Source organism: Sebastes umbrosus, chromosome 20, assembly GCF_015220745.1.
Source record: "Sebastes umbrosus isolate fSebUmb1 chromosome 20, fSebUmb1.pri, whole genome shotgun sequence".
NCBI lineage: Eukaryota > Metazoa > Chordata > Actinopteri > Perciformes > Sebastidae > Sebastes > Sebastes umbrosus.
In genome coordinates this window covers 20388380-20965095 of record NC_051288.1, presented here as the reverse complement: position 1 = coordinate 20965095, position 576716 = coordinate 20388380, and the positions used below count along the sequence as shown (strand labels likewise).

The window sequence follows — 576716 nt, the reverse complement described above, 5'->3', positions numbered from 1 at the left end:
TGAATTTAGCCAAAGTCCTCGTGGTGCCTACCTCTCTCCCCCCTCCCTGTTTCTGTCTCCGTCCCACGCCCACACACAAGAGTTCATCAAGTGCCATCAAAGCCTTGTGCGGTCAGAGGGAACATGTTTTCTTTCCTGCTTTCACCATTTTATGAGCGACCGCAACGTATTTCCCATGTCTGCATGTCTCTCCTCCCTGCCTCCTTTTTCCTGTTTCCCTTCTTCAATCTATCCTCCTCTGTCACTGATGGCATAACGCTCCAAGTATCTGGCTAATGTTTTTAAATGTTCAGTTAAATACCCTGGTTAAAGCCATTGTCCTCCGGGAGGACGCATTCATAATTTACGCAGAGGAGAGGCTCGGGAGGAGACGGAGAGAGGAGAGCGGGAGCAGCAGACAACAACACATTAGTCTGATCACGGAGGGATATTCCATCTTGTTGAGAAGCAGTGTTTCATAATGCGTCATGATGGGATGTTTTAATGCAGCTCGGAGGAAAATGCATCAGGAATAGTTTGTGTGTCGGGCGGTCTGGGATGATGGACAAAGGTGAAAGGGAAATAAACGCTGCAGACCTTCAAAGAACGCCATAATAATTTTGAGGGAATGGATACAGATTGTATGAAGGAGACCTACCTGAAATAAAGCAGCTCCTGTCTGCTCCGAGGTTTCCTGTTAGATGATGGACAGGTTCAGGTTCTGTAAATAATCAAATTTTGAACGGGCCTCTTTAAATGCAACAGGACTGAATTATGCCACAGTTGCATCACAGGTTGTAACAGGTCAAATTATACTGAACTGTCACAGCAATACTCTGTTACCTGATGGTATGTTAAGGCGTGCAGTGATTTCTTTGGGGTAATTCCCGAAATGTTTGATGGAGCTTGAAAAGATGTCAAAGCGGACGTGTATCACAAAGCAAGTTCAATTTAGACAGTTTGGCTTTGGCTTCACTGAGCCCAACATTGGCAATCCTTCAGTCAGTTTCTTAATTAAAAAGCTGCAATCATAATAATAATAATTTGAGCTGACTTTTAATGTGTGCAGATATAATCTCCATTTATTAGATGGTTAGTGTGGTAAACTAGCTGTCTGTTTGTCAGAAGTCCTGTTTCAAACCCAGAGTACAGACATGGTTGTGCAAAAATATTTCTTTCATCTCTATTTTTTTTTCCTACATATTGTATTTTTTAACGATTGTACATCGCCCTGCTCAGCGGGTCAGGGACGGCCCAATGGGAACTCTCCCCAGAGCTGCATGGCTGGCCTTCGATGGGCTTATTTCCTCTGTGGTGCTGCGCCGCGACTGGGGCGGACTGTCCTCAGTGTGTCGATGACCCCTGACCCATCTTGAAACACGGACCCCGGCTTGTTTACCGTGCTTTTTGGGTGTGAGCACAAAGCTCTTCATAGATTTAGCCTCTTCATTTTGCTCTCAAAGTTGACCACATTGATGCATTTAACTTAAAAATGTAGGCTGCAAAAGTTTCTTTTAAATGCATGATGTTTCCAAAGTCAACAAGTAAATTTTTAAATAATCGTGATCTCAATATTGACCAAAATAATCTGGATTATGATTTTTGCCATAATTGAGCAGCCCTACTATAGAGAACAAAACAGTTTTTTGTACCAGGCTGTAAACATGTTTATTTCTAATGTAAATTTGTGCATTTTAACATGGGGCCCTGGGGGGATTGACTCGCTTTTGGAGCCAGCCTGAAGTGGCCATTTGGAGAACTGCAGTTTATGTCATTGGTTTAATTTCTGGCCTTGCTAATCCACTCATCTTGCTTCTTGAGACAAGGCCCTGGTGTCTTGTGGCCAGAAAAAGATGGCAATTTAAAATGTGTGAGGAAAGTGATGGCTCCCTAATGCTCAAACTGTTGTAACGACAGGTGTGGTATTTGAATTGGACACAGCAAGGTCGCGACAAAGACAACAAAGCCACATAGTGAGGGAGCGTCTTGTAACATTTCGCTTGTTAAACTGTTTTTCTGCTCCTCGCAGTCGAAGGTTAACGGCCATGCGCTGCTTGTCCTGCACTTGTTTTCCAGACGACTCTTGGAATTCCAATAAAAGTCATCACATTTTTGTCTGTGTTCGGTATCCTGTGTTTGGACACGGCAAGGGGAGAGGACCCGCTGAGATCTCTTTCACTAACAGATGGGAACTTGTGGGTCCATTAGGCTGAGAAGCACGCTTCAGCAGGTTTAGTCAGGAACGCTGCAGAATCTATTGATTCTCCGGTGAAAAGAAAATTACAATCCAGACATCTAGTTTACAATTCTTAGGGAGCTTGCTGGAAAAGCCATCCTATTTATGTGATAGCGCCTTGCAGAGAACCTTTTTTTCATTTGCAGATTTGTGTGGCTTGAGAGCGGAAAGATGATGGATGCGTTGCACATTCGCCACCTGTGCTTCCACAAATGAGACAGTGTTGATCTGTTTCATATTAAAATCCCATCCATTAAAACAGACACAGTTAAGTTCTGTGGCATTTTACTTCTACAGTTTGTTGATCCAGTTTGATCCTCACACCCTGTAGAGGACCCCAGCAGGCCTGAATCAACCTCATGCCCCCCCTTACTCCTCCATTTCGGCTGGCTGTTGGCCGTTAATGGGGGGTAATGGGGCAGAAACTGAGTGTCTGTCAGGTAGAAGTAACAACAAGGCTGCTGCAGAATAAATGCAATGACAACACAGCAATGTAGCTTCATCCGATCACATCTGAAGGCAAAAGTGTTAATACTAGGGCTGTCAAATCTAACGCGATAATAACAAGTTAACGTGAATTCGTTTTAACGTAATGCATTAACGCAACTTGTGATTTTTAGGTTGTCATTTTTAAAGCTAAAGTGAAGATACTGACATCATCTGAAACTAGAAAACTAAGGAATCCATTGGTACCAACCATGTTATACTATCTGTCGCGAAGGAGGCTAAATAACGTTCCAAACTTACGCAAAATTTTGGCGAGGAAAAACTGTCATTGCCATTTTCAAAGGGGTCCTTGGACCTCTGACCTCAAAATATGTGAATAAAAATTGGTTCTCTGGGTACCCATGAGTCTCCCCTTTACAGACTCCCATTTTCTAGATTCTTACCAAATAGGCTGTGCCAAAACATCAAAAAAGCATCCAGTTAGCAGCAGTCTTCAGTGCTAAAGGACCTTGTTGATGAGTGACATCAGATTAAAATTGCAATACTTATTAAAATTCAGAGGCTGGCTAAATATATGCAAATAACAATTCAGTCCAAAACTGATGTGCAGGTGTGCAACACACAACTCATCAAACCTTGAAGTAGACAGGCGACTGCAGCAGGAAACCATGCCATCTGTCAGCGAACAATAAGAGGATGAAGCTACAGTGAGCATGTGTCACACAAAACTGGATGACTGGAGAGTAGGAAAAGATTGAGTCTTCTTCGAGCACATCACAGTTTGTGTTGCAGTTTGCTGATGGCAGGGTCACAATTTGGCACAAACAGAATGAAGCCATTCTGCCTGGTGCTGCCAACAGTACAGTACAAGCTGCTGCTGGTATGTTATCACATATTAGCACTACGAAAATATCAATACACGAGTATTGCGAGTTTTGTGTTATCGATTTAAATTCAATAACACTATCAATTTTTTATAGTTTATATGCAAAGGTTTGTGATGATTTACCTCTATGATTTGATTTAAACCCTTTGTTGATGATGATCTCACACACCCCACTTTCCCGTCCTCACGGGCGTAATTGTTTCTCTGCTGATTGTTAGTTCTGTCCTTAAAAAAGAGATCTCACTGATATGATCTGATGAAGGCATCATGCAGAAGTACATCAGCTGATTTATTAGAAATTAAATGACCAAAACATATCTATTTAGCAGAAGTATACACGTGTGACTACGTCCGATTTTCAAAATAAGGTGTGAACAAAGGAAACTGTATATACAAAGTATTCAGAAATAAGATTGATTATAAATTATGCCTCATGACAATGACTGATATATTTGACTTCGGGACATCTGTGACTAAATAAATGGTGAAAATCAAACATTTTTACTGTATTATTTAGATATTTTCCAAAGTAAAAGTCACTAGAAGTGTATTATTAGTATATGACAACTTTTTCCCATGGTCTTGTGTTAAAACAAGTTAACAAAATTGCATAAATCATAGTATCGAATTGCAATTCTTAAAAATTGCAATACATATCAAATCGGCACCCAAGTATCGCGATAGTGTTGAATCGGATGACAGGTGTATCGTTCCAGCCTTATTCTGAAGGGCTGCCTTCTTGAGAAAACAAACACTTTGTTTTACCTAAAACAGGATATATTTTGTCAGACATGCTCACACAGTAGCCTTGAAAAAATCAGTTTGGATATGTTAGTGCCCTGGAGGGAAATGTCTGGAAAGTACCACCACAGTGGGGACGTGTTAGAGAGTGGCGAAGTAAGGACGGGCTGGGCAGCAATCTGAGAGAGGACAGCAGCTTGTTTGAGAATCCTATCTGCTGTTGGAGCTCCTGCATGAGCTGCTGCTGCGAGAGAGATAATAGTTTTGTCCCTCCTCCAGGCTCCTTGTCTGCTTCTGGTAAAGCAGACTGGCCCATTTATGAGACAGGAGGAAAGTAGGGGGGGGGGCTGACGAGGTGGAGGGATGGATGAAAAGATTGGAGAGGGGGTGCTGAGAATCTGGCCTCGGGCACTGAACAATGTCATACTGCTATGATTCATGTGCTGGCAGTTGGGAGGTAGCATTTCATGCCTTGTTTTGTGGTGGTGGTAGTCGAAGTGCTGGTTGTATCAACCTGTGTGTTGCTCATGTGCATGCACGTGTGCGCCTGTGGTTGCCAACTTAGCGGTCTAGGTTACTATAGGATGTAGCAATTATGAACCAACATGTCTGTTTCATCACGGCTCGCCTCTCGGCCTGTCAGTCTCACGTCCTTGTGGTTGCGCCTCAGTAGTTAAAATAATAAATAAGGCCAGGAGAAATTGATTTACTGTGATTCAGTGTGGGAAAAATGCACCAAAATGACTTGATGGAACAATGCTGGAATAATTAGACAGAGGTTTGATGATAAACAGAAACTTTGTGGGCAAAATTAGCAACAGTGCCAACGGAGTTGATTCGCTATTATTCACGTATAAAAAAAAAAAAAAAGTGTTGCAAGAAACGTTCTGAACAGATTTATGACCTTGTTTTTCACTTTGTAGTCTCTGTCTGGGGTTCACAAGTCAGACACAGGTTGACTGGTGTATCACCACCCAGCCCAGTCGCACAGCAGATGATGAAATGGTCACGAAATATAATGTATTGATTTGTGAACATAGACACGAATTTCAAATTTTTTTCCGAGATGGTCAACATGAAATCAATTCGTATGTAATCCTTGGTGGATGGGTGGGTCAAAAAACACACGACTTTCACCCAGGAGACCGAGTTGATTTATTTGTCACGTAACTTACGTACTTAAGTTATTGCAATACCCAAGTTATTTTAACCCAAACTACGATCTTTTCTTAAACCTAACAAAGTAGTTTGTTGCCTAAGCCTGACCAAGTTGATTTATTCCTAAACTTAACCAAGTAGTTTTATTTTGAAAAGACTGGAGCGGAAATTGACTCATGCGTCACGTATTGCTGGACATTCGTAGGATAACGCACGAAAAATACGTTGTTGAAAGTCGTGCTGAGCGTCACCAAAAAAAGGAAATTTGTGTCCACGAATTAAATAGATTAAATGTTGTGACTATTTCACGAACTGTCGTGAGACTGTGTTGCACCACTGAAGGCACCAGTCACCCCTGTGCATCATCTCTATATTGCGATTTAATAGCATGCAATCAATTTGCCATTAAAGACTTAAATACAACTATTACTTATTCAAGGTGACTTGTGTAAATTTCCCTACAGCAGTAAGTTTTAGTCATGTTCTTCAGCAGTGACGCAAGTTTGTATTGGGTGTGTGTAGTACTGCAGAGTGGCCAGCGTACAGCATACCTGTGGTGTTTATTCTCACAGAAAAGTACAGGGTGGTGCAGCTGCTCCAAAACAGAGAGGTTAGAGCAGGCTGGAGTCCAAAACCGAGGCTAACTCTCACTCTGGCACTGAGCTGTGGATTTTCTAGTACAGCATGTGGAAGTGCTTTTTGGCTTGGAGGAGATCGAGCAGTGAAAAGAAACGAAGCAAACGGTGGCAAAAGCAGCCTCTGCACAGGAATAAAGGAGCCGGGACAAAAGCACATTACTCTTCATTTTTGTCACATCCAAGTTGCCAGCAACCATACGGTGGAAAAACAACAAGCCCCAGAATTATGATGAATGCAGTCAAAAGGGGAAAGCGGCTGCTAACTCGTAACAAGCTGCATGCATACGATCCTTAAAATTAGTTTCATTCGTGGGAGCAGAGCGTTTCGTATTAGATTAAATTACCGATGTTGCCAAATTAATCAAATTTCCTCTGAGATTTCCTCGCCCTGCTCTTATCATTTTTGTCTGTGAGAAAATATTGAGTTGATTTCACCCTTTTACACAAATATTCCACCGTTGCCGACCTTATTGAGGCTGCTACCTCCCCCGACTTGACCTCCTCCCTGCGACAGAGCCAACACCCTGGTCTATGACAGGCTTTAAGCAGTGCTCAGGGTTATCATCAAGTCCATCCACCAGTCTCAAGGCTAATATCAATGTCTCAAGGGTGTGCAGATAACCATCATTTTCCTCCCTCTAAACCCTCCTGTTGGTCCCCGGAGTGGAGGCTCAGCTGTCTCCTAAAGCCTGTTTTTACTTCACCCCTTTGCTGTTGTCACAACATTTTCATTACATTGCAGCTTAAGCCCTTAATGACCCCCTTCTAAGACTAAACATGAGGTCAAACAGGGTGTTGGCTGGACAAAAAGCAGGAGAGGCGACAAGGGATCTGGTTCAAATTCCCCCTCTTCACGCCTCAGCGCCTCAAATGAAGTTGGCTTCATAGCAAATTCTTCCGAGCTGCAGAGAAATTATACGATGTGTCTCTTTTTATAGTAATATGATATATCTGAACTTTGGATGTTATGTTTGGATTTTTTTTGTAAATGAAAGGCTCAACAATAAACAACGTCTCCCTGTATGGGCTCCAAAGCTTGTTTCACGTTACAGCTCTGTAAAAGAATGGATAAAATGAGCACTAAAGAGAGTAAAAGCTCATATTTGGTAGCACTTACACTCACTCATACCCGCCACCACTCCAGGTCACCGCTATTGGAGGAGTTTCTCTCCCAAATAAAAGCAGCACATGCGAGAAATGTGGATGAAAATGGGTTCAATATGGGTACCTACGAGTGTTCCCTTTACAGACATGCCCACTTTATGATAATCACATGCAGTTTTGGGGAAAAAAACATATCGCAATATATTGAATTTCCTCATGATACGTATCATATCTCCAGATTCTTGCCACTACACAGCCCTAGCCATGTATCTAAATCCAGTAAGAAATCCATGGCTAAGGGGAAAATGCCAACGCTTCAACATGTATTAATCCACAGTGATTATGGGACTTTTTGAACTAAGATGTTTTGTTGCCTTTCATATCATGATAAGTGTGATAGACAGGGTGACCGGGGCATTTACCCCTGGATCAGCCTTCCTACAATTAGGAGCTCGATAATTATCCATGTAAACTGTAGACACGACTGCTCATGTTGCTCCTGCTGTCTTGTTGTCTGCGGTGGGGAAGGCATTTATTCAGTTGCCGCTGTCTAACTCGGTCTCCAATAGTGTCAATTTATTTCTTTTGCTGGTCTCTATGGCTGCCGGTTGTGCCGCTGCCAGCTCTTGTGGTGCTGAGTTCAGCAGAGAGACGAGCTAGCTGGGCTCAAAGCTGGGTGTGATTCTTCTGTGATGTGTTTGCTTGGTTTTCCACTGAAGTCCAAATGAAATGATGGATGGCTGTGAAGGCTCGGCGTACGCACTTCAGGCCTCTGACTCTGATTAACTTGTTTACGCAGACAGAGGACGGGAATGGGTGTAGGCGGATGTAGAGACATGGAGGTTGGCTGGAGGAGATGAACAGAAAGTGTCTTTATTAGTGCGGATTCAAATCATTACTCCTTCTGGAGAAAGTATCAGAACACATTTTGGAAAGGAAAGCAGGAAAATCACGTATTTCTTTTGACAAAGGGAGCATCTAGGATTTTCAAACTATCATAACTACCACTGCCATGACAAATAAAGAGAGTTACACTATGTTGAGGTCAAGCTCTAACAGTGACATTCAGCTTTAATTGTTAGGTGTTTGTGTGCCAAAGACCGAAGCTCTCTGTATATACATTGTCTTGTGGTCCGGGGTTTGCAGATGAGATGAACCGAAGTCTGCATCACAGCCCACAGAATAAGCTCCGCAGCTGCCAATCACACTTTTCCAGTCAGCTCTTCTTCTCAAGGATTAATAGTCCCACTGAGTAACCAAACATAAAATGTTCTCACCATTTGCAAACCAAAGTAAACTTATTAAAATCAGCCTGGTAGACATTTCTCTCGCAACACTGAGGGGAATATGGTCTCCCTTTACAGAAGACAAGTATGTCTCCCTGTCTTTTGTATGACCGAATCCCTCAAAATTATAGCACACTCTGGTGACATTAGCGCAGTCACTTTAACAACTTCCAAACCGCTTCAGAACTACTTGCAATGTTATTTATAGAGATCTTTATGGTGAACTTGCATCTCGATGAGGTTTTAAAACAGCAGAGTTCCAGTATTTCCTTTATTGCACTCCAAATATAACTCCTTGGAGATTTATAGTCATGCCCTTGAGCATTTCTTAATGCAGATAAGAATTCTGCGCTGGCATAAGGAAGATAAGAAATACCTTAGGGCACCTGCTCCCAGGGAGAAAAAACTCCCCTGTGTGTAGGTTTCTGAATAGCCTTTGGTACCTGTTAACATTACACTCCCTTCTCCCGTCCTCAGCCACAATTAGCTCACCTTTCAGTAGAAAAGTCCCTCTTGGCCTGCTGGCCGAGGCAGCAGATGTTACGTTGGCCTGCTCACGCAGACATGCTTGATCCAAGATGATTGGCCGTAATTATAGGCTGTAAGCTGATAGTGGGGGAATAGGCAGCCCATTGAGATGTCAGTCCTCCCAGTGTTTATGAATGCATTCAGGCACTGTCACGAGTACAGCCTCGACAGCACCAGGGTTGGTAGAGAGTGAGGGGAGGTAACTGTGATTTCAATAGGAACACCTGGAGAAGTGGACTGGGTTAAACAGTGGAAGGTTTGTAAGTGTGAGTTGTACAGGGACAATGTTACAGCTGAGGTCTGTTAGGAAACATATTTTGTAAATTTATGAATTTAAAGCAAGCCAACGATTAAAGAGAGAGTTATTTCTTTTCACGCAGGAGCAGAACGTATGCGGTAGTTGGCTGTCAGCTGTAGTCTTTGCGATGTGTTCAAGTGCAACTTTTTGGCCAAGACAAAGGCGACGTGAGGCAACGCAACCGGTGGCGACGTGAGGCGACGCAACAGGTGGCCTTCGTCGCCGCTAGTTCATTTATGTTGGTTTGGTGTGTCTGGGCCTTTAGTCCGTAATGTACAACATAATAACATTCGTAATTCCATAATCCGTAATTCGCCGTTGGCACAGGTTGCTGATGTCGGCTACATTTTAGTTCTCCAGAACGTGGCATAATGACAAATGCCAGTTCAACCGGTTGGCTTAAAATTAAACCAGTGTAAGCTTGTACACCAAACAAAACCACAAAGCGACCCAACCTTACCATCCACCTCTAAAGCTCACTAATTAACATCTTATATCTTGATCATAACCTTGGTTCATGGATTAAACAAGTGAGATATACAGTAGCGTGTTGAGTAGTGAGCTGTAGAAGTGCTGGTAGTAACTGTTTCCTCCTGCTTCTAGTTTTTATACTAAGCCAACCTAACTGTGTCCTAGCTCTGGCTTCATATTTAACAGACAGACACAGTGTGGTATTGAACTTCTCATCTAACTCTCAGCCAGAATGCAAATAAATAAGCTTATTATTTCCCAGAATGTCAAACTATTCCTTTAACTGCTTGTCTAATGATCCCTGTATTGTAAAAGTTTTGCTTGAAAGTGCTCCTGAAACTATGAGCTGAGCTTACGTCTGTGTGTGTCCCCACATGACCAGAAATGTAATTTATTTTAATGAGCTTTGGTCCCAGCAGAAAAGAAAGTTTGAAACCTGCTGCAGGGGGGCCATCAGCTATTTGTCATCAGCTCACTGAATGAATCACAGGCTTGTTGCATCGTCCCTTTAGACTCAAACAAAACAAATTTAAGCAAATGACTTCAGCAACTTTGTCAGTGTGGAAGAAGAAAAAGAGAGAAACTAACTAGGGAGTAAGAGGAGAAAATCAGAGAGGGCTGCTGTACGTTGGGAGGCACCTAATTGTCTACTGCAGCATGTAATGACAAGCTTACTTCACATCAATCTTTCATTATTAAGAGCTATTTCTGTCTTGATGCAGTAGGCAAACAGATTCATCCTCAGGATGGCGCTGAATTAGGAGGGAGATACTGGTCTGTCCGCTAACTAAACAGGGAAAAACAAGACAAAAGTGGATTAAAGTGTTGTGGCTAAATTAAAGTGAGAATTAGCTGAGGACGTTTGCAAGTAGATCAGTGAGATTACATTTGGCAGTGGTGGAAACTTAATCAATTTAATGCTGGAGGTTTTATGTGTTGCTTGAGTCAGTATCATCTCATAAAATGCTCTATATACCAGCTAGGGCTGTCAAAGTTAATGAGAAAATAACGCGTTAACGCAAATTCGCTTTAATGCCCTCAGTTTTAAAGCTAGCGTGATGATACTATCACTATGGTATCACATGAAACTAGAAAACCTAAGGAACCCGCTGGTACCAACCATGTCATACTAGCTTGTCGCGAAGGAGGCTAAATAAAGCTCCAAATGTACGCTCAATTTTGGCGAGGAAAAACTGGCATGGTGACGTCTGACCTCCAGATATGTGAATGTAAATGGGTTCTATGGGTACCCACGAGTCTCCCCTTTACAGACATGCCCACTTTATGATAATCACATGCAGTTTGGGGCAAGTCATAGTCAAGTCAGCACACTGACACACTGACAGCTGTTGTTGCCTGTTGGGCTGCAGTTTGCCGTGTTATGCTTTGAGCATATTTTTTATGCTAAATGCAGTACCTGTGAGGGTTTCTGGACAATATTTGTAATTTTTTTTGTTGTTAATTGATTTCCAGTAATAAATATATACATACATTTTCATTAAGCAAGCATATTTGCCCACTCCCATGTTGATAAGAGTATTAAATACTTGACAAATCTCCCTTTAAGGTACATTTTAAACAGATAAAAAATGTGTGATTAGTTGTGATTAATCATGGACAATCATGCGATTAATCACGATTAAATATTTTAATCTATTGACAGCCCTAATACCGGCATGATCAGACATCAGTGTGATTTCAAAATGTCTCCGAAATAATGCAAATCATAACGTAGAGTGACATCTTGTTAAAGATTAAAAATAATTAAAATGTTGTCACTTACAGTATTTGTAATGTTATTTTTATTTATTGCATGCAAAAATGTCAGTCTTATAGCCTTCATTTTAATTTAGTTCACAGTCTCAAGTCAACTTCTACTGTAGTATTTCAGCTGTTTCTGATGGCATTTTACCTTTGAGAACACTGCCCCCTATCTTTGGAAACTATATAGCAACTCCTGTGTGTGAGCCTCAAAGAAGTCTGCTGCTGCAGAACAAATATGATAGATGAAAGAAGAGAGAGGAAGCTTAAGTGAAACTTTTAATTAAAAAACATTGCTTCATTTTGTATGTATTGCATACGGCACTGGCCCATTCATCAGCTATTAGCGCGAATCAGTGAAACATTTGAAATTGCCGTGAATGGTTGAGAATGAGCGCGCCGGGCTCTGTGCCAAGGCAGGTCGGACGTGGAGACGAGGAGGAGAGAGGATCAAGAGTGGGTAAATACAGAGAGAGAGAGGGAGAGAGAGAGACGTCTGTGCGGATTTGACTCATCTCCATCCTCCTAATAACCCCACTGGATAAAATATGCTTTGAGTGGAGATGATTACCTCTTTATCACTGTTCTCTATATTTATCCCCCCCACTCTCTTCCTCTCTGCAGCTCCTCTCTCCCTCTCTCATCCTCTCTGTACTCAGGAAAATAAGCCTCAGTCTCAGTGATGCTGTTCACTTCTCAAAAGTCCTGAAGAGATTACTAGTACTTTGAACTTGTGTGGCTTCATTTAAACTTTCTTAACTTTTAAAGGTAAAGTACATCAGATGACACAGAAGTTTGCTTCAAATTGTGTGTACAGCAGGGAAAACTATAAATGATTTAAACCAGTATGAATATTACTTGTATCAAAATTAGGCTATGGAATAACATTACAAATCAATCTAGCTCTGAGACGGTTAACGGCGCTCTTTTTACGGCACCCGGCATACCTACACAACACCTCTCTTTATGCTCTTACTGTAAAACCCACCTGCCCGTCAGTGCATTTGGCAAACCGAAAAGGAAAAGAGGTGAAAACTAAACAGAGAAAGGTGGGGGCACTTTTATTTTGTAGCCAGCAAGGTCACGAAAATAAGCATAACCAACAACACAGTGCAGGAAGAAAAATATTGTTTATGTCAGTTAAAGTGCGGCCTTCGACAGTGAGCAACGGACTTCACATGACAATATTTATAACTTGGATTAATTTGTATGAAAAACTATTTTGATTCTTGTGATCGGTGGACCCTTACGGACTAAAGGATTATAAATAATTGAGGAATAGACACATATTCAGACTTTATAACAGTTTCAAAGGTATGGAGTCAACACTTTTTTTCGCCTCTCTTGTTTACCATAGCGCTAAATCTGAATGAATTATACTTTGGTGCTCATGGTTTCCGTAAAATGAACTGAATGATTGAATTGTGGAGAATCTAACCGATGTGTAGCATGTCCATATTGATAATAAGTTACCTGACGTATAATTGAGACTTGCGTTTATTTGTCAAAACGCGTAGCCACACAAATAAAAAGAACTCGCCGTTGGTTTTTAATTGAAGTTGTGCGGTATTTTCATCCAAGTGCAGCGACCTCCTTAAATCTTGTCGTCACCATAATGTTGTTATATGTACATAACTTATAGATACACCTTTTCTGGTCTAAAAAGCAATGTTTGCCCGTGAAGCGTGCATCCCCTTGCTTTTCTAGAAAAGCCCGTGTTGTTCTGCTCTACAGCGCACTACTGTAAAGTGCTCTGCGGCTGAGCAGCGCTGTGGTGGCCTGAGATCCCCATTGTATGTGCAGACCGTCGAGCAGAGACTGTTTTCCCAGCTGTCTCAGGCACGCCAGGCATGAGAGAACGACGGAGAAGTGACGGATCCGTATCCCTGAGGATTAGCATGCAGAAGACATCCTGGTGTTGAGCAGGAGCGGATTTAAAAGCACTTTGCTGATAATAATGCAACTCTGAAGTTGGCAGACTGGGGAGGAGGACTCGAGACCCTTTGGGAAGAAAGAGCAGAGGGGGGGAAAAAAAAAAAAAAGTGCTCTGCTGGAGAAAAGAAAACAGAACCTCATCCCTGCACTCTTTGAACTGGGAACCACCTGCTCTCTCTTAAAACAACTTGTCTGGCTTTTTATTATTTTTCTGCTCACCACTATAACACATGCTCACATGGAGAAATGTTTCATGTGTTGCTCAGAGGAATTTTGTGGATGTTTTCTTCGTGCGGTCATGTTCCCCCACGTTGAAGCTCTACATTAAAGGATTTCATTTTGTTGATGTTATGACACGTGAAATGTGCCATCGTATATTTTGTGCATATGAGACATTCTCGGGGCAGGTGTTGCATTTTATTTTATCTGCACTTTGGGAAGCAAGAGATGGGAAATCTGGCAAGCAATGCTATTACTAAGTAGGACTGGAACGATTCACCTATCTCCCAATTCGATGCTATCACGATACTTTGGTGCCGATTCGATATGTATTGCGATTCGATATTACGATTTATTTTGATTTTTTGTAAACTTTTTTAACACTAGACCATGGGAAAAAGTTGATTCATAAACTTCTAGGGACTTTTACTTTGGAAAATATCTAAATTAATACAGTAAAAATGTTTGATTTTCAGCATGTATGTAGTCAGAGATGTCCTGAGGTCAAATATATCACTCACTGTCAGGGATTAGTTGTTTTCCAGCAACCAAAAAATCAAAGAATAAAGACATTTCCTTCAGAAATTAGAGGTATTTTCTTTTTAATTTATAAGGGACATGTAATGTTTATACTTCTAGTGAATATAATCCAATCAATCTTATTTCCATATATATATTTTGTATATACAGTTCCCTTTGTTAACACCTTATTTTGAAAACCAGACGTAGTCACACGTGTATACTCCCACTAACTTCGCCAAGTGTGTCGCTAGCTCTTACCGTTAGCTCTGTTCTCTTTATACATCCATGATCATGAATGTATTTAACATAAATGTCAGTATATGGGTGCTCTACTGTTGTAGCGTCGGCCGATTTGACCACGGAGACGCGAGTGGCGTCTGGCTTGACCGCATGTTACGATACGATAACGTTTCCTGTCCACGACAGAGTTAGCATGCAGCTTTAGCCATGATGTCTAGCTCTGCTTTTCCTGGGAATGTGTGAAACCCAAAGTGTTTCCATATTTTACTGTATGTGTAGTGTTTACCATGTTGGGTTTATTTGAAAAAAGAACTGTCCTATAAAAGAACCAGGACTCAAATATATCCATATAGTTATCAATCTTCATTAAAAAGTCTTCAACTTCTTTTCCAACTTTAATTTTTAATGCCAAACCCACATTCATGTTATTATTCCAAGGAACTCTTTCCACAACTTTTTCTGTATTTCACCCAAAGTTGAGCAATACCGTCTCAAAGTTTGTTTTCAAAGCTCTCTGTTGTGGGTGTCTAGACATCTCAATCAGCAATGATATGGAGGCTGTCAGTAAGAGATATGTTCATCCACTGCATTCATCTCAGCGGGCATCAAAAGCCCCCGACAGCCGCCTCCGTCACACCACAGGTGGAGGATACGCTGTGAAATGGCGCCATTGTCATCTCTTGGAACCATCTGCCTCACTTTCTCCAGCCCCCCTTCCGCTGCCACTTGTTGTCATCGTAGAGCAGCCACAATGGGCTGTCACCTTGTAATGAACCCTGAGGGTGCAAGGCACTGATTTAAAGTCCCATTACCGTCACAATGCAGAGGGACTGTAGGAATGATGACTGAGGTGCGGCGGTTTGCTGGCTCCGAGCACAGATGGTGCTTTTTCACACAGTAAAAGTTACCGGGTAAACTGTGCCGAGACTGTCGGACAATAAAGGTTAAAGTGTGCACCACAACAGATTGGTGTTGTTGCTTTTCTAATTTGGCTCCTTCTGGTCAGTAAACTTCTCCAGGAATCTGTTTTGATGAGTTATTTCTGTAAACAGAAATAATATTCTGCACCACTGAAGTGGAAAATGAAAAACAGGCATTGGAATTAATACATTACAGAGCATCTATAAATGATGCAGGTATGTCACCAGCATGCAAAAAGAAACCCCTTTGTAGTGATGAGAAAAGAGCACGACTTCTGTTCTGGCCGATTGTGTTGACTCTTGTCGGCCAAGCTGCCCCGTGTCTTCGCTCTCTCCATGTGAGCCGTGTTTGAAAAGGCAGCGAGCAGCATGAGGCCGGAGCGACTGTGTCCGCTCACGTCACATGGCTCTTTTCATCTCTCCATGCTGCCATTATGGCAGGGCAGGGGGTGAAGGGCACCACAGTGGCAAAGCATGCTGGGATACACGGACTGTGAGTCACACTCCCGCCGGCGGAGCTTTGGCGGTACTTGTTGCTAGGGCACGCTGGCAGCTGCTTCAGCGCTGCGTGGTAACCGACCTATGGGGCATTAGTTCTGGTCAGACCCCTGTAGGATGTTATTCAGCACCTGCATTTTAATTCTTCATCTGTATTCAAATGGAGGACTATTGTCGGCTAAAATGTGTGGTTACTGTTTGTCTTTTAGGTTTCAAACCTTAAAGTCAAACTGAAATTCAAATCCATATATGGTTAATAGCTAACACTATCTTGTTGTAAAGAGGGAAAACTATCTTGTACCTTAGTCTGTAGTCCGTTCTCCAGCCTGTAGCACACCATGTTAAGTAAACAGTGTTTCCTAGCAATGCTAGTTCTCAGTGGTCGATTGATGTAATGGGAAACGCACCATCCAGAGGCTCCAGGTTTCGATGCTGTTTCCAAAAACATGTCCAAAAATGTACTCCTTTGGCAAACTTAACACTTTACAAAATAGCTGCAGTATCATTATAGTTTATATTCCATCACACAAAAAGTGAGGAGAATTCAAATAGCAGTTTGACTAAAACTCTAAGGGATTTCAGCCGTTCGCTGTGATGGACGTGCTACGTGTGGATTTTCAAACAAAAACAGCCAAGGATTACAGATGCTGAGCTTGTCCCATCACTCACCCTCCACGATGAAGAAACGTTTGGATCAAACACAATCTCATGTCTCAGCTTTCCCAGGAATCGGCGAAATGACTTGTGGGAATGATGAGAAAGGTGTTGCGTTACACACAGAGAGACGTCTGTTTGAAGCACAGTGTCAACACAGATTTGTTCATAAGGTTGATGGTTTACATTAAGCAGGTTGATTAGTATATCTAATCGTCACGGCTGCCAGTTTTTTAGTTTCCGCCACCTTTCTAGTTTTACGTTTTCTTGCCTCCTTTGGTGAAATTAGCCACGTCTTCTGCTTATAAATCCTGCTAACCAGCCAACACTTCACTATTTGCTCCAACAATGTTCCCTCTCAGTTCAGAGCCCCGTCTTAATCCTCTATGTCTTGACGTTGCAGTTCACCACACGGTGCTATTAAATCAATCAGACAGGCACTTTGCCCTGCCGGAGAGAAATGCAGATTCAGATGGAAAGAAATCAACTAAACAAGAGTTGTTTTCCTCCAAAACAAAGTGCATCTGTCCCATCGCGCTCAAGATCTGAGCCAGGATATCAAACCAAATTGTCAGTTTAAGGTTGCTTTTGGCCCCTGGTTTGACCTTTATGGAGACAAAGTGATAAGCTCTGGACTCGCTGAGTTCACACTGTGAATGAGGCTATGAAAACGAATGGCGCATCCTCCACAACACTAGCCAGCTCATCAGGCATGCGGTCCCAGCTGGCATGGAGGCAATATGAAACACATAAACCCTTCTGATATTAATGACTCTGTCGAGCTGAAAGCCTCTGATGCTATTCGGAGATAGGCGCTAAATGTCCCTGAGTACTGAGAACACAACATTATACGCATTCATATAAATATCCTCCTCGTCTCTGCACAAGACTGCCTGTCCTTGAGTTCCCATGAAAATAATAAAGAGGTGGGCCTCTTGTAACTCAATACCCAGATATTGCCTGCAGTGGTGGCGCCGAGAGATGAAATGAAATCAGAACAAGGTGATGACAATGATGCCACTTGTGGTCGAGTTGGAGACTTAAGGATCCATTCCCATCATATTTCAACCCCCCTTTCCTCCAATCTTCACCGTCCGTCTTTAGCCTCCCCTTGGCACTCCTTGACATTACTGGGAATAATAATAATCAAAAACCAAGTGCTTCAAATAAGGTCATCATGACACTCATAACAGTAAACTCGCAGGCAAATAAAAGACATTAAAAAGGATCAGATTAAAATGAAGCAAGATGAAAACAAAATCCAGTAAAAAAACATTTCATCAAATATGAAAAATCCAATAAATACAGGTAGTCACTGTTGATTTTAGTTATTGCATTAATCTTTTGCTGTTTAAACTGTTTGTTCAGTTCATAGACCGTATATTAGAAGTAGGGCTACACAATTAATGAATATTAATCACGATTTTGGCTGCCCATAATGAAATGAACATGATCGACGTTCAAAATACGCGTCCGCTCATAGAAAACTCAGCTGCATATCAAATCAGGCGCTTTCTAAACAACGTGATCTCTCAGAAATACGTGAAATTACTACGACCTCTTGACAGTGCATTACATGGTGGTGGCGCGGAGCGTGTTAAAATTACATGCCGCCACTACGGCTGGTGTGAGAGAGAGGAGAAGAGGAGGTGGACTATTGCACACAATGTTTCTGTAAGTTATTAATAACTTACTCCGAACACTGCTTTGCACGTTAAGGTTTAAAGGTAAAATTAAAAGTTTAACATAAAATTGCTTTTGCAATGTACTTGTTATTTTCATTCTTTTAAAGTTGACAGAATGCAGGAAACAACGTCTCTGAAACTCAAATTTTTACCCCCCGCTATGGTTTTGAAATCCTCCCTATTTTTGAGGTCTCAAATATGGCCCCGTCTTAGTTTTCATTTCCCAAAGGATGGGATATCCGATGAACTAAACTGTTTCTGTGGGTTGACAAAAGCACCAGGGTGTACTGGACAAACTTCAGTGGAAGACAGGCTTAGAAGTGGTCAAGCATCCCCAACAGCCAGGCCCCTAATCAGTTCTTGAGACGGGCCAAGAGGCTGTCATCTCTGGGGGGTCCCAAACGTCCTTTAACGCCCAGATCTGTCACACACCTGCCACTGTCTTTTATAGGGGCTGAGAGGCAGCTCGTACACTGGATCTGTGCCGATGAGACCAGTTATCAGCCCCTCCTGCAGCACTTCAATAACAACGTCAGTGTCAGGTTCCCCTTCAGCAGCACACTGCACATGGACGGGGGGCAATCAAAGGCCACTCTTCAACATTAGGGGAGATTGGCCTGAATTTAACCCTCGCCTGTTCTTCTCTCAAGAGCCCGGAACAGACTGGAAACTCGCAGCGAGCCAGTGTCAGATTTCTCTGCTAGTTTACCCTCTGAACTGTGAGGACGGATGGAAGGGCAGCTTAGCCTCTCATGGAGACCTCCAGGGACGGGTAGCACTGGAGCTGGATGGGCCCAGGAGATCCTTGATTTCATTACATGCCTGTTAGGAGTTGGCCTTTGTTGTCTCGCCGTCCCTGTTGTTTCCTGTGTGGGAATTCCCCTCAAACAGCGGAGACACCGTGTACCGTATTATTACTCGTTTGAGACAGATTTATTTGTTGAATGTTGAGCAGATTCATGTCTGAAAGCTGGTCCGACAAACATATGTTATTTTTTATTTTCATCAGATTAGATGGGGAAAGAAATGATTGTGAAGGGGCCAATTCACCCAAATTACAAAAAAAACAAACATTTTTCACTTGCCACAAGTCATGTAACCATGCACACAGTTTATTTATTTATATTCATGCCAATAAAGCATATTGAATTGAATTATTTGCCCAGAACTTGAGAAATCTGTCTGAGATTTTCTGCTGCCAATCCCAATACAATTGAGGTGAGTGGACTTTAATCTGCAATGGAAAAATTACAGTGCCATGCAAATTGTTTTTTATTAAATTGGCTGAGGTTTGGATGTGTTTTCACAAGTGGTTTCACTTATATATGAATATGTATTTTCCCCCACACTATTATTTTTACATTATTTGCAAATTAATTTTACTTGCTTTTTCCTCTTCAGAATTTACACTTATAGTGATAAATTGTGCGTCTTGTGGTCAAGGAATATTCCAAAGAGTATATTTTTTAAATCTGTTTTAATCAGACCTGTCAATTTAAAATGTCGAATCACGATTAATCACACATTTTTTTATCTGTTCAAAATGTAGGCTACCTTAAAGGTAGGTCTTGAGGGGGTGTTTTTCCTCGCCAAAATTTAGCGTAAGTTTGGAGCGTTATTGCGCCTCCTTCGTGACAAGCTAGTGGACAAATGAATTCGCATTAACGCATTATTATCGAGTTAACTTTGACAGCCCTATGAATAATCCATAGAAACATGATGTCAGCTGTTTTTATAAAGAATATTTCTTTTGACAAAAAGTAGTTCCAATGAAAACTGCTGACATCTTTGTCTGATTATCAGTGATTTTGGGAAGAGACACTGCATTTTTCACTGCTGTGGGCACCAGTTACAAAATTCCATTCACCTCCATTGTATCAGGGTAGTAGCACAAATCTCACTGGCAAATACCTCAAAACATGGCCAAATAGAGTCAAAACTATATCTGCATGGCTAGAAATCACTAAGTGAAAAAATATTATCTTTTGTCATTTGGCTAATGCAACCTTTTAAGGTACTGTGTTTGCTCTCGAAGGAGCCGTTGCTGCTCAGAGTACATTGGCCTTGATTAGACTGAGTAGTGCAGGATTTGCTCAAATGAGCTCAGATTGGGGAGAATGTCAAGGAAATCATTATCGCCTCCTGAAGCCCGGAGTGCGGTGCCATGGTCGATCATCAGCACTCTGCTCTGCCAATACGTCTCGTTGCCCACCAAGCACAACATTCTCCATTAGCTTCAAGCCCACAGCTCCACATCGCTGCGAGGCGTGCAGCTTTTCTTTCCGAATATCACTCATGTACCTGTTTTCTCAGCAAAATGGGAGATGAGAGGAGGAATTACCGTGGAATTATTTTGGGATGTTGTACTCGCGCTGAAATCTTCATGCCTGACATTTAAAAGCACAAGCCAACCTTAAATTATGGGTGACAGACATAACGAATGGTAAACCCAGGCTGGTTGCACTATTTGAATTGGACTGTTCTGCCCCTGGTGAGACCAAGACCTTTTAAGCAACGCTGACAAATCTCACCTCTGGCCGGCCACAGATGGCATAGCAATCCGCCCAGGCAGTGAATGAAAGAGTAGGTGTTGAGCCCTAATATCCCATGTCTAGGACTATTGCCATTCTGAGGAGACAGTGACAGCCAAGTCAAACAGCAAAACTACACTCGGCATTAGCCACACTGTAATTGCCACTACTGAAAATGTCAAACAACGCCTTCTCTCCTGTGCACTTACAAATTACTCCCAAGGTTTTGGTTTTAAAAATCCGATGGCTTCTCGATTACTGTAACAACTCTTCATTTATACTCACTTCAGATAAACAAACACCCCTCGACTCCAGTCACATTATATAGACCAGCACAAGCAGCTAATTGAAAAGAAATGGATGCCCTCCTTGGGTTGTGTTCAATGACTTCTATACAATCAGATAATTCATTCATTCTCCCTGAGCCCTTAATCCACTTGGCTTTGCTCTGCTGACCAAGCCACAGTCAGACTCAATTCATGTTATCCTGGCATTTCTTCATGCTGAAACCAGCTCGCCTTCACAATTACAAAAATATTTATTTTCTTCAATTCCTCTCATTTGGCTTCACGCCCCGGCTTGGCAGAATAAATCCACCACATAGCGTAAGTAGAGGATGTGCGTGTATGTGTGCAGGTGTGTGTTTTACTATAACCCAGTGTTATTTGTGCACATGATAGTGTTACTGGGAGCAGAAACAAGGAAAACTTGCAGTACTTTTAAAGGGGCTGGATGTAAGAATCAAAATAGCTTGTTAACAGTGACACCTGTGGCCGTTAAGTCAACGACAGTCATTGTATGTTGGTGGCGCTTGTGCTCGCACTACGCAGACGCGAGCATCAATCAAAACAGTGAGGCAACACACACAAGACTGAACGTGATTGACAGCTAAAACCACAATATCTCTATATATTTCACATGCTTGGCAGTAATGTTAGCTTACCTGTCCAATAGGAATTTTGCCAGCTCGGGGTCCATTTAGATACCCAAAACCAAACGAAGGTCCTTCCTTGAATCGAAGGCCCGACCGCTGATCCTAGTTTTCGGTCACATTCCTGTTTTGCTAGACGGGCTTTACTAGATGTAACTTTGTTTTTTGTACTTCCGTGGAGTTTGTTTTGGAGTCTGAGTTGTGGTGGGGGCTCGACTTTGTATGCGTTAGCCGACCCCATTTCTAACAGAACGTTAGCTATGGTTGCACACTAAAACGTCCTGCATTTTTAACATTAAAAGCAGTGTACAGGCTGATAGAGGACATCCAGAAAGTCGTGGAAGGTCTAATTTTTTTAGGTTAGATTACAACCTGTGCACACATTGGCAATAAAGGGCGAAAAAAGAAATGTTTATATGTGTAAAACCTTAAAAACTTACATACAGTCCCTTTAATTTGCGGACAAATTCAAACATACACAGTCTTGTGAACTCTGCAGCCTTCTTTTCCAAGTGTGCTCTCACCATCATACAGTAAGTGCGCTGGAAGCAGAGATATATTTCATAACTCATTTACAGCCTGTCTCATAAGATCAGGATGACTCAGAATTTATGACGAGCCATTATTCTTATTAGGCTTGTAAAAGAAGGCATTAGCCCACGCCAGGCATTAGTAAAATTCACTTTACCTAACAAGGGGCAGGCTGAGGTGAGAGAACTGTTCTACTCAATCACAGCTCTACAAGGTGATGGCAGGATGCCCACCTTCATAACTAGTATGAAGTGCTCTAAATTGATAAATGTGACTAATTGTATAAGCTATAGAGGGGAAATGGGAGGTAAAGGAGCACAGCAGAGGTTGAAGTTTCGTAGGGAGGAGCATCCAGGCGTTTAAATCTGATCTATGTGTTGTAAAGAACGGACAGCTGATTGCGTGCGAGAGCAGACAAGCCGCAACTCATCACTGCACGTCAAATTAAACTCAAGCCTGCTCCATCCATGAGATAATGACGCAAGACTAAATAAAATAAACAAATTGAAGGAGCTCCGATCCCCCACTCGAATGCCCCACGCGGATCCTGATTCTGCACGCCAGCTTTAGGAAATCCGGCTGTCCCAGGGTGTGTCAAATCCCACACGGAGGACCCCGGAGGAGTGAAGAGCACAGGGCCGTTTCACTTTGAATTTCGCTTCATATGACACGGTTCTCACATGGCCTGATAACTTTGCAGCCTCTGTCAGACAGCTGGGCCGAGGCCGGGCCATTTAGAGGAGGGAACAGGTGGGAGGAGGCCACCTCATTGGAAGAGGTTTGGAACCAGTAGCTATCTGTGGGGAGGTCTGGAGAGGAACGCTTCACGTGTTGGCAGCACAGTGAGAACATGAGAGCTGAGGAGCCAATTGTTTGATTCACACTTGGGATAAAGAGAGAATCTGTATCCATGGAGCCAATTAAAAATTATGGGATTCGTCAACCTTGGTCTTACTCTCATATTTTTGTCCATAATGACTAGTGGTTATGATAACATTTTACTCCCCACCTCTGTCGTAGAGATTTGAGAAACGTGTACTTTACGACTACTCAGTGGGCTACCTCCAGGTCTGAAAAGTGAAGCAAATAAAGAAGTCCCTTAAACCTACATTCTTTCTAATAACCAGCAGGGGGCGACTCCTCTGGTTGCAAAAAGAAGTCTGATTGTATAGAAGTCTATGAGAAAATTACCCGACTTCTCTCTTGATTTATTACCTCAGTAAACATTGTAAACATGAGTTTATGGTCTCAATCGCTAGTTTCAGGTCTTCTTCAATACAGCATGATGTTCATTTAGTAAATTATGGTCCCATTTAGAGTCAAATAGACCATAAAGCAGGGGATGCTTTAGGCTACCTTGTGATTGACAGGTCGCTACCACGGTGTTGTGCCGGTCTGGGAGTTGTCCGTGTTTTCGTTGTAGAGCTTTAACCCTTTCACAGTGTCTTTTCAGTTCATGAAAGTTAATTATAACCATTTTGGTCTTATTCAGCGTTTGTTTGTTCTTGGCTCCACCCTCTCGTGTCGCTTCGGGTTGCAAAAAAACAAGATGGCGACGGACAAAATGCAGAACTCGAGGCTTCAAAAAATCAGTCCACAAACCAATGGGTGACGTAACGATGACTATGTCCACTATGCTACTACTACTAAAATTTAACGGAGTAATTTCTGTTTTCTTTAAGCTGCACTAATCAATATTTTCTATATTATACTAACAATGGATCAAATTACCATATGTAATGTGAAAGGGGCGGCTCATAGTGATGAGCCCACAGAAAATTACCAACCAACTGTGCAATTCCCCTTGAGGACAAAAAAACATCAGGTTGACAACACCACAATTTCTGTTTAAAGCTATGTGTTAAGCTAGGTGAAACATTCAGACCAGAGCCCCGAAGGGAAATGTTAACAACTGGATATAACAGTTGAACAAAAGCAATTAATTAGTATGTTTTGTGTCATACAGCTGTCTAACCTCCAGGCCGGGGTATTAAATTCCGGATGACTGCAGCTATCGAGTGCATCAGTGAGTAAATGTTGTCCGCTTATAGGGACTGTTTTGTGAGGAAATATTCTTTATTAAGTCCCCAAGGGTGCAAACACCATTAAGGAATATGGATTCCATCCCACTCATGCCATCATCAAATCCACCAAGAATCAAATTAACATCTGTTGTTGTTTTACTTCATTTTGCCATATACATAAAAGCATCGTAAAATTCCGATGGGCCCGCTTTAGGCACGAAGGATGTAAATATTTTGCTCAAGAAAATGTCAATTTAAGGCAGAGCCGACGCTGCGATGTGATGCGTTCTCCCACTGACAGTTTCTAATGGTTTTGTGGTGAGACATTAGTCCATCATCTCCAGCAGGCACCAACTCTGGATCTCCTCATTGATCCCACACAAAACAAATGGCAATCTCCGACAGCGGGACACAATGCTTCATCCTGCCCGATCCATTAACCCCTATCACAGAGCTCCCACACTGAAGATGGAAAGCGTTGATGTCCCACTGATAGACAGGAAGACGGAGAGAGGGAAGGGCTGGTGGGAAAGGTGCTGCGTTAGGAGAGAGGGGAAACAGGGAAGCTAGGATAGTATGAATAAAAAAAGAGATAAGGAGGCATGCAGAGAGAGAGAGAGAATAAAAGAGGAGAGAGACAAGGGTAAAGAATGAAGCTGCCATAATGGGAAAAAAAAGTTCTGCTGCACCGTTCGTCTAATCCTCAAACTACATCACCCCCAGCAATAACCAACCGTTTGAACCCAGGCTTGAGTATCAAATTCCCCTTCTAACATTAGCAAAAACTTATAAGCACCAATTTATAACCGACTGTATTTCACAATATTCATCTACACTGAGGTCAGGTGTAATCACGTGACCTCAGTGTAGATGAATATTGTGAAATACAGTCGTAAGAGGACATTTGAGCTTAGATTATTCTTTTAAATACCGTTCTCAAAGGTCAAGATTGAACTTCCGTGTTCAAAAAATGCAGATGGATTAATCCTATTGACTGATTGTAGCATCATCACGGCATCGGTGGATGTGCCGTGGTATAAAGTATAAATCCAGTTTAAGCCTATAGGCAAATAACACACATTCCTAGTTGTAGGAATTCCTAACGACCACCCCTGACATTTAAACGGAGGTTTTAAACTTAGACTATTCGACTAGTCTAAAAGTAGGAAAACACTCCACAATTTAATCTGTAAGGTTAAACATTGTCCCAAAAAATATTGTGTATATAAGAGCCATTTGAAATCATGAATCACATTTTTCAATAACCAAATCAAATTTTAAATGCTGCTAAAATCAACAGCCTATGTCCCAGTGTCCTCTCCGGTCGCCTGGTTAGGAATGCGCCTCACAAACCTGGTGTGTGCTGTGATATGTGATGAAACGCCAGCAGTGATGGTGGTCTAAGAAGAGTCATGGTGCCGACTAGCGAGGCTAGCAATGTTCAATTGAGTAGTAAACTAATCACGCACATTGCCACCAAGTAGGAATAGTTCTTGCCACTCAAGTCAAGATGGAAATATACTTTTATAATCCAAACCAGGTGTTAAAAGTGCTCACATTTAAAGATTTAGGCAACTTTTACAAATTGCAGTGGTAGAGAGACAAACTAAGATTTATAACATGATCCAGCTCAAAGTACAGGTTCACATTCACAGTTGTCCAGATTCCAGTTATAAACTAATTAAACATATTTGTAATGGTGACAGCTCTGAGTAATGTAACGGTAAACCTTTGCTCACTACTCAATATACAAATCCTGATTGTCCACCATGACCTGCATGTGTTTAGCACACGACAGTTCAGACCACAGTCTCGAAAAACAGCTGCCTTGGCTAAACTGAGGTTATAATCAGGCTTTAAATTGGGCAGCGTGTTCCTGGCTTACTGGAAACCGGTAGCACCAGCAGCCACCACGCTCGCCTGCAGGTTGGGGAGAAGTCAGTGGGTCTTCATTAAAGCCAAACCGCAGAGTGAGGAGGAGGGAGGGAGGCCTCGTTCTCCCTCTTCTCTCTGGGCTGCGTTGGCTTTGTCAGCCCTTCTTTGTAATTAGAACAGACCTCCTCCTCCCACTGTAATTAACAGCAATAGGATGTGTGCTGTAATTCAGCCTCCTGCTTTGTCATGCTGATATGTTTCTGGGCCGGGGCCGATGCTGGGTGGGCCACATGCCGCTGCACTGTGAAAATATCCATGTTTTATAACACAATAACTCATTTGCTTACTCCTTTGTGTAATTGAAATTTCACATAATTATATATAATCACATCTGAGAGATTTGTCAGGTATCATAGGTGTAGCATTGAGCTTGAATATCAACATACGCTGTTTGGTAATATAGATTAAAGCCTGCATATTATGTGTAATTATTTAGTAGAGGCATGGTATCAATGAATATTTAAATATTCAGGTACAGGGGAAGAAGACAAAGTTAGGGGATACAGTGGTAACAACTTTGTTCATAGGAGGTACTTATGATTTAAATAAATTAAGTGAAGTAAATTTCACTTTGTCTTGTTTTTTAATTGAGTATCTATTTCATAATCATGAAGTACAGTAATATAATTACAGGAAAAGTGGGGGAAATGGGGTGACAGTATTGCAATGATGCTAGTTGTGGTATCATTTATTTTTTAATTATACTATAAAAAATAACTTTGGGAAATTACAATGTAAAAGGTTTTTAAATGGACTTCTTATTTTTAATATAGTGTACATTATTGTTGTTGCTGGGGAACAAAACATGAGCTTTTAATTTAGCTGTTGTGAAAAGACACTTAAGCCTGTTGGTGCCCTGTCTGTACCGTGTAATTATGTACCAGGTAATTAAAAAAGTACTTACTGTACATTTCCATGACGCCCCTAAACCCCCAGACGCAAATTTGTTTCTCCCTTATTCGCTGTATTCCCTTATTCCCTTGAACCTACCAGTAGACTAGGGCTGCACAATTATATGAATCAAAATAATACTCATACTTATTTTTTTATCAATATTGAGATCACGATTACTCGTCACATTTATTATTGATGTTAGGGACTAAATGTTTTTATTGCACTTTAACAATTAAATCAACAGAGCACTGCTTTCACTTCCATGTTGTGCTACATTCCTGCTAATGTACAAATCTCTGTATCAAAATAAGATTAGTCCTTCTTCACACTGCATCTCCTAGAAGCAAGAGGAAATTGTTCCAAATCTTTTTACCCAATATTAAATCAACAGATCACTGCTTTCACTTTCACATTGTGCAACATTCCTGCTAATTAACAAATCTTTGAATCAAAATTAGATTTAAAGTAAGGTTCGTCTTCACCTGAATTCAATGCATTTTTGTTTCGCCCGTTTGCTCTACAGTATATTACTCGAGCGGAGCGCAGCATTTTAAGGGTGTTTTCATTCTAGTCCTTTTTAAACAAACTCAGTTGTGGACCAACAGAATAGGGACTCATTTCTTTTTGCGTTCACATTATCAGTTCATTTGAAAGAGGCTAAAATACAACGGCAAAAGGCCAAGCGAACCTGGAGCACTTTGTGTTCGTAATGCACAGATTAAGCGAACTGCAATGTGGACTTGAATCGAACCATACTCAGACCACCTCCCATGGACGTCTGAGTACGGTCCCTGGGCTGTCATCTAAAGCGTTACTAACTGATACTGAAGTGACTTCACAACCCTGACATTGATTGAAAGCCTCTGCCCTCTCTGTGTCTGAGTTGCTTATTGTTAAAAAGTCGTGGTCAGGTCTTAGCCGGTCAGAGCAATCAGAGGTCAACCGATGTCACGATCCTGTGGTACCCTTGTTACTCTATCACAAGTCTGATGTCGGCTAAATGGCTTCCAGCTGCACAGAGGTGGATGCAGCCCCGGGTCATGTAGTAGTAAAGCGTTTGCAGAAGGGAGGTTTGATTGGAGTGAAGAAGGGTTGTGATACACTTGAGTAGCCAAGACAGTGCATGCTTATCATACCACTCTCACAGATCCCCTCCAAGTGATCAGAAGGGGCGTATCTATTTATTTTCAACTGATGAGTGTGAACAAATGTTCCTCTGCCTCCTCTCTGTGCTGACAAGTCAAGACATACATGGCTGCTGTCAGACGTCCTCTATATGCGTCTTCTGTTTTTGATGTGGCAAGGAAGAGCTGCCTGTTGAGACAACGACGGGGAGGCACGTTTGATGCCGCGGGGCCAGATATGACCGCTGGGACATCTTTGTTAATACGAGGTGGGCGTTGTTTTATGTACCCCGGTAGATCTTTACTCTCTGGCTGTCCTTCAGTGAGCTCAAAATTACAAAACCTACCGCTGAAGAATTCATCGCCGTCTCCTGCCTCACTCGCTCAATCTTGTCTCTCTCCAAACAAGACTATGATTGGATGATATTTTTAACCTGTTTGTCCAAAGGTCCTTGGCATATTGAGGAAAGAAAAAAAAAAGAGAGAGACATGAGTGGGAAGAAAGATGAGCCGTCATCGAAACACATTTGTGTCAGGCGGTGTCCGATGTGTTGCAGTAATCTATGGGAGCACTTACGTCTGTGACATGAAGGGGCATTCATCACGTTCCTCCTCAGTCGGTGTCAGGAGAACGCCGGCAGAAGAATTTCAATGTGACACTTGGGCAATACATCACGGTGGACGTCCCTCCATGGCGTGGCGTGGGGAGGCACGATCAACACACCCGCCTCACATTTTGAGGACCGTCAGTGTTGGCATCAGGATGCACCAACACTGCCGTCTCTAATGTTCCAACTAGGGCTGTCAGAGTTAACGTGATAATTAGGTGTTAAAGTAAATTTGTTTTAACGCCACTAATTTCTTTAACGCTTTAATGCAATCGATCTTCTGGAGGTTGTACCGGGCACAGTTTTAAAACTGGAGTGAAGATACTGGCATCATATGAAACTAGAAAACCGAAAGAATACATTGGTACCAACCACACTAGCTCGTCGCTCCAAACTTGCGCTAAATTTTGGCGAGGAAAATCTGTCATAGCCATTTTCAAAGGAGTCCCTTGACCTCTGATCTCAAGATATGTGAATGAAAATGGGTTCTATGGGTACCCACGAGTCTCCCCTTTACAGACATGCCCACTTTATGATAATCACATGCAGTTTGGGGCAAGTCATACTCAAGTCAGCACACTGACACAATGACAGCTGTTGTTGCCTGATGAGCTGCAGTTTGCCATGTTATGATTTGAGCATATTTTTTATGCTAAATGCAGTACCTGTGAGGGTTTCTGGACAATATTTGTCATTGTTTTGTGTTGTTAATTGATTTCCAATAATAATACATACATACATTTTGCATAAACAAGCATATTTATCAACTCCCATGTTGATAAGAGTATTAAATACTTGACAAATCTCCCTTTAAGGTACATTTTGAACAGATAAAAACTGTACGATTAATCACAATTAAATATTAGACAGCCCTCGTTCCAACATGTCGTCAACAAAGATTGGGCTCAAAAAAGAGGTCAAACCATGAAAACCACCTCTAAAACTTTAAAATGAAGCTGTCCATTATGCTCTAGTGGTTAACCCGAGAAGGAGCAGGCACAGGTCAAAGGCTGTAAACATGTGTGTTGAAACGCCTTCGTCTAGACAACGCAGAATAGTAAAGCAGTGGCTGTGAGCCAGGTAAACATTAACTGGAGCTCCAACACACAACCTATTTTTGTCCATAAAGCCCAAGACTGGAAAAGCACTCATCTCTGTAAATGGCACAATATCATTTTCCACCTTTCTGGAAGTTTTTATTACAGCTCAGGGACTCTGGGTGCTAATTAAAACAGAGTCCCTTCAACTACCTTCTTTTTTTCTTCTATAAACCAGAATCTCTGCTCTCTTTGTCTTCTGTGTTTTCTCCATTAGTCAACGTAACGCCGTCAACTTGTGATACGTTGTGTTACCATGCTAGAAGAGTGCAAATAGGGTGTAAAAGGTCATTTCTTTTAAGGGAACAATTAGTTGGAGAATCATCAAGAGACATGTCTTAACTGCATCTGCTAAACTTGGACTGACAGAGACAGTGATTTTTTTTAGCAGATCAGGTTCATGCTGCCAGTTTGTGTGAAGTTATTTCAGGTGTTCAACTTTCCTGAAGTAAAAGTCCAGTCATGTGACTGAAGGTTAATGTACTGCTTTTGTTTTTATTATAGTTTCATTCATAGACTGTATAAGAAGTGGACGTAAAACATTTCTCCCGACACTAGACGAACTTAGAAAGAGACACTTCCAGTAAACTTTGAATGCATTTTGAGATTATCAAGAGCTAACTCCGTGACTCTGGCAGGGAAAAGCCCAAAACCAAGCCGAAAAGCATGGTGCTAGAGAACCTGTTTATGTGAAAAGATGGTTTTCACAACATCCCTGATTTAAAAGCTGCGGTGGTTATGCAGTTAAGAGCCTCCGGGCTGAATCTTTACTGCCGTTTGAGATAAAAGGATGTGCTATTAATCTGTTCTATCTCTAACTTGTAGGTCATGAAAGACACCGAGCGGTAGAGAAGCAGTAAATGAGCAATTACCCAACAGCCTTGTTTAGACAAGACCTGCATGTTGCTGACAGTAAATTTATAAAGCCGTTCAAGAATTAAACTGTCAACAGTTTAAAAAATCAAATTACCCCGAATGACAGAAAAGAAATCACCCTGTAAAGATTTAGAGAGATAATCATGTGTACCGCAAACTGAGACGAGACAGGGAGACATTTTTATTATTATTATTATATATCTTTCAAGTGATCCAGATCTTGTGGTTGGATGGGAATCTGAATTGATATCACCTGTGTTTGTTTGCACTAATGGAGTTTCACAAAATGCAATCTCTCCCCGGAGGAGGACCAGAGCACAGTCAGCCTGCCGCAAACGCAACACACGCACAGGCCGTCTGGGATGCAGCTGTTGTCTTCATTGGATTTGTTTGTTTGTTGTTGTAACACTGATGAGATCAGTGCATGGATTACGCTCGTTGGTGTGACAATTCTGTTGTTGCGGCGCTCTCTGCGAGAACGGGGATCAGGTCAAGGTGTAATCTGCGGAATACAAACCGGATTTATGATTCATTGCACGTCCGTGTTTCTGTCGGTGACACGGGTGAGACATAATGAAACCCTGACCTCTTTTATTGGTTCATTATGGTCTTGTCCACCTCCTGCTGATGAACATTACATTATTCAGTTCTTTTTCACATCACACACTAGTTTCTCTCACAACTAAGGACTTTGTCAGAGCTCTAAATCGGGGATTCTCAAACATTTTGAGGCCAGGGAACCCTTAAAGGGGAGAAGATTTTCACTTTCTCTTAGATGTCATTAGAACTATTTGTATTTTAAAACTTTTCAGCCTAAATCAGACCTGATAGTGATAAACAGAAACACATTTCAATTTAAATCATGTTAATACTACTTTGTTTTGCCCTGATATTCCGGACGCTTTGTAATCAGATGTTGCGTTGGCTCTGCCGGCTTCATGGCTTCGTTCGTTAGCACCTGAAGACACATGACGGATTTTGGTCTCTTGTTGCTGTCGTCATATTTTCGTCATATTTTCTCAATTTAGCTAGTTTGAGTTTAGTGTCACTTGACGATGTGGACTGACTCAAATATTTCTGTAGCTGGCTAATAAGCTAAGCAGCAGCAGGAATGTGTTGCGCCATGAGTGAAGTGACTGATTCATGACAGATGGACGTAACGTGTCATAATCATATCAGAGTTTCTATTGGCCCAAAGTTAACGTTGGTGGTAGTAATGGATACAGTATGCTTGTTTTATTGGTGCAAATGCTCCCTATCTGTAGATATGTACTTTTTAATGATACAGCACAATTTTTAAATTTATAGCAAATTTGAGTGCCATGAACCTCTGGGGGTCCCCGGACCCCACTTTGAGAATCACTGCTCTAAATGATCCATTTCTACTGTGGTTTTAAAACAGAAAGGACTGATTCACGTGGCTGTATTTTGTACGAATATAAAGACCGGGACAAAGAGTGATGAGGGGGGATGACAGGAAAGGCTGCTTCCTGTCCAGACAGTGTGGATGGGGTGCAATGTGCTGATGTGGAACATGGCCCGGGGAACGTCCCTGCCTCTCTGCACGCCGCCCATTATCTCCCATCGGGTACAAAGCAGCCCCTGCTATGGCAAACATTTCCTGCTTCCTCTCCCGCGGCAGAGGCAGGTCCACGTACGAGGCAGCGACATGACTTCCCACTGTAACCCAGCTGGAGGACAGAGGATGGAGGAGAGCATCTCGCTGGGTCGTTGGCCTCCAGAATTACTGGGCAGGAAGCATTGTTAAAGAACAAAGCTAGTCTGTGTTGTGGAGATACAGTGCTGCAAGGAGCATTGCTCAGTGAGGGTGTGAAGTGCCTGGAAAAATAGTCTGACCCTATAGACGATTAGTCATTTTTATTATTTCCAAGAAACGTATGAGCACATCTCTGGTAAACACCAGTGGTGCTTTTGTGTGATTCTTTGTGGAGAAACTCAGTTTCACAGATCTGTCGATTAAATCAGTGTTAGTCAAATAAGAATTACTTTGGTCATATATATTGGCAATGCCGAACGATGTTGTCCTGATGATAGGGCCACCAGATCAGAAAACAATCACATGGATACATTTATATGGGGTTTGACAACCTGTTTTGTCATTTAGTTTGGAGGACTTGTTGAGTAAAAACATGCACATTGAAGTGTACTTTCAGGTTTGTGTATTTCAATTCTGCAAAAAATATAATAAATCTGAAAAGTTTGTTCTGCGTTCCCAAGGGCTTTCAGGTGACTCAGCTCCACGGTGAAGGCAAAACAAAGAGGATGGGTTTGTTTTGCCAAAAAATGCAAAACAGCCACTCTGTTTAAACACTTTGCTGAAAGCGCGTCTCTCCCAAATGCACAGCTTGGGCCCGAACAAAACATTTTTCTTTTCATGCATCTGACACTGCCGTCCGTCTGCTGCTTGGCTCGGCTTAGCTTGATGCATCTGTTTGTGGAAAAAAAATAAAAAAATAAAACACCTGCATATCTCTCTCCCTGCTGAATTGCTCAGAAGTGCTGCCAAGTAGAACCGGACAGATGTGGGGACTGGATCTGCAGTAGACAACTCCATCACTCTCCCCGCTCATCCCGCTATATAAATCTCTGTCTATCACGGCTGCTGCAGTTGTCCTCTGAATCCCATTAGTTTTTGTCTGCTGTAAAGGGCATTGGGGAAGGGCATTTGGAGATGAGGAGGGAAGTAAAAAACGCGAAGACAAAAGGGGGTTGCTGCTGCTCTACACGCTGTGCACCGCGGGTCAGGAGCAACATGTGTGGTCCATCATGCCTCGACGTATTCTCGTCCTCCTGTGCGGTGGCGCGTAGCCATCCCCACGTTAGGCTAATGATGTGTCTACTCCTAAAAATGTGCTCTCATTCAGCAGGGGACTGAGTCACAAAAGAAGTCAATGAGGACCAGCTATCGTAGGCCATTTCCTCTAAACCGCTCCCCGGCCCCTGACCATATTCTGCATCGCCATCAAAATGTGGTATTTTCTCTCATGAAGGAAGGAAAGTGATGTCCACAGATGTGTTTACGGATGTGAGCGAGTTACCGATGATTACGTTTCCTGGAAAAAATTCTAATCTCTCCGTCTCCTCTGTCTGGTTCTCATGCGTTACACCCACACAAACCTGAACACAGTATTCCTTTTAATTAAGCTTGAATATTTGCTGGCGAGTGGTATGCACAACGAAGATCTCCAAACGATATACGGCTCTTCATCCTTCACTCTTTCACCCTTCCTGCCTCTGTCTGTCTGTCCGGGCTCTCAAGTTGAGTCATAACGTGCAGTTCAATGTCATAAACTCCTCAGGTTTATGAGAACTTGGGTCTTACTTTTATAGTTTGGGCCATAACATTGATAACATTGTGCTCACCAAGTTAATTGCAGAGATGTGGGAATACATTGCCAGAAAGAAGTCAGACAGGGCAACAAACACGAGCAGTCAGACAATCAGACAGCTTGTTAACAAGACAACAAACTGTTTTGGCAGAAAAAAACAGACGTCAATGTTAATTATCACCCAAACTGTCCGTTGAACACATTCAGCTTCCTGGTACTTACTTATCGTAGTTTTGTACGCTCACAGTTTGTCTGTGCGGTGAAGGATTATTTGGGTGCTCTCCCTTTCTGTTTACCTCCATTTTTCAGTGTAGCTCCAAATAAAGTGTTTTTTAGATATCTGGCTACACTGTCGGCTTGTTTACAACCTCTCTGATTTGTTGTGTGTTTCCACCAGACGGATGCCACCATGTTTCTAGATCTAAGCAATTACTTTGTTGAGTACAGTGTTGACTGATAGAAATGTTAGCCAAAGCTACGAAAAATAAGACCCACGTTTTATTCAACCAAGGTCATCTTTCAAAGCCCAAAACAGTATACATTTTTTTGAAATATGAGTTGAACTGTGCTAGTGATTAAAAAAAAAAAGTAAAGCACCATTCATTCATTATTCCTTTATTATTGGAAACTTTATTTTCCATATATGATGAAATGTAGGGATGTCATGATACCAGAAATGTATTAGTCGATACTAGGGCTGTCAATCGATTAAAATAATTTGCGATTAATCACACATTTTTTATCCGTTCAAAATGTACCTTAAAGGGAGATTTGTCAAGTATTTAATACTCTTATCAACATGGGAGTGGGGAAATATTCTTGCTTTATGCAAATGTATGTATATATTTATTATTGGAAGTCAATTAACAACACAAAACAATGACAAATATTATTCAGAAACCCTCACAGGTACTGCATTTACCATAGAAAATATGGTCGAATCATGACATGGCAAACTGCAGCCCAACAGGCAACAACAGCTGTCAGTGTGTCAGTGTGCTGACTTGACTATGACTTGCCCCAAACTGCATGTGATTATCATAAAGTGGGCATGTCTGTAAAGGGGAGACTCGTGGGTACCCATATAACCCATTTACATTCACATATCTTGTGGTCAGCAGCATATTTGCCTGCTCCCATGTTGATAAGAGTATTAAATACTTGAGAAATCTCCCTTTAAGGTTCATTTTGAACAAGTGAAAAATGTGATTAATTTGCGATTAATCGTGATTAACAATGGAAAATCATGCAATTAATAGTGCTTAAATATCTTAATCGATTGACAGCCCTAGTTTTTGCATGTTCAGCTGAGCTGCTGTGTAAATAATTGGAGGTGTACCAATTTAACAGTATTTTTTTTTACTTTACTTTTACTACTAAAATGACTATGACTATAATGACTATATTTCCAAGAAACACTTTGGAAATCATTACAGACTTATGTGAGTTTATCAAATAATCAAAATCTATAATATAGGTCTGTTTTAATCCTGTATTAACACATTTTAATGGTGTAAATAAACACTGATAACTTGTTAGTCTTTGTATTTACAGACCTGTCAATCAATCTGAGAATGATGGCAGTTTATAATGTTGTCTTTTGCACTTTGTTGACAGGGAGAAACGTTTGTTGACATTTAGATCACAGATTGAACCTTTAACCTCCTAAATGTTCTGAGTTAAGTTATCAGGCCCGTCTTTGTTCCCTCTTCTGGAAACAGTAGAATTAATGGCCTGTTGTGAAACAGACGTGTGAGATGAGAACATGCCACCATTAACGCCGCTCACCCGTAAGCCTGCACAGAGGCTTCAGCAATGAGGTGATGTGTTTCACATTTCTGTTTCACACTCTATTTGTGAGTCAGGAGGTTCGCCTTTCTCACTTTATGCTGGTAAAAATGCACTCTGGCACTAACAGGGTCCCTGTGGGGTAATAGTTGAAACACAGTTTCTTGTTACGGTCTTGTGAATTTGACAATGGCATTCTTCACATTATTGCGCTGTGTTAAGGACACGATTACTTCTCGTATGTTGGGCCGCAGCTCGGAAAAGCGTCCGATCCTTTGACCTGTATATTGCTTCTCGGGGCCAATAACTAGTGTGTTACATTCTTGGTTACTTCCTTGGCTTGTCACTTGGTACATATTAAATATTGGACATGAAGGGTGTGTGTGGTGGGAAGGGAGTGACTACAAAGAGCATTATTCACTGTGAGAGACAGAGAGGGGGGAATGAAATCCAGATTTCATTGGACAGGACCAGCGAGCGTTGTTAGGCAGAGCAGGAGATGAAAGCCCGCTCAATTGGTTCAAGTGTCCAGAGAGAAGGGCTTTTTGGACAGTTTTTGAAATGATATGCGAGGCAATGAAAGTCACAGCTACGGCGTATGGTTCTGGTCATGGTCGTTTTGACTGCCTCTCCCCTCGCTTCCCTGTCTTCTGCCGGAGCATGAAAATAAAAACAACACGTCTACTTTGACAAGAATGTGGGACTAATCAGTGCCAAAAAAGCTGGCGCTCGACTGCTCGCTGCCTTGACTTAGATGTATGGATGGTATGTGAGAGTCTTTTTTTGTTTCATGTTTTTTTTTTTTCACGACCGTGAGTGTTTGACTGTGAATGTCCAGTAGACGTTCAACTGAACGGAATTAAAATTTAAGTAGGCAATTTAAAAGAGTAGAGAAATTAAATCAGCCCTTTTCCTCCAGTGTTGCACAGAGTTGCATCACATTCATGTCATATCAGAGTTACTGTAATTACCACTTTATGTTTTTTAAATAGCGTTCATGTCAACATCCAAAGTCATAATTGCGATGGGGAACTGGGGATCAGATTTTTTTTTCCCCCTCAATTTTCCATCTCAGTGCTTAATAATACAGAAGAAAAGCAAACAAATATGGACGCCTCATGTCTGCTGAAGTCCGTCGTTCAAGGTCATTAAACCCTAATTTAATTGAGAAAGTGTTAAATTGCCAATGCACAGTATTTTTAACAAACTGTGAGCAATATCACTGCCTTGAGTTCTCCAATGAAGTGAATGCTCACAACAAGTCATAAACTTGTGAATCTAAAGTTTCGTGACTGCATCTTGCACGTTTATGACACTATATCGGTGACAAAATCTGTCCACAGACAGACAGACATATAAACATCTGGCAAAGTAGTCAAAATCACCTCTGTGGTATCAGTGGTTGCGTTACACTTTCTTGTTGTCCGTCATTTTGATGAACAGGCTTTTAAAAAATTCCGTCAGAATTTATTATTACCCGTCATTTTAATTGTAATTTCTTAATGACAATAATACATAGGCCTATTTAAAGGCAGAGTCTGTGATTCTAATACAATACACTTTTTTGTCAAATTCACAGAATATTTCCAGGGTTTTCGACCAGAAAGGTTGTTCACTGGCGGCGGGGGTTGGAATGGAAAAGAGTTCGCCACTTTTATGACACATTTTAGTTTAAAAAAACATCTAAAAAATACATAATTCCCTGATGCTTAGGTCGAGCGGGAAGTAATCTCAGGCCCGGCGTGCCGCCTAAGATGACCAGCGGCCCAACTGCATCTGTGAACCGAATGGTCACAGATGTGCTCCAAGGCCTCCAGTCCGTCAAAATGAAAGACGGCATTCAGATTTTTCCATCATTGTTAAAAAAAATCAGCCAATGACATGAAAATATTCAGTTAACATGAACTCTGTGGTCGTTCCCGCCACAGTAGGTGTCTCTAGGACCACATTTTGCCATGATGACACACACAGACAGACTCACAAGGTGAAAACAACACCTCAATAGCCACACGCTGTCGCGGCTGGTAAATATTATGTTTACATTATTACATGATATAATTATATTACCAAAAATACTTTTACATTTGTATCACTTCAACATTTAGCTGTTGAAATAGGTCCCCGCCAGTCATGAAAATAATTATAAGGGGAAAAAAACACATTTTTGAATGAGGGCGCACTCACTTATGCACAACGCAAAGAGTATTTACAGCTGAGCGAGACCTGGGTCCAAAGAGCATGTGTAAATCTCATTAGCTGTATATCCAACTGTCCTAGCTTTGCAATTACTAAATTATAAATGTGAAATTAATCAGAAAAAGGGCTTGGTGTTTGTGCGAGGGGATTAATCTTGTCCTTGTTACGCCAAAGGCAAGAGGCATTATTCATGAACCCTTCATTTCTCACTTTCCCCCCCCCCACTCCTGGAATGAGAAATATAACTCCGAGCCAAGAGCAAGCATTTACTCTCCAACTCCGCGGACCCTGACAAAACAGAGTTGTAATTATGTGAAATTATTGATATAAACAAACTGATGAACGGCCTTTGCACTCAGTGTGTATATATGTGTTTTTTATGATGTATATGTGCATTAACGTACAGCATTTGCATGTGAGAAGGTGCATTTCTGTGAGAGTGAAGTGGGTGTTTGGCCTCGAGTGAGTGAGCAAATGAGTGAATAAAACAGGTCTTTGTTTGAGTGAGAGAAATTTTGAGTAATGTGGTGTGGATTGGGGAGCATTTCTGTTTCCAAATCAATGCAGAGTAAATATTATTCCATACTGAGACTATTATTAGTCAAAGTAGAGGAAGGGGGGGATTTCTATTACTCATCATATGAAAAAAATAAAGCCTCAAATGAAGAATACTAAAAACGTCGGGGTTAGGAGGCACTCGAAACCGGTCGTAGCACTTAATTGAAACCGTACTGCTCTCAAGAGAAAATATCTGTGCCAAACGCAAATCTGCTTGGCAGTAAAGAGGAACAGTTAGGGAATCTTTAACGGGCCACAATCCATTACGGAGAGTCATAAATGTCCTCGGGAATATACACATCATTACAGAGTGGGATGTGACCGTACTCTCGCTGAGACTCATCCTCATTTATGCGCCCGTGAGCTGAGCTTTTTATGAGGATTTTGTACAAGTTTGTGAAAGTAAAGCCGAAGCTGCGTTATGAGATTCTTAATCTCCGTGCATGTTTCTCCGGCACGGAAAATCCTGGGTATATACAAAGTACCGCTACCTGTTCTTAACTGTTTTTCTTATTCTTGGTTGACTTGTTGAATTCTTCAATTTCCTTTTAATAATAAAAAAATATGGTTCCCATTCCTTCCCACGGCGTGTTGAACATACACAATGAGCTCACCGGAGTCCTTATAGACCTCAATCTCTGTGCTTTGACTCCACTTACATTCACGTCAATCCTGGTGATATATTCAAACCTGTAACAAATTACTCACTCCCCCACCGCCCCGTGGACGACAGGGGCGTCTTGTCTCTGATTGGTGGGCTGTGCCCTCATTTGTCTTTGACACCCGGCGCTGGCCGGCCAGTGGTGCCATTCATCTCCCGTGTCACTGGCAGACCAGGAGAGTCCTACTGTGAAGGGAGAGGTCTGGTCTTCCTTGCAAACCACCATCAGTGCCAGGTATATCCTTCGTCTCAGAGGCTTGTCAGAACCCACCAAGTCAGAATCTGCTGTAAAATATCATCATGGCAGATTTATCCAGCTGTTGTACTGTTAAAGGCTGGGCCCAATATTGTGGATGCAGTATCGTGTTAAACTGTTTTAATATCTACTTGATATTGATGAATATGAATATGATGAGCCATTGTCAGACGTCGACAATGCATGACATTTTTGAGCCATAAGGTATTTGCACAACCCACAGTGTTGAGTAATGACCAGTCAGTCATCCGTGTGACAAGTATAGATTTAAAGAGGCGTCTTCTCCCCATACATCACAATTTAAAAGTCACACAGGCTTGTCTTTAAATCTGTATTAATGTCCAATCTTCAGCAAGGTAAACTGATGAAAATATTTTAAATATAGCGTACACTTAAACTGATATTGATTTTTTTTAGGTGGCTAAAATACGTTTTTCTGCCGGCCCTATCCACAGCAGTACATCGCTTTGCTCCCATGCAGTAAATCCTGTCTGCTTCTCCGAGCTGGGAGCGTGCCGATTGTCATCTACTGTAGGTAATACACCGACTTTGGATAAGAACCTCATACAACCCCACTTCAAAACATCCAAACTATCCTTTTGAGGTGGAGCTAATTTATGCACAGTTGGGTAGTTCATTCTGTTGCAATGTATTGTAATATCTAAGATAAAGTGTAAGTAATATAAATTTGGAAATTCCATAGTAAACTTACCTTAAAATTGTGCTCAAGTACAGTACATGAGTAAATGTACTTGGCGTCATCCCACCACTGGGATAGGGTCAGGGTGAGGAAATGCAATATGTCAAAAGTACAAATACCTGTGTGCCAGTGTATACAGAGCATTAGTAAGAAGTGACATTAGGTCCTGTATGGTGTCGGGGCTTTGACCCCATCGCCCCTCTCTCTCTCTGTCACCCAGTGCAGACAGTTTGCCCTTCAGCGGTTTCCACTGTAAATAAGTCAAACCAAACAAACTCATGTTTGACGGTGATGCTGAACCGCTCTCTGAGGCGAAAAGAAGGCTGGGAGGAAAAAAACGGCAAGTCGCCAAACAATTCCTCTGGTGCTCATTAAGTTTTCATAATAAATAATGTTTTTTTTTTAATGATGACCTTTGAAACGTGGAAAAGAAATGACTAAAGAGAAACCCCAGCACGTACCCTTTTGTTCTTGTGCATTTCTTTAATTTATGTGGGATGGCGACACAACAGCTCGCCACTTTCGGAAATTGCTTGATCCCACAATGTTGGAGATGGCGCGGTGCCCCGAGAAGCTGCATCAAAAGATCCATCTTAATGTGGCACTGGCTGGTGCCACTTCATGAAGAGATGGCATGACTTCACATGTACGAGCTGAACATGAAATTAATATGAAACAAACTCTCCCCTCGCTAATCTTATTGCCGTTGACGTGTGTCTGTTCGGCATTATTCATAAAGCGTTCTTTGATGCTTTTCCTGCCAGCTTTAACACGAGCATATTCCGGGTTTTACAGTCACTTTTATAGGCACACCTGGAAATTACCCCATATGGGTCACAAATTGAAATATTACGAGCACCAATCCGCCTCGCCATACAACAGTGCTGTCGAATACTAAACACTTTCAACTCAATTTGTGCCTGTGGTTAACATCCTCGCTCTTCTATATAAAACGTTCTGCCTCTCCTCATTCTCACTTTGTCTCTGCATGAGGTGACTGTGACAAACTTCAAGTTAAACTCCCCTCTCTGTCTCTCTATGCATCTACTTGAGCTCTAATTCTTCAGTGGACTTTCTGCACGCTATAAAAAGACAGGGTTATCTATCCTTTTAGTTGAGCCAGAGTAGTTTATGGTCGCAGCAGTCCCTCTGGATCTCTGCCACAGTGTGAGGAGTCTGAAAGGCTCCACGCTCGCTCAGACTTTTACAGAGAGAGAGACGGTGACAGAGAAGAGAAGTGTATGTTGACAAGGGGGTGGGAGGGGTTCACAACTTCCAAAAATCGATTTTAACTATTTTGTTTTACTACCGTGGCTCACGCACACTGAATGCACCACATGAAGGGAGTCACGCAACGCCACTTTCATTAACTGAAAATGGAATGAAACGTTTGGTCAAGCTGAACGAGGGATGATTCAACAGATGATGGAGAGAACTCAGCCACAGAGAGAGACACTGTGTCCTAACAGCAAGCGTTACGTCATATAGACAAACCACGTACCTATCAGCTGTGAACTCTAGATCAGACTGAAGACGTAACCAATTAAAAGATGTGTGAGTGGTACTTGCTAGGGGCTCGAAAAAAAATCAAATATGCCAGAATTGATATATTTCCTTCATTTGAGCCTCGGCGGAGGTTTTATATTGTGATATTTACTGTAAGTGACGTGAAATAAAGCCAACAGCAATTAGGAAACTTACAGGTGATCCTCAGGTGATCTCCCTCCAGCCAGATGTCACCTTATTAGGTTTTTGTAGTGAAATGAGGAGGTATCTTACAGATACCTCCTCATTTCAACGTCATGAATCAGCAGTTCCTCGTCCGTGGCGGCACTTTCAAAGTGAGCGACCGGGAATAAATATAAAAAGTTTAGCTCCGAAACGGCGTCGTGCTGCATCACTCACGACCAGTTAGGACATGGTGTCATGGACATAATGCGTGTGATAAAAATCACACAAAATACCAGTTTTACAGGGTTATTTTATCTACAATTTATCTTTGAAATTGGCAAGTTTCTCAGAAATAAAGAAGGAGAAACCAATTTCAATTATGTAACAGGCAGCATTTTTTTATTTTTTGTATAACTTAAACTTGTTATTCTTGACTGAGAATTGAGAAATACTAAAAACTTTTTAGTAAAACGTGTTTATTCGTGCAATTTTGGCATAAATAAATGTTACCTTTTGCCTTTGAGTGTTCACATTATTGATAGGTGGTGCAAATATGCATTGTAGCGGTATAAAAACTCCATAATCTTTTCTCTGCTTTCACGCCATAATTTGCCACATGGTCTTTATTAGCTGGAGTGGAGTAGATCCTGAAATTAGCACCCCTACAGTGTGTACTGAATCAATTTTAAATCAGGAACAGTTTTGAATTGAGAATCGAAATTGAATCGAATCGTGAGATACCGAAAGATGTTGACAGCTTGTTTTTCGGCGGTGGCCAAAATGTCTTCAATACTTTAAAAGCCTTTTGCATAGTCAGCTCTGTAACCCTTTACTGTATCCACACCGACCAGAAGGTCATATTCCCACTGTATGAAAATACATAATCCTTGTGAAAGAATCAGACTGTGTTATTTGTACGACAACTCGGAAAACAAACATATCCAACATGAATTACAGTCTTAATGGGTCGTCCATTAATCTCCGCGGCCCGCAGCCATATTCATCAGCGCTTGTTGTCATCACCATGTGTGTGCTGTATTAGGCAAAGGGCTCTGGTGTCGCTCCACTGTGGAGCTGCTGATGGCTAAGGAATGATAAGTGGAGGGATAAACCTTTGTGGGGGTACACGGCGGCAAACAGACCCTCGACCACTGCTAAGCATCCAGTTTCAAGGCTTCAGAGAAACACAGAGTCCCATTCAAAAGCTCTTTCTGCCAAAGAATCCCGACGTAGAGCAAATATAATCACATTATGTTCTTCACGTGCACAGGTGGCTCCGGCCTGGGATGTCCCTCGCAAGCTTACGCTAACATATGAGAAGTCACTGACATTCTGTCTACCAGCACTTCTAAAACTGAGTAAATAATGTGTTATGTGTCTGTTTCTGTTTGTTTGCTGTTGTTTCGTGAGGTCTGATTTTGTGAGAGAATGGCATTGGAATAAATAAGTGAAGCTAAAACGATTGTTTAATGGATCGAATCCTGCATCCGGATCATCACTTACTCTAATTAGCTGATGCGTTGAGGCAAGGGCTTCCTGCCCATCGGATTTTATCCGGTTCTGTTCGCTGTTTTTAAAGATAACTTGTAAACAAAGACACAGAGGGGCCGGGGGAAACATAACCTCCTTCATTAGAAACCAGATTGATTGTTCTGCAAGAGAGAGTGGTAGTATTCAATAGACACAAGTGAACTGGTTTTAACTAACATTGTTGACCAAAAAGAGATTATTTAAACTTTATTTATCAGCTGGTGGTTGCCGATAAGCGAGCGGTATCTCACAGTGAGACACATTAAAGTGTATTAACTCTGGCTCCTTCATGGTTTTTCTCCAGAGCTCTGTTTGTACTTCAAAGGCTCATATTTACTCCCAAAATCTGCTTAACTCCAAGGCACTGAGTGTGAGGCCCAAAATCTGAATATGCCCAACCCCGACACATACAAAAATTTGAATTTTTCCCACCCCGGCACACATGCACACTGTGTACATTTTAGTTTATCTTCAGTTTGTTTATTGAATTAAATCCAAAGTGGCAGAAACAAGAAACTGGACACTGAGTGTGAGGCCCAAATTTGAATTTCTGAATTCCCACCCCGGCACAATAAAATGATAATTATGTAAGCGTAGAGATTATAGTATCTTGTGACCAAGAGGGAGAAAAAGAAAATCAACGTGGCTAACCGAAGACCTGGGTTGGTGTTTTGCATTACTGTACCTGATCATCTTCATCTGAACGTGCCAGGTCTGACTCCTCATCACTCACACAGCTAACAGGTCCTGATCCCGGCTCTCCCACGTGAGTCTGAAACACAGCTGGAAACAGCGTCTCACACCTCTCTCTGGCTCTGACTCTTCCTCCTCCTCTTCCTCATCACTTTTTCCGTTCCCAAATGGCGAGGCGTGCACATTATCAATTCACTGCACTCACAGCGGTGCCAACAAAGGCCGTTTAAGGAGCATGTCCGTCTGTTTGTCATTGCAAGGAAGTGCATTAGAAAATCATTTAATTGGCATTCACTCGCCACCTCTCCGTTTCCGCTCCCGCTGTTTGTTTGTGCTCCTCAAAGGGCCACGTTGCCATGGCACCTATCTGCATTTCTCATTTGCTGCTTTATCATGCGGCCAGTCGCCACTTTGCGGGGCTGCAGATATAATTTCCTTTTATACAGTTGATTTTATGGTTGGCTTTGCTCTTTGCTTCACCCTGAGGGGTTGTTCCCTCAGAAAGTTCTGTTTGTTAGCTGGCTAACTCTGAAGGAACTGAGCAGGCTGGAAAGTGGGCACTTAATCTTCATATGTGTCATATTGGACCTGAATATCTAATTGACCATCACAAGGAATGTATGTTAAAGGTACAATGTGTAGGATATGGCCAGAATTTTAGTTTAAAATGTTCAAAAAATGAACTAACATTATCAACAGAAGAGGTTAGACGTCTATGTATTGTGTTGCAGAGATATCTTCTGAAATGAGCATGCTAACCGACTAGCCCCGGCCCGTCCTGTCTTGTAATATCACTTGTACCTCAAGAGGCGATATTGTGTCACTGTAGCGTCCAGTCTGCCCTCCGTCCAGCGGGCAAACTCCGGGTCTGAGAAGTGAAGCCAATGCGGAAGTGCCTTAAACTTGCATTCTTTCTAATTCATGATGTTCATTTAGTAAATTATGGTCCGATTTAGAGTCAATTAGACCATAAAGCAGGGGGTGCTTAAAGGTGTGGCTACCTTGTGATTGACAGATCTTTTTGGTCGCCTAAAAATGTCTTATTCAGGTTGTATTTAGCTCCACCCTCTTGTGTCTCTTCTAGTTGCAAAAAACCAAGATGGCGACAGCCAAAATGCCGAACTCGAGGCTTCAAAACGACAGTCCACAAACCAGCGGGTGATGTCACGGTCATGTTACCGGCACTTGGGTTTGTGCTGGCTGAATGTGAGATGCTACAGCTAACCGCTAAATGAAGGCCCATCTCCTTTAAAGACACTTCCTCGTCACTAGCAGGAGAAATCACGTTTTACCTTCTCCAGATCTAGTCTTGCACCATCTCTAGTTAAAAATGAGCATTTATGGCCTGTAGTTTGGCTCACGTGGTCCAGATCAAGTACAGTAATTATACATTATTGCCTTTAGTTCTGGTCCTCTTCACTGACTTGTTTACAAATAAACATGAAGTCAAATGGACTGACGGCTCCTTGACTCAACCGTTTTGTAAATTACTGATTGCATGTTATGCAGCAGCAACACTTTTTTTGATTTTGATTGGACCAACATCACTCGTTTGAGTGTATTTATGTGCTCTTTAAAGCTTTACACGCCATCTTATTCTTTATCTTACAGTATACATACGAGTCCACGACCTGCCCTCTGCAAAGATGAAAAAAAACGAATCTGTCATTGACTTTATGTGTTCTCTTTTCATGCCCTGGGCCCTGTTAGCACCTTTTTCATCATCCCAAGCATGTTTATAAGTGCTGTTACAGCACAAGTGCTGCAGCCACTGACCTACAGCGGATTGTTTACGTATCAGAATGGGCACGATAAGTGATTCTTATCCTTCACTCTGGTCTTGTATATTGCACAGTGTGGTTTGATATGTGTTATTCTTCGCCTGCGTGTTTGAACCACACGGAAGATTAAATGCCAGTGGGCAGCGGTAAAATAAATTTAAAATGATAAGAGCATAAAAAAATAATTAAAAAAACCCTGCAGTTTTATTTCGGTTGGCTCCCAGCAAGGTCACCTATTATTCGCGGAGCCATATGGACGTGAATGCCGTGCGTGTGGCATGCCAAACTGATAAACAGTCTTCTTCAAAAACTAACATCCCATCCTGCCGCCGAGCTCTCAGGAACGAGCGCCGTGTTGACAATGGAGCATGAAGTGGATGTGGCACTCTTCCTTCTCATAACAAATGAAAAACCGCAAACATCACATCAACGGACATTAAAGGAATCCGAGGCCTCGCCTTGTTCCCCCGCAACATTGGCAGCGCCTGAACGCCCGAGAGCAGGAACTTCCTGGCACGGTTGTGTTATTGTTGCAGAGGAAGAGGAGGGTGTGCGCCAGGTATACAGAGCTAGTTCAATAAAGCTGAGACCAAAAACAGCAAGTTGAGCAGGGAGGGTTGAGAACAAGCCAACACCGTGTCTGGGAGTGCCCTTGAATATTTCCCTCTTTTCAGTGTATATTCTGTGCTTATATGAATATGTGCAGGTATGCATACAGAATAGCAACAAGTGAATAAACTGTTGAAAGACAAAGGGTCAGTGTGCATTTCCATAAAAGCCAAACTATTAAGTTCACAGCACGCTCAGCTGTGGAATGAGGAGGAGATAGGAGGAGTCAATCCTCTGCCAGTATACAGTATCACCACCCAAATCTCAGGTTTGATGGTTCAACCCGTGCCGGCGGTTCCCGGAACGTCTTTTCTCTCCATGTGGGAAAACTTAACCTCACATGAGATTTGAGGGGTATTTGTTTTCACCTACTGTCACGTTGACGGCTAGCCCATTTGGGACGGATCAAGCGCGATGCCAGAATCCGCTGTCACGTCTTCATGCCACTTGAGAAGAGACGTTTCCAGAGGTAAACACTCAACTGAGTGGAAGCCAGTCGAATATGGAATATTCACATGGATGTTTGGAGTAATATCCCGGGCGCCTGCGTTTTTTTTTTTGATATCTCGGCATCTCTTTTTCACGACACAGTGATCCCAGATGTGGCCTTTGTGCTGTCGTCCAGCCCGGCACTCTCGCTCTAACCAGCCTGGGACACGCGCCACTGTTTTGGTCCTAAGAATCATGGGTTCTCTTTTTAAGGCAGCGGGCTGTTTATACGGGCGATGCCAACTGGATCCGTGATTGCAGGCCACTGGTTTATTTTAATTAGCCATGGAGAGCAGTTCCGATGGATTCGAGTGTGACTCACCCCGTTTTCAAAACATTAGTCTCCACCGAGTCCCACTGTTGCCCTTTGAGGTTGGGTTTCATTTCAGATCAGTAAAAAGGAGGGGTCATGTATACTGTATGTGTAGCTGCTGTGTGTGTGAGACTAAAGAAAAGTGTTGCTCTTGCTAGACTATAATTAATGAGACGTATCTTAAAATGTTCTCTACAGTATAATCTGGTATGTTGGGAGTTAAAGCACTCAAATAGTTATTTGTGGACAAGAAAAACTTGTAAATCTCAGATGGCGTGGTGTAGTCAAGTTGAAAGAAAACTCTCAAGTCTGCAAAAACATCTGGTTTTCTGCTGCTGACGCTGGAATAGTACACCTTTAATTGTAAATTTGGTTCAAATAGATTTGATTTTACATTCAATTTACTGCACTCAAGGTGGCCGTCCAACTCATCCACCATTTAAAAGTCACAACCCAGAAATATTACAGTGAGCTGCTAACAACATACCCAGGGTATCTTCCATCTTCTATCGTTATCTGGCTTCACGAACCCTAACAACCATGATCCCACTACAGGATTTCTCAATCTGGCTGTAAGCGTGTTCACATAAAAGTTACTAAAAGTAAAAGAGAAACTTGCAGATGAGTGAATGCGTAAATTAACAAACTTAATAATATTATCACTGCCCAGTCGAGAGCATGAGTAGATCTTACTATCGTGCTAATACTTTGTGTAATCTGTTAAATTAATATGTTGCTTATAGAATAGAATAGAAGACTAGAAGATACTTTATTATTCCCTTTAAGGAAATTGTGACGTGTATGAAACTTTTAACCTTCTTTCAGTTGCGTCCCCCGACCCCGGCAGTATGAAAGAGACTTGGAGCAAATAACAAATATATATAAAAACTAGGGCTGTCAATGTTAATGTGATAATACCGCGTTTTAACGCCACTAATTTCTTCTGACCTCAAGATATGTGAATGAAAATGGGTTCTATGAGTACCCACGAGTCTCCCCTTTGCAGACATGCCTACTCAGCACACTCACACACTGACAGCTGTTGTTGCCTGTTGGGCTTCAGTTTGCCATGTTATGATTTGAGCATATTTTTTATGCTAAATGCAGTACCTGTGAGGGTTTCTGGACAATATTTGTCATTGTTTTGTGTTGTTAATTGATTTATGATAATAAATATATACATACATTTGCATAAAGCAAGCAGATTTGCCCTCTCCCATGATGATAAGAGTATTAAAGACTTGACAAATCTCCCTTCAAAGTATATTTTGAACAAATACAAAATGTGTGATTCACCTGCGATTAATCATGATCAACTATGGACAATCATGCGATTAATCGCGATAAAATATTTGAATCGATTGACAGCCTTAATAATAAATAAGTAAATATATTTTATGTCGTCCGTAGACACTCAGTTGGCCGGTGTTGTGTTCATTAATGCTGGGGGATAGCGTTTTTCCCCCGTGACAGCGTCGAGTCATTTCCACTGGCTCTCTGGCACAGAGCGCTCTAAGTGAATCTAGTTGACTCGAAACACATGAGCTGCATTCAAGAGGCTCTGATTCAGACTTGCAGTAAAGATGGCTCTCGATGCAGCCACATCAATACACTCAGTACACAAACGTAGACACTTGTAGAAAGAAAAGTGTGGTCTGACATTTCCAACTTATCACATGGTATCAGGTTTCCTCTGTGTACATATGCGGTGGCTTGGTGTTTGGAGGGAGCTCAGTGAACTTTGTGACTTTTATTTCATCAGCCAAAAGATTGCAACCGATACTTCATTCTTCCTGTAACTTTAATTTGTGCTCTCTCTATCTCTACCTCTCTGCAACATGTTGTTTAGACCATATAATAAACCAGCTTTCCATTGCAACCACTAAACAGGAAATTTAGCTTTTTCACAGCCCCTGAGAGGAGCTGTAACCGTCCTCTCCAACACACACTCATTACGCCCTGCAAACTGTGAGATATCATGTGCACATTGTGTGGGAAAGACAACTCCAGCGATGTCGTTCTTACTTCATGCTTTTATTGTTGAAGAAAAACAGCGCCCTAACCCGAACGCCTCGGCAGAGCACCTTTTAAACACTCGTAGCTGTTAAAAGCTGCAGCTGCATGAGGATCAGTTACATTCTTTATCTCACCTTGTAGAGCTTTTCCGAATGAGAGCAATAAATCCTCAGACTTGTGCTGCTCGAGAGCGGCCGTCTGTGTATCTGCAGTGCATTTTTTTATCTCCTCTTTTTCACATCGGCTGCAAATTAATTTCCTCGCAGCTGTTAACAGAGGTTGAAAGAAATAATAGGCTGTAATTATTAAAAAGTCTACAGGGGGAAGGTTACATAAAACACCAACGGGGGTGAGAAAGCAGCCAAAACCATAGAGTCATGGTTCTCTAGAGTCTACAGAAAGGAAAGAGAAAAATTACTGGCAGACACGTTTATTAGAAAATGGCCAAGAGTTTTCTTGTTAAATCGCTAATTCTCATTTAATCATTATGTCACATTAACACCTTTTTAAAGATGTAGGAAAAGATCTGATTAGTCACTAGGGGTGGGGGAAAAAATCGATTCACCGTATCGCGATGTTTCTTTTTCTTTTTTTCAATCGATTTTTTTAACGCCAGAATCAATATATTTGCTTCATTTGAGTTTATGCGGAGGTGATGGAAGTTACTGCTTTTATTATTGTAGTCAGAGTAACAGTAAGTGACAGTAGCTGGCCGGCGGTATTTTCAATCCAAAGTGGTAAACACTACACATCCAGTAAAGTATAGAAACACTTTGGGTGGATGCCACTAATTTATGAGGGATATGTCTTTATTATTTGATTTTTGGGTTGCTGGAAAAAATAAATAATGACTGACAATGACTGATATATTTGACTTCAGGACATCTCTGACTACATACATGCTGAAAATCAAACATTTTTACTGTATTATTTTAGATATTTTCCAAAGTAAAAGTCCCTAGAAGTGTATGATTCAACTTTTTCCCCATGGTCTAGTGTTAAAAAAGTTAACAAAAATCTCAATAAATCGTAATATCGAATCGCAATACTTGTAGAATCGCTATACATAAAAATCGCAATACATATCGGCACCCAAGTGACGTGATAGTATCAAATCGGGAGAAAGGTGTATCATCCCAGCCCTATTAGTCACCCAGTAAAAGAAAAAAATATCTTTAGACAATACTGATTTCTTGCTATAAAAATGGGAATATTTTGGAAAAACTTGAAACCAGAAAGTGCGAGTTACAACACAACCTCTTACTGAAACCAAAAGAAAATACTTTAGAAACACGTGTGTATCTTGGAAAACCTGTTAATTCATATCAGCCTATAACGCCGCCTGTGTTCATGTAAACTCCGTATCCATTTCACAGTTAATGAAATGCATATCAGACATGTCAGCCGGGGCCAAACAGATGTGTCTTATTGCAATTGGACGGACGTGAAGAAGAAATATTACAGAAATGTTAAACATAGCGAACCCAAATGTGACGAGGAGGCGTATCATCCAGTAAGCCTAAACAGAATGTCTGCGGGTCAATTATAAAAACAGGTTTTATTTGTGTTATACGACCAAATTAAATGTTAATCACCTGATAATGAGGTCTACTACTCAGGAAAGGTAATATAAAATAATGTCAGAATGCAGTGAAGAATGTCGGTAGTCAGAAAATACTCGCCTTTTGTTCCGCAACAGTTTTCGATTCCTGACTCATCCAGCTTGGCACATTAAAATAACAGCCGACACACTGAAACAATTATGAGAATAATATGGGGTGTTTTAACAGCTGTAGACGAGGGGAGGGCGGGGGGGAAGGAGGCTGCGGGTTCGATGAGTCGAGGAATGCCAAGAGAGGAAAGACCTATCACACAATACCAGAAGAAAGGTGCATTTCAATATCGAACATGTTGAAAGACTTGAGAAAGCCGGTGGAGGGTTCAATAAGATGTAAAGCTGAGTTTGGCACAGACGTAATGAAGAAAGTTGTACTTATGAATATTTTCATGTGAATCTAAAGCATTATAAACCTTTTGAAGGTCAGAGTTATCCGTCACAGTGAGAGATTTATAGACAGATGTGTGTATGTCCATGTGTTGAATGTCCTGTAAGGCCCATGCAGTTTTTAAAGTGACAGACAACCGATTAAGAAAAGACATTTTGGATATAGAGCTGTAACGATTAATCAATTAATTGATTAAATTATCAATTATTAAATTAATCAGCAACAATTTTGATAATCGATTAATCGGTATTAGTAAATTTTTTTTTTTTAAAAAGGTCAAAACAAGACATTTGAGGACGTCATTTTGGACTGATTTTTCATTTTTCACCATTTTCTGACATTTGAGAGACCGAACAAGAAATCAATGAATCGAGAAAATAATCGACAGATTAATCAACAATGAAAATAATCGCTAGTTGCAGCCCTAATACGCTTATTCGCTTAGTTTAGTATAACTGGAAACAAGGAAACAGCTACCATGGCTCTGTCCAAAGGTTAAAAGAGGGAAAAAAATGTGTTCAGTGTCTCTTGCTCAAGGGTACGTTGACCCTACAATACGTGCAGACATAGAATACGTGGCTGAAACACACCGGAAAAAAAACATTTCAAATTAAAGTCAATGACGGTTGATGTGTTTGGCTTGAGGTCTGCGATGTGTTGCAGTCGTAAATGTCTGCACGTATACAGAGACAGCTGCTGATAAAGGAACCATTTTCTTTCACCTCTCCCCATCCAGATTATCGACTGGTCCAGGAGTTTAAACTGGCTTCTTTCCAGGAACAAACCTTCAGGTTGCAAAAACGCTCGTCTTCCTCCTACAGCTTCCCCCTCTGGTGTCCATGACTGATAGTCCTCTCGCCACACGAGCCCCTGGGAAAAGCACATAAGACGCTCCACTCCATGACCCAAAACATCTGCTGCTAATACGGGTCAGTTTTATCCCCAGGTCGCCTAAAAAAAAAAAAAATCCCGCACATGACAACTAAATGAAAAACACAAATGGCATGAATCAACCAGGCTGTGTGTTATTTCCCAGCACTTGTATCAACACGCGAGGAAACCCGCTGAGCTGTGAAATATCTAAGCTAGGACACCCGTCGGTTCTCCTCGGCTCCAAAAAAGGGCTCTTCCTGGGCCGGGGTCAAGCGAGGAGAGAGTACGGATCCCACAGAGTATTTACTGTACAAACAGCAGTCGAGTTATCGTGTCTGGAAAGTGGCATTTGTTGTGACTGTTATAGGGTGGGTTAAAGAAAGATAGCGGATCCAGCTGCATGGTAGAAGTTGCCTGAGTTGCTCGAATATTCTGGGGATTAAGTTTTAAATTATAATCAGTGGGCAACCTCTGAGAAGTGAAGCCAATGTGGAAGTGTCTCCATATTTTACTGTATGTGTCGTGTTTACCACTTTGGATTTAAAATGTGAGGGTGCAGGTCGTATCCACGCAGACCCTCTGCTGTTTTCTACTTTCTGTGGTTTGTTTTGGTTGACGGATACGGAATGGATATGACGTCACGTTACTCAGACTACAACAATAAAAGCAGTAATTTCCTTGTAACTCCACATGGACTCAAATGAAGCAAATATATCGAATCTGGCATTAAAAATTTTTTTATTTCAAAATCGTAAAAAATGATATTATTAGTAGAAAAATGGTTTCAAATGCCGCCTCAGTGAAATACCAAGAAAAGTACAATCCAACTCTAATCCTCCGCTGCAGCTCTGGGCCCACTTAAGTGTTTTGTTCTTCTTCTGTGGTGCATGAAGACCTTTGTAGTCCAGCGTTACAATTAATTTTCTGTTCGTTTTGTGGCAGGAAGTCGAGTCAGTAACTTTTCGCCTGTGAATTGGCTTCTTGTTCCAAGGTGCCACCCCTCCACCCCTCCACCCCACTCAGACGATACGCGTCTACTGACCTCTAAATAGGGAAGTTTTATGCAGTTGACCTTTGACTTTTTTACGTCTCCGTATTTATGTCTGAGAAAATAGTGAAATTATGACACTTAACACTGTCGCCTGCATGTGTCTGGAGCTGCTCTGTGAAGACTGGGGGCCATTGAGACCACGGGTCAATCCGTGACACCCTTCTCTCTTGTTTAATAGTGACGCACTGACATGCCATGAAAACCTAATAAATACCATATTCAGATGGATTGTAAAGCCTGTTATTAAAGTAGTTTCAGACTGCAGTCAAATTCTGCTCTTATTTCTTTTATGAGCGTTTAATTATAGTAATATCCACAGAGAAAGACGGTGCTGTGGGATTTTACATGCAAGATTATTTCTAAATAATTGTGAGGTCATAGACATTATCTTTATAAAGTCAGTAAGCGATGAGACTTGAACTGCCAAAGATTGATGATTGGCGAAAACATTCAGGATTAGACATTGAGCCGGCCTATGAGCAGGTCTAGTGGGCCCCCCAGAGGACAAGTACTGTGAATGATGGCACAGAAACATCCAACTTTAAATGTAATATATGCCATAGCCTCTGGTGCTAAAGCGCCGGTGTGTCTGATTTTGTTTTTGTATAGGTCTTTTGTATAGAATAGGTCTTGCAGATAGAAAATAATCTCTTTGCAATTATCAAAACACACTCCAGATGTCACGCTGTAAAGACAGACGGTCTCAATCAGTCAATTCATAAATGAAGAAAAAAAAAAACTTAATGAAATAAACACAAACAAAATCAAGAGCGTTGGAGGAAAAAAAAAACCTTTACAGTCAAATTACACAATGGCTCTTTATATGGAACGGAGCATTTTCATCAACCTCCGCTAATTCAGGTGTCACCTCCGTAGCCCGTATCAACGCTCTCTGACATGTGTTAGCGCTGAGCCATCTGCGAGTAACAGCTTCATCTGTTGGGGGTTAGTCTTGTACACGAGGAGCCAGAAGCCAGCAGTAGCGTCTTTGATCATCTTCCTGATGTGTGGTCACAGCGGTTTCACTCCGCTCTTTTTCTGGCTCAATCAAGGGCCCTCGAACGCAGCGAGGTCCAACTCCACAAAACAAGAACCTGCCCGCTGCGGAGGCACCGCCGAGATCCAATCAATGAGCAATCAGATTCCCTCTTATCTATTTGGCGTGGCTGGATGTGGATGTTAATCAGTCCCATATCTCGGTAATGGTGTTCCCGTTAATTGCCTCCCTTCGTTCTGGCTGTATCCCCTTTCGCTTATGATCTCTATCTGCAAATGAGGTCAGAAAGGCATATGGATCTTGTTACTGGGGGATGTTTGGAGACAGCGCTGGCCTGGCGTTTAAAGCTGTCCTAAGATCAAGGCACTTGTCGTCGCTCCCATGTGTTGATGTCACTGCTCCGTCGGGCCTCGGAGCTGTCCATTATGATCCGTGTTTGAGCCGAGCTTCAGCTCTCCAGCTCAGTATGTGGCAGCCTTTCAGAATAATGTCCAGAGTGGGTTTTCCACAATAGAGAGGCGAAGTCCGCCCCTTCCCGGTGGACCACCATGGCACCTTATTTCTGAAAAAGTATGTACGGTAGTCAACGGCAAGAGACAAGTATTTTTTTTTTATCCTGTTTGAATTGCGCCATGACTCACACATATGATGTTTGTCAATTTAAAAGATCGTTTTGCAAGTCAAGAAAGCCACAGTTTGTTGTAAAACTGTTGAAGTATCAGACTGTGAAAATACGTAATTAGAAAGACGACACACCCAAAAGTCGCATAAGTGTTGTCTCTCTCGCTGAAGCTACGATGCCTGTGTGTTTCGTACTAGGGATGCGTACTGTTGCGTTGACTACCGTTCATATTTTTTCCGAAATAAGGTCCCATGGGGTCAGTCGGAAGGGGCGAGACTTCCCCTCTCTATGGGGAGATTCAGTCACTGTGAGTCAGTTCCCCGTGAGAATGGCATGATTTGCATATTCATTGAGCTTTTGCGTCTGACGCCGCTCTCGTTGAACCTGGCTACGGTGTGATATATGGACCGCTCCAGGGCAAAGTCAGCCTCCCGTCTGAGTGACATGCAAATGCCAAAAAATAATGCAGACCATGGTTTGGTTAATCACGTTACTATACCATGACTGGCCTGGACTGACCTGGTCTGGAAAGAAATGGAGTTGCTGCTGACACAGCATGACAAAAATTTTAAAATGAATTTGACAAATGAACTATGATGCAAATATGCTGCTTTGGAGATGGAGATGGATGTAGAGCAAAGGGTCAGCTGGGTCGAACCGAATCGTCTTTTGTCGCCTCCAACCCTTAAAACCTTCTTTCACGGCGAGAGGGTTAACTGTCATTTCTTTCAAGCTTCTCCTCATGCATAAATAAACCTGTACCCTCGTCTCCCCGGCCAACCCTTGGGCCTGCTCTAGGGAGCAGGAGGTCTAAGAGCATTCCTCCATGAAGACTTTCCCTTTTCTAACTTTACTTTGATTTTACGCTCATTATCCCCCCCGCAGCTCCGCCGCTCCTGGACAAGAGACCCCATACCTGATGAAACAATGGGGGGAGCTGTGCTGCATGATGGAGCTAAGCCGAGCTCGGGGTGGCAGGAGGGGTTTGCATTGTCTGCCTACGTCACACTGCCACAGGAGGAAAAAAGGGGGAGACACCATTATCCCCAGACCAAATTAATTAGCAGCAGAACGCTCCTGAAAGAAGAGATTCTCCAAAGTGGGACGTCTTAGCCGGTCACTTCTCCTCATAACCCTTTGTTATTCGCGGGTGCCCAGCTGTTGTGCTGCTGCTGTCAAAGCAGAGGACCTTCTCCCTGATCTTCAACCTCCTCGCCCCTAATGATGCCCTCGAGGCAGCGGGGCTAGAGGGCAGGTGGCAGGGTGAAAGGTCTCTCTGGATGGGACAAACTCCTCTCACTCTGGCGACTTCACTCTTCTTGTTTGAAGTACCGCGAAAGCAAAAAATCCACAAAGATTTGTTGTAGGGCTGTCCTCGACCAAAGAAACTCTGAGAAAACTGAGTTTGTCCACAAATAATCACACAAAAGCACCACTTTAAACCAGAGATGTGCTCATAAGTTTCTTGGAAAATTAGTCAAAGATGACTAAGACGCGGCAGCCCTAACTTGTTTCTGCTTGATTGGTGAAGGAGTGTCTTTCAGGGTGATTCATTAACTAAAGGAAAATTAATAGATTCTCCCTACCGAAAAATGTAAACACTGTGAAGTGGCCAGCACTGATTATTATAACTGAGAATACCTGCTTGAAAAGACATTTTTATAGAGTTAATCACAAAAAAGAATGATCACTGTTGGAAAAAAGTCAAATTCAAAAGTGTTAAAAAATGTCAAAATACTGCTTTTTATTTGGCAGGTTTCGATGCAATCAAACTGTAGATACAAACTACCTAAAATATGTAAAAGATAGGGCTGTCAACGCGATAATAACGCGTTAACTCAAAATCGTTTTAACGCCACTAGAGTGAAGATACTGGTATCACATGAAACTACAAAACCTAAGGAATCCATTGGTACCAACCATGTCATATTAGCTTGTCGTGAAGGAGGCTAAATAACACTAAATTTTGGCGAGGAAAACCTGTCATGGCCATTTTCAAAGGGGTCCCTTGACCTCTGACTTCAAGATATGTGAATGTAAATGGGTTCTATGGGTACCCACGAGTCTCCCCTTTACAGACATGCCCACTTTATGATAATCACATGCAGTTTGAGGCAAGTCATAGTCAAGTCAGCACACTGATACACTGACAGGTGTTGTTGCCTGTTGGGCTGCAGTTTGTTGTGTTATGATTTGAGCATATTTTTTATGCTAAATGCAGTACCTGTGAGGGTTTCTGGACAATATTTGATAATGTAATAATAAATATATACATACATTTGAATAAAGCAAACATATTTGCCCACTCCCATGTTGATAAGAGTATTAAATACTTGACAAATCTCCCTTTAAGGTACATTTTGAGCAGATAAAAAAATGTGCGATTAATTTGCGATTAATTGCGATTAAATATTTTAATCGATTGACAGCACTACTAAAAGTTGCTGCATAAAAACTGTGAATTAACTGTGTGCTTCTCCCTCTCTTAATTAACATTAGCTGAATATATAAATGACAAAAAAGCTAAAAAATATAAAAATTCTAAAAAATACAAACTTAACACTGATAAATAATCAAACTACAAATGAAAAGGAAATAAAAGTCAAATAAAATCTAAAGCATACTGTAAAACTACTGTTTAATAATCCTGGATTCTGGTCCAGCCACAATCAGATGATACAATACTGACCCCTAGTGGAGTTTTAATGAAACATCATGTTTATTAATATGGTGCCTTGGACTAACAAAAATGTCCAGAACACCCACCGTGCAGTGGAGATAGAGTTCTGCTGACACATTATATCTTAAAAATAGCATAAATGTGACTTTCTTCACAATGTTTTCTCCTGCTTCTTATTCCTCTTGGACGGTTTTTGCTCCATGAGATCCTTCTTGGCCTGACAATCCAGCTGTCCTCCCTGCTCTCTGAGTGGACCCACAGGGCTGATCCTGGGCAAGCTAGTGCTAGTTTTCATGGAGCGTTCCAGATTAGGTAGCGACCTCGTGTACTCAGGAGCCGGTGGCCCCTCTGTGGCACTTGTAGTGAATCCACTCACTCTCTTGGTCGCCCTGTGTGTGTCAGCACTGCGAGGCTGTGTCATATTTTGACTGAGGGCTCTCTTTAAAATGGGAACACAGGTCATGGGCCTCCTGGGATGACCACCAGGTGTGTGACACGTCTGAGTCTGCGGGCTCTGTTTCGGGTCATCCTGAAACGTTTGAGGGCCCCAGGAATCTCTCAGCCTGGCGTTGCTCTCCATGTTGATGGTGACCTCATCATCTATGCACTGCGCCTTCTGGATGGCATTGATCTTGAGGAGGATGGAATCGCGTGTCAGAGGATGATGAAGCCCCCTCCTCTTCATCCGTTCACTCGCTGCCTTCTCACTCAGCATCACCGACTGTTTGGCCGTCTCACCGCGTTCTCCGGCTATAAAGGAAAAGATTCACTCAAGACAACTGATCTGAAAACTACTGTTTTGACACACTCTTGAGCATGCTTACCTTGTGCTCGACATTTAGCCTGGGTAGGCGGGGAGCAGGCGTGGCAGAGCTGCTTCTTGTTACAGTTGTGTATCGTTTGGCTGTGATCGGCCCCGACGGAGGTGAAGGAAAGCTTTCTGAGCGAAGCTGCAGATTTCTCAGAAACCAAACCGTCCTGAGCCACCACTTCTCCCTGGTCTGCCTCTGTCGACTCAGTGTAATCCCAGAACACTTTGGCAAACTGGTAGAGCTTCACACTGTATGTCGTGTTCACCAATATACTGAAGGAGGGTGTAGAAAGAAAATATGAGAACACCACACAAATAAAAGTATTACAATAATAAAACATAAACTTTCACGAGTGCATCCGACTCACCGGTTGTCATGGAAGTGCAGGGACAGTATTCGGCCTGCTTCAGTCTCCGCCGTGATTTCTCTTAGACAATCTCCGGTGAGGAAATTAAATATGCGAATCTTTCCGTCCACACAGCCAGTAACGAGACGGAGGTAGACGAGAGTCAGAGATTTTACCTCCCTGCAGAACAGACAGCATTCAATTCAACATTTTGGGTCATTAGAACCGGTATTAGATACAGTAAGGACATTCATATTTATCTCTAATGAATACGCAGCAAGGTAAGAAAAGATGACAAAAACATATTTATACATATATTTATATTTACATAAATATACTGAAGACACTGTATTCCTATATAATTGAAATAAAAATGTTCAAGTAACTTTCTGGGTATATATACGACAGCGTATTTGGGCCATTGTAGAGAAAACAAACCTACGGAGCAGAACGAACGCAGAATTTCCAAGATTGAAGTCGGAAATTGACGAGAAAATTGATATTCTCAGAGATTAAAGTGATAAATTCACAAGAAAAAAATTACAAATTTACAAGAAAATACCTCTGATATTGTCAGAGATTATAAAGTCATAAATTTCTGAGAAAAAACTTTTGGAAACGAACCACATTGCTTCACTTTGCAAGGTTGGATCAACCTCATCACACCACAGACACCGCCACTTGCTGCATTATGCCTCCTAATCACATTATACTTTGCAATCGGATTTAGCAAAAAGAAAATACTCTTAGCCCAGAAACACCATATTATCATAAACATCCAGACTTTGAAGAGACATTGCCGTGAATTGGGCCTATTCAGAAGAAAACAACATACAGATTTGAGTTTTTTTTCTCGTAAATTTGTATTTTTTTCCCTCGTAAATCTCAGAGAAATATCAGAGTTTTTTCATCGGAATATTACCCCCCTTCCCGTCTCTGTAATTTATGGCCCTAACATGTCGTCGTACATATCAGCTCCAAAGGTTTCTTGCTCACTTTTGGTGGTTGAAGGTCATGAGACACTCTTTAACGTCACAGTTGATGCTCCAGGCCTTGACCTGACCGCTGGAGTCCCCGGATAAAAAGTGCCATTCGTCGACAAACAGGCACCTCACTGAGTTCTTATGGGCATCAATCACCTTCAGGAAAGTAGTACATAATACAACACATTATCCAATTGTAGATGCAGTTTGGCAAATTTGTGAAAAGTTTGTTTTCCACAAAAGACTAATATTCTCACTCTGAGCAGCGATGCGGTCTCCATGTCCCATACTTTGACGAGGCCCTGATCGCAGCTGCTGTACAGCGTTGTCGTGTTGAGCCTAACACATTGGACGGGAGTCGAGTGCTTGAAATGAAAGTCCTCAAGCTGCTTCCCTGTGGTTAGACTCCACACTGGCAGCAGTGTGGTAGTTAAGTTTAGCTCACTCGCAAACACTTCGTCATAAATTGCATACTGATCACTACATACCCAACATGTGTACTATCGTTCAACATATTTTTGTGTGAATAAACAGTAGTATGTATCTTTTCGGACGCACTGAGCAGTAGTTGCCTTCCTGAGAGCCTCCTTGCCGGCTAGAGACGTGTAACCATTGTGGTTGTGAATACCCCAAGAGGGAAGCATTCATATGGACTCTTCTTGTGAACACGGTAAAAACGACCCCATTTGAAGGCAGCAGAACGCCAAGCATATCATGTACACAACTTCCCATGTTGTAAATACGAGCTCACGAGTTTCATTTGAAGGCACCATCAGTATGGAATTCGGACGCGCCTCAAAGTTTTAAAACATTAAAACATACAGATTGGCTGCTTACCTTTTATGAGACAGTCTTTAGCTCCAGAGACAAGTGTATCATCATGGACATCCAGGCTGTTGACGGTGCCACTGTGACCGTACAGCATCATCACGCACGCGTCTGTCTTCAAACACCAACACCTACAAACAACAAGCAAACACCACCCTGTCAAATCTACGTCGGTCACAAGGAGGAATGTACCTTCATCAGTATCTCCTCCTCACCGTATACTCGCATCGCAGCTGCCGGTTATCAGCAGGCTCCTGTCCTCACAGAGCAGCACAACCCGGATGCTGCCCACGTGGCCCTTCATCACAGACACCACTTTAGTTTCTGACGCCACATGAAGCAGCTGCACCGTGCGGTCTTTGGAGCCCGTCGCCATAAACAATCCTCCTCTGTAGTCCACCACCCGATGTGTGTCCTCTCTGTCGAACCCAAACTAATCACATCAGTCGTGTTTTTAATCCAATGTGCAGGCTTTAGTAAAAAAAAAAAAAACTGAACACACTAACTTGTCCAGCAGCACCGTGGTAAAATATGCACCACAGTAAACATTTCGCTCTTCCATTTGCACCGTCTTGGTTTCGATTTTGGCGTAAGCAGCTTCAAATGTCTTGAACTGTGAATTATAATCAAAGAAAAGATCATTCTCGTATTGAAAATCGATTTCTGGAACAAAAAAATGAAATGAGTGGGTGTTGATAAATTGACCTTTTGGACACTGGGATGAATATCCACTTTTTCATCATCCTTGTCAGGTATGGGCACTTCAACGATGTTGGCGTAAGTAGGGCTGACAATTTTAATACTTTTCCACTTCTAGAACAGAAAAAAAACATAATTATCATTCTTATTTTAAATTGAAAAAAATTGTGCCACACCTATTGTTTTGATTTCATCCTCATCACTGAAAACTACAACAGCTTTGCACACGTTTAAATATACAAATCCTTCATGCACGATTAAATATTCATATTATTAATCATGTAAACAAACAAATGCTCCACCTTCATCATCGTCGTAATTTGATCCTGAAAACTTCTTCTGAACTTGATTTCCGCCACGGTTTCCTGTGCGAGTTGCTCCCAGCGTCGACAAACCTTGTTGCAGCGTCTCAAAGTGTTCTCACGTAACAGACCTGAGAGAAGACACAGTATAATGTCTGCTGCGCTACTTTTCTCATCTCGCCGAGCTCAACGGCTTTGTAACCGTCGTTTTTCTCATTGAAACGTACAAAAGAAATGGAGTAAAAGGTGGAGTTAGAGGTGTTCGTAACATCTGGAGAGAAATCAAAATATGTTCTTTTTGGGAAATTTACAACACTAATTCTAAGATAGCAGACACGGTCTCCACTGTATCCGGCATTATCCGGCATTATCCGGCATTTGATGCTATCAAAAAGAAAATCAGTACACTGACAAGTGATACAAAGAGGAAGGCAGCTCCTACGTCTAATGAGCAGAAGAGAAGTGGTGGAAAAGTGAAAGTTAGGACAGCTTAACAGTTATCCTAAAGTTAGGAGAGTTTATTTCAGATTTTGGGAAGTTAGGATGCTTGTATAATACACCTTTCCTATCTTAATTCAGGAACGTTGACTTAGGAACTGTTCATCTGTAATGGCTGTTTTCCCCTTGATCAAATCAATTTGCAACACGTTTCATGTTGCATACAAATAACATACCAGAAAACATTTAAAACGAATTGAAATTCATCAAGAATATAAATCTGACAGCCTGCGAACACTGCGTGTGTTTCTGTTGACGGTAACATAGGTACTGCATTTCATTTCCTACGTGTTGACTTACCTAATATCCTCTTTGACAGATCAACCGGTAGGCAGCTTATGAAGTCTTTGTACCGGCTGACTCCAGACATGGACTTTGAGGAACCGAGCACCACCATGAGAGCAGGATCCTCTGAGTCTCCATACCTGACCTGATCTCGCTGACTGGCACTACTCACTGAAAAGGAGCATACGGTTATCATATGGTAAGAAGTATTAATAATCAAAATAAACAATGCAAAGACAGTGTCATTGACAAAACACCTTTTTCATTAAATCACTTATATAAATACTAGGGCTGTCAAAGTTGACGTGATACAAACGTGTTAGCGTAAATTCATTTAAAAGCCACTTATTTGCCACTTATACTGGTCAGCTAACATTAATGCCAAGCAGGTGAAATATAGTGTTGAGCGATGCTCGTTCATGTCTATTTAGAGCGAGTAAGCGCGAGCCCGACGCATCGACTTTCGTTGACTTAACGGCCACAGGTGTCGCTGTTAACAAGCATTTCTGAAAGTTACAAATAGTCCCTTTAAAGCTGCAGTGCGTAGAAATCCGGAAAACGCAAAATCCTGCATCCCCTCGAGCTGCTCTCTCCTCTCTCTCCTCTCTCCGCTCTCCCCTCTCTGTCCGAAGCCCCTCCCCCCACACGAGAACGGGCATATGCACGCGCTTCATATGTGCTCGCTACATCTGAGGAGGCTACCGCAGCGAGCTACACATTACCTTCTAACGACATCAACAGTTTGGACTGTCTTTTTGAAAGTCTGTCTTTCTTTTTTTGGGTTGTTTTGAGGTGTAGGCAGTTGCTGCCAATGCTGGAATAGCAAGCTTTCCAGTAGGTTGTTCCGCCATTGACCGAGTCTTTCACTATCTGCAGAGACCAGACGTGAACGCGCATCTCCTTTTGTGGAACAGCCAATAGGAACGCTATCTCTGAAATGCCCTGTGATTGGTCAAAGTCTGCCGTCACGGGCAAGATTTTCTAAAGCCTGTAAACAGAGCCATGAGGAGGTGCAGAGGTGTAGTTTTCTCTCAGATCACTTGAATTACAATATGCTGAAAGGTTATTATGGAATTTTTGCCAAATTATGCCAAAATATTGTTGCCTACTGCCACTTTAAGCCTGCTTTATAATAAAAAAAAAACATGAAAATCTCACTTTTTTATAAAATGGGACCTTTAAGGTACATTTTAAACAGATAAAAAAAATGAAAAAAAAAATATTTTAATCGGTTGACAGCCATAATAAATACATAATTGAATTGTATGAATTCAACTATGTAATCATAATGAAAAGCAATCTCTGAAACAGCCAAATGAGCAGCTGTATCTGTGTCTTTTACCGACATCTAGCGGTGATTACTGGGGATTGCAGAGCAGGGAAATAAAAAACGTGTTGTCTTTTTACCATTAGAAAGAAACCCTCGTTTTTGCCTGACCAGAAGCACGCTGGTTAAATTAGCCAACATGCGTAACAGCTCCGAGTCACAGAGAGAGAACAGACTGCAGAGATAGTGCGACTGCATCCAGTCTGGTCTGCTGTTGAACCAGTTACAGATCTCATTCAGGTCCAGGCCCAGAGGTTTCCCATCCAACAGGGTCCGGTGTGAGAGTCTCGGGTAATCCTGCGGTGAGACTGGTCTCCTCGACCGGGCGTAAGTGAATAAACTCCACGACGTGACACCCAGAACACTCTGGATACTTTCGAGCACTTTGATGCTTTTGCACCGCAGCAGCAGCTCCACCACGAACGTCCTCTTGAACTCATCCGACGCCTTCCAGAGACACCGGGTGGAGGCTGGAGGATGGGGCGCAAAGATGCACGATGGACACATCCCGCACATGTAGACACATCCTCCCTCCGTCAGTTCACCGTGCAGCCCGCCGGCAGACACACTTCTATCAACTTGAACCGACTTCATTTTGACGCTATTAAGTAGTTTGTTTGTGGTGCTCTCTGTTGCCTATACGTCGTTGCCAGGCAACAGCTGTTGATTCTTTTACTCTGAACAACAACAACGACACAGCATCATTTAGCAGGTTGCCAGGCAACAGGTTCCACGCAGCCAGCAGGGAGGGGCGTTTGTGTGATGTGCATTGTAATACAATAATACAATAATTAACATGTGGTACAGATAAATAGAGAAAGTGCATTAAAATAAATAATAAAAGGTGTATATAATGCTAGACTAAGAATATAAGTTAAAATATAAACTATACTAGAGCAATTCAAAATCAAGTTACAGGGTGAAGTGACACAAGACTAATATATAATGTGATTAAGTAATGATTCTTTCTGTTTGTCTGTATTAATATATATATATTACAGTTTTTCTCGATTGTTTACACACATTTTCTGAAAGCATGCCTCATACTCTTAGAACTCTACACACAAATCAAAAAACACACACACAATGGGCAAAACCCCTCAATTCTCCTGCAAAATGAAACTTTACATTCAAAACAATGTTATTTCTTCTCAAAATGGTATTTTGTTTTCAAATAACACACACAAACCATCATATGAATAGACATTTATAAGAACCAGTTGAACACTGATGTGCTCAATGTAAAACACTATGATGAATGGAAAACACTTCTTCTCCATTCATCATGATGACTTAGGCCTTTTTTTTGTTCAGTGTTACACTTACTACAGACAGTACATACATAAGTGTGTTGTAAAATATTTTAGAATATTGTTTTTATACTCAGAACACACAAATACACGGTAACAAATATATTTTATTTTCCCCACAAAAACAATGTACACAGTGTACATCCCAACCAACACAAAGTTGCACATACAGTGGTCTACATACAAAACAACAGAAGAATTTACTGTATACAGTTACAGTAAAAAAAAAGAAAAAAAAACTGCTGCATCCTCTCTTCTGTTTCGGTCTGGCCACAGCACCTCATCCACATCACAAGCAATGTTTTCCCTGGCCAAGCAGCGGAGGAAATATCGCTTAGCATGTCGAATCCAGCCATGAAAAACATCAACTGATTGCTAATTGTAACACTGTGTGACAGGTGTTTGCCCATGTGATGAGTCAGTGTGCATAGTAGGGCAATTGTCTTTAGAATTTTGAATGACAGTATGTTCCTTGTGAAAACGAGATTTTCTTCATGAAAATTGTGCCAAATGCAGAGAATTGTGTGTAGTGTTTTGAAAAAAGTGTGTTTTCGAACTGCAATTTGAGTGTAAAGCAGGAATTGTGCTTGTAGTTTAGCAGAATTGGTTCAGGGGGTTGGTGCATGAGTTACATGTTGTGGTCATTGTGTGTCAAGTACCAGTATTTGTGTGTAAACAATTGAGAAAAACTGTAATATATATTGATATATATATATATATATTGATATTGATATATATATTGATATATATTGATATAAGATATAGTATATGGTGCAATGTAATAATATAGTATAGTACAGCAATTTAATGTAGAATATCAGATGTAATATGGTATATAGTACAGTATAATTGTATGTTATACAGTAGTGTATGGTATAATATAAGTTTGGAGCAGTAGATAATACCACAATACATATTTTGAGAATATATCCAACAATATGGTATAGATTAGAAAATACGGCCTGCTTTGATTTTAACATCACATTTATATGTACCTGTAAATTATGTCAATTAATTATAAGAAATAGTGATGGAAACCGGGAAGAAAATACGTGCGCCGCCCGGGAATCGAACCCGGGTCGCAAGAATGGGAATCTTGCATGATACCACTACACCAGCGGCGCGATTGAGGAAGTGAACGACCATAGTGTTTATATCGTCAGCTAAGGAATGTGAGTTATTGATTTAACCGCAGTAAGTATGTTGTCTAATGTTTCAATGTTGCTGGGAAAATATTGTAAACACGTACGTTAATAGATAAACCGCTAATAGGTTATTTGACATAACTAGTGCTACTTTTATTTTTGAAAAGTACAGAACTGCGTAAATGTGTACCTTTATTCTGAAATGTGCATAATTTGCTTCCGGGGAAGCCAAAGAGTATAGAAGCAAAGAGCGGAAGTCAGGTGTTCTTTGTTTTTGTTTTAACAACAGCAGCTATTTTTTGACTGAAAACACTTATTACATTTATAATATTTAATTGTTCAACACAGACCATTTCAGTAGAATATGACAATAGAGTAGAAATAATACTTTTGCACGGCACTTTTTAGGCGGACGTCCGGTAGTCGCTTTCGTTTCCAAAATGTCGGAAGCATAGCGTTGTTGTTGCTGGGTATCCTCTTGGCTATATACGATCTTTGATTTAGCTTCTCATATGTTAGCTAGCAGCTAGTTAGCATAACAGTCGGAGGAGTGTAGCCGCTGTGATACGAGTAGGTACAAATGTTATATAGATACATATAATGTTATCAGGTCTATATCCACCGTTTGTATGAAATACATAATGTTAACTAGCTGAATTAGTTGCTTGCAGATGTTTATAGCAAGCTTTAGCTAGCGTGCTAACGTCAGGTTGCCTAGCTACCCAGCTATCTGTTGCTATAGTGATAAAGATTCACAGTTTCTCATCATCTGTCCACAGAGGCTTCACTGATGTCGGTCAGGAGCACCGCTGTGGAGTGGGTTGAGACAACCGAGGAGGTTGTTATCATAACAGAGGAGTGTCTAACACCTGAAGATGACAACCCTGCTGCTGCAGGTAGGATGAGTTTAAAACATTTAAGGTGGTGACTTGCTTTCAAACATGAGTTTCTTACATAATACCTTTGTTATTCTAGTGATACCAGTATTAGAGCCAGCAGAAACACCAATCCAGAAGTTACTGGACACTGTGGGACAAGGAGATAACCCAGAGGCAGATGGAGGCTTTTGTAAGTATGAGACACCTCTTTCCTCTTCTACTTTCCTCCTCACAGCATCATTGGGCTCAGTACAAAGTTACCACATTATCTAAAGACACAAAATGAACTAAATCCCATGGAATATACAGCATTAATGTTTTATTCCCCCTGCTCATTCCTCTTTTTCCTCTTCTTATGAGAAACTTACAGAAGTTCATAGGTGTACTTTATTACAAGCAGGTGCCATAGTTAAAGGTTTTATTGTAGATGGAATATGACCTTTAAATGTGCCATATTAATGTGCATGTTAATATCTGCATGTGTTAAAAAAAAGGGCTGTCAATCGATTCAAATATTTAATTGTGATTGATTGCACATTTTTTATTTGTTCAAAATGTACCTTAAAGGGAGATTTGTCAAGTATTTAATACTCTTATCAACATGGGAGTAGGTACATATGTTGCTTTAAGCAAATGTATGTATATATTTATTATTGGAAATCAATTAACAACACAAAAGAATGACATATATTGTCCAGAAACCCTCACAGGTACTGCATTTAGCAAAAAAATATGCTCAAGTCCAGCAGGCAACAACAGCTGTCAGTGTGTCAGTGTGCTGACTTGACTATGACTTGCCCCAAACTGCATGTGATTATCATAAAGTGGGCATGTCTGTAAAGGGGAGACTCGTGGGTACCCATAGAACCCGTTTTCACTCACATATCTTGAGGTCAGAGGTCAAGGGACTCCTTTGAAAACGGCCAAGCCAGTTTTTCCTCGCCAAAATTTTGCATAAGTTTGGAGCGTTATTTAGCCTCCTTTCGCGACGAGCTAGTATGACACGGTTGGTACCAAGCCCGCTACAATCTCCGAAAGATTGATTGCATTAATGCATTAACGAAATTAGTGGCGGTAAAACGATTTTGTGTTGGCGCATTATTATCACATTAACATTGACAGCCCTAGTATTAAATAATAAGATGTTTTATACTGATATGATAAGCATAACGTTAAAATGACTGTGTTCTTCTGTTTTCCAGGTTGTGAGGAGTGTCTGACTCTCTTCCAGGACCAGAGTGATCCCGCTAACATTGGCGGCCCATCTTTTATTCTTGACTTTCCAACGAGCACGGGTCTCCCCCAGAGGGCCCTCCTCACTCTTCCCTATGGCTTGATGATAGGCAGATCCAGTATTCCCAGTGCAGGCATTGGGGTCCTAAATCACGGACCGATAGTGTCTCCAGGAATGCATTTTGGACCATATGAGGGGGAAGTGACAACAAGGGAAAATGCCATGGCAAGTGACTTCTCCTGGGAGGTGAGCTTGGATATGATTTGTCCCACTCTCTAAATACTTCTTATTGTGGTTATTCATTGTTATATATGTGCATATTTTATCTTGTAAATACTAAAATTTTCTGCAGGTTTACAAAGAAAAAGATGAATATGAGTATATTGATGCTGCCAGAGAATCACACTCAAACTGGATGAGGTAATGTATTGAATTCTGCTATTAAGCCCTGTAATGTGAACGTTGCCTTAGTTAACATCATGGTATCTCACTTCACATTGCAGATGATGGTGCATCTAAAACGCTGTCCATGTTTATATTCAATCTCTCTCTTCTTAACGCAGGTACGTCAATTGTGCTCGCAATAAAGACGAGACGAATTTGCTGGCGGTCCAGTACAAAGGTAGCATCCTTTTTCATTGCTGTCGCACCATACACCCTGGAGACGAGCTCATGGTGTGGCCCAGCAGCACGTTTCTCGCCCATTTTAGTGAAGCTTGGACCCAGGTGTGGGTTATGAAGTTGAATGCAACAGGTACCTTTAATACTGAGTTTCACTATTCACCAAAAAATTATATTTGTAGTTATTATAGTTATTTTTAGTGGAATTCTTTTACAACTCTCTCCCTTCTCTCCTAAATTGTAGAGAGCAGCACAACGGCGACATCTCAGCTCTTCCTGTGCTCCCAATGCCAGCTGTCCTTCACTACAGAGTCCTTCCTCCAGCGACATACAGAATACTTCCACATGCAGCCTGAAGAGGACGACACAACACCGGCTGCTGAGGCAGCTGAACCTGAAAATCCTGTTTCTCATGCTGACTCAGGTCACTCTGCCGCCTCTCTGGTGGTGTTATCCGTCGACCCTGTCGAGTCCAAGACATGCGGTGATTGCGGAAAGACTTTCAAGCAAATCCCTCACCTCAGGAGGCACAAGCTTTGCGTCCACTCCAACAAACGTCCCTACTGCTGCCCGCAGTGCAGGCGGAGTTTCAGCCAGGCGTCTGGCTTAATCAGACACCAACTGGTTCACAGAAAGCAGGCTGTGATAACAGACACAAACATTGTTTCTAATCAGGACATGAAAGAGACACTGAGCTCAGAACTTCTTGACACGGCAGATCCAGCTGCAACCGAGGAAACAGAGGACATGAATGTAAGTGAGAATGTACAAGAAGCCATGGATGTAACTGAAACTGAGAGTACTCCTGCAGGAGAGGAATCCCAATCCAGTTGTTCAGACTGCAGTAAGAGCTTCACAAATGAAGCATCCCTTAAAAAGCACAAGGTGATGGTCCATGAAATGTTGCGTCCATACGTCTGCACCGTGTGTCAGAAGTGCTTTGGCCAGTTCAACGACCTGACCAGGCACCTGCAGCGTCACCAAAAGCAAAGCAAGAAGGGCAAAAAACAAAACGAGGCCCCGGAGGAATCTACCACCATGCCCTTTAGCTGTGCCGAGTGCTCACTGACTTTTTCCTCCGTAGACGCTCTTCAGCAGCACATAACTGAGCATAACACGGCGGAGACAACAGTGGCAGATGAAGTAGATGATCCGGTGCCTGCTGGTGACGATCAGAGCCACGATCCAGACTTCAGCCCAAAACCATCAGCGGCTGAAACGGTCGAATGTGTCCAAAAACGTCAGAGGCCTCGGCGACTTGGTGCTGGATCTAAAATTTCTGCCATAACCAAGCTCATAGCTCCAAAACGAAGGGCAGCCGTCTGCAAGAAGCCGTTAACCAGCCCCGCAGAGAGCTCCGCTGAACCTGTCAGAAATCGTAAGTTAGCAAAATACAAATGGTTCAGCTGCAATCGCTGTAAACGAACATACGGAAACTCTGATGATCTCAAGGCGCATAAGTGCGCTTTGAAGCAGCTCAGGTGTGGTCAGTGTGGGGCGACCTTCAGTAAGTCTGGCTTCCTGAAAAGACACGAGCAGATGGTGCATGCGAACGCAAAATCTTACAGCTGTGACCGCTGCGGTAAAGTCTTCACGACATCTGGCAACCTGAAGCAGCACCAGAAGAGCAACACTTGTATGAAGTATCACTGCTCGTCTGAGCTCTTCCCGTGCTCCTTCTGTCAGTTCTCCTTCACTATGAAGAGCTACCTTATTAAACACGTCAAGAGGCACCACCCGGTGGAGTATCTGTCCCACTGTGATTCAGACAGCCTGGTGGAACAGCTGGAGGAAGAGGAGGAGGAGGAGGAGGAGGAAGAAGAAGAGGAGGGGGAGAAAAAATATGTATGCCCCCATTGCGGGAAGAGCTGTGCAAGCGCCAAAGCTTTCAAATCCCACTCGTGCTTCCAGCAGGTGAAGGTGCTGTTCTTGTGCACCGACTGCGGGAAGGGCTTCACGAACCACTACGGTCTCAAGCAGCACCAACGCATTCACACGGGCGAGAAGCCGTACAGCTGCCCCCACTGCAGCAAAAGCTTCTCGTACACCGGACAGCTCAACGTGCATCTCAGGACGCACACCGGCGAGAAGCCGTACCTGTGCACCCACTGCGGCGAGAGCTTCCGGCAGTCGGGAGATCTGAAGCGGCACGAAAGGAAGCACACGGGCGTGAGGCCCTACAGCTGCCCCGAGTGTTGTAAAAGCTTCAGCCGCCCGCAGAGTCTCAAAGCTCACCAGATGCTTCACCTGGGACAGAGGATGTTCAAATGCACCCAGTGTGGGAAGAGCTTTTCCAGAAACTATCATCTCAGGAGACACCATCAGAAGATGCACTTGTAGCCACATTTTGACAGCTTTGGAAACGCTGTAGAGGGGCTTAAAGTGGGAGTAGGCAGAATATTTTTGGCATCATTGGTCAAAAATTCCATAATAACCTTTCAGCATATTGTACTTCAAGTGTTCTGAGCGATAACTAGACTTCTGCACCTCATCATGGCTCTGTTTTCAGGCTTTAGAAAATCTAGCCTGTGACGGGAGACTTTGGCCAATCACAGCAGGTCATTTCAGAGTGAGAGCGTTCCTATTGGCTGTTCTACAAATGCAGATACGTGTGCACATCTCTTCAGATAGTGAAAGCCTGATTCAATGGCGGAATATCCTGCAGGAAAAGTTGCTATTCCAGCATATATTATTTCATATTTTAGCCTTCTGCTTACGGCTGCGGCTAGCTCACAGCGTTACTTTACTTTCAGAAAACTACCTACCCTGGGCTACAACTTGAATTACAAATATGCTGAAAAGTAATTATGGAGGTTTTGCTCAATAACACCAAAAATAAACTAGACTGTGCCTCCCGCTGCTTTAAATTGTTCTCAGTTTAAACTGAATTGCACTAAATGGTCAAGTACTTCACAATCGTGTTCAAGAATTGCAGAGAATTGTTGAATGTCCTGTACATAACGTTATTTTAACTTAAGTTTGTTTAAAGCTAAAGCATTTCTTAACCAAAAAAAGTTGAATTTTATGTTAAGATTTGAAAGCAGAAAATATAATATAATCATTCACTGTAAAGGAGCTCGGCACAGTCGCATAAACAAGATGCTTGCTTTGAAATAAAAACCACCAGCTTGACCATCATCACTGTTGACCATTTATTCCACAAAACATACAATGCAAAGCATGTGCACTGTACAAGCCTTAATATTATGAAAATACTCATAACATGCCTGTTTTTTTTTTTCAATTCATTAATCTTAATTTTGTTTTTGTAGTCACCCAGATCTACTTTTTTTAATGACACAGTATAACTGTCTATTGAACATTGCTTTTGTCAGTTTTTGTCCTTTGTTAGCTCATATTTCCACTTTGACTATATTATAAATATTAAGTAAAATTAAAATACTTCAGTCTTACCTGAACTATACAAACATACTGGTATGACAGTTGACACAAGTAGACTCAATTTTTAAACTGTGCGTAAATTGAAACAGGTATAAACCTGGCAGTGTTTTCCATGTGCTACACACAGCGGTGTCAAGTGCAGCTGCTGGTTCGAGACATTTAAATCTATAACTTTGCTGCTGGTAACGGCTTCTTTAACATCCCAGTCCAGTAATGGTTCTTATATCAGTAGTCCTAACTAATAACCAGTTACACAAGTCCTTGACAACATCCATTTTGAGGGGAAAAAGAGATCCATTTTCATTTGTGGCACAGCAGTTGTGGAGGCTTGTTTCTGTGGTCCTGTTTTTTGAAAGAAGCGAGGGGGTTGAAACCGGAGGATTGGACGCTCAATAATGAGTCTTAATGTGTAAAAAATACACAAACACTTCTGAAAGGTAGGCAGCAGGTGGTTCTCAAGGTTAAGTGACAAGACCCCTACGAAGGTTGGGTTACTGTTTGTACAACTTCGAAGACACCTCAAAACATTGTTCCCGTTTATTCCTCTGTTCTAGTGAAGCACCTTGTCGGTGTCTTCTTCTTCTTCTTCTTCTTCTTCAGTGCAATCTCCCATCACATAAAATATACAACAACCCTCAATCTCATTAGTTTATATTATGTTAAATGTTATACACATATTAAAATTTTTTACAAACCAAACTGATTGTTAAACCACACAGTATCACATCTGTACAAAAAAAAGGGTCACAAAACTAGGCGAAAGAAAGAAAGAAAGAAAGGGGGTTCGTTTTTTGGCAATTAAAAAGCAACAGCCTGGTCTGTCACAAAAACCACAAATTAAGGGATTAAATACTCTGGAAATGGAAAAAGGAACAGTACATCTAGAGCTCAACGGAGTCTGTGGTTGTGATGATAAAACCGTTCTTCACGTTCCCGTAACAGAAAAACATGGTTAAAAGGGTTAAGTGGCTGAAATACTAAGCCTGAGGACACACATACAGTATGCGACCAGAAAACCGAGCTCGAGGTGGTGACGAGAAATACCCTGCAGGTCATCTGCTCCTTCAGCTAGTGAGGTTCTGCTGTCTGAGATACGCGACGGACAAAAGGCTTTTATAAAGGTTCAGATTTCAGCTCCTCCACCCTGCACTCCAGGTCGGCCACCTAGAGGAGAGAGAGGGAAACACACGTATTAGAATTTCAAAATGTATTAGAGGATAAACCCCTTGAGATCTCGTTTTCAAGGGGGTCGTCTGGTACAAAACATAGAAGTTAACAAACATTTAAGCACATAAATAATTATAATGATAATAAATTAAACAATCAACATAGTAACATCAACAAGGACATACACAGAAAGGCTCTCCCTCAATCCCATCTCAAACCACACCAACATAACATGAAAATAATAATAAAATAATATTAATTATGCTGCTTTTGTGTGTTAAAGCATGTAAAAAATAAATACAGTAGGGTCCAAAAGTCTGAATTAATTACAGAAAATCTTTCATTCTTATAGATTAATAATAATTTAAAGTAAGAAATACTTTTTCTGATATTAAATGTATTCATGAAGTTTTCTCAAATTGTTGTCAAACCATATATTTATATTTAAGTGGCAGTAGGAAGAATGTTATTGACTTTGGCCAATCACAGGTCATTTGAGAAAGAGAGCGTTCCTAGTGGCTGCTCATTCAGCGGAGGCAGCTGTCAATCACTCGCGAACTCTAATCAAAAGGTCAAACTAGGCAGCGCTGATCAAATATTAATTAATATTCTGTTACTGTAATGCCTATTTCTCTCCTCAAATGTTTTCAGAAACCTCTTGTTACTGTTTAGCTGTAAAATGAGAAAGTTTGCCCCGGCTGGTGGGCGGTGCTTGGTAATTCCTCAACTGACCTCAACATGGCTACCGGGTGACAAACTTTCTTATTTTACAGCTAAACCGTGCACTACGAGATGATTCTGAAAACATTTGAGGCGAGAAATATTAATTACAGTAACAGAATATTGATTCATATTTGATCAACGTTGCCTAGTTTGACCGTTTGATCAGAGTTCGCGAGTGATTGACAGCTGCTCAGAGACGGCAAGGCTCCAGCTCGGCTCTGATTGGTTGTTTTCCTCCGGTCTTTCTTGACATGGAAAGTTATCTTTTAAATTGACTAACATCATATGTGTGATTCATGGCGCAATTCAAACGGGATCAAAAAAATATTTGTCTCTCGCCGATGACTCCCGTTCATATTTACTTATTTTAGGACAAAACATGCAGGAGCTGAACAACACCAAGATTTCATTATTGAAAAGGTTCGTCTCTCGGTCACCCACCTGCTCTTGAAGTTGCCCAGACTCCTCCTTCAGAAGAGAGGCCTCAGCTCCAACTTGTGCACAACGCTGGGTCTCCTTCTTCAGGTACTCAATCTCCCTGTTGAAGGAAGCAGGTCACAGTGTCAGACTGTTTAACTCAGACGTGATAATAAATCACACAACTCTTTTAGCCCTCGTAGTCACGCCGTCTTACTTCTGCTGATACTCCTTAATCAGGCGTTTGGCTTTGCTGTACTTGCGCTCCAGGGCCTGATACTGGGACTGTGTCTCCTTCAGGTGCTCGTCCACCGCCTGGCACAGGCTCTGAGCCTCCATCCAGTAGCCCTCCAGCTTCTCCATGCGCTCCTTGTTCTCCTGCAGGGTCTGCTCCAGCTGGGCTTTATCCATACGCCAGCGTTGCTTGTCCTGCTCCGCGTGGTGCAGCTGCAAACAGCAGCAGTGAAGCATCCGTTTCAATAAAGACACCCATAATTAAATGCTTCTTTTCTTCTTCTTCTTCCTAAACAATGATTAAATGTGATGTTAATTTAACAAACCTACCTTTCTTTTAAGCTGTTGGATCTCAGCCTGGGTCACAGCATGCTTTATTTGGAGCTTTACAAAAAAAGAGAGATTTTAAATACATGAGGCACATTAGAGAAAATAAGCAGTGATTACACAGGAAATGCTCCAATTAAGGAGTTCACGTCTCACCTCTTTGTATTTATGTGCTAGTTTCTCCGGGTCCGTCTCCAGAGGCGACATGTCCTCGTTCTCTGCCAAGTCAAACACCTCGATGGCACTGGGATACGGCGGACTGACCTCCTCGTCCTCGTCCTCCTCTTCGTCTGTGCCGTATTCACCGCCCTGCAGGGACGAGGACCAGGTTAAGAACCCATTCACAGTCAGAGTAATTAGATTACATTTAAAGGACCGGCCCACCCAAATTACGGGGGGTGAGCCGACTCTTTAAAGTCACATCTTGCATCCTTATTTGATGTATTTCCAGTTGAGTCCAGATGTTGCAGCAGCAGGACACCATGTGTGATCATTCAAATTGCAAACCAGAAACATTTTGACAGAGAAAGCAACATTTTGGGAAGAAGAATCTGTTATGTTTGTAATAGTAAGATTTTGTTTTTACTAGGGCTGTCAATCGATTAAAATATTTAATCGCACATTAAATCAAATCCTTCGCATTTGATTGGACCGCTAAAAAGTGGGCGGGCTTAGATTGTTGTCAGTTGCAGATTGATTGACAGGTGGATGTCGTGATATTACTGGTTGAAATTGGTCGGCACTAGCTTATGTAAGCATCATATTTTGTCTTACAAGAAGAAAAGATGACTGGATTTTGATATAAAATACAAAGAAATAGATTTGTTTGCATATATTGTCAAGTAGGTGCACAATACGACCGGTTGATGTGATCTAAAAGGGTTAAAAAGGCATTTTTCATTTCATCTCTACTTTAATGGTGCCTTTAAAAGCACGTTTCCGTGCTGTGACACCAAACAGCCACTAGATGGTGTAAAACTCCAAATAGCTTACTGTACTTTCCATTACACAACCCAATGCTTTTCAAGAACCACCCACCATCATCGTTGCATGAATGGGGCAACTTCCTCTCTGGTGTAATTATGAAACTACAGCCGTTTCTTTGACCACATGCTCCGTTTATGTAAAACTAAAAACATCTGAGACACATGAGATTAACAAATCAAATGACATCCAAATGTGAGTCATCCTGATCTGTCTGCAGCCGAGCTTATCGTTTGATCAGCCTGATTCTACGTGCCACACAGCCACACCACAGAGGGTCACTTCTCTTCATCATGGGATCAATTTCATAATCCTAAAGGGGAACCAAAGACATACAGATTGCAAAAAAAAAAGCTGTTTTCAATTTTAAGGAAGTATTTTGTGCCTGTGCAAGTTGACAAGTTTACATCAACTTTAAAGCTATTTAGTGATGCTTTTGCTGACTTTAAATGTTGATTAATACATTCAGATATATTTCTTTCTAAATTTGGAATTGCAGGGGAGTCTGCAGGTGTCAGAGAATAACATTTAATGCTTTCTAATGCCTTTAGAAGAAAGATTTGAATGAACTTTGAGAGTATTTTTTACACAAAGCCTCTTCTTTTTCATATTCAACTATTCATAGCAGGTAAACATCAAGGTAACGCCGGATTCACACCAAGCAGCGGCGAAGTGCGGCTCACCGCAGTAATACATTTTTTCTGCGGACCTGGGAGGTACTGTATGTTCATGTGTTTCAGGCGGAAAGAAATTCTTTGTAACACAGGTCAACACGTCACAGGAGTCACAGGATCTGTTTACTGATTGGCTGCAGATCTGGCCGCACTTCGCCGCTTAAGGTTAAGCTTTTCCCAACTTTTAGTTTGGCTGCAGATTTTTGATTTTTGATCACTTTTATGTTTTTTGAAGTGTGAATGCAATCAGCAGAAGTAAAGAGCTAACGTTATGCTATAAACAAACTACACCACGGTCGCATGACTTCACGTCACCACCACTAAGCTTAAGGCGGACTAGAGTTGGGCGTGATGACGTTTTGCAGTGTCATTTAGCCACTTGTTAGTAACCACCTTTTTTAAGACTTATAAAAGCTTCAAAATTCATGAGTGGGATTTTTACTGACATATTTTATATCATAGATCAAAACGTTAAATCTCTTCAGCTTGTGTTAACCACAGACTCTAAATCAGGCATCTAACTAAAAACCAAATGACTTTCTGACGAGGGAACCAGAAGTGCTAAAATGCGAACTCATTTCCGGGTTTTAAGGACTCATTCTTGCACCACTTCACTTCTGCACTGTGCATGTGCAGACGCTGTACTACCACTGATTCAAGAATGACAAAACAAGCAGTTTTGTCAGCCCACATTAGATCCTCCACCAGTACTCCTGGTCTCAGAGGGTCTTTAAAAGCTCACCTCTTGTTCGTCCATGTACTGGTTGTAGCGCTGCTCCATCATCTCCCTCTGCCAGCGCTCCTGCTCCAGGGTCTGCTGGATGAGCTGGGCCACTTCGCTCTGTTCGCCCGGCTTCTCTCGCCCGATCACAAACCTGTGTTTTGACAATCGGCAGCTCAGTTAGGACTCGGAACAACTCTGACATGTTCAAAGTGGCTAGCTGAACTGAAATAGTGCTCATGATATTGTATGAGCATGCTAAATAATGCACGATGGTCCTTTTTTTTTTTTTACTACTGATCACTGAGGAGCACCACAAGAACTAAAAAAGTGTTTTTCATATATAGTAGACTGCTTACAGCCCTCTTCAGTTGGTATAGTATATTGTAATTAATGTAGTAAGGAATGTTCTGGCTCCCTGATGACAGAAAATGTCTTCCTGTTTAGAGCTGAACAAAGGCAGTCTCTATGGAGTTGGCCTCTTCTATGATTAAAATCAAACCCCTCAGCTCATTGTACACTTCATTATAGGAGCTATATGTGTCCTGATTGAGACTCGTAGATCTCTGTCCAATTAAAGCCGGCGTGTAAACAGCGAGCAGGAAAAAAAACACAGTAAATCATGATGGTTATTACGACAGCCGCTGCAGCCTCAATTTCTGCGGCACTAACGGCTAATTAAATGTTCACAAACGCACTTCCTGCCCCCAATCTATTTGTCTGCCTGACGTTTTTTTATGAATAGGTCTGAGCTTCCAGTGGCCTTCGCCGTCACTGCGGCAGAGATCCATAATGTATGAGCTATCTATGGAGGTCTCTGATCTTCACGAGTCACACAACACTAACAATCACCCTAACGGCGCTGACCACCAAACCCTGAATTATGAATGAGCTTAGATGACAAAAGGAGCACAAAGTGAACAGTCGGCTCCACCAAAACGCAAAAAGAGCTCGGCTACAAATATCCCTCTGGCATTTCAAAATTATACTGTGATGCCAAGTGTTCTTGATAACTGTGTGGGTCTAGTGGACCGTATTCAGGATGTCTCAGAAAGGAGCTTTTCAACACTGAAGGGTATAATCATGACCCTGTGAGACTTGAGATACAAATCTGCTGCCTGGTGAGCTGAATGGGCAGGATGTGGTAGAAGTCAGTCCTGCGTGTAAGACTGGCTGTGGGTATATATCAAGAGGAAACTGTCTCTTCGAGCAAGAATGCTGCTGCCGTAGCGAGCCGGGGCAGCGAAGTGCAACAAGACGTACGTCCTGGCTCACAGATGAGACACGGAGCAAGATGGCTACTGTTGAGATCACTGAAGCCGTTGTATCTATGCTCTCTTCAAAGCCACCAGACTCCATTGACAAACAGTACTTTTACCTTGCAGAACTGGTCTACCACTGCCTTAATCGGTTAGTTTGTTTGTGTTATTGTGTGACTTTGGTGTTTTAAATGGTCAGTTCGGATTCACCAAAGTCACACAATAGTGAGACAGTGAGATGTTATGTATCGTCTTACTTGTCTTTATTATATTTAGTGTAAGAGCTCCTCCTGCTTAGCGTGTTGCCGTACAGTGTACATAATATCCACACATTCCCAGTCCTAACATTGTTGTCATGCTGTTTGTTGTTTGTACTGTCATGCTGTCTATTGATTGTTGTCATGCTATTGTTGATTCTGTGTATTATAAGAACTCTTTTGTCTCTCTGTTTGTATCTGCAAATTTTGTATCATGTGCTTTTATTCCTAACGTCTGTGTTTTGACTATTGCCTGCACAGGGATTACAGATGAAAATTAGCCTTACTTACTAACTCTGGTATATTTCCAGAAATGTTTTAATACTATGTACTGTCCCTGTCAAAATAAAATAATAAACTTAACTAAACTAACACAATCAAACTAACCAATCGAGGCAGCGGTAGACCAGCAACTCCGGTGTTCTGCAAGGTAAAATTACTGTTTTTTTCAATGGAGTCTGGTGGCTTTGAAGAGAGCATAGATGAATATAACGGCTTCAATTCTCCGCTGTAAAGGGCTGTCTGACGGCAAGGTAAAGCAGTGAAAATATTCCATAAATAGAATATTTCGCTATTATTCCTGTCTGTTTTTCCAAACTGGGGGCTTGCCGACCGTCATCTACTGTAGGTGATACACTGACTATGGAAAAGTAACTCATACAACCCCACTTCAATAAAACAATCCCTAGTTTTGCGGGTATTTTTAGTCATAAATCAAAGTACTGGACAAATTAAAATTCGGATTTAACGATGAACCTAGATGGCGTATGAAGCACATGGTCATGTGGTGATGGCAATCCATCCAGTGGTTGTAGAGATATTTCAGTCGTGACTATAGTGGTGTACCAACTAGCAGACCAACATCCTTTTGTTGTGGCTAATAAACTCTACACTGGGGTTGGATGATTTTTTTTCAATATTAAAGCGATTGCAATAAAATCAAGACCATTCAGAGTGACTCTTACTTGACAGTTCCTGAGGTGTTCCTGAGTACGGAGGCAGCAAAGTTCTGGGTGACTCCCACCAAACTGGTCCCGTCCACCTCCACAATCAGATCGTTCACCTGAATCCTGGAGGAGACAGTTAAGAGAGACGTTTAGGATTCACAGTAATGGCTCGACATCATCTTTATACTTAAGCCCACACGAGCCACGCTCCGTTTATGAGTCCTCGTTCTTGGCAGCAAGACCTCTGTGCAGTTGCCAGGAATCAGAGAGACAAGTGGGACAATGAAGCATCCACTCCTGGAAACGAAAACTACAACTACTAAGCTAACCTCACAGGGTTTACAAAGCAAAGGCCCTTTTTTTTTAGTTTTGCCTCTCATGTGTCTTCATCAGATGAAGAATCAGGACAATCCAGAGGGAATTTAACATGAATGAACATACCTGGTGTCCCTGTGTGCTGCTCCTCCGTCCGTGACCGTCTTCACAAAGATGCCCAGCTTCTCCAGGCCCATGTCAGCCCCTGCACCCATCCCAATGATGCTGATGCCCAGGCCCTCGCCATCTGGAAGAGAAAGGGGAATAATCACAGACAGTATATAAGAAGTGGACGTTGTTTTAACGAGTGAGAAGTAGGCTCATTTTCTCATAGACTTCTATACAATCAGACTTCTTTTTGCAACCAGAGGAGTCGCCCCCTGCTGGCTATTAGAAAGAATGCAAGTGTAAGGCACTTTCACATTGTATTCACTTTTCAGACCCTGGAGGTTTCCTACTGGGAATTACAAACCAGTTGTTAGCATACTGTTGCTGTAATTTAACAGCTCTTGGTCAGTTTGATGCTGTCATGCATTTATGAGTCAAGCATGGAAGTTTGTGGGCTGAGGCGGTGTTGCCACTCTCTGTGGGTGGAAAACATGCCCTTTGATTCCATGTTCATGTCATCACTCTTATGATTTATTCATTTTTTTGGTCATAATTTGCAGCTGTAGTGTGGACTAATTTAAGAGAAGTGAGCTTGTGACTGAAGGATTGCCGGTTTGATTGCGGCACCGTAAATTTAGGAGGGGAAGTTAGAGAGCAGAGCTCGCCCCTTTTCCCTTAACCACGGGTGTGATTCAAATTAAAAGGTGCCCAGTGGAGTAATCTTGTAAGCAAAGTTATGTTTACAATCTCACCAAAACACATTGTGTGTGTGTCCTTGAGGCCTGACAATGCATTTCCTTTCTCATGAAACATTTACAAAGCCAATTATAAACCTTGCATTGTTTACATTCATGATTGCTTGCTAGCAGTCGTCTTCTTCCCTGCCCTTTGTTGGTGCATTTCTTTGCACACTACTGCCAACAACTGTCAGTCAGCAGAATAGCAGTGAGTGTTTTTAAGAAATCTTGTAAGCCATTGTATTACTGCTTAATTTCTCATTGAACATAACAACGGTATCGCTGCTCTTTCTCTGAGACAGTGTAATACTCCCACGGCAGCTGGTTACTGTTGACCGAGAATAACCAACACAACATTTAGCCACCACAAAATTGATGCAACAGAACAGATAAACATCGGCCACTGCCATCAGCGAATGTCGTCAGTCAACAAGGCGAATACAAATGTCCGGCAGATACATTGTGCATCCCTACAAAATACCTAATAAACTGATCTTGTAGAGTTACAGTCTATAGACTGCATAATAATGCCCAGCAGTATATCAAGACATAATGATCACACGTCACTTTAAATCCCACAATTTATCATTTACAAGCAGCAGATAAACATTTAATACATGGATTATAACACACTATAATGTATTTGTACACAACTATAAGCACATTTTAAACTTTTCAATATGATAATAACTTCCCTTATGAAGACATATTTTATGTTAAGACTGTGTTTTACTATATTTTCATTGAGTATCTGTTTATCCCACAGGATTATAAATGCGTATTACACGGCTTTGTTGAATACTCGATTCTGATTGGTCAATTACGGCGTTCTACGGTCTGTTATTTCTTTATAGCAGACCGTTGCTATGTATAACAGACCGTTGCTATGGACGCAGTTCTGATGTCGGACTCTAGAGGACCGTTTTTGTGTCAGATGATTGATTTCTTAAGTAAATAGCCGTGTAATAAGTGGGATAATGTACAGCTAGAGGGCCATTGTTGTTAAATAAACCCCTTCAGGGCGATGCAAGACTGCAGGGGTTTATTTCACAACAATGACCGGCTCGCTGTACATTATCCCTTACATAAATTAGAAAGAAAGAAAGCAGACAGTTAACCTTGTTAAATGCAGAAAGACAGAAGGAGGTTGAAATTGTAATTCTAAAGTCTAATGAAGCAGAAGTGTATATAGCAGTAAACTAAGTATCGCTGTCCTCAGCTCCAGCGGGAGAATCTGCTCCAGAGTCTGGATTTAAAACTGCAGACGGCTGCTTCACCGCAGGTCTTTGTCTGATTTTTTTGAAACAGTGAGCAGCAGCAGCAGAAATCTGTGGATGTGAGGGGGGTCTACTAAGGACACGATGCAGCAGCACATCAGACACAGAGTCTGGAGCAAGTCCGTGAAAAGATTTCTAATGTGTAAAGTGAAATCAGTTCAACTAACTGGAGGCTATGCGAGGATAAGGAGCGATGTGAGATCTTACAAACTGCCTTCTATATGTTGCTGTAATCGATTTAAAGTGGTATTAAAAGCATGCACAAGCTTTGCATCTCGAGTTAACCTCTTCATATGTGAAAGTTAGATCACGATTAGTGATAACACCTAGATTTCCTGCCGGGGGTGTAATGTGCCGAGGCAGTGTATTCATTCGTAGGCAGCCCACACAGCAGCGCATCATTTATGGTCACATATGGCATCCTGTGTAACCTGCCCCTGTACACAACTCTAAATATAGTCTTCTATGAATATATTAATGCACTGTAATGTTGAAGGGATGTTAAGGGAAGTGTGGCTCACTGGGGGGAAACAGGGTGGTTGGCAGATGGCAGTCAGGGAACACTGAAGCCCTTTTTACATAAGTACTAAAGAAATGTGTTTTACTTTTTCATTTGGCTTCAAAGAGAGACAGAAAGGACAAATCGAGCCGTCCAGTTGGAGGTTAATCACATATACCATTTTCAAATACCTTTCTGTGAAATTTCTTGTACTCATTTTGTTTCCCAATTTCATGCAAAACTGCCCACCTGGTGCCCCGAGCGAGTTAAAATAAGTGCTTAGAATTCCACATGCGAGCATTGGGGAAAAAGACATCAGGCTTTTTATGGTAACTTTATAATGTTCCGTACCTTTCTCCAGCTCCACGGGGAACAGGTCCAGCCTCTCCACCCTCTTCTCCAGCTCGTACTCTGCGGACGCCGCCATGGGATCCACGTCTTCGTTGCGCCTGTCGTAGTCCTCGTTGGGGTAAGTGGCAAACACCTGCAGGAGGAAACGCAGACACTCCATCAAACTGAGATCACAAACCTCTTTGTTCCAGACTGTGGAAGGCAGAGTAAAGATTGGTACTGTATTTGTAATTGTCCATAGTTTTTCTGATGTCATTGAAATGCGAGGGGAATATGTGAGATGCAAGTTTTTGGGATTATTTGCTTTTTTGCATAGAGTTAGATGAGAAGATCAATACCACTCTCCAGACATGCCCACTTTATGATAATCACATGCAGTTTTATGCATGCAGTATGAATGTGTTATTTTCGTCTATTCTAAAATGGTGTATTTGAACATTTCTGCATACTGGGGTCCCTAAACAGTCTTGGAATTACATTAATTGGGTATCACTGTAAAGCTGAGACTCTTGTGGATCCAATGAGCCCAACTGTATTCATGTGTGATGATGTTAGTCCCCATAGTAGCCATTTCATTGTAGTGAGATCTTATTAAGCTTGACCTCTCTGTATAAAACAGTGATGTCTAGGATAATCACAGCCTCATGAAACATTACAACCACAAACAAGAGACGTAGAGCATTCAGAGGATGGATGGCTTTCCTAGGTAGATTGACAAGAAGGGGGTTTCTGAGTAGTTTCTGCTACTTGAAGTCTTTAGATGACTCTTTCTTGTTTTTACAGCCGTGGTGGCTTCTCACTGTTTCGTGCTGCTACTTGGTTCTTCTTGCATGTACTCCAAATATAGTAACTGCTACTGAAAACAGAAACCCATCACTTCCTGTGCACCCTGGGGAGCGTGGTAAAAGTTGACTCACTTTGTGTGTGTGCGTGTGGTGAAACAGGTGATTGAGAGAGTAGATTGTGACTTCACTTAATGTGATTAAAACCAAATCCACATCAAACTAAACTAAAGTGTTATTAGAATATCTGTTCATATATTAAATCCAGTATTTCAGCTTAATTACTGTAATATGTATCTGCTTCTACAAATGGGAAAAAACGTTATGATGAACACAATTCACCTTTAAATATATATAATTATTAGGGCTGTCAAAGTTAACCAGATAATAACGTGTTAACACAAATTCCTTTTAACGCCACTAATTTATTTAATGCATTAACACAATTTTGCAATTTTTTAATTAAGCTCTTAAAAATCCGACAGGCCGTCATCGCTATTCGATCTTTTGGAGGATGTAAGAGTGAAGATACTGGTATCATATGAAACTAGAAAAACCTAAAGAACCCATTGGTACCAACCATGTCATACTAGCTTGTCGCGAAGGAGGTTAAATAACTCCAAACTTGCACTACATTTTGGCGATGAAAAACTGTCATGGGCATTTTTAAAAGGGGTCCCTTGACCTCTGACCTCAAGATATGTGAATGAAATGGGTTCTATGGGTACCCACGAGTCTCCCCTTTACAGACATGCCCACTTTATGATAATCACATGCAGTTTGGGGCAAGTCATAGTCAAGTCAGCACACTGACACACTGACAGCTGTTGTTGCCTGTTGGACTGCAGTTTGCCATGTTATGATTTGAGCATATTTCTTATGCTAAATACAGTACCTGTGAGGGTTTCTGGACAATAATATCATTGTTTTGTGTTGTTAATTGATTTCCAATAATAAATATATACATACATTTGCATAAAGCAGCATATTTGCCCACTCCCATGTTGAGAAGAGTATTATCGATTGACAGCCGTAATAATTATGCTTGGGCAGCATTTCAAGGACTCATCGCAGGAGAATGGCGTTGTGTTGTGTACTTAGAAATGCTCAAAATATTTGAGATATCAAACCCTCAGAGGTTGATGAAATGTATACAGCTGAGACAGACAAACTGGATATATGGTTTTGATAACAACTGACCGCCACTGTTAACGCAGACATAATGCAATTCAAACGCATCGACCACTTCAACTGAGACAGCCGCAGCATTTCCTCGAGGCCCCCGGAGCTGTATCATTTCACAGCGGTAATGTGTATCAAACACACTGGGGGGGGAAAATCAATCACAACCACTGTGAACTTGCTCTCATGAAGACAGAGGCCTCTGTTTCCCACATTCACTCTGGTCCACCAGCATGACAGTTTACATAACCACCTCCAGCATGCTAATGGAGGCCTTCTGCAGCTGCTGCTCACACACACACAGAGAGTAAGCTGAATCTTTAAAAGCCTCACTTTAAGTCTTCCAGGGTGATTATGCATGCACCACCTTGCATGCTCCGCTAGCCACACTAATTCAGAGCCGGACCTTCTCTTTTCACACGTTCTTTCATTTATTTTGACCAATTTCTCAACTTTCCTCTCCACAATCATTTGTTCCCTCTGCCGCCACATTTTAACACTTCACACAGTCTTTGTTTACTTTCTCTCACTTCTCTCTCTCTCTCTATGCCGTTTAGCCCGTCCATCTGTGTTACCACGTAGCATCTCGTAGTTTCGGTGCTAACCCTCCAGTCACATGGGCCCCGTCTCCCTGGCAACCCCCACAGTAAAGAGCCTGTCAGTTTTGACAGCGCCTTTGAAATGTAAGCAGCCCCTCCTCTCTCGGATTTATTCAGTATCATTGTATTTTCATGCATCGTTGAACACTGTACAAGCTTCTCCTTCTACTTCCTCGCCCGTAAGAATGGGGTTTAAAATGTTATCGCCTTGAGCCAACTCGCCGCCGTCACTGTACGTTCACACGAGTGATGACGAGGCCGAAATGACATGCTGCTTTCGAGGTTATCTGGGCTCAAACTATTCTTTTAATGCAGCAGTTTCATTACATTAAATAAATAAGACTTCACAGACAAGAAATTAAAAGGGACCAGTTTGCCATTTTGGGAAATACGCTTATTCCCCTTCATTGAACTATTCCTTTAAAAGTGCGTTAATATAGCAGCAAACAACTATCTGCTATGTAAAGATATAGAGGAGTAATGGCCACCTGAGCAGAGAATGAAGTCACTCTCCCTCTGTGTGTGTTGTAATCGGAGCTTCTCTGTTATTTGTTTTGGTAGCCGGGCCGGCCATATGTGCATGTAAGTCCATGTGTGCGCATCCCGTTGTTTTACTTTTGTACGGCACTTTGTAGGCGGATGTTTTACTGGCGTCCGGTAGTCACTTTCAGTCCAAAATGGCAGAAGCGTAGCTCTCCTGCTGGGCGCTGATGTTGCAATGGAACAAACAATTGACTTTCACTTCTTGGCAATATACATTCATTGCTACTGGGTTAGCCTTTGACTTGTGCTACTGGATTAACCTGTGTGCTACTGTTACTGGGTTAGCCTGTGTGTTACTGTGTTAGTTCGCTGAGCAGCAGCTCTCTCTCATTCTTTGGCTCAGTGGTTGTGTGCTCATGAACAAGTTATTTTCTGGACTTCAATGTTGGTAGATTTGTCTGTGTTTTCTTTCATTTATTTTGTTACAAGCTGTTGTTTTTTTTGTGTTGTTTACACGGCCAGCAGATTTTTAAAAAAGGTGGTTGCTGGTGCTGTTTTTAGAAATATGAAGAAGTTCCTCTGGTCCAAAAACGTCTATTGATATGCTCTGAATGTCGTATTTAGCCCCTTTAACTGACAGCAATTTTGATATGAGTGGATTCCTCATTTATTTATTTATCAAGCAACTGTTGATCAGACGAAACAAGCAATTTGAAGATGTTGCATCTGGGAAATTTTACCCTATTTTTTTTTACATTTTACAGCCTGAACAATTAATCAAAAAAGGAACAGACAGATTAATCTATAATGCAAATAATAATTACTGATTTTAGTTCACACTATGAATGAAATGAATCAAATTTAACCATAACCGTACTGCAGATGACAGACACAGTAGCACGGGAGCAGCACTGAAGTCTAATGGCTTTTGATTTAGGTTACCTTCGTATTTAGAGGGATTAGCAGAATGTGGATTACAGACACACAAAATGCACTGTTTGCATCCTCAGTAAGGGAGCATAAAACAACAACAGTGCACTGCAAGCCTGCGTGCACGTTGTGACGCACTCACGCGACACTGCTTCACTCCTTGAGTTTAAAGATCAAGAGGCCACAGCTGGTGGCTTGTGGTGCCCTCATTCTACGCCCACGATGCTGCGGGGGAGATCAAAAAGAGGAGCGTTTAACGTGGCACTGTAAAAAAAAAAAAAAAAAAATCAGTTCATGATCGGATGTGTGTCGTGACCTGCAGCCGTGGGCAAGTTTAGGATGGGTGTCATGATGCAGGCCAGGCTACAATCTAGCCCTCGCTGTCACTGAATTAACACTTTCACTTCCCTCCCGCTCCCTCCTTCTGTGTCATTATATCACACACGGCAGACAGCCTAATGGGATCCTGCACGATCCGACCTTTCGACCTCACCTAAGTAGTAGTAGATGAACTCCTTGAACGGTGAGGTGGCTATCTTTGGAAGACAAACATTGGGATTAAAGGCAGGCAGGCAGGCAGGGTGATGGGGGTGGGCAGGGCTGGAGACGGGACGTTGTTCCAGTTGTGGCAGATAGTAGGTCAGAGAAGCTAACAGATGGCCAGGAAACTCCCTTCCTCCCTCCCTCTGCTACCAGCCGCCCGGGATGTCCTACAAAAGCTCTGTGGGCAGCTAGCTAGAGCAACTCACCAGCTTGTGTTTGTGTCTGTACAGAGCACCCACTTGGGATTTTGAAGGGTGTTAAAAATAACCAGTCACAACTACCATTTGCAATGTCGTGACAGAGACTAGGCTAAATGATAGAGCTGCTCTGGAGGCTCTCCTGCAGTGTGGTTCCATCCCGACGGCCCTCTGGCTACGATGCCGCTGGGTAACACTGTGTAGAGAGTCAGTACCCCCACCTCCCCCCACTGCCCACAGCAGCATGTCAACTGCTGCGTTTCTTTCCCTCTTCCCTCTCCAAAAACAGATCTAATTTTGGATTCGGCCAATAGGATGTGTGGAGGTGGTGCCATTGGGTTTTTCACAACAGAAATAGCGTGTTTCCACTCGCGTCTCTCCACATTCTGTAGCACCCAACTTTCCATCATTTGTTATTACTCATAGTACTCTCAGTGCTATTATTTCAACTGGTTTCGGGAATGTGAGCTTCACTGCCACTCTACGTACATTAAAAGTGATTACCACGCATAATGTGAGATCTGGTGCCTCATTGCTGCTTCTTGAGGTCTTGTGGGACGCTTTACCAAGCTGTGAAAAAGAAGCACTTAACAGTTTAATTACACCGCTATGCAACGCCTTCCCAACCACCACAGGTTCCACATGTCCAGAAGTAGCAGGTAGTTGCATCTAAATCCTCCTAAAATTGGGGGGTTAATCCAGATGCCAGATGTGCAGACACAAAATAAGGATATAGTCCTGGCTGCTATCGCCCTGGACTCCTCTCCTCCAGCCAATAAAATGGATATCGTCAGTTTGTCATAGCAACGGTCGCATGGCATCAGAGCACTGTCTGTTTTGGCAGGCCAGTAGTCATGTTTAGGCTTAGCGCTGACCCCGGGGAGAGACACGGCAGCATGAGAATAAGGTCAGCGATGGAGGGCTAAATAGCACCACAGCATGTGGAAGGATACAGCAACTGAATAGCTATATTATGTTTTATTTAGGGCTGTCAGTCAATTAAAATAGTTAATCGCCAATTAATCACACATTTTTTATCTGTTCAAAATGGACCTTAAAGGGAGATTTGTCAAGTATTTAATAATCTTATCAACATGGGAGTGGACAAATATGATTGCTTTATGCAAATGTATGCATATATTTATTATTAGAAATCAATTAATGACACAAAACAATGACAAATATTGTCCATTTCTGTAGTGTGAGGTATGTTTAGAGTGTTTTTTTACATCCCCCGATCGCCTCGTAAATTGTAAATATTAAACATGTTCAATATTTACGATCGGATATCCTGTTGCGTGTGGGGAACCACGAGGACAGACGATGACGCAATCATGTAGGAAAGAACAATAGCCAATTGAGAACCAAGCTGACTGAAGCAGAAGGACAACCATCGTCGTCATGGCGGCTGCGGCTAATGCGTGGGTTAATGCAAAACATGAAGCATAAAGTAGTAGTAAGATGAACCTCAGAAATGGAGGACCAACTTGTTGACTTGTGGCAACAACACAAGTGTTTATTTAACATGTCTCCATGATATCATCCATTATTCTTCGTGAATTTTCAGTGCAAAATAGCAAAAACTAACATCACTAATTCTTCTTGCCAGTCCCCCGTGTTTGTTTACACTAAAGTCACGTTTGATCGCGAGAGATTTTGTGTATTTACGTTTTTTTCAGTCAGGACTCTTGTTATTCATGAATGGAATCTGTTAGTGTGTGGTGTGCTGTTTTGGCCAAATCGTTGCTCACCACACACTATAGGAACAAAACTGTTAAATTTAACATTACATTTTGAACATCTGTTAAGATTTTAAAACATGTTTAGTGTGGGTCAGCCTTAAGGAAGATGTATACACACAGGACCAGCCTCACAGGTCACTGTAAAACCAGCCTCTGTTGTTTTTTTTTTTAGCTTGACAAGATGACAGCAGTTTGGACAAGACAAATCAGCACTCAGACATGCTGAGCGAGGCATTGCATAACATGGCTTGTCGCAGTAACCTGGGCGAATGGGCACATCACGCAAAGGCTTGCACCCCACCACCACCACTGCAGGACAGAAGTGGGGCAGACGGCAAAGTGACCTTGCTGATGATCCGTCTGGTCTCCCACCCCTCCTGGCTGTGAGTAATACACTGCATGAAATACTGCAGGCCCGCTGTGTCTAAGTAAAAGACAGTTTGAGGATACCTTGACATATGGTGATGTATTACCTCTCCCTGGGCAATTCCTCTTCAGCTGACCTGAGCGTTGAACACAAAACCACCAAAGGTTGCGTTTTTGGGTGTTCTCCATTTTGCTATTTTGTGGTAGCAAACTTAAAAATGCAATTCCTCCTCCTGTATTTGTCAAATCCAACACCCGCGGTTCATTACAATATAAGAACAGTGTGTTTGTGTTAATGATACAGTGCGAAACAAAATCATAGGTGTTCTTTTGAGCAGGCTGGCAGGACCGTTCAGAGTTGCGTAGGCAGCAGAAATACAAGAGAAAGTGTGTGTGTGTGTGTGTGTGTGCGTGTGCGTGTGTGTGTGTGTGTGTGTGGTGACGGGGGGGATAAAAGAGTGTAAGCTAGGTGATGAGTGAGCAAGGTGATTCTGCTGCATGAAAAATAAATCAGATTATTTCTGGTTTGGAGGGAACACGGCGCAAATCCAGCGGAGATTATCTTATTTCACGCTTAAAAAAAAAGCTTTCCTCCAACAATAGGATAAATAATTAAAAATCACAGGCAGCTACATCGTGAACTACAGTTTCGAAACCGCGTGATGGAGAACGAATCCAAAACAAACAAGCGAAACAAATATAAATAAGACATGAGGGGCAGCTTCCTGTGTTCGACAAGGAGGCGGCCCTGCGAAGCGAGGCAAGTCTGTGACGATAACAATGCTGCTATTTTTACTAACAGTAGGAGACTGGTGACAAAGAGCGAAAGGGAGAAAAGAAGGAGCGAGAGAAAGAGTGTCAGGAGGAGCAAACAAAGGGGTGTAGTGTGAACTCTACCCGAAGCAGAGCTGCTATTTTTGCTAGTGAGGGAAGACAGAGACAGACAGACAGACAGACAGGAGTGTGTAGTGTGAAACGGGGACAAAGAAGAGACATGCTCCCAGACGTCCAACCGCCATCACCACAACAACAAGACTTAATTGTGGCCGTAAGCGGAGTTGTCGCACAGAGGGGAAATATGTACTAAAAATGGTCACTTCCTGTTTGGTGGAGAAGCCCACTGACACTGTGACTTTAGAGCTGGCAGTTATACAGTCGCATGACATTTGAGCAGCATAATAACGCCCCTCCCGTTTGACCTCGACACCCCCAACCCCCCCCCTCAACTCTCATCCACCCCTGCATCAATCTCCATAACAAAGGCCACACTGATACAGTGTGAAAGGACTCCGCAGGAGGTTATTCTCCGATGACGGCTGCAGGGTCACAACCAAATTCAGCCTTTTTATCGGAGCTTATGAGTTATGACTTCTTTATGACACCGTACATAATGCTTCCTCCTGCTATCAATCTTCGATCTCATGAGGATAAAATAATACGAGAGAAGTCTTTTTCTTCCTGTATTACAACTGCATGATGGACGTATTAAGCTCAGGCAATTTATATGGGATTCACGGGATTTTCTGCTTGGCAGAAACACGGTAACGGATATGTCAGTATTTAAATACAATAAGCACACACACTAATTGAACATAAATGCTTCATAGGCTATGTTTCTTAGTTTTCTTGATTCAATTTTAAAATACAGTATTTGTGTTTTTATTTGTTGATATTATTTAGAGGTACAGGTATTATTTAAAGGAACAGTGTGTAACATTTCAGGGGATATATCACTATGTTTTCATTAGTGTATAATCACTTGAAGCTAGGAATCGTGTTTTCGTTAGCTTAAAATGAGCCCATCATATCTACATAGGGGCCGGGTCCTCTTCACGGAGTCCGCTATGTTTCTACAGTAGCACAGAACGGACAAACCAAACACTGGCTCTAGAGAGGGCATCTCGCCGTCTGACTTTCGTTGCTCCTAAAGTAGTGTTATTATGGTAAGGATGGCCTCTAAGAGAAGTGAACGGCGGCTCACGTTACCATAGTTTTGGAAAGTCAGGAGTGAGCGGAGGGTACTCAGTTGGTTGCAATTTGCAACCACACCACTGGATGTTGCCAATTCCTACACACGGTACCTTTAAAAGGTGCTAAATACGAGATTGGGAGCATTTCTATTGCCGCCGCACAACTCTCAACATGGCGACAGCTGAGCCGGCGTCTTGCAGCGTACGGTGCTACCAGCGCTAACGGTGAAAACAACATCAACAGTGCTGACAGAGCTAACAGTGTTAACCTGAGGGGGAAACGGACGCTCGCATGCAATAACATGCACTAAAAGGCACGCACAGCCGGCCCAGTTAGCACAGAGAAGCTCAGATTACAACACACACACAGAGAGAGACTTCATTCTCTGCTCAGGTAGACATTACTCCTCTATATCTTTACATAGCAAAGAGTTGTTTGCTGCTATATTAATCCTCTTAATATCATATAGAGCACCTTTAAAGGGTACCCTGTGAAGTTTACAGTAAACAATGTGTGTGTCCTTGAGGCCTGACAAACGTGTTGAATACATTTCCTTCTTCATAAAAACATTTGAAAAGCTGATTTTTTAAAAACTATCAGTAACCTGCATTGTTTACATCCCTGTTTCCATCATAGTAGCCTTCTTCTCTGCCTTTATCTGCTACATGTCTTGCATTACCACCACCACTTTACCATTACTGTTATCTTAGTTGGTTAGATATTAAAAGGAATAGCTCAACATTTTAGGAAAGAGAGGCACTGGACGACAGATCTTCTTATCGTTGGATAAAGCCAGGCTAACCGTTTCCCCCTTGTTTCCAGTCTTTGTGCTAAGCTAAGCTAACCTAACAGGCTGCTGGCTGTAACTTCAATAACAAAACAATAAAAGACATGAAAGACGTTTCAATCTTCTCATCTAACTCTTGGCATGAAAGCATATTTACCAAAGTGTTGACCTACTCCTTTACAGTTCTCTAAATTATCTTGACTCACTTCAAATCTTTGTCACATCGCCAAATATGAGGGATTGTTGCCAAAAGTGTTTATGCTAAAGGTTTGTGACTAGGCACCACTGGCCGATGTGCAGCCATGAGAAGAGAGAAGCGGCGACTTTTCGACTTGACTGGTCATGATACGGGACAGGAGCCCTTAGTCACTGAAATGGCTTTCTGCGTGAGGGAATGTGTGTGTGATGTACAGTGTCAGAGCAAGAGTCTCTGTACGCCTCTGACCTCGAGGCAGAGCAGCGAGAACTGAGCTGGAGAGGATCTGATGCTCTTCTCCAGATCATTACACCACCCCCAGACACAGAGAGACACTTTAAATCAACTCCACCTCCTCCTCTTCTTCCTCCTCCTCTCTCATCTCACTGATCCAAGAGGAGATCACAGTGTCTTTTCTCACTTCCTCTCGCCTCTTTTCTCACACACACCGAAACACCACCCAGCTCCCCGTAGACTGTCCGCTGACCTTGCATCGGCCACAGCAGCACTTCTCTAAAAAAAAACAGGACTAATTATCCGGAGCCTCTTTGTTCCTCCTCCCACTGCAATTATTTACAGAAGCAGCAGCTCCCACTGCATTTCAGATCTGCATTTCAGATCTACATCGCAGATCGTTCAGGGCCCATGTCAGCTGCACAGTAGGAATGCAGGACCGGCCATTAGTAACTGGCTTACTGTAGAGGAGGGGGGGGGGGTGTTAGTAGTGTGTTGAAACAGGGTAAAATCAAAATGTCAGCATCATTCTGACGCCGGCAGAAGCTGAGTGAGTTCATTAAAACAGCTGACCGGTGCTGACTATGACTGTAGCACAGTGGATAAGCTTTAAGGTCAAATTGAACAAGCACTCTCAACACACAAGGATGAAAAACACAAGCCAGCCTAATGAGAGAAAGGCTCTGGGATCTGAAAGATAACACCTTCATGTTTCATTCTTTTCCCCCTCTTCCTCACCTTGATGGGCTCAGTGCTGAAGCGGATCTTCCTGGAGGGGGGCGGCTCCTCCTCCGCAGGCAGCCCAGCAATCTCAGCACAGCTGGACTCCGGCTCGTAGCTGTCATCGACCTCATCTTCCTCCTCATCCACCTCCTCATCCCCCACCGCGCTGTAGGTACTGATATCCACAGAGTCGCGCCCCGACTGTTCGTCTCTGAGCGTCCTGTCCTCTTCTTCCTCCCCAGCATCCTTCGCCCCATCGCCACCCTTCGGAGAGCTCTGCTTCTCGGCACTGGCGTCTCCGTTCTCCACCGAGATGTGGATGTCACCCTGCAGCATCGTGGCCCCATAGTGTTCCTCAGATTTCACCTCAACACCTGCATCTGAAACTGTCTTTTCTCTCTGCTCACTTGAGTCCCCTAAAGTACTGTAAAGGTCAGCATTTGGGGCGCCCCCGTTGACGCTCTCAGACAGAGGAGTCCCCCTCTGCCTGGGGGCCCGGCTCGGAGGCCCCTCTTGGCCCATCTGATGGCGTAGATCATCCTCCTGGTTGCCTGCTGCTGCTGCTGCTGCTGCAAAGGCACAAACCCTCTTTGTGATTATTTTGGAGTTCAACACACCCACCTTGGCGCTGACCCCTCTGGAAGGGAGAGGTGGCGTGGAGGAGAGGCGGTGCAGGTTGTTCCTGAGCTCTGCAGCCCTCTCGAACACAGCACTGAGCTGTGAGACAGTAGGGGACACTGCCTCGCTGGTGTCCAGGCTGTCCAGGGACTCTGTGCTACCATTGAAGCGTGCCATCACGTCCAACCTGCCATCCTGGAAGCCTGAGGCCTTGTCTGTCTTGAGCAGGACTCTGGTGGTGGCCAGCTTCTCCTGCAGCTTCTCCTGCAGATTCTCCTGCTGCTGCAGCTTCTCCTGCAGCTTCTCTTGCTGCTGCAGCTTCTCCTGCTGCTGCTGCTCGAAGATGCGTCGTGTCTCCTGCAGCTTGGAGTAGCTGGGCGACGAGGCCCTCGACGAGTGCCCATTCTCCGGCTTCGTGGTGGTGATGTCGAACTTGCTGACTCTCTCCGACACGGTGGATCCGAGCTTCAGCAGCGCGCTGTGGTCCACGTTCTCGTTCAGGCTGCCGGCTCTAGGCAGAGAGAGGCGCACCGAGGATGATGAGGAGGATTTGTCTGCAATCCTGGGGGTGCATTCCTCTCCCTCTTCAGCCGGGGATGTGGTCTGCATCTGCTGGAACATGTTCTTGATCCGGTGCACGTTGGATCCGTACCTGCGTCCTCTGGGGCCCCCGTCCTGCTGCAGGTCCAGCAGGTCCCCGTTTGCAGCAGCAGCAGCAGCAGCAGCAGCGTTGTTGTCTCTGACGGGCTTCAGGGCCTGCATCCCGGCTTCGTACGCGTTCCTGTGCGGGGATGGGCTCCGGAGCGTGGAGCCGGAGGAGCTCTTGGATGTGGATTCAGTCTTCATCATGGTCGAGTCAACGGATGCTCAGCGACTGCATGCTTTCCCTTTTTTTCTCCAAAACCCCCAAATCTGTGTTATCCTGCAGCAGCAAGCCGATCCAAGCAGACTAGACTAGGCAGATGGAGAGAAACAAAAACAACAGATCGCATTAAAGGCCTGCTGCTGCTTCTTGCATCCACCGTCCAATGCAACAGAGAGAGAAAGTGATGCATCTGTCATTAGCTGCTTTTGCAGTTTTTTACTACAAAAACCTATAATAAACCCCTCACATAATTGCATTAGTCATTTATAAATAAATAAAAAAAATATATATATATATTTGCACAGAGAAGTAGAAGAGTAATGAGCCTTGGATTTACCCGCAGCTGACGACAGATTGCTTACGTTTAATCCCTTTTTAGAGGCAGCATCATTTCTGATCTCTTCACTCTGTTTGAGCTGCAGATTCTCTGGTTGTGGTCCTCTTCCTCCTCCTCCTCTTCTTCCTCTCAGGCTCAGAGCTGCTGCTGCTGCTGCTGCTGCTGCATGGAGGAGGCAGCCGCTGGGTCCTAGCGCCCGTCCTTTAGCAGCCTAATTTTATGTTTAGCAGAAGTGTATTAAACATAATGTGTTTGAGTGAGTGATGGATATTATTTCACTTCTCATATATTAAAGTAGTAAATCAATAGTAGAATTTTTATTTTATTTATTTTATTTATTTTATTTATTTTATTTATTTTTTTATTGATTTATTGATTTATTTTTAATTTAATTTAATTTATTTCCCATTAGATCAACTGAAAAGGAACATGGAATAAAACCAAAAAAGTTTTCCTGCGTGATCAATAAAGTTAATCTTATTTTATTTTATTTATCCTTGATACACAATGAATTTTATTTATTTATTTATTTATTTATTTATAATTTAATTTAATTTATTTCCCAATAGATCAACTGAAAAGGAACATGGAATAAAACCAAAAAAGTTACTCCTTTTTTTGTCACAAAAAAAGTTTAAAACAACCAGAATCTTCTAATAATCTTATTATTAATTAGAAATGTATAGATATAGGCCAGCTCAGAACATTTACACAAGTAAAGGACTGTTTTATGAAAATAACTTTTTTTAAATCATATTTATATAATCCAATCTCGCTTACTCCAGCTTTAATCCCAAATTAATCACACATTTTTATCCGTTCAAAATGTACCTTAAAGGGAGATTTGTCAAGTATTTAACCCCTCTTATCAACATGGGAGTGGGCAATGACAAAACAATGACAAATATTGTCCAGAAACCCTCCCAGGTACTGCATTTAGCATAAAACCATATGCTCAAATCACAACATGGCAAACTGCGGCCCAACAGGCAACAACAGCTGTCAGTGTGTCAGTGTGCTGACTTGACTATGACTTGCCCCAAACTGCATGTGATTATCATAAAGTGGGCATGTCTGTAAAGGGGAGACTTGTGGGTACCCATACACCGAGAACAGGACTAGCATTAGGACTCAGTAAGAGCTCAATCACGTCAGACCTCCATGGCCAATAACACATCCGTTATGTGCAGGGCTTATTGTTGCTTCCTGCATTCTGCATCTGTGCTGATAGAAACATTAAACATTATCTCTGAAGGTAGACAAAGCATTTCCCTTTTTGGTTTGAACCTGGTGGCTGATTTATCTGCAAGGCTGCAACACATTGATGCAGCTGTTTCACACATTATGAAGACTTATTTTCAAAACAGTCCTCCACTTTCCCTTTTATCATATTATCTACTTTATCTCACAGCAGCTGAAGCTCTATAGTCTGAAGGACATATTGCCTGAAAAGACTGTAGTGCTTTCAAACAGGATGTACATCACTTTCCAGTGAGGCAGCAGTGACATCTAGCTATAGCTTTCACATGACAGTGTGTTATTGTGGGCTTAGCATAGAGAAGTAATGCTCTGTCCTTGACTCAGTGAAAAAACATATTGTTTTAAAACAGTTTCCCCCTTTACATTAACTTATCTTTCCAGTAAATAAAGAGTAAACACATCCCTTCAAAATATAAAGTGAAAATAACTTAATTCTGCACTCTGTTAAATCATATATTGCAACTTGTTAATTATTAGTAATAAAAATAAACTTTATGTATTTATCACTTTTTAAAAAACAAGTTTAATTAATAAATAAAGCACTTAAGAATAAATATTTTAAATAAATATATAATATATATATATATACATAAATATATTTTAAATTTTATTAAATTTTGTCACTTATTTGTGATATTTTGTATCTGAATATGTAAGTACATGTAGTTAGTATTTTCTATGGCGTATATGTATTTTGTCAAGACAAGATCTAAAATAAAATACAGAGCAATATGAAAAGACACATATAGATAGGATTTAAAAAGAGTAAAATTACATTAATGAAAATAAGCTAAAATCAAATACATAAATAAGGTTACTTATCTATACTATGCATTGGTTGTAATACTTCTTTTTGCTGCTCATACTTCATACTTTATCCTGCGTGGGATCAATAAAGTTGATCTTATTTTATTTTATTTATCCTTGATACACAATTAATTTTAATTATTATTTATTTTATTTATTTTATTTATTTTATTTATTTTATTTATTTTATTTATTTTATTTATTTTATTTATTTTTAATTTAATTTAATTTATTTCCCAATAGTTCAACTGAAAAGGAACATGGAATAAAACCAAAAAAGTTACTCCTTTTTTTGTCACAAAAAAGTTTAAAACAACCAGAAACGTCTAATAATCTCATTATTAATTAGAAATGTATAGATATTGGCCAGCTCAGAACATTTACACAAGTAAAGGTACAGAAGTATTATCAGAAATATACAAGTATTATACCAATTAAAAGTAAAATTACACACTAGGCAGAATGGCCCCTTACACAGTGATATTATTGGCCTATCTACAGTATATTATAGTAGTAAAAGTGTAATGTTGTGGCTGATCGGCAGAGTTCATTTTTGATTGCTTTCTATATTATTGGGTCTATTTTATTTGTTCATCACATGTTCAGTATGTAAAAATGTAATCTACAAACTTTCGCCATCAGATGAATTTAGTGGAGTAACAAGTACAATATTTCCCTCTGAAATGTAGCAGAGTAGAAGTATAAAATAGCAGAAAATGGAAATACTCAAGTAAAGTACCTCAGAATTATACTTAAGTACTTAAGCATGTAGAAATCATGCCTAAAGTAACTTAAGTATATGATTTTATATCACCATATCTGTATTTAACCCACGCTCACACATTCACAGACGCCCCTCCGGATGTTATGAGGTGAGCGAGGCAGAAATAGCTCTGACATGTGTTGAGCTGTGACCAAACCCCTCTCCGCTTGGCTCTGTCAATCACAGGCCCAAGCAAGATGGCAGGCTGCGGGAGCTGGCTCTTCTTTATAACAGGCAAGTTTATTGCTGAAATAATTTAACTTAATGAACTATGACAACTCTGGAAAGCCTGTTTTCCAGTCATCAGGTCTGTTATTGACATTTAGTCCTGATTTCAGCTGTCGAGGATTATAGGACTTTAACTTTTCAACATCAGGGGTTGTGTGTTGTCATATTTACTCCTTTGGTGTTGTTGTTTTTTATACTTCTACACAGTTTGTGCTGTCACTTTGTTTGAGGCCGATGCAGAGATCAAAGTTACCATTCCTGTGGGGAAGTTATTTACATATGAGGTGCTGAGAGAGACTTTCCAGAATGACTTTGAGCCTTTGTCAAAACTCTACGGTAAGATCATAATCCCCTCTTTTGTCATCAATAAACAAGATATGTAGATTTTCTTATTGCCCTCTTTTGTGTGTGTTATAAAGCTGGCCGCTTGTACGATGACCCCATGATTTTCAAGTGCAACAGGCAGAATTTCCCAGACCTCCCAGAGTGGCTTCGCTTCACCCAAAGGCACCCCTACGATAATGGCTTCCTCTACGGCACGCCAATGTCTCCAGGAAAAAGTATAATTGAGGTATGAAGTCATCGTAAAACACTGTCAGTATGCTGCATGTGACATTTCTGGCCTCATTTAGTTGTATATATTCTAACATTTTGCTGTTCCTGTAGATAATGGGCCAAACATACTGTAGATAAGATCAGACAAATCTGAGAAGTATGCAGCTGTCTGACACGTCGGTGGTAAATGTCAGGTTCTCCTGTCAGACCCTCGGAGACAAAAATCTTTGGGTTTTTCTCTAGAGGTGTCATTTTTGAACCAACATTAAAAAATCAGGAAGAAACATGTCTTTGAAGAAGAAGAGATTACACATTTCTGAAGTGGCACTTTTATCTCAATCAAACAGAATGAATTATAGCTGGAAAACATTTCAGATGTAACCACAGAGTACAGCTCTACATCTGATTCAAAACACTCCTTATATTAACAAACTCTTTTCTGGGGTTTACCCTGTGGAGTCCAGGTTGATTTGGTTCAGTTTTGTCTTTGTTTAGCACCTTTTAAAGGACGGTGTGCTGTATTTAGGGGGATCTATTGGCAGAAATGGAATATGATATTAATAAGTATGTTTTATTTAGTGCATAATCACATGAAAATAAGAATCGTTGCATTAGATTGAGCCGTTTATATCTACATAGAGAACGGGTCCTCTTCACGGAGCCGGCCAACATGTTTCTACAGTAGCCCAGAACGGACAAACCAAACACTGGCTCTAGATAGAGCCACGTATTCACGTTTTCGCATCGGCCACCGTAGCTCTCCTACACGCTCGGCACAAGTTTCAGTTGGTTGCAATCTGCAACTTCACCACTAGATAAAAAAAACTTTTACTGTAATCGCTTATCCTATTCAGGGTCGCGGGGGGGGCTGGAGCCGAACTCAGCTGACATTGGGAGAAGGCGGGGTACACCCTGGACAGGTCGCCAGAGTATCACAGGGCTGAAACATAGACACAGACGACCATTCACGCTCAAATGCACACTTACGGGCAATTTAGAATGGGAGGAAACCAGAGAATCCGGAGAAAACCCACACTAACACGGAGAGGACATGCAAAACAGAACACAGAAGGTCCCAAGTCGGGTCTTGAACTTGTGACCCTCTTGCTGTGCTAACCACTGCACCACCGTGCCGCCAAATCCTTTACACTGCACCTTTAAACTGTCCTCACCCAATATGCATGCTCTATTTTTTTAGCACAAACTCAGCGTCTGACTTCTCCTTTTGCCAATTTATAAACAGGGTTCCCATAGTCCTGGAAAAAAACATTTTACCAATTCTCCAGTCATTGAAAACACATGGAAAATGATAGAGAAAGTCAAATGTCTAGCTGAGATAAACTACGAGTCTATCTGTCTATCAGAGCTCCCCAAACATTGCTCTCCTATCAACTTGTTTCAAACGGTTGAATAATGTTAAATTGGTCAGAATGTTTAGTTCAGTTGCTAAAGTTGACGCGTCTACAACTACAGGTGTGTTTGCATTACTCTATGATCAATTTGTCATAATTTTTAAGCACCTAAGAGATGATTTCATTGATAAATTATTGACTGCACGTCTTTTAAATCAGACTTCTACAGAGAGCAACATACTAGTGTCTGTCACACCAGCTACATCATCACTGAAAATGTGATTGTTTTCAGTAAAAGTCTATTTATGCCTGTATATCACTGAAAATATTCATATTTTTTCCTTCAATAAAGTGTTTTATGGTCAACAGACATCAAGCCTCACATCATCAGGTGTTCTCAGCGTGTCTCTACATGATATATAAATAAAGCTATGTTGCTATTTAGGCATTATGGGAAATGTACGACATCTATAACTAATGCAGAAGTAAACAAGGCAGGTTGATGGAAAGAAAAAGTAATCTGAAAACTATTCATAATAGTAATAAATTCTCATTCTTTCTCTGACAGATCTACGCCATCAACAAGCGGAGCTATGAAGCAGCCAGACACATACTTGTAATCAAAGCCACTGCAGGTACGATTGATTTAAATGATGATCACAAACATTAAATCAGGGAGTGAAATACTGACATCACTGCTGGCTGTCTCTCACAGAGAAGATGCTGCCCTATCAAGCAGAGTTCTTCCTCAAGCTGAGGGAGATTGAGAAGGTGCTGCCCTCTGCTGTTCAGGATGAGATAAAGCAGGACTTACAGAAAATGTGGGACACTGAGGCCTTGGAAATAGTCAATATTACTAATGCCCTCGACCGTGGCGGCAGGGTCCCCCTCCCTCTTGCAGGACACTTTGAAGGGTAAACAGACAAATTTAAGATGCTGTAAGTTTTAGCTTTGTAATAACTGTGTGTTTATAATAGTCTGTGTCAGTGTGTATGTGAAGGTGGGGTCGGAGCAGTATTTCTCAGATTGTCTCCTGAGGGTGATGACTCCAGAGCATGAAAAGCAGTGCACAGAGGGCGGCAAGGTCAAAGTCCCCGGAGGATGTAACTTCTGCAGCATTCCCAGCAACTGTATCACCTGGTGCAAGACGGAGCTGGTGAGGCCTCAAAAGACACACATGGGAATGCTTTCTGATTGAAAATTAGGGCTGTTGATCGATTAAAATATTTAATCGTAATTAATTGCACATTTTGTATCCATTCAAAATGTACCTTAAAGGGAGATTTGTCAAGTATTTAATACTCTTTTCAACATGGGAGTGGACAAATATGCTTGCTTTATGCAAATGTATGTTTATACTTGTTATTGGAAATCAATTAACAACACAAAACAATGACAGATATTGTCCAGAAACCCTCACAGGTACTGCAATGTAGCATAAATAATATGCTCAAATCATAACATGGCAAACTGAAGCCCAACAGACAACAACAGCTGTCAGTGTGTCAGTGTGCTGACTTGACTTGCCCCAAACTGCATGTGATTATCATAAAGTGTGCATGTCTGTAAATGGGGGACTCGTGGGTACCCATAGAACCCATTTTCATTCACATATCTTGAGGTCAGAGGTCAAGGGACCCCTTTGAAAATCGATAATCCAGCCCACTTTTTCCCTTCCTTATCCCTGCAGTTTGATCTGACGAAGCAGGAGCCGGCTCCACCTGCTCCCACGATGGGTTCAGGGATCCTGGAGGACGGCGGTGAGTTCGACCCTCCAGAGTCTCCCCCGAGCAGAGACTTCTTCCCGGACTACATCGTGACTGTGATCGTGCCCCTGATCCTCGCCATCATCCTGTGTATCCTGCTGGCCTACATCATGTTTGGCAGACGAGAGGGAGTGTATGCATCTATCTTCAATCTACTGAATATAAAAGTGATCTGGAATGTTGTTGTGATAAAGAGTCAGTTCACCCCAAATTATAAAACATTGTTCCCCAATTGTGGTCATTCATTCAGCCACGCCAATGCAAAGGATTCCACTAGAAGGATGTTGTGTGGGTGAATTGACCCTTTAATACTTTAGATTGATCCTGATAAACTGTGACACTTTTTTCTTTTTGTTTCATAGTACGAAAAGGAATGCAAGAACAAACCAGTAAGTACATTGAGTTGTTCGCTGTTCTCTGATTGATGCTGTTACCAGAGTTAACACTAAGCTAACGAAAACACAACAATACTTAGATTCCGGTGATTATACACTAATGAAATGAATATTATATTCCATTTCTACTAATAGATCCACCAAAATCTTACACACTGGACCTTTAATGCAGCAGTAATATTTATCCAGAAACATCATTTAATAGTAAAACACAGAAAGATAACATTTTACTGCACAGTGAGTACTTTTACTTTTGATACTTTAAGTAATTACTTACATACTATTTCTTAAAGGTACTAAATACTAGGATTGGGAGTATTTCTATTGCTTCTCAACGGCTCTCAAAATGGCAACGGCGAGTCAGCGACTCACGGTTAAGGTCGCTAACAACGCTAAACAGTCTAATCAACAGCGAAAGTGCTAACAGTCTTAATCTTAGGGTGGGGGAACTAGAGGGTGGGTGCTACGCTTCTGCTACGCCGCTGTGTGCAGAGCGGCGGCCGTGAGCTAGCCAGTGGGGCACGCTCACATGCACTAACATGCACTAAATCACATGAGTGGCCCAGCGATATCAACAAAGCACGGAGAAGCGACTTTATTCTCTGCTCAGGTAGACATTACTCCTCTTTATCTTAAAATAGCAAATAGTTGTTTGATGCTTTATTAATGCTCTGCATATGGAATTTAGCACATTTAAGTATGCAGACTTTTACTTGTCGTGGAGTATTTTCACAGTGTGGTATTAGTACTTTTACATAAGTAAAAGCTCTGAATATTTCTTCCCCAACTGCAGAAGTTCCTCCCAAATGTAGTTTTCTCTCATCTTTTGTCTCTCAGTGAACTAACATAGAACAACAAACCGTATAAACGCCTGTAAGAAACACACTGTAGCCTATAGTACAGTATGTGACGCTCTGTTTGCTGCAGGATTCAGCTGTACCACCACCACACCATTCTCGGCAACACGGATGAGCTGAGGAACATGGCCGGAGACCGGGGTGCTCCTCCACCTCTGTCCACACTGCCCATGTTCAACAGCCGGACGGGAGACAGGGCTCCACCGATGCAATCTGACAGCCCCAGCATCCCCCTCATCATGGCCCAGCAGTAAGAACACCACCCACCGACTCTTAACATCTATTCACAGGAAGCTGCTGTCATCACCATTTGTGTATGTAGTTTAAACTGATGACTCACTTTTCTCCTGAGGAGTCAAATTAAATAGATTTATTCTCCTGTTTTCACAGTGATCCTTACAGTGACACGCTGCCCAGGTAAACCCTACAACGCTGCTTTTATTCTGCTCTATATTTTATGCTTTTTCTTACTCATCATGTTGTTTGTTTTTGCAGGAAATGAGAACAACGTTGGATAAAGTGTCTTTGACACACTGAGTGTCGTTCATACAGTCTGCGGTTCTATATTTGCAGTGAGAAATTATGTTTTTTCTTCTTTAGTTGCCATTATAATAACTAAAGAGTGCATAGTTTATCAAATTGTTATTTGCTGTTTATGATTTTCTGTATTCTGCTGACTACTAATAAAAAATATAAAAAGCAGTGGTGGAAAGTACATTTACTCAAGTACTGTACTTAAGAACAATTTTGAGGTACTTTACTTGAGTATTTTTTTTTTATGCTACATTATACTTCTACTCCACTACATATCAGATTGTACTTATTACTCCACTTCATTTATCTGACAACATTAGCTGGTAAATTTAACTAGTAATAAATGATGATGTATTATTGTAGATTAAACTACCTAGCAGTATATAAAGTAATCAAATCAGCTCCATTTTTACCAGCTGCAACATTAATGTGTTCATCAACAAATTAATGCATCAATAATTATAATAAAATAATATATATTATTCCGAAACGGGGTATTCTACATTATGTTGCTCTTCCTGAGGTTTCCTCATCCGCTGCGAGGGTCGTAAAGAACAGAGGGTGTCGTATGCTGTACAGATTGTAAAGCCCCCTGAGGCAGATTTGTGAATTGTTATATTGGGCTATGATAAATAAAAATGACTTGATTTGATCCTTTTGATTCAGAGTTAAACTGCCCTTTAAAGCGGCTGTTGTTGCACCAGACATCCAGAAGGTGTCGCTGGTGGATCGTCATAAGATTTGGGAGTTTTTGGGTCCAACACACATCTCCTCTCCTGTTAACAGTTTGGTCTGAGGATACAATTTCATCCTCATGCATTTTTTAAGTGATTGTGGAGATAAAAAACAAGACAAGTGATATAAAAACTGTTTTTTTTTTGCTGTCGGCTGCATTTTATACTATTTTAGCTCCGATTTCTACAGGAATTTATAGGCAAATTTAATATAAAGTGTGTATTGATGAAGAAAAGCCAGGTTGGATTTTTATTGGCCTTGTTTTCACTGCTCCTTAATAGAGATGTACTCAGTGCAACTGCTGTGGAACAGTTGATTCCTGAACTATTTTAACTCTATTTCAGTGTAACATGCACGCTCTCCTCTCTCTCTCTCTGAAAACGATGCAGCTTCAGTGTATGAGGACTTATTTTTCCAAATCCTAACATCTGATTTCAGTTTCACAACAGTTGCAAAACAGGACAGTGAAAACTCAGCCACTGAATAGACCACTTCACATGCTTTATTTCAGCACCCAAAAAATAATTAAAAACATCTCAATTTATTATACATGTACAAAATAAGTACAGAATCTCTCTTTTAAACCATGAAAGTGGGTCTGCTTCAAATTCTTTTTTAAGAAACCCTTCGCGAAAGACATCAACAAACAACATAAACAACAGGATGGGAGATGTGTGCTGTTTTTTTTTTTTTTAGTGAAGAGGAGTTTTCCACAGGGGGTCAAACAGACAGAGGGATCAACACTGAAACAAATGTGCAGGGAAATGGTATTTAACCAGAGTCACTTGCTTTTTTTATCTACAAAGACATGATTGCATGCATTACATCTGCAGTGATCACCGTTTCAGAACACTTGAAGAAGAAAACAATTGCACTGCATCAAGACAATGAGTCAATTTAGTAGCACCAAAGGTTCTGCAGGCATTAGTGGCAATAATTACAGTATGACGGCGAGAGCTTCACCATCAAACACCAATAACTGGACCTCATTGAAATGGTAATAGCACCTTTGATTGATTGACAATAAACTTGTGTAAAATATACCCTTTTTCATTTAAGAAAAAAAAATGGGGGTGACTTCTTGTTATGAGGTAGCCATCTACATATGAAGCTTCTTTGTTTTGGCTCTTTTGCTGGTCTTAATCGGAGCAGGTGTCAAGAATTTAAAACAAGAAGACACTTCACACTTTTTACAATTTATTTAACACCAGAAAAATGGTACACATCACTTGTTGTTTTTCAATGTCCTTCCGCAGTGGTAGAAAAAATGGCAAAAGTGACCTGTGTTTCATTGCGTGTGGATCTTTTGTTTTTTTCCTAAATCTCCAGGGGGAAATTTTACACAAGTATATATATTATTTTCTTGTTGCCAGTGGAAACAAAAGATTCTTTTTAAAGTGTCCGTGTAGTTGGTTTTTTGGTTGAAGTAGCAGTCCCAAAAGCTTCTCATGATTGGAAAAACACAAACATGGTCTTCCGTAGAGTGGTTTTTAAAGCATGTGGACCAATGGCAGCCGAATGAGTTTTGAATGCATAGAAAAAGGATTTAGAGATGACTGCTAGAAAAAAAACAACAATGTCATGTCCATATTTCTTTCTTTTTTACAAGAAGCAAACGGGGCCAACTTCGACGCCAAATTCCTGATCAGGTGCACCAACATCCATAGGAGCAATGTCAATGATGGGCAGGCGGGATGTTTTTGATGTCTTGTAGTCGATGACTGTCTTGCCCCATGTGCCAGTGTGTGACTGTGGAGAGGAACGAAACGGAGAAAAGAAAGTAAGTCATTTGCGTCTCTAATTTTTACACATTTCCCTTTATTTCCGGTACAAGAGGGAGGACTCACCGTGCAGCCATCCTCGCTGACGCTGTATGTGAAGCGGCTGTTGCCCTCGGCTCTGATCTCGACGTCGTTGGATCCCTGGAGAAGGATGGCCTTCTTCAGGTTGCCGGTGGCGGAGTCCATGTAGGCGATGCTGTTCTTGCAGTGGTATGTCACGTTCTGAGAGGCCTGGTTGGACATCAGGCGCATGAAGGTCATCTGGATGCTGACATCCTCGGAATCAGCTCCCTCGCTGCCATACTGGAACTGCGTGGTGGAAGGAGGAGAAAAGTGCGTTGGCTTTACGGTCACTGACTTGATAGCACGTATAGCGGTTCAGGATGAGGATTCTTATTGCAACTTCTTACCTGGAATCCACCGGTCATGGACTCGCTGAACCAGATGTGCTTCTTCTCTCTGATGTTCTTGCTGAGGTACCAGTTCTGCATGGGCACGCTGGACTCGGTGGGGTAGATGCAAGTCTCGCCAGTCTCCATGTTGCAGTGGACCTTGATGGCATCCAGAGGTGAGCCCTGGTTGGGGTCAACCCAGTACAAGTCTGCAACAGAGGAACATAAACCAGTTTAAATCAGAGCTCGTCCTTTATCTTCATCTACAAGCTGCTCTGATCTGCACTCACCGCTCTTCAGCTCGGGGTGGGCCATCTTCAGGTCACGGCACATGCGGACTGGGCTCTTCTGAGAGCCGTCGGGGCTGCGGATCTTCTCCACCCGCTGGGTCAGGGTCTTGAGGGTGCCATCGACCTCCATGTCGCGATCTTGCATCACGTTGGGGTCGTCAGCGCGGTAGTGGCCGCCGCTACGGAAGGGATCGGGTGCCTTCTCCTGAATGGGCTGGCTGATGAAGTCGAATCCGCTGCCGGGAGGTCCGGGGGGTCCAGCAGGTCCGGGAGATCCAGGAGGACCCTGTTTGGTGACACCAGGGGGTTTACAAACTGACAGACACATATGAAAGTAGTTACCTAAAATAAATAGTGCAACTTACGGAAGGTCCCATCTCTCCATTGCGACCGCGAGGTCCAGGGGGTCCGATGGGTCCAGGCAGACCGTTCATGCCATCCTTACCAGGGGCACCATTAGATCCAGAAGGTCCCTATGGAGCAACGAGAGAAAACATCAATTCAAAATTCAAAAATTCATGTGGTAAAACTGGTAAATGTGTCAATAATTCTTCAAGTTTTTGTTCTCCAAGTACCAGATTGGAAGTGTGTAAATATCTACTTGTAAAACGGATGTACTTACTCTAGGTCCAGCAGGTCCAGAGACACCAGCGGGTCCTCTCTCTCCAGAACCTCCCTAGAGGCAGAAGAAGATATGAATATCAAATGTTTAAATATAAAGTGAGATGAGAGTTGAGATTGTTTGACGCAGTAATCGGTACACTTTTGTTTGCTACTTGCTACTTACAGAAGTACCGGGCAGACCCTGCATTCCGGTGAATCCTCTGTGTCCCTTGTGTCCTCTATCTCCAGCCTCACCAGCCTCTCCTCTGTCTCCCTTTCCACCAGCAGGGCCCTGAATGAAAGCAACAGGATGTCAACACGCCATCTCCGGTTCAACACTGGAGAAATATCTCAAAAAATATAGGTTGTTGATAAACGTTATGTAATGATGATGAACGTACAGCGGGACCACGGACACCAGCAGGGCCACCAGGACCGGCGTTACCAGCGGCACCCTAAAAAAGCAAAGAGAGTCATCAAAATCAAAAGTTTGCAGATTTTGTGGCATTTTTCAAGATGAGTAGGAAGGGGGCTTACAGTCTCTCCACGGTCACCACCCTTGCCAGATTGGCCGGCAGGTCCGGGGGCTCCAGGAGCGCCAGGGGGTCCAGGGGCTCCAGAGTTGCCACTCTCACCACGGTCTCCCTATAGGGGGCAAATCTCCAGTGAGACAATGCTAGTTTCTATTGGGAAGCTATGCTGGACTAAAGATTAAATTCTCAAGCGAAATGAACTAAACCAGAGGAGGACGGTTACCTTGGGTCCAGCAGATCCATCGCGACCAGGGGCGCCATCGTGTCCAGTAGATCCCTGTGGAAGAGCAGCGAGGACGGTCAATCAGGCACCATTAAACGCTGAATATGTGTGAATCTGTAGGTGCATGACACCCTACTGTCCAAGTACTCTACAGGTCTCATACCTCACGACCAGCCTCTCCGGTAGCACCGGACAGTCCAGGGGGTCCAGCAGGTCCGGGGGGTCCACGCTCTCCATGAAGTCCAGAAGGTCCCTGCTTTCCAGGCTCACCCTGAAGAGAAACAAGAGAGGTCAATCCTCATGTGTGTGCTAAAGGTTGCTAAAATAATATCTTATTTAGATACTTGTGGATTTGGAATACTCACAGATGGTCCAGCAAGACCGGAGAAACCACGCTCTCCACGCTGTCCGGGGAGACCGACAATACCACGAGATCCAGCAATACCTTGGGGTCCGGGGATACCACTGGAGCCCTGCACACAACGACACAGAGCTCACTTAGCGGACACATTAATGGAGAAGACATCTGCAAAAAAAACCTTGACAGAACATGGGGACTCACAGGGGATCCATCAGAGCCGGGAGATCCCTTCTCTCCACCGGGTCCTGGGGCTCCAGCAGTACCAGCCTCACCAGGGCGACCGGCGGTTCCAGTCTCACCACGGCCTCCTCTTGCTCCGTCTTTGCCAACGGGTCCGACGGGTCCAGGGGGTCCAGCAGCTCCCTGGAGAAGATTCAGGTCAGTGAATGAACAACAAGGCTGTGTTGGAGTATTGATGCTGGTTATGTGGACTAGGTGAAACTTACAGAGGGGCCAGGGGGTCCAACTCTGCCAGCGGGTCCGGGGAAACCAGTAGCACCCTACACACAGAACAGAGATGGAGCTTAGAACAGCATTATTATCAGAGAGTGTAATTCTACAAAATCTCACATGTTGATGGAAGACTTACAGGGGGTCCAGCACCACCGCGAGCACCTTTAGGTCCAGAGGGACCACCTGGTCCCTGTTGTCAAAAAACAACAAGGAAGCACAATTAATATCATAAACAAAATGCCATCAATAATGAAATAAGAGCACTGAACATTTTTGTTGAGGTCAAAGTAGAGAAGTTGGGCCTATACCTGAGGTCCACCACCTCCAACGGGTCCAGAGGGTCCAGGAGCACCACCGTCTCCCTTGGGTCCAGAGTCACCAGACTCTCCCTTGGCACCAGGCTGACCATCAGCACCCTGAGGTCGGAAGAGCAAGAAGAGAGGTTCAACACTTTTGTGGGCAGCTTTAATTGTGCTGTATTGCAACAGAATATTGAAAGCGTCTAAATGTGTAGAAGAATGTGGTATTTGCTCACAGGAGATCCAGCGAATCCAGCAGGTCCAGAGGGTCCAGTCTCTCCACGCTCGCCCTGTTAAAGTAATGAGGAGATATGAAGGGTTTACTTCGAGATCTACCCAAACCTGCCTCCTCCAGAAATCCCTCGAAATTACAGATGTGGCGCCTGTGCACAACAGTACTTTTAAATGTACCTTTCAGGTAAGTAAATCCTCTCAAGGGTCGTCATTTCTTACACCACAAAAGGTGTTATATATATTATCTGATGCCCGTGTGGCAAACACCATGTGGGCAAAACCAAATGTGCCCTTAAGGTGTGTACAAATATATCCTACATGACATAGAGAAAGTTACATTTTCTAGAAGAGGGGGCGATTTTGATTGTTAAAAAGAGAGTTTTTTTTTATTTATCACTTGACTACCCTTGTCACTAATGGCCTAAATGTTGATTTTGATCTAAAACTCTTTATCTGACTTTCTATAGAGTTCATCGTCTATTAGTAGGAGTCTTCCCTCCATCCTGGCCCTTAACCTTTTTCTACTTTTTTATTCTTTCTATAATAGAATTGTTTCTTTATGTAAAATTTGTTTTAGTTTTTTTTTCAAAATAAAATGTTTTTTTCTGTATAAAAATGTTTTTTTCTAAAATAGTCTTTCTAATTTTACTCAAAAACATTTTTCAAATAAATTTCTAATTTCTAATTTTTTACTTGTTTTTCTAATGTATTTCTGAAATGCCCTAAAGAATCAGGTAGCTATATATATGCGCTCCTCCCATAACTTGTAGAAGTGATTGAGGAAGCTCCTCCCCAGGATTGAACACACCTGTGTCTGTTTAAAGGAGCTGTTTGTTGGCCCTGAAGAAGACTGTCATGTCAAGTGTGTGACTCTTTTCCTAACATGACATTCTGCATAATATCTTGTACTGAGGGTACAAATCCAGTAAAACGTATATGTTGTGTTTGTTTTCAGGTGTACTTACAGGGGCACCACGAGGACCGGTGGGTCCAGAAACTCCAACGGCACCGCCCTCACCCTAAAACCAGAGGAGAAAGAAGAAGGTTAAAGGTCAGCAGTCGTCCTAAACACTTATATCACGAGTCTAACCACAGAAATGCTGTATAAAGATGTTGTCAGGAGATGATAAGAGAAAAACAATCCTGCAGAGATCATGAACCTGGATCGCTGATATGAAAACCTGGTCTCACCTTCTCACCCTGAGCACCAGGGGGTCCAGGGACTCCAATAGCACCGCTCATACCGCGACCGCCATCTTTGCCAGCACCGCCATCAACTCCCTTAACTCCACCATCACCCTGAAGACAGAAAAGTTTATTAAACTCACTCATTAGGGTAATCCTAACCTGAAAAATCAACTTAATATCTGGAAAAAATTAACTGAAATCAAAGAAATTAAATCTTTTCTCTCATTTAAGCTCCGTAAATTCATAAATTTTATAATAATCACTATCATAATAAACACTAATATTAGTTTTCATACCAATAAAGCAGGTTTAAATAGATGGTACGGTTCTATAAGAGACAAAACAGCACAGGTGTGATACTTACTCTCTCTCCCTTGGCACCGGGGAGACCAGAAGCTCCTCGCTCACCGGGCATTCCCTGCATACCGGGGGATCCATTGCCACCGGGGGCACCGCCAGCACCAGGCTCTCCCTGCACACACAAACAATATTCACATTATTATCATATTCAGTCAGCTGCAAGTGAACTATCCGCTGACATGTACGATACGGATTCATGTTCATAGTGAAGCTAAGATAATAAGATCATAATTTGGCAGTTTTTTAAAACACAGACGTTATTAAACCTTGAGATTTCGCTGTATCTTAAAGTGTGCTACATAAATTAAATTCATTTTTATTATTATTATTATTATTAGAAAGTTACTGTTCTGCAGCATCTTCTTGTTTGCCTCGATATCTGAATGTTGAATTGGCAAAACACGCTCATGAAACCCCTCACTGAGCGATTTGACGTTGAAAATATGTTTAATAGATGTATATTATACGTCTATTTGTCTGTTTAGTTTAGATTAAGGTTATTCAAGGTTTAATAGACATCTCGTCTGAGCCTAGGCAATCTGTGAATATGTGTATATGACGAAAAATATACAGTTATAGTGTTAACGCAGGGGTGCTTGTATTAAATACAGTTTTTTTTTAGGGATGCACCAATACCGATACCAGATCTGATATCGGTTACAATTCATTAGATGAATATCTATGTATTTATTTGTTACATTTAGTTTTAGAAAGTTAGGAAAGTGATGTGTAAGTCAAGCCTGATGTTGCTCGACACACAAAAGATTGGAGGCATACAGCTTATTGATTAAACACTGGTATCGGATCGGTACAAAGCTCAGGTATCGTTATTGGGACTGAAAAAGTTGGATCGGTGCATCACTTGTTTTTATGCATTTTTTAAATATGTAATTATGTTTTTAAAATACGGTCTATGTAGCCAATAAATCCTGTGGTCTATATCCGAGCTAAAGCATAGAGGCGATGTTGAATAGACATCTATTGCTCAGTTGGCATGCTTTCAGTCATTTTGTTTTCTCTCTTAGCTCCATCCATGGTGGGAAATAAAGGATGGAGCGCATTGATCATCACCTTTAATCTTTAAAGATGAGTTTTGTGATTTTTTTTTTTTAAAAGCCCCACCAGACTGCTACAGCAGATGTGGAGATGAGGAGGGTTTAATATCCTAAAACCAGCCAGACCACATGGAGCACATGTGATGACATCATTGATCAGGTGACACTTTCCAGCCAATGTGAATGACTCATACCATAAATGATATATCGGTACAACGGACCTCATCAGAGAGTTCCTTTAGATGGACTAAAAGTGAGTATTCAGATTTGTGGAATTAAGTATAATCACGCTTGATAACTGTCTTAACCAGTGGGTAATCCATCTTTTGTGTATTAGACATTTTAAGAAACGTGTGTCTCTTTTTTGTACTTAAAGGATGTTGGACTGTCCTTTGTGGTTCTAGATGAATATTTATATATTGGTACTTTTGCACTTATTGATAACTGACTGATTGTTATTGACATTCTGTGTGTTTATTTTTGTCATTTCAAGAATTGTTCGAGAACTTCTCCACTTATAAGTTGTGTTTTTACACCTACCTTGGCTCCATCGCTACCAGCAGGTCCAGGAGCACCACGGCTTCCGGTTGGGCCAGCGACGCCGGGGGCTCCGCGCTCACCAGGGAAACCTCTGTCGCCCTGAAGGATAGAAGACACACACACAGAGGTCACGACCACTTTATCTAAAGACCAGAGGAACAGTGTTCAAAATGGATGATGCAGGATGAACTCACTCTTGATCCAGATGGGCCGTGGGGTCCAACCTCACCGGGACCGCCCTGAACAAAAGAGGGAGAGGAGGAGGAAAGAAGATTTAGAAACCAGAAAAATACAGGTGTAGGATGACGATGTGCTGTGAGCTCAAGTAGTGACTCAATCTTCCACTAAGATACGAAGGATTTGGGCGCTCTTACCTGCTCACCGGGCTTGCCAGTCTCACCAGTAGCACCTTGGGGTCCAGGAAGACCCTGCACAAGGAGGGAAGGTGGAAGATTTCCAGGGTTAACAAGTGGAATCGTGGCGCAGCTCAGAGAGATATCAACCAAACTAAACACTCTCAAAACCCACCTGGAATCCGGGAGAACCAACAGGTCCCTGCTCTCCTTTCTCTCCAGCAGGTCCCTGAGCAGAAAGAAGAAAACTGGGTGATGAGAAACCTCGCAAACGATGACACTTTTCATGTTTTTTTAGTTTTGGTTTAAGGCGAGATACGTACACCAATACCAGAAGGTCCAGGAGCACCAACATCACCGTCTTTGCCAGGAGCACCCTGTGAACAAAAACACCCAAACCAATTATCACCTGCTCTTTTTGCACTTTCATTTTGCTAGAAAACATATTTTAAACCATTAGAGTTTGATTTTTTATAGGTTTAGAAGTACTTACGACAGAGCCAAGGGCACCAGCGGGTCCTCTCTCTCCGGGCTTACCACCATCACCCTGTTGGAAAGAACAAAGTCCACACTTAGATCTGCAGTATAAAGGGTTTTTGCATCAGTATTTCCTTCTTAGATTTTACTTTTGTGGGATGAAAATCTGAACACTAGGGTTAGGGTTAGGGTTAAGGTTAGGGTTAAGGTTAGGGGAGAATCCTCTCAAATGCATCCTATTTTTTGCGTTTCGAAACAAAACCTGTTAACTCACATTAACTCCCTTGGGTCCGGGGAATCCCATAACTCCAGGCTGTCCTCTGGATCCAGTAGATCCAGCAGGTCCGGGGCGTCCATCTTGTCCAGCGGGACCCTAAAGATCATGAGAAGACAGGAGGGGAATACTGAAAACTCTCCTCTATCATGATTACATGGATTGTTTACAAGCTGCAGTTCTTCTTCGTTGTATTAAATACATGTTTGTGAGTCAGTACTTACAGCAGGTCCACCTTTGCCGTCAGCGCCAGAGCTTCCGGGGCTACCAGTCATACCCTGTGGAGGGACAGTCATTCAGTGAGTATGATGAAGACGAACAGCAGAGTCATATACTGAGCGTATTCCACCATGACACAGGTTCAGCTATAATGTTGCACCTGTTGCAGAACTCACCTTGGATCCAGGTGCGCCAGGAGCACCAGAGCTTCCAGACTCACCAGTGGCTCCCTGAGCTCCCAAAGCTCCGTTGGCTCCACGCTCACCAGGGGCTCCCTGTCACACAAGTAGAGGAAGAGAGTCAGGAGAAGTCTGCACAAGTGGGTGAAGTTTTATGAGCTAAATAATCTCCCAGTTAATTAACATGTATATAAATATTGCTTATGTCTGTTATGGTTACCGAGTAAGGTGTGAGGTTGTTAAGGAGAGACACTGCAAGTGAAAAGATGTCACCATGAAACTTCCCCCAGTTGATTACTTACATTAAGACAATTCTTTTTTTGTATTACAGGTTTTCTTTTGTGTAAATATGCAAATGAGGCATTATCTTATTAAATATGTGCTACATTTTCAGAACAGAAATGTGAACATTGGATAAAGCCAGGTTCAAAATTGTGTCGACATATTAGAGTCAAAGGTTTAAAAGGTTTAAAATACTGTCAATAGCCATAAAAAAATTAATTTTCCCCAATGTTTTTAGGAATAAAATGTGATATAAATCAGGCTATGAATGATATATGAACAAACCCCTTAGTAAAAACCTTCAGACTATAGATAGGAATGAAACTGGGAAGTTTGGTGCATGTAAGTGCTACTGAAGTGGAGATTTCTGGCTCAGAGTGAGAACAAACTAATTTGAGAAAACAGCCTTTAAAGATATGGATTGTAAAATTCCATATATTTTGCAAGACACTGCAGGGGAATAGGGTAAAACATTTGAACTAATAGATATCACTATGAAACTTCCCCAGTTGATTACTGACATTAAGACAATTATTTTATATATTGCAAGTTTTCTGAAATGTTATGTTTATATATGCAAATGAGGCATTATTTAGTGCTAATTTGTGGTGAATTTAGGAGAAATCTACAGACAAAGTAGTAAAACAAACACCTAAATGTGTATTTTAGATGTTTTCTTTCCACTAGTTTGAAAGCAAAATCTCAAAGTTGAGTGTAACGAACAACATTTTTAACATTTATATCCGCAGTTCACCTTTGAGCCACATGAGGGAGCCTGAATGTTTGCATTGTTCTGCCTAATTATAACATTGAATCTAATATGAAAGGTTTGCGTACATTCAGTTTGTTTTACTGATGAGAGGAACTCCACCTAAATGCATTTATTTTGTCTCATTTATAAAGAATTTAACATGTTTCTCTTCAAAATGGCTGGTTTACTTATTCACGGTAATATAAAGTGATGTGGAAATGGCAGTAAAAATGGTCAGGAACGTTTGTTTACGCACATTCTTCTCATGATTTATAGATATTGTGAATTGGATCACGATTGTTTGTTTGTTGTTGTTTTTTTTTGTTTTTTTTTAAAGGGTCCCCAGAAAAAAAGTTTGGGAAACACTGAACTAACTCACCTTGCCACCAGCAGAACCATCAGCACCAGGGAAACCACGAGCACCAGGACCGCCCTAAAGGAACAAACCAACGTCAGTAAACTGCACTGTAAAATGCTGAAACATCCGGGTTGAATCCCCCTGGGAATATAACATACAGTCTAAGAACGACAGGGTTGTACTGCTGCTTCATTAACATGCATGAATGGAGATGTAACATCAATGTTATCTGAACTGTGATTACAACTTGATGCATCTACAGTATCTGACATGCAGAAGAAGAGGTGACATACGCGCTCTCCATTGGGTCCACGAGCTCCAGCACCACCAGGCTCTCCACGTCCTCCTCTCTTGCCTTCCTCACCAGATGGGCCGGGAAGTCCCTGAACTCCAGCGGGGCCCTGGAAAACAAAGTAAGGTTGTTAGAAACACTTTCACTTCCTGAAATCACACAGTAAATGAATGCATTGTGTGTGAAACTTACAGGCTCTCCCTTGGTACCAGGCTCTCCCTTAGGACCTGAGGCACCGTGATCACCCTGTTGGCAACAAACACATGAAATTTAGATCTCTGTGACGTTGAATTAGAATGGGGAACACTTTATTATAAACATTATTTAGAAGAATGATATGAAAATCCACACAGTGAAGTGTCTACTCACGTTGTTACCCTTGGGACCAGGACCTCCAACAGCTCCCTGAGCTCCAGCAGGACCGCGAGAGCCGGGGAAACCAGGAGCACCAGCAATACCAGAAGAACCCTATGGGATCAGAGAGTCAGGGATGTCAGAGCGCGCTTCAGGATTCAAGTGGCAATAAAACGTTGGATCAGTTGAGTATGATACTTACAGGACCACCCTTAGCACCAGCAGAGCCATCAGATCCAACAGCACCCTGTTGAGAGAAAGACGGAAATCATTTTTATTTGTCATTGTGATGTGGAGGAAAAATAAGATTTGACATTTAAGTCCAGTATCTACGCACAGCAGCTCCAGCGGGTCCAGAAGGTCCTGGGTTACCAGGCTCTCCACGGGCTCCCTGGGGTCCCTCGTTTCCACGGCCTCCAGCAACACCGGTCTCTCCCTGTGAGGGGAAGCAACGAAATCTCAGAAATATGCAACTCGAATATTGTTAGTTTCAATCAACAAAATGGTCAACACCAACATCTTTTTAGATTAAATATTGTAAAAATAAGTCTGTAAAGCTGTTGTTTTATTGACACTAGTGGGAAATCATTTTAGTGTTATTTCTTCAAAATAACACAGCTTGCAGTAAGATGTTGAAGTACAAATAAAGAAGTGTGAATAGTCCAATCTTAAATTGGTTCATTGCACATATCCAGAGAGTAATTTGATTCTGCTTTCTGAAAGTAACCCATATGTGTGGTGAGAGTTACAGGATATAATAATAATAATAATAGAGGGGAGGGGGGTGCTATTAGACATCTACTGATGCCACCTGGTGGCTGCAGTGTTCACCTGGGATGTGCAATATTTAGTTTTACACCACAGTGGCTTCATGGTTGACGGTGCAAAGTATAATTGATCTGTTACACGTGGAATAAGCTTTGGGAACAGTTTTCCTACTAATGAACAAGAGCAGGGAGATATTGAGAAAGCTAGTCAGGTGGATAACAGAGGGAGTTGACATAGTGTCCCTGGCTGTAGGTGCAACCCTTACCTGAACATTTTAAAGGTTTTAACACACTATGAAACGGTGCAATACTGTTGTTGGTTTTGTTAGATGTTAGACGTACTCTAAAGGTGCTAAACTCACTACTGGACAGCCTGGTCAAACTTAAAGGATATGAAACATGTATTGGGAGACTTACTTTAGCACCAGCACCGCCGGGGAAGCCAGGGGCACCAGCAGATCCAGTAGGTCCCTGAAACATAAAGACACGTGATGTTAGCAGACATCAAACCCCTTCAATATAGCATTATAGGGTTATGGTGATATGACCTCATAATAAATGTCCAAGTAGAAGTAAGTGTACTACTTACAGGGGGTCCAGCACCACCAGTGTTGCCATCGTTACCACGGGCACCCTGCAGAGGAGGAGATTAAAAGTGATTTTCAGGAATCATATTTGTGACAAAATCAAATATTATTATAGGAGGACATGAGTAGCGGTGCTTACAGAGGGGCCAGGAGCTCCAGGGCGACCTCTCTCACCGGGAAGACCACGAGCACCCTAGAAAAGAATAACAAAAAATGATATTAGCTTCACAATGCTAGGACATTTTACACCTTTTTTTGTAGATATGAATGACCTTAGAGGGAGATAAAAAAAAAAAACGTACCATGGCGCCGGGGATTCCGTTCTCACCAGATGCACCAGACTCTCCCTGTAGACAAATACAGAAGGAAGAATGAGATCTAGTGGTTCAGTTTTTATGATGAAATTCCCGCTTTGATTGAGCAACAGCACATCCTGGGATCCTACCTTGGGGCCAGCGGGTCCACCGTCTCCCTTGGCTCCATCCAGACCGCTGAATCCCTGCGTGCACAAAATATAATCAATCAGTCACCACTCGTTACAACATCGCAGCAGCTGAAAAATGTGTTAAATGCTCCTCCAAACTCACTCTGTGTCCCTTGATGCCGGGGAGTCCGGGGGTTCCGGGGAATCCACGACCACCCTGCGTGAAACAAGAGATGTGTCACAAAACATGCATGATAATAATCAAACCGTAATCAACCTTAATATTAGAGTCTTTCTGCAACTAGACAGTTCTGGAAAATGGTTTGAAATGACTGTAATCATCAGATCATTTTGCTGACCAAACAGGTTTCACATGAAAACCAATGCAGGATTCATTCTTGGCTGACCGTCTCGTGACCTTTGCCCTCAACCGGCATCACTCACCTGGGGGCCAGCGGCTCCACGCTCACCGGGGCGACCAGCTTTGCCAGGCTCACCCTGTTGGAGACACACAGTTTAGTGTTAGAAACGACCAGTTAAACGTGTTTTCCTTTGGTTATACATGACGATCGATCAATCACTTACATCATCTCCGTTCTTTCCAACGGGGCCTGAGGGACCACGGGAACCCATGGGACCCTGAAAACCACAATAAAGGACTGGATTAGCACCCAAATGAATGCTGACTATTTGAAGTAAGTGTATGAATATGTCACTAAGGGGGAAAAGAAGAGGGGGGGGTGTTTATCACTGAGTGCAGATGTGTGTCAGTGGGTCAGTGATTACAACAGGAAGTGGAACACAGGAAGTCGATAAGAAATACATAATAAGTTCAATTTATAAAGATGGAATTGTGCAGATTTCTGGGAGAAACATTTATTCGGTATACTTACAGAAGCTCCGGGCTCACCGGGCTCTCCGGGGGGGCCGTTGAAACCCTGAGGACCCTGATGGACAACAAGAACAACAGACATTAACATAATGTTCATGCATTTATCTTAGATGCAGTGTCACACATTTGATCCAAGAATAACTGATGTTAAGCTCGATTAACGGCCAAATACTTTGGCTGAGAAATGTTGAGAAATGTCACATGTGTTTGGTCAAAATGAGAACCTGAACTGATCAGGGAATACTTACGGAGGAGCCAGGGGGTCCAGGAGAACCACGTTGACCCATAGGACCCTGTTGATGAAGATGACACAAGAAACCATTAGATTCTCTTTATTATTTAGTCCAATCAATGAAGATACGTTGAGAAAGCAAAGCCTTCGTACCATTGGGCCAGGGACAGGTGGGCCGCTGGATTTGGAGTGGTCAGTGTAACTCATCTGAGGAGAGAAGTTCTGCAAGAGGAGAAGAGAAAGAGAGAAATTAGAAACAACATATAGCACAAAAACAAACACCTGAAAAGTCACTTTGAATCACATGTATATTTCTATTTCAGCAGAGGAGTAATATATTTAAACTTTAAGATATTAAAATGTGTCACTCTCATGTGTCACTGGCTGAATAAACTGGTCAGATTGACACTAGACACCTCAAACCTAAAGCTAAAGACCAGGGAGCTGTCTGCCCTCCCAGTGCTGAAGTAAACTCTGAGGAGCTTCTTCTCTCTAGCACAAAGCCTCTCAAGCTGATCTCTCTCCTCAAATGTGTGCAAAATGAGGAATCACCAGTGGAACTGATACAGAAATTGATCAAAGTATGATTAAGAGAGCCTTCAAGTAAGCTGTATCTTATTCGTAAACAGAATGGAGTCGTCTATAAAACGTGATCGGAGACTTCCTGGATGTTGTGACATGGAGAGACTTACTCCGCCAAGGCCAGGGGGGCCAGGGGGTCCAGCAGGTCCAGGAAGACCAGGCTGTCCATCCAGTCCATCGTTGCCAGGAGGACCAGCGGGACCCTGTAGAAAAGTAAGGCAGACACAGTCGGTAAGCAATGTGTTTTACTAATTATTTAGTGTTCATGTAATTCTTGTAGGAAGAATCATAGCTCAACCAAAGTAGAGTAGTCTATTCTATGAAATAATTATCCATATTGGCAAATGAAACTGTTATCTGTGTTGTCTATCACATGATTTGTACAAATATCTTTTTATTTTTTAATTCTTCCGCTTGTCTTAAGTGGAGCAACGTCGCTTTTCAATCACACGTTTGCAAAAAATGTTGAAAATTTGTTCAATTCTAAGTGTCCTGCTATTGTTACTTTACACTTATTTAATATTATTCCGTCACTTTATGAACCAATTTGTGACCGATTATGTGACCTTTCAACTTTTGTTGACCTGTTGACCTTGTGACCTAATTATCAAAGGTCATCGGCAACAACGATGTCACAGCAGCTTTACCAGCCTCATAAGCAAACGTATAAAACGACTGTGTTGATTTTCACATTTTTAGACAGTAATTGATGAAATATATAATATATCAGAACAAACTGTGCCTTTAAAACTATTGAAAAATCTCCTCAAAATAAACTGAATCAACCGCATGCAGCATGATTTCGATGGTATGCTTCTAACTTCTCTCTGACAGGAAATATTCACATTCAAAGAATATCAAAGACAAAGTTGCTTAAACATTTTTCTCGTCTACAGTCAGTATGTCCATGTAGGAGATATATACAGTTATTATTCTAAATAACAGAAGTGTCGTTTGCTTTAAAGGACAGAAACAGTCTCTTGAATAATGAGCTGGAGCCTACCTTGTCTCCCTTGTCGCCATTATCTCCCTTTGTTGGTGGCTATGGATAGACAGAGAAAGGGAGTTAGGCTGGACTGTAACAAAAACAAGTGCATCAACTAGAATATAAGAAGGACAAACTGAACTGGGCCGTGCCAGCACTGATATGAAGTTTGTGTCTATTATACATTTTTAAATATAAAACAAAGGGCCAAATACCTCATCGACTACTGTAGGATCCTGAGGTCCTACAGAAACCAGCGGAGAAAAAGAAAATGTCAACACCTCTTGAACATTCATGAGAGACACAATCATAACTTTCATCTGCAAAATAATGTAAATGTTAAAGTGGCAGGTCCAGACTGGGAGTCAGGGCTGATTACAGCATGAAATATACAGCATTTCATCGTATTACTGAAGCAAAAGCATGTGATTCTAAGTGTTTTCTGTGGTGGAAAAAGGAGGAAATTAAATGTTGTTTTGGGGGGGATGTGAGGTGTGTTGCACCCTGCAGTGTCACTGCACAGGTAGGCATGATGGGAAATTACATATTCATTGCCAGACTTCGCCAAAGAGCAGGTAAAATCCCCAAAAAGAATGCATATTGAAATGAACAAAAGGTAAATCCAAAAGCGATTATTTTTTCTGAATGAAAAATCCTCAGGGAGAGCAGGCAGGCTTAGGGCCTCCAGTCAGTCCATGTGTGGCCAGAGAGCCATGGATGGTCAGAGGTGAGGTGGGAGGCAACCTGGTGGCGCCACAGAGCTAATGAAACCACAGAACTGGTGGTGAGGAGGAGGATGAAGGTGAAGTACCATCGGTGTCGGGGCAGATAGGGCAGCACTCTCCGTCTGGGATGATGGGGTCGGCGCAGTCGGAGGTGTCCTCACAGATCACCTCGTCGCACATGACGGTTCCGCTGTCGCAGACGCAGATCTGGCAGGGCTCTGGTTTCCATACGTCCTTGTCGTTGTACAACTGTCCGTCTAATGTGCAGCTGCCATACGTGACTGAGAGGAGAGACAACCACAGTGAGTTTGGGTTTAAACATTAAATAAGATCCCAAAAAAGAGATTCTATTTAATAAATTAGGTTTGGCATCAGTAAACTGAAATCTGTATCTGGAGAGATTTAGATGAGCCTTCGCTACACCTGCACAGGTGTGCATCATATGGGAACCAGATGTGCACAATAGGATTAGATCCTATGACACTCTGCCTGCAAAGCAACATAATATTCAGTAACTTTTTAGTAATTTCCACATGCAGACCTGTATTGGTCCTTCAAATTTGAGAGTGTAAACTTGTGGCCTTTTTTGGTACTTTTCCTTACAGGGACTTTGTAAAAGTTATTTTTTAGTTGTGTCATTCTAGCAAGATTATGTCTTCATAAGGATGCTGTAAAATCACAGAAACAGGCTTTTAATGAGTTAAACTCTTTTAAAAGTAGGTGTTTAGGGACTGATTTGTGAGCTTCTAATGAAGTATAACATCAGTGTGCATCTACAGGAGGTCTAAGAAGTTATTTGGGCATGATAAATGTTAGAATAAAGGCCTTAGTTTAGCAAAAGTCACTATCCAGCATTTCGGATCAAATGTAGTTCAAGATTTTCTCCTCAAAAGCAATGAGTGGAAAGTTCCACTGGGCCTCATCACACGTCAGGCTGCTGGTGGGTGTGTGGTTGGGCCTTGGAGGTTTTGGAGGTTTTTGAGGATATATGCAGTTCCAGTGTTCACCACTGAGTGTCGCTGTTCACCTACTAAACCAGATCATCCGCACCCTTCTCTCTGCATGCTGATTAATTGATGTCTAGACCTTTTTCTACTGTCGACGTCAATTTTTCCATTGTCCTTTTTGTCCTTTTTTTTCCTTCCAGCTAACAACTTTTACGCAAACTGGATAAAAATGTTTCATTTAGTGTGACATACTTATGAAGCTTTAGTGCAAAATCTTAAAACAGCTCAAATATCTCCTCTTTATCAGGTTTCCAACAAACTTTGTCTGCTCACTTTTGATGTTAAAACTACTGAGAAAAAAGAAAATCCTTGGCATTGGCACAACTTTGTGAGCTGGGATGCATTTTTTTTCCTAAAACTGGTGAAAACTACTTTACAAACTAAATGCAATTAAGATTTCCTTAAATGGATTTGCCAATTTTCTCATTTTTTTAATGCTTGTGCTCTGCTTCAACTCTCTCTGAACTCAATGTCCTTGTCATTACGCATCAGAGATAGTGCAGCTGCAACATTGCTCTCCAGCATGTATGTGCACGTCAGTGAGAGCAGCAAACAATAAAGAAAAGTTATATAAACTCCTATGCATCCAGATCTCCCCAACAAAAAAAAAACGCCTCACAACTTTCACAATCTGTGCGCTCTAGAGTCAGGCATCATTCAGTTCCAGCAAACTGCCCAGCATCCTTTGCGAGCTCTCCACATCCTTTAGGTCCCAAAAACAAGTCAAATGAATGTTTGAAAGTGATACTTACTGTCATCCTCTCCTTGACCTCTCGCCAAAAGCACTGCTGCGCTGAGCAGCAGCGCTAACCGAATATCCACAAAGCTGAACATATCTAAATATTAGACATGTAGATTCTTTGTAGACAGAGGGGGAATCCTTTTTTGCTCCTCAGACACCACTCATACAGGGTAGGGTCCGGTGTGTGTGTAGTTCCAAAATCCAGACCCTAGCAGAAACTCCCTACTGCCTAAACAAATGAGTTTCTTGGCTTTTATATGCCCAGAACTTTTGGGGAGGTCCTGTGAGCACCAGACAACTTGTACATGTTCAAGTCACAGAGTCCCTCCTTCACCAGAGAGAGGGGTTGTCTTAAAACATGTCAAACAAGTTCACGTTTCAGCTCAGACGTGGATGGTGAGGACACTCAGCATTTACGCGTCGGCTCATCCACCGTTCAGACGTGTTTTGTCATCTTCTGCTTCTCTGTGGACTTTTCTTAATTGAGGCTTTTGTTTTGGGGTGTTTTGTCTTTTTGATGACTCTTTGGACACTGGATGATTTTATTCATAGAGCAGATCATTTGCAGTTTAGTTTGCAGTTTTAGGCCCCAGTTTATTAAGGATATGCTGAGCAGCTGAGGACTGGATTTCAGTTGCACAAGAGGATGTTTTATTTAAATGCCTTTATTTTATGTTCAGTGGTTTCTTTAAAGAAGAAGGAATGGCTTCAGATTTATGCACGGAGAGCAAACCAGATGGAGATTAAAATATTACCAAGATAATTTGAGGATGCATGTAGACTAAACTTCTTTGTATGTACGAGTAATTAAGAGCTTATGTCCTTTACAGGCATGTATTGAGGGGAAATCATCTTATTATAGGTATTAAAACTCTGAAATTAATTTGTTTTTTTTATTTCTGGGCCTATACACCTTCTGAGCATCAAGCACCTGCAACCAACTGCAGTTAAATGCATAAATTATTAAATATAACTTTACACACACAATGGATTTCAGTTGTACAGGAGGTTATTTTATTTAAATGCCTTTTATTTTATGATCAGTGGTTTCTTTAAAGAAGAAGAAATGGCTTCAGAATGAATGAATTTACGCACGGAGAGCAAACCAGATGGAGATTAAAATATTACCAAGATAATTTGAGGATGTATGTAGACTAAACTTTTTTCTATGTACAAGTAATTAAGAGTTTCTGTCCCTTACAGGCATGTATTGAGGGGAAATCATGTTATTATAGGAATTAAAACTCTGAAATTAGTTTGTTTTCTTATTTCTGGGCCTATACACCTTCTAGGCATCAAGCACCTGCAAGCAACTGCAGTTTAATGTATACAGTACATTATTAAATATAACTTTACACACACATTGTATCCAGGTTTTATGTCTTTAAAGGGAAAGCAAATGCTAACCTGAAGTGTATATGAATTGTGAAACATTTCCCCTCATTTTAGACATCTGAACCCTTCCTCTACTATTGTTACCCCTTTAAACCAATCAAATAAGCCACGAATAATAATGCTTTCATCTTTGTTTCCAATAAAAGTAAACAATAATCCAGAAGAAGACATGAACAGTGTTTTAAAGCATGTATTTACAACAACCTGTGTTAAAAATCCATCTTTTCCAAAAGAGGCATGGCCATCCCATGATGTTAGAGACAAGGAGGGAGAGAGAGAGAGAGAGAGAGAAGAAAATTTGGCAGCGCCACAAACAGTCTGGTTACACTGTGGACACGTTGCAGCTTCTACAATTGCTGCATGGCCCAAGTTGACCTTTCATTTACTCTCTTCTGCTGTTGTGTTCTTCTTTTTCTGACATTAAACCCAAAGAACCTGTCCTGTTTTAGTGGCCGACATTTATCACAAGCACAAAAGCATGTTAGACTGATGACTCATTAGTCGAAATAATCCAACCATGGAATTAGCCTTTCTTGTATGTAAGGTTCAGGGGAATGTTTTTAATTCTGAAATAGATCTCATATCCATTTTGATAAAGGGAAATGAAGAGTTTATAAAACACAGTAGGCCTTTGACTTCTCCTTATGATCATTAACTTACATTATCTTGAAATGAAAGTGTTAATATGGCTCCATGATTGTCCTGTGATTTACCAAAAAAAAAGAATAAAAAAGACCATAAATGACAAAACTGAAACTATTTTGGAGGAAAAGATAGAGATACAATAAAAACAACAACAACAAAAGTAATATGGACGATAGTTGCTAGTTACATACTAGCTTCATATAAGCTAACGTTACTACATAACTGTCTTGCTAGTATGAAATACAATACATGTCATGATTAGAAATAGGCTACGTTTTCCCAAATTGTCATGACTAAATGATTGAACAGCAGCACAAATTATCCAAAAACATCTTCACAAAGCTCCCTCTGATGTTTATGGAAGTGTTTCACAGCTATCATGCTGGCCAGGCTAGTTCATGTTGCTGGATAAACAAAGAATACAAAAAAAAACATGACTGAAAATGTATGAAATGGTCATAACTAACAAACAAGACAAAACTGAAATTATTTCGAACAATACGATGAAATAGATAAATATATAACATAAAAAAACTACAATACTAGTAGATACAAGATAGGCTAGGCTACTAGTTACATACTAGCTTCATATAGCTAGGCCTTTGTAGTTTTCCCAAATTACCGGTATCATGACTAAATGATAGAAAAGCTGCACCAAATATCAGAAAACATTTTCATAAAGCTAATTCTGATTAATTATTTTTCATACATTTGCACGTCCACATGCACACAGATGGTGCAAACGTTGGCTTGATATCAGAATCAGTTTTATTATTATTATGGCTTCAGCAGCTGCAGGGAAAATGAATCGTACCTGAGGATTTCTATGTGGTTGGTGGTTTTGTTTGCACTAAGCAGGTATTTTTTTTTTTCAAGCATCTGTTCCTCGTCAATAATGAAAGCCGGCTGTCTGTTCAAACACCTGCCAAACAGACAGACAGCTGTCAATCTCTATTTCAGTGACTCTTTACATGTTTTGTCTCTCCCTATTTTCGGCAAGGTATTACGGTACACCTGATGTCATGCACTTGTGTAACATCCGTTGCAGCCTGCAGGAGGTTTACATCACCTTATTGAGATGGAGATTCTGATATTGTAAATGCAAGAGCAACAAAACCATCCTTTATGAATTAGAAATAGAGATTTTATACGTTTATTCAGTATCTCCTATCCTTCCTTTCAAATCATTTCAGACTTGTCATCTTTTTGTGACTTTGAATTAAATAATAATTACTGACTGATTTTTCTTAATTTGGGGCAATTGTTAGATAATGAGAGTGTGGCAATGATGGCTGTTGCAGTGATGCAGTGAAGGAGACAGCACGTGCATAATGCAGCAATACAGGGATTTAAAGTGCCACAAGTGCACCTTCAAAATAAGACACACCCCTTTAAGTGACTTTTTGTTGGATAATGAAAAGGAGAATGAGGGGGAATTGTTAAAGTTAAACAGTTATCACGGGTTTCAGGGTGTTTTGAATGAAATGAAAATAGGGAAGTCCTGTTTCGCGTCATGTTGTCTGAGAGGAAACCCATTTGATAAGACGTGTGCCTGTGTGCTGTCTCTGTGATTTTAACTTTAAAAGACTTTCCTCAGCACAGTAATAGGACTTTTGGTTTTATTCTCTTTCTTTCATCCGAGTTCTGAAAGTGCAAAATGCAGTTAAAAGTATGTTTGATCACTAGATGGACTCAGTCTTTTAAGCAGTGCTTTCTCAGTGACTTTCCATGAGTGAAATGAAGCCGAAGCTCTCAGGACAGTGTTTAAATAGAACTGGTAATTTTCTGGTGTTTGGAGTTGCTGCAATCTATAATATATTTTTTTTTGTGGCGAGTCTCTCAGAGTTCAGACTGGTGGTTTGGGTGGAAGCGCTCAGAATGAGTTTATGGCATTTCAGCTGCATTCAAACATCCTACCACTGTAGCTTCACTGAGCTACATGTTTTCTAACTGCTGGACAAGATATTTAGCATAGTTTAGCAGAGAAATTGCTGTCAGGTTCTTCAGCCAGGAGAAACAATCCACAACTTTCAGCATCGCCAGTGAAGATAATCGAAATTCACTCTTGTCTGTGTGAAGAAGGAGAACAAAAAAGATTGAATTGGAGCCACCGAGCTTTACCGACTCTGGGGAGGAAATTCAGAGTTTGTCATTGGCAGCTCGTGGAAGTACACGAGCCTGAGATGTAACAGGTTGTTGGAAAAGGTGTCTTCACAGTCTCTGCTCCAGAGTTTTCATGACTTTTGTCCCGTTAAAGGGATAGTTCGGGTGTTTTGAAGTGGTTTTGTAAGAGGTCCTTATCCATAGTCAGTGTATTACCTACAGTAGATGACGGCCAGCACGTCCCCAGTTTGGAGAAACAGACAGGAGTACCGACACGGGAGCAAAGCAATGTACTACTGTAGACGAGGCTGGCAGCAAAACGTATTTTAGCCGCCTAAAAGAAAGGCTCACCTAAAAAAATCAATATCCGTGTACGCTATATTTTACGGCAGCGTTTTGCTGACACAAGGTGAAAAAAAATGGATCACTTTCACATTATAACGTGAAATGTTTATTGTCATAACAAGATGTTTTTAGAGTTATGACAAGAAACTTTTCTTGTTATAACAATATACTATTTATCTTGTTATAACGTGAAATGTTTCATGTGATAACTTATATTGTCATAACGTGAAACATTTCACGTTATAGGCGTATAAATCTTTGAAAAAGACAAGAAAAGTTTGTTGTTATAGTGTGAGCGTGAATGGTTGTCTGTCTACGTGTCTGCCCTGTGATAGTCTGGCGACCTGTCCAGGATGTACCTCGCCTTCACCCAATGTCAGCTGGGATCGGCTCCAGCCCCGACCACCCCGCGACCCTGAATAGGATAAGCGGTTACAGATAATGAATGAATGAATGAATGAATGAATATACCCGCAGTTGTTGTCTTGACTGGTCTTGAAATAAAATCCAAGGTCCTCTTTGTTTGAGATCGAGACAAGACAGAGTAAAAATACGGTCGATTCCGAAACAAGGCTGAGACCTTCAAGAAGTGGTCTTGAGACCGGTCTTGAGAACTGCAACACTGTTTAGGCATCTAAAACACATTTTGCTGTCGCCCCCGTCCACAGCAGTACATTACTTTGCTTCTGTTCGGTAACTCCTGTCTGTTTCTCTAAACTGGGGGCCGTCATCTACTGTAGGTAATACACTGACTATGGATAAGTACCTCATACAACTCCACTTCAAAACACCCAAACTATCCCTTTAATGAGAATAGAGCGACTGTTTTCCTCAATGAAACCTGACAGGCCTTCATGGGAGAAGCATTTATGAACGGAAGCTGTTCGTGTGTTAAAAGTGGAGCAGACCCTCCGGAGGGGTCAACTCATACACCTCCTATTTGTCCTGTACTGAAGCTGATGGAGTTACAGTAGTAGGAACTCTAATTGGATCACTTTACTTGAGGCGATCATATTGGAGCGGACATCTCTGCATACGTAGGTTTACATGCAGCATGAAGACGAGGCAGAGCTTGCACAGTAACTAAAAAGACCAAAACTGTGCATTCCCCAGCAAGCCTCTGAGCTGTAGCCAGCAACACGTAGCATCTGCCTGGCCTTGTCCACGTGTTTCTACTTGTAAGTCTCTGCTGCTCCAAACTCTAACAAAGCCGAACCCTCTCTCTCTCTCTCTCTCTCTCTCTCTCTCACTCACTTCTCTCTATCACTTACTGCCCAAAGGCTCATTTTCTTCCACCTTATTTAAGGTGCCGAGGGGCATTTATTTGCTTTTTGCTTTTTTTAAAAACTATAAAGTCTCATTTAGCTCACTGTCTCATTCATTCAGTGATAAGGCCACTATAACTTGCTGTTAAACCTTTGTTCCAGACCATTATGATGTGTTTTAATGATTTGCAATTATGGGTTTTTCATGCTTTGCATTGTAGGCCCAGACAGATTACAGGGTATGATGAGGAAAATTGTACAGTATCACAAATTAAATCAGTCAGTGTACAGTATATCTTTAAATTCAAAATGGCTATTATCAAGTGTACAACCAAACTATCATAATTTCTATCTTAACAGTTTTCCAAAATGATATGTGCACATTTAGTGAATAATCATGGTAAAAATTGCTCTTTTGTTTTTAGCAGAATAATCTCCTGAAAGCTCCCCAAACTGTGAATCGTTTTTGTAAAGTACAACACATAAGGGACAAACAAAAAGAGATTTTGGAAGCTAACCTATATGGAGAAAGAACATACTGATGAATGACTGCAAAACGTTTTGTGAAACATCTCACATTTCAGAGCAACTTACAGTCAGTTATTCATTGGGAGTGGTCAGTGGTTAAACACCTAAATTATTAATACTACTGAAACCAGTTCTTGTTTTGAGTTTTGGCTCTGGGAGCATGAACTCTCTTCTTTGAGGTCTTTGCTTCTCTGCTGCTGTTGTGTGATTAAGTACAGCGATCACCTCACTAGTTCAGAGAATTCACACAATAAGTGTTTGTTAATTATCACAAAAAAACAACATTGTGTTTAAAGAAATTAATGGAGAATAGTAAAAAAAAAAAACAGCTGGTATTGGTTGGTGTTATGAAAATGTATAATTAGATTAATGACTAATTCACCTCATAAATCATGGCATTGCTCTTCCCTAAATGATAGTCCATTTGTGACTTTATGTCAATTAAAATTTTGGGGCATACTTTAGATAGAACTTGTAGAGAGATGACAGGAAACAAAGAGAGAGATTCGAACCAGCGATGGTTGGCGTCTTAAGCTACGTTCACATTACAAGTGACAAAAGCAACAAAACGGCCAGCTACGTTGTCAGCGAGTCACCGTTGAAGTTTTGCTCAAACGCTCGTTGATGTAGTTATGTCATTAAATATCATTGGGAACTGGTTAATGGCCTTTTTTTGATGGAACGGAACAGGGTGAAACAAAAACATATGATTGGTTGACGCTTCACGGCATCATTAGAGCGCTGAAAAAACTTGAGATCTGTTCAACTTTATTCGTTGCGTGTCGGGCGTTGGTTTGTAGCTTCGCCGGCTTCCATTGAAAATGGCTTGAAGCCTGTTGCTGTGTCGCTTGTGTGAACACAGCATTAGCCCCTAAGCCTTGGGGGCATCACATTAGCCACTTGTAATATTTTCATAAAAAGTATTGTTATCTGTATAGGTATTGCTGATTCTGGTACTGGTAGTACTTTGTGTTAACCTGACCCACAAGGTGGTTTGTTCCACAGAACCATCCGAGTAGCCGTCATTGGAAATTGTTTGGAAAAGAGCTTCAAAAGATTCTTGGCAGGTGATCTCTCTCCCTAACCATTTCCTGTCCGTTCCTCTGTTGTGATCTATCAACAAAAGGCAAATAGCTGATAAATATATCTGATATGAATCAAACATCAGCAGAGATCCTCATTCACATAACAACTGGAGTCTGCCGTGTACGTGTACAGACGAGCAAATAACTAGTGTGACTTCACCGGTCGCCTCAGTGAAAATAAACCTTCCAGCTCTGCCGCAGACTCTGCAAGTTCATTCGAAGCAGTAGCATCAGTTGAAAAGAAAAAAAAAAGAGAGAGACTTCCACGCGGCGTTATGGGGTAAATGCTCAATTACAGGGCGAATGCTTCAGCCCACTTCTGACTGTTACTTCAAGTAGAGCCCTATGCGAACTGCAATCATCTCCTACTTTTGTCTTTCTAGTCTGCAGGCTGGGGTTGTTGCTGGCTGGCTGAGCACCACTCTCACCACCACAACAGTAGTCATTTACATTCAGCACAGACATGTTGCATACTGTATAGATGTTTATATTCAATGAATCACCAGAAGTTCAGTCTGGTCCCCGTAAGGTCTCAATATTAGATGTGACTGAGTGTCAAAGTTCATTCTCAACCTTGGAAACAGTAGTTTGACAAAGTAATCTTAACACATACGCTTTTCTGTAACTTTCAACTGTCATAAAAGTATAATTTGACATTTAAAATATATAATTATTTGCTTTCTTGCCGACTCAGATGAGCAGAATGACCACTCTCATAACTTTTAAATATGAAGCTACAGCCAGGAGACGGTAAGCTTAGCTTAGCTTGGCTTAAAGACTGGAAACAATGGGAAACAGCTAGCCTGGCTCTGTCCAAAGGTAACAATATCAACCTCCCAGCACCTCTAAAGCTTGCAAATTAACACTTTTTATCTCCTTTGTTGAATCCGTACAAAGATATAAAGTGTAACATCAACAAGTTGTTGTTTTACTGATGGTCAACCTCCAGGTCTGAAAAGTGAAGTCAATGCTGAAGTGCCTTAAACTTGCATTCTCTCTACCAGCCAGCAGGGGGCGACTCCTCTGGTTGCAAAAAGAAGTCTGATTGTATAGAAGTCTATGAGAAAATGAGCCTACTTCTCACTTGATTTATTACCTCAGTAAACATTGTAAACATGATTTTATGGTCTCAATCGCTAGTTTCAAGTCTTCTTCAATACAGCATGATGTTCATTTAGTAAATTATGGTCCCATGGGGCAGGGGATGCTTTAGGGCGGGGCTACCTTGTGATTGACAGGTCGCTACCACGGCGTTGTCCGGTCTGGGAGTTGTCCGTGTTTTTGTCTTACAACTTTAACTCTCTCACAGTGTGTTTTCAGTTCATGAAAGTTAATTTTAAAATTGTTGGTCGCCTAAAAATATATTTTTTATACATTCGGTTGTACTTGGCTCCACCCTCTTGTGTCACTTCTGGTTGCAAAAAACCAAGATGGCGACGGCCAAAATGCTTCAAAACCATAGTCCACAAACCAATTGGTGACATGTCTCCTGACATGTAGCTTCATATTTTAACCACAGACATGAGAGTGGTATCGATCTTCACTTCTAACTATCGGAAAGAAAAATAACAAGAATATTTCCCAAAATGTCAAACTATTCTTGTAACTCAAGGTTAAGATTGTTTTATGAAATTTAGCTGTATTTATCTGTTTCTTTATGATTATTACTGTATTTTATCAATATTATCATTACTAGCAATAGTAGTAGTCGTATTAGCAATAATATTAGAATTATTGAATGATGTGCATAACCTGTGTCGGACACTTGCTAAATTGTTATTTGACATTTGATATGATTTGTAGATGACCCAGTCCCGTCAATTTACACATATTGATACAACAATTATTTGGAAATCTGAAGGTCATTTGAAAGTATTATCATTATTAGATAATGTAAAAAGTTATAAAGGATAAATGGATGCCAAACTGTTTAAATCACATCAACTGTGTTTGAAACCAGAGCTCAGCTGCCTCACAAATCCAGCCTCTCATGAGCTCCACCCATCATGACACATCACCTCCCCTGTGAGGCGTGTGAGAAAATGGGGAGTGTGGGGGAACAGATTTAAAAACCCAAAGCCACCATCATGGTACCACGTCCTCCACTAGCCTACCTAATGACAGCTTGATGTTAAATGTCTATCTTTTGATTAAAAGGTGAGCTCACTAGTCTCCTCTTTATACCCACATGGTATAAAGTTTTTCAGGATTTGATGTTTGATACGCTTCACATCTAGTTGTTGGCTTTCTTTCTTTCACAAACTTCAGCAAAAGGCCTTTTTCTCTACTTCTTGGTCTGGTTCTCGTCTCCGCATCTGGATTTCTCCACAGTCCCAGCCCCCATCCAAAACTCTCCATCCCTCCCTCTTTTTCTCCCCTGCCTGCTCTCTTTTCTCCCACCAGCGCAGACATCCAGTCAGACACAGAGAGTGGATGGAAAATATGACTGGATCCTTCCCTGACTTCAGATAATGTGCAAGACTGCTGGCAAGCGTGGCACTAAAAAACAGGGATAGGCAGAGAGCAAGAGAGAGAGAATATAGCGGATAGTGAGAGGTTTATCTGAAGAGCTGCTCTTAGTATCACATGAAGTAAATCCTTTGGAGCAGAGAATGTTCATTTCTGTAGTTTATGTTTGAGATTGCTGCAAAATATGTCCAAAGATGATGTGCACAAGCTCCAGAACAAATGACTTAGACATTACTGAGTTTATCACCATAGATATTTATAGGAAGTCCTCAAAGTGCTCCATCATCTGACGACATTTTGTGTGTTGATTATCTGTAAGTTAGCACAACGTCAGAGGCCACAAGACAAAAACCAAAGAGCTCCACCGTGCATGTGGGTGTCATATTTCACTGCCACAAAAGCTAAAACTGTGTGTGTTACAATGAAGAAAGCGAAGGGAGTTATAGCACAATTATGTTGGGATGGAATATTCTATTCTGGATGGGAGACGCACAAAAAAAAGGAAAAAGTGACACACATTTTCTTCTATGTGTGCGTCTCCAAATTACATTCATATGTCAGGAACTATTTTGAGTCATCAACTTTTTAATTGTGTAGTATTTTCACCTCTGATGTGTTTACTGGTGGCCTTTTTGAGGAGAAATGCAGTTAAAGTGATGCATAGGTGTCTAGAGTTTTCCTCCCGTTTCTCCCTGAACGTAGTTTCCAGTTGACCTGCAGTCTCTTCAGGGTGGTTTGACGCCGGTCTCTCCCAACATCTGGGAAAGTTAGTCAGTGCTTTATTACACTGCCTCGTCCTTTTATCCCTAGTTTTCTCTTTGTGTCTTTGCTTTATCTGAATAGCACATCAGTATGCCAACAAAAAAGGCGTCAGTTGTTTTAGGATCAGCCTCTTTATAAAGATTCTCATCTCCTTTTGTAGTCATCTAAGTTTTTCAGATGTCTTAGTTATGCAAAGTACTTTCTCCTCAGCACCACCAGATGTAAACTTTTTAACTTATAAATGGCGTCTATAGGACCACGGTTTGAGTCTGACTGTGTCACAAAGTGTGTTTGCGAGGAATGATTGGGGGGAAATGAGCTCAGAGATCCCGTCTGGAAATGTCGTTACTCCAGCTGCCCGCCGCCCCTCTGCAAGCACTCATAAATACTGCGGCCTACTGAGATGCTCACATGTGAGGAGAACGAAGGGGAAAGTAGGAGGTACAGCTGAGTGTAAGAGAGGAAAAAGACAAATAAAGAGAAGCAAGGAGAGAAAGACGAGTAGAAGGAGGTATTCGGTTCTCAAAAGGATTAAAAAGGAAAGTGAGATCCACATTGAGGCTCCATTATTTCTAGAACCAAAAAACAGAGAAGCAGAATAGAGAGCAGGTAACCTCAAACTAAGGGAGACTTGAGATGGAAATAGGGAAGCCTGTAACTATGTAGGGAAAAAATTCCCATCTGTTGGATGACTCATACTCTCCCCTCAGCCTCAGAAACGAAAATTAACTACGTCCTAGTTTTTACACTGTTGAGACAATGATATTCTGGGCACATTTTTAAGCACAGGAACGTCTTATTACCTACAAATATTTTAATGCATTCTTGATCTTTGCATTTTTTTAAGCACTGTCCATCTAGCTGTGTGACTTGTGGTTATCTATATTTCTGGAGTAAGTGGATGAATATGAATAAAAACTGTTAACACTTCTAATTGTAAAGTGAGTAAATGTTTGGGCTGTACTACGTCCCAGTAAAATACAAGTTGTCATGTCATCACAGCCTTGGCAGTCTGCATCTTGTAGGATTTTCTCTCTTTCCCAGATACAGAGGAGCAGAAGTTAAAGGCATTAGTCTAACTGTTCAAACTCTGGATATTTGTTCTTTTGGACAACAGCAGAAAAGGAGAAAGAAAGAAAGAAAGGTATAACTTACATCAGGCACCCATGAAATCCCTGAATGTCATTAGGTTTCTTTGCAGTGGATTTCATTCATCTCAATTTTCAATAAAATATAGAAGGCCTAATTACTTTTTAACTCTTAATTTCATCTGTTTATAATTGCATCTTCATTAAAGACTTAAAGGGACTGTTTGTAAGAATCAGAAATGCTTGTTAACAGCGACACCTGTGGCCATTAAGTCAACGAAAGTCAGCGTCGGGCTCGAGCTTGCTCGCTCTAAATAGACATGAACGAGCATCGCTCAAAACAGTGAGGCGACACACGTCAGCTATAACCACAATATCACTCTATATTTCACCTGCTTGGCAGTAATGTTAGCTGACCAGACGAAGGTCTCTCCATGAATCAATGCTGATACTAGTGTTGACTTTTCTTGCTTCAGTCCCGGAGGTTGAAGCAAGAAAAGCATTGAAAAAAAAAAAGCATTGAAGAGAAACGTTATCGTCTCAGACTGCAGCCGGAGGGAGACACCGGCACCTGGTCGGAGATGATAACATTTCCCTCTGCAGAGCCCCGTCACTTCACAAGACACGGAAAACCTCTGTTGGTCTGGAGGAGCTGCAGCAGTTATTTCTGCACAAACGTTTACTGTGCATTCACTAGATATTCTCAGAGCTAAAGTAACTCTTCTGCAGTGTGGAGTGAGCGTGCGTTCACGTCTAGAGGTGGAGCGCGGTGTGTTAGTGAAGGCAAGCAGGCAGAGGAGCAGAGACAGCAGACACACGCGAGCCGCATGTGTCCCGATCCGGTATATTTATATGCTTAAAAAGTTACAAACAGTCCCTTTAAGTAGGCTACAGTTTTTACAGTACACCATTTTTAATAAAATATGTGGGGCCTAATTACTTTTTGAACTCTTTCATTTTGTTAAAATTTCATCTTCATTAAAAACTTAAATCTCTGTTTTGATATTCTTTTTTAATTATATATTTTGTTATTATTTGATGTCATATATGTATATACATATATATATACATATATATATATATGTATATATATATATATCTTTTTTTCTTTTTTTTTGCCATTGTAAATACTGATTAGTATAACTGCATTTAGGTAACTTAGGCTTTAATTTACATTGCTATTTAATTTAATTTATTTGATTGACTAATCAACACCTGGGTGATTAAACCTGGAGCAGGTGTTGTCTTTCTCACCTGAAGTAAACAGCTAGCTTAGCTCTGTCAGAGATGCTCACTAACAACACCTTTCCTATTTACATGTTTATCTTGGGTATATCACAGATATGTAGAAATAGAAAACGTGGTTTAAAGAGCAGTTATCTTTTGGATTTAAACTGCTAGACGTGACTGCAAAAGGTCCAGGTAATTTATTACAGGTAACACTGCTAGCTACCTAACAATGTTTACATCTCAGCAGAGTTAGATGAGAAGATCAATGGGAACTTCATCTGTGCATTTGAGTAAAAAGACTTGTCCTGGTTGTGTTTAGTTGACATCAGTTTCATATCTGTGTTTCTAGTAAAGTGTGCAGAAACTTCCTTTCTCCATATTTGACATGTTTGGCCTCTCACACCTTAGCACTGTGTTGTGTCATGAGTACGATGATCTCAAATTGATTTCATTCTCTCTGCAGCATCTTGTTCTCGAGGAGTCCGGACCAGTCTACTATTCATCTGTGCACCACATGTGATGATTTATAAAGTAAGTTTTCATATGGAGGAAAAGTATTGCTGTGAGCCTCTGCAAAAGCTCAACCAGTTTCATACACCCTTTATCACACATTAAATGATAGTATAGTATTAACCATCCTTATGATCTCAGCATTTACCCTGCATGTGTTGTTTGCTGTGATACTGAGGTGTCTCATCCTCTTACAGGGCTGTGAATCAGTGTTACCTTATGGCAACTTCTTTTCTTCAGTGAAGGGGCAAAATGCCTTTCTTCACCTTCTGCCAATGTTGTTTTCTCAAGGCCCCAGGTCCCAGCGCTTGACATTACATCAGCACATGGCAGTGGAGGATGAAAAGATGTCTCCCTAGCTTGGACTTGTAGGACTCCCTCCAGGACCAAGCAGGAAACCACAGGAATGATGTCCTGAGGTAAACGACACTCTGTGTGTTTGTTTGTTTTATTTTGTGTGATATTTTTCTTTCCGACTTAATGTGAGCATGTTTTCCGATCAAGTGCTTTGACAGGTAGCTTGTGGAGTTTGCTTCTGTGGACAGGTGAAAAATGAAATTTGCTCAAATGGCTAAAACAAGACATGGTTACGTTTTCCCGACAAGGACCTCTTGTGTTTATGTCTCAGAAGCAAAGGTGGAAGTAAAGCGAGGCAAGTTTATTTGAACATAAGACTTAAAAGGCACAGAGGACAACATATAAAATAATACTAGATAATAGAAAAAGACATCTAAATATATAATAAGTAAAATAAAAACAAAAGAATAAAATAATAGTCTGACATTGTTGAGCCACAGACCTTGTTGAGTGGTATTTTTTACAATAGAGAAGGTAGCAATATCATAAATACGTAAATTATAGCATGTAGTATAGTTATAGCAGCCATCAGTCTCTGAAGAAGTTCATTTATTCAGTTGATCCCTGAGATGATTTAAGCAAAGCTAAGTCACTCTTCAGCATACCAACTGCATGCTGACACATAAGAAAGGCATCCACAGGTTTTTCAGACTCTATGTTGAGTGGAAAAATATTAAAAAATCCACAAAAACATACAATATTTCACCCTTTATTCCCCTTCACATTATGAAAAGATGATATTTAAGTTTCCTAAAGACTACTGTAGCATCCGATTTCATCCTCTTAAATTAATGATTCCACTATGATGCTTTTGGGAAAACTCTGTCTGTTTTTGGAACGAGGAAACACCAGTAGGTAATGTCACTTGTGAGCATGTGCAGTAGATCCCTCAGTGCTCCATTAGATCGAGCTTGCAGTCCAGCCCGAAGTTTGCTGAGTACTTCAGAACGGTTGAGAAGAAAAAAGTGACCTCAATGCAGAAGAATGCAGTGTGGTCTGTTCTCCCTCCCCTAACATCCAGCATGGGCAAAAATGACTTCTCTTTCTTAACCCACTGTTTAGCAGAGGGAGTGTACACGACTTGAGCCATTTAAATGGCCACAGCCGCCGACCGTCTTCTTCTCCTTCACTCTTCTTCCTCCCTTTTTTTCACCTCCTCTTTTCATGGGGAGGATGTGAGTAAAGTTGCCACGTTAGACGCTTTCTCTCTTTCCTTTTTAAGATTGTTCTCACTTTGCAAAGACATCTTTAGAAAACAAACAAAAGTTGTTGCTGGCAGATGTCTTCGTCCTCAGCAATCTGTATCAAAAGCTGGGCCTACAGTATTTTACTCAGATATGGGGAAGTTTTTGTTGAGGTTTTTAGTCTCGGCCGAGGCTTTGAGAATGCCATTTCTCTCAGTCACGTAAACATTCGCTGATCAAACAGGCTGATAGCAGTTTTAACTTCCTTTTGCCATGCCTTGCCTTCCTTTTTTTGATAGAGAGAGTGTAATTGCTGGCAGTAGTACGAGTCACCCTGGCACATCTTGTTGCAGTATCCCTCTGTGTTTTTTTAGTGTTTTACTGTAAAGGAAATGTTGACACATTGAAAGGAGGGAGCAAGATCTTTAAATTATGATTGTATCAGACAGTTTGCATGATAAATAAGATGCAGAAGATAATATTTGGGTCATCCTAGATCAACTCAGTGTTGGACTTGAATCTTCAAATCTTCAAGTCGAGTTTTTCCCTCTCATCTAGTTCTGGTCTTCGGCTTTTCCTTACTGTTGTTGTGACATTAGTGTCTCTTTATCTGTCAGTGCATGCATTGTTACCATGTTGAGATTCTACCATGGAGGCCTTAGGAGAAGACATTTCATGCATGATGAGGTATCCTGGTGCCAGCCACATGTTCAGAAATCACTGCTGCTGCTGCTGCTGCTGCTGGAGGAGGAGGAGGAGTTAAGATTTATGCTTGCCTCCTGTGTCACCCTGAAAATGCAGGACTAACAGCTTTCAGATGTGAGAGGAAGTGTGGAGGATGATGGTGGGGGGGTTGGAGGGGCGTGTGTTTGGTTTGTGCTCTAGCAAATTATACAAATGATCTATCGTAATGTAGCATTTTGAATTTAAGTCATTAACGGTATGTGGGGTATTGGAAGTAGGTGCAGGGAAAGAGGGCCTTGGTAAAAACAAGGCAGACTTGACAAGCATGCTTTTGCTTAATGCTAATGTCAGTATGCTAACATGCTCACAATGACAATGCTAACATGCTGATGTTAAACAGGTGTAATGTTTACCATGTTTACCATCCTGGTTTTGTGTGTCAGCATGCTCAAATTTGATAATTAGTACTATGTGCAACTGAGGCTGATGTGAATGTCATTAGCTTTGCAGGTATTTGGTCATAAACCAGAGTATTGGACAAATTTAAATCCAATAGTTGTCAAGACTTTTCACTAAAAGGCCAAAAATGTTAACCTCATGGTGGCACGAGAGGTAAAGTTGTAAAGTTGTAAAGTTGGTAAAGTCTGTGGGATTCATCCCCTGGGGACCATGAATGTCTGTGCACAATTTTATGCCAAATCCATCTGTTAGATTTTACAGGAAAAGTGAAATATCTCATCTTTGACCTGCTGGAAAAGTCAGGGGATCACCAAAGTCTTTAGAAGTTGTCCTCTGGGAACCTTGAAATTTCAAGGAAATCTGTCTGATAGTTGTGGAGATATTTCAGGCTGGACCAAAGTGGTGGAACGACCAACCGATCTTGCCTTCCCTCAGCCCGGTCTCACCAAATGGCGTATGAATGACACAGCAATTTTCAAGTCATTTTGCATGCAATGACAACACCGTTTTTGCTTTTTGCTTTTCATTGACACCATGTAGTCTGTACTGACTGCAATGTAAACGCATCCGTGTGAATATGCTACGCTCTGTCCAACACGTTCCCAACATACCGCCGCTTTAACGCTGCCAGCATGTCCATGGGGGACACCAACGATTAGCTAATTGTAACGTGAAAGTGAAACCACGCGGGACACAAACAGCGGTCGTGTTTATTTGTTAAATCCATCCACCTCCCCCCCCCGCCCTTCCTGTGTGTCTTTTCGCTCTTTAAACTACGTCACCACACTACTGTTGCTGTGGATGGGTTTGTATTGTAGTTCATGGAAAGCCCGGTGTGCCTAATACAGGGGCTAAATGGTGCCTTGTGTTTGGTATCAAATGCAGACAGCTGTGACAAAGCGTCAGTGTTTGACGCCCTGGGAATGAGAACGGGCTGGACTTTCAACCAGGAGGCCGGTGTTCGTGTCCCAAAATGTTGTTGAGTTATTTTGAAGTTACGTTAGTGGCGTTTGTGACTTGTTTTCCGTGCTTATGCTACGTTGTTTACGTATATATTTTGCTTAGTTCACGTACTTATTTTAAGCCCAATCATGATGTTTTTACTGAACATAAGTGGTTTCATGCGTGGCGTGTAATGACATACGAAAAGCTTAAAATAAGATGTCATGATACGCGGAATGTCCATAAAATGTTGTGCTATACGCCTTCCCGTGAGATCAGGTTGAGAGCCGTGCAGCTAGCGTGGATAAAAAGTAAGCAGTTGTGAAATATGAAGCATACTATTGCACTCTGATGTAAGCAGCATGTAATCAGGCAGCACGTTTCATGGCAGAAACAACAGCAGGTACTAATCATGATCTTTTGATGCTTCTTTATCAAAAGCACTCAGAAAAATCATCTGGGTGCCAGTCAATGTAAAGTTCTAATCCCGTACTGAGAGCTCACATAATGCTTCCTCCCATTATTCATCCTCAGTGACAGTAAGCTGTGGGGCCATGCCCACCGACTGAAGCCCCGGGCTGTCATTAAAACCAAGAACTGCAATTTGTTTTTCCTCCGTTCTTTGCACCTGCAAAAGCAGTTATGTTGCACGGCCACCTGGATAGTTTTGAAACCAGGTGAGCTTGAGGATCTGCATCCAGATTCTCCCATTTTATTACTGTGCTGTATGGCAACTGGAATTTTAACAGAGACTACGTTGCCTCTTGTTAAAATGTTACATAAAGATAAAACAGTCACTCCTTTGGCACCCCAGTTTCCTGACATGATCTGCCTCTCAGGTAATGACACATTATATCATATGTTGTCATAAGTCATTAGTGTAAAATAAGACGTTCTTATGCTGCATCAGAAAACCACTAGAGTTTCCATATTCTCTTATCCTACCCTTACATTGATCTTCAACACCACAATGACTTGAAATAAAGTCCATTATGTCCTGATGAGTGGAGAGGGCAGTGCGTGACTATCACAGTGACTGAGTCGCAGGCTTTTGGCATTTGTCTGTAGACTTCAGCTCAATAAACTCTCGTCCTAAAATAAATGCTAAATTAGAGGGTTAGAGAATGGAGGAAAAAAAAAAGGCCACTGGGCTTGGTCCTTGGCCCCACGCACTCAGTCGCTGTGGAGTTTTCTTTCCTGTCTCCTATTATTCCTGGTCTTCTGCCTGGATGAGTCAAGAGAGGGAGAAGGAGACGGTGGAAGGGGGGAGGTAAGAAAGAGATAGACAGACAGAGAGAGAGAAGGAGAGGGTGGAAGGGGGGAGGTAAGACAGAGACAGACAGACAAAGAGGTAAGAGAAAGACTGGAGAGAGAGAGAGGGACAGGCTGGCTGCACTGCCTCTCTCTTCTGTCTGATCTGGCCGGTGTTTAAACAAGGATTTGAATGACAGAGTAATGGTAGAAAACTTGGGAGGTGTTCAAGTGCAGCCATTTTGTGAGAGCTGTAGTTTCAATCCACGGTAGCATTTAAAATTCTCATTTAAAAGCTCAGCTCCCTTGGTTTCCTGGGCACTAAACTCTAATCCCTATAAAGAGATTTTAGTCATGCATGAGTCAGCATTTATGACGTTGACATTTTGCAGCAAAATCAATTAATTCCATCGGCTCATTGACTGCCTGATTTTTCAAGTCGAGTTCAACTTTGGTAAAGTTTGACACATGAATTCCTGACAGTGCTAACCTTATTATTAATTATTAGCTGTGTTGCACCAACAACTTTTATTTAACCTCGCTGGGTTCAACATTATTGTTTCTTTTCTGTTAGATATCTTCTTGCCCAAACTCAATGTTTACTTACCCCTGTACAAGTTTTTTTATTTATTATCAGTTATCAAATACCAACAAAGACCAAAGTTAATTGTCATGTTTAATCTTTAAGCAAATGAATCTGGAGTGTTGCCCACATCCTCTCTAACGCCACCCAACTAAAATTGAAATGCCTGCTTGCGTTTCAGCTCATAAACTTTGTCTTTACCCGCCACCATTTTCTCGCAAGTGCCCGATCGGTTCTGTGCAGCTCTCAACAGAGATGAGAAGGAAGCGAGATGGATACTCCTTAGATACTTCCATCATCAGCCCTGGGAAAAAACGATGTGTTTAATTATCTTTTTACCACTTGCCTGATCCCCCAAAATGGTTCGTAGACAGTTTAGTCGATGGTACAAATACATCTCTTGAATAAACTGTGTGAATTTATTGTCCCGTTAGTGACCAGGCTTCACCTACTAGCCATGTGAGTAGTCACTACTTTACCAAGCTACTAGGACCACATATCTCACAATGATGCATGCATGAAGTTTGCTGTGCCACTCTCTGGTGTGATCAGGCCTTTATTGTTATTGACTGAGAGAAGCAGAAACTCCCCCAAATCCTCAGTGATCCTATCTGAGGGGAGCCGCCTAAAGAGAGATCATAGAAAGATTCAAGTCCCCAACTTCTAGTTCCTCTCATAAAGTCACTTTTGTTCCATCTCAGAGATGTTCTAACACAGGTACACAGACATTTCCCCACAACTTTTCCAAACTCTACTCCTCTTCGCCGTCCTCTGCCTAATTTATTTTCCAGTCACATCCTAGTAAGATGCGTTTAAAGGCCAAGAGTGACAAAACCAGATGGCTTTGGATGCTGCTGCTGCTGCAACCTGAGCGAACATCGTCACTGCAGCAGCCAACTGTGTGATCGATATTCAGACTAAAACAAGTGTCTCGCTGGAAATCTTGCTCAGTGAAGACTGATGTGCAATAGTCAATGTGTGCTGTTAACTTTGGTGTTTTTCAACCTGGACCCTATTTTCCGTACGCTGCAGCCGCCAGCCGTTAAAGAAGCTGAAATGTAATCATGCAATCATCACTGACAAGCTCTGATTGTTATTATAAGTGTCTGACAACATTATTGAAAGGACCATACAGAGAAATATATATAATATGTTCTTCTTACCTTTCGTTTTCTGTATGTTATAGTGTAATGTGACTTGTTGAGTACAGAAAGCATAGCTTAGTGTTATCTAAAAGATTTTCAATGTCATGGCTGAATATTTCGCTGATTTTGACAATGTGGATGCGACGCAAGGTTTCAGAATGAGACTTCTCTGAGCGAGACACATAATAACAAACAGACCGGATCAAGCGAAAGGATAAGAAAAATGTTTTACTTCTCTGTAGGGTTCTTTCCATAATGTTGTCAGACACTCATAATAACAATCTCAGCCTGTCAGTGGCAAAAACAAGGACTTTAAGTGGACATGAAATGACGGCGCTAGGTTGCCTCAAGTGATTACATTACAGCTCGTTTAGCGGCTGGTGGCTGAAGTGTTCTCCCTCAATACTGGACTAGTTTCACAAATGGTTGTCCCCATTAGTCAGTCAAGAAAATAGGGTCTGAGATTGAAAAATACCAAAGTTATCCTTTAAGTTTCACAAAAATTGTCTTTTCATCTGCGTCTTTTGAACACGTCACATCTGTTTTCTTTCATCATAAACATGTATTTGGGACCTTCTGCCATCGTAACGCCACATCAAAGACCAGCTTCAGTTTGTGTGAAGGAAAAAAGACGCTTTTTACGCCAACGTTTATTAGAGTAAGTTGAGATTCATATGCAAAGGCCCTCACAGTAGCAAGTCCGTATTTAAAAGGGGCTATTTTGCTGCCCTCATTATTTACTGAATGAGAAGATCAAGGGCTCTTTATTCGAGGTGTTTCAGCACCCCTGGGTGTTTTATAATAGCTCTAGGTGCCTCTGTTGTTTAATTAGGAGCCGGAAACCAGTTTTGGGCCCCTTGCAAAATGTACAGTAGGGGGCATTGAGGGCTAAAGAGGGCTGCATTGTAATGTTTTATGGTAGTGGAAAATTAATATGGAAAAGTGGGACCTCTTTCATCTATTCTTATACTGTATATATGATGTAAACAGTTGCTTATTTACACGCCAAGCCAATACAGAGAAACATCTATCTGTCAGCATTTCAGCAGTCGTGTTTGTGGCCACCTGATGAATGAAAGTCCAATATTCACTCTCCTTTTAGCTCTGTTTTGGTCTCCACCAACTCCTGAGGGAAATATCTGTCTCTTTAGCTGCTAAATGTTCCACTATTTTCACCAGATAGTTGCCAACTTTGTCTGTCTTCCTTTTAGTGCTGAACAGGTAGTGTACAGTTGGTTTTCAGAGCTTCTTCATTGGAAACAGCTGCTACAAGAGTGCTTATAATAGAGTTGTTCAGATACTGATACCAGTATCGGAAATGCGTCCGATACTGCCCAAAATTCAGTATTGCCGAGTAACTCAGTCTATGCACCGATCCGATACCATCATTTATTAACCCAGAAAAAGATCAGTTTGTTTAACCGGATATCAATTCTTCTTCGGTGCTCCAAAACAGTAGCCTTCACTGTGCTGTCACCCTGGATGTATCATGGTTGCCACTGGAAACTACTGTTTTAGAGCAGCGAAGAAGAACTGATTGCAGGTAGTTTGTCACGTGATGATAGCAAACAACCACAGTGCTTGGTTCTCGGTATCGGAATCAGTATAGGGAAGGAAAAAATGGTATCGTAACATCTCTAAAGAGTGAGTAAAGAAAATTAATCAGCAACTATTTTGATGATTTATTTATTGTTTAAGTCATTAATCAAGCAAAAATGCCCAAAAATAATTGGTTCCAGGTTTGCAAATGTGATTATTTGCTGCTTCCTCTTGACTTTACAGTATGGTAAATTGAATATTTTTAGTCTGACACCGCCCCGCCACTATTCTGAGGTTATAGTGGGCTGAGTCTTAAAGAGAGTGGAGATACTGGTATCATATGAAAATAGAAAAAAACTAAGGAATCCATTGGTACCAACCATGTCATGTTAGCTTGTTGGGAAGAACGCTAAATAATGCTCCAAAGTTACGCAAAATTTTGGCGAGGAAAAACTGGCATGGCTATTTTCAAGATATGTGAATGAAAACTCTGAGATAAACAGAGTGAAAACAGCATCTTATTAGATAAAACAGATGTTGACAAACTGCATAATTTACAGTTGAAAATGTATCACAATATATCTTATCACAATACTCACAAATCGCAATAACATCGAATCATGATAATATCGTATCGTGGGGCCACTTTTCTGATACGTAATGGACAAAACGATTAATTGATTAATCGAGAAAATAATTAGCAGATTAAACGATGGTGAAAATATTTAAACTGAATTGAATTTATGAGTTAAGTGACATCCATCTTTAAGCTTTGTTAACTAAAGGAGCAGGAGTCTGGCTGAGTGAATGTAAACTGACTGGCATTAAATCTACTAGAATAATGTTTAGGGTCTTTAAAGTGCTGATTGTTGCCACTAGGCTTTTGCTGGTTATTCAGCAGATTAGGCTAAGCCAGGATCAGGCTCCCCGGTGTCAGGGCTCCATAAAGCAGCCTGTTTCCACCAGCTAATGGGTAGCATACGGCAGGTAGAGGGGTAAGGGTACCAACGATGGGGCGTCAGGTTTTACACAGCTCCAAACAGGAGGAGATGTTGTGTTTCTAGTCAAACCATGACCCCCTGCTTGTAAGAAACCTCCATATGTGCAACGCAGAGCTGGCAATTAAGCTTTATGAGATGCTGACATGACTGCATGCTCACAACCAGGTATACTGTAGTGTGAGGCTGCTTATTTACAGTATAAAACTTGACAAGGGAAAAGAAGCTCTGCAGTTCAATATCTTCACATCTGTATCCAACCAGATAGTTTAAACGCCTTCTGTCGGTGATCAGGAGAAATGCATTTTTATGTGGCGCTGGCAGCTGCTCACACTTGGGGGAGGGGTGCCTTGATTCAGCTGGACAACACCTTAAAGCCTAGATGCACACTGCAAGAGTTTAACCAGATTTAGCTCCACTGAAGCCGGCCCACATGAAAGTGAAAAATCTGGGTTGAGAGTCCACGTCACAGCTTAGATGAACCACCCTGGTGTCAAAGCTTTGGCTTTAATGGCAAGTTTGGAAGTGATTTCTTCTAAGAAGTCTGACTGAGGCTGTTAGATTTTGTCTGTTTATGAGCATGGAAATATTGAAAAGTAAGTCAGACAAAGATTTGGGTTGATGCTGAAGTAAATTGGTGATTTTTTAACATTTCATAGCAAGTTTTCTAGATGCTTTGGGTGTCAGTATGCTGAGATATCCATCTGCAGACATTGTAGCACAGCCTCAGTGTTGCAGCCAGTACACAGACTCCTCAGAGGAAATACCATGGAAGATATACAGAGAAGACGAGAATAGGCACCCTGAGCCAAATGGGTTGGAGATGGTTAGAAGAAACTGCAGCTTCTGAGGTCTCCACGTCACATGTTTAACTACAATAAGCTCTGGTAGAGAGTTTATGGTGAGTTGGGAGTGGGCGGGAAGGTTAATGGATGCTCAGGCTCTGATTGGCTCCAGCCGGTTGCCCATATTTAGATTAGTGTCATGTCCCTCCCTGGTTTGTGTTCAGCTGTGCTTTGGAATGAAAGGCAAGATGTCTGCTTGCTCTCTCTCTCTCTCCACATCACATCATGGAAACTCACCGAGAGCTCGTTCACTGGCTCTGAAACGCACCTTGCTCTGTCATTTATTAGCCGTCTCTCGGCAACTTATGTTGGAAGTTTAGAAGGCCGTGAACGTTTTGTTCATTTCCTGGCTCATGATTGGTGCTGTATAGATGGAAATCATTTATCGATAACACTTCAAGTATCTGCTTGTCCTTGTGAGTCAAATAGTGAGATGAAGTCTGGGTTATAGGGACGAAATAAGCCCCCTCTTTCCTACATCTTTACTGTTGTTCTCCACTGCTTAATATGTTAAAATGAAATAAAACAATCTAGCACAGACAGCGTCTAAGTGCCTGGATGGCTGGTATTTGCTGGCCACCAGTAGCCATTTGTTAAACCTCACATTCTGTGTCATTGTGTTAGCATCCCAAATTATCTTTTTTTCTTTTTTCCTTTCTGTCCACGTTTGCAAGCAAAAGAGTAAAAAAAAAAAAAAGGAAAAGAAAGAAGAGGAGGTGCTCCTCTTTGCCTGACATGTAGCATCAACTTTTCATTTCCCAGGCCTGCCACATCAACAAAGGGAGTATACTTGGCCGTGATGCAAAGAGGAGGAACAAAAACTGTGTCGAGACAAAAAAAAATGTAAGAATCGACCACAGAGGGGGGAAAAACGGGAGGGAGGAGCAGCCCGTTCTGACAAAATTGCAGGATGATGGTGGGTGAATATGCACTTAGAGTACCCTTTGACACCATTAATCTACGCTTAGTCTCAGTTTGTGTTGGTGCTGCTTCTGTTACACTATGGATTTAAAATGACAGTATTTCATAGATTAGAGCTTTGTGAAAATGTCCATGAAAATAAAGAATCCGAAAAGAAGAGCTGAGCGTATTTCTAATACATGAAATATGCTCTTTGCTGCATGACGATTGCAGTGTGTTTTTTTTTATGAAGGAACACTTTTGTGAGGCAAAGGCCGAACAAAGTGAATCATCTCTGCAGCGCACCAAATGTCTGAGTTCATTCAAAACAGATGGTCTCAGTTAGAGCACATTGTCTCGCTCAGGAAAGAATTTGAAGGTCTCTTAACGGAATATAATCTGCAGATTACAAAAACTTGAAAGGTTCTCTATATGATATCCAGAGCATTAATATAGCAGCAAACAACTATTTGCTATGTAAAGATATAGAGGAGTAATGTCTTTCTGAGCAGAGAATGAAGTCACTCTCCCTCTGTGTGTGTGTGTGTGTGTGTGTGTGTGTGTGTGTGTTGTAATCTGAGCTGGGCCGGCCATGTGTGTTTGTTTTTTAGCGCATGTCAATGTGCCCCACTGGCTAACTCATGGCCCACTCTCGACACTGCTCTCATATGACAGCACCGTCCCGGAAGCGTAGCACCCACCTTCCGGTTCCCCCTCAGGTTAACACTGTTAGCTCTATCAGCACTGTTGCTGTTGTTTTCACTGTTAGCGCTGTTAGAATCATTAGCTGCTAGCCACCCGCTCAGCCGTCGCCATGTTGAGAGCCGTGCGAGGCAATAAAAAGGCTCCCAATCTCACATTTTGCACCTTGAATATACAGAATCTGATGTCACTGTCCTACATACCGTTGAAATAAAGCAAGCAGCTACGTAACAGTAGACGCCTGGCTTGTAGGGATGTGACGGTGAGGATATTTTCACACCGGTTAATATACTCGTGACAACACCGGTGTTACCAATTACATCAGACATTTTACAAGAAAAGATGACACTAAATATCTTTAACGTTGGATAGCTGTGTGTCTGGCCTCTCCGGTCCAGCTTTCATTGCGGGGCCGCAGGTTGTGAACGCTCCGTCCTCCGCATGGCGATTGCCTCATTAACGTTATGGTTCCCTTATAGTATTGGGTTTAAATCCGAAGTTTTGCCAAATAGGCGCTTTTGCTTTTCACTTTGACACCAAATCCTCCGCCATCGTCTTATCTGCCAACTCTCTCTCGTCCCGTGTATGAAATCTGACTCCTGCTACTCTGAGCTGAGACTCCGTACGGAGAAGACACTTTGGCTTTCAGATGTGAGCGTTCGTCGTCCGACTATGTATTGATAACACGCCGCTGATATGCCAAAATTAACTAAATGGGTTTTATTTATATAAAAAAAGCAAAACGACGGTGAGGGCAGTAATGTTATCGGTGTATGCCCAAACACTGTGTAACACCAGTAACACCGACTACCGCGGCAAGCCTACTGGCTTGGATGTTAGAGTAAAAGTGGATAATATGTTGTCATCGTGGTATCAAGTGTGCGCCTCCTTAATTTCAGAATTACGTCAGCGTGTCAATAACCGTTACAGAGGTTAGAGACTTTGCATTAAGTTTAATGGTTATACTTAACCTGATAATGACAGTGGCCACCCACATTTAAGACAGGATCCACAGCTTCCTGCCCATTCAAACCTCTCTGACTCTAATGACTGCACTTAAACTGCAGAGCCACCTGGCATATTGTTAGGTTTAGCAACAAAATCTGCTTTTAGGAACCCACTCTTTCACTTATATTTTCTTGAAAACTTTAAAAAAACTGGATTGTGAATGAAAACTATCTCGAGGTGAAGAAATTCTACAGGTCTGTGATGACAAGGATGGCTCATTCTCATGATAAAATCCTGTGATCTTGCATTTTGCTTACAGAGATCATAGATATTAACCCCTGAGATTATAAAGGATGTAAACCTCCAGCACTGGACTCCTGTCAGCCCACTGCCTCTCCCTCAACATGTCAAGACACTCAACAGTCTGCATTCCTCCTACGAACAGTTTTCCTGGAGCTCAGCCGCTTAACAAGACACCATCGCCGAATACAGTCTGCTTTCCCTATCATCTGCAATAGAAATAGTGATGTAGTTTAACATAATCTGTTGATATGATGCTGCATGTGTCCACACTTTTGACTCTCACCTTGCAGCTGTAGAAACATAAAATTTGACAAAGATACAACATAAAGTAGCTCAACTTGGAGTGTTTATGCTTCATCTGTTTAACTTTCTTTTCATCTGCCACATCTCCACCTCTGTTCACACATTTTGGTGTCTTTTCCTCTCTCTCTCTCTCCTTTTAATTTGTGTCCTGTCTCTACCTGTCCTGCGCATTGCTGAAGTTCTTTATTACACTCCCCCCTCCTCCTCCTTGTTTCCCCTTAAACATCTCTAAGCAGTGGGAGGGAGAGAAGCACCCAGTTTAAAGAGTAGCCACCCTGGGGCGTCCTTCCTGAGAGTTCACGAGGTAGGAGAGCAGACCTAGTGTCAGACTCCACCCTCTCCCACCCGCTAAACCCAGCCCAGTCCCACCCAGCCTCTCCCTGCCTTACCCGTAAGACTGACACCAACACGGCACCATGAAATCATGCAATCTGTCTTTGGACTGTCAAATTGATGGAGGTTGATGCAAATTGATGCTGCATTGGTTGTTGGGATTGTCCGTGTAGTTTTTGTGTCACGTGCTGAGGTTTTTATTGTTCAGTTCACAGCAGTAAAATGTAAGAAAACACTATGGCCCTGAGATACTCCTCCCTCTTGATTGCTTTTGTTCCAGATTTTCCAAACGTTTTTCCTCCATATTCATGGAATCTGATATCACAGCTTTAGGGATAGCTTTTTTTATTGAACTTTCATGCCGAAATGTTACCAAAAACACAGATAACTTTCTCTTAAGTGCTTTGTGCTTTGTGAGTGAAAGGAGGAGAGGAAACAAAGGATGACAACAGAGAATAGGTTGGATAAACGAGGGAATAGGGGAACATCTTTTTGTTCTGTCTCTCTGCACATGAGTTCAATTCTTAAAGCATCTGGAATCACTTAAAGCTGTACTGCTGGCTGCATTATGCTCAGCTCCGCACTGTGACTTCAGCTTCGGAAACAAAACCTTAAGGAGGAAAAATGAAAACAGTCCTGAAGCAGTCAGACCCGAGGACTGAAGGATTTTTTGGTTGAAAAACAGTCTGTATATGCCGTCATATACTGTACTTGCATAGAAGTTTTCTTATGGCAAGCTTATGCCATGCTGATTTCATCTTTGTTTTGACTGATAGAGCCAACATTACTACATACATACATATGAATTACTTGCAAATTACTCAGTGAGCAAACACTCCAGGCACTGCAGCCATTTTTAACTTTTTAACTGGAGGGTGGGTGCTACGCTTTCACGACAACACCATGGCTCGGAACGGCATTATCAGCTGTAACTGCTGTATGGGCGCAGTGCAGAGCGGCGGCTATGAGCGACACAGGGACTAAAAAGCATGCACGGCCGGACCGGCTATGTAAACAAAGCACAGAAAAAACTTCAACAAAGCAACTTCATTCTCTGCTCAGGTAGACATTACTCCTCTATATCTTTAAAATCTTTGTTTGATGCTATATTAATGCTCTGGATATCGTATAGATAACTTTTACCCTAAACATCTGAATATTTTTGACTACATAATCCCTAACTCACGGTCCACTTTATTCACTACGTAAATCAATCTTCAGTTTATTTTGTCAAACTATTTCTAAATTCATGAATTAACATTTACTCTCTTCAGCACACTTGTTTCACTACTACTTCTTATTATCACTACTGTAGTCAATTGTGCAAAGATAAGGTTCATTCTTTGGTTTGTGAGTATATATACTGTGTGTGTATGTGTGTGTTCACGTTTATAAAGAGAGAGTGAAAGTGACTCCTACAATCTCAGTTTGCTGCTCCAGTACCTTCAGGGCAGCACAAGCCGCAACAAGTAGGGTATACCTCATTTATGTGACCTGTAGCTACGTATATTACACACACACACACACACACACACACACACACCTCCACTATAACTATAGAGTCTCTATAACATGAGAGCTCCACAGTTCTCAGATGCTTTAATGAATTAATATATAAATATTGTTTTGTTTTAGTTTTTTTGTCCCTACTATACTTAAAATAGCTCAGGCTGTTCTCATACACTGTTCATGGCTATACCTACGAAAAGTAATGCACTGTAATTCATATATATCCTGGGTGTCTGACCTTGAAGGCAGTAAAAACTAGCAGGAATCCCCGAAAAACAGTGGAAAAAGGTTTCCCGGACCTTTGATAATACAAAAAAAAGTGAGAAAAGTTAATATGCCAAATATGTGCACAAATACAGGCACTCATTGGCATGACGGACAAAAAAAAGGGCTTGGATCAGCAGCTGTCTTTGTAGGACAGACTCTCAGATCAGGAGGCAAAAGGTGGAGTCTCTTCAGTCTCTCATTGTGGTCTCAGTGATGTCTTTGTCTGTGGTGCAGCATTTTCACTGGAGCAGTTTAATCACACTCAGCCTGCTGGCAGACCAAACATTTTGAGTCCACAGAGGATGAATCACGAGCCAGAGCATCTCGTCAAGGAACAAAAAAACTCCAGTCTTTTCTCATTCTTTATCTCACATTATGTGTGAAGTGAAGAAGTGAAAAAATGTATATAAAGTAGGGCAGTCAATCGATTAAATTGTTTAATCTCGATTAATCGCATGATTGTCCATAGTTAATCTTGATTAATCGCAAATTTTGTATCCATTCAAAATGTACCTTAAAGGGAGATTTGTCAAGTATTTAATACTCTTATCAACATGGGAGTGGGCAAATATGCTGCTTCATGCAAATGTATGTATATATTTATTATTGGAAATCAATTACCAACACAAAACAACGACAAATATTGTCCAGAAACCCTCACAGGTACTGCATTTAGCATAAAAAATATGCTCAAATCATAACATGGCAAACTGCAGCCCAACAGGCAACAACAGCTGTCAGTGTGTCAGTGTGCTGACTTGACTATGCCTTGCCCCAAACTGCATGTGATTATCATAAAGTCTGTAAAGGGGAGACTCGTGGGTACCCATAGAACCCATTTTCATTCACATATCTAGAGGTCAGAGGTCAAGGGACCCCTTTGAAAATGGCCATGTCAGTTTTTCCTCCCCAAAATTTAGCAAAGGTTTGGAGCATTATTAAGCCTCCTTCGCGACAAACTAGTATGACATGATTGGTACCAATGGATTCCTTAGGTTTTATTTTTTTAGTTAGTTAGTTTTTATCTTCACTCTAGCTTTACAACTGAGCCCGCTACAACCTAAAAATCGCGTTGCGTTAAAGAAATTAGTGGCGTTAAAACAAATTTGCGTTAACTTTGACAACCCTAATATAAATCTTAAAAAAGGTTGCATTAAAGGCTGTAATGATTAGAGTAATGACTACACAATAGTTCCCGATATTTTCCATCTGGAACAATTTAGATGTCTAAAACTGAGAGGTCACCCTGCCAACATGGCCTCAGTGCTGAAGTAGGTAGGTACGATCCCTCTGGGATCATCATGCTGTGAGGCCTTGTCCTCAGACCCAGAGGGCCAGTGAGTAGAGGCCAGAGAAAACAGCCTCTCCCAAAGAAAGAGCAAAGCTTTCACTACACAGGAGGTCAGAACAGAGGATTTAGTGTCAGTCAGCTGGAGACCGGAGCTGAGACGCAACAGATGACATCCCAAACCGTGCTCATGTGTTTGTCTCTGAACCTCGGAGGAAAGATTTGATCTCAACACCAGTGATAGTCCAGTTGTCAATCATAGGAAGATGCACAGGAACAGTTTTAGCACATTCTGACATGTGGCCAAAATATCAAATACTAAATTAAAGGGCATTTGAATCCATGGAGGAATTGACCATGCCACCTTCTGGCCGAATGTTTCTCACATCTGTGCTAAGTGGAAAAGTAAACAGTTGGTGTTTGAATATCAAGACCTGAGCATGTCTCAGCATACTGTGAAGCACTTTGCAAACTGTGGAAAAGGTGAGCTCTGGAACAAATCTTGAAAAGTTCAGTAAAAAAAAGAAAATGCATTGTGAATGAGCCATTGTTGTTGCTTCTTTCTGATTTTAATCATGTTTAAGGCCCCGATCAGACAGAGTACATTTTAGCAGCTTGGGGCGGCTTTTTGTAATTGTTTTCATTGAGAGTGAAGCGTTTTGCGCGCCGCTTTTGCCTAGCTGGTGACTCGAGTTTATCCACTCTGTGTGTTATTTCTCATCGAGGTGACTTTTGCTGGATACCCGGAGCTTCATGACTTTACCAACCGTAGTTACCGTGATCTGAACAGAAAACAGCAGGAGGCAAATTAGTGCGGTACTTGAGAATTCGGGTAAGTTGTATTCGTTAATTTAAACTGTACTATTAACTATTTGGGTCGCGTACAGTTCCTGGTTTGTATAAGGTAACGTTCGCACTCATTTGATGGTTCCCTAGCAACATATTGAATAAAAAGATGCAGCAAACTGCAAAACATGCTCTGTCTGATCGGGGCCTGTAGCTTTTTCCTAAAACCTGGATGTTTTTTAGCTGCATCTTTGCTAAGAAAGTCTTCTTTTCTACCTCATCAAGTCAATGCCAGTTTATTTATATAGCCCCAATATCATATAAGTGCTTTACAATCTGCACAGCATTTAACACCTTCTACATCCTTAGAGCCTTGACTCGGATACAGAAAACGCCACATAAACCCTACAGTGTACCGTCTGTATCCAAACCATGTGTTGAGGAGTCATCTCCTTGTGAGGGTTGGCCGGGATCACACCCACAGAAGAGCCCCCTCTAGTGCATACTGTCTCCAGCATTCAGACTCACCCCAACTTCACCATGTAAACACAGAGCAGAAGGAGCAGTGATGACGAATGCGGATGCATTAGGCAGATGAGGATTACTCAGTGGAGGGGGTGGGCATATAACAAGGGGAAGGTATAAGGGGGTGGGGGGGTGAAATGTGAGACTGTGGATCACGTCTGAAGCATCCGCCTGGGAGGAGGAGTCACATAGTGCAGATGGGTGTGAAAAAGCGAAGAGATTAACTCTTTGATTTGACCACAATATTAGTTTAATGTATTTTCCTCTTCTTTGAATTCTTGACATCTCCTGTGTGATTATTTATGCGCAACATTATCATTATCGTCCCTAACCTGACAACCATCTAACATTCTCAAAGCTGTATTAAAGCCAGAGATTCCTTCTGAACGCTGTAAACTATGATCACATAATAGACTGTTGTGGCTTTGTGGTTTTGCAGGTGGTGATTACTTTTGTTTTCTCTATAACAATGTCCCCCTCCCAGTCACTCTGTAGCACTACTTTAAATAGATGCACAGAAACGAACGCTGAGGTTGAAGCGGGACCTTCATGTCATTGTTGGGTTGATTGTAGAAGCAGGCAGAGCGCATACTTGACTATGACTCATATGCCGTGGTGCTCCGTGGTTCTCCTTTCTCCGGGCCTCCCTATTCCTGCCTCCTCTCCTTTCTCTTTCTCTCTCTCTCTCTCTCTCTCTCTCTCTCTCTCATCCAGACGCCAACATGCAACATAATTTACAATGAAATGTGCAGAGCAGCCTCACAGGAAATATTACAAACAGCTGAAAAGGGAAAGTAGAGGCCTGCCAAGATACATTCCTTAATTCTAATACAGTCGGTAGGATGAGATGAAGTTATTAAGTGAGGGAGTTAATTGAGTTCTTCAAGGTGGTAGAACGATAAATGCAAATCATTGTAGATGTGTTCAAACTACATGAATCTTTTTGTGAAAAGATGCCCATGTGAAAAGTGCTGTTTGGATTTACTGCTCATCAATTAAGCACTTCAAAATAGCGGATCAAATAACCAGCTTTCTTTGGTTTAAGGGTGTGGCAAACAGGGAAGCTAGATAGCATGTTGATGATTTCACCTTTCTGAAATTTTGGAGGAAATGATGGCTGCAGCCAACGATTAATTTGTGAAAGGGAATTGTCACCTTAATCTGCAACTCCCCTCGGCGTTACGGAGCTTTATAGTGAGTTTGAGCTCATTGTTTAGCTGTCCGAATCGCAATATTACTGTTTTGGTTCACTCTCACTGCTCTCATAGCACTGTTTTCAGCCTGAAAAGGTCTTAAAACCGACTGTACACTCTGCTCAGTACCAAACAGTAGTCAGACAAAGTTGGAGACTAGTTGGTGAACATGGTGGAGCATTTAGCAGCTAAAGAGCCAGATATTTCCCTCAGGAGCTGGTAGAGACCAAAAACAGAGCTAAAACACAATACATTTTGGACTTAAATAACACAACTCAAAATGTCTGATAATGTTGCTTCGTAACTGCTGGATGTGTAAATAAGCAACAGTTTGCTAACAAGTTTGGCTATATCAACCTAAAGCTATGGTAGGTAATGTATTTTAGAAACCTTCTCCTGCCTACCTGCGTGCACTCTGCCCGTGCACTCATTGCACGTCACCAGAGTCTTCCACAAGCAAAAGACATATTCGTTGTTTATGTTCATACTGATGATTTTGGGGGAGTGGCTTTGGAGGGAGGCCTGAAGGGACGGGCGGTCAGTGTTGCCGACTTGGCGACTCTCTCGCTAGATTTAGGGTCTTTTGGAGCCAGTGCTGCCAGCTACTTTCATTGGAAAAGATTTGGCAACACTGGGCTGAGATTTTTCGGTTGGATACTTTCAAAATCTAGCTTACTCTTGCTGGTTTCTCCAATGTAACCGACCCTGGATTTAAGAGGTGATGATATGTCAATGTTGTCTTCAAAACTTGTTTCCGTTGCCCCCAAGTGCCCAAAAAAAATTGGTTCAAGTTTATAAAAGCTTATGAAATATAGATATTCATGTTACTATCAGATATGACAAAAAAAAAGCTGCAAATCCTCGCAAGTTGGCGATCATTTTTCTGCCAGTCGATTGGTCAACTTATCATTTCAGCTTGAACTGAAATTGTGTGCTAATTTCTGTACATATAACAATAATATGACTGACTAAATTTCAGAGTAGAGAACGCAGAGCTAACCTAAACTTTATGTACAACTGCTAGTGTTGAGCTGTAAGTGTGCAGACTTGTGGGACCAGCAGTCTTTCAGATTGTAGACAGATTTTTCAGGCAGAAGGGAGATTTGGGGAAGGTGCCATTTTGGATTTGGATTTTCCATTTAGCTCAACAGAAAGTTGGCCTCCAGCAGCAGCTTTTAGCCGACATCGGAGAAGAGGTCTGTGATCTATGCGGAGCAGGAAAACAGCTTCAGTCTGGTTTCATCCACAGAAACAGAAATGAAGATTTTTTTCTCTTTCCTCTGAAAACTAATTTGACAATTTAGATTTAAACCTCCATGTATGGCAAAATTCAAAGTTTTCATCTATCAAGGGCATCATACTGCACTAAAAGATGGTAGTTAAAGTAGGAGGGACCCTTTAAAAAACGACCGGTGTTGCTTTTTATCACCTGCTCATGCCTTAAAGCTCAGTCTGATCCAGGGGTGCTATCTTCAGACTGGCTCTTCCTCTCATCTGGGTCGTCCGAAAGTTTCTTCTGAGAGTGTTCAGATTGGTAGCAGCTGTGGTTGTTGGCTGAGTTCAAGCTGTGGGAGGCTGCGGCAGGCCAGCGGGGAGGAGCTCCAACATCTGGAAAAGAGGGAAAGCTGGCTGAAACACAGAGACGAGAGCCTAGCAACACGAATACTCCCCTAGCCAATCCTGTCGCTACAGTGCTTGCAAGTTTACACTTTGCTTTGTCTAAATAAAAGTTTTAAGATGCCAGAGTTGTTGGATTAGAACCACCGCCTCTGAAATATTCATTTCATTTTAAAGAGTGCATCTTCTGGATAGAGAGTGTCAGACAGAGCGTCTGAGACAGTGGAAAGAGTGGACTGCTGTTTTTGAGATCCGACCCTCTGGGCCTCTCCTGATGTAAGAGCGTGTCTAAACATGTGGGAGCCGCCTGCAAGAGGAAAAAAGGAGGAACGGGGTTGAGGTGGTGCTTGTGCTGGTCAAGAAAAACTTCAATTCCTCCTCCTCAGATCCTCCCAGTCTATCTCTTATGACTCTTTCTTAGTCAATTGACACATTTCAACTTCAGTTTCTCTGGACTTACTTTCTGCAGTTACATAGAAAAAAGTTTTGTTACTACAAAGTTGAAATGTTTTATAAACAGTCTACAGAATAAGTGCCAAACTACACTGATGAGGAATCTCTATAGCCACTGATGCAATGAGTAAAATGGGATAATTGTGTCCTTTAGTCAGTGATCATTTTAAGGAATTAAAACCTCTATAGTGTGCTGCAGGGATGACGTATTTTTGTAGGCCAAACAGGAAGTTTAGCATCGCCCTGGTTCCCTCGACAAAAAACAAATGCGATTTTTCCATTGGGTTTTGGATTATTGCAGAAAATAAACTCTGCGGCAAACACACGTTTATGATACTTACACGTTTTAAATTACACCTGGTCACATGAGCGTGAATATACACAACGAGGCTGTAAAGGCAGATGAGTCGGCGTGATGACGTTTAGTATTCTCATTTAGCCACTTGTTAGCAGCCGCCTTTTTTAAGACACATAAAGGCTTCAAAATTCATGCGTGGGATATTTATTGATGTATTTAATGTCGTAGAACAAAACGTTAAAATCTCTTCAGCTTGTGTTAACCACAGACCTTATTTCAGGCTTCTAACTAACAACCCATTAAAAAACCCATTGACTTCGAAACAAGGGAGCAGGAAATGGACTTAACCAACCAGCCAACCAACCGACAGGCCGACATTACCCTCCCTCGAGCCACACCGCTATCATGGCTAAAAAAAGGGTGGGTTCACTTTATTCCAGAGCTCAGAGGGCAGGTGAGTTTGTTTATAGCTCTGTGAGTCAGTCAGAGCATAGCATGGGAAAGTAAGAGTTACTGTAGAAATAGATTTATTTCTGGTAAAGTACTGCGCCGTATCATGCCACGGTAATTATATGTTATGGCCTACTGAACTTCCAGCAGGCAAAGTCAATATAATTAACTCCTCTCCCTACCATTTTGCTCCTCATCCCTTGATCTTGCTTTAGTTTTTGCCCATTTTTTATTTACAAGTATTGAAAGGAAAACGGTAACAGTAGCAGGTTGCACATCAGAGCACTCTAGCAGCAGGGAGAGCGTTCCCTGAGTTTGTACAGCAGAGGGATGGAGGCTAACAGAGCGAGAGAGGTACTGGCATCCCACTGGCCGGCTGGACAGAAGGGGCATTCTTCTCCTCGGATCCCCCCGGTCGTCTCCTACAAACCACAGCTTGTCAGCCAGGATGCCCACCGTTTACTGAGGAAATGTTCACTTAGTGCAGGAAGTCTGAGGTTTCCCCCCGTACGTTTGATTTCAATACTTACACAAACAACACTGGGGTTATAAGCCAGGTCAGAACAACATAGGTGGGAACTAAGACACTCAAGAGAGGACTTACAGTCTCAAGTCACCAGTAAGTGATATATAAATATTTAGCAAATATAGTCACCCATCATACCTGATGCTACGGATTATTATGGATAGATTAATGATTTGTTATAGGTAATATTTGATTTAATCAACTGATCAAATTCACACATTTAGGCCTCTAGCTGATTTTCATAATGATTTATCTTAAACTGCTCTTATCACCTGAAGAAGAAGAAGAACAGTGTGATAGTATTTAACAATCACAATAATCTCTCTGTACATTTTCCAGTGTTTATATAGATCTATATCAGTTTTAAGCACGTTGAATATTTTATGTTTTGAACATTTGGATGGACATATTGTGAATTTTTTATTTGGTTCATCAAGTTTATTGAACATGTACAGCAAAAAATACAAATATGCATTTTGCGTAATGCAAAAAAAACAAACTTGTGACAGTAAAAAGATATAAAGAAAAAGAAACTTTCTGTACATAACATCACAAAAACATGCTTTACAAAATCGTAAAAAAATCAAAACAGTTGGTATCATGCAATTCTACTTGTGATTAAGCATCGATCGGCCGTCGCTGACTCACTGAGTTGAATCCCATGGTCTAACTATTTAGCATTTTGTATTTCCGTGTTAAGTCTCAGTTCGACTAGCACAGGCAACGATCTCAAAAGCAAACAAAGTGAGAACTTGTAGCAGTTCTAAGTTTAATAGGTAGTAACGAGTTAAATGTGATGCAAAAATAGATTTTTTATGAGTGAACCAGCTAGGGCTGACCCGAATGCTTCGAAGCTTTGAAACGTCAAACATTGCCATGGTAATCCACCTCCAAATGAGTATTCGAATGCTTTGTTTTTTTGTTTTTATACAAGTATGTAATAACAAAGTATAAATCCTCAAATAGCCCATGAAATAAGGAATAATACCACAACATTATTCATATTCAACATTAATTATTATTCGTTATTCTCAGACGGATATGGCTGTTTGTTGTGTGTATAGGTGCCTGTGTACAGTAGTGTGGCAGCGGCACTGAAACAGGGGAGATGGAGACAGACAGACAGAAGAACATGCGATGTGATGCACCGCAACGCGCCGCGAAGCTTTGAATACGTTTGAATATTTCTCACCGAGAAATAGAACCAGCTGTGTATTTTATCATGCTGGTATGTTGGCATATATCACAAGACTAAATGGTCTACCAGGAACATATTATTATTCTGGATTGGCATTAGTATACGTAGACTTTATGATATTGTTATATAGAATAGATCTGGGATTGGGTGCTGGTTTGTTCCTTTAAGCTTCCCACAACAATCAAAGGTCCTTTAGCATCTGTGCATTTGTGCATCTGTGCAGTTTCACTATCGTCCTGCAGGAGAAGTAGAGAGCGCTCTCACTGCAGTTTCTTCTTAGCCAGCTGGGCCAACTCTCTGGCTTTCCTCTTCTTCAGCTTCTTCTTGAGGAGGAGCAAGTCAATGTAGACGATGTGATCCAACACTGCAGAGGCGCAGAGGAGTCCTCCATGCAGAGCGCCTGCTATCCCACAGCTGAATACGTCTTGACCTGGAACAGAAACACAAAAGTACCCTGCTGGATGAGACGAGACTATCTGGAGTCTGGATTCAAATGATTGTCTCTAGATAATGTTTTACAAGCTTTAATTCCTTCTGCTTTGTGACTTTCTTACAATTTAGTGCTTTAACTATATCGGTATCAGTAAAAACTAGCCAACCACACTGCAAAGAAACTCTCACATTTCAAAGCTCCCCCCTCCGAAGTGACTCAGGGCTTGTTGAGACATTTCTATGCCCGAGAAAACTTCAGTCAATCACAAAACACAGACTGTGCTTTCAGATCTTTTTTTTTTAACCTAAAAGCCTTGGCCAAGTTTGTAACTTTTCATACCTGAGATGTAGAGGTTTTTGACGGGGGTGTTGCACCTGTTCCTCGCCACAGCCTCGGCATGGAAACGCTCCAGGTTGTGCTCTGCGGAGTACATGGCTCCGCGCTGGGCACCCAGATAGTGTATGTTGGTCAGCGGGGTCGCCACGTCCTGGAAAACCAACTGGAAAACAAGTCATACAACTATTACAATGCTGTTAACACACATCAAATAAAAGCATGGACAACCTGCAGTAACCCTAACACGCTTTCAAAGCTATAAATTGATATTATTTATGGTTTAGATCATTTTAATGTACATGCACAATACAACAAAAACAATCTTAAACGTATGCATGTGCATGTATGACAAAGAATGACCGTTCCCACCTTGTCTTTGATTTTAGGGAACAAAGTACAGGCCCAGTCGAAGAGGTTCTTAGCAAATCTCATTTTGTAGTTGTAGTATTCGTCGCCCCTTTTGCGCACCGTAGTGTCCGTCCATTCCTCAAACCATTCATACTTCACCATCGTCAGTATGGTCATGCAAGATTTTCCTGTGAACGTGAAACACACAAGACATCACTCCTAATCTGTGTGGACACTCAAGATGTGATATTATTTTGGTATGACGTTCTAGTAGCAGTACAACTTTAAAGCATAGTATGTCTATATTTCCTGTTACTACTATCATAGCTGCAACGATTAATCGATTAGTTGTCATCTATTAAATTAATCGCCAACTATTTTGATAATCAATTCATTGGTTTGAGTAATGTTTTAAGAAGAAAAAAAGTCTAAATTCTCTGATTCCAGTTTCTTAAATGGGAATATTTTCTGGTTTCTTTACTCCTCTATGACAGTAAACTGAATATCTTTGAGTTGTGGACAAAACAAGACATTTGAGGACGTCATCTTGGGCTTTCGGAAACACTTATCGGCATTTTTCTGACATTTTAAAGACCAAACAACTCATCGATTAATCGAGAAAATAATCGTTAGTTGCAGCCCTAACTACTATTATTTACAAGGGTAGAAAAAGTGGTGGGTGTTTGTACCAGGATGTCTTATTTTGGCTTCTGGGTCTTTGGAAGATGGCATTGTGATGAACATCATGGGAATATTATCCGGTGCTTCTTCTTTGCTCAATGCAAAGAAGTCCTCCATCCTAAAAACAAAAGAAAAACAACGAAAACGAAAATGTAAATTTCAGTCAGATCAGATTGGGCTGCTTTTACCAGGGTTAGAGTTAGTGTGGCTACACATAAAAAAAATCATGAGTATGGTATTTAAATTTTGGTGCTGAAACCTGACTGATCCTGTACTCCATCTAGAGGATAAAAAGGGGAACTCTAACTTGGTAGTTAAATAAGCCACATACAGTAATATACAGTGTGTTTATTACACAGTAGCTACACTTTATTTTGGGAGAAGCTGACCCACATGAAAAATGATAAAATGAGTTGATGTTCCTGGGAGCAAAACTACACTGACAAGTTAGTTTTGCCTCTGTAAATTTATTGCATTCCTACTTCTTATACAATAGCGCCCCCTTGTGTTAATTAAGTGTCGGTGTTAATTGGGATCAGTGCTCTGCACACTTACGACTTGTCCATATCGTTGTTCTTGAACAGCCAGAAGTTGGTGGACTGGAGACCCAACTCTTCTTCAGTTCCATCAAAGCCAGAGAAGACCAAGAACGATCCTCTGCCATGTTTCATCATGTTCAGTCTCTCCTGGATATCTACAATATAGTAAGATATATGGGAATCACTTTGAAACTTCCTCCTTATTTTCACAATAAGAGTTAATATACTTAAGAAAGCATCCCTTTAGATAAAAAAGGGATTTGTTGCTCACCTGTCTTGACACGAATCTCAGGGGGAAGAAGTTTCTGGAAGGTGGTGAAGATGCCACAGTTTGAAACAACCACAGGTGCATGAACCTCCACTTCCTCCTGACCTTTCCTCACTTTCACACCTGTCACAGGGCACACAAATGGCACACTCCAGTCAGTTACCTTTATGAGTATGTCTCACTTTAACAGGTGAACTAATGGAGCTGGACTCATTTCTCACCATAAGCTGCTCCCTTATCATTAACCAGGATCTGGGTGACTGGAGCTCTGACCAGGCAGTTTCCTCCGTATTTCTGAATGGTGCGGATGATGTGGAAGGCGATCTCACTGGCACCACCTTTAGGGTAGTAGGCACCTCGTTTGTAGTGATGAATCAGGAGGGCATTGATCAGAACACTGGAGTCCTTTGGAGGCACGCCTGAATAAACACAGAGCGAAGGATTAATTATTACTTTGTTGTAAATATTTTATGCTCAACTGGAACTGTCATCCATCCAGTTAGAGGTCCACTGACTCTGAATTAATGTCACAAAGAAAATCATTTAAAAGAACAGGAGAATCTAGGAGAAAGTAATTTGAGTAAATAGAGAGAACAATTTGTGTCACTGTCTGATTTTCAGACTTGAGGTTTGTTTTTCTACTCCGGTAACATTTTTGAGAACCCACCGTAGAAAAGATAAGAGAAGATGACGTGGAGGTCCTTGTTGCTGGTCAGGGTGTTCACAAAGTCTGTTGCACATGTGCCAGTGAGGCGGAAGACCGGGGTGACGAGGTTTCCGATGCCTGACTTCAGCAGCAATAAAGACACCCACTGTGGGATCAGCTTTAGAGTTGCCAGGTAGTGAGTCTTCTTCGCTGAGATCTGTTGAAACACAGCAGATGTTTAGGATCCATAGTTTTGTTATGTTTTGGACAGAAATATGCGTCCACTATCTAACAGTACCTTCATGATTTTGAAGAATGTCTCGATGGCCTCTGTGTCATCAGGGAATTGCTTCATCAGGTGGGCTTTCATCTCAGTTTTACCGGAGAAGATGGTGTACTCTCGTTTCTGGTCGCCCAGGCCAATCTGGATGGTGTCAAAGTGTTGATTTAGTTCCTGGAACTCCAACTGGCCCTCAGAGATCTGGTCGAAGGCGATGCGCAGCAGACTGTTCTCGTGGACCTGACCAATGTAGTGAAGCCCTGGAGAATAAAGACAGGAAGCAGGAACATGTTATATAGTTATTTAAGTCTTCACAACATCCGTTCTGAACACCCATGTGTATTGTTGTTCCTTTTGAGGTCACCTTGTACAGAAATTCATATTTTATAGGATCTTGCAGCACTTTCTCACTCCCAACTCGTCAAATACCAACGCTTGGTCAGTGGTCCTAGGCTTCAAACTATGAAGCTCTAGGTACCCCTCTAGCGTCAGTTTTGCATGTATCAGTTTCCCAACCCGATCTCATGGGAAGTCGTATAAATAGCATGACGTTACAAGGGCATTCAGCGCGTCAGGTGGATGCATTTTAGGCTTTTCGCGTGTGTTTAGTACGCCGCTTTTCGCGTCTCATTTGTACGCCACACAGCAAAACTACGGTAACGCTCGCAGTTACTCACTGAGCGAACTAAGGTTTAGGAAAAACATCATGGTTGGTACGTAAACTAAATAACATAAGTACGGAAAACACGTCACGTCACAAACGTCACTTACAAAACTAAACACTGAACACTGGTCTCCTGGTTGAAAGTCCTGTGTTTGTTGGACAGCTTGTACATCTGTGTTTTTCTACAAAAAGTCTATTATGCTGCCGAGAACTTCTAAAATCCTTAGATTGTATTGAATGTTCAAAGATAAAAAACAAATCATATTGCTTCTTTAAATAAGGGAAAAAATGTGTCAGTCACATAAATTACAAGCAGTCTTACCAACATCAAACTCGAAGCCTTTCTCTATGTAGGTGTGGCAGCAGCCTCCCGCCTGGTCGTGTTGTTCCAGCAACAGGACTCTCCTCCCTGCTTTGGCCAGTGTGGCTGCGGCTGTCAGCCCACCGATACCGCTCCCGATGACAATGACATCCAGGTTTTCGGGCACTTTGTCAAGGTTGAATCCTGGACAGAAACATACAGAGCTGATGGTAACATTTATCTTTCTAGTTCAGACACTTTCAATAAAGATGCGTTGTAAATGTTATCAAGTGCTGAAATGTGTTGTATAATTGGGTTGCATAATACAGTCTGAAGGTTGCACTACACACCTCTCCTGTCATAGATACATGGCTGCTGATCTAATTCCTGTATCTGTGTTCTCCTCTTGGCAATAAACAGCAGATGAGACTGCAAACATAATCTCCTGGTCCATAATCTAATTTAGATAAAGACCACAGGTGAAGAACAATTACTGTAGGCCTCCTAAAGCTATGACACAGAAAACAGGTCATTTAGATAGCTGTATCAGCACACCTCAGCAGCTGTAAGAAGTACAGTAGACTACTCGTATATACAGCTTCCTTTTTCAAATATGTTTTACAGTATGGCCTACTTTTATATCCTTTGAACTATTCTCGGTTAACTTTGGCTTAAGTATTTACAACATACCCAAGACTCATTTGAATTGGTGTCAAGAAAGTTTTAATGTCATAGAAGACCTCTTGGAGTGCAATTTGCTCTTGAGTGCACAGCTCTTTAATTTTTATACTATTTTATCATATTTTAATTGTAATTTTCTTCTATACAGCTTTCATATAACATCAGATATATTGTTCATATTTTTAATAGTATTTTTTAGTATTTTTCATATTTTTATTGCAATTTTCTTCATATATTTGTCTATATTTGATTTTCGTACTTACTTTTATTTTTAATTTAATTTTTTCTTGCTATATTTATGTTATGCGCCAATACACCAAAGCAAATTCCTTGTACGTGAAAACCTTCTTGGCAACAAGTAGGTTGAGTTTTTTAAATATTGCAAAATTTAGTAATTTAATGTGACACCTGTGATTTTCCTGCTACGGCAAAATGAAATGTTTGCAGTGAAAAAGAGTATATTATTAATTGATTGATTGATTACTGTGACAGCAGAGATTGTAAACGCATCAGTGATTTCTGTACCTGTGAAAAAATCTGATATTTATTTCATAAAATTCACTCATTGTAATTTTATAATGTATTTTCTTGTTATTTTATTATAATAAGTTAGTTAAATAAGTTATTCTCTTTTTTTCCTTTTTGGCAGATGCTGGCTGGGGTGATCCAATTTTGCTATAAAAATATAGAAAACTCATATCGGCATGTAAGTAGATAATATTTGTTTTATATATCCAATGGAATAAAAACAGATAATACTCTACGATGTTTAATATATATTATTTGGGTGTCATTTTATTTTTTTAGACTACATTTCACATTTTGTTAAATATGCATTCTCCCTGGGAGTTTAGTGTAATAATTTAAATATTGAATGTGTTGTATCTTGTTAAATTGTGTGCCTACAGAGCTAATCAGGATTAAAGAGGAACGCCATCTAAATTAAGAAATTTCCAATATTGTCATATAGATATTTCCACAGCCTATAAAGTTCAATTGATATGTGTGAACATGAGCTCCTCTCTCTCAAAGCCAGAAACCAGAGAAGTCTCAAACTTGTGAGGTCATAAGGACTAATTGTTGATGTTTATTAATATTATTAGACTGTCTTAGACCATAGGAATAACATGTATGAATGAAAATGGCCGTAGTTCCCCTTTAACTGGTAGAAAATATACTTCTTTAACAAAGCATTGCATCACATTCCTGATTGATTGCATTAATAGCATTTTCAACTGCAATAATTTTACCTTGCTTGATAACTTTGTCCCGCTTCTTCTGATCAAACTCTCGAGGTCCAGGCGGTCTCACTGACTCCAGGGAGAACGGGCTCGGCTTCCCAAACAGGTACCAGTATGTGCCACCGGCCCATATAACCAACCAGACTAAGAAAATCAAGAGCCACATGGTGGAGAAGTCACTGTTTCAGGTGAGAGTGTTCAGAGCAGCAGTGACAGGTTTAATCTGAACACCGGTCTCCTCACGAGGCTCCTTTTATTGCGACGAGTGCCAAAGGTCTGGAGAAGATGGGTGGGCATTCGACATGTAACACATACGTGTCAGGGCAAGCAATAAAGATAAAGTGGTGAAAAACCCTTTTTGATAACAGTGCAGAGATCACAATAATGGTGTTTCCGCTGGCACACAGTTACATCTAGACAATAATTGCTGAGCACTCATTTGGTGCAGATAAAAACATGAAAAGCAAGCTCCATTGATTTCACTTGTCTTTAAAGAAATTCTTCTAAAAGCATTAAGAGATGCACTAATCTATAAACAAATTGTGTAAGGAATCTACTTAATATTTGAAAGTCAATTGTTCAATGTTCACGTTAGAATTCACAGTTATAACACCTCGGATTTTAAGGTTACAACACATTTTGTTTTCCTCCTTTCGGCTGCATGATTATTCAGTCATGCCAAAGAGGTGAAAGGAAACTTGCATAGATTAGATATCCACAATTGCTCTTATCTGATAAGACAATTAAGATAAACACCACATTGTGTGCAAGTCATTCTAGACTTTATACAGGCAGCGTCCAATCTTATGTCTTTACAACAGTGCAGCTGAGTGAAATCACTGAGTTTTATCATTTTAGGTCCAATAAGGACAGAGTCGGTGTCCTTGTGGAAGCGTTATGACATAGATTTTTTTTTTTCAAAGACATAAGAAATTTAGACCTTTCACTGTGCAACTCACTCTAATAACCCGGGAAGTAAGTTGTCCTACCATATCCACAATATTTCTCCCCTGAAGGAGAATAATAAACGTAAATCTGTGATTACCCAGTTTCCTTACTATCATTTTAGGTAATCCATGCATGGACTTTTGTACTCAAGTTCTACACTAATTCAGTTCACCTTAAGCGATAGACTTAATCTGAAGCCGGAGATAACCTGAACCACAACAAAGCAACAAGCTGTTATGTTGGCCTCAATTAATATGAAATTCAGACAGCCAAAAACAAATCACTCTGTTCCATTTAGATGCCCCAGTTCCAGTTCCTGCTCTTTAGATATCATGAACCACCACAACCACACCACATGGACATTTTCAAAGGGGTCCCTTGACCTCTGACTTCAAGATATGTGAATGAAAATGGGTTCTATGGGTACCCACGAGTTGCCTGTTGGGCTGCAGTTTGCCATGTTATGATTTGAGCATATTTTTTATGCTAAATGCAGTACCTGTGAGGGTTTCTGGACAATATTTGTCATTGTTTTGTGTTTTTAATTGATTTCCAATAATAAATAAATACATACATTTGCATAAAGCAGAATATTTGTCCACTCCCATGTTAAAAAGAGTATTAAATACTTGACAAATCTCCCTTTGAGGTACATTTTGAACGGATAAAAAATGTGCAATTCATTTGCGATTAATCGCGATTAAATATTTTAATTGATTGATAGCCCTTCTGTATTCATACCAATAGTTGTATGGCGAATTTTGAAGAAATGCTTTGTATTTTTTGTTGCCCAGATTGAAAATGACACTAATTGGATGGAGAGCTCGAAATGGAAGCCGGGATGAAGCCGCTGGAATAAGCTTAAAGACTTTGATACAGGAAGCAGCTCTGCGTCGACAGTGTGACCGACTGTGAGGGAAATCCTATTAAGAATTAGACTAAGCAGTAGCTGCACGACTCCTGTGACTTTGCCCTGCTTTGCTAAAGCAACACAGGTGAGTGTCATGTTGATAATGTGCTGATTTACACAGACAATATCTAGTGAGGCCTATTTAACATTAACCAGCATGACGTAATGAGATGAAAGTGCATTGGGAGTGCAGTAAAAGTGAGATATGCTAATATATATAGCATTAACAAGAGCAGCCAGGTCAGGTCAACGCTTTGTACAGCTATTTGCATTTAATTACAAATTGATAAACATTTTCATATCAACAGGTACGTACAGTAATCCGGTGATGGAAAAGGTCCTGGTAGCAATACCATTACAGATCTTAGTTTTCTCACTAATGTACAATTTATCCACAAGACTTCTACAGGGACATTACAGCGATGTAACCGGCTCTCATAAAAAACTGTTTGACTGTTCCCTGCATGTCTGTGTGCTATGTTACTACGCAGCCTCCCTTGTCTCCCTTGTAGGGGTTCTTGTCATCTGGAACGCCTTTAATCAGCGGATCATTTGGCAACAGCTCCTCAACATAAGAAACCGTCTCTGTACAGTTTGCAGCCAGCTGTTGTTGAGAGGAAAGAAAGAAACAAATGTAAGCTCAACAAAGCAGATTGTCTTTTCACAGCTATAAAGATGGACATTTAAACTTGCATGCTACAAATTCATTTATCTCCTGAAATTGTTTTCCACATTGTTTAAAGAGGCTTTTTGTAGCTACAATTCAAGATAATATTGGACAGATTCTTCACAACTGATGGCAAGAAAAGATGTTTTTAAAAAAGAGGTAATTTACTTACTGGTGTCCTAGCTGTGCTAACTTCCTTCTTCAACTGTTCCAGTTCCATTTTCAGGATTTCCTTATCTGACATATCCCGAGCCATCCTGACTGTAAGAGGAAATCAAGATCAAAACTTTAACGACAAAGTGTACTCTCGTGAGTGCTATAACCTGTGGTTTCTTTAGGTTATTCTCTTCAAATCCTTTGACAAAATAAATGTAAATCCAGCATAGAAAGATATCTCAATCATCAGGCTTTACCTGTTGAAAGGTGGGATCCCCAAAAGTCCGAGAAATGTGTTGGCTCCTAAGAGCTCATCGACTGTATACCTTACTGTAGTCCGGTTGCTTCTTCACACTGACTGATCCGTGCTGTCCCACTGCTCTTCATCCCAGCTGATCCCTGCTGCTGGCTTTTGGGAGAGGTCGCCACAGGATTGGACATGATGTCACCAATCCCCCGTGATGAGATTAAACAATCAGGAGCCCTAACCTCTGAACAGGAAGGAGGAAGGTAAGAGATCGAGCAAGGTAAGAGATCCCTTAAAGATCTGCAGTTGAGGTGGAGAAAGTGAGACACCGAAATAGAAAATGATAGACGTTTGAACATTACATCGTCTGCTACTAACTGTGTACACCTGTCAATCAAACAACGGACCATTTCCGAAACATTGCCACGGTTCGTCCCATTCTTTCCATGGCTGATGCTGAAACACTTCTTCATGCATTTGTCTCATCTAGGCTTGGCTACTGTAATACTCGTTTCTCTGGCTTACCTAAATCAACTATTAGCAAACTACAACTTGTACAAAATACTGCTGCTATGATAGAAAATGTCATATCAGATCAGATCATATTGCCCCTGTTCTTATTTCATTAAATTGGTTCCCTGTATATGCTAGATCGGACTTCAAGGTTCTACTTTTAAAGGAACAGTGTGTAGCATTTAGGGGGATCTATTGGCAGAAATGGAACATAATATTAATAAGTATGTACTCTTTAGTGTATAATCACCTGGACATAAGAATCATTGTGTTTTTGTTATCTTAGAGTGAGGCGTTTATATCTACATACCGAGCCGGCAACAGAAAAAAAAAACACTGGCTCTAGATAGGGACATTTGCGTTTTCATGTTTACACATTGGCCACCATAGTTCTCCTACACGCTTGGCACCCTGGAGAAGTTTCAGTTTTGTTGCAAATCCTACACACTGCACCTTTTGAATTGTAAAATATGATATGGACTCGCACCATCCTATCACCTGTAGTCACGCCTCATATACGTCCACTTGGACTCAAGGTTGAACTGATTAGATTGTCAAGATTCAATAATTTATTACCATGTCAATGAAACATTGATTGGAATTTGTCTTGGTGTGTGCATCGGTAGACAAAAACAATGCAAGAAATACACATCAAAAATACAAAATACACATCAGCATAGACACATCCAGGATGAACTGATTAGATTTGGATGGTCAAAGGTCACTGTGACATCACAAAACACATTTTACTCAAGAATTCATATGCTGATTATGACAATTTCACAGAAATGTTTAATAGGATGAAATGATGAAGCGATGAGATTTTGGACAGACATGGATGTTAACTGCAACTAAACCGGTAGGCGGAGGCATGCAACCACAAGGCGGTAATGTAGTTAATACATGTGTCTAATATTCCATTTGTAATGCTTTGTATGTAGTTTATCTCTCCTTTATACGTTTTGCTAATGTTGTTCATCATCGCTGTTTTTATTATATGTGCAGCCCTTTGTGCTTTGACTTGACTTAAACTTAAACTGTGGTACACATACCAAAAGACATAAAGTATACGCTTATAAGTCAATTGCTCTCATTTACTTTTCACTGTTACTTTAAATATTATATCAGTAGCTAACCCATACATTTAACTTGGTTATAACGGGGGTGAGAGTTGGGTTCATTGTGTGTTTATACATCACGAGAACAGGACCTTTAGCCAAGAGGAAGGAGGCCAAGTCATCACCACTGATTTGATTATATACTTTAATCTTGCAGTATCCAATCAGTTGCTGTAAGTCTTACAACGTCATTCTAATAAACAAGTTGTGGACACGTAGAAGAGAGTTCAGCTACTTAATATGCAAGAATAAATTATTTTTGCTCGAGGTGCCTTTTCTCTCTGAGCTCAAGCTATTTTTCATTCATTGTGATTGTTTGTGGGCAGTTTGGTGGTTGTGAGTTCAAATCCACTGGTCTTTTTGGGCATTTAAAGTACCCATATAATGGAAGTGTCTTTCTATTGTACAGTATATGTTAGCCTAACCACCTAACCCGGCCTCTCACCCAATGTAACCAGAGATAGGCTCCAGCATCCAGCCCACTGTGACCCATTCACAGGATAAGCAGGTGTAGTTGATGGATGGAGGCTTGTTGGGCTTAAAATAGGCTGACAGCATCAACGTGGTTTGTTGAGATAAACAGAAAAATCCCAGATCCAGTGAAAATTAAGATTTGTTTTATCATTATGAAGCACATAACTTTATCCATTTAAACTAACATTCAACAGCTTTGTCAGCTGCAACTTGTTCTAAATGTAGAAAAAACAAGACTTGTTTTTTTTACTACTTCAAGAAAATTAAGATCAACATTGTCCGAGAAATGGTCAAAAGATTTAGTTGGTATCTACTTAATTAAGTACCTTGGGTTTTTAATTGATGACCACTTGGATGACTACCATGGAATACAATAATAATATGTATATTTTCTTTAGTGTATAATCACCTGAAAATAGTTGTTGCGTTGTTTTCGTTAGCTTAGAATGAGCCATTTATATCTACATATCTCCTCTTCACAGAGCCGGCCACCATGTTTCTACAGTAGCCCAGAACGGACAAACCAAACACTGGCTCTAGAGAGGGACATTCGCATTTTCACATTTTCATGTTGGCCACCGTAGTTCTCCTACACGCTTGGCACATGGAAGAAGTTTCAGTTGGTTGCAATCTGCAACCTCACTACTAGATGCCGCCAAATCCTCCACACTGCACCTTTAACTAAACCTGATTGAGCCATCTCTACCATTTGGTTTAGTTATGTTATGCTAAAATAATCCACTAGATATCGCTTTGTCTTTAAATAGCATGTCTTCTTACAGGAAGTTAGCAACAAAAAGTCACTCCAGGCATATTCAACATATCATAGTTTCTGAGGCCTTACTGAGCAGAATTATGTAACTTCATCGAAAAAAAGTAATTTTATGTTAATTGTTGAATGGGACAAACCCAGTTAAATAAAGACTAAATATAAAAAAAAAGACATATCTTAAGCTAAAGGTTTTATGAAAATGTTCCCTGTGAAATGAGTCCCACTACTCACCTCCAACTGACATGTCATCTGAGACATGACAACCTACTGATCCTTAACTAAACCTTCAGTAGGACTCCCACTAAGCCATTTTCAGGATCTGGGTTAGTCTCATCTACTAAAGATTAACCTGAGACACGTCATTGTGGATCAGCAGCAGCGTAGAGGCGCTCCTGGTCATTATGAAGGCCTAGTGTGTCACTGATCACCTGATGAAACTCTCCCCTTCACATTTTTAGTTAACATTGGTGCTGGAATGATAAATCAATGAGTCAATCAAATGTTAGTGTTAAATAGTTATCTCAGTATTATGTTATTGTAACTTGAATATCTTTGGGTTTTGGACTGTTGGTTGGACAAAACAAGTTACGGGACGATGTTTCCATAGCTACCATTGACAATTACCATTGTAATGTCCTTGGTATTATTTCAGTGAATTTGTGGGTTTTAATGACCTGTTTATGTTCTACAGTCACACATTCTGTCTTTTTTAGTGCATATTTTTTATAAACATTTATATTCCCTATATCATTACTTTGCATTTCTTGTATTATGTAGTATTATGGTGTCCTTATGATGTTTTTACTAACATTAATATTTGCTCTTTTTTTTATTATTGCTCTGCTTGCTTATAGATAGTTTTAATACATTTTGTTATCTTATATTCTTATATTTGTCTATAGGATAACTTTGTAACATCTATCCAGGCACTTAATAGCTAAAAAATCTCTCTGAATTATTTACATATTTATTAATGTGCACTGTCACTGTTGAATAAACCAATAAAATTAAAAATAAATAAATAAACACATAAATTACACAAATTAAAAAACTGCATTGATTCATTATAAAGTAATAATCGTTATTATTTAAAAAAACAAAAAAAAAACATACATTGAAACAACAAGATTTGTATTCCTACACCAGAATTATTTTCTTGGCATTGTGGGGAAGACTTTGCATTGGCAATCATGTATGGTGATAACATTTGTTGTAAATATTTAATTAGTTAAATTATCAGTTTAATAATTAATACAAAAAAATGTGAATGAAAGAAAATGTTACTGTTTGTTTTTGGTGGCTTTTTAAGTATCCCTTTGGATGCGTGCACAGACTTACACTTCTTTATTTTTTCTAATAGATTTAACGATTAACAAAGGGTAATATGATTTTGTTGATTTTAAATTAATTTATTAATAAATGGTTATTTTTTTGTTGATTTTTAATTAATTTATTAATAAATGGTTATTTTTTTTGTTTTAAAAACACTGAACTCAGCATGGATTTTTGAGTATGCAATATCTTTGGTCAAATCTATGAGCTTTTTTGAGCAGAATAGGGCCGTTTAACCTGTACTTGATTGCCTGCTAGAAAATATTAAGGTTAAGTAGCAAACAGACACATTTTCCTCCAATGACCTTAAGATTTCTGTGCTGATCTACTTTCTCCTGTGGATGGTGATGTCTCCTTCTTCTGTTTTCTTCTGCTGAGTCTGTCCCGCCCACTTTATTCTATCAGCCAATAGGAGGACGTCTTTGTGGTAGAACAAGAACTATTTTCAAAATAAGAGCATGAGCGTGTAAATTAAAGCCACGTTCATGTAGATTAGAGAGACGCGTGCTTTTATTTCGACACGTGTGTATTTTGGCCGGAAGTCTACTGCAGTGTCGTCCGTTTGGCGGATAGGTTGCAGCAACAATGGCAGCTCCGAGTAGGAAGCAGACTTTACGGTTCCTCAGCCAGTTAGGAGCGTTTATCCTGACCCGGTTCGGCTTCTGGAACTGCTTCAGCATGTTGATGCTGTTTGCTGAACGAGCGGACTCAAAAAGGTGAGAAGAAATGACAGAATAAAGCTCTGGAAGCTAAAGAGCTAATGTTAGCTTGTTAGCTAGCTAGCAATCTAACTCAGAGACACACATGTGACGTCACAAAAACAGCCTTCATCACCTGGATAAGTGTCTAAGCAGTGTGTAGTTTGGCAGATATAAGCGTCAATATGTGTGCTAGCTGACCTTTTCGTATCTGTTGTGTTGACTTGATTGTAAAAGTTCAGACTCCACAACTAGCTCTGCTCTCAGTAGACCACTTTTACACATACACACCACAAAACTGACAATAACCTGATATTTACAGGTGTGATTTCATTTCATTCTCACTGTGCAATATCATTTTCCACTTGTGCAATTTTGTTAATAGTCTGTTTATTGTCAATACTGTATATGCTGCTCCTATTTTTATACTTCCTTCTATTTAAATGGTTCATATTTTGTTATTTTTTTACTGTGTTATGATGCTTCTTGTTTATTTGCACTATCCCCTTTGCTGATGTAAGGAATATCTTATCCTGTCTTAAGTTGCAGCTAGTTAACATTAACTTCACAGGTGCTGTACATCAGCAATCAACGTTAGACTCAACCTCAGGCAGAAAGCTGCAGCTGCATATGGAGTTGTTTAAAGTAAAATGACATGTTATATTTTGCCTGGTCTGTAATTTTCAGAGGGGGTAGACTGTAATTTGTTTCTGGTAGTAACGTTAATGGTGGTTTTAATCCTTTGGGCGTGTATTGTTTCAGTCTGTAGTGGGTAACTTGGTCTTTACTCTAAAGACAACCACACCCCTCTTCTGAATTATCCTGCAATTATAGCAACTTTAAAGGAAAATGTATAAACCCTTTGTCATACCTGGCTGCCTCTTTTAGTTGAGTTATTTTTCCTCTGTCTCAATAGTTTTTTTTCGAGGTGACTTTTTATTTATTCAACATACTATACTATGACTTTTTTAAAAGTTTTCAACAAACTATACTTTGACTGTTTGACCCTCTGAATTATCCTGCAATTATAGCAACTTTAAGGAAAATGTATACACCCTTTGTAAAACCTGGCTGCCTCTTTTAGTTGGGTTATATTTTTCCTCTGTCTCAAATAGGTGCCTTGTGCTGAAAGGGTTAACTTACAGTGAGTTTTATAATATTTAGAGCTGCAATGATTAATCGATTAGTTGTCAACTATTAAATTAATAGGCAACTATTTTGATAAGCGATTGATTGGTTTGAGTAATTTATATTTTAAGAGTAAAAAAGTAAAAAATTCTCTGATTGCAGCTTGTTAAATGTGAATATGTTTTGGTTTCTTGCCTCCTCTATTACTGTAAAGTAAATATAATAATAATAATAATGATAGGGCGTCATCTTGGGCTTTGGGAAACATTGATCAACACTTAATAGACCAAACAAAACAACTAATCACTTAATCATGAAAATAATTGACAGATTAATCAACAATGAAAATGATTGTTAATTGCAGCCCTAATTAAATTTAAATTCATGTTGATTATTAAGTGGGTATTTTAAGCTGAGCATGTGCTGCTTACAGCTTCATGAATGTGAATAGTTTTACACCATTAAACACAGACATACGACTACTGCTTTGCGGTTTTAAGGACACTTTAGTGATGCAGGAAAAAATCAAATCACACACATTTCTGGTCCAGGTGCTGAGTACAGTTTCAATAGCTTTTTTATTCAAATTGAAATCAGTTTTGGGGTTCATATCTTGTACTTTTCTCACTGTAATGCAGAAGAAATTTATTGTGAGTCCTTTTTTCATTCAGTCTTTTCATTCATTGTCATCTCCAGGAAGCCAGACATCCATGTACCGTACCTGTATGTGGACATGGGGGCTGCCGTGCTCTGCGCCAGCTTCATGTCATTTGGGGTGAAGAGGAGGTGGTTTGCGATGGGCGCAGCCATTCAACTGGCCGTCAGCACTTATGCGTCATATGTTGGAGAACAGGTGTACTACGGGGACTGGCTTAAGGTGAGTCAAATTCTGTGGTTTGCAGTAACAAAGCTGCTGTTCAGTTACCTGTATGCTTCTGATAATAAGCAAAACTTCAAAAGATGGGACTGAATTGTGTTAACGAGTAGTGTAAAAATCAGTCGTCATCACCAGACTGAAGTTTAAAATTCGATTTTGTATTTTCATATTTTAATGTATGTTGTGTTTTGATGCTGACACTGCAGCTTGAGCTTACCCACCATGCTGTACCAAAAGCAAATTACACCGACCTTGATCGTGTGATCATTAATAAATGTTTGATTGAATGAACCAGTGGTTTATGCTACCACTCTTCAATACTTTTCATTACTCGTTTACAAGAGTATTCCCACAATTGATGGACGAAAAGGCGCTGTTTAAATTTTACACTTACGATCAAACATAATCCATGAGTCCCATTTTTGGAAGTTTAACTAGTGTATAATAATACCTGTGTGTTATCATCTTGGCATTAGCCACTATGTTTGAATTAAGATCCCTTTCCCAGATCTTTCTTACATTTTCTACAGCCATGACCAGAGGCATAATGTTTTTGGGTTGTTCGTCCATCCAGTCGTTTGTCTGATCTACACATTCTCATGAGCGCGATAACTCAGGAACGCCTTGAGGGAATTTGTTCAAATTTGGCAAAAACATCCATTTGAAGAGTCACTGTGACCCTCACAAATCCGTTTTTGGCCATAACTCAAGAATTCATATGCTAATTATGACAATTTCAAACAAATGTCTAATAGGATGAAAAGAAGAAGTGATGATATTTTGGACAGATATGGATGTAATCTGCAACTTGACTTGTTTCACTTCGGTATTTGTTTGCAATGAAGCTATATTTGTAATGCAGTCTCACACACCATTGCCCCTCACCTGCTGCGTTCTGACTGTTACACATATGAAAGTGGCCTAGATCAGTGTTGAAATATTAAAACAGATCTGTGTCAGACATGAGGGAAAATGGATCTAGGCCACTATGATGAGTCTGAAAGTAGATTGTTTTATCAGAGACTGACATCATAGCAGAAACTTGTCATAGTTTATTACAGCCTGAATGTCGTTGCTCTGCAGGTACGCATGTATTCCAGAGCGCTGGCCATTATTGGAGGCTTTCTGGTTCTTGCCAGCGGGGCGGGGGAGGTGTACAGACAGAAACCTCGCAGCAGATCCCTGCAGTCTACTGGACAAGTTTTCCTGGGAGTCTACCTCATCTGCATGGTAAGACCCACATCAGTTTTATTTATTTATTTATTTATATATGGACATAGTCAGTAAGAAATTCAAACACTTCACACAAAATGAGACCAATACAGTTGTCGTAACAAGAACAGTCACAGAATACATTTAATTAACTGAGTGAAGCTCTTATCCAAATTGTCTTTAAATGCATTTCGTCAAGAGAACATGCCAGAGACCTTACGTTGCATTGCTAAGAGCCAGATTTGGTCTTAACTAGATAAATGGATTAGTCGATTGACAGAAAATTAATTAATTTTATAAGCAAAAACTCCAAACATTCTCTAGTTCCAACTCAATAAATGTGAAAATGTGCTGCTTTTCTCTGTTTCATATAATTGAAAACTGAATATCTTTTGGTCAAACAAAACAAGACTAGTTTTTTCCTATGCCAATATTAAGCCGATTTGAATTAATTAGAACTAAGATGGTATAAAAATAGTCTCAAAAATCTGCCTCCTACTGTGCATTTAGAGATGTTTCTGGTGGAGCGGCTTATCCGCCTGCCGAGCCCTGTTAATTAGCAATGAGTGACCAGTAATTTTTCTATAGCATTGACACCCTGCATCTCCGTTCTCCATATGCCTGCTCACCAAAACTTTGCTCTGCACTCCGTAAAAGTAGTTAACGTTACGGATAGGGCTGTATCGAATGTCATTTTTATGCCTCCGCACCGGCGACAGCCATTATCGAGTTGTCTGAACATATACGTACGTTCTCATGAACGCGATATCTCAGGAACGCCTGGAGAGAATTTCTTCAAATTTGGCTCAAACTTCCACTTTGACGAGGATGAACTGATTAGATTTTTGTGGTCGAAGGTCACTGTGACCTCACGTCCGACCCATTCACGTGAACGTGATATCTCAGAAAAGCCTGGAGGGGATTCCATCAAATTTGGCACAGGCGTCCACCCGGACTCAAGGATGAACTGATTAGATTTTGTTGGTCAAAGGTCACTGTGACCTCGTTTCTGTCACATTCTTGTGAAAGTGATATTTCAGGAGCGCCTTGAAGGAACTTCTTCAAATTTGGCACAAACATCCACTTGAACTCAAAGATGAACTGATTAGATTTTGTTCGTGAAAGGTTAAAATCACCTCACAAACGCGTTTTTGGCCATAACTCAAGATATATATTTATTAGCGCTGTCCATCGATTGTTGAACCGTTGCACCACTATTACAAACCAAAGTTAAATAACGCAGTACCACTTTCCCCCCACTAGGTGTACTCCCTCCAGCACAGCAAAGAGGACCGGCAGGCCTATCTGAACCACATTGTGGGAGGAGAGATCACTCTGATGCTGCTAGAGGTGCTGTTTGGGGTGCTGGCTCTGGCCTTCCTCTCTGGCTGCTACATCCGCCTGGCTGCACAGGTCCTGGCCACCATCCTCCCCATAGTGGTCCTGCTCATTGACGGCAACCTGGGCTACTGGCACCACACTCGCAAGGTGGAGTTCTGGAACCAGATGAAGCTGATCGGACATAACGTGGGCATCTTCGGCGCTGTGCTGATCCTGGCGACTGACGGTTGAAACCTTTTGGACGCTCCGTGACAACTTTTACAGATGAAGGTGTCGGCACAGGATGAGATTGTCGGCCTTAAGGCCACAGCCAGACTTTGTACTCAAAGCTGCCGTCGCTCGGTGACCTCTCAGGATTCAAACACTCCAAGCTGAGACTGTTGGATGTAAACAGCGCCGATTGTATTTGCCCACCAGTTGGTATCTTTGCTTCTGCAAGAAAAAGAAAAAAACACAAGCTTCCTTTTTTCACAATTTAATAATTTATTCAGATTCATGTTTACACTTTTCTCTGTTATGCTCTGAAACATGACACTGAGTATTAATACTGTATCTACAGGAAAAATACTGTCTACTCCAAAAAGTATAGTCTTAAATAGTAGAATGTTTTACTGTATACGGTTCAAATATTTTGCAAATAAAGGGAAACCTAAAGTTTAACTTGTGGCATTTTGTGCTACAGTACATTTGATAATCAACTGTTTTTTGTGCTTCTTTTCACTTGTGCATTCATGTGAATTTCATTAAATTGAATAAGCACAACTTTTTATCTTCTGTGTAGATATTGTTCACACCTTTTATAATGTATCTCAATTTAGTTACATGCGTATGATTATTTATATCTAATTATATTGCAATTAGGGCTGTCAAAGTTAACGCGTAAACGGATTTTTTTTTTACCATCACTAATTTCTTTAACGCATTAATGCAATCGATCTGGCCACCATCCTCCCTATAGTGGTCCTGCTCATTGACGGCTACCTGGGCTACTGGCACCACACTCGCAAGGTTGAGTTCTTGAACCAGATGAAGCTGATCGGACATTAGGTGGGTACCATTTTTAATAACATTTTTTATCACACTCTATACTGACATTTTCATGACATTTTCTAAGATATGCTACACTGACATTTTAATGATATTATTTATGACCTATTCTACAATGGCATTTTTCTGACCTTTTTTATACGGCATACTATACTATGACTTTTTTTATGACAAACTATACTGACATTTAAATGACCTTTTCTTTTTATAGCATACTACACCGACTTCTTTAATGACATTTTTTTAAGGTAAACTATACTGTGAAATTTGTTATGACTTTCACGGCAAACTATATGACATTTTTACATTTTTTACAACATATAGCTTGACATTTTGTACAACATACTATACTATGATATTTTTAATGACATTTTATGCCTTACTATTCTATGAAATTTTATGACATTATTTATGACATACTATACTATCACATTTTTATGATTTTTTTTACGGCATACTATACTATGACTTTTTTACTTTTTCAACAAAGCATAGTATGACATTTATAACTTTTCAACATACTATACGTGACCTTATGACATCTTTTGATATGATTTTTTTGTGACTTCTTTTGACGTACTATACTGTGACTGTTTATGACTTTATTCAACATAGTATACAAAAATATCCTTTTTCATTAATTCGACAGACTATATATACTGTGACTTTTTTTTTAGACATATTATAGTATGACGTTTTTTGTTTTTTTTCGAGATACTATGACTTTTTAATTTTTTCGAGATTACTTTTTTTTACTTTTGAATATGACTCCTTAACTATGACTTAAATACATTTTTCGATATACTATGACTTTTTTTTTCGACATACTTTACTATGACTTTATTTTAATTTTCCGACATGCTATACTATGACTTTTTTTCAAAACATTTTTCGACATACTATACAGTGGCTTTTTCTTTCATGATTTTTTTCGACATACAATAGTATGACTTTTTTCTTTGAATTTTTCGAAGTATAATAGTATGACTCCTATTTCATGCATTTCTTCGACATACTATAATATGACTTTTTTTTCCCATTAAATCTTTCGACATAATATACTATGACTTTTTTCATGAATTTTTTCACACATAATATACGATAACTTAATTTCATGAAATTTCTTGACATACTAATTTTTCATATTTTTCAACATACTATACCATGACCGTTTTGTTTTTTTTCCAACATACTATACTATGACTTTCATGAATTTTCATGATATACAATGCCGTTTTTAGGACATACCATACTGAGAAAAGACTTACCGGTATCTTGATGGCCCAACAAAGGCATGGAGACCACAGAAGCATCCAAACAGGTTCAAGAGGAACAAGAATCCAGTCATCCACCTGCTCCAGAGATCAGCACACCTCCAGCTGTGCCTTGTTGTCCAAGCCAGTTTAATGAATCCAGCCGCCTCCTTTGCTGCTCTGTTTACTTTTATATATGTCACTGTTTTCTTTTAGGTACAACGTTGTCCAGAAACTGAATTAAACTTAAATGATCTCCTCCTTTAAATCCCCTCTCTGTCCTCCTCCATGCTGCTTCTGTTAGTTGATTGAAATTACTTTATTATAAACATTATTTAATAATAATATGCTAAAATAGCATATAATGGTTAAAATTGGGCCCTTAATCCAAAGCTAACAGAGGACACTTCTGATCAGGCACAAATCTCACCTTTATGTGACTTATTGTCTACACAAACGTAATCTAGTAGCTAATGTCATGATTCAGGGAGTTTTTTTTTAAGAAATTTCAAATAAGTTATTTGCCAATTATTATCTATTTATCAGCAGACATGGAAATAAAGTATATCAATTAATTTTGTATTCTTTTCCTGGAAATGTATTAAATAAATTACTAGCTATTGGGAAATAGTGGGATATAATTATTAAATAATGTTTATAATAAAGTTATTTTCGATACATTTTGAGGTAAATATTGGGGTAATTTGGCAGTAATTCCAAAGAAATTTCAAATAGGTTACTTCCTAATTATCACTAATTACCATGAAATTTGCAGACCTGTAAAATGAAGTGACTTTTCTTTAAGACAAACTATACTATGACTTCTTATGTCCTACTATACTGACATTTTTATGACATTTTCTAGGACTGCAAAAATAATCAATCATCGAAATTGGCAAACAACCTAAATAAACAAGGTTTTACTACGAGGTTGCACCATCCGCCTTATGTTTCATGTCTGTGAGGTGAGCACATTCGTCCTTTATACCAGTTTATGCGTAATAAATAGCCTGTGCATAGTATTTGTGCGTAGGTTTCGTTACATCGGGTCCCTGGTCTTGATCGCGCATTCATGTGCCTCTGCAATGATGGGTATTTGTTAAGAGGGGACTCCCACATGACATCGCCGAAAAAAATTAAGTTTCATATTACTTTTATCAAGGTTTATTGGTCAAATACTGGTTATACAAGTATATGTAGTGACATTCTTGACCTACAATTACTTTAATTGCGCCATCACTAACATTTAAAAAGACAATAGTATACAGTAAATAATCAATATACAGTAGCCTAATAAGAGTTCAAGTATGTGTGTGTTATAGCGAGTGTATTCCTGATATTACTCTGTTCAATTTATTCTCTTGTGCTTTCAAAGAAAGCTTTAAAAGGTGATCTAAATATAAAGACGGGGCTGAATAAAACACGATATCGTGTGGTTGACTACAATCTATGATGTAAATGCAACAACAGCCCGTTCTCACAAAAAGGCGCATAAATGCCACAATAACGCGCAAGGCATTTAGCGCGCAATACAAACGCCTTTCTTGCTTTTGGTGTGTCATTTGTACGCCATGTAATCTGCACCAAGTCCAATGTACACAAATCCACGTAAATATGCTACGCTCAGAGCTAGTGACGTAGAATAAAAAGTGAAAAAGACGGCTTATGGTGAGCGGGAGGGGAAGTGTGTGAGTCCAACAAACACACGACTTAACCAGGAAACCAGTGTTTGAGAATGGCGTTTTGTAAGTTACGTTAGAGACATTTATCACATTTTTCAGTGACGTTTGTGAAGTGTTTTCTGTACTTATGTTATGTTGTTTTGGTTCATGTTGGTTTTTTTTGTTTTTCTTATTTTACGTAATTATTTTAAGCCCAACCATGATGTTTTTCCTAAACCTAACTAAGTGGTTTTGTTGCCTCGACCGAAGTGAGGGTCTTTGTTGTCTCAACCGAAATGAGCGGTTTTGTTGCCTCAACCTCACTGCGGAGGATATTGTAGTTTTGTTGCGTGGCGTACAAATGGCACGCAAAAAGTGGTGTACAACTGACACGTGAAAAGGCTAAAATGCGTCCTTATGACACGCGGATGTGTAATGTTATGCTATGTATACGCCTTCCTGTGAGACCGGGTTGGCAACAATGTCAAAGTATTACACGCCCAGAATAAAACCCATCATTTTTCTTGTCTCTGTGCTGACTCTGACTCTGTATCACTTGCAGTTTGTATGTTCTTCTTGCGGTTGTGCTCTGCTTTGACCAGCGCACCAAACACAGCCAGCAACACGGTGATGGTGATGGCGAGCACCGATGCCGTCTCAACGATACACAGCTGGCTGTCCAGCGATGCCAGGAGACTTCCGGCTTGCTGAGCGGGAGCATGGCAGACGATGTCATCGTAGTCGTCCACATGCAGATATCGAACATAACGGATCTTGCCGAACACGCGCTGCAGCTCGCAGTCACAGGTCCAGCGGTTGAAGGACATCTGAAGGTGGGTGGTGGTGCTGGTGGACTGGAGCTTCAGGAAGGTCTTGAATCTGATGTGCTGCAGACGGTTTCCCTGAAGACCCAGCAGAGTCAAACCCCGCAACGGAGCCAGAGCGTCGGTCTCGATCAGTGAGATGTTGTTGTGGCTGAGCAGCAGCACCTCCAGGCTTTGCAGCCGGCTCAACACGCCGTCTTTAAGCACGTTCAGACTGTTTCCTTCCAGGTTGAGGAGGCTCAGTTGAGACAGGCCTCCGAAAGCCCTGACATCCAACGCCCGGATGCGGTTATAACTGAGATCCAGTTTCTTCAGGTTTTCAAAATCACCCAGTGAAGTGGAGTCCAGGTTCTGCAGCAGGTTGTGGTCCAGCTGGAGCTCCTGGAGGGAGGACAGACTCTGAGAGAAGTCCTGAGGGAGCCGACGCAGCCGGTTGAAACTCAAGTCCAACCTCTCCAGAAACTGCAGTGCTGACAGACACTGAAACGCAGAAATAGGACAGAAATTTGGCAAAACAGTGGAGGAATGGAACTGAATTATAAAGTACAATTTTGAGGTATCGATTGAATTTATTTGAGGATTAAAAAACACTATTGCAGTCATTACATAAGTTAAAAAAAAAAAAAAAATCACACTTAACACACCACAAGATAAATCGCTTTTAGTCATTCATCATGCAAAAGTGCCAACATTTGCTAATTTTATCTTCTCAATAGTGATGATTTGCTGGTTTTATTTTGTTGTAAATAGAAAAAATTTGGTTTTGGACTGTTGATCGGACAAAACCAGCAATTTGAAGACGTCACTTTGGGCTTTGAGAAGTTTTTTTTGTTGTTTTTTTTACTACTTTTCGACATTTCATAGACTAAACGTCTATTCGATAAATCGGAAAAAAATAATCAATAGCTTAATAGACAAAAATAATTATTAGTTGCAGTTCACAGCTTTAGTTAGTGATTTTGTACATTGAGATTTCACATAAAAAAAACTTAATTACAACTTGAATATAAAATATGGTGCATTTTTATAGATTAAACTACCTGTATATAAAGTATTATAAATATAAATGAGTTCCACCTCCACTAGCTGCAACATTAAAATGCTGCTTACACATGAATGCACGAATAATAATGATAAAATCATAATATACAGTAATGTAACACTTACACAAGCCATTTTTCTGCATTATGCTCATAAGACTTTGTACTTTTAGTACAGTTCAGAATGCAGGATTTTTTTCTGGTATTATTACTTTTATTTTAGGTAATGGATGTGAATATTGGTTCCACCACAGGTCTAAAACAAAGTATTAAATGCAGAATGAAATTAAATGCACTGTGTTTTTGGTACCTGTGGTTGCAGAGTTTGGATGCTGTTGTTGGACATCAGGAGGATCTTAAGGGACCACAGTCCCACGAAGGATCTGCTGTGCACCTCAGTCAGCTTATTCCCACTCAAGTCCAGCAGCCAAATGCCGTGGGGGACACTGTTAGGGACGTCGTCCAGACCCCGAGACCGGCAGTCCACAAGGCCAGAGGATTCGTAGCACAAGCAGTAGCTGGGACACAGCCTGGAGCCCAGCACCGCGTTGAGAAGAAGAGGCAGCAGAGCAGCGAGCATCGTGCAGCCACTGACGGGCATCTCGTCTTCAGATCGGAGTCTGATCACTGAACAGCATCGTTACCTTCTTCCTACCAAAACAACCTGAAATCATTTCACTCAATTCTCTATGAGCAGACATTGAATATTGCTGATTAGAGAGGGATTATGGGCTTAAACAGATAATCACAAAACATAACCTGATCTGGGGAGCAAACCTGCTCGGTTTTGGATCCTTTCCTAAAGTGAGGATTTACATCTGCTCCTCTATTTGGATGCATGAAGCTGATTTTTTAAAAAGGAAGCAGTTAGTTTTCTTGGCATTTCTGCATCATATTACATACAGTAGGATTATATGGAGTTATAACTAAATCTTTGAGTTGATGCAGGAGCCAAGCAACAGTATATGCGTCACCATTCACAATGTAAAAAAATAAACACATGTATTGTCTTTGCAGCACTGTTAGGCAAAAATAATCACTGCTTTGATAAAATTCCAATAATCCATCAATCATTTAAGGAATTTTCTAAGCAAAACTCTCTGGAACAGCTTCTCAAATGGGAATTATTTGTGTTTTTCTTTCTCCTCTATGAAAATAAACTAAATATTTTGGGGTTTTGTACTCAGAAAACAAGTATTTTTAAACCATTTTCTGACATTTTACAGACCAAACCAATCAATCAAGAACATAATCTGAAGATTAATCAATAATGAAAGTAATCTTGCAAACCTACTATAATCAGCCTACCTGAGATCTAGCTGCAATTCCACCCAAAAGCATAGAAATCACTTCTTTTAGGAAGCATTGTCCACACAAATCCAGCTGCAACAGCAGTATTCAGTCAACTTTATAAGCTACATATTTAAGTGCTCTTTGTCGCTAAGAGGACAGCAGCAAATGTCATCAGGCAGCTTTAGCGAAGCCAGAGGCTTAAGACATTTAAATAATTAATTTGAAACACTGAGTGCTCTGGTTTCCTGTAATTACACGGATGCATCACAATCAGGCTACGAAACAACCCGTTGGAGCATTTTCCACAAAAACCTCATCTCAGAAATGTGACAGCTTCCATCACCCCGAGGACAACCGTGATGGTCACGTTGAGTTTTGATGCAAACCACAAATATGCCAGCGACACAACGTATTTTACCCTTCGATATGTCCCACAGTTGATTCATATTTTCAGAATCCATTCATTAAAATTGTGCTTCAGGAGTTCTTCAAAAAGTCGTTGAAAATTACAGTATTACAGTCAGAATTTTTGTTACTTTTATTTTAGAAAATGTCCTTTAAAGTGTGGCGTTTCAAGTCACATTTTGTTTTAAAATACAGAAAATACAGACAGTAGAACATGGATACAGCAAAAAAGGAAACAATGACAGAAAATAAAGCTAACAAGCCTTTCTGACTGCTCTAGTTTTCTCTTTTTGAAATGGAACTGAAGGCAAAGGAAGGAGGGCGGAAAAAGAAAAGGCTTCAGGGACAGGAAGGAGAGGAGGGGGGGGGGGAAGAAGAGGAGTAGGGGCAGAATGAGACAAGTTAGTTAAGGAAACTATGGTTGCTTTATGGTTCATGTTTAAATTATTCTTTATAAAGTCTAATTTAAGATTTAATCTTTCCTCTTTCTTTTTTGTCTTTTTCATTTAATGGTATTTTGATCTTCTGGATCCAGGGCCCTCAGCGCTCCTCCTTGTGGTCTCAGACTGAGGACAAGGAATGCCGACTTAGTCTGGCAGTGGGAACAAAACCACCCGCGTCGCCGTCCCCGGCCGACCCACACTGCCAACTCAAGAAGATAAAGTGGAGTCCTTCTGTGTTTGCTGTGCTGTTGAACGTTGCATGGTCTTCTGACTTTCCACGTCTCTAAAATGTTTCTCAACCTGCAAGAACGAAAACATCAACATTGAAAAAAAAAAAAGAACAATTCTGTGAAAAGTCAACCTTAAAATATGTCTCTCATTGTACAAAGAGCAACACAGTGAAGCAGGATTTTACAAATCTCATCTCAAAATAATCACAAAAACCTAAATGATTATATGAAAAACAAGTGATGCAGTTCTGCAGGTACTAGCTGGGCTGCTTCGGTAACACGTTATAATTACCATCATTTATGAATGATGAATTGATAGTTAATTAAACTTAGTTAATAGTTATTTTAATGTTAAACAATGAAGTGATCATTTATAATAATTTATTACACGGCTGTGTTGAATACTCGATTCTGATTGGTCAATCACTGCGATCTGCGGCCTGTAATTTCTTTACAACAGACTGATGTCGGATTCTGGAGGACCGTTTTTGTGTCAAATTTTTGATTTCTTAGGTAAGTAGCCGTGTAATAAGCGGGATAATGTACAACTAGCGGGTCATTGTTGTGAAAGAATCCCCTCCGTGGCGATGAGAGACCGGCGCGTGTCAATATTTTGACACAAAAACGGTCCGCCAGACTCCGACATCAGAGCTGCGCCCATAGCAACGGTCTGCTATACATAGCAACTGTCTGTTATAGAGAATTTACAGAACGCTGTGATTGACCAATCAGAATCAAGTATTATCAAGTTTTTTTTAACAGTTTATTGTTGCACATATAACATTTTATATACTACATAAAAAGTGATAATGTACAGCGAGCCGGTCATTGTTGTGAAATAAACCCCGACAGGGCGATGCCACAACAAAGACCCGCTAGCTGTACATTATCCCACTTCTACACGGCTACTTACTTAAGATATCAATCACTTGAAACAAAAACGGTCCACCAGAGTCCAACATTAAAACTGTGTCCATAGCAACAGTCTGTTATACACCACGCCATGATTGACCAATCAGAATCGAGTATTCAGCACAGTCCCAATGCCCAAAACGTACTGGTTCCAGGTTCCCAAATGTGAGGATTTGCTGCTTTACATTATCATATATGACAGTTAATTGAATATCTTTAGGTTTTGGACTATTTGTTGCACAAAGAAACATTTGAAAATGAGAAATCAAGGAAACCTAACTAATCCATAATGAGAATAATCGCTAGTTGCAGCCCTGAAGTTGTGTGTTGTTGGTGAAATATTGTATAAATATAAAAGCATACTTACTATTTTGCGTACATGACTTAAAGCGCTTCCCTCTTTGCCTTTGCAGTTCTCAACCTGGTAAGGCGGCGAGATTACGACGTCGTCCATCACAATAATGTTCTTCTCCTGCCATTTACAGTCTTTGATGCTGCAAAGAAAAGTAAACATCATCCTATCTACGTCTGAAAATATATTTTGTAGAAGCAAACAATGCAACATGACAGAAAATTATATTCATACTGGTTTTCCTTACATTTATCTCTCCATTTTCTCAGCTAAGAAACAAGGAAAAAGCAAATGTCCGAACGCAGTTTCCACTAATATACGACTATTTCTATGTCAAATATGTTGCATAGATGAATATGGCTTAACTGCTAAGTTAAACAATCAGGATATTTGTCATGAAAGGTGTTAAGTGAAACTACATCTGATAATAGACAAGCTTCATATTTAGCAAAATGGTCACTGGGAAAAAAAATAACAAAATGAATTCAATACTGATTCCAAAATTCTTGGGATGAGTTTAATCTTCCACAAATTTTAGAGACCTGAGACATAAAAGATGTATTTAATCATGAAGTGACCACTTACTGAAGCTGCATCTGTCCCACAAAGTAGGGAAACACCCGTACAGGTGTCCGATAAATGTCTGATACGAAGATGAAACAGGGTCTGATCAGATTTTCAGACAACCGCAGGAGACATGGAGGAAATTATTTCTCATGTTTTATTGTCTCAAAGTGAGAAATATCAGCCAGTGAACTCGACATGAGCCGTTTTCCTGTGACGTTATTCAGCGATCACAAGAAAAGATTCGACAGTTTACGTGAAAACTGTTTTTTCATTGCAAGATATTGTGTGATTATTAAAAGCATTTCCTTATTAAAACTGGTCTGGAATCAGCTTTAGTCAGCTAAAACTTGACACCAGATTGAACAGTTATAGCAACTAGCTTTCTAGCTGGACTGACAGAGCTACAAACAAGGCGAGTTAATAACCTTGTTTCCACTGCCACACACACACACAAGACATGCTGGTGCTAACTCATATCCAGCACACAATTCACCCCAAACCAAAATTCCTTTTAATGTAGTAAAACACTCATGAAAAGGAGAGATATTTAGAAGTGGAGGAGAGGTGAGGAAAAGTAAATAAGTCCAGTAAGTCAGAGAGCAGAACAAATATTAGCAGATGCAAATCGACTTCAAAATGAGAACAATTTGTCACCATCAAATGTGGAGGAAAGTAGACTTCTCAAAGAAAATGCATTTCATTTCCCCCTGTCAACATATTTTCTCAGCTACTTTCACTTTTTAATTCAGCAGCATGTTTCTGTTGAGTTTTGTTTTAAAATATTTGCCCACAGGTTTTCTTTTGAATTCTGTTTTGTTTGGACATTGCTGTAGTCTTGGGCTGACCCGACTCTGAACCGGAGTCAAGTCTGTGTTCATATTATTTACAGTATAATGAGGTGGGGTCTCGACCCGTTGCTGCGGGACTCACTACTAGTTCTAATCACACGGTGCATCATAATCACTGCAGGAATAAAATGTGTTTTTGAGTCTCTATCAGAAATTAAATCTATGTGTGTGGTTAGGTTTTCCACAGAGCCTTTTCGGATCGGCTCGTGAAGACCTTTAAGGTGAGGTAAGTCGATAACAAATGGCATAAAATACTTGAATATCAGCATCATTTCATCTTAACACACTCAGTTGCTTATAATTGTCTGACACACATGTACCGATGCTTTTGATCTTCACTGTAGACCACTGAGCAGCTGTTGACCCGATCAGCGACTTCGGCAGTAAGAAAATATCGATACACTCGAGTATCGCGATATTATGTTTTGTGATAATGTATTGATTCTCAAAAACACCATGGATTTTTGATTAATAGTTTACATGTAAAGATTTGTGGCAGATTGCACAAAAAGTAGTGCTGTGATGTTGGATGTTACTGGGACTGTGATAAATGTGAATCCCACCGTTCTGATTGCATAAAAAAGTAACTTTTTAATCTCAGATTTTATGCATATGGCGGGGTGTTTTATGAAAATTTATGATTCAAGCTAATACTCAGCCTCATCAGTGACTGAACAACAGTATGAAGTACTTACGTTTTGTGAATAGTCTGGAATAGCTGTTGGCCCTCCACAGAAACCCCAGCACTGATTGCATAGGCTTGGGACAGCTTGTCCTCCTTTTCTGACCGTGCTCGATTGGCAAGCTGCGAAGAGTTGAACAGAACAAAAGGGCTTTCTGAACATCAAACATTTGATTCGACAGCTTTGAACTAGGAACAGGACAGTTTCAACATGTGTCTTCTGCTGTGTTATGGTTCATGACTCAAGGACATCTTGCTACCGATACATTGACAACTATATTACATTTTCTAAATCTAGTTTGCATACATAATTGCCACAACAAAGTGATCTCTGTCATTGTCTCAACAATGTAAGTTTAAGTTTCACTTTCACCGATATGCCTGACATCACAGGGGCTTAGCCGAGCTTTAAAGGGTATTTTTCAACCTATTTCCCATGTTTTTGTGTCTAAGTGAGTAATGGGGACAACAAATTGTGAAATTGGTCCAGTATTGAGGGAGAACGCTGCAGCCACTAAACGAGCTGTAATATAATCATTTGGGGCAACCTGGTACCGTCAGTTTATGTTCACTAAAAGTGCCACTCAGGCTCAGATTGTTATTATAAGTGTCTGACAACATTATGGAAAGGGCCCTAAAGAGAAGTAAAACATTTTTATTTTAAGTTTGTTATTGTGTCATGTGATTTGCTGCCAGAAGACAATGATAGAAACGTAAGTCAGAGTTGGAGAAGAGTGCCGGTGTTGTCAGAGTGTTTGTGTTGGAGTACAGAAAGTGTAGCTTAGTGTTATCTAAAAGATTTCCAATGTCATGGCTGAATAGTTTGATTATTTTGACACAAGAATTCCAAACAAGACACAGTAACAAACAGACTGGATCAAGTGAAAGGTAAGAAAACCATTTATTTCTCTGTAGGGTCTTTTCCATAACGTTGTCAGACACTGAAAATAACAATCTGAGCCTGTTAGTGGCAAAAACAAGCACATTTAGTTAATGTAAACTGACGTTGCCAGGTTGCCCCAAATGATTACATTACAACTCGTTTAGCGGCTGGCAACTGCAGCGTTCTCCCTCAATACTGGACCAATTTCAGAAATTCTTCTCCCCATTAGTCAATTAAGAAAAATGTAGCGCTTGCACACTACTCCATGCCACAATATTTTTATTGACTATGTTTCGATCATGCTTGGATCTTTGTCAGGTGAAAATGTTGATTTTCACCTGACGAAGATCCAAACAGGTACAGTAGTGTGTCTCATTGGCTTTTTGTTGAGGGAACCCAGGGCCATGCCAACTTCCTGGTTGGCCTAAAAAAAATGTCATCCCTGCAGCACTCTATTGTGGCTGGTACTTTCTTTTATGGAGCATACACACACACCCTTGTGAACTCATTAAAACAGGCAATATTAAGTGACTGTATCATATTACTACTTTAACTAGACCAATGAAAAAGATGTAAGTTATAGATTTACAAGTTGTCATGTCCTGAGGTGTCAAATCATAACACCCACTTTGCTGTCTGTTTGAGAAAAAACTGCTAAATGACAGACTTGGATCCCCTGAATGCACCATTAGATTTGGTCATTTGGAGAAGAGGCCTACAGATCCTGTGATGGACAAGCCTTTGTGGGCCTCATATTCACTTATAGTATATAACTTTTGATTTATCTGACACTGAAATGAATAATTGCTATCACACTCATGATTATCACACACCAACACACGTAAAAAAGGACAAAAAGACTTACCTTGCTAACATTCAGTGATGCTAGTGGAGGTGGAGTCTCAGTGCGGTCATTAATTATGTCCACATCAGAAACATAGGCTAAGTTGATCAGGATGACGTCGTTGAGGTTTGGCTTACCGCTGGAGGAAGCACATTCTTTGAAAGAACCAAAGTTAAGGCAAACAACTTCATGACAATGAATGCATCGCAACACAAAATGACTATTGACATGTGACCCCTCATGAACACAAGCAGTTAGACTGCACAGAGGAGCTTATGATACTGAGAACACTGGCCGACTAACACTGACACTGAGAGGTAGTGCCAGTTACAGAGGCAAAGGCAGTGCTGCCACCTATAGTAGTCATAGAAGAATGAATGAATTGTTAGATATGTGTTAAAATTGTGTACAGTTAATGCACAGACATACAGCAGCAAAGTGTTCAATTTCTGTGGTTTTGATTTGACTTTCTTTGCCCACAAATGTCTGTTTGAGTCAGTTACCCAGTGGCAGCTTGACTTATTTTACAAAATACCTGATTAAAATTAAGTTATGGCATCTTGATCTTTAAGCATATTGGTTTGTAGTTGGATGAAGTCCTTTCTCATTTCCCCAGAGTGAGAACAGCTAAATTGTGTACAAACAGAAACATATACACAAACGTAACAGGAGAATTCGGCTCAACACAAATGGCAGGGCCTCAAAGTGCCGACACCACTTGCCTTGTCGGTAATACAGGAACGGCTTGTCAGACTACTCTGTGTTATTCTGATGAATGGCAGGCGTTTCCCCATATTTTAGTCTGATTTGCATTAGATATTGCCTCAGTTCTCAAAGTGCTCTTTAATTTTTTTGCCCATTGATAAAAAAAAAAAGCCAGGACAGATTTGACCTGTTATGACAGTGACGTGACCTTAACTTAAAAATAAATTGCTCAAACTTTCGATATTGGGACTGTTTCATTCTGAGCTTTACATCATTAGATTAAATCTAAGCCCTGTAAAAGAAAGCTTCATGTAAATGTCGAGGCTTTTCTAGCGCACTGCCTGACTCAGATGGCTTTATAATTTGCCTGTGATGGTAATTCAGTTTATGTTGGTGTGTCAACAAACCGTTCAAACAAACCAAAAGGCCTGTGATGCCAACTGTCTAACCTATTGTCTCTATTAACTTCATTCAGTTGGTGTTTCACCCCACAGCTTGACCGCATCGACACCTTAAAACATAAATGAATGCAAGTCATGAAGTGGTCCAGCATACCAGCTAAATAACTAGAAAAGCAATTTCTGAAGAAATACACTAAGGATGGACCTAGTTTTTCAAAATAAAAGCCCCAGAAGGTAACAGGGAACTCAGGACAAGGCATTTTTTTCAAGAATAATAGCCCTAAAGAATAACTATCCCAACAGGGAGCTCAGTATGAGGCTTTACTTAAAAAAAAACCCCAAAACAAACAACTCTTATCTACTGATTCATACCTTAAAATATTTGACGGCTTTCATACATTATTGGTATTATTCAACTTTTAAATCTAGCAATACAGTGGAGCATCAGCTCTTCAAAGAGCTTAAAATATTCCACATCTTTTATACACTATTGGTACTTTTCAACTTGTCTATGACATTCATATGATTTTAAACCCAGTCCCACTTTTACAACTATTCCTACATCTTCACACAGATTAAAGCCAGTGTTAAATATAATACACACTCAGGACTCGGTGGAGACATGTTCACCAGCAAGCCTAGTTTTTCAAAATAAAAGCCCTAGAAGGTAACTATCTTAATAGGGAACTCAGAATAAGGCCTTTTAAAAAATAAATAAAAGCCCTATAGAATAACTATCCCAACAGGGAGCTCAGTATGAGGCTTTACTTTCAAAGTAAAAAAACCTCAACTCTTATCTACTGATTCATACTTTGACAGCTTTCATACATTATTGGTATTATTCAACTTTTAAATCTAGCAATACAGTGGAGCATCAGCTCTTCAATAAAATGCTTAAAATATTCCACATCATTTACACACTATTGGTACTATATATGATGTTAAACTCAGTCCCACTTTTACAACTATTCCATACTTCTTCACACAGATTAAAGCCAGTGTTAAATATAATACACTCAGGACTGGGTGGAGACATGTTCACCAGCAAGCTAACGTTGGTGTTGAGATGAACTCATGATGCCGGTTGAATTGTGTTGAAATGAAACACAACTGTAGAATAACAGCATGCCATCTAAATAACTAGAAAAGCAATGTCTGAAGAAATACAATATATGTAAACTAACGATGAACCTAGTTTTTCAAAACAAAAGCCCCAGAAGGTTACTATCTTAAAAGGGAACTCAGGACAAGGCATTTTTAGGCTTTACTTTAAAAATAAAAAAACAACTCTTATCTACTGATTCATACCTTAAAATATTTGACAACTTTCATACATTATTGGTATTATTCAACTTTTAAATCTAGCAATCAGCTCTTCAGAAAAAGCTTAAAATATTCCACATCTTTTATACACTATTGGTACTATTCAACTTGTCTATGACATTCATAGGATTTTACAACTATTCCTACATCTCCATCTTCTTCACACAGATTAAAGCCAGTGTTAAATATAATACACTCAGGACTGGGTGGAGACCTGCTCAAGCAGCAAGCTAACATTGGTGTTGAGATGAACTCATGATGCCGGTTGAATTGTGTTGAAATTAAACACAACTGTAGAATAACAGCATGCCATCTAAATAACTAGAAAAGCAATGTCTGAAGAAATACAATATATGTAAACTAAGGATGAACCTAGTTTTTCAAAATAAAAGCCCCAGAAGGTTACTATCTTAAAAGGGAACTCAGGACAAGGCATTTTTAGGCTTTACTTTAAAAATAAAAAAAACAACTCTTATCTACTGATTCATACCTTAAAATATCGGACAACTTTCATACATTATTGGTATTATTCAACTTTTAAATCTAGCAATCAGCTCTTCAAAAAAAGCTTAAAATATTCCACATCTTTTATACACTATTGGTACTATTCAACTAGTTTATGACATTTTAAACCCAGTCCCAATTTTACAACTATTCCTACATCTTCACCTTCTTCACACAGATTAAAGCCAGTGTATATAATGTAATACACTCACACAGGACTGGGTGGAGACATGTTCACCACTAAGCTAACGTTGGTGTTGAGATGAACTCATGATGCCGGTTGAATTGTGTTGAAAATTAAACACAACTGTAGAATAACAGCATGCCATCTAAATAACTAGAAAAGCAATGTCTGAAGAAATACAATATATGTAAACTAAGGATGAACCTAGTTTTTCAAAATAAAAGCCCCAGAAGGTTACTATCTTAAAAGGGAACTCAGGACAAGGCATTTTTAGGCTTTACTTTAAAAATAAAAAAAAAAACTCTTATCTACTGATTCATACCTTAAAATATTTGACAACTTTCATACATTATTGGTATTATTCAACTTTTAAATCTAGCAATCAGCTCTTCAAAAAAAGCTTAAAATATGCCACATCTTTTATACACTATTGGTACTATTCAACTAGTTTATGACATTTTAAACCCAGTCCCACTTTTACAACTATTCCTACATCTTCACCTTCTTCACACAGATTAAAGCCAGTGTATATAATGTAATACACTCACACAGGACTGGGTGGAGACATGATCACGTTAGTGATGAGATGAACTCATGAAGCCGGTTGCCGGTTGAATTGTGTAGAAATGAAACAGAAACTATAGAATAAATCACCCCATAAATTACCCCCAACTATTACAGTGTCAACAGAATGGGATGAGACGTGAGAGGAGGGGTTAGAAACAGAAAGAGCCCAGCTGATAATAAGCTCGGGAATGCTAATACCGTTAATTGAGCTAGTAGCAGCTAGCAGTGTGTGCTAGTGACCGACTGTTAGCATGCTAGCTGAGCTAACTCGGACTGTAGCGTGGAAAAGGGAGAACTTAGTGTCCATTTAACAGTAGAAATAAACTGTTAACATCCCTCTAACTAAATGTGTATCACAATGAGGTTACTGGGTGTGTTCACTAGAAGGATGCGAGGTAACTGAATGTCAGTTAGCTCGCTAGTTAGCCACCAACAGCCATGATGCCTTACTATGGATCCGTTGCCAGATAGTGATCCATGTTGAGGTCTGGCAATACAATGAGTGGATTCACACAACACATGCTCTCTGTAGCGGATAAAAAGCGGTTGTTAAATGATCAGAGAACACTTATAATGTGTTGAATATATACAATAAAGATGTGCGACTACCTCTCGAGTGTAAATATTTAAAAAGGAGATAGATATGTAAGTCAGCGAGCATCAATTACGCCTGCGCGGATCACTATTTGACACCTCTTCTTCTCGGTTACCCCTACAGGCCCTTGCAGCCCAGAGAGGCAGAACCAAGAGAAGAACCGTCTCCGCAAGCGCCACAAACAGACAAAAGGATACTCAGAGTTAACATCTTGGACTGGTAGTCGAACGCGACCACTTCTCCTTGCAGACGTTGGCCCAGGCAGGTGAGGCAAGAGACATGGCTCCCGACGCTGAAATACTCCCCCGGTCCAGGAGCCGCCATCTTCTCCGCCAGGAAACGGAGCGTCCTGCCTCTTACGTGAAAACGACGCGATGGCGTAGTGTCGTAGTGAGACTGAACCATCTGGGCGTGTCGGTTGACGTACGTCGCCGTCGTGGTCAGTTTATTCAAATAAGATGAATTATATATACTGTATATAATATAATATAATATATATATAATATAATATATATATATATAATATATATTATATATATATATATATTATATATTATATATAATATATAATATATAGATATATAATATCTATATATTATATTATATAATTATATATATATATATATTATATAATTATATATATATATTATATAATTATATATATAATATATTTGTATATATTATATAATTATATATTATGATATATATATATAATTATATATATTATATTATATATAATTATATATATTACATTTTATATATAATATAATATATATATTTATATTATATTATATTATATATTATATAATTATATATATATTATATATTATATAATTTATATATATATATATTATAATTATATATATTATAAAATATCTTTAAAGTTTTTAAGTTAAATTATTATATATATATTATATATTATATAATTATATATATAATATATATATATATTTATATTATATTATATAATTATATATTATATTATATTATATAATTATATATTATAATATATATAATTATATATATTATATTATATATAATTATATATATTACATTTTATATATAATATAATATATATATATATTTATATTATATTATATTATATATTATATAATTATATATATATTATATAATTTTATATATATATATATTATAATTATATATATTATAAAATATCTTTAAAGTTTTTAAGTTAAATTATTGTCATACTCTCACGTGGTCTTATTTTATTATCATCTATTTTTTTATTTTTTTTATTGCGTGTTTTTTATTTATTTTTATTTTATGTTGGTTTTGTTTCATTTCTGTTGTCTTTTTATTTTTGGCACAGCTCTTTGTTTATGTTTTCGCTCTGCTTCTTTTGTTTGTAAATGTTTTTAATGTTTTCTGCTGTTACTATGTATACTGTCATTTTGAAATAAAAAAATGAATTATATTCACTATTTAATGTATTTAACACAATTCTATATCATTAAATCATCTACTAAACACTTTAATTGAAGATTAAAATGTAAATATAATTTAATTAATCGAAGTAAGTTGTGGCTTTGTCTCCTATTCAAACCGCTCCCCATTCAAAGTGTTCCCCCTACTTGACTGAGAATAGGACATACAGGTCTTAACAATACATTATATAGAATAGGCAAGCACCCAACTGGGAAATGCACATATTGTAATGAACCAGAACCTGTGGAACATGTACTGATACACTGCAGGAATTACAACATCCAGAGGAATCACCTTTTACAGTCACTAAGGAAGGCAAAACATCAGGACTTTTCATTGTCAGATCTTTTGGGGGAATACAGCAGATAACATATCCTCCTGGGAACCGAGTTAAAAAGTGTCTTCCAATTACTTTTTTTTGTGATTTTAGGGTTAAAAGAAAATCTTAACAATTTAAACTTGATAAACTTTATTTTTATTGTCCACTGTAATGGACTACTGGACTATTTCAGTGTGAAAAGACTAAAAAAATGAACAGATTATGGCTTTAGAGTGCCACATGCCATATCACTGGAAAGCCTAGGATGTCCTCTTTACAATACACCAGGAGTTGATAGAGTAGGTCAAAAGAGTAAGAGGATATGCATGTGGACAAAATGTCCACTACAGAGAACACATGTCAATGGGCTGGGTCTCAGGAAGATATACTGTGAAATTATTCAGTTTTTAAGAGACACTAATTTAGTTAAACGAATCTAGAGTTTTCATAATATTTATTATTATTATTATTATTATTTTTATCATTTATTATTTTATTTTATTTTATTTTATTTTATTTTATTTCATCGTCAGGTCTATTGGGGGAATACAGCAGATAACATATACTGTGAAATTATTCAGTTTTTAAGAGAAACTGATTTAGTTAAACGAATCTAGAGTTTTCATCATTATTATTATTTTTATTATTATTATTATTATTATTATTATTATTATTATTATTATTTTATTTTATTTAATTGTCAGGTCTATTGGGGGAATACAGCAGATAACATATACTGTGAAATTATTCAGTTTTTAAGATAAACAGATTTAGTTAAACAAATCTAGAGTTTTCCTCATTATTATTATTATTATTATTATTATATATATATTTTAAATTATTTAATTTAATTTAATTTAATGTATTTATTTATTTATTTTTACAGCAGATAACATATACTGTGAAATTATTCAGTTTTTAAGAGAAACTGATTTAGTTAAACGAATCTAGAGTTTTCATCATTATTATTTTTATTATTTATTATTTAATTTAATTTGATTTAATTTAATTTAATTTAATTTAATTTAATTTAATTTAATTTAATTTTATTTTATTTATTTTATTTTATTTAATTTTATTTTATTTTATTTTATTTTATTTTATTTTATTTTATTTTATTTTGTTTTGTTTTGTTTTGTTTTGTTTTGTTTCTGCACAATCTCCTGTTCCACACTCCAGTCCAGATGGTGGCAGTAATGCACCTCTAAGACACTTCCTGAAGTTCAAAATAATCAGGATTACATTTTGTTTTTACCACACTGATCATTGCATTTCTCTTTTACCACATAGAGGTATATATATATGTGTAGAGGACGCAGACATGGAGGCTGTTCACACTCAGGGCATCTGGCTGGCTGAGAGTCTCCAGCAGAGGATGATAGATCAGGAGAAGATGTGGCTGGTTGTTACTCACATTGGAGATCCTAAAGCAGCCTTCCTGCTCCTCTTTCCTTTCACTTATTTCATCAACAAACGAGCTGGAGTGGCGGTGCTTTGGGTGGCAGCGATATCTGAGTGGTTAAACCTGGTGTTTAAATGGTAAGAAGCTTTAAAAACATGGTTTTAATGTGGTGTTTTTAACTCTATCTGTTATCTGTAGCATGTTAGAATGAATATAACCTCATTAACATTCAGATCAGTCAGCATTAGATACATACAAAGTCAACTGGAGTGTTTTATTCTTATTTTTTAAGTCACAACAATGAAGTTAGTTTTTTTTTATTTTATTCTGTTGACGTTGCAGCTTCTAATGCAGTCCCCCCGCGTGTACTGTCCGACGTGGAACGGATGGAAGGCGGACCCTTTTATATGCAACACAGTCTAGTTAGTAGTGGCATTTCAGCATGGAGGAAATTAAATAAAAATATAAATAACATTGGTTACTTATCACACAGAATATTAAGAATAGCTATCATAATTATTTACATGTTTACAGATTAATCCAAATAATTGATTTATTAGGCATTGTTACTAAAAGTTATAATGCTACAGTGTAAAAATATTCTGTTACATGTAAAATCATGCATTCAAAATCTTACTGTAGTAAAAGTACAAAAGTATTAGAATCAAAATATACTTAAAGTATCAAAATTAAAAGTATGCATTATAATATTGGATTATAATTATTATTGCATTAGTTTCTGAAGGTTTAATATAATCAGATTTTTGAATGGTGAGGCAATTACACTCTTCTGTGAACTGTACATTTGTGTATTATATGACAGATTGTTTATTACAAATGTATAAATATTATTCTTATACTTTGTATGATCTCTCATGTGGAGAGTTGTGTTTTGCAAGTTTCAATTAAAAGCACAATAAAAAATAGTGTTTAAAAAAATTATATAATCAGATTTGATATTTCAATTTTTTAAAACAACAAACTGTCCATTTCTAGTTTTATTCTGATTGTTTTAACCTCCTCTATCCATTGTTAGACTAATGATGACAGTTGTGGTGTGCAGATAATCTGTTGGATATTATGTGATGTGAATTTAAAATTTTTCCCAGGATGCTGTTTGGAGAAAGGCCGTACTGGTGGATAGGTGAATCAGGTCAGTTTGTCAACAAGCAACCCAACGTTCAACAGTTCTCCTCCACCTGTGAGACCGGCCCAGGTGAGAAGTCCTTAACAACAAAATAAAACATAGATAGTACATTTCATTCATTGCTCAGTCAGATCTGTAAAGCTGCCGTCCGTCTCTCAGGGAGTCCGTCGGGACATGCGATGGTGACGGCAGCAGTCTGGTGGGTCGTGGTGTCCTCACTGGGGTCATACCTGTACTCACGTACTCACAGGTATTTAAATAAACAAATATGCAGTTTTGCCTTTGAAAAAGCACAGGTAAAGAAATTGGATTGGATTTTTTTAACGACTCTTTCTTTGTGTGTGGCTCCAGTGTGATGTTATCAGCCGCTCCCTACCTGCTCTATGTGGTGATGCTGGTGGCAGTTGGAATCTCCAGGATCTTCATCCTCGCCCACTTCCCTCACCAGGTCGTCGCTGGCTCCATCACAGGTCTGAATACAGTTTCATGCACAAGATAAAACATGCAGTGTTAGTAGGGCATATGGATTAAATCCTCTATCTTGTTATATATAATTTGACATAAAATATTGACACATATATATTAGGGCTGGGCAATTTGGAGAAAATCAAATATCACAATATTTTTGACAATATTGAACTACTTGTGCTTTCACAAAATCACAATCTACAATATTATATTTTTGATAAATAGTCATCAGTAATGAGGACATAATGACTAAGTGGGTAAAGGCAAATAACAGAACAGTCAGAAAATGACATCACTTTACTGTAACGCAGCCTTTAAAACCAGGAACACTTACGCCATATTACGACGTCCAAAATCTAAGACGATATCTAGTCTCATATAAAATCATAACTGGGTAAAACAACCAGACAGTATTGATATTTTTGGTTAATCCATTGAATTTAACTACTTCTTTACACTGATGCAAAAATCATATGAATCCAAAATTACCATAAAATCTGACTTTGCCACAATTCCCACTGTAGCCTAATGCACTCAGAGATGTTAACCACAGAATAAACGTATAGATAGGTGAACAAATTTATATTATCTCACGAGATATATCATCATATCATGGAGCTGATTTTCCATAGAGGTTAAGCACATTTTATTTTATTTATTTATGTTTTCCTTCCTGTCTTTTTATCCCTAGCAGTTCTTATTTGGACATAGTATTCTTTTAGATATCTTAAAAATATTATATGTTTGTAAATTGTAATAGAGCTGTCTTTAATTTCAGTGTTAGGTGGGCTCCTTTTAAAAGTCCTCAGGGGCTTTTTTTTGCATTTATTTTTGTTATTGTATATCTCTTCTCTTTTGTTTTATTTTATTATATGCACAAAATAAAGAACTAAACATACAGTACATTTTTCATTGTAAATTTGATCTGATTGACTTGTGTTTGTCAGGTTTCATTCTGGGAGTTGTCCTGAGCCGCAAAGTACCTGAAGGTCGCCCCCTGCTGTTCTTCTTCAGCCTCAGCTTCGGCCTGCTGTTCGGTACTCTGACGCTGCACGCTGGACTGCAGCAGCTGGGAATCGACCTCTCCTGGTTCGTCTTTTCATTACGTTTATGTGTATTGACGAGTCTGTTCGGTGCATAATAAGCTCTGAGAGGTGAAGTGAATGCTCTTACCTAGACTTCACATATTCTCTCTATTCCACAGGTCTATTGCTTTGGCTAAGAAGTGGTGCAGCCATGCAGAGTGGATTCGTTTGGACACGGCCCCGTTCTCCTCTCTGACCCGAGACACCGGCGCTCTGCTGGGTTTGGGCCTGGCCCAGTACTGGAAGCCTGGCGGATGGTCTCAGCCGTGGGCTCCGCGGGCTTTGTCTCTGGCCATTTCGTCCATGGGACTATACCACGTCAATCGTCTGCCGCTCCCGGTCCGACCACTAGGACTCTTCTACGGCCTGTTCTTTGTCAAATTCGTCATAGTGCCTCAGGTCGTCATCGTGCTCGTGCCTGGACTGGTTAACCTGTTCACACACAAAAAGAAGAGCTAGAAACTATTTCCTGTCCTTCACCCCTCCATGTACTGTAGCTTCCGCCTGAGTTTAAATGTCCATTTGATATACTTCATGGGTGTGTAAAGGCTCTAGGTAATTTACTCCACATTTTTGTTCTTACAATTCAGCTGGCAAGGGGTCTTCAGTTTGTGGCTTCATGTTGTTTTTATCATTACAAAGTGTTGGGATTGTATCAAATGTTTTAATTTACTTCAGATTTGCAGTAAATCTATGTACCACAATAATAATAAGTGTCAACACTGCAGTCTTTTTTTTAAATAGTGAGTTTTTTTTTGTGGGAAAAGTGCAGTTTTGAGGTGTTGCGCATAAAAATATATGATACATGGCTTGAAAACCGTATTGGGCAAGGTCTAGAGTTTGAATGTTACCAGTCATGATTCATGATGATGTCGATGGTTTGTACTCACTTTATTAACAACGTTTCAGCCCTCTGACCTTCTTCAGGGTAAATCAGATAGAAAAAAAAAGATTTACTTAACTGAAACATTGTTCATAAAGTGAGTACAAGTGGTCAAGACGGTCAAAAGGTTTTGATCCTACGATCATTAAGACTTTTTGGTCTGAAAGAACTTTATAGTAATTGTTAACCAAGAAACGTCAAAAGAGTACTACACCGGTTTAGCATTAGAATACATAAGAAAACTCAGATGGAGCAATTCCAGGAAAAGCACCATCTTGTGGTCAAACTGGTGCTCATACTTTGGTTAAAAGGTCAACAGATGTATGATGTAAAATACACAAATACTAACCATATAATTCAACATTAATAGCTTTATAAATGTGGTATTTTGGGGGAGTTTTATCGAATTGCATCATATTGTACAGATGCTTGTTACTCTGTCGACACACTGGCGTTATATGTTTTGTGGACCAAAGTAAGAAAATAACGTGTATGTTATATACAAATGTTCTGTAAAATAAATGACTGACATGCAGGGCGTGTTTCAGTTGGTAACCATTTATAAATATGTTCTTTTTTTTCTCCAATACATAGGTTTTGACTGTACAGATTACAATCAGTTATCATGAGATAAAAACACATTCTTTTTTATTGTTTTTAATTAAACTTTTTATCACAGCGATCTGAAAGCTCACATTTACAGACAAGAGAACTCTGCTCAGCAAGCAAATACATTAAAATAAAATAAAAGAACCTTTTGCTTTTTGTCTGGCGAGGTCGAAGGAAAATGATAAGGACAGTTCAGGGAATCGCAGTCTCCTTATCTTGATCCGAGCGTTGTGTCACACACACACCAGGGGTCAGAACACCGCTATACACGTTTCTGCTTGAGCTCATGGAAAGAATAGAACATGCATCAGACTATTTACAGCAAACTAATATACATAGACAGCTTGAAAACCATACGCCCTCAAATATCCTCAACTTAGAAGTCTTCTTAAATTAAGTATAATACAGTTTATACCTTCATTTCTGTAAAGATAAGTAGGGCATCTCTCTGGTAGCAGGTGAAACTGAGAACTAACCGTCCCTTTTTAGATATTCTTTATCCGAGAAAATAAAATAAAACGTTACAGACAAATGGTCTATAACTTTTCCCACATATACAAATAACTTGGATATTCTCATTATTTTACTTTCTCTATCACCCAAACTCCAGATATGGAGTTTTTATTTTTTGTTGCAGTAGATTCGACTTAATGTGTGCAAGACCAGTGGATTAAACTGGCTAATTTAGAGATATCAGACTTTAATAGTTATTTTTTTTATGATGTGAAATACTTAAATATGATCAGACTTGCTTCTCTAACAAACCCGAGCTGGACTGAGTGGAACATCTGAGTCAGTATATACAACTTGTGCTAGAAAGTCTATACATCACCAGTTTAAAAACATCGTTTGCTCTTCATATTGTCATTCATCACCGCTTTGTAAATCATATAATAATAATAATAATAATATTTTCTATGATAGTCTAGTCTCACTGGTCAGAGGTCTTCCTCATCACGCACCCACTTTCTCCAAATTCAACAATCGTAACAACAAAGTAAGTAAAATACATAAAGTGCACCCTTAGTTAAGAACTTAACAGGCATTTTTAGTGCAGAAGTGGCGGAATAAAAATGCATTGTGGGTAAAAAGAAACGACACAGAGTAATGCAGGAGAAGGGGGAAACGTCTGTAACAGTGGTCGTGTATGCATTTGCTTGCTTTTAATCGCTGAGCGCTTTCCATGTTAACCCATCACTAGCATACACTCTCTTAGCGTAATCACGTACGGAGGAGGGACAAAGGCGAACTTTGATACAAACATGATAAAATCACCACATCACAACAGGATTTTCTGTTCATCATTTGACCCGTTCATTCATTCATTTAAAAATCCTGCAGCCAAAGACTCAAACCAGAAATTATTGCACTCAAGGCCAAATACTGCAATCTGTCCTCAAAACAAGTTTGATGAATTCTGCAAAAACAAACTATAAAACTATAGCAACGGATGCTTTCCCTGTTTATATAAGCAGATGATTAAAGCTGTTTATGATTTAATATGTTAAGAAAACGTAAGAGAATGCAGCCTTGACACTAACGGTGTATCATGAGGTCTGTGATACTGTAATGATACTAAAAAGAAATCATAATTTATGTATCTGAACCTCAGAAATGAGGTGAAGTGACTGGTTTAAAGTTATTAAATCAACCAAAAATAGGTGCAAGGATTGTGCATTAGTTGGATTTTCATTCTGACTAAATCATTTTAATACCAGCTTGACCTTTAAAAAGTGCTTACATGCACTTTGTGGTACTCTGGGTAAGATTTGAATCTCTATGAGTGTTTATAAACTTGGAGCTAAAAACAGTTTGACTGACAGGAAATGAATAAGCTTCTCCAATGTGAGGATTTGCTGTTTTTCTTTGTTTTTATATCATTAACTGAATATCTTTCAGTTTTGGATTGTTGGTCGGACGAAACACGTTATTATATTGGGTATATTTTACGGAAAAAATAAGAATCTGAAGAATAAAATACTTGTTAGTTGCAGCATTCAGATCATTGAGGACGTATTGCAGCATAGAAAAGCCCTTTCTTGCATTAAACCACGACAAATCTTTTTTATTTTGACACAAAAGAGGTAATTATATCACTCAAAGTTGGTCGATGTCCCTCATTCGTTACCCTGGTCGGGTTTTCCACATCCATATGACTAGCAGTGGGACACAAAGGCAGGGTTAACAGAATACAATTCAAACGCAAACTATGTTTTCTTTCTATGTACAATATATAACTTAATTATAAATATTGTCATTTTTCTCTAAGTACTGAGTTGTTGAGCCATTTTTGTATTTTCTGAGCAATGTACAGTATTGAACATATAATATTGTGTTACATAGAATAGAGCCTACTAGCAACCTTGGTTAAGAGCACACTTTGAAAGAACAGAAGATGGATACAGAGTCCACAAGTAGAGTCCGATGATTAGTACTTTCACTCTCGCAGTCCCACCTGTTGTTGTGTTCACTCGTGGGAACGTTTGTGCCACGCAACGTTTTGGAAGTGCACTGGTCTTTGATTCGGTATGAGATCAGAACTTGAGGACCCTCCTGTTATCCCACCTGTGTGCAGAGTATGATAATGAAATAGTCGCTTCTCACTGTTAGTTATGTTTTTAAGATAATGTCTAATACCCTAAGTGTGTTTCTCTCTGACCGTCTCCGATGAGTTCTTTAAGATGTCCATGTCACATACACGAGGGTCAGCAGCATCGGCTGTTGAGCTAAATATCTTTCTCCTCTCACTCCCACTAACAAAGTCCAGCTCAACCGACCAATCACAGACAGGCCATCACACATTTGACTCCACAAATGGTCTCTTTGGTTTGATGGGGGAGGTGGGGCCCTGGGTCCGGGAGTCACGCGACAGCTGGCGGTACATGTTGTCCTGGTAGGCCTGTGCCACGGGCAGAGTCCTCGCCACCTTCACATCCGGGTAGGTGGGCACCTGGCTGACCCGCTCTAGGATGTCCCCGCTGCCGCGGGAGCCGTTGGCCAGCTTGCCCAGCGAGGGGGGGCTCTGGGTGTAGTAGTCCTCCTCCAGCAGGTGTCCGTTTTGGGCATTGTTGGTCTTGTTGTAGTAGGCGATGTTTCCCAGCGAGGCGGGGGGACTGTAGGTGGAGCCTTGCTGGACCAGCTGGCCAGGCGAGGTGGGGCTGATGACGGAGTCCATGGAAGTCATGCCCCTGGACCGCGAGGGCTGATGCAGGTACTGCTGAGTCCGCGCCGTCTTGTCTATGATGCCCATGAAGGGTGTGTTCCGAGAGCGGGCGGCCTCGCCCGGATACAGCCCTCCGCCGCCCTGCGAGGGAGAGATGGGAGAGATGTCGTCACAGCTGCGCTCATATGAGGCTTGCAGGGGGATCTCCATCTGCTGAATGGAAGAGGAAGGCCTGAAGCCCGGCGCTAAATTCGAGGTGGATCCAGTTGAGATGTTGTTGCTGGAGGGCGAGAATCGAAGGCCTACGCTCTGAGAATGGATGAGAGGCCTGGGGGTGGGCACGTGCTGCTTCATCTCAGTAGTATTGGCACTTACGGGGCGTCTCACCATGTGTGGGATCTCAGGAGAGCCCAGCTGGCAGGGGGGCATGGCATTGGCTCGCTCCAGAACGTGTTCAGAGACCGGGTAGTAGGCGGCCGACTGGCTGCGGCTTATCTGAGGCGTCTGGCTGTAACGGATTCCCCCCGGGCCCCCGCTGCTGGCGCGGTAGGCAGAGGAGGGGCGCTGGGGTAGATCATCCTTCAACAGGCCCGACTCCATAACCCCTCCTCGGCCGCCGTGCTGACAGAGGGCCCCAGAGCTGTGGCTGGCCTGGACCTGGGGCATAGACCGTCCATCCAGGGAAGGCTGGTACACCAGACGGCTCTCTACATCCACCGAACCCCCCTGGTAGCGGCCACCCATGGAGTGACCCATCTGGCCAGCGTAGATGCTGTTGCCCATCACATTACTGGGCTGGTTTGTGCGGACTATCTGGGCTATAGAAGGCTGCAGACGAAGGCCTTGGGCTTGGTGGTGCTGGGAGGACAGAGAGGGCTGAGAGCTCAGCTGGAACGAACGCTGGCTGCTCATCTTAGAGAGGGGAGATTTGGGTCGCCCGGGGAGCTGCTCTGTCTGGTAGCGCACAGGCGACCCAGACTGGGACCTGTACAGACAAACACTCTCTACTGGCGGACTGGCTCTGTACTGAGCAGCCCGACGTAAAGGGGAAGGCGGCGGGCTCTGGTGATCCATCCCCTGACCCCCAGAACCCATAGAAGGCGGGCTGAAGCCATAGGACGACTGGTGCACCGGGGAGGTATGAGGCGGGCTGTGTCGGTAGTGGTTCTGATGTGTCGGGGAGAGGGAGGGCGATGTGGGCTGGTAGGACCCGCGGGTTGGAGAGGACATGGAGGAGGAGGTGGGGTGGTATTCGTAGGGCTGGCCCATAGGTGAACCTCCAGTTAAGTAGATCTGATCTGGGTGTGTCGGGGAGAGCGGCGGGCTCTGAATGATGGGAAGGCTGGAGGGATTGGTGAGAGACTCGGGTGGGGGCAGACACACAGACATGGCCTCCAGCTCCTGCTCCAGGTAGTCCTCGTCCTCAAACAGGTCCTGGACGGGCTCCATGTCCTCCAGACGGGGCTCCGGGGGAGGGGGAAGAGGCATGGACAGGGACAGGGACAGGGACTCCTCGTCTTCTGGGGGAGGCGTAGGAGGAGGGGAGGGAGGAGGCTCCAGCTCCAGCTGCTGCTGCTCCTCCTCGTTGAGCTGGTGGTACTCCTCCTCCACCCTCTGGAGCAGCCGCTGGATCTCTCGGTTGTTGGGGCACACTCTCATGGCTTCATTTAGGTCCTCTAAGGCTTCAGGAAATTGTCTGTAAATAAGAGAATGATGGTTAGTTTTAGGGGAAAAAATCATATTTGTAGCTAACAATTGACAAGACGTCCAGATCTGTATTGAGGAGCATATTGGAGTCATAATGCTCGTGCAGTGTTAATTTCGTTAACGAAAACTATGACTGAATATACTTTTTTTCCATGACTAAGACGAGATGATGAAGAGACGATATCAAACATGCAATATCGTTGACGAAAACAGACGATACTAAATTGTAGTTTAAAAAATAAAAACTTTACTAAAATCTGTCTTTATTTTCGTCATCTTCCACCTTCTCTTCCTCTCTCTCTGTCACTGTCGCTCTCTCAAGCACACACACATGCAAACCATGCACTGTGATGGCGCTCAGTCCGTCTCTGCCCTTCTTGTCTCAGTCCTGACAATTGTGCAACTGTAATGCATAGGTTGGCGGTTTGTGGGTTAACGCATATTTTTGCATGTTGGGCGGTGCAGATTGGCTCGCATAACGGGCCGGGTGGGTGCGACCGGTGGGTGGGACCGTGCATCACTAATGAGCATAGTCAGGAGGACACAGAATAGCAAAGCTGCATTCTTAAGGCCTTCACACACACACCGGGGGCGTGATGAATATGACACAAAAATGCGAAATATTCGCCTGCAACTCAATCCGTTCCGCACAACGCGATTGGTTGATGCCATTCGTTGCGCACAAGCTCAGAAAAATCTGCTTCATTCCAAAAAAAAAGTATGTCGTTTTTCGCTGCATAATGAAAAAATTAAAGTACTCTTGACAAAAAAAATAACTGTTGGAAAAAATATACTGATGTGCAAATAATTATATTTATATATAATAAAAAAAATAACTGACAAAATTAAAAGAGAAAACATTTTGACTAAAAGAAACGACTAAAACATTTTGAGTTGTCGGCGACTAAAACTGGACTAAAACTATGAAGGATAAAAATGAATAAAATGTGATAAACTAATAAGCATGTTCTTCTAAAATAGCTGCCAAAATCAACACTGATATCAAAAAGTAATTCTCATATTTAATTGATTATGATGTGTAGAGGAATGGAAGGAGCGTACCTGCTGCTACGCTTGGCGCGTGCTCTGGCATAGTATGCCTCGTACGATTTTGGTTTCAGTTCGAGTGCCTTCGTAGCAAATTCCTCAGCCATCCCAAAGTCCTGGAGAGAGACAGAGAGAGCAACACCCAACACATATCAAGATATAGGAAAATATAGCGAGCAGCATTATCCTCATTATGTCCAGATGTTAGGTTTGGTTAGTTAATATGATACATGTCCTCCGCAGACTTACGTTCATTTTCCTCCGACATCGGGACAGGTTGAGGAAGAGCGATACTTTGAGTTCCCTGAATGTCTTGAGGTCCTCGCTGAAGCCTTCGCGTGGAAACTTTTTGAGGGCATACTGATAACGCTGCGCTGCCTCCTTCACCTTCCCCTTCTGTTGGGACAAACAGAATACAGTCTGGTTATCTCCCTTCACAGTGAAATAAAGAAGATAACCTGAAAGCCTTCATGATATAAACCAGACTCAGACATAACAATACATTTATCAAAACATTTGTTAATAATTTGTTCTCAGTTTGACCTCAAACTCAGAGGGGAGAGAATCTTATTTTCACTGTAGGTTGACTTTGAAAGCCCTATACCTATTTGGTTGCAACATTACAATAGACAGATATACTAAACATGCAGAGTCATGATTAACATGTATAAAACTAAGAACTTTAATTGTCTACCTTTTCCACACAGTGTGTAGAAAATTATATTTAATGTGTATTATATTTTTATATATTAAATAAAAACAATATCCTTTAAGAACACCTAAACTGAAACTATATTGCCTGGTTAAAAAACAAATAAAAATGGACATAAATTAATTTCAAAAATAATGTATAATATAATAATAATAATATAATGTATAAAATATATAATTTATGTCTAGTGACATTGACCCAAATCTATGCTGCTCACAACAGTAAGAAATAATGTTAGTACAAAGTTCTAGAAAGGTAATTTTTCTTGAACTGGTATATTATTCCATACTTAAAAGATATCTATCATATCACAGAACAATGATATGTGAGCTCCAGAGTGCAGAGTGTGTTCACTGACCTTGTAGTAGCTGTCCCCCTCCTCGATGAGTTTGCTGAGTAAGATGATCATGATGTCGGGTTTGGAGGTGGCCATGGCCCATGTGGCTGGACCTGAGTAACACAGGAAGGAGCAGATGAAAACAAAAACACAGTGAGAGAGACACACAGCAATAAGCAGAAGTGGAAGGAGGAAGGAAGGAAGGAGCGACTGGGAGTCACACTACACACAACAATAATAACAGGGATGAGGACAACAGCCAAAATGGGGGAATGGAGGAGAAAAGACAGGCAATCCACTGCAGAGAAAAGATTACGAATCTGCTCTGACACCTCGAGAACTGTGTGACCTCGCTATGGGACATCAGGCCTGGGTCAAATACTGTTTGCCAATAATTAAGAGTGTTTTTTTAACCCTTTTTAACTGGGAGTCGAGTTTGTCTAATTAGAGTGCAGAATGAGCACACTTTGAATTGTTTTCAAATGGTTGATTAAACTTAACTGTAGCAATTATCTGCAAATGTGTTTTGGCCCAGGCAGAGTAGATGTTGAGTACAAAACAAAAAAAAAACTCTGTCATGTCTTTCTACTGAGACACATTTTCTGTCTTGTCAAGAAGTGCAGATGAACAGTCGTTCTTTGTGCTACTGACTGATTCAGGGATGTGATCAAGAACAGCAGGAAAAACTTTTATTTAAAAAGGAAAAAAAAAGAAATCCCTGCAGACTGACTGAAAAATCAAACACTGAAACTGAAGTGTCTTTTCTGTATATCTGCGCAACAGCAATCCTTGACACATATACACACACCACAAGAGATGAAAAGGAAGGGGATCTTGCACAAGGAGACACAGGGCAGGTACGATCAACAAGAGAGGCAAGCAGGAGGGATATAGCGGAGCTCTGCAGGCGTTAGCTGTCCTCTGAGCTGCTGCTGCTGGTGCTGGTGGTGGTGAGGGTAGGAATGCTGCTGACTGGCCTAGCTGACACTGAGGAAACGTCTGGAAGATGGACGATGCACAGCACAGTGGTTTATCACCTCAGTCTGTGGTGGCGGTGGCACAGAGGAATTACAAATACATGCACTTCCGCTAAATCACGACCACGCAAAGTGTTACTGAGGGCTTCCGTCATGCATCTGTGGAATGGGAAGGTCGACACCTCGATGCGACGTCACAGGCTGGAGGGCCGGGCATGCTGTCATGTCATTAACCACTTGGATGTTAGCATCTACCTCTAGGCAATCCCGACTGCGTCACTGTCAGTGCTAATACCTTTGCATGTTATTATTTGTCAGTTTGAGAAGGTTTTGGGAGCTAAGCTGGCCTGCCGACACTTAGGACGACACAGACAACACAGAGAGAGGAGATAGAGCTGTCAAAATGCCTGGTGGGGTGAGAAGTCGACAGCCTTGGCTTTACCTCGGGGCCGACTGGGCAGCGTCTGACATCCTGGGGCCGGAGAGAGAGGCGGGGGATGGGTGAAGGAGGGGGAGAAGGAGGAGGAGGAGGAGGAGGAGGAGGAGGTCATGAGCAAGGGAAGGAGTGTGAGTGGGAGGGCAGAGCGAGGGGGGGGAGAATTGCCAGAGAGAACAGATAGAAACAGCGAGAAGGTGAAAGAGAAAAAGAGGTGATGGTGGTGGAGGAGGAGAAGTGAGAAAAGGAACACAAAAAAGCAGCAGTGAGAAGCGGAGATAAGTGGCTCAGCAAAAAAAGGAAAATAAAAACTGAATAGAAACATCGCAAGCGCTAATAACAACCTGTCTCTGAGCAACCGCAGAGGAATCGAGAGAGAGGATGTGATTGAGAGAGAAACAAGGAGATAGCGTGAGCGAAAGAGACAAACAGACAGAGAGAGAGAGAGAGAAATAGCAAAACAGTACAATAAAAAGAAACACACATCAGAGCCATAAATAGCCGAGGAGAAGCAGCACGATGCGGCAGTGGGGGGGCGGATGACATACAGTAGCAGGAAGTGGTTAAAGCTACATGGAGACACAAAGCTGAATCCATGGCTTAGAGCAGTAAAATGCTACAGTGCTCATTAATGACCAGCAGGAAGTGCGTACGTAAAAGAAAGTGCGTTTTCATCTTTGGATTCTCCCTTTCATGCAGCTCGTGCTTGAACTCCAATGCATGACCTTTTCAACCAAAATACAATCTCAAGTTGCGTCTCATTTCACGGCAGGCAAATAACCTTTTATTATGGCGCTACGGCACGTAGACGAGGTCCTTTGTGAGCTAAATGGTAGGCTCTTTACTCTGTCAAACCCGCTCTTACCTATCTTGGCTCCTTTCTTGAGCAGGGCGACCACCACCGACGTGTTTCTGCAGCCCACCGCCCTGTCGAGAGGACGCATCCCGCTGTAGTCTACGTGCTCTATCATGGCCCCGTGGTCAACCAAGAACTGGACCTGAAGAGACAGAGAAATGTGGTGAGAATAGCTTTTAAAAAAGAATCATATGTTGTCCAACATCCATCAGCTGGATTCTCACAATGTCACAAGATCAAGCGAGAATCGCGGTATCAAATGTCACAGGAAAATCCATCTCGCCAAGGCTTCAAGTAATGCGTTTGTGTCCTTCTGCAGTGAAGGTCAAACATCAACGTGAAGCCAAGCACATTCCTGAGCTGATGGAGACTTCAAGGTTCGATATACAGCTCCTTTCATTCATGGATTGACACTCTTACCACTTCAGAGTCGCCGTAGAAGGCAGCCAGGTCGAGGGGCGTGCGTCCGTTCTTGTCTGCGTGGTCGGTGGCGGCTCCGCTCTCCACCAGGCAGCGGACGACGGGTAAATGTCCTTTCAGACAGGCCCAGCTCAGAGCGGTCAGACCCTCCTTATCCATCAGAGACAGAGAGGCTCCTGGGGAGGAGAAATTGCAGCAGTGAGACGCAGCCAGACGACTTTTCACTCTGAATTCTTTTCATAACTAACTGCTTAATTCATTGGGATGGATTTTTTAAAATCTGCCGCTGATTTAATTTGGCTGTAATTATTGTAAACATCATTTGAAAACTGTAATTATGCTCATTTTTATTAGTGCAGTGGCTGTGAGTTTTTTTCTATGCAGAACTACGGGGTTTAGAAAAGAAAACACATCAAGTATTCTAAGCTCATATGTTAGAATTTGAATACAAGCACTTTAGTAAATCTTCCTATTCATGTATTGTTTATGTTTATGAAGTTCTATTGGTACTCTTGTTTTTAATTTGTTGTTTTAAATGTTTTTAATGTCATCTATAGCACCTTACCTTGAGCTAGTAAAAACTCAACAGTCCCCAGGTGTCCCTCTGAGGCGGCCATCATTAGAGGAGTACGACCCTGCTTGTCAGCCAAGTTGACATCTGCGCCGTGTGTGAGGAGGAGGTCCACGATCTAAAACACCCAAATACAGCACACGTCATCATAAAACAGAAACTGGAGTGCTTGTGAGATGAAGAAATGAGAATTTTGTATGCAATAAAAAGGAAATAAAAGTGAGGATCAGGAGGCCACTAACCTGCCAGTGTCCCTGTCGGACGGCGCTGAACAGCGGGACGATGCCTCGTCTGTTGGGCTGGGCCACCGCCGCCCCCTGCTCCAGTAACAGACGACAAACCTCCAGCTTCCCCCGACCAGAGGCTGCAGTCAGAGCTGGATGCAAAAAACACACAATGAATTAGGGGATGAGATGAGGAGGAGGAGGGTAAATGGTGGTGGATAGAAATCAGATTCTTAGTTCTTTTGAGCACCTTCATGTAAGAGTTTTACACAGACATTATTCTTGTTGGAAGAGGTGGGTGTTGGCTATTATTGAGTAATTATTAAACCTGCAATAACTCATTTATTTGGCCACTTGGGGGTGGTGAAAACTTATTTACACATCCAGCAGCTACAGAGCAACATTATCATTATCATTCATTTGGAGTCACGTTTCTGTCCACCTGATGAATGATGAAATTCAAATATTCAATCTCTTCCAGCTCCTGAGGGAAATATATCTGGCCTTATAGCAGCTAAATGCTCCACTGTGTTCACCAGCTAGTCGCTAACTGTGTCTGAGCTGGTAGAGTACGCTGGGGTTTCAGAGGAGAGGAGAGGAAAGGAGAGGAGAGGAGAGGAGATGATACCCTTGAGATCTTGTGGAAGCAAAGGCCTTTGAAAAGACATCTTCTCAAATGTAATGATTATAATTGGAATAATTTAAGCAGAGTGAACAAATCTCTTTTAAGCAGAGTGGTAGCAGCTCCTGAGGGGATGACCCGGGTTTCAACTGTAGCCCGACCCACACTGGATTTCTGAGGCCGAAACTGATATCGATATTTTTGGAGTTTAAAAACATTTGATAACGATATAGTATAGGATTATAGCATTTAAAAAAAATCATACACACATAACATAAACAAAAAAACTTGATACGGTACCGTAGACTCATATTTTTAAAAAGAATTATAACCAAGATACATACTTTGGCTGCCTCAATTAGTCATTTTTTATGCTTTTTTCATTCTGAATGACTTATTCCTAAGAAACTTATGACCACATCTCTCGTAAATACCAGATTTAAAGTGGTGCTTTTGTGTGATTCTTTGTGGAGAAACTCAGTTTTACAGATCTGTCAATTAAATCAACTAATAAATTAGTCGACAAAATTGTAGGAGTGTTAGTCGACTATGAATTTCTTTGGTCGAGGACAGCCCTGATACATAGTAAGTGGGACATTTTACAGTTGAAAAATCCACTCGTCAGTGCTCTCTGGAGGACCAACAATGGAACAGTGACAGTGTCTCTAGTTTGGCATTTATTACTTGTCGTCCAACATACACTGATACCGATATAGCTCTAGCTTCAACCTACTCATTCTTTGCTGGAAGAACACTTTAAGTTCAGCGAGTATATCTGTACATACGTACTCTCCCTCTGGCAGTTAAAGAATAATGTATTTCCAGTTGACCTATCCAGTAACACTGGGATTAAAAATCATCTTCCAGAACAACTGCTGTCCCTCTGATGCCTTCTAAACAATGAAACTACGGCCGAGTGAGTACAAGTCCCCTCTCTTCAACTGACGACGAGAAGCAGCCTTTCTAACGCTGCAGCGGGGGAATAAGGCTCGCAATGAGGTTTCATAGCTTCAGGTTACAACGATACATTACATTTCTCCCAACACGCTGCCACAGGGCAATCAGACTAGTCATTTCTAAGCACCCTGGAGCACACTCATCCCTCCCCCTCCCTCCTCCTGTGTGTGAGTGAGCCCAGCCCCGTCTGTGCTCCAATGACACCACTGCACTGCCATCAGCATCTGACGCAGCAGCAGCAGCAGCAAGCAGCAAGCAGACACACAAGAACGATCTCTCATATCCGCACTGCAGCGCTCTGCCTCGCAGTACCACACGGAAAAATCTTCTCACAAAACACTCCATAAAAAGATCCTTTAAAAAACATTGAATTGTTCGTATTTTTCACATTTTGTCCAGATATGTCACAACTATCTGAACCAATAAGCGTTCACAGTCATCTGTCTGGGTTTTATTGGTGTAATATCTGTCTAGAGTAGTTAAGTATTCCCACCTGTCTCCCCCCACAGGGTGTCAAAGTTATTGATCTGAGCCCGCTCCACCTCCTCTTCATCCTTCTCTGGCAGGTCCAGCAGGTAGGACACAATCTGACGGGGGGGAAAGAATCGAGATGACAGAGATTAGATATTAAGGTCCAAGTTTACTTTAAACAGACTCATGTTAGAAACAAAATAAATGATAAAAATTAAACCAGTTGTTATCATGAATCTACTTTCTTTTGAATGGAATCTAATTTAGTGTAGTCTGATCTAATAGGCTGAATTTGAGATGATTTAAGGCCTTTACACACTGGGGGTGTTTTTTTCCCATGCGATTAATTCGCACATGAATATATTTTTTCATTGGCCCTCTTTACATCTCTCTATGCCCATAACTTATTTTCCCTTCCATCATACTCTTGCTCGTTCCCCTTTCTCATATTCAAATTTACTGCTTTGCAAAGAGCTTTGTTACATTTTTAATGAGCTTTCTCTCTCTCAACCTGTTGGACAAAGCACTTCACCATCTGATTCTGTCTCTCCCCGACACTCTGAACATTTAGTCAGGAGTGTGTTTTGAAAAATGCATTGCAGTAAAACGTGACAAAATGCAATGTGTGCAGTATCACTAAGAAAAGTAACGCCACACTTCTCTGCAATGAGCTTTTAATACGCGTTTATATAGTGTAAAAACTGTTGCAGATGCAGACAAGAGTCTGCGTCCTGTGCAACAGTAGTGGTTTGTTTGCCTTCAGCTCACACACTAATCATCATCAACATTTTAGTGCTGTCTGATTCTTCTTGCATCCCCTTTTTCTTCCTGACAAAAGCTGTTCTTGTATTAAAAATGGCTGACATACTGCAATGCAAGCTCAAATGAGAAGTTATGGTAGCTTATCGCGTTACTGAATATAATTTACTGACAATATTGGAGTGAATGTGGTACACAAAACCACAGAACGTCTTAATAATGAGTAAATCTGGCATTTTAAATTTGTTTTTGCCCCTGCAGATTTAAACCCGAGCAAAATATACCTCAACAAATGTAGAACTCCAAAAGGCAAAATTGCCAATATTAGTGTTGGAGTTAAAGACACTGGAGAGCATGATAATGAAAATCATTACACCTCCTCCCTCCCTGCTGTACCTCTGTGTATCCCATACTGGCTGCAGCGATGAGGGCCTGCTGGACCGCGTGGCTCTTGGTGAAGGCCACCTGTTGTTGTGTTTGTGGCGACTGCTGCTGCTGTGTCCCCATGCTCCAGTCACACTGGATGAGGAACTTCACCACCTCCATGTGGCCCCTCAGCGCTGCGTGAACCAGAGCGCACTGGCCGTTCTTATCCAGGTGGTCCACCTGTTAAACGGGACACGGAGTTGATCAAGAAAACAAATTGCAAGGAAATGTATCTGTCGTTATCAACAGGGTCCAGTTGCATAAAAATAGACCTAGTCTTTGTCTTGAATATAACGTTAAGCCAGAGATGCTGTAGACACTTAAAATTACCGGTTGCATAAAGATTCCCTATGAGTGACTAATGTAAGACTAAGACTGACTAAGATAGCCTATTGCGTAATGCATTATGGGTGAAAAAAGACACTTCACAGAAGAGAAAAAAAGGCGGATGCAACAGCAACAACGACACCACACCTAGTGTGGGAGAAAATAACAGAAAAGGTTAACGGAATAAATCCAATGGTCGTTGGAACCGTTAAAAATGTTCAGAAAAAAATTCAAGAATATGTTACAAGAATCCAAAAAAAGTAATGAATAAACAGTTGAAATAGTTGGCTAAAATTCAGCTGAAAATAATATATGCAACTGGCCCCAGGTCATATATCTATTACAAAACACATTCAAACATAACCTTGATCAAACACAGAGAGAAGTCAAACTCTTCCACACTCTCCACACATTCACACACCTTCGCTCTCCTGCGGCAAAGCGCAGTCACAATGGCCATGTGTCCCCCAGCGGCGGCGTAGCCCAGCGGCGTGAGCCCGCTTTCAGACGGAGCGTCCACAGAGGCGCCAAACTCGAGCAGCAGAGCCACCATGTCCATGTAGCCCAAATGGGAGTGGACACACAGGACGGGGGCGTTGTTCAGCACCTCCGTACGGTAGTTCACATTGGCACCGCCCAGCATCAGCAGCCGACTCACCTGGACAGAAAAAAATAATACATAAAAATGAGGAAGTTAACACAGCAGCAAAGTATGGATTCAAATATTGAAACTATCTCAGTCCAGAGAGAGGAAGTTTTCGGTGAGGCATATTTTGAGGAAGTAGTCTTGATTTGGTACCCAGAACATGTTGAAATATTCTTTAAGTATGACTCCTCTCCGCTATGTTAGCGCCTGTACCTTGATGTTGGGAGTGTAGAGGTTTCGGAGTGAAGAAAGTGCAGCTGAAAGGCCCTCTGTGCTGTAGGATACCCACAGGCCTTGCAAGATGGATGAGGAAACTCCGACTTTCTTGCTGAGACCCTTGAAGAGAGAGAGAGATAGAGTGTAAATATTCATTACTTTGGAGCCAGACCACAGCTGTGCGGGGGTGTGCATGTGTGTGTGTGTGTATAGATGTGTGTGCAGACAAATAACGGTATACCTTGAAGATATGTGCTTTGAGGATGTGATGGCCCAGCTCAATAGTCTGCTGTCTGTTCAGCTTGTTCTCCTGCCGAGAGAACCAGAAGGCCAGTAGGGTGTGACCGCTCCTGCAGAGAGGACCAACACAGAATATCTTCAGTACTCGGCGGCTGACTCATCAGGTCATTACATTGTGTTATCACCGGCACAGTAGGCGGTGCAGTCGGCTTTAATTATAATACAGGGAATAACATGTTCCTACATTTCCTCTGGCTAGACAAACATAATGTACCTGTGAGATTTATATTTATACGCGACTGATTGACTTCACAGTCGTGTCTGTGGCATCAAAAGTACATTTCAGCACAAGATACAGCAGTAAGAAGATTGACACATTTTTGTTAATACAGTGATGAATAATTACTTTTGAATTGGGTTAGGTGCCCCATAAATGAATTCCTCGTATTATAACATCAATATATTTCATAATAAATGCTTTTTAATCCGAAACCTGTTAATTGTACTTATTGAAAAACAGCTGAGATTTGTTGATTACATCTTTGTGCAGCAGTAGATGAACATAACATTTACAACCAATGATTCAATCACAGCTTTATAAACAGCCTCCTCTTATTATTATAAAACCTGCAACAAGTGGGGATCCTTCTTTTCAAAGACATGATGATTTTAATGTCCTTTTTATGGTCCCTCTGTTTGTAACATCCCCATGACATCCTGTTTCCAGGAACTGAAGCTGTTATCTATGTTTACTTCGAAGCCACCAGACTCTTTTGACAAAAAGAGTAATTTTACTTTTTTTTTTACTCCTACTTAACAAAGGAGTTGCTGGTCTACCGCTGCCTCGATCGGTTAGTTTGTTTGTGTTATTGTGTGTCTTTGGTGTTTTAAAGTGTTAGTATGGATTCACCAAAGTCACACAATAACACAAACAAACTAACCGATCGATGCAGCGGTAGACCGGTAACTCCAGTGTTATGCGAGGTAAAATGACTGTTTTTGTCAATGGAGTCTGGTGGCTTTGAAGAGAGCATAGCTGGATATAAAGGCTTCAGTTCCACGTCAGAAAGGGCTGTCTGACGGCGAGGTAAAGCAGTGAAAATATTCTAAATATAGCGTACACTTAACTGATATTGATTCTTTAGGTGGCTAAAATACATTTTGCTGCTACCCCCGTCCACAGCAGTACATTGCTTTGCTCCCATGCCGGTACTTCTGTCTGTTTCTCCAACCTGGGAGCATACCAACCGTCATCTACTGTAGGTAATACACTGACTACAGATAAGTACCTCATACAACCCCACTTCAAAACATCCGAACTATCCCTTTAAGCAAGACATTAAAGACCTAGCAGAGCATAAACCTTGTTTCTAAACCTTCAGAACGATCACTTTCAGCTTCACAGAGACAGAGTCTCTCCTCTGTCGGTCCTCACCTCGGATCGCAGAGGAACTTTGTCTTTTCTCCTTCTTCTCTCCAGATCAGCCACTCCCTGAAGGACGGGTGAACAAACATCCTGGTACCGTCCCTCCTCTTCACCAGGAAGACTGACAGGTTGTCTACACGTTGTTGGAAATCCTCCCAGTCCAGTGTGCCCTGCAGACACAGACATTGTTTCAATGTTATTTCTTATTTATAGCTCAGTTCATGCAGATATTAGTCATGGAACAACAATATTTAGAAATTTACAAACACAAAATGAATCCAAAACTGTGCACATTAACCTTCTCACTGATTTAATGCTACATGATGTCAATCCTTTTTGTTTCCTCTTGATAGCAAGCTGAAACCACTATTGCATCTGTCAGACTTCCAGCAAAAAATTAACATAATACACATTTATTTAGTTTTTTCATTTAAATAAAAAAGCAAGCTGCGGTTTTCTTCAAATTGTTAAAGCCCCCCCAAAATTGTATTATTGTCTAATTTTATATTCTATATTTAATATCTCTATAATATATAAATATTCATCAATAAATAAGCATTCATTTTAAAGAAATAAATGCATTAATACATAAGAAAATACATGCATTTAAAAAGAAAAAGAAAATAAATAAATAAATAAATGTAAAAATAAGTCAATACAATTAAAAAGTTAATACAAATAAATACATAAATAAAGAAACAAATTAAAACATAAATATCAATTCATGTCACATTTTATTAATTCATTTTTGGCTACATTTATTTCTTATATAATTTTTGCTAATTTTATTTATGTATTTATCGAGTCATTTTTTTATTTATTACTATATTTTTGATTTTTGGCAGGTTCCGTCTCCATAGTTTCTGGCTATGTCAAATAAATATTTTAGAACATGCTATGAAATTTTGATAGACTCACTAACTCGTTTATTTTAGCTCAAGGACTGAGTAAAACTTATTAGCAAGAGATTTACAAGGTAACTAAAATCTTTTCCCACTTTTTTTACATTCAAATTTAGCTCTTTGGGACCAGGGTAACTTTGGATCACCGAGGCTATTTCATAATACATCAATTCCTTTGAAGGCCTTGATCATATCAAAAGGTTTCAAGGTCTGAGGTGTTGTATATTTTAGGATAATCACCTGCAGCGAACCAGAGTTGATGGCCTGATATATCTGCTCATCGGTCAGCGGGTGAAGCGAGGCCACGGCCACGTTGAGCAGAGGAAGCGCCCGCTCGAACGATGACTGCGTGGGGAAGCGCATGTTGCACTGCAGCAGGTAGACCTCTGCCAGGTTGACTGGAACCACCTGAGGAAGAAAGGAGAGGATCTGAATCACAATGCCGACTTCGTTCGGAGCGGCAACATGAATAATGCATCGTGTTTGTACAGCGCGTCTTCAACTATTCTATGTGGTCTTCCTCAGAGAGGAGAATGTGAATTTATCAGTTGTCATTTTTTATGGAGTCTGGAAGCACTTCTGAATACATGAAATTAAATGAACCTGCGGGTGTGAGATAAAATATTTCATTATGAAATGCACGCTAAAACAATTCTGCTGCATTATTTATCAAAAAGGTGTTCGCTTCTGAATATCAAAAAGAAGACTTTATGAAACTACTTTAACACACTGAGTGTCAGAGTGCAGGTAAATAAAAAATGCCTTTCCAGTTTTGCCTTTGCAAATTATGATCACCGAGATATTTATTTTAGAAAAGGGGTTTTCAAAGCCTGACATCATCTTCCCCTTTGCTATGGATTCAGTGAGTTACGCAGTGCTACAACTTGAATCCTGCTTTTTTTAGCATATATTTTTATATATTAGCCTATTATTTTTGTATATTTTGACATATTGGCACTATTAAAACTATGATGAATTAGCCACCAGCATTTCCTGTTTGCAGTGTACCCATGGATGTATAGACAACTGTCACTACTTTACTTTGATGCTGAAGAAAACTTAAAAACACGATGATTCTCAGGCAAGTTCTGCAGTTATAAGGATGAGTGAATGATGAGTCTCTTTGTGGTTGTTTTGTGTCTCTTTGTAGTCATTTTGTTTCTCTTTGTGGTTGTTGTGAGCCTTTTTTGTAGTTGCTTTGTGTCTCTTTGTAGTCATTTTGTGGTTGTTTTGCCCCTTTTCATAGTCGTTGTGCGTCTCTTTGTGTCTCCTTGTAGCTGTTCTGCATCTCTTTGTAGTTGTTTTGGTCTCTTTTAGTCGCTTTGTGTCTTTTTTGTAGTCATTTTGCATTTCTTTGTAGTTGTTTTGTCCTCTTTGTAGTCTTTTTGTGTGTATTTCTAGTTGTTTTATGTTTCTCTTCTTCTCTTTTCTTTCTTCTTTTTATGTTTATTTGTCATTTTGAGTCTCTTTTAGTGTCATTTTGTAGCTGACACTTTGGGCCCCTGGGCCTGTGCCCGGTAAGCCCGTTCAGTAATCCACCTATGAGAGATAATAAGAGATAATGCTCTTCGGAAACTGTAAGTCACCCTGAATATAACAATGTGTGTATCATATCTGTGTGTTCAGATTTCAGTGAGTTATGACTCAGAGGGAGTACGATTTCTATCGTGAATTGCAGCAATCGGGTGTTAAGGGTTTTAAAGCACCTCAGTTGCCTCCGTGAGCTGTCACAGCTCCAACTGCCGACTGTGTACAATTACTAACTTCCTGTTGTAACTAAAGTCCTTTTTGTTTAACGCAGTATCTTTGCCTCACGTATTCCTCTACGCCTCCCCTTTCAACTCTCCCATGTGTCTGCAGTTTGAAAACCTCTGCATTAGATCCATCAGTCTAAGCTAAACCTGTGAAAACCATTACAGTACAAACTAACTCCTTACCTTATAGCTGGAGCTTTTGAGGACAAGGTAGCCCTTCTCGATGAGGTCAAAGGTGAGCTTGAGGTACAGATAGGAGCCCTGGCTCAGGGCCTTGAGGTGGGCGCTGAGCTTGCCGAAGGTGGTGTTGTCCATCTTGCCGTTGAGCGAGATGTTGTTCTGGATCTCCGGGCTGCTGTGGATGCGGTGCAGGATGTAGCCCTGCAGGTCCTGGTCTATGGCGTCATTCTCCTCCAGGCCGTCCAGAGAGATGCGGTGGAACGGCAGCTCGCTGGTGATCTCCTGAACAGTCAGAATCATTCAGTGATATTAGTGATAAATTGCCTACATACTTATCCTCTGAAGGTAAAAATGATTCATATATAGGTCAAAAATTAAGTGCTTTGAATAACTAGTCTACATCTATTTCTTCCTCATGTATGAAAGGTAATAAGGAGACAAAGACGGCAGAGATGCAACGAAAAAAGACAGATTTTAAAAACATTTCCTCTACATAATAGAGGAAAAATGTGAAGGTCAGAGACTAAGAGGATAGAGTTGTATTGAAGACAACGTCAAGATTATCAGTTAGTGGAGCCTCCAGTTGATGCAAAAATAACACGCTGATGTAAAACCTTTATAGCTGGCAATGCTAATAATAATAGAATAATAGAATAATACAATAAAGAGCTAGTTGCTGTTTAAGTTCTTCCGTGCTGAATTTAAAATGTAACCTTTTGAAATAGATTAAATATGAAACAGCAGCTCCTAACTGAGCGCCCGTCCTCTCTACCTGTAACGTGGTTCTGACTGTGACCACCAGTTTGAGCCAGGGAGGGAACTTGTTGATGGTTTTGGTGAGGAAGGACACGATGGTGTCTCCGTAGTCCGGCTTGTGGAACTCTGCCTCGTTCAGACCGTCTATGAGGATGATGAGGTCCTCCTCAGAGTTGATCTTCCTCTCTGAAAAACAATGAGAGCATGAAAACAAGATATTATTTAGTACATTTATATATAAATGATGGAGCTTGGAGGTTCATTCAAGAGCTTTCAACCACATTTTATATCCTCCACAGATGTTTGGAAACAACAAGTAAGTTTCTGGCTGAGCCACAAAGTCATATTTCACATCATATTTAAAAACTAATCATCACAGATTTTGTTTTCCGTCTCCATTTAAAATGAAAGCTTGGAACGAAATTACCTCTGAAGCTCTGTTTGGTTTAATAAGTTGGGAGCTTTAAGAAAAAAAAAATAAATCAGTTCCAGCATTAAGATTAAAAACTTTGATCCTGATTATATTGAGCACATTGTGCACAAGAGGCATCTAATATCATGCACCAAGGATTTGAGAATAAATTGAATGCTGAAGTCTGAAGAGGCTTCAATTACAGAATGCCAAAAGCATTGTGTTTGAATGTGAGGCAAAAATACTCTTAAATTATTACACAATCCAGATTATTATGAAGAATGTGAAGACATTCAGACCAACAGAACAAATAAATCAAAGTTATACCAACTGAATAGAGGCAGAATGACTCATGTAGAGCTAAAGATTACTGTTGTTTTCTAATTCTTCCGTAGTCGATACCCATGTAACGAAAGCCTGTGTTATATACTTAAATAAATTGTTCCATAAGTATGAGGAGTAGACAGCCAGAGGGAAAAAACTGCCAGTTAGGGAGGTCCGTAAAAGCCCAAATTTGGTTCCTCTGGCACATTTTAATGCCACTATTCCATCATATACTGATCTTAATTATTGCATATTTGAATGAGTTTGCCTGCCTGATTGTAAACATGCAGTGAATTATTGTCAAGGTGCGTTTTAGCCCACACAGTCTGTAAATAGCTATTCATTTTTATTCCTAAGAATCATAGACCTTATTATTATTTATTTATTTATTAACACCTTCACTGTAAAGTTGATCAAGACATGCCACAAAGATGGTTAAGTGTGATGAATTTGAAGTAGTAACTGGGAGCCAACATTATTTCCAAACCTTTGTAAAGTGTATCCAGTGGCTCTAGGACCCCCCTCCTGAAGGAGGCCAGGGGGTCCTGGACGCAGGAGCGCAGACTCAGGATGCTCTGCAGGTGCGGCTCCCTCAGCAGCTGCTCCCTGTAGGCCACCAGGTGCGGCGAGCGGCACAGCAGAGCCGCCACGTTGTGCACAAACTCCGGCACCAGGCAGGTGTAGGCGTTGTCTGCCTGGCAGTAGTGGTACGCCACCACCTGGGGGTGACAGAGAGTTGGGAGAAGATTGCAGCCAGGGTCACTCAAGAGAAATATAAAAGGTGAACACTTCCAGTCCACTTCTGGTAACCATGACCAGCCGTTGGGTATTGAAGATCCGTGTCAGGGAGCATGGGAGTCAGATGACACCTTTTTAGAAATAACACTTCTTCCATGGCTCCGTCAGAGCAGAGCCAGCTTTCTCAGCGTCTACTACGGCTACAACTCATTTGGGATTGAGTCAACTTCATGGTGGATGATTGCAGTATAATGAAACATAATACTTCTCGTTTCGCTGTACGGTTTTAGTTATTAATAATTCATCGCTTCCGGCTGCCAGGAGAGACAGATTCGGAGTTAGCTCGTGCATGCTCATGGGTTGGATGACTGTGGCACGAAGGAGTCAAGTGTTAAGCTGTCGTATTTCACAACCATGTACTTGAAGCATGTTTATGATTGAAGAGAGATGTGGCAGCATTAGAGAATAGTTTTCTGGGAGGTTATAGTTAACAAAACAATAGACGCGGCAGGTGTGACCAGGCGCTCCTGGGGACTGAGAGATCACAGAGAGTTTGAATTTTCAGAGGCGGTGGCGGCGATCAGAGGGCAGCGAGGAAAGAAAAAGACTAATCAAAATGAAATGCTAATTTTTCGGTCACAATGGGATAAAGGCCTTTACAACAAAAGGGGTGAAAAAGGGACTGAGCTCCATTATTAATGCACAGAGTTAACAAGATCTAATAGCTTGGCTGGGAAATGGCTTTCTGCAGGTATAAATATTTCATAAGGCTCCCTGGCAAAGTTGTTTTTTCTTTTTTAAACACATCTGCATAATGCATCAGGCTGGGACCGGGGATGCAGATGGCTAAGCAGCATGGGAGGGGGACCGAGGTGCGACAGCAGACAGGAAGAAGAGCTGGGAAGGAGGGCCGGTTTCACACATCATGTAGATATACAGTGCAGGTTAAAACAAGTTAATTACTCCAGGAATAGTGTTTTAGAAGTCAACATTTAACACAAAAAAGAGCAGCACAAAAAAGGCCCAACTTATCTCCACCTGTTTTGAAGCCCAGTGTGAGTGGATGATAACTTGCAGGTGGCATGAAAGAGCCGTGTCGCATTTTGGAAAGGCATTTTCAAAAGAGCGAATCATTGGCTACCCTTCCACCTCTGTTGGCACTAATTGAAAAATTAAGACTTTAAAAGGAGCCATTTAAAAATTATCTTGCGGTTTTTCAATAACAGACGGACCGAGGCCAGAGCATTCATGCCGAACCACAAACACAATGAAATGTACTATTACACAACATAAGACCATTTTTTTTGTGATTCAGCAATATTTCCTTTTAACAGTCATGTATTCAATTTTACTCTTTGATGAAGAAAAAAATGAAAGAAAGAAGTGACAATAAAGTAGAACGCAAATGAGACCCCCTGATATAATTTGTGTCTGGGTCGTGCGTCACCCTGTCTGGGTTTATTTTGCAAAAATGACCCGCTAGCTGTACATTATACTGCTTAATACATGACTACTTACTTAAGAAATCAATAATTTAACACAAAAACGGTCCGCCAGAGTCTGACATCCGAACTGCGTCCATAGCAACGGTCTGCTATAAAGAAATAACAGACCGTAGAAAGCCGTGATTGACCAATCAGAATCGAGTATTCAACAAAGCCGCGTAATAATTGACAATAATATATATTTTTCATGTCACACAGCTGTGAGAGGAAAAGGGGAAATGGAGTTGTGGGGAAGTAGAAATATTCATAAGTGGCTCAGGCTTGTGCACTTATCTCCCTGTAATATACGACCATCAATTGAAAGCTGGAAATTGCATATTAAACTCACGAAAAGAACACTTATTTTGAGAGCAAATGGCTGAAAAATAGATCATTTGCATTTGAAAAAGAAGCCAATGGAAGGAGAGGAAGTCAAAAAACAAACCAAATCGACCATAACGGAGTATTTAAGTACTTGGAGACAAATGTTCCTCCCACATTGTTTTGTAATCTTAATGTTATGTCTGTAAATCAGAGGCTGAAATGTAAATGTGTGTACATGGTCGCAGGTGTATCTGGTACCTGAGACGCCAGCCTCCTCATGGCTTCTTCCTGACGTCGCCTCATCTCAGGGGTCCCGGGACAGCTGCCTCCTCCCAGGGTGCCGTGCGTGGGCTGGGGCTGAGTGAGAGGGAGCCCCTCTCCATCTGGACACAAGACAGCACAACACACTCAGAGGCAGCTCTAACACGTGTCACATTCATGCCATCTTTTTTCACACTGTTACTCTCAGAGACTGTCCAACATTTCTAAAATACTACGATTCTACGATGGCGTTCAGGAATCTTCATTTGTAATTAAAAAACATGTAGAAATAAGTGGACGCCTACGTTTGGGCGAGGCCTGAGGGCTGTCCGAGGCAATCTGTCTCATGCGGGTGCCGTGGCAGCTGAGCGCCACCAGGCGAGAGATGATCGCCGTCTTGCCGAAGCCGATGTTGCCTACTACCGCCACGCCGCGGTTGGTGCTGACGTTGGGGCTGTTGAGGTGGGCATCGATCTCCTGGAAGAGCCACTCGCGGCCCGTGAAGACGGAGTCCATGGTGATGCTGGGCACCTCGAACAGCAGAGGCTTGAGGGCGATGTCTTGAGGCCGGTAGGGTGCAAAACGCACTGGACGGGTCGGGGAAATAGAGAATTACAGTTAGAAGCCACATTTATGTACTTACAGTAAAGTGTTACACCCTTACCTGCAGTAATGGAGACTGAAATAGGGTGAGTGTGTAAAAAGCCCCGATACTAATATGTTAATAATACTTCAGTATCAGTGGTTCCCAACCTTTTCCCTTATATGACCCCTTTTCTATCACTGAGAAATCTGACGACCCCTGACTAAGTGACATATCTTATGAATTATTCATAAGATATGCAATAAGATATTCAATGCATAACAATAAAATAACAATAACAATAACTGCAGGAAGAGCAAATGTTTAATTTCCTGTGAATATTGCATGAGAGATGAGTTTTTCTGACATTTCCAGGAACTTTTAATACAATTCTCTGTATTGTGTTTTTAATTTTTTAACAATCAGTCATACTTAATAGGCTTCTTTTTTTTTGACAAATTCAGTGTTTTCTTCTCCCTGACGCTTTGGCCATTGTTCTATCAGCTCTTTGGTTGTTTTAACTGCGTACTTTTCTAATGCAGGACGAGGCTGTTTAGCAGTGAAGGAAGGCTCTGTGAATATAACTCTCTGTGCCCTTATCCTTTTTATATCTTTAATGTTAATCCAAACTTGAAAAATAACAATTTCATGTAGAAATGAATGAAATGCTGAGATATAGGCCAACTGTATACATTTTTTAAAAGGTTGTCTTATACCCGTTAAAATTAAGAAGGCCTAGGGACCCCCCATGAAGCTTTGGCGACCCATAGCGGGAGTCAAGACCTCCAGGTTGGGAACCAGTGCTGTATATGATCAACAAAATATGTCTGCAAACACATAAGCACCCACATATCTATGCATAAACAAGTAACAAGTATTAGTAGTGCAAGTATTTCTCATATACAATACATATTTGTTGGATGTTTATTGTTCGATTGTATTGAATTCTCCACTGATTTGATATTTTACCTACAACAAAATAGGTGTTTATGTAGATTTGTAGGTTACAAATATAAAGGATAAACAATTATATTAATGTAAAATTGAAGATTGACATCACTGAAAAAAGGTAATAACCTACTGGAAGAGATTAAATATTTACTGATTGATCAGTGATTCATATGTGAAAGGTATATTATTATGTGGCAAACTGCACCCTTAAATCCTTTAAAGATATATGGAAGCGCTGGGTATAATATGAGCTCAGTGAGTTAGATTTGGGAAATAAAAAGTATTCACTGTGAGCTCACTATAAGCTAAAGATGAAGCAGTAATATTATAGTTTATGTAATGATGAGAGCAGGGAAATTTAGCTTAAGAACTCAAAGGGGGAAACTACTTTTACAATTCAGATTTGTTTGCTTTGAGCTAATTTGTGTTACAAAAAGAAATTGGCAGAAAGTCAAGGGAGTGACTACTTTAACAGCCACTTCCGACTGCTCATTTTACTCACTAGGGGGAGCCATTAAACTAAAGTCCTCCAGAGGTTGCGCATCTTTTCAGCAGAACATATGGACCATTAAAGACTAATGAGGGTAAAATGAATCTGGTACGAACTTCTGAAGCCGTGTGATGAATTCAGTGTAAGATTTAGTCTGCTGCTTCTGGGTGTCGTCTCCTGGGTGCCTGCCTTTTAAAAACCGATTTGAGCTTTGAGAATAAAAAACATGCTCTCTTCTATCTGGTGTGTCATTTCTTTAAATGTTACATCAGCATCTGGTGATTACGCCTGATGGTGAATGTGACTTGTGCGTGAATAATCCAAAACGCTTTGCTGGCAAGAGTGTGTGTGTACCGCTTCGACTTGCAAAGCACTAGCCAGCAGCAAAGCTTGGCGACTGTGAGCAGAAACGTGATGCAACAAATGAGAATTAAAGTAACTTACGTGACTGGGATTGCCAGGCATGGGTGTTATTAGCGGAAGCTGCGACGAACAGCAAGCAAAAGACAGAGAGAGAAAGAAAGAGAGTGAAAGGGAGAAAGACAGTGAGGACAGGCAACAGTGTGTCAGAGCACAGGGCAAGGTGTAGCTCAATGAAAAGGAAAAAAAACACAGGAAGCAGCAATAGCGCCAGCACATCATGATGTCAGAAATATGGGGAACCACCAGACTGGGGTCGATTACTAATTGAAATCCTTTGAATTACATCGAGCGTATTCCTCAGCGAGTCTGGAGGGGAGGTTGGAGAAGGTTCGCACTTTTGGAAGAATCTAATTGGTTCCATTGCGCCGGGTAAGATCAATCAATCCCCATAAAAATAATTGAATCCAGTTTCTGGTAGTAATTCGACCCAGAGATGGGGGACTCAACAGACTACTGTGTGTGAATTACAGGCTGCTAGAGGTAGCCACATCCTAAAGGGTGTTTTGAGGTGGGGTAATATGAGGTACTGATCCATAGTCAGTGGATTACGTACAGTTGATGGCGGTGGGCACGTCTCCAGTTAGGAGAAGCAGACACGAGTACCAGCACAGAAGCAAAGTGATGTACTACTGTGGACAGGGGCAGCAGCAATATGTATTTTAGCCACCTAAAATAAATCAATATTAGTTAAAGTGCACGCTATATTTAGAATAATTTCACCGCTTTACCTTGCTGTCAGACAGTCCTTTCTGACGGGGAACTGAAGCCTTTATCTATGCTCTCTTCAAAGAAACCAGACTCCATTGAAAAAAACTGCAATTTTAACCTTGCAGAACAAAGGAGTTATTGTTTACTTTCTTTGTGTTATTGTGTCACTTTGGAGGTAAAATTACCGTTTCTTTCAATGGAGTCTGGTGGCTTTGGCGAGAGCATAGATAACGGCTTCAGTTTTGTCTGTATAGTTGAGTCACGGCAAGGTAAAGCGATGAAAACATTCTAAATATAGCGCACACTTAAACTGATATTGATGTCTAAAATACGTTTTGCTGCTGGCCCCATCCACAGCCGTACATTGCTTTGCTTCCTTGCGGTAACTCCTGTCTGTTTCCGCCATCTACTGACCGTCATCTACTGTAGGTAATACACTGACTATGGATAAGTACCCCTGATCTATCCCTTTAACATAAAGTAATCAACCACAGTTGAAAGAGAAATCCCAAATGTTTTAAGTTGTTACAGACAAACTCTTTCTTTATGTTCCTTTACAATTTGATCGGTGTGCGGTGAGAAATAGCTGCTGGTCAGATGACAGCCAGTGCAGTAGTTCTCCTCACACCCTGCAGTACACGAGCAATAAGCACACTGTGAGTCAGAGCTATAGGAAATATGTACCATACATTAGACCGCTCGGATAAGACGGTGAGAGGATTTTCGTGTGTCGGCAGAAATTTCTATACTGTGTTGCAAAATATATCCGGGTGCAGGAAAGGAAGGGGGGAGTGTTACATTAGAGCTGTATGTCTTCTGTAAATGACTCCTGTGTGCTGATTAGGAGCACGACTACATAACATAATGAGCTGATATCGTGCTTAATGTATTCTTTTTTCCAGACAGCACTCCAAAATGCTGCCACAAGCATGCCTTTTTTTTTCTTCCAGGACGGCTAATTATAATCGCAGAGTGAGAAGAAATGATCATGCTGAGGATATTCTTACTTATGCAATCAGCAAAAAAGTACAAACAGTGAGATATATACCTGGAAGTGGGTGAAAAGCTGCCCTCGTTTTATACTGAGTGCATGGCCAGCACTGCTTTTTTACTGCACTAAGCTCTGTGCCGACTGCAGCCCGATGTAATAAAAGACATTTCATCCATATTCCCAGGTCAGATTATTTTAGTGCTCACTCAACAAACACACACACACACACACAGTCGGAGAGACACAAAGAGGCAGAGAGCCACTCTGTTCTGTCTATAATTCACAAACTGATGTAATATTCTTCCAGTTTGGTGTCACGCTGTGAAAGAATGGACCTGATGCAACACTGGTGATGGGAAATGTAAAAACTACCCAATGCAGGCCACAGAAGTACGAGGCTAAATACCCACAGCTACTCTGTTTTTAAGTGCTTGCTAATCCAATTATCGTGGGGGTGACTGAACGCCAAACGTGCATGTAAAGCTCCTTGCGTCCGCGTGGAATTGCTATACACACCCTCGCCCGCACTATCGGGCGCCATCCTCCGAATGGCAGAAACGATTACAGCACTTTTGTGCGCGCCAAGTCGTGCCGCCGCTACTGCTCCACTGTGTCAGGTATTCCAGGAAAAAACATGGCAGCCATGTTGTGAACGAGGGCCGAGGGAGTTGTTTCCAGGACGGTGAAAGCAAATATGTGTGTGTGTGAGAGGGATAGATGGATGGATGGCAGTTGCTCATAATCCTGCCCATAACACTCCCCCTCAGGCGACGTTAAGCAAGGTATCACTCCTCCACTCCCACCCCTCCTCTACCACCAACCCTCCGTGGCCAGACGGAGCGAGAGTCTCAGACGTTTTAATTATTCACCAGGTGAGGATGACTCACGGTGGCTGAACAGCCTTGAGAAGGAGGGAGAAGAGGAGGAGGAGGAGGAGGAGGAGGAGGAGGAGAGGATGGGAAGTGGAGGAGGGGGAGGAGAGGAGAGTTGGCACAGAGGTGGAGGAAGGGAGGAAACGAGGGGAGGAGGAAGAGGAAGCAGTTTAGATGCTTGTTGGGAAGGGTCCGGGGAGAGTGGCGGAGGGTTATCTCAGGTCAGGTGATTTTTTTTCTTACAGCTGATGTGGGAGTAAGTGGAGTTTGCTGTCTGGTTTTTGAGACAGTAGATGGAGAGCTACAGCTAGCATATCTTACATAATTCCTGTTCCATAAAATCTTATGTAATTTGCACAGTAGGTTTAGAGGAACATAATAAACCTGGATGTGCTTATGGAAGATGTATTTCTTCCGTTATAATCTTCCTTACGGCTGCAAACTGTCATTTAACACACTGACACATTACTTACTGACTTTATTTTACGTCTTGCAGCCAAGCAACAAGAAAAGACCTACATATCTAAAGCTGTCAATCAATTAAACAATGTAATCGTGATTAATCGCGATTTATTGCACATTTTTTATCTGTTCAAAATGTACCTTAAAGGGAGATTTGTCAAGTATTTAATATTCTTATCAACGTGGGAGTGGGAAAATATGCTGCTTTATGCAAATGTATGTCTATATTTATTATTGGAACTCAATTAACAACACAAAATAATGACAAATATTGTCCGGAAACCCTCACAGGTACTGCATTTAGCAACCAGTGTTGTCAAACAGTTGATAGATAATCATCTGCAACTCGACAGTCCATGCACGGTCATCAAAATCTAAACTGGTTATCCAGCTCACTTGGCTGACACAGCGATAGCGGCCTCCGTTAGTGTTTGCTGTAAATAAAAGTTTACTATAAACAGCACCGTAATTAAAGTTAATGTAGCTTTGCAGCTGTTTCTTTCAAACGGATGCTCATTAAAGCTGTTATTATTCTGTATTTTTCCCGTGAAAAGACCAAAACCAACAATATGTTAGTCCGTCTGTCAGTACTTTCCTATCCTGTCTGTGGCAGCCAGCTCCAAGCCCATTGGTTCCAACTGAAGATGCACAATAAATCTCTCAGTCTAAATAATAAAAATATATATAGCTTCATTTTTAAAAGAGGCACAGTTATTTCCTAAAACAGCTGGGCACTGTAGTTTTCCATAAACATTTCTCAAATAAAAGTAAATTGTGCATTTGTTGGGGACTATTTTCAGCTGCGGATTAATACACATTTAGCAGCAGGTTGTTTTAAGTGGGATTGACTCGAAATAAACTACAATGCCCATGTTCATCTGCAACAGTGGAGGTCTATGACACAGAGGAATCATCTATATCAAGCTTTGGATAGACACAATGGGGCTCATGCAGGAAGCGATATACAAACAAATTTTCTCTTATTTTTGTTCGTATCCACGATTTAATTCACCAAAGTTTTCCTATTTTTGTTTTTCTCTTAGGCAAGAGAACATTTTACGACATAACATTTTTACAATTTTACATAACATTTTTTTTTTTTTTTTTTATTTTATCGTGGTGAGAGTACTCTCAACCACAAAATAAATGATGACGTAAAATTCTTAAAATGTAATGAGGAATTTGAACACAAAAAACAAACAAACATCAATGTCATATAATAAAAATAAATTAATTTAGATTATAAGTTTTAGAGTAATTGTGTATTGATTGGATTATTAAACAAATACTATTGGTCCAATGATCCCAGTTAAGATTATAAAAACCCTTCGATGATTTTGCATGTGTTCAGCCTCTGAATGGCGTACATACTGCTCTTTGATGCTTTTAGTATTTCCTGTAAACGCTAGTCTGACGCTCTGGAAAATCTGATTTTTAAATTGATTTAACGGTACCAGTAACAGTAGTAATATAGGCCTATGTCTGTTTCAATGCATATGTCGCCCAGCCCCTCGGTGTACCTTTAAATTCTGAAAATTACTATAGATTTGATTAAAAAATATGATACAATATAATACAAGAGAAATTTAAGAAAATGTTGCTGCATGAGACCCAGTGTTAGTTATCAGGATCAATTCACTTTTGCTTTTGTTATTTTCATGGGATTTGTTGACAATAATAAAAATATCACCAGCTTTACCCTTTAAATGTCTAATCAATTACAGCGCTAACCTGAATTTCCAAGACTTATTATTTAAGTTGCATCCCCGGTCAGCGAGTATATACGGGACTAAAAAAACCCTCTGCAGTTGAAAATATTTGTATCAGCCAAAAGCTGCAACCATCAGGCCTGTTTTATATATGCGAGCAGAGGTAGAAAGACAGCGAGGGAGGGAGGGGAGGGCAGAGAGCGACAAAGACAAAGAGAGAGAAAGTAAAGATAAACGAGGGAGAGAATGTGTGTGCAGTGTACAGTTAGGCGAGAGAGTTTGCGGTGAATAGATAAGGTGGGTGGTAAATCTTAGAGGTAGGCAGGCAGGAGCACAAGAAGGTCCATTACAGTCTGACTCACTCTCCTCAAAACAGCAGCACACAGCTCGGGCCCCCGATGGACGCCCGGCATCAAAAGAAGAACAACCGGAGAGAGAGAGAGCTGCATCTGTCAGCTGGTTACCACCTGACCAACACATAACCAGCACTTCTTCTTCTCCTCTAGTTCATCTGTAACTCCGCATCCAGCAAAACAACCAACGGGCCTCTTTCTGTGACGCACAATGTGTTAAAATATTTGTGCTTTCTGTGGCATGAGGCTGCTAATTATGTAATAAATACAGGTAGTACGAGCTACTGGGGGTGGGAATCACCAGAGGCCCCACGATACAATGTTATCACGATACTGAAGCTTTTTTTAGTGAAGATACTGGCATCATATGAAACTAGAAAACCTAAGGAATCCATTGGTACCAACCATGTCACAAATAACGCTCCAAACTTACTCTAAACTTTGGTGAGGAAATATTGGCATGGCCATTTTCAAAGGGGTCCCTTGACCTCTGACCTCAAGATATGTGAATGAAAATGGGTTCTATGGGTACCCACGAGTTCCCCCTTTACAGACATGCCCACTTTATGATAATCACATTCAGTTTTTTCAGCAAAAATATGATATCTTTGCCTACTCTAAAATGGTTTATTTGAGTATTTCTGCATACTGGTGTCCCTAAACAGTCATGCAATTGTATTCATCAGGTGGGTTTTAAGGGGTTAACTATGTAAAAGCTACAAGAATATTCAATTAGGAGAACTTGGGATCCTAGTACCATTTTGCATCTTTACAATACAACACAACAGGTGTTTGCTTTTGGCCCGTGGCCCTCCGTTAAATTCCAGTTTTGGCCCTCCAAGGGAAAGAGTTGGGCACCCCTGATCTAGACTTAAGTGTCAGACATTGCCTCTTAAAGCCTTGCCACAAAAACATTAAGGAATTTGACAACTTGTGATGCAAACACACAACCAATCCAGTAAGCAACTAATCCTTCATTTCCTACCTATAAGTCTATTACCTCAAATTTCAGGAATAAAGGCATGTGGTAATTTGTCCTCATATGATCTGCAGGGAAAAACCCTGTTCCTCCAGTCGTGTCTCCCTCCGCCTCGTTCTCTGTCTCTCCTGGTGAAACTGCAGGAGCGGTGCACTCAGGGAGGCTCTGACACTGATCCGAGGAGGCAGAACGCATGCTAGGACGCAGTCGGCTGGCTTGTAAACACACTTGGCTGCCCTTAGAGGAGGAAGGTTGAAACAAGTGGCTCTGGCAGTAACAGTGAAGCTTTGAGATGAACTAGCTCTTCCTTACCCCTGTCTTCTCTCTCTCTCTCTCTCTCTGTCCATCTCCATCTCTCTACCTTTTCTCTTTCTTTCCAACACACTCTCACTCTGCATTTGTCTGCAGCTAGCTGCCTCGGGGCAGGGGAATCACATCGCAGCTCAGCCGAGCGCACTCTCAGCTAAGTGGGGTCTTAACAGGTGTTTAAAACACACGGGGACGCATATTTGTGTTCGCTTGGATGGCAGAGGGCTGCCATTACGGCGCTCATTACTGGCTAAGTGACGGAGGAAGAAGGGCGAGGGGACACATAATGTTGTGACATAAGGCCATTTGGCCATTTGGGGAGGTGGCTGAGGAGATGTGCTGGATCACGCAGGCGCTTGCCGCGTGCTAGACTTGAGCAGGGTGCAATGAAGCGCACACTGACTGTGAATGTTAAGCACTGAGACAAATTTGAGCTTAGCGGTGACACAACCTGACAAAATGCTCTTTGTGCACCCGCCCAGGCCTCTTGTCTCACACACACAAGGACACAACAGACAACAGCTGACAGTCTCCAGTGTCCAGCACCAACAGCTCGGCAGCATCACCGGTCGGATGTGGGAGTAGAGCTATACATGCAGACATTTGCATCTGAAACGCATTGCAAAACAACCCTCGCTGACGTTCATATGAATCTTAAAAATAACTTGCTCGTCATGCAGCTTCGTCTTCGTCTCAGCTGCTTTGAGTTTGTCTTTTTATGGATGAGACAGAATAGTGTCCTATTGTTTGCTTCTGCACTGTGTCTGATGTGAAACAAATGTCTAATCACAGCCCAACCTGGAACAAAACAGCAGTTTTAAAGTGAAAATAAATGACGGTTGAATGCTTTGACTTTGAGCTTTTCACCTGCAAATGTCGGCACATTGAGTCATACTGCAGTTCTTATGTCCACAGCGAGCATTTACAGCTTTTTGTTTGCAGCAAATGTATTGAAAATCATACTTTGAGGTGTCATCAGCATCAGCTTTCAGTGGACATGAGGGATACGGAGGGTTTGTGTTTGTGCTCACCTCTCAGGTCCTGCCCGGAGCGACCCGGCCCGCAGGTGGTGCTCTGTCTAGGCATGCGCAGCGAGGTGCGTAATGGAGTGTGTCTCTGCTCATCCAGGTACGCCAGGTCCTCCAGGTGGGCTGAACTGGTAGCTGTTGTTGTGTGTTTGAGTGTGTGATAGAGGGAGGGAGACAGAGAGGGAAAGGATACTATTGTCAGCATGTATATGTACACGGAGAGAGACAGTAAACAAACACAAAAGAAGGTGGCGCTAGTTCATGCCAGTGTCTTGAGGCACTCACATTTGCTAACTCCTACTACAGTAAAGAACAAGCCAGCCATACATGGCTCTGTCCTAAAACTCCCTCCTCTCGGTGTCTGTCACGCGGCACGGAGGCAGATGCCATCCGGCCCCTCTCAGGATTAATTAGCTCAGCAGACAAATGTCTTATTCATGGAGTGAGCGCCGTCTGACGCTGGCTGCTGATTGTTCACACCATGCTGTGTCTTCAGGGCCAGCGCTCGGAACCAGCGAACGTTAAATGAGATTAGACGCCGCCAGTGTGAGCAAGCGACGGACTCGATTCTCCGTCACACCTGAACCCCAGTGAAGAGGATGAGACAAGGAACAATAAAATCCAGGAGAGATTAAGGGACGAAGGTTGATGGTTCCCTGACAGGCGAGGACAAAGTTGCCGAGTCATCCTATCAAGAGGAAACACCGTCATGGATGGAGCAGTTTGTCCCTCTAAAAGGAGCCAACAAGAGCTCTGGCAGGAAATTTGGTTAGAATAAACTCTACTAATGCAGAGATAATGGAAAAAGCTGCGGAGATGGTGATAGAAGGCAGAATATTAGAGACACAAAATTAGTAGTTTGGGATTCAATTTTCGGAGAACCTTTAAAGGTGCTAAATTCGATAGTCAGAGCATTAATATAAACTATTAGCTCTGTAAAGATGTAGAGGAGAAATGTCTATCTGAGTAAGAGAATGAAGGGTGACCTGTTACCGCGTCTCCACCGCCCCGATCACTACTGCCCAGACTCTGGCTCCAAATTACGTCAGCTCCCGTATCTGGGATATTTTGGTTTCACTTCTGTACAGTGGGAGGAACTGGACACGCGTCGTCCATCTTTATATACAGTCTGTGGTTTATATCAGTTATGAAAACATTGTACTCATGGAGGTAATTTCTGAGATTTGGGAACATCGTGACAAGAAAGTCAGATGAGGCAAGAAGAGGTGTACAAGGTGTAATACAAGAGGTGAAACGAACGGACAGTTTGTAAACAAGACAACAGTTTAGCCAGATTATCTGAACTACTTTAATAAAACCGAGTGCACCCGATATGTCGGTAATAATGCTGCGTTCCATTTACCTCAGAAATCAGAAGTCAGAGCTGGGAATGACGTCACACCTGAGTTTACCGCATTCCAGTACAACAAGTCGGGAAACTTAATGGGGTTTGCTCCAGCCAGGTTATCCATTGTTAGCTATTGTTAGCAATAGAAGTTGGACATTAATGTGTGTACGACTGATTTAATGAGGCACAAATAAGTGCTATAAACAGTATATTACTACAGCTTTTTTCACTGTTGATGCGCGGAGCAGCCATCTGGGATTTTGAGGTCGGGGTTGGTGAGGTTTGTCCGACTTTCCGAGTCGGAAATCTGACTTCAGAGGGCGTTCCCGTTGTAATTTCTGACTGGGAACGCAGAAATTCAGACTTCCCAGTTCAAATGGAACGCAGCGTAATCCCTCATAGCACAGGAAAACCAGGAAGTTGGTGTGTAAACTGTGATGGGTGTTAACAACAGACAGTTTTGGGTAATATTTTTTCTCTCCAAAAAAAAATTTGGCCCCATCTGATATCAGCAATTAACTTGGTGAGTACAATGTTATCATGACTGACAAAGCTACTAAGTTATAATAAGATGGATTTATCCTTATCAGAGCTGGGAATCCTTCTGTTTCTGAGACTATACCTGAAATACTCTGAGGTCCTGACATCCAAAGCGTTGGGGGGGAAAGGTGTGACTGGCATGCTTCTTCTCAATCATATCTTCTGTCTCTCCCTCCAGTCACTCCTCAAAGTAAGGCACAGTAATCCCTCCATGTGGCAGGCCTCTGAGCCCGCCACCTCTCACCGACACCTCAACACTGATCCTGTCCTGTCCTTGGTTTAAAGAGTGGTTTCTGTGCCGCTGGAGTTAAGCTCAGTGAAGTGCTGAGCATGTGTATGGCTGCTTGAGTCACCCAGAGCATAAACCCAAAAATGAGCCACATGGGTTTCCCAAAATGGAGAGAAAATGGCAGCTGGGAATGCTGGAGGCTTGGCCCTGATGGGAATGTGGGAGCCGGTCATCCAACTGGGCTAAAAGCGGAGACAGTGGAGGCATTAATCTGCTGCTAAACCAAAGTAGAATGACTCAGGGGCTCATTTTTTTCTCTCTCTTTCAACTGTGTTTGAATGTGAGGAATCAAATCTGTGTGCTCATCACCTCTATCTGCAATGCAGCAGGCTGCTGGGGATCACATTCACAGTTCCTGTGCCAATGCGCTAGGAAGACTGCACATATAGTGGAAAAGAAATAAAGGGGGAAAGAAAAAACAGTATGGAAGAGGGAGAGTATAAAGGAAGTGAGAAAAAGTCTAACTGTGCAGCAGAGAGCTCGGTCGCTTTGGGCAATGACAGCCACATCAGACACTTCCTGTTTCAAAGAGAGACTGATAGCATGAACGCATGCGTGCACACGTACACACTCGGAGACCAGCTGGGCTGCCGTCCAGAGCCAGTCACGGTATCAGCCGGGGAGCCGGCGAGTCATCTCAGATATGAGGTGGCTGCTGGTGCTCTAAATGCCTCACCATTCTCCTCTCATCCCCCCCAAGAGATGACTTGAGACGATAAATAAATGGAGGTCCTGGTACTTAAACAATAATATTTCCGGGTATTACGCCGAGTATATAAGCAGAGGTGGGATAATCAGGAGAAAATGTCAGAAAAGGAAATCAATGACACTTGTCCGCCCACCAAATTGAAAAATGTTATCTCACGGGTGAGCTGTTATCTTAATTTAGTGAATTTAGAGACTATAGAGTGAGTTCCCTGAATAATCTCAGTCTTTTATACCTCTTTAGTCTCTGTATGAGTAGGCATCCCACCACCCCCAGGCAATTATATATTAGCCGGTGCATATAGATCCTCCAACATGGCATTTTCAAAGGGTCAGTTCACCCAAATTACTTTTTAAAAATACTTTCCCTCTTGTTGTTTGGCGTCATTTGCAGAGATATGTGAGATATCAGTTTGCCTCCACACTAACACTGAGGAGGTGAACTGGAAATGTGAAAAATCTATGACGAACCCGGGGGACACTACACCCCCGCACTGCCAGGCGACGTCACTTTCAACCCCCTCGCCATATAAATACAGCAGTCAATAGAGAAGCGAAGTCCTTCCCCTTCTGGTGTTCCTCATGGGAACTTATTTTGGAGAAATATGAACGGTAGTCTACACCAAGAGACAAATATTTTTTTGATCCCGTTTGAATTGCGCCATGAATCAAACATATGATGTTTCGTCGTAGGTTTGTCATAGTATGATTTAGCTTTGTGTGAAACTACTCAGTGAACTACATCTCTCGTCCAGCAAAACAGTACACTACAAGATGTTCCTGAAAACATTTGAGGAGAGAAATAGGCATTACAGTAACAGAATATTCATTCATATTTGATCAGCGCTGCCTAGTTTGACCGTTTGAGTTCGCAAGTGATTGACAGCTGCCTCCGTTGAATGAACAGCCAATAGGAACGCTCTCTCTCTCTGAAATGACCTGTGATTGGCCAAAGTCTCCCGTCACAGACTAGATTTTTTTAAAGCCTGAAATCAGAGGCATGAGGAGGTGCAGAAGTCTAGTTTTCTCTCAGAACACTTGAATTACAATATGCTGAAAGGTTATTATGGATTTTTTGCCCAATGATGCCAAAAAATATTCTGCCTCCTGCAGGTTTAATCTTTAATTCTTCACTGAATAAAAAACAAATTAAATTCCTGAAGGGCTGTGAAGACTCATTTTTTAAAATTCTGATCAGCTCTGCTGCTCTCAAACGAGCACCAGAGAGAAGGAATACTCCGTCTTGGTTCCTCCTTCCTCCATATCCATCTTAAGCTCTACCAACGCACTGCCTTCATTAGGTAATAGAGGAGCCCCCTCCCTCCTCGTCTTCCTCCCCGGTCGCCTTCTGCTCTCGCTCCCTATCTCTCTCTCTCCCTCCACACATCAAAGCCAGTCTCTCTCTCTCTCTCTCACTCTCTCTCTGTCACTCTGGGGGATAGAAACAGTTAATGCCTGGGGCTTTGATGTTCCACTGCTGTGTGAGCCCAGCCAATCCTCAGCCTGTGCTCGCCTCCCATCCCTACATCATCTAATAACTCTTTGTGGAGGAGAGAGCGAGAGGGAGAGGGAGATTATGAAACTCTACTTTCACTCCTCTTCCACATGTATCCATCTCCCTCAGAATACAGAATTCCTGTTCCTGACAAATACCTTCAGAAACATCATGTCTTTTGTGTCCCTCGCTGCCTCTTTATCTGTCTCCCTTTTTATTTATTTTGCATCATCCGCAGCTTATAGCACGCCTTTAAAGCCGTCTCTCCAGCTCACTCCCTTTGAAGGTCTGGGTATTGAGGGGCGGAGATGAGATCGAGGGTGAATCTCTAAATCGCGGCGCTGCCAGACAGCGGTGTCAAACAGCCGAACATGACCAGCATAAAGAGAGGGTCATGGCTGCGGCGACGGGCCTTGTCAGGCACATTACAGTGTTTAGTGAAATATATGTCTACAGTACGTGCACGCACACTTTTTTCTTTTTTGCCAGTGGGAGTGGGTGAAGAAGAGCATAATAGAGCTCGTCGTCTGTAACAGCCTCTCTCATGATGAGAACAATAATACAATCAGGCCCATTAGGACGGCCTCAGCACTGTTATGAAACTGACATTTTTCTTGATATATATACGGTTAGGTTTTGGAAGCCTACAATAAGAAACACACATCAACGAGAGACCTCCGACAGCAACACAAACGCCTTGTTTTTCTATGTGATATTCTTCCAGCCGCAGTATGTTCGTTCTCCTGCTGAAGCTGTGTTTTCCCAGACTCCGTGGTTTTCCATCCACACCACAGGGTTGTGAGAGTTTAACAAAATACCACCGCGGATTTGCAGCTAACCCAAATTTCAACATGACCCCTTGGAATTTGAGAAGAAGAGCTGTTTCCTCCCTGGATAATTAAACAATGTTGTAAAAGTGAAACGAATCAAACCACAATTGAGCTCTTTATGAGACAAGGCTCAGATTGAGGGAAGTTTAGGCTGATTTAACCCAGATACGCAGGAGAAATGTGGTCTGGAGCTTTGAGATCTGTACCAAGTTTAGTTCTAAATACCTGGTTATATGAGCAGTTTACAGATTCAATCTTCTCCTCCTGAAGTGCTGGCTGACATCCCAATAATTTATGAAACTATGTGATATTTATGGGAATGAGTTACATCACTGCTAGTAGCTAGGCGGCATCCTCCGGTTCTGAATAGGGATGCACCAATCTGACTTTTCCAGTCCCAATACCGATAGCAATACCTTGGCTTCGGGTATCGGCTGATACCGAGTACCGATCCAATACCAGTGTTTAATTAATGAGCTGTATGCCTCATTGTGTGGAAGTGACTGGTATGATTCTGTTAGGACTAAGGCAACATCAGGATTGACTTAAGCATTGCTTTCTTAACTTTGTGACCAATAAATTCATAGATATAAATTTATTTAATTGTTCTTTATTATTAAAATAATAAATCGTACACCAGCAACTACTATTGACTACTACTACTAAATAAATGGATCGGGTATTGATGACAATGGAGCCGATCGATTCAATTCAATATTAATATGATATACTGTATATATATATATATATATATATATACATTATACACTGGAATATTAATTCCATAATTTTGACCATTTTTTTGCTACATTAAAAAGGGTTTTTACCAAGTTGCTGGTGTATTATTTATTATTTTAATAATAAATAATTCAGTAATTTTATATCTATGAATTCATTGGTCACATTTTGTTTTACAAAGTTAGGAAAGTTTAAGTCAAGCCTGATGTTTCTTGACACATAAAAGAATGATCCCAGTCACTTTCACACAGTGAGGCATACAGCTTATTAATTAAACACTGGTATCGCTATCAGGACTGAAAAAATCAGATCGGTGCATCCCTAGTTCTGAAAAGTGAAGCCAATATAGAAGTGCCGCCTTAAACTTGCATTCTTTCTAACAGCCAGCAGGGGGCGACTCCTCTGGTTGCAAAAAGAAGTCTGATTGTATAGAAGTCTTTGAGAAAATCACCCTACTTCTGACTTGATTCATTACCTCAGTAAACATTGTAAACATGAGTTTATGGTCTCAATCGCTAGTTTCAAGTCTTCTTCAATACAGCATGATGCTCATTTAGTAAATTATGGTCCCAATTAGAGTCAAATAGACCATAAAGCAGGGCATGCTTTAGGGCGGTGCTACCTTGTGATTGACAGGTCGCTACCACGGCGTCTGGGAGTTGTCTGTGTTTTCGTCTTAGAACTCTAACCCTTTCACAGTGTGTTTTCAGTTCATGAATGTTAATTATAACCTTTTTGGTCGCATAAAAATGTCTTATTTAGTGTTTTGTTGTACTTAGCTCGACCCTCTCGTGTAATTTCTGCACAAAACCAAAACCACTTCTTATATACAGTCTATGATAATAGCCAATGAGAGAAAAGGAAAGGTGAAGGATTTCTATAGTACTAAAAAGAATGGTATATGCTGTTTTTTTGACAGATGAGTTGGAAGAAAGTCTAGCTGAAATTTGGCAAGAAAAACCAAGATCTAAAGATTTAATGTCACACAGATCACCCTGCAGAAGCCACCATGAGGTTGGACTTGCTCCTCTGAAATATTAACATATTCCTCTGCTCTTATTTCATTGTTACCTCCGTGGTCACAGGATTCACACAAATGGACGTTAAATAAAATCAAAAAGGATCGCGGGAGGAAACAAGCAAGGAAAGAAAGCTTGAAAGGAGTGAAGAGGGAGCACTAAAGGAGTCAGAAATACAAAAGGGACTCAGAAGCAGCAGTTCAATCCAATTTTGCCAGAACAAAAAGTACCTTTTGCAGAAGTGGTACGCTGCACGCCAAATACCACTTGTACAAAATGACAAACTCAGACAAACTGTTACGTCCTTTCACAGGAGAGAGAGAGGGAAAGAGGAAGGGACTCACCGGCCACAGAGTTAGGGCGGGGCATGAGGTACAGAGGGATGGAGTGGGCAGAGTGGGAGGACATGCTCTCCAGGTTGCGCTCAGGGATTTTGTTGAGGCTGTAGGTGGAGGCGGTCATGTTTTCATCCACCCTGTACAGGAACGAGTCCATGCCTGATTTCTGAGACTGCCACAGTTTCAGGTTTCCCCGGGAGCCCTCGCCGTATTTGCCTCCTCGCTCCATGTTCTCCGAGTAGCTGGTCAGTGTGGCTGCAACACAACAAAACAACGTCGTCTTCAGTGCCGTTATGTTGCATATACAGGTACAAGCGCTTCACTGTGAGAGATGTCTACTTTCACACTTTATTTATTGTTGTTCTGAATCACACCGCGGTATGTTTATGTCACGCTTTCCTCACCAAACTGCAGGTGTTCATCATTGTTGTAAGGAAACAGTGTTGCCACCTGTTTTGACATCAATGCTTCAGCGTTTTATCTCTCCTGTTTTCTCGCTAACAAAACAAGAGTGCCACAGTTGATGTCAACATGACATGCACACCTGCATTGTCTTCCAGTGGGAGCGCAGGCTGGTTCTGACTGTGTATGAAAAGCACCACAGTTTGACGGGAAACTGACCGAACCGTTCAGGTGATGGTTTGTTACAGTTTTTAGTTTGTAAGAATCATTCAGATTAGCACATTTTGAGATGCAGTGGAGATGAGAGAGTCATTTTGGGTTACGGGAGCCGAGCTATAACCTGAGGCATGTTCCCACGGACTGTCACAAGTTATGACTGTCAGGTAAACCCAGACTTTGGAGCTACCTGTCTGAGCAGGTAAAGTTGACTACTTCTGTTTTTTGTTTTTTTTAAATGCTGTGTTTAACAGACATGCTTTTATTTGTTTTTTCTAGTTTTACTTTATCTGCTTTTTACCTCTTGAATTCTACCTTTATTGATTCAAGATTTTAAAAAAATGTATGTTCTTAATATACTAACATGCCCATATGTACATTGTAGGGCTGTCACATATAACTTTTTTGGGCTCCGGAGCTTCGATTGTGTTCAACAGCGAACAATCAGAGGTTTCCCCCACACATGCTTTTTCGAACAAAAATGTGTCCTGATGAGTCTGAACACGCTCATGTCCGCGCTAAACGTCACTTCTCCTCGTCCCTCTGTGTGCGCAAGCGTAGACGTACCTCAAAGTCCCGTTTGGGGGCCCTCTCCCCTTTAACGGCGGTGTTCTGAGGCTGCTGCCTCCACGCATTAAGCACCGCTGATCCCAGCAGTGCCCGTTAGCAATCCTGCGCGTAATGCAGCCCGCGGACGTTTGCTATCGGCCTTTTCGGTCCGAGCCTCTCATGGGTTTCGCTCCCACATAAGCAACGGCGACGAGGGCTTTTGGCTCGTCTACATGACATGACTCAGGAAGACATTTCTTCGTACTCAGCTGAGATGGACGGCATAGCGCATAGTCTTTTGGTTTAATTAAAAGCATTCATTTTTAAGGATTCTGTTATCTGTTATTGAATAAGAAGCATTTTCCAAAAGGTTTGATACATTTTATGCATGTTTGTAATCCTAAAGGTTTAATACAACAACAACAACAACGACGAATATCCAAACCTCAAAACTGAAAATCAATTACCTACCCAACGAACGAATAACTGAATAGTCGAATATTTGGGTCCAGCCCTAGTACATTGAAAGGGTTGCTGTAATTCTACCTCCTGTCCATACATCCCTTCTTGAAGCAAAGAAAACAAATATTGAATAATGCCGGCCTTATCCTTTAAGGACTTTGTGTTTTCCATTCGTACATGTTCGTTCGTTGTGAATGTGTGTGCAGGTCTCACCGATAATCCCGCTGTCCCTGCTCTCCAGGGTTGAGGTGGGACTGGTGACAGAGCCGTAGGCACAGTCCCTGCTGCCGGCCTGGCCAGGCATGGCAGGGGGGAGGGTGGAGCAGGGGCTGCCTGCAGGGGGTGAGGCAGTGCTGCTGGTCAGGGTGGAGCACGGGCTGATCCTCTGGTTCTGGCCCTGGCAAATAAACACAAACACACACACCTTTAAAAGCTTTGTTCGGTTCCAATAACTCAATTAGTATAAAAAGCAAAAGTACAATGTTTGAACTTTTAATATCTGAGTCATAGTCAGAGGAAAATGTCACTTCAATATTGTTTTTAAAAAGCTCAGCCCCCCCCTGCTGCCTTCATGTAGTCAGTCCCTCAAAGGATTTTCTCTCCCACACACATACAAACACATATAATACATAATAATTTGTAGCATTTTCCTAAAATATAGGTTTGAGAGAGCTTCACAAATGATATAATGCTACACAGCTTAAAAATACACACACTCAGTATATTTACATACACAACTATTCTCTCCAATAATGTTTATAAAAAGCACCGGTAACACCTACAATCGCTTTTACTGCAGCTGAGGAGTATGGCACGGCAAAAAAACAAACGTTGGAGAGTTTATACATCAGGGATGTGAGCCGCAACATCTAAACGCAGGAAAACAGTAATTTCCCCTTTTTAGAAACAAAAGGGAGTGGCGTACTCAAAACCAGATTCTGCACACTGCCGTGGCTCATGTGAGGTTGTATACGGTTAGTGCCAAATGCCAAACTCAAAGCTTCAAAACTGTAGTCCACAAACCAATGGGTGATGTCATGGTGACTACATCCACTTCTTATATACAGTCTATAATAATAGCCAATGAGAGACATGGAAAGGTGAAGGATTTCTAAAGTACTAAAAAGAATGGTAAATGCTATTTCTTTGACAGCGGAGTTGGAGGAAAGTCTAGCTGAGATTTGGCAAGAAAAACCGAGATCTAAAGATTTAATGTCATACAGATCCCTCTGCAGAAGCCACCATGAGGTTGGACTTGCTCCTCTGAAATATTTATATGTTCCTCTGCTCCTGTTTCATTGTTACATCCGTGGTCACAGGGTTCACACAAATGGCATGCCAGTTTTTCCTCGTCAAAATTTAGCATAAGTTTGGAGCGTTATTCTTCTTCGTTATCCTTCACGATGAGCTAGTATGACATGGTTGGTACCAAATCCTTAGGTTTTGTAGTTTCATATGATGCCAGTATTGTCACTGGAGCTTTAAAAACTGAGCCCGCTACCACCTAAAAATCTCAAGTTGCGTTAGTTAAATTAGTGGCGTTAAAACAAATTTGAATTCACATTATTATCACATTAACTTTGACAGCCCTACATAACATTTTTAGATTTTTATTAAAAGATAAATAGCGGTGTGTCTGTCAACTCGATGTCGCAAAGAAGAGGGCAGAAATTGAAACAAATATTCAGTATTGATACTTCGATATATTTGACAACACTACTTCAAATGGATATTATAATCTGGAAAAAGGAGAGCATATCTTCCCCTCACTGACAGACCTACTTTCATGCATATTTTCTTCTTCATTACCATGATGACAATGCAGTCAAATCTGAAACTGAAATCCCATACACGCACTGAATATATATTCTTTCCTGGTTTGTTTTGGCACCCTGCAGTGACCCTCTTCTGCTGCCACAGGGGACAAAAAAACCACTGCGTCTAATAAACACTCGGTCTAATCTGCTGTTGCTGCGAACACCCACAGATGCACTCTCACACAAACACACATACCTAAATACATGCATGCAGCATCCACGGATGTGCAGAGGCGCAAGAAAAACAGGGGTTGCCAAGTGATTAAGTATGTGTATCAGACGCCGAAGACACACAAACACACTGCTGCGAATGAGTTCAGGTCAACACTGGGGTGAACACGGAGAGAACGTGAGGGGTGAAGTAGAGCTCAGGGCAAAAAAAGCTAGTCTACTAGTCTAGTTTGATCTGCAGGGAGAAGACTGAAGGGACACACTGAGCTAATACTCACACCCACACACGTATACAGACAGGAGAAGGGCTGCAACTAACGATTATTTTCATTATTGATTAATCTGTCAATTATCTGCTGACAGGCTGCTCAGGCTGCGGCTCAGAGGATACATCGGAGGGTCAATTAATCGTAAGGTCGGTGGTTTGATCGTCAGGTCCTCTCTAATCCTGATTAATAATTTAATCACTTCATCTTCAACTTGTTTAATTTGTCTGATCAACTGTCCAAAACCCAAATATAGTTAATTCAAAGGCGGTTGCTAACAAGTGGCTAAATGAGACTACAAAACGCCATCATGCCAACTCGTCCGCCTTCACAGCATTTACACTGCAACCGTGGTGTAGTTCGTTTATAGCCTAACGTTAGCTTTTTACTTCTGGCGACTGCATTCGCGCTTCAAAAAACATAAAAGTAGTGTTCATTTGTGAAGATTATCTTGCTGAACACAACGTGTAAGTATGATAAACGTTTTTTGCCACAGAGTTTATTTTCTGCAATAATTGCAAATCATTTTGACCTGATGGTGGCGCTTGATGAAAAGTCAGAGGATCGCCACGGTGATTACAATTCATCCTCTGGGGACCATAAATGACCGTACAAACTCATTGACATCCATCCAATCCAATACCACACCTCAGCCATGAATTCTACATTTACAAAGATATTTATTATTGTTGTGTTGGAGTACAGAAAGCGTAGCTTAGTGTTATCTAAAATATTTTCCATGTCATAGCTGAATATTGAGGTGATTTCGACAATGAGGATGCGACACAAGGTTTCAAAGTGAGACTTCTCTCTGAGGGAACAGGCCGGATCAAGCAAAAGGTAAAGAAAAAAGGTTTATTTCTCTGTAGGGTTCTTTCCATAATGTTGTCAGACACTTATAATAACAATCTGTGCCTGTCAGTGGCAAAAACAAGCACTTTTAGAGAACGGAAATGACGGTGCCAGGTTGCCCCAACTGATTACATGAAAGCCTGTTTAGCGGCTGGCGACTGCAGCGTTCTCCCTCAATACTGGACCAATTTCAGAAATTGTTTTCCCCATTAGACACTTCCAGGTTGAAAAATATCGAAATTATGCTTTGACACCTCTCTGAAACAACAAACTGACCATTATATGCTTTGTGAAGGTAGGAATTGTGTGCAGAGCTGTTGTACTGGATTGTATCATATAGGTGTACCTAAGTGGAGTGTATGTTGCACAGTAGTACTAGCTTAGTGCTTGAATTATAAACTGTGACATCTGTGAACTGTCCATAACAGCACATGGCCTCCAGCCTCTGCTACGTGTGTTTGTTTGACTGAATGAGGCACTATCATGTTTACAGGAGCTTGACCACAAAGCAAACAAACAAACACACAGCAGCACCACTACAGCGCTATCTGCTGGGCTAACGAACCTCGCCTTGTGAAGGCCTGACCTCACATGTCACGCGAGGATTGGATTGAACTCGGAGCATTGCGTCTATTCAGGGAGCTCAAGCACGAGAGTATGAAAGGCAATTAACTGCTCTCCCTGCGAGTTGAGGTCACCTTGTTCCGTCGGCTGGTGAAGTCTCGCAGCAGAGACACCAGCTATTGTAGGAATTCAACCATGTCAAAGAGAAGATGGTGAGAAGTAAACCCTCATCTCATGCTCTCTGAGTTTTTTTAAAGCAGGTTTGCCTGGCTTCATTGTTAATGAACTACAGTATAGAAACTTGGTTATGATGACAAACATTGAGACTGTCAGCATCGCTGGTTGAGTAAGCGGTAGGGCTGTGCAATTAATCGAATTTCAATTACAAGTTTGGCTTCCAGTGAATATGAAAACAAGATAATCAACATAAAACTAAGATGAATTGTGCAGCATACCGTTTCGCAAGGACACTCTCGTTTTGTCTTGTGTTATAAATCCAGCGCGGTTTGCTTTCACCCCGCTCGGCGGGTCAGGGACGGCCGCTCAGTGTGGGAGGATCCCGTCATGGGAAATCTCCTCGGCGCTGGTTGGCCCTCGCCAGGCGCATTTTCCTCCGTGACCGGCTTAAGGTCGTGTTAGAAAGTCCCGGGCTAAATGTGGCGCTTTATAGCACCCCTCGCCCTGACCTCGCCCCTGTCAACCAGGGCGGACTGTCCTCAGTGCGCTGATGTCGGCAACCCACCCGACCCGTCTTGAAACACGAACCCTGTCTCGTTGACCGTGCTTTGTGGGTGTGACTTTTTTTGCCGAGTCATCACCATTCATATCTATACAACCAATCTATTTCAGATGGGGTCGTGTTTACCGTGTTCACGAGAAGAGTCCATATGAACGCCCCCCTCTTGCGGTATTTAAGACCTCGTAAGTGGAAAGTTTCTGAAAGCTCAGAGTTCACGAGTTGTAATTTTACTCGTATATTGTTTTTCTTCATAATTTTATAATATGTCTGAGGAAAATGTTGATATTCCCAACGGCCTCATCTGTTTCCTCTGTCATTATGCCATTGTATTTCCTGCATTATATTACCAACTTGCTCGCTTGCTAAATTGTTATCCTCTGTGGCTTCTAGACGCCGACAGTAAAGTTAATATTGCCGTTGCTTAGCAGCGGTTTTCTCACGACTTAACCACTTGAACGCCAAGCATATCGTGTACACGACTTCCCATGTTGTAAACACAAGCACACAACTTTCATTTGAAGGCACCATATAATTATATAATTAAATTGTTTTCAAGAGCACAAAGTTCTTCATAGATCTAGCCTCTTAATTTTGCTTTCAGATTGATGCATTTAACTTTAAAAATGCAGGCTACAAAACGTTCTTTGTAAATGCATGATGTTTCCAAAGTCAACGAGTAATAGTGTTAAATAATCGTGATGTCAATATTGACCAATCTAATCGGGATTAGGATTTTTGCGAGCAGCCCTAGTTGGCAGCATCCTGCAAAAATCCAGCTTACATGTGTGAATCGACTGTATTACGGCTCTCCATTGAAAGCTGGTAAATCCCAAGCAAATTAGAAAAATGACAACAAAGAGCCCACTCTCTAATCTGCTAATAGATGGTGTCTCGAGGCAATCTTTGTCATTTTTTTGGTGGTTAATGAATCAAACAATCCGGAGAGCAGTATTTGGGGCAGATATCTAAAACAATAAGTTTGTGCTGTGTGCACGATGCAGCGGGGTGCTAGTGTGAGTCACGTCTCTAAAAAGAGCCGCTTGAATAAACCTCTCTCAATTGATACACCCCCACTGCTACAGCAGCGCTCACATCAAGCACAGGCAGTCCATCAGTCTAATCGCTTATCCACACTGCTTTAGTGCAAACCCATACCTAGGCTTTGAACGCTTCAGCAACAGGTTCGCCCCTTCCTCCCCTTCTCCCCCCCTCTCTGTTTTCTTCCCTCGGTTCGGGAAATTCATACCTGTCAAATCAGGTTTAGGTAAAGAAACCAGGGCATCTGCTGCAGAGCTTATAGCGGGCCTGTTGTGCCAAGAGCTGTTTGTTGCACAACTGCCAAATTCACAAATTGAAAGGTTACGGTGCAGGAAAGAAACCTTGAACCTGCTGCGTGTCAGCTCAAGAGACCCGCTTTCAATGAGCAAAGTTTAAATGTATGCTGGGAAATAAATAATTAAGAGTATTTGTTATACAAAAATCTAATTAGACGGTGGTGCTCGATGGAGAGGCACTGATACATTCTGAATCTGTTCTTTTGATCTGGCTACCCTGACATCCAAAGATCTGTCAAAACCGAGTGTAAACACAGATATTACGAAGATAAATGTCAAAACAGATCGAATCAGACAACGTCTGCGTGTTTGTTCAAGTTCCAGAGCACGATCTCTCACGATAGAAATGTGTCAAAATTCAACACACAATAAGACAGTTAGATTAGAATAAACCATAACAATAGCATGACGGGCGATAAATACTAAACTAAAGCAGGATTTTTTGGCGCCAATTGTTTATCTTACGTCTTACACAACCCCAGACAAGGTTTCCCATGTATTGACTCAAAGTGACATCATGAGATTTGAATGTAATGTTGAGAAAAAAAACACTTTCTGTTATTCAGTCTGTAGGTTTTTGTCTACAAAAGTGAAGCTCCTTGAGAAAAGATGAGAGAGTTGTAACTTTCATTGGTGATTAATCTGTCTATTATTTTCTTGATTAATCAATTAGTTATTTGTAGGGCTGTCAATCGATTAAAATAATTCATTGGGATTAATCACATGATTGTCCATAGTTAATTGAGATTAATCGCAAATTAATCACACATTTTTTATCTGATCAAAATGTACCTTAAAGGGAGATTTGTCAAATATTTAATACTCTTATCAACATGGGAGTGGGCACATATGCTGATATAATATGCTCATATCATAACATGGCAAACTGCAGCCCAACAGGCAACAACAGCTGTCAGTGTGTCAGTGTGCTGACTTGACTATGACTTGCCCCAAACTGCATGTGATTATCATAAAGTGGGCATGTCTGTAAGGGGAGACTCGTGGGTACCCATAGAACCCATTTACATTCACATATCTTGAGATCAGAGGTCAAGGGACCCCTTTGAAAATGGCCATGCCTCCTTTACAACAAGCCAGTATGACATGGTTGGTACCAATGGATTCTTTAGGGTTTTTCTAGTTTCATATGATGCCAGTATCATCACTCTAGCTGTCAAACTGAGCCCGCTACAACCTAAAAAATCACAAGTTGCGTTAATGCGTTAAAGAAATTAGTGGCGTTAAAACGAATTTGCGATAACGCGTTATTATCGCGTTAACTTTAACAGCCCGTTATTTGGTCTATAAAATGTCAGAGATGACATCCTCAAATGTCTTTTTTGTCCACAACTCAAAAATATTCAGTTTACTGTCATAGAGTACAGAAACCAGAAAATATTTAAGAAACTGGAACCAGAGAATTTTGACTTTCTTTCTTTAAAAAATCCTCAAACCGATTCATCGATTATCAAAATAGTTGGCGATTAATTCAATAGTTGACAATTAATCGATTAATCGCTGCAGCTCTAGTTGTAACTTCTTCTAAAAGAAATCCAGACAAAAAGGAGTCTCTCAGTAACGTCCTCAAAGCAGAAGTCCAATTCATTAGTGAGACCATTACCTGTCTCGCCTCGGGTTCCTCCATGCTGTACTGGGTACCGGCTGGCCCCTCGCTCACTTTGTCTCCCAGAAGGAAACCCAGGCGCGTCATCAATGTGTTGGCTGCCTCATCCACCGACGGAGGGGGGCCCAGCTCCTGGCTTGACTCCCCTGCAGAGGCAGAGAGACAGCAGGGAGGGGGGGGTGGGAAGGAGGTGGAGAGGGGGTGAGGAAGACATTGCGGGGGAGAGAAAGAGAGAGAAAGAGAGAACGAATGTGTGTCAGTGGTGGGCAGGAACAGAACAGCAGCTTAACCAAAATAAAAAAATAAAACATCCTTTAAAAGACTTCATGATCGCCACCGCCACCGCCACCTTTACCTGGAAACACACTGAGGATCTGCTACACTCGCTTTGCATGAGCCACAGCCGGCGACAACAGACCCGGATACAGGTTACACAGCACCTGTGCTCAGGAGGACAGCGACTCGAAACAGCCTACCTGAGTTTTCCCGTAGCTCAGAGCTGCGCATTACAATCGCATTCCACCACAGCTGGACATCTTTGTTGAGGTGTCTTCTTACATAAACTCAAAAAAAAATCCCTTCAGCCGCAACTACAAGAATCCTTTCAAGCCCCAAAAAAAGAAACCTCTTTCCACACTGACGACAGCTCCTTCCGCACCACTCATCACCACTGCAGCTTATGTGACGTAATGAGATACGCCCTTTACCTGTGTGTGTGTGTGTGAGAGAGAGACAGAGAGAGAGAGAGAGCGACGGTGTGTGACTTTTCAAGACAAAGCGGGTGTGTATCCACCTCCCTTATCCTGTTTACAGAGACTCCTCGCTCTAAAGAGAGAAAAGAAAACACCAGGGTGAGCCTGCGTGATGATCAGATGATCAAAAACCACAAACACACACACACACACACGCAAACAATGAGGGATTTCAGTTGCCAACTTTGCAAAATGACCTCATCTTGTCGCCCTGTTGCCTGGTTACTCTCCGCCCATAACAAGCCCTCACTGGTGGTGTCATGTTTTTTAATAACACCTGGCTATCATACCCTAGAGGTGGCTACTATATCAATTTCACTTTATTTACTGGAGTGTCACTCTCAGAGCTGAAGCGCTCACTAATTACTCACCCTGCCGCTGGTGAAAGAGAGTTAACTAGTGGCTGAAAACAAACAGCTGTAATTGGACGTATAAGCCTGAGAATTGGCTCGGACATTAATGACATTGAAGCCAACGGCACGAGATGGCCAGTGTTTAAATAAACAGCGAGTCAGAGCGGCAGGGCCAGTTTTTCTCCCTCCCTTCTCCCCTCCTCGCTCGTTTTCCTGCAGGGCAGGTCGGACCAGACTGGCAGGTAGCTACACAAAGTCCTGACTTGACGACCATTAGAAAGTCCCGGCCGCCACACCACCTCTCTGAAGACAGACAGCTTGTCTTAAAAGCCTGTGGCCTCTCTCTCACTCGTCTGTTTAAAGACTTACAGACAGACAGGCAATCTAAAGCCCGGGCTCCCCTCTACATTCGCTCCGGCAGGACACTGTCAGGATCCTCATTAGATTGACTCCAAGTCTCTCTGAGCGAGTAAGAGAAGACGGGCACCTTCTGAGGGAAGGGGGGAAAAAAACCTTTGAAGCACGATGTGTTGCAGAGCCTCAATGAAAACAAACAACCAATAATGAGGTAATCACAGCACGCATTAGGTCCAAAACAGCTAATTACGCACGAGCCTTGATGAGATGGATACAGCGGCTCAGTAATGCAGCTGGATATATGGAGCAGAATACATTTACGAGGGCCTCCAAGGTCACTGAATCCCTGAGCATCCCTTGAGGAAGAGCGCTGAACGCAGTAATGGAGAAGATGTAGGTAGATGGAATTACTGTCCCACCTCCTTGCAGCTGATATCACAGGGGACGGCTGAGATGTGCAGGAGAAAATTGCAGGCGAACAAAAGCAGAAGCATCAATCCACTGGCCATTATACTGCATATGTATACATCAGACCGGCACATATGGGTACTTTGCAAAAACAATCAAGGCAGCGCCCCCTTTTGGGGGAAAGCAAACCAAAGATCCCATAGACTTCAATGCAATTTGACGTATGTTTGGATTATAATTTTGATAAGTTCGTTCGCATTCATCTCTTGTTATACAAACCTTTGTTTTATACACACGTCTAATAATTATTTTGCGATCTTGCCTGAACATGAGCGTTCGCAATACCTTAATAAATTGAGGTTGATCACCGTCATCACCTGACTAACCCGACTGTCACCAGCATCATTTAGCGATTTACCGCACTGACATATCGTATGTGCTTCAAATCTCAGTTCGAAAGCCTCGGTTAAAGCTGGCATAGAAATTAAGCAAATATGATTAAAAAAAAGTTATTTTTATAAAACGGTCACTATATCCTGACAGTAGTGCATGAGACAGGTAGTCTGAAAAATGTGCCTGTGTGTCCTCCGGTTCTCCTAATGGTATCTGCAAGATTTCACAGACCAGAGGAAAACAACCGATCAGAGCCGAGCTGGAGCCTTGCCGTCTCTGAGCAGCTGTAAATCACTCGCGAACTCCGATCAAACGGTCAAACTAAGCAGCGCTGATCAAGTATGAATCAATATTCTGTTACGTTAATGCCTATTTCTCTCCTCAAATGTTTTCAGAAACATCTTGTAATGTACTGTTTAGCTGTAAAATGAGAAAGTTTGTGACCCGGCAGTTGAGGAAATACCAAGCACCGCCCACCAGCCGGAGCACAGCCAATAGGAACGCTCTCTCTCTGAAATGAGCTGTGATTGGCCAAAGTCTCCCGTCACAGGCTAGATTTTTTAAAGCCTGAAAACAGAGCCATGAGGAGGTGCAGAAGTCCAGTTATTATGGAATTTTTGCCCAATCATGCCAAAAATATACTGTCTACTACAGGTTTAACCTCGTTATACAACAGCTTTTTGTCATTTTCTCTCATGTGACAGCGATTTTCTTTACCCCAAACTGGAGCGTAGCCTCGACAATGACCCAATGCTGGTCTGGTCTATAGCTTGGAGCCATAAAGCCCCTCTATTATATCTTTGTTAGGACACGGCAGGGAAACAAATCGGAGATCAGCGTTTTTGGATTTATCGTTGGTGCAACCAACTACACTGCAGCTCTTCGGCATATTACTGGTTTGTCTAAAGTCAAAGTTTGGAGACATGTTTCAACTTCCTCTCTTTACGCTTTTATCCTCTATGAGGGACACCGGATTGTTTTCTGAGTTTTGTGGTCATGTGATTCTACTCTGGGTGACGTATTGCCAGTCTGATGTATTCCGCATGTGTTGGCTGCAGTGTCTGGACATATGAGGCAGAGAAGGCTTCCCACTTGACAGACTGGTAGTAGCAAGCAGTGAATACATTAGCGCCGATTAGTCAAACGCTCCTGGGGGGGGGTTTGCGGCCGTGACCGTGATCAAACGGGCGCTCTGTCTTTCTCTTTCTCTGTCCATGTGAGTGTTTGTCACTCATCTCTTTGTTTACCTCTCTCTAGTTTAGTTCCCGTCTTTTTGTTCCCCTTATTTTTTTTAGCTTCCTACAACAACATTTCTGTCGCAGCCAGCTGTTGGACAACCCAGTGCAGGGGCGAGCAGTCTGCACTTCGTTTGATGTGGGAGCAAAATCTCTAATCTGGACGCCGGAGCCCACGGTAACTCCCTCGAGCTAAACATAGGCAATCCTGTTGTATCCTTAAACTCACACGCAGTCTACAATGCAGTCAAAAAAGACACGGTGGTTTGGGACACTATTATTATAGAGCTGTCAAATACAATATAAATCTAAAAGCTGTATTTCATCATGTGCAAATGTAGCCAATACTAATGAGCTACTATCAAAGGGGATGCATACATTACCATAATGTAGGGGTTGTTATGTATTGATTTCTTTCTCTTTATAGCTCCTTTTGTTCTTAAAATACATATCATGACAATCACACAGGGTACATCTTACAGAAGCCACTGAAGACAAACATCTAGATCGCTTCAAAGCTACACGACAGCATCGAGAACGCTCGCCAAAAGAGGAACTTCAGGCGTTTTCTCACCACGGTGACACCATGAGATCCTTAATGATAAAATTTGAATATGGAAAAAAAAAAAACACACACACATCTCTTATGTTTCTAAACCAGCCCCCACCAACACACACACACTCACACACACTAACACGCACACACACTCCTCTCCATTGGATTCCTGAGCTGCGAAGGAGACAGATGGTTGCCATAGCAACTATCTTTGCGCACAGCTAGGAATGTGTTTCTGTGCAAGCGCATCTGTTTCTCCCCGGCCGTCCACAGATCTGCCCTCACGCACCGAGAGAAGAGAGAGGGAGAAGCATGTGTGCTGCAGGCAGGGGACTGGACAGGACAGGAGATGGTATTAATAGGCCGCAGGCTGCAGGTAAGATGGCACATACCATGTGGTGGCTCTTATTTCACCTATACCTGGGCACTTTAACTCTCACTGGGCACGTCCACAGAGAGCAAATTACTTATTTACACACAATGATCGCAAAAGTAACCGTTTTTTTCTTTCTTTTTTTAGAAAGATAGATGCAAGGCTCAAAGAAAAGGTGACATATCTTATTCAAAAGGTGAAAATGAACTCGCAGAATAGCTGCTGACAACTAAAGGAAATGGAAATAAGGTGGATTCACACCTCAGAAAACATGAATATCATTGAACATACAAGCACAGATAGGTATGCACAGGCAAACGCCTCAGCGAGAAACCAGCCACTGGAAAGCTAATCAAGAGATCAGAGGAGTGAATTTCACATTCCTCGTGTGCACAGTGGTGATGTTATCTATGCAACAACATTTGGAGGTTTTATACATGAAAGCGTGCTGGGACTCAGGGTTAGGAAGAGTGGGTGATATCATTATATATTACAAAACGGAGACCGTTATCAGACATTTACTATACTGTTTTATAACATAGAAATTAACCCTCTAACATTTCTGGGTGTATCTGGCCACTGCGGTAATGAGCAGGACTGCTTTATGGTAATATCGTATATGCATCAAAATACCTTCATATTTCAGGTATCTAATTTTCTAGAATAACCACAAATACACAGTTATCTCATTATTTCATCCATAAACAGTTTCTTCATTCAGAAGAGTTTATGAAAACTGTCTCGACTCTTGAATACTTTGGCTTTGCAATCCTTAAAGCCTAAAGGTGTGAATCTTTTGGTATCTCACGATTCAATTCAAAAATCAATTCTCGATTCAAAACGATTCACGATTCAGTACATATGGGTGCATATTTCAGGATCTACTCCAATCCGCTGTGTGCTAATAAAGGCAGTGTGGCAAATTATGGCATGGAAGCAGATTGTGGAGTTTTATATTTGAAAGCTGATAGTAATAATGTAGGCAAAAGGTAACGGGTAGGTCAAAACGTAACATCTATTCATGCTAAACTTGCACAAATAAACACTTTTTACTAAAATGTCTTTAGTGTTTCTCAATTCTCAGTGACTTCAAGAATAACAAGTTTACAATAATAAAAATGCTGCCTGTTACATGAATAAAACTGGTAGGCTTTTATTTCTCAGAAACAAATCATAAATAAATTGTACACACAATAACACTGTAAAATTGGTGTTTTGTGTGATTTTTCAACAAATCACACAATAATGCTTACTGTCCATCAGCAGCAATATCTAGTTTGGTCGTTTCTAGAAGGCAACTTGCAAAAATGTGCAAAAAAAACTCACTGCTTGATGACCCTTCCTAACTTTAACTATTCAAGGTCAATGCCTAACCTTAACCATCACACGAGAGTTTCCCAAACTGTGGGTTTCCTTGTAGAAAAAAAAAAAGTCATTTTTGTCATTTTTAAAAATAGATTTTTGGAAGTAGTGATTCGATTCAGAATCTTAGAAGATAAGAATCTCAATTCTTACATTAAATGATTTTTTCCTTATCCGTATTAGAGACACTCTTGTTTTTTAGCTACAGGTTTTCTTATGTATAGTAATTATTTGTGGCATGTAGTACATTTAAATGTATTTAGTTTATTTCATATTTTTAATGTAAACTGTTTAAGGTATGCCTTGTTCCTAGTTTATCTTTTATATTTATGGCATATTGTGTATTTTAATATATTTATATATTATATAATATAAACTAAAAACAATAATTGTTTTAGTTTCAGCCAGACAGACAGGACATTCAACACAGCATACTAATAAAACCGTCATAATATATAGTATAATTATTTATATATATATATATATAATTATATTTTATGACGGTTTTATTGGTATGCTGTGTTGAATGTCCTGTCTGTCTGGCTGAAACCAAAACAATTATTGTTTTTAGTCTGCTACAGTGCACATATCTGCTCTGTAAATCACGTGTCTAAATCCAAAGGGGGACATTTATATTTCATTATTTTGGTTTCATGACGGTGTCCCCAGTCATGTGTTAATTTGTCAAAATACAGCTAGTTCTCAATCGCACACTAAACAGCATGTAAATGTACCTGCAAATGTCACTTTGGTCTATTTAGATGCTGATGTGGTCCCTAATCCTCAATACCACTGCTTACAAAACACTGTCTGCCCATTGTTTGCTTTGTCTCTTGTTCCCCTGCTGGGGCTCAGCCTGTCAGTTTCTGTCAATCAAACACAGATACCGACACGACCCCCTAATGGCTGAGACGCAAAAAGCAACATTTCTGATATTTAAAAATAACACTGACATTATTTTTGACTGCAGAAAGGGATGACTAAACATGATTTAGGTTCAACTTTAACTCAACTCAAAGTCAACTAATATATGGATATTGTGATAGAAAACACCATGACAGAGGATTTAATCTGTAGCGCCCACACCTAGTCTGGAAAGTTACTGCGAGAAGGTTGAGCTCTAACGTTAATAGAAAAGCTTTCACTCTGATGATATAAGCAGGACGGCTGCTCGTGAAATTTACAAGCTATCTCACAAAATATTCACAAACCATATTTATGAGACCACAAATTTCTTTGTAGGCCGTAAACAACAGCTGATACCTGACTGTCCTCCGGGACGCCAGACAGTGTCGGCAGCAGAGTGGCTGACTGGCATGCGATCAGATGTTTAAGTCACCGCCCTGCTGCTACTCTCATGCCAGGGTGCCCTTGTTAAGAGCTAAGACGTCCATCTGTCCACCTGGGAGCTTCCTCTCCAGCTCAAGTTGTTATTGCACAGACAGAGAATTCCTGGTTGTAATCAACTGTTTTTCCTGCCTCAATGGTCGCCAGAGATTACCATTTCAACCATGAAATGTCACATCTGCCGGAGCTTTTAGCAGCTCATCACAACTGATGGGTTATTCCACAGTCTGTTTCACAGGATTGATGCAAAATAAAGCCAGGGACAACAGTTTTCCATCCATGAGATTCAACATCAAGCCAAGGTGCCAGAACTAAAAGGGTCTATCCTAAGGTACTACATACTATTAAGACTTATACAGAAATAGGAAGTACTATAACACATATAGTCCATTTCTATAAATAGATCACCTACTTAGAGCTCCCATTGAGCAGAGACTCAGCAGAAGAGGCTGGCATACGGAGAAGGTCGGTAGCACTCTGTCGACCATTTTCCTCCCTAAATTAAGTCCCGAGACCTCCCACCACTACGCCTCTCATGTCTTCATCCAACCCTGGGGTGTAGCAGCATCGTCCTACTCCATAGAGAAGTCCTCTACAGCCACCCAACAAGACAGGTCAGAAAGCTAATGCTGCACTTCTCAGTGGCAACAGGAAGAGGAGAGGCAAGATGAGAAAGGAGATATACTGGAACCAAATCTCAGCAGAGCGCTATCCTCGAGTGACCCGCTTTACTGCGCGAGGAGGGGAAGGAGAGGGGAGGTTTGACAAGGATAAATAGGGGGTGGGGGGAGAGGGAAATCTGGACTGTCCGCGGGATTACCACGCAAACACCAACTGTGAAGTTAACAGAAAAACAGCGGCGGCACCTAAACAAGCTCCGAGAAGCAGCGAGGAAGCATCGAGGGAGGATTAGAGCGACAGGGAGGGAGGAGGCAACGAGGACGGACACCGTGGGCACCAGCAAAGCTATTTCACTAATGACCTTTGCAATGTTCTCGTCTTTGCAGCAGCAGCAGCGGCAGGCAGAGGGAGAAATTATCCCCATCTCCCTTCTCTCTGCGTCTCTCTACCGCATTCACAGACAGGAACCAACATGCAGAAAAAAGTAACACGACGAAATGAAGGGATGAGCTGGCCAAAAACTTACCAGGGCAGTATGTGTCCAGGTCTGGATTCTTGGCAGTGGTGGAGGTGTGTGTAGGGGAGCCAAGCTCTGATTGTGGAATGCGAGGGCTCTCCACAAACTTTGCTTTCCGCAGAGGGGCTGGGAGCAGAAAGCGTACACACATATAGAGAAAGGAGAGGACAACACATACACGCACACACACAGAGACACACACATACACACACATACACAGATAGGGGAGATGGAAGAAGACAAGAAAGAGAGGAGTGACAGGGACAGGACAGAGAGGGAGGAAGACAGTGAGCTTATGAACTTGAAGCAGCACACTGATAATATGACTGAAACATCATGAAGGATTTCTCTTAGGCAGCTTGCCTTAGGTCAAATACTAAGGCTGGGATGATACACATGTCTCCTGATCCGATACTATCACAATACTTGGGTGCCAATACGATATGTATTGCTATTTTTTAAGTATTGCGTTTCGATATTAAGATTTACTGCGATTTTTTCTTATCTTTTTTAACACTAGACTATGGGAAAAAGTGGAATCATACACTTCTAGGGACTTTTACTTTGAAAAATATCTAAATTAATACTTTAAAAATGTTTGATATTCAGCATCAATGTAGTCATAGATGTCCTGAAGTCAAATATATCAATCATTGTCAGGAATTATTTTTTCCAGCAACCCAAAAATCAAAGAATGAAGACAATTCCCTCACAAATTAGTGGTATTTTATTTTCAAATTATAAGGGATATGTAATGTTTTATACGTCCGATGAATATAATCTAATCTATCTTATTTCCATATATGCATTTTGCATATATAGTTCCCTTTGTTAACACCTTATTTTGAAAACCGAACGTAGTCACACGTGTATACATCCATCGCTAGCTCTCCCGTCAGCTCCGTTCTCTTTATACATCCATGGTCAGCTCCATCGGGGCCGTTTGAATGCATTTAACATAAATGTCAGTATATGGGTGCTCTACAGTTGTAGCGTCGGCCCATTTGACCACGGAGATGTGAGTGACGGCTGGCTTGACCGCACGTTACCGCAACACGATCATTTTGGTATCGTGACAACACTACCAACCACTAAAATGTGAAAATATAAACATCCTTCTTCTGTACAGGCCTACATTTCACTCACAACACTCACAAAGCACAAAACAAGATGGACCTTTCAGCTGTAAAGATGGACAGTAAAAAAAAAAATAAATTGTTGTGTCTATTTGTCCGGCGTCATAATCACACCAAGTATGCAAATGAGATCCATTTTCGGAATGTTCTCGCGCCTGACTCAAGCACAAAGTCTGAGACATCAAACGACAAGAAATTCAGAGAGAGAGAGAAAGAGAGAGAGAGAGAGAGCGAGAGAGAGAGAGAGAGAGAGAGAGAGAGAGAGAGAGAGAGAGAGAGAGAGAGAGAGAGAGAGCGCGTTGAAAGTCGGGGGTGGTGGTTGTGACACGATCTTTTCTGGGCACTTGGTCACGGTGCAGGGATTGTAAAGCACCGTTACCCAGACCAGCTTATGGTATCATGAGTGCATACATTGTGGCAGCAGCAGCAGGTCTGCCAGGCACAAGAACTCACAACACAGAGGAGTCTTTATACCCATGAACACTTGTTGTACCCACAGGGAAGAGAGGCCAGACGAAACATAACCATCCATTCAATGGCATTCTTTACTTAGTAGAACAGCTTTGCAAGGATGCATTAAAAAAATCCATCAGTTTATAGGAGGTGTGACCTCCAAAGCTTTACTCACATACAGCAGCTATCATATTTCTAATAGGGCTGTCAATTGATTAAGCTATTTAATTGCAATTAATCGTATGTATATTATATATATATACAACTAATATATATTATATATATATATATATGTTTATTTTCCATAGTTAATCGCGATAAATCACAAATGAATCACACAGTTTTCTTCTGTTCAAAATGCAACTTAAAGGGAGATTTGTCAAGTATTTAATACTCCTATCAACATGGGAGTGGACAATATGCTTGCTTTATGCAAATCTATGTATATATTTATTATTTTAAATCAATTAACAATGCATAACAATGACAAATATTGTCCAGAAACCCTCACAGGTACTGCATTTAGCATAAAAAAAAATAAATGCTCAAATCATAACATGGCAAACTGCAGCCCAACAGGCAACAACAGCTGTCAGTGTGTCAGTGTGCTGACTTGACTATGACTTGCCCAAAACTGCATGGGATTATCATAAAGTGGGCATGTCTGTAGAGGGGAGACTCGTGGGTACCCATAGAACCCATTTTCATTCACATATCATGAGGTCAGAGGTCAAGGGACCCCTTTGAAAATGGACATGCCAGTTTTTCCTCGCCAAAATTTAGCGCAAGTTTGGATTCCTTAGGTTTTTCTAGTTTCATATGATATCTTTACTCTAGCTTTAAAACTGAGCCTGCTACAACCTTTTGGTTTAATGCATTAAATAATTTAGTGGTATGGTGTGGTGTTATTATCGCGTCAACTTTGACAGCTCTAATTTTCTTTTCTCTGGCTCTAATAAAAGTCCTCACTTCCTTGAAATGGCTACTGTGATGGAGTTGGAAAAGTGAGGAAAGGAATTTCACTAATATCAAGTGAATTGTGTTCATGGCTCATTTGTTCAACATGTTCTTTTTATTTGTTGTACTTGTGTGGGCAGGAACGAAGCATAATTTGCTCTTAATTGACTAATCTGGTTAAATGACGGTTCAAAATAGATTATGTACTGTATGCTGCAACTGTTAACCATTCGCATTATGAGGTGAGTGCACATGTCAGAAGTTATCCGGTGCAGCAGCACTATGCTGAACCAGAGTGGGGTGGGCGGGAAGTCATGAGCAGCTGAAACATGTAGTCAAGCAACAATGAACAGGCTCCTCACCACTTCTGTTTGGGGTTCATGTTACAGCTAATGCCAGTATAGTGCATCTGTGTTTGTTTTAGTGTGTGTGTATAATGGGTGGGGAGTAAGGTTGTCTATCTGTCTATATACTGTATGTCTTAAGTAAGTTATGTAAAGACTAGGGCTGTCAAAGTTATCGTGATAATAATGTGTTAGGGCAAATTTGCGATTTAGCACGGTCGCTATTCGATATTTCGGAGGCTGTAGCTCAAGATATGCTTATATACTGGTATCATATGAAACTAGAAAAACTAAGGAATCCATTGGTACCAACCATGTCATACTAGCTTATCGCGAAGGAGGCTAAATAACGCTCCAAACTTAGGCTAAACTTTGGTGAGGAAAAACTGTCATGGCCATTTTCAAAGGGGTCCCTTGACCTCTGAACACAAGATATGTGAATGAAAATGGGTTATATGGGTACCCAAGAGTCTCCCCTTTACAGACATGCCCGCATATTTGCCCACTCTCATGTTTATAAGAGTAAAATGTGTGATTAATTTGCAATTAATCACAATTAAATATTTTAATCCATTGACAGACCAAGTTAAGACAGAAAGAAGTAGATCAAAATACAGCAGCACTATAGACTTTTGGTCAATCCAGAAGCAAATGTACAATACAAAATTAAATATGTAAGAGTTCATGCCAAGGCAGCACACAATCCTCTAAACTTGCCATTTAAAAAAAGAAATAAATAATTCAATCTCCATCCCTCCGAATCTGCACAAAAGCAGATGCCGTCGCTGTCCACTGTGTTCAAGCCCATTGTCTTCAAAATGTCTGGGAATCTAATGGGATTTAAAGGGATTTATAATGTATATCAGTGGTAGGATTTCTCGAGCCATAAGGGAGCTTGTAATCCTTCATTTTATCTGAACAAGACTAAGAGTCTGCAGCCAACGCTGGCGGCTCTGTGAGGCTGTACTTCAGCACAGCAGCGCTCTGAGCTAAAAGCTAAAATCAGCATGCAAATATGCACACAGTGACAATGATAACATGGTGATTGTTTACAGTATAGTTTACCATGTTCATCATCTACTGTAGCACGTTTGCATGCTAACATTTACTAATTTGCATTACTGTAAATCTCATTAGTTTTGCAGGTATTTGGGCATAAACCAAAGAGTTTTTTCCTGACAATGGCGCAACATTTAACGAGACATTTTACTCATTTTGCAACGAACAGTGACGATAATGGGATACAGGTTCCAGGTTCATACTGTAAGAAAAAAGTTATAAATCGCTCTTTTTTGCTATTAGAGGAATTCCTGCACCTTGATCCGGATCCGCACCCAAAACTAAGCACTTGTTCTTTGTCCCATGCAGGTCCAACTTTCCACCAATTCACTGCAATCTGTTGTCAAGATTTGAGATATTCTGTTCGCTCACAAACACATTCCAACAAACAAAAACAAAATCTCCTTGGCAGAGGAAATAAAGAACTCCTTCAGAGCTATGAGTATGTGCGTAAAGTAGATGCGTTCGCTTGCCACACACAGAGTGTTAATACGGTGTTGGTATGGTCTGGAGAGGACCTTGCTAATTGACCACATCTAGGAAGTGAGCCAGCACAGATGCCACAGTGAGAAACTACAGCTGACAGCCAGGAGGAAGAAGACTGGATCAACAACTGCCATGAAAGAAACTCTGACAGAGATACTTGATGTATTCTGCCTGACAAACAACTCCAAAATCTGTTTTTTAATTAATTATTAGTTATATATTTTGGCCAATGTTTTATGAGTTAAGACAGAAATATCAATTTAACTTAAAATGAAGCCTAAATATGAGGGATTTTTTTCAAAGACTATTAGGCTGCACAATAGAGATGGGCGGATCGATACATCGATACTCACAAGCTACTCATTTGGTATCGATTCCTTTTAAAAAATATCGATAATAAAATGATATAAACAAAACGTGGGTGGCTGCATCACTTCCAAACGTTTGCTATATAGCCTAATGTTTGTGCCAAAACAGATCGGAGCTGGCCCGTGTCACATGACTGTGGAAACCTATGTGAGATCAAAACCTAGCGCACCCCCACGCACAGTCGCGTACTTCTGCATCTAACATGTGAGCGACTCTACTGCAGGAGGTCTACTGAGAGCGAGCCGAGTGTCGGAGAAGGGAAGAATGACAGAAAGTAAGCGTAGCGTCACGTGGTGCTACTTTTCCCATGTAGATAAAATTACAACAAGATGCACTATTTGTGACAAGAAAGTGGCACACAGCAATAACACAAGTAACCTCTTTAAACATTTAGAAAAAACACACACTGAAGGGTACAAGGAGGCGGAACAAAAACAAGAAGATGGCCATACATCCGAGTCTCCTGCACCACCCTCTGTCTGACAGAAGACATTTAACTGACAGATCTGTAAAACTGAGTTTCTAAACAAATAATCACACAAAAGCACCCCTTTAAATCTTGTTTACCAGAGATGTGCTCATAAGGTTTCTTGGAAATAAGTCATTCAGCATGAACAAAGCATAAAAGATGACTCATCGACTAAAGAAAACTGACCGATTAGTTGACTAAGACAGGGAAGCCAGAGAAGCAACACATGTTCTTTCATGCAAAATGTGACCAAAGTTACATTTCTCTATTTCTCTTTCAACCCACAGTCCTGCCTTATTTCAATAAGCTGCTCTTGCACCTGCAGGGACGAGCTTGCAACAGCTTGCACTAGCTTGCAACAAGCTACGAGGAGACTGTGACGCACTGAGCTTTCACGTGACGGCGCGCCTGCAAGAGCATCCACAACAATTACAGCACATATATCAACAGTGCACCTGTGCAACTCCAAAGCTAGCATGCTGCTGAACACCAGTTGACTAAAAGCATTTCCTCCCCAGAATATCAGTTTCTGGATGAACTCTGGTGAATGGGAGATTACAATTTCTTTTGGTTTTTGTCTTCTTGATCTCACCTGTAGAAAATGGCGAAGTGAGACTCTTGTCTATTGGAGTAAATCCCCTCCACAGCGGCGGCTCCAGGAGACTAAATCCCAGGGACTTCTCTCCTGCAGCTCTGTTGTCAGTGTGTGCCAGGCTGAGGATGGGTGACAGTGTGATGGATGGCAGCAGGCAAATCCACTCCTCTAATGAGCTTATGAATAAATATCTCCAGTCTGTGTGTGCAGATGCACGTGGCCGTGAAATAGATATTTGTTACATGCTCAGGATGCGAGGGTGTGAATATGAATATGCATGTGGCATGTATGCCAGTGTACATGTGAGATTAGAGTGAGAACGGGGAGGGGGGATATGCAGAGAGATGGGTGACAATGGACAACATTTTAAAAAGAAGAAGATGATCTCTATTCCCAAGATTGTCAGCGTGTACACACAGCCTTTGGTGAAATCATCAACAAGAAACAAAGTCAATATTGTGATTCAAATTCACGCATGCAGGGTGTTGTGCATATGAAAGAGGAGCGCTTCTGTTAAACACGACAGTCCCCACGGATACAACCTGGGTTTGAAACAAATAAACGACAAGAATATGAATTGGAGACTCTAATATGCAACGCACAGTATCTAATTTGCTGCAGATAAGTGAACAATAAGCAAGAAAAAGGAGACATTTCTATGTCTGAACTACTGTCTCAGTTACATACGACCTTAGACGCCCACACACACATGCATTAACACACACACACAGAACAATAATGTGGGTGAGGACATACATCGCCCAGCTGTCTGCAACCCAAGCAGAGCTTTACAGAAGCCGAGCATGCGGCCCCGGTCACTATGGCAACAGCAGAGCACAGGCAAACGACGAGTCTTGTCCACCTTTTCCGAGGTGGCGGTAACGCAGGGATGAGAGGACGATTTCAGCGACACTAAAAGCTTCAAGGTCCCAACACATTTGCTCAAATGTAATCAAGCAGCGTCTTTGTATGGACGACTCCAGGTCTTCCCTCAACACCCCCATTCAAGGAATTCAGCTTTCAAAATATGCAGCTGAGCCTCTCATCCTTTGTGTTCTTCTATCTGCTGTGGTCTTTATCAAGTTCGTTTACATATATGAGGACCATTAAGATGATTTTATACATGTTTATTCTCCAGGGGGGGCTTTGTGATGTGTTTAAACCTATATCACATTATTTCTAAGGATATGTTGATACATGTTATGAAATAGCTTATATATTAAATATCAAAATCAAACAGATGTTGAACTGTGTTCTACTGTCATGTTAGATATTAAGGGACTCACACATGAAAAACAAAACCTTCAACAACTACTTTCGTTTAGCTTTTTTTTTACAATTTGCTCAGTATAATTAATTTAGACAACAGAGTTTAACATAATAGAATGATATCAAGCTACGGTTCCACTAAAACAACAATGCATTGATAATATCATATCTGTCATATCATATCATATCATATCATATCTATGTTAAATTTGAATGTCTTTGACAGAATATGGTACAGGTATATTCTCTTCTTATATGACCATTAGGGCTGTCAAAGTTAACTCGATAATAGCGCACTAACGCAAATTATTTTTAACACAATAACACAACTTGCAATTTTTAGGTTGTAGCGGGCTCAGTTTTAAAGCTAGAGTGAAGATAATGGCATCATATGAAACGAGAAAACCTAAGAAATCCTGTCATGTTAGCTTGTCGCAAAGGAGGTTAAATAACACTATGAATTTACCAATTGGCCATTTTCAAAGGGGTCCGATGACCTCTGACCTCATGATATGTGAATGAAAATGGGTTCTATGGGTACCCACGAGTCTCCCCTTTACAGACATGCCCACTTTATGATATCACATGCAGTTTGGGGCAAGTCATAGTCAAGTCAGCACACTGACACACTGACAGCTGTTGTTGCCTGTTGGGCTTGAGTTTACCATGTTATGATTTGAGCACATTCTTTATGCTAAATGCAGTACCTGTGAGGGTTTCTGGACAATATTTGTCATTGTTTTGTGTTGTTAATTGATTCCAGTTACACATATTTACATACATTTGCATAAAGCAGCATATTTGCCCACTCCCATGTTGATAAGAGTATTAAATACTTGACAAATCTCCCTTTAAGGTACATTTTGAACAGATACAAAATGTGTGATTCATTTTTGATTAATCACGATAAACTATTTTAATCAATTGACAGCCCTAAGCTCTATATGTAAATGATTTAAGAGGCTCTGGATTATTCCGGTATGTGAATCATTAACATGATCAATGATCAATATTATATAATATAATATATATTCATATACCTAAGTGTAACACTAAATCGCTGGAGTACTCTTTCAATACATTATGCATGCATTGAAACACAGATGTGGCTGATAATTAACGGGCATCTTCAGACATGCGGTTTTACATTAATTCCACCAGCCTTAATGTATGGCCCAGAGGCGTGTTCCCAGTGTGTGTCACTGTGTAGTACTCCGGCTCAGAGACCACGGGTGATTTTGTCTCGTTGACTTGTTGAACAAAACAATGCAGGCCAGATGTTGCTGTGCTGTTCAGTCACAGCTTCAAAACAGAGGCAGCAAGTGCAAGTCCATTAGCCAGACTGCCTCTCCCTCTTTTATCTACTGCATGTGTGTGAGTGTGTCTGCCGCACACGCACACACACACACACACACACACGCTCATGTATCTATCATTACAGCCTTGGGAGGATTAGCTGAGCAAGGTGAGGCACCGGCAGAATTTTAAGAGGGCGGAGGGAGGGGCTGATTTTCTAAGAACGCTCATTAGCAGAGCTCCCCCTCAACCAAAAAGCTGTTAATTCAACGTTTCACATAACCTTATTGGGCCTGGATTAGACCAATAGCACAAAATCAAGTGAACCAAATCAACAAATGAGAAAATGAATCTGGAGAACCTACATCTATGCGGGAGGAGATTTTGTTGAAGGTATCTCGAGCTGTTTATCCATCAAAGTGTCACAAAATCACATAGATTTTTCTCAAATGTGTATGCAGCCGTCCAGCCTTCGGACAAGAGTAGCGATCTGGAATCTGATTGGCGTTGTAAAGACTTAGAAAACAACTTGACAGAGGGACATAGTTAGTAATCCTCACACGGGGCTGTTGTCAAGTTAAGACTGAACTCGACTGACCACACATGATTCCTTTCTGGGCCAACAGCGCTGTGGAAAAGCACATTTTAGGGAGGTTTTTCTATTATGTTTTCTATTGACCTACCAACTATAATGCTATCAGGGTAACTGAATGCATCTTACGACCGCTATTTGATCTTTCGGAGATTGTAGCGGGCTCTGTTTTAAAGCTGAAGTTACTAACATGAAATTAGAAAACCTAAGGAATCCATTGGTATCAACTGTAACATACTAGCCTGTCTTGAAGGAGGCTAAATAACACTCTAAACTTGCGCTACATTTTAGCGAGGAAAAACTGCCATGGCCATTTTCAAAGGGGTCCCTTGACCTCTGACCTCAAGATATGTCAATGAAAATGAGTTATATGGGTACCCACGAGTCTCCCCTTTACAGACATGTTTATTTATGATAATCATATGCAGTTTTGGACAAGTCATGGTCAAGTCAGCACCTGATATCTTACTACTATTTATGTGTAATTACTTTGTTTCTAAGGTATTTTATAACGGTGTTTAAACTGCTAATCAAGTGAAATGTTTATAATTATTGCTTGAAAAGAGTCCTCCAGCTTGACGCTACTTCAGGGAGATCAATAGGGTTCTGTTTTATCAAATCTTGCCACACTGGGCAACTTTGCCCTGAGCAGCTTTATTTTTATCATTCCATCTCTGGTCTAAATCCCTGTTGTGTACATATGTACTTACGTCCACACTGCAGGCTTTCTGTGCAGCTGTCGACTCCAGTGAACAAACCCTTCATTCCTGAAGGACTCTGCCTCCATGACTCAGCTGCCGGAGCGCAGCGGCTATTGTTAACGCTGAGCGGCTCAGACACCGTTAACTTTCTTATGGTGTCGCTCCTTCTGTGGCGGGGTGACACACAACTGTGACCGTGAACTTTTCACATAGCTCAGCGGGGGAGGCCTGCACTCCTGAAGCCAAATGATAACAGCAGCAAGCTGTAAAGTTAAATAGGATACCACTTTAAGAAAGCGAGAGCAGCATAATTGCCAAGGACAAGCGCTTGATACGGTGGCCTAATAATAGCAAGGCTGCCTTGACCTCTGTCCCAGCTGGAGTTCAGCCTACAGCGGGGATATTTATAACCTCCCGACTACACTCAACTTGAGGACCACGCCCTTGTCATTGAGACAATCAGGAAAAGCTGGATGTTTCTCTGCTGTTATCAGAGGAAAGTGAAGTCAATGCTTAAGTGCCTTAAACTTGCATTTTCTCTAACAGCCAGCAGGGGGCGACTCCTCCGCTTGCAAAAATAAGTCTGATTGTATAGAAATCTATAAGAAAATGAGCCTACTTCTAACTTGATTTATTACCTCATTAAACATTGTAAACATGAGTTTATGGTCTCAATCGCTAGTTTCAAGTCTTCTTCAATACAGCATGATGTTCATTTAGTAAATTATGGTCCCATTTAGAGTCAAATAGACCATAAAGCAGGGGATGCTTTAGGGCGGGGCTACCTTGTGATTGACAGGTCGCCACCACGGCGTTGTCCGGTCTGGGAGTTGTCCGTGTTTTCGTCTTTAATCATAGTAATAAAATATGAGTAGTAGGGTCATTGAACTGTTTGCTGTTATTTGACTAGTACAAAAGAAAATGGCAATTGTTGTTAGTTAGTGCCGAACCCACTCGCTGAGTAGAGAACGGACACAGCTCCCGGAGACAGCTGGCTGGCTAGTTAACTAACGTTGCGTTTAGACCCAGCGGCCACCAGCACGCTGTTCGGCCTATTTTCCTTAATCAGTGCAGCACCAAAGCCTGGCGGAACCAGCCCAAGAGCTAACCCGCCAGCTGTCCGCTGTCAATGCCACACTGCTTACAGAAAACGAGCCAAACAAAGTTGTCACATATCTGGCGTTAGCAATGTGCTTCCCTTCGCTGTGACAAGAGTGTGAATGAAGCATTATGCTGTTCAATTAGACTCATTTACATTTTCTATGTGCCTCGTAACGTTACTACTCCATTGCTCGTTTAGTCGTCCTTACTGCGAAACAAAACCTCTCCTCAGTGAGACCGTGACTTGCCGCAAGTCGGTTCAGTTTATGCGGAAGTCAGCCCGTGACAACGGTCGCTATGGCAACAGTTCGGTTGCACTAAGCTCCACCCTCTTGTGTCACTTCTGGTTGCAATAAACCAAGATTGCGACGGCCAAAAATGCAGACTTCAAAACGACAGTCCTCAAACCCAGGGTTGATGTCACAGTGACTAAATCCACTTCTTATATACAGTCTATGGCTGTTATTCAATTCAAAGGAATTAAATTAAACACTAAATCAAGACAATACATACGGAAAGCCATTACATGACTGATTTTGAAGCCTAGCTTCTGATTTCTGATAATCATATCATAACTAACATAAAATGAACATAAAAAAAAAAATATTTCCCGTCTGACACAAGCTGTATAAACAATTGTTGCTCTCACTTAATTCCGCAGACATAGTTAGCAGACTGATTGCAGTCGTACAAAGTCAGAGCTGGGATCCAGACAAATGCCTCGGAGCTGTTCAGCGCCATGAAATGACTGAGCAAATAAGTTAACAGCAGACAGACAAGTGGCGAATGTTAATAGTGAGGCTGGTGTCATTGTGCAGCCCTGTGCAGCGCTCTGTAAGGGCTTGGATACGCATGGGCACACATACACCCACAATAACACACTTCTTTATGTGTATCTCACAGAGAAATGTTTGCTCAGCTCTCCACCACCAGCATTCGCAGAAAGCACTGAGGTGGTATATGTAACCTACTGCTCTGTTTTGTAAGCAAATCATTATTATCGCTATTTATAGCACACTGCGGGTTTCTCTTTTCCCACTCCACGGTGGTTTTTTTTTCCCAGAAGGTACTGCTAAAATATCCAGATAAAACCAAATAAAAGCAACAAGCACAATGTCAGATAGTAGTAGTAACTTAATCTGTAAAGCATCTCTCATGCTTCCGCTTTACGTTAGAGGATTATAATTCAGAAAGATAAAACAATCAGTAACAATGCAATGTTTTGTGTCAATAAAACAGCTGAATATGTTAATAGAAATGCATTAAACACTGGGGATTAAAGTGTAAAACCAATGGAGAAAAACATAAAAGACGGAAAATTAAAACCAAGAAGAAAAAAGATACAGAGCAAGTTTGCTATTCTAAGATCACGGGGCACAAAAGGCAGCCTCAAAAAATGGGAATGTCTAAGAAAAAATGACAGTGAAGGACTTTAGTGTCTTATGTCTTTGATATAAAGGAGCTGGTAGGTCATTTAAAACTTTACAAAACAAGTAAAATAGCTTAAAAATGCATTCATCCTGCGTAGCGCCATAAGCAGTGGGGTAATGTGATCACTTCTTTTAGCATTCGTTAAAATTCTAGCCACAGTAAAGGGTGATCTTGGGATTTAAGACGGGGAAATTAAGATTCAAATGACTCATTCTCTATACGTTTTAATCTGTTTGGCCAGACAGCTAAATATTGATTGAAACTCATCTCTCTTTCTCTACTGGGTCCTACGAGAAATAATATGTTATTTCCTCATTTAATTCTCAAGTTTTCCCACCGCCATGCATTGATGTGCTCTGGGCATTGGGATCATTTGACGGTGGTAAACAACTCTGTGACCAGAACAGAAAAGGACCAAGAATGGTTCCTTGAGGAGCGCCAGTCAATATCACAAAAAAGTATGTTAAATATGAAGGAAACTAGACAAGCACACTACGCCGAGAAAGACACCCACCCATTACTCAAGACTGTCACTCCAGTTGTCATGATTAAGTGCGTCATTGTCATGATTTTAACACTTTGATTAGGACAGCCACTTTATTAATACCAAAAACGATTCTCAGTTCCTGTATTGATTTGACTATTAACAAAACAATTTTGAATAAAAATAATAAGTTTCAAAGTTGTTTTCCTGTAAAAAACTTCTCATAGATATGAAAATAGCCTAACATGAATCTAATAGGGCTGTCAATCGATTAAAATAGTTAATCGCGATTAATCGCAAATTAATCGCATATTATTTATCTGTTCAAAACGTACCTTAAAGAGTGATTTGCCAAGTATTTAATACTCAAATATGCATGCTTTATGCAACTGGAAATTAATAACAATTAACAACATAAAACTATGACAAATATTGTCCAGAAACCCTCAACAGATACTGCATTTAGCATAAAGAAATCAGAACATGGCAAACTGCAGCCCAACAGGCAACAACAGCTGTCAGTGTGTCAGTGTGCTGACTTGACTATGACTTGCCCAAAACTGCATGTGATTATCATAAAGTGGGCATGTCTGTAAAGGGGAGACTCGTGGGTACCCATATAACCTATTTTCATTCACATATCTTGAGGTCAGAGGTCAAGGGAACCCTTTGAAAACGGCCATGCCAGTTTCCTCGCCAAAATTTAGCGTAAGTTTGGAGTGTTATTTAGCCTCCTTCGCAACAAGTTGGTATGACATGGTTGGTACCAATGGATTCCTTAGGTTTTCTAGTTTCATATGATGCCAGTATTCACTCTAGCTTTAAAACTGAGCCTCCGAAAGATCGATTGTATTAATGCGTTAAAGAAGTTAAAACGAATTTGCATTAACGCATTATTATCACGTTAACTTTGATAGATCTAAAAACTAAACAATCAAAATAGAAAAAACAAATAACTCCAATGCCCGGTCTAGGATTAGGAATCTAAAAAAGTGTCTTTTAGATGTTTATTTTAAACACTGTCAAGAAGCTGATTAACATTGTTCCACAATACGGGTCCTACATATTTTATAGAAACTTGACTGAGGCGGTTTTTAACGAGGGGAATGTGTAGATGACTCGTGAAGATCTCCAGAAAGATTTAGCCAAATGTTCAATCTTATGGACGGCTTCATAAACAAATTCACAAATTTGCATTCTGTAGATGTTGAATACTGATAAAACTTTCAGTTACTGTTCGCAGGGCTGTTTCAGTGCTGTGTTTGGCTCGATAACCAGTCTGAAACTTTTGTGATATGCCGTTGTCATTTAGATGATTAGCTACATGGTTAACAAACAGTTTTCCTCAGAGGTTTATCTATAAGGAAAGAGATTACAGATGGGCCTGTAATTGCTAAGGTCGACACTGTCTGGGTTGTGTTTCTTTAGCAGAGGGTATACGGTAGCTGTTTTGAAAGCTTTGGGGGAAGATTTGTAATTGCAGGTTGTTACCTGGCATAGACACTGAAAGCTGACTTTAAGGAGCATGGTCGGAGAGCATGACTTCATCTTGCTAATGGCGGCACTGACTATGGCTTCTCTTATTATAATAAAAGATTGTAATTCTAGATCCCAGATACAGAGTTGGCCTTGATGACTAATCCAAATTCTGCATATTTGAGAAGAGACTGTAAAGGACCTGGAAGACATCTGTGGTAAAAAAGCTGAGGGCGAGAGTTGCTGGGTCATCTGATTGACCTGACAATGGGAGAACATGACACCCTTCGACTAGGTTTCCACAAATTAGATTCATCTTCTAACATTTTGCACTGAGAAACAAAGTGAGGGATTTAAAAGGACAGCGGTGTCGCCGATGCTTGATTTATAGCCGGGGTGTCACGCGTAGTACAGACTCTGCCCACCCGCCAATAGAGTCCCTCAGCAGGTTGCTTGCAATCAGGATAGAGCGGTGAAACAGGCCTGCAGCTGCATCAGAAATCCAGGCGCCATAATGTCACTCAACGGTGACCATAGACCCCTTTTCTGTTAGTAAAAGATGATGTTAGTTAACGCTGGCCAGCAAGTTTTGTTGGCTTGTTTTTCTTTTATAATGGCTGAAGAAAATACGAGCTCCTCTCAATATATACAGTCACTCACTCTCCAGGACCGCGAGTGTTAGTTGAGAAAGGTAGCATTAACCAACAGGACCAGATTAGACAATCCTACGCCGCTGATGGGAGCTTCGGAGTGGACGGCTGGATAGTTAGCTATCTAGCTCGTCGGTTTCCAAAGCTCCTGACTTCGGATAGCAGACCTCTGCCTCCCTCTTCTTTAGACCATCAGATCCAATGCTGTGACAAGATGGATGAAGCATTAAGATGTTCAATTTTACTCATTTCTGGGCTGGCTAGTTAACTAGCTACTGGAGGCTTAAAACTATCCAGCAGAAAAGTCACTCAAAAAGAGAGTCTTACAATTTCGGCGAGGCGTTTCAGAGATGGAAAGAAAATGTTGATAGTGTAGCCACAGTGATTAGTAGTAGGCTAAACTATTATCAACATCTCTCTCCATCTCTGAAACGCTTCGCCAATATTGTAGCTCATTAGAGCTTCGAATCACAGTTTGTCATCTCAAATGTATGCGATATCGATTCTGGTACCCAACAACACAGCAAGATGACATTTTCGTTGTGTAACTTTAGCTTACTACTCTGAGGTGATTCATGTTTGCCTCCAGTCTTTCCTTTGTTTTGCCTCCAGCTAACACCGTGACGTAACCATGACGTCGACACAAAAAGAGTCTTTATAGCCTTTAAACAACTGATTATCAAATTAACATAACATTCATTTCCAGAGGCATTGGATATTACTCCAGCTGGAGCTATATTTTATTCACTGTGTGCCTAAAAACTGACCAAAGTGGGTTGGATTTTAGACAGTCTGTCATATTTATTTCATAACTTATCTCAGGCTCCCAAGCCATTTGTCTGACACACGCTCAAGGGATTGCAAGGGAGGGAAATTGAGCAATTATATAAATCAATATCACTCCGATCCACTGCGGAGGGTAGGTGAGGTTTAATTTGGCTGATTTTCAGGTAAGTGGGGCACATCAGTTGGCAACTCAAACGCCACGGTTTGTCTCGTGAATACGTATGAGATCATAGGCACTGACATACACCTACGAGAAACCCAGGAGGAAGCAGAGACGAGAATAACCTTGGGGAAACACACTAGCAGCCACATCAATAGCTATACTGTGTCGCACATTTTCACTGGGTATTCTCAGGTAGTGCATCCTATATTGTCTGTTACAAGCTCTGTAACTGTGTTAAACTAGACTTGAAGTGCCTATATTGTTCTGTGCCGGTTGAATTGCTCTCTTTACACTTCCTCTGAATGTCAGACAATCATCACTCAGCTGAGACATCTAGAGAGGGAGAGAAATAACACGAAAATCCTTGTGTCATAACCATGAAGGGGATATCACCCTCATTCATTCTGCTCCATCAGATTCAAATAACCTCACGAGGGATCTTAAGAACCAAGGAGGCATCCTTCCACCTTGGACACCACCACCGTGGCTATTTATCCACCCTGAAATTGAACTTCTTAGTGTCATCGCCCGATGCATCCTGAATGACAGCTGACAAAGTGAGCTCATCAAAGCACTCTCCAGGTGCTGATACTAAGTGGTGTGAAAACGGGCTGTGGGCGCCTCATCAAAAACCATTCACCTGAGACCGGCGATAGCAGCTGCTGATGAGGTGCTTGTGTTTTGCTGGCAGACATTGTTATTGAGACATTTTGTTCTGTTCACACACCAGCTAGAAGTCCCCCGGGACGAGGCAGGGAGGCGGGCGGCCTGCAGCACCGGAGCTGGAGGGAGGGACCACGTACCGGCACATGACGAGGTGATGCTGGTACACAACAACAAGCTGCTGCCGACTGCGTGGTGCGGGGAGAAACTATTCCCCACCAACTTCAACCCATTTACCCAACCATATGCTTCATATGACGCTGTGCTCTGCAAGGAAAAGTGAGACACACAACAACAAGAACAAGCACCATTAGCCGCCCACAGCTTGTGCTTAGACACGCACAGTCCAACAGACACACACACACACACACTCAAAGACAATTGAATGCTCACCCACGCTGACGCATGAAACAGAGCAGCTCGCCACGAAAAAAACACTTACATTATCGCACTCCGGTTGATTCACAGGTCCTCGAGCCTACATTGTCATTAGAGTGCAGCCCTTTGACAAATGCATCATTTTTCACGGAGAGAAATTACTTTCCTGTGCTCTTCCCATTAGCCCCATGTCTGCACAGGCGTCATTTCGGACCGGCGGCCGACACAGCTGCGAGATCAGACAGACCTGGGGCGAGCTAAGGTGGAGCAGCAGGTGAAAGGGGAGGGGGGCGGGGAGAGATATTGGTTTGCAGGCACAGATGGAGGAATGAAACAAGCAAAAGAGGGTGTGGCAGCTCTCACCATTCTCAAACCAGATCTCGCATTCCTGAAGGCTGGAGTACGGCACCAGCTCCCCTCCTTCCCCGTCTAGCGACACGAACAGTCCTTCCTCCCTGAGCGACGACCAGTTCATCAAAAATAAGCAAAAAAGAGAAGAAGAAAAAAAAACGAAAACAGGAAAAAGAAACCTGCAGCAGAGCAGGAGAGGATGGAGGAACAGAAGCTCTCTCTCTCTCTCTCTCTTTCTTTCTTCCCTCTTGTTTCCTTCCTGAGGAAATCTCCACAGGTTTCAGTGCTGATGCTGCCCGCTCAATACAGTCGCAGTAAATGATACAGAGCCAGGCAAGATGTGGCGGTGACGGGAGGAGCGAGAGGAGGAGGAGGAGGAAGGGGAGGGAGGAAAAGGGAAGGAGGAAGGAAGAACGCAGCAGTCACTGTGTCACTGGGGGACACAGAGGTGACACCTATATGATGGCAGTAGTACCGAGGGCTGACAGGTGACCGAAACCTTCGCCACTACGAACAAAAAGGAAAAAAAAGAAAAAACAGCGTTTTCCGGCGAGGAGCAAACATAGGAGCTCCTCATTCCTCCTCTGTGACTGCATTAGCGCTTAGCGTGTTATGTATAGATGTGAGAGGCGCACTCTCACTATAGGAACAGGAGCCCAGGGTCTCCAACAGATGAATGGTGCAGTGCTGCTGTTGTCATGGCAACCGCAGAGCAAAAAAAAGGAGGGGGAGGAGAAGGGTGGGTATTGAGGGAGGAAAGAAAATGGCATAAAAAAAAAAAAAAAAGGTGGGAGGGAGGGTATTATTAAAGGGATACAGTTTTGCCGTGCGTGGACGGAGCTTTTGGGACACATCGGATCACAAGTGAAGAAAAACAGAGGAGGTTTGATGGGAACAAGGGCTTCAATACTCTATTTTCCTCTTGGGTTGTCCCTGTCTGTCCTTGTTTTACCCTTGAAACTGTATTTGTACAGCTGCAGCCATGTTTTACGGCTATTTAAGGGGTTCAAACCCCCCCCCCCACAGGGCTGAGAGTTTATTGTGCACCGCCTTTGCTTTTGTTGGGGGTTCATATCCGTTAGGCTGTAAGCCCGCTGCTTTCTAAGTGTTTGTTATTAATCTCCTCCAGTCACACTTATTTCCCAAGGGCGACATCTCCAACCAGCGTTTGCAGCATGCTACCAACAAGCCTTACAGATGTGCTACAGTAACAGGTCAAAGTTTGGGAGTGCCACCAGTCCTCTACATCGTAAAACCTGAGTCTCTTATCTGACCATCCCTGTGGTCAAACATCGTCTCTGGATAATCACAGTCATTTGTTTTTGGGTATCATTTTTAGTTTTTGTCAGGGAAAAAAATAACTTACAAGTGATGTCTGTTGTTGGCTGGGTGCAACAAGAGGCAGCATATTCTAGTGAGATGACAAGTGGGGGTGGCTGATCACATGCCTGGCTTTAACTGTACGACACTATAATGATTAAAATGAGCACACTGAGGTTGTTTAAGTGTGTGAGAAACAGAAACAAAAAAAACTTAAACTTAAGCTCTATTAGGTTAGTCATATACAGACAGGAACATACATGGGATATGACCGCTGCATTTAACCCATCGTAAGCATTTAGGAGCAGCGGGCTGATATAAAGCACCCGGGGATTAACTTGGGGTTCAGTGTCTTGATCGACATGTTGACAGTAGGAGCCGGGGATCGAACTCTATAAATCTTGTGCAAATGTGTGTGGTCTTCAAATCATCTCCAAACATCTTCATGCAGCTCCTGACAGCTTATACTTTTGGTTTGTTTTTCTATTTAGTCTGGTACGGTTTCACAGTGCATAAAATGAAAGCGGACCAAATCAATTTGCTGAGGGGCGTGTACGAAGGAACAAATTTCTATGCAGGGAATCGCAGACTTCAATATAGTGCTGTCCAAGTTTTTTTCAGTTTGACTCTGCACTGATTTACCGTACGTATGAGTCCCTTCGCCTCCAGTTTATCTCAAATGACTTCATAAACGGCACTATTTTTGTGGACTTTATTCAAGTTAAGTTCTCTTGGGCCTAGACGTCAAGCAAACATATCCTCTCCCATTCATGTTAACCTGTCGTTTACCTGTGTCCATCTCAACAAATGCCCACACAGGCAGCCTGCGTTTTGGTTCACTTGGAGACCACGTCTCGCAAGCGGTCTCAAACCGGTTGTTTTGGTCCCCACCAGAGTACAATTACTATGTTCACAACTGCCCAAACAAACCGCACCAGAGTTCAACTAAAACGGACTAAATGTGTACCATACAGATAAGAGCGGCATCAATCTTCTCATTTAACCCCAGACAAGAGAGTTTATTTCCCAAAATTCAGTTGAGGCAAAACCTGCAATAACAGCTTGGATGTTGTGTCTCGTTTTTACTATTCTGCACCAGCGTTCATCAGCAGAACTTAATAAACTGCAACAAATGACAGATACGGATATGTATTAATTCCCTCAAGTAACACTGACACACTACAATAAAAGAAGTGAATGCACTTAATGAAGAAAAGGTAGATATGTGATGATATTTCATCACTAAAAAACATCCCGAGTATCTGTCTGATGACTACAATATGACGAGACTTTCTGTCACGGCACTTAATCCAGCTGGTTCTTCAGTGCTCCTCCTGAGGGCATCATACTTTCATTTCAATTACTCCTTCCTACACTTAACCTTCACTCTTTATTTTTCACCTGTGACAGCGGAGACGAAAATGTCACATTTCCTTTCAGCGGAACAAATGATTTGGAGGGTCCGTGGTGGCTGGGACGGGTTGAGGCAAGAAATAATGACAATAATTGAAGAACGATTTTCTCAAGGTGCAATGCATGGTGTAAGGAGGCGTGGAGATTGAGAGGTCCCAAATGTCAGTGTTCATTTCAAAATTTCTCAGAGGATACCAGATGCCGTGTAAAAACGCCAGGCTGGCTAAAGAGGCGTGGAGAGAGAGGGAGATTGAAATGTCCCAAATGTCAGCCGTCCTCTCAAGAATACACAGAGAGGACGAGATATCGTAAAACGCTCAAGGCGCGGTGCACTGCAGGTATGTGTTGGATGACTTCAAGGAAAAGTCCAGAATTCACATTATGATGTCCAGAAACCAGGAAATCTTATAACATATAAGGGTAGAGTTACTCCAGGAAACAACTGCATTTTTAAAGAACTTTGGTTGCATCATGTGGAGAGAGTATTGGGCGTTTATGTGTTAATAATTAACAGCCTAATTGATGCAATTTAGCCGGTACACCTGGTTACTTTGCAGGTAAAGATACATACAAATGATTCAACGTCATGAATCAAGATACCAGTTGCATGTAGAGCAGTTAAACTTAGTTTTAAATATATACATATATGTAAAGGATAATGTACAGCAAGCCGGTCATTGCTGTGAAAGAGTCTCCGACAGGGCTGATGTCTCTCATCGCCCTGAAGGGGATTCTTTCACAACAATGACCGGCTTGCTGTACATTATCCTGCTTATTACGCAGCTACTTACTTAAGAAATCAATATTTTGACACAAGAAACGGTCCGCCAGAGTCCGACATCAGAGCTGCGGCCATAGCAACGGTCTACTATACATGGCAACGGTCTGCTATACATAGCAACAGTCTGCTATACATAGCAACGGTCTGCTATACATAGCAACAGTCTGCTATACATAGCAACTGTCTGCTATACATAGCAACAGTCTGTTATACAGAAATTACAGACTGCAGAACGCCGTGATTGAGCGATCCGAATCGAGTATTCAACACAGCCGTGTAATAAGTAATGGATAATGTACAGTGAGCGGGTCATTGTTGTGAAATAAACCCCGACAGGCATTATCCCGCTTATTACACAGCCATAATTTGACTCAAAAATTATCCACCAGAGTCCGAGAACGGTCTATTATAAAGGGTGATTCTCTATAAGTTATACTTTTACTTTGATATTTTAAGCATTTTTTGCTGACAATACTTTTATTAGGTAACATTTTACTTGTAACAGAGGAGTTTTACACTGTAGTATTACTACTACTTCTAATAGTAGTACCTGCATGGCATTATGAACCTAAGCTCTTAAAGGTCCAGTGTGTAAGATTTGGCGGTATCCAGCAGTGAGGATGCAGATTGCAACCAACTGAAGCCTCTCCCGTATGCCACGTATGCGTGTTTATGTTGGTGGCGACGGGAGCGAGTAAAAGTTAACAGTGTTTGGTTTGTCCGTTCTGGGCTACTGTAGAAACATGGTGGTGCAACATTGCAGACTCTGTGAAGAGGACCCGCTCCCTATGTAGATATAAACAGCTCATTCCAAGGTAACCAAAACAAAACGATTCTTAATTTCAGGTATTATACACTAAAGAAAATATACTTATTATTATTATTATATTCCATTTCTGTCATTTGATCCTCCTAAATGCTACACACTGGTCCTTTAAGTCAAAATGGAGAAGAAGTCCTTCTACAATTCCATAACAACTGGAGAAACTCCATCTACTGATGAAGACCATGTGAACCTATGATCTCAACTAAAAGATATTCAGTTTATCATCACACAGGACCAAGAAAAGAAGCACTCCTCACAGTGTACTCAGTTTAGAAGCTGTAACTAGTTAGTGTTTGGTTTTGTGTTGGAATAACAAAAGCAAAAAGGTCTAGATGGTTTTAAAGTAAAACCAAAAAGCACCTCTATCTATTCTTAGAGTAACTCCACTCGAACATCACGGTGTCATATTGTGAAAAATCAAGATGAGTATTTTGTTTTACCAGCCTTTTCCACATCTTGCCTCATCACTCCTTCAGGTAATGATATCCTACATTTCCCAGATGCCTCTTTTGAAAATCCCAAAATAGTTTTCCTGAACAAGAGTTTCAGCTGTGGGGTTTAAGACGGAATGAAATCTTATTATAGTCCATTGTATCTGTGCAAGAAATATGCCAACAAGTGATCCTGTCATCTCCATTTGGACACTTAATACCACCAAACAATGACACAGGCCCCAGAAATGCAGCATTCATCGCGAGCAGTTAATTTAACAGAGCTCAACTGTTTTTAATGTGGATCCTTTAAGAGCACCCACACAATGAGCTGTAAAACCCTGACTCAGCAGTTCTGCACACTGTGCCTTGTTAATCCTGACCATCCACACCGCACACAGTCAGCTTACTGTAGCACAGTGCCACTTATTCACATATCTCTCTTACTGTAAGCACCACAGAGACAATAGATTTCACATATACTCATATTACTTACTGTGATAATTACAGCAAAGAGCGGGAGGAAAAAAAAATAGGTGGGACAATTAAATCAAGCAGATTCTCATGTTTTAAGGCCAAATGCAATTTTCCACCTTTATGTGGCAACCCATGGGGAGTGAGTAATTGTATTGATTGCTGCCATTAATTAGGGGAAAGCAGTGTAATCTGTTGAAATAATTCCCTTTAAATGTTTCAGAGTGGAGCGGGGCCAATCAATCCGCTGGGCCGGGGTCTCTGGCGAGTCTGACACTTAAGAGAGGTGTTTATTAAGGAACAAATAAGCAATCAGTGATTACAACTCATAATAACAATCAGCCAGTGAGATATCAGTGTGAGAATGAGCAATCATCGGCACTCTTAGATAACAGCGGACTAAAAATAGACGCCGTAAACACGGTGGATGACGGTGAAGGAATGTTGAATATCTGAAACATGCTCTGCTGGTGAGAACATATGTTTTCATGAGCGCACAGCAGGAGGCTGAAATTATATCATGACTTGGAGAAGTGAACATTTCCATTGAGAAATCACAGTGTAATTATGTAAAATCACAGCGTTTAAAGACACTGTCCTCTAAGCAGACGATCCATATTTGGTTAAAGTCAGTAGTGGAAGTAGTATTCAAACCTTTTACTTAAGTAAAAGTAGTTATACCACAGTAGGGCTGCAACTAATGATTATTTTCATTGTCCATTAATCTGTTAATTATTTTATCGATTTATTGATTAGTTGTTTGGTCTATAAAATGTCAGAAAATGGTGAAAAATGTCAATCAGAGTTTCCCAAAGCTCAAGATGATGTCTTTCAAATGGCTTGTTTTGTCCACAACTCAAAGACATCCAGTTTACTGTCATAAGAGGAGGAAAGAAACCAGAAAATATTCACATTTAAGTAGCTGGAATTACACGATTTTGACTTTTTTTTCTTTAAAAAATTACTCAAATCAATTAATCGATAATCAAAATAGTTGCCGATTATAATTTAATGGTGTGAAAACTAATCGATTAATTTTTGCAGTAAAAGAAAATTCTCCATTACAATTAAAAGTCCTGCATTCAGAATGTTACTGAAGTAAAAGTACAGAAGTATCAGCAACAAAATGTACTTGAAATATCAAAAAGTACTCACTATGCATAGTGGCTACTGGCAGTGTTATACGACTATATTATTGGATCGTTATTATTGACGTATTAATATGTAAGCAGTACTTTCATTGTTGTTTTAGGTCAAGGTGGAGCTAATTTTAACTACTTCATATACTTTTGTTACTTTAATCTGTGAAAATGGATCATATTTTATAAACTGATCACATTTTGTTTGTAAAATATTAATTAGAAAAATCTGTTAAATAAATAGTACGATATTTCTCTCTGAAATGTCATGGAGTAGAAGTATAAATTAAAATACCTCAAAGTTGCAAAGTACTTGAGTAAATGTACATAGTTACTTTCCACCACTGGTTAAAGTGCACTCATATGGAGGACACAACCTGCCCAAATAAAAAAATCAATCAATAATAAAATAAATAATAAATATGTATTTAAATGTAGCAAAAATAATATTAAAAATAAATGTAGTCATTAATTAATTGATAAAATGTGACCTAAATTGATATTTATGTTTTAATTTGCTTCTTTATTTATTTATCTATCTTTGTTTTAATTAAACTTCTGTATTTTTCAGGTGTTTGCTCATGTTATGTGTTTATGTAAAAATAATATCAGACAGTATATTGTTCATATATATATTTAAGTATTAGTATTGTATCGGCCAGTATCTCTTGTACTCTCCTACAGTAAATATCTCCAGACTTTTTGAATTCACTAGAGTAATTGAATTTCTCCTAAAGCATGCCTTCTTCTTCTTACGTTTTTGACACAAACAGTAACACAGTGGAACTGGTTTTACATATTTTAATGTCCATAGACAATCAGGAGTTACCAACTTGTGATCCCACCCCAAAATAAACCTGAAGTGAGTCCACTGCTGCGTTGACACGGAACAGTATGCCTCCTGCCTTCCTCACAATCCGTTTCACAAGTTGACCCCTCGAGCATCTGAGGGCCCCCTTGAGAGTCTTCATGCAGGCAGAGGGGATTAAATCAGAAACTCAATGACTCTCTAAAAAGGTCAGCGCTTTCATAGCGTTTTCATTCTATCAGAGCCTTGAGGTTGAATAACTCAAGTCCTCACCAACACCACCGCTCTGCCACAGGAGGGCCGAGTGAGGCCGCGGTTGGCGGAGGCCACCAGGGGAGAGAGAACGGGAGGGAGGGAGGGGGATCAAAGTGCTGCAGCCTTTAGACCTGCTGCTGTTTGCTCTCTAATGCGCTCATCTGCCACCTCTCTCTCTCTCTCTCTCCCACCTCTACCATCTCTGGCGATGGGAGGGGTTCTGCCCTCTGACGCCAGCACACGCACACACACAAGCTTGGTGCTGTCAAGCTGCGCAGGAAGTGGTGCTGAGTTGAATTAATTAAAGGGTGAGAAAGCCGGGGTGGTTGAGACCGAGTACAATCTGGCGCTCGATGCCACTTGAGAGCAGACACAGGTCTTTGAGGACTTGAAGGACCTCTTGGCACTTGAGTCCGACCTGCTTATGCAAGAGCGGTTTAGCTACGATAAGTCGCGAACAGACAAATGATTGACATGTGATTGAAAGAATAACCGTAAAAGAATACAGTATGTAAGGGAGCAAATCACTTTTAATGATGCCAGTTTTTCCTCGACAAAATTTAGCCCAACTAATGGAGCATTATTCAGCCTCCTTCATAACAAGCTAGTATGGTAAATGGACTTGTTTTTATGTAGCGCTTTTCTAGTCTTCCGACCACTCAAAGCGCTTTACACTACATGTCAGCATTCACCCATTCACACACACATTCATACACTGATGGCAGAGGCTGCTAAGGTGCCAACCTTGCCCATCAGGATCTAATCTAAATACTCATTCACACACCGATGGCTATGCCTTTGGGAGCAACTTGGGGTTAAGTGTCTTGCTCAAGGACACATCGATATGTGACCCGGAGCAGCCGGGGATCGAACAACCGACCTTCCGATTGGCGGACGACCTGCTCTACCCTCTGCCTCCGCCGTATGACATGGTTGGTACCAATGGACTCTTTAAGGAGCTTCACTCTAGCTCTAAAACTGAACCTGCTACAGCCTCTGAAAGACAGTAAAGTCGGTCAGAATGGCGGGTCTCAGGGGGTTAAACGTGAATATTTTCTGGTTTCTTTACTCCTCTATGACAGTAAACTGAATATCTTTGAGTTGTGAACAAAACAAGACATTTGAGGACGTCATCTTGGGAAACACTGAACGACATTTTTCACAATTTTCTGACATTTTATAAACCAAACAACTAATAAATTGATGAAGAAAATAATCAACAATGAAAATAATCGTTAGTTGCAGCCCTAAGAGACTTAATTATTACAACAGACTACAATATAACACACAAAAGGTGGAGTGAAGGAGACATAAATCTGGAAGGATTAACACAGTGACGTGCTAATCCTGCCAAAATTATATCTCTCACCGTCGCAAACACACATAAAATGACAAGTGTAAGTGGACAAATTATGCAAAGGCAAAACAAATAAAGCTTAAATGAAGCAAGTGCAAAGCAGAGACATACAGCGAATTATAAATGAGAGGATCCCTAATTCCCAAGTTAAAATCTAAAAACAGAAAGCAGCCTTCACATCCAGCAGCACCTGACTGGCACAATATAACACGCCAAGTGACGACGTGTGTGACAACACCGCAAACAGACCTCACCCTATGAAATAAGAATAGTACAAATGAGACATCACTGCCGCTGTCATTAATCAAGCTATTCTTAAAACAACACGCTCCTCTGCGACGCCCATCAAGACACACGGATTCACGTACACGCTGACGATCCAAAAAATTCACTTTGATTCACTTTGATCAAAGCGTGATGCCACGAAACATGACGTTAAAGAAAGATACAAATGGGGCAAAGGTGTCTCCTCAAACATCAAAAAGAGTGATCTTGATCTGAAATCTTAAAGTACTGATCCCCCAAAAAACAGCCATGGCTGAACCCACACAGAGCCCTCCTACAGTACTATGTTTCCTCTTTAAAAACCCACACTTTAGATGACCTGATAGAGAGCATAAATCATTCTGTATGATGTAAAAATCAGGCTCCCCCCCTCCGGCATATCAGAAATGGTTAATGATGTACTGTAAAGTAGCTGAGAGGCTGGTGCACCCTAGTGGTGACTACTGCATCAAGCTTTAAAGTCCTTCACACCCACTCTGTGTGGAGGCTGCACTGATATTGGGTGAAGCTGCAATGTCAATATTTCATTTCTCATTTTGAAAACCGGCACAGCAGTGAGTGAGTGAGCCACGACGCTGCCAAACCACAGCTTCCAACTTCCCCCCCCCTCCATAATAAAAGCAGAGGGAACATGACACAGAATCCAGTTAATGGGGGAGACGGAGGGGGGACACACATTCTCTGAATGTCAGGGATGAGTGTGGAAGGAAACGATTAGTGGTGGCGGGAGATGAAGAGCGATAAAGGAGGGCAGAGCCGACCACAGCTCCCAGTCCATCAGGTGATTACAAGAATTGGAAATTGCAGTGTTTGCCGCAGGCCAGAGCCGGGTGGGTGGGTAATACGGTAAGTGATTACCATCAGGGTGAGAAGGCATTCCACTCCTCTTCACTTTGTCTCATGAAATCTGTTTTAATTCGCTGTGTGTGATCCTCTGATTGGGCACAGTGGTGCAGTGAAGGGTTAAGGGAGGCTGTATTAGCACAATGAGTGTACGGGGGAGGACAGCTACAGGCAAGGATGTGCGTGCGTACAAGACGACCAGATTTAGCCCACGTCTCCGTCGGCTCCCCAAACACACAACACTGCTCGACTAATTCACATCTTTAACTTGACTGCAGTGTGTTTTACCTGTGAGCTTCTTGACGGGCTGCAGCCTGACACTGATGGTCTGGTGGGTGAGCAGCGGGGAGGAGGGCAGCGAGCGGGACACGCCCTCCATAATGCGAATGTGCTGCATGCCCTCGGTCATGGAGAGCGGGGGCACAGCGTAGTCTCCTTCAAAGGCACAGTCGCTGTCTATGCTGCCACCTGCAGGACGGGAGGGAAAACAGAACAGTGTGAGAGGCTTTTCTCTGCTTTTAATAGCAGCAGAAGGTAGAAATGGAGCAAATATGATTTTACAAAGTTATTTTTATAAAACGGTCACTATATCCTGACAGCTGTGCAGGTAATCTGAATAAAATCATGTGTCTCTATGTCCTCCAGTGCTCCTAATGGCATCTACAAGATTTCACAGACTGGAGGACAACAACCAATCAGAGCTGAGCTGGAGCCTTGTCGTCTCTGAGCAGCTGTCAATCACTCTCAAACTCCAATCAAACGGTCAAACTAGGCAGCGCTGATCAAATATGAATCAATATTCTGTTACTGTAATGCCTATTTCTCGCCTCAAATGTTTTCAGAAACATCTTGTAGTGTACTGTTTTGCTGTAAAATGAGAAAGTTTGTGACCCGGCAGCCATGTTGAGATATGTTGAGGAAATACCAAGCACCGCCCACCAGCCGGAGCACAGCCAATAGGAACGCTCTCTCTCTCGGAAATGACCTGTGATTGGCCAAAGTCTCCCGTTACGGGCTAGATGTTTTAAAGTCTGAAAACAGAGCCATGAGGAGGTGCAGAAGTCTAGTTATCTCTCAGAACACTTGAATTACAATATACTGAAAGGTTATTATGGAATATATATATAAAATAATAATATGCCGGTGGGCGCTATTCCTCATTTTCTGCATTAAGGACACTTTTCACCCCTGTAACTTTCATCGTAGTGAATGTGACAAAACACTTTGAAGCCAACAATATCAGGGACCGAATGTTTATTTATATTACAATATATACCGTTATTTATGAAAGTAAAAAAAAAATTTTTTGTCTTAAAACCATGGTGATGTCTGATGTGTGTTGTGGTTTACGGGTCTAGGGTTATGGTTCTGGGGGGTTGAACCCTAACCCTAGAGCAGCGCCACGGCTCCAAATCCAAATTTCGCCTAGGGCACCAAAAGAGCCGGCCCTGTACAGACGCAAATAGACAAAGTGTATTAAAATAAACACCTAAATGTGTTGTTTTTTTCCCACTAGTCTGACAGAAGACATGTTATGGAAGCAAAATAGCCCCGAATCTCAAAATTAACCAGTGCATGAAAACCATTTTTATCTGCAGTGTTTCTCCTTAAATTTACAATAATATGAAACAGAGAAAAGCAGCAAATCCTCACATTAACAAGCTGAAAGCAGCAAATGACAACTGATGATCATCACCCTGTAGAAAGTGTACGACAGACATATGTGAGCACCTCAGTCTGGTCCCTAGATTGCAACGCCAGTATTGAGTGGAACAAGATTGGCGTGACCCAGAAGAGAGCACAGCCCTGCGGGCAACACGTGCCGTTTACATTCACTGTAATAAACTACAGCCTGTCTGACCTCTGAAAGCTCCACGCAGTAACACAATACACCATCATTTTATATAATAAAAGAGGATTTTCTAACCATCTGATATGTGTTTAAACAAACCGAAAAGAGCACAGTCATGATCACGAGAGAGCATTTTATTTACCAAAAGAAGAGGCTTTCACAATGAGCAGTAATTACAGACAGCGCACAAACAACCACTCTCCATCACTCTCCCACCCCTTTTTCCTCTCTTGCTTCAAAAACCACAAATTATGACAACTTTTTTTTTTTCAAACTTCACACACACACACACACACACACACACACGTTCCCCGCTGAACAAAACACATCCAGCTGTCTGTAAACACAACATCCATTTTGTGAATCAGCTCTGGCTCACGTCCCTGCAGACGGAGCTGTAAAACCAACTGGTCAAGCAACAGTCTCGCATCAGACAGCAGCCGCCACAGTGAGACATGAAGCCATTATCAGACACTAATCCGTGACAAGTCCCAGAGGAAGCCAGTGTGACGGTTAGGAAGGGGTCACAACGGTTGTTGTAATGCAAATATGGTATAGAAATAAATTAAAAAAACACACACACACGTCTCTTTGTGGCTCCAGAAGTGCTGGAGTCAGTCCACCCATTCACTGGGGAATGTCACTGCAAAAAGCAAAAACAGCCGCCAGAGCAGCGGTTACATCCACAAGCCTAGAAATTCATCTCATGTACGCAGAGCCTGGTGTGAATACCAACGGGGGGACTTGGTATTCTAGCAGCAATTATCAGCAGTCAAGATCCAACTCAATTTGAATGCATTCCAATGCAAAACACACAATTATACGAGCAGATGTGTTTCATTTGTTGTTTTAAAGGGACAGTGTGTAGGATTTGGTGGCATCTCGTGGTGTGGTTGCAGATTGCAACCAGCTGAGTATCCCTCCGCTCACTCTTCCCTTTCCAAGATTGCGGTAACATGAGCCGCCGAGTGCAAAACCGAGGTAACGCCAATGTGGAAGTGCCTTAAACTTGCATTCTTTCTAACAGCCAGCAGGGGGCGACTCCTCTGGTTGCAAAAAGAAGTCTGATTGTATAGAAGTCTATGAGAAAATGAGCCTACTTCTCACTTGATTTATTACCTCAGTAAACATTGTAAACATGAGTTTATGGTCTCAATCACTAGTTTCAAGTCTTCTTCAATACAGCATGATGTTCATTTAGTAAACTATGGTTTCATTTAGAGTCAAATAGACCATAAAGCAGGGGATGCTTTAGGGCGTGGCTACCTTGTGATTAGCAGGTCGCTACCACGGTGTTGTCCGGTCTGGGAGTTGTCCGTGTTTTCGTCTTACAACTTTAACCCTTTCACAGTGTGTTTTCAGTTCATGAAAGTTAATTTTAACATTTTGGTCACCTAAAAATGTCTTATTCAGCATTCGGTTGTACTTAGCTCCACCCTCTCGTGTCACTTCTGGTTCCGAAAAACCAAGATGGCGACGGCCAAAATGCCAAACTCGAGGCTTCAAAACAGCAGTCCACACACCAATGGGTGACATCACGGTGACTATGTCCACTTCTTATATACAGTCTATGTCTGCAGCTCACGTTACCGCAGTTTCACAAGCGTGTCGGAGAACTACGGTGGCCTTCAAGTAACGTAAAAACGCGAAAGGCTCTCTCTAGAGTCAGTGTTTGGTCTGTGAAGAGGACCCGCTCCCTATGTAGATATAGTATAAAGGGCTCATTTTAAGCTATCGAAATCACAACGATTCTTAGTTTCAGGTGATTAGAGACTAATGAAAACTTAGTTATGAATATTATATTCCATTTCTGCTCATTGATCCCCCGAAATGTTACACACTGTTCCTTTAAAGGCCAATTAACATCAGGCCAAAGGGACGTGCCTCAAAGTCAGGTTTGTGGGCCGGCTCTCCCACTAAACGGCGGCGTTTTGAGGCAGACGTCTCTGCTCATTATGCAACTCCTCCCTGGCAGTGCCCGGCTGCAAGCCCATGTGTAATGCAGCCTCTGGCTTGGAGAATGCTCTGACACAAGCAACGCCGGAAAGGATTCTGGCTTTGCCCGTCTCCATGACATGACTCGGGAAGGACTCCAGATGTTTCTCTGTACTCGGCTGAGATGGACGGCATAGCGCTGCAACAGGTGTCTTTGGGTTGATTTAAAAGCATTAATTTTTAAGGATTCTGTTATTCTATAGTATTGTTTTTATTTTTATTTGTTGTAAAATAAAAAAACATTTAACGAAAGGTTTGGTATGTTTTAAGCATGTTTGTAATCTTTAAGCATATCTGAATCCCAAAATTAAAAATCAAATACCTACACAAAGAGCGAATAATCAAAGTCAAATATTCGTGTCCAGCCCTCAAATCAACAATCTTAAAATCACCATTAAACGGCGATCTCAACGCTTCATGTAAACTGTAATACGTTGAAGCTGAAATCAAAAGGTTTGATTTTAGGGCAAAGATGGAGGAAAAGCCGCACTTCAGTGGTGACATCCAGAGTACAAAAGCGTCGAGGGGTAAATGATGGCGTTTTATTTTAGACTGTGATGAGAGACATGTTTAAGGGCCACTCCATGCCTCGAAATAAACACAAACACCTACTTGTCGAGGTGTTCCAGGCTCAAAACATGCACGAGGAGTAGGTGGGAAAAAATATTATAATTGCCCAAAACATTTCCTGCCAAGCGCTGACAATCCCCTCGTTGATAAACATCGACAGTTGTGAACAGCCTCTTTCCCCCAACAAGTTACTCTGATTTATAGGCACATCATTTCATACAGCTCTCCCCCTGTAAATATAACTTTTCTTTCCAGTAGTCGTAAAGTTTTCTGCTATAAAGTCGAGTAAAATACAACTTGGCAAACAAGGCCTCCATGGGTTTTCTGCTGTGGAAACATTAAGGGAGAAGAAATGAAGTCTGGAAAGAGACCGCCAAGAGAGAAGTGTTACAGGAAATGAGAAGGTAAAGGTGGTGAAAAGAGCTCGCATGCTGTTTCTCAGCAACTCGACTTCTCATTCACTCACGTAATAGTACACATCCACGCCTGGGAGCAGCACCGTACACTCCATAATAAGCAATAGAAGAGAGGACGAGCTAGATGGCTTTTACAAGCAAAACTGTATTTCATGAATCGCTGAGGGTCAAGGCTCCAGACCTGTAACTCTTTTTTTGACGTGTAATCATTAATTCAACAGATTTTTTGGTTTGCTTACCTTGGCCGACGTGGCTCAGGTGAGGGTCTAGACTGGGCGAGCGGGGGTCTGCCAAGTCCTCGCTCCCGCCATCTGCAGAGGAGGAGCAGAAAGAGAAAGATAAGGAGTGAGCTCGGTGGTGATGGTAGCGCGGCGAGGAGGCCAGCAGCAACGCCACTTCCTCCTCTCCGATCAGCCAGGTGTGGGACCGGAGGACCCCCAGCAGGCTGCTCACACACAGACCCTCCACGCCCTTCCTCTTTGGGCCCAAGTGGCCCCTTAGGGTGGCGAAGGGGGACCGCGCCGCCAAGCTCAACATCTTCCGCCTCCCCATTGTTAGACTAAACAAGCCTCTATCTGGAGGGGCCTGCCCATGCAGATAACTAAATAGTTTACATGACAACCGTTGTTGCATGCAGAGCGTTAGAGCCACGATCACAGAGCTCACTGGGCTCTATGGTTCAATGAGCGAGCGCTAGCAGTAAAACAGTGGGCGTGTCCCAGGATAGATCCGCATACGGTTAATGATATGAGGATCAATTACGCCCAAGGGAGCAGGCAGGCAGAATTAGCCACAGTGGATGGAGCTGAGATGAGGGGGGTGGGTAGGGGGGCGGCATCACTGGGCAGCACAGTCAGAGTCACCGGGGGATTGTTTCATAATCCTGTTCGAGTGTGGATGAATCTACTGTAAAGCACGACAGGCCGGCAGAGGAGGAACACATGATTTATACTCCGCCCCACTGGAATTAAGAGAGCTATTAATAAAATCTGAAATACGATGATGTATGAAAACTAGTCTAAGCCGGTGGATTTTCCATCAACGATTGTTGCATGAAGTAGAAAAAACATGCAGGCGTTTGAGCTCACCATCAGCCCAGAAAAACCCAAACAAACACTCACAGTGTTATCTCTCCCATCGCAGATTCACACACTGTGTAGCAGCGGCCACGCAGCAAGCCGGATTGACTCGCTGGTGGACGGATCAAGCTCGTCGATGGACAGATAGAAAAGGCCGTGGGGCATGATTGTGTGAGAACTGGGCCAGCCTGAGATTGACACTGATTGTGGAAGGGAGTCCTCTGCAGAGGATTTACAGTCTTCGCTTCGTGACCTGAGCCACCGTGTCAGGAGGTGTCAAACTAATAGGCATGCCAACAATATGTGAAATGTTATGCAATCAAAACATATAATTTGGGAGTGATTTTGAGCAAGATTTCAGCAATACAACCTTTTTATTGTTGCAGACAAAACCGTAGATCCTGCTCCATTTCTTACACCAAAACCCCAAATGAGAGCTCCTCACCTCGTATACCTGATGAGCCATATCATCTAGTAAAATCAATGTCGTGAAAATCGATACAAGCTTTGAGGATGATGCACTCTAGCTACGAGCGATGCTTGCACGCTGAGCCATGAAAACAAGCACACATATGAAGGCTGTGATGTTGTGAGCGGGAGGCTCGATGATGTACAGTAATAGATTTTTGCACGCTCGCTATGCTCCTGCAGCGGATCTGATTAGCACCTCAGGTGACGTGTGGAGCAGCTTGCTCGTCATCGGAAGAGTTCAGGAGCTTGAAATGTCATCTGAGGCCTCAATAATTTAAAATGAACAGAGGATAATAAAGCTGTATAATTAAGGCTGGCCCACACGAAAATAAATTTCAAATCTTAACAGATGTTGAAGATGTGAGAGACTCCACACATAAACGACATGTTATGTTATATTTAACAGTTTTGTTTCTATAGTGTGTGGAGAGCAACGATTTAGCCAAAACAGCACACCACACACTAACAGATTCATTCATGAACAACAAGAGACCCGACTCAAAAACACGCAAATATCTCAAAATCTTTTGCGATCAAATGTGACTTTAGTGTGAACAAACATGGCAGACGACGGGCGTATCGGAGTATCGGTAAATATTGAACATGTTTAATATTTACGATTTGAAATCGGTGCGGCCAGGATGGACCTCTGAGCCGATCAGGGGATGTAAAAAAAACACTCTTAACATATCTCACACCACAGGAATATCTGGAAAGATGATCTTTAGAAACATCGGTGCTTTGCTGATGATTGTCGGCAGGGGGGAGAATCAGGCCCAAAATCGGTTTAATTCTCACGTACTGTGTACCCGGCATTATATAAAATAGATCAGAAAATCTTCATGTTCTTCAGATGAAACAGTGCTCCTGATTGTGTTACACATGGCAAGGAGCTTTTCTGTAAAAAGAAAAAAGAAGAGCTGCAGGCTTTGCTGGAAATGAAACAACTTTTATTCAGGTTTGATTGCCTTCCTCCCACAACATGACAATTCTACGTTAAAACCTTCAATTTGAATTACTTTGTTTGGAAAAATTCCACACAGCACCGACGCTGCTTTACGTCTTTACGGCAGCCTCTTTTTCTTCCCGCTACCGTTCCTTTTAGGCTTGGCAAACACATCGTTTCTACCTCTTTCATTCGAAAGAGAAAGCTTCTATTCTCCTGTGCAGATTGCTCTCTTGTTACCAGTGATCGCAGCACAATGTCCTGCCACACGGATCAATGGCCTATTAAGCAGGGAACATGAAAGGGGAGGACCTGTGGTTGACAGAAGACAGAGACGTGTTTTCTTTCCAGCCGCGGAGACAAACAGTGGACATCATTCTAGTTCCTCGCAGAACATCCGTCAACCACTCGGTCGACAACAACGTGAGGAGCTCCGTATCCGATTCAAAGTCGGAACAGACGATCCGCACTCTGTAACCGAATCCTATTCAAGGTGGAAAAATCAAAGCTTCATGCTCTCTGAAGCTAAAACACCATCTGAAAATGAAGAAATAATGGTGCACTCACTCTATTGGCTATTCTTCGGCGCTGTAATGCCACGGTGCTGTGTTAGGATGTCAAAGGAGCAAGCCAATTTCGCACTTGGACAAAGAGTCATTACGGGAGAAGTCAGCGTGACATCTGATAGTGATCCCATGGAGCATGGCGAAGAACTCCGCTATCATTATCGCTCAGACTGACTTTGATGAACCTGCCCGGTGTTCACAGTGTTCAATGTGACCTCTGCTCTAAAATGAGGCTTCTCTCCCAGGTACTGTCGGGAGGGTGATTACGATAAATTGTGCTCTTTTGTGTCATCACCTTTGGTAAAAAAGAAGAAGAGCTTTAAAGACAGAAAGCGAAGTCATCACTTGGGGTCTTTTTACGCTGGATGTCCAAAAACTGAGAATAACTAATCTGGAGGAGAGTAGGTGGAACAAATGTGAAATGGATTCGGTCCGTTTTCTGTGACTGATCGATCACGTCTCACTCAAAAGCAGCCAATAGATTCACACCAAAAAGTGCTATCGATGCTTGTCTTTTGCTCGCAGGACGCCATAAAAAAAAAAAGCCAACAATGGAAAGAGAAAATGATTGCAACTGAGCCATGTAACTGAGACACATCCCGGATATTAGGAGGAGCCCGGAGAATTACATCCTTCAGCTCAATGACTTCACTCAGTGATTCAGTGTTAGGTTCAGCTCCTCGCTGCCTTATTTCTTACCTTTGCTGATTGCCTCCGTGGAGCTCTACTGTTGCTGAGCTGCCAACTTGTTGTCAATCCTCAGTTTCTCGCCAGGAAGCCAACTACGACCCTTAATTAAACACCTGTAGTCTCCATGTCACAGCACATTTATCTCACCATTCATCAAAAATAACAATCCAGGTTAGAAATGGAGGGGAAATTCTCAATGACTCGTCACTCTATTTGATCACAGTTTCTTTTGTAATGCATTACACCTTGGCGCAGAAATACTTTTTGTACTTTGCATACTCTAACAGCGGGACAGAATGATAAATAATTGCGTGCAATAAATGACATTTTCTAATTAGGTGCGCACCACCCCTCGCATTATCCTGGAATCCTGTTATACACCGTCTCTCTCCAGAGAGCTAAATGTTAAACTATCTAAAATCCCTATAAATCTGATGTAGAAACAGAGGGATCATGTGTGCGAGCCACGATAATAAAACACGCTGACATTTATTCAGCACACGGTAGCCCACACACAAATAAAAAACGAACGTGCGTGCCATATATCACATGGAGTCGTCGTGTGCGAGCAGATGTACGATCGCGGGTAATTCACCGAAATAGAGATTGATTTAAAAAGAAAAGTTTGAAATTGGAAAAAGGGTAAATGCCAAGGAGTGAATCAGTGCTGTGTGCTGATTCCTGTAGAGAGCAACGATCGCTGCTGCCAACCTGTAACTTCTGATGTCACTAAAGAAGAGGCTACTGGGAAACGGCTGATCTTGTGCCTTTAAGCAAGGAACTTAAAAACCACCAAGTGCACCTCAAGGAATAAAAGTTTGCAGACATTTATGTGTGCTCCAACTAATGGTTATTTTGGTTGACTAATTTTAGGAAAACTGCCATAGTATAAAGAACACACTACCATATCTGAGTAAAAAAAGTCACTACAATGAAATGGCTACTATTGGGACTAACATTATCACACATAAATACTATTATATTCATTGGATCCACAAGAGTCTCAGCTTTGTGATACCCAATTTATGTAATTCCAAGACTGTTTAGGGACCACAGTATGCAGACACATTCAAATACGTCATTTTTAGAATAGGTGAAAATAACACATTTGTACTGCATTAAAAAAACTGCATGTTTTTTGCCCAAAACTGCATGTAATTATCATAAAGTGGGCATGTCTGTAAAGGGGAGACTTGTGGGTACCCATAGAATGCATTTTCATTCACATAAGTTGAGGTCAGAGGTCAAGGGACCCCTTTTGGAAAATCGCAATGCCAGTTTTCTTTGCCTAAATTGGAGCGTTATTTAGCCTACTTCCCAACAAGCTAGTATGACATGGTTGGTACCAATGGATTCCTTAGGCCGTCGGAGTTTTCAGAGGTTAATTAATAATAGATACAGCGTTTTGGAGAATCGATACAGTATTGCAAAACATAATACCGAGATACTCGTGTGTATCGATTTTTTTCTACACCCCTAACTTTTTGTGTCTGAAGTTGCAGAAGTAACCAGTTTGTCAGCATCGATATTATATTATATTAATCTTCAAAGCATGTATGCAAAAGGGTTGCGGTTGTGTGTTTGGTCTCAGACAAACACTCTGCTCTTCTGCTTTGACATTCATTTAAGTTGGATTTAATCAGATTCTAAACAAAGTGGAGCATCTTAATGAATCACAACACCACAGCGAGCTGCAGCGAGCCGGATGAGAGCAGCAGACATCTGCTCCGTTGTAAAGTTGGCGGACGTCTTCATTAGCATCAGTCTCGGTTTAGGCTAATACAAAAACATGCATGCGTATACACACACGCACGCACACACACACACAGTGCAGTGGTGGAGAGAAAGCCCTTGACAAGCTCTCTCACAAAAGACAGTGAGCCAGCTCTGGTCCACCACAGGAAGTGGAGGGTTCTGACATCCTGCCAATGTAAAACAATAGGGAACCACTTTCATCCAAACCACAACACACACACATTTACTGTATATACACACACACACACACACACAGCCACACACAAAAGGGGCAAGGATACTATACTGAGATCAGACCAAAAATATGCTTTGCAGAGGAGACTTGAGTCTACGATGATCCAACAAAGAGTCAATGAGGGGGTTCTACTTTGGTCTTGTGATCATACGTCTCGCTCTCCACAACAATTACATACACAAATTATGTATTCATTTCCTTTTTAACTACAAATTTCGTCCATGCAAAGTTTAATTAAAAGTAAATCTGTGGTGTAATGTTATCCATGTTGGGTCCCTAACATGAACAAGGCTGGAATCAGCTACTCAGGCTTTTGTTTTGACAAATCACAGTTGAAAGATGGACGGAAGTGGTGATGGAAACTCAGCAGGACCACAAAAATATATAGAAAAACAAAAATACACCAGCAGCCAAATACAGTTGTACTTTTCTATCAAATCCCCTGAAATCTTGGTTTCAAATAGGTATTTCTCTACAACAGCTATTCTCAACCACTAGGCTGAGGCCCACTGGTGGGCCTCAGAGCGCAGCTCACTTTTAAAGCTAGAGTGAAGATACTGACTCATACGAAACTAGAAAGCCTAAGGAATCCATACCAAATGTCATGCTAGCTTGTCAGCAAGGAGGCTAAATAACGCTCCAAAGTTCTGCTATATTTTGGCGAGGAAAAACCGGCAAGGCCATTTTCAAAGGGTTCCCTTGACCTCTGACCTCAAGATATGTGAATGAAATTGGTTCTATGGGTACCCACGAGTCTCCCCTTTACAGACATATAAGTCTCGGATGCAGTGACACAAAATTGAGCGGTTTACTAACAGAAAAGGGGTCTATACCTGTACCTTTATATTAGCCTTCTAGCTAACATTGAGGCATGAGCAAAATTAAAGTAGCATCAGATGGATGTAAACACCATTAAGGTCACGCTGCTCAACGTTTCAACCTTGTGGTGAAGTTAAAGCATTACAAAAGGAGGCGTGAGGCTGAGAGAGTGAGGCACACTGAACTGTTTGTCACTGGCTGTTTTACCTGCCGGGACAAAAGACAATCTTGTCAACTCTCAAGCAGTCTTACTTTAAGGGAGGACAAACTGCACCAGTTATGAGTGTTCCCAGTAGAGGGACGATACTGTTATGAGCCGTAGTTGTGAGTCTGTAGGGAGAGCATAATGCAGGTGTGCCGAGCGGAGCGTAGTAGTAAGAAGGGAGGCTGAGAGAGGAAGGGGGGAGCAGAGGCAGCAGTTTCACAAGCTGTTAACTGCGTTTAGGACAATGCTCATATGAGCTTTGATTTAATGTGTGTATCCTACTCTTTTACAAGCAAGAAAGAAAAAACAAGCAGCCAGCCAGCATGAGAGCAAAGAAGCTGATGTACTGTGTGGGCAGCAGACACTTCTGAATGTTTCTAGTGCCTTCTGCCTGCTGAATAGTCCCACAATATACAGACAAAAAATGAATTTAAAACATAACACAAGCTGACAGACTAATTTTAGATTTAAGGGCTTCATACTTTAGTATGTTTATTAGGTAATAAGTATGCTAAACACCACTTGCTCAGTGTATGCAAGTAAATCAAACCATGGACTGTATATAAGAGGTGGACTTAGTCACCATGACGTCACCTATTGGTTTGTGGACTGCGATTTTGAAGCCTCGAATTCGGCATTTTGTCCGTCACCGTCTTGGTTTTTTGCAACCAGAAGTGACATGAGAGGATGGAGCTAAGTAGCTAACCAAAAAAGGTTATAATTAACTTTCATGAACTGATAACACACTGTGAAAGAGTTAAACATGGCCAACTCACAGACCGGACAACGTCGTGGTAGCGACCTGTCAATCACAAGGTAGCCACGCCCTAAAACATCCCCTGCTTTATGGTCTATTTGACTCTAAATGGGACCATAATTTACTAAATGAACATCATGCTGTATTGAAGAAGACTTGAAACTAGCGATTGAGACCATAAACTCATGTTTACAATGTTTACTGAGGTAATAAATCAAGTGAGAAGTAGGCTCATTTTCTCATAGACTTCTATACAATCAGACTTCTATTTGCAACCAGAGGAGTCGCCCCCTGCTGGCTGTTAGAGAGAATGCAAGTTTAAGGCACTTCGGCATTGGTTTCACTTCTTAGTATTCAATATCACATATTTTAGTGATATTTTCTCCCAAAGGCCACGAGATTATCTGCACATATGACTATAATGCATCACGATTAGCGCTCTTTAGTTGTGGTCTGGTGCCAACAGGATTTCATGTTACACCTGCATATGGGATTCAAAATTTGCCAACTAAACAGCCAACACACACAACCATATGGTGCAGTTTATACATTTTGGCTTACTTGCTTGAGTCCTCAACATAAATCCAAGCTGAGCCAGCACACGCTTTACCTCTAATGTGGGCAAAATACTTCTTTAAAGTGGCAAAAAAACACCCGAGTCACAGTCTAAACAAAGAGTATTTAAGATAATATAACACTGCAAATAATTTAGATGAATCTTTGTTGTGGCTCATTTGTTCTTTCTGCATATTGGTTTACACGCCGAGAGCAAAGAGTAAATCAGTCGGCATCGTCTAATTTGCCAAGCAACAGCGGATGCAATAAAAAGAAGAAATATCCCAGTCATGCCCAAAGCACTACAGGGGTATCTCTATTTGTCCTCTTGTTACATAACTGTTGATTATCCGGTGGCTACGACAAATCCTAATGCAGGTCTTTTTTTAGCTCATACTACTGCTGTTGCTGCTCCTTTTGTTTTAGCCTCACCTTATTCTCAGCTATAATATGACCTACATTACACAGTGTGTTCCTAGTGTTGGACTGAAGGGCTTATGTTGGCTATGATTTCAATGTTTTTATACTAAAACTAAAGACAGCAAATAGTGTAAGTCATCTTACCAAAAGTACAGTAAAAGTTCCCAAAAAAGTCTATCAAGATTAAGCCATAAAACTCCAATTTACGACTCGTTGTCCTTGAAACGATTAAGCTATCTTGCATCCATCAGGGTGGTTTATGAAGGTGATTTCTGATTTCTTTATTAACAATCAGTCACTTAATATAAACTACAATAAATACAAAACATACAAGACAATTAATCGTAACTCATCAATGGGTAAACACAGTTAAATATTATTTTTTTCAGTAAATATCGGCCAATATATCAGATATCAATATTGGTGTTGACCTCTAAAACAGTATTGGTTGGGCTATAAAAGCGAGTATCGGATATATCTTCAATATACGTGTGTGGTAACTTGCCCCCAACATGACCTGTGCTCCCCTCCAATAAAAAGACACGTGTTTCCTTGGCTTAAAATAACACGTTATCTCCTCCCACCCTCCAGAAAAGCCCGGAGCCTATGACCCTGGCCACCGAGGTATATGTGGAGGACAGCGAGCAGCACGATGGCGGCGCTGGGCCAGAGAGGTGACGCATATGTGAGTAGCTGAGTGCGTCAGGCTCTGGCTGACAGCACCACAACTCAGCAGTGTCCTGGATGGATGGAGGTGTTATGATGGAGGAAGTAGGGAGAAATAGAGAATGTGTGTGCGTGTAACAGAAAAGAGTGATGTGCCCCGACTCCTACACTGCCATGCGATGCTGAGAAAAGCTGTGTCGCAGCACTGAGTGGGTGGGCTTCGTTTGAAAAAAAAAAAAAGAAGAAATAAAAATAAAAGCTAGTGAAGAAGAGTCTGTAAAAAAAAAAAAAAAAAAAAGCAAGCATCTCCTACCTTCAGTCTGACACACCACTGGGGTTACATCACAGAGCGGAGAAGTGAAAAGCATGCAGCAAAAAATAACCAAACGGAAATGGAAGTGTTATAGAGGTTTGTTTTGTTTTTTTTGCCTTGAGACTCAGAAGAGGATGAGCAGAGAAACAAAAAGCTGGTATGGCTCCTGGTCTGCCTCCAGGTGTTCCAATAAAGATGATGCTTTTGTTTCTATCCATTTTTAATCCCTGACAATCACACACAGAGGGACCACTACAGACGTGAAAAGCAGACATCCCACCTGTACCAACTCCCTCCTTACATGGTTTCTCCATTACTAATATTACTGGCATTTAGACTAAGACAATCTCCCTCATCTTCTCTTTGATTCCTGCCTCATCTTTTTCAATCTGTCATTATGCCTTTGCATTTCCTGCATTATGTCACCCACTTGCCAGCTTAATAAACTGTTAGCCTCTGTGGCTTCTAGACGCCGACAGTAACGTTAATATTGCCGTTGCTTAGCAGCGGTGTTCTCATGACTTAACCACTTGAACGCCAAGCATATCATGTACATGACTTCCCATGTTGTAAACACAAGCTCACAAGTTTCATTTGAAGGCCCCTTTACAAAATTCAGTCGGCAGGAAGCATTAGAAACATCAGTGTTTTCAACCAACTCATGGAGCCAACGTTGGCTTCATTAGCTTGCTAGATACAGCTGATAAAATCTGCCGCTGACAGCTGTCATTTCAGCCGGAAAAAATTGACAGTTGCCTGCTAGAGATGAGACGCCTGCTTTTGTCTATCACCGTCTGAAAAATCACGGACCCATTGCTTTAAAAAAAAAAAAATACTATGAATTTCGGGTGTCAAATCTGCCACCGTGTATCTCTGTTAAACTGCAGAGTGCCGTGCAAGAACAGAAAGCTTGACAGGCTTAGCATCAGTCACTAAGTGTTGTTAGTAAATGAAGAATTTGATATGTGGACAACATCCCGGCCCAACACCATCACACTCCCATCTGCTGTCGAGTAAACAGCATTTGCGGTTATTCTGTTGTCTCCGTTAATCTACACATCTCCGTCTGCAGCGCAAGAGGAGCATCACCTCCGGGTCCCTCTGACCTCTGGCTGTCTACAGCATGAGGAGGAGGAGCGCGTGCGACTCCTGCTAAGGTTGCAGATGCCTCTCTCTGCACCGACGAAGAGTGTTTAATGAGAAAAGGTTGGGATCCTGATAAATTCACACAGGGAGGCTGAGGGGAAAAAAAAGGAGCTCCTGCTGCAGTCAGTGCTGGTTCATTATGGTGGAAGATATTTACTGCCTCTTAAATTACTGCCTCTGTGAATGACAGACTGAGCTATTACCATACAGCAGCTTAAAGAGGAATACCGCTGAATTTGATCCGTATTCCTGTTGCTCAGGGGGCTCTCTGTACCGTGGGGGATTTGTAAGGGAGAAGTTTGTACCACACCCTAATCTCGTCTTTGCCAGCTCCGCCGAGGATGATCATTCAAGGATATTCAAGGATATTTTTATAATGCTGTAACTCATGAATACAATACCAAACTGGGAAGAACTGCCAGCAACTCGGCAACCATTACAAACTTATGCATTCGTTTTTCTCGCCAGCGGCAACAATTATTTTTTCCTGTTTACCTCTGCCTTTCACAAAAAAGAAAATTAGATCATAACAAGTTGATGGTTAGAGAAACAAAATGAAAATGAACAGTGACTTGTGTTAAAAATACAAAGCTCAATTTAGAAATTCAGACAAACAACCTACGAGGGCAGCTCCGTATTCAGTGTCAATGACACAGCTCCGAGCTGTAGATTAGTATATGATGCCGCATTTAAAGTCTAAATCCTCTCTCGCAGGTTCAGACAGAAGTTAATTTAACTTTTCACGGACTGCCTGCAGGCTGTATGACTAATATAAATCATTTTTGTTGAGTGTCCATTTGGTGAGATTCGTTTTTGAAGAGCGACGACTCTGAAATGAGTAATCTTTTGATAGAATTGCACCTAATTTAGGGGTATTGTACGTTAGCGCGACAAAAAGACTGAAGAAAAAAAAAGCATAAAAAGAATCACAACAAAGCTACTCCAAAATAACAGAATGCAATCACTAGTTTATCTATTTATATAATGATTTAATGCTTGGTACTCTTTTATTCGAGCCACAGAGTGCACCTCTCTGCGTGGAACAACCAGCTAAATGGCAAACAAACAACAGATAAAAAGGCGCAGCGTACAGTGTCTCCGAAATAGCCACGAGCACAAAAACACGGCCGTAAAAAGGGTGTCGGGCAGAAAGAAGGCCGGCGGCGGACGAGACAAGTGTCACTCTGTTTTTCTCCTCATTCCAATCAGAGTGCAAAGCTTTCAACCTGCAAGGGAAGAGCAATTAGAGAAAGAGAGAGAAGGAGAAAGGGAGGAAGAGATGGAGAACAGAAAGAGAGAAAGGCGGCCATTGACTGTGGCCATAGTAACAGACGAAGCATGGAGGACGGAGAGAGGTGAAACAGAAAGACGGCAGAGACTGTCCTTGCTACTGCGCCCTCTTTCATGGCACTCTGTTATTCTTATCCGATGCTTGCCTACAGCAATGCAATAATTCACTCCGTTCTCAGTGTCATTGTGGTGATAGGAGAGTGAAAAGACTACACACACACACACAGACACACACACAGACACACCATCTCAATTGCAATGGAGATGGGTCTACAACTGCAAACAAGCAGTCCTGAATTATGAAATACACATTAAATATAAAATAGACTGGGGGATTGTAGAGCTGGCAGTGCCACAGCAGACACCAACACTTATACACAGCGAGGAGAAAGTAGGCTACGGCATGTGGCTGGATGTCTTTTATCATTAACATGACAGCTACAGCCTATAATACAGTCAGTATATATTTAGAATGATTCAAGTGTAAAACACATGTCCTAACCTGAACTGCTGCTGCTGCTGCAACGTCCTTACTGCTAGTCTATCCAACTGAACAACTAGAGTATCATATATTAGACAACATATTTGACATGTTGGGTGACCTAAAGCAGAATATAGTATTGTATTAAAGTAAGCCAGCTCTCCTGGTGGAGCGGGCGCCCATATATTAAGGCTGAGTCCACCTCTGTGGCCCTTCGCTGCCCTCTCTCTCTCCCCCTTTCATGTTTATACTATCACCATCAAATAAAAGCAAAAAGCCAAACAATAATCTTTACAAATAAAAATAAAAATAAAAATAATAATTTAAATCGTTCCTCAGAAATAAACTGCTGTCAAGTTTATATAAAAATAACTTTTAAATACAGAGATTTGTCAAAAAGTGTTTGTTGAGTACAAAGAACTCAAAGATAGGTGAAAAAAACAATGTCACAAACTCCAGTATATGGGTCAGTGTGTGTGTGTGTGTGTGTGTGTGTGTGTGTGTGTGTGCGTGTGTGTGTGTGAGAGGGAGGGTATTCTATTTTTTTTCACAGATTCAGCATGGAGGTCTTACATCAATTTTTCATGCGTAGCCTTCAGCTGGGTACTTAATTCTGTTTGGGTGTCTCATCGTTGGGTACTATAGAGAGGCGAAGTCCCTCCCCTTCCAGTGGACCACCATTTCAGAAATAAACATGTACAGTAGTCAACAGCGAGGGACAAATCATTTTTTGATTTCGTTTGAATTGCGCCATGAAACACACATATGATGTTTGTCAATTTAAAAGATAATTTTGCAATTTAAAAAAGTCTCAGTTTGTTGTAAAACTGTCTGAGTATAAGAAAATACATAATTAGAAAGACTACACACCTAAAGGTCGCGTTAGTGACGTCTCTCTCGCTGAAGCTACGATGCCTGTGTGTTTGGGAAACTCATGAGCTCACACTAGCAACGGGTCTCGCTCGTTCTTTCACTGATAAAAAGACCAGGAGTCGCTGGATAAAACACATCAGGTAAGATAACGTTTCATTTGTGCGTGGAACAGAGCTAAATGAGCTCGCTAGGTAGTGTTGGTGACGTATATTGTGCGAGACGAGAGCTGTAGTTCACTGAGCGGTTTCCCACAAAACTAAATGATACTCCGACAAACCTATGACAAACTTTCTTGACTTGCAAAATTTTCTTTTAAATTGACTATTGTTATTCAAACAGTATCAAAAAATCATTTGTCTCTCATTGTTGACTATCATACATATATTTTCCAAAATAAGGTCCCATGGGTGAAACCGGAAGAGGAGGGACTCTATAGAGACAGAGCGCAACACATCATAATCGGTACTCTAACAAAACACCTGTATCTAGCTAAAAACATCAGATTTCAGCCTGTCAACGGATTATTTTAGCATCCTATGTGTACAATGGGTGCAGTTGATAACTAAAATGATGACGGATGATGAAGTTAGCAACATCACAAGTTCCTACACCCAAAGGTTGTGTCTTCAGATTGTTTGTTTTTTCTGCCCAACAGTCCAAAAACCCCAAAGATATTCAACTTATAATGATATAAAACAGACCACAGCAACAAATGCTCACATCTGAGAAGCTGGAACCGAGTAATTGATTATTTAAATTGTACAAGATTCATTTTCTGTCGATCAACTACTGATCTCAGCACTAACGGGGATGCACCTGTTATAGTACGCGTGTCTTCATAAGTGTGGCAAAATCATCAGACGTGTCAAAGCGGATAAATTCATCCGGAGGCCGGAGAAATCCAGTCCTTCCTTCCAGCGACTGTCAGCAGGAGTTACAGCTGCTGAGAGTGGCAAACATGGCTGCCACAGACTGAAGAGGAGGAGGAGGAGAAGAGGGGGGGAACCAGACAGTCAGACAGACCAGTACAGACATAGACAGACTGTAGGTTTGAATTCAGAGATGGCACGATAACCGCCATCGAACAGAGACAGGCGGCGGGACGCATTTGGACACACAGCTGGCGTGGGTTTAGTCCACGCCTTGCTTGTTGTGGTCCTCGCAATTGCAGCTTATTGCTAAGTGAACCAAACGCCGGCGTTCTCTTATGCAACGTTTGTGTTTTGCTGCGTTCATCATGCGGTGTAAAGAGACACAATATCCCTCAGTATGCTCAGCTAGCATGGGCACTTCCTGCTATTCAAAGGCACACAGCGTTGAGCAGCAATAATGAGCCCATCCACATCAAGAGGCACAATGAAAGCCCAGTTTCCCCCGACTGGCAAAAAACAACAGGATGCCGCTGAAGAAGGGGGGCTGATAAGTCCTGCATGGCATCAAAAATTTAAATGGGCCACGACCATGTTATTTCATATTTCTCACGGCCAAATGCACAACTCAGAAGGCTGTTTTGTTTATGCATGATTTTTCTGAGTCTATATATGTGTTATATTAGGAAGAAAAAAGATAAATGATGAAGAAAAAAAAGTTGGAAGATATGAAAAAGAACAAATAGTTTAGAAATGGAAGAGTGAGGACAAAGGATGGCACCTGTAATAATGAGAATAAATGGATGATGAATGGGTGGAATGAGTGGGACTTGACAAAAAAGGAAGATGAGGGGGTGTAAGAAAATAACCACTCCAGGAGGAATGAAAAGAAAGCAGGGAACAGCAGGACGGATATAACAAGAAGCTGTGATGAAAAAATTTAAGAGCGCATATGGATTGATGAAAAGAGATGAAGGAGGAGGAGGAAGAGAAGCGGGTCCGTGATGAATGGAGAAGACAAAGATGAGCAGGGAAATGACTCCGAGGTGGGAGATCCTGAGAGGAAGGAGTGAGGAGGACAAGTTTGGTCATGAGATGATGTGGATGAGAAGGAGGAGGATGGGAGGAAGAGCGGCGAGGACTCATTAGCCTACGTAAGCCTGGTACATTAAGCCTTCGCCGCTCTACTGTTTTATCTCCCTCTCTCCTTTTGTTCTCCAGAAATATCTGAGTGGGTGGGAGAGAGAGTAACATCGAGTGTTGCGAGAAAGAAGGAGAGAGTTACAGTAAGTGAAGTGATGACAGAGTGAGGGGGAGAGGAAAGAGTGACAGAGGAAGTAGATGACTAGTGAGCAGGCATGACAGCTTTAGAAAATGTTCAATATCATACCAGTAGGATACCTGATCTCTCCAATATCATCCGAACCATAACAGCAAAACTAAATACACACAGTGTGACATTTAAGCATATCTCTGCGAGGTTTCCCGCAGCGTTTTATAGTTATTTCTCCCGCTAACGTCAGAGGAACTCATGACATTTTTATGAAATATAATAATAGGCTCATTACGCTTCAGGGGAAATGGGCAGTGGCGCTAAATCACACAGCGAAGGCCACGTATCTCATGAGTGAGGTGTTTAAAGGACCAGTGTGTAACAATTAGGGGGATCTATTGGCAGAAATGGAATATAATATGAATAAGTATGTTTTCTTTAGTGTATAATCACCTGATAATAAGAATCTTTGTGTTTTCATTACCTTAGAATGAGTCATTTATATCTACATAGGGAGCGGGTCCTCTCTTCACAGAGTTCACTATGTTGCACCGCCATGTTTCTACAGTAGCCCATAACGGACAAACCAAACTCTGGCTTTCCTTAAGGCCATCGTAATTCTCCGACACACTTGTGAAATGCGTTAACGTGAGCCACAGAGTGCAAAACCGTGGTACCACCAGCCGCCGTCCGACTTCCGTTGCTCCTAAAGTAGTGATATTATGGTAACGATGGCCTCTAAGCGAGGCGAACGCCGTTACTACAGTTTTGCTCTCGGTGGCTCACGTTATCGCAGTATTGGAAAGGGAAGAGTGAGCGGAGGTTGTACTCAGTTGGTTGCAATCTGCAACCACACCAATAGATGCCATTAAGTCCTACACACTGTCTCTTTCGGACATTTTTCAAGCTAAAGTGCCAAACGTGCCCGAGTTCTAGCTTCTTAATCGTGAGGATTTGCTGCTTTTCTTTGTCTCGTGATAGCGAATGGAATATCTTTGGGTTTTGGGTCGTTGGTCGGACAAAACAACATTTTAAGATGTCACTTTGGGCTTCAGTAAATTGTGATGTGGCACTGTTTTCCAATATTTTACAGACCAAATGTATGATCCATTAATTCAGAAAATAATCAGCAGATTAATCAATAATGAAAATATCTAAACGTTTCTGTTTTCCTGTGCGATGAGGAGTTATTTACAACATAAAAGGTGAGCTCATTTCTGGTTTAACCTTTACAAAAAGTTCTTTAGATAACTTGGATAAACTTTTGTCTTATTTACAACCTGTCCGATTGTTTCAGTGCTCGTGTTTTTTGCCCCTTCTGACTTATTTTTAACGACGTCGCTGTGATCCCAGATCTCAGCAATCAACTCAGTGAGTACAAAGTCATCATGACAGATGGAAATGATGGCCAAAGCTACAAAATTAAGATCCAAGATGCAATAAACCAGAGATATCCTTTACAAAATGATGATTGACTCAAGACTAAGAGTGTGACAAAACATTTGGTGCCAACTTTGGGAACTTAGAGGAGAGTTGTTTTTAAGGGTTGAGCAGAAAGAGAGAAAGAGAGAGAGTAAAGCTGAGTTTCAGTACCAAAACCAAAACAATAAGTTTTTGGTACCTTTCTTTGCAGAATATAATCTTGTTTTTCTACAAAACTCCTAACACATGGAGCTCTCACATTTAAAATGTTGTCTAAACACAAGTAGCCACTGATCTGATGAAAGAATAAATAGATTTCTTTCAGTATTTTACAGTTTTCGGTGGTCTGTATCGAGGTTTGATACGAAGCCCTGAAGAGAGGTAGATGGAGTGGGGTGGGAAGAGAGATGGAGATGTGAAAACAGTGACATAACTGTGTGGAAACCAATCAGCGACAGCGAGCAGAGATACTTGGTGTTATTAATAAACTTGAAGACAAAAAGAGCGACAGATATTACAGGAAGAACCCAGTGAATCACTATTAGGTCACACTTGATCTTGTAGTTCCGTCTCTCCAAACAATTTTCTCTCTTCTAATGGCCATCTGTCAGACACCATGTCCTCTCTGGTTCTCTCTAGTCTATATTTATTTTCAGTTTCTATCTACAGTAACACACACAAACACATGGCGTCGGTGCTTAAGGTGTGGCACAAATGCCGCCAAGACACTGATTGCTGCGAGGAGCCAAATACCTGGGTCAAGGTGACACCGCAGCCACAACAGAGCAAACGCACCAGGCGCAGAGAGGGTTTGACACAAGCTGCTGACACCAGTGAAAAAACAGAGACACTTAACACTGCTCTGAAATCACATACTTGAACCCTTCACCTTTAAAAACACACATTGAGACGCCTACCCAGCGCAAGAGCTGCTCAGACTTGCACCGTGAAACGAGCAAAATCCTGAGAGAGAGAATACAATTAAGAGCTGAAGCGTTGATGAATAGTGGCTCTTTCCAAAAGACAGTTTTACACCACTCCCTACATTCACAACAGAGATTCCCACATCCGTGCAATCCATCCATCCATCCCTCCATCCATCAATCCATCCATCCTCCCGCCCTCGATTCATCCGGCTCACCTTTGTCAGTCGAGCGCCTCGTCTGCCCAGGCAATAAAAATCCTGCACCATAGTAAGGGAGATCCTAAACAAAAGGAGGAGACTGTAGGGGGCACGGAGAGGAAAAACAAAACAACGCAAGGGGGGGGAAAAGAAAGATAGAGGGAGGGAATAGAAGGGAAAAGAGGGAGAAAAAGAGAGAGAGAGAGAGGTAAAGAATGACCCAGACAGGCAGAGAGCTCTCCACAATGTGAGCAGCGAGGGAGGGCGAGCGCCAGGTGTCAGTACGCATACACTCACTGAGCGGCGTAGGCACGCACACACACTCACTCACTCATACACACACACACACACACACAGGCAGACCGGCAACTCTCTCTCGCTCTCACTCTCTTCCTCCTCCTCCTCCTCCTCCTCCTCCTCTCTGGCAGCAATAACTCTCCCTCATCCTCCTCCTCCTCTCTCTCTTCTTTCAGCCAGGGCAGAATTCCTTAACTCTTTCAAAGCCAGTGATCTCCGAGTGCGACTGCTCTTTCTACTTCTACTTGTGCTAATAAGGTTGGATGATTAATTGTTTTTTATATTGAAATTGCAATTACAAAAAGGGCAATTTCCAAATCGCAAAATAGGTGACTGTGAAGCTTTTAGAGTCAGAACGTTCGGAAGATGTGTGACTTGTGTAAAATGTGTTACTTTGGTGACTATGGGGCGAAAGAATCAGTCATAATCTGTTCAACGTTAACATCAGCTTAAGCATCTAAAGTGTAGATCTGTCAACTGCATTATTGTTAGACGTGACTTATTAGCAGTTTTCAATTATTACCAAAACTGACCTCAATAACTATTATGCAATTTTCAAATGTCATGATTACATTTGAATATTATTGAGTATTGTCTTACATCTAAATAAATGTGGGATAAATTTGTCATTTTTTTACAAGCCAAGTATACTTAGAAGTTGTCTTTTCATTGACTGATTATTCGAACTGATTCAAATCACGTATAAACAAGATACAATTTTGTTTATGTTTGGTCCAAACATATCTTATTTCATGCTGTGTTGACCACAAATACAGCACAAGCGTTTAATCCATAGGATATAGTTGCAGTATTGACTAGATAAATGGATAGTTTACTTAAATAATTCAGTCCTAACTTGTCCCTAACTTGTAGAAAGTCCACATTCAGTACATCACATCTGAAACTGTCTCTTCACTTTATTCTATTTTAGTCGTACAGCAGAAGATGCCCTCTATATGGATATGGACTACATCGATATAGGCGACATCTTTAGAGCTCCAGTATCACAGAGAAATAATACACCGGAGCCCATCGGGGAGTTAAAGCTGAAACATGAGTCTGTGAAGATTCGTGAAATTGTCTTGTGTGCTGGGACGCGCAGAGGGGGCTTCTGGGTAAGAGTAGCTCATGGAAGTTTGCAGAGATGCTCACAAACTGTACACACCTCTAAAATCTGAATTACAAGCTGAGTGTATCTGCTGTCCTGTGCATCAGAAGGGGAAGGATGTCCGTTAGGATTGGGACTGGGCGGAAAAAATGGAACAATGATACTGAAATAGGGTCCTAAATACATTATATCGTGCAATTTTTGCTTAAAATCAACCAATATTGGTCATTATTTCTTAGTAATACTTTTAAAAAATTGATTGTACGATTGTGTACAGGAGTTTTGGGGCGAGTCCTTGTAAATGCAAAGAACCAATATGTTGTTCCTTTGTTAGTTAGCAGGACTTTTCTACAGACAGTTGATAGATTTGAATGAAATCTAGTCTTTTGATTATTAAAATAACATATCTGAAGGACAGCTCTACATTGGCAGAGGTATGTTGAGCGCTGTCAAGCTTTTATTAGTCTCTTTTTTTGCAAATTACTTAATTTATCCTGATTTTAGTGCTATATAAATAAGGTTTACTGTTAGGCTATTATTACGTTTATTGTAATAATTTAAAAGACAGTTTTAAAACTAATTAAATACATGTTTATTTTTAAATGCAGAACACAGAAGGGCAACGAAGAGCAGCGTTTTTTTCAGCTGAGACACTTTGGTCAAAGAGTATAGAAGCTAAAAGACACCTGTGTTTTTTTTTTTTACAAAAGCTGCTGTCGCCGTTTTGGACCGAAAACATTTATTATATTTATAATATTTTACCACGGTTTTGCACTCGGCGGCTCACGTTTACCGCAGTCTTGGAAAGGGAGGAGTGAGCGGAGGGGTACTCAGTTGGTTGCAATCTGCAACCACACCGCTAGAAGTCGCCGAATCCTACATATTGAATCTTTAAATAAAAAAAACGACAGATTAATTGAAAATGAAAGTTGCCCTTAATTGATCAGTCAGCAATAAACATTAAAACAGCTCCAAATAAGACTCACATTTTAATAAATGCTGATTTTCACTCATATTCCTAAACATCCAAAAGTCGTGTGTCCGGCTCCATTAAGACACTGTGCCCAGCAACGCAGCAAACACATGCATGACTGGTCCCACCAGTGTTCACATGTTCGAGGCCTATCGCTTTCCATGACCATAAAAAAACTGCCAACATCGTCCCTGCTCAGTTGCCACCTAAGAAAAGACTCCATATCTAGGTCACAGTAACGGCAACTGCTAAATATCAGTCACGCCTCAGCCGTGAACACGTCCCTTTAATCAAGCTGTCAACGTTAACATAGAGTAGGGAGTTGACACGGATCCAGCAGAAATTATCCGATGGAAGGATGCAACAAACGCTCTCACATTGCGATTAGGAACTTCCTGCTTGGAGCCAGCGTGATAAAGAGCATAAGGAACTGAAAGGAAATGAGAGAGAGAGGAAAAGGCCATAGAGGGATGGCAGGAAAGTGAGTAAAACAAGAGGTAAGGGACACATCGAGACAGAGCGAACGGGAGTGAGACTTCCCACTATTGACGTTGTGATCAGAAAGCGGAGGAGAGGTTAGACCAACGCTTCTTTTACCCACGCATCACGCTGCCTACTCCCTACTGCTAGAACTGGAATGCACGCTTTTACAAAAGAGCCGCATGGGAGAGACACAGCCGCGGACTCTTGTGCCGGCCTCCATTTAAATGTCAACCGTACTTTCACAAAGCGAGATAAATTACTCAGAAGATTGTGAGAACAGCCGTCAGTGGGATATTCAAGACCCCGCTGTGGGCAGTCTGAGAGAGTCTTACATGTACTGTACTGATTTGAGACGTGCATCAGGCCTTTCATACAGATTTATGACAGCAATCAAACCAGAACTGCTGAATACAGAAGACACACATCTTTCACACATCAGAGTACTAGTAAAAAAAGTGCATGAGAGGATGTGCTTCACTGTGATTACTGCGACGATGGTGATACAAAAGGAACAATGTGCAGCTGAGTACTATTGGCAGCATTGAGTACCAGCTATTACAGCAAAGAATGCACTTGACGGTCTTGTGTTTTTTTTACTCAGCAACTGAAATAACTGTATACTATCTTTGAAGCTTTCTTCTTCTTTTCTTTTAAAGTACTGTATGTACTGTACAAGGACAGGTGACAAATGAAAGGAAAAAATAAATAACAGCAGACATGTTGACTTCGGTACCAAGTCAATGCCAGAATTCTGAAAATGTGGTGGTACTCGAGACTAACGCCGACCCGTGGACGATATAAAATGTGTTTGGACACAGTAAACTCACAATTGACGCATCAAGGAGATGATTTTTTCCCTGATAACGCTACATTACGAACAACAAATCCATGTTGAAATTAACTAGTTAACGTTAGCTGTTAGGTCCATGCAGGACTGTGCTGCTTACCGGCTGCTATCAGCTAGGGCTGTGTCATGATACAGAGGCAATGATTCAATATATTGCGATACTGTAAGCAAGGCGATATATTGCAATTTTTTTTCTTCAGGAAAACTGTCATAATATAAAGACACACCACCATGAATCATAAAATCTGAGTAAAAATAACAAAAGCCACTATGTGAAACGGCTAATATGGGGACTAACATCATCACACATGAATACAATTGCGCTCATTTGATCCACAAGAGTCTCAGCTTTACAGTGATACCCAATTTATGTAATTCCATTGCAGAAATATTCAAATACACTATTTTAGAATAGGTGAAAATAACACATTTATATTTATATTTAATTACGATTAATCGCATGATTGTCCATGATTAATCGCACAGTTTTTATCTGTTCAAAATGTACTTCAAATGGAGATTTTCAAGTATTTAATACTCTTATCAACATGGGAGTGGGCAAATATGCTTACTTTATGCAAATGTATGTATATATTTATTATTGAAAATCAATTAACAACACAAAACAATGACAAATATTGTCCAGAAACCCTCACAGGTACTGCATTTAGCATAGAAAGATATGATCAAATAACATGGCAAACTGCAGCCCAACAGGCAACAACAGCTGTCAGTGCGTCAGTGTGCTGACTCGACTATGACTTGCCCCAAACTGCATGTGATTATCATAAAGTGGGCATGTCTGTAAAGGGGAGACTCGTGGGTACCCATAGAACCCATTTACATTCACTTATATTGAGGTCAGCAGTCAAGGGACCCCTTTAAAAATGGCAATGACAGTTTTTCCTCGCCAAAATTTAGCGTAACTTTGGAGCGTTATTTAGCCTCCTTTGCGACATGCAAGTAGGACATGGTTGGTACCAAGTAACAAAAAACAGTATGCAAACAGTAATAAAGGAGTGTATGTTACACAGTATATGGGATTTATTGTTTTGTTTTTGTGTTTTTACTGTAGTATCAAATTGCTATCAAGAATCCTGGAATTTCACAGGGATGATTTCGACTACTAAATTTCTGGTATTGTGACATCCCCACTGCACAAAACCAGGACCGTGAAACTGAAGCCGCTGAAAGGGAATTCATCCAACATTAATTTTATTATCTACACCGGTGCGTTTCCTGCTGTGACATGTCAAAATGTCTCCGGTGAAAGAGGCCTCTGCGTGGAGACACATAACTGGATGTTTTGATGAGAATGATGTGATTCATACGCTACAGCCTTCAGTCACATCACAACTCTACTGAGCCCCTATTAACTTGTCAGCCATCTCTACTGACGTGTGAAGAGTGTTAATTATTATTACCTAGGGCTGCAACTAATGATTGTTTTCATTATTGATTCATCTCTGGATTGTTTTTTTATAATTAACTGATTAATCATTTAGTGTATAAAATGTCAAACAATGCGGGAAATTGACAATCGCACTTTGCCAGACCCCAAGGTGACATCTTTACATTTCTTGTCTTGTCCAACCAAACGGTTTGAAACCAACAGATATGCAATTAACAATGATATATAACAGAGAAAAGAAATGAATCCTGACATTTGAAAGATGTAAACAACAATTTTGTCTTGATAAATGACCTAAATTATTAATCGATTATGAAAGTGGGGACAATTACTTAACATCAAATTTCAGCTTTAACACACCTCTTTTAGACATAAAAAAATATGCTTAAATCAGACGCTCTTCGTTATTTAGCCTCTAAGTTGCTTTAATTAATTAACAAAATTAGTGGCATTAAAACAAATATGCGTTATTGTCGCGTTAACTTTGACAGCCCTAATATATAACCCCAAAAAAGTGGATTCCTCTCGACTTCAGCCCACATCTCCCGGCCCTAACCATGACTCTCAGAGAGGCTCGTCGAAGAGGTTTGCAGGCCGTCACATTCTTGAGCCTGAAGGACTCAAAGGAGGTAATTCACTAGAGGCACATGGGTGGCTGTGACAAGGGCGGCATGTGCATCAAGTAGCGCCACTGAACCATAATGATGGGCCCCGTAAGTGCCTCCCACACTCCACGAGATAGGAGAGTGCCACTGCTGACACTTCGGGCAAGTTTTCTCTTAAGGCTCCGAGCCCTCTCGGCGGTCAGTCTGAATTGTCTTTGACCTTCAGCACACTTTCGTTTTGCTACAGATTTGTTGCCATGGTTACCCGGTGACGAGGCCACAGGTGCCCGCCGATGAGGTTGGCAGCTTCGGGGGCCGTGTCGCCCACCTGGTCGACACTCGTTACACCGTCTGTGACCCGACGCGAGGAGCGACTTCTCCTGTTCTCTGTTGTTTTGGGAGGAGGCTGGCGAGGCCTCAGGCGAGGGATGTGATGAGGTCTTCCTACTGATGACCCTTCATGTCACCACTCATGAAACCTTCACATGCCTGACTCCACACTGAGGCGTCTCACAGACTTAATAAATGGTAATGAGCTTTCTGGAGAGAAGAGGAAAATATACAAGACAATCCTCAAGAGGGGAACGAGACCAACCGAAGAAGAATTTCTCTCTCAAGCTCTGATGAGGAAAACAGATTATACCCATGCATATATCAACATAACAAGTCCACTCTAGCAGACAGATCCTGGTGCTGCAGAGTTGCTCAGTCACCGCTGCATAAAGGCACCTCAGAAATAAATGTCAACGGCTGAAAGACGAAAGCTAAATGACACGTCTCAGTGTAGCTCAAAGAGGTTGTACATATCAGGCTGCCGTCCTTAGTAACCAAAGGTCAAAGCTCCTCTCGGCAGCTGTGCACCATATTGATTCACTGATCCATTGTCTGCCTCGCCGTCTACCGTCTGTGTTTACACAGCGTCTTAATGTTCACATTTAAAGGGAATTAAGACATGCGGAGATTTCTAATGCAGTGTGAAATAAAGAGGAGTTTACGGATTAATCTACGCTCTACAACATAAAAATGATACAACGGAAATAACATAACGAACCTGAGCTGAATACAAATGAAGCAAAGCCGAAATGACAGAACATATACCGATCAGCCATAACATTAGATCAGCATGGGCACCCTGACCGGTCTGCGGCTACGCAGCCCCATACGCAACAAACTGCGATGCACTGTGTGTTCTGACACCTTTCTATCGGAACCAGCATTAACCTTTCTATTGGATCAGACAACACGGGCCAGCCTTCGCCTCTCACGTGCATCAATGAGCCTCAGGTCTGACCCTGTCGTCGGTTCGCCGGTTTTCCTTCCTTGGACCACTTTCGGTAGGTCCTGACCACTGCAGACCGGGAACATCCCACAAGAGCTGCAGTTCTGGAGATGCTCTGACCCAGTCGTCTAACCAGCACTATTTGGCCCTTGTCAACGTCGCTCACATCCTCACGCTGGCCCATTTTTTCTGCTTCCAACACAAAGTTCAAAATGTTCACTTGCTGCCTAATATATCCCACCCACTGCCAGGAGCCTTTGTAACGAGATAATCAATGTTATTCACTTCACCTCTGAGTGGTCTTAATGTTATGGCTGATCGGTGTATATCAGCAACTATTTTGATGATTGATTAAAAGGGAGACTTTGCAGATTTTCCCCGTTAACTCACCGCTCATTTGCCAGCGAGGGTCCAGGTAATGCAAACCGCATCATTTTAGCATCATCCGGCAGACTGTTGGTTATACAAAAGGTATTTGAAGACACTGGGTAAGGGCTCTGGGAAATTTGAGGGGTATATTTCACAATTTTCTGACATTTTTTAAATAATTAATCAAGAAAATAATCATTAGATTGATGAATAATGAAATCATTTCCAACTAGGGCTGCACAATTTTGAAAAAATGTATAATTTTGATTATTTTGACTGACATTGCAGTTGCAATATGATTTGTGATATTAGGGGGAATGATCATTTTTACATCATAATTCTCAATTTCAATGAAAAACACATTAAAATGATGATGCTCTGATTTTTGTGGTGACCTGTAAAAAACAAAGATGTTTTCTTTAGTCTGTAGATTATGATGTGAAGGCCAGAACATACATCTCTGCAGCACCACAATATTTAATTTAAAATACAACACATTTTGCCTTTAACAAATATTGCACTTGCATTTTGAAAATTGCAGTAGACCAGTATATTGTGATTTTGATAAAATTGTGATCAATTGTGCAGCTTGTGCTTAAAAGGTATGATAGGTAGTGTATAAACCATCCAATCATTTCATTTGGCCTGTCATTGGACAGCTGTGAGTACTAATAATAGCCATGTTCGTTGTTTATATTCATAATGATAATTTTAGGGGAGAGGTTTGGAGGGACGCCTGAAGCGACGGACTGTCGGTGTTGCCGACTTGGTGACTTTCTCGCTAGATTTAGTGACATTTGGAGCTAGTGCTGCTCACTACTTTCATTGGAAAAGCGTTGGCAACACTAGGCTTAAAATCTAGTGTACTCTTGCTAATATCTCAGCTTTGCCGACCCCAACTTTAACAGAAAAACGATCTATTATTTGAGTCCACTTTAACATCTTATAATCTGTAGTGAATGGTGCGAATGAAGGGCTAAAAATGGTATCCCTCTGCAGGAGTTCGTGCATGTTATGAAAACCTGGTCCACTGAAAATCCCTCCATTCATTTTTCCCCCCTGGGTTCATTAATACAGGAAGGAAGAGCACATTCTGTGGAGCAGTAGGTGCCAATCTGTCGCTCGGTGGAGATCTGCCAGAATCAGCTCACATTAAGCTGCTGCTGCTCCTGTAGCCTCTTACATCTATCTGATAGGTGGAATGATTAATTTTTCCACGCACAGTCACTGATGTTCACTGGATACTCCATAGCTTGCTTTGCATGCAAGTCGTAGCAATATATATGGAAATGTGCAACATCTGCATATACATGTGCTTCCATCGCATTTATTAGATTTTACAGCACACTGACTACCGAACAGATGAAATCATTCATGAATACATTAGCAAAAATAAAACGAAATAATGCGTGCAAATGGTAGATCTGGATATAACTGGTGATTTTTAGTCTACAGATTAGACAAGAAACCTAAAAGTTATTTTAACCACTGGATAATTGCTTTTCAAAGAATTAGCATAGCAATGATATATTGGGCTTTAAATTAACTATTAACTTATTTTGAATAGTCCATGCCTTCCAGTTTCTTCACAAAATACCTAAAAAATCAACAGATACAATATGAAAACAAAGGATTGTGCGTTTATCTGGTCAAATTTGCAAAATCTTTGGAATAGTGGCACGTAAAAGTGCAGCATACTGTAATAATGGCAGTTAATGTGGCCCATTTACAGTCAGGTTTCTCTGTCCATAGAGCAAAAATCTCCATGTCACGCTTGATTTTCCATTTTCAGTGCACAAAACGGGGTTTGAATTGCAGACAAACCCAAAGATTTATTCATGAAAACATGAAAATAATAAAAAAAATCACCCCCACAATTCAAGCAGTCTCCATTATGAACATTTCACCTTGTATTTAATCGTAATTTTAGCACATTATTAATTCACAAATTTTGAAAATACTGGAATGCAATGTATGTATGTGCAATATGTTAGTATGTATTATATGTCAGTATGCATCTTTTTATGTATATGTATATATGTACTGTTTATATTAGCGTTGGATGTGCATGAGGTGTTTGCAGATGTTATGTTTGTATGTCTAGATGTATGTTTATGCATGTATATTCCTCTGCATCCATTATAGTGACTTAATATGTGTGCTTTTTGTGGTCTCATATTATTGTTAAATCTTACTGACCAGTCCTTTATATACAGTGTTTTGTTTGTTTACCTTTATGCACTGCTGTATTGCTGATTGTATGTCTACATCTCTTCGGTCCATATAATAATAAAAATTTAATCACAAAAAAAACAAGTACTAAAATGTAGCAGGGACGTTTACGCTCCGTCTGATCAACCCTCTCGTTCATGTGAAGTGAACAGATAAATAAAACTAAAAGGGCACTCGGAGAGCGCAGACCTCCGCCAAGGCTGTTTCCATAAGTGAAAAATGATGCGTGTATCCGCTCCGATAATTTAATGGCTTCTTTCTTGGCCCATGCTACACCCCTTCCACCAAGTTTCATAAAAATCAGGCCAGTAGTTTTTCCATAATCCTGCTGACAAACAAGCCGAACCAGAAAACCTCCTTGGCAGCAGTAATAAGTATAGGCTTAATACTGGCCAATATGTTTTAAATCAACTTGTTCAAGGTATCTTAAAGTCACATTTGAGAGGAGAAACTTACTCAACTTGTGCAGTGCAGGTGGGCTTATCTGCAGTTTAAGATTGACAATAATTACACTGCATCGGGCCTCACTGTTGTGTCACTCCTCGTGCCTTAGAGCTCAAAGCATGTTTGCTGATCTGATGATCTCTAATTAGATTTCTCCACCACTGTGGAAAATGAGCCATCAATTAGAGCGCTGTGATAAGGGGGACCGATTTGATTCCTGTCAAGCACCTGCTGCCCGTCAGACTTGTCGAGCTGCTGGAACGTTCCACGTCTGACTGAAGGGAGGAAACGTGGACGGCATTAAAGCGCCGTGTTCTCGGGTGAACTGACATTTTTTGATCACAGGCCTTTTAACCTTTTATTTGAAATGGAAATGTATGAAGTTAGTTTATACTGAACATTCCTTAGTGAATGATTTTAACTAACAGTTAGCATCCAGGTTGACAAGAGAGCCTTCTCCAATCTACAGAGGCTAGTTTGGATCAGTTTAGTGAGTTGTAGAGTCGTCCATCTCACAAGCATGTCGGTTAGGGCTGCAACTAACACCTTTTTTCATTGTTGATTATTTTCTCCATTAATCGATTAGTTGTTTGGTCTATAAAATGTCAGATAATGGTATAAAAAAAATGTCGATCAGTGTTTCCCAAAGCCCAAGATGACGTCCTCAAATGTCTTGTTTTGTCCACAACTCAAAGATATTCAGTTTACTGTCACAGAGGAGGAAAGAAACCAGAAAATATTCTTAAAAAATTACTCAAAACGATTAATCGATTATCAAAATAGTTGCCAATTAATTCAATAATTGACAACTAATCGATTAATTGTTGGAAAAAAGAGAGGAGAGAAACAAGCGCAACAGTAAATAACAACAAAACCGTAATGCACTGCAGAAGGATTTATGTTGTCACACAGATACTGGTATTGAAAAGATGCAGCTTTTTCTATCGTAGACTGTTGTAGTCTAACTTTTGAAACACTTTCTAAATAAAAGGGAGTTCAGTTCTCTATTTAAAGAAGAATTGGAAAGTGTAAATGACAGCTGTCAGGGCATCAAACCAATGAACTGCTGATCTTTACGAATCAAGACTCCCATAGTCTAATAATGTTTGAATTGAAAATCAAATCATGACCTTAAAATTGAAAATCAAATCGTGGATTTGGAGAATCGTGACACCCTTCATCCAAATGAATCCCAACTCCTGGTGTGAGCACGTGTAAGCTACATCTTGTCTGCTCAACTGCCACGCTCAGGCCCATCTCTCTCAGTGCTTATTAGTCATGCAACAGCTCCCTGTCCAGACGGCCCAACCTTTCAACCCCATTTCTCATTTTCCAATCAGCCAATGCCATAAACTGTAATTGCAGTGTCAGGCTGTTGACTTTGTTTCAAGTCTAGACCCACTGATGGGAGCAAGAAGGACATGGCAGTGAAAATTTCACCACAAAAATGACACCATCGCCTCCACTCTCCTCCATTTTCGAGCTAGAATGTAACAGCCGAGACCATGAGGGGACATTTTTCTTTCTCATTCACATCTTGGATTTCCAGGCGGGTGTACTTACATGAAACTGCCGCCGGCAACAGAAACAGTGGGCCGCTCTGTGACAAAGAAAGGCTTAAACACATCCACCGGTTGAAGTCTGATCTGTGTCTTAACGAACAGACTCGGAGCGTTTCTGATATCTAAACACTGCTGCTGCTGTGACTGCGAGACATTTGTCCTTTTTGTTTAACCAGCCTGAATCTCAGGGTGTGAGATTATACAGTGAGCATTCACTTCAGATCGTAAAAGGCGTCTGATTAATGACAGAGTGGTTGTGGAGTGAGAGGAATGGCAGCACGTTCCAGACTGACTCAAGTATTAATGACAGTGTCTGAGGACAAAACAGGCTTCATAATGTAGGTACCAGACATAAATAAAACATAAAAGGTGTAGTAAAATGCACATGAAATTTTATTTCATTCCATATAGCGATGACGATGCAGGATGACAGTTTTTTTTGTAAATTTGTTTTAATGCCAGAATCGATATATTTGCTTCATTTGAGTCTATGTGGAGGTAGAAGGAAGTTACCGCTTTTATTGTTGTAGTCTGAGCAACGTGACGTCATGTCCGTTCCGTATCCGTCAACCAAAACAAACCGCAGAGAGCCGACAAAGCAGAAAACGGCGGAGGGTCCTCGTGGATATGACCTGCATACTCATATTTTAAATCCAAAGTGGTAAACACTACACATACAGTAAAGTATTGACTGTCTAGCCGCAGCTAGACATCACGGCTAAAGCTGCATGCCAACTCTGTCACGGACAGGAAACGTCATCGTATTGCGGTAACGTGCGGTCAAGCCAGCCGACGCTACAACTGCAGAGCACCCATATACTGACATTAATGTTAAATGCATTCAAACGGCCCCGATGAAGCTGACCATGGATGGATAAAGAGAACGGAGCTTGGCGAAGTTAGTAGAAGTATACACGTGACTACGTCTAGTTTTCAAAATAAGGTGTTAACAAAGGGAACTGTATGTACAAAATACATATATGGAAATAAGATTGATTGGATTATATTCACCAGAAGTATAAAACATTGCATGTCCCTTATAAATTAAAAAGAAAATACCACTAATTTGTGAGGGAAATGTATTTATTCTACATACATGCTGAAAATCAAACATTTTTACTGTATTAATTTGGATATTTTCCAAAGTAAAAGTCCCTAGAAATGTATGATTCAACTTTTTCCCATGGTTTAGTGTTAAAAAAGGTTAACAAAAATCGCAATAAATCGTAATATTGAATCACAATTCTTATAGAATCGCAATACTTAGCCTATCGAATCGGCATCCAAGTATCGTGATAGTATCGAAGCGGGAGATATGTGTATTGTCCCAGCCCTACTCAAAAGGCAACAATGGAGCTTGTTTGTCATTTCGGAAACAAATGAAAGAAAACTACAGGTGTCAAAATGTGTCCCACAGGACAAATCAGTGAAGCAGTGTCTTAGTTGGCTATTATATCTTTATGACTAGCAGTCTGAGGACAAAATAGGCGACACACAATGTAGTTTCCAGAGAGATAACAGCCTGTTCCCTGAGTGCGTCACAATAGAGATTTATAGAGCATCATCACAATCAGAGCAGCTAATCTGTGTTATTCAATTAAAAAAATGCCATTCAACCAGCTTAGTAACTCGGGGCTCACACAATGTCTCCAGTGCAGATCAAGGGACAGCCGGCTCATCTGTTGTCTTCAGATTAGAGGGTATATTATTCCCCTTCACAGCTCAAGCATTTGCTGAAGCCAGAAGCTCACTTGAAACAGCATCAAACGCAGAGGACGCTCATCTTATCTCACAATCTCACACTTGAACTAAAAGACCATTTTCAGCAGCCACTGCATCCGCACATAGGGGCAGTTTTTAGAGTGGCAAGTGCTCTCTTTGAGCCAAGTGCTCCTCCCACGGCAGCAGGAGTGGGATGCAGCTTTCTAGCGCTCCCTGTCTGCCATAAGCTGATAAGTCAGGGTTGCTAAAGCCAGTCCTCCAGATGTCCTTGGAGAGCAGCTGAGAGAAAAAATGTCTGTGTATACACAGGTATGTCTGGGTGTCATAACCAACAACTATGTAAGTAAATTGTGTCTTTAAATAAAGGTTAAAAGTGCCAGTGTGTGTGTAGTTGAGCGTGTACATACTGTATGTACTACAAACTGTAGGAAACTGCGGGAGCCATATTGTAAGATCAGCACTCGTCTGCTGGGAGGAGCGGATTCCCTGCAAAGTGACGGCAACAGATATCAAAACACTGGAGGGTACTCCAGTCACGCGCTACTGCGTGGTCTCCTCTCTCCACTTCACACATAAATACACAAACACACTGAAGGCAGAGAGGAGGCAGGTTTAGTTCACTTCAGCCTTGAAGCCTTGCAGTGAAGGGCATCACGATATAAGTGACTGAATCAACCGATGCATTGTGTATATACTGCATGTATATGTATTACTTGATGAGCAGGAGTCTAATTTTGATTATTGACACCCACTGTGAAAGATTTCAGAGCAGCTCTTTGTGAAAAATTGCAATGCAATTTCATCTTTTCTTGGTGGTGATGTTTCTAAAAATTAGGGCTGTCGAAGCTTCGGTGAGAAATAATCAAAGCTAGTCCAGCTGCTGCTGCACTAATGTACACACACACACCTCTACACACAACAAACAGCGATATCCATCTGAGAATAACTAATAATAATTAATGTGGAATATGAATAATGAATACTGTTGTGGGATTATTCCTTATTTAGATGTATTTGGGGAATTATACATTATTATTACATACTTATATATAAAAAAATTCAAAAACAAAGCATTCGAATAGGGATTTGGAGGTAAAATATCATGGCAACGATCAAAGCTTTGAAGCATTTGCGTCAGACCTAATAAAAATGCAAGTCAGCTGTAAGAAAAATGTGATTTCACTGACTATTATAATACTGTAGTAGCTTCAGAAGCTTTAGAGCAGCAAGTCTTAAGGCCTTTACACACCGGGGCCGTGACGAATAAACGACATAAAAATGCCTGCGAATATTACATGTCAAGGGCTTTTATTGTGAAAGGTAAGAACGGAAGGAGTGGATCTGGTGTGCGCTGCCTTTGTCAAGGTTCAGACTACAGAGCCTCTGTGTTGTTGTTTCATAAATATAGATGCAACTCATTTGGTTCCGTACAACGTGATTGGTTGATGCCTTTATTCGCGGTGCAAAAGCTCAGAAAATCAACCTCGTTCCAAGGAAAAGTATGCAGTTTTTCGCCACGTAATATTCACGTTCTGTGTGAAAGTACTCATGACAAAACAACAGTTCAAAAAAAAATATTAACGTGCAAATTAATCGCACGAAAAAAACGCCATCGGCCCTTTTTTAAAGGCTTTTATTCAGCAAGCAGCTGAGAGATAACAAAAGCGTTGCAGATTTTAAATTGAGTATGATCAATAACAACCAGGAAGTCAAATATCAAATGAGGGATTTTTTGTCCTGAAATTCAGCCTGGCCTCCTGAAGTCTAAAAAGAATGAATGTCATAACACTCAAAATATTAAAAAAATGAATACTGGGAAAAGTGCAACTATTGAATGTCTTCAACTCAACACCTTAATGGTGCCACAAATCTCAAACGCTTTTTATAAAATCACGATATGACAACCAGTACAGTGACACGCGCTGAATAACTTTCCTTAAATGATAATCAAACATTCAGCAGGCTATTTGGTTAAATTTAAGTATCAATACACCACGGCAAAAAAAAGTTTCAAACACAGATTTTTCACAAACACATCCATTGAAGTCGAGAGAAGAGATGGTGTCATAATATACTGTGGGTTATTTCAAGCTTTACAAAATTAATTCATCTGTGCAAATCGAGTGGGCGGCTGGACGAAAGCCCTCAGAAAGCACATTTTCATACCATAATAAAGACCCTATTCTGGGGAGACAGTTAAGAGAGTGGAGGTTGTTGCATTGCCTTGGCAATAACCCGAAACTTATTACATTCAGAGAAGAGCGACTGCACGGTTTACAAAATGAACACTCCTAGCTCTCCCAAGTGTTGCTTTTGGCTGGGATTATCTACCACATCAAAAGGCCCTGTTCCTCTGAGTGAGAGCTTTATAAGGCCTGAGTGACAGTAATGCAAGTGTAGGAACAAAAGGTTTCATGTGGTTTTACCAAGATCCTCAGAGTAACATGGTTACCGTGTTTTTAATAGTAATTTCACCAGACTGTGGCGGGAAAAGGGATTTACAGGTTGGTCTGTGAACCACACAGAGAAATGGGTTTAATTTGGCAGCGAATGCTGGGAAGTTTCTGCACGGTTCACCAAATTAAAGACGTTTAAAAGACCTTTTTAATACCAAATAAAATGAACACTTGATCATACCAAACCAAAGAATGATGGAAAAGCAGTAGGGACAATAAGGCCTATTATTATTTATTAGGTACATTATTTTATTGGCATTTATATAAAATATTTTTCCTCAATTCCCAGCTATAAAATAATAATTATTAGTAATATAATCAATTAATTCACGTGACCTGGACCTAAAGTAGCTGCAGAAAATGGATGGAAGATTAACCAATTAAAGTGTCAATAGACAAGTATTTTGCTTTAACTTATCATAATGAAGTAAATGTTGATTGCACAATGTAATGCGTATAGAATAATGACACCATCGGCGTTTAGATTGCCTCCCTATAAGGCTTGCTTTCACTATGTCATTCTGTCTGCCACCGGGTACAAAGTGCGTCAACCATTGAGCAACCAAAACAGGAAGAGGATAGCGCTTTTGTTTTCTCTGGTAGCCATCGGTAGCTCTCCCAAGGTAGCGGAAATGGCAGACGGTGGAACAACCGAGGTAAAACAAGAGTGAACCTAAGACAGACATTCACTCGATAGAGAGAGCTCAACAAAAAAAGGACTGAAGACAGTTGCAACAATCACACTTTTAGTTAATAGATGTATGACGTCTCCCAACAGACCGCAATCAGACACAAAAAAAACATATAACCGGATAGGGACCGTACACACGCCGCATCTAAAAACGTGTGGAAAACGCCAGCAGTGACGCTTTTTTCTTTCCAAGGTGCTTGGGAGGTTGCGCTCCTGTCGCACCTGCCGTTACTAAGTAACCAAAACCTGTGTGCTGGGATGATGATGAAGTTGCGGTAATTTAGCAGTAAGCCTCACTGACTAAATTAACAAAGTCAAAACAAAGATAAATGTGACGTCCTCGGACGGAAAGCGTGAAGCCAGTAAAATAGTCCATGGGACAGATGTACAGCTCTGGGTAGTCCTGCACTAATATGATTAAATTATCCTCCATATATTTACTGATATATGGAGGAAAGAAAAGATATCTGCCGGCTGTGATTGGTTGTTCCTCGTCACATGACATGCGCTGCGCTTATTCCAAAAGTTGAACTTTTTTTAATAGGCGCTTGGGAACGTTTGGACGCCGCAACGGCATCGCTCTCGTGTTTGAGCGTACCTTTCGCACATCTACATTGAGAACAATGGATTTGAGGGCGCAAAAAATGTGGTTATGTGTACGGCCCATAAAGTTACTGTTACTACAGCAGACAAGAAAATATATTCAAGATCTTTGTAAATGAAATTTAAGACTTTGCAAGGCCTTTTCAAGACCTTCAGACTGTACCCTGCACCTGCATGATAGAACCATGTTTTAACACAACAAGAACAAAAATGTCCAGCTTGACCTTGAAAACTTGAGGTTCATCCAACCTGCAGAAAGTGTGTCTCTGCTGGGAAACTTTTACCGTGAAACAGCTGCAGGAAGTGTTGAGTTAGCTATTAACACTGTGCCTTTATTACGGCTCTGATGGCACAGCAAAGGAAAGCCATCGTTAAACAGTTGGGTTCCTATATGTTAGATGAAGGAAGGAAGAGGCACGTAGTGAAACAAACCTCCAGCGACAAAACAGCAGTGAAACCTACATTAAGCAGGTGCTACTGAGTTTGGTTGAGCTGGTCGCGTTATGGCCGTGCTCCAAAGCAAGGCTACACAATGAAGAAAGCAACGGCTGCGAATGTACAATGGAAACAAGAATCTTCACAGTACAGCATGACACTGCATGACCAAAGCATATTTTAAGCGGCAGTGGAAAAGTGGCGTTGGGGCTCTCACGACAGGAGGTAAAGCTTTGAAGCAGCAGAACTGATGAGTTGGTTTGGATCTATTTTAAGCAGAAAATGGGGTCTTTAGCAGTCATAGATTACTCTTTAAGAACCAAAAATACATTTCAGCTTCTGAGCTGCGTCTTCCTGCTTCCCAAAATACACCCACAGAACTAGTGAACACCTTCTGTGCGCTGACAGGTTGATGCGGCATTGTTTGTGGCGGGCATCAGACGACAGACTCACCACTGCTGCGACTCTTGCGGTTGGCCTTCCCTCCCGTCAGCAACATCTTCAAGCTGTTCCTAAACATGACTGCAGCAGATGCCCTGGACTAGACTACGGGAAAAATCTGTTGGGAGAAAAGAAAAGACAATAAACATGAATATTTGACCAACTGTCTGCTGTGAGATCTAACTGATATTGTTACCAACAGAATGAAGGCATTATGAGAGATATCAGGGAAACGCAACAAAAAGTGCAAGAGCTTTTACTTCCTCTTTGTTATTATATCATTGTTACATAAATTGAAGGATAAGCAACATAAACCAAATTCCACGAGTTGTGTGATCTACTTGCTGTTGTTAAACGCGGCCCCCATTTACTTCAATTCATCAGGACTTTTCTCCGTTTTTTGATTCTTCGTTCACCGTTGGAGGCATGCGAGAAAAACAGTTTTTCTTTCCAATAAATCAAGGTAACAGGGTGAGTCGTTGTTATACAAATAATCATTTTGTGGTTGAAGTATTCCTTTAAAAATGTTGTCTAGGGATAGAGTTGTTGGGGGGAATCGAGGGTTCAACCTCATCTAGGATGACCAGGTGTCCTGCTTTACGAGGGACAGCACAGCATTTTTCCCAGTTATTGTTGTCCCACATATTGAAACGATGTCCCACATTTTCATTAGGCTCTAGTTTTCAAAAGTCAAACCACTGCGGGATAGACGCTTTTCTAAAATCTGGCTTTTATCCAATGGCTGTGATGAAAGCAGGGAATGCTGTCATCACGAGGCTGTGTTTGCTGTCAAACTGCGCACACGTGTGTCAAGTGCAGGTTAACATTTCACCGTCTTTGCTACGCTATATGCCCAACGGGGAAAAATGCGAGTCACTGTAAAGTCACAAGCTATGCAGATTTAGTCGGAATATGATGGAAACTACCACAAAGACAAGGAAGAGCAGCTACAACAAAGACTGTGAAACTACTTATAAGTATTTATAAGTTATTTTTCGGGGGGGAATACGTCATGAAGCGATATAGTTCATGTGAGTCTCACAAGAAGCGTGCGGCTCAAAAGGAGATGTGCCGATCAATGGATGCATTCGGGCAAAGCATAGAGATGTTATAAGATAAAAGGCAGAATAGAAATGTTTATTATTTAAGTTAGATAGACATTATATCAAAATTTAAGACTACCTCACAGCCCACATTGTGTCCCACAAACATTCTTTGTCCCACATTTGGTTTGTTGGGATCTGGTCACCCCAACTTCATCACAATTTAGGATAATCTGCACCTACATTACAGTCAGTAAGTGTCTTAAGCCTGCTCCTACTGCTACTGTAGTCTGGTGATAGCATTAGTGCATTTGGGCTTAAATTTAAGAGAAATAATTCCTCCTTAAACACTCAAAAAGAAAAAGAAAAGAAAAAAAATAATCACAATCAGTAAAGGCATGTAGAACAGAAGTTTGGCAGAGATAACATAAACGATGTACTGTACAGTATCATAAAAGTACAGCCGGTGGAGGTTGAGGATTCAGTACAAAAAAGGAGCAACGATGCTGACAGATAAGCACACCTTAAACCATAACACTGTCTTCATTTCTTGCCTGCAGCTTGTTCCATCTCACTAATTCCTCCTCTCCACCCCCAATCCCCCACCTCCCACCTCACCCTCCCTCACACAGGCACACATATCTCTGCTGTGAGTAGTAAAAAGCATGGCAGCAGATGTTCTCCATTAGGTGGGAGTGACTCAGCAAAGCCCCACAGACAAGCTCCAGCTGAGGAGCCGGCTTTGGACCCAAACAATTAAAAAAAAAACCTCAAAGAGGAGGACATGGAAAAGCTCTCAACCCCCTCCCCCCAACCCTGCTTAACTAATGTTTTTCACAATCCCCCCCTGACCTTGAGAGGGGGTCTAAAAGGCTTCCAGGATCGTAATACTACAGACAGTGTGAGGGACACTGGGGACATGGCATTCACAATGAGGCAACACATGATTTTATAGTCAGGTGGGATGAAACTGAGTCATACAACATCAAAATTTGGCTTATTCATTTGTGATTTTTTTTATTTTATTCTTGAGTGTTTTAGGATGGATTATTTCTCTTAAATTTAAGACTAAATGGACTAATCTCCAGACTATAGTAGGAGTAGCGGTAGGCCTAAGACACTTGACTGTAATGTAGGTGCAGATTATCCTAAATTGTGATGAGGTTGAACCTTCGATTCCTCTTAAACAACATTTTTTAAAGGAATACTTCACCCACAAATGATCATTTGTATATCAATTACTCACCGTGTTACCTTGAATTCTTGAAGAAAATTGTTTTTTTTAGGGCTGTAAATTGATTGAAATATTTAATTACGATTAATCGCATGATTGTCTATGATTAATCCGTTTTTATCTGTTCAAAATGTACTTTAAAGGGAGATTTGTCAAGTATTTAAAACTCTTATCAACATGGGAGTGGGCAAATATGCTGCTTTATGCAAATGTATGTGTATATTTATTATTGGAAATCAATTAACAAAACAAAACAATGACAAATATTGTCCAGAAACCCTCACAGGTACTGCATTTAACATAGAAAATATGCTCAAATAACATGGCAAAATCAAGCGCAACAGGCAACAACAGCTGTCAGTGTGTCAGTGTGCTGACCTGACTATAACTTGCCCCAAAACGGCATGTGATTATCATAAAGTGGGCATGTCTGTAAAGAGGAGACTCGTGGGTACCCATCGAAACCATTTTCATTCACATATCTTGAGGTCGGAGGTCAAGAAACCCTTTTTACTTCAAGTCATCAAGACTTCTTCAAGAATTCAAGGTAACACTGGGTGAGTAATTGATATGCAAATGGTCATTTTGTGGGTGAAGTATTCCTTTAAAACATATATGCTTTCATCAGGCCATGTGTCTGGCTGTCCTTTTCTAGAGAAGTTGTCCACGATAAGTCTCAACAGGATTGCAGCCCTGGCAGTTGCCAATTTGGAGTTTAGCTCAAGTGTGATGAAACAAAGAGAAAGGACTGCAAGAGAAGTCAATTTTGAACAACAACAAATACACCAGGTGAAAATTGAAGGGGAGCTACTGGAGCTGCCAAAATGAGACCAGACCTGGCCTCGCTGAAATCACTTCAGATGGCTTTGTGGAGATGAATCCAGCTGTGTTTGTTGTTTGTTTTGAAAGAAGAAGTAACCATTTTTCCATTAGTGACCATTCAGATTTGTTCTAAATGTGTACTGTATATTTTATTGTGTGTAGCGTGCACACTTTTCCAAAACAAAGAGCTGAATTTACTCATTGTCAATGTGTCCAATTAGGTAAAAAAAGTCATAAATGATGCCGTGAGATGAATTAAAACATCATAGAAGTTGTCAAACTAGGTGAAAGAAGAAAAAGTCAGGATGTTAAGACCCTGCGTTGATCGTCTTCCACTACCCCGCGGTATAAAACAAGCAATTGTCTCACCAGATGCTCATTTTGGTTCACGACGCTCCACATCTGTCAGGTCAAGCAATTATCAGGCTCATATAGGGAAGTCTAATCTCTACATTACTCTTCTGACCACAAAATATAATGAATTAACTATTTTAGGACTATTCACAGTTAGTTATTAATTGCTATTCATTTTGTGTCCAATTTAAAGTCCTTTTTACAATAATCTTTTTTATGCATCTAATGACACTTGACACACAGGTACCATTCCGCTCCCACTCAGTAACACTGCCAGTAAATGTCCCCATCAAGGCCAATGCAAATGAAGGTTGATGGCATTTTTAGTGTTTTATCTTTCGACGTAGCCGGTTCAGTTTGTATCACAGGGGCTAATAATTCCACAGCTCATAAAAACTCTTCTCAACTCCTCTGATTTAGAGGGATCACTGCCAATAAATATTAATATTTTTTGACCTCATTTGCCGAGCAGTGTAGCGTAACCCAGCCATTGTGACAGGCTCCCCTAAATAAAAAATGAGCCCTGATGTGAATCAGTGGGTCTACGAGGAAAGGCTGACATTTTCCTCTGTAACTTTTGTCTCAGACGCAGCAGCTATTCTCTGGTGTAGTAAAGGAAACCCTCAGAGCGTCCTACAGGGTTGTCTATTAGAAACGTCTTATCAGCACCTGATATGATTGTCTCGGCAAGTGAGTTAACTGATGCTACAGGCAGACGTACCCTCAAAACACATGAAACATCTCTAATTTAGGGATTTTTTTGTCATAATTATGTGTTAAATTACATGTGCCACAAAAGGGGAGAATTTTTAATGTTTTATAATAATGTAATAAAGAACAAAGCAGCATCGTGGCCGCTTGTCTCTCGGTAACAAAAGGTTTTCTGATGAAATATCATCCTGCAAATGCTAGAGGTTTATTTCCACCTGTTTTTTTTTTTGTTACGGCCTCGGAGGGCGCACGCCCCATGTGACTAAAGCCCCATTTCCACCGCAGGAACTTTGTCCGCCTTTTGAGGAACTCATTGTGTTTCGACCACAGGGACCAGAGTCTAAATTAACGGGGTATTTTTAACCCCAAAAAAGGCCCTGGTGGATGAGTCAGAACTTTCGGGGTGGAGATTGTAGGGATGACCATCGCTGATTGGTGAAACACACACACACATACACACACACACAGCTGCTACAACGGCTTCCACTTGTTTACCGCCTCATTCATAAAACATGGAGTAATCGACGAGGGGAAAGCATTTCTCTTTTTTATATCTTAATGTGCATAGGAATTTGCATAAATTAAAAATTTTAAAAATTTAAATGCATAATGTCAATGACCATTTATGTTTGAATATCACCACGGCAATCACAGCAAACACATCATCAGGTAGAGACGATCGTGTTTTCACCTGGAGGCCCTTCATTCCTTCGTAATTCTCCTTTTTTTTGGTTATTTGTAAATCTAAGTTACCTACAACCAATCCATGCATTATATAAAATTATTTGAAATCTATCTGGTTTTATGTTGCTTCCCTTTTCCCTAGAGAGCTGGGTAGTAACATCCCATGTTTGCTAGTGTTATGCATGACAGTGATTGTATGACACTGGAATAAAATAATTCACATTAAGAAATAATGGTTTAGTCCAAAAGCTAAATGATTGGAAATAATGGAGCACTAATAGTAAAGGCTGACACAAACCTTAAAATGTAATGTATTAGCTGCTTGTCCCTTTATCTAAGAATCCTCATAGTATTTTATTTTTACATCCTCATTGCAACTTTCTTGAGTGTAAATGTGTCTGTCTGACGTGCGATAAAGGTGTCAGCTCTACGGTCAGCTTCAAATTGGATTAGCTGTGGGAAAGAACTGGTTAAAAGCCTGCGTAATCGCAGCAATCACTACAGCTGCTTTATGATACGGTGACACAAGTGATCCTCACACCTACCAGAGGGAGAGATGAAAAGCATTAGTCACATCAAAAGCAGCAGTGCTAGTTCAAGGTGGATGAGCAGTGATACTACAGGGTGGTGTGGGCTGACTGGAATATTTCTTACAATCCCAGTTTATTAATTAGGAGCCGTTTCGAAACTATTAATTACCATCAACATACGATTAAGTATATTTCCCTTACTATTCTGTTCCCCAGTTTAAATATCATGAACCATGCAAGCCCTTCCCTCTGTCTGAAATCAATTCATTGGTATGAATCATGTGTCTTCCCGTGACAAGATGTAGACAGCGGTAAGAGAGTGTAAGGTGACAACGGGTCAGATCTTGGCGTGCATGCTCATCTCCAGAGATACCGCCGCGGCTGTGCGGGGGCAGCTACGCGACGTATCCGTGCGACTCACCGCAACTTCACCTCAGCATAAAATATGAGCAGGGAGCAGCTTATTATGTCTGGTCTGGTTAGCGCACAGGCCAGAAGGCATTCTGTGATTATAATACTAAATCATAATCTTAAAAAGTCATGACTCAGTAAGTGCATATTGTGGCTGCACGTCAGCTCTCCGTAGAGCAGCTGAAAGGACTAGGGATGAAATACGGAGGACTTTACAGTCGAGCCCGATAAATCTGCTTCCATATGTGTAGCAGTGAGCTAACCAGGCAAGGCTATAGCAGTTTACCAACTGCCAGAGCAGAAAATAGGGAGAGATATTGCTGTCTGTTTCTAGAGGAGGCAATCAATGTATGAAATCTTAGCGGACAGGATACTGAGTAGGCAAGTAAGCACACACACACACATATAGACTCGCAGGTCGCCATAGAGAAGACACAAAAATGTACCCGTATACAAGCAAAGTGTTTCATCTGAGGGTGTAAGCATACACATCTCTCATTCCCACTCTCTCTGACCCTGTGTACCGGCCTTTGTGAAGGGAAGCCAAGAAGCAGCATGCTCTCACAGATAATGTGCGTAAGCGGATGCAGCCCATCTCAGGCTCTTCCACAGCTCGGGCAATGATGCTCCTCCACTGTGTTAAAACCCACTTAAAGGCACATTCACCTCATGATGAGACACTTTCATCTGGTCACCCCCGAAGCGGCACACTCGTTTGTTCTGATGGAAAAATAAATTACAGCCACAGCTTGGTTTATTTGTAAGTCCGGCTTGGCGATAATTCAACAGGACAATTTTAGGGCTGTCCTGAATACCGTTTTTTGGGCTTTGGTGAGGAATATACGATGGTTTTCGAAGCTTCACAGCACGATGCACGACTCTTCTGGCTGTCTGTCTGTCTCCATCTCCCAGTTTTAGTGCCGCTGCCGCACTACTGTACACACACGCACCTCCACACACAACAAACAGCAATATTCGTCCGAGAATAACTAATAATAATTAATGTTGAATATGAATTATGTTAATGAATAAATTTGTTATTTTTTTTTGCTATTTTTGGGACTTATTTTTTATTATTACAAAGTTTTTTAACCTCTTTTCACCGAACCCAAAGTGGGAATTACATTACATTTAACTGAATTTACATCTGAAAGCTGACATAACCTTTTACATCTTAACCCACATGAAGAAAGTGTTTGAAAATATACAGCGTAGACCCGTTGGACCAGTACTATACAGAAGACACATGGACCGTGAGCAGCGCGACTCAGCTGCGGGCGGCTCATCTACAGATTTGCCGTGTTTTGCGTAATCTTTCCGAGTAATGCACACAGTTCTCAGCTAAAATAGACCGTGAAAACGATCTGTGAGGGCTTGCAGCTCCGCAGCTTTCATGCTGTCTGTGTGGACGCCACACACGTACGAGCGGCTGTACGTAACCATAGACATCCTGTGTGGGTGTGACGTAGTTTATCGGGTGTTGTATCTCCGTCGTGTGTGTGTGCTAAACCAAAACGTGTGTGTGTTTATCACGGTAATGACGGTATTGCAAAATCCATGTCGTAGCCGAACGTGACACCGGTGACGGAGATAAAACCGGTAAACCGCCCTCCCCTTCTGTGTGAAAGGCTTTAAACTTGACACTGCATTACTAGCTTTAGTCATTAAATATATAGGTTTAGCTATAAGCCACGCTGGAAGAATTGCTTCGTCATGGCGTAATGTGGAGAGTATTAGGATTAGGTCTCTTTATACGGCAACCCTCCTGTAGAATGAATTAAACTGTTAATCACTAAGCCCCATCTAAATTTTTAAACATGAAAGAAATCCAGCTGGCAGCAGGCGCAGACGTGCCCCTCTGAGTCTGAGCCTGGACCGAGAACCGGCGTGACCCTCCATTAATTACAAAGCTTATTTACAATCAATAAAGTATCCCTTTAATGGGGCCTGTGATGGCAAAGGCCAGAGTTGCAGGGGCGCCCAATAGGATTTATCTCATGTTACCCCTTAGCCTCCGAATTAAAACTCATCTGAGAGGAAGCCACACAGACACAATCATAGAATTAGAGGGGACGGTTTCCCATGGGAGTGCTCTTACTGTGATTACCTACGACACAGGAGTTACAGCAGAGGCGAGGTTTTAAATTGAGAAGTGCTAAAATGTAATCTCACGGAGGTGAATGACTAAGCAAATTTCTAAGTAAAATCTAATTTCTCCTAAAAGATATAATAGGAATCTGTCTTTAAAACAGGTAATTACAAGTCACCCATGAAAGAAATACAGCTTAATATAGCTGTCGCAAGAGTGAAAATCCCTCAGCAGCCACAGCACGATGAAGCAGCAACAGTCTGAGAACGACAAATGCCCCGAGGGACACACGTTTCTTAGAGCAATTACAGTTGAATCCGGCGGTCTGACTGGAAAACATGAATGTCAGACCATAATCAAATAATAACAGAGCCAGAGGAAGCATCGTTTGAGAACAGAAGCTAAGTCATCCACAGTCCATTGATTTCCTCCACTTGTTTCTGTACACTGTGTTGCTTTCAGGGTTCAGGGAAAAAAAAGATGCATATAGATGGACGACATGATAGCTCCCCAAAAGTGAAGCCAAAAAGTTGTAAAATGCACTAATAGCCAAATCCAGGGTTATATCTCTTCCTCCGTTCTTGTGAATGAGCCTCGGACCGAGGGCTGGGGGGCGAAGTTAAAAGAAGATGTTAGTAGGCTTGCTCCATCCTATGGATGTGGAAGACCGCCGGAAGATCCGGATACTTTATCACTCGGCAGTCGAGCCATTCTGGCTTCATGCGCCACTGAGCAACTTTCACAAGAATGAAGGGTAGCCCGCCTCCGACGCTGTATCCAGTTCTCTTCATACATCCATGCTCCAACCCCCCCGATCGCTACTGCGCAGACTTTGGCTCCAAATGACATCACAATCTCAAGATGGCAGCTCCTGTATCCGGGATATTTTGGCTTCACTTTTGTACAATGGGAGGAAGTGGAGACGCGTCGTCCATCTATAATTACAGTCTATGGAAAATAAGAGTTAGGTGAGGAGATAGTGGCAGTCTGGACCTGTTCATTAAAACAAAATTCTGCTGCATCTCAAAACACAGCTGAGAAAATATTCTCACTCAAAAAGGAAAAAAAATGAGACTCAAGCTGGAGGCAGTCCGAGCCTCCGCCCTCATCTCGCCAGCAGCAGACGCCCTGCAGCATCAGACGGGGATAAATCACACGCCCATCTCCAGTTTGAGGATGGCCAGGGGAGCGGAGTTCCATAAATCACGGTGATATCAATAAGGGGAAGTGTCAGGGCCCGGCTCGCAAGGTGAGAGCTGCACAGGGCGATGCAGAAACCACTTAAGGTTGCTGGTAACAAAGTTTCACTCCTGCCCGCGATAGATTATTTATAAATCTAGATTAATGCTCCTGCACTCATTGCTTTGCAGGGGAAGGTGGTGATATCTGTATCACGATGCACCATAATATGGGTACGATCAGTCACAGATGAGACAGGTTTGGATCCCAAGGTGGCCGAGATTGCCGTCTAAAAAGCTCCTCAGCTTTCTATTACTAGTTCTTCGTGGAGCATAAGGTGTGTTCAAATCACACTTTAGAGTCACATACATATATAAGCATAAAACCTTCATTTTCCCAAGAATGGGAATGTACAGTACACATTTGTTTCATTTGACATTTTGATATCAGCTATGGGAAAGACATCCAACATATATGGAACTTCTAACAGTATTGTTCAAAGTATTGTTTTGTATCCTCAATATTCCTACACATGAGAGTCTTCTGGATAATTATAGGTTTATGTTGTGGCTGATTTCGGGGGCTAACCCCTTCAGTAAACAGACTGTGGCAAGCAAGACACGGGAACTTGGCTTGTGGCTTGAGGAGTTGTAGCATTTCTTCACCGACAGCGTAAACCGTACACACACTGCACTTCTACGCTCACAGCTACCGTACGCTGTTATCTTCATACGCGCCGCAGTCCGTCACACACATACGCTCCCACGCAATCAATTATCACTTAAAGGAATTCACGGCGGATCGCCAGGCTACAAAGTAGAAATAAGTGAAGTTATTGGTTGCATTTGAAGCAGAACGTTTTACATCCAACCACAGTAATGATGTTAACAGATAAATCAGATAATGCACAGGCAATTTAGTGATATCCATGCTGTCGTCTTCTTAACCGGTCTTGAAATAAAATCCAGAGTCCCCTTTGTCTGAGACGGGGCAAGACGAAGTAAAAATGCGGTCGATTCCGAAACGAGACCGATACCTTCAATAAGATCTTGAGTACTACAACACTGGTTTAAAGCTGGGCACACACTACGATTTTAGAAATGTTGTCGTGTAATTCCTAGTAGATTGTTATCTTGATAGCTACGCTCTGGTTACTGTAAAAAGAGTAGTAAAAATGCACTGACGTTGGGGAATTGGGGACTGTGCGAGAGCCTGTGGACGGACGAAATTTCTGACATGTCAGAAATTCATCCGACTGTCCGGCGGCCGTTTGGGAGGAGTTAATCGGTCCTCAGTCCCCCCTGTACACTGCACGGCAAACGACGTTCGACAAACTCTAAAATTAGTCACGCGGCTCAAAATTTGGGCCAGAAAAGGGCTAAAATGATACAGTGTATGCCCAGCTTAACCAGATATGTCCTCCTTGCTGGCCCTCCGTTTAAGTCCATACCGCTTAGGCAAAGCTGGGCTTGGTGTGTTTCTTCTCCAACACACCGACATGGCCCACATATAGCCAAGTGAATTATTATGCGCTTTGGTTGTCATCTCCCTGTGGGGGAAACAGAAGTCCTCCTACACAGGCCAACTGGCACACAATTTCATTACCAAATCGGTGCCCAGTTTAAACCAGCTTAGACCTCTCTCACCCTCTCGTTCAAATCTACTCAAAGGAAGCGACTGAAATAGCGTGTCAACCTTTATCAGAGTCGAAGAGAGCCAAACGAAGGAGGGCATAATTCATTGCCTTTTATTTCCCCCTGTTTGTTTTAGTGGGTGTCTGGGCAACACCAAATAATGGGATGAAATACTGTGAGCCATGTCGGCAGGTGTAGCCAGATTGAGGAGGGAAATAAATCATCTAAATGCATAAAACCCATTTATTCACTCAGAGAACTGCATAACAACAGTTTTTTTTAAAGTTCAGTTGCATGTCTTCATCGTAATCTCTTCTATGGCAGACAGTGCGGAAGTCAGTGATTAATGATTTTTTCCCCCCTGCAGACACCAAAATGACAACAGCAGCCGAGCTCTGATTTTAATATGTTGTGCTGCTTTAATGCTCCCTCGCTCTAATTTGGTTGCTGCTGTGAACAATAACACAAGGCTGTGTGGATGAGTAGGGCTGGGCCAAAATCTCCCATCCCGATATAGATCATTTCATATCTCAATAACGATATATATTACGATGTAGCATGTTTTCTGGTAATTCAATACAGTAGATAGTCTATATGAAATAACCACATGGTAAAGCCTATTTGTGTATACTCCTGTGTGAATTAAATACTTGACAATACTGAGTATTTTATCATTTTATGAAGAACTTGATTGCAAAATGAACATAACAGTTTCATGTGAAATTATAGAGGAAATAATAAATATATACAGGTCTAGTCGAGAAGACAGCAAACGTAATATGAATAAAAAACAGCTTATAAATGCATTTTACAGGACAGGTTGCAGACATTAAGGCTCATAATAATTTAAACATAAACATCTTCTAAATCAACTGCATGTAAGGCCTACATAACCTCACTGATTATTATGTCATTGGTTAAAATAACTGAGGTTAGCTGTAGAGTAGTATTTTGTACTGGTTTGAGACCTGCTTTTGTTTACAGTGTACATGTAGTGTGATAATCGATGAACCACTATACATTTAGTTATTATCTGTGTTATCTGGGGTGTGCAAAGCTTCTCCATAGATTACTTTATTCATCCGTTACCCGTTGTATGTTGTACAACAGAGATACTGTTTCTACTAGTGCTGTCAAAATTAACGTGATAACGCTTTAAGCAAATCCGTTTTAAACGCCACTAATTTCTTTAACGTATTAACGCAACTTTTTAGGTTGTAGCAGGCTCAGTTTTAAAGCTAGAGTGAAGATACTGGCAACATATGAAACTAGAAAACCTAATGAATCCATTGGTACCAACCATGTCATACTAGCTTGACGCAAAGGAGGATAAATAACGCTCCAAACGTACACTAAATTTTGGCGAGGAAAAACTGGCATGGCCATTTTCAAAGGGGTCCCTTGACCTCTGACCTGAAGATATGTGAATGTAAATGGGTTCTATGGGTACCCACGAGTCTCCCCTTTACAGACATGCCCACTTTATGATATGACACGATTCACCGTGATTAAATATGGACAATCATGTGATTAATCATGATTAAATATTTTAATCGATTGACAGCTCAAGAACAAATATAAACAATAGACATTTTTATATCGTTTGATGATATACACTCACCGGCCACTTTATTAGGTACACCTTGCTAGTACCGGGTGGCCTTCTGCTGCTGTAGCCCATCTGCTTCAAGGTTGGTTGGTTGTGCGTTCAGAGATGGTATTCTGCATACCTTGGTTGTAATGAGTGGTTATTTGAGTTACTGTTGCCTTTCTATCATCTCGAACCACTCCGCCCATTCTCCTCTGACCTCTGACATCAACAAGGCATTTCCGTCCACACAACCGCCGCTCACTGGATATTTTCTCTTTTTCGGACCATTCTCTGTAAACCTTAGAGATGGTTGTGCGTGAAAATCCCAGTAGATCAGCAGTTTTTTAAATACTCAGACCAGCCCGTCTGGCACCAACAACCATGCCACGTTCAAAGTCACTTAAATCCCCTTTCTTCCCCATTCTGATACTCGGTTTGAACTTCAGCAAGTCGTCTTCACCACATCTAGATGCCTAAATGCATTGAGTTGCTGCCATGTGATTGGCCGATTAGCTATTTGTGTTAACAAGCAATTGAACAGGTGTGCCTAATAAAGTGGCCGGTGAGTGTATATCGTCATATTGCCCAGCCCTATGGATGAGCAGCAGTGAGTGTGTAGAGTAAAACCTCTACAAGCTTTGCCACAGAGCAGGTAGACAGAGAGAGAGAGATACTGGAGGAGGGATGAGCTGCTCAGCATAGTACTGGGACTCTTTTACTGATATAGCATTACCCAGGTTAACACTTAAAAGATTACCATTTTAACAACAAATGAAGCTAGATGATGGTGTGAAAGGTCAAACACTGTGTTAAATATTGCCTAGAGAGAAGGAGGGTTTAATGAGACAGTTCGATTAATCCCACTGAACGCTGTTTCCCTCCAACTCCCCTCCTTCATCCTCTTCATGCAGAGACCTCACTGCTACACCTGCTGGCCATTTGGAAGTGCTGCTGCACCATCTGCATTGACAGTCTGAGCAGAGGTGCCAGGAGATGTATTAATAAAATGATAAATCTAAACCTAATCTAAATAATAGCCTTTCATCTCCGCTGCTGACATATGACACGGACATGCCCATCATCGAGTCTGAAGAATGCGCAGAATCTTTTTTTGCATAAATCCTCCCCATTTGTATGCTTCTCGCTCACCGATCCTGTTCAAGCAAATAGAGCAGAGCTCCAGGAAGAGGAATGGTTCGGTGTTTGACAGGCAGCTTAAAGGGGCAAATAGAGTCATGACATGAGGAGAGAAGGTCATTCAGCAGAAGGCCACTAACCGCGGGTAATCAACATTGGCAGAAGCGCACATTTGCATTGAGAGGGAGGCGTTTAAAAATCAGCCGGTGTCTCTGGTCCGGCAAGGCGCTGAAATGCTTAGAATTAAATAGGCTGAGGTCCTGTAGCATCTCCTGTTCTCCTGTTCTCCTTCACTTCACTACGATTCACTCTTCTTTCATGCTGTGACAGTTGATAGATGCAGTCTCGCTTTTTATCCGCTGTAATCACACTCCGTGAGACAACAGGGTAAACAAATGAAGATCTCTATGAAGTTGAGTTTAAACAGTACGATGCCTGTAATAAAGTATTCACCCCTGATGGTGTGTTATATTGTTTTACAACACCTAATCACAGTCAGTGTAATTGAGGTTGATCTACGGGGCTCACAGGAAAAATTATCACCTACCACTGCAGAGATACTGGATTTTTAATTTGTGTCATGCAGGGTACAAACTACACGAAAATCAAGTTGATTTTGGGCCAGGTTGCCCCATCCGACGATCGTCAGCAAAGCTCTGATTTTTTGATGGTTCTAAAGATTATCTTTCCAGATATTCTTGTGATGTGTGGTATGTCAAGAGTGTTTCTTACATTCCCCGATCGGCTCGGAAGTCCATCCTGGCCGCACTGATCTCAAATAAGAGTAGAGTAGAGTGCAACAGTAGAGAAAATATCTTGTTGTGTGCGGGGAACCACAAGGACAGCCGATGACGCAGTCACGTGGGAAAGAACGATAGACAATTGTGAGCCAAGCTGACTGAAGAAAGAAGGACAACAACAACCGTCACGGCTAATGCATGAGCTAATGCAAAACTCACTCACTCGTGAGCTATTTCCATCATCAGCTACAGTTGCTGCGTCCGAAATCGATGATGGAAGTAGTGAGCCTAGCAGATGCTAGCGGAGAATGTAAACTAACAAAAATGTCATCAATTCTTTTTCAGTCAGATAATAAATAAAGGGTTTAACCTGAGCCAAGCCATACAACGATACTGTAGCAATCATATCACATCCATACAGGGTTAGTAGTACACAGCTGTTAAAAAATAGTTGACGCACTGGTATTGGATTGGTACGCTGTATCAGCCAATACGCAAGTTCAGGTATTGGAATCAGTATCGGGAAGGAAAAAATGTTATCGGAACATCTCTAGCTTATATGTTACCTAATTTATTTGACACTACAAATTGAGGATAATAAGGGGAAAACAAATCTCTTAATTTGAATCCAGGGTACCTAACATTTTGTCAAATCCTAACTGCATCCAGTGTGATTCAGTGTTGAATTAGAAAAAAAAAACAGAAAGTCAAAGAGTGTGAATCCTTTTCCTTCCCTCTGAATTCAAGCATAAAATGGCTGTGATAACTTCTCATAACATCCCCACACATCTTGTCCTGGCTCAGCTGTCACACGGATCCAGTGCCAGCCCGAAGCTGCTTTCACACAGAATTATAAGTGCCACTCCTCCCCTCTGCCTGCCTCCGATGATACCCAAATGGGTTGATTTGGCCACTTCAAGGGAAGCACTAAATAACCAACCAGCACAAGCTCCCACTTGCTCTTATTTCATGTCCGTGTGTGCATCCCAGTTCAGCTCGTTTTCTTAAAATGCTTGACCACACAACACTTAGCCAGCGGCCTGTCGAGGGCTTGTAGTAACTTTGTATCTCTGAGCAGCAGAGCCAGATAGAGGGTTGGACTTCCTTGCCTTGGGCTATTGTGTATCAAGTGCAGCTGAGTGGTTGATAGGCTTAGCATGGCTTCTAAGTAGAGTAAAGCCACGGGGGACGACTCCTGGTTCAGTTTCTTTCATGAATTGGCTACAAAAGTCCTCATCTGAAATTAACTTAAACCAACTTAGAAGGGCATTAGAGGAGAGACACTGCAGCTGTGTGGGATAATATCCAACCCTTCGTACAGACATTTGCAGCTGAATGAATTGCAGACCTGCACGTTGCAAAGGAGGCTAAATAACGCTCCAAAGTTAAGCTAAATTTTAGCGAGGAAAAACTGACATGGCCATTTTCAAAGGGGTCCCTTGACCTCACACCTATATATGAATGAAAGTGGGTACTACCCAGAAGTCTTGCAGTTTTTTGCATGCAGTACAAATGTGTTATTTGCACCTATGCTATTCTGTGTTTGAATATTTCTGCATACTGGGGTCCTTAAAGAGTCTTAGAATTACATGAATTGGGTATGACTGTAAAGCTGAGACTCTTGCGGATCCAACGAGTCCAATTGTATTCATGTGTGATGATGTTAGTCCCCATAGGAGCCATTTTATTGTAGTGAGACCATTTTTTGAAACTTGACCTCCCTGTATAAAATGACCAGTTGTGACCTCTAAGCTATTCACAGCCTCATGAAACTTAACAACCACAAACTAGAGACCTAGAGCATTCAGTGGATGGATAGCTTTCCTATGTAGATTGACAATAAGGGGGTTTCTGAGCAGTTTCCAGAACAGAAGTGCTCGCCATTCAATCGCCAAAAATGCAACTCTTGCTGAAATCTCCAAATGTCAAAAGTTTTTGATACCTTTTTTCTATGGTGTTCCTCAAGGTCTTGGTGTCTTAATGTGGTATTTTGGAGGGCTAATTGATCATTTTATCAATTCTCGACTGGTAAAAAAAATGGTTAAATTTAGCATCAAATCTTTGGAACAAATGTTATCAACCCAAAAATTGCTGCAACAACTTACGAGACATAATAGAGCATGAGAATGGTCATCATATACTTCTATGATCATAATGTTCTATGCTAAAGATCATGGCTATGGCAAATAAACTATAGTTATGGTAGAGTTAAGGTTAGGCAACTAAAACAGTTAGGTAAAGATTGTGGTTACGGTGAATAGAAAAGTGAATGTCAACTGCAGTTCTGTGATGGGATTCCTGACGCATTGACATCTTGCCTCTCTATCTAGGTATCAAATTGTCCATTGACTGCTGTGTAAGACCACAGAAATAGAAATGATTGTCTCTGACTGCCAGTCAGGTAAAGGTGAAAGACAAATGACGATCAGAGGATCAAATTTCCTCTCAAAGAGATCATGTGTTAATGCTTTCTATTTAAGACATCTACGGATAGTGCCGGTGACGTCAAGACAACCCACAAGGAGTCCATGTAGCCAGCATACTCCAAAGGTAGAGTGTCATCAGACATTCAGAGGGTGGGTATGGTTTCAAAACCGCAGGACAAGAACAGAACAGATCAATACGGTATTTCCATCCATCCAGACAGCCAGAGAGAAAGAGACCAAGCGGCTTCGGTATGTCACTCAAAAGGGTACCTATAATGACATTTGGTGCTGTGCAAATGAGTTTCTGCCCTCAAATGGGCCAGCCCACTCATAAATAAGACAGAAAAACAGGTCCAACTGTCAAAAGTGATTGTTGACAACTGCTTCTGTTCACATCTGGGGAAATAAGTCTGTGAATTACGTGCGCGTGGATATGAACGCGGTTTCATTGAAGCAGAGGCCCGCTGACTGAGAAAAGAGATGAATAAATTATGCATTGGTTCAGTTCTGTATTACCATGTACACCACCACCATCATGTTCACATTCACTCTGTGAAGAACTTCATTGTCCACTGCGAGTTAGCAGCACCACATCTCTTTTCATCTCATCCACAGACAGTTTCCAGGGGAGATGTGTATGCCTTTAGCCTGCAAATGACTTCATATAACGGTGAAAAAGAGGTGCTGACAGGTTCCAGGAATGTTCTGTACTACTAGGGTTTTTTTATGTAATCAGTTTTGCTTGTGGAAAGCAGAAAAAAAGGATTTTGGTCTACAACCAACTTCAGCTTTGTCATTACAAATGGGATGTGTGCCTTAGATTCATGTTTTCTGACAAGGTTCTCCAGCTTTCGAAACGCTCTTTTCCTCTTTCATCCAGACTCACTATTAATTCCAGAGCCAGCGATACAATACCACAAAGAAAAGAGCACATTAGTGTGCCTCACAAGGGCAATGATACCTTCAGGGTTGCTATTTGTGGCTATGAATCTGGATCTGAGGAGACAGTATAAAAGGATAGAAGGGAGCGTGGGCGGCAGAGAAAACATCTTAAATTACTTGCTCTTCCAGTTCAGCCCACCGCCAGATTGCTGTCAGGCTGGACTGACGTTTGATTGAAAGCGCAGACAGGACCACGGGAAACGGAGACCCAATTAGCGTGTTAGCTGGCCGCTGACCTCTGATGGCGTTTTGATGACCACCAATAAATGTCTATTAGATTCCAGCCGCCATCGCAGCGTGTGTCAATCACATGGCTCAGGCATAGAGTGACGGAGCTGCAGTTTACTCCAACACTCACATAGTACCACGAGTACTTTTAAGAAAAGGAGAAAGCATGAAGATGATGTCACGTCTCTCATACAGATGTTGGCAATCATCAATGCCGTTTTCACTTTACCAGCAATGCGTTTTAATTGAAAGATACTTATCATAAGTCATTTCATTAAGTGACTTTGTTTTCATGTCACATTCCAATTATTTGTCTCGTGTTATTATTATGAGCAATCCAAAGTGTTGGGTTGATGAGGCTCTGTTGAGAATATTAATGAGCTACACACATACAAGAAAGGACATCTTCATTCTGTCTCATCCTTATTCAGTTCACTTAAACAAGGCAGCGTATTCCTAATAGGAATACTCCATCCTCTCCTGGGTGATGATGTCTGCAGAACAGCAGTCACCATGCAGGAAGGCACGTGTCTGTATGTGTCCTAACATACATGTGAACCTGCCAATCAGATAGGAGATGATTAAGTGGCAAATACAGGCGAGATCTCTGCCGTGTTCCGTACGAGGACCCATCAGCCGAGGGTGCGGAGATAGATGGGAACATGCAGGGTCACCTCCAGTCCTTCCACCCGCTTTGCTGAAGGTCACAAGCCGACAGATGAGTCTGCCTTTCGTCAGGCCTTGTGCCATCCGCATTAGCAGGCTGCGCCAGGCCTTGCCTGCGTCAGCAAAAGAAAAGGGCTAGGTGTTATTGCCCTCTTGAGATAGAATGTGTCAGCCTTACACAAACTATCTACACCGAGTGTAAATAGTGCAAAAACAGTGAGGCCGTGGGGACGGATTGTGGAGATTGGGTGGAAATAGAAAAGAGAAATAGCCAAAACTACTGATACACAAGCATGAATATTTCATTAATTAGAGTCATGAGCTGGTGATTTTAGACCATGGGGTGGCCAGTGGAGTTTATAATTGCAGGTGATATTTTGATCTGCTTTGGTTACACAGATCAGCAGGAGACTAAACCCATAATCATAAATACATTAAATATCACAAGTCATTTAAAGGACCTTTAAAGGTTCTCTATACGAAATTCAGAGCAGAGGAATTGCCTCTCAACATGGCGATGGCTGAGCCGGCGGCTCACAGCTAATACTTGAATGCACAAGAGTACTAACAGCGCTAAAGCTTCGGTTATACTTTCTGCAAGGGACGGTCGCACGGACACGAGCTGACATGGAATCGTGATGAGGAAACGTTTGGATTTTTTATACTCGTGGGTTTCTCCTCGCGGCAGACCAACAATCTCAAAGTTCTCCATTTTCTTCGCCCCTCAGCGTACTTAGAAAAATGCACGGACAGGCAAAACCTGCCAAAAGAAACCCCCGCAAAGGGCCGCGTCTGATAGTGTGACGTCACTTTGGCCGTGCGGACACTGAGCGCGCCAGCTGGGCACGCTCACATGCACTAACATGAACTAAAAGGCACATGCAGTCCGCCCGGCTACGTCAACAAAGCACAGAGAATCTCTGATGACAACACACACAGAGGGAGAGTGACTTCATTATCTGCTCAGGTAGACCTTACTCCACTATATCTTTACATAGAAAATCGTTTTTTGCTGCTATATTAATACTCTGGATATCGAATTTAGCACCTTTAAAAACACAAACTTATGTGTTATTCCTTTACATTTCCCTTTCCACAAATCACCACTTGTGTGTTTGAAACTGGGCTACTGAAGATCGGAATAAAAGGGCACCATGTAATCTTACCCAAACCAACAAAGTTAAGTTATGTTGTCGGCTCAAAGTTTGGTTTCATTACTGAACTTTATAGAGGCAGGCTGCCCGGGAGAGAACGCCCTCATAATGGACCCCTGCCAGGAACTTGGTCCACAAAGTAATTGGCAGCGGCCACCACATGTATGTCTGCTGTGTGTATGTGGGTGGTTTCAGAAGTCATGTGTGTCACTGAGGTGAATATCACAGAAGTCTGGACTCGATCAATCTAGTTCTTTGCAATTTTCATCATGACAAGCAGTGTGTAAATGCAGGTTCAACAGAAAAATTGCAAATACTTTTAAATACATTTATTTGTGGATTTCTATTACATTTATTTAAAACAAGAAACATTAGTGTGTGCATGAAAAAATATATTTGTGAACCTTATTTTTTTATATGTGGATTTTTTTTAACATTTATATACAATAACTATTTTTTGTGCATTGAAACAAAATTTTGTGGAGTCATTTACAGTATATATATAAATCACAAAATACATTTGTAAATCCCTCTGTGTGCATTTATTAATATTGAGACTGATCTGTTGTTTTTTTTAATGTATTTGTTAGTCGTTTTGTGAAAAACAACAACATCTGAATCCTCCCAAATTCCCCCTTGAGCAGTGGAGATTGACCTGTAATGAACTGAACTGAAAGGTCAATCCACACCTCTTATCTTTATATTCATATTTCTGATAGTTTACTAAATATCTTCAGACAAAACAAGCTATTTGATACGTCATGTTAGGCTCTGGGAAAATGCAACTGTAATTCTTTTTTAATTTTTTCCAACATTTTACAAACAAAACGATTAATCAAGAAAATAATTGATAATGAAAATAAGCTCCAAACCAGGGACCACCCACAAATTCCCAGTGGCTTTACAAAGTAATTATCTCTCCTACAAAGCACGCTTGCAGGCAACTCTTTTTGTTTTTTAATGTATTAGATTCTGGGGGAGGGGGAGGCAGCTGTTAGCCGGGCCCAGCTGTCGATGACGGCTGCCAGAGATGAGAGGGGAGGAGTTGATTTTGAACAAACCTGTGCATACATGGTCCCAAAGGAGCATCACTTTAAAGAATTCCCTCCAAAGCCCAGATGATAGCTGGATGTCTCTGTTTACTACCTCTTCATCTGCGGCATACTTGCAATCCCATGCACACATTAATTATGCAAAATATAGTGATGGAGATGAAGAACCCATGATTGACTTGGCAGAATGAGGCTCAATATGAAATGTCTTAATCGTTTGCAATTGACTGTAGGGGGTTATGAAGAATTTTCTTGAGACTTGGGTACCACCATGAATCTTTACTTTGGGTTGGAGAAAAAAATAGATTCACCTATGTATCGCGATTTTATTACGATTTTATTACAATTTTATTACGATTTTTAAATTGATTTTTAAATGCCAGAATCGATATATTTGCTGTCTGTCTTGTTGCATTACATCCAAATACAACAAATCAAGGTGGGGCTAGTCCAGGGATTGAATAGATTATGATTTACATGCCAAATCTGCAGCCCTGAACTTAATCTGACAGGGTCTTTGAGAGGAGTGGTGGAACAGAGTTTCCAATCTTGACAGAATGAAAATAAACTCACAACAATTTAGCTGTGCCGTATCTTTCTACCCCCCACAATTATTATTCATGAAAGTGAAACGAGAAAAGTGTGTGAAGGAAATTGTAGTACAGCTCAGTCTAAACTACAATGCAGATTTGCTTTTCATGCTGTTCACGCTGTGTTATTTCTCAAACCGTACATTAGCACACACTTTCATTTCCTGTGCTGGAGCCTGGCTAGTACACTGTGGACTTTGCGAGCCATTACGGAGACCACTAGAAGCCAGACAGCATTATTGTTAATGACATGGCTTTACGTTGGACAATTGAAGCCTGTTGAACGTATTCTTCTCTCCCATTTGAGTTATAAGGTACTTCATGTTCGTCTGCAAATGGCAAATATATCCACTGACAGATCTTGATCCATCATTTAAATAGCCTTCTCTTTGTGCTTTTGTCATTTTGCACTCTGACTGAAAAAATATGTGCATAACTCTACTGACGCGACTAACACAAAGTTCCTCATATGACAAACGGCACAATAAAAAGCCTCTCATTTCCTTTTCATATTCAATATTTCCCCCTGAAAGAGTGATTCTCTGCCTCCCATCTCAAGCCACAGACTCCAGAGCTAACCGATGTGTCCAGCTTCTAAACCACCAGCTTGAAATGTTTTAATGACTTGCATTACAATTAGACTCGCTTGTAGCTATTAAGCATTCAAGCCAGAAAACACATCAAGCATTTCTTTTTAAACCAGCGGCGTGTTTTAGATGTGACAGACAACACAGTGAGTCAAATGCAGTTGGTTGGTTAATTATCCCATCAGATAACAACATATTCTCATTCCCAACTCGCAGCAGTGGCCCTATGCTTCAAACTATGACGCATAGGTACCCTTTTAGCGTCAGTTTTGCACGTGGCAATTTACGCTTGTTACATGTATACGCAAAATCTCTAAATAAACTTCTGTTTTCACAGGAAACAACTTGGTTAGGTTTAGGAAAAGATCATGGTTTGGATTAAAATAAGTATGTTTGTTAATTTTTGATGTAGGCTACGTCACGTATGCAACGTAGTAAAGTTACATAACTTAAAATAAGTCAACGCTGACTTTTCACTTTCGGCATTTTCGACTGATCTACTGTGCGCCCTTCTCCTCCAGTTTATCTCGAATGACTTTATAAACGTCACTATTTTTATGGACTTTATTTAGCATATTCTGTGAGTTCTTTTTTGCCCAGATGTCAAGCAAACATCGAACTTCAGAAGAAGTCCGAGTCAGTCCTCTCCCACCTGTCGTTTACCTGTGTCCATCTCAACAAATGCCCGCACAGGCTGTGTTTTGGTTCACATGGAAACGGTCCGAGACCAACTCTCGCAAGCGTTCTCAGATCAGTTGTTTTGGTCCGCAACAGACAATTACTGTGTTTACGAACGCCCAAATGAACCACACTAGAGTTTGATTAAAATTGACTAAATGTTGGCTTTTGAAAGCCCCCATTTATCGCTCTTTATACCATGTAACCCGACTTCCTCCTTTACTCCCGCCATAACTACGGCCACGTCATTGACGCGTAGGGCAACTAACCAAGCTGCCGTATTTGACGAGTTGGGAGTGAAAACGTTTTGCAGGTAAAAATGCTGTTACCAGCCACAACTTACTTTCCTGTGGAGGTTGAGATGCTACCCTCCCTGGATCCCACCCCTCTGCATTCAGACTGGAGTGCAATGACAACAACACAATCCCTCACTGGCTTCCCACTTAACTCCCAACAGTGTTAGTAGCTGGAATGCATGACTAAGCCAGAGGTAGCTCTACCGGGAATTGAGCCCAGGTCTCTGTGGGAGAGAGTTTTGCCCATGTGTCACACGTGTACCCAGCCAACGTCTGTCTGAGCGTTTTACATTAGAAAAGACTACACTTCACAAGCCCTTTTGACAATCAAAGCAGCTAGAACGGTTCTCAAGCATTCCTCGGTCTTTATCCATTTATCTCTCTGACAGATGGGCCCTTTAGTGATCCAAGTCTGCAGCTTCTGTGTTATGTCTGTAAGACAAAGTCATGTACATCATACCTGCATCATGTTCCAGCTAAAAACTCTTGTTTCATCTGCTCTAAATCTCCGGCTGATTTGTGACTACATGTCCTAACAGAGCCCAAAGATAAACTATCCTACCTACCACAATACACGCACGACAAAAAGACTAAACCAGATCAAGCCAGGGAGGACAGCTCCCCCACAACTCAAACAGAATTTCTCTTGCTTGTAAATTGGTTTTCGTCACAACTAGCTGTCAGTGTTGGCGTTTGTGGGTTTCAGTGTGTCAGATTTGACACAGCTCCCCTTCAGTAGCTGTGGGCTGTAGCTAACCACCCACACACCCCCACTGGGGAGCAACCATCTTCTTCAGATCCCCTCCAACAACTTGACAACACTGATCGCGCTCATCATCGTCCCCTCCAGCACTCAGCAGAGATTTACAGCCTGGAGCATCTGATTGGTCAAAGCCTGACTAATATTATCAGAAGAAAGCTTATAAATGCAGCTGTTTTACTGTAACAGGAAGGCGTGTAGAAATCAGGAACGACAGCTTCTCTTGTGAAAAAATACTGCAAAACCACCTCCGTCAAAAAGTATCCAGAGCTTAACAGCACATCGCATTTGATGACATGCACAATTGGCGGACTAGAATCCAGTGCTTAATGTGCCTGGAGACACTGTCATGTTTCATCTCTGCACCAGCGGCCAACACAGGAGCCATGCCCCGTCAATCACAAACTGACACATCCACGCTGTGCGCCAAAAGGGACAAGGCAGCCTTTCTCTGGTCCAGGACACTTGCGAATTACAGGATTTTGTGCATCTTTGAATAGATGTCGAGGAACATAGTGTATATGTGAAGCTTCCTAACAAGACAGAGAGGCTCGCAGAGCAAAATTAATTTGTTTCCCAGGATGTGTAATGTGCAGGAGATGAAAAATGAAAGCTTTTGCGCATATAAACCCAATTAACTGCTCAAACAAAGAAATTCCTTTCTCACCCTCTAAAATGTGAGTAATGCAGACCTTTGCGGCAGTTTATGGTATGATTATAATTTATGCCACCTCCTAAGCAGCACTCGCAGACTGTGTCTCTTTTGTGTGGCCCCGGCTTTACGGCCGTGGAATCTCAGAGGAAGAAAAGAGCCAGTGTCATGCGGTCAGAAGGCATTTTAGTCAGACAAAAATTTGTGTCAGCACTTTTCTGCCGGGGAGCGAGAGGCCAGCGTTCAGAGCTGTTAGCCTCCTTCTCAGAGGAGAGCCAGGGTTTAATGGGACTACTCTTCCACTCCATTTGCCGGCCCGCATCTCGCAGGCCACAGCTGCATACATGTGAGCCAGCGACTGTCACTCTGCATACCTCTCTGCAGCCTGCGAGCTCCACACTCCCTTTAACAGCTGACAGAAGCTGTTCATCTTCAGGCACACTCTAGAAACAGACTACAGACATAATGTGTGTGCACTGTGCAGGAGGCCATAGATGTATATACGAAGTAGGGGTGGGGGGAAAAAAATAAATTCACCTATGTATCGCGATTTTTTTTTTTTTTTTTTTACAATTTTGAAATAAATTTTTTAATGTCAGAATCGATATATTTACTTCATTTGAGTCTATGTGGAGGTACAAGAAAATTACCGCTTTTATTGTTGTAGTCAGAATAACGTGACGTCATATCCGTTCCATATCCGTCAACCAAAACAAACACTACACATACAGTAAAGTATGGAAACACTTTGGGTTTCACACATTGCCAGGAAAAGCATCTCCGTGGTCAAATCAGCCGATACAACTGTAGAGCACCCATATACTGACATTTATGTTGAATGCATGACTGCGTACATGCTGAAAATCAAACATTTTAATGCATTAATTTAGATATTTTCCAAAGTAAATGTCCCTAGAAGTGTATGATTTAACTTTTCCCCATGGTCTAGTGTTAAAAAAAGTTAACAAAATTTGCAATAAATTGCAATACTTATCGAATCAGCACCCAAGTATCGTGATAGTATTGAATCGGGAGATAGGTGTATCGTCCCAGTCCTAATAGATAACGCATTGGCCACTTCAGCCCGTTGCTGCGATACGTCAGCGTCACCGCCATATTGGGGAGGTCAGTTCTGGCCTGTAAACACATACAAGTGAACCGGGGAGCTGTATATATATATATATACATATATATATATATATGGAGGAGACAATGTTAAACCCTGGTAACGAGATTGCAGAGGTCTCTCTCCTTACCTTATCTATTGGCCAAGGAACTTATCTTACCAGCTCCTGGTGCTGCCATGGTCATATTCATTCTGATTAAGGCAGCACCAGAAGGCCTTGCAATAAAAAAAAAAAAACTTCTTACAAAATGACTTTAGATCTATTTCAGAGCCAAACAACAATTTCATGGCTGGCCAGTCACAGAGTAATTACATATGGCCCCAAGCCGGCACATCGATCAGTACTCGGGACTTAAAAATAAGACTATTTCTTGACAGGCAGCTTCTTGAAGAGATGACAGCACCTCCGCCGCACGTATTGAGAAAATTCACAATGAAAATTGAAACGGGGCAACATGAATCTATCTATTTTCTGATGATAGAGTTATTCTGCAGGACAGACTCTCCTCTCCGAAAAAGATGCATCTCTATTAGGTACGTGTAAAAGGTCAATTCTCCAAGGTTGAGTAGTTAGCGTCTGTTTCAAGATTACAATCTTAGTTTTCTTGAATAATGAAAAAGTTAAAGTTTAAATTAATTTAGAAAAATTGTAAAAAGTTATTTCTAGTCGATCACACTAAACTGCTTCTTTTGTTTGATGACATGCATGATGAACCATTTATACAGTATATTTAAGACCACTCCTGAAAAACAATGTTAAAGAATGTAAATGTATTCTTGTCGTTGGCCCACTTGCAAAACACAAGGTTAACAATGAACCTATTGTTACTTCACATGATGACTTTGGTGTGAAGCATCAATAGCTGAAAAGAGGTCCCGGCTATACACGCTGGTTCAAGTGGCATGAAACTTGAGAGATGACTCACCATGAGTAGACAGCAGGCAGGTCTCCAAATCCGGCTTTGAGGGCAGCGAGGCGCTACATTTCGCTGGGCTGAACCACAGTCCCGATCCCTCTCCAGAGGGGACACCCAACAGTCCTCTACAAAGGCAACCACAGTGACATAAAAAAAAAAAAAAAACTTTAACTGAAGGCGAGCAACGGACTGAAAGAGTCTTGTATTGACACACAGCAGAAGCGGCAGACGCAATTTGACATCCGGCTCAGTGGCGTGGCAAGTCAAGGCAGTGGACTGTCACTGTTCGTCGCTCCGCTTACTGTCGATCTTTTTCCAACAGAGAACACAAACAGTGGTTGGTGATGCAAACAACGCCGTTTGGGGTAGCTACAAGGGCTGGTTGTCGAAGGGCAGACAGTAGTGAGGGGGAGGATCTGACATGAAGTGCTGCTTTCAGAGTTGTGATGTAGACACTCTGACCAAGTGTGTCATTATGTCATTAGGTGGCGAGTTAAAGACGGGGGCAGTGGGGAGACTGAAATATCTGTGTGGGAGTCATGTGATAAACACTCAAATGAGGGGGAGATGTAAATACTGAAATATGACATCAGAATCAGATTTAGATTTATGTGTCAACTACATACATACAAGAAATTTGACTCCGGTTTTATCTTTCTAAGCGTACTTATACAGAAATAGAAATAACAGCTAGGGAGAAGAACAACAAAGCATGACAAATAAAGACGAGGAATAGACAGGACTGTTATCTACACAAGTAGTGGAAAAAAAATAGGTGTGTATATAAATATTTTATAAATATATACAGTATATATAAAGCACCAATGACCAACAATAAAATAAGAAATAAAATAAAAACGTCTGTGTGCAAGTCAAGTGTCACATGTTCGGTTGCTTCCTCCTCATCAAAGACTATCAAAATATATTAGACGCTCTACATCTAATTTTGTTTCTAACCTGGTCACAAAACTCATGTGGCCATCCAGTGTTTGACATTTATCTTTCACATTCTCCTTCATCCTGTTATAAACTGTGCAATAAAAACAAATAATGCACCAAAAACAATCTTTATAAAGATTGATTAGTTAAAGCTGCACTGGAACAGAAACATGTTTTCAGGTTTTTAGGCAATTACATAAACAAAAGTGGTAGTTAAAGGTTCTCAATATGATACTCAGAGCACAGGGATTGCCTCCACACGGACTGTGCAAACAACGGCAACAGTGCGGACGGAACTAACAGTGTTAACCAGGCGGGGAACCGGAGGGAGGGTTATGCTTCGGTGGCGAAGTGTCTGTTGGGACGGTGTTCTCAGCGGTAACCGCCATATGAGCACAGAGTGCAGAGCATCGGCAGAGTATAGATGGAAAGAGACTAAACTCTTGTTTTTTTTTTTACAATATTTCGGACAGAAAACGGTTATTATATTTATAATATTTTATTGTTCAGCACAGGCCATTTCGGTAGAATATGACGATAGAATAGAAATAATTTTGTTTTACTTTTGTACAGCACTTTTTTCTGGCATCCGGTAGTTGCCTTCAGTCCAAAATGGCAGAAGCGTAGCTTTGCTACTGGGTGCTGATGTTGCAGTGGGACAAACAATTGACTTTCACTTCTTGGCAATATACACGTTATTTGGCGCCGGCCATTAGCTAGCCAGTGGGGCACAACAGAGAGACTCACATGCACTAAAATGCATGTATGCTTTATGTAAACGAAGCACAGAGAAGCTCATATTACAACACACAGAGAGGGAGAGCGACTTCATTCTCTGCTCAGGTAGACATTTCTCCTCTATATCTTTACATAGACATAATACTTGTTGCTGCTATTTTAATGCTCTGAATATCGTATAGCGAAACTTTAGGTTGCTCTATGTTGAATTGATTAGCCCACACTTTCTGAAAGAGGACATTATTTGGTTTGAAATGATGTTATGGGAATAATGTTCCAGTATTTATTAAACAAACAACACCAGAAAATGTCTCCCAGAGTAATTCAACAACATTGAAGCTTCAGAGAGTCCTTGCACCAACCCTCAAATATCCTCCAGTGTCAATGCAGCCGATTCCCTCATATTCATAAAGGACAACTGAGACATAGATTTTGAAAGGACGCAGAATGTCATTTCTGCACAAAAGAAGTCTTCAGACAAAACAGCAACACAATAATCAACTTTCCTCAAGGGCATCGCATGGACTTTATTTCTTCTTTTTTTTCATCTTCTAATTATAGTTTGCACATTGCTCTCTGTAGGGAACACTTTATAAGACTTAATCTGAATTTCACACTGAGTTGCCAACACATTAATTAAGCTGAGCCAACCAATGGGGAGTCTAAATAAGTTACGGCAATAATAATGAGAGGCAGTAAGAAAGAAACGTCTCCGTCATCCTTAGTTTGATTCTCAGAAATATGTTTTGTTCGGGGCATTGAGGGGGGAATTTAAAAAGCTTCTGTGGAGCCTTGCTTGAGGTAACATTTGGCTTTTTTTAATTTAAAGTGAATAAATGTGAATCCCACACAGTGATCTTATAATGAAATACCATCTCCTCAAGACAATCACAACAATCTTTTCTTGATTTGCTCAAATAAAACATCTGAAAACGTCTGACAACATTTTGTTATGCAAGTTTTTTTCTGTGTGTGAAAATGTCTTTAATGGAGAAGCTGGCTAATGGTTTTAGGGTTTAAAAACAGAAAGACATGCAACATTTGCATCCCAAGGTCGACTCCCCTTGTCACTTGAAGCTAGAAGGGTCACCAAGGCCGGGCAGCTGTCCGCCCAGCAGACGACGATTAGAAGAGAAGCGAGGGCGAACCACCTCCCTGTGCTATTCGTCTGGTTTACGACGATACGGATTGCTGAAACAAAATCTGGCATCCAATATGAAAAAAAAACACCCACTGAAAGCCCATTCAAATCTCAATCATGTGACGGAATGCATAATTCTTTGTTGTCCGCTGGGTTTCTGTATTATTAACTGAAAAGGCCAGAAATAAGATCAAAACAAATTATGCGACCGACGCTCTAAGTCCCCATTTCACTGATAAATATGGCATTTAAGCTTCCCCTCTCATCTCCTTCTCAGAGGCCATGAGTGTTTAAGCTTTCATGTAATACAAATGCCTCTGTGGAAAGTCGAGCGGTTCATGTTTGCCTTTTTTGTGCTGCTTCACATCATGAAGAAACCCCTCCTCTGTCTGAGAGTCTTTCTGCCAGTTTGAGAAACCGGTTCCTCAGACAAATTGGCCTGCTTAGACCGGGCTCACCGCTCATAGCGAGGTGTCTACAGGCGTTCTCCCCTGACCATATTTTATGTTTGCCAAAGGTCTGGGAAATAAAACACAGGGCACTGCGGACCAATTACTTACATAAAAAAAGAAAAATCACCTACCGTTGTCATCACCAATTAATTTAAGTTACACTGGCCAAGACAGGATATCAAGAGAGCAAGCAAAGATACATCTGTGGCTCAGAAGGTGACTCCTGTAATTGTGTATTGTGGACTAATTGAGAGTAAAAATCAATGCTGTCTTTATTGTATATATCTTCATATACATTCATATTCATATCTACCCCTTACTGTTTGTTCTACATTCTGTATTTATTCTTTATATTACAGTTTATTCCATATATTACTCTGTACTTTACTGCTATTGCACTTCTGTTTAGATGCTAAACTGCATTTCGTTGTCTCAGTGTTTATAAACTGTGCAATAAAAATGAAGTTGTATCTAATCTGAAAAATCTTAAATAATCCCATTCAATGGATTCCTTCCAAAAAAACATATTTGTTACATGTTTACATAAAAATAATTATGTATTATTACTGGATTTTCCCCAACATTGGGTAAATAAACAACCTTACGTGACATTGTTCCCAGCAGCACTTTGCTTTTATCTGTAATCTTGAAGGCAACGGACAGAAACTTCTCCACAGATATGCATCCACAGCAATGAACACAAACTTTGCTTTGCATAAGTGGCTCTTCACTGTTACTTTGCAGGCAGTGTACTGCAAGTGTAGTGTACTTAATCACCTGTTCAGCATATTGGAAATGAATCTAGCAGAGACATTGCCCATTAGTCTATTAGCTACAACCTCTAACACAGATCTACTCATCAGCGGACACAAGACATTTCCCCTAAAATGGAAGTGTAAGTACTGCTGAGCTGCTTGTCCCATTACTCTTCCACGATCCAAAATGCAATTTCCAATGTGACAGTCTGGCCTTTACCCCCCAAACCAATGCACAACACTCTTTCTTTCACCTGCTTCAGCATCCTTTAAGCACAGGTGCCCTTTCATCCTGGACCCAAAATGAGAAACGCTGCTGCCTCTTGTGCCGCCGAGACCTCGGCTCATTAAAACGTGTTGCTAATGTTGTCGTGAGGGGACTGTCTTATAAGACGAGGAACCAAGGCTGACAACAACACAACCACCCCCAACACCTACTTATACTTCTCATACAACGTCAAATATTTTCATCATAAGAAATAAAAATAGAACATCTGAGCAGCAGCGTGGAAGGAGTCTGAGCTTTAAGTGGCAGGTACAGGTTTGAATGACAATACGTCGGACCGTCTGAGCATGCTGAATTAACAAGGATCGACTTTAAACAAAACTAACCGTCTTAAAGGGGAACGATAGACATTTTTAAAACATATATTATTCTTGAGGCTATATAACACGATGGAAAAATACTGCAACTTGCTCATGTATGCGCATATTGCGAGGGAGCTCCGGAAACCACAAGGTGACAGCGTCATCAACAGTAACTGCCGGTCAGTGGCAATTTGAATGGAGTATAGAATTTCAATAAATGTCCTTGCGGAGCTCTGGTACTTGCTGCGCTGTTCGCAGCTGTGCTAACAACCAGACAAAGCTAAATTTGTGTCTTCAACAACAATGTGTTGAACATGCACCCAAAACAAAAAGGGTTTGTTCTTGTGACCAACGGTACAGTTTTCATCGCCGACCTACAGACGAGGAATCCAGAAGAATGTGGCTGAGAAACCTAAACTTGAAGGGACCACCCAAAACCCTGTATGTGTGCTCATTGCATTTTGACGACAAAAAGCCAACGGAGGAAAGTTAAACGGATAGTTGAGCTACGACAGACCAGCGTAGAAGAGACGTCAGGTCCTTAAAAGGACTGACTTCTTTTGTTTTCCAGTAGTTATAATTAATGCAAGTGTTCTCCATTGGAAAAGAGAAATATCAATGTTTTAAAAATGTCCGTTGTTCCCCTTTAACAAACACGTTCCATCTGCCGGTCTACACTATCTAATACAGAAAGGGAAAAAGTCTGCAGTTGCTCTGCTATTTCGAGCTTCATCTCATTTAGTGTTGATCAAGATGAATGAAACATGTAGGCAAATACAGTCTGAAAGCTGGCAGAGGGGCTGGAGCCTTGAAAGCGTGGAGAAAGGGATATGGTTAGCAAGCTGGTTTAAAGCATTCCCTAAGATTAGCTCCTTCCTTAAAATCCATCTCATTACAGCAGTTACATCTCATGAAAGGGGTGGGAATACCACTCAGCCCTTCACACTGCAGCTAACGTGAAGCCTCAAGTGGTTCATTTTCTCCTGCTTTTACATCAAAATAAACTAGGGCTGTCAACGTTAACGCAATAATAACGCAGATTCATTTTAACGCCATTAATTTCTTTAATGAATCAACGCAACTTGGGATTTTTAGGTTGTAGCGGGCTCGGTTTTAAAGCTAGAGTGAAGATACTGATATCGTATGAAACTAGAAAACATAAGGAATATGTCATACTAGTTTGTCGCAGAAGAGGCTAAATAATGCTCCAAATTTACACTCAATTTTTGCAAGAAAAAACTGGCATAGCCATTTTCAAAGGGGTCCCTTGACCTCTGACCTCAAGATATGTGAATGAAAATGGTTTCTATGGGTACCCACGAGTCTCCCCTTTAAAGACATGCCCACTTTATGATAATCACATGCAGTTTGGGGCAAGTCATAGTCAAGTCAGAACACTGACACACTGACAGCTGTTGTTGCCTGTTGGGCTGCAGTTTGCCTTGTTATGATTTGAGCATATTTTTTATAATAAATGCAGTACCTGTGAGGGTTTCTGGACAATATGTGTCATTGTTTTGTGTTGTTAATTGATTTCCAATAACAAATATATACATATATTTACATAAAGCAGCATATTTGTCCAATCCCATGTTGATAAGAGTATTAAATACTTGACAAATCTCCCTTTAAGGTACATTTTAATCGATTGAGAGCCGTATTATAAACACAAAAGTAAACATACTGAGTATGTATAATTGTGTGTGTCTGTGTGTGTTATCTGCCACACACTGACAATTTCACTAACCAACCACTGTGTCATCATTACCCCCCCATCACCTCTGTGACTCCATGTTAAAAATGTATGCTTCAGGGCCTCCTGTCTGCTTAGCTAAATGAAGAGGGAACATCATATAGCGTCGTTGGAACTGGCATTAACACTCTGTGGGGTTTTCAGCTGGATATCAATTAGAGCCTCATTAGGCATTTACTGATGGCAGTCCCTCTGGCTTCCTGTCGCCCACTGTGAAACTGGCTGACCCTGACCTTGAGGGAAGGCTGGCGCTCTCTGTATGAGGCATGCTTCCTTCAAATCGTGTGCTACGGAAAACACATTGTTTAAAAATATTATATACAAAATAAATACATGACCATGGGAGGTAATGAGGCAGAGCAAAGAGAACGAGGGTGCTGTATTTTATCAATACAATGTTCACGTCCTTTTCGTAAAATAATTAGTGAACGGTTCGTCATAAACTTTTTTATTTGTTAACAACTATAATAAATGAAACATTATTTAAAAGTTTTTGGAATCTGCTCTTTTAGGGCAAACATTTCCCGGAGAATTAAACATTCAGACGAAGGTTGTGATATGTGTAAATAATTAAAAAAAATAGTAAAAATATTGATCCAAAATTATGTAAAATTGCATCGTTTTAAGTCAGAAACCTTCACATTTTCTTGGAGGAGGAGCCCCAAACTAATTATCTCCTAGTATCTTTATTCACTGTTGAAATTCAAAAAACACACACACTCAGAGGTATTTACCTTCTGTAGGTTGCAATATGCCCGTTATCCGTTAGTAAAACTTAACATCCACCAAAGTAATGGACATAATTAGTCTGCAGCAGCTTTTAAGTTACAACTTTTACCACGGCTTGTCTCTTGTCTCTGGTTTCACTAGCCTGTGGTGGCTTCACTCAACAGAGTCTACATCATGCCCCTCTAAATACTTTCAATCAGTACAGTACAATAATACAAATAAACAGTATTATTTTAAATTAAATAGAAAATGGTTTAAATTTTATTTTATTTTATTTTATTTTATTTTATTTTATTTATTTTATTTATTTTATTTATTTTATTTATTTTATTTTATTTTATTTTATTTTATTTTATTTTATCTAATCTAATCTAATTTAATTTAATTTAATTTAATTTAATTTAATTTAATTTAATTTAATTTAATTTAATTTAATTTAATTTAATTTAATTCAATTCAATTCAATTTAATTTAATTTAAATAGTAAAATGCATAAAAAAAAAATGAGGATGAAAAGTAAAAATTAAATAAATTAAAGTAACATAAAACATGCACGGGGTCAAAATAAATGAATAGATAGTTAATTAAAGGTATTATTGATAATATTTTTCTGTAAATGAATATTTAAAAAAAAAAAAGAATACATCCACAGAGCCTTTAAAAAGCTGCCGAATAAAAATATGGATTTTCCTGAAAAAAAAAATTATTTATGACTATGAATTAATCATTTAAAAAATGTTGGCGCGTTCAAAATGTATGTTTTGTTTATCTCTGTGGAAGATATCTGATGATTGGTTTCCACTTGTGAGCCAATAGTAAAACGACATTGGTATCATGTGATATCTCTGTGTCATCAGTTAGTGTTGAAAAAACGGATAAATGGCTGAGATTGACGGAAAGTGCCTGGCAACGACTTGTTGTGAAGTAAATGCTATGGAAGGGGGGAGGGAGAATGCGACATCTAGTGGCTGAATGATATCAATGTTATCAATAAAAATAATAAAATTAAAAATTAAAGACATTAAATCGGGAGCACATGAAAGTGAGTTTTTTCACTTTAGCAAATTTACATTGCAACAATTATAATAAGCTTGATTAGAAAATACCCCGTCTCATTTGTGTTGAAAAAACAAAAACAAGAATGTACCAACTGAACGTAGTTTGTGTGCGAAACTGTTGCGAGATGGTTAAGGTTAGGATAGGTCGTCAGGCTGTATGTCTGATCTGGTGTGAATGCAGCTTTAGTTAGCTCTTTATATTTTCAAACTTGCAGTGTATTTGCAGAGCAATGCATTCAGCTGTGCTCAGTGCTGCATGTTTGCTTGCTTGTTTACTCATCTAGCTCCTCTTTATTTTTGCCCCTTGGTGTGTAGTTTGGGGCAGAGGTGGTATGGGGTATTTTTAGACAGACTCAGAGGGGACTCTATGTTCGGATTGCTAACACAATGAACTCTCATGCCTGAACAAGGACATAGTTTGGTGGCTGGAGGCTAAGCAGTAGACCACTCCCCTACCTTAAAAACAAGCCACTGTTGAGGAAAGCCACTCGCTGAAACTAGCTGTGCTGCTGCCGTGTATGGACTCTATCAATAAGGCCATTTATCTTTTCATATCATAGAAAACTGACAAATCCGTAAAAAGCTTTTAATGCATTTTGAAGAGGATCTCATACAGAATATTCTGCATTTACATAGAAAATACAGGATCTTTAGTTTAAAATACTGCATTTGACAGAGTGCATTATACTTGCATTACACTAAGTGCCACCAAGGGGTACAGTAGTCGATCCCACAGCAGAGTGGAGACTTTTCATCTACGAACGACAAACCCATGCAGCTGCAAGCATCGTGGTTAATCTGACATTCGGTTGAACTGAGAAAACTCAGTACATCTTTTTGATCTGCATTTCTTTTTTTGAAATTTACAAGTGTGCCCGGCTTGAGTAAAACCGTCTTGGCCCAAGTAAAACACAATAGTTCTTAAAAATAGCCTGCATGCATGCTGTGCCACGTAGCATTACAGAGCTCCAGACTGACAGTACTGCAGAGCAAGGGCCACTTCACTTAGCTTTGATTCATTTAGTCAAAATGTGTTGCCTGTGGGTTTAGTAAAGCACCGTCAGGATGTATTAGTGCTCCTTTTGCAGCATTTTATTCATTAAATCATCCCCACATAAATAAATATAAGTACATGCCTGTAAAGAACGAACTTGAAATTATGCTTTTGTGGGCTTGTTATAAGCTACTTCTTTGGTCTATTAAACCTTAAGCAGCTAAAATATTTGAATGTATTTAAAAGTAACAGGGCACAACAACAACAAAAATCAACAATGTCTAATTTTCATCACATTATTTTATTTGATAAGTGCTGACAAATGGGTATTTGTAATTTGTAAACCCTGCCGCTATATTTCATCTTCTACACTGGGAACACAAATTGAATAGGAATGACTGCAACTAATGGTAGTCTTTGTTATGATTAAAATGTGGATTGTGTTTGTCTTGTTACTTACTGATTTGACTATAAAATAAATAAATAAAAAAACTAAAAAAGGATTCAGTTCATAATGATATGAATTAGAGAAAAACTGAAAACTAGGGCTGTTAGTGGCGTTAATGAAAATTTGTTTTAATGCCACTAATTTCTGTAATGCATTAACGCAACTTGCAATTTTAGGTTGTAGTTGGTTCAGTTTTAAAGCTAGAATGAAGATACTGGCATCATATGAAACTAGAAAGCCTAAGGAATCCATTGGTACCAAATGACCAAACATTGTACTTATGTGTTGGTAAGGAAGCCAAATAACGCTCCAAACTTGCGCTAAATTTTGGCGAGGAAAAACTGGCATGGCCATTTTCAAAGGGGTCCCTTGACCTCTGACCTCAAGATATGTGACTGAAAATGGGTTCTCTGGGTACCCACGAGTCTCCCCTTTACAGACATGCCCATTTTATGATAATCACATGCAGTTTGGGGCAAGTCATAGTCAAGTCAGCACACTGACACACTGACACCTGATAAGAAACTAATATCAACCCAACAAAACTGTGAACAATCGGCTGTAATTGCATTGCAATGGCGGTAAACAATCAGATGCAGTGTCTGACCACACTGTAAACTGGCCTCTCATTGGCTATTCACTCCACAGACAGATGCAAAGTCATATCAAACATTTAGGGATTAAAAGTTCATTCTTGACCTTAGAAACAGTAGTTTCCCAATAGGGGGTTACAGTTGGATGTGTATCCTCTTCAGCTGTTGGACTAGTATTATTTTCCAGTTATTCCTTAATACAAAGGGTATCATTGATAACGCTGCTGGCCCACACTCAAAACAATGCTACTTTTCATGAAATCCTTTTCTCCGACACTCCTACACTCGTCGTCACACCCTGTTTCAGCACACAAAGCCACTGGAAGCAGCTGTATTATTAACAACAACGTGTCCACTATGTTCTACAGACACAGACATGCCTGGCAAATTATAATGGAGTTAACCCATTAATGGCACTTCACATCACAGAGCGGAGGCCCATCTCCCACTGCTAACTGGGCACCGCACACAGAGGAACAGTGGAGCTATTTAGATATGACAGAGCACTACTGTTTCGTTGACAACTTCAACGCCGGCCCACAGATCACATTTAAGAAGCCTTGGCGGCGGCAGCGTCGATGCACGAGCGCTAAGTAGATGACACGCTGGTAACCCTATTTGTCTTGAGCTGAACCCATTATGGCAACCCATTTGGTGATTTGCTAATAGTGACGCCAGGATGAGCACAACACTTAGACCGGTGGTTCCAAACCTGGGATCCGGGCGCCAAAGATCACAGGGGGTGTGCCAGGATTTGTCTGCTCTGAGGTTGTTAAAATAATAACACACTTAATGGATCATTTATACAAAAGTCTGTATATTAAACTATTTAAAAAGATATATTTTTTGCTACTTAGTGAGCCACAGTCTGTTTGAAGCCGGTATTTTGCACAGTTGCAGACAAAGCTAGACTGATATTATTAGTATTATACTATTTTTAGGATTAGAGTCCAGTGGTAGCTGCATAGGTTTATTTGTGACACGTGTTATAGTCCAAAATTCTTAATGTATTGAAAAAAGATAGATGTAATCATTTCAGAAATTCACAACATTTTTTAACTAACGAAATATTCTGATTCAATCCATTTTTGTTGCCGTTTAGCCTTTCAAAAACAACATTTTCACTGTGCCAAAAAAGCTCTCCCACTTTCTGCATACAAAAGGGAGGCCTGCACCTGTAACAGCAGCAATCTAACAAATATTACATTACATTTATTTAACCAATAACACAAAATCTATTTCGGCACGAACACTATTATAGTGAACAAAAAAGATCATATAATGCATCCGTCAAGACGTCATCACTTTATTTATGTTGACGAAACTGACGATTTATGTTCGTTAAAGAAAGTTGACTCATATAATACACTTTTTTCAGGATTTTGTTTGAGGATTTGTAATTTTTTTCAGGGTGATGACGTCAGAAAATAGGGGCGGGGGTCTCAGCTTTTGTCAAATACAAGTAGGGGGGGCTTCAAGGAAAATAGGTTGGGGACCACTGACTTAGATGATGAGAGCACAGAAGGAGACAGATGAGGAAACTACCTGGTGGGTGTAAAACTATGCACATAAAAATCAAGCGGTCACTGGTTGCTCCCAACAACACTGAAGGTCGTCGAAGCTGTTGTTCCAGCTATGAGACACAGCTTTCAAGCCCGATGATGAACACTCTGCCATTCATCGGCCATCAGCAGCTGGGGTCGGCTCCAGCAGCTGCCTAATAGGCTAACAGGGATCTTCGGCTCCCAGGAGGAACGTTTGAGTGGCAGGCTGACTGGATGCAGCCGCACAGCCAACCTTTTGTTATCTAACAGCGTAGCCATCTTGGCAGAATCAGGTAATAATTTAAGAGGGAGCACACATAAAAGCAATGCATGTAACACTTCCACTTGTCCAGAAGGAAGTGATTAACTTGATTTCATTAAAGCTGCAATGCAGCAATAAGCCCAAAGACTCCCGTCACAGCAGTAACTGCCAATATGAAATATATCAGTGCAAACTAAGAAGGAAATGGGGAGAAGTGACTTCCCAGGCTCAGCAAGAACAGGCTTCTGGTCTCAGGCTATTTTCACACAAATACACATCAGTTTGAACATGTTGTTACATGTCAGCATCTTTCAGGTCTTAATGGCTTTTTAGAGATAATTTCCGACATGCAAACAAAAGAACACCACTTAAATTTCTTCTGCAGGGCATTCAGAGGCCACCGCTCCATTTCCACCAAGTGGCTTTTTACTGGTTTCAAAGAGTTATTTATTGCTCGATGCTCGCAGTGCAAAAACAGAACAACCTGTGCCAGCAAGCCTATTCTCATTATGATGATTATTAGTAGCAGAAGTAGTTGACTTATTAATTCTGATGTTTGGCTTCCACATGTAGATGCTAATGTTTTCTTGTCATGGACAAATCAGAGGTTTTTAAATCAGATGTAGGCTGCAGTCGAAAAGTCTTTTTTTCTTAGGAAGGTTGCTAACGGAGTGAAATGACCCGGAAGTATCTAAGTAGCAGCCATGATGAAGAGCTGTTTGAATTTTCTAAATGTTAAGGAAATGCTTCCTTTATTACGTCCTTTAGCATAGGAAACACTAGACCATCCTTTACGAAAGGAAAGGAGATAATAACATCCCACAATTCCTTGCGGCCACAGCATTTAAAGCGACGCACCATTCATGAAAACAAACAATATGCCTGTCTTGCATAGATTTAACAATTATTGTCTTTTCTTGAGTCCTTATGAATTGTCCTTCACATCTTTCCTTGACCTCATGACGTTTTCCATCGAGGTCAAGGAAAAGTGGTTAGGAAAAGACATTAGGACGTAATTTTTTTTTACTTTTCGATCGCAGCCCTGGTCTTTGCAGCTACTATGAGGAACTTTAATTTTGTGTTGATTTTGGCAGTCCCTGTGCACAAAAGCGATGTTTCTGAGCACCAGAGTCCCTTTAGAAAACCTCTCATTTTACTGCAGCAGGGTCTGACAGTCTTCCCCACGCCGTCTTGGTTCTGGTTCTCCCGTGTCTCCCTTCCCTCCAGCGGGCCGAGCAATACGGCCTTGGTGTCCAGCAGCGTGGTGTCCAGCAGCGTGGTGTCGGTGTTGGCTCCCAGCGGGGACCGACGGAGCAGCGAGGCAAAGCTCAACTCCTGGTTGGAAGAGGAGCCCTTGCGGCCGGGTGACAGAGCTCCCACCGGAGCTCCGACTGCAGGAAGGTAAATCGTTTCGGCTGATTTCGCGTGGAAAGAGGCCTTAAGAATAACTATGTAGAAATAGCCAATATTCTCACTGATGGTCTCGTTTGCTTATGTAGGTCACATAGAGGCGTCAGTATTAAATAAAGACTGTTTCATAGCCAGTTAAAAGTTCTTTATAGTAACTTTAAAGGAGAAGTGTGGATAAACATAAGAAGCAATAAAGAAGAACAGCAGGGGAGGGTATGAATATCAAACTTATATATTCTATATAGCCCCTCTTCTTAGTTATTACACACCTTCTCTTTTGAGATATATAGTAGTAGTGTGAGTACAACACTACTACTATAATGATCTATAAGCAACGACTCACGGCAACTGAACACATGCTTTTGTCAGATATGCAAAACACAATGCTGTAAAAAGCAGGCAGACTATAAATATTAAGTAAAAGAACCCCGATCCTCACGTTATAATATATTGATGCAGTGCTCCCATTTATTGTTATGAAACCGTAACTAGGCCTACATATCATAATAGCCTCCGTTGTATGTAGCAAACGAAAACACTAAAGCACTTTGATCCTGCGCTGTATTTTTGGTTGAGCTGCTGGATTCTTTTTTTTTTTTTAAAGGTGTATATCCAACTCCTTTGAAGAGAAACAGGCAACAACATGTACAAGAAATACAAAACAGTCTCACCAGCACCTTTCGTCAAACCTATCCTGGTTGGGCTTTTTTTGAAATCACAGACTTTCTCCACACAAACAGCACATGTTTCAAGATACTGCCACATTGTTGTCGTGGTTCTGTTGAAATGAAAGCACTCCTCTGCATAACAAAGCCACAGAAAGCTATATGAAGTGGTATTTGTGACAAATAATACCCCCAGAACAACCTCAACCGTCTGAGGCTGAACTGCAGCGAGAGAGGGCTGATTCCCAACACAAACATCTAAATCTTCATCTAGTCAAAGGCGGCGTGGTACAAGTAGGTACGAAACACAGTCAAAATGTACCCATCAGAACTCAATGAATGTCACCGACTCCCAGCAGCACGGGAGACAAAAGGGAGAGCAGCAGCTAACCGCAGCATTATTCCTCTGACAGCGCAGCCGAGAAAGCCAAGATGAAACGGTCCGGCTTACCTCCGCTTCCATTCACTAACAAGAAAGAATGAGGCGCTAAGAAGACGCCTTCTTTTCGCATCATTATTACATAATCAAAAGGGCCACACGGAAATGAGGGACATGCCTGGGGAGAATCCGTCCCTCATTAAAGGAGTTCAGTGCACTGTTGTCTCTTCCAAGTGAGGCAATTTCAGAGTGTTTTACGGACTGTCACAAATATCTTTATCCACAGATCTCTCAACGTGGTTTCTCTGGGCTGAATTTCTACTGGTAGACATGGATGGATTACTGAAGGGGCCTACCAGACACAGGCCCAGGGGCCTAAAGTGTCAGCACAAGACCACGAAGAGACACAAAATGACCACAAAGAGACACAGAACGACTACAAAGTGACTCATAATAACCACAAAGAGACACAAAAAGAGCACAAAGAGATACAAAATGACCACGAAGAGACACAGAAGGACCACAAAGAGACACAAAAAGAGCACAGATACACAAAATGACTACAAAGAGACCCAAAACGACTACAAAGAGACCACAAAATGACGATTAAGCAACACAAAACAACTACAAAGAGACACAAAAAGACCACAAAGAGACAATAATGATTGCAAAGAGACACAAAATGACTACAAAGAGACACAAAACGACAACAAAGCAACATAGAATTACTACAAAGAGACAGAAAAAGACCACACAGAGACACAAAATGACTACTAAAAGACACAAGACGACCGCAGAGAGACTGAAAAAAGATCACAGAGACACAAAATGACCACAAAGAGACACAAAAAGCTGCATGACGACCACAAACAGCCACAAGACTACAGAGAGATGAGTAACGACTACAAAGAGACGCAGAAGGAAAAGCATCATGTGTCTTGCTCCTACTGTATGTGGGAGAGTTGGTGGGGCCTTTAGCGTGTCTGTGCCCAGGGGCCCGTTGTCTCATAACCGGCCCGTGCTGCTAGTATACGGCGTATGACGCCATCGCTGTGGTTCCCTTTGCCTTGCATTTCTAATACGACTGCTTGCCCACTCTTGGGGCTCAGAATTGAGCTACTGGCCAAGAAAGGAAATAAATTATGACCGAAATATCAATTTCAATTCCCTTTACACTGCATTTTTTCCTGAACTGTTGATTACGCTTTTCATACTGCAGTACACACACACATACAAGCACGTATACATACAGAACTAAAAAGCCAAGCATTTTTCCAATAGGCTTTCCTAGTTTCCTTGACTGCTTTTCCTGATTAAAACACCATAAAGAGAGCCATTTCCCCCCAGCGCTCGGGGAGATGAATCATAAACATCCCCGTGAGGACGACACCTTTATTCCCGTACGGGAAACTATCTCACATTTTCGGAGCTGATAAGATTTAGAAAGCGACACCCAGTCTGGCTCGGTCGCGGATACACACACCAAAAGAGCCGTTTTACCTCATTAAACAACAGACTGTTTCATATCTGAAGGAGCAGTCAAACGCTCTTGTGCGGTTAGAAGTCTCTTAATTAACTCCAACCACTTTAAAGAATACAAAGTGCGGTGTCATATATGTTTTTTTAAGTTGTATAAAGCTGTCTATAAAGAGCTGCTGGTGACACTACAAAGGAAAACTTTAACAATATTATGCAATATCTATGATTTTATTACTTTATGACAAAGTGCTGTTATTTCTGATGTACCCACTTTGCCTCAGCCTGCTTTGTCCACTGATTTAAATCACTGATTTTCTACATTCCCTAGACAGACTTTCAGCTAAAACAAGAGGTTTCCTAGTCAAGTGTAATGATTTAGGTATTACATTACATTATATTCTATCTAGACTATAGTCAGTGGAGAAACTGGTGATGTGTCAACAGTAAATTACATTTTATGTGGTGCAATAGCGAGGCACGGTGAGTTCAGAGTGCCTACTTTTCGTATCAGTTTTGATTCAAAGATTTGAGGCATGTTTTATTCATACTGTGCATTTCTTAAGTACAGCGTGAAACTGAAGGCTGTTATCTGTCAACCTAAGTTGCAGAGAAAGTCCTTCGCCCATTCGCTGCAGCCGAATCTTTTAGTTTTGACCTTTGGCCTGTCAGTGAGCGTGACGGGAGGGACTGTGTTGGCTCGGACTGTGGAAAACAAGGCCTTGTCACTACCTCCCTGCCCCCCTCCTGAGCAGAGAGCGATAAGCACCGAAAGACAAAAAGTTTAGGGCTGGTCGACTAAAAAAAGACAAACATCGTGATCTCATAATGGAAAACCTCCTCAGTGTGAACTCGCAGATGTGTGTCAGGAGTAAGAGAGAAGCAGAAAACTAGCGCGTGTTATTGATGTGATGAGGGATCGCTTTGAGGATGACTGTCTTTTATCTGTGCCGAGCCGAGCTGACAACCAAGAACTTGAAATAAAAAAAAAAAGTACAGCAGCGAGATAGCAGTCATCTCCTCAGCCTCATATAAAAAAAACATGAGTGCTGTCTGGAGCCCAAATCTTACCAGTCTGCAGACCTATTTTTCTGATAAATGCTTTACAACAGCAGTTCTCTGGATGCCATAAAGGCAGAGCTTGTGTGCGTAAACCGCGCCCTAAAAATGACATTTTCTTTCTGTGACAGTTTTGCCATCTTACAAATCTGCACCATGTTTAATCCTAAAACAACTTCCAAGGTTTTCACATCTTGTAGCATTCCATCATTCAAAGCAGGCTTCCACCACCTGATATTAAAAGTAAGCACTCTAAACTTATGACGGAGTATTATTATATTACATAGATATATATAATATTATTATATACTGTTATATAGTATATTATATAGAGTATTAGGGCCACATTGAGGGTAAAGAAAATCTGAGATTTCGAGAATAAAGTCATATTATTACGAGAAAAAAGTCGTAATTTAATGAGAATAAAGTCATACTATTTCAAGAAAAAAAGTCATAATATTACGAGAATAAAGTCATAAGTTTACGAGAAAAAAAGTCTTAATATATTGAGAATAAAGTCATACTATTTCAAGAAAAAAAAAGTCGGCATATTACGAGAATAAAGTCATAATTTTACGAGAAAAAAAGTCATAATATTATGAGAACAAAGTCATAGTATTACAAGAACAAAGTTGTAATTTAATGAGAATTAAGTCATACTATTTCAAGAAAAAAAGGCGTAATATTACGAGAATAAAGTCATAACTTTACGAGGAAAAAAGTTGTAATATTACGAGAATAAGGTCATAACTTTACGAGAAAAAAGTCATAATATTACGAGAATAAAGTCATAACTTTACGAGAAAAAAAGTGATGTCAATATTAATAAAAAATAATCAGGATTATAATTTTGGACATAATCGTGCAGCCCTACTGTATTGCACCAGATAAAATATAATTTATTGTTGAGAGCAAAATCACTATCATCAGTTATGCCGGCCTTATTGGGTGAAATACCATTAAAAACAGCTTCTTGTGATATTTTACAGTTAGTCCTTTTGTTGATTTGGTATAGTGTTCTTATTCCACTGGGTATCTGTTGGGTAGAAACATCCAGGTATTTTCACTGCAGCATATCGAATAAAACTTTGACATTTGACAAAAACGTCTAGACTTGCCATTTTATTTTTTCTTCCTATTTATCTGATCTCATTCATTTTATTGTCTTTCCTCCCTCTGTGCTCATGTCCTTTGGCCTTACTCTCATTTTATCTGCCTTGTTTGGTTTCCTTTTCTTTTGTAACACACCTTGTGACATTGTTAAGAGAAGTGCTGAGTGCTGATCATAGGGAAATAAGCGTTTTCCCCTTCCAAACAACAGGAATTACACAGATTAAACAGCCTTTGTTGAAACATACTATTACCACATAAGACCCCGTCGAGAAGGACCAGATGTCAGATAATAGGCTGTGCACAGAGAGGTAGGTGCTGGCCTGAAGCCATTGAACAAGTAAGAACAGCTTCTTCCATAGAAACCTTGACACTTTATGGACAGCTTGTTGTCTGGGTGGGCAACCCCCTTATATACCTTGAGACTGTATGAATATAGGTTACACATAGAGGATAAGTATCCCCTGCAGCATATCCACCGTACAAGGTTGAATATACACAATAACCTTAACCCCCCCGAGACCACACATGTCATGCTAGTTTGTCGTGAAGGAGGCTAAATAACGCTCCAAATTTTGGCTAAATTTTAGCATGGCCAATTTCAAAGGGGTTCCTTGACTTCTGACCTCAAGATATGTGAATGAAAATGGGTTCTATGGGTACCCACGAGTTTCCCCTTTACAGACATGCCCACTTTGCAGTATAAATGTGTTACTGTCTCCTGTTCTAAAATGGAGTATTTGAATATTTCTGCATACTGGGGTCCCTAAACAGTTTTGGAATTACATAAATTGGGTATCAATGTAAAGCTGAGACTCTTGTGGCTCTAATGAGCCCAACTGTATTCATGTGTGATGATGTTTGTCCCCATAGTAGCCATTTAATTATAGTGAGTCCATTTTTTGAAACTCGACCTCGCTGTATAAAATGACCTGTGGTGACCTCTAGGATAATCACAGCCTCATGAAACTTTACAGCCACAAACTAGAGACCTAGAGCATTCAGAGGATGGATGGCTTTCCTAGCTAGATTAACAATGAGGGGGTTTCTGAGCAGTTTCCACAACAGAAGCGCTCGCTATTCAATCACCGAAAAATGCAATTATTGCAGAAAAGTTTTTGAAACCAAATCACAGCATGGCTTTTACTATGGTGTTCATCAAGGTCTTGGTGTCTTAATGTGGTGTTTTGGAGGGATTATTAATCATTTTATGAATTCTCGTGTGGTAAAAATGGTTAAATTTAGCACCAAATCTGTGTAATAAATGATATCAACCCAAAGATTGCTGCGACAACTTATGAGACATAATAGAGCATGGGAATGACCATCATATACTTCTATCATAATGTTCTAAACCCTTATTCACTGTCACAATTCATTTGACACACAGTGCTGTATCTCAAATTAATCTTCAGGTTCCCATCTTTCAGATGATGTACACCACTTCTATGTGACATCTACTGCTGACCTGCTATCTCCCAACAAAACACCCCCCTAAAAAAGACAAAAACTGGTGTATTGTGGGTCTCCGAGGGTTAATATCCATTCAGCCTGTTAGATACAGCAAGGCCTCTGTTTTTTAAATCACCTGCAGATTCTGTGGTAGCTTCCCTGATCTTTAAAGGACATGTATAGAAAAAAAAACAATGTGTTGCACAATATGAAAGTCGTGGAAATACATTGCAGGTGTTGCTGACAACAACAAAAAGCCTGTTATTGTGCACAAAGGGCCAGCTAAGTCTATCTATTCTTGCAGAAATCTCAACATGTCAAAGGTTTTTGATACTCAAATCACAGCATGGCTTTTTCTATGGTGTTCCTCAAGATCTTGGTGTCTTAATGTGGGATTTTGGAGGGATTATTGATAATGTTATGAATTCTCGTGTGGTAAAAAATGGTTAAATTTAGCACCAAATCTGTGTAACAAATGGTATCAATACAAAAATTGCTACAAAGGACATGTATGAATGAAAAACAATGTGTTGCATATTATAAAAGTCGTGGAAATACATTGCAGGTGTTACTGACACAAAAAAAAAGCTTGTTATTGTGTACAAAGGGGCCAGCTAAGTCTATCTCATTAAACACTACTGGGGGTGTTTATAGGCTTATAGCAGGGCTGGCTGGGCTTTGCCTATATGAGCAGCAGCTACATACATGCATACATGCATGCATTATAGGTTATAGATTGCTGCAGGAGCCTGACACCTATAGAGCACACACACACACACACACACTGGGATTAGATGTATAATAAAGTTTAAAACGCATGCTGATAAAAGAGCAGAAGTTGCTGCACAAAAGAAGAATAGATTACCTTACATACACCAAAGGCCTCTGTTTTAAAAAATCACCTGCAAATTCTGTGGTAGCCTCCCTGATCTTTAAAGGACATGTATGAAAAAAAAACAATGTGTTGCACAATATGAAAATCAGGTGTTGCTAACACAAAAAAAAGCTTGTTATTGTGCACAAAGGACCAGCTAAGTCTATCTCATTAAACACTACTGGGGGTATTTATTGGCTTATAGCAGGGTTGGCTGGGCTTTGCCTATATGAGCAGCAGCAGCAACATACATACAGGCACTATATGAGCAGCAGCAACAACATACATACAGGCACTATATGAGCAGCAGCAACAACATACATACATGCATTATAGGTTATAGATTGCTGCAGGAGCATGACACCTATATAGAGCACACACACACACACACACACTTGGATTAAATGTAAAATAAAGTTTAAAATGCATGCTGAGAAAGAGCAGAAGTTGATGCACAAAAGAAGAATAGATTACCTTATACTAGACTTGAATCTTTTGTTTTTCTGGCCAGTTTTTCTGGCATCACATCCGCACCTCCTCCTCCTCTCCTCCTCCTCTGCTGCTGCTGCTGCTGCTGCACCGAGTCTGCTGCTGCTGCTGCAGAGCTCCGTGCGGCTCCTCAAGAAGCCAACAAACCAAGTCTGCACGTTTCCAATCGGTTCCCAAATAGCCTCTGAAAATAACTACTGCACCGGATCAAAGCAGGCTATACATTCAGTCCAAAACGCAGAGAATCCACAGTAATAGCGACACCCATGGGTGGTGCAAAGCGCAGGTCTGCAGCAGGTAGCAGCGCCCGGACTCACCGCTCATTTCTCGGCCGCCGAATGTGCCATGCGTCGGGGCCATTCACAGCCAGAGAGAGGCATGTGCATGTGGAGCCAGTCGGTCGGTGCCCAGTGAGTGCCACGCAGCGCCGCAACATGGAGCGCTGACCTGCCTACCACTGAGTCAAGCGACACCATGGAGTAGCACACTACCGGTACTGGCTTTCAAAATAAAAGAGAGAATAATTATATTTCCGGGTGTAAAGCTTGCAAATTAATAAAATAAAATAATATACAAATAAAATATACTTTAAAAAAACACAATTTGCAAGTTTTGCACAACTGGTTTAATTTACAGAAGAACTTCTAAAAAAAACATTTTGAATAAGATATCATATTAACAGATTGAGATCACTGTCAACAATCCCAGTTTTTTGGCAGATTTACATAATTAATTTGATTATTATCTTAGCTAAATATTATTTTAAAAAATAATTTGCAAGTTACTTTAATTTACAGAAGAATCTCTCAAAATATTTTGAAAAAGATATCATTATAACAAAGATTGAGATTCTGTCAACAATCCCAGTTTTTTGGCAGATTTACATAATTAAATTTGATTATTATCCTAGCAAAATATTGATAAAAAAAGTTTTTATTATATAAAATTGATAAATGATAAATAATAATATATTATCTATCATTATTATTTATAATGCTTAAAGGGACATTTTGGACTTTTGGAGTGAAAGATAACTTATACCTACAAAAATAGAAAATATGAATTTCTTTGCATTGAAATGCTTTTAAATGTAAGACAGCTCCAGAGGTAGTATGTCAAAAAATGTCATAGTATAGTATGTCATAAAAAAACATTAAAAAATCATAACATAATATGTCATAAAAAGTAAAGAAAAACATAGAATAGTATGTCGTAAAAAAAAAATCATAGTATAGTGTGTCATCAAAAAAATCATTACAAAAATCGTAGTATGTCATAAAAAGTAAAGAAAAACATGTCATAAAAAGTCATAATATAGTATGTCAGAAAAAGTATATTAATAACAAATAATAAAATAGATAATAATGATATTGAAAGAGTACCCTTCTTTTTTATTTTTAAAGATACTGATCTTAAAACATATTTTATTATGAGTGATAACTTAAAACTCAAAAATTCTAAATTGGTTAAAACTATTAAATTGTTTAGACATTTCAAATGTATTCCAGTTGTTTAACAGACCCAGATTGTTTTTTGTTTTTATTTTATTATTTACATTTTATTAGTTATATAATTTATTTTGTTTTTATATTTATACTGTAAAATATATTTGCAGAATTGTAAAATAATAAAAATAAATAAATTAAATAAATGATAAATGTTTTTGTTATAATCACTAGGTGTTTCCGGTATTAATGTTTTTTTCTCTGAGCAGCTTGACACAGCTGAAATCCCCCAGAGAACAGACGGAGCACAGGAACAAACATACAGTGGGGGGTGGAAGGCGGTCCTAATGAATTATTTATGATGAAATAAGGCACTAATTCCTAAATCATTCATAATTATTCAAGTGAAACAGGGTCGATGCCAATCAAACTTCCATCCATCTCCCCTGCAGATCATGGCGTCTGGCATTTATAAATGATAGATGGAGAAAGAGGTTGGCTAGTGTCAGACATTATCTGACCTCTTCATCAGTCAATAAAATTACAGGCCTATCAGCCGGAATTACAATCAGGGACGTTGCATAGGGGTTAAATTAACTATATACACAGTGGTTTATTGTGACACACACAAAGTTAAATTTCCTAAGGCATCAATTTAATGTATCACAATTAAACTAATGCACATTGTTTGCTGAAAGGTTCAGTTTTAAAGGGAACATTTTAATACTTTAAAAACAATTTATATTGATTTTGTTTGTGGTTGTTGTTGTTATAATGACTAGTGGTCATAGTTTAAATGGAGCTTTCAATCGATTAAAATATTTTTGTCCATAGTTAATCGCGATTAATCACAAATTAATCACACTTTTTGATCTGTTCAAAATGTACCTTAAAGGGAGATTTGTCAAGTATTTAATACTCTTATCAACATGGGAGTGGGCAAATATGCTTGCTTTATGCAAATATATGTATATATCTATTATTGGAAATCAATTAACAATGCATAACAATGACAGATATTGTCCAGGTACTGCATTTAGCATACAAAATATGCTCAAATCATAACATGGCAAACTCAAGCCCAACAGGCAACAACAGCTGTCAGTGTGTCAGTGCTATTGGTTCCATAAGGTCATACAAGGACATACTAAAATATCTCACACACTGTTTTTTCGTACTAAATAGCATGTTATGGAATTTCGGACGCAACCCTCCATTTCTAGTCTTCAGCAACTTTGTTGTAAACATTGTGATATATGTGTATTTTTATCTTTAGTGCTCACTTTGGAGGAAGATGTTCTTTTGTTGTAGTGTGCTGTGCTGTGTTAATCTTATCAGTCAGTCTTTAAGAAAGAAGCTAATCCTTTGCTACCACATTTGACACTTGCCAGGATTAAGACATGCCAACAACATACATGTCAGCTTGTAAGTGATGTATAACTAAATATATCCTTCAGTTGACTGACATAAGAAACCCACCAAAGGACCTATTTGGACTTTAAAAGCCTCCCTCTTTGCAAACAGTAATGAGAAATACCTGAGGGAGGCCCCTGGCAACTGGCTGTGGTGCAGGGCTTCTGACAGTGTGCATGTGTGGTGTGTCAGTGAGTGTGATGGACGAGGTGGTCACAGATAGCCAAGTGGTTGAGCCCCCCCCCCCTATGGAAATGCTTCCACTGGCATTGAATCAAATCCCGCCAGAGCTTCCTCTACCTCTGCCTTCCTGTATACGTTCCCTCTGTCTGAATATAAAGAATGAAAACAGTAAAGGTGAGTGTGCAGCCCACTCTCTCTCTAACAGACTGCGAGGGGAGGTGAGATTAATGGGGCCTAACACAAGATTGCGGGGAGATCAGCAGAGTCGTAGGGAGTCAGAGAGTGACTCAATGAAGCCTGGCCCCGGATCTTCTGCTAATCTACTGGAGCTCTGGCTCCTCTGGCTCCTCTGGCACAGCTAGATGTGTGATGTTAAACCGCACTCTCAGACGTTATGCTAATGGCAGACTGAAAGATCACAGAGTTTGTGCTTCATGTGGTCGTGTGGTCTGGTTCTCAGGGGATGTTTTATATATATAAAATGGTCTACTTGACACCCCTAAGAAGAAAGACATGCTGGCATCATGCATGCTTTGCAGAAATTATGCTTTTTCATGTTCTGACATGTCTCGGACGAAACGTAAGCAGCATAGCAAATGTCGCTAGGGCACATCCCTGAAGATTTGCAAAGTCAACTAATGTTAAATTTCCCCAGGACTTTATAACAACAAGATAATATTGGCCACCAAAAAAAGTGTACACTTGCTTTTTCTATATATATTTTTTTTGGTACAAAAAAACAAGAATATGAATGTATATAATTAAATAAAAGCCATAATAAGAAACATGTTAATCTTCTTTAAAGAGTACACCATAGTTTGACAGTTTTATTACTTTTTTTTAGTGTTTGTAAGTTTTAAGAGTCTTAATATATTCTTTAAATTTACATAAAAATCGTCTGTTACAAGTGGGTAGCATAATGCAGTAAATGCAAAGGCATGATGACAGAGGAAACAGATGAGACTGTTGGGAAAATCAACATTTTACTCAGACATATTATAAAATTATGACGAAAAACAATATACGACTAAAATTACAAAATATGAACTTATTATGCACCAAAAAATGAGCTTCCATGTCTTCCGCCATTTCTGACGTCAACAAACACGTCACAACTCATGAACGCTGAGCTTTCAGAAACTTTCCATTTACGAGGTCGTGAATACCACAAGAGGGGGACATTCATATGGACTCTTCTCTTAAACACGACCCCATTTGAAGGCACCATAATGTTAAATCTTAATGGGATTTTCTGTTTTAATTGACAAATGACGAGTATCTCCACAATTAACTGGTAGAATTGCATTTCCTTCTTTTTTTTCCTGTCAATTTTCTAATGTTGGAAAAACAGGAAATGTTTCTTCAACTTGTGGATAACTGCAAGTCTCAGGTTGTATCATTACCCTGGCACACAGTCAACACACCTGACAGAGGATATACAGGTGTTACACCTTACTGCAGTCTTGCTTTCCGCAGGATTATTTCACACCTGTGCCTGCAAATGTTCTTCCTCACGAGCCGGCTGCCATCTGTTATGTTGTAATTATGTCTCACTCTGTAAACTACTCTCTGTTTCAGCGTTGTGCCTCAAAACTGTGAGCGACAGGGCGCTGAAAACCTCAGTGGTGCTGAATATATGCTATAGGAAACGACTAGATTTGGACCATCAGGTACAGAAAGCCATCTTCCAATTGCTATTCACTGTCTCACTGCTGCTTTTCAATCTGTCAGAATCAGGATCAAAAGATGGGCTAGAGAGAGGGTAGAGGTGAGACGAGAGATTCCTGGCAAGCAGGCTTTTCGACACAGATTATGTCACCTGCAAGGAAGGCCTCAAAGGTGACAACTTGAACACCACAATAACAACTTACACCATATGTAGAAAGAAGTGGAACACACTCACAGCATGCTACCACAGTTTCAGTATAGCAGCATCCAATACCCCTCTGAAGTTATACAGATTTACACTCCAAAAACCTCTCTGCTTGCCACCTGCAGTCGTTCCCCCCTGCAGCTCTGGGAAAAATGCTTCGTCTGAGCCAGGTAGTCCATGCAATAAAAGCTCGGTGTCCTGCCTTCAAGCTATCTCCAGTGGAACCCAGAGCATGACTGCAGAGCTGGCAATGACTTCAAAGATTTCCCACACAGAAAAAGTCCCCTATGGCATCCACATGGACATTTTCTACAGATACATTTTGCGCTGCAGGTTATGTAGCAGCACACAACTGGCCAGTTTTCTCACTATTTTTTTTTTTTTTTGCACCTATGCCATATCATTAAATGTTAACTGTGTTTTTATTGCAAGCCAGTATATTTGAGAAGAGGGAGTATTATTAGTATTCCACATTGAGGAAAAAAATAAATCGAGAATACGAGAAACAGAGAATAAAGTCATAGGTTTACGAGAAAAAAAAAAGTCCTAGTATTATGAGAATAAAATCATAATATTATAAAGTAGTACTTTGACGTATTATTTTAGAGAGGAAATAGAGCAACCTGTGTGAAAATGAGGAACGTGGAGCATCTTGTGAAGTTATACTATTGTTATAGTATCTTTTGGCACATCAGCACCACATTATCATAAATATTAGGACCTTGAAAACATTGTGCAAGAAACTGCGTTTATTCTGAAGAAAGAACCTCACTGACCTGGGGGAAATTGCCTGTTTCGTGGAGGAGGAAATTACTTTTTTTTCTGGTAAAGTTATGACTTTATTCTCATAATATTATGACTTTATTCTAGTAATATTACAACATTTTTCTCGTAATATTATGACTTTATTCTCAAAATCTCAATTTTTTCCCTCAGTGTGGCCCTAATACTCCGTCGTAGTTTGATATCTTTTGGAACACAGCTTTCCTTTTTTTTTTTTTTTTGCATCTCCTTTTTGTCAGTACACACAGCGCAGTATCACAACAAGCACATGTCCGAGCCTGTGAAAGACAGAGGATTAAATGGATCCACCCATGGGGAGGCAAGCAAGCAAACACAAAGCCGAGACATCCTGAAGAGCAATAACAAGATGAAACACTTTTTTCAGCGAAACACACATTGGGGAGATCACAGACTGTGGGCGTCCTTCCAGTGCTGCTAAGACTCAGGATGTTTTCCTGGGAGTTGCTGCCACTGTCCCACATCTTTCCACACTTGATATACTGTCCAGTGAATCTGAAGAGGAGGAGGCAGATGATGACTTATTAGCCTCCTGGCAGGACACATATAGTGTTTTGACCACCTTTCTAAGGACAGTTTCTCAGTCAAGCTCAGCCTCCAGTTCACCACACCAACACCTGTTGGTAGTGATGGACACAGTCCTCTCCTGGAGCAAGTAAGGCGAATGCGAGTGGCACCGCTGCCACCTACCACTGACAGACTTGATAGGGGCTTTGTGGTTTGCACTCAGCGGAGAAACCTACATCTCCCTTCAAAGCTTCAAAGCAGCTGGCGAACATCACACACAAGCCTGGCCTCTTCTTCAACCAGGACTAGCTTCCGTCAGAGGCAGGTCAATCTGGTGGACACTGACGTGGATCACTGACACATTGCAGTCTTCCAACGAGGCCTGTGGACGGCCAGATGATCTGAACGTGGATGATACGATGACGTTTAGTGACGTTCAAGATGGTCAAGCAGCCCGGGGAGGGGCTACTGCTGCCCAAAACACCCAGTCTCTAAAAGATAGCAACAAAGAGATTGCATGCAGACCTAAACAAAGGTGATCATATGATAGAATAGATCATTTTTCTAGTAGATTTTTTCTAAAACACCTGCAGGATTTTTGCCTTTTTAAGGATTTTTGCCTACACTGAACAACTATGACTTTACTGGCAAGTAGAGTATTTAATTAGACAGTTAAGTTATTGAGTTGTCATTCAAAATAATCATTATATTAGATTAAATTAAAAGTTCTTATCTTGATTCAGGTATGTTGCCTCTAAACGAGGAGGAGGATCAGCCAGACTGCATTCTTTCTTTTTTACATCTTGGCTGATGTGGAACTAAATACATGAGTATTACAATAAACCACTATGCATCTAATTCAAATGAGTGGATCAATGAGCCACAGGAAATGTAAAAGCAGTGGAGATATACAATATATTCAGATTGTGTTATTGTTTAATATAATATCCATTACATTTAGCAAAGTATCAAGTGTTCATTTATATAATAAGTGACCACTCTATAGTGATTTATTCTTTTGGCACCATTTCATTTCATGAGATATTTCAGTTGTTGCTTTGTTTTAATCCAATCATCTCACTTAGGTGCATATCCTTCTACAACTAGAGATCAAATTTAAATCATAAAGAGTTAAGAGTATAAAGCAGGATTCAGTGAACGAGTGTTATCAAGACTCAAGTTGGTGTTACAGAGGAACTGGTTCCAACAATGTGCATCAGTGTCACATGAGCAAAATCTCTGATGCTCCTCCTGGAGATTCCTGTGATGTGGCTCAGTTCTCCCGTTATCTGTGATGCACGAGAAGAAAGAGTCAGATTACATCAACAAAAACGGTTTGTATGGGATGTATTTGTGACAGATTCAGTACATACTAACATTAACTAAACTTGGATAAGGTAGATAGCTTGATATGCTTTGATTAAAATCTCAAAGTCAAAAGTCCTCTCTGACAGTCTTGACTAAATATTTTACACTAAGATTCACCAGGTTGTTGAGTTTTGGGCTTCATCTAACAATTATTTCTATTATCAATTACCTTGCTGATTATTTATTATTTTAATTAATTGTTTATTTGTCTTATTGACGTAATCAAAAAAAAAATTGCAGATATCACCATGAAACTTCCCCAGTTGATTATTTACATTAAGACAATTATTTTTTGTACTACAAGTTTTCTGAAATTTTATGTTTTTAAATATGCAAATGAGGTATTATCTAAGGCTAACTTCGGATGAATTTAGGAGAAATCTACTTACGCAAATAGACAAAGTAGTAAAATAAACACCTAAATGTGTATTTTAGATGTTTTCTATCCACTAGTCTGAAAGAAAACATGTTATGGAAACAAAATAGCCCAAAATCTCAAAATTGACCAGTGCATGAAAAAACAATGTTTGTGCCGCTTTAAAACACTAAAAACAAATGCTATTGTGAATACAATTAGGGTTTTAATACTTATAAAACCTAAAAAAGTGTTTCACCTGTTCCCATTTTCTGACATAGAGGATGAATGTCGCCACGGCGATGACACCAACACCAAGAAGCATGCAGTCTTCAGTCACTGTCACAAACTTCTCTCTGTTTAAAGAGAGTATTAGTATTAGTATTAAAGCAGCTAAAATCAATATTTGTATGTTAACAATGGATCACATTACTATTTGTAATGAGAAAGGGGTTGCTGGTAGTGATGAACCCACAGAGAGTTATCAACTGACTCTGCAGTTCTCCTACTTCATAATGTCTTTCAGCTCGTTGTTTTGGTTTTACGGCCCACAACAATAGTGTTGTTCTAGGCTACAGCACAGCAGTAGGGATGGGGATTAAGACCCGGTTCTATAAGGACCTGGTTCCAAATTTCTCCGAGCTTATCGATACTGCTATCAAGACTTGCGGGTCCTATAACGTAACGTTATGTCTCGAGAGACGAGAGTCATGTCATTTAAATCAAATCACTGGTGCACAAACATACATTGATTGTCTAATAAAGTTTTTGAATTCAATTGAATTGCCTGCATACCGTCGTTAAACTAAATAAAGAATTGCTTCACGCCTTCGTTCTGTTGTTATAGCTGTGTTATAGCTATATGTTATGTTGAAGGAGCCCTGTGTATTTCTTTTCAAATAAATGCCGCAGTGTTTATTGAAAGTAAATTTCATTCTGTTGTTCAGAAATCAGTCACAGACTCACAGTTAAGCAATAAAAGCAACACCGGTTCTGTTAAAAATTTATTGTTCTCTCGTCTTTCCACCAAATGATAGTGTATCGATAAAGACTCGGATCGTTAAGCAGTCTCGAAAGTGGTGTCAATATCAATAAACATTAACGATTCCCATCCCTACAGGCAGCTGCTTTCAGCTGTAAAGCTCTAAAACTCCACTGTGTGCACACTACCTGCCCAGGACCTAACGGCAGACAGACAAAGTAAGTGACTAGCTGGTGAACATAGTGGAGCATTTAGCAGCCAAAGAGCCAGATATTTCCCCTCAGCAGTTAGAGGAAACCAAAACAGAGCTAAAAGGAATGTGTAAGTTGTGTTCAAGTGGCCAAAAAATCAGTTATTGCATGTGTAATAACCTACCGCATCAACAGTAGGCTGTACTAGTCATAATTTAACAGTGTTGCAGGGGCCATGAGAAACATGATGGCACGAGACAAAATTTGAAACCAAAACAACAGACAGTTGTCAGCTGGTCGTAGTCTGCTCAACTCAACTGCCAGTCAAGAAGCTTTTCCACTCCACCGCGACAGGAACCACCAGTTCCAAATCATGCAGCAAAACTGTACATGCATGCAATGATATTGTCACATTTTTCATACTGCATTACAACCTGGTCTCAAACAAATAGTACATTAATTCAAGAGAATGGACTGGACGTACGTACAGATGGACGGACAGACGGACAACCCAAAAACATAATGCCTCCGGTCACGGCTGTCGCCAGCGCAGAGGCATAAAAATCATAAAATTGTGGCTTGAAGAGAAAAATGTAATACCTGTGTTCTGTGGGTGGGCTGGCACACTGAGTGGTCGTCACTAACAAGGAGTCGTAGATGGCAGTCCTCTGTAGGCTGACAAACTGGAGAACGTGTTGGCACAGCTGATGCAGACGCTCCACAGGGAGTGATGGCTCATTGTGTCCTATAAAGTTTAGTCACTTCTTTCAAAGTCAGCACAACTGTTCCATGGATATTGTTACATCTTAATAGTTCACTTAAGTTGCTCTATGTTTAAATATGATATCTTACCAAGCACCTCCAGAAGGATTTCCACATACATCAGAGGGTTAGGAGCATTCAGTCTGAATTCAAGCCCTTTTAACACCATCAGCTCTGATTCCAGGACAGTATGCTTGGAAGCATTGTGGCCGACTGAATTCAGAAAGCGTACAGCGGTATTGGTGTCGATTATCTAGAAAACGTTTGAGTAATTATCATAGATTATTTCATTCTTAATCACAGGGTATTGAAAGTTGTTAATCGTAGGCATCGCAGAACTTACGTGACTGTGCAAAGACAGTTTGCTTGCGAGTTGCACGCAGGAGAAGACGATGAGGGGGAATTTCTCCTTGAGTTTGTCAAACACAGCATCCTCATAACTTCCCGGTTGATCAGCAGCTGCACCCTGAGGTGTGGGTGTGGTCAACAAATCTGTAAGGTGCTTGACCATGAACCTGGGGGAGATAATTATTCAAATAAAGGCTAAACCAACATCATAATGGGTGTGGCAGGGAAAAGAAAACATGCTGCTCCTTCTTACCTTTGAAGTAATTCGATGGCGTGGTATGCAGCCAGAGGATCAAGTCTTAGTTCTTTAGTTATCAGGAAGATGTGTTCTAAGTAGCACCAGAGAGGGAGGCAGAGAGCAAAACAGAAACATATTTTACTGAGCACAGCAGTTGATAATCAGAGCATATAAAACACATTTACAGAAAGGACTTTGTAAGGCAGTAAATGGGTTTGGTCAATCCTATGTTAAGTGACACAGAGAGAGATCGTGTAGATCTGTAAAATGGGATCAATAACATGAAATATGAGCCATTACTCTCCAGATATTATTGGTTATTCACTGTCATTTATGAGCTCTTTGCAGAGATGCTTATTTGAACATATTTGAAATGAAAAAAAATATTCTGCATCATTTATCAAGACACAAATCTTCCTCTGAGATAAAATAACACAGAGGCCCATAAAGCACACTTACCAACCCTCCCGAGACTCCCGTTTTTCATTGCCCTCTCCCAGTTTCCTCACGGGGTCACAATTCTCCTGTATTTCTCCCAAATTTATGACAAATGTTGCACCTTTTTTTCCCTTTTCATTATCTCAACCTGTTTCTGGCTCTGTACAGGAGCAACAACAACAATAAAGCTACACCAAATGTCATTTTCCTGTCACCACAAAGTTGGGTTTTTGCTCGATGCAGCAAAAAGCTGTCGTGACGCGGCGCAAGCCATTGGAAATAATTTGTTTCAGTCACAGTGGTGCCGTTGTCGCATTGTGTCTGAAAGAACCTTCAGTGAGTGAGAGACGGAGAGAGAAATGGAGAGAAGGAGAAAGAAATAGGTCTATACTCAAGCAAGGGCAGAAAATGAATGAATGAGTGAATGAATGGAAACTGATGATGCCAGAGATTCACATCAGTTCACACTAGAGGGGCCAATTACTCTGTATTTGTTCCTGCGAATTAAAAGTAAAATTAAAAGTATTTTACATAAAACTGCTGTTGCAGTGTACATTATAATTATAATTATTTTGCAAATTCCATTCTTTAAAAGTCACCATAATGCAGGAAACAAAGTCTCTGAAACTCAAAACGCTTTGTTTCAAAATCCTCCATATCTTTTGAGGTCTCAAGGTTGACGAGTATGCCATAAAAACAGGGGGGGAAAAATCCTGTAATCTTTGTAAGTGAAGAATACTTATTTAAAATTCAGATTCTCTTTTCTTTATACTTATTTTTTTGGCGTGAAATCAGCTGAGAGCCATGAAATTAAGACATTTAACAAACATGAATCACAACCATGCTGAGTCCTCGACACCACCCACCCAGCCAACGCTAGAAAAATTGTATCGTGACTGGACAGTTTTTCTATTGACCTGTCAGTTTGAAAGAAAATATTTATTTGGAAGCTCCTTCTAGTCTGTGAGAAGAAGCACGTTAAAGAAACAGATAACAAAGGTATCCCCATGAATCTATTTAAATAAATTGTATTTTAGCTGTTAGGTGAACTACAAGGGAGCATATGGATGTTCATTAGAAGTCACTGCTTTCCATCTGCTCCTCCTCACAGGCAGGTTTGTCTGCTGAGGTGCTGCTGGCAGCTGGCAGACTCTGCTACCTGGAGGAGTTTGTATAGAGAACTGACCTCCATAATAACAGGGCTCACATTTCCAGGTGTATGACAGACTTCAGAGAGAGATGGCAGGGTACAGTGATGTGGGCCATTCAGAGATAGTCCTGTATATCAATCCCACCTGCTGACAATATTATTAAAACTATTGCAAAATGAGTCAGTCTGCACCCCAGTTTATAATAATTACAGTATGGCAACACATAGACCTAATGTACTTTAAATGTACTAATAAAAGCCTCGTTTATATACAGCAATTGTAAATAGTAGCGACCAAAGAAGATACTAATAATGATCCCTTAGTTCAGGGTCAGCAACCTTTACTATCAAAAGAGCCATTTTAGGCACAAAAAAAAATCTGTCTGGAGCCGCAAAACATTTGATCATTGTGATGAAGGTAACACAGTTTATAGTCTAAGTATATAGTATATAAGTCTAATGCAGTGAGGGCCAAAGTGACAATGTGCTACAGAGTATTAGGGCCACATTGAGGGGAAAAACATCTGAGATTTACAGAAAAAAGTCATAATATTACGAGAAAAAAGTCATAACTTTACGAGAAAAAAAATAAATAACACATAAAATTACTACTTTATTATATTATGACTTTATTCTCAAAATCTCAGATTTATTTTTTTCCTCAATGTGGCCCTAATACTCCTTCGTACCACAGACCTACAACAATGATAAATAAAAATGAAAATGTAAACAAAAAAACAGTTATTCATTTCCACAAAAATGTTTAAAAACCCACAGGGAGCCACTGGAGAGGAGCTAAAGAGCCACATGTTGCAGATCCCTGTCTTAGTTGAAACGACTGTAGCGGTGAACTGTAAACTCATTGAGCGATGATATCTATCTAGCTAACTGTCACAGCTGTGTGTGATGTAAGAGATTCAAACTGAATAAATACCAGGAGAATTTGAATTTGAGCGGAAATATTACCAGTAAATAAAAATTAAAAAATTTAAAAAAATTTAAAAAAATAACGATTATAAACGTAGTTTGGCGCATACATATTTTAAACTGGCAAAATTAACGTTAGTTAACGTTAAATGTTTGTTTGTTAGCAAGCTAAAATAAAAAATGTGCGCAAGCTCCCGGTTGTATAATGACCGTTACTCACCAGTTAGTCTTTTCTCTTTGAAGTTCCCGCTACATGTTGATAAACTGTTGAGGTTGTCTTTGTTTCTTTTGTTGAGATTAACAAGGAAATCTGTGAGTAGCTCAAAAGAGGCTTCTCGAAACTTTAAACTATGGCTCGGAGAACAAAAGAAACTTTTAGCCATTTTACAGCTGACTTAACGGTCGTCTTCACTGATTTAACGGTCGTCTTCACTGACTTAACGATCGTCTTCACTGACTTAACGGTCGTCTTCACTGACTTAACGGTTGTCTTCAACGGTTGTCTTCTCTGATTTAAAGGTTGTTTCCAACGGTTTGTCTCCACTGACTTAACGGTTGTCTTCAACGGTCGTAACCACTGATTTAGCGGTCGTCTGCAACGGTTGTCTTCGCTGACTTAATGGTTGTCTTCAACGGTTGTCGCAATTTAAACTGACTTAACGGTCGTCTTCAACGGTCGTAACCACTGACTTAGCGGTCGTCTACAACGGTTGTCTTCGCTGATTTAACGGTTGTTTCCAACGGTTTGTCGCCCCTGACTTAACGGTTGTCTTCACTGACTTAACGGTCGTCGCCATTTAAACTGACTTAACGGTTGCCTTCAACGGTCGTCGCCATTTAAACTGACTTAACCTGACTTAACGGTTGTCTTCAACGGTCGTCGCCATTTAAACTGACTTAACGGTTGCCTTCAACGGTCGTCGCCATTTAAACTGACTTAACGGTTGCCTTCAACGGTCGTCGCCATTTAAACTGACTTAACGGTTGCCTTCAACGGTCGTCGCCATTTAAACTGACTTAACGGTTGCCTTCAACGGTCGTCGCCATTTAAACTGACTTAACGGTTGTCCTCAACGAGCACTAAAATTACAATTTTACAACTTTGTTTGACAAAAATAAACTGGAAAAAAACAAATAAATCGAGTCTTAAAAGTGTATTTTCCAGGAGATGGCGGTATTAGAACCAAAGACCGGTGCTAACTGACAAAAATACACAGGAAAACCCCAAATAAATCGTGTATTAAACGTGTATTTTCCAGAAGATGGCGGTATTACCGCGGTTTTCACCACAGCACTGATTCAACGTCTCCTAGTAGGAACCTTAAAGCTGTCGTTGGGGGCTCATTTGGATGTTGCACCATTTTGTTCCATTCACACAGTACTTGGTGGCGCCTCGTAGTGCTCACTGCGCAGCGCAGATCTCACAACACACTGATGGGTTTCACCCTGCAGTAAACAGACTCCTCCTGTTGTGTAGATCATTGCTGCTTGTATAACTGCGGTGAAACAACCTTCAGTGGACTGACTGTTCAGACATGGCTGATGACAAGACGCCGAAGCAGCCCGCTGCTCGCGTTGCCACCAGGATAGACCCGGTGAAAGAGGGTCTTTCTCGGGAACAGATTCACTTCATCCGACATGTCGAGCTGGAGCAGTGGAAGAAGAAAACACAGCAGCTGCGGGCACGAAACGTGGTGACGGGACTCGCCATCGGAGCTATGGTTATAGGGATCTGTATCCTTCACTAGAGAGCAGCACTAACACCACTAACACCACTAACACCACTAACAGCACTAACACCACTAACACGAACCGCCAACACAAGGTGAACTATGTAACAATAGCTTAGCATGCTAACCTTAGCTTAGCATGCTAACCATCTGATTGGCTGGTAAATGTAGCTACATGTAGCTCACATGCTAACATGCTAACGTTAGCAATGACAGAAAGTTCCAGGTAGCTTTAACTGTACTGTACAGGTGTCTTGGAGTGCATTAACAAAGCAAAACACAGCTTAAATGTTGTATTTAAAATACCCATACGTGACTTATTACTTAGCATTAAGCTTTATTTACTGTACTCTTTTAAAATGTACCAAAGTTACAGCTTCTTTTAGGCTGCAGAGACACCTTCAGTGTGTCAGGTGGCTTCCTGGTGTTACATCAACCTGTTCCCTGTATGTGTCTAGGGGTACTGGTGATGGGAGATGCTGAACACTTACTGTCTCTCGGTGTAAGTGACCAATTGTTGTCTTTTATACACTGACATATCATAAGATACCCATCTATTTTTTTATACATATGGAAGCCCATGTTTGTCAGGGAAATAAACAGATATAAATACATGACAAGTTAGACATGATACAAACAAAACATGCTCAGTGTAAGCTGACATACTGAGTTAGACTTGTAAAATGTTACATTGACTTATTATCTCTTTATGTTAACCTACCATGAGCATTTTTGTTTTTATCATGCATAACATTTAATCTACTTTTTTATTTTCCTGTCAGAAATGGGCTCCCATTTATATACAATGAGGGTAGACTAAATATTAGAAGCACTCCCAGTATAATACAACACAACTGCACTACAGCTTCCAGAATGAAGACTTGAGTAAACACCCTTTAAAAACAGTTTAAACAAAACTGAACATTATCACCTTTATGAAGTTAGGTATTAACTATTGCAGGAAGGTTGAAATAGACTGCATTAGTTTTAGCTAGGTACAGCAAGAAAGTATAAGATTTAAAAAAAAAAAAAGGATAAACGGGATTTTTTTTTGTGTTGCAAATTAATCACACATTTTTTGTTAAAAATGTACCTTAAAGGGAGATTTGTCAAGTATTTAATACTCTTATCAACATGGGAGTGGGCAAATATGCTGCTTTATGCAAATGTATGTATATATTTATTATCGGAAATCAATTAACAACACAAAACAATGACAATTATTGTCCAGAAACCCTCACAGGTACTGCATTTAGCATAACAAAATATGCTGAAATCATAACTTGACAAACTGCAGCCCAACAGGCAACAACAGCTGTCAGTGTGCTGACTTGACTATGACTTGCCCTAAACTGCATGTGATTATCATAAAGTGGGCATGTCTGTAAAGGGGAGACTCGTGGGTACCCATAGAACCCATTTTCATTCACATATCTAGAGGTCAGAGGTCAAGGGATCCCTTTGAAAATGGCCATGCCAAGCTAGTATGACATGGTTGGTACCAATGGATTCCTTAGGTTTTTCTAGTTTCATATGATACTAGTATCTTCGCTCTAGCTTTTAAACTGAGCCCGCTACCACCTAAAAATCACAATTTTCGTTAAAGAAATTAGTGACGTTAAAACGCGTTATTTTTGTGTTAACTTTGACAGCCCTAGTTTTAAAGAATAAAGACAACCTTAAGGTGTTCACATAGATAGCTAATCAATTGGATACAAACACCTGACTGACACACTGCTTATCATGTAATGTTTGTGATATTTTTCTTCTTGCTGTCAAATATTTGCCTTGACCACTTGCTCCCCTGCTAGACGGCTACACGTTTTACTCCGTCTCCCAGGAGCGGATCATGGATGAAATGGATGAAGAGGCCAAGCGTGCGAAACTGCAGGGACCAAAGACCGGTGCCAACTGAGACACATGCATCGCCTGCCTGTTGTCAGACTGTGTGTCTGTCCTGCACTTAACTGAGAATGGGACTTATGTGGACACTGATGCCACTGATTTATATTCCATGGCTGGCCGCTGTTTTTCATGGGGAGACAGCGCTGGACTTTGTTTTTGTCTTGATTGTGAAGGTGAGGTCCTGCTGAGGACTTGATGTGTCTTGATTTCGATTAAGTTTGCCTGTCAGTGGAAAGGGCTAATCCACTGACCTTAAATGCTACCCGGAAGGCCAGACTGTAGAGTAATTACAACACTTACCTAACAAGTTTCCAGCTCTGATCATGTGATGTGCATACAGTTCAACAGGAATATCCTAAATTTCAGTCAGCTAATGATGTTAAATCTACAGTGGCCTTTAACAGCGGAGAAATGCAAATGCTGAAATGACACACGGATTAACCTGTTGAAACATATTTATGTCGATAAAGTGATTTGTAAAATAAAAAAATATAATGTATTTGATTTTTTTTTTTTTAAAAACACAATCAATGTTTCTGTGTATCTATTCATGTGAGGAAAAAAGACACAGAGCGAAGCAGCAAAGATGACAAAAGAGCTGTGGTATTTACAATTGCATTTATTTTTGTCAAAATTTGATATAAGGAGTCTGATCTAGCCACCAAATCTTGAGAGTAAAAATATAAAATAAGACATTGTAAGGGAAAGGCACAGATTCAGCATGGCAGGACAGCAGCAGCTTCAGAAAGCAATACAATTATATATTTACATTCAAAATTTTGAAACTTCTTTGAATATATTATGAACTTTGGAAAATCTTACAGGAGTTCCACTGCCAGAAAATTCAGTGTGTGTTGTGAATATTTTATAAGGCAACAGCTAAACATTCACAGCTTTGGACTGATTTCTCTAGATATATCCCACAATGCACTAATTATTTGAAACTGGGGAGGGTAGATCGTCGTTGCTGTGATCAAAAATAAACTGGAGAATATTCTCTACCTCCCTTATAGGAAACAAAATACCGTGAGACATATCCGCTCTTCCTCGAATGAACACAGTTTTATCCACAAAAGTGTTAAAATGATTGAGAACAAGAGTAGAAGTTGCTAAAGTGCACAAGGTGCTTGATCTATGGAACAAGCGACAATAAATTGCTTGAGCAAGAATTAAGGTTGTTGACATGTTTAGTTTACTCCTGACCTGTAAACATGATCTATAAATGCACTCTACTATATACACATGTACAATCAACAGGAAAGCCAGTAGTCTAAAAACTAGATTTTTCACAACTTATAAATGCACATAAATCATTTTGTCATTTGAAACCAGCTATAATATTTGATGTCTTATGCACGTTTGACAGATTCTTTCTGCTGAAGCAAGCTACATTTATAACTGTTGTACGACTGTTTCTTTCTGAAGCATTAACAACTTCACATGTATGTGTTGATAGAAATAATATCCCCTTATTGTACTGCTGTACAAAACTCATTTTCGCTACATCTAAAAACGTCGGGACTGCAGTCAAACCTCTCCAGGCTGAGTCTAGAGAACTTCCTGTCACTAAAAGACGTACTACAACTAAATGTGTTCATAATGCACATTTGAATAAATCAAACTGCACAGTGCAATAATCAGAGTCACTGTGCAGTCAGCAGGTGCTGAGACATCATTCAACTTAAGCAAATAAGTTGCGAGATTATCCGAAATGTTGTCATGCGTGTACGACGGTTGTCAGTAAAAGTGTTGCTGTGGTTCACATCACTGTGCTCAGATTGATTAACGGCAGTGTAGCAGGAAAACGGGAACTTCATTCTGGGTCAAAGTCGTAGTAAAGTGCCGCACAACTCTGCAGCACTTTGTACCATCGCTTGACTGCGTTTAACGTTTTGCTCAGAGAAAACGGAGAGTCAGCCTGGACGGAAGTTTCATTCTGAACCGTTGGGTCTGACAGTTTATTTACAAGAGAGCAATAATGCTTTTTAACATGAACCAGATTTGGAAGTGTTTCTGTTCTTCAGCTGCAACAAATTCACCAGATCAGATTTTCAGAGGGCTGAAAACGGGATATTACAGTTCCTGTGTAAATCCAGCTTTATTGATGTTTATGTTTATATATATATATATATATATATATATTTATATACGTTGAGGTAAATGACCACTGGCAGAGGGAAGCAGTTTGCTGATCGGTGTGCCAGTGAAAAGTGTTAAAGCGATCCACCTGCAGGACGGGTTTGACCACTGCAGTCACACTTCAGATGAGGTAGTCCAGATATACAGCGTGCTTGGCTGAGAGTTTCTTACTAGGAAAGCGAGAAAGAAAGAAATACATAAAGTGAGAACAAAGCATTTTTTGGGGTTAAGTTTAAGGAAATGATTTGGGTGTTTTGAAGTGGGCTTGTATGAGGTTCTTATCCATAGTCAGTGTATTTCTTACAGTAGATGGAGGTCGGCACGCCCTCAGTTTGGAGAAAGACAGGAATTACCGGACAGAAGCAAAGCAATGTACTGCTTTGTACGGGGGCAGCAGCAAAACATATTTTAGTCACCTAAAAGAATCAATATCAGTTTAATTGCACGCTATATTTAGAATATTTTCACCTCTTTACCTTGTCGTGAGACAGCTATACAGTCTGTTTGAAGCTGTCATCTATGCTTTCGCCAAAGCAACCAGACTCCATTGAAAAAAACAATAATTTTACCACGCAGAACACAGGAGTTCCTGGTGTACCACTTCCTCGGTTGTTTAGTTTGATTGTGTTATTGTCTGACTTTGGTTAGTTTGGATTCACACAATAGCACACATAAACTAACCAATTGACGCAGCGGTAGACCAGCAACCCCCATGTCCTGTGAGGTAAAATTACAGTTTTTTTTCAATGGAGTCTGGTGGCTTTGAAGAGAGCATAGATGAATGTAAAAGCTTCAGCTCCCCATTGGAATGGGCTGTCTGACTGCAAGGTAAAGTTGTGAAAACATTCCAGATATAGCGTACACTTAAACTGATATAGATTTTTTTTTAGGCGGCTAAAATATGTTTTACTGCCGGCCCCGTCCACAGCAGTACACTGCTTTGCTCCTGTGTCGGTAACTCCTGCCAGTGCCGACCTCCATCTACTGTAAGTAATACACTGATTATGGATAAGTACCTCATACAACCCCATTTCAAAACACCTGAACTATCCCTTTAAAAGGGGAGAATAATACTAATATGAAGTTTATTAATTCAGTGTCCACTCACCATTCTACTAATGTCAGTGGCAAAGGTGACGCCTTTGCTTGGTTTATCCTGGGAGCCGCTACTGCTGCCTCCAAGGGAGTTTCTCCTAATGATACCTGGGAGAACAAACGTGTGTTATATTATAAAACACATTTAGACATAAGGTGGTCACATACCAGGTAATAAAAGTGGATATTTTTTGCTTACCTTGGAGTGGCAAGATGTCCAAGCGCTGCAGGCTGTTCCTGCGGGACGAGGGGAATCCACTCCCCTTGGACAGACGGCGCTGTCGACTGGACAGCATAGCAGCAGGAGAGACGATGCCTGGAGGAGGAGTCTTCCCCATCTTCTCATACAGCTCTTCAATCTCTCTCTTCTGGGTGGCCTGCAGGGCCTGCACCTCTTTCAGATGTCTGAGAGGGGACAAAAAGGAACAAATGTAAGTGGTTGAAGGCTCCTTTTTGTTGCTGGGAAACGTAAGTGAAACAGGTCGTCCTTGAAAATCCTTAACGTTTTTTTTTTTACTATGTCTAAAATTATTGATAGATACAAATTGTGTTTATTATGTTACTGTAATTTCCTGTTTTTAAATATGTACATAAAGAAACAAGAAGGCATGTGGATTTGAGGGAATTAAGGCCTCAGAAAGTTTGTAATGGTTGGCTAAACTTTTTCTCTAGATTTACTTGACTTAATTTAAGAAATATATAAATTGCATTAAAATCCTAGTGCTGAAACAACTCTTCAACAAAACAAACAAGAATTTTGATCATTGTTTTGATCATATTTTATCAAACATTTGCTGGTTCAAGCTTCTTAAATGTGAGGATATGTTGCTTTTCTCTGTTTGATGCATTTATAATTTGATTATCTTTGGGATTTGGACTATTTATCTTATACTAATACATCACATTGGGCTCTGGGAAATTGTGATGAACAATGTGACGAGTGTGATGAATGATATTAATATATTTTTTTATATTTAACAGACTTGGAGTAGAGAGAGTAGAAAATTCATGATGACTTCACGTGTAATTTTTGACTTAAATCTTGCGTTACACCAAAACATGAAGTCCCAAAGTTTCACCAGAGATCATAAAAGAGATCATTGGAACGTGTTTTCATATTCAACCTTATCTGGTTGACCTCTGACCTCTGTTTCTGTAGTCACTCACTTCTCTCTGAGCTCCTGAAGCTCCACCATCATGTCCTCGTCATCACTGTCAGAGTCATCGCTGCTCATGTAGGGCGCGTTGCGGTTGTATGTCGTCATCCATAGATGGTGAAGGGCGTTGCTGTACTGCGGGCTGCCTGCCGCCCCGTCCCACAGCCTCCCCTCCATCTCAGCATTCGTCACAGAGAGGCCGCTGTCCGCAGACGTTCCCAACAGGCTCATGCTGTACGCTCTCCTCCGACTCCTCTTCCTCGTCCTCGGTCGTTCCCCGACGACCTCTTCCACCACCTCCTCCTCGTCCCCTTCCTCCTCGTCCTGCTGCTGCTGCTGCTGCTCCTGGCTCCCGGCCCATCCCACCTGCCCGTCGGCCTCCTGAAGGACCCCTGTGGTGGACCCTCTGTGGGGATGCTGGTGAGGAGGCGACATGGTGAGGGAGGTGCCCAGGCTCGTCTCAGACTCGCCCTGCTCCTCGGTGCTGCTCTCTGACGGCGTGCTGCCGTCGTCGGCTGGCTCTGGTGCGGCGGGTGCTGGAACAGCGAGCGCAGGGATGTGCATGCTGGGAGTCACCTGGAATCGCCCGACAGTGACTGGTGCAGACTGGACTTCTGTAATATAGAAGAGAAGGTGTTAATATACAGCTCCAACACCTCTGTGGACACTTTTAAAAGAAACATTAAAACATATTTTAGCTTTTACTTAAAGTGCCTCGTCATTTATTGCCTTAGTTTTTAAGTCTTAATCATTGGTTTTCATACTTGAGCCTATTTATTCTAGTTACATTTTATTGTCATCATTTTTAGTCTATTTATTGTTTTGTTTTAATCTTGCCCTGTGAAGCACTTTGGGCTGCATGATAGTATGAAAGGTGCTTCATAAATAAAGTTGAGTTGGGTAAGTGCTCTACAAAAAATCCAGCTGGCATTTTTATAAACACCTTGACTAGTTACCTTTAAGATAAAAACATATAAATAACCTGATAAAGTATCTAAATTTACTTATAATATATAGATTTAAAAGAGTAAATTTATATGAGAGACAGTATTGATTGTTCTGTAATCTGATCAGAGCTGATTGATCATCAGAACAAAGCCTTAATCTGTCTTGACGTCCAGGCTTTGATTAAAGTGTAATCATGTGTGCCTTGGTATCTCTTTCATTGGCTGGGTTTCCACCAAATGTTCCTGGAACTTTTAGCCCAAGTAACTACTTTTCAAGGAACTAAAAGGTTACTTCAGCCCACTGTTGACTGCGTTTCCACCGCGGTTTTAAAGTCCTGTGAAGATTAAGCAAATTAGTCCGCTGGCGTATGAGAAAGCCGCCTGTTTCATCTAAAAAACAGACTGAAGAAAAAACAGACTTGTCTATCTTCAACGATATTTACTGATGCACATTGAATGAAATGCAGCGGAGGAAAATGAACTGTCTCCACAGTAAATCATCTGTTGAGTGTATGAGGGTTATTTATTTGTGCTTTAGATTGTTAACGCCGTGAAACAATCAGAGTTCCTTAAAAGGTTCTTAGTTTTGAGGAAGATTCCTGCGGTGGAAACGGGGCTACAGTGTCTTATTTCCTAAAACAGAAATCTTCCTGTATAGGAGGATGTCCTCTATAGAGCCTTAATTACTGATAAGTGTGATGGAGTTACATATAAGTGACACAAACAGTTTGAGTCACTGTATGCACTCACAGGGTTTAAAATGCTGCAGTGCCTCAGTTCTTCCACTACGTGTCCCCATTACAGTGATCACAGACAGTGTTTGGGTCTGTGCCTGCTAAAACAGAGGGACTCTGTTGAATGTGGGCTCCTGAGGAGGGTATAAACACCGACAGGCGTGGATATGGGAGGAGAGGCCCGTAACGAGCGCGGCTGCTCCCTGATTGGCCAGTGCCGGTGGGCAGGGTCGCAATGACGCCTAGGTTTGTGTTGGTTTTGAATGGAACATTACATCCAGACTCGCCGTTACGCAATGGCTCCTGAGGCACCGCTAATAGGTGATAATGTCACCGAGGATGCGGCGCAGAGAAAGAGAGAAGGAACTGAAAAAGAAGGCAAATTATCCGTAACAGAGACATCAGAGTGTATTTAGACCTAATACATCATAAAAAGGAGCAGAGGAGAAAAAAAGGTGTGAGATTTGGCCGTGGTTGTGTGTATACACAAGCATGTGTGAGGGTTTGTTTGGGGTGCAAACATAAACATCATACAGTGTATGTTATTTTCCAGCTCTCCCAGCCCCCCCTGGCCAGTAACATACAACACATTAGGTGTTGCAGGAACATGTGAACATAAACAGAATTATTTCTTACCAGATTCAGTAGAGGAGGCTTTTGGTTTGGGGGTACTGGTTTTCATCTCAGGTACAGTGGGGTGCAACGGAGCACTGAAGGATGATAACTGGACAGGAAGAATAAACATTGGTAGTATTAGTGCTGCAGCAGATAGATGATTGATATTCAATGTTGTTCTAAAATTCAGTGTTTCAGTTATCAGTCATGACCGGCCTCCAACTCAGAAATCTCTGGCCTGATGCTCGCTTAGAGAAAATGATCCAAATGTGTTCCACACAGTGCAGTACACAGATTTAAATGAGGGGAAAACAGAGCACTCATAATGGATTGGTAACTTGTATTGGCAGATACTCAGAGTTGAGGTATTGGGATAGAAAAAGTTGGACCCAAATTTGTTTTAATTGATCAATAAAACGTCAGAAAAGAGTGAAAGAAGCAATCTGTATTTCCCAGAGCCCAAGTTCTAATAGTTCTTTCTGTCCTACCAACAGTTCAAAATCCAAAGATATTCAATTTATCATTTAAAATAGAGAAAAGGGGCAAATCCTCCATTTCAGAAGCTGGAATCGGTAAATGTTTGGTCTGAAAATGTACTTAAATGATTAATCAATCATCACATTTTTTGTTGTCAATTAACTAATCAATTAATCATTTCTAATTTGCATGCACACAATTTCATTTTAAAGGGATCTCAACTGAGAGAAAGTGAGGAAAAAGTAAGTGTAGGTGACTCACAGTGCTTTCTGGGCTCTCTGGGGGTGACGGGGAAAGATCTGAACTGGACACTTCTGATTTGGGTTCATCCTGGACTGGAACCGGCACCAAGTATGAGGCCACATAACTGTGGAGACTGTCCTCCTGGCTCAGGTTGGGTGGACTGGTGGGGGGACTGTAGAGTCCAACCGGCTGCTGGAAAGGCTCCTGAGGAACCGGTGGAGGAGTGGAAGGCAGAGAAGGTGGAGAGACAGTATGAAGCCAGTTTGGATGACTGCTTTGAGGAAAACCATCCATTAGAGGCATACTCTCAGGGCTGTGGTAGGCGTAAGGGGCCTCTCCTGGCGAGGTCTGGTAATGTTGTGGGTAGATGGAGGGGTAACCGGACTGTTGGGTCATGTGAGTGGGGGGTAGCTGGGGGTGGAAGCCTGGATAGGGGGACATCCCCTGGGCGGGCAGGCTCGAAGGAGGGATGAAAGACTGGGCCATGCTCATGGCCATGGAGATGACATTCGCTAAGGAAAACAGGGGCTGCGTGTGGGGGGGCCACATGTTGGGATGCTGAGGGGAAGATGGGGACAAGGTGACACCATCACTGCTGACAGGGCTCGGGGTCTCATTGTGAGGACTTTGGGAGCCGGGGGCTGGGGAGGGAACAGAGGAGAAGGCCGGGGTACTGGCGACTCGTGTGAGGGGAGGATGGAGGCCTGGCTTGGGGGAACCCGGAGAGCCGGGGTACGGGAACGGGAAGTGACTGTGGCCCATGTAGGGCAAGTGGTAGTGCTGGTGGTGCGGCAGGAGAGACGCAGGGTTGTGCTGATAATGGAGGGGAGACCCTGGAAGACAAAGATAAAAAAAAAAATTAATTAGTATTTTTAATGGGAGAAGAAAAACATGTAAAATAAAGTGTTTTTTTTTTGACAAACATCAACAATGACAGAAAACATGACTGACAAACATAGAACAGAGACAGAAAATATATTTTTTTAACTGTGTAAAATTGGGTATAGGAAAAGGGTGGGACTGTTATATGAAGATGATAGTAGTGACGGGGCGGCAGATTAAGAGGCGGGATCAGATATGAGAAAATGTTTTTGAATTCCGTGATTTGATTATTTTGTTTGAGACTTGCTCTAATGATATATGTTCTGAGAGGAGGTTCAACCATTGTTTTATAGAGAGTAGGTGTCTGGATTTCCAATTGTGGAGAATAGTTTTCTTGGCGTACAACGTGCAATAAAGTTAGACGTTTGTTAATCAGAACGACTAATAAATTGGGCTGTTATGAATGACATTTTTGGGCTTCGAAGCCTTGGGGAGAAATATTCGAAGGTATTCAAAGGTATTCGAAGCTTCGCAGCACAACGCCATGCCACGCAACGCCACGCCACGCCACGCCACGCCACGCCACGCAACGCCACGCCACGAAGCGCCACGCCACGCAACGCCACGCCACGCCACGCAACGCAACGCCACGCAACGCCACGCCACGCAACACCACGCCACGCAACACCACGCCACGCAACACCACGCCACGCAACGATATCCGTCTGAGAATAGCTTAAAATAATTAATGTTGAATATGAATAATGAATAATGTTGTGGGATTAGTCCTTATTTCATGGGCTATTTTTTGGATTTGTACATTATTATTACATACTTATATATATATAGGAGGTCATGGAGGTCGATTACCATGGCAACAGTCGAAGCTTCAAAGCACTGGCGTCAGCCCTTCTAATACGTGTAATTTTAAATGAGACCCCCCCTGCACAGTTTCAGTGGAGACAAGTTAGCTCACTCATTCTTCCTCTCTCGGTCAGTCTACTTCTTCCTGCCAAGACGTACGCCATGTGGAGCATAAATCTTTCCCGTACTTTCAAATAATGGGTTTCCATGGTGAACAAAGACGTTTTGTTTAAAACAAACATCCGACTATAATTGCATTCGTAAGCCGGAGCGGTTGCACACCGGGCATTACAAGGCTGTGAGGGAAGACATTTCCGAGGAGTTTAAATGGAACACACGTGCGCGTACACAACTTTTTTTTGGGTTGGTTTAAAGTAAGATTAAAGTAGTCTGGATGCCGACATCACTCCTTGGGGAACAGTTGAGGATGCCAATACCCGAGCCTCATCCATTGATTTGACATTTACCTCAACAATGGCTCCACAGTTATAAACCACACCTCCTGTTCCTGATGATGCAAACCAGCCTCTACTTTTTTCCATGCTGACGGAAACATAGGTTAGGCAACACTCTGTGAGGGTGGCGGGCGGCCAAGGAGCATTGCGCAAGCGACCATGCAGTGGACGTGCAGCGGAGAGGGGACCAGAGGGAATGAGAGTGTTCAGATACAGTACAGGGGACATATGGAAGATATGTGTTCTTTGATCGCGATCAAATGCCCCTCCTGTGGGGAAGCAGACGGCGACGGTGGGGAGGAGGCTTTCTTGGAAAGTCTGTAGGAGTTTGTGCTGGCAAACAGATGTTGCCGACTATCGCAGCACTGGAGAAAAGCTCATGCTTCACAGCGACAGCATTCACAGCTCCCTAAAAGCCAGAAAAGCGCCCTTCAGGTGAGGTAATTACCCAAGAGGCCCTGCTGCAAAGCAGACACAGACGAAGGCTTTGAGGTGTAGGGATGGCGGATGGCGCCATGTCTGAACAATACCAAGAACGGGCCGTGAGAAGGGGAGGGGGGGTTTATGAGGTAGCTGAGCTTTGACTTATTCTTTGCCAAAGGACTGCAACAATTTTTCAGTGTGCTGAAACAGTAAACAATGCTCTGCCTCTTCACGTAGGGACCAGAGGGAGGGCCGGAGGGCTATTTACCTGGGCCGCTGTGGAAAGACTGCGAGCGTAATAGAGGTCGCCCGGGTGAAGTAATGTCTGCACTGAAGACGTCTCCATTGGGGCCACATACCCCTACGCTCTGGTTAGCCACACAGAAGTCTACGACAAGAATCACACATGCATGAGGGGATGGATGTAGACACACAATTATCATGCACAGTTAAAAAGAAAAACATGCAAGTTAATCTGACATGCTGTTATGCAGTTCACTCTGATGAATGTCAAACTTTCATGACGTGATTACAGACTGGCTGGCGGCCAAGCTCTACCGTAAAACATTCATTCGCTTCATTCATATCATATATAATCTCCCCGAGCATCAAATTATCCTCTTAAATGGGTGAATTAAGAGCAGACAGGAGACTTACCAGGCAGAGAAGAGGAGGAGAGTGTTCGAGGCAGGGTGTGACTGTGTAGATTAGGCTGGAAGAGAGCACATTTGATAAAACTCAATCACCACTTCTAACCACGACATGATTCAGCTGCAGCACAAAGCTCACCAGCACTAATAGGTGGGTAGAAGCCGGACTGGACAGTATTAAGTTCATATTAATGTAGCACTACTTAGTGTAACATCTATCATGCCTGCTGCTGCAGGCTTCTGTGACACAGAATTACTGCCTCGCAGTTGTATGCCTCAGTTGCGGTTTAGATCCATGTCGGTCCACAACGTCATCATTTGATCCTGTTAGACATTTGTGTGAAATCGTCATAATTAGCACATGAATTCTTGAGTTAGTGCCAAAGTCTGTATATAAGAAGTGGAGTTCAGTCTACAGCCCTATGCAGAAAGTTGGATGATGTTCCACTGTCAAATATCTTTACAACAACAGGGACAGACTGGGACAGAAATCCATCCCAGGACCAGATTAGGAGGGGCCGTTTGTATCCCCCTCAGTATGGCCCAGTCTGACAGGCAGTTTTTGGTTCCTTTTTATTATTATATTTCTATTGTTATTTAGCTCACAACGATTAGTTGGCCCACATTTTGCTGCCCTAGGCTATTGCCTATATGAACGTGCCGGCCCCTGGCTGTGACGTACAGGTATAGAGGTAGCTCTGCGTAGGAGTGTGCGTTCACGTCATTGCCTACTTCTTGCCTTGCTTTCAACAACATCAAGCTCGCTCTGGCAAGCGCTTTCACACAGTAGTAAAACTTCTGGCTGCACTGTCTGTACTAAACGCCATGAAAAACACTCTGCTGCCGTATGCTCAATATATTTTTAGAAATTCTGAATTTCATATTCTAGAAAACAGAATGGTGCAATAGTCTGGAAACAGAAATGTTTTTCCAAACTTATCCAGACCTGGAGATTACTAAAATCAAATTCCATACTTTTCCATACTGCATAGGAACTCTGTGAGATATCATGTTCACGAGAATGGGATGGATGGACAACCCGAAGACATAATGTCTCCAGCTAAGGTTGTTGCCGCTGCGGAGGCATAAAAGCAGAATGGACAAAATCAATTGCAGAAGAGGCCGGGATGAGATATCATACATTTTAGTCCCCAATATGGGTCAAGCTCCAAAAAAACAACAGATCCTACACTTCCCATAATGCAATTTATTAGCCTGTAACCAGATTTCAGATGATGTAGGTGACCCTGAGGCCTGACCTCAGGTCAGTACAGCATGTATTAAGTGGACAATAAAGTTAAGATGGTCGTAAAGAATTTATTGTTAGTTTGTGAGGAGCTGTTTCCATAATAAATCGCATGTTATTAACCATTTAATATAACTATTATTACGTCTTTATGCGTGTATACGAGGACAGTTTGTGAAAGTAATTTAACGGCAACAATAAATGGATAAATTGCCGCTTTAATCTGGCTCCATCTGCAAAATCTGAGAGGCGAAGAAACAGATTTTTCTCCGCTGATTTCTTTATGTCGGTCTGTGAAATATCTCAACAACTTTTCGATGGATCGGCATGACGTTTTGCACAGACATTCATGCTCCCCAGAGGATGAATCCTAATGACTTTGGTGATCCCCTGACTTTTCTTCTAACTAGTTTTTCCTCCAAAGTTTTCATTTATTCAGTTAAATATCTCATTATCTTCTAGATGGATTGGCGCAGCTGTACTTGTTTAGTGCTAATGAGCAAATGTTTACATGCAAACAAGCTAAATTAAGATTGCGAAAGTGGTAAACAGAGTAGCTGCTTTCCGTCATTATGTTTGCATTTAGCTCAAAGCATGCACTAAGTAAGTGCAGCCTCACAGAGCTGCTAGCACGGCTGCAGACTATTAGTGTTGCTCTTCAAGCGGTGGTTAGAGCAAATAAGGAACAGCTAGACAAGCAAGGCTTTCGAGGTAGTCAAGCTCCATTTGGATTCCTCCTTTAACTCGACTAGCTTGATCTGTTTTTTTGGCTGGGACAGTGCGGGGGAGAGCGGCCATAATGAGTCTTGGGGGATGCGGTCCATGCAGTGTTTTTAATCAGGTGCTGGAGCGGAGCCAGCACAGATTTGTCCACAGTGGTTCAGGGTAATTATGTAGCCAACGGGTCGGAAGCAAGGTAGATAATTGGCGGTAGAGGTTTACTGCTCTTACTTGTCCCACATGAAACTGCACATTATTCTTTTCTCCATCATTCATGAAAATCTTAAGATCATTTTCACTGAAAGGCACAAGGAGATTTTGTTCGTTGTGTTCCGCAGGGTGGAACATATCCTGGCAGAACAAACGCTGCCTTTCCTTTGAGCAGACATACTGTATCTGATTAGGTATTAGGTCTTATCTTGTAGAGGATGGCACGGCTCTGAACAACTCTTTTTGTTTTTCATTTTACAGTTCCACAGAATGTTAAATCAGAAAGGCTTAAGGCCGGGGGAGGCAGGATATTTTTGGCATCATTGGGCAAAAATTCCAGAATAACCTAACTAGGCTTCTGCAACCTCCTCATGGCTCTGTTTTCAGGCTTTAAAAAATCTAGCCTGTGACGGGACTTTGACCAATTACAGGTCATTTCAGAGAGAGAGAGCGTTCCTATTGGCTGTACTCCGGCTTGGTATTTCCTCAACTGATCTCAACATGGCTGCCGGGTCACAAACTTTCTCATTTTACAGCTAAACAGTACACTACGAGATGTTTCTGAAAACATTTGAGGCGAGAAATAGACATTACAGTAAAAGAATATTCATATTTGATCAGCGCTGCCTAGTTTGACCGTTTGGTCGGAGTTAACGAGTGATTGACAGCCGCTCAGAGACGGCAGACTCCAGATAAGCTCTGATTGGTTGTTTTCCTCCGGTGTATGAAATCCTGCAGATGCCATTAGGAGCACCGGAGGACAACGGAGGACACCCAGGCACACAATCTTATTCAGATCACCTGTCTCATGCACTACTGTCAGGACATAGCAACCGTTTTATTTATTTAATCATATTTGCTTCATTTCGACCCACTGCTGCTTTAATTAATCCAATCATAAATTATTTTACCCGTTCAATCTGGGCAAATATGCTGGAAAGTTCATTATGGTGTAAGCACTGGAAAGGGTTTTGACAAATAAATGTGTGATTTATGACCTTAGTGCTTTTAGTAACATTATGTTGTAAATGAAAGAAGTACCTCAGGTTGCTTTAAGAACACTTAACCCAGGATCTTTAAGGGCAAGCGTCAGGAGGGATTATGGACAGTGGAGGAAGCACTACCCTACATTAGCTCCAGATTTATGGGTCGGCCTCGGATAAGGACAGCTAGACACGCTATAGCTGATTTATGACGGTACAGTCAAACACTCAGTTACTTCCTTTGTTCTCATCTACCAAAGCTGTGACGTAGATGTGCTGCTGCTGACCTGTGAGGAAGACAACGAGTTAACGCCGTTGTGGAAAGCGGGCTGGGGGAGCCGGTGCCCGTTGGAGAGGAGCGGATGCTCTTTGGCCATCAGAGCCTCGGCCCGTTTGATGATGTCGCCCATGCGGTGGATGAAGCCCTCCTTCTCCGATGGCAGGATGAACTCGTTGTGCACCTTGAAGACAAAAAGACAAAGAAGTATTTAGATGCTTTACTTACTTCTATATAGTCAGTTCTGCAGAACTGACCATGGCCAGTTTTCCATTAGGTTTAGAGGCCCAGTTGTATAGAACAGCTTTCCTGCTTCACTTTGCAATCACTCATTTTAGGGTGCTTTCACACTTGGTCCCTTTCAGCCCTCCAAACAAACTCAGAGCGATTAGTCCAAAAGAACTCAGACCCCTCTGAAACGAACCATACTCAGACCTCCTCGGGAGGTAAACGCTGTTCGCCTCACTCAGAGGCCATCCTTACCATAATAACACTACTTTAGGAGCAACAAGGTGAGACGGCGACTGGCGGTACCACGGTTTTGCACTCTGTGCTCATGTTACTGCAGTTTCACAAGCGTGTCGGAGAACTAATGAAAACATAGTTATGAATATTATATTCCATTATTGCAAACAGATCCCCTGAAATGTTACACACTACTAGAGTAAATGTACTTAGTTACTTTCCACCACTGTAAAGGAATAGATAGAAGAATACATGCGTCTGGGATTACAAGACATACTTGTTGTCTATTTGTGAGACAAACAACACGTCCCCTCAGCTAATGCTTATTATTTGGAAAAAGAAACGCATAAATCATCTCATGTGAATCCACAATACAGCAGTTTGTCAGAGGAGGTTTTAAGTTTTGCATATTCATGCATTTCTGAGAGCTACTGTGAATTGTGGGTTGGGGCGCGGTGACCGGTTCCTGTCAGCATGGCATAATTTAGCTCATTTAAAAACCCTGAACTGAGAACGACGGGGGCTGTTGTGATGCCAAACAGCGCCCCTGCTGCGCCAAGACTCCGTAAACAAAAGCCCACTGTGTTTTTTTAAGAGTCAGGAAAAACAGGACGTGCTGTTGCCTCATCACGCCTCGCTCTCACAGGCTCGTGCATGTACGCCACCTCTCAACGCTCCCGGCTCTAGTGAAGACAGTAACGAGGAGGGGGTGGGGGGACGGAGCTGCTCACCTGCGTCACTCACTGCACAGAAAGTTTGATACAATATCAGCCAGAGATAGGGTCGACAAACACAAAGCTGTTAAGTGGAAGCAGGATGAATCATGTGTACGTTCAGCTGAGATAGAGGAGTGTGCCAGACTTATCAGCTGACAGAGTGACTTCATTTATTTATTTCTGTATCCTATAAAGGTCTGGAAGATTCAGTCGCTAAAAGACTGATTAGTTAACCCTGAACATCCCCTTCATTTCTCCTTAGTTGGCTTTAACGTGGAAAACATCTACACTGTCTGACAGTATAATATAGATTCTGTTCCAGCTCTTCATGATGTTTACACTCAGTGAAAACCTCCATGTATTTATGGCTGCACCATTCAATCAAATGGAAATATCATGGATGTCTTGTGCATCATTTTATACACATTTCACCAAAATTCAGCCCGACACATTTGGTATCTTTGGAAACTTTGAGATCTCCCCTAGAATTTAAAATAATGTGAGCAAAGTTTGGCTGCACAGCATGAGTTTGTAATGACTTTCCCACCGGTGTGTCCGTGGGGATCCAAGAAGTTAAATGACTACCATGCATGTTGTATTTAGGATTATCTGCCATCTCATTTAAAGTGAGATTATGTGGCATTTGAAAGACAATATAACATCTTCTTACAAAGTTAAACTACCATTGCTCAATTCAATATACTCAGGTTTTTTTTTTGCTGCTACAGCCTAACTCGGTTTGGTATGACCTGTAGCTTTCAGTAGATAATGTTATCAAACTTTAGGTAGATATTTCTGTATAATCGATATGACTTTTCTCTACTTGTCCTACTGTTTCACACACGTTTTAACATTTACAATTATCCAATGGTGGATATCCCAGATCAAAATCACCACCAATATCTAATCAATTGTTACTTGGTCCAAAGCCAAAATTTCACAAAAATTCAATACCATTCACAGCTATAGTTAATAAGTGTTTTATCAGTGACAGTCTGAATGTGGTACCTGTTGATCATTAAGGACCAGTAATGACTCACCATGACAGCAGCGATGTCTTCAGGGTTATCTCCATCCAGGTCAAACTTGAAGGTCACCATCTTGTCATTGTGCGTCTGCAGCTGACACTCCACGACCCGGTCCACTTTATCAGAGAGCTGCAGAGATGAACAGGATCAATGGTAAAGACAGGTGTGTCTGTTTACCCTCTAAAACACTGAGCAACAAAAAGGAACATTGTGTTTTTGTATGCATGTGTGTGTGTGAGCAAATCTACTGTAAAAACCAGTGCGTTTATGTCTGTATTGTGCACTCTTTGCACCACTGTATGCACGTGTGGTTATGCATGATCTGTTTGTCTCTGCCTCCAATCTAAACAGGCTTGTTAAAAGACCACAGAGTGTCCTGATCAGAAGAGAAATGTACTGCGGTTGCCGGGGGAAGAACAGCAAAGCTACTGATAACGCAACCCGGGTGGAGCTTCACCGCAGCCTCATAAATAAAATGATTAATTCAAATCATCCAGCCGGTTGATTTATTTGTTTACGATGTGCTTTTGCAGCGTCGTAATTAAACAAAACTTTTGATTTACTGTACCCCTGTGATGCGCAGCCTAGAGCGCGCCCTCCTCCTGAACAGTTTCCCAGCTGTCCGCCTCGCAGCCGTTTTATCGCTCTTCTCCGATAGGCCCTCGTAGCCGTCACTCAAGCCTGACGTCACATCGGAGGCGTAGCTGCGGAGAAATACATTACTGATTAGAAAATACAACCCCAAAAAGCCATTAAAACATTCCTCAGGCAATTTGAAAGTAAATTCATCATCTTTAACAACTGAACATCCATCATGGCTGATTATCTTTACATCACACATAATAATAAACAGCACTCTGAAGTGTCAAATAAAGTCTTGATGTGTTACAGTGGCATGTCTCTCGGGTGTAAACAATGCAGTGTAAGGAGGCCTGTTCAGAAGCAGCACGTCCATGTGATCTGTTGTATTTATGCAATGAACGAGTTTTAGGTTTCAGAGAAGCGGAGAACATTCAGCGTATTTTATAAAAAGCTTTGGTTCAGCTAATTGCGTCTCCTGGGTCTTTTTGGATTACTGCGGTCACCGACTCCCCTCCGCCCACCTCTCCAACACGGGCTGCAAACATTTACAGGCCTACTGGTTGGCAGCGTCCGCCGGTCTCTATTTAAAAAACTCCACCTCTCGGGTAACTTCAGTTCAAGGTAAAGCCTGTTTGCACCGAGCAAATGGAAATCAAACAAAGTAAGATTATACAACTTGCGTTGATATTGCAAGTGATGATGAAATGCAGTTCTGCTCGTCAGTAATCTGAAGCTTTTCTCAGAAGAAGAATTAATTAACGGATCCTAAATAGTGCACGTCTAAGCTGTTGTGAAACATGATACTCAACTGGACTCAACGTTTGTTTCAATCTACTACTGAAAAGTCAGATAAACACTCACAGAAGACAAACTAAACTGGCTGTAAAAGACCTTTTGACAAAATATTTTGAAATATAATAACTGTATTTAAAGTTATAATCTTGAAGATTTTCATTTAAATGTCCAGTGTAAAGTTTTCTCCGGCTGGTGGGCGGTGCTTGGTATTTCCTCAACTGATCTCAACATGGTTGCCGGGTCACAAACTTTCTCATTTCACAGCTGAACAGTACACTACAAGATGTTTCTGAAAACATTTGAGGCGAGAAATAGGCATTAGAGTAACAGAATATTGATTCATATTTGATCAGCGCTGCCTAGTTTGACCGTTTGATCGGAGTTCACGAGTGATTGACAGCTGCTCAGAGACAGCAAGGCTCAAGCTTCGCTCTGATTGGTTGTTTTCCTCCGGTCTGTGAAATCTTGCAGGTGATATTAGGAGCACCGGATGAAACAGAGGAACATGATTTTTTTCAGATTACCTGTCTCATGCACTACTGTCAGGATATAGTGACCGTTTCATAAAAATAACTTTTTTTAATAATACTTGCTCCATTTCTACCTACTGCAGCTTTAAAGTGAAAACAATCAGATGACAACACACACAATCTGCTCGTCCATTGTCGGCTCTCATGCTAAGAATAAAGCCGCTCTCTCTGTTAACATCCCACCAACATGGAAAACAGGGCCTCCACAACATCACACAGAAACCTGCGAGGGTCCCCTCTGCCTCACTGCTATGAAAACACAGAAGAGCCTGTCGATTGCCTCAAGCTGGTCGTCGCAGCCCCACACAGATGTGGAGGAGGAGGAGGAGTTATAGAGGGAAGACCAGACATTTCTACCAGAGTCTCATTGATTTTCAGGCCTCTAACTGGAATAAAGACAGGACTATTGAACTCTATTGTTGCTTGGATGTTAAGAAGGCAGAAGAACGTTACCTGTCCACAGGAGAGCTGAAGCCGCTCGGCTCTATGTTGTTGGATACTGCAATACTCTGTGAATAGAAACGAGGGAAGTGGTGAGAAGAACGTGGATTAAAGACTTTCATTGATTTCTTCTTCTTCTTCTGAAGCTTTAATACAAGATAGTAGCCTGGAAACATTTTCCACATACTGATGTATGCGATTTACTTCAAACCAGTTATGTCAACATAATCTGAATGTGGCATTACTTATGCATTAATTAACCATAAAATTCCTCAATTAAAATTCCTTAATTTGCTTTAAAGTATGCACATATGTGGTCATGGTTTTTAATCAGGCATGGCAATACTGCACAACTTTGGTCTAGACTAGATCATTATCATTATTATTATTAATCATTGATTAAACTATTGGATGGGTCGCCTAGTTCAGACTTTCGTTGTCTCCAGAGGATGATCAGCTATTCCTTAATTAGCGGTGAGTTATGATATCAGATTATTGTCAGGTGTTTCTCTCCAATGATGTGACTACACACTGTTTACATATCTCTCTGTCAGCACTGTATTAGACTGAGCCATGTTGATGAAGGAGGTCTCGTAAAGTCTTCCTTCCCGCCTCCACTTTGATGACAAGCTCCGTGTCGAGGCCACTCACCGAGGGGAAGCGGAGGGCTGGGATGGTGAGACCGTTTGCGACCGGGGGGTCGGTGTGCGTGGTGGGAGGGGTCGCAGGCGAGTTGAAGCTGCCGGCCTCCAGCGGGTCCTGAAGCCCAGAGGAGCTCATATAGCCGTCCGTCTCGCAGTCAGCTGTTTCAACAAAAGCACATAAGCCATTAGCATGTGACCAACTGACACTAACTGTACCGTACACACACACACACACACGACCTGAAACAACACATCGAATGATCCCAAACTGAGACATACCCCCCACACACAAACAATAAAAACTCCTTCACTGTGGATTAAACTGCTCTGGAGCCACACAGGCAAATTTATTTAATATCTGTGCTGTTGTTTCAGATAAAAACTGAGAAATACTCAATAACTACAGCACAGCATGAGATAAGACTTACAGGGGATGAATAATTTAGTTCTCCACAGTTTCACATTTCACTGTACGCCTCTCCCATGTGCTCTGAGATCAGAGCAGCTCTCTGCTCAGCAGTCAAGTTAAGCTAAAGCAGCGAAAAACAACTGTCTCCGGAGTTCATGATGACGGGAACAAATCGAGAGGTCGTAAGTTTAACTTTGACAGGCTCATCTGATGCACATGTGACTGAAACTTGTCAGTTATAGTATGCAGTGGCGAAATGTCACTAAGTTTATTACACGGCTTTGTTGAATACTCGATTCTGATTGGTCAATCACGGCGTTCTACGGTCTGTTATTTCATTATAGCAGACCGTTGCTATGAATAACAGACCGTCGCTAAGGACACAGTTCTGATGTCGGACTCTGGAGGACCATTTTTGTGTCAAATTATCGATTGTAGCCGTGTAATAAGGAGAATAATGTAATAAGGAGAATAATGTACAGCTAACGGGTCATTGTTGTGAAATAAACCCCCTTCAGGGTAATGCAAGACCGGCTCGCTGTACATTATCTCTTACATATTCACTCTAGTACTGTACTTAAAGGTAGGGTTGGTAATGTTGAGAAACTAGCAAGAGTATACTAGATTTTAAAAATGAGTATTGCCAACTCTTTTCCAATGAAAGTAGCTAGCAGCACTGGCTCAAAAAGTCACTAAATCTAGCGAAAATCCATCGCTTCAGGCGTCGCTCCAAAGCCACTCCCCCACTATTATCATTATGAACGTAAACAACTAACATGGCTGTTGTTAGTACTCACAGCTGTTGAGTGTTGGGCCGAATGAAATGACTGGGCAGGTTTATTACAGTCCCGTGACAGCCACAGATACGGGATTTTTTTCTTTTTTTTGTCAGAGCATTTGATTTATTGATTGATTGATTGTTTTAAAAGTGTTTTATGAGGCTAAAAAGCTGAACAGAAAACTTTACAGCCACCACAGATGGGGATAGCTTACAGACGTTTCATGGTATGTGATGTTATATGAGGCGGCTCACAGTTAGCAGAGGACAAGCTGTTGTGGCGGATGTGGAAGTGCTGGTCTGCCTCGGGCTCCTCTGGCTCTGCAGGGTAGCTGGAGCTGACTCCAGAGTCCACGGAGCTGGTGACGGGGGACTGGATGGGGGCCGGAGGGGTCAGCGCCGGGGTCGGGGACTCTCTTGCGACGAGGTCTCCGACTTTAGGTAAAGGAGAGTGAGTCCCTGCTTCTTCTTCTATAGCTTCTCGCTCCTGCTTCTTCTTCCGCTCCTCCGCCTGCCGCCTCAGCTTCTCCCTCTGCCGCTTGATGGTCGCCACCCTGTCCCGTATGGCCTTGGCCACGAGCTTGAAGTCTGCCTCACACACAAAGCCAAGAACAACCTGCATAACACAACAACACACAGAAACGGTCAGGGCACAACATGTGCATCGGTCACGGTCCATAGTGTGTTCCCGCAATGTGTGGACAATTTGCGCAGGGTTGTTGCACTTAGTGACCTGATCACGCAAGCTGTGGCATCAACAGTCAGTCCTTTGATGTGACAACATTTATTTTGTAAAACAGACGCACACAGACTGCATTCTTCTGTCTCACACGGCCTCTTGTGACACCCAGCCCGGCAGAGTGGGACACTCAGTCCAAACCTGCCTCTCAACACATAGTCAGATTACAGTACTAGATGTCCCCCGCTGATACCAAATTTGATCTTGATGAAAACTTACCACAAAGAGGTAAACAAGTAAGGAATTGTGGCGTGCATTTTCATTAAAAGTGACCTCTGCGGACGGAGGACATAAGGGCCTGTTTTGTAACAAGCAAGAGAGCCATTATATTATTAAAGACGTGACCTCGGCTGCTTCCTGAGACACGCTCTCACATTACGAACCACTGATGATTAAATGTTGAGCCGTGCCCTTGACACACTCCGCGAGGCGCTCTCTTTATGTGCCGGAGCGCATTTCAAAGTTTCTGCTGTCATAGCAGAGCCGTAAAAAGAAGAAGCATGATGATGCCGAGGTGCATTAGCGAGGCCGCACTCGCTGTTTGGGGTCAAAAGACGGATAACTCAAAAATAAATTTCAGTTTCACTAATAATGTCAGACTCTGTGATTTGATGTTAGCCTGTATTCAAAAGTTACCATATCAGCAACATTCATGGAATTCTTAACATCTTGAAGCTGGATTTTGATCTGTAACTGAACTTGCTGAAGGAGGAAACTAATTAGCTATAGAAACATTAGTCCAATCTAGGCTGTCATCCAACCACACTGCATCCGTCTTTCTTTTGTGAGGAGGAATCTGGTGCTTAAATGTGTTAAGAAAGGTCAATACTAACTCCATATCCAGACACGCTTCCCCCAGAAAACCTATAAAAAGCTATCATCATAAATCTAGAGCAGAGAACATGTGGGGGTTGGCTGAAGTCGCCGCTATCTGTTGATCAATTACTCAATTTCCTCACTAATGGCTGCAACAAACTGGGTCAGTAAAGGTTGACCTCACACAACACACCGTCTTTCGGACCTACCATCTCCTGAGACACCTCCTCGGGCACGTCTTTGTAGAGCTCAAAGAGGAACTCGATGGCGTTGTTGTCCTTGTACTTCCCGTGGAGCTTCTTGGTGTCCTCCATGCGCAGCCACAGCTTCAGGCCCGACTTCACCATGTCGTCCTCCTCCGCCAGCTCCACGTGCACGCCATTGTTCTCCTGGAAGAAGGGGTGTTCCAGGAGGTCCTGAATGGTGTACCTGCAGCGAAGGAAGAAAATCAGTCGTCTGCTTTAAGACACAGCTTTGCAGTTTTTAAACCATGTTTCCACAAAAACATTAACTAACTTTGGAACCGTTTCTGATAGAGACACGCTTTAAATTGAGTCTGAAACGTGAGATTCTGTAGCGGGAAATACAACAGAAGTAGTTGTGAGAGTAACTGATTTTGTGACCGTGATGGCGTCACAACCGTGGAAAATGCAGTCACTCACTCAGTCATTCATGCGGTTCGTTGTTTTATTAATGTTGACCACAGTGTGTGTTTTCACGTGTACCTTTCATCGTTGTCCATACGAATGCAGCCCTCGATGATCTCCTTGAGCTCCGGGACTTTGACCTTGTAGAAGCTGTCAGGTTTCATTCCCTGTGAACACAATCGGGAGAGTTTCACTTCATCTGTGGTGCATCATACTGTATCAACAAGTACCAGAGGAGACTGCTTTAAACAGAACAAGTGATCAGCAGCAATGATCTCTTCCTTGTGCATTTATTATCCCGCAATTCTCCTGTCAAAGAGGATCTAATCGCAACGGTAACAGCCACTCCCGTCTGCATGTTAATCCTCTGCTTTGTGGCATCTGCCTTCAGCCTGCATGACATTCGGCTCTGCGATCATGTCAACACCAGAGGGGAACAATAGCAAGAGCTCATGAAGATGGAAAAAAACCAACATGACAGCTGGAACAAGACAGAAAATATTCAGACAGGACGACTCGCTTATATGAAATAAGGGAGTTTCTCCTAAATGCTATCATGAGAATGTACATAGATTACAGCAGAGCTCCCATCCCTGTAAAAACACCGATAAGAGTCAAGGTCAAAAAGATGTTTGGCCTACAGATACCCAAGCAACCAGCTGACACCCAAATAATTAGAATTACCAGAAACAAAAGGCTGAGTGATACACTTTGTTATCACATTTACAGACTGATATGTCACACAGTAACTGTCGTCTTTTTCTTGAGATATTTCTGCTTCCTGTTTAAGTGAGTCAAAGCTGTGTGAGACGTCTTTAGCGAATGTATTCAGATGCGTTACATAATGAATTCACCCAAATTCAAATTGAGGAGCCCCGAACTGAAATGCTGTTATCTTATATGTGAAATGTGATTTAGAGGATCTGAAGCAGACACACAGAGGTTTCTTTGTTTTAAGCCTTTGCTTCAGTGTTCTCACAGGCACCTTCAGAATAAATCAGTTTCCCCTCAATCCAAATCTAATTTGCGGCTCGGCTTGTTTCCTGAGGAGACGACACTCGAGACAAGATCTCGAGAAATATGCTGTTATCATACTGACTTTATCACATTTGTTAATGGCAATTATTTCAGTGCCAAAGCAACTATTTTAAATATGAATAAAGCATGGTTATGTTTCACGAGCCAAATGTGGTTTTCTTTGACGTAGATTTCAATTCCACTGAGGGAAATACACTACATGGCCAAGCAGCCCGTTCTCATTGCCGGGGCGTTAATTACAGACGCTCTGTCACGGCCATCGGCGTGTGATAACCACACACAAGGCGCCCTTTAGCGCCTGCATGAAACTGGGTTTTAAAAATAAGGACAGTAAGCAAGAAAGTGCTCTAAGAGTGTGATGACGTAGTTTAAAGAGCAAAAAGACACACAGGGTGGGCGTGAGGGGAGGTGGATATGCCCAACAAACCAATGCGTTCACATCCGAACTCGTCACATTGACGAATTTTCGGCGTCACTCTTTTCGGTTGCTTAATGTTGTGAATTCAAACAAAAACACACGCTTAGCTTCAGGCTATAAAACCACTATAGTTATGTTTAAAAAACAACATGGTTGGGCTTAAAACTACTACGTTTGTACAGTGAAAGTGACACTGAACGTTGTGAACACGCGACATGAACGAACAGCTGATTGTCACGTGACGCACGAGACACGAACAGCTGGATGAAAGCCTTGTCTTTGTTTGTTAACGCCCCCTGGCCTGGTGTGTGTCTTCTCGCACTTAAAGCCACTTCACCACACTCCGGCGCGCTTTCCCTGAGCGTTTAATATTGAGGCAGATGGGTTTAGTTAATGGAAGGCCCGTTGTGTCTCATACCGACGCTAAAGGGTGCAAAAAATACTGAAGTTACCCTTTAATGGGTAATTTAATGAATAATAAACAGTGTGCTTCCAACTTTGTGGTAACCGTTAGAGGAAGGCCTTTTCCTGTTTTAACACGGTAATGTTCCTGTTGCACCGTGAGGTTCACAAACAATGTTTACCACAGTTATTTCTAAAGCAGAAATGCCCAAAATACACTTTTTCCAGCTTCTCAAATGTCAGTATTTGCTTTCTCAGGCTTTTATGATAATAAACTGAAAATCTTTTAGGACTTTTGGTCGGACAAAACAAAGAGATTTGAGTAGCAAATCTAGGCTCTTGGGACATGTGATGTGCATTTTTCACTATTTTGTGATATTTTAAAAAACAAACAATGAATCAATTAATGAGGAATATAATAATTAGTTGCAGCCGTAAAACTGAATCCTTGCAGCCTGGTTCCGATATCTTATGGAGAGCCTTCTCAGAAAAATGGAGTCTGTTATAGCAGCACATTAAAGCCCATGGTACTGGCCATGTAATGCATACGAGAAGGCATTTATCCACCGTCTGTAGGCATTTATTTCCTTATCAATCTATCTATTTGATGTGAAATTAAAAACATATTACGAACAAGGCCAAGGAAAGTCTGCAGACAGTTGTGACCAACCACATGGGAAAAAAAATTCCAAGAACTTTACACTATTTGTATATGTTCTGCTTTTATATGTCAAGCTATATTTCTTACTCTAGGCCTCTTTAATGGCGAGTGACTTCAACTACAAGTCCTATAAGTGAAACATTTAGTGTTTAATGTTTTAAACCAATAAACTGACAGATGTCGTCTGTACTTCACATAAAACATAAACAAATCCTGAAAGGCACTGCTAATGGATTTTTATTAAATCCTGTTGCATGGGTAAACTTCTCCGACGTGCACGTGGAACATTATTATGTTGTCTTGTTAGCGGAGGAGCCAGACCCGCTCCGATTTGTTGGCATTGTCGCTTTCTCAGTTTCCAGCCTCCGTCAGCCACTGTTTGCTTTGCATATGTGACACGCACGAAAGAAACAGCCGTCTTTGTGTGAGCAAAGAGTGAGACACAATTTCCAAAAACATATAATTCTGGCGTCGCCTGCTTTTGCCCACCGTGGCGTCATCGATGTGCTTGGCACTCTAGAAATATGGCAGCCTAGGGCCACTGTTGTAGCTCTTAAAACTCAATACGCTGCTTCTGGTCTTTTTTTATAAGAAGTCCCAAAGAATTCTCTGCGTAAAACTTTCTGATATGATCTCAATGCAACATCAGTTTAGGTTCCTGTAAGTGGGCGGGGAGTTCAAGCCCTCTTCATCCTCAGACAGATATCTAAGAATGAAGATTTCATCATCTAATACATTTGTACTTTCTTAAAATATATTTTTTTCTGCATCTTTGAGACCCGTTGGATTGCTAACTACAGTAGACGACCTGAACTTTACAACCACAAACTAGAGACCTAGAGCATTCAGAGGATGGATGGCTTTCCTAGGTAGATTGACAATAAGGGGGTTTCTGAGCAGTTTCCAAAAATGTGCAAACGTCAGTGTCGATAGGTCACTTTTACGTGGTGAAGGGAATATTCCAGTGATACAGGATCTTTGAACTGGTAAAAGATACAGGCAATCAGTGAGTGAAACATGTGCGACCCTGCGTCATGATTGCGGGGCTGAAAAAAGCGGTTCTACATCCTGAGCCTTTAATAGACAGAACGAGGCTTTCATTCCATGTGGGCCCCACTTCTTTCCAAGGATTCAGGATATCCAGACGTACACACACAAGATATCCTCTCGGTTTGGTTAAAGTTGAGCACGTGGACGAAACACATGTGGACAATTATTCTAAAATACGGGTTAAAAAAAACTAGGTGGTCCTCCCTCCTTCCCTTTACTCACACTGGTGACTTTGCGGTAGATCTGGGCGGCGTTTTGGCACTCGGAGTACGGGTACTCAGAGGTGGCCATCTCCAGGATGCACATTCCAAAGGCGTAGACGTCCACCGCTTCGTCGTACTTCTCCTCGTACATCTCTGGGGCCATGAACTCTGGTGTTCCTGTCAGGGTTCAGAGGTCAACAGTTATTCCAGTACTACCAACTGCACATACAAAATTAACCTGCTGCCAGCCAATGCTCCACCCATAGGACAAGAGCACCATGTAAAACTTTCACGGACTGCTAGTACTACTAAAAGCTACATAAGTATAAACATGTAATATATGCTTTGATAGATAAGACTCTTCTCTTTTTGGTAATTTTCAAAAATAACGTCTTGTTGTAAAACACAATGCATTGCAGAGTATACAAATAAACCTTAAACCTGCATTTATTGATATTTTGGCCACGTGGGGACGGATAACAAGCTGTAAAGACAACACTGACACACCGGTATTATCGTCTTATAAACCTGACATGGTTAACATGTTAGCAAACAGTTGCTTATGTACACATACAGCAGACGCGGAGCAACATGAGCATCAATTTAGAGTCGTGTTCCCAACCAACTAATGAATGAAATCCAATATTCACTCTCCTTTTAGCTCTGTTTTGGTCTCCACCAACTCCTGAGGGAAATATCTGACTATTAAAGGACCAGCGTGTAACATTAAGGGGGAACTATTGGCAGAAATGGAATATAATATTAATAAGTATGTTTTCTTTAGTGTATAATCACGTTGTGTTTTCGTTAGCTTAGAGTGAGCTGTTTATATCTACATAGGGAGCGGGTCCTCTTCACGGAACCGGCCACAATGTTTCTACAGTAGCCCAGAACGGACAAATCAAATGCTGCCTCTAGAGAAGGACAATCGCGTTTTTGCGTCAGCCACTGTAGATCTCCTACACGCTTGGCACACGGGAGAAGTTTCAGTTGGTTGCAATCTGCAACCTCACCGCTAAATGCCGCCAAATCCTACACACTGAACCTTTAAGCAGCTAAAATGCTCCAGTATGTTCACCTGCTGTATGTATAAACATCAACATACTTTCAGGTAGCGTGTTTATGTATAAAATTTCAATTAAATTGCGTGCCGCAAAGCAAAGTGAACAATCAAAATGTCCAAAAACATGCGAAAAATTACGGAAAAACATCCTTTTTATATATTAATTAAACATAAAGTGTTTGATTTGGTGGTGAATTAAACTCATCAAGTGTCACTTTCAACATGACTCAAGTGACAACAAGTCTTTGACACTCCCTGCATTTACTTGATGTAGTTCCCACGGCCTTTAAAAGCCATTTGAGTAATTAATGCCGTGATTAAAGATGCAAGCAGGAATTCAAACAGAGGCACATATGGTGTGGTTTGGGTTGCCTGTGTGCAGGTGAAACAGGAAACAGGAGCAGGAGAAAGTGGAAGACTCTTAAGCAAAATAAGAAGCATTTAAGAATTGAGTCAAAGGCTTAATTTCATTGCAGTCCCTCTACGATTCAAGATTAGTGGCCTTTTGCATGTTTTAGCTCATTTCTAAAGAGTCTTATGGTTTTATAGATGCAATTTATTTCTGATATCAGCGTAAGAAGACATTTGCACCAAATTTACACTTACCAATGACACTTTTGGCAAAAGAGGCACTTTTGAGAGTGGCCAGCCCCAGATCTCCGATCTTGACGGAGCCGATGGGGCCGGTGATGAAGATGTTGTCACACTTGAGGTCCCGGTGGATGATGGGAGGAGAGCGCGTGTGCAGGAAGTGAAGCCCTTTGAGGATCTGACGACTCCAGCGCTGCAGCAGCTTCAGCTTCATCTCCTTGAACCTCTTCAAGTACCTAAAACAAAAAAGAGGACAAGACTTAACACCCCATATTTAAGAATGCAGTGCCAGAAATAATTAATGTCTTATTTTGGTAGCCAAGAGGAAGTTTAAAAGTGAGTTTCCTGAATTCCCCTCCCAGAACATTGTATCCAAAGTGGAGCTATTCTTTATCCTGCACCTTTTATCCTTTCAAAGCAGAAGACAAGCTGTCAAACATGACACAAATATCCTCTTTTCTACGGAAAAAAAGATATCCGCCATTTGGGAAACGTAACACCTTCTTCACAAAAAGAAAGAGAGCAAAGAACTTTAACTGCTTTAAGGACTGAATTGGGTGGGGAGACTCACGTTTTGAGCGTGCCTGAGGTCATGAGTTCAGTCACCAGGAGGATGCACTTGTGGCCTTTTACCGACGACTTCCAGGAGTCGTGGAAGCGGACGATGTTCGGGTGCTGCAGGCCCTTCAGCATGTCCACCTCCTCACTGAAACGCTGTCGCTCCGCCTTGGTCAGCTTACGGGTCTGCAGAGAAAATCATAAGAGTATGGCGTTATTGAATGCTAGGAACTTAACATTTTTCATGACAATCACAGAAATATGTGATTCTGAGGTCTGGAACTGGGCTTGAAACTCACAACACAGCTGCATTTAGTGCTCTGCTGGCTTTCATCACCAGTACTAAAAGCAGAGATCGTCAGACTTCCACTTTTATTCCAGCGTGTAGATTGATGATTACATTGTTTATCACGGAAACATGTTGAAGGTGTTTACATGCCAGTTTCTGAGTACTCCAGCGTATTCAGGTTTGGTTTATTCTAGTTCATCTTTTCTGGTCTTGCCCCAAGCTCAAGAGTTTCTGGGAAGACTTTTTTTTCTTTGTACAACGACATACTGTATGCAACAGACCGCTAATCCCTGACAGATGTGATATTGGGTTGCTCCAACTAGCATTAGAAAAAAGCCTCATGTTTGGTATGGTCATAGCAAAAAGAGAGTTTCCCCTGCTTGCTTTAAATAATGTCTAAATGACATGGTTCATTGTCTATACCTGGAAGAGATTCGGTATACTCTTTTCAATGCCCATCCCAAGTTTGTTAAGATCTGGGGACCCTAACCTGAGGAGGGAAAGGTGTCAACCTGGGAACTAATTGTATCAGACTTGTATGCATTGCATTTGATCCATCAGGACTCCAGTTTTCTAGCCTTCGTCTTGGTCTTTCCTCGACCATCACTTGGCTCCATGGACTCTATTTCTGATCTTTAATCCACTTGTGGACATTACGGTCATCATACAGATTGACATGCATATGTGCACTTTTTCTGTGAGCTGGCAGTTTGTTTTATTTTGTTTTAATCTGACATGTCTGTTCGTTTTTTGTTTTTTTTGTGCGGTAAAAAAGCAAAAATTGCATATAAAAAAAACTATTTATTTATCCAGAATATTATTTTACATGCACAAACACATAAATACTCAAAAAAGCTGATCATCACCAGGATAAAATTGTGCATGTAGACACTCCAGGACACCTAATAAATAAATAAATAAATTGACCTTGAGGTGAGACTGTTTTCTTTCCAAGGTCAGGAATGAATTTTGAAGTTAAACTTTTAAGACAATATGAACGAGAATTCCTTAAAGACGTTCAAACAATTTAATGAGAACTGGACAAACTGCATCTGCCGATGAAGGCCATGTGATATGATTGAAAGCTACACTAAATGGACCTTGAGGTGTGATTGTTTTGTAAACCATAAATGTGCAGTTGTGTTGACAGCTGAGTTGTAGAGATCTCTGGTCTTGTCGGCGTTACGTAACTAGGTAGCAATAAACACAGCGTGCGAATACACGGGACCAATTTGATAAATCACTGTTACTTTAACTAATGAGCTCGCTGCGGGACTGGAAACCACAGGTCCATCCATCTGGGCGACCCTCCAGTTACATAATCACATTTATTTTCCAGTAAGGGGAGCTCTTACTCTACACATTTCAGGATGAGGTTTCCGAAATCCACGTAAAACTGAACCAAACACTGCAATCACGCTGGACGAACAAAGACATTTTTGTGCTTCCTCTAGGATGAATGGCCCAATTTAGCTGCTGTTGGAGTAATTCTGCCTGCGGTGGGTGGTTAGTGGAAAAAACTCCTGGGAGACTTCAGGTCCATGAATCCTGCATTGAAGCAGATTTCTGGGAAAAATGCTCTGCATATGTTTATGCTTACAATCAACTTGACCGCCACTCTCTCTCTCTCTCTCTCTCTCTCTTTCCTCTCTGCTTTTTCCCAGTGAGTGAAGAGGTGGTGCTTCTGCTGATGCTAAGCTGCCGCATCAATCAGACTGCTTGAAGCCCGGCCCTGTCTGAAGTCACACAACGCAAGAGCCCTTTTACCTGCGTCAGTCAACTGTCAAGCTGTCATATTACACCAGCAACTCAAACATGAGGGCCTGTGCTCAAGAGCAAGACACGGAGGCGACTTCTGGACAAGTGGTTTGCTTTTAGGTGGATCAGTTCATGATGTGAGCACAAGCTACAGCTTATTCCTCATACGCAAGACTTCTGCCAGAACTACTAAGTGGTTTTCATGAAAGAAAAACATCTTAAAGTAATGACTATAACGTGTTTACAAATGTCGTTAGGGCTCAAAAAGACTATTAGATCACACAAATGTTCATGCATCTTATGAATAAGCCAGTTCAACTTTAATCTAATTTGTGCTTCTCACACTCAGTCGAGTTTTAAAGGGCAGGTCCTTCTGGGTTCTTTTCAGTTACCCGTCGGAAAAGGCTGTCTGATGGCGAGGTAAAGCGGCTGTGGACGAGAGCATCAGAAAAACGTATTTTAATCACCTAAAAAAAACAATCAATATCAGTTTAAGTGTATGCAATATTTAGAATATTTTCATCGCTTTACCTTGCCGTCAGACAGCCCTTTTCGACGGGGAACTGAAGCCGTTATATTGCTGTCTTCAAAGCCACCACACTCCATTCACAAAAACAGTAGTTTTACCTCGCAGAACACGGGAGTTGCTGGTCTACCGCTGCATCGATCGGTTATTTTGTTTGTTTGTGTTATTGTGTGACTTTCGGATCCGAAATAACATGGCGTCCACACAGCAGTACATTGCTTAGCGTCCGTGGTGGTACTCCTGGATGTATCCCCAAGGATGTACTGTATATATACTGTATATGTACTGTATGCAGCGTCATCATGCAGAAACCAACGTCAGGTCGCGTGAGAAAACGTTTTTAGAAGGGCTTGGGAAAATACGATTTTGACGCTAAAACATACATACTTTGACCAAAATTGTTTGGATTTGAATATATAAGGAACGCCACTGGGAAGCTACAGAATGATATAAAAAACTAAAAACAAAAAATAATGGACCCGTCCTTAAAGCACCTTTGCTTTCCTGTCCAGACGTGGACATTGAGGTTTATTCGCGCTTTAGAATCACTGTATCCCAAAAAACACACGCAATTTGACACAAATTATGGCGTGAATGTAAGAGTGTGCGTGTGCAGTTTGTGCGTGAGTCAGTGGGTTTAGGAGCATCTGGATATTTATGTATCTAAGCGCGATAACACCAGACCCCTGTGTGGCAAGCTTTGTCTCCTGTGGACAGTCGCCTGTGCAGCGGCGGTTTGCAGCACAGTCAGTGTGTAACATGCATTAGCTGTGGCACGCGGCCGAGCCACTTGGACACTGACACTTCCAAAACCGCAGGACTTTCTAGAGCTTGGCATGCTGGATCGCAAAAATACTAAAATGCAAAATGCAGACGACGTTTGGCAATTTCAGATGAGCTCTTGGACCAAAAAGTCCTGCTGTGGCAAAAATGTGAGCTGTTGAAGAAACTGGAGATCATTTCATGTGACTCATCAAAAAGCCGTCCAAAAAAAGGGAGGAATTGTTCATTTAAAATGCCAATGAAGTGGAAAATGAGGCGGACTATTACGTACAGATGGAAACAACAAAGCACACGTACAAGCTGTGTTAACACTGCCATGCTGTTATGTGATTTTATTGTTATTGGTGCCGGCTAATTTCAGGGTAACATGGCGCCTCTTCCCAGTAAAAACACACACTTAAGATGTGACTAATAGCAGAAATGAAAAACCAACCACACAGCAAACACTTCAGTTTGAATGAGATTGTTTTCACATCATGACCAATTAATCAGTCTAGATTATTTCTTTCATTATTACAGATAACTATAGAGTGTTAAGCTTAATGATATCTATCTTTAGTCAGAGGCCCTGTGGCATTTCCCCAAGAATGAATCATCTGTTGACAGCTGTGCTTTTATCTATCACTTATGTAGATTGTGTTTGTTGCTTGAAAATCCTTTGCTTTTATTGCTCTTTTAATTCTGTTTTGTTTGTTATATTACTTGTATTGTTGAGTATTTTCTTCCATCTTGCATTTTAATTATTAACTGTGAAGCACTTTGGCTGACTGCCGTTTTGAAAAGTGCTATATAAATAAAGTTTAATATTATATTATTATTATCTATATAACTTTTCCATGGGATATTTGACTGCATCTAATTTCCACCACCGCTCTCTCTTCCCCCCCTCCCCTCTTTGAAAAACGAGGCCAAAAAAACATTGCGCAACACTGGAGAAAGCGATGCAGGGGGGGGGAGCCACAAAAACAAACCATCTCCGTTTTGAAAAGACAAGCGAGTACATCCATAAAAAGTTTAAGAGGTCTGTGAATGAGCCTCTGCTAAAGGTTTTCTCATATATACTGTCGTCTCTTCCAGCTGGATATTTTATTCTTAGCTGCTGCTGCTGCTGGGAGGTGTGCATGTTGAGTCGGGGGTCTGCAATAGCTGGAAGTATTTGGGCTTGTTGCCACATAAGTGGAGTTACATAAGCAGTGTTGATGGTCGAGGAGCCACTGGTATTAAGAAGTCCCTGTCAGCGCCCCTATTATGACAACCAGGACATGGACACGACATGTCAGCCAACACCAGGTGGTGTACACTGTGGGGTCTTAAATACGGGAATGAACGCTCAAACACATACAGGAAGTCTAGACCAAGGTTTGCGGAGCATCCAGTCAGTGAGGACAGACTGTGGCATCTGTAGGAACCTTGACTAAACACGGAGAGAAAAGTAGGCCAAGTGAAAAAATGGATTCACTCATACCACTTATAGCCCGCAGGGATGTGTGTTAAGGGTTAGAAGCTGGGGTTTCAGAGCAGTTTTTCATATCCATGTCTTGAATACTTGGATCTGCATTCAAAACCATGTTAAGTAGAGAATCTAATCCCATGAAAACTCCAAAACCAACAATATATAAGTCCATCTCTAAATAGTTTCCCCATCCCAACTCAATTTGCTCCAACTGAAGACATACATCTTTAACAACAGGTCACAAATATGTAGTAATAGTAAGAAGAAGAAGATGAGTATAGTAGTAGTTCTCAAACAGGAGGAAATAGCGCATTTGTTGGGGACTATTTTCAGCCGTGGATTAACACACATTTGGTGATCTAGTTAGTTTTTATACTGTACGTCAGCGCGACGGCGGTATGAAGGATTAACTCAAAATAAACTACAGTACAGTGCCCAAGTTTGTTGTAATGATCTAACAGGTCACCCAGTGCAACAGTGTGGCTCATTTGTGCGTTTTGAGCTCTGTGGCTCAGAGGTAGGGCTGCAACTAACAATTATCTTCATTGTCGATTATTTTCTCTTTTAATCGATTAGTTATTTGGTCTATTAAATGTCAGAAAATAGTAAAAAAAATGACGATCAGTGTTTCCCAGAGCTCAAGATGATGTCCTCAAATATCTTGTTTTGTCCACAACTCAAAGATATTCAGTTTACTGATATAGAGGAGTAAAGAAACCAGAAAATATTCACATTTAAGAAGCTGGAATCAGAGAATTTTGATTTTTTTTTCCCTTAAAAAATTACTCAAACCGATTCATCGATTATCAAAATAGTTGGCGATTAATTTAATAGTTGACAACTAATCGATTAATCATTGCAGCTCTACTCAGAGGAATACGATATATCAGACTTTAAACATCAACATTGTTGACTACGGTCTTTTCATGGGATTTGTTGACAATTAGAAATATATTCAATATTGCTAGCTTGATCCTTTAAGTCAAATAAAGGGTTCTGGGAAACTGTAATAGCCATTTATCGCTATTTTCTGACATTTTATAGACTAAATTAATCGATCAATTGAAAAAAATTAGGTAAAAAGGACTTGATCGTGAAAACAGATATTAGCTGTCGCCCTAGAAAAGCAGCTGTTAATAGTAGCTAGACAGTACGGGATCTATAGAATATGTTTGTCAAAGAACGAGTCATAACTTTTTGTGTAATTCCAGAAATAATCAGATCAATCTGACATAGTTTTCCATCTGCCTTGACCTCAGGTTGAACCCTTTCAGGGAGTAAAAATGTTAGCCCTCCCCTCTTCTTCCTGTCATTAACTTATTATTGAAAGTTAACAGGCCGTAACTCCAGTCCAGATGTTGACAGTGAGGAGCTCTGCAGATAAAGACCAGAGCTCACAGAGACCTTATGACGACAGAGCCGGCAGGAGAGAACCTGCAACGTCTTCAGAGGCGGTGACAACCGGCTCGCCAAGATCTGGGATTGAGGTCAAAGGTAAAGAGGGGAAAAAAAAAACAGTCTGACCTCATGCCTCGAAGACTGACATGCCCATCCTGACTGACACACGCTCTGTATAAACACGCACGTAGGCGCTTACACTGGCACAGTGCTGCATTTAGATGTTTGCAGGTGAGAACTGAGGTGGCTCTGTGCTCTTTCCAAGAGAAACCTTGGCATGTTCTGTAAATGGAGCGGGCAGAGGGAGGTTAGCCATTAATCTCATCAGGATTGAGGACTCAAACCAGCCTCTGACTGCCGCTCTCACACCGACAACCTGACCCGACTTGTGGCGCCCGGCTAATTACCTACACGAGTAGGACAGACCTAGATGCAGGATTACACTATCTCAGTGAAAAGCGGCCTGTCGAGCAGATCTTTTTTCCATCTGGTTTAGATACTTTTTCTAGATAGGAATATACTTTACAGCCCGAGTCGACCCATACTGGATTTTTGAGGCCGATATTGATATTTGGGAGATATTTGGGAGCCGTCTTGGCCAGGACGGCTTGGAAAAGAGACTTGAAATCACAATGGGACCATCCTGGATAAATAAAAATAAAATAAAATAAAATAAAATAAAATAAAATAAAATTAAATTAAATTAAATTAAATTAAATTAAATTAAATTAAATTAAATTAAATTAAATAAAACATCAACATACATTATATATTTTTAGTTTTTTTTACCACGAACACATAACATTGAAATAATTAAAATTGTGGCCAAAATACACTTGTGTGGTACATTTTAGTTGAAAAAAAATGTACTTTCTCTGAGAACAAACTATGTACCCCAAGCATTTTACTATTTCTGCATATTTGTCCTGCAATTTCTTGTTACTTACTGGCCGGCATATACAATGATATCGATATATGCAGTAAACTCATATCGACCTGGTCGATTTATCGGTCTAGCTTTAATATATATTTGCACAAGTACAAGGCTGTCCTCTGTACTGTACAGTAGGAGTTGCCTCAGAAAGTATTGCATCACCTAGTTAGAGAGCCAGGAGATCTTTTATCTTTAGTGTGTTTACTTTGGTATTCTTAAGGTCTCTTTGCTTTTAGTGACTCACTAAAACCTCAGTTAACATTCTTCTGTAAACTGCTCTGTGCTCACAGAACAGTCCGTTAAGACCTCCCTTCTTAAATAATCCTCTTCCCTTTCAAGCTGAGATTTGCACTACGAAATAACAATAACTGGTAACTTTTCCTTGCACGCTACCCGATCCACCCCATTACTTCTCATCCATAGAGCGCTCCAGGGATGACGTATTTTTGTAGGACAACAAAGAAGTTAGCATCGCCCTGTTTCCCTCGTTGGATTTTTCCATTGGGTTTCGGATTATTGCAGAAAATAAACTCTGTGGTAAACAAACGTTTATGATACTTACACAAAGGTTTGTTCAGCTAGATAATCTTCACAAATGAACACCACTTTTATGATTTTTGAAGTGTGAATGCAGTCGCCAGAAGTAGAAAGCTAACGTTAGGCTTCAAACCACCTACACCACGGTCGCATGAGTGCGAGTATACACAATGAGGCTGTAAAGGCGGACGAGTCGGCGGGATGACATTTAGTAGTCTAATTTAGCCACTTGTTAGCAACCGCCTTTTTTAAGACACGTAAAAGGTGGGCCGAGTGGGGTATTTGATGTATTTTATGTCGTAGAACATGTCGTGTTAACCACAGACCTAATTCAGACATCTAACTAAAAACCCATTGACTTCCAGCCGAGGGAGCCGGAGGTGCTAAAATGCTTACTCATTTCCGTGTCTTAGGACTCATTCCTGTGGCGCTCTATAAGCTCTATATCATTGTCTTTTGTTGCGCTTGACATGGAAGCTTGTGATAACAGAAAGGAATTATTCTACAGTTGCTTATAGATGTTCATTAAAGGCTTAAATTGTGAACTGCAATAGCTGAAATGTCAGCACCTCCATATGTAAGATGTACGTATAGGGGAATTACCCAGGCTGACAGACAATAATTCATCTTAAACAAAGCCCCCTTTGTGACTTTAACGCTCAACGTTGGTGGTGTGTACGCAGTCTGAAGAACAGTTTGACCTGTGACACTTTTCAGCTGACCTCAGGTCAAAGTTAAACGGAGACGAGAGGACACACGTGCTCCAATCTGATCAAATAACCCTGCAAAGGGGAAGTAAGCTTTGAAATGCTGGAAGAGAGAGTACATGGGCGGTTCTCTCAGTGTAATGGCATTTGAAGAGTAGAGTGCGAAGGCAACAAACACTTTGTACTCTTCAGCGAACCACAGAAAGATCACAAGATGCCGGGAGGATACAGCTCCAGTTATGGGTCGTCCAATCTAACAGGCACAATGACATGCTTTCTTTGATGACCAAAGTTTAGGTAATAGCACTGGAGGACACAGATTACCTGTCTCATGCACTACTGTCAGGATATAGTGACTGTTTTATAAAAAATACTTTTTAAAATCACATTTGCTCCATTTCTACCCACTGCTGCTTTAAAGGAGCAGCTGTGTCAGAATTCAATAAACAAGTAATGTATCACATGAGATTCTTGTTCCTCATCTTGTTCTTGTTCCTCTCGTTAGGTACACCGGCACAGCGGACATAACAGCCTGTCATGCTTCGTCACGGCTACGTCTCCGACGGCTATAAAGGGCCAAGATGAAGCTGTGGGCTCTTAAACCTGATTAAAATGAGTCCAGCGGCCAGGCAACCGTGGCAAACACAAACAATTATCTGTGTGCGTTCATCTTTACATCCTTTCTGATCAGTTTCTGCTATTGTAATCATAAATATGTGACTATATATATATTTTATTGTCATTATTTTTGCTCTTTTGAACTCCTTAGAATGAGCCATTCCAAAGGTTGTATCAAATATAATATGCTAAAAAGGATGTCAATCATTTTTTACGATCTGAAAATGAAACATAATGTTCCAACAGCTTCACAATTACCTTTATTAGAACACCGATTTCATCCAATCATTGACGTTAGTGGATGAGACCATTAAACTTCCAATCTGATTACAAGAACTACCTCAGGCGTAATTATAATCCAGGCTACTGTTACTACACGCCTCAACAAGTTCATGGCAATACAGATCTGACAAGTTTTAAAGCTGCATGCCTCCTGGGCGGACTCCTTAGATCTTCTGGCGTCAGTAACATACTTGTTTTTATGGTTCATTAAAGCCTACTTGGGTGTCACATAGGTGGATTCTGCCAAACAAGAAAAGCAGAATACAATTACGAGAACATCTATGCCAATGGTTCCCAAACGTTTTGTCTTCCAGATTGTTTAAGTTCAATCATTTTCTGCAGGCCTGAAGAACTAATCTATAAGTATCAATTGTTTCACAAGAATGAAGGAAAACGTCTGAAAATAAACAACATTTTGTGGAATACATTTTTGCACTTCTTCATAAAGTTGTAACTAATGGCTTTATTGTGGGTTAATCAATCAGTTGCTAATGCTTTATTGCTCAGTTATAAGCCATTAATACAAACAATGTTTGGGTTGCCAGGTAGTGAAAACATTATTTTATTTGGACATAATGCAGCTATAAATGCTAGTGTTTTTTCTCACATTCTAATAAGTCATCAAATCTGCAGTTACAAATGTTAGTAACTCACTGATAAAAATAAATAAAGTTGCCAAAAAGGCCATTGGATGTTTTCTTGATGAAGTCAAAGCAAGTGTCATGCTGGAGGAGGATTAACATAAACCAAAGGGGCTTTTCAAAACCAGGCAACCCAAAGGGTTAGGTAAAGATAAATGATCTGTACAGTACTTGTAAATTAGTAATAAAGACATTAGTTACCTATTTCAAACCACTTTATTGAGGGTTTCATAAAAGGCTACAACTAATGATTATTTTCATTATGGATTAATCTGCAGATTGTTTTCTAGATTAATCGATTAATCATTTGGTCTATAAAATGTTAGAAAATAGTGAAAACGGTCCATCCTAGTTTCTAAAAGTCCAATGTGATGTCTCTGGATGTCTTGTTTTGTCCAAAACCCAAAGATATTCAGTTTAATATTATATAAAACAGAGAAAAGCAGGGAATCTCTATATTTGTGAGGCTGAAAACAGCAATTCCTGCAATTTTTGCATTAAAAATATACTTAAACGATTAATTGATTATCAAAATAGCTGGCAATTATTTTTCTGTTGATTGACTAATCGTTGCAGCTCTAGTTTCTTTTCAGAAATTGGTAGATAAATGCTTTTTTTTCTTTTTCTTAGTTGGTAATCATCTCTGCATTTTGTTGTAATTGCATTTAAAAACTTAAAAACCTAAACTTTATTTTAATTGTCACAAGCATAGTACACATACATGACATTTCCATTGTCTCAGTACCTATAAACTGAAACAAATCTAATCTAATCTTACGCCCCCCCTTAAATGTACTGTATCTTGACCTCCAGGTTGGGAGGCACTGGTGTGGACGTCACTGAAGCTGTCACCGTTTGATCTGTCCTGATGCAGAAAGCTCCACACATCTGGGAACTCCAAGTAGGACAATATAGGCTAAGCTTTGCTGGCAACTGAGGTATGACCAGGAGAGCGTTGGAGCAAAACCCTTTGAGGTTGTTATGACCCGAGGCTCTGCAACAGCCAGCAAACCGGAAAGGTGCTTTCATCTCAGGGCGGTTTTGTCTTTTTTTAATATTGTTTTTTATAAAGCTGATAAAAATCCTTGAATATTACATGAAATACCTGAAAAGAATTGAAACATTCTTTAAGTCACTTTATAATAATAATAATAATAATAAAAACATTTTCTATCGATGTTTTTGTGAAGGTCAAACTGAAATGAAACATGTTGAAACTGTATGTCTGGTGACTACTTGTACTCCACTGTGGCTGTAAGAGGGGTGCAGCCAGTCGCATAGTGTTACACTGACAAACAAGGTTGTGCTATCAAGTGCCACTGGCAACCAGGACCGGATATAGTTCACGAAGTGATGGTATGCAAGCGGCGCCCCTGTCACAGGAAGGCAACAGGATGAAAGATTTATGAATCCTGGACTGGTTGCTCAATAAAAGACACAAAATGACGGATATTTTAGAGGAAGAACGTGACTATAGAAACCCACAGAGGTTGAAGATAAATGTGAACTAAGACAGCCTGGGAGGAACACAAATTCATGTTTTCTGTTGACTGAGAAACAGTGTTTGTTGATGGGTATTGCAACGTGCCGGAGCCCAAACAGGTAGAGCCATTACTGTATACACACCATTCAACCCAGGACTCACGTGGAGCACATTTAAACCCCCGACACCTCCGTCCTGCACGCTCCGACACACATGGTCAGTTCAGAAATGACCAGCGGTGACCCCGAGGAGCAATCTTTTCCCTTACCAACTATGGCTTCAGAGCCCCAAACAGCTATTAAAACTCGAGGTCTTTGGTTTGTTTAGGAAGCAGGACTCAGGGCCTCCCCAGGATCCAAACTACATGTTTTCCTCTAAAGGAACGGCTGTACAGTCACACACTGTCAATACTGGAAACACTGTGGAGAGAAGAGGTTTTTCCAAAGTGTACATCTGGTGAAGTCTTTGGTTGTCAACTTAGTCGATTACTAAATGAATCGATCGACACAACAGAAATGATTGACCCATCTCGCACAATGTGACATGCAATTAACCTGCAAGATTGCAGTTATTAAACTGTGTATAGAGGCCTTAAATGTGTTGGAAATCATCTTTATGAAGAATAGTTTTAATATGCATTGATAGACAGAGGGTTATCTGAAGGTTATGGGCAAGTCCCAGTAAAGGAGAATGACATATGAGTATCCAGGACATAGACACATATTCAACAAGTAAATATGTATCTGTGTTACTTTAAAAGACAGAGCCACAAAAGAGTCTTTTAGAGGAATGGATATTGATGTTATCTTGAAAGGATGAGCCTGGTGTCAAGAAACAAGCTTGTAAAAACATGAAGCAGAGCCAGTGATTGTATAATATATGGGTCACCAGAATACTATTACTTGAAGCTGGAAAACTTTTAATAAACCTGGAACCACTTGCTGAAATCTCTCACATGAACAATCGATCCACGGTGTTCCCAATAAAAGCAGCAGAGACAGATGTGTCGCCAGCAGCACACTAAAAGTACAATAGCTCAGTCATTACATCTGGCAGAACCAGTTTATAATTGTTTTTTTCCACTTGGTAGAGTTACGCGTTGAGAAGCGTTGTACCGCTGACAGATGAAAATTAGATCTCTCATTATAATTATAGGCGGCAGGTGAAGCTTGTGATCATTTTCAGTCGATTATATCTTTACATATTCTCTCTCCAGAATATTCTGGATGTTTGTTGAGGCCTTGAACATAATAGAAAAACAAACAGTAAGTCAGATTACTGTGTTTGTATGACTCGGTAGCCTGACTAATAGCTTATCTAAGATATGTTTAGCTTTCTATTAATCAAAAATTACAGAAGCTATTGTAAACGCCTTATTGTATTAATATGTTCTGACTTAAACTGAATAATAACTAATAACACAAATACTGTCAGTATCGCAATATATAGAATCATTACCACTGTATCATGATACGTATCATATCGCCAGATTCTTGGCAATACACAGGCCTACTTTAATACAGATTTTTTTTTATCGCAAGTAATATTGTTATCGTAATATTCAATGTTATCACATGTTACATATTTTCCTCATATTGTGCAGCCCTAACCTGAAGGTTTCTAGATGTAGTTCTCTTAAATGTTTAAAGTATCTGACAAGTTTGTACCATCCACACATCTATTTTCTGAACCGTTTTATCCTGTAAAGGGTCACTGTGCAGGGCTGCAGCCCCCTCCAGCATGGATTAGGTGAGAGGCAGGGTGCAGTTCATAACTACGAGCAATTTAGTTTCCAACAGAAACGTACAAACACACCAAACAGCCCCATGCTGAACACAGAGCCACCATGCTGCTCCAGCTTGTACCTACAGTATCCACCTCCACCCTAAACAAGACACTAACATACTATCAACAGCAGCCAATGAGACACTGTTATCTACAGCTTCAGCACTGAGTGCATACTGTATGATACAGACAAGCTGTATCTTACAGGACAATCGTCAAATGAGTACACATTCAGTACAGTACATGTTTTATAGGTGACACAGCCTTCGGCCTTCCCCTCGAGACTACGCAGAGCTAAAGCAAACAAACAAAAACAGCCCTCGCGTCAAAGTGACGTGCTGCCATGTGTAAATCTAGACCGCCGTCGTGGGCCTCCTTCACGTTCTCCTCAGAGAACACTGGCAGGCCCTGATAAGCTGGATCTCGCTGCACCGTGGGTCCTGCGAGGAAAGACTGTGTTGATGTTGGCTACAGTAGAACTGATAGGAAGCCCACAGCTTGTGTTATGTCACTGAACACTAGCCACTTTCAGATAAAGGTTACACAGCCAGCACTGTATGAGGCCCGGGCGAGAGCGTGACGTAGAGAGGCAACGGAGAACTAGATTTATGCCTCGTTGTTTAACCTCATAACTCCGAATATACAAACTTGAGCGAGATGTTAATGAGGTTTTACAGCTTTAATATAATCCGGGGCTATTATATGAGCTATAAAACACAAACAGGGCAGCTTCCAGTTCTTTCTACCCAGTGAGCACACTTTTACTACAGTAATGGTTCCAACTCTTACTACAACAGGGGGGATGCAAATCTTCCACCTTCACACCTCCTCCTCCGTTCACTTTGTCCTTAGGTGACTCTGTTTTCTTTGAGACTTTTAAACATACAGAGTCGAGCTGAAACTAATTTTTTTTAATATAGATTAATATGTCCCGTCATGAGTTTCCAGAGCCCGAGGTGACGTCTTCAAATTGCTTTTTTTGTCTGTCTAACAGTCCGAAACCCAAAGATAATTAACAATTATATACAACAACACAGCAAATACTAAAATTTGAGAGGCTGGAACCGTTATTATTTGACATTTTTGCTTGACTGAAACAAATTAATCAGTTATCACTATTGTATTAATTGAATTTTCTGCCATGAGCCATCAATTAAATGACTAATTGCTAGAATTTTAATGCAATATTATACCCCACAAGCTTATAATACACTGGCCGCACTATAAAACAGACAAAGATTCATTTGAAAACTTACTGAAATGATTAATCAAATACTAATCAGTGTCTTTAGTCGTTAAAGCACTAACACTATCAGACAAAACTGAAACCGAATGATGACAAGGGCTGGGCATCATTTGAAATGTTTCAATACTAGTGTCGACACCAAAATTATGCTTTTTTTTACTCTTATATAACTCTTAATATAAACATGTTTTCTACAAAACCTTTTTTTGAAATTTAACAAAAGAAATCAAATTACAACATTTTATGAAATCAGTAGATATAGGCAGACAAGCTGTTTCTCCCTGGACTGAGTTTTTATGCTAAGCTGAGCTAACTGACTGCTGGCTGTAGCTTCATATTTAGCAGACAGACAGAGAGTGGTATTAATCTTTTCATCTAACGCTCAGCAAAGAAGTAGTAAATATATTTCCCAAAATGTCGAACTATTCCTTCAAATGCTATCCAAACACAAGCTGCCACCAAGCGGCAACCTCCGGTGATGAAAAATGAAGCCAACGCAGAAGTGCCAAAAGCTGCAGTTCTTCAAATGGCCACTTGAGGCTGGTTCCAAAAGCGAGTCAATCCCCGTAGACCCCCATGTTAAAATACCCCACCTTACAGCAGAAATAAACACGTTTACAGACTGGTACAAAAAACGGTTTTGGTCTCTATAGCAAATTTCCACGTTCATGCTGCTGCCTCTAGTTCACTTGTAGAGTACAGTTTAAACTGATACTGTATGTATGCTAGACTTGATTCAGTTAAAAGTCAACCTTCTTTACACTGAAACTCTCCATCTATACCAAGCAGCACCAATGAACAACTGATTAATAACAACCCACACTAGAGACAGTATCAGTACAGAGTTTTATGTGTTGCAGGAAAGGGTTAACACAAAACAAGTGTCCTCATTAGCCAAAATATTCTCTCTGTCTGTATTTATGCAGCAAAGGAATTGGCTAATTGGTATTTTTAAACGCACTCAAGCTGATCTTGCATTAAGCATGGCCCTCATAAACACTGATAGTGCTGAAAATACAGGTGGCTGTGGCGAAGTAGAGCATGTGAGGCAGTTTATATAGAGCGTGATTAAAGATCGTGTGTTGGTTTGGGTTTAAAAATGAAACTTGAGAGCATAAAAGTGTCTGCTGGAGGCTGGAGGAAACTAGCTGGGATCTGCCCTTGAATAAGATCAGGTATTGTGCAACAAATGACCTTTAAAAAAGGGGCTCACCAACAAGGATATGTGCTACAGTTCACTCATTCCTTTCAGTTACTGAGTAGCTCACTGACTGAGCTGTTATTTGTGATTCATATTTGATGCAGTTTTGTGCAAGCAGCAATAACAAAGTACCTACAGTAAACTCTTTTAGCCTCGGTGTAGATTGAATGGAAGTGGGAGGAGACCAAACAACGGCTCATCCATATTTGATCAGCTCTACATTTCCTTCAAAGCCCAGTTTATGTTGCCTATATGGCACCTGAGTCACCTGTTGGTCTGTGGGGGGAAGGGTTGCTAGGTAGCTGCCACCTGGGAAGGGTTTTATCTTTGCATTGCTTCTTTTAGAAACAGCTCTAAACTTACAGCCACGTGTCTTTAAAGCTCTAAAGCTCTCAATAAATGTGTGATTAAATCGGCCTGAACTGCCATTTTATTTCACTTTATTATTCTATTTATCTATATGTATTTTATCTGAATTGATGACAAATTGGAGATGTGGTAGCGACTAATTGATCCTATTTTTTACACAACACGTGGAAAGTAACAACAACAAAGGAAAACTAAAAAAGAAACTTTCACTTGGACCATGCAAGGTGTAATAAATATAATAAATACAAGGCATACAAGTGAAATAAAGGTTGCAACACATATTGAAATACAAGTGTTTTACATGTGGATTGTTTATTGATGTCTAAAATGTGTGAGGTATGACAAGCAAAAGAGGAATCAGCTCTTGAGATAATTCAATATATTTGGACCAGGAGTCATAGGTACAGTTTGTTTTAAAATGTAGTGCGTTCTGCGTTCAACGTGTAATAACACAGATTTCTTTACATGTGTTTAGAGCTACGAGTAAAACTAGTTTGTATTCACTTGGCATGTGTAGATTAGATAAGGAAGGACGCAGAAGGTCGAGGGTCTCTGAGCAAACTGTCCAGATTTTTGTGCAAACCCAAAGGGTGTGGAAATAATCATCTATGAGCCGATACTGATATTAATACTTTACAGTTGGTAAAATAAAGTGTGATATTTAATTGGAACACTGTTTCTAAAATGACCTCAAACATATTTTCTGTATAACTTGTGTTGTAAATCAGCCAACATATGAGCTGGTGCTGGTATATGTGTGATTATATTGTCCATGTGAACACATCATTCAGTCTCTTATCACTTTTTATTACATGGCTGTGTTGAATGCTCGATTCTGATTGGTCAATCACGGCGTTCTACGGTCTGTTATTTCTTTATAGCAGACCGTTGTTATGTATAACAAACTGTTGCTATGGACGCAGTTCTGATGTCAGACTCTAGCGGATTCTTTTTGGTGTCATGTTATTGATTTCTTAAGTAAGTAGTCGTGTATTAAGCAAGATAATGTACAGCTAGTGGGTCATTGTTGTTGCAATAAACCCCTTCAGGGCGATGCAAGCCCCTTCGGCATTGCCCTGTTGGGGTTTATTTCACAACAATGACCAACTCGCTGTATATTATCGGATCGGTACTCGGCATCGGCCGATATCCCAAGCCCAGGTATACTTCAGTACTGAAAAAGTGGGATTGGTGCATCCCTACATTGGACACTGCTTCTGCAATTGTCAGTTTCTCTGTACCTTCTCTTGTCCCTTACAAATAAACATATAAATAAAACATGCCTGAGGAGTACCTGTCCAATAATTACTAATGAAGGCTTAAGAAAGCTCTGATTCCAGTGGGTGCTTACTTTTTTATTGTATTATAGTCTTAGTGGTAGAATTTATGGGCAGTGACGAGAGCCCTGTCTTGTATTTTATACTGTACCCGCTGAGCTTTGGTGTTGCATGTCATGGAAGAATCTAAATGCATTGTTTACTCTTTGTTTGCGAGCACAAAAAGTCCCAGTGGACACCGCCCAGACAGACTTGTTTCAGAGCAACAACGTGGACAATACACTGTACCGGGAGAACACCTTTTGAGTGTCTCACTTATAATAGTGACTAATTAAAATGATGATCTGTGTCAGTGGGAATCAGATAAATCAGATGTTGTTTGAACCCCCTCTCACATTCTGAACAGCTGATCTTAACCGCCTGCAGCTTACAGCTCATGGCTCCGTAACACATAGTTAAAACAGCTTAAGGCCTTTCTACTTGACTTGTAATGACGCACCTCCGACTGCTGCTCCGTCAACATTGCGGAGGTGATTGTGTTTAGCCACCAACAGCCAGCTTTTGTGTTCATTTAAGCAACAGGGGGCACACGGGGAGGACGGGGTGGGTGATTTCAGTTCAGAAATGTCTTTGAGGTTAACTTCATCACAACAGTAACCATATCAACAATGGCCTCCTTTAAGCTTATTAGGAGCGATTAAGGAGCTTAACTGGGCTCATGTCTCAAGTCAAGAGATGAAATAGCATGCTTGTTTCTAATAAAGAGCCGCCGCAACACAATGTGTCGCACTTTGCACTCCACAAAAGCGCTTTAAAAGTCACACCAGAAATACTGATGGACCCCCGCTTGTGTTTGACCTGAGGGTGTGAAACAGTTGTTAACAGGTAAAGGGACATCTGGGCCTCTCAGAGAGCCTGGGAGGGACTCTTTTTCTGCGTTCCCCAAACAGACACCTGTTGTGTGAACTGACAGGTGGGCTCTTGAGGCAGAAGTCTCAACCTGCTGGTGCTGGAGCTTTGTGCCCTGGGGGCAGACTCACTTCACCTTGTGTAATCCCCGACTGTCTTTGTGCCGGTGTCTCCTGCAGAGCTTCAAATGCAATACAAAGACTACCTCTGTGCATTGAGCAAAGTGAGAATGTGCTTTCATGTGCAGCAGTGTCTTAAAACAACTTTCTTTTAGATCGGACTGGTCAGAATAAAAGTGGTTGTTGATAGCAGTCCAATATCAGTGGCACAGAGTTTAATTTGAGGTTTAGAGGGCACGACTTCACACCTAAGGAGAATCACATTGGTGCGAGACACCGATACCAATGCACGTCACACAAGACACAGCAAATGTTAAGGGATTTAAATCCTAAATCTTTAAATCCTCCGCTGTGCTATCAAACCGTGTAAGCAAGAGAAGTGGCAGCAGCTGCTCAGGCTGTTCCGTGCCTTCATGCCAAACACTGTGGCATGAAAAAAACGGACTAACACCTCTGTATGTTTTCATCAGACTGGACAGACAGAGCTGTCTTAGTTGTGATGTTTACATGCTACACGTGAGCCAGACATTATCTCGCTTCGTCCTGCCTCATAGGATGGAAACATTTCAAAGCACAAAGGGGAACTACTATCATACTCAAATACTGATGGCATGGCAGACCATCAGAGCTGAATATAAACAATGTTTTGCCTCTCGGTTGTTCTTAGTTTTGCTCGTGAGGCGTCCAGAGAGAGGCAGCCTTGGTGTCACCGGTTGTTAATGAAAACAGAGATTAGAGTGGATCATGGCAGGCAGAGTGGTTCAGCTGGAGCTGACTGCCGACAGGACGACCTGGGTTACCATGAACGGGCCTGACACAGCCCAACTCAAGGTCAACAAGGAATAATAATCAGTAGATTAGCTGCTTCACATCAACTCTAGTGACCTGAGGCGGGGGGATTACAGCTGAGTGGGGCAGGAAAGTAGGGAAAGTATCCTCCTGTGTAGCTGGGGGATGATACTACTATATATACTATTTAGGATGTTTACGTGTAAAATTGTGTCAAGGGTCTAAATATTGTATATTCGTGACATCACGAATGGGCAGAAATCCTGACAGCTTGTTTCAAATGCAGAGTTTCTGAATACGGGCTGTGTGTATTTCCCTGTGGATTGAGTGTTTTGATACTTTCACAGTATTTATATAGGACTTAAAGGGACTGTTTGTAACTTTTTACACGTATAAATCTACCGGGTCGGGATCCCATGCTCCCGCATGGGACGCTGTTCAAACCGCTCCTCTGCCTGCTTGCCTTCACTCACACAACGCGCGCGTTCTCGCTCCACCTCACGTTCATGTGCGCAAACTCCACACTGCAGAAAGAGTTAGTAGCTCTGAGAATATCTAGTGAATGTACAGTGGACGTTTGTGCAGAAATAAATGCTGCAGCTCCTCCAGACCAACAGAGGTTTCCCGTGTCTTGTGAAGTGACGGGGCTCCGCAGAGAGAAACGTTATCGTCTCTGACCGGGTGCCGGTGTCTCCCTGCGGGCGCAGTCAGGAGGCGATAACGTTCCTCTTCCTGCTTCACCGACACGCTTTTCCTGCTTCAGCCCCGGAGGCTGAGGCAGGAAAAGCCAACACTGAGTGATATTGTGGTTTTAGCTGACGTGTGTCGCCTCACTGTTTTGAGCGATGCTCGTTCATGTCTATGTAGAGCGAGCAAGCGCGAGCCCGACGCTGACTTTCGTTGACTTAACGGCCACAGGTGTCGCTGTTAACAAGCATTTCTGATTCTTACAAATAGTCCCTTTAAGCCTGCTTTATAATAATAAAAAAACATGTAAATCTCACTTTTTTATAATATGGGACCTTTAAAGATTTGATCTATATAGTGAAATATAAAAGAAGAAGCCATCCTTACCTGTAGCTCACACCATGCAACCTCCACTGTTGTCTCTGTGTCCAGTCCTTTATAGACCGTCTTGAAAGACCCCCTTCCAATCTCTATGTTGAATTTGAGGTACCGTCCATCTGGAGAGGTTGCCACAGCTTTGGTCTCCACGTCCTCTTTCTCTTCCTGCTCCCACTGGCTATCAAACGTGATGCGAGGAGAGATCTTGTGCTGTTTGCTGCTGGGAAGTTCATTTTCAGACTCCGAGCTGATGGCGTCCTGAGCTCCAGGTCTAGGGACTGGCTCCTGGCTGCTGGCGGGCGTGTTGGAGCTGGTTCCGGGGCTGGAGACTGGAGATGGAGACGGTGGAAAGTCCTCGGGTTTCTCCTCCTCTGCTCTGGACTCAGGGAGTGTGAGGATGTTCTCAGCTGACCAGGACAAAGCTTTGGAGAGGGCTCCACTGTACAGAGGAGAATCGATGTCCATGGTGATTTTCTGCAGCCCATAAGAGTTCCTCCGGGCACCCAGACCACCGTGCGTCCTCAGCACGGATGGCACCCTGGACAAGCAGTCGTCGGTCATCTCCACAGAGAGGCCTGGGAAACCTCGTACTGGAAGCTCAAGCTGTGCATGTGTCATTGTTGTAGCAGCAGGTTTCAACGCCTTCTTAGTTCAGAGACCTAAAATGTGGAGATGGCACATCAGGACAATAGATACCGTTACATCAAGTTACTTTTCCATGATGTCAGCAGCTTTAAACAAAAGGCTGAGCATTAAAATAACAAGTCTGTTAACAAGAAAAACATTAAACATGCCTTTCTATGCTGTTGTTGAAATTGTTGGTTTTTTTTGTTGTTCTTCTTCTTTGAGGTATTTATTTATTTTGTCTTATCTTTTATTTTATTTGTTTTATTTGTTTGATAAGTGAAATACATGAAATGTCATGTCTCTCTTTCTTGAAATTCTGAATAAACATTTCATTATATAATTTAATTAGTAATATTGTTAGTCTGTCTGTATGTGTATATATGTATATATATCTGTATGTAAAAATACAATAAAAATATAATTTTTTAAAAAAAACATGTCTTTCTATAATACTTACGTGTATATACTGTATTATATATATATATATATTTAACTCATTTATTTTCTTTTTGTTTTGTTTTTGCTCCCCCTATGCTCTACACATAAAAGAAAGGATGTCTGTATGTGTTTAAGAGTAGATATATGTCATATATGTCCATCTAGCCTCATTCAATGCCAAACACACACCCATTATCCACATCACACACACATTCTTCAACCTGCTTTTATCCCCTTGTGTTGTTTAGTTTTGTTTTTGTACTTTGTTATTTGTCTTTCTCTGTATAATATATTTTGTTTTTTTTAATATATGTCCCTGCACATGTCTTCACTTGTTTTGTAATCACTTTATAACACAATAAAACAAAAAGAAAAAACAAGAAAAACATTAAACATGCCTTTCTATAATATTCGAGCTGATATTACATGTAGAAACAGTCAACTTTATGTCTTCTAAGTATGTAAAAAAAAACAGAAAAGTGAAGAAAAATGTACTCACTCATCACAGCTGCTGCGTAAAAACAATCCACATTAACGCAAATTAACGCACATAAACGCAGATAAACGCATAGTTCATATCAAATAATCCAAGTTGTGCTCTTCTTTTCTCTTCTCTTCTCTTCACAAAGTCCTCAGCCATAATAACCTCCGATGAAAGGACGGAGCTGCCTATATCAAGAGAGCTCCGGAGGGCTGTGCGTAATGTGCGTAATGTGCGTAATGTGCGCGCTTCCAGCTCCGCCCATCGCCGCAGCTTCACGCACTAATCACAATCTGCAGAGGGAGTAATTAGTGCAGGATCTGAGGAGTGTTTGCAAACTAGTATTCTTTAAAACCCCTAACCAGCGCCGACCTCCCTGAGTCACACACAAAAAAACATTACTACTACTACTACTGATAATAATAATAATAATAATAATAATAATAATAATAATAATTATAATAATTATAATAATAATAATAAAAATTATAATAATAAAAATTATAATAATAATAATAATAATTATAAAAATTATATAAATTGTCAATATTTGTGTTTTAAATATGGAATGCACCCAGTAATATGTGTAATTTGATTGTAATGTGATTATATTTTGTATTAATAATCTGAATCTGTAAAGTAATTAAAGTAATATTTCCCTCTGAGATGTAGTTGAGTAGAAGTAGAAAGTAGCAGAACATGGAAATACTCAAGTAAAGTACAAGTACCTCAAAATTATACTTTAGTACTTAGTTACAATCCACCACTGAGTACATTTTACACTATTGTGTTTTTTAAAAGCATTATAATTAATAATAGTAATTCATGTCCAAAAAGAACTGTGGAGTATCTTTAAAATCCAAATTGGGGCCGTGGTGTGAGTTGCATAAGATGTAAAATAAGGGCATGTTTCAGATATGATCAATAATGTTATTTTGTTTTTGGACATTTCCTAGCATTGATTATGCATAGTCTTTCCACTGCTCACTTCACACTGTGCTGCAGTAAACACCAGAAGAACAGGATGTCTCCTCTTCTAATTGGCCCCGTCATTAACTAGCACATCTCCTCTAGTTTCTCTGAATTAAGAAAGAACCGATGAGTCATTTCACTACAGTCTGTTGTCATTTGATCAACCTGAATGAGAGAGATATGCAGCCCTAGGAGGGGAAAGTGGTAGCGTGTGAGTGTAACCTGCAGGGGGAGCCACACTATGGACAGTTGCTGCTGCTGTTGCTGCTGCTGTTGCTGCTGTTGCTGCTGAAACAGGACACCTTTATCAGCCAAGGCCACACTGAGCCCCACCTGTCCCACAAGCGCACACACACACTGACAGTTATCAGAAAACACACGAAGGATTCCCTGGAGCTGTATCATCCCCACAGGCAGGAACACACTGCACACGAGCCATCCAGTCCAGCTGCAGGCAGAAAGTAGAGATCTCTGGGGCACTGTTAACATTCAGGTTTTACACACAACGTCTAAGACAATTCAAGGCATTTTGCAGAAACAAAAAGGAAGCAAATATAGCAAATTTCTAATTTATTTTCCTACAGGATATGAAAAAAAGAAATATAGACAGAAAGTATAACAGGAGTGTCACAGTAGCTACTGCACAATAATAGGATGACAGCAATCTGTATATGAAGTCCACTATTATTATTACACTCAGCTGAGTCGAGCCAGGATTTGGTGGTGGTGGTCCGAGTCTCTGTGGTCTTCCTCTTCTCCAAGCATTTATTCTCAAAATAAAAAAGTCCCCCTGGTGTTGCATTGTGGGATTTCTTTGGGATGTCTCGTTAGAACAGCTGAGCAAAAGGTCCAGAGCTAATTATACTGTTAACCGGGAAAAAGATCTGGATAAAACTAGTCGTATTTACAGTAAAGAAATAGTAAAGTTACAGCTGGTGGGGAGAGATTTTCCCCAGGAGTATTCAGATAGTATTTAGTCCCCTGAAAGGCCCATTGCATGTTTAAATGGCAACAAATGTTACCTGCGACTACTTTAAACGCGGTGTCACCTCAAATGCAAACACTTAGAAATGATATTGGTTCTCTTCCAATAAGAAAAAGGCTTTGCACAAACCAGAAGGCAACAACAATTGCAGGACCAGCATCCTCTGGGCCGGGCGTTGAGGTGCAACCTGTGTAGCCTTTAAATGGCTGAATATTAAAATGTGCCTGTGAGGTATCGTACGAGGGCTCCCAGACAGAGTGTGTGTGATTCCAGCACCGTTTCAGAAGAACTTGACACCCTTTCCATCGTCCATGGTGATGATCTCTGCTTTGCCGTCTGTCTGTAAAGCCTGCAGCGAGCGCAGCAGCATCCACTCTTCTAAACCGTGGAACTCTGGAGAAACAGATTACAGTTTATATGTCAGAGGGTGCCATGAGAATAATTACCTATTTATGCAGCAAAACAAAGCAACAAGGTGCTTTACATGAGAAACAATAAAAAATAAGATATGCATTCTCTCTTTTTCTAATATTTGTCTACGTAAAAATGTTATCAATAAGAGCTTTAAAGGTGAGAAAACAAATAAACAATATAGCAAGTAACAAGTGAAAGTGTAATTTTTCATACTTCCATTGTTATTATTTTATTTATTTTTTCAGTTATTTATGATCCAACTAATCAAAGGTATATTTATAGGTAAAGCAAAAGAAAAGATTCCCTCGTATAATAGAGATGGCGGTCTTGATGATGACTCTAATGGAAATGAATTGGAACCTGGATGTTTTTTGCTTTTGTTTGTTTCCTATAAGCGTGAGGTAAAGAATTTGTAATTGTGTTCTGTAAATCCTCTGGCTGCCAATGAAAAAAATGAATAAAATAACAATAAAAAAATAATATTAAACACTTTAATCAGCCTGAAAAACAATGTATTCACAATGATTCATGTTATCATTTTAAATGTCACCATACCTTCACCTTCTGTGTCATCTCCATTGGACAACTCATAAAGTGTAAACACAGAGTTGACCATCCCGTTTCCAGAAACCTGAAATGTTAGAGAACAGAATAATGTTCACTCTGACATCAGTCAGTGGACAACAGACACAACAGACGACTCCATTTTCTGAGTAAAAAAAAAGGTGTTGAAAGTAATTTTTTATACCGGAGGGATGAGATCTGGAGCATACGGTTATAAATAGAGCTTTTAATAAGGTGAAGAAACTAAAGTTTTCACAAACTCAAAGTCTTCATCAGACATCAGACCTCTAGGGCTGCTCATGTTAAATCATCTAGCCGGGACTTCTGATAATCCCCGTCACCGCCGGAGCAAAAAACTGGCGATATTCTATATTTTAGTTATTGTCAACAAATCCTATGAAGAGACCAAAACAAACTTTAGTCCATCTTTTAACACTTTACTGACTTCCTCAGCTTGTCTGCGGCACTCAGCCCCAATCACTCCTGATGAAGTTTTTAAAAAACGCTTCACAAATATAGTTTTCACATTTTCAAAAAGCTTCAGAAGTTTCCTAAAACATTTGGGCACTGTAGCGTTTCACAAAAGATTTCTGCAAAGAGTCAAAATGTTCTGTAATGGAAACAGATTTATTTAGACTTAAGGAAACTAGTTTCTGTTTTAGCTTGACTTTGGAGTATGTTATTATTAGGGCTGTCAGTCGATTAAGTCATGATTAATCGCACATTTTGTATCTGTTCGAAATGTACCTTAAAGGGAGATTTGTCAAGTAGTGTGATCATTACTTCTTTCCAATTATCTATGATGTATACTGTATATTGATCAAATTTTGTACTTATTTCTTATTATTATTATTATTATTATTATTATTATTTAAATATTTTATTTATTTGCATTTTTATAAATATCATATTTATTATTTTCATGCTCAAAAGGTCTTTGTGTTCATGTGGTGTCAATTTTGATTATGTAGTTTCTGTTCATTCTGTATCTCTAAAAGTCAATTAAAAGAGAACAAAAAAAGAAATCAGGTTATTGCAGAAAGCCGACTGTAAAGCTGTTATTTAAATACATGTAAACACACCGACAGTTCTACTGAGTCACCCAGTGTAGATCATATCGGTCTTACACTGTGATTATCATGCTGGCTTTATCAACGTAACAATAATATTATTGTAACACTGAACAACACGCTCTGACGGCAGCAAATTACACTGCTTTCATATTTACTTCTTATTTATTGCTTTGGAGAACATTTCCTTCTTTCCACTTATCAGCCACGGAAATGCACAGAAATGTACAGTTTCACAGACAGTACAGTTTGTGTCTTAAGCTCCATGACTCACCCACTGGTATATTAACTTTCCCCACTCCTCCGGTCGCCTCCACATGACTAGACACCGAGACTTGTTTTTGTCCAACCAATCGAGGTTCCCTGAGGTCAGACGACACAAAGATAAAAAATGTACAGCGAGACAATGAGATAAGTATTCTTAATCTCAACACTGTGCAAACATCTTGACAGAACAAAATTTTACCTTTTTTCCTCAATTCCTCAAACACAACTTGAATTGCTTCCATTGACAGTTTTCCTGGTATTCAGTTAAGGGCAAACAAAAAGTAACAAATGCAGAGTCAATGTCTGGATGCGGCATGTGATGTGTGAAATCAGTGTAATTCCCCTTTAACTCTAGTAACACCAGAAAAACTGACTTATAGAAGTTCAGTGATGCCATTGATGATAAAGTGACTAATTCAACACGGGCTGCTGCAGCTGTGTGGAGGGCAGTTTGCGAGGTGGCCTTGTACTAAAAAGCATTTAAAACCCACCCTGATTTTAATGTGTGTCAACAATAATATCCTGTGGGTAGTTTTATATCCCAATGAAGGAGGCAGCCTGTAAACCCTTGACTAACAATCCAGATTAAACCTATGCAAACGTGGGAGACTACACGGATTTTATACTGGTATGTTAGGATCAAGCTGTATGATGTATGGTGGTAACATGGTGGCCTTGACTGAACCACAGGTGGACTGTCTGTTAGGATACGTTCTATCTTCTTGTTGTTGAACACGGGGCTTTCCTGAGCCTCCATGACGTCCAGGGTGTAGAGCTTGTGATGGCGGCAGTAGGACAGAGCCAGGGAACACCATGCCGCCAGCTGTTTCTGTCTGGTGTCAACATTGGGCTGTAGCCTGTCCACAAAGAGAAGAACGAAAGATGTCAGCACAAGGTAAACAGCAAGACAACGGCACTGCAAACACCAGGCAAGATCCAATCCATCTGGACATTTAGCGCACAGTGCTCGCTTTCCTTAAAAATATATATTTAATCTGACCTCAAAAATACCAGAATTTCTTGAATGTACACTAGTATACTGTCATTTCTACTGTACATTCAAGAAATATTCTTATTAATTTCTTGTTTATACCGTTCTGGCATTTATATTTAACACACTTAACAGATCCCACTTCTCAGCATTTTGTATTTACTTGTTTGCACTGTGGTAATTTGTTATATATTGCACGTCTTAATGCAAATATTTGTACATATTTCTTATATTCTCATTTTTAATTTCAGTGCTTATTTATATTAATCTTGTCCTAATTGTTTGTTATCACTATTATGTAGTCATATTATTTCTTTATATTAATCATTTTCTAATTGTTTGTTATCACTATTATATAATCATATTATTTCTTTATATTAATCATTTTCTAATTGTTTGTTATCACTATTATATAATCATATTATTTCTTTATATTAATCATTTTCTAATTGTTTGTTATCACTATTATGTAGTCATATTATTTCTTTATATTAATCATTTTCTAATTGTTTGTTATCACTATTATGTAGTCATATTATTTCTTTACATTAATCATTTTCTAATTGTTTGTTATCACTATTATGTAGTCATATTATTTCTTTATATTAATCTTGTCCTAATTGTTTATCACTATTATGTAGTCATATTATTTCTTTATATTAATCATTTTCTAATTGTTTGTTATCACTATTATGTAGTCATATTATTTCTTTATATTAATCATTTTCTAATTGTTTGTTATCACTATTATGTAGTCATATTATTTCTTTATATTAATCATTTTCTAATTGTTTGTTATCACTATTATGTAGTCATATTATTTCTTTATATTAATCATTTTCTAATTGTTTGTTATCACTATTATGTAGTCATATTATTTCTTTATATTAATCATTTTCTAATTGTTTGTTATCACTATTATGTAGTCATATTATTTCTTTATATTAATCATTTTCTAATTGTTTGTTATCACTATTATATAATCATATTATTTCTTTATATTAATCTTGTCTCTAGATGGAGGCTTCAGATAAGCCCAGTGGTTTTTTTTTGCCTCTTCCTGCACTTTACATTATTAATTTATTTGTTTTGTTGTGTTGTGTAGTCTTAAATTGTGCAAAACAAATAAACATAAACATAAACATAAACATAAACATAGCTAGCTGGTGTTTAGGTGGCTATCAAAACAGCTAGCTGGAGCTAACAGCTAAACTCATTCTCTAAACTTGCACACAACACCATTAATTAACTATATATCGATGTCTTTACATATTCACATGCAGTGGAGCTTTACTGAGTCAACACGTGGAGCTTGTTACACAAACTCTAGAGAGACAGAAGGTGATTAATAAATCCACTTCCGTAGCATTGTTGTGTCGTTTAGCTGATTAGCATGATGCTACAGTTAGCTCTGAAATAAACACTCTTTAACTCATAACATAATAAACTACAGAGGCTGATAAAAGCAGAGTTTATTAATGTTTTAAACGTGGTTCAGAAATGTAAGTTTACTCACGTGAAGAACGGTGGGAAGTTATACTGCCAGGGCCACTCAAAACTCATGTTAGTGGATGCGGTGTCTCACAGCTGACAGCTTCCCGGAAACAAGTCCTACCACTCAAATGGTTCCGACTAACTACAACAGATTCACCAAAGACTTTACAAAATAAATAACAATCAAATTAATACAAATACATATAAATAAATTGTAAATATATATATTTGATAAACAAAACATTTAAGAAAATAAAAACAAAAATGTATATATATATTGTTTTTTTTTTGTTTTTATTTCCTTAATTTTTTGTTTTTCAAATATATATATTTACAATTTATTTATATGTATTTGTATTATTATTTTTTATCTTTTATTGTGTAAAGTCTTTGGTGAATCTGTGTAGTTAGTCGGAAACTGTATAATAACACCATAGAAATATAAACCAGTCACATCTTTTGACAGTTAAATCAGTATATATATCTATATCTATATCTCTATAGATATAGATATCTATATCTATAGAGATATATACTGATTTAACTGTCAAAAAATGTGACTAGTTTATATTTCTATGGTGTTATTATACAGTTTCTTCAGGTACAGCATGATTGAAAAAATGGCATTTTATTCAGTGGAAAATAATCTATAAATTGCACAAGTATTCTATGTCACCATCTATTTCACAGCAATATGTTGGTATTAATATTTATTTTTATACATTTATTTGTTTTGTTTTGTTTATCAAATAAGTATATACAGTATATATACTTATTTGATAAACAAAAAAAAGTATAAGATATAAAAACAAAAATATTAAAATATATTCTAATCTAAAAGATTTAATAAATAAAAAACAAATTAAATGTAATAGAAATAGTTTAAATTAATTATTTAAATTGCAAATGATGGAAGGCAAGTATATCTACTCTAGTACTGTACTTTTGGAGGTACTGGTGGTCTACCGGAGTATTAAGTTTAAAGCTTTATTTTAAGCCAATTTATCATCAGAACCAGGGTTTAAAAAGTGACAAAAATATAATATGTTTATAATATTAACATATTGCTATGTGTTGCATTAAACATAGCAAGAAAACATTTTTTTTTTTTTTTAAAGTACAATAAAAGATCTGAGTATGTTCATATAAAGCGAATATAGTAGAGTACAAAGGAGCAATACAATATCAAAGAGGCTAGTAAACTGTAAATAATAGTAAATATATTATTACCGATCTATGGTACTAAATGCATCTTCTCCACTATGAAAATTTACTCTACAGCAGTATATAAACTTGTTTAAAATAGTTCCACCTTGACCAAGCTGCAACATTTAGAGGCTGCATAGACATGAAGGCATCAGTAATAGTAATAAATAATATAACATACGTAACAAAAAACACTCTGAAAGGGGTAATTCTGCATAATGAGTACTTTAACTTGTGTAATTTAAGTAAAGTTTTCTGATCATAATTCTGTACTTGAACTTGAGTTATATAATATCTGACCATCTCTGATACCAGATAGTTGTGAATGCCTCCCAAGTTTATGTTGTGTGCAGTAACATTTTCACGACTCTTTTGACAAGAATAAATAAACAGCTGTACTTTTTTAACAAAGTTATTTTTTATTATGGAATAACTTGTGCATTGTCAACAACTTTCAGCATAAATATGCCATCTATTTCTATTTACAGGTCATAAATCTCTTCTAGAATCCACTTTTCTGTTTCATTGTCAGACTGATTTAACTGTCAAAAAATGTATGACTAGTTTATATTTCTATGGTGTTATTATACAGTTTCTTCAAGTACAGCATGATTGAAAAAATGGCATTTTATTCAGTGGAAAATAATCTAGAAGTTGCACAAGTATTCTATATCACCATCTATTTCACAGCAATATGTTGGTATTAATATTTATTTTTATACATTTCTATATTACAATAAAATTCATGGGTAAAAATGACCTATTAGAATACAATCTCAGTTACTGCCACATGTGATATACTGCAATTTAAAATAGAAAACAACATTTAAATGTCATTAAACTTTCTAAAATAAAGATGGAAGCAATCATTGATCATTTCTTTAAGAGAGCATTAATGCATCCGTCCAGGTTTGACTTGGGTTCTATTATCACTGCGGTTTAGACAAGCCAAAAAAAAAAGAAATAAACAATTAAAATCTCCAGAAAGTGACTTGTGAGATTAAGACAGCTAGAGTAATCTGATACAGTCCTTCTTCCACCCAAGCAACAAGCTCGATAGCTCTAAGACGGGAAACCAAACCACACCTGTTCACACCTGCGTGGCTCAATACTACAATACTGCTAAAGATAGCTCTAACAGTGTCAGCCTCCTAGGGAGTAAATCTGGACAAACAGTGGTTAAACACGCTTCAAATATTCTCAGTAAAGACCATTCGGACATCCCTTTTATCTATGTGGTTAAGCCTCAAATATTCTGAGCAAAGAAAACTTGAAGGGCCTTTTAACTTATTTTACAAGAGGAGTTTCATTTCAGATGTTGCACTGAAGCTGTTAATGTGCATGCAAAAAATAGTAAATCTATCAAATAACTTGAGCACATTGAGACGTTTGCCCAGGTCTGCACCGGAGGCTTGTGGCTGCTTTAGCTGGAGTAGAAGAGGCGCTCGTATTCGTTCAAGATGAACTCCACTATCTGGTTCTGAAAGACCATGTGCATGGTGATGTTGGATGACTCCATCTCTGGCCGAAGCAGAGTCGGGCCGAATACAATTGCCACGTTCTGCACAGTCATGCGATTGTCCTCCCCGAATTGAATGACCCTGTTAGAGGAAAAAAAAGTGAGGATGATGTGCGGAGTCATGATTTTCCTGTTTTTTCATTTCAATAATATTCTTACATCAACTTTTACAAGTTATCAAACTGTGATGGAAACATGCAAATGATCAAATAAAAAAGTATTTTAAATAGGGCTGTCAAAGTTAACTGTTCAACGCCACTAATTTCTTTAATGCATTAACACAACTTGCGATTTTTAGGTTGTAGCGGGCTCAGTTTCAAAGCTAGAGTGAAGATACTGGCATCATATGAAACTGGAAAACCAAAGGAACCCGTTGGCACCAACCATGTCATACTAACTTGTTGCGAAGAAGGTTAAATAACGCTCCAAACTTGCACTAAATTTTGGCGAGGAAAAACTGTCATGGTCATTTTCAAAGGGGTCCCTTGACCTCTGACCTCAAGATATGTGAATGAAAATGGGTTCTATGGGTACCCACGAGTCTCCCCTTTACAGACATGCCCACTTTATGATAATAACATGCAGTTTGGGGCAAGTCATAGTCAAGTCAGCACACTGACACACTGACAGCTGTTGTTGCCTGTTGGGCTGCAGTTTGCCATGTTAAGATTTGAGCATATTTTTTATGCTAAATGCAGTACCTGTGAGGGTTTCTGGACAATATGTGTCATTGTTATGTGTTGTTAATTGATTTCCAATAATAAGTATAAACATACATTTGCATGAAGCATTCATATTTGCCCACTCCCATGTTGATAAGAGTATTAAATACTTGACAAATCTCCCTAATCTCCCTTTATCTCCTTAAAAAAATGTGCGATTAATTTGTGATTAACAATGGACAATCATGTGCGATTAATCACGATAAAATATGTTAATCAACTGACAGCCCTAATTTTAAAACATACCTGCGTAAATGCCCGAAAAGGAGTTTCATGGTATCATGATTTGAAGAGGGAAGTGTTTTGACCAGCTCATACATGCAAGACAATTTTGTGTTGTAATCAGGAATTCCTAGAAAAACAGGACAAAAATCAGTTATAAATATAATGAACATCTTTCAATCACCATTAACATCACTGACGTTAATGTACATATTTGCTGTTTTTAAGACTAAATACACAAAGGTTTGTCCTTTGAGGTGTTAAAATGTATGGATTCAAAAATCGGCTTACTGATGGCTTGAATGAAGTCATTAAAGTGGCTGAATGGGAAAAGCGGCTCAGAAAGCTCTCGGAAAAACAACTTCAGCGCTCCGGTGATGACGTGAACGTCCTCCCACTGGCCGTCCTCGAGGTCCAGTTCCTCTGTTTTAAAGGTCCCATATTGTAAAAAATTAGATTTTCATGTCTTTTATATTATAAAACAGGTTTAAGTGCTATATAAATAGTGTTAAACTATCAAAACGCTCAATATACAGAGAAACAAGCCGTTAGGATTTCTGTCTATTTGTGGTGTCACAAATATACAATATTTAGACCATCACACGGTTTTAAACGTAAACATTCTAAATGTGTCCCAGTTTATTTCCTGTTGCAGTGTATGTAAATAACATCAGCTGACAGGAAGTAAACATGGACCCAAGCTGTTGCCTAGCAACGCAATTCCGTTGCAATTCCCTTGAAATGCACTAAAACGGAGCGTTTCAGACAGAGGGTAAATACAGACATATTCAGGCTGACAGTATGAGGAAAATAAAGTTTTTTTTGAACATTACAGTATGTAAACATGTTCTAGTAGAAACATAAAATACAAGTATGAACCTGAAAATGAGCATGATATGGGACCTTTAACACAACAGGTGCACAGCACATTAAAGCACAGCAGGTGGTGCTGCTGTCTGCGGTCAGATACTGCAGTGAACTATGAATTCTCTGCTTCCTCTTCAGTCACTGACTGAATTAAACCGGTTGTAAACATTTACCGTGATCGGCCTTGAAGCGTAGTTTCTGAATGACAGCGAGGTTTCCGCTCACTCTGTAGAGACCATCGATGTCTAAACCTGTTAATGAACACATCAGTAAGTCATAAGTCAGCTTTTATTCTGCACACAGCAAAAAGACTTCAATATGATTCAGGGAGTGACACAAACAAGCTGGATTACCTCTCTTTTCCACTGCTTTGATACAATTCTCCACAAAACTAGGAACTGTGGCCCTCTCTTGTGCACACAGGGTGGCCAGATGGCAACCAAACACATTGTCTACAGGGAAAAAAAAACATTATAAGTAGTAGTATTAGTAGAAATAGTAGTAAAAGTTGTAGTAGCAGTATTATCATCCCATCGAAGATCTTAATATTGAAGATAAGAAGACAGAATTGGATATCAGATATTGTACTGCACTGATATGGAACGCCAAAATACACATAATCAAGAACGCTGTATACTTAGACAATCTTGACGTGTGTATTTGTATGCATGTGTGTGTGTATGTATATATATATATTTTTTTAATTTTATTTTTCCCTCTTATTTTGATCTTTGATGTTTTTTATTGTTGTGTTTTTGTTGTGTTTTTTTAAATTATGTTATCTTAATTTTCTTTTCTTTAGTTTTTCTCCTTACGTTGTGGGGAGGTCCGTCCGTTGTATAAGCCTGTGGCTTCGTCACGTCTCCGGTCACATTTCTTATTATTCTTATTATTTTTTATCTAGATTTTATGAAGTTTTATGTGTGTGCAAGTAAATAAAATAAAAAAATAAAACAAAATAAAAGCATGAAAAAATATTACTTTTGAGTATATATAGTAATATATAATCCAATTTGTACATGTAATATACTGATTAACAGAAAATATACAGAATGTGTTATCATATTTATAGTAGCTAACACTCCTCCTATGAATAAAAACTATAAATATAACACATATCTTCATAAAAGTGAATTGTTCGTGGTCGTAAATGTGGTAGTGAGTAAAGTCATTTAATTCTAATACACCATAAACCGCCTCTTGGTTTCCTGCAGAGTTCAGTACATTATCTTATCTAACAGTATCTCTACTGTAATTGTTTTTATCTCATGAACCTTTTATTGTAGTCTGTATCACGTGTATCGAGTATTTCACAGCTATAAATGTAAACATTTCCTGTTGCAGTGTGTGTGTGAATAGCATCAGCTGACAGGAAGTAATCATGGACCCAAGCTGTTGCATAGCGATGCATTTCCGTGGGAAACGGTCTACAGCACCAGCACATTTCATGTCTTCAGTTATTATTGTGTCTTATACGCGTTTATGTTATATGTTTTTATGCTGTCTTTCTGCAAAACAAATGTCCTCTTGTGAAACAATAAAGATGTGAACTGAAATTAAATGTACACTGGGAAATATAAAACAGCTTGTGTTCAAATATAAGTAGAACCACTAACAGGAGAGTTCAAAGTCTGGTAGAGTGAAACTCACTTTTCCATTAACTTCTATTCAAATCAGCCGCAGCCTGAAGAGAACTACTTTATGTTGTGTTATTGAGTTTACCCCGGATGTAGCCTTTCTCCTTCACAGACTGCAGCGTCGGCCGTTTCATGAGGAACTTCATCAGCTTGGTCCGAACCCTCTTCTGGTCCACGTCTCCTGCATTGCTGGAGGAGGATGTGACACTCGGCTTGGAGGCTAGAAAAAAAACAATGTTAGACATTTAAATAATCGTAGCTCTCAATGGGGTTTAATATATCCATCTGGGTCATTTATGCCACAGTTAAACAAGGAAAATGTTGTTTGTTTTTTTGTTGCAACTTACGTCTTCGCTTCTCCATGCCGCCTCCAAGCTCTGGGCTGCCGATCTTCTCATATAAGTCACTGTCCTCCTCCTCTGAATGATGGTCCAGGTACTCCTGATGAACAGATATAGAAAGTGAGTTAATCAAGCAGACGTGTTGCACGGTGTCGACTGCACAATTACAGAAATTAAACCTGAATTTAAATGGTATTTAAAGGAACGGATGAAAGGACTTACCAGCTGTCGTATGGTGTCCATTAAGACTTTGTGCCAGTCAGTGATGATGCTTTCTGTATCGTACTGTACCAGAAACTCCACACCGTTCTTGCCTTTTAACTAGAGGAGAGATAATAAGATATTGAAGAGGGCAATTGGGAAACAATGAATACACGAATCACAAACCACATTTAGATATAAGTCCCAGAAGACCTTCTTTTACTCATTAATTCATAATATTTATCTAAAGAGTTGATATTAATACATGAGATCTTGTTGTAGTTGAGAAGCATAAAAACACTGCAGGGACTCAGTTCTTAAATGGGGCTAAAAATAAAACGCATGTGTTATTTGCATGAGATAAAACACTGATAGGCACACATTGCATTACGTTCCATGCCAACAAACAGACACACCTCTAAAACATTCTTCTTGCTGGATTTGTCCTTTGAGGCCCAGCCAATCGTCGCTCCTCGCAGTTCCACCGTGATCTCCGGAACAATCTGATTGGTCTTGTTCTGTGTGGAGGAGGCAAAAAAAAAAAAATGACAGCTGTTTACGAAACTGACGGCGCCGCATTCCAAGAAACGAGCTGCGTTTAAACAAAAGCGTCGACTGTCCCTGAGGGCTTGTCCGTGCTGTCACTCCTCAGAAAGGTGACAAAACCGTCTGCATCGTGCTGCGGTTTAATGTTTCATTTGCTTCTTTAGGTGTAAAACATGATACCAAAGTGCAGACTATATGGAAAAAAAAATGTTTTAGGCAACTTTTAGACAAAAGAAAGAAAGAAAAGTCAGTTGTTAATTCTGTCTATAACCTTTCACCTCATCACAACACTCTCAGAAATACACATTCAGGTGTCAGCGCTTCTTATTTCCTCTACACACAAACATGCGAGTCCTTCTATTATTAATACTTAAATGTAGATCTTACCGAGGCCCCTGTTGTTGCCTTTGGGTCTTTGTGGAACGTCAGCACTCCTCCGTGGAGAACCGTCCACGTCTGGGCCCAGTTTTTCCTTAAAATGGGGGAATAACCGTCACTAACACAGAACAAAGCAGCAGAGAGCTTTGGGGGAGATGACACATGACTCCAAAGACAACCATAGAGTGTCTTAGCTTACCTTACTTTCTTGCCATTCTCACACACTTTTGTTTTGTTGAGAATCCCGGCTTTCTCTAAGTTCTGCACCTGAAAATGTAAAAATATCACAAAATTGTAATTATTTATAGACTATTTGTTATTGGCTTATGTGTCAAAATCAAGTTATGTGATGATATGAGGGACACACAATTCTGGTTACGGTTGAACACAAACTTCATCATTAAAGACATGCATGCATGCAGCATTCACATCCAACCTATTACAATCTGAGCACAATGATGAATTCCTTATAAGACGAATATCCTCATCAATCTCTGTTTAGAGTCGCACCATCACTAGAAATCAACAGATTATTGAGTCTATTCTGTTTATGCTTAAAGGATGAGGCAGGTGTTGTTCTATATTTTCATTATTCTCAACAAATTCCATGACAAGACCAAAACCAATAATGTGTTACTCCGTTTCTAGATACTTTTTAAGTAAACACTAATGTGATTTTTTTAGTTTTTGGACAACAGTGAATGCATTGAGGACGGAAACTGCCAAAATAAAAAATAAATTAAGAAATGACTCATTAAATAAATAAATATTGAATAAATGTAAAATTAATAAAAATAAATGCCAAAATATATAATATAATAATTAATGAATGAATGAATTAATTAATTCATTAATTAATAATAAATACATTTAAAGATGAATGAAAATAATACATAAATAAATAAAAGGAAAAATTAAACAGAAGAGAAAAAATAAATAAGGGAATTAATACAAAGATAAATAAATAAAGAAGCAAATTAAAACAGAAATATCAATTAATGTCAAAATGTATCAATTAATTAATGGCTACATTTATTTTTAATATTATTTTTGCTACATTTAATGATGTACATTTAATGACGTTTATGGAGCAATTTATTTATTTATTCATTTATTTTGATTGGTTCCATCCTCCATACTTTTCTGGATTGTAACTGAATGAAAATGCTGACGAAGAATAAAAACACTTATTTTGCTTAATTATTGGAGGCTTAAAACAGACATTTAGTAATGACAATTACCATGACCGTTGTAGAGCAGCATGTTGTGGAAGTGCCTATGATCTATTAGGGCTATCCCCGACCAAAGAAATTCTTAGTCGACTAACACTCAAACTATTTTGTCGACTAATCGATTCGTTGATTTAATCGACAGATCTGTAAAACTGAGTTTCTCCACAAAGAATCAAATGTGCATTTATAAGTAAAAAATCTGCAGTGAAGTGTGCGCTGGATTATTTCCTGAGCTACCTGAATAAAGCAGGACATGAACTCAAATCCCAAACGCTATTGGATATACAGTAGATGATAATGGGAATATGACCAGTAGGTTCATCAGGTGGTCAGTTTGGTTGTAACATGCATCTCAGCAGTGGGAATCCATGCAGGGAATGAAACACATGCTCCATGAGTGATCTAAAGTCACACCTTTCGCTCATCATAGATAGACGCTGCTATCTATGAGTCAAGCTCAGGTGAACTCAAACTAACAACCCACATTATAGCGCAGCCACCTGGAGGTCAGATAATAGGGGTTCCTCCAGGGTCTAAACCCAAAAGCCTTAAGAGAGAGACACAGAACTCCATTCAGCTCACAGTGCTTAATACCTAACTAACTACTTAGTTTAGTTTTGTTAGTTAGTTAGTTTAGTTATTCTAGAGAAACAAGTATCAGTAGACGGGACGGACAGATTCCACTCACGTTATGCTGCGTCTCCGGAGAGTTTCCTGTACTGGAGCTGTCGCTGCTGTAGTCGGACGTGTTTCTCCGGTGAGTTGGGAAGAACCTCTGAACAACAGGAGAAGAGAAGCAGATTTTAGTCAAATAATAAAAAAACAGTGAGTGTTTTTTAGGGTGACACACCCTGATGAAGACTTGTTGAGTCGTTGGTGTTATCCGTGTCTTAATAAAGGATTTTTAATTCACAATCAGAGTGCCTCGGATGTTTTCCAGACTGCCATCCTATACCAAGGACTTCCTTTCAAAGTAAGCTGGACTTTTTTATGATGTGATTACTTGCCACATCCTTGAAGAGTACCTGTTTTTTTACGTCAACATTACAGTTTCCTGACCCAGTGCAGCACTCCCAATTTTTTCTTCATTATCTATGAGTAGATTTTTGTATTTAGAATTCATAAAATCACCAGATAGAATTTACATTTCTTTGTACAAAGTACGCTTTGATCTCTAGAGTAGCTGCGATTGTGAAAAAAACTCAATGACGATAGCATAACAATACATTGTCTTTGACACATTTAGCTGCTTTCCTTTTGCTTTGTCACCAGCCGTGACAGCGACGCTGGTATTGTTTTCACCTTGTGAGTCTGTGTGTGTGTGTGTGTCCTCATGGCACAATGTAGTCCTGGAGACGCCTACTGTAGCAGGAACTACCGCAGAGGTGGCTTTGAGTACTTTGCCAGGTGTTTATTTTTCTGTCTGTCTGTCTGTGGACGGATTTTGTCACAGCGATAGCGTCACAACCGTGCAAAATGCAGTCATGAAACTTTACAGGTGTGTACTTGACATGAATATGAAGGCCAAGTTCGAAGATGGATGTGCCAACACCTATAGGATGAACTGGAACCCCGACTGTGTGCCACATCTTATCACCACACATCAGTGTTGGACCTCACTGATGCTCTTGTGGCTGAAGGGGAGCAAATCTCAGCAGCCAGGTTGTAAAATCTTGTGGAAAACCTTCCCAGAAGAGCCCTACCCTACTGTTATGCCCTTGAGCAAGGTGTTGAACCCTTGACTGCTTAGTAGCTCTTACTTTTATCCAGCAACTCCCAAGTGTTTGCGTACATTTCCCTCCCCCTCCCTCTGCAGCTCTGTCCTCGAGCTGTTACAGTAAATACGAGAGCAGTTCATTTGCCTTGCTAAATACGGGTTTAAAAAGCTGGGAGTGTCGGCTGTTGAGCAGAGACTCACCCTCACTACTTCTGCCTGACTGAAGCTCTCTGTTTAAGCCGGGCGGACACACCCTGAATGTGTGATAGAGCGTGTGCATGTACATGCAGGTCTGAGTGTAAAGTATGTATGGGTGTACCCCATCATCCTGGGCTGGGCCGAGCTGTCCAGGTCCCACGGAGTGCCTCCAGTTTTTGATGACTGACAGGTTGTCTGCTTCGACGCCATTCTCCATCCTGGACTGACCAGGAGATACAGGAAACTGAAAACACATTTTAGTTTAGTTTGATGTAAATAATTTGAAATCTTGAGGGATTTATTTTACTTCAAGACAGGCAAGAGTATACTTGAAACTACTTTTTGGCTGAATTTGTGTCGTTCTACTGTACATCATGAATAAACTGTTCCTCATTGATCCGCGTGGTAGTGAAGGATCTTTACCTCCGGCAGGTTCCACTGGGACCTGGAGCCGTCTCTCAGATAGTAGTAGGTCTGCCCTCGATCATCCACAGACTTGATCCACTGTCACACAACAAAGATTTCACGGTTAAAAGATGATTCAAACTCACTGTTGTTTTCACAAATATGAGAAGTATTTTCACTGCTTCAGATGACTTGATGATGTCTTGAAAGAAAAATGGCTTTAATCTAAAATAGCTCATAATTAGGGCTTAAAGTTAACGCAATAATAATGCGTTAATGCAGATTTGTTTTAACGCCATTCATTTTAAAGCTAGAGATACTGACACCATGTGAAACTAGAAAGATTAATCCATCTGTACCAACCATGTCATACTAGCTTGTTGATAAGGAGGTTAAATAACGCTCCGAACTTGCGCTAAATTTTGGCGAGGAAAAACTGGCATGGCCATTTTCAAAGGGGTCCCTTGACCTCTGACCTCTAGATATGTGAATGATAATGGGTTCTTTGGGTACCCACGAGTCTCCCCTTTACAGACATGCCCACTTTATGATAATCACATGCAGTTTGGGGCAAGTCAGTCAAGTCAGCACACTGACACACTGACAGCTGTTGTTGCCTGTTGGACTTGCGTTTGCCATGTTATGATTTGAGCATATATTTTTATGTTAAATGCAGTACCTGTGAGGGTTTCTGTGATTGTTTTGTTTTGTTAATGGATTTCCAATAATAAAAATAAACAATTGTTTGCATAAAGCAAGCATATTTGTCCACTCCCATGTTGATAAGAGTATTAAATACTTGACAAATCTCCCTTTAAGGTACATTTTGAACTGATAATGATATGTGCGATTAATCTTTTGCAATCATGCGATTAATCTTGATTAAATATTTTAATCAGCTCTACTCATAATATATAAAAAGTTTATCTCCTATACAATCTATTTATATTATGTAAATATATATTTGCTCCTTGTGTGATTGTTTAACATTATTCTACATTATAAAAGGCATCAGCATGTTTCAAGAGAAGTGCTTTCTGCAATAAAACATCATGGTATCCGGGCTGGAAATATCTCTTAATGTCTCTTAACATTCTTCAAGTGTTTTGAAGGTTAAAATCTTAACTGTGTTTAGGACCTTTGTGGTCTTGGAGCTAACCTGCTCTGGAGAGTGTTCACTGGTGAACACCCAGGTCCCGTTGGGGTCCACATTGAGGTTCCAACCAGACGGGGTGCTGCGGTCCAGGTTGGCCCGGGGGATGATGGTCCGGCTCACATGACTGAGGGTGTACTCTTTAGGGAGGGTGGGAGGGCCCGTGGCGAGAAGATCCTCGTATCCCTCTGGTGGAGCAGCAGCCGGGTAATCCTCTGGGGGGTAGTCCTCGTCAGGTAGAGGAGGCTGCGGATGGAAACACAGTGTACGTTAAAACACGTGTTTAAGAGCTGTGTGCAGATTAACTAACGAGTGATGCTCTCTTTGGTGGATCCTAATTGTTTTTGGAGTCCTGAAGTGAGAAAACTCAAGTATTTCATAAAAAAAGCCAAGATTTGATAACAAAACAGAGAAAATTAACATCATTTTGTAGCAGAAATGTTTTGTCTTCTTCTTTCCTGTCTTGTTAAATGGAATAGTTCAACATTTTGGGAAATACGTTTATTTAGCCAAGAGTTAGATGAGAAGATCGATACCACTCTCATGTCTGTACGGTAAATATGAAGCTACAGACAGTTAGCTTAGCTTAGCACAAAGACTGGAAACAGAGGGAAACAGCTAGCCTGACTCTCGAAATCCACCTAACAGCACCTCTAACGCCGGAAACACACCAAGCAGCGGCAAAGTGTGGCTCGCCACAATAATTAATAATTAAACTACTATCCCGTAGTATCCCCAACTTTTAGTTTGGCCACGCGTCGCTGAGCTCGGAGCGGCCGTTGCAATTTTCCATAGACATTGCATGGCAGCAACGCCGCAAGCCGCACTTTGCCGCTGCTCTGGTATATTGTTTTCGGCGTAAAGCTCACTAACAAGCTGTATCTTGTTTAAATCGGTCCAAAATTCCAAAAAGTGTAAAACAATCAAATAAAAGTGTAAAACAATAAAATGTGTTTTTACGGGGGTGCTTATGTTGACTGGATTCTCCTCTGGAGAATTAGAGGTGCTGGTACACGGATATTGTGACCTTTGGACAGAGGCTAGCTGTTTCCATCTGTTTCCAGTCATTGTGCTAAGCTACGCTAATTGGCAGCTGACTGTAGCTTCAGTGGTATCGATCTTCTCATCTAAGTCTTGGCAAGACAGCGAAAAAGCACATTTCCAAAAAATGTCAAACTATTCCTTTAATCAAACCATTAATCAACAGACCCGACACTGACCCTGGTTTTTGCTCAATTCAGTTTTGGTGTTGAAATGTTGCTACATCTCACTGATTAATATCAGATGAATAACTACGACCCAGATACAGAGCTCAATGACGTTTCCATGACTTTGATAAATAAGTCACAGCATTTCCATGACCTGAAAGTATTCTTCTTTCTAGCTCAGAAAGCCATTAAGGGGAAGAAAAGGGGTCACCTGTTGCGTGCGTCATGAGGAAAAACAGCTGAAAGCCGTCTAATGTGTGAATAATGTCTCTGAGATGTTCCTATAAAGTGAAGCATTTGAACACTTCTTGATACTTCTTGAATCCCCCTGACTGTCTGGATATAAAATAAAATAAATTCAAAATGAGGACAAAAGTCTTTAAAAGTAAGGGGACACTACAGTTTGGGACATTCTGCACTGGAGCACTGAGCTTTCCTGATGAAAACTAGTCCCGTCTGTTACAGTATGTAGGCGCAGGAGATTTAATTCCATTAAAAGCAGACTGTATTTACAGCTTTCCCCTGGGTGAAGCTAAAACAGGAGACAGAGAGAGGCTAAGTAGAGCAGCCAGGCTGTCCTTACCGGCCCGTCCTCGTGAAACCTGTGCACGCTCATAGGCTCCATCAGAGGGGGGTACGGGCTCAGCTGCTCTGGAGGCTCCCAGGACGTCTCCCCAGACATCTGGTTGTAGAAGTAGGGCCGTCCGCTGGTATCATCCACCAACTGCTCCCAGTCTGAGGTCCACGCAGGGGGGGAGGCGGTGGACGGAGAAAGGGCGGGAGACTGAGGAGGTGAGGGGGAACAAGGCGGCTCAGGGTCCGTGGGGGAGTCTAGGAAGGGGTTGTCCCAGGTGGTGCGCCCCGTGGTGGGGTGGTAGTAGTACTCCTGTCCACTATCTTGGTCAACGTGCACCTCCCATCCCTCCGGGTCAAGGTAGGAAGGAGAGTAGGACGAAGAAGCCGAGGGGGGAGACTCGGAGATGCTCTTGCGAAGTTGTGCTACGTTGACGTACACGGCTGACCGGAGACTTTCATTCTCCACCTGCGGAAACACCAAAAAATGTATATTTAGAAACTCAAGTACAGGTGCTGCTACAGAACAAGAACTAAAGTTAATGTGCGAACAGTGTGTGGGGGATTTTGTAAAGACAATATTTGAAGTAAAACAGGCTTGCAAATGACAGTGTTTGGTGTACTTATACAAGCAGTGACAAGTACCACAGCAGTGTTGCTCTAGGGTGTCAAACATACAGCTCAAGGGCCAGAACTATAAAGAAGTGACACATCAGGGAGGAAACTAACCAAGTAGTTTTACACCTGCACTGATTGTCACTTGTTGTTGTGGGCAAACTGTGAAAACAAAAGTATGAATCTGAATCTGTACTTAAATTTTGAGGTATTTTACCTGAGTATTTCGATGTTATTCTACTTTATACTTCGACATTTTAGACGCAAATATTGTACTTTCAAATGTACTTCATTTACTGGACAGATGTAGTTTACTTTTTACTTTGCAGTAAAAAAAAATTATACAAAACATGTGATCCAATTTATTTTCAAGCTTGCAAATGACAGTGTTTGGTGTACTTGTATTTTACAAAATAAAAGATGTGTCAAGCAGTGACCACAGCAGTGTAGCTCAGGGGTGTCAAACATACGGCTCAAGAGCCAGAATCGGCCCGCCAAAGTTGTCCAATCCGGCCCACTGGATGACTTTGCAGAAAATTGCAGAGAAGTCATTAATTCCAAATTTACAATAAAATGCACAGCAATTCCTACAGTATTTGTCCGCTGGTGGTCAAGCTATGCTTACCTACAGGCTGCGTTACACAATAGTGTCAAGCGTGGGTTGTTGTTCATGCAGGAGTAGTAAGTGTCTGAGTCAAAAAAGGAGACAAGTGGACCAGATTGCCGGAATATCCACGAAAAATGGACCAGTTCCTATTTCTTCACAGAGGTAAATGGGAAGTGAGTGTGCTTGTTGTGTTTACAGCACCTTTCAGTGCTCAAGGAATATAATATTCAACGCAACTATCAGACTCATCATGGCGACAAATATAAGAACTTGCAAGGACAACTGAGAGCAGGGATGATAAATTAATTGTTGGCAGGTTTGAGGAAACAGCGGTCTGTTTTTAGTCGTGTTCATCATCTGTTTTGTAAATGGATTGTTTATTAATTGTGAACTTTTTCAGAATGTACTTCTTTACACGAAAAGAGAGGGCTGCGTATTGGCAAAAATCTGGCGATACAATACGTATCATGATACAGGGGTTGCGATTCAATATATCACGATACTGTAAGCAAGGCAATATATTGCAATTTAAATTTAATTTTAGGAAAACTGTCATAGTATAAAGAACACACCATCATATGCATAAAATCGGACTAAAAAAAGTAAGTGTCACAGTCCCTGTAACATCCAACATCATAGCACTACATTGAGAGGGTGCATCTCTTTGCAAATTAAATAAAGTATCGACTGAGTTAATCTTCGCATGTAAACTATTAATTAAAAAATCAATAGTGTTTTTAAGATTCAATACAGTATTTTTTCAATTACAAGGTTTTCTTACAACTCTACTAAAAGACAGGTGTCATTTATAGGTTGGTTTTACTGATCCGGACAACTTCAGATCAAACTGAACTGTATGTTGCCCAGGAACTAAAATAAGTTTGACACCCCTATAGCTCTTAATAAATCAGCCTTCCGTATCTCACAGAGCACAGGAAGTAGCCCACAGCTGAAAAAAACTCAACACAAACCGCAGAGGTGTTCCTCCCACAACAATGATCATTACCTAATTCTAGTTTCATTTTCAAAAACACCCACACACACAAGAGTTTGATGCTCTCGTGTCAAAACAATGTCCAGAGGTTTAATCTGTCTGTATTAGTCAAAGCAAACTAACGTGCCAATCTTTGGCTAAAATAGCCGCGATGAATGCAAGAGAAAGATTAACTACCACACCAATGTCAGCATCTGACCGCAGGCCAACTGCAGAGGACTAAAAACTAGGTTAAACTTCACCACTATCATCAGTCCTATCACCTGCCCTATAATGAATAGAAACTTGCTTTTAAAGACAAGCATTTTCAGTTTCTGTCTACTACAGGGAAGCTGTCGAAACGTGTCATGTTACTTTCATGAACAGAGTTCTACGTGATTTGACTCTCTGCACAACAGGAACATTTCATGCAAAATGGACCCTGATCATCACAACTAATTTGCTTAAAGAACGATGATTAAGAGTGAGAAATGTGATGAAAGGCCGCCTCTGTCCTCAGCACTCTGAAACTGACCCCATGCCTGGAGGAAAACAACGTGATCTTTCTTTAAGTTGCTCTTTTTCTCACCTGAGCTCCACTGAGGCGATTCTTCCTCACCGTGGGATCTACTGCCCTGCAGAGCCTTTCATACGCCTTCATGATGGCACAAAGACACTACGCTCTTTTCAGACTGCGCTCTAACTACCTCTCGTCTCTCAGCTAGCCTCATGGTCTATATTTACCGAGACCTGAGACCTGAGGGTGTCTGTTCATCACTGTGCTAAATGTGCAGTGCTATAAAGAAGAGACATGTCAGGGAGGAAACTACGTACTTCAACACTTGCACTGATGTTCTTGTTGTTTCTGAGTGTTCTTGTGCACGTACTGTGAAAACAACTGTGAAAGCAAATCTCCACTACAGAGGACAATAAAGAATTAATCTGAATCTGTACTTGAATTTTGAGAAGATTTTTAATGCAGGAATTTTACTTGTTTTATATGTATTTTTTTATTGGATTATAATTATTGATGTATTAATCTATTCATCACTTTAATGTTGCAGCCGGTAAAGGTGGAGTTAATTTAAATTACTGCTGGGTAGTTTAATCTATAATAATAATAATAATAATAATAATAATAATAATAATAATAATAATAATAATAATAATAATGTATTAGTTTATTTATATTTTGTATTAATAATCAAAATCTGCAAAGTAACTAAACATATCAAATAAATGTAGTGGAGTAAAAAGTACAATATTTGCCTCCAAAATGTAGCGGAGCAGAAGTATAAAGTAGCAGAAACTGGAAAGACTCTAGTAAAGTACAAGTATAAAATAGTACTTAAGTACAATACTTGAGTAAATGTACTTGGTTACTTTCTACCTCTGTATATAAATAAAAGTGGTTAAAATGAATAAGCCTTCTAACATAATAAGGGGAGCAGAGCATTTCCGCTTCATGGATTTCATGATCCGTCAATTCAATGTTATCACTTTGCTGACTTTGCTTCATTATTGATCTCAATCTAACCACGAGGCATCAACACGGACAACCAGACAACTGACCCCTAAACAGATTGATTCCACACGACACAGCAGGACAGACAGAGACAGACAGAGGAAATGAAAGAGCTGCATCATTGATCTCTGAAATAGCTACGATGGAATGCCCCCATCATTCACTGGAAGGAAAACTGTACAGGCAAATGTGTGATAGACTGTCAAGACTGTGTAGGGAATACTACCGAGTACTAGCATGCAAATACTGTATATCAATCCATGTACATTTACTCTAGAACACTACTTCAGTAAAAGCTTGAGGTACTTTTTTAATTTATGCTACTTTATACTTCTTTTCCGCTACTTTTCAGAAGGAAATATTGAGCCTTGTACACGACTATATTTATGTGACAGCTGTAGTTACTAGTTGCTTTTCAAGATTTTACGAACACAATCATGATATTTTATAAAACACAATCCATTTTCAAAGATTAAACCAGATTCCAACCTTTTTGGCCTGTGACCCCTTGCAAAAAAAACCCAAAAAACAAGCTCTACCAGACAGAAATTTTCCCTCTAAACTTCATTTAAATAATTGCACAAGGTTAAACAAGGTACACTTTTTCATTATTTCACAAAAAAAGCAAAGACTAGAGAAGAATCCAAAAAATGTATGCAACTATTTGTCACAGAACTTTGTTTTTTCTTCTTTCCGACCTCATTGACCTTCTCATGACCTTTCGGATTTATATTGTGACTCTTAGGAGCGGTCAGACTTCTAGGTTTGGAACTACTGAAATACCAAACTTTATTTATAGAAGTTAAAACCAGGCGGCAACTTCCGCCTCTGAAAAGTGAAGCTAATGTGAAAGTGTCTTATACTTGCATTCTTTCTAACAGCCAGCAGGGGGCGACTCCTCTGGTTGCAAAAAGAAGTCGTGAGCCTAATGAGCAAATGAGTAAATGAGCCTACTTCTCACTTGATTTATTACCTCAGTAAACATTGTAAACATGAGTTTATGGTCTCAGTCGCTAATTTCAAGTCTTCTTCAATACAGCATGATGTTCATTTAGTAAATTATGGTCCCATTTAGAGTCAGATAGACCATAAAGCAGGGGATGCTTTAGGGCGTGGCTACCTTGTGATTGACAGGTCGCTACCACAGCGTTGTCCGGTCTGGGAGTTGTCCGTCTTTTCGTCTTAACAACTTTAGCCCTTTCACAGTGTGTTTTCAGTTCATGAAAGTTAATTGTAACATTTTGGTCGCCAAAAAACATCTTATTCAGCATTTGATTGTACTTAGCTCCACCGTCTCGTTTCACTTCTGGTTGCAAAAAAACAAGATGGCGATGGCCAAAATGCCAAACTAGAAGCTCCAAAACTGTAGTCCGCAAACAGATGGGTGACGTCACGATGACTACGTCCACTTCTTATATACAGTCTATGGTCAAAGCTAGCTCCACCTCGACCAGCTTCAACAGTGAAATGTTAGTCACATATTGAGTAACAATCTAACAGCGGCATGCATAAACATGTCATAACAGGTGCCATTTTTCTGCAGAAGGAGTACTTTTACTTTTGATTCTTTACATTTTGCTGACAACACTTGCTGTGTTTTAGCTTCTGAATGCTGGACTTTTACTTAAAGGAGTATTTCTAAAGTAATGTATTGGTGCTTTTACTGAAATAAAGGATCTGAATACTCTGGTTCTTTACTCTAGTTAGTATCTTTGCAGTGTATAGGTAGATGGACAGCTATGACAGAAAACAGGCTGGTTGTCTTGACTATAAAACACAAAGCTTTGGAAGGAAAAGGAATATTTGACCCCTTTTTAATATGTTCAGTTGCTCTTGTATGTTGACGCAGCTACGTGCTGTATATCAGTATGATATTACACATCAAAACACTTCTTCTCTGGTCCTGTTATGAGGTAAAAGGTTTCCCAACAACTGACATGAAATAAAAACTGAAATATTCATTGACAGCAGATGACAAAAGTGTCAAAATCGGACGTAAACGCGTGAATACCGGGGCTCTCGCTTCTGCTTTCAAATAAAAAAAAAAAACATGTTTGTGACTGAAGCCCATACAACACATGAGAACACACGGAAGTGTTCTTTAACATCCAAACTACAAATCTAAAACCAACATTCACAATGACTGAGCTTTTAAGCAGCAGCAGCTTTCAGCGACCATCACTTCACTATTTACACCACTTAACTCAGCACAGGAAAAGAAACAAGTGCAAGAGTGGCATGTTTACTCAAAGCCGGAAGCAAGAGCGTCATCAAAACATATAATCATATAAAGCACACTGACCACAGAGGCTGACATTTTTACAATGCAGCAATAAAAAGCTGTTTTGATGACGGCGTGACCACGTACCTGAGGAACCACCGGCAGACTCAAGCCCCGCTTGGCCCTTTGACTTGACCAAATCCTGGAGTACATGTCCACCATGTTTATATCGTCCTATTTAGAGAAGCCATGTGTCCACATATTTAAAACGGGACAGCGAACTGAAGTGGCTAAAGCAGCGCGACCACGTTCAATCAACTTGTGATGGGAGAGAGGCAAAACGCACATTCATGAGCACTCCCCTCAACGCGCGCACATCCTCCTCTCGCAGCAGCTGTGACAGTTGCAGCCCAGATAGAAAGGAGAACTGTGAGCTCTGTTACAATAGCAGCAGGAAGGGACTGGGTGAGATGTGTGTGTGTGTGTGTGTGTGTGTGTGTGTGTGTGTGTGTGTGTTCACATGCATGAATTCCTGTGCAAAAGGGTAGGGGGGTAGAGGGTAACTGTCTGACTGCGCTAAGAGCCAAAAGCAGAAAGAGACAATGAAAACAAGACAGAGAAGAGGGTTAGATAGAGGGAGCAACATGCAAGTCACTTCAACCTACTTCCTGCTTGTGTGCCGATATGATAAAAAAGGAAGTTTTTAAAGAGTAAACACCTTGTAGTTTAGGGTTATACTCAAAAAGAAATGTCATAGAACAAGAGAAGTACAAAAAAAACTATGTTTTGGTGCAGCAGCTGCTCCAAAGTGTACAGTATTCGACCCTGTAGTACTACAGTAGGTCACTCAGCCAATAACGGGAAGAAAGGGGAAGTAATAGTTTCCCACAATAATCTGGGAGGGCTGCTTTTGACGGGCTATTATCCTGATGAGACATCATGTTGTTAAAACTGCAGAGTCCACGAGGCTTGAAACAGGAAGTCTGGTTTCAGGGCCAATTGTTCCACCATCACTTCCTCCTATGCGTGGGGCAGCAAGCAGAGCTCTTTGTGGCTGTTGTTGTGGAGGTTTTGGGGGTTAGGTTTAATCTCAAATTAGGTTTTGAGGCTTGTGGCTTGTAACCCCTGTGTTTATATAGTGTTAAATTTATGCTTGTTTGCTTTCAAAGTGGAAAACCTTCAAAATATTATACTGTTGTGTCTCATTTTCGTGGGCGATCCCGACTGACTTTACTGTCTTTCAGAGGCTCTAGTAGGTTCAGTTTTAGAGTGAAGACACAGATATCATATGGCACTAGAAAACCTAAAGAATAAGGAATCCATTGGTACCAACCATGTCATGCTACCATGTCGAGAAGGAGGCTAAATAACGCTTCAAAGTTGGGCTAAATTTTAACGAGGAAAAACTGACATTTTCAAAGGGGTCCCTTGACCTCTGACCTCGAGATATGTGAATGGAAAATGGTTCTATGGGTACCCACGAGTCTCCCCTTTTCAGACATGCCCACTTTATGATGATCACATGCAGTTTGGGGCAAAAACCATGCAGTTTGCTTCATGTAATATAAATGTGTTATTTTCGCCTATTCTAAAATGGTGTATTTGAATATTTCTGCATACTGGGGTCCCTAAACAGTCTTGGAATTACATAAATTGGGTATCAATGTAAAGCTTAGACTCTTCTGAATCCAATGAGCCCAACTGTATTCATGTGTGATGATGTTAGTCCCCATAGTAGCCATTTCATTGTAGTGAGACCATTTATTTGAAATTTGACCTCAATGTATAAAATGACCTGTGGTGACCTCTAGGATAATCACAGCCTCATGAAACTTTACAGCCACAAACTACAGACCTAGAGCATTCAGAGGATGGATGGCTTTCCCAGGTATATTAACAATAAAGGGGTTTCTGAGCAGCTTCCTGAACGGAAGTGCTTGCCATCCAATTGGGGAAAAATGCAATTCTTGCAGAAATCTCAAAATGTCAAACGTTTTTGATGCCAAATCACAGCATGGCTTTTTCTATGGTGTTCCTCAAGGTCTTGGTGTCTTAATGTGGTATTTTAGAGTGATTATTGATCATTTTTATCAATTCTCGAGTAGAAAAAAAATTGTTAAATTTAGCACCAAATCTGTGTAACAAATGGTATCAACCCAAGAATTGCTGCAACAACTTATGAGACATAATAGAGCATGGGGATGGCCATCACATACTTCTATCATAATGTTCTAAGCCCTTACTTTCACAATTCATTATTCATTCATTCATGTTAATTCTCATTTATGACCAGAACAACTTGACACACAGTGCTGAGCTGCATCTCAAATTAATCTTCGGGTTCCCAGCTTTCAGATGATGTACACCTCTTCTATGTGACATCTACTGCTGACCTGCTATCTCCCCCTAAAGACCCCCTGTACTCCCCTAAAAACAGGTCTATTGTTGGTCTCAGAGGGTTAAACAACTGCGTTTAGGCCTTGAACAATGTTTTCGAGCATGCTTTCCAGAGCAGACAACTCTCTGCCCCCTCAGCAATGCATGAAGCAGCAATCTGCTTGATTACTTAACCACATTAGCGCTCATCCAATCAAACAATGGAGCACCAAATTGGGGCCCAAATCACGCCACAAAGCACACAGTCGAGCTATTGAATCAAATCTGGCTCCGCCTCCTCTTACATCACACTCCTCATGGCCCAGAATCCAGGAGAACTCCAGAGATGCCCAATGTGGAATCCATCAGCTTATCACATCCCTATCTTTGCACTTTCAGGCCAGGTCTGCATGCCGACGTGCAAAACCTGCTGATGTTGCTTGTTCCTGTCAGATTTCTCCAACTCTGTACTCCGTAGCTGAAGTGTTTTCTGTGTAGGAGGTGAAATACTAAAGTACCAGTTGTTGCAATGCTCTCTGAGGCAACTGTAAATAGAAACCCCACTCTTTTGCAAGGGTGCCACCTTGACATTTAGTTGCAGGTGCAAGTAGATAATCAGCATGCAAACAAACTGCAAACTGAAGTATTCAGGACTTCAGCTGCTTCTGGGAACCGTCTGCAGCAAAGCACCATTGTATTCAACATACTGAATGATAGGATCAGTGTAATCGGACACGTCATCACAACTTAACACAACATTTTATAAATAGTAATGACACAAAAGGCATTCCAGTGCATATGACTCAAATGGTGTTAAACAACCATGTAGCTCGTTGATCCGAATGTAAGGATAATAGCCTACATGACAGGCACAAACTCTCTACTGTTACGTCTGATATGAGGTGCATACAGAACATACAGTTCAGGTGAGACACACGCACAAACCTGTGTGACATAAAGGCTGCTTGTAAAAGAGGTCGACTGAATCTCATTCTTGCAAGCCTGCTGGTTAAATAGCAAAACATAAACACAACACCTCGCTGCTCTCAGTTCTACAATTTGACCAAAGAAAAGTGAATATAAAAGGCTCGTCTTGACCAAGAAGAAAAGCTTCATGCACCTGTTCATACAGACATGATGGATGCGTGTGTTCTGCCGAGCAGACATGTACAGAGAGGTCTGACGAGACACTCTCACACGACCTGTTGGAGCAGTTTCTTGGCATTTGATTTGGTCTGTTTCACAGAACACTGTGCTCTCAGTGAAACTATAGCTCCTCTCAAAACATGGAAGAACGGCCTCAGCCGTTCAGTTTTAGATGCCAAAACGTCACGTTGGCAGGGCTAGGATTGTCCATCAGAGGACAAAACAGAGGGGTCACTTTTCTTTTAAGATCAATGGGACATTTGGACCCCTTTTATCTAAGCTTTATGTGATAAAGATTTATCGGATGTGCCTTGTTCAATATTCAGCATGGAGCTTAAGAGAGGTTCTTGCAAAGAGTGTAGACACACCGGTGCCATAAACAATAAAGACTGCAACATAATGTAAAGGCTTCACATACCATTAAAGCTGCAGTGTGTAGAAATGGAGCAAATATGATTATTAAAAGTGTTTTCTATATCCTGACAGTAGTGCATGAGACAGGTAATCTGGAAAGAAAATCATGTGCCTCTGTGTCCTCCGGTGCTCCTAATGGCTTCTGCAAGATTTCACACTTGCTGGAAGAAAACAACCAATCAGAGCCGAGCTGGAGTCTTGCCGTCTCTGCGCAGCTGTCAATCACTCGCGAACTCCAATCAAACTAGGCAGCGCTGATCAAATATGAATCAATATTCTGTTACTCTAACGCCTATTTCTCGCCTCAAATGTTTTCAGAAACATCTTGTTGTGTACTGTTTAGCTGAGAAAGTTTGTGACCCGACATGTGACCATGTTGAGATCTGTTGAGGAAATACCAAGCACCGCCCACCAGCCGGAGCACAGCCAATAGGAACGCTCTCTCTCTAGATTTTCTAAAGCCTGAAAACAGAGCGATGAGGAGGTGCAGAAGTCTTTCAGAACACTTGAATTAAAACATGCTGAAAGGTTATTATGGAATTTTTGCCCAATGATGACAAAAATATTCTGCCTACTACTATTCTTTAAGAAGAACATCACCATAAAACAAAACAGGCCTGAATGTGCACTCAAGTAAACTTTTCCACAAGCTGTAAAGTTAACTATAACCAAACTTTGGATTCCCTAATCCCAACTGCATTTGTCCTCCATTTACCAAACTTAACATCCCATTAGAGACTTCCAACTTCCAACACACCCCTCGATATTAAGTGACCTACATTGGGGGGCTAATTGCAAGTTCTGCACATTACATATGCACACACACGCCAACTGCATGGCAGGGCTGGCACTAAAAGAGCTCTAAAAGCCCTGCTTGTTGGGAGTCAGGCCAGACCCCCCTCACATCACCATGGAGACGGCCCTCCATTGTGAGGGGGGGAGAATTAAATGCACTTGAGGGGTCCTGGCACGTCTACAGTCCGACAGGGCTCATTCATGCTTTACCCCAAGAGGAGAGATAGAAACACACAGTTTAACATGCAGGAATTCTCTGGATTGAGAAGGTATGGGAAGTTTACCACATGGAACAAATAACCTATTCCCTAAGACTACAAAATGACACATTTATTAAAAGGTGGAGCCCTGCCATGATTATACTAATACAGTGATTGGTGATCTGAATATTTTTAGATACCCTGGATCACACTTTTATCTTTGTCTTCCTGGCCTAGGTCATCTCTCTAAGCATATACACACACCCATACAACACATACCCTTGCACACACCCTGACCTCCGACCCTTCACCACATTTATTTTTATTTAAATTCATTTATTTATTTATTTTACTTTATTTTATTTTAATTCTTTGGCTTGTTTAAATCTGTGTCCTCCCTTTTTTCTCTGAATTCAATTGAAATTACAGTTTAAGATGAAGTCTTGTTTTGTTTTTTATGTTTTCTCTCTCTCTTTTCTCTCTCCTTCAAATTCATTTATTTATTTTACTTTATTTTATTTTAATTATTTAAGTCTGTGTCCTCCCTTTTTCTCTGAATTCAATAGAAATTAAAGTTTAAGATGAAGTCTTGTTTTGTTTTTTTATGTTTTCTCTCCTTCAAATTCATTTATTTATTATTTATTTATTTTACTTTATTTTATTTTAATTCTTTGGATTGGTTAAGTCTGTGTCCTCCCTTTTTCTCTGAATTCAATTGAAAGTACAGTTTAAGATGTTTTGTTTTTCATGTTTTCTCTCTCCCCTTTTCTCTCTCCTTTAAATTCATTTATTTATTTTACTTTATTTTATTTTAATTATTTGGAGTGTTTAAGTCTGTGTCCTCCCTTTTTCCTCTGCATTCAATTGAAATTACAGTTTAAAATGTTTTGTTTTTTTATGTTTTCTCTCTCCCCCTTGTTTTAAGTTGTGAAATTTTGTGTAAAAAAACAAAGAAACAGCTGTAAAATGAAAACACAGTGGTAAATAATGTGATGATGATTGTATAAGTTGCTGAAACTGCAATAAAAACTAAGTAAAAAATTGGAATTCATACATATTAATTGTGTTAAAGTGATATATAAAACGTCCCACTAAAAAGGAACACACTGTGCTGGTATAATTACAGTGGTATGCTATTACACAGCCACTGGGTATACTGGGAGAGGCTGCAGCCACAGAAAACAATCACTTTCTCGTTACCTTGCAACAGGTGCAACAGGTGCAAACAACAACAGGTGGTGAAACTCACCTGAAAACAGTGTTTTCTGTCGTTTTTATATTCAACCAAACTACATCCAACAAGGAAGCAGGCTAGACGAGCTTCATATGCGTGAATGTTTCATTCCCAGGATGTGCATCGGTGCTGGTGGAAACCAGGTAGCAGCTGGAGGTTTTGGGAGTGGCTGAGCAGCTCTCACATTAACTCTTTCCTTTCCTCGGAAGAAGCCAACACTACCTGTTTGTAACCTGTTCTGCAGTTACATCACTTTACGAGCCCTACAGTTGATAACAAACACCTCCTCCAGTCAGAAGCACACACACTGCAAGCCACAAGTAAATCAACAGAATGTAAACTATACACACCAGCTTAAAAAAGTGACTCCACACCAGCCTGCAGAAACTTTCCCTGCACAAAAAACTTGAGCTCCTGAATCAGCTGCTTTAACACACTGATGTATTCAACACTTCTTTCTCTCGCCCAGTGAAATGGCACGAAGGGGACGGACAGGCCATTGATATGCTGATGAGCTGGCTGGCACAGATACTGTGAACTCAACCAATAGGGTGCTCCAAGTCTGGGAGACCTTCTCTGCAGAAAATGTGTCAAAAAACCAACCATGTGATTCTGTCTAAAAATCGAATCAAATCAAATAGTTGTAATCTATCTAGATTTGCAAGCTAAGTAGATTTACTCAAGAACTGTGCACATTAAAGTCTGTTTAAAAGTAGCCTGCACATGTGAAAATGGCTGTTTAAAGCAGCAGTAGGCAGAATATTTTTTGCATCACTGGGCAAAAATTCCATAATAACCTTTCAGCATATTATAATTCAAGTGTTCTGAGAGAAAACTAGACTTCTGCACCTCCTCATGGCTCTGTTTTCAGGCTTTAAAAAAAATAAGATTATGGCCAATCACAGGTCATTTCAGAGAGAGAGCGTTCCTATTGGCTGTTCTTTCAATGGAGGCAGCTGTCAATCACGCGCGAACTCCGATCAAACGGTCAAACTAGGCAGCGCTGATCAAATATGAATCAATATTCTGTTACTGTAATGTCTATTTCTCTCCTCAAGTAGTGTACTGTTTAGCTGTACAAATTAGAACGTTTGCTCCGGCTGGTGGGCGGTGCTTGAGGACTACTTTATGTACATTTTGTTGCTTATAGTTACTCAAGTTTTGAATGAAGGACTTGTTGGATGAATAAAAGTTGGTGAAAACTGCAAGTAAACAAGTTTTACACTTTAAACATTACACTAAAATTGAAGCAGCATCTACTTGCAACTCCCCATCAAAAGTTGCAATGGGTAGTGCAACATTCAGTTTTATTAAAAAAAAATCTAAATTAGTGCAAAATCTGAAAGTAAAGTACTATTTTGTGTAGCATAACATGTTTTACCCATTTCGTATAGAGTTACAGTAGATACTGTACAGGTGTTTTTATACTACAATCAATTGAAACCTCTTACCTACACACAGAAGATCTTTATTTAACTAATAATGTGACTCCTAAAACCAACCGGCTGCATCAGTGATGATTTAGATGATCCCTATTAAATACTTAGGAATACTTATGCAAACAAGTAATGTGTATTTTTATATTCATAGTTCATTTAGATCATTTTGTAGGGATCTGTTTTCACTTTTACTTAAAAGTTATTTTTTCTGTGAATCACTGTCCCAAAAATCCACTTTAAATCTACTTTGATTCAATGTTGTAAGACAATAAAACTTCTTTAGGCACTGTAGTAGCTTTTTACATGGTGAAATAGCGCCCCCTGCTGGCTGTGAAATCACAGTGACACATTTTGAGCTCATGTTTGAGTGAAACTAATACAGAATAATGAAAGAGAACAATTTAAAAAAGCAGTAATATTGAAAAAATGAAAACCTTACCTGCTCAACAGAAAGTTCATTTGTAGAAGAAGTAGCTTTTGCAATTTGGTTTGAATTCTGCTGCTCAAACACAAACGTGTCATTTGAAGCAACGGGAGGAGGCAGCTCGGGAAATATGTCCAATTGTGGGATGTTGAGCGCTGGTATGGTGTCGTATATGGGTGAGCTAGGGGGTGAAGGGAAGTCCATGTCCTCATCGTTTAGAAAAATCTTTACTTTATCATCCTGCAGTGGCTGTTTTTGTTCGTTTTTTACCTTTGGCACAGGATGAGCTGTTGCATACAGTTGCAGGACGTCAGTGCTCAGAGGTACTGAGGTAAATGAAAAGCTTTCTGTTGAGTCGTGTGTCTTTTTACTATCCTGGCTGAGTGCAAAGCTGCTGCTGCTAGTTTGTCCATCCTTCTTACAGGGCTTCACATCTGAGATGTTATCACAGAAACCAAAAGTAGAGAACCTGTGCGTCTCTTTTGAAGCCCCCATAGCAGATACACGAATCACTGCTGTCCCCTTACGTGGTGTTATATTGTCCACTGGCTTACTGTTAGTCACACACTCAGGTGAATCCAGTTTATTAGGAGCAGGAGGGGCTTCAGTAAGTGATGGGATCTCCTTCACATACTGTGCAGGGATAAAAAAGGGTCTGGTGTGCTGGTCTTTGCGGACGTGCCACCAGTGCTCATTAGTCTTGGAGACCAAGATGTAACTTTCGTTTGGCTTGATGGACACGAGGCGACCGTCCTTCGCCGTGTACTCAAACTCGTGCTGCACCGACACCAGCTCCATGCTCCGGTGCACCCGCGTGACCTCTGTGTTAGTGCGGATACTGTGTGAACATCTTGGAGCTGCAAATAGAGGAAATGTGAAGGTGGCGTGGCTTACAGAAAGTAGTCATTGTAAATGTCATGTCAGTGGCTCACAGTTCATTGTCATGCACTTCCACCTACAGAAACATGTTATTTCTTTTCACCCCCTCACCTCCATTACATAGCAGCAAGATCCCCACACTGAAAATGAGTCTTTGTGGTAGTTTTGTGTCTCTGTGTTCATTTTGTGTCTATTTGTAGTAATTTATCGTCTCTTTGTAGTAAGTTAGCACCTCTTTGTGGTCATTTTGTGTCTTTTTGTAGTAAGTTAGCACCTTTTTGTGGTCATTTTGTGTCTTTTTGTAGTAAGTTAGCACCTCTTTGTGGTCATTTTGTGTCTTTTTGTAGTAAGTTAGCACCTCTTTGTGGTCATTTTGTGTCTTTTTGTAGTAAGTTCGCATCCCTATGTGGTCATTTTGTGTCTCTTTGTAGTAATTTAGCATCTTTGTGTGCTCATTTTGTGTCTCTGTAGTAATTAAGATAAGATAAGATAAGATAAGATATTCCTTAATTAGTCCCACAGTGGGGACATTTGCAGTGTACAGCAGCATAGAGGATAGTGCAAAAAACAAGAAGCATCAGTGAAAACAAAAAGTAAGATACAACACAGCAAAAAAAAAAAGCAAAACAGAAGTGAAACAAAATATGAACAATTTAAATAGAAGAAAAATAAGAAAATTTAGAATTTCTTTGTGGTCATTTGTGCCTCTGTAGCTTGTCTTTGTGGTAGTCTTGTGTCTGATGTCATTTTGTGTCTCCCTGTAGTCGTTTTGTTAATATTTTGCATCTCACTGTAGTTGTTTTGGGTCTGTTTGTTGTCATTTTGCATCTCTCTGGGGGTCATTTTGAGTATGATTGTGGTCATTTTGGGTCTCTTTAATGTTGTTTTGCATCTGTTTGTGATCATTTTGCATCTCATTGTAGTTGTTTTGGGTCTCTCTTTCTTGTCATTTTGGGTCTCTCTTGTGGTCATTTTGGGTCCGTTTGTGGTAATTTTGGATCTCTTTATGGTCGTTTTGGGTCTCTTTGTGGTCATTTTGGATCTGTGGCAATTTTGCATCTCTGTTGAGGCCATCTAGCATCCGTTTGTGGTCGTTAAGCATCTTATTGTAGTTGTTTTGGGTTTCTATGTGGTTGTATTGCATCTGTAGTAATTTTGGGTCTCTGTGGTAATTTTGCATCTCTCATAAGGTAACTTTGCGTCTGTTTGACAAGATAAAATAAAACTTGAGGGAAGCTGTTGTGTAGCAGTTGCAGTACAAAGTAGTTTTGTGTCTATTTGTAGTCGTTTGATTAATCGTTTGAAAGAAACTGGGGCTCTGTCTCAGGGGCCCCCCGACCTCTTGGGCCCCTGTGCCCGGTGGGCCCGTCCTGTAACGGTTAGGGTTTGACATAATCATAAGAATACTGATATACAAGAAGATTAGCGCAGTTTGGAGATAAGATTATGAAGAATAGGCTGGCCGAGGTAAAAGCCCCTATTTCAGTGCACAGGAATAGACAGGAAGTTGCTTCCATTTGCTGCAAAACACCGTCAACTTAAACAAACTCACAGACCACAAGAGCATCAGACTGAAAACTGCTCCACCACAAAACAGGAAGCCTGCACCTACCTCGGCTCAGCGTCAGTGCGAAGTCAGCTGGCAATCTCAGTTTGCCTTATCAGGCTATGTTTTATCCATGAATAACTCTGCTACAGCAACACAGAATACAAAGAAACAACAGGATGTCATGTTAGCAGCTATTTCATATGCGAAAGGTGCAATTTTGTGTCTTTATTGCAGCCATATTGTTAAAATCATAACATTTACATTTTGAGTGAACTTATACATGTAAAAGAAAAAGTATGTACATTGTAAAACTCAGAAAAATGCAAAATAATTACGGAAAATAAATTAATCAACATGGGAAAACTGACTTTACTAAGCTCTATGACTCATTTTCAAGTTAGATTTAACTCACAATATCATGTTGGATTTAGCGATACATTTTTTTTTACTAAAGTACGGTTAAGTCAGTACAACTAAAGATTAATTAGAATACACTTTCAAGCTAAAAAACAACAACAACAATGAGAGATATCACACCCTGAAGCTTCAGTCTGGAATAATAATTTGCCTACTTGCCTGTTTTTGTTTCCAAAAAATGTCCCGTCATTGGAAGTCTCTCAAGCAACCTTGAAGCAGTTTAGTATCTAAAGAGCCTGACTCGTATAGAGCTCAAACTGCTGCTTGCATGTACTGCCTCTGCTCTCCTAGCTCAGCCTTATTTCCTGTTCTGTGCAAGTGTCTGTTTCTCCACCGAAGAGTGCGACCGGTGATACATTACAGCACTAAAACCACAAGAAATGGGAAGTCTAACTTTAACCATACTTCCTAACATATTCTCGATATTTATGCGTTCTTTTTATGGCACCTCACTGACAGGGGGCGGACTGGAAAGAGTGGCAAGGCCGTGATTCATTGTGACATTACAACATATTAATACTAAAGATGAAACCATTTTTTTAAAATTAAAAAAGACGAAGTTACTGTAAATGCATGTTGAAGGCAGATATGTATAGCCTAGTTGTTATTTATTTCAAGCAGATGATAGGCACCCATAACAATACATTTAAAAGTGAATAAAACATAATAACAGTCTGACTGTAAACCAAAAACAATTTGTATTATTTGTATTTGTATGTGTGTTTATTACTGCTGTCAGCTGAGCACTGCTTCACCATTGGTGCACGTGTATGCCCTCTGCTGGATTATCAGCTCAAATACAATTAACCATGAGATGGCTAAGATAGAAGCTCTTTATTTATCATGAAAGTCGCTTTTTTAATGAATTTTACTTTTTTTTAACAGGTGTTGTTAAACGGGGGGAATTCTGCATACACAGTAATAAGTAGTAGTAAGTAAGACATCTTCCAAAAAATAAATAAATTTGGACATTTTTACCAATAACTGCAGTCTCAGTTTTAAAGCTAGAGTGAAGATACCTAAGAAATCCATTGGTACCAACCATGTCATACTAGCTCGTCGCGAAGGAGTTTAATAACACTCTTAACTTATGCTAAATTTTGGCGAGGAAAAACTGGCATAGCCATTTTCAAAGGGTTCCCTTGACCTCTGACCTCAAGATATGTGAATGTAAATGGGTTCTATGGGTACCCACGAGTCTCCCCTTTACAGACATGATCACTTTATGATAATCACATGCAGTTTGGGGCAAGTCATAGTCAAGTCAGCACACTGACACACTGACAGCTGTTGTTGCCTGTTGGGCTGCAGTTTGCCATGTTATGATTTGAGCATATTTTTTATGCTAAATGCAGTACCTGTGAGGGTTTCTGGACAAAATGTGTCATTGTTTTGTATTGTTAATTGTTTTCCAATAATAAATATAGACATACATTTGCTTAAAGCAGCATATTTGCCCAGTCCCATGTTGATAAGAGTATTAAATACTTGACAAATCTCCCTTTTAGGTACATTTTGAACGGATAAAAAATGTGCGATTAATCTCAATTAACTATGGACAATCATGCGATTAATCGCTATTAATTATTTTAATCGATTGACAGCCCTACAAACAACTAATTGATTCATTGAGAAAATAATCGACAGATTAATCAACAATGAAAGTTACAACTCTCTTATCTTTTCTCAAGGAGCTTCACTTTTGTAGACAAAAACCTACAGACTGAATGACAGAAAGTGTTTTTTTTTCTCAACATTGCATTCAAATGTCATGTCGCTTTGAGTCAATACATGGGAAACCTTGTCTGGGGTTGGGTAAGACATAAGATAAACAATAAACAAAAAAATGTGCGATTAATGTTGATTAATCATGGGCAATCATGCGATTAATCGACCGCCGTAGTTAAAACATTGACGCTGCAAATAATATGTTTATTTATATTTGTATTGTTTATTATTTGTATTTCTCTGTTTAAGGTGCTCTCTGGTTGCACCCCTGTTATGACCACTTTTATTTGTCTACGTACTGTTACATTAATATAAAATATTGTTAAAATTATTAAATACTTGTGTCAATAATTCGAGAACACAACATCACAAACTTCAGACATATGTATTATTGAAGCTTGCCGAGGTATCTCAGTATTTTAAGACAGCATTAAAGCAGCAAAAGCTGGATCTTTCAATTCTTGTCATTTATCAGAATAGTTAATCGATTAATTGTTTTTCACATAGGTAGGAAGCCCCGCACGAGGCAGGGCATCAAAAAATTAGTTTGAACTCATAATGTTCCTCTCCACGGAAATCTTTAGTAAAAGGCGAAAGATTTATACGATCTGAAGAGAAACTTGAGTGAACTATCTTCTCTTTCAACAGGTAGAGCTAGTGATTTCCCGGCATACACTCCACAGTCACGGTGGCAGTGTGTCGACACAACTAAATTTGTACGTCGTGTATAATCTACTTGTGTAAAGACACGTTAGATTAAAGGAAATTCATTTAGATTGACGTTTTTTCAATTTAAGCGATATATTTAGACTATCAAAGTTTTGATATATTGCGCGCGGTGCATGATGGGTAGCAGTAAATTAATCCCGTTTATGTTTCATAGTTGCTTTTGGAGAGTTTTTCTAGCACCATGAATTCAGCAAGATAAAAAATAATTGTCAAAAAAAACTATTAACAAGCTTAACTTTGACTTTAAAAACAAGGAAATACAGTCAAAAAGGGAATAAAATAAGAAGTCTGGAAATCACAGGGAGTAAATACAAAACGAGAGGATTACCTCCTGCTACTTCCGTCTTCGTACAGGAAGTACAAAGATATGTCCTATAGTCGTTGTGAAATGCTAAAACTAAGTCATTATTTTAAAAAACAACTGTCCATGAAGCATTTTTCTAGTTAAAACATATCATAAAGGTTACCTGTTACCGGTATAAGCCACTACTGCTAGTTTACAGCCTCTCTTGTTCAACAAATGGGTAAAGATGACTTTTGGACTTTAAGTCTCCATTGTTTTATATCTGTGGTCTGCACATGCTTCTGTTACACAAAAATAATGATTTCTTTATTTCAAACCTTTTTGTCTTAAAACATACTGGAAACCTTTATCTTTCCATGCCTCAAAAATCCTTTAAAGGGGACATATCATGCTCATTTTCCGGTTCATATTTATATTTTTGGGTTTCTACTAGAACATGTTTCCATACTTTAATGTTTAAAAAAAAAACTTTTTTTTCCTCATCCTGTCTGCTTGAATATACCTGTATTCACCCTCTGTCTGAAACGCTCTGTTTTAGTACATTTCAATGGAATCGCGTTGCTAGGCAACAGCTTGGGTCCATGTTTACTTCCTGTCAGCTGATGTCATTCACATACACTGCAACAGGAAATAAACTGGGACCCATTTAGAATGTTTACGTTTAAAACTTTGAAATGGTCTAAATATTGTAGATTTGTGACATCACAAATGGACAGAAATCCTGACGGCTTGTTTCAAAAGCTCAGTTTCTGAATACGGGCTGTGTTTATTTCTTTGTGGATTAAGCGTTTCAATACTTTCACAGTATTTATATAGAACTTAAACCTGCTTTATAATAAAGAAAAGCCATGAAAATGTCCCTTTTTTATAATATGGGACCTTTAAATTAAACATTTGAAGGGAAAAAAATCAGTGTGGTTGTACTGATCACAAATTCTGTCAACACTTCAACAGTTGACAGTATACTATAGTAATACATGATCCATTTTGGCTAGGGGTCCTATAGTACATATACTATAGGACCCCTAGCCAAAATGGTTGGGAACCAGTGGGTTACAGACTTTTATTATTTGAGTTTTTATGCTGAAGGACAAACGTGTTCTACCCTGAAGAAATATTATTTTTAGCCTAGAACCTCTAGCAGTTCAATCCAGCCGAGGTTTGACATATAATTTCCCCATAATTACAACCTATAAATCACTGGGTGTATAGGCTACAAAAAAAATCTTCTCCTTAAATCAGGGCTGAGCAGAAGCCTGTGGTTTTGCAGGAAACAATGGTCAGTAGGTTACAATAATTTTAAGGCATTGCTGAACAAAGGTAGGTGTCTAGACAAAGTAGTGTTGAAATAGGCTGTACCAGTTTCTCTTTTTCCATCTCTTCAAATAAAAGATCACCTTCAGGCATGTTTCTAAATTTACAACACTTACCCCAATTATCTTCATGACGTTAACATGCAGAAGTCTTGACCTACAAGCACATAGCAGGCCTATAAATGTCCTTTACATACACATTTTGGTCTAATATTCACAGAACTAAGACTGCAAAGGGTTGGTGCCTTATACGGTGGTTGTTAACAATACCTACAAGTGTCAGGATCAACTTCCTTGTGGTTTGACAGACAATCCGTTTTATAAAAAAAGTGTCACAGCACAACAAAGTTTGGTTGACTTTCAACATAGATGAGGTTTATTTGTGGTAGTGCCACCCATTCTTTGTATAATTTGAAAAATTACAAAAGTGAACTGATAAATATGGTTACCAGCATCATTTCCCAATTCAGATTTTAAACATTAGCGTACACAAAATATGTCACAATCAGAATGTTAGAAGTACAACAGACAAATGGCAGTTTTGTGCAAAAACATCATCAATACTGTACGTTATCAGAAAATACAATTCTTTACATCAAACTGGCAGGGCATTCTGTGTAAATGTAAAGAGACAGTAAAACAACTGGAAGTGGATTCCATGCAGTATTAATAGCACTCTGAACACATTAATGCAAGTTTATTTCATGTTCTTCATCTTGTTAATAGCTTCAGAAATCAGAAATGGAAATCTGTTGTTATCCTCCCCTCCTCCTGTTTTTTAAAATCAGGCTGATGTTACTGATGAATCATTTTAGCAGCTGTGGCGTTCAGACTGTACTCCAGAATTATGCTTCACAAACCATTTAAAAAGAGGGCACCCAATCTTTGGCGCACACCATGTAAAGTTGTCACCTTGGTCCGTCTACATCCAAAAGGATTGATTGGTTCTACTTTATCTTTTGGTCATCTGTTCAAATATAAATATAGATCAAAATATTTTAATATAAAAATAAGGCAGGTTTCATATTTTTATTCATGTTTGCCCCAGTTGGATTTGTCAGCCTATTGTGCATCTTTCACTGTCCACAAAGCCACATTGTTGTGTAGTGGTTTATATTCTCGCGCACAAGGCTGGGCTGCACAAAGGGGATTGTAAAAACCGACCATTTTAAAAGTGTCTGTGTGCAGCTTCACGGCAGCTCTATTCAGTTCATATGGCCTTGACATCGATAAGTTGGCCATTCTGGGCCCCTTGCCTTAGGGTCTTGATCCCTTGCAGTTTGCGGCCGTGAAGGGTGAAGCGAGACCAGGCGGCCAGCTGGAGCAGGGCACAGGTGATAGGCACAAACACCACCATGTAGAAGCAGCCCAGGCGTAGCGGCGGAGTCCCTGAGCCGGAGGCAACTTCAGGCATGGAAACCAGAGAGTCCTTCACGGGTTGCCTCTCAAAAATATCATAACCTGGGGAAGAGAAATCCAACATGAGAACAAAGTAGTTCCTGCAGCGTATGCAAAGCACAGAAGTATCAAATCACACACTGAACCGCTCGGTCCCTCCACTAAACACCTATTTGAAACAAGGTAATTATGTACACGTCATCATGAAGGACCCAGTCTGAGTGTTTCTGTCAGTACCTGTGTAAGCACACAGCAGCCAGGTGCCAATAAGAGGGGCGAACGTCTGCCCAGGTTTGGTCAACAAGGCCACCATCCCGAAGAGGAGAGCAGAAGCGGCCTGCGGACGTCGATTCACCACAAAGTCCTCGTCCACCAGATCGGAAATAACCAGTTTCAGCAGCTTGCACGTCCCTTCTGTAAACACCCGGTTACTAGGAGGAGGAGAAGTCAGGTTACAGTCTTCAGCCACGTCAGTAATGTAATTTGTGAAAAAACATTGATTTTAAAGATGTTTATCAAGAGTAGGTTGTTCAGTTCTACTTTAGAGTATGTTCCATTAATTATGTATGTCAATCATCATTCATAAGGTGTCATTATTTGGCTGATATGTTTTTGTATCAGCTCAGCCTGAAGGTGTGACAGAAAGATCCAAAAGCATTCACACATTGTTCACAACTACCGCGACTGTGACTAATATATGACTAACCAACCACACACACTATCAGGGCTCGGCTGCTGAGTGCTTAAGAGTATGAATCTTGTTAATAATGGAATAAAATGACTAATTTCTGCCAAAATGAAAATCTGGAAGTTGCTAAACGTCTACTCTGATTCTTCAATATATCTTTGCTCTTTATTGACCTAATAAAGTCATTCTGTTTCTCCATATTCTAAAATCTCTAGTGTCATTTCTGTCTACTCTGTAATTAAACTATGCTATATCTATCGTTTGTCTGTCCTCTTCTATCCTCTATGGATAGAAACTGTTGTACAGATTTTAAAGCCCTTTGTGGAAAATGATTTTGGGCTACATAAATAAAGCACTCTTGCTCATTTTGAGTGACAAACTGGAGTAAAGTTTTTCTGGGAACAAAAGATATTGTAGCACAGAAAAAGTTAGCACAATATTTGGTTACAACATTTGCTACACGAATGTTGAGTTATCCTTGGAAACAGGCTGCGACTGAACCTTATGAATGCGAGGCACAGAACGACACATGTTGCGGTGTGTTTTGTGTATTCAGCTTTTGAAAATTAATGAACGAAAACAAGCAAACAAAAGTACAAGCTGTCACACATCGGATCCCCTGATGCGTGTGCTGATGATGTGTGTTCGTGCGTGGCCATACCTAGCAATGAAGATGCACAGCAGATAAATGTGGTCAGCCCCTGCCACCAGCATAGCCACACTAAGTCCCAGTTTGAGCATAAATAGCCAGCGGATAACCTGGTAAACCCCGTAACGCTGGCACAGTGTCAGGAAATACAGGTTGTTCAGGTGGGGGGCAATGTAAGAGATGCCTGCGTGGGAGCAGAAGCAGAACTACATTAAAAAAAAGACTAATCATCAGCAGAAAGAATAGATATTTTAAAATAAAAAAGACTGATAGCAAATAATATAAAAATTTACATCTGTTCTTAACGATTCAGGAGATAGATTTCAGAATACCACTTCGCTGGTTTTCTGAGATCTTCCTGATCTTTAAATCTGGGAGGATGATTGGATCAAATTACCACGCTGCATCCACATCTAATTATTTGTAACTCAAATGTGTTTGTAATAGGGCTGCCCCCTCTTAATCGACTAATCGCTTGTTTCGGTCTTAGTCAATCAAGATTTCTTTAGTCGATTAATTGGCTTTTTTCATGCTGAATGACTTATTTCCAAGAAACATCTCAGGTAAACACAAGATTTTAAGTAGTGCTTTTGTATGTTTCTTTGTGGAGAAACTCAGATCTGTCGAAAATCTAGTCGACTAAGAATTTCTTTGGTCGAGGACAGCCCTAATTTGTAATATAAAAAAGCTTGCATGCTGTCAGTAATGGTATACCTTCAGTCTGTGTTTTCCATTCAGTATAACTTTCATCTCACAGTCAAACCCAGTATAACATCTAAAAATAAAAATCACACTCCTCTTGCAGTTAATTTGATAATAATTTGTGATTTCCTTAAATGTTTAGATTACGCTGATTGATTACTGCAGCATGTAATACTGTCAAACATGGATTAAGAAGACTTGAATGTGAGTTATTTCCTGCCTCTTACCGAGTAAGATTGAACCTGTAGAGGCAGTAATATTATCAGACAGGAGATGTTCCAGGAAAAGAGGGAAGAAGTTGCTGTTGAAATGGCAGTGAAACACCTGCAGGGGGAGCAGAGACAACAAGAGAGTTTAACTGAGTCGATTAAAACACTGAGCAAAGTTCCATAAAACATTTTTTCCTTAGACAACTGATTAAAGAAAAATGGACCCAAAACTAAGAACATATGACAAAGTGGAAGAGAAAATTATAAGGATTTTCTAAAACAGTGATAGTGTCTTCCTACTTTATCTCTACTAGCATTCGTAGCACACCCAATGTGATTAATACCGTACCTGAATGAGGTTCATTGACACAAACCACAGGAAGTTCCTATGTTTGGAGAGCTGCTTGAGGTACTGTCCGATGGTGACAGGGTTTTCTGGGTGGGTAAGTGGAGCTTGGCCAACACTCAGCCTGCGACAGAGCAAAAGAAAACGAAAGAGAAGTGAGATTGAGAGAAAAAACTACAACACAGTCCAAAAAACACGTCAACCAAAGTTATTGAGAATTTCCAGATGTTTAGAAAATCCTTACTCTTTGAGTGTCTGTGCCTCATCCTGTCTTGGACGGACTTCCTTCTGGAAACGACGCTGTAGCAATCGAGACACTGAGAAAAAGCCCAAGATGGAAAAAGCTGCAAGAGTCACACAGAAGAGACGGAAGGAGTAGAAATCCCCCTTGTCCCAGAAGGAGTAAGACAGGAATACGGAGAATGAGCCCAAAGCGCTGAACACGGAGCAGTGGAAGTTGAGGCGGTTGCGATCGGTGGTGGACACAGCGAGGTCCGCCAGCAGGGCGCTGTGGTGGAGGTCCACCATTGTGAGGAAACCATCGTACAGACACAGGCACAGTATGAACTGCAGCCCCGGACTGGCCCACGCCACCCAGAAGGCCAGGAAGGACAGAGCGAAGAGGGGGCCATTTGTGGAGAGGGCCTTCAGGCGCTTCAGCACCACCTCTGGAGTTGTGATCTGAGAGCCTGACCTGGGTGGAAAAACAAAAAATTTGCAGTAATTAGATAAAAATACAGGTCTTATGATAATTAAGATATCTTATCTGGTGCGACGAGACAAGGCCAACAGACCTATTTAAATACTGTAGTAGACCACTTTAGTACTGGTCACTTTAACATGGCTGCTGTTATACCACCTACGTAAATGCATAATCAGCAAATAAAATATATTAAAACCATCATGCAAAAGGACAAATGAATAAAAGTGTGAATTCACGTCCCTGCTGTAAAACACCCTGACAATCAGCTTAAAGGGTGCAGATATAACAAACTTTTCCACAGGATAACTTTGTTAAGTCACTACTTTACAACAGTACAGTCACAGACGGTGTAATCAGAATGAAATGCAAACACAGATGGCAGCTTTATGTTTGACAATTCTCGCTCTGATATGTTTACCTAGCCTCATGAGCCTTACTGCAGCTGATAAAAGAGTTTGTACTGAAACATTTGCGTGTGCAGGGGTGTGTAACTGTCAGAGCTTAAGGGCAACGTGTGCAGGAAGCACAGTGGTAGAAATCTGCAGGTCGACTGGAAAGCCAGGAGGGATTAGAGGGCATAAGGAAGTCAGAATGAGGACAATAGTTTCAGGATCATTTTACACGAAGATACAGTGTCTAAATACAAATATAATATATTCACTCTTGTGAAGGGCTCACTGCATGGGTGGAATATGGTCTCAAAAAAGTACAAAAATCAAGTTTCCTCCAAAAATACCCAAGGCACACTGTAGAGTTGCAAAATTAAAATGCCTTTTTATATGGTAATAATTGTTTAAAAGCATTAATTGAGGCAATTTGCTATGACAAAAACAATTATCAATTAATAATAGCTTCTTACGCTTGTTGGCATCTTGTCTGTGTGAGTCACATCGATGTTTAGGAAGTCTAATTTAGAAAATTGTTGTAGGCAGCTGATAATTTGTTTTGCTATGTTTTGAATGTTGTTTACTGCAGTGTTTTCTCTGAGAAAAAGGAGGACGAAGGCAGGATGGAGACACTTACTGAGGAGAGTTGAGGAAGGCGCGATCACTCAGCCAGCCAAAGAGAGGGTCATTACAACTGTTCCATATTAGGAACACTGTCTGTGGAGCAGCAGAGAGAGAGAGGGCGGGTAAGAAGACAATAATGGCATATAAAAAACAACAAATAAAGGATGATGGTCTATCGATAAGCTAGGACATGATATCAAGATTCTAACAATTAAAAGATCTCACTTATAACTGTGGATTTAAATAATCGTGATACTTATGTAAGGGGATGACTTCAGAAGACCATTTGAATAATCCAATTCTAACCAGTAGAGCTGGGCAACAGACTAGCGACTTATTGTTTATTGTCTGATTTTATTGTCTTTGAATCATAAACAATTTACAGAATGAAAATGTCAAATTATTCCTAAAATGGTTTGTGAAATATTTGTGAATGCCAGGTGATTACATGCATTTCAATGTGACGAACTTCAATTATCAAGACCTGTGTTTTGTGTTTGCTTCATTAACAAAATAAAAAGTTTTCCATAACTGAACAGATATTCTATATACTGTATATCAAAACTAGAAGTAGATCCTCTGGTTACTGCGATGTACCTGTTTTTTTCCTGTAATGCCCAGCTCATTATATTTTCTTCAGCCCAAATGGTTTTAAAGTTAGAAAACTGAACATTGTGGCACCTATCAAACTGGTCTGACTAGTATACAGCCTTAAAAAAACATTGCTGGCACACAAAAAAACATTGCTGGCACACAGCAACACTGGAATGCTACATTTCAAGCCTGGACTACAACTAAAAATGTAGAGCATGTGTCTAACTGACACAGCTACAGATGCAGGACTCTTGTCACTCACCTCTCCCACCCAGAAGGAGACTTTATCAATCTTATAGATGGACACGAATGTCTCCACGTAGTAAAGGAGGAACACATTGTGGAGGATGGAGGTAAACAAGGCCAAAGAGCCGTAGAGCACTGCAGTAGAGACGACGCTTTGCCAGCAGCCCCAGGTGCTCCTGCCCATTTCTTCTTTCTCAATCACACTGCTCCGTCTTTTCTCTGCGCCAAGCTGTAATCATCTCACGGCCTGGCCGACCCAGTGTCACCACCTCATCATCGCCTGCAAAAACACAGTGCAAGTGGATAAATCCATAGTTAGGAGACAAGGAAAATATATTCTCTCACCCTGAAGCAAAAATACATACAAGTTTGTAAACATGAGCACTCATCGTATGCTTAAGATTAGGGCTGTCAAAGTGAATGTGATAATAACGCATTAACTCAACTTCGGACTCAGTTTTAAAGTTAGAGTGAAGATGATGATATCATATGAAACTACAAACCTAAGGAATCTATTGGTACCAACCATGTCATACCAGCTTGCTGTCGAGAAGGAAGTTAAATAATGTTCCAAACTTGCGCTTAATTTTGATGAGGAAAAACTGGCATGGCCATTTTCAAAGGGGTCCCTTGACCTCTGACCTCAAGATATGTGAATGAAAATGGGTTCTATGGGTACCCACGAGTCTCCCCTTTACAGACATGCCCACTTTATGATAATCACATGCAGTTTGGGGCAAGTCATAGTCAAGTCAGCACACTGACAGCTGTTGTTGCCTGTTGGGCTTGAGTTTGCCATGTTTGCATAAAACAAGCATATTTGCCCACTCCCATGTTGATAAGAGTATTCAATTCTTGAAAAAGCTCCCTTAAAGGTATATTTTGAACAGATAGAAAATGTGCGATTCATTTTGCGATGAATCGCGATTAACTGTGGACAATCATGCTATTAATCGAGAGCAAATATTCTAATCGATTGACAGCCCTACTAAAGATATTTCTGGGCATTACTTGAAGTTACAGCAATGTCTCTAATATTATTGTCTCTGTCTCTGCACAGAGTTTGAGCAGACCAGGAAGGAGCTATTTTCATAGCAACTTTACAGTAAGGCCCACGCCCAGCTGTGGTGTGTGTAAAATTATAACTTCCCTCAGTCATTTTTATGACCACTCCCGTGACATTTTAGCTCACAAAAAGCTGAAAAACTGGTCTTCTTCACAGTGAAACGACAAAAGGAAAGTCATACGATCCTCAGTAAGTCCTTCTTTTCAGGCAAAGTGCTACATTACATCATAATATCAGATTATTTTAAAGACAAAGAAAGCACTGCCTTGAAAAGCACACATAATGTTGTTTCCATGTCACATGATCTCTTTGTAAATTATTGTCTTTTGTCACTAATAAATGAGGAGACAGAGTTCCCCGCCATGAATGCAAATCTCCCACGTGTCTTCGTGTCAGCTGCTCAGGTCTGCCCTCCAGTCTGACTGCATTAACCAGTCAATCATGTACAGTGGTTGTTTTACTCTGTACAGTGTCTCTGTTAAGGTGGATGAAGGTCTTTATTCTATTACAAATGAAATTCTGTTCTTTTTCTTTACTTTTCTGTTTTCCTTGTGCTGTCCACTTATTCTCAGTCATGCTGAGAGGTTTAGGTTTTTCAGCAAAAATTTAGGAAAAAGTTGTGAATAAAGCCGGAGCATTGGAGGGTACAAAAAGTAAAAAAAAAAAAAAATCTTGTACTAATCAAAAAGTTAACTTATGTGCACAGGTCTCATTTAAATTAGCCTTTTACTAAATGCACTTTGAATTGTATGATAGAATATCTGCTGTCACGTAGCACGGAGAACAAATTCACTTTAACAGGCTTCTTACTTCACACCTGACTCCCACAAGCTCAGACTTGCCCTCTAGCTAAACATCCTCTCGCATCGTCAGTGGGGGGAAGCCATATAACAGCTAATGATAACAGTGTCTCAAGGCGATGTGATACTTTCTGTCGGAGTCAACCACAATGTAGCGTCTAAGCAAAGCTGCAAAACCACAGATTCACATCAGGACTTGGTCAAAGCAACCGCCTCTGGAGTGCAATAAAAAGCTTTCCAACATGGTTCCCATCAGATCCAAGCACTAAGCAGTGAAGTGAAACGGGATGAGTCTCAGCTGGATGCACCACATCACATCTCTCATATCTTACTAAAATCAGATGTCTACTTGGTAACAGGCAACAGAGCGGGACGTGGATCTACAAATATCCAATTCATGTCCTCTCAGCCACAGCTGATTCAGCAGCAGTTTACACCTGTGGAGAGGTTTCTTGGTGGGATGAATCTGTTGTATTCACTCTGATAGCCTAAAGATATGATGGTGACTGAGCAGAACACAACAAAAGGGGGGATCCATCATCCCATTTATGACTTGTTGTAGACATTTAGATCATAAATGTGGTCAATAATAAATAAGCTGAATGCAACAATCCTGCTGACAACATCCACTGAACCTGAAAGGCACAACATGCAAACACTGCCAGTGTTATTTAGCAGGGTTTTAAACACCTAACACACCTTAAAGCATACGTAGCGTCCTAAAATCAAGCTGGAATAGTAATGTAGTCATAAAATATAGAGAGGGAAAATGCTTCACAACATCTTTGATGAGAATTGTCTTACTTGCTACACACATTATGAACATGTGGCGTTGTTTGTCTTGAAAAATGAGATATCAATAAACAATAATACATTCTATTTAAATTGCACACAAATATTGCATTAAAAGTGCTTCATAAGGCAATACAAGCAAGATAAATTAAGCTAAAGTAAAAACAATAAAATAAAAATAATAAAATACAAATCACAGCCTATTATAGGCCGTTAATTTAATAAATATTAAAACCCTTTTACTCTGAGTGGAACAGGTGCTTTGCCAGCCAAACAATTACACAATAAAGGAAGTATTCACACAATATCTCATTCCTACTTTCCTCATTCCTATCTCCTTTCTCACCCAGCCTCTGAAACCATCTGTGTGATACCGTGGTGTAGAAAACATTGGTTACAAAATTATACACACACCCCTTTTGTAGAAAGAAAGAAAGAAGCATTTCAGAACAAATCTGGCCCCATCCTCAGTCTTTTTGCATAGATATGATATCGAAAGTAAAAGTCTGGATATCTGATTTAGTGGTTTAAAACAGAGAAGGGAGAAAAGTTTGCTTAAGACAATGAATCACCTGCTTATTAAAAACCATGGAAATACGCAGATATGATATGATCATTTTCTACTGTTTGGGGTTACTGTGTCTCTAAAATATATACTTTTAAATAAGTGGTGTATCTATTCATTTGAGTATTTACACCAACTAAACTAAACAATATTCCCCTGGAAATAATTTAATAATTTAATTTGTGATTTTACATCAACCAGCTATCCTAAAAAAAATAACTTTTAACAAAAGTATAATTATTTATTATCTATTCAATTCAATATGCTTAAGACAATGAATCCCCTGCTTATTAAAAACCATGGAAATACCCAGATATATGATAATTTTCTACTGTTTTGGGTTACTGTGTCTCTAAAATATATACTTTTAAATAAGTGGTGTATTTATTCATTCGAGTATTTACACCTATTACATCTACATTTCTAAACTAAACTAAACAATATTCCCCTGAAAATAATTTTATAATTTAATTTGTGATTTTACATCAACCAGCTATGCAAAAAAAAAAGTAACTTTTAATAAAAGTATAATTATTTATTCACTATTCAATTCAACATGCTTCATTGGCATGAATGTAACAAAGACAATATTGCCAAAGCCTCAAGTAACAGTCACTATTATGGTTACTACCAGCTAGTCAGAATCAGAATCAGAATCAGAAAGGTGTTTATTGCCAGGTGTAAGGGGTATACACTAGGAATTTTCTTTGGCTTTTTTGGTGCAGTCAAACAGTATAATTACAAAGAATAGATAAAAAACGTAGAATAAAATAAGAATAAAATAAAATGTACAATTTACAAAATAAGCTATAAACAGATGTAAACAGATAGTGCAAATTACAGTTACAGTTACACTATCTGCAATCATCTTTGACTCTAACCACTGGTGCACTTTACACTATACATCCTATATACCACTTTATAGACTGCACATATTACATTTATTTATTATACATACTACATTTATTTATTGACAGACTGTACACACTATGTTCACCCATTCACTCTGTATCTTTTATATCTCTATTATTGTTGTTTTTTATAATCTTTGTATACCTTTACCTCTCCTGTGTTTCACTCTGTTTGCTGATGTTCACCTGAGTTTCCCTCCAGGGATTAATAAAGGTTCATCTAGTCTTATCTTAGATAAGCTAATTAATAAGCATGGACTAATACCACTCATTAGACTGGCTCAAATGTGACCATTAAAGCTTCAACTAACACCCCACATGTTGTGTAGTCTGCTGAATCTGATCATAGCAGCTGGCAAGATCGATAACTATCTGAAAATATAAACACAATCTATCACTGGGCTAGCTAACTACTAGCACTAGTTAGCTCATGCTAGCATTAGTGCTAGCTAGTGCTAACCGTTAGCTAGTTGTGCTAACCGGTTAGCACTAGCTCGCTAACGGTTAGCTGGTTAAAGATAACGTTATCTGGCTGCTTAAGAGAGATAAACACACATTTACAACCAGCTTCAAGTAAATTCATATCATAGTAAGATATAAAATGTTACGTACCGACATAAAGAGCCGTTAACCAGACCGAGTAATGGTGTTTGTTGTCGAGAGGAAGCTGTTGATCTCTCTGAGTGTGATCAGTGGAAGAGGAGCAGCAGAGACCAACAGCCCGGTGGAGACACACCACGTCATGGCAACTACAGTCACACACACAGCTGTGACGACCGGTCTGGAGCTGTAGAGGGGTTTCTAGTTAGTGGAGACAAACAGAGAAGAGTTACAGCGACACCCAGTGTTACCAGTCAGAACCATGGTTATAACCTGTTATCTTAGTCCATTTAAGATAAGATAAAATGGACCTTTATTAATCCCCAGAGGGAAATCCAGGTGTCAAAGCAGCAACATCAGCAAACAGAGTGAATCACAGGAGAGGTAAAGGTATACAAACATTCTAAACACAATAATAGAGATATAAAAGATACAGAGTGAATGGGTGAACATAGTGTGCACAGTCCATTAATAAATAAATGTAGTATGTACAATAAATAAATAAATAAATAAATGTAATATGTACAATAAATAAATAAATAAATAAATGTAATATGTACAATAAATAAATAAATAAATAAATAAATGTAATATGTACAATAAATAAATAAATGTAATATGTACAATAAATAAATAAATAAATAAATGTAATATGTACAATAAATAAATAAATAAATAAATGTAATATGTACAATAAATAAATAAATAAATAAATGTAATATGTACAATAAATAAATAAATAAATAAATAGATAAATAAATAAATGTAATATGTACAATAAATAAATAAATAAATAAATGTAGTATGTACAATAAATAAATAAATGTAGTATGTACAATAAATAAATAAATAAATAAATGTAATATGTACATATGTGCAGTCAGCAATAAAGTGGTATATAGGATGTATAGTGTAAAGTGAGTGTAAAGTGCGCCAGATAGTGCATGTTTAAATTTCTTAAAAGTCCTAATAGTTGTCATAAGGGGGTCAGCCTTGGTTGTGGAGCCTGATGGCTACCAGCATGAAGGACTGACCCAGGCGCTTTGTGTTGTGCCGAGGAGGGATGAGTCTGTTGTGGCAGCTGCCAATTCTCTGGTGCTTGCTGTTGTTTCCCTTTTCCCTGGTGTTTTTTTGGTTGAGTTGCTGAGTGATTAGAGGGTTATTCAGTTCACCTGTTGCGCAGGGTGTGGGGACTGGCTCTTAAATGATAGTTGAGAGCAGCTTGGTGCATTCCCCTCTTGGCCAATCAGGGTGTAACGACACCCTTTCTGTAGGGCTTAAAAGAGGAGGGAAACTGCACACCCAGTGTCATTCTGATCTCTCCTTCACTCAATGCAACATGTGTTATCAGCTTTACCAGAAACTCTGGTCTGTTTTGGGCCCTTTTGGGATTCTGTGATCTTTGTGTTTTGTTTGTTGAGAGTGTTGACTCCTAGTTGGGGAAACAAGTTAAGTGCCAACCAATTGGGTTACCTGCACTGGGACAATTAGGTGCTATTTGTGCAACGATCTGGCTTGCCTTACAATAGCCTAACGCCTGCAGGCTGTATTTTTGTATTCTATTCATTTGTTGATTTTCAATGAAACCCTTTATACCCCTTTCTTTTAGTGTATTTTATTTGGGAAAACTTTAAAGGAGGGTAAAAGGAAAAACACAAACCAATATTTCAGTTTCCTTAATTGTTTGTTATTATAGAGGCATTTGTTCATTATTGAAGAGGCATTTATTCATTATTATTATTAAGAAGGCATTTTATTTTATATTATTATGTGGATGGGAACTGTTTTTCAGTCTTCTGACTGAACAACTAAAGTCTGGGGAACTCAGTACCGCCACACTGTGGCTGAAGGTGCTCCTCATCTTGACTAGCTCATCATGGAGGGGGTGGAAGGGGTTTACCAGGATAGCGTCCAGCTTCCTCCTCATCCTGCCCTCTGCCACCACCTCCAGACCGTCCAGCTCAGATCCAACCACAGAGCCAGCCTTCCTCACCAGCCTGTTCAGGTCTGTTGGCATCCCTTGTGTTCATGTTACCCCCCCAACATACCACAGCAAAAAAGAGAACACTGGCTACTACAGACTGGTAAAACATCTGCAGCAGCCTATTGCATACATTAAAAGACCTGAGCCTCCTCAGGAAGAACAGTTTGCTCTGTCCCTTCCTGTAGAGGGCCTCGGTGTTATCAGTCCAGTCAAGTCTACTGTTCATATGTACTCCCAGGAACTTGTAGGTGTCCACCACCTCCACCTCCTCCCCTCGGATGGTGATGGGAGTTGGGGGCCTCGTGCTCCGCCGGAAATGTGTGGCTATATATTTGTTTATTATTTGTATACATTTCATTCAATACGTATATTTTAATTTATTTTCTATTAATTTTTCTTTATTATTTCAATCATTACTTTGAATGTATCTTAGATTTTTATATTTTATTTAATCATTATTATTATTATTATGATTATTATGAATAATCATGATAATCACAATAATAATATGTAGTTAAAGTTTATTTGATACCAGGATATGTTCATTATCAATAATATATCACCACATTTTTTTCTATAATTATTAATTATTTTATTTTTCTGGTTTCAATATTTGTTTAAAAAACAAAAAAGAAATGTTGATACACTTTGGAATTGTATTGTAAAATAAACTAACTAAGACTATAGGTCAACTAGCAAGCACAGTTTTCACTCACTGGAGGTGGAAAGTTACTGAATACATTTACAAGCACCAGGTAATCAAGTACAATTTTATGAAAGATTTTTTTTTTTATTATTATTATTAGTTTATTTTACAATACAATTCCAAAGTGTATCAACATTTCTTTTTTGTTTTTTAAACAAATATTGAAACAAGAAAAATAAAATAATTAATAATTATAGAAAAAAATGTGGTAAGTAAGTAAGTAAGTAAGTAAGTAAGACTTTATTTATATAGCACATTTCATACAGGAGTTGCAGTTCAAAGTGCTTTACATAAAATAAATAAAAAACAAGCAGCAAGAGCAGTGCATGGAGTCAACAAAATCATGATAAAAATAATAAAACATTTTAGAACAGTAGAAATAGTAAAATATAAATAGTGCAGGATAAAATTCGTAGTGCAAGTTACAGAGAAAATGCGCTGGTAAAAAGATAGGTTTTAAGATGTCTTTTGAAAATGTCTAAATGGTGATATATTATTGATAATGAACATATCCTGGTATCAAATATACTTTAACTACATATTATTATTATTATTGTTATTATTATTGTTATTATCATGATTATTCATAATAATCATGATAATAATTATAATGAGTAAATTAAAATATAAAAATCTAAGATACATTTGAAGTAATGATTGAAATAATAAAGACAAATTAATAGAAAATAAATTAAAATATACGTATTGAATGAAATGTATACAAATAATAAACAAATATATATAGTGCACATGCACGTTTATGAATCTGAATGCATCTGTAGCAATCATGGTTTGAAGAAATACAATAGTAGAAAACAAAACCGCATAAAATACCGATACTGAGTACCGATTCGATACCAATGTTTAATTAATAAGCTGTATGCCTCACTGTGTGGAAGTCACTGTTTTATGGGTAAGGCAACATCAGGCTTGAATTTACCATTTTTTTCTTAACTTTATAAAACAAAATGTAACAAATGAATAATTTGTTTTATTTTATTTATATAAATTTAATTTGTATTTATTAGTAAAATAATAAATCGTACACTTGTAACTTAGTAAAAAATCTTCATAAATAACAGAATTTTAATTTATTTTTAAAATAAATCTTACACCAACAACTTGGTAAAAAAATAATAAAAATGCACAGGAATTACAATTCAAGTGTAAACCTTTTTAAGGCAGCAAAAAATGGTCAAAAATTTAAACAGGATTACCCTTCGTTCCTCCACAGATGAATAGCTAACATCTTCAGTATTACAGAAATGTATCATGTGTTGGGCATTTGTTTTTTATTTATAGCAAGGAAGCTTACACACAATTAAAAAACTGTCCCAATAATCCTTAATTCAGCCTATCTTGAAGTTTTTTCTTTCCATCTTTTCTCCAGCAGGGGTCAGTCATAAGGCACAGATCACACAGACACAATACACACTATATTTACAGTAGGACACATTAGAAAGACCAGACAATCTTAAAACAACAACAACAACAAAACAGCAACAGCATGTCTATAATATTCACAAAGAATTCTGGTATCACTAAAAATGTTGCAGTTATAATTCTATGTGAATTGCATAGCTGTCTATACTCAACACTGAAATATCATGACATTATTGTACTTTATTAGTCTTCCATTAAGTGCTGTTTTTAAAGATCTATTTAACTTTTAACTCATTGAGTGTCCAAGTCAGGAAAAGCAGCAATAACAGTGAGTTACAAACATTAAAACACATAGGCCTCTAGATTTGATTGTATTTATGGCTATAGAAGACAAACACAATCCAAGTGATAACATGTAATACTTATTTCCAACATGGTCCCTGATGTCATAGAAAACAGGGCAGACTATCACACATTCACATTCCCAAATTCCCCAAAATAATAAGCAACAAACAGAAGACATAAATGAAAAACAACGGAAATGAACTTGAAAACCTTGTCCTAGTATTTTTTTTCTTTACTATCTCTATCTATTAGGGATGCATCGATACCGATACTGGATCGGATATCGGGCCGATACTGACTCACATAGCTGGATCGGGTATCGGTGACAATAGATCCGATCTATTCAATTCTATTCTATGTTTATATACTATATACATTATATACTGCAATTTTAATTCCTGTTTAAATTTTGACAATTTTTTTGCTGCATTAAACAGGTTTATACTTGATTTGTAATTCCTGTAATTTAAATTTATTTTACCAAGTTGTTGGTGTAAGATTTATTATTTTAATAATAAATAAAAATTCTGTTAATTACGAATATTTTTTTTACTAAGTTACTGATGTACAATTTATTATTTTAATAATGAATAAAAAGTCTGTTACTTTTGAAGATTTTTTACCAAGTTGCTGGTGTATGATTTATTATTTTAATAATAAATAAAGAATTCAATTTGAATAAATAAAAAAAAAAATTAAATTTGTATAAATAAAATAACAAAATTTAATTGATTTGTTAAATTTTGTTTTATAAAGTTAAGCAAACAATGTTTAAGTCAAGCCTGATGTTGCCTTGCATATAAAAGCATAAAGCCTTTTTTTTAATCATTTATTTATGTATAAAAACATGGAAAAGCAAAGGAGGAAACTGTGTATATACCATAACTGACCATAAGGCTGGTCGACTTATATGGGCTATGACTCCAGTGTGTGTGTGTGTGTGTGTGTATGTGTGTGTGAGCATCGAGTAACTGCAGCAGCAGCAGAGCAGCTCGGTGTTTCGCAGCGGAGAGGAGAGGACGACTCAGACTCAGAGGATATTAGTGGACTCCAGGAAACAAAAAGCAGGTGAGTCTCAGTCTTTTACTGCTTTTCTACTCTTCCCTTCATTTAACGCGTTTCCTCCACTTTTCCTGCATGCACACGCTCTCTCTGCACGTACAGTACATGTACCTATAACACTCTCAGGTGGGTGAAGGTGATTAAAGAGTGTGCAGCAGCAGCAGCAGCAGTCAGGGCTGTTCTCTCTCTCAGTGCTGCAGCAGTCCAGGTCGGACAGGTGCACATGGAGGGGATGTGTGTGTGTGCACGTTCATAGCACGCATAGGCTGCTTATAAACGATATAAACGTGCATGCAGTGATGGATTACTGTTGGGGTATGTGCAGGAGTGGTTTTGTATCCATTATAAGGAAGGATGGTCCTGAAGCTTCACACGAGCTGACTGCATTAAATAAAGGTATGATAGGAAATAATACATAATATGTTGCTCAGCTGTTTTTAAGCTGTGTTCATGCCTTACTAGAGGTGAATGTAATCAAGATGAGACAAAAAGATAAGTGGAAAGAGAGGAGGGATATTAGTCTGAGTGTTAGAGTAGTATCTGTGTTGTAAAAGTTCATTAAACTCAATCAATCACCTTTAAAACTTATAAAATTGGCTATGGGTCCTTGCATGAATGAGATAGAGCTGTGACGTTGGTTAAGTTAAATTAGTTTTTTAGATTCATTAGTTACTTTCTAATAGGTCATCCTCTGTAAAGGGATTAAAAGCTGTTACTAGTGTTTTTTATTAAAGGGACTATGTGGAAGAATCAGAAATTGCTTGTTAACAGTGACATCTGTGGCTGATAAGTCAACTACAGTCAGCGTCCTGTTGCTCGCGCTTGTGCTCACACTATACGTAGACGTGAGCATGCATTGTTGGCGTTAGCGGACTCCGTTTTCTGACCGACTATTAGCTGTGGTTGCACACTGTTAGCCCTGTAAGCAGAGCTGAAAATAAAGGCATTCGCAAGCGCGCATGTCGTCACATCTTTTGGATTTTCCTGGAAAAAACGGCTCGGATTCTTCACATGAAAAGCAGTCTAGAGGCTGACAAAGAAAACCCCGAAAGTCGCAATAAAAAAATATTTAAAAATGTTTATACATGTAAAAACCTTACATACAGTCCCTTTAATAGTTAATAAATCATTTACTAATGCTTAATAGTATCGGATATGAGCCATTAATAATCTCTCTGGCTGTTGAGCAGTAGTGGAAGAAGTATCCAGATCCTTTACTTGAGTAAAAATGTTAATACCATAATGTAAAAAATACTCCATTACAAGTAAAAGTCCTGCATTCGAAATCTTACTTGTGTACAAATGAGCAAAACAGACTTTTAAAAAAACAAGTGACAGTACTTCTTATTCACAATGGACCCTGTCAGAGTGTTATAATATGAATATATTTATTATATTATTGCTACAGATGCATGAATGTGTTAACAGTAGCTATTTCAGTGTTGTTGTAGGTCAAGGAGGAGCTATTTTAAAGTAATCTAGTACAGTACTTGGCTAATTGCAATTTGTTGCTTCCACCACTACTGTGGAGTCATTAATAAAGTTAATAATAAAGGAGTCAAAAGTTTCACACTTTCCAATCATCAGCAAAAGTAAGTCATCTGCAACTTCTGTATAAATGTTAATAAGTCATTAGTAAATGGTTCTTAGTGATCCATCAAGTCTGCAGGTGTAAATATTAATATGTTTTTAATTTGTGGTTCAGATGCCCTGCAGCCCATGTTGCAAAAGGTCAGTGGCCAGTCTGCTCTGATTGGTCAGCTGGCCCACTCTGCTGTGATTGGTCAACCGAACCAAACTCTTCAGACTCCGCTCCAGCTCCGCTCTAAACTAGCTTTGTTTGAGGGCGTGTCAAACTAGCTGCTAAGCAGGTATTATGCAAGTGCAGCACATCTTTTCACCCTCTGTCTACAACGCTCTGTTTGAGCTCCTGCTGCTCAAACTAGCTGTTATGCAAATGTGTTACTTGGTGACATCACCACGTTACAGAAGAAAAGGCGGGTCTTCAAGCAAGGCGTTTCAGGCAGTTCAGGAGCAGTGTTTCTGTGGGGGAGAGTAACCCCTTTGGCCTGGACTTTGTTACTTTGCAGACCTTTTACATGTACAAAAAACGATATAATATACTAAAGGAAAAGGAAAAAGTTCCAAAAGCATAATAGTTCTCCTTTAAAACAAGCTTGTAACTGATCTTTAAAGTATCAGTAATTCATTTATTTAACCATTATTAAAGCCATTCGTGCCACCTTAAGTGTGCCTAATCGGAGCGTAGTACAGATGACTGAAGTGGTAATCTCATCTCTCCAATCTCTCTGGTTCAAGTGGGCTTATCAGATAAGTGTTGAGAGGATTAGGGTGTTTATATTATTTGCAAGGCTGAAATTGGCCAAGCAGATCAATTTACACATTAGAATATGTGACAAATAAACTGCAAAACATTTGTGTAATGGAGAAGAACTTATGAATTTAAAGAGAAAGTCAATAATTCCTCTGATATTCAAATCAAAATGAGTGTTATTTCATCATAAATGTTGACAGATTTGAACAAGAAATGGCTCTGGTAAAGACAAATGGCTCAGGAAAGACAAAGATGGTGAGATGATATGTCATCACATGTTATGTCGTGGATGAATTTAATAATAGTACATTGACACGGCAGAGGAAAACCCTATTTTAATGCTTATTTTCTCCCTTTGAGTCCCAAGAAATCATCACATATTCTTATTTGTGCGTATGATGGCACGATGTATCAGCTCTATTTATCAGATCAACCCAAACAGAGAGCAACATTTTCTTTCTTCTGTTTATTTTCAATGTATGAAGAGGCAGATCATTTGCGACACAATCGTAATTTCATGCTTCTCTGGGAAGATTTGTCTTCAGATTTCTCCACATCACAGTAGATGTGGCCCACAGGGTGAACCCACTCATTCCTCCTTTAATGTGTGAGTAATCTCATTTGTGGTTCAGCTGCATGCCAGCTCCCAAAGGTTTGAGATAAAGATAGAAAAAAAGACGAAGAACGTATAAATGCCATATTCAAGTATAGCTTACAGAGTACATAATCCCCTTAATAAAGTATATTCATTCACTCTTTGTCGGTTGATGGCTTTTGCACAAAAGTAACCACAGGTATGGCAGTGTGTTTGGTATTTTAAGTGGGATCGGTTGAAAGGAAATACAAGAATAGCTCACCTTTTTTTATCGATTTCTCTGCAGAAATGTCACACTAGGTGTTTTGCAAATCATGCTCATATTGGCAAACAGCTTTATCACACTCTTCATATTCTGTAGGCAAGTTATGCCTTCATTTTAGGATGCTTGATGAGCACCAGAGGGCAGAGAGACTATCACTGAAATTAGGCTGAAATGTCCCAGCAGATGTGTTGCAAAACCCAGCTCTATATATGGATCAATAAACAGGAAGAAACTGATGGTCGTTGCTAAGTAAAAGGTGATTCAGACACCGCCTGCTGCTGTTGTTCGATTCCTCTCGTCTCCCATCATGCATGACACATCGGTCGTGCCACTGCCAAGGCAGATGTGTTTACCTTTCCCCCCCTCCTGGAGCGTCCATGCTTTCATCGGTGAGGCAACACCACGTTGTCTACATCCTTGCCAGCTCCTGTAGTGTACAGTGTACACAACACAAATGCAGATGTGTTGAAACTATGGTGTGTGTTTGCTTTGTGTTACATGAGGGCAGCAGCTGATAAAACCACACCAAAGGGCCTCTTCTCACCAGCGTGTCTGGTTCATCTGCTGCCCTCTATTTTGACACAGTTTTGGCAGGTGGTGGTTTTGGAAGTGCTGAAAAAGTTTGGGACATCAAACAGGACTCACGTTGTTGCGCTGTTGCTCTGCTCCAGTGATGTCACATGAGTCAGCGTCGTCTGTGGCTGAAGACTACAAGTTTGAAAATGAAAAAGATCTGTGGGTGTTGAGTTAGAAAGAAGTGAGCTTACCAGAGCTCTGCAGCCCGCTCCTCATCTCTGTTTGAGCCTTGTGACTACATTAGCAGCTACGAGCGTAACACACCTGAATCTCTGAGCCAACTGTCAGTGGTTGCATTGTGGGTAATGTAGGCCCTACATGTTGCCAAGGAAGAAGAATGTGTGGAATAAAAAGGATGATATCTCTGGTTCTGCTGCATCGATTTTGATTCTTTAGATTCTTTAGAGTACTCTTTTTATTTTATGGGGGCATATTATGAGGGATATTTTTGCTTATTTGACAGACAACAGTGTAGAAATAGGCAGAAGTGAAAGTAGATTGAAGTTCTTGCCGGTACTACTAGGCTTCAGCAACCTTCATTGCTTGATATTGTTCTCCTCCCTCCCCCAGCTTCATGCATCCCTGAACACATGATTCAATGCCTGTATGGTGCAGAAAGAAATTAGAAAGTAACAGAAAATAGAAAGGAAAGTACAAGTAGGGCTGCAACTATCGATTATTTTATTGTTGATTAAACTGTCGATTAATTTTCTCGATTAATCGATTAGTTGTTTGGTTTATAAAATGTCAGAAAATGGTGAAAAATGTCGATCAGTGTTTTCCAAAGCCCAAGATGACGTCCTGAAATGTCTTGTTTTGTCAACAAATCAAAGATATTCAGTTTACTGTCATAGAGGAGTAAAAAAAACAGAAAATATTCACATTTAAGAAGCTGGAATTAGAGAATTTTTACTTTTTTTTCTTAAAAAATTACTCAAACCGATTAATCAATTATCCAAATAGTTGGCGATTAAATTTAATAGTTGACAACTAATCGATAAATCGTTAAAGCTCTATCTGTAAGACTGCTCATTCAGCTCAGTAAGCACCAAGTTGACAAACCTGAATGCAACTTCAGTTCCTCACAACTTTAACTTTAGTGGAAATCAAGAATCAGGCTTGAAACATCTTTTGGACTGTTCAGGAAGTACATTACATCGGGTAAAGCCAGCTTTAAGAAGTAGTTCTGGATATACGTAAGGTGAGAGGATCATCGAACCATCACTAACTCTTTCCCTTCTCATCTCTCACTTTGTCACCTTAAAGGAAGGTTGGTTTCAAATCCTAGCACCCAAACTGCTCACAGAGAGGTCATTAGCCTCGCTGTGCTTCACGCTGCGAGTGATTAGCAGCAGCAGCCGTGGAGATTAAACTGAGAATCCTCCAGTGTCACAATGCTTGCGGAGCGGGATTCGCAGTGTTGACCCTTTGATCAGCGGCGAAGCTAGAGAACGGGGCAGCCAGGCGGAGATTGTGCTGATGGCGCGGGGCCTAATCTCCAGATTATCCGTCATGCTGCTCCAGTGTGCACACAGCTAATTAAGAGATGGAGTCGTGAGTTGCAATATCACATCACAGCGGCGGCATCATCATCATTTAACTCCACAAACTTTAAAATGGTCTTTAATATAACAGCACCTTCGTCATTCTGGTTGGCTAATTGGTTGTAATCAGAGAATGATGGTGCATATCAGCAGCTCATTTTCTGCTCACGCTGTCAAGTAGGCAAGAAGGTTCATACATCTCTTCAGCAAAAGTTCATCGTACCCTCATGGATGATTTGAAAGGTTTTAAGACGTCATTAGCGTCTGTTTCTGTTAAACATCGGGGACATTAAGGGCAGGTCGGAGTTTCTCTGAAAGCTTAGTGATGCACTCATGACCTGTCATTTCCTTCCAACTAAAGTATGTATGCAACTTTAACCAGTGGTGGAAAGTTATTATGCATTTACTTAAGTCATGTTTTTATAAAAAAAAAAAAAAATTCTCTGATTCCAGCTTCTTAAATGTGAATATTTTCTGGTTTCTTTACTCCTCTATGACAGTAAACTGAATATCTTTGACATTTGAGGACGTCATCTTGGACTTTGGGAAACACTGATCGCCATTTTTCACCATTTTCTGACATTTTATAGACCAAACAACTAATAGATTAATCTAGAAAATAATCAACAGATTAATCAACAATGAAAATAATCGTTAATCGCAGCCCTATTTGTACTTTACTTTCCATTTTCTGTTACTTTCTACTTTCCAATATTTAAAGAGACATATTAAACTTTAAACTGCACTACATTTATCTAACTTTACTTTTTTTAGATTAAGATTAATTTGACATAAAAATGCATTGCTCAAGATTAAACCTTTTTGGTTTGTGACAGAAAAGCAGTGTCTAGTTGGGTCACGTTTCCACCAAAAGAGACATTTCTGCTCTAAACTTTGCAGATAATTTAATTTATATAACCCTAACCCTAGTAAAATGTTCTAATATTTCACAAAAAAGCAAAGATAGTCTTTAAAAAAGATTTTAAAAAACTGTGTTTTTGTTCTTTCCTACCACATTAATCATCTCACGACCCCTCAGATTTATTTTGTGACCCACTGGAGGGGACCCAACCCCTATGCAGGGAACCACTGGACTAAACCACCCAACACTGTATAGAGTACCAGCTCAACCAGCTGTAAAATGTTGCTTCCATATTGTTGCATTAATATTAAAAACCTAAAATGTCATATATAATAATATATCAATCATAGGGGCAATATTTCTACATAATGAGTACTTTGATACTTTGAGTACACTTTACTGAGAATACTTCTGGACTTTTACCTAGTAGCAGTAGGAATGAAGGACTTTTACTTGTAAAGGAGTATAGTTACATTGTTGTATTGAGACTTTTACGTAAGTAAAGGATCTGAGTACTTCTTCCACCACTGCTTTAACACAACAAGTTTGAATATTACTAATAAGTACAGTATTTCCCCTCAGGTGGAGTGTTCTTTCTGCATATGTTCATTTCGTTTTTAATTAAGCTCAGCAATAACAGCCTCTGGTTCGGTATGCTGGATCATTTCTCTTTTAGTTATACACGTTGTTTTTTCTCTTTCTCAGCTGGAGGATAATTCAAAGAGTCTGCATCTGCTTGCTGCTGAGCCTGAAGATAAACACTATTTCGTGTGTCCCAACAAACTGAGTGCAATCGAGGCTGTGCTCGGACCGAGGTCTGCGTGTTAAACATGGGAGACCGGAGATCAGCGCAGCACCTACTGCCCTGGCTGCTGCTCCTGCTGCTCCTCGCCAGGCTTTCACAGCTGTGGGCCTTCCCCTTCAGCCCGTCCCTGGATCTGGATGTCACTCCCAGGACTACTGTATTCTCCAAAGGTGAGGGGCAAACACAGTTCAGCTTTCAAACTGTGAGGAAAAGATACCGTGTGAGGTGAAAGAGCAACGTACATGCTGGTGTTTCTAAAAACTTGAAATTCGTTAATGTAGTTTGGCCCACTGATTTATCCCGTTTACCAACACGGACAGCAGCTGGAGCTGCTTTCATGTCTGTAAACACATAGACATGATACACATATCATTAGATTCAGTATGACTTACTGTTTCCAGGGATACCATCATCTCCGATGTCCAGCATGAATTAACATCCTTAAATCTGCTTTGAAATCATAGAAAAGAAGACGACCTTTATAAGCCCAGAACTTGCCTGAGAATCATCACGTTTTTAAGTTTTCTTCCGTATCAAAGTAATCCAGTGATAGTTGTCTGCACATTGATGGGTACATTGCAAACTGAAACTGCTAATAGATAATTCGGCATACTTTAAATGGTACCAATTACCCAAAATGTAAACAAATATAGGCTAAAAATAAGTGGGCAACATTATACTTTCTGTTTACATCCCCCAAAGCATTGTGGGAACTGTAGTTGCAAAACATGGCAACATGATTATCCCCCAAATAGAAGAAAGACAAAGAATAATAACGCATTGCTAAAACTGTTCTAGATGCATCCATGCAAACACACAAGCCCACTAAACGCTCGCCTCACTGTCCTTATTTGAATGCTGCTCCGGCTCCTTCCTCCCTCCCCTCCTCGTCAAAGAAGTGGCACAGTTTTTCGAAGTTGGCCCTGAAGACAGCTCCTTCATGCTCAGAGTTATTAATCGTCTCTCTCAAGCCCTGTCCTAGATCACACGGCTCAGCAAACACTTCTAATGAAACAATAGACGAGAAGACCTCATAAAAGAAGACCTGAGCGCAGGAGAGCTGATTAGTGTCCGTGCAGGAAATACTGCTGAGCGGCTGTATTTTGGCACAGAGGGGGTGTTTACATACACACATCATCATCATCAGCAGCAGCAGCACCTTCCTCCTTCTACCTTACCCCCCCACCTTCTCTCGCTTGCCGCCAACTCACCTTTCCCCCTCCCTCTCTCCTCGCCCCTCATCACTGCGGCAGAGGCTACCACTGCAGCTGCAGCGAGAAGGGAACTCCAGCACTGGCAGACTGATCGGACGGCTGTGCTCTTACCTCCACCCCTCTCCTCTTCAGTCCTCTGAGGATGAGTATTATTAGAGGACGGGTTGGAGGGAACAGGGCCCGGCTCTATTGCCAGCCGAGCTCTCCGGTGCAATGTCATAAGAGCTGTTAAGAGTGTTGCAGTGTGAGATGATGCTTTGGAGAGGATATGCTGCTTGACGTTCTGAATCACAATCACTCAGAGAGATGAGGAGAGAGATGAGGAGAGAGATGAGAATATAACAGAGGAGGAGTGTTTGTTTTTTTTTGCTCCAATCCGAGAGGAGTTGTTGTAAAAATTAATATTTTGCTTGCAGCTTGCTGGAGAGTCGGTGAATATTCCTTCTTCAAGGTCCAAGTTTTGCTTCACAATGAACTGATTTGTTGTGCTGCAGTCTTTATTCTTTGATTTTTGGGTTGCTGGAAAAATGCATAATTCCTGACAATGACTGATATATTTGACTTCAGGACATTTCTGACTACATACTTGTTGAAAATCAAACATTTTAATGTATTAATATAGATATTTTTCAAATTAAAAGTCCCTAGAAGTGTATGATTCAACTTTTTCCCAGGGTCTAGTGTTAAAAAAGTTTTAAAAAATTGCAATAAATACTTAAAAAATCACAATACATATTGAATCGGCATCCAAGTATCGTGATAGTATCGAAGCAGGAGATAGGTGTATCGTCCCAGCCCAAACAAATACCGAACATGACACAACTTTTAATGCTGTTTACTGCAAACAATAAGAGCTGACAGCAGCAAAGTGATTACTAATATCAGTATTTAATGAAAAGGACACACTCGATTAACTGTGCAGAGTTCATTAGATGGGGCTGCACGTATAATTCATTAAGCCTCATTAAGTGATTTCCTGAGTGTATCATAGTCAGAGCTCATTGTCTACTCTGAAAGCTTCCTCCCAATTGTCATGCCCTAGGCTATTTATTTACACATCTCTGCTTATGACTCGGATTATAAATCATACATACTCTGTGGAGGGCACTTTTCTGTTTCTGCCGCAGCGAGAGTCAGTGTCTCATCACAGATTTTATTTTTTCTCTCTGCCCTCGCAGAAAGTTGTCCTTGACCTACTTTCTAATCATCGGGGGAGTGCAAGTGAGAGTGCACGTGTGTCAGCATGCGCTTCATCAGTTTCCATGTGTGTCTGTGCTGTATGTGTGTGTGTGTGGGGAGGGGGGGCTATTTGGGCATGCATGTAGTCACATCATGTAAAATCTGCACCCGCTGTCTCTTTCCCTGCGGTGACACATGTCACTTGGGAGGGGTGGTGGTGCTGGTGGTGGGGGAGCTCCACCTCATAGAGAAGATATGTCTGCCTGAGTGTGCAGGACTGCATATGGAAATAGGACGGATGTATGTATGTGGGTGTCAGGCACCTATGGGAGACTACGTGGGAGGATGTATGTGATGTTTCTCGGCCGGGGGCGAGGAGGCGCTCATTAATTTACAGTATGCTTTGCAGATGGACCGAGTGAGTGGGAGTACAAGGACATGCTGTATCACATGGAGCTCAGATTTATAAGAAGGGAAATGACACAAAATGACTTAATGCACTCGCGTATGGAAAGGATAGAGGAAAACGGAAAAGAGAGGATCCTGCATTGAGTAAGAGCCTTGTAACATTTTATTGATACACAGTCTACATTTCAATAGAAGTAGTAGTGGTGGTGTGGGTGGTAGTAAAGTATTCTCATCCATTACGAAAAGCTGCACTAATCAATATTTTTATATTAACAATGGATCAAATGTGTAATGCGAAAGGGGTCAAGGCAATACGTGTAGAGACAAGCAACAAGAGCCGCCTAAAGCTTTCCAAGTAAACTTCATTTATTCTTCACTTTCATTTTACATAAATCATTTAAAGGGAAAATTCGCCTTTTTTATGTGCATATCCAATCAGTGCTGATGGTAAATGTAATATAATAATGCAATGCGTGGGAGCGGCAAGTTCACTACGTCTGATAAATAAACAAAATAAACTCACAAAATGTACACTGTAAAAAAATCTTTGTCCATAACGTCCACTACACTCATATTTTGGGATGAAACTGAAAGTTTTTGAGTGGCATTGCGCCCCACAGCTACTCTGTAGTTCTTCCACGCCTCCATTGACGTCATAGTGACGTCAATGGATGAAGGAAAAACAACAAGTTTTTCAGAGACACAGAGAACATCTGCAAGAACTGCAGGAATTTTTCACACTATATCCCCAACTATCCCTCAGATAGATGGAGAAGAAAAACGTTGAATTTTCCTTTTAAATTTCAGTTACGTTTCTGAGTCCAACCAAAAGTACACAACAGTTGGCATAGACTGTATATAAGAAGTGGACGTAGTCACCGTGTCGTCACCCACTGGTTTGTGGACTGCCGTTTTGAAGCCTCGAGTTCTGCATTTTGGCCAACACCATCTTGTTTTTTTGCGATCAGAAGTGACATGAGAGGCTGAATAAGACATTTTTAGGTGACCAAAATGGTTTTAATTAAGTGAAAATGCACTGTGAAAAGGTTAAAGTTGTAAAACGCTGACAACTCCCAGACCGGACGAGCAACCACGGACCCTGAAAGTCGTTAAACAGAAACACCCTGTTGCTCTGAAACGGTCATAATCCTGTCAGAATTCTGTAGAACTTGAGTCCGCTGTTAGAAAATTGATAATGTCACCGAACACGCAACAACTAGACATTTCAATGCTGGTGACAGTTTTAATTCCATGTTTAAAACTCGCTAACTCGTCTGGGTGGCTGGGGCAAAGCGCCAACTTCTACGTCAGCTGTAAAAGGGTATATACAATCTGACTTCTTTTTGCAACCAGAGGAGAGGAGAGGAAATAGTTACTGTTCACCGCTGCATACTAAGTCTTGATCTGATCTGTGTCAGATCAAAACATTGTGTTTATCAGTAAAATGTCTTGAGTTTTGAAAAATGCGTGGGATCCTTTCTGTATAAGAAGAAGATTGAGTAGTATGTGCGTAGCTTCGGGCAAATATATAATTCATCTTGGATTGTGTTTGTGTGTTTATGAGACAGTGTTGCTGTTTTTCTCACAGAGGTGAGATTAATGCTCGACTGTGTTTCCCCATGAGGGAGTTCCCTGCTTTGGCCTCCTCTGCCTCTGCCACCAGACCTGAAGTAATGCAGGTGTGAAATATTGATGCACTGTAAGTTGCTGCTATGACAAGCTGAGAAGGCAAAAGAGATCTTGGTAGTAAGTTTCTTTCTGGTTGGTTATATTATTGTTGTAGTGGTATAATAATAGAACCTTCCAACTTGATGCTGGAAGAGTTTTCTTCATCCAGTATTGTAATTTCAGCGTTCAGACGAGTCTATTATCGTCTTTGCAAACAGCCTGAGCAGCTGCAGAGAACGTGACGATTTACTCACATTATCAGCTCGGCCGCGGCTGCTTTGACCTTGATTGAACTTAATCTCTGTGTGACAGCGCTGTTACACCGTTTGTTTTTTACCCTTTTTATGTTTCTATACGTGGCGACAATTAATGCTTTGGACCCTTAAATCCACTGAGACCTCCATGATGCTTTGATCTCCTTCCCCCTTCTGATATAGTGCTGATGTGTGAATCTGGCAGGATCTTACTGGTGATTCGCTGATAGCATCTAGCGAGACCTGAAATAACACGGGGACTATTTGTGTGTTTGTGTGTGGGGTTGGCTTTCTTTTCTGAGATGAAAGTCTTGGCTGTCTTTCATCTTGTTCTGCATTCTCCGCGGTTGAACAGAGTCCTACCAAAGTTTCGGATCTGACACGTCTCTGAAAAAGGTATTGTGTTTGAGTCATCGTAAACACATCGCTGCCACTTTGACGTGATGCTTAACAAGCGACCTCTCTGACAGCGGCTGACATCTTTATTCACGGAGTACACACAAGGAAGTTCCTATTTTTTTTCTTAAAAACATGAGCTTCCTGAAAATTGATTTTCATATTAGGGTAAACTTTACACTTTAAATACACGAGTTGCAAATAAATATTCATGTTAAGTTTTGAATTTCCATTTTAAAAGGTTCGTGCACATTATCCCGCTTATTACACGGCTACTTACTTAAGAATTTGACACAAAAATGTCCGTCAGAGTCCGACATCAGAACAGCGTCCATAGCAACGGTCTGTTATAAAGAAATCAGAATCGAGTATTCAACAAAGCCGTGTAATAATAAACAATGATTCTATTGGTGAACAATGAAACAGATAAAGTGGAAAACCTGACAGTCTGCACCAGTCTGAGTAGACCAGAAGATTATTAGACTTGATCGACCCAAACAGACCCAAACAAAGAGATACAGCCCATTAATGCCCAATGCAATTGCAGTATGAAATATGAAATCTTAGTTTTTATGCCTCCGTGCCAGCAAGAGCTAGAGGGGAATTTCTTCAAACTTGTCCACAAACGTCCACTTGGACTTGAGGATAAAATAGATTTTGGTAGTCAAAGGTCACTGTGACCTCACAAAACACATTTTTGGCCCTAACTCAAGAATTCATATGCTAGTTATGACAATAATTAGAGAGGCAATGCACAAGGCATATTTTACTATTATTTCTTTTATCTAGTTTAACGTAGTATTTGATAGGTACATTTATATAGAGATTTGTAAATACAGATATACATACTTACCTCGTGTCTTTTTGTGAGTGATGCATGTTTTTTGTCTATCTATCTATCTATCTATCTATCTATCTATCTATCTATTGCTTGTTGGTGTTCCCAACATGATTATGTTTGACCAATGTCTTAAATCTATTTATTAATGCAAATTTCCACTACGGTGGCCAGTAAAATTGTATTATAAACTGCAGGACAGCATAGCAACAGTATTTTTTATTGTTAAGTTGACTACAAACAAACTTGTTCATGTCAATTTAAACACATTTTGCCTGTGCTAACTGGTAATAGTATAGGCATGATAATAGACTTAGAGATAAAAATGGATTACATAATACTACAAGGAATAACGGAGGAAAACACATCTCTGCTTCATCTTCTTTGCCTCCTATTTTCGTATATCAGTGCACCCAGTTGTGTATTATTGCTTACATAACACATCGTTATGTTCATTGACTCTTGAGGCTGGTAAAGAAGTGAAGAGATGCTTATATAATGTGGACAGAGTTGACGACAACTGGCAGTTGTGACTCTGCCCAAAGAAGTTAAGTCACTCTTCCCTTCCAGCAGTTGTTCCCAAATCGTTTTTTGTGAGGAACCAAGCACGTGCGTGTGTGTGTGTGTCACATGGTCTCCATAGTTTGTCTAGTGATGGGTGAATCACACAGGAAGTCACACAGTATGACTGTGGTTGGTAGACAGACAGACACACACACACACACACACACACACACTGGATTTACTATCATCTTGGATCCCACATGGAGGATTACAAATATGTCTGAGCGTGAGTGCACACATTCTGGACGCGCCACCTGTGACGGCTCAGTGTTGTTGAGACACACTCACTTTGGCAAACACACACACTCACACACACACTCACACACACACTCCTCAGATCTTCACTGAGTCACTGACAGAAATGTCTTCACTCTTTTTCAGGAGACAGATGAAATAAGTGTGAAGTGTGAAGTGTGTGTGTTCGCCCTGGAAAAACTAACAGATGTTTCTGAGGGGCAGTCGTTTTGACCTCTTCTCCTTCATCGAACGATGTACTGAACATGCACACGGACAAGATAACACACACGCGCACACACACACACACACACACACACACACACAGAGAGAGACACACACACACAAACACGCACACACAAAGATAGAGACACGCACACACACACTGTACCTTGTGCTTTGCTGCAAAATCGATGAGGAAAGTCAACAGAGCGCTGAGGTGTGCCAGAAGCCTCTCATCCTGCTCGCTGGTTTCTATTTACTGTTGTCATCCTGTATGCATGTGTGTGTGTGTGTGTGTGTGTGTATTTGGATACAAAACAGTGGCTTCGGGGAATAGTAGGTCAACGTGGGTCTGTTGCTAATTTACTGAGTATATTCATGGCCGTGCTGATGCTGATAAAACTGTTGAAATGTTTATGTTTTGGTTTTGTTTCTCTCTGTAAAGCTGCACTAGACAATATGTTTACACTAACAAAGGATCAAATGACTGCATGTAACGTGAAAGATGAGGAATCCACAGAGAATTATAACCTGACTCTCTGCAGACTCCCTTTTTAGTCTCTTTTAGCTCATGGTTTTAGTTTTACAGCCCACAACTCAGTATCCTATATCAGCAGTCTTAAAGGTGCAGTGCGTAGAATGATCCTTCAACCACATGGTTGGTGGTTCGATCCCCGGCTCCTACTGTCTGCATGTTGAAGTGTCCTTGAGTGAGACACTTAACCCCAAGTTACAACTTTCTTAACTTGCAAAATTACCTTTTAAATTGACAAACATCATATGTGTGATTCATGGCGCATTTCAAACGGGATCAAAACAATATTTGTCTCTTTGCCGTTGACTACCGTTTATATTTTTTCTGAAATAAGGTCCCATGGTGGTCCATCGGAGGGGGCGGGACTTCGCCTCTCTATGGGGATCCTTAAATAGACACAGACACAGAAAGTATAACTTCGGCTTCACCCTAACCGAGTTGTTTTTGGGCCCTAACTCAAACTTTACTGTAACCAAAGAGTCGTAAGATCAGAAAAAAACGTTTTATTTTTGAAACATTTGCCCTGTCAATAGATCAGAACGTACTTGTCATTCTGGAGGAAATGAACAAATGATGTACTTTGTCATTTAATTTGGAGGAATTTAAAAAATATTGTACATGAAATTAAAATAAGTGATTTTCATACAAGCTGCATGTGGTTGTGTTCGTACTTTCTACACTGATTAGTAGCTCTGTACTTTCTGCATCCAGGTAGAAACAGACCAATTTATTTCCTTTGTTCTCCACATTCTGTATATCTGAGAGATTTTAGAGCACAGCTGTGATTGCAGCCTATTGTTTTTGGCTTCTGTGGTTCAGACTAAAGAGAACATTCTCATTCATACATCTGCGTGTCGTGTTGTAACCAAGGATTGAACGACGTCAGTCGTGCCCACAAGTGAGTGTTGCTCTGCATAAAAACAAAGGTCTGAGACCAAGGTCGCTGTGCCTCTGCTGCCTTGGGGTCGGGGACGTTGTGTACGTCATCGTAGTCCTTCTCATCAGCGCTGTTGCTTGTTATATCATGCAAACACTATTTTTATAAGATAGAAACCAAGGCTTTCGCTCACTCTTGGATGACTCACAAGTTGTGGGCTTTTTTTTTACGTTGCCTTTGGCTGCCATTGTGTTTGCATAACTCTCTCTTTAATAAACGTGATCTCTGAGAATATACAGTTTTGTTGTTTGTGCATTTGTATGTGCGTCACGCTCTCCTCTTTGTTGCTTTTCAATACATGTGTATAAATTCAGCATGTGTTTTTGTGTGTGTGGTGGAGAGAGTGCCCTGTTGCGTGACTCCTGCCCCTCATCCTTCACATGAATCCCCCCCCCGGCGTGTCCTGACCTTTGGTTGTGTCAGAGGAGCTGCTCATTGCTCACTCAAATCTGACTGACTGTGAGAAATAATGTCTTATTTGTAGATTTTATCGAGAGTTATGTAAGGTTTCGCTATCGTTGCCACCTTGACAAGGCAGCAGCGACTCTCGGAAAGTTAAGGTCACTTGCGTTGAACTTTAACACAACTACAGACTGAAATGTATGCTATAGGAATAATATTTATTGCCTTATCGCAACTCGGGTCTAATTTTCATAGTTTTGCCCATCATTTCTATCAATTATGTAACATATTTAGGGCTGTCAATCGATTAAAATATTTAGTCAAGATTAATCACACTTTTTTTATATGTTCAAAATGTACCTTAAAGGGAGATTTGTCAAGTAGTTAATACTCTTATCAGACTCGTGGGTACCCATAGAACCCATTTTCATTCACATATCTTGAGGTCAGAGGTCAAGGGACCCCTTTGAAAATGGCCATGCCAGTTTTTGCTCGCCAAAATGTAGTGTAAGTTTGGAGTGTTATTTAACCTCCTTCGCGACGAGCTAGTATGACATGGTTGGTACCAATGGATTCCTTTAGGTTTTTGCTAAGAATGGGATCCTCCGGAGTCTAAACTCCGATGGTGGTGGTGGACTAAAGCCAGCAGGTGGTTTACCTCCAAAATAAAGTAGATTAAGTAATCTACCTAAACTGTTGGCTTGTTTACAACCTGTCTGCTCTGATCATCAAGTTGTAATAAACTGAAAGTATCTTTTAAAGAGGACATATTATTCTTATTTTCAGGTGTGTACTTGTATTTTGGGTTTTGGGTTTCTACTAGAACTACAAACTAGCCGCTAGGCAGGTATTATGCAAATGGATTACTTGGTGACATCACCACGTTACAGAAGAAAAGGCGGGACTTCAAGTGAGGCGTTTCAGGCCGTTCAGGAGCAGTGTTTCTGCGGGGTAGAGGAACTCCCTTTGGCGTGGACTTTGGGCTTTGTAGACCTTTTACATGCACAAAAAACTATACAACACACTAAAGGAAAAGGGGAGAAGCACAAAAGCACAATAGGTCCTCTTTAAAAAGGCTTGATTCACACACAAACTCTACACTGTGGAGCTTTAATTCAAATGATTCATATTCTTTCAGCACTCTATTTTTGAAGTGATCTTTGGTGTGATTATAATGAGCTGATTAGCTCGCGTTCACTTTGTTAGAGTTAACAAAGGTAAGGCAACATTTCCTGTAAAACCCTGACGTTGTTCTACATTAGTTTGTTCACTCTTTTAGTTTACTGAAGAGGACAAACATGTCAGAAATCATTTTTTTCTTCGTTTAAAAACTCTGAGATGCTGGAAGAAAAGCAGCTTCTGTGTGATTTGGGCCATGAAACAATTTCTCCTCACAAAGTGAGATGCAGAGGCGGGCAGTAATGGCTCAAATTGAATGTTTTGAAGATTGCATTTCTTAAATGTCACTGTGTTGATGTAACTTTTGCGGAGGGTTTCCTCTACCAGGAGCAACATGTGCAGTGTCATTCTTCCCAGCTGTCATGCATATAATCAGTCTGATGTGCACGACAGAGCCGGTATGATAATAACCTAATTATTGACCAGTGAGAGGGGAACCTGTGGTTGTCTGGTTGTCTGGCTGTCAGTGATAGAACCAGTAAGAAAAAGGGCTGACAGGAAGGAAGGTGGGCGGCAAGAGAGGCTGCAGTCTGACTCAGTCTCTGCCTGGTCTTCTGGAGAGTCGACGGGCACTCGCCGCTCGCAGTCATCACCCAGCGTGTCCATGTGACAGTTATTAGACAAGCAGCCAGTCATGTGTGGAGGAAGAGGCCCTCCATGTGATGTTGGGGAAACTCTAAACAGTTTTCATGTTGTGTTACGCAAGATCAAACACGCCGCAAGACTCGCTGTCATCCTCATTATCATCACGATTGTTGTATATTATATTATAGCAGTAAAACCTTTAGTGAGTTGAGATAATAGAGTTGAGTCAAAGCCTTGAAGTGTGTGTGTGTGTTTGCCTTTTGGTGTCTTTGTTTTGCATAAACAGTTTTGGATGATCCTTTAACTGGTTTAGCAGCATTTACTGAACTAACTTAAACCAGACTGTTAACAGAAACATGTCCTTTTTACTCAAACTGTTCTGTTGTGTGTGTTTGATGGCTCATACTTGGCAACTGAATTTATGTGGGCTTTTCACTCATCATCCTTGCAATATTTCCATGCACGCTGGACATTGCACCCTAATGACCTTTTTGGTAGTTCCTGATTTAAAAGGGAACTCCACCAATTTCAGACATCATAATCAGTTTACTAGTCATGGGTAGTATTACTCAGCCTGTGAAAACAATCATATGATATGTTTTGAGCAAGCGGCAACCTCCAGCTGCTGAGAAATGAAGCCAATGCCAAAAAATGCAGTTCCTCAAATGGCCACTTGGGACTGGCTCCAAAAGCGAGTCAGTCTCCAAAGACCGCCATGTTAAAATGCCAGACTTTACAGCAGAAATAAACATGTTTACATCCTGGTATATATAATTCCCCGTTCATGACAACTGTACGGGGGTGAATTTTTGCATAACTCACCTGTTTAAATTATATTAAGGCTTAAAGTTTGGCATAATTGAGGGTTTAACCTCTTTGAGTGACAGGTGGGTGCCGTACCATCTGCTAGCTGTCTGCTCCATGGATGTATAAAGAGAACTGGATACAGCGTTGGAGGCGGGGCCCCGTTCATTCCTATGAGAGTTGCTCAGTGGCGCAAGAAGCCAAAATGGCTCGACTTCTGAGTGGAAAAGTACCCGTATCTTCCGGTGATCTTCCCCATCCATTGGGGCCATAGAGCAGGCGCAGTAGCGTCCGCTCGGTCACATGGCTCAGTCACGGGCCAAAGCCGTCACGCTGTCGTCACGGCTTGCCAACTCCGCCTCCCAATGGGGCCCAATGGCATCACGTGACGGACACATAAGTTGTGGCCACTACAAATCTTGGCATCAACGACTGCCGCTCTTCCTGGGGGCTTGTTCACAACGGCTCTTCAGAAACCTCTGGGTGATGTCACGGAGAATACATCTATATTTTATACAGTCTTGTTGGTTTTGAGGCTGTTGTTTGTGGTGCTGTTGAGTTGTGCTGCATTGTACTGGGAGGTTTTAAAGTGAAATTTATGAACCGTGGGATATAAAGTAACATAAGACATCACCTTGCTGGCTAATCATCTGTAGCAGTTACACTGTGATCCCCTGGCCCTCCCGTCTGCACTGACTGGACCCACAATGAACAGGAGAACAGATCGACCGCGACAAGCGTGCAGGACCTCGCACCACAGTAAATCGACTGGTGGAGGACAAACATAGGTTGTCTTATTACTAGGAGCTGGGACATGCTGCCATCGGTTCACAATGGATTGAAAAGGAGGAAGAGAGGCGATTAATATGCCCATCTGCTCGCTGCTGACTCATATTCCTCAGCGTCGATACCACCGTCACTTATTCTGTTGTTCTTTCTGCACGTGTGGTTTTCTTCTTCTTCTTCTTCTTCAGTGTGTCAGATTAATTTAATCTATTTAGACGTGAATCTCCGCTTGCATCTAACTGCAAATCAAAGCTCTGTAAACCTACTTCCACACAGAGGGAGAGAAAGCAATGCCCTCCTTTTTTTATTATTGTCTCACAGCAGCAGCGCGACCTGCCCCCATTTCTGAGGTGCTACACCGGCGCGTGTTCAAATATTTAGTTTAGTGCACCAGGCCAATTATTTCACAATGGATTAATAGTCTGTTTATCTGCTCACTCCTCCATCACCCTCTCACACACACACACACAGATGATGATGCTGTGGCAGTTATGACTGATGCAATGTGGCATTACTGGGCCACGATTCCTGCTGAATGCCCTAAAATTTCGCCTCCCCTGTGGCTCCATCCCCACAGTCCTCTCCGCAGTCACTCCAGCGACCCCCCCGTCTCCGGGATCCGCTGTCGAGCCTCGTGCAGTCACGCTAAGCATGTTGTTCACTTGGGGGAGTGTGTAGACTCTGGGAATTCTCCAGTGAAGCTTTAATATCAAACCATTCTTACAGTCTGTAAACAGAGAATTTGGAGCTGTCACTGCAATACATGGCCCTCTGTGAGGTTTGAACATTTTTGATAGTGGTGCAGAAATGATACCAAAACTACACTTTTTATAGTACTTGAGTTTGAGGAATATTAAACATCTCCAAACGAAACCATATAGATTCATTTAACAAACTAAAGCCTCATTATTGTGTGCTGTGTATGATTGTATTCAAGTTTTTAAGTCATGTTGAAACCCATACGACTGACACTAAACCATGAAAAATAACCTCAAACCAAAAGCTCAGACGTGTTCATACAGTTTTGTCCATTACCACAAAAGAAACCTTTATTATACAGTAACGTGTGTCATGTATTTGCAGGTCTGCTGGGCAGCTCCAGTTTCAACGGCTCTTCCCAGAACTACAGCACCCTCCTGCTGGAGGAGGAGGCCGGGCTGCTGTACGTGGGAGGCAGAGGAGCCCTGCACGCACTCAACACCTCCAACATCTCCGCCGCTGCAAACCTCACGGTGAGTGCCGCAGGTCAACACGTTAATTGACACAAAGAAACGGCGAGTTTTCTCCCGTTTCCTAAGTGTTAAAGGAGGACAAACTAATAATAGCCTTTAAGCAGATTGAGCAAATCCCATTGTGTTCCTCCAATTTTATGGATATGGGATTAAATGCAGCAGGCGTTTATTTAAGGGTTACTGAGCAGAGTCAGAACTCAATGACGCAGCTAGAAAATAAAATGAGCTGTCTTTCTCTTTTCTCTCTTCCTGTTTGTTTTCTTCTCTTCATCTCCCCCCTTCTCTGTCCATAGATGTTTCTATTTATCTATCTATGTTTCCCTCTCTATTTATTGAGCTAACTGAGTCATCCTTATTACCCCCTCCCCACTGTTTTGCAGATTGATTGGGATGCTTCCCCCGAACAGAAGAAGCAGTGTCTAAACAAAGGCAGAGACAATCAGGTACACAGCTGCAGCTCGACTCTCTCATTATTATTCAGACATTTCTTTCTTTTGATAAAACTCTTTATTTACTGAGTTATTTTTAGAGAACATAAAACTGCTTTGTGATGTGCAGATTGCTTCTGACAGCAACAAAGTGGATAATCCTTTCAATTGCTTCTTAATCCACTTTTTCCTGAGAAAAAAAAAAAAGTCACACTCATATTCGTTGAATATTTGCATGAAATAGCTCCTGTACATGTAGTGGATCGACAGGCCCACGTTCTCTCCAGCTCTCGCTGCTCGTGGAGCCAGAAATAACCTGTTTTTCTCTCCTGTTCCCTGCAGACTGAGTGCTACAATCACATCCGCTTTCTGCAGCGATTCAATGAGACTCACCTGTACGTCTGTGGAACAAACGCCTTCCGACCTCTTTGTGCTTATATAGTAAGAGCTTGTGTGGTTTAATTTCAGTACAATTATGACCAGACTAGAATTGAAATGATTAATTGTGTCTTTATTTTCCCTCTCTGTAAGGACGCAGAACGGTTCAACTTCACCTCCGGATTTGAGGAGGGCAGAGACAGGTGTCCATATGACCCAGCAAAGGGATACACCGGCCTCCTCGTAGGTGTGTCTCCCAAATTTGCATTTATTTATTGATTTTTTCTACTTTATTTATTTTAAAGAAGCATAGAAATACAAGAAAATGTAGTAGAACAAACTGTTGGTCACCTATGCATTCATACAACTGTTATACTGATGGAAGTACATACCAGTTCACACAGTAACGTATCAGTAATCATCTCATGAGGTCACCTTTCTTACCAGCATTGCAAGAATGTATGGTAACACCTACTATGACATCCATGTCTATAATGCATTATAGACATACTTATAATGTGTTATAATCCACACTGCATAGTTATAAGCACTCATAAATATGCATAATGCTTTATAACAATGAAATCACAACACATTATGAAGCATTTTATAATATTTTATAAGGTCAAGTAACATAACACTTCATAATTTCTGGTCACTCACTGACATTTTTTTTTCCTGCATGGATCATAGAGTATTATAATTCCCATATTTGTAATACATTAGAATATTTGTTAAAATGCATTATAATCACTTTTATGATGCATTATAATGTGATTATAAGTTACTCTTAAGGGGTCATTGTTTGCTTTAAGTAAAGTGAAAAAAATATTAAATCAATGCAAGAACAACACACAATTCATTTTTACTTTATTTAATAACCACTTAGAGTAACTCATAAACCACATTATTATGCATCATAACAGTGATTATAATACATTATAGACATGAGCGTCATAGAAAGTGTTACTGAATGGATCAAACTAGATTTAGCGGAAATTTTATATTAATAATCTTTGTTGGAAGTTTGGTCTAACCCTTTTCGTGCTACACCTTTCTTGTTGGCTGCTAATAATAATATCTTTAATAGATATTTCTCATATTTGTCTTGCACAAATAAATGAGCTGCAATATTGCCCCCAAATTTGCATTTAATCTGTTCTATAGAGCATATTGGTGTAGTTAACGCAGCATGTGCATGGGGAGAAGTATCCTAGAAAAAGCAGAAACTGAAGCTCCCAAATTTGATTAGACCAAAGAAGAAATGTTTTAACCATATCATGTCTTCAACGGGCCAATGGGTAACCTTTTAAAAGGCACCATGCTTGGACTACTCGCGTCATCATGCTAAGTGTCTGTGAAGCAGGTCATTGTATATCCAGAGGGGATAAGTGAAGGCCAACTGGACTTGCTTGAGATGCTAGCATGCTGATGTTTAGTAGATATAATGTTTACCATTTTAATTTAGCGTGTTAGCATGCTAATATTTGCTAATTAGCACTAAAGTGCAGCTGAGGCTGGTGGGAAAGTCATTAGATTTGCATGTGTTTGCTCATAAACTAAAGTATTAGACCAGGGGAGCCCAAACTTTTAACCTCGGAGGACCAAAACTGGAACTTAATGGTGGCTGGTGGGCCATGGCACAAAGGAAAAAAAAGATTTCCACATTTCTTTCTGTCTTCATCTATCTGTTAATCAGACGGTGAGATGTTCACGGCCTCTCAGTACGAGTTCCGCAGCTCTCCAGACGTACGCAGAAACTCCCCCTTCCCCACGCTCAGGACAGAGGAGGCCCCCACCCGGTGGCTTCTGGGTAAATATATCACACGATAGCACAACTCAAAAGAAGGGAGATAATCCTCAAATACATCAAGTAATGAATGAAGTGTGTGCAATGACTTCGCTGACACTGGTTTATATAATTCCACTTACAGTAAACTACTCAACAGACCAAACCTCATTGCCATTTTGCACATTTTTAGCTCATCGGATGTTTTGCTGTGTACAGAAACTGATTGACTCGGAGATTGAAAAATCACATCAGAAAAATTGCACTGCACTGCAGCTCTAACTGGCTTAGTTGTGGCAATTCAATCATACTTAAAAGCTCCATCTTTGGTTTCCAAGGAGACACTTCCTAGGCTGCTAATAGGTCTGTGTTTGGGCATGTGGATGTGAATGTGTATGTGTGTGTGTGTGTGTCTTGTTTGTGTGTGTACAGAGGCAGATTTTGTGGGCTCCGTGCTGCTGAAGGAGAGCATCAACAGCTCTATCGGCGACGACGACAAGATTTACTTCTTCTTCACGGAGAGGAGCCAGGAGCAGATCGCTTACCCGAGCCAGACCAAGGTGTCCAGGGTTGCCCGAGTCTGCAAGGTCAGAGAGAGCAACTAACCCAAAAACCATAATCGTGTTAGTAGTTTGGAAAGTTAATTCTAACAAAAAAAAAAAGGACAAAACTCTCATAACAGATTTATAAAGCTTGCAAGGTCATGGAAAGAAAGGGTTGAAATGAAGGAGGAGAAAAGTTGCCAGTATTCAAAGTGGCAAAAAATGGTGGGATTATTAAATGTTTTACGTCACTGATGCAGAGTGAAGGAGACTTTCTGTTCTTGATTCTTCTCTCTCAGATGCTCTTACGGTTATTTCAGTGCTGAATGAACCAGCCGTTGGGTGTCTCTAATCTTGGTTTCTTCACTGACGGCGGCACTGTTGCCAGGCAAACTACAAGTCCATCAACCTCCACCTCCACTGGCAAACCCCCTCCCTCTCTTTATTGCCATCTCGCCCTCTTCCACTCCTCCTCCTCCTCCCCCTCCTCTTTTTTCTCTCTCACCTCATTTCACTTGCTATCAGCATCTCCGGTCTCGACAGCATGCCCAGCAACTCCTCTCTTTCCTTCTTCCTCTCTGTCGTTTCCTTTTTGCCATGCATGGTGGTGTAATTACCATCACAGTATGCTGATGTGCTGAAATCACTGTTGCCGTTTTTCCAAAAGGATCAAAAAAAGTGTCCAAAAGACTCTGGTGAGCCGGTGAAACGATGTTCAGGAATAAGTTGGAACCCCTGCAGTCGTATATCACCTTTTGTGAGAATGTGAAAAGGATTTGCATGGATGTATGAGAGGAAAAAAGAAAGGAAGCTGCATACTGAGTAACCACTTTTAACACCCAATCAGAGTTAAATTGTCCAAACCAATCAATGCAAACTGCGGGCATGAAATGGCACCGCAAATTAAACTTGACAAAGAGAAACCAAAAGGTTTTTCCAAGGTTGTTTTAGTTCTTTCTGGAGCTGTTTCACCACGATTTCTTCATCAATCCTTTATAGTGATGGCTTTTTGTCATTCAGACATGCCTGTAATGTTACGTGAATGTTCATTCTGCGCTTATTCTGACATGACAGGAGCAATGCTTGCACGATATTTGGCATCTCGTGCGCGAGAGGAAGTGGTGTTGAATAGTAATATCAAGGAAGCCTCTCATAGGCTGCATGACTGATGGATTTTAAAACTTTTTTTTTGTTTAGCCATTTCTATTGGCTTTCCATTAAACCCACCATACATTTGTTTGCAGCATATATTAGAAATGAAAGTGTATACAAGCACAGGACAGCTGTATTATTCAAATTATCACAATTGTGAAAGATACCAATCCCAACCATCCTCATTGTCCCCTTACGTTATGCGCGATTCATAATTTGAATCGATTGACAGCCTTAATTTAGATGTGTAGATGTTTTTTTGCACAGTCATAAACTTGAGTGTTTCCTCTAGATGGTTGCACATTTAAATACGGTACATCTACTGCACTCCCCGCCCCATGCTAATAAACGATCAGTGAAATAATTTTCTGAACTTCCTGAACTTTTTTTAATCCCGTACACTCAAACAGTTCGTCTCTTCGCGATTCTCTCTGCATCCAAAATAAATCATTTCTGGAAATAAGGTCTGGACTTTCTCTCCTCCTCTCTCTTCATCAGCGCGGTGGAGTTGTCAGAGCAGTCGAGAGTGTAATAACTCAGTCTGAACTAGGCCACGGCAGCACATGCAGATGTCGAGCCGGTCCCCAGCTCAGCCCAGTGGCAGAGCTGCAGATAGCGGAGGCCCTGGCAGTCGCCTCTGGCCCTGAAACCACTGAAGACTTGCCATTTTTTGAGCTGCATAACTAGTTGTCCTCTTTTGTCTGTCACTTCACCAGCCAGTCTGCATCCACTTCCCCTGCAATCATGACCTATTTTCACAGAGAAGGGTGTAAATTACATGGAAACAAGGTCTTTTCAGGAACATGAAGAGCAGAAATCAACGCCATTCTGACATTATTTAATATATATATATATCTCCAGCTAAGAAAGAAAAGGCTGCACAATTCCTTCTCTGCTATATCTTTAGAAACCGCCTTCACGCCTGGCTCAGACTGCTTCCATCATGTCGTCTTGGCTTTAATTCCCCCACAGGCATATCTTTACGGTGTCACGCTTGACTCTTATTTTCTTGGATTTACGTCATGACAGCCCGATGACCCGCACGGTGCTTTGATTGACATAAATTGTAATCTATCAGTACATCCCTTTTAGCTCTTTCCACAATAATAACCTGGTATCCATCTCTATGAGAACTGCTTACATCTTAACCTCTCTTCCAACACCAACTCCCCAGAGGTTTTGTTCAGTGAGAAGAAGTCTGCAGTCCTTTCCCTCTCTTTGTCTTTCACTTTTTACCCACACGTCATTGGTATTATTGATGGAAGTTTTTAATGCAGGCATTTTTGTTTTCCATACTTAATGTTATGTCGATTCAAGCTACTTTGCCTTTTTGTGTGTGGGAGGCCGAGGCGGGCAGTCAGAGCATTTTGATGAACGACAGACGTCTGCGAAAGACATAAACGAAGAAAGATGAAGCGCTATATTTCAAACAAACAAAGAGAAAAGTCGTCTCTGTCTCTCTTTTTTTTTTTCTCTCTTCTAAATGAGGTGTGCTAAATTACTCTTTTAGGAAGCGACTTCTTGCAGCTTCGCCTCCCAGCGCTGCCGAAATGCAATTAGAGCAAATGTGCTAAAGTAGGCACTAACATCCAGCTCCAGACTCTCCTCACTTCCTCCTCCTCTCTTTATATATATACGGTGTACATTATGATTTTGTAGATGATGTTTGTTTCACTGTTGTTACAATCACAGATTAGTGGCCGTTGAAGTGTACATGATAGTGAATTTGTGTCATTTATGCCAGAATATATCAGCTCAAGTGACTTTATTTAATCCTCCATCCATCCATGCATCGTCTCCTGTGTGTGCAGAATGACTGGGGAGGCCAGAGGACCCTGCAGAGGAAGTGGACCTCCTTCCTCAAGGCCAGAATGGTGTGTTCAGTCCCAGAATATGAGCTGCACCTCAATATCCTGCGCAGCGTGTTCGTCCTGCAGGGTCGAGACGCTCAAAGCAGCGTTTTCTACGGCGTCTTTGGCCTGGAATGGTAAGAAACAACAGCTTTTACTATGGACTTTTTCCATTTAAGTAGCTTTAAAGTGGAAAACTCATCTTATTCTGCACTGCCTTATAGCATCATTTATATAATCTGTATCAGCGTCATTTTCCACAAAATTCTACCTGGCAAATTTGGCGTCTTTGGAAACTTTGGGATCTCCACTAAAATTTTAAATAGATGTGATCACAAGTGAAAATTGAGTAGACATGAAAAATAATGAGGAAACTTTAGGAAAGGATCCAACAGTCTACTTCTCCTATTGTGTATCTCATGATAATGAGAACGACATTCATCTCCTGTAGTGAAATGTAAGAAGGAACGATGATGAACTGCATCAACTTGTTTTAAAGTGGAATATGCAGCATGTGAGTTCAGAATATCTCCATAGTCAAACACAGACATGATGACTGTTTGCGAAGTGGATTTCCTTTCCTCTAAAGAGCAAGAAGGCTTCACTCTGCACACTGTCTTATTTTTTTGTTTCTTAGCCTGTTGGTGAAGTTTGAAAGTTGAGACTTTGGTGGGTAATTTGGTTTTACTGTACGAGGTGCACACTTATTTAGATTTTCTTTTAATATAAAGAATAGCCAGGTTCAATTTATCAGGATGAAAGGGAATATACAAACTCACCAGACTGAGATAACCATTTAATGCTGAGACATTAACAGGACTTCCCTAAAGTTGGAAGCAGACTTTGGTCTAAAATGTCATTGTATGCTGTAGCAACAAGTTTCCTTTTAACTAACTGACCTAACATAAACCATGAAAACAGACTAAAAACAGTCAAAAACAAGTCAATAATATCTCCATGAGTCTACCAGAGATGTGGTTTTAATCCTTCTTTACACACATCGTCAACAATTATGATTATATTATAAATGTACATTATTTTGAGATGAATACATATCAGTTTCCTCAACAACATTAATCATTTAAGCCTTTAGGAGACCTATTATGCTCATTTTCAGGTGCATACTTGTATTTTGGGTTTCTATTAGAACATGTTTACATGCTTTAATGTTAAAAAAAAACCTCTGTCTGAAATGCTGTTTTAGCACCTGTCTCTTTAAGTCCCCCCTCCCACAAAGCCCACTCTGTTTGGTCAACCGAAACCAGCTCTTCAGCTCTTACTAGCTTTGTTTGAGGGCGTGCCAAACTAGCCGCTAGGCAGGTATTATGCAAATGTTTTACTAGGTGACATCACCACGTTACGGAAGAAAAGGCGGGACCTCAAACGAGGAGTTTCAGGCAGTTCAGGAGCAGTGTTTCTGTGGGGGAGAGATACTCCCTTTGGCGAGGACTTTGGGCTTTGTAACTTTGCAGATCTTTTACATGCACAACAAGACTTGGTCAAAACCGAGTATGTGTCTGGACCGTGTATGGTCAGTCTGTGAATGTGGGGCTAAACAAATAGTCAGTGGTCATGTCTATAATGTTGAATCCAGCAGTACATGTCCACTGGCGAGGACGCTAGGGGACGTGCTGCTCCACTCAACTGGCTGTTCAAGCCACATATACATATATATATATAACACTAAAGGAAAGGGAAAAAGTGTAATATGTCCTCTTTAAGCAAAAAGTTTAAACCTTTTCTGGTTGCAGCTTCTCCACTCTGATTTATCTTATGTCATTGTAAATTGAATATTTTTTGAGGTTTTGTGGCTGTTGGTTAAATAAAAAAAGAAGAAAAAGCCATTTGCAGACGTCACCTTGGGCTCTCTGAACTTGTGAGGGAATTTTTCTCCATTTTCTGACTTTTTATTAAATGACTAAAGAGCCGATTGTGAACATAATCAACAGATTAACTGATAACGAGAGAAATGAGTCGTTATCGAATCGTGACGTGTCAGCGTCAGAGGACGATGGCTGCCGGTGGAACACCTGCCTGCGGTGTGAGTGTGTGTTTATGCTGATATACAGAGTCATGCTGCATGAAACTGTCCCAAGGGTGTTTAGTTTCTGATGGAGAGGATATAGCATTGCAGTGGGACAGTAACACTATCTATTTCTCTCTCTATTTTTTTTCACTGCTACACTTCCTCTTGTGGATATTCAATCTCAACCTCAGCCTGTCTGTCTCCTCATTCACTGCAGCAGCTCTCCTGTCTTTCTTCATGCTGGTGATCTTTAAAAAACACACACCTGTGTGAGTAGTAGTCGTCGCTATGTGTTAGACTCAAGCGTTCAACGGTGAGTAAGCCCCTGAGCTATACTGCTCACCAGCTCTGAAGACAGATTCAGGTTTCACTTCAATCTCATTTTCCTCACTTGAATACCTTTGAAGGCTGAGGTGGGCACACAATGGACTTAAGAATGTGACTCAGACATTACTAATCTCACCTGTAGGGCTTTAGATTAAGGGTCACCTGGTTCCCAACTCCCAACTCATGCTGTCGTTATGTTGTCGGACAAATCTTTTCTTTCACCAAAACCACAAATGGGGGCCTGCTTTATTCATGACTCACAGGGAGTGGGTATTTCGGGGGTTTTGAGTGTGGTGTTGAAAAACAAATATTTCCTTCTGGATCGGATGACGGGAGCAGCTACCGGAGATAAAGAGGGAAAATTACACACCTGTCAGTGACGGCACTCCCACATGTCCATTCAAGACAAGTTGATTAGATCCAAGAGGAGAATGTGAGCGTGAAAACTTTGCCAGCTTAAGGCGAGACACGACGTTGTTTTTCATGCACTGGTCAATTTTGAGATTTTAGGCTATTTTGCTTCCGTAACATGTCTTCTTTCAAACTAGTGGAAAGAAAACATCCAAAATACACATTTAGGTGTTTATTTTACTACTTTGTCTATTTGCATCTGTAGATTTCTCCTAAATTCACCCAAAGTTAGCATTAGATAATGCCTCACTTGCATATTTAAAGGTCTTAAATTTAACATTTTAATGTAGACGAATATTTAAAAGAAAATAATAATACATCTGCAGAGCTTTTAGAAAAGTGGCAAATAAAAGTATGGCTTTTCCTGAAAAAATATTATGACTGTGAATTAATCATTGTAAAAAATTTGGCAGGTCCAAAATGAATGTTTTGATTATCTCTGTGGAAGATATCTGACGTTTGGTTCCCACTTCTAACAAGGCTTGTGAAACAATAGTAAATCAACCGTGGTATCATGTGGTATATCTGGGTTGACAGTTATTGTGGAAAAAATGGATAAATGGCTGAGATTGACGGTAGGCGCCTGGCAACGACTTGTTGTGAAGTGAATGCAATGGAACGGGGGAGGGAGAATGCAACATCAATTTCAGAAAACTTGTAATACAAAAAATACATGTTTTCATGTAAGTAATCAACTGGAGAAGTTTCATGGTGATACTTATTAGATGATTTTTTTACCCTATTCACCTGTAGTGTCTTGCATAGTGTATAGAATTTTACAATCCGTATCTTTAAAGGCCGTTTTCTCAGACTCTGAGTCAGAAATCTCCACTTCAGCAGCACTTACATCCACCAAACTTTCCAGCTTCATTCCTATCTATATTCTGAAGGTTTTGACAGAGGGGTTTGTTCATATATCATTCATAGCCTGGTTTATAGAACATTTTATCCAGAAAAAACAGTTGGCTGTTGACAGTATTTTCTGATTTATGGAGTGATAAAAAGAGATATGCACAATTCCCTCTGTAAAAAACCTTTGACTCTAATTCGTCAACAAAATGAAACAAAAATTTTGAACCTGGCTTTATCCAATGTTCAGATTTCTGTTCTGGAAATGTATGCAAATTAGCATATATTTAATACGATAATGCCTCATTTGCATATTTAAACATACAATTTGAGAAAACTTGTTTTACAAAAAATGTAAGTAATCAACTGGGGAAGTTTCATGGTGACATCTATTAATTGAGATGTTCACCTGGAGTGTCTCCCCTTACCAGTTTTAGAGAGAAGAGCCGCTTAGTTACCTTTTCACCTTACGATCTGTGATGTGTTTGAAATCCAATCTGGGTGGCAGTTGCTCCCCAGACAATAACCTCTCGGTGTTTATCCAACATTGAATCATTAATCCTGACTGTGTCCTCTGGATGTGTCTTTCAGGAAGAATATCAAAGCCTCTGCTATCTGCCAGTACGCCTTCTCAGATGTGCAGAAGGCTTTCGAGGGGCCGTATATGGAGGTGCAGGACTCAAAGTGGAGGGAGTACACGGGGAAAGTTCCAGAGCTGAGACCTGGATCTGTGAGTTTCATCTGTTAAAACCTACTCGTTCTAGAGTATTTCATCTCCATGTGATAATTTCTCTGATCTCTGATCTCTCCACAGTGTATAACAGATGTGCACCGGTCCCAGGGCATCAACTCGTCTCGAGACCTCCCAGACAACGTCCTCACTTTCGTCAGACGGCACCCACTGATGGCCAGCCAGGTGCACCCAATAGGGGTACGCCCACTCATGTTCAAAAGGAGCGTCAACTATGTGAAGATAGTCGTGCACAAGGAGCCGGCGCTGGATGGGAACATTTATACTGTTCTGTTTTTGGGAACTGGTGAGTTTGTTGGTTTTGATCTTTTCATGGGATTTGTTGTCAATAAGATAAATACAGAATAACACCGTCCTTTACAGAAACTGGATTTTCTCTCAAGTGTTTACCAAGGTTGCATCTCTTCTCTCAGATGACGGGTGGCTGCACAGAGCTGTGGACATCGATGGAGAAATGCACATCATAGAAGAGTTGCAGCTGTTTGATAAACCCCAGCCCATAGAGAGCATGGTCATATCCTCTGCTCTGGTATGTATGCATGCATGAAGATGTTATATGTTAGCAGCCTTTTCATGCTAAAGTGATGCAAATGAAAACCTAATTAATTTACTACATATAATTGGAGCGTAAACATGCCGTTGACAGAGTATTTTTATTTATTAATCAATAGTTATGAATAATATATTACATTTATGCCAATAGATCCCCCAAAATGCCACACACTGTTCCTTTAAAGGTCAAAAAACAGTTTAAAACTGATGTATCTTTTGTTTCGCAGCGGAGCATCTACGTCGGTTCCTACTCTGGAGTCGTGCAGGTACCGATGTCCGCCTGTCAGAGGTACACTTCCTGTTACGACTGCGTGTTCGCCAGAGATCCGTTCTGCGGCTGGGACGGGAGGCTGTGTGTGGAAATATCTTCCCGTGCACAGAGGTGGGGGAGCACACAGCTGCACACTAACAAATGCAGATTTCCAGCGAGTAGGCAAACACGACGAGTGTTTTAGAAAGAAAGTAGACAACACACTCGCAGAGATTTGGCAGAAAATGAACCAGACGCTTGAGGAGACAGATAAATTTGCATTGCTTCATTATAGAGTCTTTATCTCCCTGAGCCTCCTTAGCAGCTCCACCTGTTTATTCTGCGCTCTATTTGCTGCTGCATTTGGATGACAGCCATAGAAACTTTCAAAACATCTGCAAATATGTTTGTTTTTTTGGCATTTTTCAGGTTAAAAAATATAGTGACATTGTATACATTCATTTAGATATTGGACTCAAATGTTGCCAAGAATAAATAAGTGTCAACGCCGCCACATTATTAATATAACAGTGGTGAACATGCTGATTAAATACATAGTTATTGTAATGAGTAATAAATCTACAAACAGAGATGAATAATTTTGACACGGTGTACATTTTTGCATTACATGACCTTTCCTTCTTTCTTCTGGGCCCGACAGCAGTACCGGCGTCTAATTCATTATTTATAAGCTTCTTTCTCTTTCCAACAGAATTTCTATGAAAGCAGGTCTGAGACAATGTGGTCGACCTGGATTTCTGTTCAGCTCAGCGGGAGCTTCTTCTTCTGCAGTTTACAATGAAAACGCACTTCTCTCGCACTTTGAATCAGCATTTAGGTCGAGTGTAACTACAACAGACAAGACAAAAAAAAACTTGGAACATTTTTTTTACAGATTATTTTACAGATCCATAACTTACAAATCATTTTGGTAACACTTTCCTTAAAAGTCCCCCTGTTTAAGCAGTATACAAACATATAATAAACAGTTTATAACACACTGTAATGAAGTTTTAAGCAGCTATGAGGACATTAATGTGCTGTATTTATTAATTCAATTGATTATGTTGTATTACAACTTTATAACTTTACAAAATGATGTGTTTATGCCCACAGGAGGAGTTCTAGTTACTGACAAATACATTATAGTAAACATTTATATATGCTTACAAATGCATTACAATATGTTATAAACCATTTATTATACGTATATATAATATACATGCTAAATAGGGGGACTTAAAGTAAAGTGTTACCATCATTTCTAAGTAGTTTCTTGGGAACATCTAATGACTCTGCACTATTTATAAGGTAAATAGAGAGAATGTCCGATTGGTACACTTTCAATTAATTAAGTCCATGTAATTGGTGGTGTAACCTGGAGAGTATTTTAGTAAATTAATAATTAATTAATATTTATTTGGCTTTAAATTGAGCTTTTACTTCAAGCTAATTTTTTTTTTTTTTTAAGTATTACTAAATTACATACAGTAAGTCTTACCAGGAGACTGCAGAAATAAAGCATTACCCTTCTTTCAATGGTTGCTGATTGTGGTGAAGGAAGTACTCAGATACTTTACTGAAGTAAAAATACTAATATCACACTGTAGAAATACTGTATTACAAGTAAAAGACCTGCATTGAAAATGCTACTTAAGTAAAAGTATGAAAGTACCATTGGCACAGTGTACTTAAAGTGTAAAAAGTAAAAGTACTCAAAGCAGAATGTGAGTATTATATATATTATACTATTATATATTATATGCAATATTCTGTCGAGTAGTTTTATCTATATAATAATGCATCATATTTTAAGTTTATCATGTTTTCTATGTAACATCTTAATTTGTAAAGTAACTTTAGCTCCTAAACAAATGTAGTGGAGTAAAAAGTGCAACATTTCCCTCAGAATTAGAGTAGAAGTAAAAGTATAAAGTAGCATGAAATGGAAATACACAAGTAAAGTACCTCAAATCTGTACTTAAATGCAGTACTTGAGTAAATATACTATGTTACATTCCACCACTGCTTAAGGAGATATTAGAGGAATCCTGGATGATTAAAATCCAGCAGGAAAAAACATCATTAACCTTAAATAAAAAGTTGTAGTCGTGGTCTGGTGATTGGATTCAGCTGGACAGACACACATGTGAACCAGTGCATATTATAAGCCCCTTCCAAACAAACCACACACACATGCTGAAAGACGTAAACATTACTGTGGCTCAGTCTTGCGCTGGGGAGTGATTGTGCCTCTCTTCATTCCCGCTGCATGAGTGAGCAGTAGACATCTTAATCTCCATTACGGCAGCAGACACTTCAGCCTCTCCTGTGGATTTGTTTGTGAGGGAATCATCGCATCCGGAGAAAGCTGCAAATAGACTGAATGTTAATGGGAGAGATCTTCCACCTCTCTGGTTTCCACTGCACAATGTCCACTATTCTGAAATCCAAAGATGGGGATAGATTTTTCTTTACTATTCTGCACTGAACTGAGTAAAAAAAAAAAGGTGTATATTTATGCTGCTCGCTCTGCCTGGAACCTTCTGCAGTTAGATCTAAAATTGGTTTCTGTGCTGCAGAAACTCGGTGTTCTCTCTTCTGGCTGCAGATGTTTTGGGGGTATGTTAGAGTCTTGTTTGTGCCTCATTAAGTTGTTGTTTTGGGTGCATCTTAGGTATTTTTATGGTTTCAGACAGCTCCTGGGTTGTTATAAAGGTTGTTTTCAGGATGAAATCGTGATTGCAGAAATGTCGTTCATGATGTTTTCTCTGTTATGCTGTTTGTCTGTAACTCATTGTTAATGCTGCCTATCTTGGCCTGAACTCACTTGAAAAGGAGATTTTTTAATCTCAACGAGGTTTTCCTGCTTAAAGCTGCTACGAGGAACTTTAATTTTGTGTTGATTTTAGCGGTCCATGTGGACAAAAGCGGTAGTGTTTCCAAGCACCAGAGTCCCTTTAGAAAACCTCTCAAGCTCTGCTCCTGGCCATTCGACCCGGTGGTAACGATGAGAATAATTATATAGAAATAGACAATCTTCTCGCTGATGGTCTTGTTTACTTATGTCGGTCATATTGAGGCATCAGTGTCAAATTGAGACTGTTTTATAACCAGTTAAAAGTTCCTCACAGTAACTTTAAATAAAGATTAAATACAATTTTTTCAACATTTTAACTGAATTTTAAATTTATTTCAGGTCGAACGTAACCCAGGATATCAAGAAGGGGATCAGGGGCTGCAAGGAGAATTCAGGAAACGGTAACAACGCACACACACACACACACTGTACATTCATTATGCAACATTCGTCACTTTTAATTTTGAGAACGCTTAGTACTTTATTTTACCTCCCACACGCAGATTATGAGGTGAACAAAGATCAACACTTCTTGTCTCTGCCTGAAAACTCAAACATTTAGCAGCTATTAAGGGATTTCATTAGGTGTACGCTCCTTAACCATCCCCCAGGTCCCAGCGTTCACATTTTAATCAGTTCCTCTCTTGCTGGAGGTCAGGCGTTCATGCTGTCTACGTTGCAGGTCTCGCTACCTTTAAAGAGGCTTATGAAATGTGATGGAAAGTGATGCTGAAAGGTGGAGGTGGCTCACTTTGAATACGTGACCTTTGTGACCTGACATCTCCTTCTATATTCATCTTTGTCACGCTGTCTCTCTCACATTCTCCACCCCTTTATCTTCCTTCACCTTATCTCACATTAGCTCCATCTCATGTCTCTTGTCCTCTCTTTCTGTTGCTCAGTTGTCCATCGGAGGCGTTCCGTGATGTCGGGTGACGACGTGCTGCTGCAGTGCGAACTGCGCTCCAACCTGGCAACTCCACGCTGGACGCTAAACGGCAAAGAACTCCAGGGATACGGCCTCAATTCGGGCTACCGCATCGGCATAGATGGCCTCCTCATAATCGGAGCTCGTGCCCAGCAGAGCGGGTCTTATCGCTGCTTCGCCGTGGAGAACTCCGTCTCAGTCCTGATTTATCTTTACACGGTGAGGGTGCACACGGACGGGTACTTCCCCGTGGAGCCCACGGCCACGACTAACCCCACCACAGTTTCCAGCCCAACTGTTTTCTCCACCAGCAGCCCCACTGAGCAGCCGCTGCCCTCACCTCCTGCCCCGCTGCCTCCGGGAGCGGAGTTCCAGACCTACAGACACATGGAGGCCGTTTACATCTCCCTGGTGGCGGTCCTCGGAGGGCTTTGCCTGGTGTTGACTGTGGTGTTGCTTTATGTGAGCTTCTGCACCAGACGGGCGTCTCGGGACCGAAAGTTCTCCCAGCAGGGGCTGCAGATCCTGGGGGGCTCTGAGAGAAAGAGGAGCTCCCATCTGGAACTGAAAACCATCTCCAGCCACTGCAATGGCCGCCAGGGTCGGCGCTCCATCTCGGTGCCAACCTTCGGGGACATGGGCGACAGCTTCCTCCAGATAGTTCCAGGTGAGGGCCAGTTCTCGCCGTGCAGAACGCCTCCCCCGGCCCCTCCTCTTCCCATGCCACCTCCGCTGCCCAACATGGACTACGCCAACGGGCTGTCGGCCACCCTGCCTAGCGTGCTGAGGAAGATGAACGGGAACAGCTACGTGCTGATGAGGCAGGACGACCACGACGGCATGTCGCCGCTCTACCACTCCTTCACGGAGGAGCTCAACAGGATCCTGGAGCAGAGGAAACACTCACAGCTGGACCTGCAGCCTGATGAGAGCTCCATCTAGGACGCCCCCATCTCAGTCGTATTTATTTTGACCCCTAAAGGTGACCCGTAGCTGCGGGGAGAACTGACTGTTGTATCAAACGCTGCTGTTATTTACCCAGTAGGAGTACCTGCAGGTCGTGTCCTCACCTGATCTGAAATGTGCAGCCTCCTGTGTCTCCCATGACAAACGGCCCATGATTTCGCTTCAACAGTGGACTACACTGACCAGAGATTGATAATCAAAAAGTGGAGATGTGAAAAATTTGGCCACAGACCCGCACTACCGCACTACAAAATGTCCATGAGTGGGGAGCGTAGTGATGCTACCTCGGTGTGAACTCTCTGGAGGCAAAGGTGCAAACTGGGGCACGAAAATCAGGCCAGGAGGTGATCACGTATTTATGAGACTGTGGAGGTGTTCAGGAGGTTTTTAGTGCCATGTAATACGGAGCTTCAAGTGATACTCCACCCAAAATCTATCTATCTATCAGCTACTGTTGGAAAGTACCTTTCACCTAACGTGCCCACAACCTGAGAGCTTTTCCCTGCGTGATGCAAGTTGGACATGAGGATGTTCCCTGGTCTGAGGTGGAACAGGTTTCACTCACCTGTAGTCGCAGGATCATCACTCTGTATCACCAACGCCACACAAAATCCTTCTATGGTGGTAGTTTCAGTTTTCTGGTAGGCCTCCTCTGGGTTTGGGGCAGATGTTGGCGGTTCTTTTATGGGAACAAGATGCATCCTTTTGGGATGAATTGGCTGGCATCCCACCTCCAGGTGTGTGTCATGAGTGGCTAATAAGGAGGCATACCCATTCCCATTCCTACCCCCATGTGTGACGTCAGAGCAGTCTCCTCCTACAAATGCACTAATCTACCAAACTAAAGGACTACTATCATAAGAGTGTTTCAAACAAGGCCAAGCATCCAACACCTATGTGATTATGTTACAAGAAGTTTCACGTTTTAACTGTGAAATCTCGTCCAAATAGGAATTAATTGGCAGGCTGCAACTAACGATTATTTTCACGATCAATTAAAGAGACTTAATGTAAGAATCAGAAATAGCTTGTTAAGAGTGACACCTGTGGCCGTTAAGACAACGACAGTCAGCGCCCTGTTGCTCGCGCTTGTGCTCGCACTACGTAGACATCGGTCAAAACGGTGAGGCGACACACACGAGACTGATCGTGATTGACAGCTAAAACCACAATAGCACTCTATATTTCACATGCTTGGCAGTAATGTTAGCTTGCCAAACGATGAATCGATATTGATCCTAGTGTTAGCTTCTACTGCTTCAGCCTCCCGACTGTGGTCAGAAGACACAGGGGAGACGCCGTAGTTTTGGTCGAAGTCGCTAACATTACTCACTCCAGAGTTAACCCCGTCACTTCACTTAGCAGCAGGGAAAGAAGACACGGGAAACCTCTTTTGGTTTTGAGGAGCTGCAGCATTTATTTCTGCACAAACTGTAACTTCCACTGAACATTCACTTGATATTCTCAGAACTAAACTAACTGTCTTCTGCTCCGCTGCTCGCTTGTTTCGCCGCCGCTCTCTCTCTCTTGCTTCACCACTCACTTCCACGTGCACACACACACTCCCACAACACTAGTTTTCCCCCCGAGGTCTGGCACATTATTGTTTTGCAAGACGGGCTTCACTTCGTTTTTTCGTGCTTCCATGGACTTTGTGTTGGAGTCTGAGTTGTGGTGGTGGCTGGTCATTTGTTGGCGTTAGCGGACTCCATTTCTAACCAACCGTTAGCTATCGTTAGCTATCGTTAGCTATCCCTGTAACTGCGCTGAACAGAGTAGGAACACGCGAGCGCCCATGACGTCACAGAAAGTCATGGAAGGTCTCATTTTTTTAGGTTAGGTTACAGCCTGTTCCCTCATTTGCAATAAAAACGATTTATCCATGTCAAAATTTGCATACATTCCCTTTAATCTGGCAATTATTGTTTTCAGCTAATTGAATTGAATTGTTTAAGTCTAAAAAAATGTCAGGAAATAGTGAAGAATGCCCATCACAATTTCCCAGAGCCCAGTGTGGCATCTTCAAATTGTTGCTTTTGTTTCATAAAAGATCAACTGGAATGAGCTGACTACACGCTTTCGTTCTCTATGAATGAGCAAACTACGTACATTTTACAGCCACCTTTGGAGCCTGTTTGATGCTCAAAAGATAGATTTCATGTGGAGTGTCACTTTACGAAGCTGTTACAGCACACGAGAACTCAGGTGGAAAGACAAATCATTATTTTAAACCACTCTTTCTTAATTTTCTTCTGTCCTCGTGTAGATTTCAGTAATCACTGCTGCAGCTGTTCGTAGCAGTTTGTTGTGCCGGTGCCAGTGGAAACACCTGTAGCAAACTTTCTGTTTTTAGCAACTGTGTGAGAAAAGACCTTGACGCAGCTTGAGTAGTCTATTAAAGACTATTAGCCAGTTTGTGGTCCGATTGATTGAATTCACTGAAGTGACCGCAGACTGGCTTCAGGGCCCAGGAGGCGGAGAGGAAACCACAACACACGCTGAGAACAAACAGAAGAGATGCTGGAAAGAACATGCTCATTTGCTGTTTTATATTTATACAGTTAAACATATTTGTCCTTGTCAGATTGAAGCCCTGTTTTTGTACCATCATTCATTACATGTTGGAGATTTCTCCTGAGACATCCTGACTGTACTTTCATGCCGACACAGGATTCTTTCAAAGAGACTAAATGGTCCTCTGCTGTGAAAAAGCTGCTAGTGGCAAATCATTGAATCAGTGCAGAGACGACCTTGACACATGCACCCCACAAAGGCATCCTCTGTGTTTACCTGACATCAGAGCAATGCCAAAACAACATGAACCGCAGAGCGTACAGTATTTCCCTGGCAAGGTGAACAGCGCTATGATTAAATAGTACATGTTCAACTTAGAGGGACTGAAATGAATCTCTGAGTAGTTTGTAAACGTGTCACGGCCGGTGGCAAATAAAGATCTGTCTTCCCAGCAAAGTGTTGAATCAGCTCTTGTAGCGGTGGCCCTCGACGGTGACTCGCAGCGCGCATCTGTCAGAGCGTCGCTGACAGTAACAGCGGTGCTTGGCTCGCCTCCACGAGGAGAGGACGGAGGTGTCTGTTTGCATAGAGACTGTCGTCTCTGCAGGTAGAAGCAGACAGAAAACATTTGACCCGAGTGTCCTGGTTAGCCGTGCAGGAATCAGATGGTGATACAAGGAGGCAGCAGCTATTTCGCACTTGCAGGTTTTCAGCCGTCCTCCTTGTAAGCCACTTTATTCTGAGAATATGGTCCAGGAAATGTACTATATGCAGAGTGATAAATGGAGGAAATTCTGTCAGACCAAAGGCCTCAGTGTGATTCAAACTAACCTGCTTGCATATGAGGCTCTTTTTTTTCAATCTTTGCAAGACAAATTTTCGAGGAGAGACAGTCCAAAAGCGTGCGATTCATAGCGTCTGTCCCTCTCTGTGACAGCAGGTATTTTGGTCATTCACCTTTAAACATTGATGACACATGACCTAGTTCATTTTAAACATACTGAAACTTTAACCCCACTTCTTCTGATTATGTTTACTGATTCTTTTCTATCCGACTATCTCTCTGTGACATTATACCAAGTCTCAGTCTCAGTAGTTATAGGCTTGTCTCTTTACTAAACGCAGACTATAGATTGCTTTGAGTCTGTTCTTCCATACATTATTCAAAACAGCAGAGGGAATTTATTGAAAATAAACCTTCTTTTTTTGGATTTATTTATTTATTCAACATGCTGAATCAGCTGAAAAACCTCCAACACGGCAGGCTAGAGCCGACGGTGCAGGACACACCGCAAAAACTAGCCTGACAGACGTAGGAGCTGAATAGAAAACGTCACTATATGCAGATGACCTGTTTTTATACATTTCAGATCCCACTAATAGCATATGTAATGGACACCCTTTCACGTATATGGCTATAAACTGAATTTGAGAAAGAGTCAACTAATGTCAGTTAATTTAACTTTCTCAGCAACTTAATATTTAAGATCTGCGGTTACATATTTAGATGCATTTTACCCTGAATAAAAAATATCGCCCGCTCTTGTTGCTTATCTGGAAAAGTGTTCAGTATTTCCTGGCCATTCGCCCTGACCTGTGTGTCCTGGCCAGCCATGCAGAGAACGGATGACGATACAAATGGACGTGTTGGCAGAAGCTATTTGCACTCTGCATGTTTTCAGCTTTCTTCACGTCAGCCTTTTTAGCCCTTTCACTTGTTTTCATCCTCATCTTCATTCCTCCCCTCTCTGCTGCCTCTTTCCCGTCTCCTCACCTCTGCATGACAGCGTCATCTATTACTCTCTCTGCTCTCTCACATTCACACTCTCTCTCTCTCTCTCTCTCTCTCTCTGAAGGACCCTGCTGAGTTTACAAATGGCCACGATGGCCCCAAATCAATTAGAGACAGTTTCCAAAGAGCCCTTGAGTTTGTGAAACAACAGGATTTTCTGCATTAGTGTGAATGCTATTCTAACATTTCTAGCTGATTGCACACATTTGCCATAAGAATCAGACAGCCGAAATATGAATCTGTGTCCTTAAATTATACTAAAAGTGCTCAGAAAGATTGAGGATCGAGTGAAGGTTTTCTGATCCATGCTAATTTATAGATTAGTATTTCATTTAGTTGTAAAGACACGTTCTTGTCAGGTTGTATTTTATTGCAAGTTTAACCTTTGTATGTTTTATATAAAAGCTTCCATAAGTTGTGGACAATCCTTCACATGTTGAAAGCTTCATCTGAATCTGCGACCTTTGCTGCTGCTGCTTCTTTCTCACTTTAAGGACAATCTGTTTACGCTGGCTCTGCACTGTATACTATACTATGGACTTAGCTAACATATTGACTACTAGTTTTACGCTCACCTGTACACAAACCCACAGTGAAGCATCCCGCTGCATCAATATGCAAGATACAGTATATTTTATGTAGATTATTTCTCTAGGTGTTGGCCAAAGAAAGTGGTGTAAAGAGTTCACAATTTGCACTGTTCTTTTGTAAAAGTCATGTCATATACTCTTGTAAACTGTGACACTTCCAATCAAGTTGTATGATTTTGTGATGTAGATAATGAACTTATCTATGTGGTTTTCTCACAATATAACTTGCTTCTTGTAAGATAGTTTAACCACCTGAGCCAGAAAGGACTTTCTCTTAATGTTGTCTCTTGTGTCTTATTTATTTGAGTTCATTAAATTTCCACTGCAGATAAAAACACTTATGTTCAGCTTGGGGAAAAAAAAAAAGTCAGTGTCAACAGCCCTGAGGGGAAGTCAAGAAATGACATGCAAAACATGCTCCCACCGAATCCTATCCTCAAGACGCTCAGTTGTTTTTAGCTTGTGGCGAGCAGCGAGGCCACAGTCCTCCACTGGGAACGGAGCCCACATGTTCCCATTTACATACACACATATACGACTCTGACAGAGCAGAGGTATGACATAAGCTCAGAGGGGGGGTAAAAATGACCATTTCCAGAGCAGCATTCGAGGCAGTAACTTAGCAACAGCATCTTTATTTAGAGCCTTTAATGTCCTAGCGTGGGTCTAGCTCTGCCAGTTCCCATTGGGGAGCGCGGGTGTGATGAGAGCGCGGTGGCCCTGATATCTGTAATTGGTGCCATAGATAAATTAACATGCAGGAAGTGAGCATGAAACAACAGAAAACATTTTCACTGCGGCAGCCAATTATACTTTAATTCCTTTCCTTGCTTTTAAACAGGCTTAACATATTAATATACAGTTTAATTTTACATAAATTTGGTGATGTAATTTAACAGATAATTTAAAGAGGACCTATTATGCTAATTTAGAGGTTCGTATTTGTATTTTGGGTTTCTACTAGAACATGTTTACATGCTTCAATGTTCAAAAAACACTTTATTTTTCTCATACCGGCTGTGCTGCAGCACCTCTTTTCACCCTCTGTCTGAAACGCTCTGTTTGAGCTCATACCCCGTCCTCTCGAAAAGTCCAGTCTGCTCTGATTGGTCAGCTGGCAGACTCTGTTGTGATTGGTCAATTGAACCAAACTCCTTGGACTCCGCTCCAGCTCCACTCTAACTAGTTTTGTTTGAGGGCGTGCCAAACTAGCCGCTAGGCAGGTATTATGCAAATTAGGGCTGTCAAAGTTCTCAAAGTCAAAGTTCAAATTTGTTAACGCCACTAATTTCTTTAACGCATTAACGCAACTTACGGTTTGTAGGTTGTAGCGAGCTTTAAAGCTACATAGAAGGTACTGGTATCATATGAAATTAGAAAAAAACTAATGAATCCATTGGTACCAACCATGCCATACTAGCTTGTCGGGAAGAACGTTAAATAACGCTCCAGACTTACGCTAAATATTGGCGAGGAAAAACTGGCATGGTCATTTTCAAAGGGGTTTCTGGACAATATTTGTCATTGTTTTGTGTTGTTAATTGATATCCCATGTTGATAAGAGTATTAAATACTTGACAAATCTCCCTTTAAGGTGCATTTTGAACAGATACAAAATTAGGAATAGCAATTAACTATGGACAATCATGCGATCAATTATGATTAAATATTTTAATCAATTGACAGCCCTAATGCAAATGTGTTACTTGGTGACATCACCACGTTACAGAAGAAAAGGCAGGACTTTTCAGGCAGTTCAGGAGTAGTGTTTCTGTGGGGGAGAGTAACTCCCTTTGGTGTGAACTTTGCGGACCTTTCTTTTACATGCACAAACAACTATATGACACACTAAATAAAAGGGAAAAAGCACAAAAGCATAACAGGTCCTCTTTAAATTTCGCCACTCTTATTGGCTATGCAGCGCATGTATAACAAACAGGAATTGTCTTTATGTCTGAGGGTAATTTAAATGGAGAGGGCGTCCTTATTCTTATAAATAATGCAACTCAGATATTTGGTGAAATGAGTGAAATCAGCACCAGTATCCCGCTGCAGAGCTCCGCTCCACTGTCTCTCACCCCTCTGCAGGCATCTCACGCTCCTCTTCTACATTAATTTCCACCGATAGCCAAACCATTTTCTGCAGCCAGAGCTATGTATGCCAGCAGACTAGTATCCATCAATTAACAGAAACAAGCAAGCTGTCTTGGGGGCACCTTTCACGTTCACTCCACGCTCATTTGTATTCATCTGATGACTAGCACTTGGTTGTATGGATGTATTTTTGTTGAGAAGAACACTGAGGTCATTTGTGGAGGAAAAGAGAGGGTCAAGCGGCCTTTTGCATTCAGAAATGATGAATTCATGGTGTAAAGAAAGCAGCGGAGGAGTGTTGCCAACATCCGCCTTGTTGAATTTGAACAAATCACCCTCTGGAGGAGTTTTCTCTTCCTCTTCCAGCTGATTCAGAGGACAGCTCTGTGCTGCTGAAGGTTAAGACTCATCCCTGAAGCTATCACATCAGCCATCTGTCATGTTCATTTAAACTCTGTTGTTTAAGGTTGTGCAGCGAGGAAACCCTCAAACCTTCTCAGTATTAAACTGTAAAAACATGTACATTCCCTCGTGTCATACAAATAAAAAAAAAAGTGTACATCTGATATGCGTCTCGTCTGTGAAGTATTTTAAGTGCAGTCAAATCAGTCGAACTTGACGAAGCAGGCAGCGCGGCTGCAGTCGGTTTTGCTCTGTTGATCTTCTTCTGACAAGCTTTTAAAACACAACTCAAAGGAGAGTCTAAATTTAAACACCAACGACAGCATTTGCACATTATTATTTATTTTTATTTCGTACAAAGTTCCATCTGCTCCGAAGTGCTGCACTTTACTACAATGAGTCTTCAAATAACCTTGAGAAAAACAGTTATCTGCTTTTTAATTTGCCAGCTGACAAGCCTCTGGACGATTCATGTAAAGTCTATTCAACACTCAGAGCTGGTAATGTGTGCACTTCTCTGCACAGCGAAAGTGGCTCTGCTGCCACCACCAGACAGAAGGGCATGGTGGGAAATATTCAGTCGATAGTCGGGTCTTCTGCAGAATCATCCAGCACATACATTGGAAAATTGCTGCAACCACGAGGACTTGTGATTTAATTTAGATTGCAGACACTTGAACAGCTTCAAACATATCTTGCAAGAGTAATCTGGAATTAAGCACAAACTTTGACTTCAAACTTTTGTTAGTCCTCATTCAGCGTCCTGTTACTGTGGTCTGATGGGACCGATGGACGGGGGCCGGTTGGTGAATGGGTGCCACTGGCCCTGGATGCTGGGGTTGTCTGTGTGGAAGGGCTTGCGGATGCGGATGATGTCCAGACCGGACTGATTGGTCATCTTGGTTAAAAGCTCTAAAATCTGCGGAGACGTTTTGCATGTGACGATTTCTTCCCTCACGTTGCCGTTTACTGCAGGAAGGGAGAAAGGTAATAACTAAGCATGTATGACTTAGTCTAAGGGACACAATTTTATTACTGAAAAACCTGCCGAGTGCGAAATGTAACAGTGTCAACAAGAAGAACACGTGATTCTGGGTGAAACCCCCAGTGGCAATTCACTTCTACCTGAGTAGAGGTCTCAGAAAAAAACAGTGTTATACTGCCCCCTACAGTATTTAAGAGTAGTAACAAGCATAAATCACATTACTACTTTAATTTATAGTAGTTCACTTTTCTTGTTTCTTAAACATTTATTGAAAATCCACAGAGCTTAAACTTCACCATAAAGACCTTTTAACTGTAAAGCACACTTATGATTTTGATGTTTTAGCATGGCCAAAGAATGTTTTTAATAGAACAATCTGCTTCAGAGGTCTGCTTAAGTTTTTGATAATAGCAATAATACTGAAAAAAGAAAGGATTTTGTCATTGTTTGTTGTTTTATTGTTTGTTTCCATGTATGTACCAGGACTCCCTGTAAGGCAGTATTGATGCCGAGTATATTATACCGTGAAATAAAATTTTAACTAACTAAATAGTTCACTAAACAAGCCATAAATAAAACTTGAATGAGAGCACAGGAATGTTATACAACGAGTATTAACAACATATATGGAGAATACAATAATAAATGGATATTTACCTGGGTTTAAGGGGATCTCTGTATGTTTTTTCCATCTAAGATTTTGGCAGTCCTTTAAAAGATATTTCTCCGAAAATCAACAACTGCTTATAAACTCTACACATGCAGCTTAACTCATATAACCGCCTCAAAACTGTGTCTATATTTTCCTTGATTAGTACAAACTTACTTAGTTCTTTCTAGGGCTGTCCTCGACTAAGGAAATTACTAGTTGACCAATACTCATACGATTTTGTCGACTAATCAATTAGTTGATTTAGTCAACAGATCTGTGAGAGAGAATCACACTAAAGCTCTACTTTATTCTTGTGTTTACCAGAGATGTGCTCATAAGTTTCTAAGAAATAAATCATTCAGCATGAAAAAGGCATAAAAAAATGACTAATCGTCTAAAGAAATCTTAGTCGACGAAACGACCAAAACGACTGATTAGTCTACTAGTAGATTAAGAGGGGGCAACACTACTTCTTTCCAAGAAACTTTCTAAGAAATATTTAGGAAAGACATGTGCTATAATGAAGAAAGAAATTCAGCATTAGTCAAACCTGTCATCAAAGTCACTTACAGTATTCTGCAACTATTTTGGGTATCCTGCATGACCGAGGAGTCACATACACGACAGTTGAAGGGTTCTTATTGGCATAATCCACGACCCCCTCTTCAATGAACTCCCTGAAAAAGAAGGAAAGAAGGTGAGTGGTCTTTTGTAGACAGCATCTATTCCCAGTGTCTTTTCTTTTTAGCGGTAACCAAAAAATATCTGATGTTGCCTTTTGTTACAACTGATGATTATTATCATTATCAGCCGTGGTGGAATGTAACCAAGTATATTCAAACAAGCACTATACTTACCATAACCTGTACTTGAGTTTTACCATTTTTTGCTACTTTATATTTCACATCCACCACATTTCAGAGCAAAATACTGGAGCATATTTATACGACATATATGATTACTTGGCAGATAAAGACCTCTGAAACATGTGAACAACAAATAAAAATTACAGATTAAACTATCCAACAGTATATATGGTGGTTACAAATAGTCCCACCTCGACCAGCTAAAACATAAAGCCTAAGATATATATATATATATATATATATATAAATACTGTGAAAGTATCGAAACACTCAATCCACAGGGAAATACACACAGCCCGTATTCAGAAACTCTGCATTTGAAACAAGCTGTCAGGATTTCTGCCCATTTGTGATGTCACAAATATACAATATTTAGACCCTTGACACAATTTTAAACATAAATATTCTAAATTTGTCCAATTTTATCCCTGGTTGCAGTGTATGTGAATGAAATCAGCTGACAGGAAGTAAACATGGACCCAAGCTGTTGCCTAGCAACGCAATTCTGTTGCAATTCCATCGAAATGCTCTAAAACGGAGCGTTTCAGACAGAGAGTAAATACAGACATATTCAGGCAGACAGTATGAGGAAAATAACGTGTTTTTTTTAACATTACAGCATGTAAACATGTTCTAGTAGAAACACAAAATAGTATGAATATGAAAATGAGTATGATATGGGACCTTTAACACTCAAACACGGGCAATTTATCAGCATAATGACTACTTTTGATACTTTAAGTGCATTTAGCTGATAACACAGCTGTGATTTTACTTAAACAGTAGAGCAGGGCTTTCACTTCACTTGTAAACAGTATTTTTATATTAAAGTATATTGATATAAATAGTTTTTCACTTGTAAACAGTATTTTTATATTAAAGTATATTGATATAAATAGTTTTTCACTTGTAAACAGTATTTTTATATTAAAGTGTATTGATATAAATAGTTTTTCACTTGTAAACAGTATTTTTATATTAAAGTATATTGATATAAATAGTTTTTCACTTGTAAACAGTATTTTTATATTAAAGTGTATTGATATAAATAGTTTTTCACTTGTAAACAGTATTTTTATATTAAAGTATATTGATATAAATAGTTTTTCACTTGTAAACAGTATTTTTATATTAAAGTGTATTGATATAAATAGTTTTTCACTTGTAAACAGTATTTTTATATTAAAGTATATTGATATAAATAGTTTTTCACTTGTAAACAGTATTTTTATATTAAAGTATATTGATATAAATAGTTTTTCACTCGTAAACAGTATTTTTATATTAAAGTGTATTGATATAAGTAGTTTTTCACTTGTAAACAGTATTTTTATATTAAAGTATATTGATATAAATAGTTTTTCACTTGTAAACAGTATTTTTATATTAAAGTATATTGATATAAATAGTTTTTCACTCGTAAACAGTATTTTTATATCAAAGTATATTGATATAAATAGTTTTTCACTCGTAAACAGTATTTTTATATTAAAGTGTATTGATATAAGTAGTTTTTCACTTGTAAACAGTATTTTTATATTAAAGTATATTGATATAAATAGTTTTTCACTTGTAAACAGTATTTTTATATTAAAGTATATTGATATAAATAGTTTTTCACTTGTAAACAGTATTTTTATATTAAAGTATGTTGATATAAATAGGTTTTATTACCTGACTCCCAGCGAGCTCTGAGCGTTCTTAGAGAAGATGATGGAGACTCGCTTCAGCTGACAGACATAACGACCGACTCCGTTCTGAAGAACAGACCTCAGGAAGCGACTCGGTGTTCCTCTGGCCGTCATCCTCTAACCGACAACTAACGGGTAGATTATATACAATATAATTATAATTCAATATACTAATAAGAAACACTAGACACACAAATAAACATTAAAGATAGCAGCAACATTCACAGAGGACGACCTGACGGGCATGTGTATCCGGCGGTCGGTCGATGATATGTTTCCGGAGTGAAACACATATTTGACACGACCGTTAAAGAAAATAAGACTTCAAATTAAAGACTTATCTGTTAGCAAATTAAAAATGTAGAATTTTTATTTAGTAAAAAGACATATTTTACATATTTGAAAATGTTTTGAAATGTAAAATTATAGCATAAAACAAATAAATCGGTACCTTTCGCCGCCTGTTTCCAACGGACTTGTTTTGAAAACGCACCGAAAAGCCCGGGTTTAGAGCCAAGGCCTATGGAAAGGAGGAGATATCACGCGTCATCAACGCGTCATATCACATGGGGGTTTAACACATGCGCAGTAGAATCTTGCCTGCACATCAGTTACACTGCGCATGCGTCATACCCCTACACTCCAAAACCCGTTATCCATCCTCCTTCTATAGTCCTTAGTTAGAGCAGAGCAGCATGGAGGAGAATGAGGGCAGGCAACAGAGCAAGTAAGCTACATTTTATGAGTTTATTCTGTAATTAAACGTTATGTATTTCTAGTTATGGCTTTTATGCACATGCAGGTTAATTTTCTTTTACATTTAATGTCTGTTTAATAAAATAAATAACGGTTTTCTGCTGCACTGCCTGTGCTGTCTGTGCTCACACTAGCATACTGTAGGTCATCCATGTCTTTGCAGCTTTGCTGTGTGTTACTTGATGTTCAGTTCAGTTCAGACAACTTTATTTATCCCCAAGGGGGCAATTCATTTGTAGCATTCACAGTCCATACATCCATACATGCATACAACAGACAACCAATAATTAGTTAAGTCAAAGGAAACATATTAAAGGCATGGTGCAGTTGGAGGGACAAGTTACAATAAGAACCACATAAATAAATAGGATTATAGCAATAAAAGCCCCAAAAAATAAGAAACAATATATGAAAACAACATATCTTAAAGTTCCTCTAAATAACAGTCATTTAAAATGGGTATGGTCTGTGTTCAGCAGCTTAACAGCAGGAGGGATAAAGGACTTGGAGTAACGATGTGTCTTCCTCTTGTCGTGTCTCTCTTGCAGGTTAAATGTCCTAACCATATAAATGATGTGGAGGAACTTGCTGCTGAGGGGCACCACCTGTGTCTTGCAGGTGGCAACCCCGAGGTTTCTCCACCAAAGACACTTTCCATCCCTCTGTGTGAGACATCTCACCCAGAGGCTCCTTCACAGGCCTCCCAGTGGTTTAGAGCTTAAAGACTACTTCCTGGCACACAGTGGGACCAGGGCTTATAAAAAGGATGCCAAGTCTACTGTAGAGTTTCCTGTGAGTCCCATTACAGTGACAGACATCAAGCAGTATCTACGCTCCAAATACATCCCCTTCCACGATGGCTACAGCTGCCTCCACATCCCCAGCTTCTTTGTGGATCCGTCCTCCAGAGGGGACAGCTTCTCCTTGTTCGTGGACAAAACCACGGGGCAGTTTCTGTGTAAAGACACGCTGGTGGAAGGGAGCTGGGAGGATCTCCAGGACTGTCTGGAGGTGATGCAGAAGGAGGAGCAGGACGTCCTCAGCCCTCACGTGCTGCTGGGATACCCAGAGAGTGTGGAAGAGCAGGACGAGAGGGAGAGAGAGCTGAGGGAGGTGCAGAGGATCTGGTCCAGCTCTGTGCCCTTCACCGACCTCCCCGAGGACGAGGTTCAGCTCATTAAAACCATGTTCCAGGTAATGTTGAGTGTGATTTAGTGATTGCATGTGTGTTTTTTAATCTTTCATATTAGGGTTCTTCTTTTTATAAGTCAGAATAATCAAGAATAGCTCCAACTACCAGGTCTATATGCATGATCTTGGTCTTAATAAATAAAATTAATAAATGACAGGTAAATCAAAAAGGTGTATTATCACCATTAAAAAAACAAACCATCTTTTCCTCACAGGTTGATAATCTTTATCACTGTTCTGTTTCAGATCACAAAGGTCTCCAATGCAACACTCAAGAGGTTTGGCGTAAGGCTCTTCAAGCCTACCAAGAGTCTTGTTTTCCCTTGGCTTGGTGGACCTGACTCCTCCCTGAAGGGGGTGAAGCTTATCTCCGCTCAAAGCACAGACACTGACAAAGTTATTTATAATGAAGCTACAGTCCCAAAGAGTAATTCGTACTACAACTTGTTTGGCCTCCCCCTGGTGGGCCGTATGGACACAGAGGTGGTGCTGACCGGACATGAGCTGGACACTCTGGCTGTGAGCCAGGCCACAGGACTCCCCAGCGTGGCTCTCCCACGCGGAGTCAGCTGCCTCCCACCGATCCTGCTGCCTTACCTGGAACAGTTCAAGCGAGTGACGCTGTGGCTGGGAGACGACATTCGCTCCTGGGAGGCATCGAAGATCTTCTCACGCAAGCTGGGTCTGAGGCGCTGCTCGCTGGTGCGGCCCGGGGAGTACCGGCCTTGTCCCGTGGAGGCGCTGGCCCAGGGGAAGAACTTCAGCCAGATCATCAAATCCTCCATCCCTGCCGCCCACAAGTCCATAGTGTCCTTCAAGCAGCTCAGAGATGACGTGTACGGGGAGCTGGTGAACAAGGAGCAGGTGGCTGGAGTGAAGTGGATCAGGTTTCCAGAGCTCAACAGGATCCTGAAGGGACACCGCAAGGGAGAGCTGACTGTTTTCACAGGTAGGAAACATGATGTTTAATAGTGCTGCCCCCTCTTAGTCAATTAGTCGACTAATGGGTCGTTTTGTTCTTAGTTGACTAAGAGTTCTTTAGTCGTTTTTTATGCTTTTTTCATGCTGAATGACTTTTTTCAAAGAAACGAGTCATGAGCACATCTCTGGTAAACACCAGATTAAAAGTTGTTCTTTGTTTACCAGGTCCTACTGGCAGTGGGAAGACCACCTTCATCAGCGAGGTTGCTCTGGACCTCAGCATGCAGGGCGTCAACACGTTGTGGGGCAGCTTTGAGATCAACAACGTGCGTCTGGCGAAGATCATGCTGACGCAGTTTGCCATGCAGAGGCTGGAGGAAAACCTGGAGCAGTACGACTTCTGGGCCGACAAGTTTGAAGAGCTGCCACTCTACTTCATGACTTTCCACGGGCAGCAGAACATCAAGTAAGTCTCATCGGTGTATCAGTGGATACAGTCTACTTTCTTTTTAATCCCAGTGATGCATAATGTAACTGCTAATTTTCTGTGAGTGTCAGGCAAGAAAAGAACATCAAGTATCAACAGCTGTCAGTGTGCTGACTTGACTATGACTTGCCCCAAACTGCATGTGATTATCATAAAGTGGGCATGTCTGTAAAGGGGAGACTCGTGGGTACCCATAGAACCCATTTTCATTCACATATCTTGAGGTCAGAGGTCAAGGGAACCCTTTGAAAATGGCCATGCCAGTTTTTCCTCGCCAAAATTTAGCATAAGTTTGGAGCGTTATTTAACCTCCTTCTTGACAAGCTAGTATGACATGGTTGGTACCAATGGACTCCTTAGGATTTCTAGTTTCATATGATTCCAGTATCTTCACTCTTCTCTCCAACCTTTTCTAAAGGACGGTGCTGGACACAATGCAACACGCTGTCTACATGTATGACATCAACCATGTCATCATCGACAACCTGCAGTTCATGATGGGGCAGGAAAACCTCTCAGTAGACAAGTGAGTAAGAGTTACACTATAACAAATAGGAAGTTCTATCCTGTATCAGTTTCATCAAGCACAGTACTTTACTTAATGCGTTTTCCTTCACAAATATGGAAATAAATGCTTTTCTTGTGGTCCAGGTTTGCAGTGCAGGACCACATTATCGGAGCATTCAGGAAGTTTGCCACCAACAGCAGCTGCCACGTCACTCTGATCATTCACCCCAGGAAAGAGGAGGATGACAAAGAACTGCAAACAGCGTCCATCTTTGGTTCAGCAAAGGTAAGACAGAGAGTCTCACCTTTCTGTTTTTAAACTGAACTGTGCAGCAAATTAAGCAGTTTGCAGTTCAAACAGTGACAGATTCCAATTTTTTTACCGTGTTTTAGTGAGAACTGGGTAGTTCATTATTAGATTTTAATCAAATCAGTTAAAGAATTTTACTTTTAAACAGTTTTATTTACAATTTAGTACACTGGATGAACCATCTGTCACTCAAACTCTTGCCGAAGCCAGTCAGGAGAAGAGTGAAAACATCTTTTCCATCAAGAAAAGCCGTTGGTGCCGGTCTTTGCTCTTCTTTCAGTGAATAAATACTCTCCAGCTCTGATATAACTGATGCTATTGCAGCTACGCTAACCTCTTCAGGAGCCGCCATAGTTGTTTAGAACAAACAGTCGCCTCTCCGTTTCTCCTTACACACCTAAGCCACGCCCGTAGCTGCCAGTAGCTCCTCAAAGGAAGCTGATTGGTCCGTGTTCTGACTTGCGAGACACAAACGTATTACTTGAAGCCTGACAAGATGGATTTTCACGTGATATGTGATCTCGCAATTCTCGCATGATCTTGTGACATCGTGAGAATCCAGCTGCAGTGCAAGGTAAGAGAGAAACAGGACAAAAGAAATATAGTGAACAAAAATGAGTAAAAGTTAGATGAAAATGCGAAAATTTGTTATGAATGATGTTAAGAAAATTTAAAATAAATGAAAGGTTGTATAGTATAAAGACACGGCACGATAAGATAATACATACAATATTGTTTCAGTATATTACAATATACTTAGTAAATGAGATGCACCGCTGCACATAACCTGACCAAACCTGGTCAGTCAGAATAACATTCACATATTCATTCATAAAATATTATATTACTTGATGTATATGATTTTGTTTTGTTTTTTACCTTTTTTGTATATGTTTTTAATGTTGGACTTCATGTATTTATTTTCTCATGCACGTACGGCTATTTTCATAGCAAGAACAACTAACAATTATTTTCATCGTTGATTAAACTGTTGATTATTTTCTCCATTAATCGATTAGTTGTTTGGTCTATAAGATGTCAGAAAATGATGAAAAATATTGATCAGTGTTTCCCAAAGCCCAAGATGACGTCCTCAAATGTCTTGTTTTGTCCACAACTCAAAGATATTCAGTTAATTGTCATAGAGGAGTAAAGAAACCAGAAAATATTCACATTTAAGGAGCTGGAATCAGAGAATTTTTACCCTTTTTTTTCTTAAAAAAATGACTCAAACTGATTAATCAATTATCAGAATAGTTGGTAATTAATTTAATATTTGACAACTAATCGATTAATCTTTGCAGCTCTTATCTGAAACAATTAAAAATGTTAATTAATTTGACACAATCATGAAAATACATATTTCCTGACCCTCTTTACAAAGCTGCTGTTATTCGACATACCTAATATGCATCTCGACCTTTGACCCCGTCCAGGCCAGCCAAGAAGCCGACAACGTCCTCATCCTGCAGGAGAAGAAGCTGGTGACGATTCCCGGCCGCCGGTCCCTGCAGGTGACCAAGAACCGCTTCGACGGCGACGTGGGCATCTTCCCTCTGGATTTCCTCAAGTCTTCGCTCACGTTCGCAGCTCCCATCAAGGGCAAGCACAAGCTGAGGAAGGTCGCCGGCAAGCCAGAAAACGAGGATGTCGAAGAGAGCAGCGAGGTGGTGGCGACGGTGAAGAAGGAAGAGGTTAAAAAAGAGAAAGCGGCCAAAAAGACTCCACAAACTAGTAAGAATCCTGCAACTGGAAATGAAAGCATGCAGAAGTAACTATAATAGAGTATAATTCACAGGCAGTATGGATCATGTGTAAGTGTTTTAACACACATTTACTATTATTTGAAGGTAAGAAAGTGAGGATGTTAGACAGTTTTATGTCCATAACACGAGGTGCAACTGAGCTGAACATTAAGTATGTTGGAGCAATGAAACAAAGAGGATACTAAACATTTATTTCATTATGGAACCAAGTATGGATGTTTCAAACTGAATGTAAAATAATGATGGTAAAGTACATGTTCAGCTTTTCTATGCAGGTACTACTGTTTATTAACTGTTAAAAAGTGTTTGTAAAATACTGCTAAACTCATTTTTCAATTTCACAAAAAAATACTGTGACACCCAGCGCTACTGTTTTCGTGGTAATGTTCAGTCAGAATGATATAAGCACTTGCACATTACCACAGTGTGCTCTCTACTGACTTTTTGTACATCGATGATTTATTGAATGAGCTAATTTTTTTAAAATAAAATGCTTGTGATGCAGATTTTTGTCTGTGTTTTCATATCTGGTCAACAGGGGGCAGCATGTACTTTATACATGACACAGAAGCTGATGAAAATAAACCTCCACAGGAAATATCACTTCCTTATTTACAACTGGCTGCAGATGTTTGTATTTTATTCAGCTTTGACAGTCTACTGTGGTGACTATTTTTAACAATTTGCCCCAGATGTCTGTGTGATTTAGAGATATTTACGAGTTGGACAGTGCACAATCATGCATATTGGCAGAAAAAAATGTTTAATTCTGTACTGTTCTGCAACACTGCAGTCAAGTCAGTTAGATTTCTATAGCCCAATATCACAAATGTGCATATAAACTAAACAAAAATACTTTTTAACAGGGAAAAAAATGGAAGAAACCTCAGGAAGAGCAACTGAGTCCCTCTGTGTGGTTGCTTTTCATATAAATCTTTCAGTTAAATTGGCGATTTATAAGAACATCGGAGATCTTTGACCTCCTGCTGGGAGTGTTTCTACCTCTTTAACATTGATAATTAAGTGGTGTCAGATTACACTTTATGTTTAAAAGGTTCTATACAGTAGGTTTTCATGCATTGAGCCATCTCCAGTGTCTCATTAACACAATCCATTATTTAGACTGAGTGACTTTTAATAAATGCAAATGTGTCTCAAAACATCTTCATATGAATATTTTATGGGTAAAGTCAAAAGGCAGAGCCTTGGCTGCACCGGTGTGGGGTTACATGTAGAATCAGCAGCTTTCAGCAGTGAGAAACTCGCTGTACTGTGAGCTGCTGCTGTTGCTGCTGTTGCAGGATGTATTGATGCTTGAAGTGTCGTATTTCATCGCAGTCACTGTGATGCCAAATAAAATGCCTGATTTATGATGTAAAGGGAGCGGTTCACTGTGGGAATACGGAAGTGCCAGTGTGTTTGACAGCAGGGCATTTGATGATTTTCAACCTTGGCATCCTCACAGTAGATTTTGTCTCACCCTGGGAGGCACACTCATTAAACAATATAGGATCTTTGCACTTTGGAAATCTCATTAAGACACTCTGTCGCACCAGAAACAAGCCCATAGCAAGAGGCAGAAACATCAACCAAAGACACACCGGTATCGTGTGTGCATATTCTGTATATATACTGTATATTATAATATTGTCAGACTTGTGATGGACAGTTTAAAGGAACAGTGTGTAAAATTTAGGAGGATCTATTAGCAGAAATGGAATATAATATTAATAAGTATGTTTTCTTTAGTGTATAATAACTCAGCTTTGAATGAGCCGCTTATATCTAGATATTGAGCGGGTCCTCTTCACAGAGCTGGTCGCCCTGTTTCTTCAGTAGCCCAGAACAGACAAACCAAACACTGGCTCTAGAGAGGGCCATTCACGTTTTCATGTTGACCACCGTAGTTCTCCTTCACGCTTAGCACACGGGAGAAGTTTCAGTCAGTTTCAATCTGCGACCTCACTGCTAGATGCCGCCAAATCCTATACACTGCACCTTTAAAACAAAAACATATCAAAGTTGATGCAGCAGAACTAGAGATTATATTTTTTATTTCATGCTTTTTTTTTTCTTGTCAAAACCTGGCGCCTACATTACCCACAATGCAACTCGAGCACCAGACCGCCAACATTTGGGTCCGAGATTCAGGTGTGTTATATGATAGTAACGGCTAATGTAGCCTTGAACCACTATCCTCAAGCAAGGTAAGGTCACTTCTTTCTAAAGCTTGATTTATGCTTATGATTACGCTGACTCAAGTGACATCACTTGAATAATTTTATCAGACTTGGCGCAACCACAAAAGGCTTTAAACTACTTTTTTTCATATACACAGTAGTACTCCCCGAGACCTGTAAGGAGACTTTGATGTGTAAAATTGGTGGAGTTCCCCTTTAATATCGTTTTTCCATTGTTCTTCTCAGTCGGTCTAGAGTTCACAGAGAGCGGGGCCTCTCTGTCTGCCTCTGAGATCTCTGCTGGCTCCGTCTCTGACAGAACGGTCCAGAGAAGCTCCTGGCACCAGACCCGCTTTACACTTGGTATGTGGACCCCTGAGCTCCTCGGATAGCCGGAGATATTGTTGTAAACTGTGGGAGTAATTCCTGTGTGTGTTTGATGATAAATCAGTGTAGATGAGGTGGCAGGAGGGAGACAGTTCCTGGACAGACGTGGTGATCGCCAGGTTTTTGTTCCATAAATTTGCTCTCATTTCTTCTTCTTCTCCGAGCCTTTCTTAATGTTTTCCCGTGAATGTCTTACTGCTGTGTTAGTATGCTTTCCATAATGTCTCCAGGCTGTGTGTGTGCTGGATGTCTCTGGGTGTCCTCTTGACTGTGTGGGTGTGGGATACGGCTGCTGAGGACTCTGAATGGGGCTCTTTGTGTTTAGAGGCATTGCTGCGCCCAGATGATGGCGGCTCTGTCGCCTGCCAGCTCCTCAAGAGAGGGAAAACACACAAAAATGTGAATGAATGACACAAATGCATACAGAAGCACAAAACTTACCCAAATACTTACACTTGCTGTAGCTGTCAGGCATACTTTACTGAGCTTCATCCAAGGAAGTTTCAAAAGATAATAGCTCAAGTTTTCTATTTCTTTTCTCAGAGTAAACAGGTGTTGGAAATATACAGGCCTAAACGCTATGTACGTCAGATTCTTTGTTTTGAATGGCCTGTGCTGATCAGAGCTTTGCATGCCTATTCAAATAGCTGCCATCTGGAGAGCATGAAACAACTTGAGTTACGCAGCTCTTAATCGTGAAGGAAACAAACATGTGCAGAGACCAAAAGAATTCCAATCATCAAGACGCTACAAGATATGAGAGGATGTGAAGCAAATGAGGTTCAAACGAGATGTTTCAGCTGCAGATAAACCCTTTCTCTTGTGAAGCGTTTGACCTAAAACCCACTGAAAACATCCCGATCAGACTGGAGTATTAGAAAGACATCTACTTCATGAACTGATTCCACAAACAAGGACAAATCCAGGCATTATAGCAGTCAGCGAAAAAATGAACTGGAGGCTGCAGCTGCTCCCAGCACTGCTGCTGATGGGACGCATGGATACATGACTTGCATGCATAGCTCTCCGCCCCATTAGCTGCCCTTCATTAAGCCAACTATTTGACCGAGTCTGGAGGTAATTTCAGGACCTTCAATCAGAGTTAATCTGCTGGGAGCTTTGGCTCTGCAAAGGGACTTTACTCAACTTTCAAGACCGGATCATATTCAGAGCATTTTCAGTTGATCTTGTTTTATGGTAGTGTGTTTCCTTTCGGACACGGTGGCGAGACAGTATTATATTGATTAGAGCAAGAACAGCTCAGAAAATATGAGAAGCATTTGGAGGAAAGTAGAAGAAGTATTTTTTATTCTTTATTAACCCCCTGAGACCCGCGATCGTGACCAACTTTACTGTCTTTCAGAGGCTGAAGCAGGTTCAGTTTTAGAGCTAGAGTGAAGCAACTACAGGAAAAACTGGCATGGCCATTTTCAAAGGGGTCCCTTGACCTCTGACCTCAAGATATGTGAGTATAAATGGGTTCTATGGGTACCCACGAGTCTCCCCTTTACAGACATGCCCACTTTATGATAATCACATGCAGTTTGGGGCAAGTCAGGAGTTTGCCATGATATGATTTGAGCATATTTTTTATGCTAAATGCAGTACCTGTGAAGGTTTCTGGACAATATTTGTCATTGCTTTGTGTTGTTAATTGATTTCCAATAATAAATATATACAAACATTTGCATAAAGCAGCATATTTACCCACTCCAATGTTAATAAGAGTATTAAATACTTGACAAATCTCCCTTTAAGGTTAATTATGAACACATAAATAATGTGTGATTAATTTGTGATTAATCAGGATTAACTATGGATAATCATGCGATTAATCGTGATTAAATATTTGACAGCCCTAGAATAAACATTATTCACAAAATATCAAAATAGTCCTTTAAAGGCATGTTTTTGCATGCACCTGTTAGTGTCTTACAGTAAGCGTTAGAAGTGTGTGCTTTCTATCCTTAATGCAACAACAAATTCATTCTTAATAAAGAATTTCTGCTTTTATTGAACAGTACAATACAGCACATTGGATATATATATATATATATATATATATATTTATTTATTTATAATAATAAATCTTCTTTATAGAAAACAATGTGTGCCTTTGATTATGTGATAAACACACAATGACCAATATAGCCTACACTCACAAATCACTATTGGTATAGTTGAGAAGTCTTAAAAGTGCTCAGAAAAATTTAAAGTTTAAACATCTGCAGTCCAATTACAACTGAGTTAACTCACTTGCTGATGAAGACAGTGTGATACAGTCAAAAGCTTCAGACTAAAAGAGTAAGTGGAACGTTTGTGTCCTTTGAGAATGATCTAAACATTCTGGTAATTAGTTTTGAATTTGTTTGATATACCCCACATTTAGCAGCTTAAAGAGAGAGTGAGAACATCACTTGACCCAGACTGACATTAAAATAGAAAGTATGACAGAACATGCTGGGAGAACATTGAGTGCATGGAGGGGCACAGCGAGTATGTAGAGCAGCACGTTCATCAGTACACTGCGTCTGTCACATTACAGTCTTCTTTTGAATCAAGCACAGTAACCCTTCTTTATCCTTGTGTGAAGTGGGAAACTGGGACCCAGTACTTTCACCAGGGTCATTGCATAGTGTTTGCATCTGACACATTGATTCTACTGATAATAAATAACACCGTTCCCATCATAGCAACACAAAGTGCACGCTTTGTTCCGCTGTGTATTTGCAGCCAGAGCGTGCTGAGGACCCAGGTCGCTTGCAGACAGACCAGAGGCCGTTTCAAAGCTGATTCAAGATGCCCCTCCATCCCCTTAATGTCAGGACATGAAGGGGGGGGGGGTTACTCTGCCTCACTTCCTCACGTGCACTCTGCACGTTTGACCCACATTACCCAACAGTATGCTGCCTCTGTGTATATTAATAACCATGTGCACATCCTCCTCTCTGTGCTCCCAGACCAGGAGAAGGCTCGTGTTGCAGCTCTCTTTGTGAAACTTAAAGGTTCGACATTTTCTACATTTTTATCATTGCCAACAAATCTCATCAAAACTGTGAAGCCAAGGCATAATTTCTTCTATTCCTCTGTGCCAGTGTTGTTCCAAAATATTATTACAAACCCATCAATGAGCCACACTGTTGCTCTGGATGACATGTTCCTTCATTACTATGAACACACACACACACACTGTAGTTTATTATTGATTCGACCCCACAAACTCCGTCCTGCTGTCGTAAATACTCCTGAACTAAATGTGTCAACTGTAAGTACCAGTGGGTAGAAATGGAGCAAATATGATTCAGTAAAGTTATTTTTATAAAACGGTCACTATATTCTGAAAGTAAAGCAGTAGAGACAGGTAATCTGAAAAAAATCATGTGCCTCTGTGTCCTCCAGTGTCCTCCGATGCTCCTAATGGTATCTGCAAGATTTCACAGACCGGAGGAAAACAACCAATCAGAGCTGATCTGGAGCCTTGTCGTCTCTGAGCAGCTGTCAATCACTCGCGAACTCCGATCAAGCGGTCACACTAGGCAGCGCTGATCAAATATGAATCAATATTCTGTTACTGTAATGCTTATTTCTCGCCTCAAATGTTTTCAGAAACATCTTGTAGTGTACTGTTTAGCTGTAAAATGAGAAAGTTTGTGACCGGGCAGCCATGTTGAGATCAGTTGAGGAAATACCAAGCACCGCCCACCAGCCGGAGCACAGCCAATAGGAACGCTCTCTCTCTGAAATGACCTGTGATTGGCCAAAGTCTCCCGTCACGGACTAGATGTTTTTAAAGCCTGTAAACAGAACCATGAGGAGGTGCAGAAGTCTAGTTTTCTCTCAGAACACTTGAATTACAACATGCTGAAAGGTTATTATGGAATTTTTGCCCAATGATGCCAAAAGCATTCTGCTTTCTGCTGCTTTAATACATGTGTGACATGTGTGACTTTGAACTGTAAAGACCTTCGACAGTAAAGTGCAGCTGAATGCACTCAACGTGAGCTGGACCCCTTGGAGAATACCTGCAGTGTTTCACCTCTCTGTGGGTGGCAGGTAGAGTGGTTCACCTACAAACATCTAAAGGTCAACCAGCATGTTTTTTTTGGTGCACTCCTATTGAGTTGTCTCACACCAGCTGCAGCATCCATACAGATAGCCATTACTCTCCTGGTTAACGTGGCCCTCCTGATCCTCCTGTCACTCTAGCCGCGCTGAGGATACCGTGTGCTCACGTCTCAAATGCTGAACTGTCATGTCGCATTAGCAACGGGCCGTTAGCTGACCATCCACCCCCAGTGACAGAGCTGTACTGTAAACACCTGCTGTCTCGGTGTGCTCGACTGGCCATTTGAAAGCTTTAGAGAGACACCAGCGTGCCCGGGGGTTTATGTAACAACTGAGGTCTGAGCAAAGAGAGCACTGAGGGACTTAATCTGCACTGGCACCATGGGTGTGGAGGCTGTTCAAGAGCCCCGAGGGGACTGGAGAGGGTGGTGCACCATCTTACTCTGTGGCTCTGGATGCTGGAAAAACAGTTCAACATTTTGGGAAATACGCGTATTTGTTTTCTTGCCGAGAGTTAGATGAGAAGATCGATACCATTCTCATGTGTGTACGACAAATATGAAGCTACAGCCAGCAGCTTTAGCTTAGCTTAGCACAAAGACTGGAATCAGCTGGAAACAGCTAGCCTGGCTCTGCTCAAAGGTAACAAAATTTGTCTACCAGCACCTCTAAAACACACTAACTAACACATTATATCCACCCGATTCAACTATTATCAGGCCATTAAATAGGCATTATCAGTCGCTAAAAGCACCATAGATATGAGTCATTAGGGGCCTTCTACGCCTATGTTGTAAAAGTGAAAGCGAAACTTAAAAGCAACATGTTCTAACATGTAAAACTGAATGAAATGTCACATTTTAAGCAACAAAACTACAACTTCTTTAGGTTTAGGCAATAAAACTACAACTTCTTTAGGTTTAAGCAACAGAAAGGCAACAAAACTACAACTTCTTTAGGTTTAGGCAAAAAAATACACTTTGTTAAGTTTTGGTTTCACACTCTTTTATTCTTCTTTCAGTGATCTACCATGTGAATAGATGACAAAACCTACTAGTGGGTGTAGTAGGCCCCTATTCACCCACATCTATGGGGCTTATACTGACTGATAATGCCTATTTAATAGCCTGACAACAGTCTAATTGGCTGTTAAATCTTGTTTGTACAAAAGCTGAAAGTGTAAACACAACAAGTTGTGGTTTTATGGGTTGTTATGTTTTCTCGGCTGGACGCAGTGACTTCCTGGAGCCAGGCTAGCTGTTTCCCCCTGCTTCCAGTCTTTATGCTAAGCTAATCTAACCGGCTGCTGGCTGTAGCTTCTTATCTAGCGTACAGATATAAAAGTGCGGTCTTGACCTTCTTATCAAACTCTCAACAAGAAAGCGAATAAACATAATTCACCATGGCACCTGGAAAGATCATGGAGGCTTAATGAGTGGGCAGGTGTGGGTGACAATAAAAGAATACTTACAGTGGTGAGAGTGATGAGTTTGTGCGGTCAGGAAAGTGGAGGGAATAGTGGAGGAAATGGGGCTTTGAGGGGCAGCAATCTCTGGTTTTAATGAGTGGGGGGCCTCATTCCTCTTGAGCAGAATTAGCGCCCTACACCAGGGATAAGTGAGGCTCCTGGCAGGCCTCCAGCACCTCACACCAGACGTTCTTTTAATTCACTCTGAGAGAGAAAGGGAGATGGAGACAGCTTTGCCCAGCCATCCAGGCATACTCCACAGCCTCGCCAAAGAAAATGCCCATTCACTCTCAAATTAGCCGTCTGCATGGCTACCTTCAAAGGAGGCCCCTCTCCGCCTAATCTGCTCAGACTGTGTGCACACACTGACCGTCTGCTTCATGAGCGCAGAAACCCAGAGCCAGTGGTCGCCCAGTGCAGCAGTTAATTAAAGCATTATCGGGCATAAGCATGGTCAGCTAAGCTGATTATCTAACAGCGCATCGAGATACACATAAAATAGAGCCAAGCACATGCTACTGATGCTGAGTGTGATCATTTCAAGGCCATTTTCTGTCAGCAAATGTGGATGGAAAAGTTTTTTCTATTGAATATTCCTCTCACACTCTGAATGAAACGATTGCATATTTTAATTAAGCGCCTCAATTACAAAAGGACAGCGTTTGATAATGGGGATCAAAGTGAGTGCACTATTCAATAAATGACGAAAAAAATCCCCTTGGCACAGTGGTGCCCAGATTAGACGGCTGAGGGAGTCTTTGGCACCTCGCAGCTCCAGACATTAACGACAAAAGAAGCTGAATTCCTGCAGAAAATAAACACAGCCAACGTGGGGCCACGCCAAAAATGTTAATATTCATATCAAGTGACATGTTCTGACTATAAATGTGAAGCTTTTCTGACTGAACCTGCAGAAATACTTCACTCTGTCTCTTGGAGATTAGTGAAGATAAGAAGGGACACATGTAGACCGTTACTGACTGCTTTGTTATGACAACACATATGGAAATATGATTCATAATCGACCTGTCCTTGATTAGGGGGGGAATAAAAACCATATGCTCCGTTCAGCTGTGGGACAAACTCTTTTATGTGACAATATGGACTCTGCAGCTGCAACGGATATACAGTTTATAGCTGCCGTCCATCAAAATTATCATTAAATCACCCATCAGACATTGACATTTCTCTACTCTCTCTTCCACGCTGTGTTATTTTTCTTACATTTTCAAATAATTTTATGTTTTATTCCAGATTTCAAAGGTTCAACATTGTTTATTAGCTTTGCTGAGACATGAAAGGACACATCAGACAACACTCACCTGATAATATCAGATGTACCTAAAAGGGAGATTTGTCAAGTATTTAATACTCTTATCAATGGGAGTGGGCAAATATGCTTGCTTTATGCAAATGTATGCAGATATTTATTATTGGAAATAAATTAACAACACAAAATAATGAAAAACATTGTCCAGAAACCCTCACAGGTACTGCATTTAGCATAAAAATATGCTCAAATCATAACATGGCAAACTGCAGCCCAACAGGCAACAACAGCTGTCAGTGTGTCAGTGTGCTGACTTGACTATGACTTGCCCCAGACTGCATGTGATTATCATAAAGTGGGCATGTCTGTAAAGGGGAGACTCGTGGGTACCCATAGAACCCATTTTCATTCACATATCTTGAGGTCAGAGGTCAGGGGACCCCTTTGAAAATGGCCATGCCAGTTTTTCCTCGCCAAAATGAAGCGCAAGTTTGGAACGTTATTTAGCCTGCTTCACGACAAGCTAGTAACTTTAAAACTGAGCATGCTACAACCTAAAAATCACAAGTTGCATTAATGTGTTAAAAAAATGAGTGCCGTTAAAACAAATGTGCGTTAATGCGTTATTATCGTGTTAACTTTGACCTCCCTAACCTTTAAACTAATCATATTAATTATTGTCCTTTGTATCACTCAACCACATAAAAACGTCTGTTTCTGATTAAATACTTTTCTTCTCCAGCTTGTGGTAATAATCTGCTGGTGTTCATATGGTAACAACCTTTTCATTTACTACTGAGTCACTGAGCTCGGAGGCAGGTCAGAGAGCACAAAGCACATGATACGTGGTTTTGTTTGTTCCTCTCCCAACACTGAGAGAGCAGCAGATCAAGGTAAAACAGTGTGTTTGGGTTCAGGTGTCACCAGGTCATTCCCCTTGTTCCCCCTACTTCAATTGTGCAGTTTTGCTTTGGTTAAGCACTTTTCCTCCTTGCTCAGCATTGGTTTTAGTTAGATTATATTGGGCTGGGGATTTGGGGTGCGAACGCCTACTTGTTTCTTTGCAAGATTTTTATCACTTTTATTGTTTTTCTAACTGCAAACATAAAATGCTGAGAGATCGCTGTTGAATAACTCAAGGAAAGAAACATGCAGAGAGAGCTTAGCCTACTCTACAGAAAATACTGTACATCATGTAAATCAAATGCAAAGTGCACAAATGGGAATATCAAGTAAGTACATGAATCCAATTATATAGTGCACCTGGGAAAACCTTAAAAAATGTATTTTCCTGGCTTCCTCTGCACTTGCCTAATGTATCATAATGGGGAGTGCTGCAGTTTCACATTCAGGAAATGGACTCTCAAATGGCAGAGATCTAGGGGCCATTTCTGAGTGAAATGAGTTGCAGCGTCATTGACCAATTACTTTTCACCAATTATCTCCATCCGGCATGTTTATGGATAAAATGAGCTCACAGTGGACGCAGAAGGGAGGTCATTATGAGCCAACACAACATAATTGGAGATATGCTGGCTGCTTCGGGGTATGATAGGCATCTTGGGCACGCACGCCCCGGCCAGGCCCGGCCCAGCCAGGAGCAGAGAGCAGCGGGAACACAATGTCCCCCCCGTGCTCCGGAGCAGACTCCGAGGTTTGAATTTGGGAGTCATTATCAACAGACACGCTACATTCAACCCACACACAATTATCAATTACTGTAACAACTCTTCTTGAATTCTCTAGTGGCCAGATAAGTGCGGGACAATTTTCCTCCATTCCCATCATGCCTGATTGCTGGAGCCCCACAAGCTTCACAAAGACGCCCAGTTCAGTGAATCCAATTTCCTCGCAAATGGAGTTCAGCTATTTGGAAATTAAGGAAAAATTAAGAAATGTGCTGCAGAGTGAATAAGTCAACTGAGGCAAAACATGCAGGAGTGTGTTTGTGTTTGACGGATGTATGCTTATCTGGTTAGCTGCTGGTTTGCATGCAGACAGTTTATATACTTGGTATATATATATATATAAGTAGGAGTAGACTGTCATTTTATTCCATGTTTTACGGATGTTTTTGTATTTTCTGTTTTTTTGTTTCAGTGCATTTTAGACACTATTCCATTTCAGAAACTCTATAATCTGTTATAATCTGTTAGAGCAGTTCTCTATGTGTCTTTATAACTTGCTAAAGTAATGGTAGTTATAACGTGCAGTGTAATACAGGACTCACAATCTTCTTTGTCACTTTGGCATGGAGGTATAAAGCGTTTTGAATGCTGTACTTATAATAAATTATGTCCACCACTTTCATAAACCTTGTTATAAGTTATACTTTTATTCAATCTAGCCCTAATTTATCAAGTTTAAATGAACTGTTGTATTTGTTTAAATAGCACCTTTCTATTCAGTTGTGTCTTTTATTTCACTAGATTTTTTTTTTCTCGCTTTTAATCGCCTGTCAGCCTCTGTGTAGACTAAAATATCTCAACAAATATTGAATTTAATTGCCGTGAAATTTTGAACACACATTCATGCTCCCCAGACGATGAATTGTAATGGTGACCCCATTTCATCTAATTTGTCCAGTACTTTGGTGTATACCCAAATACCTGCAAAACTAATGACATTCCCATCAGCCTCAGCCGTACTTTGTATCTAGCACTATTTAGCAAATGATATGATAGCCAACATTGTAAATATTATACTTGATAAACATCAGCAATGTTGTCACTGTGAGCATGATTGATTTAATATTAATTATACAATAGCAAGTGTGGACATGTGGTATGTATGTGGGACCAGAGGGTGAGTCAGAGTTCAACTCTAAAAATGCAGAGCAAACAGGGGATTTTAATTATTATTAGTATGCTTCTTATCTCATTTTCTTGTCTATGTGTAAAAAAACACACGGTGACATTCACCACCACAGATTAGAAACTCTCAGTGGGACTATATGTATAGCCTTGTTTTACTCCTCTGGAGCAGAAAGGCTTGCCTGAGAGGGTTGAGGTTAGTCAGGTATGACCTCGTTCTACATATTTAGAATACAGAGCAAAGAACCGGTTGTGCTGGAACAGGCTGGTAATCTAGGGTACTTTATCTTCATCACAAACCATCGTACTGTAGGCCTCTGTACTGTAATCCCTTTACAACCCAACCACACTGGTTCAGCCTGTTTATTTAGACATTATTGAACACTGCTCAATAATGGACCTTAAGTGTTCTTAGTGTTCAAGCTAAAACACACTGAAGCTGACTGTCTTTGTCAAAACTGTACAAACGAAAACCAAAAACATAAAATACAAAATATCTTGCATCTCTTGCAAAAGCAAACAATTTTCAAAAATATACAAACACAATGGTATTTTTGCATCACAACTTTTCACACAAACACCAAATAAATAGTTCTTTCCACATGCCAACTGCACACTGATCTGCTAAAACACTATTGTCTTTGCAGCATGCTGTAAATAAAGACTAAACAAACAAATGTGTTTATTCTCAATATTTATTACAGTATCAAACACAATTACTTTAACTGAAGATGACATGAACATAGTTACTGTATTGTACTATAAACAAAATGTGGACATTAAAATCAAAAACATAAACTACAAAATATCTTGCCTCTCCTGCAAAAGCAAACACTTAACTCCAAAATATAACAAAAATTATATTTTTGCATTACAACTTTGCACACTAACACCTAATAATTGAGTCTTTGGCATTTATGCTGTAAATAAAGACTATGAACACAAATGCAATGGGGAAACAAACACATTTGTTTATTGTCAATACTCAATATATAACAGTATCGGACACAATTACTTTAACTGATGATGACGTGAAGCATAGTTACTGTATTGTACTGTAAATAAAATGCAGTATGTTGTAATTAAACTCCTCTAACTCTCTCTCCAAAATTGGCCTCCATTGTTGTTGCACACCAAAGAGCAAACCTGAATCCTATTTATAGCGTTCAAGCTCTGATTTCTAAGTGATGTAATTAGTTACAGGTCCTTTCACAGGTGCATTCTGGGAGCAGGTGATTGATAATTGATTGTAAGTATTTCAATAGTTTAGCAAACACACACAGGCTTTTAGTTTTGAATGTCTAAAGTAGATAACTGCTTGTAAAAGTGTGTTTTAGATTGTCAAATTCATTGTAAAGCAGACTATGTGCTTGTAGTTCAGCATACCTGGTCAATAAGTAGGCTACATGAGGCTACATGTCAGTTTATGTCTTGGCAATTGCAAAAAAAACTATGATGTCGCTGACATTGAATGAAATTTATAGTTTGCTGGGTGTTTGTGTAGTGCTTTTTATATTTAGTAATTTAATTATAGTAGACCCTAATGTCCTTTGCTTTAGGGCAGATTGTGAGCAAAAGTGTGCTACTACTGGTGTTTGTAGGGTAATGATGTGTGTGTGTGTGTTTGCGTGTGTGTGTGTGTGTGCGTGTGTGTGTGTGTGGGAGTGAGAGACACTGCAGTCCAGGTGAGTCAAGCAGCTCAAACATAGGACAATACCGGAAGCTAGTAAATTGGTTTTCAAAATAAAAGCATGCTATTTTGCATAAACAGTCATTTCATGTTGTTTATATATGCCACTATACTGTATATATATGCACCATAACTGTAGGTCAAAGGCACCTTTACATCCTTATATGCTCAGTTATATGTTTTGTCATTGACTCTTTGTTTCGCTTACATAGCCTCAAAAATGTAACTTGTTTATGTTCATTTTTAGAGACATGTTGAAAAGCAAAAAGCACTTTTTATGAAAACCTTTACACCAACTAAAATGTAGGACTGTTTCTCACTATGCACAGCCTACATTTCTGGTAGCTTACATGTGGTTGTGAAAAAGAATAAGTAGGTTATGTGGTTTCTGTCGTGGGTTTCGGGAGATAAATCTGAGAGGTCACAAGAAAAACACATCTTTTTGTTACACAACGTTATACTATAGCTCCCATACTGTACTATATTATGTTACGCTGTCTTATTACATTATACTGTATTATATTTCTATTGTAATACAGACAAACACTAAGTGGCATGACTCAATCACGTCATATATTAGTCTGATCCACTATACTGTATACTAGACTTGCTGACTCTGCTGCTATTGTAATCACACCACTGTCCCTTTACCTTGTAGTTTTGTCTAATTACTCTTGTATTGTTTCTATTTTTAATTTGATATATCTCTTATGATTTTATTTGAACTCTCTGTATTTATTTCTGTCATTGTGCTCCTGCAACAACCAAATGTATCTTATCTTATCTTGTGTTTACTTTTTCCAGACTCTTTTTTTGAAAAATTCTGGATATTTATACCTCCTCAGGTCAGAAAAAAATACTCCAAATGAAATAACCGCAGGCCGATTGATGATAACTATGGGATCATACGGCTATTCATAAATCCTGCACGAGGTATATACTGTATATAGACATGTATACATGCATATAATGTACACAAACACCAACTCCATGTATATCCATTCAATATTTTGTATTTATTTATTTGTATTTGCTTACTGCTTACAATTTACACACTTGACATATATGTTGTTTGTCATTGTTGCTGAATATATTTATACATACACCTATTTCTTTCACCTTTTATTGAACTGCTGTGTCATCATCATCACTTGTATGTACAGAATAGTTCTATCTTTATTTTTTTACCTATCTTTGTTCAGCTTTGTTGCCCTTGTCTATTTATATCTCCATTTCTATCAATCCATTAGTCAAATCCATTGTATGTGTGCACAAACTTGGCCAATAAATCTGATTCTTATTTTATACCAAATTGAAAGGGTTGGAAAAAAAGTAGGCTATCTTATTTTGAAATCCATAACCGGATGTAGCCGTTATGTTTCTCTCTAGCTCCGAACCTCTCAGCTCTAAACACGATCAGCAGCGTCTGTCCAGTCCAGCTCCTCCAGCTCCTCCAGCTCCTCTCACAACAACAAACACGCTCTCAGCGGCAGGAAGGGAAGCGAAGAGAGAGAAAGAAACACATTTAACATGTTGTTTTGTCAGCAGACACCTTGGTAAAGTTACCAGTTTGTGGATAAGACGAAAAAGACGGATCGTCCAGATTTCCTCAGCAGCCTCGGACTGTCCACTCTAACGACAACAGTAAGTAAACCTTTACTGTTACTGCTTTTTAAACTAATTTATTATAATAATATAAGTAGTGAAGTGTATGGTTTTGTAGCTGTAGAACTACATGTGTGTCCTGTTGCTTTGTAAGTGTATAAACACCTGAAAGTAAACTCTGCACAGGTGTGTGAAGGTTAAATTAATTACTTGGTGTTCTTGTTTTGCTAAAAAACAAGAACATCCGCAGTACACTTAATTACCTCTGCAGGCCACAAAAAATACTTCAAAATTAAATAATTTTAGAATAAAAAAAATCACTCTGAGGTTGAACAGTTTAGAAGAAAAGATGAATGGTCACAGAGAGAGGTTATAACCACTGGATCATCCTATTCATAAATCCTACTGTATATAGACATGTATGCATGCATATAATTTACATAAACACCTACTCCATGTATATGCATTCAATATTTATTTATTTATTTGCACTATTGTCATTTGCTTACAATTTGCACACTTGCCATGTATGTTGTTTGTCATTGTTGCTGAATATATTTATACATACACCTATTTTTGTCATCTTTTATTGAACTGCTCAGTGTCATCATCATCACTTGTATGTTCAGAATAGTTCTATTTTTATTTTTTTACTGGCCTGAGGAGGTAATTAAGTGTACTTTTTTTGCTCAGCTATCCCAAACACATTCTTTTAATATGTAAAATGTCCCTTGAAGTCTTTGTGGTCCTTTTATTATCACAGTGTGCATCAGACATGGCAGGTTGACTGAGTTTAGACATAACAAAGTGCCTCCTGCAGTTTATACAGACTCATTTCCTGCTCAGACTTCAGCTCCATTTCAGATTATAAATCAACAATTTCCTTGTTATGGACCATGCATTCATCTCCTCAAGACAATTCATCTTGCTTTTATCTGATCTTTTTTAGAAATAGAGGTTTGGATACTGCTCTGTGTGTGTTCCATGTTGTCCCATTTGTTAAGTCTATTGCTGTCTAGAAGTTAGTTATTTTCATTATCATTTGTGTTAACAGTTGTCTCTTTGCATTCACACTTAAAGCCACATGCTACTGATTTAAGACACATTATTTTACTGGTCTAGGACAGTTTGTTCAGTGGTGAGAAATGGAAATCACAAAGAAAATCCTTAAACTTGTAGCATCATTTGGGACTTGAAAACTAGGTCTGCTCCATAGACAATGTATGGGGATGCTGAATACTAAACACCAAATTAGGGTTTACATTCAAGCTGTGTTGGCAAGCATGAATCAGAATTTAGACATCTCTTGGGTGCAAGAGCTCACAAAAACCAGACATACACCGCTCATTGTCTGTGCAGCCCAGTCCCGTGAAATAGTCATGAAATCTAATGTATTGATTCATGTACATAGACACGAATTTCACATTTTTTTTTTCGTGATGGTCAGCACGAAATCAATTTGTATGTAATCCACGTAATTGTGAACCGGGAAGTATAAAGCGCGGCAAACGCCGCGTAGGGAGGAGGTCGGTGTGGATGGGTGGGTAAAAAAAGCAGGACTTTCGCCCAGGAGATGTCCGTGTCCCGCCGTGTCAAACCACAAGTCAAAGTTGATTTATGTGTCACGTAACTTCCGTACTTAAGTTACGGCACTTACGGTGTTATTTTAACCCAAACTACGATCTTTTCCTAAACCTAACTAAGTAGTTTTGTTGCCTAACCCTAACCAAGTCAATTTACTCCTAAACATAACATAATAAAGTAGTTTTATTTATAAAAGACTGGGGTGGAAATTGACACCTGTGTCACGTGTTGTTGAGTCGTCACAAAAAAAAGGGAAAACCGTGTTTATGTACACGAATCACATAGATTCAATTTCATGACTATTTCACAAACTGAGACTGTGTTGGTCTGTGGGGGCAGTGGCAGATTTTACATCCCAGTGACAACACGGGATGTCGATGTAATGGTCTATTTTCTAGCTTGTGAGCGAGTGGTCCACAAGTATTGGCTGGCATGCCTTGGGGCGCAGCAATAACATATGTGAATTCTTAAAATGAATGGCATTCCCCCTCCGACGCTGTCTGCAGCCACTTTGGGCTCGACACAGAGGCGCTTTTCACGGCGTTAATGCATTGCCAGGGACCAGAACTCCACAGTTTGTGTTTTACTAGGAGAAACAAGAATATAATTCACTGTTTTTGCACACAAAAGTTTGCTTGTTGGTAAACTGGATTTCTCTTAAGAGGGATTTATGGTGAATAAGTGCACAGCGGCTCTATAGTGTGTTCATACACAAAACAAATCCCCAAGTGTGCTACTCATTTAAGTAATGAGGCAAAAAAAAAGCACCTTGTCTATTTATTGTGCGCAGCTGCTTCATTTGTAAACACGAGATGATAACGTGACAAAGAGGAACAAACAAAGTGAACAGCAACTCTCCCAGCTCCAGCCCTCAACTCTCCCAGCTCTACAGGATGTTGTATTCAAATTTCCTTCAGCCTAAACGCATGCAGAGGTCAAGTGCTTACCTCAGCAAGCTAGAAAAAGGGCGGACTTTGGGCCATGACAGTGGGAGGCCACGTTGCATATTTGCATTGATAATTTGTCAAGTGGTTTTAGAAGCACATGGCAAGCTTTCCTCAAACATCTTCAGAGGAACTGCTTTGTCAGCATATCAGGGAGTTAGCGTCCCGAGTTCTACATGACAGGAATATTATGACTCTGCATGTTTTGGATCGGGGTTTCATAATGTTTGATCTCTGAATCCAGTATTTATTTATCAATGAATCTGCATTCTTTTGGATCCCTTGTTGAATCTATTCATGTCGTTTGTTTGGGGAGGAGAGGAGATATTTCTTAGTTAAATAATATTTATGTTGTACTCAGTACAGTAACAAAATAATGTTTTCAACAAATCTTAAGTAGGGCTGGATATCATTTGAAACCTCTCAATAAATGTGCCAATACATGAGTTTTGGTACTTAAAACATTGAATCGCATGATTGTCCATAGTTAATGGCGATTAATCACATCTTTTATCTGTTCAAAATGTACCTTAAAGGGAGATTTGTCAAGTATTTAACACTCTTATCAACATAGGAGTGGGCAAATATGCTTGCTTTATGTAAATGTATGTATATATTTATTATTGGAAATCAATTAACAACATAAAACAATGACACATATTGTCCAGAAACCCTCACAGGTACTGCATTTAGCATTAAAAATATGCTGAAATCATAACATGGCAAACTCAAGTCCAACAGGCAACAACAGCTGTCAGTGTGTCAGTGTGCTGACTTGACTATGACTTGACCCCAAACTGCATGTGATTATCATAAAGTGGGCATGTCTGTAAAGGGGAGACTCGTGGGTACCCATAGAACCCATTTTCATTCACATATCTTGAGGTCAGAGGTCAAGGGACCCCTTTGAAAATGGCCATGACAGTTTTTCCTTGCCAAAATTTAGTGTAAGTTTGGAGCGTTTTGTAGTTTGGGGAATTATCTGTTAATATGACAACATGGCTAAAGCAAAGTCTGACGGGGCAAGAAACATGATCAGACAGGTTTTAAACACTACCCCAAATTAACTAAACTTACTTGGAAGAGAAAACAAATTTGAACGATAAAATTGTGACCCAAACAAACTGTCCGCTGTAAACATCCATCACAACTTTTCCCACTGGATTTACTGTAGTCAATGTAACACACAGTTTTCCTGTGCTGTGAGAGATTAATAGACATTTCAGGTGCGCTCACTTTCACTTTACCTCCAAATAAAATCTTTTTTGGCTTGTTTACAACCTGTCTGATCAATGTTTGTTTTTCTCACCCCTTTGGACTTCGTTGTTGCGATGTTGCAGTGTTTCCTAAATCTTGGCAGCTGTATTGTGAGTAATGTCATCACATAGCAGCAAATGATTGCCAAAACTATGAAAATAAGACCCACGTTGTAACAAATTGGAATTATCTTTTAATATAGATGTCAAGCTGTCCTCC

The 576716-nt window shown here is 40.7% G+C and overlaps 22 protein-coding genes, 3 long non-coding RNA genes and 2 other non-coding genes across 53 annotated transcripts in view; 11 read left to right on the top strand and 16 right to left on the bottom strand.

The window, feature by feature from the left end:
• Positions 1–57451: 57451 nt before the first annotated feature.
• Positions 57452–64325, bottom strand: fbxw10 (F-box and WD repeat domain containing 10). Its single transcript, XM_037754090.1, has 12 exons — positions 63758–64325; positions 62366–62521; positions 61568–61698; positions 61272–61379; positions 61073–61179; positions 60782–60985; positions 60576–60697; positions 59996–60150; positions 59752–59894; positions 58777–58935; positions 58422–58681; positions 57452–58347 (listed from the first exon to the last, which is right to left on the bottom strand). Exons 1-12 carry the CDS (start codon positions 64269–64271, stop codon positions 57749–57751), a joined length of 2658 nt encoding a protein of 885 aa, XP_037610018.1. The 5' UTR covers positions 64272–64325; the 3' UTR covers positions 57452–57748.
• A 1715-nt stretch (positions 64326–66040) lies between these two features.
• trnag-ccc lies at positions 66041–66111 on the bottom strand. The gene has a single exon. It is a non-coding gene; the product is annotated as a tRNA-Gly (tRNA).
• Positions 66112–66544: 433 nt separating this feature from the next.
• On the top strand, positions 66545–72003 carry LOC119479326 (histone-lysine N-methyltransferase PRDM9-like). The gene is made up of 7 exons (XM_037754785.1): positions 66545–66702; positions 66912–67028; positions 67108–67200; positions 68213–68490; positions 68597–68664; positions 68808–68998; positions 69110–72003. The coding sequence occupies exons 2-7, from the start codon at positions 66923–66925 to the stop codon at positions 71203–71205; spliced, it is 2832 nt and encodes a 943-aa protein (XP_037610713.1). The 5' UTR covers positions 66545–66702; positions 66912–66922; the 3' UTR covers positions 71206–72003.
• LOC119479327 (neurabin-2-like) lies at positions 72004–96035 on the bottom strand. 6 transcript variants are annotated; one of them, XM_037754790.1, is made up of 11 exons: positions 95845–96032; positions 94015–95571; positions 83265–83397; positions 80419–80536; positions 79996–80100; positions 77536–77668; positions 75292–75444; positions 75139–75192; positions 74792–75021; positions 74599–74695; positions 72004–73431 (listed from the first exon to the last, which is right to left on the bottom strand). In XM_037754790.1, the coding sequence occupies exons 2-11, from the start codon at positions 95464–95466 to the stop codon at positions 73381–73383; spliced, it is 2526 nt and encodes an 841-aa protein (XP_037610718.1). In that variant the 5' UTR covers positions 95467–95571; positions 95845–96032; the 3' UTR covers positions 72004–73380. The 6 variants fall into 6 exon arrangements, with proteins under 6 accessions (XP_037610718.1, XP_037610715.1, XP_037610717.1 ...); XM_037754787.1 differs by having other exon boundaries at positions 80419–80539; positions 95820–96028; XM_037754789.1 differs by having other exon boundaries at positions 80419–80539; positions 94015–95566; positions 95820–96028.
• A 2710-nt stretch (positions 96036–98745) lies between these two features.
• On the top strand, positions 98746–104504 carry sgca (sarcoglycan, alpha). Of its 2 annotated transcripts, none has more exons than XM_037754457.1 (11): positions 98746–98883; positions 99085–99213; positions 99297–99448; positions 101353–101419; positions 101500–101698; positions 101772–101940; positions 102475–102683; positions 102913–102939; positions 103873–104052; positions 104193–104219; positions 104298–104504. In XM_037754457.1, exons 1-11 carry the CDS (start codon positions 98847–98849, stop codon positions 104302–104304), a joined length of 1203 nt encoding a protein of 400 aa, XP_037610385.1. In that variant the 5' UTR covers positions 98746–98846; the 3' UTR covers positions 104305–104504. The 2 variants fall into 2 exon arrangements, with proteins under 2 accessions (XP_037610385.1, XP_037610384.1); XM_037754456.1 differs by lacking the exon at positions 98746–98883 and adding an exon at positions 98899–98956.
• Positions 104505–105555: 1051 nt separating this feature from the next.
• Positions 105556–124101, bottom strand: col1a1b (collagen, type I, alpha 1b). The gene is made up of 51 exons (XM_037754455.1): positions 123876–124101; positions 122203–122397; positions 121607–121635; positions 121410–121448; positions 120517–120609; positions 119978–120046; positions 119841–119885; positions 119594–119647; positions 119286–119339; positions 119145–119198; positions 118864–118917; positions 118722–118775; positions 118579–118623; positions 118416–118469; positions 118279–118323; positions 118107–118160; positions 117260–117358; positions 117125–117169; positions 116938–117036; positions 116761–116814; positions 116570–116677; positions 116298–116351; positions 114883–114981; positions 114712–114765; positions 114488–114586; positions 114230–114283; positions 114060–114113; positions 113912–113965; positions 113758–113811; positions 113578–113622; positions 113384–113482; positions 111793–111900; positions 111432–111539; positions 111206–111259; positions 110243–110296; positions 110016–110123; positions 109844–109897; positions 109701–109754; positions 109456–109617; positions 109259–109366; positions 109057–109164; positions 108894–108947; positions 108675–108782; positions 108539–108592; positions 108322–108429; positions 108157–108210; positions 107900–108007; positions 107535–107820; positions 107263–107453; positions 106919–107161; positions 105556–106820 (listed from the first exon to the last, which is right to left on the bottom strand). The coding sequence occupies exons 1-51, from the start codon at positions 123955–123957 to the stop codon at positions 106674–106676; spliced, it is 4362 nt and encodes a 1453-aa protein (XP_037610383.1). The 5' UTR covers positions 123958–124101; the 3' UTR covers positions 105556–106673.
• Positions 111146–114177, top strand: LOC119479167. The gene is made up of 3 exons (XR_005204628.1): positions 111146–111291; positions 112905–113096; positions 113337–114177. It is a non-coding gene; the product is annotated as an uncharacterized LOC119479167 (long non-coding RNA).
• A 36690-nt stretch (positions 124102–160791) lies between the features above and the next one.
• si:ch1073-13h15.3 (inactive all-trans-retinol 13,14-reductase) lies at positions 160792–167610 on the bottom strand. Its single transcript, XM_037755901.1, has 11 exons — positions 167304–167610; positions 165394–165576; positions 164426–164667; positions 164149–164344; positions 163703–163900; positions 163485–163604; positions 163230–163368; positions 162683–162792; positions 162015–162181; positions 161649–161808; positions 160792–161306 (listed from the first exon to the last, which is right to left on the bottom strand). Exons 1-11 carry the CDS (start codon positions 167458–167460, stop codon positions 161137–161139), a joined length of 1842 nt encoding a protein of 613 aa, XP_037611829.1. The 5' UTR covers positions 167461–167610; the 3' UTR covers positions 160792–161136.
• Positions 167611–169400: 1790 nt separating this feature from the next.
• On the bottom strand, positions 169401–174811 carry gngt2b (guanine nucleotide binding protein (G protein), gamma transducing activity polypeptide 2b). Its single transcript, XM_037755903.1, has 4 exons — positions 174737–174811; positions 170233–170466; positions 169992–170080; positions 169401–169756 (listed from the first exon to the last, which is right to left on the bottom strand). The coding sequence occupies exons 3-4, from the start codon at positions 170073–170075 to the stop codon at positions 169628–169630; spliced, it is 213 nt and encodes a 70-aa protein (XP_037611831.1). The 5' UTR covers positions 170076–170080; positions 170233–170466; positions 174737–174811; the 3' UTR covers positions 169401–169627.
• Positions 174812–174947: 136 nt separating this feature from the next.
• Positions 174948–180449, top strand: tmem101 (transmembrane protein 101). The gene is made up of 4 exons (XM_037755902.1): positions 174948–175147; positions 176954–177134; positions 178218–178364; positions 179610–180449. Exons 1-4 carry the CDS (start codon positions 175017–175019, stop codon positions 179916–179918), a joined length of 768 nt encoding a protein of 255 aa, XP_037611830.1. The 5' UTR covers positions 174948–175016; the 3' UTR covers positions 179919–180449.
• Positions 180450–183135: 2686 nt separating this feature from the next.
• On the bottom strand, positions 183136–187167 carry LOC119479607 (insulin-like growth factor-binding protein complex acid labile subunit). Its single transcript, XM_037755397.1, has 2 exons — positions 185823–187167; positions 183136–184952 (listed from the first exon to the last, which is right to left on the bottom strand). The coding sequence occupies exons 1-2, from the start codon at positions 186111–186113 to the stop codon at positions 184164–184166; spliced, it is 1080 nt and encodes a 359-aa protein (XP_037611325.1). The 5' UTR covers positions 186114–187167; the 3' UTR covers positions 183136–184163.
• Positions 187168–187328: 161 nt separating this feature from the next.
• On the bottom strand, positions 187329–197635 carry lsm12b (LSM12 homolog b). The gene is made up of 5 exons (XM_037755398.1): positions 197448–197635; positions 192993–193126; positions 191258–191367; positions 189163–189289; positions 187329–187953 (listed from the first exon to the last, which is right to left on the bottom strand). Exons 1-5 carry the CDS (start codon positions 197572–197574, stop codon positions 187861–187863), a joined length of 591 nt encoding a protein of 196 aa, XP_037611326.1. The 5' UTR covers positions 197575–197635; the 3' UTR covers positions 187329–187860.
• Positions 197636–200228: 2593 nt separating this feature from the next.
• g6pc3 (glucose 6 phosphatase, catalytic, 3) lies at positions 200229–204560 on the top strand. Its single transcript, XM_037754860.1, has 6 exons — positions 200229–200554; positions 201527–201633; positions 201724–201814; positions 201916–202034; positions 202980–203121; positions 203237–204560. Exons 1-6 carry the CDS (start codon positions 200337–200339, stop codon positions 203574–203576), a joined length of 1017 nt encoding a protein of 338 aa, XP_037610788.1. The 5' UTR covers positions 200229–200336; the 3' UTR covers positions 203577–204560.
• A 71-nt stretch (positions 204561–204631) lies between these two features.
• Positions 204632–378192, bottom strand: tanc2b (tetratricopeptide repeat, ankyrin repeat and coiled-coil containing 2b). 16 transcript variants are annotated; one of them, XM_037754840.1, is made up of 32 exons: positions 377727–378192; positions 356843–356958; positions 330613–330718; positions 294928–294999; positions 290144–290323; positions 262724–262840; positions 254438–254586; positions 247287–247470; positions 245451–245699; positions 238146–238277; positions 230753–230791; positions 228590–228871; positions 228282–228406; positions 225965–226196; positions 224758–224927; positions 223989–224267; positions 222292–222459; positions 221159–221319; positions 219725–219833; positions 219481–219603; positions 219043–219279; positions 218265–218474; positions 217132–217225; positions 215078–215211; positions 214830–214953; positions 214265–214440; positions 213854–213986; positions 212995–213024; positions 211597–211688; positions 210776–210922; positions 210542–210642; positions 207404–209468 (listed from the first exon to the last, which is right to left on the bottom strand). In XM_037754840.1, exons 3-32 carry the CDS (start codon positions 330677–330679, stop codon positions 207404–207406), a joined length of 6381 nt encoding a protein of 2126 aa, XP_037610768.1. In that variant the 5' UTR covers positions 330680–330718; positions 356843–356958; positions 377727–378192. The 16 variants fall into 16 exon arrangements, with proteins under 16 accessions (XP_037610773.1, XP_037610775.1, XP_037610784.1 ...); XM_037754845.1 differs by lacking the exon at positions 230753–230791 and having other exon boundaries at positions 204632–209468; XM_037754847.1 differs by lacking the exon at positions 262724–262840 and having other exon boundaries at positions 204632–209468; positions 377727–378191.
• Positions 378193–383165: 4973 nt separating this feature from the next.
• Positions 383166–406910, top strand: LOC119479361. Its single transcript, XR_005204665.1, has 3 exons — positions 383166–383331; positions 401235–401241; positions 406900–406910. It is a non-coding gene; the product is annotated as an uncharacterized LOC119479361 (long non-coding RNA).
• On the bottom strand, positions 384882–391649 carry cntd1 (cyclin N-terminal domain containing 1). Of its 2 annotated transcripts, none has more exons than XM_037754862.1 (8): positions 391575–391649; positions 390943–391265; positions 388223–388298; positions 387965–388136; positions 387712–387874; positions 387460–387604; positions 385946–386042; positions 384882–385252 (listed from the first exon to the last, which is right to left on the bottom strand). In XM_037754862.1, exons 2-8 carry the CDS (start codon positions 391103–391105, stop codon positions 385139–385141), a joined length of 930 nt encoding a protein of 309 aa, XP_037610790.1. In that variant the 5' UTR covers positions 391106–391265; positions 391575–391649; the 3' UTR covers positions 384882–385138. The 2 variants fall into 2 exon arrangements, with proteins under 2 accessions (XP_037610790.1, XP_037610789.1); XM_037754861.1 differs by lacking the exon at positions 391575–391649 and having other exon boundaries at positions 390943–391111; positions 391154–391536.
• LOC119479360 (cytochrome c oxidase assembly factor 3 homolog, mitochondrial) lies at positions 392124–394717 on the top strand. The gene is made up of 2 exons (XM_037754863.1): positions 392124–392456; positions 394264–394717. Exons 1-2 carry the CDS (start codon positions 392258–392260, stop codon positions 394365–394367), a joined length of 303 nt encoding a protein of 100 aa, XP_037610791.1. The 5' UTR covers positions 392124–392257; the 3' UTR covers positions 394368–394717.
• wnk4a (WNK lysine deficient protein kinase 4a) lies at positions 394876–445083 on the bottom strand. 2 transcript variants are annotated; one of them, XM_037754857.1, is made up of 21 exons: positions 444722–445083; positions 443167–443816; positions 423002–423174; positions 422446–422666; positions 420796–420953; positions 417083–417171; positions 416567–416786; positions 415058–415418; positions 413623–413774; positions 412984–413039; positions 411192–411327; positions 410636–410752; positions 408425–408598; positions 404986–405040; positions 404597–404716; positions 401783–402597; positions 401066–401153; positions 398759–399362; positions 397791–397996; positions 397605–397699; positions 394876–396666 (listed from the first exon to the last, which is right to left on the bottom strand). In XM_037754857.1, the coding sequence occupies exons 2-21, from the start codon at positions 443773–443775 to the stop codon at positions 396664–396666; spliced, it is 4452 nt and encodes a 1483-aa protein (XP_037610785.1). In that variant the 5' UTR covers positions 443776–443816; positions 444722–445083; the 3' UTR covers positions 394876–396663. The 2 variants fall into 2 exon arrangements, with proteins under 2 accessions (XP_037610785.1, XP_037610787.1); XM_037754859.1 differs by lacking the exon at positions 404597–404716.
• A 1147-nt stretch (positions 445084–446230) lies between these two features.
• On the bottom strand, positions 446231–451604 carry vps25 (vacuolar protein sorting 25 homolog). The gene is made up of 6 exons (XM_037755005.1): positions 451483–451604; positions 449687–449832; positions 449175–449228; positions 448983–449071; positions 447630–447705; positions 446231–447053 (listed from the first exon to the last, which is right to left on the bottom strand). The coding sequence occupies exons 1-6, from the start codon at positions 451527–451529 to the stop codon at positions 446941–446943; spliced, it is 525 nt and encodes a 174-aa protein (XP_037610933.1). The 5' UTR covers positions 451530–451604; the 3' UTR covers positions 446231–446940.
• On the top strand, positions 449709–460907 carry LOC119479424. Its single transcript, XR_005204681.1, has 3 exons — positions 449709–449870; positions 457627–457630; positions 460897–460907. It is a non-coding gene; the product is annotated as an uncharacterized LOC119479424 (long non-coding RNA).
• On the bottom strand, positions 453063–482139 carry arhgap27 (Rho GTPase activating protein 27). Of its 2 annotated transcripts, XM_037755002.1 has the most exons (18): positions 482046–482139; positions 479570–480411; positions 465596–466054; positions 463811–464050; positions 462670–462750; positions 462368–462490; positions 461020–461106; positions 459299–459366; positions 459109–459193; positions 458592–458693; positions 458197–458295; positions 457981–458074; positions 457719–457853; positions 456350–456448; positions 456170–456247; positions 455421–455552; positions 455154–455259; positions 453063–454267 (listed from the first exon to the last, which is right to left on the bottom strand). In XM_037755002.1, the coding sequence occupies exons 2-18, from the start codon at positions 480350–480352 to the stop codon at positions 454090–454092; spliced, it is 2949 nt and encodes a 982-aa protein (XP_037610930.1). In that variant the 5' UTR covers positions 480353–480411; positions 482046–482139; the 3' UTR covers positions 453063–454089. The 2 variants fall into 2 exon arrangements, with proteins under 2 accessions (XP_037610930.1, XP_037610931.1); XM_037755003.1 differs by lacking the exons at positions 479570–480411; positions 482046–482139 and adding an exon at positions 471674–471943.
• A 2501-nt stretch (positions 482140–484640) lies between these two features.
• On the bottom strand, positions 484641–484755 carry LOC119480098. Its single transcript, XR_005204839.1, has one exon. It is a non-coding gene; the product is annotated as a U5 spliceosomal RNA (small nuclear RNA).
• A 2066-nt stretch (positions 484756–486821) lies between these two features.
• mfsd13a (major facilitator superfamily domain containing 13A) lies at positions 486822–497930 on the bottom strand. The gene is made up of 9 exons (XM_037755423.1): positions 497765–497930; positions 493035–493298; positions 492192–492271; positions 490710–491159; positions 490469–490589; positions 490138–490234; positions 489221–489392; positions 488109–488302; positions 486822–487934 (listed from the first exon to the last, which is right to left on the bottom strand). The coding sequence occupies exons 2-9, from the start codon at positions 493200–493202 to the stop codon at positions 487684–487686; spliced, it is 1533 nt and encodes a 510-aa protein (XP_037611351.1). The 5' UTR covers positions 493203–493298; positions 497765–497930; the 3' UTR covers positions 486822–487683.
• A 5194-nt stretch (positions 497931–503124) lies between these two features.
• Positions 503125–540793, top strand: sema4gb (sema domain, immunoglobulin domain (Ig), transmembrane domain (TM) and short cytoplasmic domain, (semaphorin) 4Gb). Its single transcript, XM_037753885.1, has 15 exons — positions 503125–503238; positions 510115–510384; positions 523503–523651; positions 524032–524094; positions 524422–524520; positions 524611–524704; positions 526157–526270; positions 526679–526833; positions 529752–529927; positions 533995–534133; positions 534218–534440; positions 534568–534683; positions 534934–535088; positions 538156–538217; positions 538719–540793. Exons 2-15 carry the CDS (start codon positions 510240–510242, stop codon positions 539684–539686), a joined length of 2658 nt encoding a protein of 885 aa, XP_037609813.1. The 5' UTR covers positions 503125–503238; positions 510115–510239; the 3' UTR covers positions 539687–540793.
• Positions 540794–547427: 6634 nt separating this feature from the next.
• On the bottom strand, positions 547428–551768 carry mrpl43 (mitochondrial ribosomal protein L43). 3 transcript variants are annotated; one of them, XM_037755476.1, is made up of 4 exons: positions 551748–551768; positions 551280–551424; positions 549310–549416; positions 547428–548071 (listed from the first exon to the last, which is right to left on the bottom strand). In XM_037755476.1, exons 2-4 carry the CDS (start codon positions 551408–551410, stop codon positions 547869–547871), a joined length of 441 nt encoding a protein of 146 aa, XP_037611404.1. In that variant the 5' UTR covers positions 551411–551424; positions 551748–551768; the 3' UTR covers positions 547428–547868. The 3 variants fall into 3 exon arrangements, with proteins under 3 accessions (XP_037611404.1, XP_037611405.1, XP_037611403.1); XM_037755477.1 differs by lacking the exon at positions 551748–551768 and adding an exon at positions 551532–551550; XM_037755475.1 differs by lacking the exon at positions 551748–551768 and having other exon boundaries at positions 551280–551573.
• A 122-nt stretch (positions 551769–551890) lies between these two features.
• On the top strand, positions 551891–558394 carry twnk (twinkle mtDNA helicase). Its single transcript, XM_037755474.1, has 7 exons — positions 551891–552023; positions 552601–553246; positions 553490–554192; positions 554390–554630; positions 555070–555177; positions 555303–555444; positions 556905–558394. Exons 2-7 carry the CDS (start codon positions 552623–552625, stop codon positions 557241–557243), a joined length of 2157 nt encoding a protein of 718 aa, XP_037611402.1. The 5' UTR covers positions 551891–552023; positions 552601–552622; the 3' UTR covers positions 557244–558394.
• A 12706-nt stretch (positions 558395–571100) lies between these two features.
• LOC119479462 (leucine zipper putative tumor suppressor 2 homolog) overlaps positions 571101–576716 on the top strand; it is a 36537-nt gene continuing 30921 nt past the window's right edge. Inside the window, exons 1-3 of the mRNA XM_037755067.1 lie at positions 571101–571143; positions 571953–572040; positions 572497–572751. The gene's annotated coding sequence lies outside the window, so the exon portion shown is untranslated. The remainder of the gene's footprint in view (positions 571144–571952; positions 572041–572496; positions 572752–576716) is intronic.

What these genes read in the sequence shown, in the direction of transcription:
- tanc2b (XM_037754840.1), bottom strand. Translation starts at nt 330,679, where the DNA reads ATGTTTAGGAACAGCTTGAAGATGTTGCTGACGGGAGGGAAGGCCAAC. An exon ending in AGGAACCCGAGGCGAGACAG is followed by an intron (nt 247,471 to 254,437) that starts GTAATGGTCTCA and finishes TTTATTTGCCAG; the next exon opens with GGCCAGAACCAGAGGATCAG. An exon ending in TCAACTCTGGTTCGCTGCAG is followed by an intron (nt 221,320 to 222,291) that starts GTGATTATCCTA and finishes CTGTGTCTGCAG; the next exon opens with GGCACACTGGACTGGGAGGA.
- twnk (XM_037755474.1), top strand. Translation starts at nt 552,623, where the DNA reads ATGATGTGGAGGAACTTGCTGCTGAGGGGCACCACCTGTGTCTTGCAG. An exon ending in TCATTAAAACCATGTTCCAG is followed by an intron (nt 553,247 to 553,489) that starts GTAATGTTGAGT and finishes GTTCTGTTTCAG; the next exon opens with ATCACAAAGGTCTCCAATGC. An exon ending in AGAGCTGACTGTTTTCACAG is followed by an intron (nt 554,193 to 554,389) that starts GTAGGAAACATG and finishes TTTGTTTACCAG; the next exon opens with GTCCTACTGGCAGTGGGAAG.
- tmem101 (XM_037755902.1), top strand. Translation starts at nt 175,017, where the DNA reads ATGGCAGCTCCGAGTAGGAAGCAGACTTTACGGTTCCTCAGCCAGTTA. An exon ending in ACTACGGGGACTGGCTTAAG is followed by an intron (nt 177,135 to 178,217) that starts GTGAGTCAAATT and finishes GTTGCTCTGCAG; the next exon opens with GTACGCATGTATTCCAGAGC. An exon ending in GAGTCTACCTCATCTGCATG is followed by an intron (nt 178,365 to 179,609) that starts GTAAGACCCACA and finishes TCCCCCCACTAG; the next exon opens with GTGTACTCCCTCCAGCACAG.
- LOC119479607 (XM_037755397.1), bottom strand. Translation starts at nt 186,113, where the DNA reads ATGCCCGTCAGTGGCTGCACGATGCTCGCTGCTCTGCTGCCTCTTCTT. An exon ending in TCCAAACTCTGCAACCACAG is followed by an intron (nt 184,953 to 185,822) that starts GTACCAAAAACA and finishes TCTGCGTTTCAG; the next exon opens with TGTCTGTCAGCACTGCAGTT.
- lsm12b (XM_037755398.1), bottom strand. Translation starts at nt 197,574, where the DNA reads ATGGCGGCTCCTGGACCGGGGGAGTATTTCAGCGTCGGGAGCCATGTC. An exon ending in CATCACTGAATGTTAGCAAG is followed by an intron (nt 191,368 to 192,992) that starts GTAAGTCTTTTT and finishes AACTCTTCGCAG; the next exon opens with CTTGCCAATCGAGCACGGTC. An exon ending in TAAGTCATGTACGCAAAATA is followed by an intron (nt 187,954 to 189,162) that starts GTAAGTATGCTT and finishes TCGTTCTTGCAG; the next exon opens with GTTGAGAAACATTTTAGAGA.
- wnk4a (XM_037754857.1), bottom strand. Translation starts at nt 443,775, where the DNA reads ATGACACATGCACAGCTTGAGCTTCCAGTACGAGGTTTCCCAGGCCTC. An exon ending in CAGAGAGCCCAGAAAGCACT is followed by an intron (nt 401,154 to 401,782) that starts GTGAGTCACCTA and finishes CTTCCTGTCCAG; the next exon opens with TTATCATCCTTCAGTGCTCC. An exon ending in AGCCTCCTCTACTGAATCTG is followed by an intron (nt 399,363 to 401,065) that starts GTAAGAAATAAT and finishes TCTATATTACAG; the next exon opens with AAGTCCAGTCTGCACCAGTC.
- arhgap27 (XM_037755002.1), bottom strand. Translation starts at nt 480,352, where the DNA reads ATGGAGCTGGTGTCGGTGCAGCACGAGTTTGAGTACACGGCGAAGGAC. An exon ending in CTCCGGAGACGCAGCATAAC is followed by an intron (nt 459,367 to 461,019) that starts GTGAGTGGAATC and finishes TTACATTTTCAG; the next exon opens with GTGCAGAACTTAGAGAAAGC. An exon ending in ACGCTTCAAGGCCGATCACG is followed by an intron (nt 455,553 to 456,169) that starts GTAAATGTTTAC and finishes CCTTTAAAACAG; the next exon opens with AGGAACTGGACCTCGAGGAC.
- col1a1b (XM_037754455.1), bottom strand. Translation starts at nt 123,957, where the DNA reads ATGTTCAGCTTTGTGGATATTCGGTTAGCGCTGCTGCTCAGCGCAGCA. An exon ending in TTGGAGGTGGTGGACCTCAG is followed by an intron (nt 109,898 to 110,015) that starts GTATAGGCCCAA and finishes TTTTGACAACAG; the next exon opens with GGACCAGGTGGTCCCTCTGG. An exon ending in CCGGTCTTGCTGGACCATCT is followed by an intron (nt 109,165 to 109,258) that starts GTGAGTATTCCA and finishes GTTTCTCTTCAG; the next exon opens with GGTGAGCCTGGAAAGCAGGG.
- LOC119479326 (XM_037754785.1), top strand. Translation starts at nt 66,923, where the DNA reads ATGTCGGTCAGGAGCACCGCTGTGGAGTGGGTTGAGACAACCGAGGAG. An exon ending in AGAGGCAGATGGAGGCTTTT is followed by an intron (nt 67,201 to 68,212) that starts GTAAGTATGAGA and finishes TCTGTTTTCCAG; the next exon opens with GTTGTGAGGAGTGTCTGACT. An exon ending in CAAGTGACTTCTCCTGGGAG is followed by an intron (nt 68,491 to 68,596) that starts GTGAGCTTGGAT and finishes AATTTTCTGCAG; the next exon opens with GTTTACAAAGAAAAAGATGA.
- sema4gb (XM_037753885.1), top strand. Translation starts at nt 510,240, where the DNA reads ATGGGAGACCGGAGATCAGCGCAGCACCTACTGCCCTGGCTGCTGCTC. An exon ending in CAGAGCTGAGACCTGGATCT is followed by an intron (nt 534,134 to 534,217) that starts GTGAGTTTCATC and finishes ATCTCTCCACAG; the next exon opens with TGTATAACAGATGTGCACCG. An exon ending in ATATCTTCCCGTGCACAGAG is followed by an intron (nt 535,089 to 538,155) that starts GTGGGGGAGCAC and finishes AATTTATTTCAG; the next exon opens with GTCGAACGTAACCCAGGATA.
- LOC119479360 (XM_037754863.1), top strand. Translation starts at nt 392,258, where the DNA reads ATGGCTGATGACAAGACGCCGAAGCAGCCCGCTGCTCGCGTTGCCACC. An exon ending in AGCTATGGTTATAGGGATCT is followed by an intron (nt 392,457 to 394,263) that starts GTATCCTTCACT and finishes CTCCCCTGCTAG; the next exon opens with ACGGCTACACGTTTTACTCC.
- mfsd13a (XM_037755423.1), bottom strand. Translation starts at nt 493,202, where the DNA reads ATGGGCAGGAGCACCTGGGGCTGCTGGCAAAGCGTCGTCTCTACTGCA. An exon ending in GAGGCACAGACACTCAAAGA is followed by an intron (nt 490,590 to 490,709) that starts GTAAGGATTTTC and finishes GCTCTGTCGCAG; the next exon opens with GCTGAGTGTTGGCCAAGCTC. An exon ending in CTGTGCATCTTCATTGCTAG is followed by an intron (nt 488,303 to 489,220) that starts GTATGGCCACGC and finishes TCCTCCTCCTAG; the next exon opens with TAACCGGGTGTTTACAGAAG.
- vps25 (XM_037755005.1), bottom strand. Translation starts at nt 451,529, where the DNA reads ATGAGTTTTGAGTGGCCCTGGCAGTATAACTTCCCACCGTTCTTCAC. An exon ending in AACTTCCCACCGTTCTTCAC is followed by an intron (nt 449,833 to 451,482) that starts GTGAGTAAACTT and finishes CTTTGTGGACAG; the next exon opens with GCTACAGCCCAATGTTGACA. An exon ending in CAACAACAAGAAGATAGAAC is followed by an intron (nt 449,229 to 449,686) that starts GTATCCTAACAG and finishes ACTGAATACCAG; the next exon opens with GAAAACTGTCAATGGAAGCA.
- si:ch1073-13h15.3 (XM_037755901.1), bottom strand. Translation starts at nt 167,460, where the DNA reads ATGTGGCTCTTGATTTTCTTAGTCTGGTTGGTTATATGGGCCGGTGGC. An exon ending in AGCCAAAATAAGACATCCTG is followed by an intron (nt 162,182 to 162,682) that starts GTACAAACACCC and finishes TCACGTTCACAG; the next exon opens with GAAAATCTTGCATGACCATA. An exon ending in CAAAAACCTCTACATCTCAG is followed by an intron (nt 161,307 to 161,648) that starts GTATGAAAAGTT and finishes TTTCTGTTCCAG; the next exon opens with GTCAAGACGTATTCAGCTGT.
- fbxw10 (XM_037754090.1), bottom strand. Translation starts at nt 64,271, where the DNA reads ATGAAGTCGGTTCAAGTTGATAGAAGTGTGTCTGCCGGCGGGCTGCAC. An exon ending in AGACCGCATCGCTGCTCAGA is followed by an intron (nt 59,895 to 59,995) that starts GTGAGAATATTA and finishes ACTTTCCTGAAG; the next exon opens with GTGATTGATGCCCATAAGAA. An exon ending in CTGCACTTCCATGACAACCG is followed by an intron (nt 58,682 to 58,776) that starts GTGAGTCGGATG and finishes ACCCTCCTTCAG; the next exon opens with TATATTGGTGAACACGACAT.
- cntd1 (XM_037754862.1), bottom strand. Translation starts at nt 391,105, where the DNA reads ATGGCTAAAAGTTTCTTTTGTTCTCCGAGCCATAGTTTAAAGTTTCGA. An exon ending in AACTGTCTTTGCACAGTCAC is followed by an intron (nt 387,875 to 387,964) that starts GTAAGTTCTGCG and finishes AACGTTTTCTAG; the next exon opens with ATAATCGACACCAATACCGC. An exon ending in AATCCTTCTGGAGGTGCTTG is followed by an intron (nt 387,605 to 387,711) that starts GTAAGATATCAT and finishes TAAACTTTATAG; the next exon opens with GACACAATGAGCCATCACTC.
- LOC119479327 (XM_037754787.1), bottom strand. Translation starts at nt 95,466, where the DNA reads ATGATGAAGACTGAATCCACATCCAAGAGCTCCTCCGGCTCCACGCTC. An exon ending in TCAGCACTGAGCCCATCAAG is followed by an intron (nt 83,398 to 94,014) that starts GTGAGGAAGAGG and finishes TTCCTCCTGCAG; the next exon opens with GTGTTTGCCACTTACCCCAA. An exon ending in ATTAAGGAGTATCAGCAGAA is followed by an intron (nt 74,696 to 74,791) that starts GTAAGACGGCGT and finishes TTCCTTCAACAG; the next exon opens with GGAGATTGAGTACCTGAAGA.
- sgca (XM_037754456.1), top strand. Translation starts at nt 98,914, where the DNA reads ATGAACTATGACAACTCTGGAAAGCCTGTTTTCCAGTCATCAG. An exon ending in TGTAATCAAAGCCACTGCAG is followed by an intron (nt 101,420 to 101,499) that starts GTACGATTGATT and finishes TGTCTCTCACAG; the next exon opens with AGAAGATGCTGCCCTATCAA. An exon ending in CTTGCAGGACACTTTGAAGG is followed by an intron (nt 101,699 to 101,771) that starts GTAAACAGACAA and finishes AGTCTGTGTCAG; the next exon opens with TGTGTATGTGAAGGTGGGGT.
- g6pc3 (XM_037754860.1), top strand. Translation starts at nt 200,337, where the DNA reads ATGGAGGCTGTTCACACTCAGGGCATCTGGCTGGCTGAGAGTCTCCAG. An exon ending in TTAAACCTGGTGTTTAAATG is followed by an intron (nt 200,555 to 201,526) that starts GTAAGAAGCTTT and finishes AATTTTTCCCAG; the next exon opens with GATGCTGTTTGGAGAAAGGC. An exon ending in CTGTACTCACGTACTCACAG is followed by an intron (nt 201,815 to 201,915) that starts GTATTTAAATAA and finishes GTGTGGCTCCAG; the next exon opens with TGTGATGTTATCAGCCGCTC.
- mrpl43 (XM_037755476.1), bottom strand. Translation starts at nt 551,410, where the DNA reads ATGACGGCCAGAGGAACACCGAGTCGCTTCCTGAGGTCTGTTCTTCAG. An exon ending in CAGAGCTCGCTGGGAGTCAG is followed by an intron (nt 549,417 to 551,279) that starts GTAATAAAACCT and finishes CTTCTTTTTCAG; the next exon opens with GGAGTTCATTGAAGAGGGGG. An exon ending in CAAAATAGTTGCAGAATACT is followed by an intron (nt 548,072 to 549,309) that starts GTAAGTGACTTT and finishes CCCTTCCTGCAG; the next exon opens with TAAACGGCAACGTGAGGGAA.
- gngt2b (XM_037755903.1), bottom strand. Translation starts at nt 170,075, where the DNA reads ATGGCTCGGGATATGTCAGATAAGGAAATCCTGAAAATGGAACTGGAA. An exon ending in TTAGCACAGCTAGGACACCA is followed by an intron (nt 169,757 to 169,991) that starts GTAAGTAAATTA and finishes TCTCAACAACAG; the next exon opens with CTGGCTGCAAACTGTACAGA.